The sequence below is a fragment of the Aquarana catesbeiana genome, linkage group LG10 (assembly GCF_042186555.1).
Source record: "Aquarana catesbeiana isolate 2022-GZ linkage group LG10, ASM4218655v1, whole genome shotgun sequence".
NCBI lineage: Eukaryota > Metazoa > Chordata > Amphibia > Anura > Ranidae > Aquarana > Aquarana catesbeiana.
This window is the reverse complement of record NC_133333.1, coordinates 66,591,557-67,168,272: the sequence shown is the minus strand read 5'-3', so window position 1 is coordinate 67,168,272 and position 576,716 is coordinate 66,591,557. Positions and strand designations below refer to the sequence as shown.

Sequence of the window (576,716 nt, the reverse complement as noted above, 5' to 3'; positions counted from 1 at the left end):
TACACAGAAGATTTCTTTCAATCAGATTTGTATATTTACATATATAATGTATATGTAAATATACAAATCTGATCTGATTGAAAGAAATCTTCTGTGTATTCAAAGTAATTCCAGTGCTGAGTGTGCTCTGCTGTGTTCAAATCATTCCTGATTTCTGGTGAATGATTTGAACACAGCAGAGCACACTCAACACTGGAATTACTTTGAATACACAGAAGATTTCTTTCAATCAGATCAGATTTGTATATTTACATATACATATATATAATGTATATGTAAGTATACAAATCTGATTGAAAGAAATCTTCTGTGTATTCAAATTCCAATATATATATATATATATATATATATATATATATATATATATATATATATATATATATATATATATATATATATATATATATATATATATATATATATATATAATTTCAGGACTATATTTGTTCACTACTTAATAAGACTCTTTTGTACATTTATCACTGCAAAGCACTGCACACCATTTTTGGTTTTATGGTCTATTAAAGGTTGTATATTCACTAAAATCGTGTGCTAGCTGCCAACTAATCATACAGCGCCCACTTTATTTTGTTTTTAACGCAGATATGACAGCATGTTCCCCAGCTGGCTGTCAAACTGCCTAATGTCCTTCACAGCCCCTTCCTCCCCCTGCAGGTCTCACTCTCTCTTGCCCAACCCCCCCCACCTTTTATATATGTCTCAAACTACTCCTGATCACTAACCCCAGATCACCCAAACTACATATCAGAAGGATATGGCTCCCAGCCCATTCAAACCAATGGCCACCGCATAGCCCTCACCCAACTCACCTCCATTCACAGGCTCCAACCCCCACCCCATGCAGCCCTGAACAATCTGAGGTCCAGCCCATTCTTATCTCTGGACCGACCCCTCCATCCTTCAGTTCCTATCACCCCCCAGACTCTTCCATCGAATAATATTCCTGGACTCTTCCAGCCTTCCATTCCTATGCTCCGATTCTTCTATCCTTTTTTCCTTATTCATGAATTCCTATTTCCCTATCCCCAGACTCTTCCATTCTCTCTCCATGGATTTCACCATCTTTCAATTATTATTCCTTGACCCCTCCATCCTTCAGTTCTATCCCCGGACTCTTCCATCCTTTAGTTCCCATCTCCAGACTACTACATCCTTCCTTTCCTATTCATGGATTCCTGCTTCCCTATCTCCAGACTGCTCCATCTTTTTAATCGTGATGCATCGCTGAATCGAATCAAATCGAGTCGTTGACATGATAATCGTAATTGAATCGTGAGACCACCGAAGATGCGCACCCCTAATATATACTAAAGGCAAATCCACTTTGCACTACAAGTGCACTCGCTGTAGATCCGAGGGGGACATGCAAAGAAAAAACAGCATTTTAGCTTGCACGTGATTGGATAATAAAATCAGCAGAGCTTACCCTCATTTCAGATCTACCCCTTAGATTTACAGCGACTGCACTTCCAAGTGCACTAGCAGTGCACTTGCAGTGCAAAGTGGATTTGCCTTTTGTAACTAACCCCCTGTGATTTGAGTAATAAAGTTACCTTTAGGAACAGTCTTCCATTCCATGTCATCTGTTGTTGGCCCAGGCAGAGTGCATTTGGTATCACTCCACCTGTGACAGGAGCTGGCGCTATACAGTAAGCAATGACTTATGGGGCTCTGCTCCTGAGCCACTTGCTTCCTCTACTGCCGGCTTCATTCACAACGCCAATGCTGTGGGATAGAGGGGTGGCGAACCAGGATCTGGCCTTGATGACCCACCATACCAGAGCAGGAAGTTGTGGCACACATTATAAGGCTCTGTGGGCCACTGGTTTTCCAACCCTGGTTTAGACCTTGTCCAAAATGAGCCACATTTTGCTTTTTAAAAAAAAGGCGAAGTTGCTCAGCATAGTCCGGGAAGAGATGTATGGCTGTTTTGAGTGCTTTTGCTTACTGCCTTTTTGGCACAGAGAGCAAGTCCGCCAAGAAGTAACCCCCCCCCCTCAAACAATACTACAAAAAAACAAAAACACATCTTATACTTGATGTGTAGATTATTGCCACTTCTTGGGAACATGGAGGAAAGCACATTCCCTGCCTGTGTTATTGGTCTAGGTAAAGTGTATAGTATAGGGGGTTATTTACAAAAACTGGCGAGTGCATATTCTGGTGACAATCTGCTTCGAAATTTGGCTTTTTCATTTAAGCTCAGACAATAAAACCTGAAAGCTGATTGGTTTCTAGGCAGAGCTGCACCAGATTGTATACTCTCCAGTTTGATTTAATCTTCAGTTCTAAGTGGTTGACAAGTTTTATGGAAAGAATGCCTTTTTAAATGTATCTTTGGTTACCTTATTTCAAGAAAACAGTCCACTCACCATACTTGACTAGATTTGCCTGCCTTATTCCTAGGGTGTTGCAGATGTCATGGCACCTGGCTTAACCTCCTACAGTGAAGAATCAAATGTTCAGCTTACAGACAGTTTTTTTTTTTTTTGCAACATTATCAAATTTGCCAACACAAGACATTTTTTTGGGAACCCAGCTTGCACAAATCTAGTTAGTGTGTATTGAACACATTCCCAAAGACAAAATCTTAGATCTTATACAATCTCTCCTCTTTTAGTCTGACTTGCTATGAGTAGGTGAAGCCCAAATCTCACTCTTCCTGGCAAATGGACATCCTTTCAGCAAGAGATGTCTAGCACCCTCTGTTTGATGTTTCTCTGCCTGTGTAGAGAGGTGTGTGTTTGTTTCTTCTAATTTCCTCACTAATTATAATTCTCTCAACCTGTGATTGATTTAGGGACTTTTATTGCCAACCCCAACTCCCCTCCCCTAATTTTTGGGAAATGGATTTCAGGTGTGTTTTTGAGCACAAAGTAGAGGACATAGGCCTGGTGCCAAACATTTGCAGATCATGTATGGATTTTTAGGGTTGTAATCTTTGTGAAACCTTAGATTTTCAGAGGTGTATGCAAGGAGAAACAAGCTTTGACAATGTGAATCTGAAGAAGCATTCACTTATTCACACACTTACTTCTTTGATGTCCAGCTTTCACAGAGCATGTTTTTTATGGCAGTCCCTCAATTCTATTTTTCATTTACTCGTTTGAAAATGCCTTTTTGGGGAACCTGTATTTGGAGCCCAGGAAATGTCCAAACATGTCTATTGTGAACACAAAAGAGGTACCCTTGTAACCCACCTTGACATGTGAATGTTAGCAATTTACTCACCCAACTTCCATGAAGACTACTTTGGCCATTAAATTAACATGTTAAGTGAATAGTTTGTGTAAGCCAGGTGTCAAGTTATTAGCTCACAACAACACTGGATCCTTAGTTTATTCAAAAATACCCAGAGACACAATTAATGCTTTTTAGTATTTGCCACAAATGAGACTCAGGATTGAAGCCTTTTTTTTGTTCCCACAGACCACATTCAATGGGAAGTGAAGGTGTTGATGGGCTGGCTGCACCGGCGGATGGCATATATGGAGGGGCTGATGGGCTTGCCACCCTGTGATGATGAGCCATCTGAGGTCAGCGAAATCAGGGAGTTTTAATTTTTTTTTTGTAAGATATTTTTTCAAAAAAATTTTGTTAAAAAACAAAAAAAAAAAAAAAAAAAGGTATCCAACCTTGCACTAACTTGTCAAATGTCCTTTCCTATTTTTCATTTGAACACAATCTGAAACACGGCAGTTACAGAACATATATATATATATATATATATATATATATATATATATATATATATATATATATATATATATGCTAAAGTCTTATTGAGACTGCTAGCTTGAGGCACAATGGGCAGATTTTGCCCACTCTAGCTGCAATGCTAAAGATTCTCTCAGGTGATTTTTGAAAAATTGAAGGATGTGTAGCAGTTGTCAATAGGAAAACAACCACTTTCAACTTCAGCTTTTACCTTAAGGCCTCATGCACATGGGACGTTAAAATAACTTTATGAAAATGCCAGTAGCTCTGCAGTGAGTTTTGTTAACTTTTTCAGCTTTTTTCAACGTTTTTGCAATAGCGTTTATTAGCGTTTTTTAACGTTTTTTTTTTTTTTTTTTAATTTTTTTTTTTTCAATGGATCAAAAACGTTAAAAAAACGTTGGTGAGCGACGTTTTTGAGCGTTTATCAGCGTTAGAGCATTTTTACAGCTGAAAAACGTCTCTCAGAACCCACTGGTCCTGGATTTTTTTTACAGCTTAAAAACACCTGCCATTTGCAGCTCAAAAATGCCTAGGTGGGCATGAAGCCATAGACTAGCATAGACAGGCGTTTTTAAGCTGCAAAAAATGCTCAAAAAAAGCGGCTGTAAAAACGTCCGTGTGCATGAGGCCTTAAAGTTGTGGATTTTCAAGGTTTGAAGATTATTGTTTGCCATGAATTGCAGCTCATACAATATTTAGTTTGTGGATTCTTCTTTTTCAAAATGTAAATTTGCCATGGATCAAGTTAGCCAAAAATCACAAATAAACTCTATTTATTGTGGGTGCAAATTTGGGAAGACATCTCAGTGGTCAAAGTCTCAAGTTTGCTTTTAGTGAATGTGGCGTTTGGTCCACCTGGAAGTAGTTTCTCTTTGTAACAGCCAGATTGGGGAAAGAGAAGGCAGCAGCCACTGGAGTTAAACGATGCCTTCTTTCCAACTTGCAGCTAGGCCAAAAAACACTAATGTGCACTGTTGCAATCCAGTCAGGGTGACAACTATGGATGTAGCTAGTCATTATTATTATTATCAATAGTCTCCAGCCATCACTAGTATATTCCTTCACATATCAGTGGAATGGTAACGGTAGGTGGGGCAAGCTGGCAAGATTGAGTGCAGGGAGGCACAAATGGCCACTAATTCTTCACATATGGACTAACTAATGTTGGCCCTTAGATTTGTCAAGACCCCAAATCTGTTAGACTAAAGTCCATGATGTACCGTATTTATCGGTATATAACGTGCACTTTTTTCCCCTTAAAATCAGGGTAAAATCACAGGTGCGCGTTATACGCCGATCCCCGCTGATTGTGAGCGGAGCGGATCGAGCGCCGCCGATATACATATAGCCGAGTGTACTCACAGTTGCGCCCAGTCCCGCCTTATGATGGACATAACACAGGTCCAATGGTGGGACTGGATGTGACTGTGAGCGTAGAAATGCTAAAAGTAGAAATGCTCGCTTACCGGATCTGTAGGATCTCAAATTATAGAGATCTTAAAGGCTTGTTGCATTCACCTGCTGGCATCTGTGATCACCACCTGGGTAGTAATCCAGAAAGTTTTTCCTGTTTTTCTTCAATGGAATAACCAACAGACACTTTCTTTGGGTTAAACTTCCACAGCTGTGGGAGGGAAGGTCAATTATCTTCCCTCAATCCTCCACACATCCAGACCCCTCAATGAAAACAAAATGGGGGAAACTCCATAGTGTAGATGTAAAAATGTATTAAAAGTCACTTGTAATTCCACAGCAATTGCACACAGCACTAAGAACACAGCATTTCGGAAACTGCAAGCCAAAAAGTCAAATCAAATTGCACAGCAACATCACCGCAAATAGTGCACAGCAAAGGGACCTGGATAAAAATATTTCACAGGCAGCAGAGGGTTGAGCCTTTTCACTGCATAGGGAAAAAATGAATAAAACGTGATGGCATCACAGCCACTTGCTCCATCCGACGCGTGTTTCCCCTCAACAGGCTTCCACTGGGAACGGAGACATGAATATGCTCTGACACAGCATGCCTATATATTCAAATGGCAGGAGAGACACCGGAAGTAGCAATTAAGCTTATCATCCAGTTGTCATTTAGCACACCTTTACTTTTCTTTCCACCTAGTTCAAAAATTGACTAAAAAAATATTTAAAAATATCTAAAAAAATCTAAAAAATATCCTCTTTATACTCAAATAAAAACATAACCGGAAAAAAGAAATAAAAACCAAAAATCCTAAAAAATCCCCAAAAACTACATATACATACACTTTTCTGGGGCAGCATTTAAAAATGTGTCTGCAGGGTATATTTGATTTTTCTTTTTACCTTTGCATTTCCGGTTTATTATACATATACATGAAAAACACCTGAATTCTAGTTCCAAAGATCCACTTCAGATAATATATTAATTACATATCAGATATATAATCAGGAATTCAGTTGTAAGTTGTGCAGCAGTCCAACTCCCCTGATCCTGAATTCACAGTATATATATATAAATATGAATTATTCATAAATTTAAAAAAAAAAAATGAAAAAATATATATAAAAAAAAAATTGTGAAAAAATTATTATTTTATTATTAAAATTCTAAAAAATCAAAAAAATATATTATTAAAAAACGAAAATATTTATCAACATGAAAAAGGCAACACTGTTGTTATCTCAGTAAAATCAGTTTAAAGAACTTCATTTTAGTCATATATTTTGTGCAAGACATTTACTCTCTGGTAGACTTCATTAATGGGATTTTTGTGGGTAAAACTGATTTTACTGAAATAACAACAGTGTTGCCTTTTTCATGTTGATAAATATTTTTGTTTTTTTTTTTTATATTTTTTTGATTTTGTAGAATTTTAATAATAAAATAATAATTTTTTCACAAATTTTTTTATATATATTTTTTAATTTTTTTTCAAAATTTATGAATAATTCATATATATATATATATATACTGTGAATTCAGGATCAGGGGAGTTGGACTGCTGCACAACTTTCAACTGAATTCCTGATTATATATCCCATAGACTTGAGGTTCTAAAGTTCGTGCAAATTTTCGGTCCGTTCGCAGGTTCTGGTGCGAACCAAACCAGGGGGTTTTCGACTCATCCCTACTCCTGAACACTCTAGCAGCGATGGCAGACTTAGGCCCCATATACACTATTATATTTTCTGCTGATTTTTGTCTTCAGATTTAATAAAACCATGTAGTGCAAGGGCCTACCTGCTGGCATACAAATTGAAGTTCTTAAGGTTTGACCTCATATTATATGGTTTTGGTAAATCTGAAGACAAAAAGCTGACTAAAATCTAATAGTGTGTATGGGCCCTTAACCACTTAAGCCCCGGACCATTTCGCTGGCCAAAGACCAGAGCACTTTTTGCAATTTGGGAATGCGTCGCTTTAACTGACAATTGCGCGGTCGTGCAATGTGGCTCCCAAACAAAATTGACGTCCTTTTTTTCCCACAAATAGAGCTTTCTTTTGGTGGCATTTTATCACCTCTGTGGTTTTTATTTTTTGAAAAAAAAAAAGCATTATTTTTTATTTTTTGCTATAATAAATATCCCAAAAAAACATATAAAAAAAACTATTTTTTTCCTCAGTTTAGGCCGATACGTATTCTTCTACATATTTTTGGTAGAAAAAAAAAAAAATTGCAATAAACGTTTATTGATTGGTTTTGCGCAAAAGTTATAGCGTCTACAAAAGGGGTTAGTTTTATGGCATTTTTATTAATAATTTTTTTACTAGTAATGGCGGTGATCTGCAATTTTTATCGTGACTGCTACATTATGGCAGACACATCGGACAATTTTGACACATTTTTGGGACCATTGTCATTTTTACAGCGATCAGTGCTATAAAATTGCACTGATTACTGTAAAAATTACACTGGCAGTGAAGGGGTTAACCACTAGGAGGCTAGGGAGGGGTTAAGTGTGTCCTGGGGAGTGTTTCTAACTGTTAGGAGGCATGGCTACGAATGAAACTTCACTGATCATAGCTCCCGATCACAGGGAGCTATGATCAGTGACAGCGTCACTAGGCAGAACGGGGAGATGCTTGTTTACATTAGAGACGATTGCGGGTATCCCGCGGCGATCGAGTCCGCGAGACCCGCGATCCCACTCACGGAGCTCCCGGCAGGGTCACACGCGCGCTGGCGGCAGTGCGGACATGACCACAGGGCGGCAAATTCAAAGGGACATACCTGTTTGCCCATTTGCCCAGCCGTGCCATTCTGCCTACGTATGTGTACATGCGGCGGTCGGCAAGTGGTTAATTTACAGAGTCAAATATCTCTTTAAGACACAATAAAAGGAAGCCTCCTAGACAAAAATCAAATTTATTGGACAATACCCTAAAACATAATCAAGGCCAATTTTTTGGCTTCAAATTGGCCACAAAAAATGAAGGATAACCAAAACTATATATTACACCACTATCAAAAAGGAGCTGCGTTTGCTGGTCAAGCTGCTGTGGTTGTTGGGTGGCCATCTGCTGCTGTGGTTGTTGGGCGGCCATCTGCTGATGCAGCTGGCCCATGTGCTGCAACTGCTGGCCCATCTGCTGCTGTGATTGTTGGGCAGCCATCTGCTGATGCAGCTGGCCCATGTGGTGCAACTGCAGCTGGGCCATTATCAGCTGCTGGTAGAGTGGGATATTGGACAGGGGTTGTGCTTGAGGGGTGGGGAAGGTAAAAGAGGATGTTTGTGGCAAGAATGTATTTAAATTGGTGAAAGTGGACAGACTAGATAGGTTAGTAAAACTTTGGGGGGAAATCTGAAAGGGGTAAACTAGAGAGCACATTACGAATCATGGAGGGATTGTAATTTGGGGCTTGAAATGAAGAAAGGATTTGGAGATTAGGACTTTGATGAAGAGGGGTAGTGAGAGTTGAATAAACAGGGGAGATGTCAGGTTGAGAGTGTCCAGAGGAGGTGTGTGTGGCAGAGGGCAAGGAGGTAGATGGAGTTGAGGTAGGGGCAATGTGAGATGACATAGGCTGGTCAGGTGAGGGCATATTTTCAATTTGGGAATGGGGACATGCTGTGTGTTGCCAAGAAGTTTGTGATTGCTGGTTTGAATCACTAGGGACAGATTGTGTTTGGGTCTGTGGGGGCATCTGAGGAAGTGGGGAGAATAACCAATTGTGAGTGAGGGTCCACCAGGGGTAAATCAGGATCAGCCACACCCTGTCCTTCAGTCCCTGGCCTTTCAACATGCACATCTTGTTGCAACAACACACTTTGCTCTTCACTGCTACTGCCCCTGCGGTGAGAGCGTCTGGCAATTGTTGCATTCAGTTGCTGTACCGCTAAACGCAGGGCCCAAATGTCTTCACCACTTCGGGTGAGCACTACAGTCTGACTGTTGGTGGCTGTAGTCAGCCTTTGAAGTAGTGAAGCCTGATTCTGGCCCATACGCTGCAATTCTTCTTTTAACTGCTGGCGGTCCTGAGCTTGTTGGGTCAAGTTTTGCTGTAAGAACTGCAGTGTCCTTTCTACATAATTCATTTGTTTAGAAGGCCTCCCTTGCTCCCATAATCTATCCGCCGGGGCAGCCAACCTTTCACCAACTTCGATAAGTCGGCTTTGGCCAGATGGCAGGGGTGCTGATCCTGCCGCATCCAATGTGGGCTGGAAAGCAAAAAGAAAAAATAATCTACAATTTGAAAAACAGTGTTTGCATGGCTGAACACACAAACAGTAGTATAAGTGGGTGCCATTTGCCAAAGTACTAGAACATTTTTATGTTGTCAAGGCTGGGTTACTTAGCACAGGAGACTTCAACATAACATTTTAAGTTAATTTAGAAAGATGGCTGAAATATGTACACATCATCCAATTTTGGACACACTCACACACAAACAAAATGCAGCTTACACAGTTTGAAGGCTAAGTTCACACCTATGCAAATGGGATGCAGGTTTCCCTGCATCCCATTTGCATGACATGAGAGTGTGACCGGATCTCTATGGAGCGGTTCACATAGCTCTGGGGCAGCTGCGTAGTGTCATAGTTGCCAGCAGTCCCGATTTTCCTGGGACAATCCCGATTTTGGGACCCTCGTCCCGATCGGAGGCTGTCCCGAATCGGGATTTCCATCAGGAAAATCGGTAATTGTTTTTTTAATTTTTGGAGCAGCTGGCTCCAGCAAAATGGCCGCCGGCGCCACCACTAGATCTTCCTCCTAGTGTTCAGTGGAGAGAGGAAGGGGGCTTGATCCGTGCAACCAATGAATCGGCTTCTTTAGCAGCACAGATCGGCCCCTCCCCTCTCCACGGAACACACGGCGCTGTTGTCTTGCCGAGAAAGTTCCCCAGCTATTCAACTTCGTTCGGCTATTTCTGCCAACTCGTACTGCGCAAGCGCTGTGCCTGCGCAGTACAGGGGGGTCCTTACTTGCCGAGGGGAACTTTCTTGGCAGAACACTGGCCACTCCTGCAGTTCCTGGACGTGTGGTGGGGGCGTTATGGTAGGGGAGGGTCTGCACTGGCACTGATGGAGGGGGTGGTCTGCACTGAGGGGGCCTGCACTAATAGAGGGGGGCCTGCACTAATAGAGGGGGGTCTGCACTGAGGGGGGTCTGCACTAATAGAGGGGGTCTGCACAGAGGGGGGTCTGCACTGATAGAGGGGGGTCTGCACTGATAGAGGGGGGTCTGTACTGTGGGGGGTCTGCACTGATAGAGGGGGGTTCTGCACTGATGGAGGGGGGACCGCACTGAGGGAGGTCTGTATTGAGGGAGAGGGGTCTGTACTGAGGGGGGTCTAAACTGATGGAGGGGGTCTGTACTTAGTGGGGGGGTCTGTACTGAGGGAGGAGAATCTATACTGCTGGAGGGGTGGTCTTTATTTAGTGGGGGGGTCTTTACTGAAGGGGGACCATAGTTGGTGGAGGGGGGTGACACCAATTTTTTCCACACCGGGTGACACCAGCTGTAGTGACGCCACTGGCTCTTGTCTCTGTAGCAATTTAACTTTAATGTACAGGGGGGGTTAGCTATATACAGGAGGAGGGGGGTTAACTATATACAGGAGGAGGGGGGGTTAGCTATATACAGGAGGAGGGGGGTTAACTATGTACAGGAGGGGTTACTATGTACAGGGGGGTAACTAGGGGGAGAGGGGAAACTATATACAGGGGGGGTAACTATGGCTCTGGCTGGGAACACTGGTGTAAAGACTGATTCTGCCGGGGGCACCTGATGCAAGGAGGGACTCTGCCGGGGGGCACCTGATGCAAGGAGGGACTCTGCCGGGGGGCACCTGATGCAAGGAGGGACTCTGCCGGGGGGCACCTGATGCAAGGAGGGACTCTGCCGGGGGGCACCTGATGCAAGGAGGGACTCTGCCGGGGGGCACCTGATGCAAGGAGGGACTCTGCCGATGGGCACCTGATGCAAGGAGGGACTCTGCCGGGGGGCACCTGATGCAAGGAGGGACTCTGCCGGGGGGCACCTGATGCAAGGAGGGACTCTGCCGGGGGGCACCTGATGCAAGGAGGGACTCTGCCGGGGGCACCTGATGCAAGGAGGGACTCTGCCAGGGGCACCTGATGCAAGGAGGGACTCTGCTGGTGGCAGGCGACGTGGCTAGTGACACACTCAGGGATCCCACTGATTCGGCTATGGTGAGTTAAATGATTTCATTTTATATTACAATGTAATATTGGAAATAATGCACTTCAATCATCCCAACATCATAACAATCTTGGTGCCGGGATGATTGAAGCGCTAACACCAGGTGTTTGGAGTATCTTTATCTGCTGATTGTTAAACTTTCTAGAATACACATATTTCTATTGTTGTGTAGGATCTGGGCCTGCAGTCCCTCCATTCCTCTCTCTCCCTTTCCCTCTCCAGCCCTCATTCATCTCAGACTCTAACCACACCCCCTTTGAGCCACGCCCATTTATACCACGCCCACTATTTCACGCAAACCACACCCGCTGAGCCACTCCCATTATTTCACGTAAACCACACCCATTTTTGCAGAGTTTTTTTATTGTTATGCCACACCCACAAATGCATGCCCCGCCCCCTAATTATTATACGGTTCCGCCTACAGCCAAAAAAGTGTCCCACAAATTTTTTTTGCAATGTTGGCAACTATGCAGTGTCTTGCAGCGGTGAGAGAACCAGTGCAATTGCAGCACCGGCTCCCACATCGCATCTCTCCCACAGGCAGGTTACACTGCCTTCTGTAAACCGTTGCAGGTGTCAATACAAAGTTAATGACACCCCCAGATCGGATCACAGTGCAAACTGTATTTGGCCCGAAATATAATCGCATGGGTGAGAACACCCATGCAATCTAATTCCAGTGCAGGAAAAGTAAAGTCCTTTTTAATGCAAATCCAATGCAAGTTGAGCCATACAGTTTGAATGCCTGAACTTGCATTGCACAGACATTGCATGTGCTTGGCACAGCAGTGTGCGCGAATCACATGCAAAGTGTGTGTTTGCTATTGTGTGAACTTGGACTAATCTGAATTCATGACAACATTTTTCAGATTTGGCCATGAAACAGAGAACAGAGACACACCGGACCCCCTGCTGCAAGCCACTCTGCACAGAGGTGTGAACCCAGCCTTAGGGATTTAATTTCCTACAACTGCTGATTGAAAAATATGGTGCAGCTCTGCATACAAAACAAAATTTCAATTTTTTTTGTCTCCAATATTTTTCTAACAAGATGAAGTTGGAATATGATTGACTAACAAACACAGCTGCACCAGATTTTATACTCTCCAGTTTAAGTAAATCAACACCTTATGCCGCGTACACATGACTGGACTTTTCAACAGCAAAGGTCAGACGGAATGAATCCAACGGACAATTCGATCGTGTGTGGGCTCCATCGGACCTTTCCCACCTCTCCCAATGTTCCGTCTGTAGGTCTATCGGGATCCTCCAGCTGTCTCCACAAGTGGGGTGTCACACTGGTCAGCACCTTTCCAAAAATCACTCACAGCGCTCAGGACTGGTGTCAGGTCTACAGATCAACCTCCAAGTCTGTCATTCACATTTGTAACCACACTGATCGCTGTATAAATGACAATGGTCCCAAAAATGTGTCAAAAATGTCCGATGTGTCCACCATAATGTCGCAGTGCCAATAAAAAAAAAAAAAATTGCTGATCGCCGCCATTACTAATAAAAAAATTAAAATAAAAATGCCATAAAACTATCCCCTATTTTGTAGACACTATAAATCTTGCGCAAACCAATCAATATACGCTTTTTGCGATTTATTTTTACCAAAATTTGTAGAAGAATACATATCAGGCCTAAACTCAGGAAAAACATACCGTATTTATTGGCGTATAACATGCGCCGGCGTATAACACGCACCCCAAGATTAGGAGGGAATAATAAGGAAAAAAACTTACATTTAAATGCCCATCAATGCAGCCTTGCACAGAGTCCATCTGCATGCTTGTCCAGTGTTATTTGCAGCCTTGCAGTCATTTGCAGCCTTGCAGTCAGCAGCCTTGGTGTCATTTGCAGCCTTATCAGTGTCCATTTGCAGCCTTGCAGCTTTGCCAGTGCCGATCTGAAGCTTTTCTGTGTCCTTTTGCAGCCTTGCCCAGGCTGCAATTAAACTGCAGTGACATGTCAGTGTCACTGCAGTTTGAAAATGGCGCCGCCGGCGCCGAAATACACAGAGCCAGTCCTCGGCGGCTCTCGTTCACTTTCGGCTCCACCCATAGTCCCGCCCGGGATGGGCGTGACTGTCAGCAGAGCTAGCCGAACCTAGCCGAGTACACTCGGCTAGGTTCGGGCGGTGCTCGAGTGAAGCCGTAAGTGGCCGAGAAGAGCCGAGGACCGGCTCTGTGTATTTTGGCGCCGGTGGCACCATTTTCAAATTGCGGTCGGTGATCGCTCCGCTCAGTCAGCGGGGGATCGCAGGGGATCGGCGTATAACACGTACCCGCGATTTTCCCCTGATTTTAAGGGGAAAAAAGTGCGTGTTATACGCTGATAAATACGGTATTTTTATATATTTTTGGGGGATATTTATTATAGCAAAAAGTAAAAAATACTGCGTTTTTTTCAAAATTGTCGCTCTTTTTTTGGTTATAGCGCAAAAAATAAAAACCGCAGAGGCGATTAAATACCACCAAAAGAAAGCTCTATTTGTGGGAAAAAAGGACATCAATTTTGTTTGGGTACAGCTTCACACGACCGCGCTGTTGTCAGTTAAAGCGACGCAGTGCTGCATCGCAAAAAGTGCTCTGGTCAGGAAGGGGGTAAAATCTTCCGGGCTGGAAGCATTTTGCCCAGTTTGGATATTTGAAACATGTGGCCAAATAGTTGAATTTGACCTAGCTTGGCAGAGGTTTAAAATGCAAATTGTGCCACTGGCAAACCATCACAAACACACCAGTGTAGTGGTAAAGAGGCCTTTGCCTTCAATATATGTGTGAGTGTGTGCTTTGCAATGGAGGTCTTGGTATCAGACCCCCTATTGTATAAGTCATGTAGTCTATTCTGGACCTTAAGCAGGAGAACCCACCTAACTCCCCCCCCCCCCCCCAAATGTATGAAAATCAACAAGCATATGGGGCATTGCCAGTTAACATTATGTGGTTGATGAAGGCCTCTTGACCCCCCTAGGGAAAGAGAGCCTTGACTGATGGGGTGCAGGACAAGGTGGCTGAGTGGTCACCAGGGATTGGTGGTTATGGGGGATGGGCTGGGCCTGAGCTCAGAAAAGTTTTGTTCCCAGGGAATTCTGGGTCTTTCAAGGAACGTGGCTGGAAGAGCTGCCCACCCTCCCGCCCCTTTTTTCTATGGTATGTCACAGCTTGCTGCGGTTTCTTGACCTTGCCAGCATAAAAATGGCTTTAATGGGCTATGCCCTTGATGGAAATCGGAAGTAGGCTGTTTGTCCAACACTTATGGTAAGGACAGGCCCCCCTCCTTTGGAATTGTGTGCTCACAGTACAACTGTGACTGGCACTGGTTTAAAGTGTTAACATGTTATGTGTTGGATTTTAATAAAGCTGTGGCCTTGCCCTTTCCAACCTAATGGTTGTAAGTGTGTTGATTTAATGGGGTGAAGGGGCAAGGGTGAAGGTTTCTATACTGTGACGGGAGGGCCCGTGGAACTCAGAATACATCTTATGTCTAAGTCACCCTGTGCCATCCTGGCACAGGGTGAGTGAGAAAATATATCTTGGACTACTTAAAATGGGACAGTAATATTTGTCCACAATATCTCCCAGGATGTATGTAGAGACTATTATTGGTTTGGTTGATTCTGAACTCAACCTGTTAATTGAGTGAGCTGATCACATTAGCCTCCAGGACTGGCTAGGAGCCGAACTGTTGATGAATAGGCTGAGGAGGGGGGAGATTGTTGTTTGTATTGTTAATTGTAATTAGCTCCAGCTATTGTGTTTATACTACTGTGTGAAGCTCGGTGCCCACAAGTCTGTCATCTGGTCTGGGTAAATTTTTTAGTTAATTAGCTCATGTTAATTATGTTAATTAGGTTACAGTTGCATTGTTAGAGGAGGTTCCAACGGCATATAAAGTCTTGTAATTTTGATTCTAAATAAAACAGTTCATGTTAGCAACAAGCAAGTGTCGCCTTGTTTTGTGCTCAGAGAGGTTAGAATATCTGATATCTGTATACAGACTGGGAGGAAGTGGTATATGACGGAAGCACTCAAGCAGAGTGTGGGACGTTCCGTGACATATACATTATGTTACATTTAATTTGTACCGGGCCCATTGCGCCTCAGCAGTCATGTATTTGTGCATCATTGGGCATTTGTTGGCCTACCACAAACCACTATGTTCTTCTTATTTTAATTATGTCTACACTGTTTTCTGTTCCTGTCCTCTTCCCATATAAAGATGTTTGTCCCAAATGTAGCCAGCTTTAAATTATCCTACCTAGATCTTCCTCCTGGCTTCTCAAAGGTGGGATGGTGCTTGGCGCCACTGCCTTCTCCTCCTGCTGGTATGTTGCTGTGAAGATATATTTGTAAACTTAATTTTAGTTTTCTCTTACTATTGTATTTTTGGCAAAGAAACAAACCAGAGTTCATTTGATTACTACCAGGAGGGACCCGAGATGCCACATCAGCATGTGTGTGGGCCTCTTCAGCATGTTGCTGCTGGCCAGAGGGGCAGGCAGGGGTAGATGACCCAGGACTTGATGAAGGGGCTACAATTCAAGTACTAGAGTTTTTTTTAGAATTTCCTCATCAAGACACACTTTGCATAAAGCATTAAACACAAACAAGCAACCTCCCTCACATGTAAAATGGTCCATGTGATTTTTTATTTACCATGCTGGATAGCATCAGTGTCATCCCAAGAATCCACACCAAAAACAGTATCCAGACTGATGATATCCAGCAGTACCCGTTGATAATCTTTCAGTTGGCTCAGGTGAGATGGAGCCACACCCTGTCTGGTCACATACCCATCACGAGCCCACCTGCCCAGCAACCTCTTGGTCCGCCCCACCAGGTCATTCACATGCTTCTGTTCTTTCTCAGCAGTACTGGCGAGCACGGCCTGCCACTGCATTTACTGCCATAGCAATCTGATCCCACAGGAGGTCTCTTTGAGGAGCTCCTGTGCGGGAGGTGCTCAGGCCCCGGATTTGGGAGTAGTTCTCCAAATATATGGACACCAGGACCCAATTTTCCTCCTCAGAGAACCACGGTAAATGGCCTTGCGGCCTCGTAGCCTGACTGGATGAACCCTCCCCTGGTGACTCCAGGCTTGGGGACATCCTTGAGGCTGGAAGTCTCTGTGCCCCAGCCACCTACTGTCCTCTGGAGGAAGATTCACCCCTACCACCTACAGATGGAGTCCTAACCGCACCATGGCCAGACAACCTTGAACCCCTGGGCCTTCTGGTTGGGGCCATGGCAAAAGCAGAAAAGGAGGAAGGAGGTCTGGATAGTGGTAATCAGCAGCAGCAGGCAAGTTGTGTGGGGATGTATTAAACCAAGAGGCAAAATGAGGGTATCTGAAAAGAGAAAAAAAGGAAACATGGTTATAAGGAAAGGGAGTCCCCAACACAACATGACCGCTTCGAGATGGAATCCTGAAAGCTGCCAAGCAAGAGAAAGACCACTATCTGGTGTGATGCCCCAGAGAAATGAGATTCTGCAATGAAAGAACAAAGAGGGCAACAATGGATTCCTACAAATGCAACCTTCCACCAAGGGGGTGGAGGGGGGGCAGATACTCACATTTCCAAAGAAAGGGAGCCATCCACAATGACCAAGGCCACAATCTGGTGTGCTGCCCTAGAGAAACGAGATTCTGCAATGAAAAACCAACAAAGAGGGCAACAATGGATTCCTAAAATGCAACCTGCCACCAAGGAGGTGGAGGGGGGGGCGGATACTCACATTTCCAAAGAAAGGGAGCCACCAATAAAGGGAATTGAGAAATTAGGAGGGGGAAAACCAAACCAGATTGTGCATTTTAACCAAAGGGTGTTCGCCAGGTATTGGCCCCAAACACTCTGCGATACACTAAGCATTGCACAGTGCATTCTGTGCCCTGGTTGTGCTAAGCAATCAGGGCGCAGTGTAAGATGATTGTTAAGGGACAGGGCCAGGAAGCTGGCCACCACATCCTTAACAACCGATGAGTCAGCAGCTGTCAATGTGTTTTCTCACTGACAGCTGAATCCCAAACATTTAAAAGCGCCCTTCAAAATTTTTTTTAAAGAATGGCATGGGCTCACCCCCAAAATCCATATCAGACCCTTATCCAATTATGCAGCCCAGCAGGTCAGGGAAGGAAAAGGGATGAGCAAGTGCCCTCCCCCCTACTGAACTATACCAGGCCACTTGCCCTCAACATGGGGGGGTGCTTTGTGGCAGGGGGGCTCTGCGCCCCCCACCCCAAAGCACCTGGATGGTGACAACCATGTTAATGATGACAAGGGCCTCTCTCTGACAACCCCGGGCTGTGTGGAGGTCTGTGGGTTGAGGGCTTCTCAGAATCTTTAAACACCCTTTCTCAAGGGGCCTCCAGATACTGACACCCCCCCCCCCACCTATGTGAATGGGTATTGGGTACATCATACCCATACACCTTCACCAAAAAAAAAGTCCAACATTTTACAAAAACACAAGAGACAGTTTTCCAAATCGTTTAGTCTAAAATGTTACCTCAAAATAATAAGTGTCCCTCGATGTTAATCCACCAACAGGCCTGGTATGGACTGGGGGGGCTCAAAGCCCTTTTTTTTCTTGTGGTTTGAATTGCTGGCTGCCAGCAATTGGACCCACAAGTCATTTTAAAGGGGATTTGACCCTTTTGGTTTGCTTTACAAATGTAATTTTTTCTGTAGCATGTTGTGTATACGCCCCAAATGCACCAACTCTCAGGCACAGTAAGGGGACCAACCCAGCAGCACATTACAATCCATGTGCTGCTGGTCCCCCTAAAACCACCCTGTTCAAAATAATCTTCCAAGATGGACCAAAAAGCTGTAAAGGATTGTCCCCGGGCTGTCCTCAAGGCAGTGGCGTCACTAGGGTTGGTGTCACCCCCTGGCACTAAGCAGGCTTGTGCGTCGGTGCGGCTCTCCCCCCTTGACCTACCACAATGGATGGAGCTGGGTTGGGATTGGGGGGATGGATGGAGCCGGGATTGGATCGGGTGGTGGATAGAGCTGGGATGGGATGGGGGATGGATGGAGCCGGGATGAGATGGGATGGATGGAATGGAGAAAGGATCATGGGGGATGGATGAAGTGGGGATTGGATCAAGCAGGGATGGGATCAGGGGGATGGATGGAGTGGGGATGGGATTGGGGGGATGGATCGAGTAGGGATGGGATCAGGGGGATGGATCGAGTGGGGATGGGATCACGGGGGTGGCTCGAGCGGGGATGGGATCAGGGGGATGGATCGAGCGGGGATGGGATCAGGGGGATGGATCGAGCGGGGATGGGATCAGGGGGATAGATCGAGTGGGGATGGGATCAGGGGGGTGGATCGAGCAGGGATAGGATCAGGGGGGATGAATGGAGCTGGGATGGGATCGGGGAGAATGGATGGAGCAGGGATGGGATTGGGGGGAATGGATGGAGCGGGGATGGGATCGGGGGGAATGGATGGAGCGGAGATGGGATCGGGGGGAATGGATGGAGCCGGGATGGGATCGGGGGGTGGATGGAGTGGGGATAGGATCAGGGGGATGGATGGAGTGGGTATGGGAGCAGGGGAGATGGATGGAGCCGGAATGGGATCAGGGGGTATGGATGGAGCGGGTATGGGATCAAGGGGGATGGATGGCGCCGGGATGGGATCGTGGGGGATGGATGGAGCCAGGATAGGATCGGATCAGGGGGGATGGATGAGCAGGTATGGGATTGGTGGATGGAGCCGGGGTGGGATCTTTGATTTGGGGGGTCAGAGGATATGTGCTAGGGGGTGCTTTGGGAGGGGAGAGAAATTACGCTGGGGGAGGGGGTCAAACTTCAAATCTGCCCCCACCTACTTCTAGTACAAGTCCTCTCTAACCCAAAATGAAGAGCACCCCCTAGCACCTATTCTCTAACCCCCCTAAAATCACTCCTGGAAGCATAACTGTTACCTGCCAATGCCCCCCAACCACTATGTCCCCCTCTTCTGCAATACTCTTGTTGCATACCTCAGGGCAGGTGCTGTAGCGTGGATGGTGTCCCTCCACCTACTTGGCTCTTCCTCCCTGCCCATGTACACGTCAGAGCCAAGGAGGAAGCGGCAGTAAGTGCAGCCGGCAGGGACAGAGATCTGATTAAAGCTGCGCGGTGAGCCAAGGAGGAAGCGGCAGTAAGTGCAGCCGGCAGGGACAGAGATCTGATTAAAGCTGCGCGGTGTGGAGGTGTGTGTGGGGATGGTCAGACCCCGGGCACCCAGTCTATCTCTGCCTCGCTCCCTCCTCCCCCACATCGCATGGAGCAGAGGAGAGGAAATCCCAGAAGGGAAGGAGGGAGCCGCGGCGCCCCTCTCAATGCGGCGTAGGTGCCAGTCTGAGCCGGGTGTCACCCTCTGGCGGGTGTCACCCGGGTGCAGGCCGCACCCCCATAGCAACGCCACTGCCTCAAGGAAATAACAAACTTGTCTGTCTAACTCCCATTCATACTCAAATATACTAGGGGACATTTCTACCTGAGCCTTAATTCTTAACCAGCATGTCTGGAGATTTGTAGAGGCAAAGAGAGTTTCTGTACAACCAAAAGCCACATGGCTAATAGGCCCGTAGCAGAAGAAAAGAAGAAATAAGCGCAGGGCTACATGAAATGGGACCCTGTAGGCTGGGCTAGTGAGGGTTAAATTAGTTCCTGAAGTTAACTTGAGCTCACAGGTGATTGGTCAGAGTGGTGTGAGGGGGAGGCAGCGCAGAGACGAGGTCAGAGGTGCAGACATCTGGTCAGCACACAAGGATAGGAAAAGCTAGTGTGCTGACATGTCTGCCCCTGCTCTCCTCTGTGTATCGATGGCTGAAGATGACAGAATGGCTGAGCAACTCAGGGTAATGACAGACTATGGGCAGCCATGCAGGCAATGGCCTCTGCTGTCCCCAGCGAGTTGCAGATGTGACGTACTCGGCGGGCATGCTACAGCCCATCCGGGTCCCCTCGGGCTCAGCGTGGCTTGGGCTATCACCCTCAGACAACGCCAGCATCGGCGGGAACCGGGGACATTGCCGGGAGGACACCTCGGCGGGGGCAGGGCCAGACAGGACAGCGGCGCAGCACATCCCCACCCGCAGCCATCCCCATCCATGCACAGACCAGGGGGAGTGCGGCTACATTCCTGATGCATGTTTTACCAGAGATGGCGGCTGAGCAGGGGGAGGAGTCGCATAGGAATGGGCCCATACACCAGGGTGGCCGGTGTCACCCATGCACCTGGATCCAGGGGCCACAGTGGAAGGGAGGAGAAGCAAGGCCCCTCCCAGTTTTGGTTGCCTTTGCGCTTTGGGGGATAGTCCTATGCAACAAGAAGGTACGGTTGCATTGTGACAACCTGGGGGTAGTGCAGGTTCTTAACTCGCTGTCAGGATCCTCCCCTCCGGTCATACGTTTGTTGCAGTGCTTGGTTTTGTGTTGTTTATGACAAAACATTTTCTTATATGCTGTGCACATTCCTGGAGTGGAGAATACGGTGGCTGACGCTCTTTCCCATTGGACAGGTTCTGGGAGTTGGTGCCGGGCACGGAACCCCTTGTCCTCCTTATCTATGGCAGGTTGCGATGGAATCGCCTCCGGTCAGATTCAAAACTCCTTGAGTGGGTCGACATGGTCATTTTATTCTAAAGTTTGGAAGGACTGGGAGGCTTAAACCCGGCAGTCAGGCTGTGGGGGTGATAGTGAGGAGACGAGCCAGTTACTCATATACTTTATATGCAAGTGTTTTGCAGAAGGGATATCCATTTCAGCCATGCAAAGAAAATTGGCTGGCATGGCTTTCTAGTTCAAAATGTGAGGCATGCCTGATTTTACCAAGGACTTTTTGGTAAAACAGGCATTGAGAGGTTATAGAAGGGGCGCTCGGCGGCTGGATGGCCGCCGGCCTATCACTTTTGATATTTTGCATGCTTTGTTTCTACAGACGGCTATAGCTTGTTTATCGCTATTGTTTATCGAGTTCGAGTACTATTCCAGGTGGCATTTGCATTGGCATTTTATGGAGCCCTCAGGGTGGGGGAACTGGTCAGCCCTTCCAAGGTGGCACACGGGGGCTTGTCGGCGGACGATGTCTGCTGTGACGACTCGGTGGTCAGGCTTTTCATCCGCCGTTCAAAGATGAATCAAGCTGGCAGGGGGGCTCACATGAGTTGCACCAAATACAGGGTTCCCTTATGTGACGGGAGTCACTTTTGGGTGCAGGGTGACCAAGAAAATAATGTACCCTGTATCTGCCATATTAGAAATAGTGGCAGATTCATAATGCTGGGACAAATACGGTTAGGAGATGCTGATGTCAGTTCCAGCCACCTGTCTCTGTCTGTGTCTGATATAATGTAAATTAGTCTAGTATGACTTGTCACAGCTTCTAAAGAGTCTTTTCATCCAGTGTGCCAATTAACCCTGCAATTGTATTGAGATGTATGATGTGTATTGTATAGTCGGTGAGTAGGGATGAGCCAAACACCCCCCCGGTTCGGTTCGCACCAGAACTTGAGAACGGACCAAAACGTTGCACGAACGTTAGAACCCCATTGATGTCTATGGGACTCGAACGTTCGAAATCAAAAGTGCTAATTTTAAAGGCTAATTTGCATGGTATTGTCCTAAAAAGGTTTTGGGGACCCGGGTCCTGCCCCAGGGGACATGTATCAATGCAAAAAAAGTTTTAAAAATGGCCTTTTTTTTGGGAGCAGTGGTTTTAATAATGCTTAAAGTGAAACAATAAAAGTGTAATATTCCTTTAAATTTCGTACCTGGGGGTGTCTATAGTATGCCTGTAAAGGGGCGCATGTTTCCCGTATTTAGAACATTCTGACAGCAAAATGACATTTCAAAGGAAAAGAAGTCATTTAAAACTACTTGCGGCTATTAATGAATTGCCGGTCCGACAATACACATAAAAGTTCATTAATAAAAACTGCATGGGATTTCCCCACAGGGGAACCCCGAACCAAAATTAAAAAAAAAAAACTGGCGTGGGGGTCCCCCTAAATTCCATACCAGGCCCTTCAGGTCTGGTATGGATATTAGGGGGAACCCCGTGCCAAAATAAAAAAAAAAAAATGGCATGGGGCCCCCCCCCAAAAAATCCATACCAGACCCTTATCCGAGCACGCAACCTGGCAGGCCGCAGGAAAAGAGGGGGGGGGACGAGAGTGCCCCCCCCCTCCTGAACCGTACCAGGCCACATGCCCTCAACATTGAGAGGGTGCTTTGGGGTCCCCCCAAAGCACCTTGTCCCCATGTTGATGGGGACAAGGGCCTCATCCCCACAACCCTTACCCGGTGGTTGTGGGGGTCTGCGGGCAGGGGGGGCTTATCGGAATCTGGAAGCCCCCTTTAACAAGGGGACCCCCAGATCCCACCCCCCCTGTGTGAAATGGTAATGAGGTACAAAAGTACCCCTACCATTTAACAAAAAAAGTGTCAAAAATGTTAAAAATGACAAGAGACAGTTTTTGACAATTCCTTTATTTAAGTGTAAGTCCTCTGGTGGTGTTAGGCTGTTGGTATTCTATCTAGGAGGGGATAAGTTGGGAATAGCAAGTTCCAAGTCCAATTGTGGATGCTGCTGGGAGCTGCTGCATCAGACCTCAGGGTTATAGGCGTAGTGTGTTACTCCGCTGTTTGGGACCCGTGAGGGGTCTGTCGCCCATTCGGGGTTCCTGAGTTTTGTCCGCCGCCGCGGCCATGTTTCATCCATTTGGGGAGCTGCTTCTCTGGCGTGGAGGATGGTGAGGTGTGGGAGCTTCTGGTAAGTGGTGGCAGAGCAAATTCTTGGTGCCATTCAGGTAATTCTACTCTATCCACACCTAGGCCGTCACAGAAATCTGGTAAGTCAGATGGCGCGCGCAGTATATGTTTCCCTGCCAGCGTTACCACCAGAGCAAAAGGGAAGCGCCACGTGTAGTGTATGTCATGCTCCCTGAGTTTGTCCAAGAGGGGGCGCAATGCTCTGCAGTTTTTTAGAGTGATTTGGGAGAGGTCCTGGAAGAGCATGATATGTTCACCATTAAAGACAATATGGTCATTTCTGCGTGCCTTTCTCATGATGTCTTCTTTAAGTGGATAACTTTGAAGGCAGCAAATAATGTCCCTAGGGAGGCTGTGTCCGGGCCTCTAGCTCTGAGGACTCTGTGGGCTCTCACAAACTCTATGTCCGTATCTTCCTGTCTTTCCAGCAGGGAGTTGAAAACTCCCTGTAGTGCAGGAATGATATGATCCGAGTCCACTGTCTCAGGGATCGACCTCACCCTGATGTTGTTCCTCCTCCCTCGGTTGTCTAAGTCCTCTAAGTGCCTGTTCATTTCTATGAACTGTGAGGCATGCGAGTCTGTGACCTTCTCCAATCTGTTCAGGGCTCTGTCTCTGCCTGCGGCTTCTACGGTCGCCATCTTGTCAGTCAGTACTAAGAGGTTTGATTTCAAGTCTGTGATGGCGGCTGAAAATGTTGACTTTATGTCTGCAGCGAATCCAGACACGTCCGCATATGTGAGGGGTTTGTTGGAGCAATTGCGTCCCCTACCTGATTCCTCAGCTGCCGATTGCAAGTCCGCGCTGAAGTCCTCCTCGTCCTGCAGGGCCCGTGCCATCTTGGGGCCTGTCCCACTACCTTGTGGTGCCGGCTGTGCTTTGAGCAGTTCGGTGATGCTCCTGGCGGCGGAGCAGGCTGCGAAGTTATGGCGGTGTTTGGAGTGGGGTGTCTGAAGAGTCAGTTTACCCATCTCCGGGTCTGTGCTCGCGGGTTGTCCGGCTGCAGGCTGTGTCGTTCCCAGAGCTCCTCTAGAACGCATCCATCCCGGTCGCTTGCCAAGCCTCGCCCCCAATTCCTTTATTTAAAGTCTTCTTCTTTCCATCTTCTTCTAACTTCTTTCTTCTATCTTCCTTCGGTTTCTTCCTCCACCTTCTTCTTCCTCTGATCCTCTGCTTCTTGCTCCGGTGTTCTCGTCTGGGATCTTCCTCCACGGCGTCTTCTTCCCTTCTTCGTTCTCGGGCCGCTCCGCATCCATTATCGGAGGCTCCCGCTGTGTGACGCTTCTCATCTTCTGACACTTCTTAAATAACGGAGGGCGGGACCACCCGGTGACCCCGTCCCCCTCTGACGCACAGGGACTTCCCTGTGGCATTCCCCGTGATGTCAGAGGGGGGCGGGGTCACCCGTTATGTAACGGGCAACCCCGCCCCCTCTGACGTCACAGGAAATGCCACAGGGAAGTCCCCGTGCATCAAAGGGGGGCAGGGTCACCAGGTGGCCCCGCCCTCTGTTATTTAAGAAGTGTCAGAAGACGAGAAGCGTCAAACAGCGGGAGCCTCCGATCATGGATGCAGAGCGGCCCGAGAACTAAGAAGGGAAGAAGACACCACGGAGGAAGATGCCGGACGAGAACACCGGAGCAAGAAGCAGAGGATCAGAGGAAGAAGAAGTTGATAGAAGAAACCAAAGGAAGATAGAGGAAACAAGATGTAGAGAAGAAGACTTTAAATAAAGAAATTGTCATAAACTGTCTCTTGTCATTTTTAACATTGACACTTTTTTTTGTGAAATGGTAGGGGTACTTTTGTACCCCATTACCATTTCACACGGGGGGGGCAGGCTCTAGGGGTCCCCTTGTTAAAGGGGGCTTCCAGATTCCAAAAAGCCCGCCCACAGATCCCCACAACCACCGGCCAAGGGTTGTGGGGATGAAGCCCTTGTCCTCATCAACATGGGGACAAGGTGCTTTGGGGGGCTACCCAAAGCACCCTCCCAAAGTTGAGGGCATGTGGCCTGGTACGGTTCAGGAGGGGGGGGCGCTCTCTCGTCCCCCCTATTTTAATGTGGCCTGCCAGGTTGCGTGCTCGGATAAGGGTCTGGTATGGATTTTTGGAGGGGGACCCCACGCCATTTTTTTTTATTTTGGCACTGGGTTCCCCTTAATAATCATACCAGACTTGAAGGGCCTGGTATGGAATTTAGGGGGACCCCCACACCTTTTTTTAATCTTGGTTCGGGGTTCCCCTGTGGGGAAATCCCATGCCATTTTTATCAATGAACTTTTATGTGTATTGTCGGAGCGGCAATTCATTAATAGCCGCGAGTAGTTTTAAATGACTTTTTTTCCTTTGAAATGTCATTTTGCTGTCAGACTGTTCTAAACATGGGAAACATGTGCCCCTTTACAGACATACTATAGACACTCCCCCCCCAGGTACGAAATTTAAAGGAATATTACACTTTTATTGTTTCACTTTAAGCATTACTAAAATCACTGCTCCCGAAAAAATGTCAGTTTTTAAAACTTTTTTTTGCATTGATACATGTCCCCTGGGGCAGGACCAAGGTCCCCAAATACTTTTTATGACAATATCATGCATATAAGCCTTTAAAATTAGCACTTTTTTAATTTCTCCCATAGACTTTTAAAGGGTGTTCCGTGGTTTTCGAATTTGCCGCAAACACCCCAAATTGTTCACTGTTCGGCGAACTGGCGAACTGCCGATGTTCGAGTCGAACATGAGTTTGACTCGAACTCGAAGCTCATCCCTATCGGTGAGCTAGGAGAAATGAAGTCTGTCCTAAAGGTCATGTCTCTGAGTCACCTAGGCTGTCTAAAGGATTAGATAATTAGCTCATGTTAATTAGGTTTCGGGTGAGAGGTTGTAGTTTCATCCTGCGGTATATATTTGTGTGAGATCTCAAAATAAAGAGTCGTTCATGTTTGAACCTCAATACAGAGCCTTGTCTCGTACTTGGGGGAGAATTGTTTGTATGGGTTTCTTGTTTGGCTGATTGGAGCGTTCAGTAGCTGCCTTTGTGTTCGGGTATGGAATGTCCTAAACGACTTTAACCCCTTTCTTACTCGGGGTGACGTTACACTTCACATGCCCTGTGAAGATGGTGATGGCTAACTTATGGCTTCGCCCAGCAGTGGCTGGTTCTTTTCTGATCTATTCTGATGGTTTGGCTTTAGCTAAGTTTCAATTTATTTCGATACTGTGGCGCTGCCTTTCGGCTGCCGGTGTTGAGGCCAGTAATTTTTCATTGCATTCATTAAGGATTGGGGCAGCCACTGAGGCTGCCGGGTGGGGTCTTGACAGTGTGGTAGTTAAGCCTAGTGGTAGGTGGGAATCTGACAGATTCAAAATTTACATTCGCCCCCATTTGATTTAATAGGAGTTGGTTGGTTTAAAAAAAACACCTCCTAATTAAATAGTTATTTGTGGCAAGTTAGAGTTAAATATGTGACTTACCTTTCTAAGGAAGGTGGTGATGTGACGTTGTACAGAACTCAAATCTGTGTCACACTCTGCATCCAAAAGAGAGAATGACCAGCAGCCATTGCTCTATTTATACAATAGTAGGGTGTGGCGGCGCATAAATGTGCGCATGGGCATATGGCCATTTGCTCATCTTTTCTGTTTGCTGATATGGCGCAGGAGCAAGAGCAGGAAATTGTGGACCTTATGGTGGACTCTCTGGATCCATTTGATTATGAGGATGTGGTTCGATTTGGAACTTGTTTGGTTTACCAAGCGCTAGCCAATGAGTTGCTGCAGGAAGAGGAAGCAGGAGAACAAGCGGTGGCTCTTCCACCCCGCCTTCGACAACCACAGCTCTTTATGCCACGGGCATATTTGGGAGACATACAGGACTCGGATGTCCGTGCCAGATTCGGGTTGACCAGAGGAACAATTCTGTACCTGTATGGCCTTCTATAGGAGAAACTGGAGCCAGCTACATCCTGAAGCCATGCGGTGCCTGGGATGGTGAAGTTGCTGACCACCCTCTATATTTTGGGCCGTGGCAGCTTCCAAACCACCTCTACCCTTATATTGGGAATCAACCAACCCACTGTGTCTAGGGTGTTTATGCAGGTCATTAATGCCATTCTTGACCTTGTGCCCCAATTTATCCAATGGCCACAAAATGAAGATGAGTGGACCAATGTGAAGGTGGCTTTCCACCAGCGAGCCCAATTTCCACAGATCCTGGGGGCCATTGATTGCACTCACGTTTAGAGGTCGACCAATATGGGTTTTTCTCTGGCCGATGCCGATTTTTAGAAATCGCGGTGGCCAATGGCCAATATATGATGCCGATTTTTTTTGGGCCGATATGTTAGGCTGATTTTTTTTTTTCTTTTTTTTTCCCTTCATCTCATAAAATCTAACAGTTAGACCCCTTTCACACTGGGGCATTTTTCAGGCGCTCTTGGGCTAAAAATAGCGCCTGTAAAGTGCCTGCAAAATGGCTCCCCTGCAGTCTCAGTGTGAAAGCCTGAGTGCTTTCACACTGAGGCGATGCGCTGGCAGGATGTTAAAAAAAAGTCCTGCAAGCAGCATCTTTGGAGCGGTGTATACCACTGCTCTACCACTGCTGCCCATTGAAATGAATGCGCACCGCTGCTGAAGTACCTGCAAAGCATTTCGGGAGTGGCGCTTCACGGGCGCAATTAACCCCTTCCTTGGCCGCTAGCTGGGTTATAAGCTCCCCGCTAACAGCCGAATAGCACCGCTAAAATGACGATAAAGCACCGCTAAAACTAGCAGTGTTTTACCGTCAATGCCTGCCCACTCCAGCATGAAAGCAGCCTTAAGTAATAAGTGATACAGAATTTTTTTTACATTTAAACATTTATTAAACAAAACAAACCTCCAATCAGTTCACTTGTATGTATAATTTAGATTTAAAAAAAAAAAACTATATCTTAAATATTAAATACACAAAAACAGGTAATCAAAACTTTTGGATGAAAAAAAATGGGCTAACTTTACTGCTTAATTTTATTTTTAATTCATTAGTGTATTTAAAAAAAAAAATAGCATTTGAAAGATCGCTGCGCAAATACCGTGTGACATAAAATATTGCAACAACCGCTATTTTATTCCCTAGGGTCTCTGCTAAAAATATATAAATATATATATATATATATATATATATATATATATATATATATATATATAAAATATGTTTGGGGGTTCTAAGTGAATTTCTAGCAGAAAATACAGGATTTTTACTTGTAAGCAACAAGTGTCAGAAAAGATTTAGTCTTTAAATGGTTAAACTGAGAACTCCTACACACGAAGTTCAGTCCATTGATAAGTAGAAACATTGTGTCTCTTTAGCTTCTTTTCTCAGACTTGGCAGGCTGCCCAGAGAGGAGAGAAGTCGCTCCACAGAAGACTTCAGGCAACTTGCATTGACTTCTATTACAGAAGTAATTTGCAAGTCATAAATCAGCCTTTTTTATCAGCACAATCTGCCTGTGCCGATTAATTAAAAAACGCCAAATATCGGCCGATATATCGGTCGACCTCTACTCATGTTGCAATCAGGCCCCCCCGGAGATGTGAAATGGACTATAGGAGCCGTGAGCAGTACCACTCTCTCAATGTGCCAGTTGTGTTTGATGCCAGACAGCGTATCATGAGTGCACGAACGTTTTTCCAGGGTCATGTCATAATGCATTCATTCTCCGACATATATTCACTATATGTGAAGTTTGAGAGTAGCCAAATGCCCTCAGGATGTCTCCTCGGTAACGTATAATGTTGATACATTTTTTTTTTACTAAATGTTTTCAAATTTAAATGAGCTGTTGCATGTTGTTTGGAGAACAGATCACATAACAACATATCATTGGAAGTAACCCTGGCCCAGCTTTCTGAAAAAAAAAACCCCTATCTGTCTGTTCCAAGTTTAGTTTCAATTACAGGTACCCCCAAAGCCAGGCAGAGCACCTGTACAACAAGGCACACCAAAGAACAAGGGGGTTGATTTAATTAAACTGGAGAGTGCAAAATTTGTTGCAGTTGTGCATGGCAGCCTATCATCTTCTAACTTTAGCTTGTTTAATTAAGCTTTGTCAAAATAAACCTGGATTGGTTTCTATGCAGAGCTGCACAAGATTTACCACTCTCCAGTTTTAGTAATAAATTCGTAGTTTAGTAATAAAGCTATGTTGACACGAATGGCTTAGGGGTAGATTAGCTTAAACTGGTGCACTCCAAATCTGCTGTAGCTGGGCATGGTAGCCAATCAGCTTCTCACCTCAGCTAGTTCAATTAAACAAAGAAAAAAACCCCTAATGGTGGACTTTTAAGGCACATAAATAAAGTTAAAAATATGGTAATACAAATATAATTTATTCAATTCCAACATTAAAAACACTATAATAGTGTAACAGAAATTACATGGAACACATGAAAAACATTTTGTATATGTACCTCCTTCCTCAGGGGTGGGTATGAGCAAAAAGCATTTATATTCTAAAAGGGTATATGGGAAAGAAACAGAAAAAAATGAGTACCAATATTCAAGCAAATATATAAGTGTAACGATTCTAATTTTGTCTCCATGTTGCTTACACTTACATTGTTATAGAATATTGTTGACTTGGCATTCCATGTGATTCAAATTAAAAACAGCAAACAGGGACACGGTCTGTCAACCGTAGAAATTCTTGGTTCCAAAAAAGAGTACTGGTTTTCAATTTAAGTATTCTTGAGAAATTGTTTTATCACACTCAGATGAGAGGTGAAATATAGGACTTGTTCAAACAATAGTGGGGGAGGGGGGTTGAATCCTCCCTTGTAGGGATGAGCTTCGTGTTCGAGTCGAACCCATGTTCGACTCGAACATCGGCTGTTCGATCGTTCGCCGAATTGCGAACGATATGGGCCGTTCGCGCCAAATTCGTGTGGCGCGTCACGGCCCATAATTCACTGCGGCATCGCAGTGCATTGCTTGCTGATGATTGGCCAAGCATGCACTATGACCCGCATGCTTGGCCAATCACAGCGCCGCCTTAACAGAGAGCCATAATTGGCCAAAGCCAAGGAGGCTTTGGCCAATTATGGCTCAGGGGATTTAGTACACGCCCCACACTATATAAGGCCGCCTGCACGGCGGCCCTGTGCAGTGTGTTCCGGTGTGCTTAGAGAGAGAGAGAGACAGTGTCATTTCATTTGAGTTAGCTAGATTAGGCAGGACAGTCAGTCAGTTAGCTGCACTTAAAGTGTATTGTGTATATATATGCATCCCAGGTGTTGCATATATATATATATATACACTGTATTCAGTTTAGCTAGATCCGTTCCTGTTATCTTCTAGACTATTTACATTTAGTGCAGTGCGTCCTGCTCACAGTGTTCAGCTAGATCCGTTCCTGTTATATTCCTACTGACAGGCAGGCTTGTCTTGTTACAGTATTTTGAAGAAAATTACTGGTGTTCTTTTGATCCTATTAGTACCACAGTCAGGCAGCTAGACTATTTACAATTAGTGCAGTGCGTCCTGCTCACAGTGTTCAGCTAGATCCGTTCCTGTTATCTTCTTACTGACAGGCAGGCTTGTCTTGTTACAGTATTTTAAAGAAAATTACTGATGTTCTTTTGATCCTATTAGTACCACAGTCAGGCAGCTAGACTATTTACAGTTAGTGCAGTGCGTCCTGCCCACAGTGTTCTGCTAAACCTACAAGTAAGTGGGGTGCGTCCTGCTCACAGTGTTCAGCTAAACCTACAAGTTAGTGGGGTGCGTCCACCTCACAGTGTTCAGCTAAACCTACAAGCTAGTGGGGTGCGTCCTGCTCACAGTGTTCAGCTAGATCCGTTTCTGTTATCTTCTTACTGACAGGCAGGCTTGTCTTGTTACAGTAAATACAGCTACCTGAAGAAAATTGCTGGTGTTCTTTTGATCCTATTAGTACCACAGTCAGGCAGCTAGACTATTTACAGTTAGTGCAGTGCGTCCTGCTCACAGTGTTCTGCTAAACCTACAAGTTAGTGGGGTGCGTCCTGCTCACAGTGTTCAGCTAAACCTACAAGTTAGTGGGGTGCGTCCACCTCACAGTGTTCAGCTAAACCTACAAGCTAGTAGGGTGCGTCCTGCTCACAGTGTTCAGCTAGATCCGTTCCTGTTATCTTCTTACTGACAGGCAGGCTTGTCTTGTTACAGTAAATACAGCTACCTGAAGAAAATTGCTGGTGTTCTTTTGATCCTATTAGTACCACAGTCAGGCAGCTAGACTATTTACAGTTAGTGCAGTGCGTCCTTCTCACAGTGTTCTGCTAAACCTACAAGTTAGTGGGGTGCGTCCTGCTCACAGTGTTCAGCTAAACCTACAAGTTAGTGGGGTGCGTCCACCTCACAGTGTTCAGCTAAACCTACAAGCTAGTGGGGTGCGTCCTGCTCACAGTGTTCAGCTAGATCCGTTCCTGTTATCTTCTTACTGACAGGCAGGCTTGTCTTGTTACAGTATTTTAAAGAAAATTACTGATGTTTTTTTGATCCTATTAGTACCACAGTCAGACAGCTAGACTATTTACAGTTAGTGCAGTGCGTCCTGCTCACAGTGTTCTGCTAAACCTACAAGTTAGTGGGGTGCGTCCTGCTCACAGTGTTCAGCTAAACCTACAAGTTAGTGGGGTGCATCCTGCTCACAGTGTTCAGCTAGATCCGTTTCTGTTATCTTCTTACTGACAGGCAGGCTTGTCTTGTTACAGTAAATACAGCTACCTGAAGAAAATTGCTGGTGTTCTTTTGATCCTATTAGTACCACAGTCAGGCAGCTAGACTATTTACAGTTAGTGCAGTGCGTCCTGCTCACAGTGTTCTGCTAAACCTACAAGTTAGTGGGGTGCGTCCACCTCACAGTGTTCAGCTTAAGCTACCTGTAGAAGGTTGGTGGTGTTCTCATACTACAGGCAGGCAGTTGATTTTGCTAGCTGCAGTATCAGTACATATATATATATCCCAGCTTAGTGCAGCTACAGGCCATTAGTATGTCTGGAAGGCCAAGAAGGAGAGGCAGACAGTCACAAGCCAATAAGAGAGGGCAAGCAGGCTCTGTGTCTAGTGCTGGTCGTGGAGACGGTGCATCCTCATCAGCACGTGGCCATGGGACACGCTTGGCCTTTTTTTCGGCAGCTGGCCATGTTGAGCCGCAACATGCGGAAGACTTGGTCGAGTGGATGACCAAGCCGTCCTCATCCTCCTCATCCTCTCTCACCCATGCCCAGGGTACTTTGTCTGGCAAAGCAGCGGCCTCTTCCCTCGGCTCAATGTCATCAGTGACTCCTTCCCTAGCCCCACCATGTCCTCCTGAGGAGTCCCTCGAACTGTTTGACCACAGTGTTGGGTACATGCTCCAGGAGGATGCCCAGCGTTTGGAAGGCTCTGATGATGATACTGAGCTCGATGAAGGCAGTAACACGAGCACGGACAGAGGGGGTGCCCAAGAAGGACAGCAATCTGGCAGTCATGCTCCCCCTGCTGCAGCATACTGCCAGGTTTGCTCCAGTGATGAGGAGGGAGGGGATGATGAGGTCACTGACTCAACGTGGGTGCCTGATAGGAGAGAGGAGGAGGAGGAGGAGGCGGCACATCACCAACGAGGTAGGATGCCCTCCAGGGGCCAGCCTAAGGGCAGCACATTGACTGCATCACACCCCAAAGCTCCACATGTGCAGGGCGCTGCAGTCTCTGCGCGTTATTCAAAAAGTTCTTTGGTGTGGGCCTTTTTTGAGACGAGTGCATCAGATCGCACCACTGCTATTTGCAACATATGTCTCAAGCGTATCTCGCGTGGCCAAAACATCTCCCGCTTGGGTACCACATGCTTGACCAGACATATGTTGACCTGCCATGCAGTTCGTTGGCAAGCGTATCTAAAAGACCCACACCAAAGAACAAAGAGGACCTCTGCTTGCTCCTCATCAGCTGAGATTTCCAACCCCACTAGACCTTCAGTCCTCTCTGAGACCTGCACTGAGAGGAATGAAGGTGTAGAATTAGGTGTGTCACAGCCACGTACTTGTGGGCAATCTGATTTTGGTACACCGACGTCAGATTGTACCAGGCAAATTTCCCTGCCCCAGCTGCTGCACCGCCGAAAGAAGTTTGCTCCCAGCCATCCACATGCCCAACGGTTGAATGCTAGCTTGGCAAAATTGCTAGCACTTCAACTGCTGCCTTTTCAGTTGGTAGACTCTGCCCCCTTCCGTGAGTTTGTGGAATGTGCGGTTCCTCAGTGGCAGGTACCCAAACGCCACTTTTTCTCACGGAAGGCAATTCCGGCTCTCTACCAGCATGTGGAAGGCAATGTCCATGCCTCGCTGGACAGGGCGGTCAGCGGTAAGGTGCATATTACCGCTGACTCATGGTCCAGCAGGCATGGACAGGGACGTTACCTAAGTTTCACGGCGCATTGGGTGACTCTGCTGGCAGCTGGGAAGGATGCAGGACAAGGTGCAGTAGTGTTGGAGGTTGTTCCGCCACCACGCCTCCAAAATGCTAATGATTGTGACACACCTCTCTCCTCCACCCCCTCCTCTTCTTCTTCCTCCATGGCCTCTTCCTCGGAACCAGCGGTGCTCCGTAGTCGTTCAAGGGGCTACGCAAGTACGCAGGCCAAAAGATGCCATGCGGTGCTTGAGCTGGTGTGCTTGGGGGACAGGAGCCACACTGGGGCAGAGGTTCTGTCAGCTCTGCAGGGGCAGGTTCAGAGGTGGTTGACGCCACGCCAACTTAAGGCAGGAATGGTGGTTTGCGACAATGGCACCAACCTCCTCTCTGCCCTCCGACAGGGACAAATGACCCATGTGCCCTGTTTGGCTCACGTCCTTAACTTGGTGGTGCAGCGGTTCTTGGGCAGGTACCCGGGCTTACAGGATGTCCTGAGGCAGGCCAGGAAAGTCTGTGTGCATTTCCGCCGGTCATATAATGCCAGTGCTCGGCTGACGGACCTCCAAAAGGAGTTTAACCTGCCCAAGAACCGCCTAATCTGTGACATGCCCACCAGGTGGAACTCAACGTTGGCCATGCTGCAGCGGCTGCACACGCAGCAGAGGGCCATCAATGAGTACCTGTGCGACTATGGCACCAGGACAGGGTCAGGGGAGCTTGGTTTTTTTTCCCCACGCCAGTGGGCCATGATCAGGGATGCATGCACTGTCCTGTCACCATTTGAGGAGGCCACGAGGATGGTGAGCAGTGACAGTGCATGCATCAGTGACACTGTCCCCCTTGTCCACCTGTTGGAGCACACGCTGCGTGGAATAATGGACAGGGCACTTGAGGCAGAACAGAGGCAGGAAGAGGAGGACTTCCTTAGCTCTCAAGGCCCCCTTTATCCAGACAGTGTTCCTGCGTGCCCGCCGATCACACAGGAAGAGGACGAGGAGGAAGAGGAGGAGGAGGAGGAGGAAGATTGTGTCAGTATGGAGGTGGAGCCTGGCACTCAGCATCAGCAGCAGTCTTTAAGGGATCAGTCCCAAGAAACACATGGACTTGTATGTGGCTGGGAGGAGGTGGCTGCGGACCATGTCGTCCTTAGTGACCCAGAGGACTCCGGACCGAATGCCTCAGCAAACCTACGCTGCATGGCCTCCCTGATCCTGCAAAGCCTGCATAAGGATCCTCGTATTCGTGGTATCAAGGAGAAGGACCAATACTGGCTGGCAACCCTCCTTGACCCACGTTACAAGGGTAAGGTTGCGGACCTTATCTTGCCATCGCAGAGGGAGCAGAGGATGAAACATCTTCGGGAGGCCTTGCAGAAAGGTCTGTGCAACGCGTTCCCAGAGACTGGGAGGTAACAAACTCCTGTTTCTGGACAACTTGTTGCTGAGGCTTCGGTCAGTCAAAGAAGGAGCGGTGGAGAAGGTGGCCATCTGACCGATGCGTTCAGACAATTTTTTGGTCCGCAGCCCCAAGGTATGATCGGTTCCAGCAACCATCGCCAGCGTCTGTTTTACATGGTGCAGGAATACCTAGGGGCAAGATCAGACTTGGACACCTTTCCCACCGAAAATCCTCTGGGTTACTGGGTCTTGAGGATGGATCACTGGCCATAGCTTGCACAGTATGCAATTGAGCTACTGGCCTGTCCTGCATCCAGTGTTCTTTCGGAACGCACATTCAGTGCTGCTGGAGGCGTGGTAACCGATCACAGGGTGCGTCTGTCCACTGACTCGGTCGATCGACTGACCTTCATAAAAATGAATGAGTCTTGGATCACCACCAGCTACCAAGCACCTGATGCTGATGTAACCAAATAATTTTTTTTGAAATCTCAGATCCCTTCAAAGACTGCCTATGCTGATGCTGAGTGACTATCCCTGAGTAATTATCCTCTTCCTCCTCAATCATCACGCTGATAGCTTGTAAGAACATTTTTGGTTCTGGGTGCCACCACCAGTGCCTAAGGCACAATTTTTCAGCCCCTGTTTAACAGGGGCATGTAATTACGATTTTTGATGTAATACTTTGCAGCAGGGCTCGTTCCTGCATTCCAACTAGAGTGTCTGTGAGGGGTTGCAGTGTTGTGGCACCAGCACCAGTGCCTAAGGCCTAATTTTTCAGCTCCTTTTCAACAGGGGCATGTAATTACAATTCTTGATCTAATATTTCACAGCAGAGCCCTGTGAGGGCTTACAGTATTGTGGCCACAGCAACACCTAAGGCCCAAATTTCTGCTGAGTATATAGGGCAGGACCCTACATTCAAACAACTAACTTACAAACGACTCCTACTTGCAAACGGAAGGAGACAACAGGAAGTGAGAATAAATCTACCCCTAGGAAGGGAAATTCTCTCCTGTAAGAGTTAATATGGGAAAAACATTTCTCCTTTCCACTGATGCTTTCCAATCCATTGGGACAAAAAGTGAGGTGAAATCTTCTGAAGAGGAGGAAAGACAGCAAAACAAATGTCACAGGGGTGATAACCCTTCCCTATGTTTTCCAAAAAGCTTAAAAAAGATTTTTTGGCTGGAGCTAAACACGTTAAAAATGTACCCGTTCAAAATTACAAAGAGATTCTACTTAACAACAAACCTACAGCCTGTATACTGCTGTTCAGAGTATATAGGGCCTGGTGGCCCCACACCTTTCCTTATTTTAATTTGGGTGCGGGGTTCCCCTTAATATCCATACAAGACCCAAAGGGCCTGGTAATGGACTGGGGGGTACCCATGCCGTTTGTCTCACTGATTTTCATCCATATTGCCAGGACCCGACATTACATTAAACCCGCAAGCAGTTTTAAATGAGATTTTTTCCTTTAAAAATGACATTTGGTGCAGGGACTGTTCTAAACACGGCAAACACGTGTCACTTTACAGGCATACTATAGACACCCCTCAGGTACGATATTTAAAGGAATATTTCACTTTTTTTTTTTACTTTAAGCATCATTAAAATCACTGCTCCCGAAAAAACGGCCGTTTTTAAAAGTTTTTTTTGCATTGATACATGTCCCCTGGGGTAGGACCCGGGTCCCCAAACCCTTTTTAGGACAATACCATGCAAATTAGCCTTTAAAATGAGCACTTTTGATTTCGAACGTTCGAGTCCCATAGACGTCAATGGGGTTCTAACGTTCGTGCGAACTTTCGGTCTGTTCGCAGGTTCTGGTGCGAACCGAACCGGGGGGTGTTCGGCTCATCCCTACTCCCTTGGCCTTCCAAAGAAGAGGAAAAAGCAGGCCAGTATAGGGCGTTGTAATAAAGTGTTTCTGAGGATACACTGAGGCCGGGAGGCAAATCCTGCAAAAATCCTGCAAAAAACATAATAAAAAGGACTGTATCATGTCTACTTGAAAATTAAAAGCATTGCTTTTATTTTTGTAACAGCAATAGTTCTGTGTGCAAGCGATAAATCATACCTGAGAATTGTTTATCGGTCCAGCGATTTAATGTTGTTAATATATAGGTGGTAACTAACAGTGACAGATAAATGATTCACTTATTAAATTGATTGATCATTTTTAGTAAAAACATCTCAGATGCATTAACGTATTTATTATATTCCCATAAGTTTTTGGACAAGCTAAATTTGTGTATTGATTTTTATTAAGTATTTGGAAGTAGCAAAGTGCTGAACCATAATGAAAGATTTTTGATGGTATTAACAGCCAATTCAAATTGCCTAGAGTAGGGTGACGATTCTCCTTAAGTGGAACAGCATTTAGTGTTGGCATTAGAGTTATATATAGCACACAACTAAAGCAGTATTGGTCAAAGCGAAGAAAAGTTTATTACCTGTATGTTTCAGGGATAAACAAATATCTGGCAGCACAGACCGGTGTCGTACAGCAGAGTGTGATAGACATCCGGCGTGCTGATACAATGCCCGTATAAGAAACCCCTCCCCACCAATCAGCTGTCGCTGCTGATTGCAACAGCTGATGGTGTGGGAGGGAGAAGAGGCAGGGATTCACCAAATGTGGCCCCCCGGGTTGAGTGCATGCCGCCCCGTCCAAGGAGCGCATGCGCGAGCACACACTTGCGTCAGAACGGGGCCACGCCTCCTCCACCCGCTGACACAGAAGGCTTCCCCAATGGACTGTGCATGTCCGTTGGGGTCGCACTACAGGGAACGGTCAGAGCTGGAAAATGACTATGTCCTCACATAAAGCCGCCACGGGTTGCATAGCCCAGGAGGCTTTGTGTGCCGGGCGAAGCTCAGATTCATTGTGGGAATTTAGATAGTATTCCATAAATGATATTATATCCCATATGTGGATTGAGTGAAACTTGACCATGGTGGACAGTTTTTGGAAACAAGAAAAGGAATGGTGACAAACATATATTCATATGACAGGGTTACATGACATTTTAAGTTGCATACATTGGGATACATAAAAAAAGTACAAGCATGAATATGCATTGATGGATAGGTGATGGTACTTATTAGTGGCATGAGCAGATTATACATTATATTTCATCATATGCAATAACATGTATAGTTATGACAGGATCAGTATAAATGGAACACATTTAAACATGGTATAAGATATAAGAAACATGGGTTTACTATATATAACTGGTTGATATTATTTATTAAGTAGCATAACCATATATATATGAGATGTTTTTTTGGTCGCATCCAGTAACATATATTCTGGCAGGATCAACACTAAATACTGTGTTCAGACATATTGTGCATGTCTCCATGTTGGCAAGTTTTACTGTTCCCTTCTTCCCGAGGAAAAACCCTCGAGGAAGGGTTTAAACCAAATTGTGTCATTCAAACCGGGGGGCTGGGTGGCTTTTAATCTGTGAATCCATCGTGATTCCATTTGCAATAATATCTTATTCCCCTCTGGAACTTGGATGTATGTGGTCCAATAAGTAGGAACTTTATTTTTGGAAATTTTCCATCATGGACGAGTGTGGTGTGTCGACCGAGAGGGAGGTCGGGGTCACAGGTTTGCATGCTTATTACATGTCTATATGCCCTTCTCCAAAATTCTAATTTCATCTTCCCAACATAGAAACATGCACAATCGCACAAAAGCATGTACACTACCCCCGGGGTTCTACAGTTGGCGAAATGCCTTGGGTAGAAGGTTTGACTGTTGGGAAGAATGGGATTTTTTTGTGTGAACATGAATTTGCAATAATTACATGCCCCACATTTGAAAGTTCCTTTATATTTACAATCAGATTTGTTTGTCTCTCCCTTGTATTTGCTAGTAACAATGCTATCTAAGAGACGTGGCACGTTTGAAAGTAAGTTTGAAAGTGGATGCAACCAAAAAAAAATATCATCTCATATATATCTGGTTATGCCACTTAATAATTAATATCAACCAGTTATATATAGTAAACCCATGTTTCTTATATCTTATACCATGTTTAAATGTGTTCCATTTATACTGATCCTGTCATAACTATACATGTTATTGCATATGATGAAATATAATGTATAATCTGCTCATGCCACTAATAAGTACCATCACCTATCCATCAATGCATATTCATGCTTGTACTTTTTTTATGTATCCCAATGTATGCAACTTAAAATGTCATGTAACCCTGTCATATGAATATATGTTTGTCACCATTCCTTTTCTTGTTTCCAAAAACTGTCCACCATGGTCAAGTTTCACTCAATCCACATATGGGATATAATTTCATTTATGGAATACTATCTAAATTCCCACAATGAATCTGAGCTTCGCCCGGTACACAAAGCCGCCCGGGCTATGCAACCCGTGGCGGCTTTATGTGAGGACATAGTCATTTTCCAGCTCTGCCCGTTCTCCGTAGTGCGACCCCAATGGACATGCGCAGTCCATTGGGGAAGCCTTCTGTGTCGGCAGGTGGAGTAGGCGTGGCCCCGTTCTGACACAAGTGTGTGCTCTCGCATGCGCGCCTTGGACGGGACATCACGCACTCAACCCGGGGGGCCACATTTGGTGAATCCCTGCCTCTTCTCCCTCCCACACCATCAGCTGATGCAATGAGCAGCGACAGCTGATTGGTGGGGAGGGGTTTCTTATACTGGCATTGTATCAGCACGCCGGATGTCTATCACACTCTGCTGTACGACACCGGTCTGTGCTGCCAGATATTTGTTTATCCCTGAAACATACAGGTAAGAAACTTTTCTTCGCTTTGACCAGTACTGCTTTAGTTGTGTGCTATATATAACTCTAATGCCAACACTAAATGTTGTTCCACTTAAGGAGAATCGTCACCCTACCCTAGGCAATTTGAATTGGCTGTTAATACCATAAAAAATCTTTCATTATGGTTCAGCGCTTTGCTACTTTCAAATACTTAATAAATAAAAATCAATACACAAATTTAGCTTGTCCAAAAACTTATGGGAATATAATAAATACATTAATGCATCTGAGATGTTTTTACTAAAAATGATCAATCAATTTAATCAGTGATTTATTTATCTGTCACTGTTACAGTTACCACCTATATATTAACAACATTAATCGCTGGACCGATAAACAATTCTCAGGTATGCTTTATCGCTTGCACACAGAACTATTGCTGTTACAAAAATAAAAGCAATGCTTTTAATTTTTAAGTAGACATGATACAGTCCTTTTATTATGTTTTTTGCAGGATTTGCCTCCCGGCCTCAATGTATCCTCAGAAACACTTTATTACTACGCCCTCCTTTTTCCTCTTCTTTGGAAGGCCAAGGGAGGATTCAACCCCCCTCCCCCACTATTGTTTGAATAAGTCCTATATTTCACCTCTCATCTGAGTATGATAAAACAATTCCTCAAGAATACTTAAATTGAAAACCAGTACTCTTTTTTTGGAACCAATAACTTCTATGGTTGACAGACCGTGTCCCTGTTTGCGTTTTTTAATTTGAATCACATGGAATGCCAAGTCAACAATATTTTATAACAATGTAAGTGTAAGGAACATGGAGACAAAATTAGAATCGTTACACTTATATATTTGCTTGAATATTGATACTCATTTTTGTCAGTTTCTTTCCCATATACCCTTTTTAGAATATAAATGCTTTTTGCTCATACCCACCCCTGAGGAAGGAGGTACAAATACTCCGAAACGTGTTGGGTGCAAGAGTATTCCTCAATTGTGTACAAAATGTTTGTCATGCGTTCCATGTAATTTCTGTTACACTATTATAGTGTTTTTAATGTTAGAATTGAATTAATTATATTTGTATTACCATATTTTTAACTTTATGTGTTTTAAAAGTCCACCATTAGGGGTTTATTTCTTTGTTTAGTTTTATTACTGGATGTGGCACAACAAACACATTAAGCTGCCGTTCTACAATAGATTTTCCAGCTAGTTCAATTAAGTGTTGGCACTAAAACCTGGAATCAGATTTTTAGGCAGAAGTAAGTCTGATTTTGCACTCCCCAGCTTTAGTAAATTAACCCCTTAATTTGCCAAAGCTGGAGATTGCAAAATAAGTCTCACTTCGACATAGAAACTAATCAGCTTACATGTTTAAGGTCAACCTAGCATAACAAATCATGTCTGACTTTGACAAACCTTTTTAACAGAGCACCCTTAGGTACATGTATAGTGTAAGCTTTGAACTTTATGGAAAAATAACCTAACCCTTGAATTTCACTTTTTGTGGGTAATGTAGTGGGGAAGGTACATTGCAAAAATGCTATTTACTAATTTTTTTTCTTTTGGCAGGCGATTCCGGTTACCCGCAGCTGCCGTGGCTGATGGCTCCAGTCAAGTACCCCCAGAGCCAGGCAGAGCGCTTATACAATAGGGCACATAAAAAAAAACAAGAGGCATTGTGGAGACCACATTTGGCCTTCTCAAGAGTCGATTTATGTGCCTGGCCAGGCCTGGGGGAGAAATCCTGTACTCTCCCTGGAAGGCTGCCAGGATCATGCTTGCCTGCTGTGTGTTGCATAACATTTGCTTGGTAAGGAATGAATCCCGGGAACCTTCTGAGAATAGGGAGCCTGAGGTTAGTCAGCCAGCAGTTGCCAGAAGGGAGAGTACTGAGGCAGGATTGGCTACTCGAGCTGAGCTGATCAGCAGATACTTTACATGTAAGTAATCATACATAGTTGTGAATCTGAAATAAAAAACACATTGAAATCTCTACATGACATGGACCCAGACACTAATAAATGTCTGACAGCTGTTCTTGGCATTATATGAAGTCTGTCGTCAACATGATGCCACTGGGCAGCACAACCCCAAGATAAATGGCAAGCATTGTTTCTTTTCTGACGTGGAGAGGGAGTAGAAAGCTGTCTGTGTCCATTTGTGTGTGTGCCCCTGTTAGAGAGAGAGCTAACCTGTATATTTTGAAATTACTTCTGCTATATTTTTGTTGTTTGTAATGGTTGTTCTTTAGCTGAATAAGTACATGAGCTTTTTGCTTAAGGCCTCATTCTCGCGAGGCGGATCCGCGGATCTCTCCATTTATCTCCGCTGAGCCGGCGGATGACAGGTCCCTCTCTGCTCACTGAGCGGGAAGGGGCTTGTCGAGCACCGCTGGTTTCTATGGAGAGATCATCAAATCTCACCCGATCCGATAGCGCCGGATGCGAACGTAGGGCCATCCGTCTGCTTTTAGTGGATCGGACGGGGTCGGATGTCAGCGGACATGTCACCACTGACATCAGTTACTCCATAGACTAGCATGGAGAGCCTGTTCAGGTCCACCGTCAAAACTGACAGGCAGGCCTGAACGGTCCGACAGTGTGAAAGGGGCCTAAAAGTTGGACCCTGGAAAACCCGTTCAGAAGGACTGTCTGGAGTCACAGGTGTGTGCCTTAACCAGTACCCATGTGATACCTGGAGCACAATCACAGTTCCCTGTCAAAGGAAGCAAAGCGGTTTGTAATTCCATAAATTAGTAACATCTTTTTTAACTTTGTGATTGTCTGCCAACATCAACAAAAAACAAATATGCACAGCAGTCATGGATGTAGCACACTACACACACCAGCATGTACACACATGGCTCTCCTGAGTCTATAGGTGCCCAATGACAGACATGGACCTAAATTGTCCTGTATGCCCCACATGAAGTAAAGATACTGTGGTAATCAGCATGTGTTTGCAACCAATATGTTTGTTTCACTCCTGAACTATGATAAAGTGATTTGCCAAACTCTAATTAGCCTGCACTAATTGAAAGCCTTTTCTGAAATGTGACTTATATCTCAATGTCATTGTACAGGAGTGGTACTGCTTACGGATCCTGTTTGCATATTCACATCCTCCACTCACCTTCATTTGTGAAAAGTGGATACGTTGTGGCACAAGGCAAGAACTGGCATCTTGGACCTGCACAAACACCCTGGCATGTCAGAGGTGGTTTGGAAGCAGCACAGCTATTTCTCCATCCCTCTCCTCTATGTTGTGTAATTGCTTATGTGTTTCAAATAAAATAACCTGGAATGGACATCAGAGACCTTTTTCTTTCCAAAGGTGGAGGTGCCATGAGAGCAGGCAAAGAGCTGGGCATATGGGTGAGCATTCTCCATCTCAAATAGACACATATCCAAATAGATACAAGAGAAATACATTAAATACAAAATCTGATTTTTTTTCCCAGTGTGGGCCCTAGCATTGAGAAGATCATAAAGCTGACCTCTGTTGTGGGCCAAAGACAATCCTGAAATGTGCTTTTTGGAAAACTAGTTCAGATGAGCACAATCAACTATAAACCTACACCATTATTTAGACAATAAAGACATGTAAAAATTAAAAGCCAGACAATTGCGCGGTCATGCTACACTGTAACCATGTGAAATTTTTATCATTTATCATTTATCCCATACAGTGCAGAGCCTTTAAATCAATCTGAACTGGATGGAAGGTCAGCTTCTGATCCAGCTTGACGTCTCACCTGCTTCCACCTCTCTTGCTGTTGTGAGTTCTTCTGTGCAAACGGATTCTTTCCCCTGGAAGTTCCCAGGGGATAGAATGGTATCTGGATGGTAAATTTCTCTTCTTTGGTTCCTTCAGGCTATCAATTAAGGGGAGGGGTTAATTGCTCACAGGTGTTTGCGGCCTATATAACTATGTGTAGGACTCATCCTGAGCCTGCTCATTGTGAGGCTGTTGGAACTTAGTCCAAGTGGAACTGGTCTAAGTGGTGAATTAAAACCAGAGTTAGAGTGAACAAGTCTTGCTTTTTACTGTATACAAAAGAGGCTGTGCTGCTGCTAGTAAGCATGTGCAAAAGTAAATCACTTAAATATCATAACTAGTGCATCCATATGTGATGAATAAACAGTGAAAAAAAAATTAAGTTTGAAATTACAATGTTGACAAAAATTCCAACATAACTCCCATAAATTAAACAAAAAATTGAGCATGAGAGGTCAGATTCAAAACTGGATGGAGAAAGCAAAGTCCCGCCCCAGGAAGAGGACAGATTTGTCGAAACGACGTAGGGAGGAGCGACGTGCTGATGTCACCACCATCCATCGCTGATCCCAGAAGCAACGGGCAGCAGCTTTTGAGCCAGCTGGCTTGTGATTTTAATACGCAAATTGAAACGACTAATTTGTAAGTGTGTTTCTTAATTTTTTAGCAAACTTGTTAACTGTGTTACGCTATGGAGCTTTCTCTCTTATATATATCCATGGGGGCTGAGCGCTCATGCACCTTCTAGAGGACCCCCTGAGTGGTGACCCTTTGAGATTTATTCCCAGCAGAGACCCTGTGGCTGGGGGACACACGATCTCCCTAACAAGAGATCAATCGATCTGGTAAGGGGCAGTTGGTTTTGAGGTGGGGGAACTTTCCTGTCATCACGCTCCTCAGGGTGACAATACTGCATGCCTCACATCGTTTGGATGACTGGTGTATTTCTTTTTTTGAAAGACTTTTCCCAGCAAGGAACTCTTTTTACGGACTTTGCTTTCTCCATCCAGTTTTGAATCTGACCTCTCATGCTCAATTTTTTATGTTTAATTTATGGGAGTTATGTTGGAATTTTTGTCAATATTGTAATTTCAAATTTAATTTTTTTTCACTGTTTATTCATCACATATGGATGCACTAGTTATGATATTTAAGTGATTTACTTTTGCACACGCTTACTAGCAGCAGCGCAGCCTTTTTTGTATACAGTGTTAATAGGTGGAGGTTGTTTCACATTTATGGTTGCAGCAGCATTAATCAACTTTTGTTCATAATATACACATTTATCTTTATTGATCAAATCTAGGGATAGCGCAGTATTTTTTTTGGTTTGAAGTCTTGCTTTTTGTTTGCTGGGTTGCATTTTTGGGGCTTTTCCTTTTAGTTTTTCAATCACCTTTTTCTGTCACTTTTTAAATAGCTTTTTTTTTTTTTTCTTTCTTCTTTGGTTCCTTCAGGCTATCAATTAAGGGGAGTGGTTAATTGCTCACAGGTGCTTGCGGCCAATATAACTGTGTGTAGGACTCATCCTGAGCCTGCTCATTGTGAGGCTGTTGGAACTTAGTCCAAGTGGAACTGGTCCAAGTGGTGAGTTAAAACCAGAGTTTAAAACAGGAGGTTATAACAGGGGTCATAGTACCTGTGTAGTGTGAGTACCTGAGTGTTGTCTGAGTAGTGTGTGTGGATCGTTAGTACTTGTATTGTGTACTGTATACTTGAGTATTGCGAGTGCACGTAGGTCTGTGACTGTTCTGCGACTGCACGTAGGTCTGTGAGTACCTGTGTATTGTCTTATTGTGTACCTGCGTATTGTCTTGAGTATTAGTGCCAGGAAGCTAGCTGTTAGGTAATTTGGACAGGGTAAAATCCCCAATCCTCACTAAATTTAATAGGTACGATGCCCGACGGGTGTGGAGAGGCGACTCTTTGTACATCTTGCTGCATGTATGCGTTCCTTGATCATCCAATCGAGGGCGAATACTGCTGTGCAAAATGTAAGCACATTGTTTCCCTGGAAGCCCATGTTCTGAATCTGGGGAAGCAACTGTCAGCACTGAGAAGTCCCTCCATACTAAAGGAGAGCCAGGAACGTACACGGCAGGTGCCGGCAGGGGCCAGCACAGAGGCGGGTGGGGACAAAGAGGTGCAGGCACTAGCAAAGAGTAGATGGGTGACAGTCAGGAGGGGTAGAGGGGGAAGTGCCAGGGAGGCTGATCCAGGACTGGAGCATCCCAATAAGTATGCTCCATTGAGTGACATTGGTGAAACCAGTCAGGGACCAGCACTGCTGGAGCTGAGGGACTCTCCTAGCTGCCGGGGGAAGAACTCCTCCAGTGAGAGTGGGGGGGCAGCAAAGGGAAAGGAAAGACAGATTCTGGTGGTAAGGGGACTCAATTCTTAGAAGGACAGAGAGGGCAATCTGTAACCAAGACCTGAAGCACCGAACTGTATGTTGTCTACCGGGCGCTCGGGTTCGGCACATCACGGATCTTGTGGACAGATTACTGGGAGGGGCTGGGGAAGACCCGGCTGTCATGGTGCACGTTGGCACCAATGACAAAGTCAGAGGCAGATGGAGTGTCCTAAAGAACGATTTTAGGGACTTAGGAGCTAAATTGAGGAAAAGGACCTTCAAGGTAGTATTCTCAGGAATACTACCGGTACATCGAGCCACACCAGAAAGGCAGAGGGAGATTAGGGAAGTAAACAAGTGGCTGAAGAGCTGGTGTAGTAAGGAGGGGTTGGGGTTCCTGGAGGACTGGGCTGACTTCTCAGTCAGTAACCGGTACTATAGAAGGGACGAACTGCACCTAAATGAGGAGGGTGCAGATCTGCTGGGAATGAAGATGGCCAAAAAGTTAGAGGGGTTTTTAAACTAGGCGATGGGGGGAGGGTCCAGAGGCAGAGATAGCCAGCGCGGAAGATATTACAGAGGGTAGTATTGGGGGCATTAGTGGTAGGTTAACCAAAGCACAAAAACACAAGGCGAGTATAGTAGCAAGTCCTAGTTGCAATCTCAAAACACCAAATACGAGGACAATATGCGACCGGTCTAAACTATGTGGCATGTTCACCAATGCCAGGAGCATGGCGGACAAGATGGGTGAACTAGAGTTACTGTTGTACGAGGAGGATTTGGATTTTCTGGGAATTTCAGAGACCTGGTTCAACAGCTCTCATGATTGGCTGGCAAACATTCAAGGGTATACCCTATACCGCAAGGATAGAGAGGGTAAAAAAGGGGGAGGGGTATGCCTATATATCAAGAATAATGTACAAGTGAATGTGAGAGATGACATCACTGAGGGAGCTAGAGAGGAGGTGGAATCCTTATGGGTAGAGCTCCAAAGGGATGAAGCTAAGGGGAAAATAATACTGGGAGTATGCTATAGGCCCCCTAACCTGAGGGAGGAAGTGGAGACAGATCTCCTATCACAATTTGGATTAGCAGCAAGGATGGGAAGTGTTATCATAATGGGGGATTTTAATTATCCAGACATAGACTGGGCGGAGGGAACCGCGCATTCATTTAAGGCTCTCCAGTTCCTTAATGTCTTGCAGGACAATTTTATGGGTCAGATGGTAGACGCACCAACTAGAAATAAAACATTACTGGATCTACTGATTACCAACAATACTGACCTGATCACGGATGTGGAAATACGGGGCAATTTAGGTAACAGCGATCACAGGTCAATTAGTTTCAGTAAAAATCACACAAATAGGAAACATAAAGGGAATACAAAAACCCTGAATTTCAAAAGACTTCCCTAAACTACAAACCTTGCTAAACGGTATAAATTGGGATAAAATATTAGGAACAAAGAATACGGAGGAGAGATGGGTTTGCTTTAAGAGCATATTAAATAAGGGCATTAGACAATGTATCCCATTGGGTAATAAATTTAAAAGAGCGAACAAAAGTCCTGGATGGCTTAACTCCAATGTAAAAATGCATATAAAAGCAAAGGAGAAGGCCTTAAAAAAAAATACAAGGTTGAGGGATCATCCTCAGCATTCAGACTTTATAAAGAATGCAACAAGAAATGTAAGGGTGCAATTAGGACAGCTAAGATAGAACATGAAAGACACATAGCGGAGGAGAGCAAAAAAAATCCCAAGAAATTCTTTAAGTATGTAAACAGTAAAAAAGGGAGGACAGACCATATTGGCCCCATAAAGAATGAGGAAGGACATCTGGTTACAAAGGATGGGGAGATGGCGAAGGTATTCAATGTATTCTTCTCCTCAGTCTTCACGAGTGAATCGGGGGGGCTTCAGTAACCAAAACTGCAGTGTTTATCCTCATGACACAACACAGGAAGCACCTCCATGGTTAACAGAGGACAGAATTAAAATTAGACTTGAGAAACTTAACATTAATAAATCACCGGGACCAGATGGCTTGCATCCGAGGGTACTTAGGGAACTCAGTCAAGTGATTACCAGACCGTTGTTCCTAATTTTTACAGATAGTCTACTGACTGGAATGGTACCAGCTGATTGGAGAAAAGCCAATATTAAAAAGGGCCCAAAATACATCCCTGGGAATTACAAACCAGTTAGCCTAACATCAATAGTATGTAAACTCTTGGAGGGGATGATAAGGGACTATATACAAGATTTTAGTAATAAGAACGGTATCATTAGCAGTAATCAGCATGGATTAATGAAGAATCGTTCTTGCCAAACCAATCTATTAACCTTCTATGAGGAGGTGAGTTGCCATCTAGATAAAGGAAGGCCCGTAGACATGGTGTATCTGGATTTTGCAAAAGCATTTGACACAGTTCCCCATCAACGTTTACTGTACAAAATAAGGTCCGTTGGCATGGACCATAGGGTGAGTGCATGGATTGAAAACTGGCTACAAGGGCGAGTTCAGAGGGTGGTGATAATTGGGGAGTACTCAGAATGGTCAGGGGTGGGGTTCCCCAGTGGGGTTCCCCAGGGTTCTGTGCTGGGACCAATCCTATTTAATTTGTTCATAAACGATCTGGAGGATGGGATAAACAGTTCAATCTCTGTATTTGCAGACGATACTAAGCTAAGCAGGGCAATAACTTCTCTGCAGGATGTGGAAACCTTGCAAAAAGACCTGAACAAATTAATGGGGTGGGCGACTACATGGCAAATGAGGTTCAATGTAGAAAAATGTAAAATAATGCATTTGGGTGGCAAAAATATGAATGCAATCTATACACTGGGGGGAGAACCTCTGGGGAAATCTAGGATGGAAAAGGACCTGGGGATCCTAGTAGATGATAGGCTCAGCAATGGCATGCAATGCCAAGCTGCTGCTAACAAAGCAAACAGAATATTGGCATGCATTAAAAGGGGGGTCAACTCCAGAGATAAAACGATAATTCTCCCACTCTACAAGGCTCTGGACCGGCCGCACCTGGAGTATGCTGTCCAGTTCTGGGCACCAGTCCTCAGGAAGGATGTACTGGAAACGGAGCGAGTACAAAGAAGGGCAACAAAGCTAATAAAGGGTCTGGAGGATCTTGGTTATGAGGAAAGGTTGCGAACACTGAACTTATTCTCTCTAGAGAAGAGACGCTTGAGAGGGGATACGATTTCAATTTACAAATACCGTACTGGTGACCCCACAATAGGGATAAAACTTTTTCGCAGAAGAGAGTTTAAAAAGACTCGTGGCCACTCATTAAAATTAGAAGAAAAGAGGTTTAACCTTAAACTACATAGAGGGTTCTTTACTGTAAGAGCGGCAAGGATGTGGAATTCCCTTCCACAGGCAGTGGTCTCAGCGGGGAGCATTGATAGCTTCAAGAAACTATTAGATAAGCACCTGAATGACCGCAACATACAGGGATATATAATGTAATACTGACACATAATCACACATATAGGTTGGACTTGATGGACTTGTGTCTTTTTTCAACCTCAACTACTATGTGACTATGTGACAATATGAGATGAGATTTCTTCAGATTTGCTAAACATGCGTGATAGCGCATCAGGTTTTGTATCCTTGGATTCCAGCCTGAACGTTAAGTGAAAAGTGAATCTAGAAAAGAATAGTGCCCATCTGGCTTGTCGGGGTTTCAATCTTTTTACTGTTCTTAAATACTTGAGATTCTTATGATCGGTATAGATCAAAATTGGGTGTGCGGCCCCCTCTAGCAGGTACCTCCATTCCTCCAGAGCGGCTTTGATGGCCAAAAGTTCACGGTCCCCGACATCGTAGTTCCTTTCAGCATTTTACAGCTTGTGGGAAAAAAGCAACTGGATGCAGTAGAGCCTTAGCTCCATGCCTCTGAGATAATATTGCTCTGACCGCTGTTTCTGTGGCATCTACTTCCAAGACGTAGGGAAGGGCTGGGTCAGGGTGTTTTTTGACAGATGCAGATGTGAAAGGGGTTTTTAGGGTGTCAAAAGCTTTCTGAGCTTCCGGAGACAAAGAGAATCTTGTACCATGTTTGGTTAAACTTGTAATGGGGGATATGATTGCAGGAAAATTTCTGATGAATTTTCGATAAAAATTTGCAAACCCCACGAAACGTTGGACACCCTTCTTATCACTGGGAGCAGGCCAATCCAGGATGGCCCTAACCTTCTGGGGATCCATCTGGATGCCTTCGGTGGAAATAATGAATTCCAGAAATTGGATGCTTTGGCGTTCAAATACACATTTCTCTGGTTTTGCATAAAGTTCGTGTTGTCGAAGGCAACTCAATACATTTTTGACGTGACTACGGTGGTGATCTAGAGAGGGGGAGAAGATTAGTATATCAAAATAATCAACAACAAACAGATCCAGGAAATCTCGAAAGACATCAATGATGAAGTGCTGAAAAGTAGTGGGGGCATTGCAAAGTACAAAGGGCATCACGAGGTATTCAAAATGCCCGTCTTCCATTCACCCCCCTCTCATATGCGAACCAGATTATAAGCACCCCAAAGATCCAATTTTGTGAAAATAGTGGCCGTACCGAGTCGCTGGAATAATTCAGGCACAAGTGGAAGAGGGTAACGTTTTTTTACAGTGACCTTATTAAGTTCACGGTAGTCCACACAGGGCCGTAATGAGTGGTCCTTTTTTTCTACAAAGAAGAACCCCGCACCGGCAGGAGACGTGGAAGGGCGAATGAATCGCTTTTTAAGGTTGTCATCAATGTAGTCTTTCAAAGCAACAAGTTTAGATTCAGAGGAAAGATCCTGCCAAAAGGAACTTCAACCCCAGGGAGGAGCTCAATTGGACAGTCATAGGCCCTGTGATGAGGAAGCGTTTCTGCCCCCATTTTGCTGAAAACGTCCAAAAAGTCGTGATATGCTACTGGAATAACTTGGCGGGCTTCGGACTCCACATCGATGCACAGCAGGGGAGATTGGCTCTGATGATTCTCTTGCCAGCAATGCTGAAGGCAATAGGGGGAAAGAAACTTGATTTCTTCTGTAACCCAGTTAATGTGAGGGTTATGAGCTTTTAACCAAGGCATACCCAGAATGATTGGGAACAGAGAGGAGGCGATGGCATCTAGGCGTAGAAGCTCTTGATGGTTCTTGGCAATGGTGGTAGATAACGGGATGGTTTCGTGAGTAACCAATCCAGATTTAATGGTGGATCCATCATGTATAGAAAGTCTCTGAGCCTTGGGTAGTAGAGGAATGTGATGTTTGGCAGCAAAAGCTAAATCTATGAAACAGCTGCAAGCTCCAGAGAGTCAATTATAGCAGGAGTCTGGATAATTCCTCCTGGGAGCTGCAACAAAATGGAAAGAGCAAGATGAGCAGAGTTATTGGGTAGAGATGGAGGAGAAGCGGATGTAACTGAGAGGCACTTACGGATTTTGACCGGTCAAGACCTCACATAATGTCCTGATCCTCCACAGTACAGGCAAAGATTTAGCTGGCGTCTGAGATGGCGTTCTTCCGTAGTCAGAGAAGGGCGGAGGAGCCCAAGCTGCATGGGTTCAGGTGCGTCTGAAGCGAATGCAGCAGGAGCAGGTGAAGTGGGACTGAAAGAACCAGGCACTCGTGGAAGCATCCATACTGGGCATGATTGGTCGGTGGCTCGTTCCGACCTACGTTCCCTTAGGCAACGGTCAATCTGGATTGACAAATTTATAAGTGTCTCCAAGATGTAAGGGACATCTGTTCATGCTAGCTCTTCCTTGAGTTGATCAGAAAGGCCCATGCAGAACTGGTAACGCAGGGCAGCATCGTTCCAGCTGGTGTCGGAACTCCAGTGCCTAAATTCAGAAACATAGTCCTCCACGGCCCTGTGACCCTGCTGAAGCATGTGAAGAGCAGCTTCTGCAGTAGCGGCTTGCTGGGGGTCTTCATATAACTGAGCCATGGCTCCAAAAAAAGAGGTTAAGTCCGTCAGAGATGTGGCCTTTTGTTCAAGGAGCCGGTGGGCCCAGGCCTGCGGTTCCCCCTGAAGAAAGGAAATGACAAACCCGGCCTTGGTGGCTTCCAGGGAGAAGGTGTGTGGTTGTAGCACAAAAGAGTTTGCATGCGTTGCGGAAGGCTCTGAACTTGTTGCATTCTCCGTGGAACTTTTCAGGAGTTGGGACTCAGGTGGTAGCATAACGACTGCGGGGGTTACTGGCATCCCAGAAGTTGAAGGTGCTTGAGCAGGAGCAGAGGCAGACAAGGTCTGTATTTGGCCTTCCAGCTGGGTATAACCCTGTTGCAAGTCCTTTACGGCTTGGGTTAATCCGGCTAGGTTTTGGCAGAGTTCCTCCATAGGAGAGGGTCCTCACATAGGTTCAGACATGGCTGTCTGCTACTGTCACGTACCTGGTGATGGAGCCTGATATGCAGAGGACGGCCTCTCTTACAACTCTGACTTGGAGCCCCTGATCGAGCTGATAGGAAGCACCAAGATGCAGAGCCGCACGAGTGCCTGGCGGGATCGCTGAACTTGGAGCTGGATCAGAGCACTTGGCTGGGCTGTAGAGGTGTCTGTAGGAATCCCTGAGCAGTGGTAGGCAGGTAGCTGGAGCAAGTAGACAACCGGTCCCTACAGGCAGAAGTGCAGATGCAGCAGAAGGGATGGTGGCACCCTTGAGGCTGAAGAAAAGGCAGGTACAGGCAGGCCGGGTCACGATATCCTCCACCACAGGCACACAAATGTGCTTACCAGATTGGATGGACCTCTTATTATAGGAGGTCATACACGCATGAGTCTGCTAGGAGAGGGGTCAGCAATCCTCAGCCACTATGGAAATCCAATCCAACACCATCGGACGACACTCCAGAGGGAAGATATGGATGATGGCATTTATCACCAAATGAAGGCCCAATTTTTCCCCACTGGCCAGTTTACTCTGCTGTGGAACTGCATCACATATAGGGAAAAGCAGCAAAATCAGAAATTCGGTATGTAGCGGTAATAGACAACTTGCAGATATCCCTCGTTCTTTCACATTATACTATCTGCAAATCCATCAGGATAAAAGGCTGAAGCAGAGGCGGAATAAGATTACAAGCCGGGTCATCAACAGGCTGGCAGCGGAGTGGCATAAGGAGCAGGCAGGTGTGGAGTGGAGGACAAGCCGGGGTCGGATCCAGGCAGGAAACAGGAATGTCAGGTAGCAAGCTGTGTCAAAACAGGAACGGAAGTCAAGTAATTGCAGGATAAACAGGGAACGCTGTAGAGCAGACAGCACTGAGTCTGGAAACTGGCTGAGTTTAAATAGCCTGTTTGGGTGGCAAAAGCGGTCACAGGGTGCTTGCGCACCAATGGCATCCTGACAGGGGCAGAGGTAACAGGTCATCTTCTTCTGCAGCCATCTTGGGTGCTGGCATGCCCTTCCTGACACGTACCTTCTGAAACGCCTGTAAACTGTATTTTTCCTTGTTACGCCGACCTTTCTCTTCAGAAGACATTAAAGTGGGGTTCATCATTACTTTGTTACTAAATGAATCTCTTTCCTGGGCTCATCACCCTCGGGAACAACGTGACCCGGCTTTGACTACTACCGACTTCTTCTTCTCTGCCATGGCCCAGCTGTATGCTGATCCCTTCCTCCAGCAGACTGCAGAATCCACACTCAGCAGACTCCAGCAAGGCCTAAGGTCTGTTGAGAATTATGTGTTTGAAACCTTGTGTTCTGAGTATGGATACTCAGTGGAATAGGGCTGTTCTCCACCATCAATTTCGTCTTGGACTCTGATACGTTAACAGATGAACTTGCCCATGTGGGGGTACCCACATCTCTGGAAGTTCTGATCAATCTTGTCATGCAGATCGACCGACGGCTACGTGAAAGGCAATCTGAGAGGACTGATACCAAGCTACCTGCACTTCCCAATACTATTTCTTCCATTTCTGCAGCTTCTGCCAGAACACCGAAGGTGCCCATTAGGAATAAGGAGTGCCATGAATCCCCCCCGTGGGAGTTTCCCCAAGACCATCTTTGTCTTCTTCTGAACGCCTCTGGTGACAACATAACAGACTTTGCTTTTACTGCGGAAAGGCTGGCCATTTCATACAGACTTGCCCTATGAAACCTTTCAAATCCGCTTCTCTGCTGCCCCACATGATGCATCTCCCTGGGAGGGACCAGTTACATCTCCCTCTTCCGCTCCAGCTCCAGTTACCAGGAAAGGCTATTCTTGTATCCACAATTATACACCTTGTAGACTCTGGAGCCTGCAGTTGTTTTGTGGATTCAGCATTTGTTACTTTACATTAACTATCCTTATGCACCAAGTGGCAGGGATTTGCCGTTCATCTGGCGGATGGCTCTGGTCTCAAGTCTGGGCCGGTAACTCGAGAGACTGTACCCATTCTCAGCGAACATCCTCAGGGCACCAGGAACTTCTCCGTCTGGCTAAAGGCCCATAACTCTCATATTGACTGGCCAATTACTGTCAGGTACATTGTTTTCCGGAAAGGACTGTTAACCCTGCTTCTCCACCCTGACCTTGAAACTGCGAAATTGGTGCACATTGCCTACCATGGATTCTTGGATGTTTTCAACAAGAAGAGCGCAGATACCCTGCCTCCACATAGGACCTACGACTGTCCCATTGAACTTTTACCAGGGGCCGAGATCCCTTTCGGTCGAATTTACCCACTCTCGGAACCTGAATTAGCAAGTATGTAGATGAAAGTCTGGAGAAAGGGTTTATTCGGCCCTCTTCCTCACCAGCAGGGGCCGGTATCTTCTTTGTAGAGAAAAAAGATCACTCTCTAAGACCTTGTATTGACTACCAGGATCCTAACAAGATAACTATCAAAAACCGGTACCCACTTCTGCTGATCACTGAATTGTTTCAGGAGGTAGCGGGGAGCACGGATATTTGATCTGAGGGGTGCTTATAATTTAGTCCGGATCAAAGAGGGAAACGAATGGAAGACAGCTTTTAGGACACGCTTCGGGCATTTTGAATATTTAGTTATGCCCTTCGGTCTCTGCAATGCCACTGCCACCTTCCAGCACCTGGTAAATAATGTTTTTCTGGACTTCCTTGATCTATTTATTATAGTCTACCTTGATGATATCCTTATATTCTCTGATATGGTAGAATTACATCGCACCCATGTGAAGAAGGTCTTGAGTAGACTGCGTGAACACCACCTCTATGCCAAGGCTGAGAAGTGTGACTTTGAAAAGCAGACTATACAGTTTCTTGGGCTTGTTATTTCTGCTTAAGGCATTTCCACATATCCCCAGAAGGTTGCTGCAGTCCTGGAATGGCCAGCCCCTACGGACAGAAAACCTGTACAAAGGTTCATGGGATTTGCTAACTTTTATAGGAAGTTTTTTTTTTTCTCCTATTACACAACTAACCAAACAGCATGTTCCCTTCCAATGGGTCCCTGAAGCACAAGCATCCTTTGAACAATGAAAGACCTTGTTCACCTCTGCTCCCATTCTGAAGCATCCCGACCCATCCTTGGCCTATGTTTTGAAGGTAGGCGCCTCTGAGAACGCCGTAGGGGCCATTTTATCTCAGCGACAGGGGCCTAAATCTTTACTGCATCCTGTAGCCTTCTTCTCCAAGAAACTGAATCCTTCTGAGAAGAACTACGATGTTGGAGATCGGGAATTGTTGGCCATTAAAGCTGCACTTGAGGAATGGCGTTACTTGTTGCAGAGAGCCTCTCACCCTATCCTCATCTTCACCGACCACAAGAACTTGGAATATTTGTGAACAACCAAGAGACTAAGACCCCGGCAGGCAAGATGGGCATTGTTTTTCCTCTCACTTCATATTCCACATGACCTTCCGTCCTGGTTCTAAGAATGGCAAACCAAATGCGCTGTTGCGCATGTTCCATGGTCCAGTCTAACCCTCGGAGCCAGACACTATCCTGCCGGCCAAGAATTCCCTCCTTCTTCAAACAAACCTGATGTCCCAAATAAAGGCAGATGTGACGGAGCACACCCCTTCTCAGGATTTACCTCTCCAGTTAAAGGACGGGCTCTATTATCACAAAGAACAGATCTTTGTCCTGGAACAGTTTAGAGTCTCTGTTCTTAAACAGTGCCATGATCATCCATTGGTGGGCCATTTCGGTATCCATAAAAGTATAAACTCAATTTCCCGTTCTTTCTGGTGGCCTGACCTGATACAGGACTGTAACAACTATATAAAATCCTGTGTGACATACCTACGCTGTAAAACCAATCAAGCCAAGACTTGGGGTCTACTGGAATGTCTTCCTGTGCCAAAGTAAACTTGGAGCATGATATTTATGGATTTCATTGTGGAGCTTCCCCTTCTGAGAACTTTACCTCCTAGATTTGTTGTTGATCATCTGACCAAAATGGCACATTTTGTACCCCTGCAAGGCACCCCTTCTGCCGCTGAGACTGCCTCCACATTTATCAAAGAAATTGTAAGACTGCATGGTATCCCTGGCAACATCATCTCTGACCAAGGGGTGCAATTCACCTCCAGATTTTGGAGGGCTCTGTGTGAAGCTTTAAACATTGAACTCCGTCTGTCCACTGCTTACCACCCTCAGACAAATGGACAGATGGAGAGGACTAACCAGACCTTGGAGAAATACTTGCGTTGCTTCACCTCTTTCTCTCAGGATGACTGGTCACCTCTTCTCCCACTGGCGGAGTTTGCTTATAATAACTCCATTCACTCTGCCACCAAGCTATCACCTTTTTTTGCCAATTATGGATATTACCCTTCCTTCCTGCCTGAGTTGCCTATAGAGTCTTCCGTACCCGCTGTACAAGACAGACTGAACTTTTTCAACTCTAACAACAAATTACTTCAGGATACCATCTCTAAAGCTCAGGCAAGCAACAAAAATTTTTTTGACAAGAAGAAGAGGGGTAACTTGAATCTGGAACCAGGAGACAAGGTCTGGTTATCTACTGCAAATTTAAAACTTATGCCGCATACACACGAGCGGACTTTACGGCAGACTTTGCCCGGCAGACTTTACGACGGACTTTCTGAATGAACGGACTTGCCTACACACAATCAACCAAAGTCCGTCAAATTCGTACGTGATGACGTACGACCGGACTAAAATAAGGAAGTTCATAGCCAGTAGCCAAAAGCTGCCCTAGCGTGGCTTTTTGTCCGTCGAACTAGCATACAGACGAGGGGACTTTTCAATCGGACTCGAGTCCGTCGCATAGATTTGAAACATGTTTCAAATCTAAGTCCGTCCAACTTTTGAGAAAACAAAGTCCGCTGGAGCCCACACATGATCGAATTGTCAGTCGAAATCCCGTCCGCCGGGCAAAGTCTGCCGTAAAGTCCGCTCGTGTGTACGCGGCATTAGATGTCCCTCCAAGAAACTTGGTCCGAAATACTTGGGGCCTTTTCCAGTTAAAAGGAAAATCAACCCTGCGGCCCTTGAATTAATACTACCTAATGCTGCATACACACGTTCAGAATTTCCATAAAAAAAAGTGTGATTGGAGCTTGTGGTCAGATATTCCGACCATGTGTATGCTCCATCCAACTTTTTTTGTCTGAATTTCCGCCAGCAAAAGATTGAGAGCTGGTTCTCTATTTTTCGGACAGAAAAAGTTCTTAACGGAAATTCCGTTTGTCTGTATGCATTTCCGACGCGCAAAAAACACGCATGCTCAGAAACAATTCGACGCATGTTCGGAAGCATTGAACTTCATTTTCTCGGCTCATCGTAGTGTTGTAAGTCACCGTTTTCTCGACGGTCGAAAGTTCAGTGAACTTGTGTGACCGTGTGTATGCAAGCCAAGCTTGAGTGGAATTCTGTCGGAAAAATCTTGGATGGTTCCGCTCGTGTGTACGGGGCATGAGAATCTGAAAATTCATCCGGTATTCCACATCTCCCTACTAAAATCAACGGTGCCTAACCCTTTTTCCAACCAGGATCCGGAAAACCACTGCTCGTTGAAGGCAACGAGGAATATGAAGTTAAAGCTGTGCTGGATTGTAAAACAAAGAGGGGCCAAAACAATTCTTGATCAAATGGAAAGGTTATGGTCCAGAGGAGAATTCTTGGGAACCAGCTGCTAATATGCATGCCCCACAAAAGGTACGAGCCTTTTTCCAGCGCCATCCAGAAAAGAAGCCCCTGGAACTGACTGGTATCACTGAAGGCACTGATTGCTGGCACTTGTGGGCACTGATTGCTGGCACTGATTGGTGACAATTGTGGGCACTGATTGCTGGCAGTGGCATTGCTGGCACTTAATTGTAATCAGGGCACTGATGATCAGTGCCCTGATTACATCCCTAGATGTCCTCTGTGAGGAGATGCCGCTGATCGGTTCTCCTCTCCTCACACTCTGTCAGTGTGAGGCAAGGAGCGCAGATTACCAGCATCTCAGTGTGTAAGAGAACTGTCATTGCGCTCTGGACGCACTCGCACATAAAGAACTCAGCAGATCGCAGATGCGCCAATGTGTGTGCGCAAAGGAGTGTGCATGTCCGCAGGAGCGCGTCCACGCTTTCCTTTGGTGCCAGATAGCCTATTTAAGGGACACACTGACTTCAGACAGATGTTGACTGATCTTCAGCTGTTCCTGTACCTGTATCCTGTTTTAACCTGCCTTTTACCTGTTGCTGAACCTTGACTTTCCCTGACCTTGCTGCTGGACTCCCCTATACTTCTGATTACCGGGGACACACTGGGCACCTTCGCTGCCATTGTGCTCTTGCTGGGTGTCCATTGTGCTCCTGTTCCTTTAAGGGGGCCTGGGCTGCCTCCAGGCTCACCTGCCCCACATCTATCCATTCCATGCATGTGCTTCCACTGTGGAGACACGTATAAATTTGTAGTGTTAGGACTGCAAGCAACACAGGGTGCCGTGACAAGGCCTTGCAGCTTTCACATGCGTTTGCAAATGTGTGCTAGCTAAACCCCTGCTTTTAACAGACGGTAAGACAGGTTAATTTGGTTGGTCAGCAGACTGGTTGGTGAGTTGAGCTATGGAATTGTTTTTGTCTTACGTGTATATGGCCCCAGAGGCGGCTCTAGGCTTTGTGAGGCCTTAGGCAAAACTTACACATGAGGCCCCACGGACTGGGACACTCCATGATGAGGCCGCTATTCCTCAGGCTGTGGGCAGTATCTGATTTGTCCGTCAGCTCCTAAGCCACAGAGTCCCAGTGGGGGTAGGCGGAGCCGCTGGCGTCAACTTCAGTGAATGAGAACAGGCAAATTAGGCGGCCGCGAGGCCCCTGTGAGTGCGAGGCCTTAGGCGACCGCCTAATTTGCCTAATTAGAGAGCCGCCTCTGTATGGCCCCCCATGTGCTCCTCGTTGTGAAGGCCAGTTATAGGTGGGGCAGTGGCCAGTTTTTTGTTGATGACTTTGTACCTTGCTGCCAGCCTGCTACCGAACCCGGCTATCCTTGTGACTACACTCCTGTCTCCCATCTGGCTCTACTCTGCAACTTCGTTCCAGTGACCTGCTGCGACTTTCTGCCTTCCAAGAGTTGCATTGTCTGCTTCAGGCTTCCAGGGCTACATCTGCAGGCACTTGTGTTCCTCCTGTCCCTTGGTTCCTTCTGTCTCCACTCTCAGCGGGACCAGGGCCGGAGATACAAGAGAAGCTGACCTCGTCATTTCAGACTCCGACCAGGTACGTGACACCGTGTTTACATGTGACCGGCTGTGATTTCACACAGTCGATCACATGGTTAAAGAGCCGTGGCTGCGGCCCTTTACACAGATCGGGGCATGCAACGTGGCGATCGCGAGCGGTCGTTCTGGAGGGCCATCATATGACGTCCACCCAGAACAAGAGCCGCGCCGCCCAGCTGTCATTTGACGGCCGGTGGGCGGGAAGAGGTTACACAAAACACTAGCTACCAAGACCTTGCCACAATTGCACAGACACTTAAAGGATCCAACTAATGACATTTTCTCACCACCTGCAGCAGCTGCTTGTTTTGTCAATAGAAAAATTGATTGGAGATCAGTACTCACTATTAGTTACCACAACACTGGGTGTTCAATATACCCGTGTGGTATCCCAAGATTTGCAGGCTCACCAATAATAGATGCGGTCTCTGTGCCTAAATACTATAGAGAGAGAAGATTTACAGGGGAAAGATTCCCACTGAGAAGAGACACAGGTGGACCATGCTGCTTAATAATGGATACATTTTATTAGAAAAAATATATTTAATACAAAAAGGGCCAAGACCAGGTACCCACCACCAACACCAAGATCATGTTAAAAATAGAAAACGTTGTCTGTTTAAGAGCAGCTGCATCACGCTTCCACACCTACCAACTTTTTGAGATGGGAATGAGGGACACCTATCAGCAAAAGTATGCAGGATTAGGTCACACCCCCTGCCACACCCCCTTAAAGGAGAATTGTACAAAAAAATAAGATTGTTTAAACCCACAAGTGCTTTTTTCACCACTACTATTCCTTTATATTGGCTTTCGGAATTTACAAATGCAGCAATTTAGAAATCAGATGAAAGGTTTAGCGCTGGGAAACACTTTTTTGATAGATAAAAAGTGCATTTTATATACAACTATATAGATCAGACCAAAATGAGGGACAAATGAGGAGGAATGAGGGACAGAGGGACATTGCTCCAAATCAGGGACAGTCCCTCGAAATCAGGGACAGTTGAGAACTATGCGCTTCAACCATGCATGCACACACCTAGAACAGGGCTATTGTTAATTAGAATGGGTAATATTTATGGATCAGACTATTGATCTCAGTGACATGCACCATGCATAACAAAGTCTGTCCTGTCACTAGATTTAATTAGAAACCCTTTTAACAAAAAAGGACCCCTGTTAAAGGGTGGTTGATTGAGTCCAGTTGCTAGTCCCACAGAGACAGCTTTAATTAGGATTGTAGCAAACCATAGCTGTCAGTGTGGAGAGATGATTATAAACCACAGTTAGTATCCAGTCCAAAGGCACAGAAATACAGTTTCCTAGAGTGGAATTGCATGTATTCACAGGGTTTAACTGTTGGAAAAACAATAGCTCAATGATGCTGTTGTGAAGCTGGCTAATACTGGCTGAGAGGTAACAAACAGCAGGAAGCAAAGTAGAAGGAGGCAAATAAAGGACCTATGGTCCACTCACCCGACCATTCATGGAGAAATATAATCACAGTCCTGTACTATCTTTCTCCGGTCCGGGGGGCTGTATGTGCTGTCCTGTATGCTTCGTTTGTTGAGCAGGGTCCATGGGGCTCCAGTTAGCAGTTTGCTGTCAGCACTGTGTAAGTGTCAGGTCCTCTGGGCCACCGTCCGCTTGTCTCAGCCAAGATAGTCACCGCTGGCTTCAGGCGATCAACTGCGCATGCACAAGCACGATGAGGAACTAGGAACTCTGTTTTTTTTCAAGGATAGGAGGGGCCTGAGTTGTGTTTCTATTTATACTGCAGTTAGTACCTCCCACTTTCAATTCGGGGGTTGCTATATAAAGAATCACCACTAGATGTCATCTCCCATATAGAACATCACACTCTATTTTTCTATTCCACTATTCAGAGGCACTCAATATGGGCATACCTTTGCAGACACAGATCGATATGTTTTCAGCAAAATTAAAATTAAAAATAGAACAGGTTGACTTAACCAGTTGCCGACCGCCGCACGCTGATGTACGTCGGCACAATGGCATGGGCAGGCATAAGGGCTTACCTGTACGTCCCTGCCTGCCCGTGGGTGGGGGGGTCCAATCGGACCCCCCCCCCCCCCGTGCCTGTGGCGGTCGGATTATTGTCAGGAGCGATCCGAGGTGAGGGGCAGGCCACTGATTCATGGCCACCCCCTCACAATCGCTCCTGGCGAATGACAGGCTTCCTCTGCCTTTCTAATGTAAACAGCGGCAGAGGAAGTGATGTCATCTCTCCTCGTGTCGGTCTTTTCGTTCCGGCACCAAGGAGAGAAGACATCCAAGTAAGTGCACCAAACACTACACATACAGTAGAACACTCTAGGCACATTTTTCACCCCCCATCACCCCCGATCACCCCCCTGTACCCCCTGTCACAGTGACACCAATAGGAGTTTTTTTTTTTTTATTGCATTGGTGTCATTTGTGACAGTTATAAGTGGTAGGGCAGTTAGTGTTAGGCCCATTTAGGTCTAGGGTACCCCCCTAATAAAGTTTTCACCCCGTGATCACTCCCCGTCGCCAGTGTCACTAAGCGATCGTTTTTCTGATCGCTGTATTAGTGTCACAGGTGACGTTAGTTAGGGAGGTAAGTATTTAGGTTTGCTGTCAGCGTTTTATAGCGTCAGGGACCCCCATATACTACCTAGTAAAGGTTTTAACCCCCTGATTGCCCCCTAGTTTTACCAGTGATCACCATATAACTGTTACGGGTGACGCTGGTTAGTTCGTTTATTTTTTATAGTGTCAGGGCACCCATCGTTTATTACCTAATAAAGGTTTAACCCCCTAATCACCCGGCGGTGATATAAGTTAAGTTTTAGGGTCAGATAAGGTCTGCGTCACCCCAGGCAGCGTCAGGTTAATGTCAGTAACGCTAACACCCACACGCAGCATACACCTCCCTTATGGTATAGCATCTGAACAGATTAATATCTGATCTGATCAGATCTATACTAGCGTCCCCAGTAGTTTAGGGTTCCCAAAAATGCAGTGTTAGTGGGATCAGCCCAGATACCTGCTAGCACCTGCACTTTGCCCCTCCGCCCAGCGCAGCCCGCCCAAGTGCAGTGTTGATCGATCACTGTCACTTACAAAACACTAAACACATAACTGCAGCGTTTGCAGAGTCAGGGACGTCCCTGCGATCGCTAACAGTTTTTTGGTAGCATTTTGATCCAGTCGCTAACAGTCAGGAGATTTTTTGCCTGTGAGTCTCACTAGTGTACCACTAAATTTAGAGCCCAAAATGGCAAATCGAAGGTACACTAGTGAAGAGGCCTACACGTTTCTGAGCATGACAGGTAGTGAAGAGGAAGTCACTCATCTGTCAGATTCAGGCTCAGAATATGAACCTGTAGACAGCAGCGGCTCCATGACAGATAGCTCTGACGATGGAGTTGCGGTCCCCTGCCAAGGTCAGGCAAACCAGACCCCAATCTTCTTCTGCTGTTGAGGTGCAAGAACCGCAGGTCCCTCGTATGGAGCAGAGAAGTACTAGCGCCGCTATTCCTTCTGGTGAACTGGCAAGCACCAGCGGCCTAGTACACCCTGGTCGTACATCCAGCACTGCAGTAACACTTTGTGATGTGGCGAGTTCAAGCTGGCGAGGTGGCAAGCACAAGTAGTGTCCCGCTGCCACCAAGAAGACGAACACAGGCCCGTCGTGCCCATAGTGCCCTTCCTGCTGCATTCGCCAATCCTAATTGGGAACCTACCACTTCTGCAGCACCAGTACTTCCCCCATTCACTGGCCAACCCGGCATTCATGTGGAAACAGTTGATTTTACGTCACTTGATTTTTATTCGCTGTTTTTCACCGAAGATCTCAATAGATCTATTGTGGACCAAAGCAAATTGTACGCTGGTCAACACATCGCCACTATTCCCCAGTCCTCCCTTGCCAGAGATTGGAAACCAATTATGGTTTCCGAATGTAAGATCTTTCTGGGCCTTTCCCTCCTCATGGGCATAACCAAAAAGAGTGAGTTGCGGTCATATTGGTCCACTGACCCAATTCACCATATGCCCGTGTTCACCGCTTCCATGGCCAGGGCACGATACGAGCAGATTTTGCGGTTCATGCACTTCAACAACAATGAACTCTGTCGTCCTCGTGGAAACCCTGGATATGATCGGCTCTACAAAATTCGGCCCCTCGTAAACCACTTCAACCAATGTTTTGCAAACATGTTTACTCCCCATCAAGTCCCTGATTAAGTTTTCTGGCCGCTTGTCATTCAAACAGTACCTTCCCAGCAAGCGTGCCAGATACGGGGTCAAGAAGTATAAGCTCTGTGACAGGGCCACAGGCTATACATGTAGTTTTATGGTTCACGAGGGAAGAGATAGCCACGTAGAGCCGACAAACTGCCCTGACTACATAGGAAGCACTGGCAAGATTGTGTGGGACTTGGTGTCACCCTTATTCGGAAAGGGGTACCATTTGTATGTGGACAATTATTACACGATCGTGCCACTTTTTAGTCACCTTTTTGATCATCAGATTGGAGCATGTGGCACCGTGCGATTTAATCGCTGGGGCTTTCCCCAGCAGCTTGTAGATTCCCATCTTAGGCTGGGGGAGAGAGCCTGTTTGCAGTGTAATAATTCGCTCGCTATGAAGTGGAGGGATAATAAGAATGCTTTTGTTCTTATCTCCCTTCATGTAGACACAACTGTCCAAATTACTACGGCGACTGGTGTTGTGGAGAAACCCCTCTGTGTCCACGAATATAACCAAAATATGGGAGGGGTGGACCTCAACGACCAGTTGTTGGTGCCGTACCTAGTTGCCCGTAAGGCTAGACGCTGGTATAAAAAAGTGTCTGTATACTTATTTCAATTGGCTTTGCTGAATGCTCATGTGCTATACAGAGCTTCAGGACAGACTGGATCCTTCCTTAAATTCCAGGAAGAGATCGTCAGAGCCCTTCTGTTTCCAGACGGTGATCCACCTCACCTCCCCCAACCAAATGCAGTAAGCCGGCTGCATGAGAGGCATTTTTATTATGTCCAACAATCCTGGTCTTTGCATTGGTGAATGTTTTGGGCGCTACCATACACTAGTTGAGTTTTAGCATAGGGTACAGCATTGCACAGACTAGGCACACTTTCACAGGGTCTCCCAAGATGCCATCGCATTTTGAGAGACCCAAACCTGGAACCGGTTACAGGTACAAAAGTTACAGTTATAAAAAAAAAAGTTAAAAAAAAAAGAAAAAGTAAAAAAAAAATAAAAATATATATATATCTATATATATATAGAGATATATATATATATATATATATATATATCTCTATATATATATATATATATATATATATATATAGAGATATATATATATAGAGATATATATATATATATATATATATATATATATATATCTCTCTATATATATATATATATACAAAAAATATATAAAAAACAAAAATAGTTGTTGTTTTATTCTTCTCTCTCTCTCTATTCTCTCTCTATTGTTCTGCTCTTTTTTACTGTATTCTATTCTGCAATGTTTTATTGTTATTATGTTTTATCATGTTTGCTTTTCAGGTATGTAATTTTTTTATACTTTACTGTTTACTGTGTTTTATTGTTAACCATTTTTTTGTTTTCAGGTACGCCATTCAGCTGCAGCGCAGATTTATTTATCTTGACAGCAACAGTGTTTGCTCCCATGATACATAAAGCCGTGGCTCCAGCGCTGTCGGAGGTGATTTCACCACCACAGTTAAAAAAAGAGCATATATGCCGATGCATGGGGGCAGCAGGGGCGGAGGAGCGATTTGCTCCTACCTTTTGCGGGTGGATGCCCCCATGCTTCGGCATATATATATTTTAGGCACAGGTTGCGTTAAAAAATGTTTTATTTTTTACTAGGTTTTTTGTATTTGCTTTGCAGGTATGGTAAGTCTTACTGTTATAGTGTAATGTTACTTTGTTTTATTGTTAACCATCATTTGCTTAGCAGGTACGCCATTCAGTTGCAGCGCGGATTTATTTATCTTGACAGCAACAGCGTTTGCTCCCACGATACATAAAGCAGTGACTCCAGCGCTGTCAGGGGTGATTTCACCACTACAGTTAAAAAAAAGAGCATATATGCCGAAGCATGGGGGCAGCAGGGGCGGAGGAGCGATTTGCTCCTAACTTTTGGGGCTGATGCCCCCATGCTTCGGCATATATAAATGGTGCATGTATGCCCATCATTAGAAGTGGGTGGATGAAGGGAGGTATTCTAATGGTGGGCATACCCACTGATCAATCTCTCTTTTTTGTTCAGCCCACAGGCTGCATTGAAAAAGAGATTACAATATATGCCCAACAAGGACCAGCAATGTACTGGTATGTTGCTGGACTTTGAGTGGTTATACCAGAATGATGCCTGCAGGTTTAGGTATCATCTTGGTATCATTCTTTTCAGCCAGCGGTTGGCTTTCATGTAAAAGCAATCCTAGCAGCTAATTAGCCTCTAGACTTCTTTTACAAGCGGTGGAAGGGGGGGAATTCCCTCCCACTGTCTTCCATGGTTTTTTCTGGCTCTCCTGTTCCAACAGGGAACCCGAGAATGCAGCCGGTGATTCAGCCAGCTGACCATAGAGCTGATCAGAGACCAGAATGGCTCCAATCATCTCTATGAAACCGGAATCTACGAGCATTTCATGACTTAGATTTCGCCATATGTAAACAGCGCCATTGGGAAATTGGGAAAGCATTTATCACACCTATCTTGGTGTGGTCAGATGCTCTGAGGGCAGAGGAGAGATCAAGGTTCTAATAGACCAATTTTTTCAAAAAAGAGTACCTGTCACTACCTATTGCTATCATAGGGGATATTTACATTCCCTGAGATAACAATAAAAATGATAACACTTTAAAAATAAGATAAAAAAGCAAAAAAAATAATAAAGAAAAAAAAAAAAAAAAAAAAGCACCCCTGTCCCCCCCTGCTCTCGCACAAAAGCGAACGCAAATGTCGGTCTGGCATCAAATGTAAACAGCAATTGCACCATGCATGTCAGATCGAGGAAAGTAATGTTAGCAGTAGACCTCCTCTGTAAATCTAAAGTGGTAACCTGTAAAGGTTTTTAAAAATGTATGTAGTTTGTCGCCACTGCACGTTTGTGCGCAATTTTAAAGCATATCGTGTTTGGCATCCATGTACTCGGCCTAAGATCTTCTTATTTATTTCATCAAACATTTGGGCAATATAGTGTGTTTTAGTGCATTATAATTAAATAAAGTGTGTTTTTCCCAAAAAAATGCGTTTGAAAAATCACTGCGCAAATACTGTGTGAAAAAAAAAAATTAAACACCCACTATTTTAATCTGTAGGGCCTTTGCTTTAAAAAATATATAATGTTTGAGGGTTTAAAGTAATTTTCCAACAAGTTATCCAACAAGCAGAACTAGCAATGGCAGCAGTAGATAGAACCTTCTCAGAACACCCCTCCACTGAAACAGCAAATCAGGTAAAATTACAAACGCGCGTAGTGAATGGGCTTCACTTTGAAAGAGCTGAAAGAAAAATATTTTATATTAAACAAAAAGTGTACGAGTGTGGGGAACGTGCGGAACGATTGCTGTCCTACTTGGCTCATATGGAACACAAACCACCCACTGTTGTTGCCCTACAAGACAATACGGGGGCTCTGATTCAGGACCCTGACAAAGTGGCTGATGTGTTTCGCTCCTTTTTATGCTTCTCTATACTCGTCCACAACTAACAAGTCAGGACAAGAAATAACAGATTTTCTATCCAGTGTAACCTTTACACAATTAACACACCCCCAAATAGAAATGCTGGAGGCGCCTATCACCAAAGATGAGGTTGCAGAAGCCATGTCACATCTCGCCTCTTCAAAAGCTCCTGGATCCGACGGTCTCCCACTATAGTTTTATGACACTTACAGTGAGATTTTAATCCCAAAGCTCCATGCGATATTTACTTATATATATAAATCTGGTTCCCTCCCAAAATCAATGAGCGAGGCATTTATTGTACTCATACTAAAACCGGGTAAAGACCCAACACTCCTAGAAACCTATCGTCCCATCTCCCTACTACAACTAGACATAAAAATATTGGCCAAGATCCTGGCACTGCGTATGAACAAGGTGATTCTGAGTCTTATACACCCCGATCAAACCGGATTCATGCCGGCAAAAAACACAGCGTATAATTTACGTAGACTATACATGAACTTACAGGCCAGACATGACCGGACGGGCTCCAGAGTAGTGGTGTCCCTGGACGCTGCTAAAGCGTTCGACTCTGTCGAATGTGACTATCTTTGGGAGTGTCTGGCCAGGTTCAGATTCAGACCCAAGTATATTCGCTGGATCCAGCTTCTTTACCAGGTCCCGAGTGCCAGGATCTTGGTTAACGGCAAAACGTCGCAGGCATTCCCACTAGCCAGGGGCACACCTCAAGGCTGTCCCCTTTCCCCTCTACTGTATGCCCTGGAGGTAGGGCCCCTAGCAACATCACTAAGAGACCACCCAGGGGTCAAGGGTTTAAGCCGAGGCCACCTGGTCGAGAAAATCAGTTTATATGCGGACGATATGCTCCTATACCTAGAAGATTCAGGTCACTCCCTGCTAACGGCCCTTGAAATTATCACGCAATTTGGGAAATATTCAGGTTTAAGGATCAACTGGGAAAAATCTCAGATACTCCCTGTTGATCTTGGAGCCCCATCAAAGACACAGGCCTCTTCCCCATTAATGCGCGTTAGTGAAATTAAATACTTAGGTATAAAAGTTACACGTTCTCCGGAGGAATATATTAGACTAAACTTGGAGCCACTATTCCAAATACTAAAAACTAAAGCACAACTGTGGTCCAGACTACCACCAGGAGTTATGGGTTGAGTAAATTTGACAAAAATGATTCTGTTGCCCAAATTTTTATGTCTTCTGGTATGCACCTGTCTACCCCTGAGATTTTTTAAATCCATAGAAGCGATTCTAAACACATTTGTGTGGGGTAAAACATGACACAAGTTGTCCTGGCAGGTGCTGAAAAACCCCACTGATTTAGGGGGTACGGCTCTGCCAGATTACAATTTGTATTATCTAGCAGCACAGCTGTCCCATTTTTTCCATATAGATAAAGGAGATAAGGAACGGTTCATGGCTCTAATGAGCTCTCAAGCCACACGAATACACACCCACCCCTTTCAGCTCATCCTTAGAGACAATAGAGAATGTGGTAACCTGGACGATCACAAAGGCAAGGGCCTATTATACAATTATTGCAGGATATGGGAGATTGTCGGACGCAAACTTAAGATTCCCCCAACACATAGTCAGACACAACTATGGAATAACCCAGGCCTCTCCGAATTATCACATCTACCGAATAATGATTCATGGATCTCTAATGGGGTGGTTTACCTAGCAGACATGTACCATGGTGACATTCTTAAATCATTTCAACAACTTAAAGACCAGTTTGGTCTTCCCAACTCTATGCATTTCCGATACCTCCAGCTCCGCCACGCTCTTCAGGCCCAATTTCGAGATTCCTCACCAAACTTGGAGAAACTGGATATCCTGGCTGTGATAAATGGTCCGGAACACCAAAAGTTAATCTCCATATTTTACTCATGCATACTACACCCTACTGCGGTAACAATTGCTTATAAACTTAAAGATCGCTGGGTGGGGGACGTGGGGGAGATGGAGGAAGAGGAATGGGAAGAAGTCCTAGACGCCTGCAAAAAAGTCTCTCATAAGCCTTCAGACCGCCTCACACAACTGTTTATTTTACACAGATCTTATCTGACCCCCCTACGATTAGCCAAATTTAGAGCCAACCATAGCCCACTTTGTCCTAGATGTGCAAGTCCTCAGGGAACGTTTTTTCACCTCCTTTGGCTATGTGCAATGATACAGGAGTATTGGGCCCAAATAGTTAAATTTATCCATGATAAAATGGGCTCTCCTCTAACCTCATGCCCGAAACAATGTTTATTGGGGGTGTTCCCAAATCCCGAATCGGATAAATTCCATCACATATTTTTACAGGAAACAATGTTCATTGCTAGAATGCTCATTGCAAGGAAGTGGCTCAGAGCAACGCCGCCCAATATTAAGGAATGGGTTGCATTAGTTAATGCTGTTTTGCCATATAAAAAAGAAATATATGCCCACAGAGGCTGTCTCACAAAGTATAATAAGATCTGGGACAATTGGTTAAATGAAGCCTCCACTTGCGATGAACTAGATATCATAACATCTGACTAAAATAGGGATAAAGAGCTGATACTGGTAATAGATCGTAACAATTGAGATTACTGAAGCGAATCAAGCATGATTATGTGCATAAATGTATCCGTTGTATATCCATCATTTTGTTTTATAACATTGTAAGGCCTCGGAACACTTGTTATCCATAATCTACTGTATATACCTGATACCTGTACCACGAATTTAATGTCCTGTACATATGAACAATCTTTGAATAAAGAACGTAATTTGTAAAAATAAAAATTAGATAAAAAACAGTTAAGATCAATGTCCACATTCAACCCTTTGAGCGGTATCATCGCGCCACCTCCCACTCTTGCTGTATATCTAACAGGACGAGCTATCTGTGGTCATCCGGCCGGTGCCACAGTTTGTTCTTCTATTTGATGATGCTGATTGTCTTACTTATATGTGAGTGTTTACGCTTTTTTCTACAATAAATTGCCATCTGATTTTACACTATGGGAGCCCTCCCTTTCTTTTCTCCTATGATGACACCACTATGCTGAGGGCTGAGCCCCCCTCCTGTGGATCCATCCATCTCCATCCCAGCACCTGACGCCCTTTCCAGTTTCCATTCCCATCTCTGCTCCATCACTGCTCCTGGGAAGTCCGGACTATTAGGATCTTAAAAAGCCCTTTTAGCCCCTCTGTAACGGGGGGTCATGGGGTTCTGGTAAGCGGCCAGGCTCTTACTGTTGGTGGTGGTCCTGCACATTTGAGGTTCCATGTGGTTGAAGGACCCGTGATTGCTAATTCACTTTTTCTCGGGCTTCTTCTTTTTTGGACATTTTTTACCCTTTATAATAGTTTCTTCAATATATTTATTTTGTTTGGACTTTATTTTTGTGATTTGTGTGCACTGATTGCGATATATTATTGCACAGACGATTTATATTTTTTGTTATTTATTTGCACTAACAAAGAGAGGCCTTGTAGTTCTTCCCACATATAGTTCTTCACCTATAACAGATATTTACCTTTAAGGGGGCAACATGCCACCTATGATAATTTCCAGAACAGAGGGGCCCCTAGGGATGGAAGGGATTTTCACAGAGGTGGACCACCTGGGCGATGGAAAGCACATGTTCCATACAGAAGGCCTGGTTGGAGAGACCAGCCAGGGAACAACAGAGACTTCCAGAGACAAGAAGGCCCACCCATGAATCCGAACAGAGACCAGAGACATACTGGGACACAAGGGTATCCACATACACAGGATTATACAACACAGACAAGGAATGGCTGGAACAGGAACCAAGACAGAGGACAGGTGCAAACTCTTAGAGGTATGGAAAGAGGTTACAGACAAGAGAAAAATGAGGAGAGAAGAAAAAAAAGAAGAAGAGAGTATTAGGAGAAGGGATTTTTAATTTAAGTGATGTTGCATTTTCGGAGGAAGAATCGAGGGTCTTAGATTTAGGGTTGAAATTTGCCCCTGACAAGAATATCGACAAATTTGAGGTTTTTATAGATTTACAAACGTTCATACGTAAAATAAAAATAAAGGAACATTACGCTCTGAATAAAGAAGAAAAAACAATAGAGGAACCATCAAGATTCACACACACCAGTCTGAGGAACAATTCCATCTTCAATCCGAAGGTACCTGGAGATCAGTGTATCAATGCTTTCAAGAAAATGGTGGAAAGTGATCTCGCAAAAATTGAAAAGAAGAACATCAAAAATGGAAACGTTTGGAAAGCAATTAAAAAGATTGGAAAAAGAAAAGAGGTGGTTATGCGCCCTGCCGATAAAGGGGGCGGGCTGGTAATATTAAGAAAGGAGGACTATGAGGAAGAAATGAGAAACCTCCTTAGGGTAGAAAACACTTATAAGAAATTAAAAGGGAACCCCAAACAACTTTATGGAAGAAAATTGAAGACTCTCGTGAAGAAAGGAAAAGATATGGGGATTCTAAAAAAGAAGGAAGCAAAATATTTGAATTGTGAGTCCACCAAGACAACAGTAATGTACTATTTACCTAAAGTACATAAACGAATGGACAAGCCCCCAGGAAGACCGATCATAAGTGGAATTAATTCTTTATTTTCAAGATTGGGGGAATACATTGATTACTTTTTAAAACCATTAGTGATGAAAGGAAAATCATATCTACGGGACAGCACACAATTGATCAATGAACTAACACATGTGACAGGGGTAAAAGATTGCCTTCTTGCGACAATTGATGTAAATTCCTTGTACACCAGTATTATACAAAAGGATGGGATTAAGGGGGTAGAGAAGGCACTTTATAAGGATAGGAACCTTGAACAAGAACAGAATGATTTTATTCTTGAAGCCCTTAAACTAGCAATGGAGAGCAATTATTTTTGGTACCAAAAAGAATATTATGTTCAAACCAAGGGCATCGCCATGGGGGCAAAATATGCCCTGAGTGTGGCAAATTTATTTATGGATATGTGGGAAGAAGAACATATATATAGGAGATTACGCCCAGAGATTGTATTCTATCGGAGGTAGATCGATGACGTGATCATCGTGTGGGATGGTACCACAGATTCTTTCCAGAAATTCCTTGAATAAATGAACCAAAATAAATATGGCATCTCCTTTAGTGGGAAATGTGACCCCCCAACAAATAGATTATCTTGATTTACAGATCTTTAAGGCAAACAATGAATTACACACGAAGACTTTCTTCAAAACAACAGACCGGAATGGTTATATTCCAGTATCCAGCTGCCACCACCCTAAGTGGAAGAAGAATACACCAAAAGGTCAACTGATGAGGCTACAGAGAAATTGTCATAACATGGAAGATTACCATGCGCAAACAGATATCTTGATCCAAAAATTTGTGGCTAAGGGATACCAAAAGGAATCCCTGATGAGACAGAAAATGGAGATAGGAAATATGGATCGGAATTCTCTATTGAGAAATAACAAGAAGGATACTAACCCCTCCCAAATGGAAATGGCTTTCATCACTGGTTTTAACAACCAATACCGATCTGTGGAGCATATCATCAGGAAATACTGGCTAATCTTGAAATCTGACAGAACCTTGGCAAAATACTCCCAAAGAAACCAAGATTTATTTATAAAAAGGCCCCAAATTTGAAAAACCAGTTGGTACACAACATAGTTGATCCACCTAAGACTATAAAGCTGTTCCCTCAAATGAAAGGCTTCTATAAATGTCAAAAGTGTTTACCCTGTCGTGTGAGCAGAAAACAACCAAAGAAAAGGGTGTCTTTTAAATCTAGAACCGGGAAAGAGTACCATATTAGGGAACTGATCACATGTGACAGCACGCATGTCACATATGTGATCGAATGTCCCTGCCAGTTGCAATATATGGGAAGCACTACAAGGCCTCTCTTTGTTAGGATTAGAGAACATATAAATAACATCAGAAAGGGTTTTCTGAAGCACAACCTTGCCAGACATTTCGATGCGTTCCATAACAGGGACTCTACAGGACTAATGTTTTATGGGATTGACTTGATTAATGATCAATGGAGAGGGGGAAATAAAAGAATAAAAGTGTCCCAGAATGAAACTCAGTGGATATACCATCTAGGAAGTCTAGTACCTAGAGGGTTGAATGTGGACATTGATCTTGACATTGTTTTTTATCTGATTTTTAACTGTAGTGGGTATTCCCTATTAATGAGTTCCTAGTATGGAACCCTCTCTTCACAATATTTAGTTCCTAGTACAGTATTCTTATATAGAACTCTCCTCAGAACCTCCAATATACAGCTATATGTTCTTAAACACCTTTAATATACATCTAGATTGTTTTTTTTATAAGTATATTACCATTTAAATTTTTTTTATATATTTACATACTCCTTCTCTCCTCACTCTTATACAATCAAATAATTTTTTACATTTTTTGCATATGTGTATTTTTTGATTTTTTTTTCATATATATATATATATATATATATATATATATATATATATATATATATATATATATATAATTTTTTTTTTACTTTTTCTTTTTTTTTTAACTTTTTTTTTATAACTGTAACTTTTGTAACTGTAACCGGTTCCAGGTTTGGGTCTCTCAAAATGCGATGGCATCTTGGGAGACCCTGTGAAAGTGTGCCTAGTCTGTGCAATGCTGTACCCTATGCTAAAACTCAACTATGGTATGGTAGCGCCCAAAACATTCACCAATGCAAAGACCAGGATTGTCAGGACAGGAGGGGCAATAATAGCGGGTGTCATGCCTATATCCGCGCTTTCTACAGACACAACATTTTCTTTGGGGGGCTCGTTGGGTAGGGGTACTCGGGAGGACATAATAAAAATGCCTCTCATGCAACCGGCTTACTGCATTTGGTTGGGGAAGGTGAGGTGGATCACCATCTGGAAACAGAAGGGCTCTGACGATCTCTTCCTGGAATTTAAGGAAGGATCCAGTCTGTCCTGAAGCTCTGTATAGCACATGAGCATTCAGCAAAGCCAATTGAAATAAGTATACAGACACTTTTTTATACCAGTGTCTGGCCTTACGGGCAACTAGGTACGGCACCAACAACTGGTCGTTGAGGTCCACCCCTCCCATATTTTGGTTATATTCGTGGACACAGAGGGGTTTCTCCACAACACCAGTCGCCGTAGTCATTAATTATATTCATCTTTGATAATCTAGTTTTACTATGTAATATCTGTATTGCATCGGGGTGTTTCTGTCATTGCCGCTATATATATGCACACATCCTCAAGGAGGCGCTTTAGGAGAATTTATATTTGTTTTTCCTTCACACCTGGTGTGAAGTGACAGGTACACCCAGAATATAAGACGTGTGGTGTGTCAAGATGGCAACGCCTCAGATGACATCCATATGACGAAACGCGTAAGGTGGGACTAACTTGATATGCGCTCACGTCACATCCGGGATTTGTGGTTTCTGACACAGGATCAGTGGAATGCAAGCTCCGAGTGTGGAGAGCGTTGCTTTCCCATCATGCTTGGAGAGTATGTGAGCAAGCCAGCTCTCTCTCCTCTCTTTTAAACTTTTTTAACTTTTTTGGATCTGTTTACATTTATTTTGAATAAATATAACAATACGGAATCAAGCTATGTGGATCGTGTTTTCCTCTTTTCTATCACATATACATACGGATATCTGGCCGGGAGTTACGCTGTAGAGGGGGGACACTGGAGTCTCCTTCCCCTCCACCCATGGATGACCTTTCTACACTAAAGCTGTGAACCAGGGGAATATCGCAACTCTGAGACTGGGATTACATCATTAATACTGCATGCTTGTACCCCTGCAGGGGTGAAGCGCTCTGGTGAGTGAAAGCACAGGAGGGGAGCACAGTCACTTTTGTTAGCACGTTCTCTAAAAAAGGCAAAGAAGAACCATTTCCAGAAGGAAAGTGACAATCTAGGATAAATAGTCTCAAGTATTACATCAAAAAGCAAGGCACATCAGTTCACATCTTAGTTGCAAGTATTCATATCACTGCAAAGTTGTATTTTAGGAGCAATACCTCCTCCTCAAAGAAAAAAAAAAAAGTATATTTTAGTGGTAATTTTAAGTGTATTCTGAATATTTCTCAACCGAACTAGTGGTGTATAAGTTCAGCGAGTTCTCCCGGGGGGGATCCGCATCAGTGGCCATTCACTTAGAAACCCATGCACCCCAAATTTTTTCAAACTTTTTGGGACATTTCCGGTTCATAAATGTGAGCTTATATAGAGGGAGGGTCTTATCAATGAGTGTTTTCCGCTGTCCCACTGTTGGGGGGTCTGTCTGTTTCCATTTAAATAAAATGGTTTTCCTTGCATAGAATAGAGTGTAGAAAACGAATAGCCTCTTATGGGTGTTTGCGATAAGGGTATCACAGATCCCCAGGAGAAGGACTCGGGGATCCAGTGTAAGTGTCAGGTTCCCAATTAAATTGATGTACTGCACCACCTCCCTCCAGAACTGTTGAAGAAGGGGGCACGACCACACCACATGTAAGAAAGTACCTATATCCGTATTGCATTTTGGGCACCTATCAGAGTGAGAGGGATATATTTTAGCAAGCCGTTGGGGTGTGTAGTATACCTGGTGAAGGAATTTTAACTGGATGTACCTGTCCCTGGCAGATATCATCAAAGGAATATATTGTTGGACTCCCTCTTCCCAATCGTCATCCGTCAGGGAGGGCACAGCCAGCTTCCATTTGTTAAATAGCCTAGTCCCCTGGTTATCAGTTCCCAGGGACACCCGGAGATACAAAGAGAAAAGGATATGGTCCACATGTTTGGAAATAAGGAAGCGCTCCACCATATGTGATTGTAGTTGAATTTCTGAAGGGAATTGAGCCTGAATTGCGTGTCTCAGTTGCAAATAGCGGAAAAACATTTTGGTAGGGAGTTGGAAGGTATTACGCAATTCGTCAAATGTAAGGAGTTTACCCTCTGGCATAATATGCTGTAAGATTTTAATTTCATATTTAGCCCAGACTGCTGGGTCTGGGATCGTTAACAGATGTGGTAATTTAGGGTTACCCCAGAGTGATGTATAGGGTGAATAAGTTTGTGGTGGGTTGAGCTTAGCTGTCAGCTGTTCTCATATTTTGGCGGTCGTGCGCATGGGGATGGTCATATTATCTTGTGCTTTTGGACCCCTGAATACCAGGTTGCTCAATGCTGAATACGACCCCAATATGGCTGCTTCTAAATTAACCACTGGGTTATGTCGTGACTGAACAAACCACCAGCGTACCGTCACCAGCACCGCTGCCCAATAATATTTCCTGAAGCACGGCAGTGCCAGCCCGCCCGCAGATAGGGGAAGTTGCAGGCTTGTTTTGGCAACCCTGGGGGTCTGTCCCGCCCAAATGAAATTATTAATCACCCGATCTAGTTGCTTAAAAAATGATTCAGGGATAGGTACTGGAGTGTTTCTAAATACATACAGGAATTTGGGGAGGAATATCATTTTGAGGAGGTTTATCCTACCCACCGGTATCAGGGGAAGGGACTTCCATGTTAAGCAGTGTCTTATTAGTTGCTGTAGAATGGGGTATACATTATCTGTCAGATAACAAGAGAGATCCCTTTGTATTTCAATGCCCAGAAACTTAGTGACCGTTTGCAGGGGTATATGGTGGGGAGGGAGTAGGGGCGGCTGGGAGATCGGGAAAAGCATGGATTTGTTCCAGTTTATGCGTATACCTGAGAAGGAGCCAAATAAGTCTATGATCCTTAAGGTCTCCTCGAGGGAGTGGGAAGCATCTGGGAGATAAAGAAGAGCGTCATCTGCGTAGAGGGAGATCTGTTCCCGTAGAGGGCCCACCTCCATCCCCCCTGCAGCCACGGAGGACCTAAAAAGGATAGCAAGAGGTTCAACAGCTAGGGCGAACAAACCCGGGGATAAAGGACATCCCTGTCTAGTACCCTTGTGTAATTTGAAGGGGGGCAAGAGGGACCCATTGGTTCTGACTCTGGCAGTGGGGTTAGCATACATCCGTTTTATCCAAGAGATAAACTTAGGCCCAATATTAAATTTTCCCAAGACATGCCAAAGATACTCCCATTCGACCGAGTCGAACGCCTTTTCGGCGTCTAGGGAGGCCACTACTCCGGGGGTACCTCTGGCAAGGGCGTGGGATATATTTGTATACAATCGTCGCAAATTGATGTCTGTTCCCTTACCTGGCATGAAGCTCGTCTGGTCTCCATGAACCAGAGAAAGGATAACAGTATTAAGCCTATTCGCTAGAATTTTTGTGATGATCTTAGCGGCGACGTTTAATAGCGAAATAGGCCGGTATGACTCACATAGCTCGGGGTCCTTACGGGGCTTAGGTATTACAACAATCACCGCCTCTGACATTGATGGAGGAAGGCTTTGACCCTCCAGCATAGACAGGAGAAGTTCATGAAACTGAGGGGCCAATGACTCACTATTAGTTTTATAAAACTCGGCCGGTAAACCGTCTGGGCCTGGGGACTTTGCAGATTGCAGTGAAGAGATTGCCGTCTGCACTTCTTTGAGGGTAATGGGTGCATCTAATTTAGTTTTATTTTCCTCCGAGAGGACTGGGAACTCTATTTGACCTAGGAAGTGTTGCAAGGTATCTAGGGTGTAGTCAGTTTTGGATGTATATAAGTGTTCATAAAATTGTGCGAATCTGGCATTGATCTTAGCGGGATCTGCCAAAAGGTTCCCCATGTCATCTTTAATGTTGGCAATGTGTGCTATGGTGGAGCGCTCCTTGGCCAGCCACGCCAGCAGCCTCCCTGATCTCTCACCCTGTTCGAATATTCTCTGGGACTGTGAGAGCAGTAGCTTGCGGGTCGCAGTTGCTCGCAACAACGCAATCTCACGGTGGAGAGCTTGAAGTGTAGTATAAGTTCTTCTTTGGTGGTCACATAGCTGGATTCCAAACTCTGAGCCCGTCCCTCAGCCTCCTCCAATGCAAGCCTATTGAGTTTCCTAACTTTATTTATAACCATGCGGTACTGACCTTGTGTATATGCCTTAAAGGCATCCCACACCATTGCAGGGGAGGCCGTTGCTTTATTTTGTAACCAAAATGTATTCATCTCTCCCTCTATCTCAGGGGCAACACTCTCATCCGTTATCCAAAAACCCGAGACCCGCCATAGGCCGGAGCCCATTGGCGAGTCCATGTTTAGTTGTAGTAGGAGGGGAGCGTGGTCAGAAATGCCACGTGGCAGAATCTTAACCTCCTGGACACGGGAGAGAATGGGTCCCCCAGCATAGAACAGATCAATTCTTGAGAAAGAGGCATACGTGGCAGAGTGACAAGTATATTGCCTATCCCTGGGGTGATGCCATCTCCACACATCACTAAGGCCGTATCCCTCCGCCCATCTCTTCAGTGGGGAGTCAGAAGCCCCATCGTCACCCAGCCTATCCATACTGGGGTCCGGTGGCATATTAAAGTCTCCAGCCAGAAGAATGGCTGCAGCCGGGTATTGAGCCAGTATAGGGGTCAGTTTATGTAAAATCGCCATGGAGGCTGGGGGTGGAATATATAAGCCCACTATTACCATCTCAATCCTGTCGCACATGGCATGCATGACAACATACTTCCCCTCGGGATCTAGGTGGAGATCAAGCAGTGTAAAGGGCAGTGCTTTATGGACCAGGACGCTGACTCCTCTAGAATAGGTAGAGTATGTAGAATGATAATATGAACCTACCCAAGGCTTTTTTAGAGCCAGCGTCCTGCTCCCCGTTAAGTGAGTCTCCTGCAAAATGCAGATATGGGGGTTGTATTTTTTAATGTAAGTAAAAACTAAGGAGCGTTTTATCTTAGAATTTAGGCCCCGTACATTCCAGGACATAACATTAAGGAGATTCATTCTGGTGCCCTGATACACGTGCCACAGGATTGGTACAGCATACGCTCCATACAGAGCCTACATGATAACAGAATACTCTTAGTGAGATACACATTTGTGATAATACAGTGAGCCGAATAACCCTCCCTCTCTAGTATTAGCAGATTAACACTGCATGTCTTGCTTTGAGTAGAGCACTGATTGTACAATCTGGAGCAAATAAATGCCATATGTATAAAAAGTAAAAGAAAAATAACATAACGTAAAACTAATCTGGGGTGAGAACCCCAGCACCAACCTTTCCCAACCTCCCCCCTCCCCGCACCACCCCCCAAACTTCGGGATGCTCGTTCCCCAAAACTAATTGTGACAACTGCCCATGGGGCTCGTGAACAGTGAGCCATCAGAGCGACTTAGTCTGTGTACATAAAGAGCAGCCAACAAGACCCAAATTTCCCGGATAAACGATCCCAGCATATCAAAATGTCTCCCAAAAATCCGGGGGTACTATTCTTAAACTTAAACACGTTGCAAACTGGAGATTCCGGTCCTCTCACCATATATTTAGGCACGATCACAAACAATTCTTCATCTCTTTTTGCGTAAATGTTCTTTAACTAGTAGGCATATATACTCACAGAACCGGATCTTAAGAAGAATATAAAAGTGACTTATTCCGAACTGGTTGGACAAGCCAAGGTAAAGGGTTCGGGCTTGTAGTGAAGTCAGCAGATGAAGGTGATCTTTGTTGCAGTAAAACTTATGTTATAAGGGGATTTAGTAAGAGCGATCGGATCAGCCTCGTGGTACTGTTTCAAGCCACCTGGATGCTTCTTCTGGAGATGTAAAAAACCGCACTGACTCTCCATCCTGTACTCTCAGACGGGCGGGAAATAGCATACTATATTTGATCTTGCGATTGCGGAGATCCAATTTGATCTGATCGAACGATCTTCTTGACTTTTGTGTGTCAATGGAGAAATCTGGGAAGATCATGAGTCTCGCTCCCTCATGGCGAAGCACCTCGATCTTTCTCGCCTCCCGCAAAACCAGATCTCGATCCCGAAAATTGAGGAGTTTCAGAATAAATGTGCGTGGAGGAGCTCCCGGGGGCCCCCGGGTAGCAGGCATTCTATGCGCCCTCTCCACCACAAAGACATCAGAGAACTTGGCATCTGGAAGAAGGGTGCACAGCAAGCGTTCAGTAAACGTCGTGGGATCTTTACCTTCTGCGCCCTCTGGTAATCCCACTATCCGGAGGTTGTTCCTTCGATTTCTGTTCTCTGCGTCCTCCGCACGAGCTTCCAGGACTTTTATTTTGGTCTGCAGCGTGCGGAGTGAGACTCCCTGGTCTTGTAGTATATCTTCTGCCTCCCCCACTCTTCTTTCAGCTTCAGTGAGCCTGGAGCGGAAACAGTCCATGTCTCTACGAATGAGGCTGATGTCCAGCTGCATGCACTCTATTTTCCCCGTCAGGGTAGTTTGGCAGGTAGTAATAGCCTGCATGAGGGCTTCAAAGTTAGTTTGTTCCCGTAGAGCTGCCTCTCCCTCCTCTGCCTGAGACGCCATGCTGGCCGCCGTGGCGTGAGACAGGCGCACTATGGAGGCCTGCTTCTTCGGAGTACTCCGGGGCTTGCGAGATGCTTGGGAGTGTCTCCCTCCGGTCATACCGGTCCCGAGAAGCTCCGGTACCGTTTGTGTCCACTTTCAGGTCGGAGAGTGCAGGGTACAGAGCCCAGGAAGTAAGGATGCAATGCTTGTGGGAAGGCTGAGAGCACCAAGATGGCCGCCGAGACTAGGCCGGATCCCCGGTTCGGATTTAAGGCTGTCGCTGTGTGGGGGGGCACTGTTTGGTTCAGACTCCTCTCAGGGTCCCATGCAGGGGGGTCAGCTGGTAGTGGGAAAGCCAGGTGTCCCAGGGGCCAGATCGTAGCACCCTTGGAGAGGCCTGGAGGAGCAAGATGGCCGCCGGAGCTCCGGACCAGGCCGAAGCCGCGGCCTAGATTTGGGGCCACCGTCGTGCGGACTGATACCGCTCCGTCTGAGCCTCCTCTGGAAGCCCTCAGGGCAGGGTCCGTGGGCGGGAGGAGAGCCAGACAGCCGGGAGGCCGAGGAGGACAGGATGGCCTCCGGAATCCAGTAGGCCCGAAGCCGCGGCCTGTAGTTGCGGCTGCCGCCGCGGAGGAGCTCCGTGCCGGTTCGGACGCCCGTCCGATCAAAGATCTGCAGGAACAGGTCAATATATTTGCAGGGGGCTCAGGAGGTACCTCAGGCTGCTGGAGGATGATGCTGGGAGACAGGATGGGCAAGGATTTAGGAGTACTGGACGGAGCTCGGGTCTAACACGTCCTACTCCATGCTGCAGCAGGCCACGCCCCCCTTACATACACCTTTACATATATATATTTTATATTTATATATTTTTATATATCCTTTTTATCCTTTACCCTTTGCACATATTAAATTTCAAGCACACGTCACTTTTTCACGTGATAGGTAGTACTTTGTTCTTGCTGAATATACACAGTTTGTACACCTTATGTATATGTTTACACAATAGTTACATACACATATGTATTTTTATTAGTAAAGCGCCATTTCCCTTTTTGCGTTTTAACACTTTTCCAGAAAATGTACCCTAGTTTGTAGACACTATAACTTTTGCGCAAACCAATAAATATACGCTTATTGACTTTTTTTTTACCAAAGACATGTGGCTGAATACATTTTGGCCTAAATGTATGACTAAAATTGAGTTTATTGGATTTTTTTATAACAAAAAGTTGAAAATATAATTTCTTTTCAAAATTTTCGTTTTCTTTCCGTTTATAGCGCAAAAAATAGAAACCGCAGAGGTGATCAAATACCTTCAAAAGAAAGCTCTATTTGTGGGAAGAAAAGGACGCAAATTTCGTTTGGGTACAATATTGCATGACCGCGCAATTAGCAGTTAAAGCGAAGCAGTGCCAAATTGTAAAAAGTGCTCTGGTCAGGAAGGGGGTAAAACCTTCCGGGGCTGAAGTGGTTAATAAATGTCTCAGGTAGTAAAGATATAGAATCGGACCTATATAACGATAGAAAAAGGCAGAAATGACAGGAAATAGAAAATAAAATATAAAGAAAACAAAACAAAATAGAGGAAAAGATTATGTGCCTATTAATTGCTATACAGCAAACAGTCAAATATATCACTACGGATTGATTAGGGCTGAAAGAATGTATATGTCTCTCTATATCCTTTATTACTATAATTTACTTTATATACAGCAGCTGTGTTCAATAAGACAAGTGATATTCACATAATGCGACATGCAATCCAATGCGACTCAAAACAATGCAGATAGACTATTTCATTACGGATAGGGCCTAGACTTGTATTATGTAGATTTACTTTAAAGTAGTCAACAAGTATGAAAGTTTAAATTATTGATTTCCAGATAACATAAATTTAGCTAAACCCGAAAAAACGCATGTTTCATTATAAATTAATTTAAACCAAGGGGGATGCATATATAGATCTTGAGTAGTCGAATAGCAGCTGTCTAAAGTGTACAAAGAGATGACATACCTCAGATGTATATCAAATACAGACAAAAAATATATAAATATAGTTAGGCCCTAATTATGGGACTATTAATTGCTATGCAACATTTTCAGAAAACAGTCGCATATATCACTATGAGTTGATTAGGGCTGAAAGACTGTATATGTATATGTCTCTCAGTATTTTTTTATTACTGTACTTTACTTTATACACAGCAGCTGTATTCAATAAAACAAAAGATATTCACATAATTTGACATGCATCCAGTGTGGCTCAAAACGACGCAGATAGGCTATTCATTCCAAATAGGGCCTAAACTTGCATTATGTAGGTTTACTTTAAAATAGTCAACAAGTATGAAAGTTATGCGATTATTAATTTTAAGATAACATACATTTAGCTAAACCTGAAAAAAATGCATGTTTCATTTTAATTTAGTTTGAGCCCAAAACACGTTTCATTATAATTTAGTTTAAGCCCAAAAGGGGATGCATATATGGATCTTGAGTAATCGAATAACAGCTGCCTAAAGTATACAAAGAAATCGCATACCTCAGATGTATATCAAATACAAAAAATATATATAGTTAGGCCCTAATCAATCCAAAAATGTCTGGAGGCTACATTCTGTGTTTAGGCCTTGAGGCATGATTTTTTAATCGGAAGATCCACCTCTTCTCCTTTTGGAGCAGGATCGTGAGATAACAAAGTCCGTCCTGTCACTAGATTTAATTAGAAACCGTTTTAACAAAAAGTACCCCTGTTAAAGAGTGGTTGTTTGAGTCAAGTTGCTAGTCCCAAGAGAGTCTAATTGCCCTTTTGGATGAGCAGATCGACTCGGACAATGAATCTAATTCTGAACCAGTTAACTTACAAACTGTCCAAGAAAATGCCTCCCCTGCATAAACACCACTGGATTAGGTTGTTCCTTGATTTTGTAAGGTATGCCCTTAATAAAATCAACTGGAATCATTGTGGCCCAGATAATCTATCAAGTCAGGATAGACAAGCACTTTCTGAACTTGAACACGCAGACAACTTGATACTGAAATCAAGTGATAAGGGAGGTAACGTGGTTTTAATGACAGCTGAACAGATTAGAACAGAACCAATAAACTATGTACAATCAATCTGAGCTGTTTACAGCTCAACCAAAAATGAAATTTACATTATAGCCCCATTTTTAGGAACAGGGGGCTACACAACTAAAACTAAAACAATTTCAGATGACTAAAATGGGACTAAAATGAAAACGGAATTTTAGTTAAAAGACGTATGCCCCGTACACACGGTCGGACTTTGTTCGGACATTCCGACAACAAAATCCTAGGATTTTTTCCGACGGATGTTGGCTCAAACTTGTCTTGCATACACACGGTCACACAAAGTTGTCGGAAAATCCGATCGTTCTAAACGCGATGACATAAAACACGTACGTCGGGACTATAAATGGGGCAGTGACCAATAGCTTTCATCTCTTTATTTATTCTGAGCATGCGTGGCACTTTGTCCGTCGGATTTGTGTACACATGATTGGAATTTCCGACAACGGATTTTGTTGTCGGAAAATTTTATATCCTGCTCTCAAACCTTGTGTGTCGGAAAATCCGATGGAAAATGTGTGATGGAGCCTACACAGGATTGGAATTTCCGACAAGGTCCTATCACACATTTTCCGTCGGAAAATCCGATCGTGTGTATGGGGCATAAGACTAAAACTAATTTGAAATCTGCTGCTAAAATTAACACTGTGTACAAGAACTGGAAGAGGCTGATGCCAAGTAACATACTCAATGATAGGTACACTGCTTTCATTTAAAAACACATTTAATGATGTACTAATTATTACAGTGCTGCATTATTATGTGTATTTGAGTTGAGCTTTAAAAAATAGAAATAAAAACACAGCAGATGAAATAAAATCTAAGGGGAGAAAGGGCGGAATGAGTAAATTAGGGCTGATTAGAGTTAACTATGAATTAATGAGGAGTTACATAGGAATACATTTTATTTAACAAAAATTCATACAGGAATTGCATAACAAAACAGTAAAATTCATATATATACATATTAGGAACATGAATTACATGACAGTGTGTAGAGACTTAGACTAAAAAGTCTAAAGATCTAAAGATCTAAAAAGTACTCACTACCGTCATGTGGAGGTACAACCTTAAAGCGGGGGTCCACCTATCTATCGTTTTTTTTTTTTTGGAGTTCATTCACAAACTTTTCTTCTCATGATTATCTACTCACGTGTTCTGTGTAATAAGTCCGCCTGTGTCCGATTTCGTTGTAAAGAATAACTTATAAAATTCACTGAAGGCAGGTTTCCATCTTCATTGTGGGCATTTGAAGCCCACAAGCATATATTTCCTGGATGCGGTGAATGCTGTGCTCCCAGCATTCACCGAGATGTTGTGATGATGCTGTTGCACAATGCATGCTGGGAAGCCTGAGACTAGCTCCCAGGGGACTGTGGGAGGTCTGGGAGAGGCTAGAAACACGCCTACTCCCATGGGAGGAAAACCAGGAAGTGCTAAGAAGATTAAAAAAAAAGGTAATTACGGCGATTTAAATTTTTTTAAACGGCATGTCAGCATCTAGGCAAGGAAGAGAATGCATAGAGATAATGTTCAAAATTTGGGTGGAACCCCGCTTTAAGATCTGGAAGCTCCCCTAAGGGGAATCTTATCGGGGAGCTGTGGCAGCGTGTGGTACGAGCAGGCCCCCCCAAAACAACGGCCCCACATAATGGGGTAACTGTCCATGCGACGGTGGCTCATATAAAGCATTGACAGGTGGTGGCAAAGCATCTCTGGAGTAACTCTAAGAAAAATACATTAAAAAATATATATGGTTGACAATTGCTGTATTGCTTGGATGAGTACTATGTAATGCAATTATATCCATGTAGCTACCTATGTTACCTGGTAATGAGCTGCAGGCAACTGTGATGTGCATAGAATGAGTGCTAGCCGAGTAATAAAATTGAGCCATCAATGTGGACAACCAGCCACAAATGAAGGGGGGGCCCGCTCGACCCAAGCGCTGCCTAATGCCACGTAAGCGTGCCGATAGGGAAAAAGGCGCCAACGCCAGAACGACAACGTCATTCGGCGCAAGCGTCAGAGTCCCCTCCCATTGGCCGCAGATGGAAAAACATCACCAGCGTGACGGCACACGCACAACGACAAATGCATGGTGTGTATTACGTGGAGTTGATGCGCAGCACGAAAGTATCCACCCGCTCCGAAGGGGGAGTGGGGAGATCACGTGGTGCACGTGGCAGCTCCCGGACATAAAAGTGAGCCAATAGGCTCCCGAAACCAGACCAAGGAGCAGAACCACAGTAGTGTATGTGGACAATTTTAAGATGATAAATAAAATAATGAGCAGTAAAAGGGCCCATAAATGTCTGATTCCTCAAAGGAGATGTAAAGTGCTACAAAGGCAGAAAAAAAAGAGAACTGTTAGGTGACTGGCATAACGTAACAGCTACAGATAAAAAAAGTATAAAATAATGGAATGAATGACAACCAAATGCCGCTCTAGAACCACCTCATATGATGACTGCATGTCTCCATCTCTAGTAAATTGGCAGAAAAAAGGGGGGAAATGGGACTTTGAGTGAGGCAGAGTTCAGAGTTCAGATGTCTCTAGCCTCCATCCCAGTTATATTGGAAAAAGGAGAGCAAAATGGGACTTTAAATGAAACGTGCAGTCACCAATGGGGGGTCAGATATGGCATATTTTAATGTAAATCATGAAAAAATTCATACAGGAATTGCATAACAAAACAGTAAAATTCATATATATACATATTAGGAACATAAATTACATGACAGTGTCTAGAGACTTGGACTACATCAACTGAGAAACGTCCCATATGTTTGAAAACACTGATAGTATTACAAATGTCCATATGAATAAAAATAAGATACATAAATTGGTAAAACATTGCATAACTAAGGCTCTATGCGTTTCGTGGAGTATTTTTATCCACTCTTCAGGAGCAGCAATGTGTATTTGAAAAAAGACATAGAAGTATCTGAGTCACTGCCTTAAAGAGGGGAGGGACATCATAGGGACAATCTAGTTGAAAAATATGATCTCCTCTAAAAACTACTCACTACCGTCATGTGGAGGTACAACCTTAAGATCCGGAAGCCCCTCTGAGGGCATCTTGTCTGGGAGCTGTGGCAGCGTGTGGTACGAGCAGGCCCCCCCCCAAAAAACGGCCCCACATAATGGGGTAACTGTCCATACAACGGTGGCTCATATAAAGCATTTACCAGGTAAGTATTAGGGGGGCTGAGGGGCGCTCCTGCACACTGAAGAATGCATTAAGATAAAAAAACCTTCTGCCTTTAGAAACACTTTAATGTCATATGGAGAATAAAGGCCACCCCTTTGGTCTACATACAGTATAAATTAATTAGCAAATACATTGTAACAAATGCTACATTGTATTTTCTTGCAGACTTTCTACAAGCTTTTTAGACAGGAATTGCTGCATTTTGAAAGTCACTCCTGCTATGTGATACATAACCAGTACGGTCTGTCATTTTGACAGCTTGAAATTGCCAGCATTTGCCGCAGGGGAGCATAAGCAGTGGGAGAGGAGCACAGTGTAGAAGATATGTTTAAAGAGGTTAATAAAATAAACAGAGATCAGGAAACTTTTCATTTAAAGTGTATGTGACCAGGGGGCGTGACTGGATGCTGAGGTGAGTGGACGCAAGCGGCCCAGCTCCCACACCCGCTCCTTCCCAGGAATCCTTGTAATGTTGTGTGACAGACCTAGCCGGGAAAGAGACTTTTGGAGGGGACTGTATGCTAGCCTCTTGCCGATCGATCGGGGGCCCTTGCATTTGGGGGAACGGTGCTCTTTGTGAGCTGTATGCCTGGGGACCCTTGAGGTGGTATTACTGTGGATTCGGGTCCTGGTCCCCCAGGACACACAGACTCTGGGGACCCTGGATTTGCCATATTGGAATAGTGGCTGATTCATAATGCTGGGACAGATACTGTTAGGAGATGCTGATGTAAATTCCAACACCTGTCTGTCTATTGTCTGCTAAAATGTGTATTGTAAATAAGTCTACTATGGGATCTAAGAGTCATTAGATCCCCATTGTTATTTGTGTTAATTAACTCTGCTATTGTGTGAAGAAGAGTCTATGTTGATTGTGATAATGTTGATTGGATTTTCTGAACTACAAGACGGCCAGTCTGGCCTAACGGTCATGTTTGAGTCATCTAGGCTGTCTAAAGGGATTAGTTAATTAGCTCATGTTAATTAGGTTAATTAGGTTACAGCTGTATTGTTAGAGTAATATGAGCAGGAGGTCTGCACCTCCACTTTGAGTGTGTAAAAGCCTGTATTTTGCAATAAAGGATATTCCTGGTTGAACTTACATACAGCCTGCCTGGTGTTTGTTCTGAGCTATCACAACTGGGTTAGAACGGCACAGAGCTGTAGTTCTAATCCCAGAGCATTGGATGACCGAGCAATCAGATGTTGCGAACTGCAATCTGATGCTATAGCTGCAGAGGAGTGTCGGGAGAGTGGAACCGAGCGAGCAAGGGGCTTGTTACAGTTTGATTCTATCCGCTGTGAACTCTGGAAGGAAGCGCTAGCCCATGAGCAGCGACACCAGGGAAAAGTTCTCCCCTCCATCCATGTAAGGTACTGGTCGCAGTATGAAGTGCGAATGCTGTTTTTGGGGGAACGGCCGAACCAGGAGTGGACAGCCGAGTTAAGCAGGCTGATCCGGGCAGAAATGCGGTTGGACGAGAGCTACAGAGCCCTCCAGTGGTATGTAGCCCAAGTGTGCCCATGGACAGAGGATGACAGCCCCACGGAAGGCTTTGACTACGATGGCCTGGGATTGTTATACTGGAGGCTGTCCAGGGACCCTGACTTTGGAAGTGATCGGGAGTGGCATTTGGAGGAAATAATGGAGCACAGAGAGCGGAGACTGAATGTCTCAGAAGTGCACTAGGCACTGGAAGATTTGGAGTTTCTGGCCATTCAGGAATGGGAGTTGGAGATCGCCTACAAACAGCTGTTAGACTTTGCTCAGCAGCAGGGTGGTGCTCCCTTTTGCATGGGACTCTCATGAAATACCAGTTGACAACTCTGAAATCCTGGCTGAAGAGTTAACAATGTGGCAGAGTAACGGTGTGCTTTGCCAACCTGCACCCGCAGCTATGGAGGCGGAGGTCTTATGGCGGATGCAGCAAGTGCTGACTGACCTTGATGAACCTGTTTCTGCATTGGATGATCTTGGATGGAGCAATGTGCCTGTCCAGCAGAATGCCAGAGAATCGGCAGTGGAAAATCTGAAGATTGTCGTCCCCAAACCTGAAGTGATGACAACATGGCAGAGCTCTGCTAACCTCTGCCCAGCACTGATAGCATCTTCTGGGTTCCACAGAGAGGAGATGGTGAACCTTTATCCCCAGACACCAGTTGCAGAGACAGGGGATGTGATAGACTTTTCTGCTGAGGAAGAACAACCTGGTGAGCCTCTAGCAGAAGAGGAGCTGTTATTAGGGCCAAACTTCACTATGCTCTGCTCAGCACCAACAGAAGTATCTGTGAAGTCACAAGGAACTTCCCCAGCTGAAGAGCTGGCAACCGGACAGAGGGTATAAGATCTCTGCCCCACACCTGCGGTGGTTCCGGAGGCTCAGGGTGAGAAGGAGGTGGTCACTTCCCAGCAGCAGATCAGGATACAGGGGGAGAAGGGAGAGGAGGTGTTCATCGTACCTCCCCAACACTTAGCCGGAGCAGATGGTGTGGGGTTTCCAGCAGAAGGGCTGGCAACAGGGCCGAGTACTGCTGGATTCTGCCCTCAACTAACAGAGGATGGATGTCCTTTGAAGGTGGATGGGACTTCAGTCTCCACCTGTATACCCCAGGGATGCTGGGCAGTCGTCCCAGATCCCCAACAGCATGACGGAGTGAGCCCAGACACCCTGTCTTCTCTCCAGCAGCAGAAAGGACTCCAGGGAGAAGGGCCAGTCCAGGCCTCTCCCCAGCGGCAGATATGTTCTCTGAGAGAGGCAGAGGTTGGCTGGGTGAGTAATGCTTTGTTTGGAACAATTCTTTGGGGTACTGTGTGGGTACAGGCATTAGAGGACTGCAACTACTAACTAACTTCGGAGTCAACCCGTCTGGGGTCTCCTCCTGTGTTAGTCTCCTGCCGAAAGGGGAGAAAAATGTAACGGGCCCCTTGCTCGCTCGGTTCCACTCTCCCGACACTCCTCTGCAGCTATAGCATCAGATTGCAGTTCGCAACATCTGATTGCTCGGTCATCCAATGCTCCGGGATTAGAACTACAGCTCTGTGCCATTCTAACCCAGTTGTGATAGATCAGAACAAACACCAGGCAGGCTGTATGTAAGTTCAACCAGGAATATCCTTTATTGCAAAATACAGGCTTTTATACACTCAAAGTGGAGGTGCAGACCTCCTGCTCATATTACTCTAACAATACAGCTGTAACCTAATTAACCTAATTAACATGAGCTAATTAACTAATCCCTTTAGACAGCCTAGATGACTCAAACATGACCGTTAGGCCAGACTGGCCGTCTTGTAGTTCAGAAAATCCAATCAACATTATCACAATCAACATAGACTCTTCTTCACACAATAGCAGAGTTAATTAACACAAATAACAATGGGGATCTAATGACTCTTAGATCCCATAGTAGACTTATTTACAATACACATTTTAGCAGACAATAGACAGACAGGTGTTGGAATTTACATCAGCATCTCCTAACAGTATCTGTCCCAGCATTATGAATCAGCCACTATTCCAATATGGCAAATCCAGGGTCCCCAGAGTCTGTGTGTCCTGGGGGACCAGGACCCGAATCCACAGTAATACCACCTCAAGGGTCCCCAGGCATACAGCTCACAAAGAGCACTGTTCCCCCAAATGCAAGGGCCCCCGATCGATTGGCAAGAGGCTAGCATACAGTCCCCTCCAAAAGTCTCTTTCCCGGCTAGGTCTGTCACATGTTGTGTGTTGAGGGGAGGAGCTGACTGGCGGTCTTGCTGACTGGCTGGGAGTGTCCGGATAGCCTGAGTTTGTGCCCAATTGAGATGACCCGCGGGTGCTCACAGGAGCTTTTTGGAGAGAGAGAGGATCAGCGTGTACCCCATTGTGGGACAGTAGCAACCCTGGGGATAGAGCTGTGGGGGCAGTGGGGAAAATGCTGGAACAAACAGGACACATACCCCTGATGACTAAAAATAAAGAAGCAGAGGAGGCGGCATTACAGGACGGCACCAGCTCACAGTCCCAGCGATTGTCTAAGAAGAAAGGGAACCAGACAGCAGCCAAGCTGGAGCAGTTCTCCCATACATCGGCTCAAACACCCACAAAAGGAGGAAAGCCTGGGGGACTACAGCAATCCAGGACTCAGACCGGCCCCTCTGTAGTGAGGAAAAGCCAGGGTCAAGCAGCAGTAACACAGGAGAGTGATTTTGCAGAGGCTAAAATGACAGAGGGAGAGACACTGGTATCTGCCTCAGGAGCAGGGGCCTTAACAGAAGGAGAGCCATCCCTGAAAGAAATCCTTCAAGCAGTCAACACCTGTAAGTCTTCACTATGTGAAATGTCTGATCAGCTTAAGTATATAAAAGAAGATCTGTCATTTTTGAGGCATGATGTACAAAAGGTACGTGACTGAACAACTGCTTTAGAGGGGAGACTTAGCTCAGTAGAAGGTGATTTAAATCCGATAAAATAAGAAATAAAGGCAATGAGGGAACAATAGAATATGTACATGTTTAAAATGGAACACATAGAAAATAGACAAAGCAGGAATAATGTAAGGATTGTGGGTCTCCCCGAGTGAAGTGAAGGTGCCAACCCTATAGAATTTTTGGAGAACTGGTTTAAAGGGATCTTTGGAATGGACTCTCTTTCAGCATTTTTTGCAATTGAGCGGGCCCACAGGGTACCTTTTAGAGCACCGCCACCAGGTGGTCAGCCTAGGTCTATTCTTATCAAATTACTATACTACAAAGATAAAGTAACTATACTTCAAAAAGCAAGAGAAATTAAAAATATATTGTTTACCTGAACTTTTCCCTGGAGCTAAAGAAACAAAGGGCTACGTTTATAGAAATCAAACGCAGGCTGCAACAATTAAGTCACATATGCATTGTTGTACTCAGCACGATTATGGGTGATAGCCCTGGGGCAAACCAAGCTTTTCAATACAACAGAAGTGGCAACCTGGCTGTATAACAATGAAAGCAGGCTGTAGAAAAAGGAAGAGACATAATAATATTAATAAATTGTTAATGGAACTATGCAGTTGACAAATGCCGCGTACACATGATCGGAATTCTCATCAGAAAAAGCTATAATGGTTTTTCCGACGGAATTCCGCTCAAGCTTGTCTTGCATACACACGGTCACACAAAATTCCAACCGCCAAGAATGCGGTGACGTACAACACGTACGACGGACTAAGGGAAGTTCAATACGAAGTGCGCCACCCTTTGGGCTCCTTCTGCTAATCTCGTGTTTATCTCGTGTTAGTAGAAGTTTGGTGAGAGACGATTCGTGCTTTTCAGACTCCTGCTTTTTCAGATTGTTTTACTGCTGTTCAGTTTGTGCTTGTGGGTTTGTATCTGGTTTTCAGTGCGTGTTATCAGTTCGCATCTGTTTTTCAGTGTGTTCTTGTCCGCTCGTTATTGATTTTCAGCTCGCTCTTCACAGGCCTTGCTGTTCTTCAGTGCATTCTGTTTAGTTCCTTCTGACCAGCCGGCCATTTTGAAGCCATGTTGCGGGTACGTGCTCATCATAGAGTTTGTGCTGTGTGGGGGCTTGGTGTTGGGGTTCTTATTACTTTGACCCAAGCCCAGTCCATGAACAGGGTGAGGAGGAGTTCATGGACCAAGAATTGGTTGCTCTAGCGTGACCAATTCTCTCATATGCCTTTGCTGTGGGAGATCCAGGAGAATAACCTTGATGATTTCAGGAATTTTCTCCGGATGACGGACCCCGTTGCTGCATCCTGCATAACTTTTTGAAATGCAATAATCCTAATTATGTTGCTTCAGTTGGGCCTGAGGCCAGACTTCAGGAAACAATGATGGCCCTGGAAGCTGGCCGTCCTGGCTTGCCCCCCCAAAGCTCCTGTGAAGTGTGTGAAAAATATGTAGAATATTTTATGGGTAGGGGGGCCATTGCTATGCCAGCACATTTTGAATACATTTTCTCTTTTATCAGATCAAATCTTGATTTTAATTCACGGCTTGGGTTTATTTTTGCTGTCTTCGAGGTTCTCCTAGTGCACTTGTAGTGCCAAGTGGTTTTTCCATTATTAAATAACAACCATTGTAACTGTAAACACAAACTTAACACAAAAACTGGTATTGAGCATTGAAAGAAGAAGCCACACATTGTTGAGTATAAAACCTTTTACTCCGTGCACATTCACATGTGCGTTTTATAAAACATTTGGCAGGAAAAAAAACACATCTTTTTACCTTGAAATTTTTTAATATATACAGAAACAGGCATGTTTCCAAACATAACATACACAACTCTGGAACTTACAAAGTTGCAAAAATATCAGACATTTTATAGTGTGAAAAAGGTCTTGATCTTGTCTTCATCAGATGGGGTGAAGTCACCCCTGTAAAAGCCAAATTTAGAAGATGCACACAAATTGTGAGTCAAAATGGGGATTTCCTTTCTGATCCCATACCTAATGTCAACATGTGCTATCTCCCTTCATGGGGGATCAATGGACGTGTTTTAGGGGTGCAACAGGGTGGACGTGTTTAGGGGTGTTTTAGGGGTGCAACCACTTCATCTCACCTACTAGAGTTTTGGGAGGAAGAACCCCTTCCTCCCTTCAATGCGTACTTTGAAATCCCCTGATGGCAGATAGCACATGTTGACACACTGTGTGCATCTTGAGTCGATTTTGGTACCACAACCTGAACATCACCTAAAATAAAAATACACACCATGTATTAAAAATATGCAGGCATACATCTATTACCTGAATCTGTGGTGTCAGACACTCACCTGTTGTTGTGGTGTTAATTTCAACCACCTCTCCTTCCTCCACATCCCCTGGTTGTGACTTATGTTCCCCATCTGCAGGAGGTGGGGGGGGGGGGTCCTGGTGTCCTCATATTTTCAGAGTCTTTGGTCCCCTATGAGAATGAAATAAAAGGTATACTTAGCACACTGATATTTGAGGCCAGAAATAGGAATATGAAACATTGCTTGGAAGTGGGGTACAATTGTCTGTTCAAAGCTGAAGACATGATTTTTTCCCTTACCAAAGCTGGAATACTTACCTTTTTTGGACAAGTTTCACACATGTAGACACCCCTAGTATTCACTGGAGCACCTGTGTGGGACACCCTAAAAAGTTTGTTCTTGTGTCCCACACTAGTGCTCCTGAGTCCAGATGTGTAAACAGCTGCTGAGTGCCCTCTCCTTACATTACACTGAATCAAGTTTGCAATTAATTCTAGTTTGAAACACATCTAGACAACAATGTCCTAAACTTCTTTTTATACAAATTATCATGACCAAATCTAGTTAACCCTGTATCTGGCAAAAACATCGTATTTGGCAAACGAATGATGTTTACTAGGACCGATTACTGTGCTCACATGAAAGTAGCCATTTTAAACTGTCCAACAGTAAGGCCCCTTTCACACTGGGGCGGGGGCGGTGGCGGTAAAGCGCCGCTATTGATAGCGGCACTTTACCGTCAGTATTCGGCCACTAGCGGGGCGGTTTTAACCCCCGCTAGTGGCCGAGAAAGGATTAAAATCCACCGCAAAGAGCCTCTGCAGAGGCGCTTTGCTGGCGGTATAGCCGCGGTGCCCCATTGATTTCAATGGGCAGGAGCGGTATACACACCACTCCTTCACCTCTCCAAAGATGTTGCTGGCAGGACATTTTTTCCCCATCCTGCTAGCGCACCGCTCCAGTGTGAAAGCCCTCGGGGCTTTCACACTGGAGACAAAGCAGCGGCACTTTCAGGTCGGTTTGCAGGCGCTATTTTCAGCGCAATAGGGCCTGCAAACCACCCCAGTGTGAAAGGGGTCTTGCTCCAAGGTTTGATTGGTTCTTTCAGTTTGTCCGTTTGTCTGGGGATGGTAAGCCGATGAGAAAGCCAACTCAATTTCTAAGGAACCACAGAGAGCCTTCCAGAACCTCGAGTTAAATTGAACACCGCGCTCGGACACAATACTTGCCGGGACCCCATGCAGCCTTACCACTTCTTTAACAAAAATCTTCGCTGTGTCCATGGCTGAGGGTGTGCCCTTCATGGGGAGAAAGTGTGCCATCTTGGATAGCCTATCTATCACAACAAAAATGGTAGAAAATCCCTCCAAGGGAAATCCATCAATATCATTTTCCATGGTCTCTCTGGAATGGGTAAAGGTTTTAATAATCCCCAAGCCCTTGTCCGGGTATTTTTACTTCGGGCACAAGTGTTGCATGATTCCACATAATCTTTACAATCCTTAGACAGTTGGGGCCACCAGAAAGTGCGCTGCACCAATTCTGTAGTCTTCAAAACCCCAAAATGTCCGGCTAGCTTATGGTCATGGCAGAGTTCCATTACAGCCACCCTTAAGGGTTCAGGGACTACGACTTTGTCTTTATACCAGAACAGACCTTCATTTAGATTGGTTTCAGGGTACGGAGACATTCCCACAGAGGCCCGCTTTATCCGGGTAATAAAATCCACTTGAAGGAGCAAAAAGTTCTCAGAGGGGAGGATCATGTCAGGAGGCGGGGTCTCTTCTGAATCATGAAACATGCGAGAGAGCGCATCTGGCTTAATGTTCTTAGAACCTGGCCTATAGGTGATGTGGAATTGGAATCGGGAAAAGAAAAGTGCCCATCTGGCCTGCCGTGGTCTCAATCTTTTGGCTGTCCCCAAATATTCCAGATTCTTGTGATCCGTATACACCAAGATGGGATGTGCAGCACCCTCCAGAAGGTAACGCCACTCCTCCAGAGCCGACTTGATGGCCAGAAGTTCCCACCTCATAATTCCTTTCTGACATTGAGAGCTTGCGTGAAAAGAATGCCACAGGATAGAGAAGAGCTTTGGCACCCTGCCGTTGTGAGAGCACCGCTCCAACTGCTATTTCTGAGGCGTCAACCTCCAGGACAAATGGTAAAGCAGGATTAGGGTGTTTCAGGATGGTAGCTGATGTGAACAGCTTCTTTAGTTTTTCAAAGGCCGCCTGAGCCTTAGAAGTCCATGAGAATCGGGTTCCCTGTCTGGTCAGTTTGGTTAATCCGGTAAAAATTAGAGAAGCTGATGAAGCACTGCACGCCTTTCTTATCCATAGGCACAGGCCAGTCCAGGATGGCAGACACCTTCTGGGGGTCCATCTTGTTGCCATCCACCGAGATGATTAGGCCTAGAAATTGGATGCATTGAAGTTCAAACTCACATTTTTCGAGTGTTGTCTGAGCCGGATTAGAACATTCCAGACGTGTCTGCGGTGATCGGCTAGCGAGGAAGAGAAGATCAGAATATCATCAAGATACACTATCACGTACAAATCCAGGTAGTCACAAAAAATATTGTTGACAAAATGTTGGAATGTTGCGGGGGGTGTTGCATAACCCAAAAGGCAAATCGAGTGCGGAATGCCGTCTTCCACTTGTCCCCTTCCTGGATACGAATTAAATTGTAGGCTCCGCAAAGATCTAGCTTCGTGAACACAACTGCAGTTCCCAACCTTTGGAAAAGTTCTGGCACTAAAGGCAGGGGATAACGATTCTTAATAGTTATCCTATTCAATTCCCTATTGTCATTACAAGGACATAAGGAATGGTCCTTTTTTTCAACAAAAAAGATACCCTGCCGGCTAGCGAGGTTGACGTGCGGATGAATCCCTTCTCCAGATTTTCATCGATATAGACCTTCAGTGTACCTAGCTCCTGCTCAGTTAGTGGGTAGATTCTGCCGAAGGGCACCTCAGTTCCAGGTAGGAGTTCTATTGGGCAATCATAGGGCCTGTGCTGGGGCAATGTTTATGCTCCTTTTTTACTAAATACATCCAAAAAGTCCCGGTAGGGCTCAGGGATGGATTGACGTAGTTCCAGATCTGAGTCCAGGCAAAGGAGTTGGGAGGTTTCCACAGAGGTCCTGTACAGGCAGTTCTGTTGACAATACTCAGAAGGAAATGTAACTTCCCCTGTGGCCCAGTTAATACTGGGATTGTGGGCTTGTAGCCAGGGTATTCCCAAAATGATGGGAAAGAGAGGAGACGAGATGGCGTCCAGACGAAGGAGTTCCTGGTGATGGGAGCCAAAGGTGGCTAGCAAAGGAACGGTCTCTTGGGTGACCGGGCCAGAACGAAGAGTGGAGCCAGGTGTATAGTAAGCCCCTGGGCTGTGGGTTGAAGCAGGATGCGGTGATTAGCAGCGAAGGTCAGGTCGACGAAGCAGCTGCAGGCACCGCAGTCAATGATGGCCGTCACTGGGGTATTCCCTCCTGGGAGCTGCAAAGTGATAGAGAGAGCAAGGTGAGAACCGGACTTAGGTAAAACAGATGCACACATTGAAGAAACAGGAAGGCACTTACGCATCTTGTTTCGGCAAGCCCTCACGTAGTGCCCGGGTTCACCACAATACAGGCAGAGATTGCGGGCTCGTCTTCACAACTTCTACTCAGGGGTTAGCGTGGGGCGGAGCAAGCCGAGTTGCATGGGCTCTGGGGCATCTTGGACTGGTGCGGTAGACATGGGAGAAAATTGACAGGCTGAACTGGGAACCTTAGGTAGCATCCAAGTAGGGCGGAACTGGTTAGTAGATTTCCCTCAAGCGACGGTCAATCTGGATGGAGAGGTTGATGAGTTCATCCAAGGATGGGGGTATTCCTACACGTGTGAGCTCTTTAAGCTGGTCTGAAAGCCCCATTCTAAACTGGTGACGCAAGGCGGCACCATTCCAGTTCGTGTCAGAACTCCAGCGTCTGAATTGTACCGCATAGTCTTCTGCTGCCCTGCGACCCTGTTGTAGAGAGTGCAGAGCAGCTTCCGCAGTCGCAGTCAGCTGCGGATCCTCGTATAGTTGGGACATGGCCAAAAAAAAGGCTTCCAGACTATCCAGGGATACTGATTTTTGTTCCAGCAGGCGGTAGGCCCAGGTTTGGGGTTCGCCGGACAACAAAGAGATGACAAAGCCCACCTTGGTTGCTTCTAGAGAGAAGGTGCGTGGTTGTAAGGCAAAATAGAGATCACAGGCATTGCGAAATGCACGGTATTTGCTACGTTCTCCGGCAAACCATTCAGGAGTGGGTACTCTGGGCTCTGGAGGAAGCATCACTATGGAGGGTGCAGATGTAAGTCCAACAGAAGATGCTCCCTGGGGATTGGAGGGAGAGGATAAAGCTTGAACTTGTTCCTCCAGTCTTGAATAGCCTTCCTGAAGGCTCTTTACAGCTTGAGTAAGACCCGCCAGATGTCTACAAAGTTCATCCATGGGGGAGGCCCCCTGCCCGGACTCGGTCATGGCTGCCTGATACTGTCAGACTTTACTTACAAGACCAGAGGGTGGTCTCCCATATGTATCCTACTCGCGGCCCCTGGTAGAATGGACAGGAGGCACTGGAGTAAGGAATGGTAAGAGAGCCTGGTGAGGGATCCAGGTGCTGGAGGGAAGAAGATCTTCAAGCCATTTCCTGTTCTCTCCGGCGGTGTGTTCGAGCAGCATTCCGTGGGGAAATTTTTTCTGGTTTGTAGGTGAGCGTGTGGATTCAGCGTCGGCATGAGTTTGCCACTCAACCCAAAACCATTCCTTAATGGCCTTACTGGTAAGCCAGTAATGGTGAAACTGAAGTGGGCTATGGAGTACAAGGGATACCTGCTCTGTGGATGACTACATGAACGTGCAGCTCGCCAATACAGAAGAGTATATTGATGGGGCATTGTCCGGACATCTTGGAGAAGTTCTAATAAGGTGTAATAATGTATTGTATATACGTGGAGTAGAAGAGGAGGAAGAAGATGGCGAGATGAGAGAATAAAGCAATCTCCAAATTAGTTTTGTAAATTTTTTTTTTTTCTTGAAACTTCTCTTTCGAGGTTATTGTTGGACTTTGTTTTTGTATGTTTTGTTAAAAAAAATAAACAGATTTTTAAAAAAAAAAAAAAAGAGAAAAAAAAAAGATCTTCAAGCAGCAGGTGGTATACTGGAGCACAGGCAAACAGATGCTGAACAGGAGCAGAGCGGGTTGGTCAAGGCACAGGCAGGGTTCAGCGACAGGCAGGCAACACGGTACAATAGGAGCAGGCAGAAGCAGGGTCAAACAAGCCGAGGTCAGCTACAGGCAGCAATCAGCGGAATATCAGGGGCAAGTAACGTATAAATATGTATAAGTACCACTGTATTCAAAATATTCATAAAATAAGAATATAGCCAAAATGAGGGCAAAGGTCGAAATTTTGTTGGAATTACTCACAAAATCCGCTACCCCCATGGGTGCCAGGTGCCGACACCAAAGGCGCCATCCAAGAAATGTCCTTCTTATTTTATGAATATTTTGAATACAGTGGTACTTATACATATTTATACGTTACTTATAGATGGATGGTTGTCGCTTGCTCCTGATGAGTGATGGTTCACGAAACGCGTCGAGCATACTGTGCGACAACTCTATTGATCGACCAATAAATTACCAATCCAATGTACCCACTATTGTTGATCTGATTGCTGTATTTTTATTGCTGCAAATTTGCTGTAGCTATGATCTTAATGTAACATTTTGATTCCTTCTATATCTTGCAACATGGTTACAATTGTAAAACAATGTTTTAATAAAGTACCCTTTGAAATGTGCATTTACCTTTGGTATATGGATCAATGTATTCACACTTAGGTCATGCTCACTGATCTTTGGAAACACACCTCATTTAAAGTCCCAAACCTCTTTCTCTATTTTTGGCAACGCCACAGGGATGGAGGTGCATATTTATGTGCACCTCATATAAAGTCCCAAACTTTTTTCTTTTTTGTGGCATCTATATAGCCTCAAATTTGCAGCAAATGGAGGAGGGCCCACGCTGCAAATGCGAAAAAATCATTTTTGAGGCCATCCATAAGTGGTTGAGTGGCCAAATAATGGATGACGTCCACTTATGTACGCTTGCCCATCCTCTTCCTCCTCCTGCCACAAGTCCACCAGAGCCACAGCCTGCAGGAAAAGCTGCAGAGAAGGCTGCAGGACAGCGTGGAGGGAAGGTTGCACGGAAGACAAGAAAGTGATTGCCTGGGTTCAGTCTGGTCTGACAGAAGACACAGACTGTTGTAGCACCACAGCCTGGGGACATACATGTCATCTGCTGCTGTTCGTGATCTCTGGGAGTCCTGGACCAGAGTGTGCTCCCTTCTATATGGAGTTCTCAAGCTACCAATTTCTTTAATCCACAGAGTTGATGTCTGCCCTGGGGACCAAAGGCTTCGCAAATTCCAGCTGTTTCTCCGGCGTTGCCTTTCATCTTTATTTTGTTATTATGAGCCAGAATAAATGGAGATTTCTTTATATGAAAATACTTGCCGATGTGTTTTTCTTCAAATAGGACAGTTTTTTGGTGAGTAGGCAGGTACATTTCAAAAATACAATGTCAAATTAACAAGGGGCACCAACACCAAGCAACCTCCTTGAGGTTTACAAATACAAGATAATAATGGTGTTGTGGAAGCATGACATACAAAAAAAAAAAAATATGGAGATGACTATAAAATAATAAAAAAAAAAATACAACAGGAGATCTTGATTAAAAAAAATAAAAAATGACTATAAAAAAATAAATAAACCATTATTATGGAGATCTGGCTTTAAAAACAAAAAAGATTATTCATGAGATCACGAGAAAAAATAAAGAAATAAGTTTGTGAGAACTCTGTGTGAATATGAGCAGCAAAACAACTTCATTCTTCTAGCATTATAAAGAAGAGAATGCCTTGCATTGAAAGATTTAAAAATTTGCAGTGTGACGAATGTGCCATCTCCATTATGAATGGTCATTTTACCAGACTGAGCGGCTCCGTCTCATACTTGATTCTGAGCATGCGTGTTTTTTTTGCGTGTCGGAATTGCATACACACGAACAAAACTTTTTCCATCGGAAAAATTGAGAACATGCTCTCAATCTTTTGCTCGCGGAAATTCGGCCAGCAAAAGTCCGATGGAGCATACACACGGTTGCATTTTCCGACCAAAAGCTCTCATCGGTCTTTTGCTGGCCGAATTTCTGATCATGTGTACGCCGCAAAAGGAATATCTTCCCTGAATTTTTTCTTTTTGTTGTCTCTTTTTTCAATTTTTGGACACATATACATGAGTTGCACAAGGGAGTGGGGTGGGAGAGGGCTAGGGTTATCACCTTTTCTTCAAGCCAAACCCGAACACGCCTTAGCATACGGTGGGTGTGGCCATATTGTGGGAGTGGCCTAAAGGGGCATGATTAAATATAACAAAAGAATACCTATAAAATATGCTTACTATGCTGTGCCACAAACAAGAGTCTCACTGACATGTATAAACCTCAGCACAATCATTAAAAAAAAAAAACTCTTCCATTTACAGAGGTAAGTGCAATGGAGACCAGGGGCATTAGTTCACCTTTTGATTTTCATTAACCACTTGACAACTGGGCACTTAAACCCCCCTCGTGCCCAGACCAATTTTCAGCTTCCGGTGCTCTCACCCTTTGAATGACAATTACTCAGTCATGTAATACTGTACCCAAATGAATTTTTTGTCCTTTTTTTCATACAAATAGAGCTTTCTTTTGGTGGTATTTGATCACCTCTGGATTTTTTATTTTTTGTGCTATAAATGAAAAAAGACCGAAAACTTTGAAAAAAAAACGCATTTTTCTTAGTTTCTGTGATAACATTTTGTAAAATATTAATTTTTCTTCATAAATTTTGGCCACAATTTATATTGCTACATATCTTTGGTAAAAAGAACCCAAATTAGTGGATATTATTTGGTCTTTGTGAAAGTTAGAGAGTCTACAAGCTATGGTCAAATCATAAAAAATTGATCACACCTGATGTACTGGTGGCTTATCTAATTTCTTGCGACCCTAACAAGTCAGGAAAGTACAAATACCCCCCAAATTACCCCTTTTTTGAAAGTAGACATTCCAAGGTATTTAGTAAGATGCATGGTGAGGTTTTTGATGTATTTTTTCCCCACAATTCTTTGCAAAATGAAGATTTTTTTCCCCCCACAAAATTGTCATTCTAATAGGTTATTTCTCTCACATGGCATGTGTATACCACAAATGACACCCCAAAATACATTCTGCTACTCCTCCTGAGTATTACGATACCACATGTGTGGGACTTTTTCACAGCCTAGACACATAGAGGGGCCCAACATGCAGGGAGCGCCATCACGTGTTCTAGGAGCATAAATTACACATCCAACTTGTTGACTACCTATTACACTTTTGAAGGCCCTGGAGCACCAGGACAATGACACATGACACTGACGTGGCACTGATATGTGGCACTGATGACACGTGACACTGATGTGGCACTGATGACAGATGGCACTAATACGTGACACTGATGACACGTAACACTGATGACAGATGGCACTAATATGTGGCACTGATGACATGTGGACTGATGACAGATGGCACTAATACGTGGCACTGATACATGGCACTGATGACAGATGACACTAATACGGGCACTGATGAGAGATGACACTAATACGTGGCACTGATGACAGATGGCACTAATACGTGACACTGATGACACGTGACACTGATGACACGTGACACTGATAACAGATGGCACGTGACACTGACAGGTGGCACTGATGACAGATGGCACTGATACGTGGCACTGATGACAGATGGCACTAATGACACGTGACACTGATGACAGATGGCACTAATATGTGGCACTGATGACAGGGACGCCCTCCCGGCAATTGGCGTCCACGCTGCAGCCGTCTTTCGGCTATAGCGCGGATGCCTAGTGGTTAAGTACAGAGAGTATTACGGTATGTGCAGGAAGGGAGTGCAGAGTTTACAGCAGTATATACAAGAGTGTGGAGCGTATGATGGTATGTGTAGAAAAGGAGTGCAAAGTGTAAGACATTATGTACAGGAAATGAGTGCAGAGGGTAGGTAATATTTGCAGGAGAGGAGTGAGGTGGGTGTAAGCGTGACCAGTATATGCAGCAGAGGAGTGCTGAGAGTATGAAAGAGGGAAGTATGTGCAATAGAGGAGTTTGGAGGGTATGACAGAGGGCAGTATGTACAGGACAGGAGTGTGTAGGGAATAACAGTGGGCAGCATGTACAGGAGAGGAGTGTGGAGGGTATGACAGTGGGCAGTATGTACAGGAGAGTAGCATGGAGGGTATGACAGAGGGCAGTATGTACAGGAGAGGAGTGTGGAGGGTATGACAGAGGGCAGTATGTGCAATAAAGGAGTGTGGAGGGCATGACAGTGGGTGGTATGTACAGAAGAGGAGTGTGGAAGGTATGGCAGTGGGTGGTATGGGGGGGTGTTGGAGAACTGTATATATGGATGGTGTATGAGAAGGTGAGAACTGTGTATATGGGGGTGAGGGGGGTTGGAGAACTGTATATATGGATGGTATATGGGGAGTTGGAGAACTGTATATATGGATGGTATATAAGGGGGTGGAAAACTGTGTGTATGTGTATATATATATATAATATTGTATGAGGAGATGAGAACTGTGTATATGGGGGGTTGGAGAACTGTATATATGGATGGTATATGGGGGGGTGTTGGAGAACTGTATATATGGATGGTATATGGGGGGTGGAGAACTGTATATATGGATTGTATATGAGGGGGGGTGGAGAACTGTATATATGGATGGTATATGGGGGGGTGGAGAACTGTATAATAGGATTTTTATAACAGCTTACCTGTAAAATCCTTTTCTTGGAGTACATCACGGGACACAGAGCCATAGTAGTAACTATATGGGTTATATAGGCGACCTTTAGGTGATGGACACTGGCACACCCTAGACAGGAAGTTTACTCCCTATATAACCCCTCCCATTACCGGGAGTACCTCAGTTTTTGTAACAAAGCAATACACGTGTATACCAGAAAGAGAGGAGGGACCTCTGTGTCCCATGATGCACTCCAAGAAAAGGATTTTACGGGTAAGCTGTTATAAAAATCCTATTCTCTTTATCGTACACAGAGCCATAGTAGTAACTATATGGGATGTCCCAGAGCCATAGGTGTGCGCAGCCTATTGCATTAGGGTGTGCACCCCAAAGCTCCAACACATATATACGTTTGACATATTTACCGGCCTCTTCCCCGCTCTCCATCCTGAAACAATGGGAGAAAGGGGGGGCAAAGGGGGAGCCAGGGAGCACACAGTGGGAGAAAGGAGGAGCCAGGGAGCACACAGGGGGACTCGGGCAACAGAAGGAAGAGGAACAGGGACAGGAGGGATGGCGGGGGTTGCATATATTGATACAGATCCCCTTTATTTTCCTCCTGTGGCAGCTGAATGTTGAGAGGGAGAGGAGGAGAAGCCTACTTTCAGCTGCTGCAGGAGGAAAATACAGATTGATTCCACTAAACTCCACCCCCGCCGCATCTCCTGTCCAGGTTCTGAGGGTCAGCAAGGAAGGATTGCAGTTTACCTGTCACCTGCCAGGTGGTGGGTGGTGGCGGGTTGTCAACCACAGGATTAGGGTGTGCCAATGCACACCTGGCACACCCCTAGCGCACGCCTATGCCCAGAGCAATGCTATCTGAGGGGGGGGGACACAAACAAAAGTAGGGTGCCATCAGACCTGAGGACCTATACTGCTGCCTGCAGCACACTGCACCCAAAGGCGATATCCTCCTGTCTTTTTACATCCACCTGATAGAATCTGGTGAAAGTATGGACTGAAGACCAAGTTGTGGCCTTGCAGATTTGAGCCATGGAGGCTTGGTGATGCACTGCCCTCGAAGCACTAACAGCCCTGGTGGAGTGCGCTTTGATTTGAAAAGGTGGAACCTCCCTTTCAAACCGTAAGCTTGAACAATTACTTGATGCATCCACTTAGAAATAGTAGATTTTGACGCCCCCTGTCCTTTTCTAGGACCTTCAGGCAACACAAACAAAACATCAGTTTTTCGAATCTGAGCAGTCGTCTTCAAATAGACCTTGACTGCTCTCACTACATCAAGAGCATGTAGCGACTTTTCTTCCATAGAACAGGGTTCTGGAAAAAATGAAGGTAGAACAATTTCTTGGTTTAGATGAAAACCTGACACTACTTTTGGCAGAAAGCTAGGATGAGGACGCAATACCACCTTATCCTTGTGAATAATTAAATATGGCTCTTTACAAGAAAGAGCAGCCAACTCTGATACCCTTCTTGCAGAAGATATGGCAACCAGAAAAACAAACTTCCTTGTCAAAAGGATCAAGGGAGTCTGCCATATCGGCTCAAGAGGCTGTTTTTGTAAAGCCGACAAAACTAGATTCAGGTCCCAAGGATTCAAGGGTGACCTAACCGGTGGATTAAGCCCTGTATGAAATTACGGACCAAAAAATGCGAAGCAAGTGGTCGTTGGAACAATACCAATAAGGCCAAGACCTGGCCTTTGATGGTACTCAAGGCCAGCTTAATTTCTAATCCCATTTGCAGAAAGGCAAGAATTCTACCTATAACATATTTTCTAGGATGCCAACCCCTGGATTCACACCAGGAAACATATGCCCTCCAGACTCTATAATAAATGACTCTGGAAGCTGGCTTCCTTGCATTAATCAAGGTAGATATCACTTAACCTGAAAGTCCACGATTCTTAAGAATGTGGGTTTCAATAGCCAAACCGTTAAATTTAGTGTTTGTAAGGTTGGATGGAATACTGGTCCCTGCGAAAGCAGGTCTGGGCGTGGTGGTAGGGTCCATGGGTCCCCTACTGCCATCCTTATGATCTCTGCATACCAAGACCTTCTGGGCCACGCTGGGGCCACAAGAACCATGACTTCTTTTCCTGCTTGAGCTTGCAAAGAAGACGAGGTAGCATCAGAATAGGAGGGAATGCATAAATCAGTGAGAATCGATCCCACAGGGTCACTAAGGCGTCCGTTCCGCACGCAAGTGGATCCCTTGTTCTTGACACAGAGTTGTCCACTTTGACATTGAACCTGGACGCAATCAGATCCACATCCTGGACCCCCCATCTTTGGCATATGACCAGGAAGATGTCAGGGTGAAGGGACCATTCCTCCGGGAACAACTGTTGACGACTCAAGTAGTCCGCCTGCCAATTCTCTATCCCTGGAATGAGGATTGCCAATATGCATGGCACATGCTCTTCTGCCCGGGTTAGGATATGGTTTACCTCTCCCTGGGCTGCATGACTTCTGGTGCCCCCTTGGTGATTGATATAAGCCACTGCTGTGGCATTGTTGGATTGAATCCTGACCGGACAATTCCGCAACCTGAATGTCCAGGCCCTTAGGGCTAAACGTGCTGCCCGAATCTCTAGAACATTGATGGGCAAGGTCCTTTCACTCCTGGACCATTTTCCTTGGACAGTTGCCTCTTCCAGGACTGCTCCCCAACCTAAAAGGCTGGCATCTGTTGTTACCACCTTCCAGGTAACTGGCATGAAGGATTTCCCCCTCTGCAGATTCTTGGATATCCTCCACCAACTGAGGCTCTGGCGCACCTTTGGTGACAAATGCATTGGAAAATCTAGCGCTTGGCCCTTCTTGTTCCACGCAGATAGGATACTGTTTTGCAACAGTCTCGAATGAAACTGAGCATAGGGAACCACTTCGAATGAAGCTACCATATTTCCCAACAACCTCATGCAACCACCTCATGCAACCACCTGAACCAGCTCTTTTATGGAACTGATTTTTGCCTGGGGTAAAAAACACCCTTTTCTGGGCTGTATGTATGATCAGACCTAAGTACTCTAGTCTTCTTAATGGTTTTAAAGAAGATTTCTCTAGGCTGAGGATCCAACCTAGGTATTCCAATTAGTTGACTATGGTGACCATGCTTTGATCTAAGCGGGCTACCGACCGGTCTATCAAGAGCAGGTCATCTAGGTATGCCACAATTGTTATACCTTGAGCCCTTAACTTGGCCAGAGGAGGGGCCAGAACTTTTGTAAACACCCGAGGTGCAGTAGCTAGACCGAAAGGCAGAGCTACAAACTGAAAATGGAGTTTCTCTATCTCTAAACGTAGATATTTCTGGTGAACGGGGAAAATAGGCACATGCTGTTATGCATTCTTGATGTCAATTGACGCCAAAAGTTCTCCTCCTTGCAGGATGGAGACAACTGATCAGATTGATTCCATGCAGAAAGAGCGGATATTCAGGAATCGGTTTAGATCTTTGAGATCTAGAATGGGTCCAACATCTCAGTTTGGTTTTGGCACCGTGAAAGGTTTGAATAAAACCCCAAGCCTTGCTCTTCCATGGGTACCACCATGATCACTTTTTGAGACAGAAGTCAATCTAATGCTTGAAAGAGAGACTTCTTTTTCTCTGGATCTTTGGGGACGTTTGACCTGAGGAAACGAGGAGACGGGAACTCTAAGAACTCTAGTTTGTATCCTAGAGCTATTGTGGAGACCACCCATCTGTCTCGAAACTCTTCCTGCCAGACCTCTGAGAACTGCAGAAGTCTTCCCCCCACTCGAGCGAACAGGGGCGCCCCTTCACAAAGAGGCTTTGGTATTCTGTTTTGTAGGTTTCTTGCCCCAGGACTTCTTTTGACCCTGGGGTTGACCCTGAGGTTTACCTCTTGAACCTGACGGCGGAGGCGTCGTGACTGCCTGGAGGCTAATGCCCTGGAGAAAGTGCCCGTTTAAATGAGGGGCATTTACTCCTTTTCTTAACTGCCAAAAGGGTACTTTTTCCACTTGATATTTTTTTGGATATACTTGTCCAAATCATCTATAAACAGCCTTTCACTGCGGAAAGGAAAACCAGCCAGGAGCTTTTTGCATGGCGCTTCGGCTGACCAATTTTTCAACCATAAGATTCTACGCATATGCACCAACCCAAGCGTAAGGCGAGAGGTCTGAAGAATAGAATCTCTTATTGCGTCAATTGCAAAACACAAAGCCCCTGGCAACTCGGCTAAATCCTGGGCCTGCTGATCAAGGATAGCCTTGAGTACCTGTCTCAACTGGTCCTTCAAGGATTGACATAACCCAATTGCCGCCACTGCAGGTTGAGCTACTGAACCTGCCAAAGAGAAAATGTTTTTTAAAAGGAATTCCAACTTCTTATCGGTTGGATCCCTAAGCATTTGAGCATTGTCAACCGGACAAGTCAAACTTTTATCCACAGAGGATATAGCAGCGTCAATTGCTGGTATACCCCATTTTTTAGTAAACTTTTCCTCCATAGGATAAAGTGTTGAAAACTTTTTAGGCAGAAAAAAATGCTTATCTGGGTGATCCCACTCAGAATACATAAGCTATTCCAGCAACGAATGGACCGGAAAGGCACACAAAGCTTGAGGAGGCTTTAGTGAACCCAAACAAGAAGTAGGCTTTCCAGCTGACTGAGTCAAGGGTAGCTTGAATGTGGAGCAGACCATTTCAGTAAGAGATCAAGCAAGTGTGAAAGAGGACCTGATTGATGGAGAGTGTGATGAGTCTGAAGCATTATGGGTGGAACTGCATATAGATGGGCGTAGTTCAAAGTTAATCATTGGAGTTTGTTATAGACCACCCAATGTTAACGAGGAGGTGGAGACTCAGCTCCTTGCACAGATGGAAAGGGCTGCAAGGGCTGGGACAGTGATAATAATGGGAGATTTTAACTACCCAGAAATTGACTGGAGTAATGGCACTGCTGGGACAGTTAAAGGGCAAAAATTTATAAACCTAGTACAGGACAATTTTATGGTCCAGTTTATTGAGGCCCCAACTAGGAATGAAGCTCTGTTGGACCTGGTAATCTCAAACCATGCAGAGCTTATTACTAATGTGCAGATAAAGGAACACCTGGGTAGCAGTGACCATAACATGATTTCATTTGATGTTAGCTGTAAACAAGAAATACATAAGGGAAAGATAAAAACACTTAACTTCAAGAGAGCAAATTTTCCAAGGATGAGGGCTGCTCTCGAGGACTTAGACTGGGAGGGAATATTGGCAGCGATAAACACAGAACAGAAATGGGAATTCTTCAAAAAGACTGTTTGGGACCTCACTGCAAAGTATATTCCCATGGGCAATAAGTTTAAAAGGCTAAAAAGAAAACCTATGTGGCTCACGGTCAAAGTTAGAAAAGCTATAAACAATAAGAAAAGAGCTTTTAAAAAATATAAAAATGAAGGAACACTAGTGTCATTTAAATGCTACAAAGAATTTAACAGAATATGTAAAAAGGAAATCAAGGGTGCAAAAATTCAAAATGAACGACAGATCGCAAAAAATAGTAGGACAAACCCCAAAAAATTCTTCAAATATATTAATAGTAAAAAGGTCAGATCTGAGCATGTAGGCCCTTTACAAAATAATCTAGAGTGGGTGACTGGGGACAAGGAGAAGGCTAATTTATTAAATACTTTCTTCAGCTCTGTGTATACAAAAGAGCATGGGGAAGTTCATGTCCATAATGGGGGTGGTATTGACACAGCCCCCAATGATCCACAATGGCTCAAAAGGGATATGGTCCAGAAATATTTAGACAGAATAAAGGTGGATAAAGCACCTGGACCTGATGGCATCCACCCACGGATCCTAAAAGAATTGAGCTCTGTAATTTCAAAGCCATTGTATCTAATTTTTAGGGACTCATTAATGATGGGAATAGTACCGCTGGATTGGCGCAGGGCGAACGTGGTGCCTATATTTAAAAAGGGATCAAAGTCTTTACCAAGTAACTATAGACCTGTTAGTTTAACTTCTATAGTCGGGAAGATACTGGAGCGTTTAATAAAAGACCACATAGACGAGTTCTTGCTGGAAAAAAACATTCTAAGCAACAGACAGCATGGGTTCATGAAAGACAGAAGTTGTCAGACAAACCTGATTTCTTTTTATGAAGAGGTAAGTAAAACCTTGGACAGAGGGGTGGCTGTGGACGTGGTTTATTTGGATTTTGCAAAAGCGTTTGATACAGTTCCGCACACACGGCTCATGTGTAAGTTAAAGTCTACAGGCTTGGAAATATCAGTTTGTAAATGGATAGAAAACTGGCTAAAAGACAGAATTCAGAGAGTAGTGGTTAATGATTCTTACTCTGAATGGTCTAAGGTTATCAGTGGTGTACCCCAAGGTTCAGTGCTGGGACCCTTACTCTTTAATATCTTTATAAATGATATTGGGTCTGGGATCAAAAGTAACATTTCTGTCTTTGCAGATGACACCAAGCTATGCAGTGGAATAACGTCCTTACAGGATGTCTCCAATTTACAAGCCGACCTCAATGCACTGTCTAATTGGGCGACTATGTGGCAGATGAGGTTTAATGTTGAGAAATGTAAAGTTATGCACTTGGGGGCTAAGAATATGCATGCATCATACATGCTAGGGGGAGTACAACTGGGGGAATCTGTAGTGGAGAAGGATCTGGGGGTTTTGGTAGATCATAAGCTCAATAATAGCATGCAATGCCAAGCTGCGGTTTCCAAAGCGAGCAAAGTTCTTTCTTGTATTAAGAGAGGTATGGACTCCAGAGAGAGAGATATCATTTTGCCCCTGTTCAAATCATTAGTAAGACCTCATCTGGAATATGCAGTTCAGTTTTGGACACCAGTTCTCAAAAAGGATATCGTGGAACTGGAGAAAGTGCAGAGAAGGGCAACCAAACTGATAAGAGGCATGGGGGAGCTCAGCTATGAGGAAAGATTAGAGGAACTGAATTTGTTCACTCTTGAGAAGAGGAGAATAAGGGGGGATATGATCAACATGTTTAAATATATAAGGGGTCCATATAGTGAACTTGGTGTTGAGTTATTCACTTTACGGTCAACACAGAGGACAAGGGGGCACTCTTTACGACTGGAGGAAAAGAGATTTAATCTCCAAATACGGAAAGGTTTCTTCACAGTAAGAGCTGTGAAAATGTGGAATAGACTCCCTCCAGAGGTGGTTCTGGCCAGCTCAGTAGATTGCTTTAAGAAAGGCCTGGATACTTTCCTAAATGTACATAATATAACTGGGTACTGACATTTATAGGTAAAGTTGATCCAGGGAAAATCCGATTGCCTCTCTGGGATCAGGAAGGAATTTTTTCCCCTGCTGTAGCAAATTGGAGCATGCTCTGCTGGGGTTTTTTGCCTTCCTCTGGATCAACTGTGGGTATAGTATTGGGTATATTGGATTGTACGTTTTTTTTTTTTTTTTTTTTTGTGGTTGGACTGGATGGACTTGTGTCTTTTTTCAACCTGACTAACTATGTAACTATGTAAGATTGCACCAGCAATTTTTCAGATTGTGAAATTGAAGGAGGTTCATCCACACTTGACCCCTCAGAAGAGGAGTCATCAGCCTCTTCATGACCCCCTGAGGGGAATTCATATTCTCCCTCCCACTGGTCCTTCGTTTGAGGGTTCTGGGTGATAGAAGGGGATCTATCGCGTTTTCTCCCACTCTGGGAGGATGTGATTAAAGCTGTTAAATTAAAAATTTTTGTGCGCTAGCAAAATATAATTAGAATAATGCCCGGAGCCACAATATATATGAATCCCAGCAGAAGATACCAAAAACAATAAAAAGTGCATTAAATCATATCTCAATAAAAATAAAAAAAAATTATATATATCAGAAAAAGGTGAATATTCTGAAAATAAGATTGGACACTCAATCATCTGAAAGACTCCTATATTCAGTCCATGAACAAGTTAAGCACAATAAAGTGAAAAGAGAGAAAAAAACGTTCCTTTGGTGTATCACATCAAAAAAAACAGGAAAGTGATAAGTTGTGAAAAACACTTCCAAACACTCATTGATTGCAGAAGAGGAGTAATGGATGTACCCTTACCCCATTCGTTGGACCTCCTCTATGGCAAGGTCGTATGGGCTTGCAGATATAACCCTCTGCGGGGACAGATGGAATGTTGATGTACGGGTCCTGTCAGCGTGCACCACCGACTCCAAATTGGTCCGACTGATCTAACTGCTCCAGCATCAGAGGGGAGACTCAGGATTGGGAGGGTCCATATTTTAAGAAAAGAAGGGGAAAAAAACTCCAATGGTGTAGTAGTATTGGGGATTTATTGGTTAAAATAAACCACAGATAAATATACAAAAAGTTCCAGTATGGAAAAAACATTACATCTAAAAAGCCGGCATAAAAAACAGAGGCTGAACGCCCGTGCAAACAAAGAATCAAGAACACGTGATGGCAAGCACTGCGAGGCCACGCCCTACATGTTTCGTCATACGTGACGTCTTCTACGGGGCACGGGCGATGCAATGAACCATCACCTTATATACAAGTAAAATATAGCCACGCCTCGTCTCCGCACACGTCCGTCACGCGACAGGGCATGTGCAGAGATTCGGCCAAGCCGTCATTGAAGACCGCCTTTAGGGCGGAACATAATACATGAACGGAAAACCAAAACAAAAAAACAAAATGAAATTACAGCCAAGCCTCATCTCAGCGCCGGCCCGTCACATGACTGGGCATGCGCAAGGATATACCAAGCCTCGGTCTGGCTGTCATTGAAAGCCTCCAATAGAGGCGGACCATAAATAGAAAACCGGAAATGCTCAAGCGTGTACCCTAGATTTAAATATAGAGAAACAATCCCTATCGTGCCAGGACATCCGATATCTTATAGATAAAAAATAGATTTAAAAAACCTCACACCGCAAATGAAAACCAAAAGATTACTCCGCAGCGCATATGATGCGCTTGACTCTGAACTAAAATATTATAATATACTATACGCTTATTGTAGTGGAGGACTCTGTAGTGTGAAAAACCCTTATTTTTATTTTTTTATTTTTTAATATTTATAATTATTTACAAAAATAAAGTTAAAATACATATGTATGTAATAAAAAATATAAAAAATAATTTTTTACAAAAATAAAATAAAAAATAATGAATTGACCTGAAACTTTTTAAGGAGACATATGAGCTAATGTCCAAATTTATCAGAGAAGTTATATAAGGTTAGGACAAACCATATTAGGAATGGGCACGTTATATCTTTGGAATTAAACAAGTTTAAGTTTAAATTTAGACCTGACAGCCAGATCAAGCCCCAGCACACCCCTTTACAATCCTCGACTTAAGGGAGAAAAAGCTGGAGTCTTTTAGACACAAGGAGCACATAGAACAAACTCAAAAATGAACACATGTTTGAATAATCCAAAATCACACTAGAAAAAGGTTTTAAAGGCCAGTGAAAAGTAGTTACAATACCGAAGACCATGTAGAATGTTATGTCTGAAATTTCTATCATGCGTTATCAATAAACGCATTGATTTCAATGTCGACATTGAGTCCTCGTGGTTTAAGACATCCGATTTTGTATATCCATCCCATTTCTAACTTGGATATAGCTCGTCTTTTGGGCCCTCCTCTCCATGGTACCTTCAATCTGTCAATACCTATGAATTGGGTGCCCTTGGGGTCTTTGTCGTGTACGTTAAGATAGTGTTTGGATACCGGATGGCCTATGAAGCCTCTTCGAATATTACTAATGTGTTCGTTTAACCTGACCTGAAGCGGGCGAACCGTACGTCCCACATATTGGAACCCGCACGGACAGGTTGAAAGGTACACCACGTGAGTGGTGGAACATGTAATGAACGATTTTATTGAAAAAGTTTGTGAAGTGCTACTGGAGTGGAAATGGGTTACCTTCCGATCTTTAATAGCATTAACAATACAAACCGCACATTTTCTGCATCTGTAGTACCCCACTAGATTTTGAAAGAACATTGGTTTCCTTATCGGAGGGTCACATACACTGGGAGCCACCGATGCTCTAATAGATGGCAACCCCTTAAAAACTACCTGAGGCCTCTCAGGGAGTAGGGGACCCAATATATTGTCATTTTTCACGATATGCCAATATTTATGTATCAGTTTTCTGATTGTAAAGTGTTGGTGGGAGTAATTGGTTATAAATGGGCAGATAAAGTCTTTCTTTGTAATGTTCCCTATTTCCGTTTGGTCTCTTAATAGGGATTCTCTATCTAACTTTTCTACCTCTTCAACTCGCTCTCTTAAGAAAGAGGCGTCATAACCTTTTTCAAGGAATCGATCTGTAAGAACCTGAGACTGAATCTTAAAGTCGCCAATAGAAGAACAATTGCGTCTAATCCTGACATATTGGCTTTTCGGGACTGAGTCCAGCCAAGCTTTGTGATGGCAGCTATCTCGCGATATAAACGCGTTTCGATCCGTGGTCTTAAAATAGGTAGAAGTCAGTATCATATCTCCTTCTCCCCATATTTTAAGATCCAAAAAGTTTACAGTGCTCAAACTAGCTTCGTAGTTCAAATGGATTCCCCTATCATTTTCATTCAGGTCCTCCATGAATCTACACAAAGAATCATGGGTACCATTCCATAGGAGGAGGACGTCATCGATGTATCTTGCCCACAAGACTAATTCTGGTCTACGCTGAGCATAGATGACGTCCTCCTCCCATTTGCCCATAAATAAATTAGCCAGGCTGGGGGCAAACTTTGCCCCCATGGCTACCCCTTTCTTCTGCAAGAAGAAGAGATTCTTCCTTGTCAAAAGAAGTTTATTGAGTATACAATGTTATAAAGATACATAAAGTAAGTTTACACGGATCTATAAAGTAAGCTCATTGTTTTACAGTAGGGTTTATATAGGTAAATATCATGAAATTTCAAATATTAAACTTTGGGTTCACATAAACCTAAATTAAAGATATATATCATTTCCTTAGTTACTTTTGTAGGTATTTAAATTATTTATACCTACTATACATATTGTTTACAAGTAGAGTGTATATAGGTCAAATAAATTCTGATAATGAGCTTTAATCGTAAGGTGGAGAAAAGGAAAGAGAAAGAAGAAAAAGGGTTGAAAGGTAGAGGTATGGTCCACAAGGTTGTCCCGCTCGTCAGTTTATTATTCTTTTTAGTTCTCTTTGAAGCCTTAGAATGGGTGTCTCTGTAAGTCATTTAATCTGTTACCATGGCAACAGGACAGAGTCATTGAAGTTTGACAGGAACTGTTGTTTTATCCAAGGATGCCAAAGTTTTTCAAATTTTGGAATTTGATTTTGATCGATGGCTACCATCTTAGCATGGGACATTGTATTATTCATTCTGTGAATTGTTTCTGCTAGTACCAATGTAGGAGATTTCCATGCCTTGGCCACTGTTTGTTTTGCAGCCGTTATTAGTTGGATCATAAGTTTGAATTGAGAGAGTGTTAACCATTCCGGTTTTAGATTAAGTAAAGTTAAATATGGATCTGGTTGTATTATTTTTTTAAATATTTTAGATGCAATCACGAAGACTTCCTTCCAGAAGGTTTGGATTACTGGGCACGTCCACCATATGTGTAAATATGTGCCTATTTCTGGGCATCCTCGAAAACAAAGAGCTGAGGTATTAGGTGAATATTTTGCCACTCTAGCGGGTACAAGGTACCAGCGAGTTAGGACTTTATAATTTGTCTCCAGTGCTAAGATGTTGGGTGAAGATGACTTAGATGTGAGCCATATGTTAAACCAGTCCGTGTCTTCTAAAGTTCGTCCCAGGTCCTCCTCCCACCTCTGAACGTAAGAGGGTCTATTAAGATTTGCTACTCCATATAATTGATTATAAAGTGATGAAATTGTACCTTTAGCAAATGGATCTTTTGTACAGATTGATTCAAAAATGGATAATTGGGATAATGGTGTATCCCCCTTTAGGAATGGTGTATAGAAATTTTTGATTTGGAGATATCTAAATATCTCAGAGTTTGGTAGATCATATTTTTCTCTAAGCGATGGGAATGAAAGGAATGATTTAGATGCTATGAAGTCATTTAGTGTCTGAATGCCTGATGTTGTCCAAGCTTTAAAAGAATTTGGGTAGATCCATGCCGGATAAAAGGCCGGATTTCTGATAAAAGAAAGGAGAGGATTGTGTGGAGATTGTAACTGATATTTGTTTTTTAGTTTATCCCAGAGAGATAAGAAGTGTTTAGTTATGGGATTATGAATTTTAAAGCGGTCTTTAGGATCAAGCCATAATAAATTTGATATTAATAGAGGGTCATTTTCTGAAGCCTCTATAAATACCCATAATGGGATTTCCTGTTTTGCATGGTATTTGGACAGACTGGCCAAATGTGCTGCTCTGTAGTAGTTAGTAAAATTAGGGTATCCCAGGCCTCCTTTATTTTTGGGAAGATGTAGTGTGTGTATAGGTATACGTGGTTTAGACGAGCCCCATATAAACGAAGTTGCTCTTTTTTGTACTATTCTCAAAAAATAGGAAGGAATTGGAATAGGGAGGACTCTGAATAGATAAAGCAATTTGGGTAGAATAGTCATTTTGATTGCATTAATCTTCCCTATCCAGGATAAAGGAAGTTGCGACCATTGTTTTATTAGATTTGTGATCTGTCTTAATACAGGAGGATAATTGGTTGAGAATAAGTCAGAATGAGATGCTGTTAAATGAATTTACAAGATATGGGATTGATTTTTCTGCCCATGTGAATGGGAGCGCAGCCATAGCCGGGATCAATTCCATGTTTGTGAGTGAAATATTAAGCACTAGGCATTTCTTAGGATTAATCATAAGGCCGGATAGGGCTGCAAATCCATCAAGAGCTGGTATTAAGTTAGGACCAGAGACCTGTGGTGATGATAGAAAAAGTAATATATCGTCTGCAAATATACATAATTTGTGTGTAATACCTCCTACTTCAATGCCAGTTATAGTTTGGTTTGTTCTGATGTATTGGGCCATGGGTTCGAGTATAAGGGCAAATAATAAGGGAGATAATGGGCAACCCTGTCGGGTACCTCCTTCGATATTAAAGGCTTCAGATTTGTATCCAGCATATTTTATATAGGCTTTGGGTTTATTATATAATGCTTTGATCCATGTTAAAAAGTGGGGTCCAAAACCCCATTTTTGTAATGAATATTGCATATATTGCCAGGATACTGTGTCAAATGCCCTCTTAATATCGAGAGATAGAAAACATAAAGGGATTTTCCGTTTTTTAGCAATATGTGCCAATAACACTGCCCTGCGTATATTATCGCCTGCCTGTCTATTTGGCATGAAGCCTACTTGATCTCTATGTATTAATTTTCCTATAATGCTATTGAGGCGTTTTGCTATTATTTTTGCTAATAATTTAATATCGAGGTTTAACAGAGAGATAGGCCGATAATTCACACAGGAAGTATCATCAGAAAGGGGTTTTGGGATCATACAAACAATTGCCATTAGTGTTTCTTGCCGAAAAGAATGTCCATCTAGAAGTTTGTTAAAAGTTTCAGTGAGAATGGGAGAGAGTATTTCTGAGAATGTTTTATAGTATAAAGCCGAGTAGCCGTCTGGGCCTGGTCTTTTGTTAAGTTTTAGGTCTTTTATGGAGTTAGCAACTTCATCTATAGTTATAGGCTCATCCAAACTGCTTTTTTGATTCTGAGATAACTCAGGTAAGGTTATTTTTGAGAAGAAGGATTCAGCCTCTGTAGGATTAAATTCATTGTTTGTCTTGTATAAAGTTGCGAGATGTGAGTGAAATTTATGGACTATTTTAACTGGATTACAAGTGTAAACATTTTTTGATAATTTCAAACTTTTTGGTTTGAAAGATTTGTTAGTTGAATTTAATGCCCGAGCCAAATATGTACCTGGTTTGTTTGTATTCATGTAGAAATTGTGTTTGGAGCGTTTGAGGGATTTATCAACTGACTCAGTGAGAAATAGATCGTATTCCAATCTAGATTTTTCCAGATGAGATTTTGTACTCTGAGATGGATTATCTTGAAATGATATGTAGGCTGCATTAAAATTGAGTTCTAGTTTTTTTGCTAGATTTTTGCGTTCCCATTTAAATAGTGCCATTTGTCTTTGTATTGTACCACGCAAGACAGGCTTATGAGCTTCCCACAGTGTTATTGGGGAGATGTCTGTTGTATTATTAATTGATATGTATTCCTTTAAAGCTTGTTCAATGGCCATCTGATGTAGTGGGTGTTTGAGCATTATGTCCGGTAAGTACCACGTTGGGTCATGCGCTTTTGGTATGGCTGAGGCTATAGTAGTGTATACTGCATTATGGTCAGACCACGGAATCGGAATTATATCTGATGCAATAATTTCTGGTATCATTCCTATTGTTAGAAAAATATGATCTATTCTGGTGAAGGTTTGATGAGGGTGCGAGAAATAAGTGAATTTCTTTTTCATTGGGTTACTTTCTCTCCATGAATCTACCAGATTGTATTTGGAAAGAAGTTGAGAAAAAGGTAATCTAGAGGTTATTTTGGATGGTGTAAAAGGTGATTTATCTAGAAATGGGAGGAGGACCTGGTTCGAATCCCCACACATTATCACTGTTCCTATTTTGTGTGTATTAATCACTTGTAATATATGTGAGAGGAATGGTGTAGGTTGTTTGTTAGGAGCGTAGTAGGAAATCACCGTGATTGCTGTATCCATTATATAACCCATGAGTATCAGGTATCTACCTTGTGGGTCTTTAATTTCTGATGATAAGGTGAATGGTGTGGATCGGTGAAATGCAATTAGAGTTCCCCTTTGCTTGGTACAGGCAGAAGCCGTGTAAAGTTGTTGATAAAAAGGAGAAATATATTTTGGAGTAGAATCTTTGGTGAAGTGTGTTTCTTGGAGGCATACTATGTGAGCCTTCTTGTAATGGAAAGTACGGAAGGCTTTGGTCCTTTTTTGAGGGACATTTATTCCCTGAACATTCAGGGAAAGTATATTCAGTGGTGCCATGGCAATAGATCAAATAGTTTTGACTTACTTTTTGTTATGCAGAGCTGACTGCGCAGATCAACCTGTGTGGACTGAAGAGATGAATAGATAGAAAAGAAACCAGTGAATTCTGGAGTAAAGAGTAAACAAAAAACATATGAGATTAGATGATACATTGTATAAATTATTTTTTGCAAGTAATCACAATTTACCCGTGAAAGAGAATAAATATCTCTCTCAGGGGAATAAGTGCCTTCGTCACACTCCCACATAATATGGTTGGGAGAATGAGGAGGGCTAATGGGGGTACACGGATCTTCCGCTTACAGGAGAGAAGTGCTATGTCAAAAGACATCAAAATGATGTTTCATTAATTGGAGTGCAGAATATAGTTTTTGTTGAAATTATTTATTCCAGGGTGGTTGTATATGGTTAGTCTTGCCCTAGGCTAAATAATTCAGTTAGAAAGGTACTGTTAATAACTTTGGTATTGATGAAGATAGTTTGAATTATTTGGGGATTTTAACCCTTTTAGAGTAAACAATTACATATTTTATTCATATGTAACTGTTTAGATATGTTAACTCATAAAATTGAGGTTGTATTGCTTCAGATTAGAATAAACAAAAACATAATTCTAGGAACTAGTTAGGTAATAATATATTTGTTTTAAGAAAAGAAAGAAAAAGCTTCCATTACTTCTGGATTATTGAACATATTTGTCCTAAAAAGTAATAAATCTATTGTTATTACCTGATAATATATAACTGAACATGAATTTCCTTATTTCACTTATATATTCTAAGGCTATATGAATCAGAAGTAATAAGAAATATAACTGGAATGTAACATGATCCCATACAGTGTGTGACTATCAGAATGCAGTTACATTCAGTTATAAATATAGGTTTTTTATAGAGAACCATCTCTTAGTATAATAAATGAAGAGATATTAGGAATTAGGATGTCAGTCCATTGAATCTTCTTGGTCCATGGATGATGTGGCATAACGGCCTCTTTTGTGAGAATGATGATTCCCATTTTGTTCTGAAATTTTCTGGGTGCTGCCTGAAGGTGAAGATGATGCCATTCTTCTGCGTGTGGGAGAGTTGCTGCTTGTGGGTTCTGTCAGATTTAATTTTAAAAGGGTTTGTTGTAGTTCATCTGCTGATCTGCTTCTGTAAATTGTACCTTGGTAGTTAAATCTGACTGAAAAGGGGAAGCCCCATTGATACATAATGTTGTGGCGTTGCAGTTCCATTAGTTGGGGTTTCATGGATTGTCTTTTAGTAATAGTAAGTTGGGATAGGTCAGCAAAAATTTGATAATTGTGTCCTTGAAAATTAAGTTCCTTTTTTTCTCTTGCAGAAATTAGTATTTGTTCTTTCGTTCTGTAATAATAAAATTTTGTGATTATATCACATGGGGGTCCATCTTTCTTTTTGGCTGTGAGGGCTCTGTGTACTCTGTCCAGTTCTAAACGTTCAATAGGGATATCTGGCTTTAGTTCTTGTAATAGAGCAGTAATAGTAGATTGCAGGTCTGTCACAGTTTCAGGTATTCCCCTTATGCGCAAGTTTGAACGTCTGGCTCTATTTTCGTAATCTTGGAGCTTAGTTTGAAGTATTAAATTCTCTTCTTTTAATTGTTCCAATTCTGTTATATTTTCTTGGGTTGTAATTTCAATTTCATCCATTTTTATTTCTAAGGCTGCGGTGCGGTTTCCCAGCTCTCTTATTTCTTTAGTTAGGCTTTTTGTTATTTGGTCTGAGGTTTGTTTTAAAGCCTTATGAAGCATCTTTTCAAATTGTAATAATATTACTGGGGATACTGAGGAGGCTTGTGGAGAAGTTTGTGAGAGGATTTGTTCTGTATCTGACTCAAATGGAGAGTCTTGCTGTGACATTTTCTGTCTGTGAGAGCGCCCTGATGCTGTATCTTGTGAGGTGACTGGAGCTGCTTCAGCTGCAGTGAGTGCCTGTGAGCTCTTTGTGAGGTGATTTTTATTTCTGCCACGGTTTCCTCCCAGTACCATATTTCCTGCCCAAACTTTCACAGTTTGTTCCCTGGGGCAAAAAGGTTAAAATGGATACCTTTTGAGCCTGCAGGCTCCGCTTTGTCCTTCTCTTCTCTCCTCAGCGGTGTGGAGCTCTAACAATGCATGTCTGCTCCGCTAGGCTCCGCCTCCTGCCCCCCAGAAGAAGAGATTCTTATGCCAGAAGAAATTGTGAGTAGTGGCATACTCCAGCAGATCCATTATGAACCTCTTTTGTTTTCTCAGTAATGTCACGTCCTTATACAGATAGTATTTCACTGAGGATATACCCCAGGCGTGGGGGATCGCCGTGTATAAAGACGTGACGTCCGCCGTAACATGCCAGTATCCATTCCTATACCCACAATCCCTAAGTAGGTTTATGGCATGTCTACTGTCTTTGATATAAGCAGGTAATGATCGAACTAAAGGCTGGAGAAAGTTATCAATATACTTGCCAGCCCTCGAGGTGATTGAATCAATGCCGCTAATTATTGGGCGGCCGGGCGGATGGACGGGGTCCTTATGGACCTTTGGTAGATAATATATAATCGGTATCCGTGATGACATCGGTACCAAAAATAATTTTTCTTTCTTATTTATAACGCCTAGTTTGAAACCATTCTCCACAATATTTTCAAGTTCCCTTTTATATTTACTCCTAGGGTCTGATTTTAGGGGAATATAGGTGGTAGTATCTCCCACTATTTTGTCCAGTTCCTGGAGATAGTCATTCTTATTCAGAACCACTATCCCTCCCCCCTTGTCAGCTGGTCTCACAACTAGATCTTTCCGTTTGCAGAGTTGATTCAAACCGGATTCTAGATCCTTGGTCATTTTAATGTTTTTACTTTTTATACCGTCCAAATCCCTCAAAAGGAGGTCCCTAAAGACCTTAATGGAAGCCGGTAGACCACCTGGTGGGTTACCTTTTTCTAGTGTGATTTTGGATTATTCAAATATGTGTTCATTTTTGAGTTTGTTCTATGTGCTCCTTGTGTCTAAAAGACTCCAGCTTTTTCTCCCTTAAGTCGAGGATTGTAAAGGGGTGTGCTGGGGCTTGATCTGGCTGTCAGGTCTAAACTTAAACTTAATATGTTTAATTCCAAAGATATAACGTGCCCATTCCTAATATGGCTTGTCCTAACCTTATATAACTTCTCTGATAAATTTGGACATTAGCTCATATGTCTCCTTAAAAAGTTTCAGGTCAATTCATTATTTTTTATTTTATTTTTGTAAAAAATTATTTTTTATATTTTTTATATTTTTTATTACATACATATGTATTTTAACTTTATTTTTGTAAATAATTATAAATATTAAAAAATAAAAAAATAAAAATAAGGGTTTTTCACACTACAGAGTCCTCCACTACAATAAGCGTATAGTATATTATAATATTTTAGTTCAGAGTCAAGCGCATCATATGCGCTGCGGAGTAATCTTTTGGTTTTCATTTGCGGTGTGAGGTTTTTTAAATCTATTTTTTATCTATAAGATACCGGATGTCCTGGCACGATAGGGATTGTTTCTCTATATTTAAATCTAGGGTACACGCTTGAGCATTTCCGGTTTTCTATTTATGGTCCGCCTCTATTGGAGGCTTTCAATGACAGCCAGACCGAGGCTTGGTATATCCTTGCGCATGCCCAGTTGTGTGACGGGCCGGCGCTGAGATGAGGCTTGGCTGTAATTTCGTTTTGTTTTTTTGTTTTGGTTTTCCGTTCATGTATTATGTTCCGCCCTAAAGGCGGTCTTCAATGACGGCTTGGCCGAATCTCTGCGCATGCCCTGTCGCGTGACGGACGTGTGCGGAGATGAGGCGTGGCTATATTTTACTTGTATAAGGTGATGGTTCATTGCGTCGCCCGTGCCCCGTAGAAGACGTCACGTATGACGAAACATGTAGGGCGTGGCCTCGCAGTGCTTGCCATCACGTGTTCTTGATTCTTTGTTTGCACGGGCGTTCAGCCTCTGTTTTTTATGCCGGCTTTTTAGATGTAATGTTTTTTCCATACTGGAACTTTTTGTATATTTATCTGTGGTTTATTTTAACCAATAAATCCCCAATACTACTACACCATTGGAGTTTTTTTCCCCTTCTTTTCTTAAAATATGGACCCTCCCAATCCTGAGTCTCCCCTCTGATGCTGGAGCAGTTAGTTCAGTCGGACCAATTTGGAGTCGGTGGTGCACGCTGACAGGACCCGGACATCAACATTCCATCTGTCCCCGCAGAGGGTTATATCTGCAAGCCCATACGACCTTGCCATAGAGGAGGTCCAACGAATGGGGTAAGGGTACATCCATTACTCCTCTTCTGCAATCAATGAGTGTTTGGAAGTGTTTTTCACAACTTATCACTTTCCTGTTTTTTTTGATGTGATACACCAAAGGAACTTTTTTTCTCTCTTTTCACTTTATTGTGCTTAACTTGTTCATGGACTGAATATAGGAGTCTTTCAGATGATTGAGTGTCCAATCTTATTTTCTGAATATTCACCTTTTTCTGATATATATAATTTTTTCACATTTTTTATTTTTATTGAGATATGATTTAATGCACTTTTTATTGTTTTTGGTATCTTCTGCTGGGATTCATATATATTGTGGCTCCGGGCATTATTCTAATTATATTTTGCTAGCGCACAAAAATTTTTAATTTATATGCTTTATTACTTCATGGATATTTGGAGTTTTTTTTGCAGCTGCATCTTTGTGAATTTAAGTAATTTTTGACTCATTATGTTTTGCTCATTAGCGCAAGTTTTTTTCACCATTCCTTAGTTCTGATTAAAGCTGTTAACCTTTCCTCCAATCCCACCAAGGCTGAGGAATAAAACTCCTCAGTAATATAGACAGGGGCTGAAATGTTGGAAACAGTAGTAGCACCTGCTGAACCCAATGGCTCACACTGAGCAGCCCCCCCAAGTCCTTCAGGGGAGGATGGAGTTGCAGAGGCAAGACCAGGGTCCTCAGAGCCTGAGGGTGACACCTTTTGGGTTGTTTTTTGGGGTTGTTTGCACCTCCCCTTCTGCCAACCATAGTGCCAAGCACAAATGCAGAGGTACTGACAGGAAAATGCACCCACTGCTTAGCAAATAGTCCAGCAACTGCTGCTGCTTTTAAAGCAAGTAAACATGCCTGGGGAATGCCTGTGTCACCACACTCACATGCCCCCGCCTGCTCTGTGTCCCTCCGTCAGCTACATGCAGCCTGCAAACATTGCAATCATAGCTTACATAGTTTCGCGTGTGGACCTTGCTGCGTTAAGCCACGCTCCCTCCTCCTCCGTCTTCCTACTGCGCCCCACCACTCTTTTCAAAAGAGTTTGTTTCCCGTGTTGGCAACCTCGGATCCGACCGGATAGGCATGTGGAGGGGGGGGTGGAGAGGAGGAGAGCCGAAGTTTATCTGAGGGGAGGATGGAGAAGGAAAAAAACACCATCTACCGCAGTGTAAGAGGGAGCGGAGCGGCATGCCACCGACCTTTCCAGGGTTCCTCTGCCTCCTGGAGAGCGGAGCGCAGGTGGGGGATGTCCTTTGAAGAAAACCCCCCCTCCAACATCTTACCAGAGGCTCGGGACTGGAGGAAGCCTGTAGCTTCTGTGGCACAGAGCGAGATCTGAGAAAACATGGAACAGGTACGTGTTCTTGATAGCCCCCGATGGCGACTTTAGACATGACAATGTTCACTTAAAGGAGAAAACCCATAAGAATTTGAAAATTCCTTAGGAATATCCACTTACCTTATCCTGCCGCAGGGTTCTGTGGTAAACCAAACAGACCCAATCCTCACCCCTCACGGCGGGCTCTGTTACAAAACCTTCAAGGACTGGGTCCCCTTTTTATTGTGGGTTCCACTCCCTTGGACCCATATAGCACCCCACCGGGAACCTTTATTGCTGAAAAAAACCAAAGTACTGGATCCCGGGGTCCAGCTCTCTAAAATGAGAAGCGTTACAGGCTAAAACTCATTTCTTCCACTACAAGGCCTGGGTACCACTCAATTTGGCCTGAAAAGACACTTTGAATGGATCAGGTTGCATAGCTTGCCCCAGCAAGGATTACTCCAGCGGAGCTCAGCACAGCACATCTTTACTCGTGACCAACACCTTAGACACTGGCGAAAAAACTGAGGTGCTCCCGGTAAGGGGAGGTGTTATATAGGGAGTAAGCTTCCTGTCTAGGGTGTGCCAGTGTCCATCACCTAAAGGTGGCCTATATAACCCATATAGTTACTACTATGGCTCTGTGTCCTGTGATGTACGATAAAGAAATATGGATGGTATATGGGGAGGTGGAGAACTGTGTATATGGATGGTGTATGGTGGGGTGGAGAACTGTATATATGGATGGTGTATGGGGGGTGGAGAACTGTATATATGGATAGTATATGGGGGGGTTGGAGAACTGTATATATGGATGGTATATGGGGGGTGGAGAACTATATGGATGGATATGGATGGTACAGTATCTGAAAAAAGTGAGTGCACCCCTCACATTTTTGTAAATATTTTATTATATCTTTTCATGTGACAACACTGAAGAAATGACACTTTGCTACAATGTAAAGTAGTGAGTGTACAGCTTGTATAACAGTGTAAATTGGCTGTCCCCTCAAAATAACTTAATAAACAGCCATCAATGTCTAAACCGCTGGCAACAAATGTGAGTAAAACCCTAAGTGAAAATGTCCAAATTGGGCCCAAAGTGTCAATATTTTGTGTGAGCATCATTATTTTCCAGCACTGCTTTAACCCTCTTGGGCATGGAGTTCACCAGAGCTTCACGGGTTGTCACTGGAGTCCTTTTCTACTCCTCCATGATGACATCACAGGGCTGGTGGGTGTTAGAGACCTTGCGCTCCTCCACCTTCCGTTTGGGGATGCCCCACAGATGCTCAATAGGGTTTAGGTCTGGAGACATGCTTGACCAGTCCATCACCTTTACCCTCAACTTCTTTAGCAAGGCAGTGGTCATCTTGGAGGTGTGTTTGGCATCGTTATCATGTTGGAATACTGCCCAGTCTCTGAAGAGAGGGGATCCTGCTCTGCTTCAGTATGTCACAGTTAGGGATGAGCTTCATGTTCGAGTTGAACCCATGTTCGACTCGAACATCATCTGTTTGCCCGTTCGCCGAATTACGAACGATATGGGCCGTTCGCGCTAAATTCATGTGGCATCGCAGTGCATTGCTGGTTAATGATTGGCCAAGCATGCACTATGACCCACATGCTTGGCCAATCACAGCGCCATCTGTAGAGAGAAGAGAGGTATGAAGGTGGAAATGTGACGGCAGTGCTGCTCATGCCTATTCACACATGCTCCCCCATAATTTGAAAATTGGGACTGTTGAGGTACTCGATAATAATATTGCAGTTACCACATTCTAAAAAAATATATAAATTTTAATGATTGAAAGTATCAAAATACAACACAAAAACACAACATACAATCATAAAAACAAGTGCCACACTACATACAGCGAGGATAACCCGCAGAATTTATACAAAGCATGTGTGTGGAATTATTGTCTCGACCGGTTTCGCGGCTGGAACCGCTTCTTCAGGAGAACCCTATAAAGTAATTTTAGAGTAGTTTAGCTAAATACATATATAAAAATTTACATACATAGAACAAAGCAGCAAACACAATAAGTCACAGTTGTGGTCACAGATCACAGTACATACATAGTAACATTAAGGACAGGCTCACCCGCTCGAGCGGAAGCAGTGGGACAGCGGGACCCAACACAGAATCCCCCCCGCGGCGGACATGGGGGATCTATGACCGGACTCTAATTTGGTAGAGAATAGTAATAGAATGATAGTGAATATAATGATGTTATGGTGGTTAAAACGTTAATTGCGTGGTGAGGAAAAAGAAGGGGAAGGAGAGGTGAGAGGGAAGGGGTGGGGGGAAAGGGGTTGGGAACCAGGAAGGACAAGGAGGGGAGGGGGGGGACAGAAGGAAGGGAAGGGAAGGGAAAGGAAAGGAGGGGAAAGGGGAGGGGAGGGGAAGAAGGGGAGAAGGGGGGAGGGGCGAGGGGAAGGGTAGGAGGGAGGAAGGAGGGGGGGAGGAGAGGGGGGGAAAAAGAGGGAGGGGGAAAAGGGAATGAAAGGGAGGGGACACAGGCCAGGAAGAGAAGGGGGAGGGAAAAGGAGAGAGGGAGGAAGGGGGGGAGGAAGAGAGGGGAGGGGATGAGGGGGAGGGAGGGGGGGAGGCGAAAGAGGGAGAGGGTGAGGGGAAGGGAGGGGGGGGGGAAGAACACCACCGTGGGGCACCAGACTTAGTATGTGCTGTGCAAAGGTAAGCTATTTGTGCAAACAAATATACAGCACACAGCTGGCACTCACCGATGTTGGATAAGCCACCTTAATGCGCATAAGCTGTGAATGCTATCAAATAGTATCGATGGGCAGCAAGCAAGGGTAACGTGAAAATATGTATAGTAATCACATTTAGAGAATTCATAATTATCATGCTGCTGGTCACCATACAGGAAAGCCCATCAAGCTATGGATAAACAAAAATAAAGGTAATCATCAGATCAGTTGGCTAATATGAATGGACCCAAATCCCACAGGCCAGAGAAGGAAGAAAGAAAAGCTGCCAGTCACACCAAGGCAGGACAGAGAGTCAAGGATGAGGTTGTAAACGTGTGAACAGTTGGTTAAAAAGGCTAGGTAGGGGGAAAAAAACAACCGCTGTGTGGGTTACACAGTAACAAGGGAGAGTGAGCCAGAGCCAATGCAGACATACCTCTGCACAAGCAGCCTAGTGAAGGCTGCCAGGGCAAACACATGTCCGCCGCGGGGAGAGAGGACCGGATACCCGCTGAGCACTGCCGCCGCATATGAGGGGAGGAAAGAGGGGGAAGGGAAAATGGGAGAGCGTGTCCTTTCACAGCAACCAATAATACAATTGAATACAAAAGTTTGCAAGCGAAAAATCTAAAACAGGTATACAGTAAATAAACAATCTCAGATATTGTCACCTGAGGGCTGTCACTGATCCCCACATAGCTAATGAGTCCATCAAACATCAAGACGAACAGAATGATGAAACCCCATGAATATTGGAGAAGAACCTCCTGTAACCACTACCATCATCGAGAAGGGGGAGGAGGAGGGGAGGGGAGGGAAGAGGGGAAAAAGGGAGAGGGAGGGGGGGAAGGGAGAGGAGGGGGAAAAAAAGGGGGAAAAGAAAAAGGAGGGTGGGAGGAGGGACGTGTAAAGAAGGGGAGGGGGAAAGGGGGAAAAAAAGAAAAAAAAAAAAGAGGGGGGCAGGGAATAGAGAAGAAAAGGGGGAGAGAAGGGGGGGTTGGGGGAAAGAAGAGGAGAAAAGGGGGAAGGGGGACCCAGGATTCCCTTCTTTTCTCCCCTTCTTTCCCCCCTTTCCCCCAACCGCCCCCTTTTCTCCCCCTTTCTTCTCTAGTCCCTCCCCCCCTCTTTTTTTTCCCCCTTTCCCCCTCCCCTTCTTCACACGTCCCTCCTCCTTTCCCCCCGCCTTTTTTTCCCCCCTTCCCCCCCTCCTTTTTCTTTCCCCCCTTTTTTTCCCCCTCCTCTCCCTTCCCCCCTCTCCCTTTTTCCCCTCTTCCCTCCCCTCCCCCTCCTCCTCCCCCTTCTCGATGATGGTAGTGGTTACAAGAGGTTCTTCTCCAATATTCATGGGGTTTCATCATTCTGTTCGTCTAGATGTTTGACGGACTCATTAGCTATGTGGGGATCAGTGACAGCCCTCAGGTGACAATATCTGAGATTGTTTATTTACTGTATACCTGTTTTAGATTTTTCGCTTGCAAACTTTTGTATTCAATTGTATTATTGGTTGCTGTGAAAGGACACTCTCTCCCTTTTTCCCTTCCCCCTCTTTCCTCCCCTCATATGCGGCGGCAGTGCTCAGCGGGTATCCGGTCCTCTCTCCCCGCAGCGGACATGTGTTTGCCCTGGCAGCCTTCACTAGGCTGCTTGTGTCCGTATGTCGGGGATTTCTATGCCTGTTGACATCGGCGCGCACTTGCACAGTAGCACGAGATCGTGCACCTGCACAGTGCGGGCAAACAGGGCATGCTCTGACTTCCGGGTTGGGGAGCCCATATAGCGGCCATTCCCGAACCGCTGTATGAGCTGACGGATGCAGCCACCAAGCCTGCGAATGGACCGTTCTCCCCAAGGTCAGTTTCCCCCCTCTACACCTAGCTGTGTATGTTTCTCCACCTCCTCTCTCTCCCAATGTCGGTCTTGCACCTATGTGAGAGTGCAGAGGTATGTCTGCATTGGCTCTGGCTCACTCTCCCTTGTCACTGTGTAACCCACACAGCGGTGTTTTTTTCCCCCTACCTAGCTTTTTTAACCAAACTGTTCACAACGTTTACAACCTCATCCTTGACTCTCTGTCCTGCCTTGCTGTGACTGGCAGCTTTTCTTTCTTCCTTCTCTGGCCTGTGGGGATATGGTCCATTCATATTGGCCATCTGATCTGATGATTACCTTTATTTTTTGTTTATCCATAGCTTGATGGGCTTTCTTGTTTGCGTGACCAGCAGCATGATAATTTTGAATTCTCTAAATGTGATTACTATACATATTTTCACGTTACCCTTGCTTGCTGCCCATCAAGGTACTATTTGATAGCATTCACAGCTTATGCGCATTAAGGTGGCCTTATCCAACATCGGTGAGTGCCAGCTGTGTGCTGTATATTCGTTTGCACAAATAGCTTACCTTTACACAGCACATACTAAGTCTGGTGCCCCGCGGTGGTGTTCTTTCCCCCCCTTCCCTTCCCCCTCACCCTCTCCCTCTTTCCCCTCCCCCTCATCCCCTCCCCCCTCATCCCCTCCCCTCCCCCTCAGTCCCCTCCCCCTCATCCCCTCCCCCTCATCCCCTCCCCCTCATCCCCTCCCCTCTCTTCCTCCCCCCCCCCTCTCTTCCTCCCCCCTTCCCCCCTCTCTCCTTTTCCCTCCCCCCTTCTCTTCCTGGCCTGTGTCCCCTCCCTTTCATTCCCTTTCCCCCCTCCCTCTTTCCCCCCCTCTCCTCCCCCCTCCTCCCCCCTCCTTCCCCCCTCCTACCATTCCCCTCGCCCCTCCCCCCCTTCCCCCCTTCTTCCCCTCCCCTTTCCCCTCCTTTCCTTCCCCTTCCCTTCCCCTTCCTCTGTCCCCCCCTCTCCTCCTTGTCCTTCCTGGTTCCCAACCCCTTTCCCCCACCCCTTCCCTCTCACCTCTCCTTCCCCTTCTTTTTCCTCACCACGCAATTAACGTTTTAACCACCATAACATCATTATATTCACTATCATTCTTTTACTATTCTCTACCAAATTAGAGTCCGGTCATAGATCCCCCATGTCCGCCGCGGGAGGATTCTGTGTTGGGTCCCGCTGTCCCGCTGCTTCCGCTTGAGCGGGTGAGCCTGTCCTTAATGTTACTATGTATGTACTGTGATCTGTGACCACAACTGTGACTTATTATGTTTGCCTGCTTTGTTCTATGTATGTAAATCTTTTATATATGTATTTAGCTAAACTACTCTAAAATTACTTTATAGAGTTCTCCTGAAGAAGCGGTTCAGCAGCGAAACCGGTCCGAGACAATAATTCCACACACATGCTTTGTATAAATTCTGCGGGTTATCCTCGCTGTTTGTAGTGTGGCACTTGTTTTTTTGATTGTATGTTGTGTTGTTGTGTTGTATTTTTATACTTTCAATCATTAATATTTATATATTTTTTTTTAGAATGTGGTAACTGCAATATTATTATCGAGTACCGCAACAGTCCCCAATTTTCAAATTATGGGGGTGCATGTGTGAATAGGCATGAGCAGCACTGCCGTCACATTTCCACCTTCATACCTCTCTTCACTATACAACTTCGGGATGATGGTACCTATATCATATTTTACTGTTTCGTAAACTGAGGCCTTACTACTCTTTCTGATACGCCGTCTGTAGAATATATATATAACATATATATATAATATATATATTCACTGTATTCAGTTTAGCTAGATCTGTTCCTGTTTAATATCTTCATACTGACAGTGCAGGCAGGTGTTGTTACAGTACAGCTACCTGAAAAAAACTGATGGTGTTCTTCTGATCCTATTAGTACCACAGTCAGGCAGCTACACTATTTACAGTTAGTGTAGTGCGTCCTCACTCACAATGTTCAGCTAAAGTTACAAGTTAATGTAGTGCACAGTGTTCAGCTAAAGCTACAAGTTAGTGTAGTGCGACCTCTGCACAGTGTTCAGCTAAAGCTACAAGTTAGTGTAGTGTGTCCTCCTCACAGTGTTCAGCTAAAGCTACCAGGTAGTGTAATGCGACCTCTGCACAGTGTTCAGCTAAAGCTACAAGTTAGTATAGTGCACGGTGTTCAGCTAAAGCTACAAGTTAGTATAGAGCGACCTCTGCACAGTGTACAGCTAAAGCTACAAGTTAGTGTAGTGTGTCCTCCTCACAGTGCTCAGCTAAAGCTACAAGTTAGTGTAGTGTGACCTCTGCACATTGTTCAGGCTAAAAGCTACAAGGTTAGTGTAGTGCGTCCTCTGAACAGTGTTCAGCTAAAGCTACAAGTTATTGTAGTGCACAGTGTTCAGCTAAAGCTACAAGTTAGTGTAGTGCGATCCCTGCACAGTGTTCAGCTAAAGCTACAAGTTAGTGTAGTGCATCCTCCTCACAGTGTTCAGCTAAAGCTACAAGTTAGTGTAGTGTGACCTTTGCACAGTGTTCAGCTAAAGCTAAAAGTTAGTGTAGTGCACAGTGTTCAGCTAAAGCTACAAATTAGTGTAGTGTGACCTCTGCACAGTGTTCAGCTAAAGCTACAAGTTAGTGTAGTGCGTCCTCCTCACAGTGTTCAGCTAAAGCTAAAAGTTAGTGTAGTGCACAGTGTTCAGCTACTAAAGCTACAAGTTAGTGTAGTGTGACCTCTGCACAGTGTTCAGCTAAAGCTACAAGTTAGTGTAGTGCGTCCTCTGAACAGTGTTCAGCTAAAGCTACAAGTTAGTGTAGTGCACAGTGTTCAGCTAAAGCTACAAGTTAGTGTAGTGCGACCTCTGCACAGTGTTCAGCTAAAGCTACAAGTTAGTGTAGTGCGTCCTCTGAACAGTGTTCAGCTAAAGCTACAATTTTTAGTGTAGTGCACAGTGTTCAGCTAAAGCTACAAGTTAGTGTAGTGCGTCCTCTGAACAGTGTTCAGCTAAAGCTACAAGTTAGTGTAGTGCGTCCTCTGAACAGTGTTCAGCTAAAGCTACAAGTTAGTGTAGTGCGACCTCTGCACAGTGTTCAGCTAAAGCTACAAGTTAGTGTAGTGCGACCTCTGCACAGTGTTCAGCTAAAGCTACAAGTTAGTGTAGTGCGACCTCTGCACAGTGTTCAGCTAAAGCTACAAGTTAGTGTAGTGCGACCTCTGCACAGTGTTCAGCTAAAGCTACAAGTTAGTGTAGTGCGACCTCTGCACAGTGTTCAGTTAAAGCTACAAGTTAGTGTAGTGCGACCTCTGCACAGTGTTCAGCTAAAGCTACCTGTAGAAGGTTGGTGGTGCTTCCCTGATCCTATCACTACCGCAGGCAGCTAAATTATTTACACGTTAGTGTAGTGCGACCTCTGCACAGTGTTCAGCTAAAGCTACCTGTAGAAGGTTGGGGGTGTTTTCCTGATTCTATCACTACTGCAGGCAGCTACATTATTTACACGTTAGTGTAGTGCGTCCTCAAAACAGTGTTCAGCTAAAGCTACCTGTAGAAGGTTGGTGGTGTTTTCCTTATCCTATCACTACCGCAGGCAGCTACATTATTTTAACGTTATTGTAGTGCATCCTCTGCACAGTGTTCAGCTAAAGCTACAAGTTAGTGTAGTGCGACCTCTGCACAGTGTTCAGCTAAAGCTACCTGTAGAAGATTGGTGGTGTTCTCATACTACAGGCAGGCAGTTGATTTTGCTAGCTGCAGTGTCAGTATGTATATATTTATATATTTTTATATATATATATATATATATATATATATATATATATATATATATATATATATATATATATATATATATATATATATATCCCAGCTTAGTGCAGCTACATCTCACTGCAGGCCATTAGTATGTCTGGAAGGCCAACAAGGAGAGGCAGACAGTCACGAGCCAATAAAAGAGGGCAAGCAGGCTCTGTGTCTAGAGGCAACAGTGCTGGTCGTGGACACGGTGCATCCTCATCAGCATGTGGCCGTGGGACACGCTTGGCCTTTTTTTCGGCAGCTGGCCATGTTGAGCCGCAACATGCGGAAGACTTGGTCGAGTGGATGACCAAGCCATCCTCATCCTCCTCATCCTCTCTCACCCATGCTCAGGGTCCTTTGTCTGGCAAAGCAGCTGCCAACGCGGCCTCTTCCCTCAGCTCAGTGGCATCACTGACTCCTTCCCTAGCCCCACCATGTCCTCCTGAGGAGTCCCTCGAACTGTTTGACACAGTGTTGGGTACATGCTCCAGGAGGATGCCCAGCGTTTAGAAGGCTCTGATGATGATACTGAGCTAGATGAAGGCAGTAACGTGAGCATGGACAGAGGGGGTGCCCAAGAAGGACAGCAATCTGGTAGTCATGCTCCCCCTGCTGCAGCATACTGCCAGGTTTGCTCCAGTGATGAGGAGGGAGGGGATGATGAGGTCACTGACTCAACATGGGTGCCTGAAAGGAGAGAGGAGGAGGAGGAAGAGGAGGCACATCACCAACGAGGCAGGATGCCCTCCAGGGCCAGCCTAAGGGCAGCACACTGACTGCATCACACCGCAAAGCTCCGCATGTGCAGGGTGCTGCTGTCTCTCCACGTTATTCCAAAAGTTCTTTGGTGTGGGCCTTTTTTTGAGACGAGTGCATCAGATCGCACCGCTGCTATTTGCAACATATGTCTTAAGAGTATCTCACGTGGCCAAAACTTGGGCACCACATGTGTCAGGTCACCTAGAGGCAGGGTGACAGATGCACACCGTTGGGATCAGGAGTGCACCACAAGGCAGTGGACCCTACAGCCGACTGCTGCGGATGGGAGTCCGGGTGGTAAGGAAGGCAGGGCCGCTGGGACACCAACACTGATCCCACCGGGGTTAGAGCGTAGGATTCCCTGGGGCGCGGAATCTAGGAGCCAGCAGGTGTTCACCAGAGCCTCTAGAGGTGAGGATGGACTGGGCTGCAACTGGCTCCAGGTCACGACCCCCATGGTCCCCCAGCCCACAGTAGGCAACAGGAGGATAGGGATAGTAAAGGAATAAGCCAAGGTCAGGGCCACAAGCAGACAAGGACAACAGAGTTCACGCCAAGGTTCGGGGTCACAGGCAAACAGGGATAGTCGGGGACATGCCAGAGGTCAGGGTCACGAGCAGACAGGAATAGTCGGGGACACGCCAGAGGTCAGGGTCACGAGCAGACAGGAATAGTAGAGAACACGCCAAGGTCGGTAACAGAAACAAACGTAGAGCACACGGCAGGCAGGAACAGGAAGCCAAACACACAAAGGCTGATCAGCAGGGCTGGCCTGCAGTGCAGAGGTTAATATAGAGTTCTCTGATAGGAGCCGGGGTGGAGCCGTGCTAGAGGAGAGTTAATAAAAGCAGTCAGGTGAGAGTCAGCTGGTCTTTAGAGATGAACACATGGAAACAGGTAAGCTGATAGACAACACTATTGCATAACCATGACAGTACCCCCCCCTCTTACGAGGCCTCCCCCTTCCCCGCTTGGGACCAGGTTTAGAGGGGAACTTCAAATGAAACTTCCTCAACAGACGAGGTGCAAAGACCTCAGAAGCCTTGACCCATGACCTCTCTTCAGGACCAAACCCCTTCCAATGCACAAGGTACTATAGAATGCCTCTACAGAGTCGGGAATCCAAAATTTGGCTAACCTCGTACTCCTGATCATCCTTAGAGACCGTAACTGTGGTAGAAAGAGGACGAGAGAACTTATTGAGGACTAAAGGCTTCAGAAGGGCAACATGGAAGGAGTTAGAGATTTTGAGGCTTTTGGGAATCTGGAGCTTGAAACAAACCAGATTCAGTTTGGAAGTTATGGTGTACGGACCAATGAATCTTGGGGCAAATTTGAGAGAAGGAACCCGGAGTCTGATGTTCCTGGTGGAGAGCCAAACTTTGTCTCCTGGCTGAAGAGAAGGCAGCTTACGCCTGCGACGGTCAGCGAAATTCTTGAATTTGTTGGTAGCTTTCTGGAGGGAATCGTGAAAGTCAGCCCACATGGAATTGAATGATTCCTGAACAGTAGCCAAGGCTGGAATGTCAGAAGAACAGGTCATAGGAAGAGGGAGTTGAGGATGTTTTCCATAAACAGTGATAAAGGATGTTTTCTGAGAACTGACGTTGACATGATTATTGTGGGAGAACTCTGCCCACGGGAGTAGTGATGCCCAATCATCGTAATGAGCCGAGACCAAGGTACGGAGAAAGACCTCCAACTCCTGATTAACCCTCTCAGTCTGGCCATTGGATTGGGGATGGTAAGAAGAGGTAAAATCCCAGGTAATGTTGAGGGATTTGCAAAAGGCTCGCCAAAAACGGGACGTAAACTGAACACCCCTGTCCAAAACGACACGGGAAGGAACACCATGAAGGCGAAAAACTCTCGTACAAAAATGGGTACCAAGGCAGAGGAAGAAGGGAGACCAGGAAGAGGCACAAAATGAGCCATCTTGGAGAACCGATCGATTACCACCCAAATGGCTGTATTATTCTCCAACAGTGGAAGATCGGTGATAAAATCCATGGCGATGTGAGACCAGAGCTCCTTAGGAATGGGCAAGGGCATGAGAAGACCAGCAGGGGCTTGTGTGGAAGATTTAGACTGAGCACAGACATGACAAGCCTTAACATAATCTTTAACATCCGAGCGGAGGTTAGGTCACCAGTAGAGACGACTGATGAGCAGGAAGGATCGGAGGAACCCAGCATGACCTGCCACCTTGGAATCATGTCCCCAACAAAGGATCTTAGCTCCATGGGAACAAAGGTCTTGCCAGGAGGAATTTTTGACTCCAGGGTGGTAGAATGGGCAACAATGCATGAGGTTGGAATGATCGGCTCAGGATCAGGGGTGGACTCCTCGTCCAAAGTGTCAAATGACCTAGAGAGCGCATCAGCCTGACCATTGCAGGAACCAGGTTTGTACGTAATCGTGAATTTAAAACGAGAAAAGAAGAGACTCCACCTGGCCTGTCTGGGGTTCAGACGTTTAACATTGTGTAGGTATTGTAGATTCTTGTGATCAGTAAAGATCGTAATGGAGTGAGGAGAACCCTCCAAGAGATGACACCACTCTTCCAACGCCAATTTAATTGCGAGAAGTTCCCAATCATCAATGCCATAATTTCTGTCTGCCTGAGAAAAGAACGCACATGGTTGACGTCTCTTATCAAAGAACTGAAGAAGCCCAGCTCCCACCCCCATCGAAGAAGCGTCTACTTCAATAAAAAATGGGTCCTCAGGATTTGGTCTCCTCAAGAGAGGTCCAGAAACAAAGGCCTGTTTCAGATCGTGAAACGCAGAGACAGCCTCGGGAGGCCAGTCTTTGGCATTCGCACCCTTCTTGGTTAAAGCGATAATAGGTGCGGCAATGGAAGAGTAATTCCTTATCAACTGCCTATAACAATTTGTGAAGCCAAGAAAGCGATGTGTGCCTTAAGGTTAGCAGGAAGGGGCCAGTTGGTAATGGCCGAGACCTTTCCGGGATCCATGCGAAGACCCAAACTAGAAACAAAACATCCCAGAAACAGGACCTCAGGACATTCAAAGGAACACTTCTCCAGCTTGGCATAGAAATTATTCTCTCTAAGGCGCTGAAGTACGGTGCGGACATGGTTCCTGTGAGCAAGCAGATTTTCAGAAAAGATGAGAATGTCATCCAGATAGATGAAAACAAACTGGTATAGTAGATCCCTAAAGATTTCATTGACAAAGTTCTGGAACACAGCTGGAGCATTACACAAACCAAAAGGCATAACCAGGTATTCGTAATGCCCATCCCTAGTGTTAAACGCAGTCTTCCATTCGTCACCTTCCTGTATTCTAATGAGATTGTATGCACCTCTGAGATCCAACTTGGTGAAAATGGAAGCCCCCTTCAACCTGTCAAATAGCTCAGATATTAGAGGTAAGGGGTATCGGTTTTTGATAGTCACTGCATTTAACCCTCGATAGTCGATGCAGGGTCTGAGGGTACCATCCTTTTTAGCAACAAAAAAGAACCCTGCTCCTGCAGGCGACAAGGATTTCCAGATGAAACCTCTCTCCAAATTCTCGGCGACATACTCAGACATGGCCTGGGTCTCTGGAATGGACAGAGGGTAGGTACGACCCCTGGGTAGAGTTGCTCCAGGGATAAGGTCAATGGCACAGTCAAAAGATCTGTGGGAAGGAAGACCTCAGCAGACTTCTTACAGAACACATCCCGGTAATCACTGTATGCCGAGGGAAGATCAGACGATACGGATGTGGTAGCAATGGGAAGTCTCTCCTTGGGGACCACCTTGAAAAGACAGGACGAGAAACACGAAGGACCCCAAGCCAGGATCTGCCCAGAGACCCAGTCCACATGTGGAGAGTGAAGCTGTAGCCAAGGAAGGCCTAATACAATGGGGGTAGAGGCCTTGGGTAGAATGAGGAAGGAAATCCACTCCTGGTGGAGTATCCCTACCGACATCCTAATAGGTAGCGTCTGGAAACGGATAGGGCCCCCTGGGAGCACAGTGCCATCAATTGCCGAGACTACCAGTGGTGTAGTGAGGGGAGACAGGGTAAGCTTCATAGAAGAAGCAGTTCTCCAATCCATAAAATTGCCGGCAGCCCCGGAGTCCAGATATGCTAGGACCGATTGGGAAGAAGGACCTACATGGAGGAACACCGGAAGAAGAAGACGAGAAGGTGATGTTTCTGGGTCCAATACTCCACCTTCTAAATGTATTAGACCCGAGCGTTTCCCGGACGAAGCGAGCAGGAGTCACGAAAATGACCCTTGCCCCCACAATAAAGCCCAGAGTTCTGCGTCTAGCACGTTCTTCGGGGGTTAGTCTGGTCCGGCCCAGCTGCATAGGTTCCTCAGCAGGCAGAGGACGCTCCACAGGGTGACGGGAGAAGAGTTCTGACTGACTAGGACCTAGGGGGTGCTGGCATCTTTTTTCTAGGGACCTCTCCTGGAAATGAATGTCAATCTGATTGCACAAGGAAATTACATCATCCAGACCGGCGGGGATGGCTCTTCCTGCTAATTCGTCCTTCACTCGGTCAGAGAGGCCATGTAAAAAGGTTGCGACCAGGGCCTCATTGTTCCAGCTCAATTCAGCTGTGAGGATACGGAACTGAAGCGCATATTGTCCCACTGAACAAGATTTTTGGCGAAGGCGTAAAAGGGCACTAGCCGCTGAAGAAGCCTGAGCTGGCTCCTCGAAGATATTACGAAAGAGCTTCAAGAAATCGGACAGGCTGGAAACCACCGGGTCATTTTTCTCCCACAGGGGGGCAGCCCAAGCTAAAGCTTCACCAGAGAGGAGGGAAATTATATAGGCTACCTTAGCCCGATCAGACAGAAAGTTTTGGGTCTGGAGCTCAAAATGAATGGTGCATTGGCTGAGGAAGCCCCTGCAGGCCTTGGAGTCCCCAGAAAAACGGGACGGAGCTGGCAGTGAATATGAATGTGTGGCTGCGACTGGTGCGATAGGTGCAGCTGCTTGAGGCTGCAGGTTCGGGTTTCCCAAGGAGGCCTGGAGCTTCTCGAAGCGGGAAGCCAGATCTTTAAGGAATCGCATTACCTGAGTCTGATTAGATTCCTGGGCATCGAGTCTGCGAACTATGCCCTGCAATGGATCGGCTGCAGGAAGCGACATGTCAGCCGGGTCCATGGCTGATCAAACTGTCAGGTCACCTAGAGGCAGGGTGACAGATGCACACGGTTGGGATCAGGAGTGCACCACAAGGCAGTGTACCCTACGGCTGACTGCTGCGGATGGGAGTCCGGGTGGTAAGGAAGGCAGGGCCGCTGGGACACCAACACTGATCCCACCGGGGTTAGAGCGTAGGATTCCCTGGGGCGCAGAGTCTAAGAGCCAGCAGGTGTTCACCAGAGCCTCTAGAGGTGAGGATGGACTGGGCTGCCACTGGCTCCAGGTCGTGACCCCCAGGGTCCCCCAGCTCACATCCACAGTAGGCAACAGGAGGATAGGGATAGTAAAGGAATAAGCCAAGGTCAGGGCCACAAGCAGACAAGGACAACAGAGTTCACGCCAAGGTTCAGGGTCACAGGCAAACAGGGATAGTCAGAGACACACCAGAGGTCAGGGTCACGCGCAGACAGGAATAGTCGGGGATACGCCAGAGGTCAGGGTCACGAGCAGACAGGAATAGTAGAGAACACGCCAAGGTCGGTAACAGAAACAAACGTAGAGCACACGGCAGGCAGGAACAGGAAGCCAAACACACAAAGGTTGATCAGCAGGGCTAGCCTGCAGTGCAGAGGTTAATATAGAGTTCTCTGATAGGAGCTGGGGTGGAGCCGTGCTAGAGGAGAGTTAATAAAAGCAGTCAGGTGAGAGTCAGCTGGTCTTTAGAGATGAACACATGGAAACAGGTAAGCTGATAGACAACACTATTTCATAACCATGACAACATGCTTGACCAGACATATGTTGACCTGCCATGCAGTTAGTTGGCAAGCGTACCTAAAAGACCCACACCAAAGAACAAAGAGGACCTCTCCTTGCTCCCCATCATCTGAGATCTCCAACCCCACTATACCTTCAGTCCTCTCTGAGACCTGCACTGAGAGGAATGAAGGTATAGAATTAGGTGTGTCACAGCCAAGTACTTGTGGGCAATCTGCTTTCGGTACACCGACGTCAGATTGTACCAGGCAAATTTCCCTCCCAGTTCGCTCCCAGCCATCCACATGCCCAGCGGTTGAATGCTAGCTTGGCAAAATTGCTAGCACTTCAACTGCTACCTTTTCAGTTGGTAGACTCTGCCCCCCTTTCTGTGAGTTTGTGGAATGTGCAGTTCCTCAGTGGCAGGTACCCAAACGCCACTTTTTCTCATGGAAGGCATGTGGAAGGCAATGTCCATGCCTCGCTGGACAAGGTGGTCAGGTGCATATTACTGCTGACTCATGGTCCAGCAGGCATGGACAGGGACGTTACCTAAGTTTCACCATGCATTGGGTGACTCTGCTGGCAGCTGGGAAGGATGCAGGACAAGGTGCAGTAGTGTTGGAGGTTGTTCTGCCACCACGCCTCCAAAATGCCACTACTTATGATTCTGACACACCTCTCTCCTCCACCCCCTCCTCTTCTTCTTCCTCCATGGCCTCTTCCTGTGCTTTGTCCTCGGAACCAGCGGTGCTCCGAAGGCGTTCAAGGGGCTACGTAAGTATGCAGGCCAAAAGATGCCATGCGGTGCTTGAGCTGGTGTGCTTGGGGGACAGGAGCCACACTGGGGCAGAGGTTCTGTCAGCTCTGCAGGGGCAGGTTCAGAGGTGGTTGACGCCACGCCAACTTAAGGCAGGAACGGTGGTTTGCGACAATGGCACCAACCTCCTCTCCGCCCTCCGACAGGGACAAATGACCCATGTGCCCTGTTCAACTCACGTCCTTAACTTAGTGGTGCAGCAGTTCTTGGGCAGGTACCCAGGCTTACAGGATGTCCTGAGGCAGGCCAGGAAAGTCTGTGTGCATTTCTGCCGGTCATATAATGCCAGTGCTCGGCTGGCAGACCTCCAAAAGGAATTTAACCTGCCCAAGAACCGCCTAATCTGTGACATGCCCACCAGGTGGAACTCAACGTTGGCCATGCTGCAGCAGCTGCACATGCAGCAGAGGGCCATCAATGAGTACCTGTGCGACTATGGCACCAGGACAGGGTCAGGGGAGCTTGTTTTTTTTTTCCCCACGCCAGAGGGCCATGATCAGGGATGCATGCACTGTCCTGTCACCATTTGAGGAGGCCACGAGGATGGTGAGCAGTGTGCATGCATCAGTGACACTGTCCCCCTTGTCCACCTGTTGGAGCACACGCTGCGTGGAATAATGGACAGGGCACTTGAGGCAGAACTGAGACAAGAAGAGGAGGACTTCCTTAGCTCTCAAGGCCCCCTTTATCCAGACAGTGTTCTGCGTGCCCACCGATCACACAGGAAGAGGACGAGGAGGAGGAGGAGGAGGATTGTGTCAGTATAGAGGTGGAGCCTGGCACTCAGCAACAGCAGCAGTCTTTAAGGGATCATTTACAGTCCCAAGAAACACATGGACTTGTACGTGGCTGGGAGGAGGTGGCTGCGGAACATGTCGTCCTTAGTGACCCAGAGGACTCCGGACCGATTGCCTCAGCAAACCTACGCTGCATGGCCTCCCTGAGCCTGCAAATCCTGCGGAAGGATCCTCGTATTCGTGGTATCAAGGAGAAGGAACAATACTGCCTGGTAACCCAACTTGATCCAAGTTACAAGGGTAAGGTTGCGGACCTTATCTTGCTGTCGCAGAGGATGAAACATCTTCGGGAGGCCTTGCAGAAAGATCTGTGCAATGCATTCCCAGAGACTGGGAGGTTACAAACTCCTTTTTTCTGGACAACGTGTTGCTGAGGCTTTGGTCAGTCAAAGAAGGAGCGGTGGAGAAGGTGGCCGTCTGACCGATGCGTTCAGACAATTTTTTAGTCCGCAGCCCCAAGGTATGATCGGTTCCAGCAACCATCGCCAGCGTCTGTTTTACATGGTGCAGGAATACCTAGGGGCAAGATCAGACTTGGACACCTTTCCCACCGAAAATCCTCTGGGTTACTGGGTCTTGAGGATGGATCACTGGCCAGAGCTTGCACAGTATGCAATTGAGCTACTGGCCTGTCCTGCATCCAGCGTTCCTTCGGAACGCACATTCAGTGCTGCTGGAGGCTTTGTAACCGATCACAGGGTGCGTCTGTCCACCGACTCGGTCGATCGACTGACCTTCATAAAAATGAATCAGTCTTGGATCACCACCAGCTACCAAGCACCTGATGCTGATGTAACCAAATACATTTTTTTGAAATGTCAGATCCCTTCAAAGACTGCCTATGCTGATGCTGAGTGACTATCCTGTTATGCTGAGTAATTATCCTCTTCCTCCTCAATGATCATGCTGATAGCTTGTAAGAACATTTTTGGTTCTGGGCACCGCCAGTCCCACCACCAGTGCCTAAGGCCCAATTTTTCAGCCCCTGTTTAACAGGGGCGTGTAATTACAATTTTTGATGCAATTCTTTGCAGCAGGGCTAGTTCCTGCACTCCAACTAGAGTATCTGTGAGGGGTTGTGGCACCATCACCAGTCCCTAAGGCCCAATTTTTCAGCCCCTGTCTAACCACTTCCGGACCGCCCACTGTATATATACGTCATTTTTTTGAAGATGGATATCTCGGTAACGGCAGCAGCTGCTGCCACAACCGAGGTATCCATCTTTTCAGCGGGCGGTTCCATACACGATAATGGTGGTCTCTGTGGCGGATTCGCCGCGAGATCACCGTCATCGGCGGCGGGAGAGGTGCCACCCCCCCTCCCGCCACTCTCCCGCACCCTCCGCCGCTTACCGGAGCCATCGGTAGCGGCGGAGGCGATCGGGTCCTTTCCCTGCTGAGGTATGGAGACGAGTGAGGCCAAGATGGCGCCCACCCGTCTCCATACCATGTGACGGCCGGAGCGACGTCATTAAGACGGCTCCGCCCACTTCTCTTAAAGGCACAATTTTTTTAGTGTCATTTTTTTTAAACGACTTTTTTTTTTTTTTTTTTTTTGCATTTTAGTCTAAATATGAGATCTGAGGACTTTTTGACCCCAGATCTCATATTTAAGAGGACCTGTCATGCTTTTTTCTATTACAAGGGATGTTTACATTCCTTGTAATAGGAATAAAAGTGATCCAAATTTTTTTTTTTTTTAAAAACAGTGAAAAAATAAATAAAATAAAATAAATAATAAAAAAAAAAAAAAATTTTTTTAAAGCGCCCTGTCCCGACGAGCTCGCGCGCAGAAGCGAACGCATGCGTGAGTAGCGCCTGCATATGAAAACGGTGGTCAAACCACACATGTGAGGTATCGCAGCGACCGGTAGAGTGAGAGCAATAATTCTAGCCCTAGACCTCCTCTGTAACGCAAAACATGCAATCTGTAGAATTTTTTAACCGTCGCCTATGGAGATTTTTAAGGGTAAAAGTTTGACGCTATTCCACGAGCGGGCGCAATTTTGAAGCGTGACATGATGGGCAGGTGGAGCGCAAACAGCTCTAACCAGCGGCACGCACTTTCAACACTTTTTACCGCTACGGGTCTGGTCTCAGGGCCATCCCTGAGTGAGCTAATTTGTTTTTATTCACTGGTTATTTTATTTAGTTAAATTTATGGCTATTTATTTATTTTATTTTTTACTCCGCTGTAAGCTGATGGAGTTCTTTTGAATAAAAGCGTTTTATATATACTACACCATGGGAGCTTCCTATTTTTTCTTTCTATGAGGGAGCCACTGCGAACATTGAAACCAATAGTGGGAAACTATTTGGATGCTCGGTAGGAAGGTGGGGGAGAGAATATTGGGATCGCAACTCCCCTTGCAGCCTGTTCCATCTGAGGTTGGAGGAATCCATTGGGAAAATCAAAGGCACAGAAACCACCTTGGGGAGCCCGTATAACTACCGCGGAGAGGAGACCGTGATTGAGACATCTTATGCTGGTCGCCCCTTTTTGGGGCTGTTGGATCTGGTGAGTGGGGACCCGCAAGGGGGTGCACAAAAGTCACAGGAATTATCCGAGAGCACTCAAGTCACGAAATTGTTGAAACATTGGATTTGAACAAGCTTTTTCACAAAAAGTTTTTTCACATAAGTTTTTTCACTTTAAGGACTTTAATCACTGAAAAATTGTTTTTTTGGACTTAACTGATTTCAATACGTTTATTTGCACTATTTTGATTTATTATGTAATGTCTTGTACTCATACTTACACATGCTTTTTCTGCACGGTAAGCAGAGGTTTATTTTGATGGTTTGATTATTTTGGATCAGTAGCACGTATATATGGTATAGATATCTTCACCTAGTGGTGGTATATGGTGCAAACTTACCACACTATTAGGGGCCTCAGGCCAGACCACTTGAAGGCATTACTTATCTATTTATTCATTTATACCTGCTGATACACACGGGTGCATGTGGATATATGTGTGTATGTGTATAGGCACAGACATATATACCCTCACGGTAACTAAGTTTTTTCCCTGGTAGGTACCAGGTACCTCTATTGGGATCTATTGAGGGAAACCATCTGGGTAACCACCCCTCCCATTTATTACCCTATAGGAAGCGCCACAACCCTTGGTAATATAATTCATGATGGGTATCAGTTTACTTGGCGTAACATTATATTTCACAATATAAAAAAAAATTGGGCTAACTTTACTGTTGTCTTTTTTTTTTTTTTCAAAAAAGTGAATGTTTTCCAAAAAAAGTGCGCTTAGAAGACCGCTGCGCAAATACGGTGCAAAAAAAAGTATTGCAATGACCGCTATTGTATTCTCTAGGATGTTAGAAAAAAAACAATATATAATGTTTGGGGGTTCTAAGTAATTTTCTAGCAAAAAAACCTGTTTTAAACTTGTAAACACCTAAAATCCAAAACGAGGCTAGTCTTGAAGTGGCTAACAGGGGCGTGTAATTACAATTTTTGATGCAATTCTTTGCAGCAGGGCTAGTTCCTGCGCTCCAACTAGAGTATCTGTGAGGGGTTCCAGTGTTGTGGCACCAGTGCCTAAGGCCCAATTTTTCAGCCCCTGTTCAACAGGGACATGTAATTTGAATTCTTGATCTAATATTTCACAGCAGGGCCCGTTTCTGCACCCACCAAGAGTATCTGTGAGGACTTACAGTGTTGTGGCACCAGCACCACCACCAAAGGCCCAATTTTCTGCCCCAGGGGCATGTAATTACAATTCTTGATCTAATATTTCACAGCAAGGCCCTGTGAGGGCTTACAGTGTTGTGGCCACAACAACACCTAAGGCCCAAATTTCTGCTGAGTATATGGGGCATGCCCCTACTTTCAAACATCCAACCTACTTGCAAACGGAAGGAGACAACAGGAAGTGAGATGAAATCTACCCCTAGGAAGGGAAATTCTCTCCCGTAAGATTTAAAATGGGAAAAACTTTTCTCCTTTGAACTGATGCTTTATCATCAATCCTTGTTTCACAAAAAAACCCCAAATTTTCAAAAAACATTTGTCATTGGGACAAAAAGTGAGGTGAAATCTTCTGAAGAGGAGCACAGACAGCAAAACAAATGTCACAGGGGTGATAACCTTTCCCTAGGTTTTCCAAAAAGCTTAAAATAGATGGAGCTAAACACATTAAAAATGTACCAGTTCAAAATTACAAACAGATTCTACTTAACAACAAACCTACAGTCCCTGTCTTGTTTGCACCGCCTGTATACTGCTGTTCAGAGTATATAGGGCCTGGGGGCCTCACACCTTTCCTTTTTTTATTTGGGTACCGGGTTCCTGTTAATATCCATACAAGACCCAAAGGGCCTGGTAATGGACTTGGGGGTACCCATGCTGTTTGTCTCACTGATTTTCATCCATATTGCTATTACCCGTCATTACATTAAAGCCGCAAGCAGTTTTAAATGACTTTTTTTCCTTTAAAAATGACATTTTGTGCAGGGACTGTTCTAAGCACGGGAAACATGCGCCACTTTACAGACATACTATAGACACCCCCCAGGTACAATATTTAAAGGAATATTTCATTTTTGTTTTTTTTTACTTTAAGCATCATTAAAATCACTGCTCCCGAAAAAACGGCCGTTTTTAAAAGTTTTTTTGCATTGATACATATCCCCTGGGGCAGGACTCGGGTCCCCAAACCCTTTTTAGGACAATACCATGCAAATTAGCCTTTAAAATGAGCACTTTTGATTTCGAACGTTCGAGTCCCATAAACGTCAATGGGGTTCTAACATTCGTGCGAATTTTCAGTCCGTTCGCAGGATCTGGTGCGAACCGAACCGAGGGGGTGTTTGGCTCATCCCTAGTCACAGTACATGTTTGCATTCATGGTTCCCTTAACCACTTGCCGACCGCCGCACGCCGATGTATGTCCAAAGTTTGCAGGCAGATATTGTTGTTATGGCAGCAGCTAGCTGCCATAACCCCGGTATCCCGGTTTTCATGTGGCAGTCGGCTTTCAGATAAAAGTGGTCTCTGCGGCGGATTCGCTGCGAGATCACTTTTATCGGTGGCGGGAGAGGGCCCCCCCTCCTGCCGCGATCCGGTGCCCTCCGCCGCTTACCGGAGCCATCGGTAGCGGCTGGGTCAATCACGTCTGGCTCCCTTCTGTGCCTGGAGATGAGTGAGGCTAAGATGGTGCCTATTCGTCTCCATGACACTGCTGCGCGGAAGTGACGTCAAAACGTCACTTTCGCCCATAAGTCTTAAAGGCACATTTTTCAAATATCATTTTTTTAAATGACTTTTTTTTTATTGCATTTTAGTGTAAATATGAGATCTGAGGTCTTTTTGACCCCAGATCTCATATTTAAGAGGTCCTGTTATGCTTTTTTCTATTACAAGGGATGTTTACATTCCTTGTAATAGGAATAAAAGTGACACAATTTTTTTTTTAAACAGTGTAAAAATAAATAAAATCATGTCAAATAAATAATAAAAAAAGTGTTTTAAAAACCCCCGTCCCGACGAGCTCGTGCACAGAAGTGAACACATACGTGAGTAGAGCCCGTATATGTAAAGCGTGACATGTTGGGTATCAATTTACTTGGCGTAACATTATATTTCACAATATAAAAAAAATTGGGCTAACTTTACTAATGTCTTATTTTTTTATTCAAAAAAGTGAATTTTTTCCAAAAAAAGTGCGCTTATAAGACCGCTGCGCAAATACGGTGCAAAAAAAAGTATTGCATTGACTGCCATTTTATTCTCTAGGGTGTTAGAAGAAAAACAATATATAATGTTTGGGGTTCTAAGTAATTTTCTAGCAAAAAAACCTGTTTTAAACATGTAAACACCTAAAATCCAAAACGAGGCTGGTCCTTAAGTGGTTAATGAACTGTAGCTCCCCAGTGCCAGCAGCACTCATGCAGCCCGAGACCATGACACTCCCACCACCATGCCTGACTGTAGGCAAGACACACTTGTCTTTGTACTCCTCACCTGGTTGCAGCCACACACGCTTGACACCATCTGAACCAAATAAGTTTATCTTGGTCTCATCAGACCACAGGACATGGTTCCACCATGTCCTTAGTCTGCTTGTTTTCAGCAAACTGTTTGCAGACTTTTTCGTGCATCATCTTTAGAAGAGGCTTCCTTCTGGGACGACAGCCATGCAGACCAATTTGATGCAGTGTGCGGCGTATGGTCTGAGCACTGACAGGCTGACCCCACACCCCTTCAACCTCTGCATCAATGCTGGTAGCACTCATACGTCTATTTCCCAAAGACAACCTCTGCGTATGACACTGAGTAGGGATGGGCTGGCTATTCAAGTCGAACATGATTTAGACTCGAACATCGGCTGTTCGATCGTTCGTCGAAGATCGAACATTATGGGCTGTTCGCGCCAAATTCGAGCAGCACGTCACGGTCCATAATGCACTGCGTCATCACAATGCATTGCTGGCTGATGATTGGGAAAGCATGCACTATGACCCACATACTTTGGCCAATCACAGCGCTGTCAGCAAAGAGAGCCATAATTGGCCAAAGCCAGGGTGCCTTTGGCCAATTATGGCTCAGGGGGTTAAGTCCACGCCCCACAATATATAAGGCCGCCTGCACGTTGGCCATGTTTAGTGTGTTGGTGGCGTTATTAAGAGAGAGATAGAGAGAGACAAAAAAAATAGGTAGTACTACGTATTACCAGGGGGCGGACTATTTAGGCTGAGAAACACTGGAGAGGAAGTAACAGTATAAAAATATAAATTTATTGAAGGTTACAAATACATAAAAGTAAGAATGAAGATTATAAAATAAATGCATCTATGAATATTGTGTGAATATTGCATCTATAATCCACTGCACCGGTGGAGTGGATTGCTGTCTCCCCGGGGCATGCTGTGATATTGAAACTTTAAACATACAGCGATTGGCTGTTGGGCTATATATAGCCATCAGCAGTACTGGAATTCAAATCCAGGATTCACTGTGGGATACTCTTTGATGGCCGTTCCCAAAATAAGGAATACTATTCACATGCCCCTGCTCATACATTCAGCGATACCTAATATATTTCTTTAACGTTTGAGTGAATTACCCACCGTATCATGACTGTACATGATTGTGCATTCCAAACAAGATAGAGAAACATATTCTCTTATCTGCCTCGTCTGTGAACCTTTAGCCTAGCAGCGAAACGCGTAGACATACAAGGGCTCACCACACAATATTCATAGATGCATTTACGTTATAATCTTCATTCTTACTTTTATGTATTTGTAACATTCAAAAAATTTATATTTTTATAATGTTACTTCCTCTCCAGTGTTTCTCAGCCTAAAAAGTCCGCCCCCTGGTAATACGTAGTACTACCTATTTTTTTTGTCTTCATATATGTACGGACGTGGACTATTTTTGCACTTTCTTCCTTGTCTTGAGCTAGAGAGAGAGAGAGAGACAGAGAGAGGCAGAGAGAGTGTCATTTCATTTAGTTTGAGCAAGCAGTTGATTCAGTTAGCTGCAGTGTATTTCATATATATACAGTCAGTCTAATAAATATATATATATATATATATATATATATATATATATATATATCCACTGCATACAGTTTAGCTAGATTTTACTGCAGACCGTTCCTGCTGTACTGTTTCCAAAATACCTTAGGCAGACAGTTTATTCAGCTAGCTGCAGTGCATTTAATATATCTATATATATATATATATATATATATATATATATATATATATATATATATATATATATACACACAGGCTTGTGTGTGTATATATATATATATATATATATATATATATATATATATATATATATATATATATATATATATATATGTAGCGCTGGTAGATTTGCAATCTACCACATGTTAGGTAAATTTAGTAATTTGTGTGTTAGGAAGGTTAAGTTTGCCTCTGTTCCAGCTTGGCTGACGTTGTGTGTGTTTCTGTGCTGACCGGTGGGTGTCGCTGTTACCACTGGTCAGGGTTGGAAAGGCAATGCGTTGAAGCGTATGGATGCTCCTCTGTCCCGGAGACAAGCTCGGTGGAGGTGGTCCTCCGAGTTGCATTCTGGGCGAGGGTATTTATGGGACAGACGCCATATTTTGGGGTTGGTTTTACAGCCACCTGCTGGCCCTCCTGGCCGACAGGTATGCGTTAAGGAGCTACCTCGTGGTCCTCCGTTCAGGAGGCCCACGATGCTGCGGTGCAGAGGTGGGTCCAGAGGCTTGTCTGGGGCCTACCACCGCGGCCGAGGAATGGTCCTGAGCTGTCGGTCCTGTGTGACGAGGCTGGATGGCCGAGGAGATCCCAGGGGAGGACCCGTCTTGGAGAGATCACGCGGCGTGCTGGTCTATAGAGGGGCCTGGTGACTCGGGTGGAGGACGTATCCGAAAGTAACTATACAGCATAGTGTTGCCGGCTCGGCTTAAAGGTTCAAGCACTGTGACTGACATTTCACTACAGAAAATCTGTACATCCTGTGGCAGAGGATTGTTCCCAAGCAAGTCTGTGGCAGAGACTTTGATTCGTGCTGCGTGCTGGCTGCTAGACAAGTGAGAGAGGCCTATCCAGATGAGCAAGGAGTGTGTCCCACGAGGGGAGCGAAGTCCATATAGTATTTGAATTCTACCAGGACATTTGTCAAGAGAACCCTACCAGAGAATATTTGAGTTTTTTCTGCAAGTCTCCTTTCCGTCTCTTTCCTGCTATTTCCTAAGTCGTTCGTTTAATAAAGCATTGAAAACGTACTCCAGTGTTGGTGCATGTATCGTCCATCAGTAAACTCAATGGAACCCTAGACCCGGTGTCGGTGAAACAGAGGGAAGCAGAGTGAAGGTAACAGACCCGCTTAAACCAGTAGCTCCACCGTGAGTTATTGCTATATATATATATATATATATAATATAGTCTAGTCAAGCCTTTACCTGACTGTAGGCCATTCCTGGAGTGCGTGTTCAAAGACACTTTCAGGCAGGCAACTCAGTGAGTGTCATATACCAGATAAGACCAGAACTGTGTGGACTGCAACAGAGTGAACCAGACATAAATAGGTGAAAGTAAGCTTATTAAGGTAAATGCATATACATGTGAACACACCACCAATACAAACAGAGTGAACAAACCAAACAACCAAACAGTGATAATAAATCAACCAGCATATGTAGCAAAAGGGAGTACCAGAATTGTAGTCAAGCCAGGCCAGGGTCATAAACAGGAGATCAGTAGATGGGGGGCCAGGAGTAAACAGACAGGGAACAAGATAGAAGGGATCAGGCTGCAGGGCCAAGATCCAGGGATACAGGATCAGATATAACAGGTTCAGGATACGGAATACAGGAATCAGGCATCAGGCATCAGGATAACCGGTAAACAGGTAAACAGGTATACAGATTGCAAGTCAGGGCACAAGGACAATACCAGGGCAAGATGAGTGTGCACTTGCCGGGTATTTATACAATAGCTGCTAACGAGGTCAGGTGAAGCCTGATTGCAGAAGGTAATACCTGTTCCACACTGCCATGATCCCTCTGCTGGTGGACGCCAGTACTGCGGTCAAAAGATGACATAATACCAGCAGGGAAAAGCTCTTCCGACAGCTCCAAATGCCAGGAGACACCTGCTGGTGGGCCTCAGTACTGCACGCCAAATGACTGATATTACCAGCGGAGAGAACCTTTCCTGACAGTACCCCCCTTGAAGGAGCGACCTCCAGATGCTCCAACTAGCCGTTGCTGGGGAAAGTCCATGGCGTCAAGCCAGGCAGCGGGCAAAGTCACATCGGATTGGGCAATAAGTACCTCAAGCTGGATAGCAGACACAGGAACCTCAAGCTGAGTAGCAGGCACATCGAGCTGGGCGGCAGGCACGTCAAGCTGGGCATCAGACACGGGCACATCAAGCGGGGCAGCAGGCACATCAAGCGGGGCAGCGGGCACAGGCGCTTCAAGCTGAGAAGCGGGCACTTCAAGCTGGGCACGGCCACTTCAAGCTGGGTAGCGGGTACGGGCACTTCAAGCTGGGGCAGCAGGCACAGCAAGCTGGGCAGCAGGCACATCAAGCTGGGCAGCAGGCATGGGCACTTCAAGCTGGGCAGAAGGCACGGGCACTTCAAGCTGGGCAGCAGGCACGGGCACATCAAGCAGGGCGGCAGGCACATCAAGTGGGGTAGCAGACACATCAAGTGGGACAGCAGGCACATGCACATCAAGCTGGGCAGCGGGCACTTCAAGCTGGGCAGCAGGCATGGGCTCTTCAAGCTGGGCAGTGGGCAGAGGCACAGGCACCTCAAGCTGGGCAGTGGGCATGGGCACAGGCTGGGCAGCAAGCTCCGGGTCATCAGGCTGGGCAGCAAGCTCCGGGTCATCAGGCTGGGCAGCAATCTTTGGGTCATCAGGCTGAGCAGCAGACAGTGGCACATCAGGCTGGGAAGCAGACAGCGGCACACCAGGCTGGGCAGCAGACAGCAACACACCAGGCTGGGCATCAGACAGAAACACATCAGGCTGGGCAGCAGACAGGAACAAATCAGGCTGGGCAGCAGACAGCAACACACCAGGCTGGGCAGCAGACAGGAACACATCAGGCTGGGCAGCAGACAGAAACACATCAGGCTGGGCAGCAAACAGGAACACACCAGGCTGGGCAGCAGACAGCAACACACCAGGCTGGGCAGCAGACAGCAACACACCAGGCTGGGCAGCAGACAGCAACACACCAGGCTGGGCAGCAGACAGCAACACACCAGGCTGGGCAGCAGACAGGAACACACCAGGCTGGGCAGCAGACAGGAACACATCAGGCTGGACAGCAGACAGGAACACAACAGGCTGGAAAGTAGGCTTATCAGGCAGGAAAGCGGGCTCATTAGGCTTGAAACTGGCTCATCAGGCTGGAAAGCGGGCACATCAGCCTGGAAAGCAGACACATCAGGCTGGAAGGCAGGCACATCAGGTTGGGAAGAGGGCACATCAGGCTGGAAGGCGGGCACATCAGGCTGGAAGGTGGGCACATTAGGCTGAAAGGCGGGCACATCAGACTGAAAGGCGGGCACATCAAGCTGGAAAGTGGGCTCATCAGGCTGGAGAGCGGGCACATCAGGCTGGAGAGCGGGCACATCAGGCTGGAGAGCGGGCACATCAGGCTGGAAGGTGGGCACATTGGGCTGGAAAGTAGGCACATCAGGCTGGAAAGTGGGCACATCAAGCTGGAAGGCGGGCTCATCAGCCTGGAAAGCGGGCTCATCAGACAGGAGAGTGGGCACACCAGGCTGGAGAGTGGGCTCATCAAGCTGGAAAGTAGGCACTGGCACCTCAGGCTGGAACACTGGCACCTCAGGCTGGAACACTGGCCCCTCAGGCTGGAACACTTGTGCCTCAGGCTGGAACACTGGCGCCTCAGGCTGGAACACTGGCGCCTCAGGCTGGAACACTGGCGCTTCAGGCTGGAACTCTGGCGCTTCAGGCTGGAAGGCGGGTACCAGGACATCAGGCTGAAAAGCGGACATCAGGACATCGGACTGGATAACATCCACTGGGACGTCAGACTGGACAGTAAGCACTGGGACGTCAGACTGGGTAGCAAGCACTGGGACATCAGACTGGTTGTAACCATTGGGACGTCAGACTGGGTTGCAAGCACTGGGACATCAGGCTGGATAGCAAGCACTGGGACATCAGGCTGGATAGCAAGCACTGGGACATCAGGCTGGATAGCAAGCACTGGGACGTCAGGCTGGATAGAAGCACCGGGACGTCAGGCTAGATAGCAAGCACTGGGACGTCAGACTGGATAGCAAGCACTGGGAAGTCAGACTGGATTGGATTAGCTGGTGCGGAGGCAGGTTGGGTTACTGGCAGGATCATCTTGGTTGGAAAAAACTTTTATTTTTTCTTTAGCTTAGCCACTGAAGCTCTGTAGGTGAGGGGTGCAGCAGACTGGAAAGGAAGATTGGGGTATGGCAGAGAAGAGGTAACAGTAGCTGGGGGAAGTTCCTGTGGGTTTGTAGGCAGTTGAGAAGAGGCAGGTGGGTTGAATGCAGGATAGGTACAGGGAGCAAAATCTGGATATGAGTATTTGGTTGGGAGCAGCATATACTTAGCTGCAACTGAGGTTGACATGGGTGATGGGGAAACATACATTTGGGTAGGCTGGTGTTTGGTGACAGAGGTAGTTTGTTTGGCTGGAGCTGATTGCACCATGTCAGACCATGCTGAAAGTATAGGTTGTACAAACTGTGTTTTTAAATCTCCCTGTCTAACAAAAGACTGAGCAGACACAATGCACTCAGCAATCACCTGTGGGGAACAGGCTGAGTAGTGTTAACAAAAATCGGCGGGATCATCTTCAAAAAGCCATACTAGGGATACAACCTGATTCATATCAAAGGAGGAGTGAAATCATCACGGCCCTCTGGAATACAGGGCCGGGCCAGCTCAGTACAGATCTTGATCAAAGGCTGCACCTCCCCAAACAATATATAACCCTGATTGACCAGGGAGTGAGCCAAACGTATAGTTGCAAACAACTGGTCACTAGACCATCCTTTCAAAGCCTGGCGGCAATAATCACCACTTTCAGATGCCAGCAGAGAAAAATAAATAACCTCATCGGCATTCATGTTTGCAACTAAACTGAATCAAAATGGTTCCCCTGTGTATTCTGTCATATACCAGATAAGACCAGAACTGTGTGGACTGCAACAGAGTGAACCAGACATAAATGTGTGAAAGTAAGCTTATTAAGGTAAATGCATATGCATGTAAACACAACACCAATACAAACAGAGTGAACAAACCAAACAACCAAACAGTGATAATAAACCAACCAGCATATGTAGCAAAAGGGAGTACCAGAATCGTAGTCAAGCCAGGCCAGGGTCATAAACAGGAGATCAGTAGATGGGGGGCCAGGAGTAAACAGACAGGGAACAAGATGGAAGGGATCAGGCTGCAGGGCAAAGATCCAGAGATACAGGAACAGATATAACAGGTTCAGGATACGAAATACAGGAATCAGACATCAGGCATACAGGTAAACATGTAAACAGGCTGCAGGTCAGGGCACAAGAACAATACCAGGGCAAGATGAGTGTGCACTTGCTGGGTATTTATACAATAGCTGCTAACGAGGTCGGGTGAAGCCTGATTGCAGAAGGTAATACTTGCTCCACACTGCCAGGATCCCTCCGCTGGTGAATGCCAGTACTGCGGTCAAAAGATGACATAATACCAGCAGGGAAAAGCTCTTCGCCAAGCCTATACTTGACTGTAGGCCATTCCTGGAGTGCATGTTCAAAGACACTTTCAGGCAGGCAGGTAGGTGACTCAGTGAGCTGCAGTTCATAAAATATATATCCACTGCATTGTAGTCCAGCAAAGCCTATACCTGACTGTAGGCCATTCCTGGAGTAATGTTTTCAGTAAACTTCAGGCGTTGTTTTGCTAATCTAATTGTACAGTATGTCTGGAAGGCCATCAAGGAGAGGCAGAGCAAGCAGGCTCTGTGTCTACAGCCAACAGTGCTGGTTGTTGACACGGTGCATCCTCAGCACGTGGCCGTGGGGCACGCTTGTCCTTTTTTTCAGCAGCTGGCCATGTTGAGCCACAACATGCAGAAGAGTTGGTAGAGTGGATGACCAAACCGTCCTCATCCTCCTCATCCTCTGTCACCCAGGCTCAGGGTACTTTGTCTACCAATACAGCTGCCAAAGCGGCCTCTTCCTTTGGCTCAATGTCATCAGTCACTCCTTCCCTAGCCCCACCATCATGCCCTGAGGAGTCCCATGAACTGTTTGACCACAGTGTAGGGTACATGCTGCAGGAGGATGTGCAGCGTTTTACAGGCTCTGATGATGGTACCCAGGTTGAGGATGAAGGCAGTAACGTGAGTGTTAGGATTAGGATGATCTAGGGGTAGATAGACCCTCGATATGTCTGCATAAGGTGTGACTTCTAATTCCCACAGGCCTGAAGATTAACCAATTAAGACACAAGACACCAGACAATGGCAAGGTCTGTCAGAGTAAATCTGACATGTAATTGTTCAGCATTAGTATTTATACAAACAATAAAAAAATTATCAGAAGGTTCAACCCTTCCGTACGTCATACAAATTATCCAATAAGACAAAGGCATAGTCTATGACAAAAGTGAAACTAAGTTTGTTATCTCATTTATAAAAAGGCACATGATTTCTAAGAACTGGGAAGTAACTTAGCAGAAACATGAGAAACAAAACTTAACAGTAAGCAATGCATGCATATAGCTGTTCTCCAAATGGAGGACAGAAGAAACAAAATGGAAGCTGATTATTATAAAATGGATGCAGTTAAGCTAAATATGCCTTCAATCCCCTCTTAGATCATATAAGATGATCTCTACATTCTATCCAGTGTTCTAATACTTCTTTGGGATTGTGGCATAGATTGCCTGATGATTCTTCACATATGTCATGTAAGACAGAACCTTATCATCAGGAGATTGAATATGTGCAATTATGCAGGTACAACACTTAAAACAGAGGTAAAGAATCAGAGCAAGGATAAATATCATAACAATGACAAGGACAATGTCTTTTAACCATGAAAATACACCTCCAAGCCCAAATCCCGAATTGTCAAAAGGGCTCCATGTTTTAGCAATGTCCCTAGCTTCTTGCTGGAGCTGGCCTACTACAACATCTGGGACCCAGCAAGGTGACAACCCCTCTAGGGTTTTCCCCTGTGCCTTGGGAGAATAGGAAGGGGGTGTTACTGAATCATTCCACATCCACAGAGGAAGGAGAGTGGGGTGATCCCAGTGCAGAAAGAGATAGAGAGAGAGGGTGAGGGTGAGGGAAGGTGAGAGGGAGGGAGGATGAGAGGGAATGAGAGAGAAAGGAAGAGAGAGTGAGGGAGAGAGAGGGAGAGGGGGAAGGGGAGAGAGAGGGAGGGAGACAGAGGGAGGGAGAGAGAGGGAGGGAGAGAGAGAGAGAGGGTGGGAGGGTGAGGGAGGGAGAGAAAGTGAGGGAGAGAGAGGGGGAGAGGGGGAGGGAGAGAGGGGGAGGGAGGGGGAGAGAGAGGGAGGGTGGGGGAGAGAGGGAGGGTGGGTGAGGGAGGGAGAGAGGAAGAGAGAGTGAGGGAGAGGGAGGGAGAGGGGCAGGGAGGGGGAGAGAGAGGAAGGGGGAGAGAGGGAGGGTGAGGGAGGGTGAGAGGAAGGGAGGGGGAGAGGAAGAGAGAGGGAGGGATAGGGAAGGAGAGAGAGAGGGGGAGAAAGAGGGGGAGAGAGAGGGAGGGGGAGAGAGGGAGGGTGAGAGAGATAGGGAGGGGGAGAGAGGGAGAGAGAGAGAGAGGGGGAGAGGGAGAGGAAGAGAGGGAGGGAGAGAGAGTGAGGGAGGGTGAGGGAGGAAGAGAGAGTGAGGGAGGGAGAGAGAGAGAGGGGGAGAGGGAGCGAGAGAGGGAGGGGGAGAGAGGGAGGGAAGGAGAGAGAGAGAGGGAGGGTGAGAGGAAGGGAGAGAGGAAGGTAGAGGGAGGGCGAGAGAGAGGGGGAGGATGAGAGAGAGGGAGGGAGAGGGAGGGAGGGGGAGGTAGAGAGAGAGGGAGGGGGAGAGAGGGAGGAAGGGGGAGAGAGAGATTTCTAGCCCCGTTCCTGTCTGCAGCCCCTCCTGTGTACCATGTCCCAGTCTGCAGTGCCTGTCTGTGGGAAGCTGTGTGTGATGCTTGGTACGGTACCTTCCATGCCAGCAGGATGTTCATGATGGCCAGCAGCATTCCATTCTCATTCTGGGTGGGGACAGTGTTCTGCTCCTTCCAGAGGATCTGTTTGCTGTGAGATGGAGTGGTCCCTGGTCACCTTTACCTTCCACCCGTCCTCTTTTTCCTGCCCAAGTCAGCCTGTCCTCCAGTCCTGGGTATTCTTTAGAGCTCTTCTCCCTCCAGGACTATCGATCCTTGCAAGCCTCACTGCTTAACTTGCCCGCCAGGTCCGGACTGGGACAAAAAATAGACTAAGCAGCCCATGATAGCGGTCCCTTCCCCGCTCCCCAGCCTGAGAGACCCCTGCAGCAGCCAGAGTGAAAAGAGGGGGAACCTAGCAGAACTGCCTAGGGGTTGCGGAGAGCATGGGAGTGAGGCTGAGAGCAGCAGAGGGGGGCGAGAGTGTGGGGGGCAAGAGCACTGGGGGATAGGACAGCAAGGGGCGGAGAGCACTGGGAGAGCTGGAGAGCACTAGGGGGGTGCACTGGCAGGAGTGGAGAGCCTGGCAGGGGCAGAGAGCATGGGGGGGGATGGAGAGCATAGGGGCCAGAGAGTACTGGGAGAGGGGCAGAAGAGCATAGGGAGGGTGGGGAGTGGAGAACACCGGGGGAGCTGGATAGCACAGTGTGGTGTAGAGCATGGGGGGAGCCAGGGAGAAAAGTGGGGGCTGGAAAGCACAAGGGGGAGCTGGAGAGCAATGTGGGGGCTGGAGAGCACTGTGGGGGGAGCTGGAGAGCACGGGGGGAAGTTGAAAGCATAGCGGGAGCCAGGGAGCATGGAGGGCAGAGAGCACTGGGGGGAACTGGACAGCACAGGGGGCAGAGAACATTGGGGGTGCAGGTAGAACTGGAAGGGGTTAGGGAGCACGGGGGTAGCAGAGAGCTCTGAGGTGCTGGAGAGCACTGTTGTGGGGAGCCAGGGAGCACGGGGGTCAGAGAGCACGGGGGAGAGTATGGGGGAGACAGAGAGCACCAGAGAGCACTGTGGGGGATATCAGTGTGGGGGGGAGCCAGGGAGCACAGAGCACTGGGGGGGAGGTGGAGAGCAGTGGGGGGGCGACTGGACAGCACAGTGGGGGGAGCATGGGGGGAGCCAGGGAGCACAGAGGGGACCAGAAAGCACTGTGGGGGAGTTAGGGAGCACAGAGAGGACCAGAGATCACTGGAGAGCAGCTGGGGAGAAGTGGGGGGGAACTAGACATCACTGTGGGGGGAGCACTGTGGGGGAGCCAGGGAGCACAGGAATGGGGGACTGGACAGCAAAGTGGGGGTGAGCATGAGGGGAGCTGGGGAGCAGTGGGGGGGACTGTACAGCACTGTGGGGGAGCCAGGGAGCACGGGGGACCAGAGAGCACTGGGGGGAGTCAGGGAGCAGAGGGGGTATGCAGGGAGAACTGGGAGGAACCAAGGAGCACGGGGGCAGTAAAAGAGTTGGATAGGAGGAGCTCCAGTGGATGTATCCCATCCCAGCGCCTGCTGCTGCCTGGCCGACCGCCCAGAGAGAACGTGAGTGCCTGGCCGTGCCACCCTCCTGGTTGCCTGGATAGGAGGAGCAGCGGGGACAGCTGCATATGGAGGAACTGATCTTTCCATATTCTTTCTGCAGCCAATGAACGCCCGCAGAAAAAGCGGTCATTCAGTGGCTGCAGGAGGAATATATGGAAAGATCAATTCCTCCATATGCAGCTGTCCCCACCGCTCCTCTTATCCAGGCACACAGGAGGGCGGCACGGCCAGGCACTCACGTTCTCTCTGGGCGGTCGGACAGGCTGCAGGAGGCGCTGGGATGGGATCCTTCCCCTTCACAGACAGTCATAGGGCAGGGATAGTTTCCGCCACCTAGCCCGACTCCTGACCCGAATAGGCAGCCGGCCAGACGCGGAGAGGCCAGATGAGCGGCGCGGGCTGAAGGAGCAGCCCACGCTGGACTTGGACAATGACTTGCAGTCCACCCGGTGTGCCCTATGGCTGCCCGCAAGGCTTTTACAGATGGCACCTGGAGCCTGTTGGTCAGTCCAGTGATCGAGCAGAGGCAAAATAGGTGGCCGCGTGGCCCCTGTGAGTGCTAGGCCTTAGGCAGCCACCTAATTTGCCTAATTAGAGAGCTTCCTCTGTCACCTACATTATCAGGGAGGGAGGAAAGGTTATTCAAAGTACAGTTTAGCTCTGGGTCAAATAATTGGAACAGTGAGCAGGCAGGGGCAGAGTCTTCGGATTCACACGTGGAGATGTTAAATACCTGCTGCAGGGGTTAGTCTGTGTCTCATTCCCTAAATTAAAACACCATTCAGGGAAATTACTTTTACCTGCTATTGGAAAGGTAACAGTGTTATTTATGTACAGAATAGATATGTCAGTTAAGAAGACAGGAGGAGTCTTGTTGAGGAAGGAAGTGATATTTAAAGGTACAGCCAAAAGGGGAATTCGGGCTGTGCTAGGATGTAATTTGCTACATATCCAACATTCTTCATACTCTGATTTTTGAGCATAAGCATACTGTTTTAGCAACAACATCAGTAAAACTATCTCCAATCTCTCTCTTTGTTCTAGCTTGTGTCACTGTAGTGTTCTCTTGTGTGTGTGCATTCCTACAGATACTTTTAATTGCACCCAAATCTTCAGGGTGGTAGATACAGTTAGTGATGATCCAGGTGGGCAGGAACACTGTCAGAGAGATCAGGATCAGGATGCAAAATGCCTTACCAGAAATCTGTGGTGAAATAAGCCAGGTCATCTTCTCTGGTCAGACCTGCTTTTCCAGGAACTCCTCCTTTGTCTGCTTGGACTTCTGCTTGAGGGCCTCCTGTATCCAAGATCCCCTTCCTGCTCTTTGGGCTTTGGGCAACCTTTTTCACTCTGCTGGCATGGATCCAGGACTGGCAATTTTCCACCAGAGTAGCCATTCTGGTCACTGCAACCACCGTAATAGGAGGTCCAAAGGGATATTCTTGCTTATTATTTCTGTTCAGCTGTTGGACCACCACGGTGTCTCCCACCTTGCAGGTGTGAGTAGCTTCCTGTGAAGAAAAAGGAGAGGTGCGAGCAACATTTCTTTCAACTGTATCCAATGTTTCAACCAGTTTTATTACATATTCTTCCTGTACTAAATATAAATCTCCCTTTTCAACCATCAGGGGTGTTCCGGCCCATGGGGTGGAGAAAGGTCTACCCATCAAGACTTTAAAAGGTGAATACCCTGTTGTTTTGGAAGGGGTCATTCTTATTTCTACCAGGACTGCTGGGAGGACCTTCTTCCAGTAAAGGTTCCTCCTGTGGCCTTTCTTATTTTGCCTTTATTGTTATGTTCATTCTTTCTACTATCCCTGAGCTTTGAGGGTGGTAGGGTATGTGAAACTTCCATTCTATCTTGAGAGTTTTTACCAGGTCCTGGCAGACCCTGGCCATGAAAGCTGGACCATTGTCTGAGTTTATTTGAAGTGGGCATCCCCATCGAGGAATGATGTCCTGAGTGAGGATCCCCACTACTGTTTGTGCATCTTCTTTTGTGGTCACAAAAAGTTCAACCCATCTTGAGAACATGTCCACTATTACCAAAAGATATTCCTGTCTTTTGTCTACTATGGGCATGTGTGTGAAGTCAATCTGCAAATGTGTAAAAGGAGTTGTTGGATATAACAGGTGTTCATGTTTGGCCTTGTGTGGGTTGTTTGGATTGTTCGTGATACATGTGATGCATCTTGATACATAATCCTTAACCAGCAAGATGAGTTCTGTGATATAAAAATCTCTACTCAGAAGATCAGCCGTGACCTGTATACCTGTGTGACCTATTCTGTGGTACTGTGAGATGAAGAGTGATGCACTTGCCATTGGTATACATGGTTTCCCCTCTTTGCAGAGAAGTCCAGTTTTTGGATCTTTCTGCATACTCTTTTTTATCCCAGTCCCTTAACTCATAATTTGATGCATATTCCTGGAGATCTGTGAGTGACTGTTCAAATGGGGTTAGGTCAGGTATCAGCATAGCCATTTGGATATCTGCTGTCTGTGAGATAGCAGCTTGTTTAACAGCAAGGTCAGCCAGAGCATTTCCCCTGGCTATCTCTGTCTGTTGGCCTGTGTGTGCTCTGCAGTGTACTATAGCCAGTGTTTTAGATAGCTGGATAGCTTTTAGCAGTGACATTACCAAAGAAGAATGTGAAATGTTCTTTCCATCTGCTGCCACGAAACCACGCCTACTCCATATGACACCGAAGTCGTGTACCACACCGTACCCATACTTCGAGTCAGTGTAAATGTTTACATCCTGACCTTTAAAGAGCTGGCATGCTCTAGTGAGTGCAATTAATTCAGCAGCTTGTGCTGATTGATATGAGATAGGCTTGGCCTCAAGTATAACATCTGGAAGCTGCATAAATGCATAACCTGCATGGCATGTGTGATCATTTGGCCTGGAACAAGAACCATCCACAAAAACATTCTGTGTGTCTGGCAGTGCTGTGGGAGATAATTCAGACCTGGGTGATGTGTCTTGGTGAATGAGGTTTATGCAGTCATGTTGTGGCACAACCTCATCCTGCTCTCCTTTTAATCCTAAAAGGGCATTTAAGATTGGTGTTGGGCCCGCAATGGGGGATGCATATTTGATGTGCAATTTAGGATTAGACAGCAAGATCACCTCATAGCCGCTCAACCTCTGAGCAGACATGTGCTGTGTATGTACATTTTTCAACAGGATTGATACATTGTGGGTGGTGTGAAGTGTGGTGTCGTGCCCCAGAGTGAAAGAAGTGGCCATCTCAACCACCATCGCACAGGATGCTAGAGCTCTTAGACACAGGCATGCCTTGAACATGCACTGGAACCATCTTTGAGAAAAAAGCAATAGGGCGCAACTTACCTCCATGTTCTTGAGGGAGGACACCTGCCAAAGTTTTACAATTTTCCCTTGCAAACAAATGAAACATCTTTCCATAGTTAGGGAGGCCGAGCCCTGGAGCTGTTACCATTGCATTTTTCAAATACACAAAAAGCATTGCACATTTCATCTGACCTTTTTTTATAGTCTGGCATGTCTGAACCTGTGGCTTGTCTCAGGCGATTGTCATAGTAGGAACAGTCAGGTATCCATTGGCGGCAGTAACCAATCATACCAAGAAAGGTGAGCATGTCTTTCTTAGTAAGTGGGCGGGGCAGACCCACAAGAGCGGCAGCTCTTTTGTGACTGACTTTCCTTTCTCCTTTTTGAGAGTACAAAACCAAGGTATTCAACTGTTTCCTTACACCATTGCAACTTTTTCTTTATGACCACTTTCAAAAAGACATTTCAAAAGATCCCTCCCATCCTCCAGGGTGGCCACCCAATTAGAACTGCAGAGGAAGAGATCATCCGTGTACTGCAGCAGGGATGAACAGTGTCTTGGTATCCAAGCTCTGAGAGTAGTTTGGAGGACAATGGAATAGACTGCAGGGAAGTCTATAAAGCCCTGGGGCATTCTACACCATGTTAGTTGAAGTTTTTTAAAGCACAAAGCAAGGATTGGCTGTGTCTCCTCATCCACAGGGAAACTAAAAAACGCATTTGATAAATCAATCACTGAAAAATACTCTGCATCGTATGGTATGAAGGTAAGTATTGATGGCACATCAGGCACTATTGGGGCAATCTGTACCACTAGGCTACTGATGGTCCTTAGGTCTTGTACGAACCTATAGTCACCATTTGCCTTCTTCAACGGGTTAATGGGAGTATTGTAGGCCGAGACAATTTCCCTTAAGTTTCCTTTCCATAAGAAATCCTCGACTATTGGCTGTAAGTAGGGATGGACTTTATGTTCGGGTCGAATAGCGAACAATTTGGGGTGTTCGCGGCAAATTCGAAAGTCGCGGAACACCCTTTAATAGTCTATGGGAGAAATCAAAAGTGCTAATGTTAAAGGATTATATGCAAGCTATTGTCATAAAAAGTGTTTGGGGACCTGGGTCTTGCCCCAGGGGACATGTATCAATGCAAAAAAAGTTTTAAAAACGGCCGTTTTTTCGGGAGCAGTGATTTTAATAATGCTTAAAGTGAAACAATAAAAGTGTAATATTCCTTTAAATTTCATACCTGGAGGGTGTCTATAGTATGCCTGTAAAGTGGTGCATGTTTCCCATGTTTAGAACAGTCTGACAGCAAAATTAAATTTCTAAAGGAAAAAAAATAAGTAATTTAAAAGTGCTAGTGCTAGTGCTGGCTATAATGAATTGTCGGTCCGGCAATACACATAAAAGTTCATTGATAAAAATTGCATGGAATTTCCCCACGGGGGAACGCCGAACCCAACATTTTTTTAAAAATGCGTGTGGGTCCCCCTAAATTCCATCCCAGGCCCTTCAGGTCTGGTATGGATATTAAGGGGAACCCCGCGCCAAAATTTAAAAAAAAGGCGTGGGGTCACCCAAAAAATCCATACCAGACCCTTATCCGAGCACACAACCTGGCAGGCCGCAGGAAAAGAGGGGGGGACGAGAGAGCGCCCCTCCTGAACTGTACCAGGACACATGCCCTCAACATTGAGAGGGTGCTTTGGGGTAGCGGCCAAATACCTACCATTTCACAAAAAAAGTGTCAAAAATGTTAAAAAAGACAAGAGACGGTTTTTGACAATTCCTTTATTAAACTCTTCTTCTTTCCCCGTTTCTTCTTCTATCTTCTTTCTTCTGGTCTTCCTTCGGTGTTCTTCTTCTTCCTCCATCTTCTTCTTCCCCCGCTTTCTTCTCCGGTCTTCTCGTCCGGCATCTTCCTCCGGCTTCTTCTCCGCTTCGTCCTCTGCACGATCTGCCTCAGTGGGAGTGTTCCGCTGTGTGACGCTTCTGATGAGGTGACAGTTCTTATATAATGGAGGGCCACCCGGTGACCCCGCCCCCTCTGACGCACGGGGATATCCCTACGGCTTTCCCCGTGTTGTTCACGGAAACAAATTATATAAGAACTGTCACCTCAACAGAAGCGTTTCACACTGGAACACTCCCACTGAGGCGGTGAAAGATGTTGGACGAGAAGACCAGAGAAGGAAGCGGAGGAAGAAAGCGGGGGAAGAAGAAGATGGAGGAGGAAGAAGAACACTGAAGGAAGACCAGAAAAAAGAAGATGGAAGAAGAAACGGGGAAAGAAGAATGTAATGTAAGGGGGAGGAGGCGGGGCACATGGTACAGGCATAGAGAAGGTTGGTTTAACCCTTCTCTCACAGGAATGTAATCCTGGAGCTTCTTTGTCCCTTGAATTAAATTGCTATCTGTTCTTTCATACCAGTGGGGGGCATAAGTTAACCAGTTCTCTCCTCCCTTTCTCATGTATGTCATGTCCCATTGTGGGTCACCCAAATAGTATGAAAAAGCCTCTTTATCTCCAAGACAAAGACCCTTTATCATGTCCATATGGAACTTGTCGTTATCGCCGTCACAGGGGAATGGACTGCTGCTACCCAAAGCCTCTGTCCATCCTGCTAAGTTGTCCACCCAGGGGTTAATGTACACATAGTCAGTTCCACACACACGGGCTAGGTAACTTTTACAAGTCTCCCCCATATCCGGTATCGGCATAGTTTTTCCATGAACTTTTCCCATTATAACACGTCGCCTTACCTACAACGCTTGACAAATTCCACACAGTACAGATTACAAACTATTTTATGACTTCTACGCGATGGGAAGATAAGTAAAGAGATCGGGTTTTGTCCGGCACACCTTATCAGACTTCTTTATAATTACAGTACGGTATAAATTATTTCTAAGGACTTCTCAGAGTCCTGGAGCTCCCCCAGAGCTTTCTTTCTCACTGTTTACTCAGAACAGCTGCTGCTTCTCAGAGCAGTCTTATTACTGCTTCTCAGAGTAGTTTAACTCATTACTGCTTCTCAGAGCAGTTTAACTTATCGAGGTCTAAAAACTATTTCTACACAAATTACATATCCCTTTAAAGGAATCGATCTCTAAATAGAGGTCACAGCAAGAGAAAATAAATATAAATTCAACTCACCGGACGTATTATAATCGATCCCGAGACGAGTCCCCAAAACTGTTATGCCCTGTACACATGGTCGGATTTTCCGACGGAAAATGTGCGATCGGAGCATGTTGTCGGAAATTACGACCGCGTGTGGGCTCCATCGGACTTTTTCCATTGGATTTCCCGACACACAAAGTTTGAGAGCAGGCTATAAAATTTTCCGACAACAAAATCCAATCGCGTCAATTCTGACCGTGTGTGGACAATTCCGACGCACAAAGTGCCATGCATGCTCAGAAGAAATTCCGAGACGGAACTGCTCGGTCTGGTAAAATTAGCGTTTGGAATGGATATAACACTTTCGTCAGACTGCAATGTTTTAAATTGTTTAATGCAGCGCACTCTCTTCTTCTTTATAATGCTAGAAGAATGAAGTAGTTTTGCTGCTCATATTCACACAGACTTCTCACAAACTTCTTTCTTTATTATTTCTGTTGATTTCATCAATATAATATTTGTATTTGTCACATCTGACTCAAAAATTTTACTATTTTTTTGTGTTTTGGTTAGTATTTTTTTCAAGCCTGATCTTTGTTCTTTTTTTTTTTTTTAACTCCAGAATATTTTTGGGTGTGTTTTGTGTGACAAGTTACCACAACACCATTATTATCTTGTATTATTTAATTTCAAGGAGATTGTTTGGTGTTGGTGTCTCTTGTTAATTTGACATTGTATTTTTGAAATGTACCTGCCTCCTCACAAACAAACTGTCCTTTTTGAAGGAAAACACACATAGGCGAGTATAATTGAAACAAAAAATCCTTTATTAAGGGCTCATAACCAAACAAAGAGGAAGGCAACGCTGGAGAAACAGCAGAAATTGGCGAAGCCTTTGGCCCCAGGGCACACATCAACTATTTTACTGCAAAATTGGTCGCCTGAGGAGTCCATATATAAGGGAATGCAGTCTGGTCCAGAAGTCCAAGAGAATCATGAACAGCAGCAGATGACATATCTGTCCCCAGGCTGTGGTCATACAAGAGCCTGCATCTTTTGTCAGACCAGACTGAACCCAGGCCATCACTCTCTGGTCTTCCTTCCACGCTTCCTTCCATGCTGTGTCTGTGGTGGTGGAATTGTGGCAGGAGGAGGAGGAGGAAGAGGAGGATGGTCCAACTCACACAGGTGGGTATTGGGTGTGATTTCGCCCCTCACCCCCTTAGTTAAGGTTTTATAAAGAAGGTCCTGACACATGAGGCGTTGGCCCTCCTGCATGCCCTACAGTTTTGTGGCAGCCATGCAGGCAAAGGCCTCTTCAGGAGTGGGGGTGGCTCTGAGGGACGCCGAAGCCTCCTGAATCAGCCTGAGTGCTGAATCCTGCATGTTACTCCCCTTCCTGGGTCTTTTGTTTGGAAGGCGGAGGGGAGGGACCTGCGATTCTGTCAGGCTCCTACTGGGCCCGGCCTTCTCCTGGCTGCCACTTAGCCCCGCCTCCTCCTGGCTGCCACTTACCCCGCCTCCTCCTGGCTGCCACATTCCACAGCCTCCTCCTGTGTGCCACATTCCACAGCCTCCTCCTGGCTGAGGTCTTCCTGTGTATGAAAAAGGGACATAGTTTTAGTTTTTTCTTCATCAATCACACACAATTTTCACCTCATGACTGTTGCAAATTGAATGTTAACAAATATAATATAATAATATTTTTGCCCACTACTGTCTATTGATATATAAGACACTATTAAATCAGCAATTAGTGATCAATAATAACATCTAGGAAACATCATTTATTTATTGACCAGAAATCTGTAGAACAATGCTATACCTGGCTCCAGCTGGGCTCCTCCACTTCTTCCTGGCTGGAAGTCCCAGGTTGGACATCAGAAGCCTCAGCTGGGGTTGAAAGTAGGGTGGAAGGAAGAGTGGAAGGAAGGGTTGAGAGGGATTCCCTGACTTCAGTTTGGTCTGACAGAAATCGCAGTCTCTCATAGTACCACAGCCTGGGGACATAAACGTCATCTGTTGCACCTCCGGATCTCTGGGAAACAGTGACCTTCTTGCGCTCCCTAAGATAAGTGCTCCTCAGGCCATCAATTTTGGCTTTTAAATAGGGAATCCTTGCCGTGGGGACCACCGGCTTCACCAACTCCAGCAGTTTCTCCAGCGCTGCCTGCCTCTTTTGTTTATTATTATACCGCGGGTGTTTGATCTGCCACAGACAGGGCAACTCCCTGTATTTGTCTATGAACAGGGGGAGGAAGTTGTGGTCATTGAAGCCATCCATTTTATCTGCAATACACAAGACAAACCCTAATGACAGGCTAAAGTCTCCTAATCTTGTCCCAATATAGGCCTCAATCTAGAATCAGTTTAGGCCCAAGTTTAAATGTTACCTTCATTATCACGATCGGCGCTTCCAAAACTTCTTCCTCCGCTCACAGATCGTACGTACTACGCACGCGTGTTACGCTTTATCTACACTGCACATGCGTGAAACTCCGCCCGCCCCTGACGTTCTTTCTAGTCTATTCCCTGCCCCTTCTCATTCGGCGCAGTGGGAGAAGAGCACATGGCGGAGACACAACAGGTGCGTGCTAATTACAGCAACGAAGAGGAGGAGGAAGAAAGCCCGGAGCCAGAAATGTCCCAATCCCGGAAGAGACGATTTAAGGCCTCAAATATGTCCTTTGGGGAGATGTTTGAGATGGTCGACATCCTGAAGAGGGCCGACTATGATGGGAAGTATGGACCTTACCCCAACCCCAATGTCAGAAAGGCCAAGATCATGGCGAAAGTTGTCAAGAGTCTGCACAGGAATTTTGGAGTACGACGATCGAAAGATCAACTCAGGAAGCGGTGGTTGGACCTCAAATTAAGGGAGCATGAGCAGTACAGAAGGATCAGGAGAGTGCTACAAAAAATTAAGTAGTTTTGCTGTGTTCCTATTCTTTATTTTTCTAACGTTCGTGCTGCTCCATGTGCTTTTCTTTACTGTTGTACAGTTTAAAATGGCAACTTTCATGTTCATGGGCACATTGTTCGTTCCTCATAAACATTGTTCGTTCGGCCTAGAAAACACCCTTGTTTTGGACATATGCATTTGTTTCATGTTCCTATTTCTGCCATCAAATATCTGTGTGCTAAGTATACCTATTTTCTTTTGACATAGGGGAGAAAAGACTCGGAGGACACCACTCATCTGAGGAGACCACAGACCCCCCACCTCATGAGGAAGTGGAAATCCACCAAAGTCAACTTGAGGAGAAGGAGGAAGACGTGGTGGAATAATCACCACAACAGGTGGTCTGCGACCACAGCTTCAGGTAAGAGATGGATGCCGGCATATTTATAATACATGGTGTGTTTTTGTTTTTATATTTTTAGGTGATCGTGATGTTGTGGATGAAGGACATTTCACCAGTGAGAGTGCCCAGATCCTGATCGGGGAGATCATGGGGTGTAATAGGGACTTGGAAAACATCCAGAAAAACATCAATGATGTTAAAACCAAAATGAAGAACATCATTGATGTTTTAGGGAGAGTTTAAACACCTCCAAATCCCTTACTTTTTTTTGAAGATGCACACACTGTGTCAACATGTGCTATCTGCCATCACGGGAGATCAATGTAGGCGTTTTGTGGGTGCAACCCCTTCCTCAATAATAAAGTAGCTGAGATGAAGGGGTTGCACCCACAAAACACGTCCCTTAATCCCCCGTGATAGCAGCTAGCACATGTTGACATTCGGCAATTTGTGTGCATCTTCAAAATTTGGCTTTTCCAGGGGTGACTTCACCCCATCTGAACGCAATATAAAACACAGTTCATAAATACTCATGTCTGACATGCCTTCAATTTCTAACAAAGTTGAACTTTGTAAGTTCCAGATTTGTGTATTTCTTGTTGCTTTTAAACATGCCTGTTTTACCTTAAATGGACATTTCTACTTTTATTAATGTGACCCAAAAAATTGTTATACAACAAACATGTTGGTTTGTTTTAAAAACATTTTCTAAATGCACATGTGATTATGCTGGTATTAAAAAGATTGATAATCAAGAATGTATGGATTATTGTTTCAATGCTCCAAAACTTTTGTTGTGTTAAAATTGGTGTTTTCTGTGACAATGGGGGTTATTTCCTAAGGGCAAATCCACTTTGCACTACAAGTGCAGTTTCAGTGCAGTCTCAAGTGCACTTTTAGTGCAAAGTGTATTTTCCTTTAGTAAATAACACCCAACAGTGCTTTCTAATGTTACACAATCACGCCATTTTCAGGACTACCCACATTTCAGTCAGGGTCAGCTAAAAGAAACACAAGCAGTAAATGTCAGCAAATATTAATAAGTAGTTAAAATTATTTTTTTTATTTAAAAAATGTCTCAGACATTGTCTGGCATATTGATGGCCCCCCTACCCGCAAAGTATTCAAGGTATCTTAGACGGACCTCGCGGGCACTCAGGGGGGGCAAGCCAGGACGGCCAGCTTAAAGCGCCGTCAAGGTTGGTTCATTTACATGAATTCTGGCTCTGGCCAGCCGGTAATTAAAAACCCTCTGGTCGGGGTGAGGGTCCTCATCGGGAATAGCCGCATAAGATGGTCCCCCAGCGCAAGTGCTTCATCCGCAACGAAGATGAATGGGAGTCCTTCCACACTGTCTTCTGAAGGTGGCAAATCCAAGCTGCCATTCTGGAGACGCCTGTAGAACTCCGTCTGGACAATGACTCCACCATCTGACATCCAGCCATTCTTCCCCATGTCCACATACAGGAACTCATAAGTAGCCGACACCACTGCCAACATCACAATACTATTGAACCCCTTATAATTATAATAGTATGACCCTGAGTTGGGTGGTGGGACGATGTGGACGTGTTTCCCATCAATTGCCCCTCCTCAGTTAGGAAAGTCCCACCGCTGGGCAAAGTTGGAGGCCACAGTCTGCCATTCCTGTGGGTTGGAAGGAAACTGTGGAGTCAAACAAGAAAAATAAATTAATCATTTTGCACATAAACATGGAAAGCAGTTTAGACACAAACATTCTTGGCCAACATCAGTATAACATTTACTTTAGGGAGTATTTAAAGACAAAGGTATAAGGTCCACCTATCAGATCCCCCCCCCCCATGGGCCATTTGTAAAATTTTATGAGGGGGGGAGATGTTTTGGACAGGTAACCCTCTCCACTTCATTGAGAGATTAATGCCTAAATACTTGGTCAGCCCCTCCTTACTTTACACTATTGGCAGGCCACTAGACAGGTAAGAAGTGTCATAATACAAAGAGAAAAATACACACTGTACACATTTTAGCACATTTTTACATTCTGCTATTACCTATCAAGATAATAATAGGATACAAAAACTTTAAACAGTAGTATTTGAAAGTATACAGGCAGGCCCTTGCACTACATGCTTTGGGGAATTCATCCATAAATCTGACCACAAAAGAGGTGGGTATAGTGTGTATGGGTTTGGCAAAGTCAGCAGATAGAGGATTGGTATCAAGAGTTAGCAGTTGGGGGGAGAGAGGGTTCCAAATGATTTTGGGACACCAAAAAAAAAAGCCTCTGGCACTCTGAATTTAAAGCACAAATCACAATTTTACACATTTTAGGGGGTGTTTAGGTAAAGCACTACTATGGAGCTGACAAAATACATTGTTAAGTGACTACACAAGGTGAATATAGGCCCAGGAGAGCATGCTGGGGAGGTAAGTGAAGGCAAATATGTATGAAGGACAAAAAAAATTAATTAAAAATCCAGCATGCATGAGGACAAAGGGGACATTCACAGCATATTACAATCATGGTAATTAGGGAATGAGGAAAGAAATACAATACATTATCAAACATTAAATACAATAAAATGTGATGTTAAAGGATAAAAATCTTACCTTAATATACTCCTTCTGCAGGACCTGGATGATGGCAGAACAGGTCTCTGGGATAATGATCCCCAGAGCCTGGGGGGAGATGCCTGTCAAGAACTTAAGGTCCTGCAGGCTTTTCCCTGTCGCCAAGTACCACAGGGCGGCTACTAGCCTCTGCTCCGGAGTGATGGCTTGCCTCATGCAGGTATCCTGCCTGCTGATATAAGGGGTCAGCAAAGCCAACAAATGGTGAAATACGGGGTCTGTCATCCGGAGAAAGTTCCTGAAATCATCAGGATTATTCTCACGGATCTCAAGGAGCAAAGGCATGTGAAAGAACTGGTCACGCTGGAACAACTAATTCTTGGTCTATGAACTCCTCCCCGCCCTGTTCATGGACTGGGCTTGTGTCAAAGTAAGGACCCCAACACCAATCCCCCGCACAGCATGAACTCTACGAGGAGTACGTATACGCAACGTGGCTAGAAAATGGTCGGCTGCTCAGAATGAAGTAACAGAATGCACTGAAGAACAGCAAGGCCTGTGAAGAGTGACCTGAAAATCAGTAACGAATGAACACGACCACAATGACAAGTCAATTGTACTCGCTGCACGCACTGAAGACCAGATACAAACCCACAAGCACAAACTGAACAGCAGAAAATGATCTGAAAGCCACGATTCTGAAAAAGTGTGTATCGTCTCTTACCAAACTTTTACTAACACGAGATTAGCAAAAGGAGCACAAAGGGTGCCGCGCTTGGTTCTGAACTGCCCTTTTATAGTCTCGTCGTACATGGTATACCTGACCGCGTTCTTGGCGATCGGCAATTCTGACAACTTTGTGCGACCGTGTGTATGCAAAACAAGTTTGAGCCAACATCCATCGGAAAAAATCCATGGATTTTGTTGTCAGAATGTCCGATCAATGTCCGATCGTGTGTACAGGGCATTAGGATGTGGATGGTCTAGGGCAGTGGCGGCTGGTGAAGTTTTAGGATGGAGGGGCGCCAGACCCCGCCCTCCCTATTTGACCCCTCCCACTTGGTGAAAATGGGCGTAGTTTCAGTGAAATAGTGGGCGTGGCTCTAAGGTGGTGTGGTTAGCGTCTGATATGAATGAGGGATGGAGGGAGAGGGAGAGAGGGATGGAGGGACAGCAGGCCCAGATCCTACACAACAATAGAAATATGTGTATTCTAGAAAGTTTATCAGCAGATAAAGATACTCCAAACACCTGGTGTTAGCACTTCAATCATCCCGGCACCATGGTTGTTATGGTGTCAGGATGATTGAAGCGCATTATTTCTATTATTACATTGTAATATAAAATTAAATCATTCAACTCACCATAATGCAGAATCAGTGGGAGCCCTGAGCGTGTCACTAGCCACGTCGCCTACAACCAGATGCCATCAGGCATTCCCAGCAGAGTCCGTCCTTACATCAGGTGCCCCCAGCGGAGTCCCTCCTTACATGCAGCCTGTGTCACATCAAATGCAGCCTGTGTCACATCAAATGCAGCCTTTGTCCCACCAAATGCAGCCTCTGTCCCACCAAATGCAGCCTCTGTCCCCCCAAATGCAGCCTCTGTCCCCCCCAAATGCAGCCTCTGTCCCCCCCAAATGCAGCCTCTGTCTCCCCAAATGCAGCCTCTGTCCCCCAAATGCAGCCTGTGTCCCCCAAATGCAGCCTCTGTCCCCCCAAATGCAGCCTCTGTCCCCCCAAATGCAGCCTCTGTCCCCCCAAATGCAGCCCCTGTCCTCCCAAATGCAGCATGCCTGTGTCCTCCAAATGCAGCCTCTGCCCCCCCAAATGCAGCCTCTGTTCCCCCAAATGCAGCATGCCTGTGTCCCATTAAATCCAGCATGCCTGTGTCCCATTAAATGCAGCCTCTGTCACTTCAAACCCCCCGGTATTTACCTTGCTGTTGTCCTCTCCTGCAATGTCTCCTTCCGCTGGCAGCGGCGATGAAGCGGCATACTTTCTGTTTCCTCTCTTGGGCGCAATGGGAGAAAGAAACAGGAAGTGACATCTAACTCAGGTCAAATGTCCATCAAATCTGAAGCACAGAGTAGCTTCCGCCTGGCGCCTGTATTATATATTACTAAGGCCGGGCGGAAGCTACTCGGCGCTTCAGAAAACACCGCAAGGTGGGCCAAATGCCCGCAAATGCAGCACCACGGCTGCAATCTCGTGATTGCATAGATGTGGCGCTTCGTATAAGTGCACTGCGTCCGGCGTCCAAACACAGTACACTTAAAGACCTTTTTTTTCATTTTTTTTAAAGGGCCAGTATTAAAAAAAACTTTTTTTTTTACATTTTTTTTCTTGTGGATGCCTAGAGGGGGGCGGCGCCCATGCGCTCCCTATGGACAGGCCACCACTGGTCTAGGGGTAGATAGACCCTCGATATGTCTGCATAAAGTGTGACTTCTAATTCCCGCAGGCCTGGAGATTAACCCATTAAGACACAAGACACCAGACAATGGCAAGGTCTGTCAGAGTAAATCTGATGTGTAATTGTTCAGCATTAGTATTTATACAAACAATAAAAAAATTATCAGAAGGTTCAACCCTTCTGTACGTCATACAAATTATCCAATAAGACAAAGGCATAGTCTATGACAAAAGTGAAACTAAGTTTGTTATCTCATTGATAAAAAGTCACATGATTTCTAAGAACTGGGAAGTAACTTAGCAGAAACATGAGAAATAAAACTTAACAGTAAGCAATGCGTGTATATAGCTGTTCTTCAAATGGAGGACAGAAGAAACAAAATGGAAGCTGATTATTATAAAATGGATGCAGTTAAGCTAAATATGTCTTCAGTGAGCCCAGAGAGAAGCGGTGCCCAAGAAGGACAAGAAACTGGCAGTCATGTTCCCCAAGCTTCAGCATACTGCTAGGTTTGCTCCAGTGGCGAGGAGGGAGGGGATGATGAGGTCACTGACTTTACGTGGGTGCCAGATAGAAGAGAGGAGGAGGAGGAGGCACATGTCCAATGAAGCAGGATGCCCTCCTGGGGCCAGCTTAAGGGCAGGCAATCGACTGCATCACACATGTGCATGTGCTGGGCGCTACTGACTCCGCGCGTTTTTCCAAAATTTCTTTGGTGTGGGCCTTTTTTGAGACATGTGCAGCAGATCGCACCATTGCTGTTTGCAACATATGTCTGAGGCGTAACAAGCGTGGCCAAAACAGTAGCCACTCAAAAAAAGGAAGATTAAGGTCTGGTGTGACCCCTCTGACACCTCCATCCCTAATAGTGCACAAAAAAACAAGAAAAATAGCCCTGGGACTTTAGATGAGGTGAGAGAGGTTTAGCCAATGTCCACAGTGAACACTGAAACAAAATCAATTTATTCATTTCAAAATGTTATGTAACTGAGCGGTAACAACAATGATTGTGAGTTACCAGACATAATAGCCAATGTACACAACACAGATGAACGTAAATATACAAAGATTTATTACAAATGTTATACATCAATGAGCAACAATAAAACTTGAAAATTGCTGGGTCAGTAAGTACACATACAAAATAAGATGATAAAATGTACATACATGTGGACAGGGAAGTATGTAAACATAATGCAGACATCAATAATACCCAGCATGTACCGGCATAAAATAAGCATCAATAAAGCCCTATGCATTTCGCGAGACCCTGCTCGCTCTTCAGGGGCGGATGCACAAATGTTGTATCTGCAATGTAAGTAATAAGATCAATAAATGTATGTGGTTGGTAAATGGGGGCAGATGGAATGATTAGCAAGAGAGGCCTGATGCAGAGACCTCATACTTACCGGAGTCTGAGATGAATCGCCAAACGCTGGATATCAAGATGGCAGCAGTCTAATGCATCCAGCTCGGGAGCTGAGGAGGCGGAACAAAACAAAGGCTACAATAGGGGAACATCCGGAGGATCAGCACGGACTGGATAGGGGTATTTCTCACTGCGGTCTCCACTTAGCTCCTTAACATTGTGTCTGGAAAATGTCTGCAAGGATGCATATATATCAGAGGGCATCATAACTGCAAAATGAACTTATTGTATAGGGTTCTAAGCTTTAATTTATATATACATAAAGATGTAAGTGAGTGAATTAAGGTTATAAGAGTATCTTGGTATGAACAAACTAACTGGGATATGGAATATAGTAAATGCATGAATGCATAGTTATAAAACTGGTATGGGCAGAGAGACTACGGGGCAATGTAGAATGATATAGTATTACATGTGTATAAAAGCAATGTAACAAACCCAATGGGTGTCAGGAAAGTAAAAAAGTTGTACCTCAATAGGAGTGAAAAACATCCAATGGTTGTCAGTTTCTTCTTAGAGATGTGACAGCTCTATCCAATCGCCAAGTAATGAATCAGAATCCCAACCGTGCTGAACGTCCAGATATACCCACAAGACCCCGAAGGCTACACCCCCAGCATCATGTACGGGCGGTGACGCATGGGCGCCCAAAAGACATCCACCATCAAAGGGGGGTGCACAGATGCAACAACCACCCAACCGTCCGGGATGACCCACACAGCCCACACCTGAGTTACCTCAGGGAGACGTCAGTGTATGGGCGTGGAAAACATGGCGCCGATGTGCAGGTGGCCACCCCTGTCAACAGACAGGAGAGGACAGCAAGAGATCAATGACAGAGCTCCCCTATGCACATCGCAGCCCCCGAGCTGGATGAAAACCACCGCCACAAAAGACCACCAGCGAAAGGGGAACAGCTCAGCCCAGCAAGGCCCCCTGGGAGCAGTATGCAAATATAACTGGCCAAAGAGTGATAATACACTAGATGTAATATGGACAAAGGCTAATGGTAACAACAGACCAGTGTGTGGGCTGAATGGGTGTCTTCCACCCGGGTTCAATCAAAAAAAGGAAGATTAAGGTCTGGTGTGACCCCTCTGACACCTCCATCCCTAATAGTGCACAAAAAAACAAGAAAAATAGCCCTGGGACTTTAGATGAGGTGAGAGAGGTTTAGCCAATGTCCACAGTGAACACTGAAACAAAATCAATTTATTCATTTCAAAATGTTATGTAACTGAGCGGTAACAACAATGATTGTGAGTTACCAGGCATAATAGCCAATGTACACAACACAGATGAACGTAAATATACAAAGATTTATTACAAATGTTATACATCAATGAGCAACAATAAAACTTGAAAATTGCTGGGTCAGTAAGTACACATACAAAATAAGATGATAAAATGTACATACATGTGGACAGGGAAGTATGTAAACATAATGCAGACATCAATAATACCCAGCATGTACCGGCATAAAATAAGCATCAATAAAGCCCTATGCATTTCGCGAGACCCTGCTCGCTCTTCAGGGGCGGATGCACAAATGTTGTATCTGCAATGTAAGTAATAAGATCAATAAATGTATGTGGTTGGTAAATAGGGGCAGATGGAATGATTAGCAAGAGAGGCCTGATGCAGAGACCTCATACTTACCGGAGTCTGAGATGAATCGCCAAACGCTGGATATCAAGATGGCAGCAGTGTAATGCATCCAGCTCGGGAGCTGAGGAGGCGGAACAAAACAAAGGCCACAATAGGGGAACATCCGGAGGATCAGCACGGACTGGATAGGGGTATTTCTCACTGCGGTCTCCACTTAGCTCCTTAACATTGTGTCTGGAAAATGTCTGCAAGGATGCATATATATCAGAGGGCATCATAACTGCAAAATGAACTTATTGTATAGGGTATATTGTAAACAGTAGCCACTTGGGCACCACATGCTTGACCAGACATATGTCGAGCTCCCATGCAGTACGTTGGCAACAGTACAAAAAAGACCCACACCAAAGAACAAGGCGTACCTCTCCTTGCTCCTCATCAACTGGGATCTCCAACCTCACTATAACTTCAGTCCTCTCAGAGACCTGCATTGAGAGGAATGAAGGTGTAGAATTAGGTGTTCCAAGCACTTCCGGACAATCTGCTAGCGGTACACCAACATCCAATTGTAGCAGGCAAATTTCCCTACCCCAGTTGCTAAACCGCCGAAAGAAATTTGGTCCCAGCCATCCACATGCTCAGTGGCTGAATGCTAGTTTGGCTAAATTGCTAGCACTTCAAGTGCTGCCTTTTCAGCTGGTAGTCTCTGTCCCCTTTAGAGAATTTGTCGAATGTGCGGTACCTCAGTGGCAGGTGGCAGTGGCAGGTTTGTTTTTTAATAACAAAGGTCAGGAATTATTAGAATTTCTTTTAACTAGAAAAAAGAAAAAAATGGTATTGATTAACCAACAAATTACTGAACTAAAAAATTCATTAGAACCTGCTCAGAATTCCACAGATTTCTCTAGATTATCAGGAGAACTTAAAACCAAAATGTTGAAGTGGGATAAAGAGACTCAAGAGAAAAAACGAAACAAATTTATCAGGGATTCAGGTGATTTCTCTAGAGGAGATATTTTTAAATGGCAATCTAAAATTCAAACCTCGTCTCAGCCATCGGAAAATACCATCACTCAGAAGGTAAATTTATTACCTCCTGATACCCCGAGATCCAATTTCCACTCCTCCCAGCAGGTTGAACCTATTTCCTGGGGAGCTATCCCCAAGAGACAGACTGGGAATAATAATAATAATGAAAAAGGTAGGGGTAATTCCTCTAGGAGAGGTGGGGATAGAGCTAGCTATTATCAGCAACCACCCCAGTATAACCAAGAACGTAGATTGGAGGCCAGCACGCCCCCCCAGAGGTAGGAATTCTGATATTTTCCCCTATAGAGAACAGTATCCATATCACAGTTCTCAATATGATAATTATGACCAACAATATGCTAGATCTCCCATTGCGTTAAAAAATAGATTCACTCCCCTCTCTCAGGATAATACTTATTATCAGAATCATTTTTTAGGGAACCCCCAACCCCAATGGCCGGATCAAGGAGATTTTACCCCGTCCGGAAACAGACAAGGGGGAAAACGCAGACAAAGAGAGGGAGAAGAGCTGGACGAAAATCAAAAAAGATTAAAATCCCACTAGGTACGGGTATATTTAATATCAGTGGGGTGGATCTCTCTGAAGATGAAATACGAGTTTTGGATAAAGGTTTCAAATTTGCTCCAGCCTGTAACCTTAACAAATTCAAAACCTATATTAGTCTACAAATGTTTGTAAGATCTTTAAATATTAAGAGATATTTCCTCTCTAAACCTGGGGAAAGGTCAGTTTGCGGCCCACCCATTGTCAACACAGGTATACACTCTAACTTAGCCAACAAATCAGTGTTCAATCCCCCAAAAAATAATCATAGACATATAGAGGTCTTTAAAAACATGGTGGCTAGTGATTTAGAAGACCTAAAAGTAAGAAAAGTCGGGGATCCCTCCTTTCTCAAAAAGGGCATTAGTTTACTGGAAAAAAATGTAGTGATCAGACCTGCCGATAAGGGGGGCGGACTAGTGGTTATGAGTAAATCCTATTACCAGAGTGAAATGGATCGATTGCTTTTAGATAGAAAAACTTACCAGATTCTTAGCAAAGATCCTGTTCTCCAGTTCAAGAATGAATTGGAGATACTTATCACCTCAGGTAAAACCACTGGAGTGTTGAACAAAAAAGAGGCGTCATATCTGAATCCAAGTGCGTGTAGGAGGCCGATCATATATTTTTTACCTAAAATTCACAAGGATCTCCAGGCACCACCTGGGAGACCCCATTGTGAATGGTATAGAGTCGGTCTCCGCACGTCTGGGTCAGTATATTGACTTTTTCCTGAAGCCTGGAGTAGTTACCACCACTCCAGCTTTCCTGAAGGATACAAAACATATTATTAATATCGTTGAAAATTTAACCTTCAGTGAAAATAGTTTACTGGTGACAGCCGATGTTGGCTCTCTTTACACTATCATTGGACATACTGATGCCATCCGTTCTGTCCAATGGGCACTTGATAAATCCAATCTCTCCCCCCAACTGTGTAATTTTATTATGCGAGCATTAGAGTTCTGTTTAACTAGGAATTACTTTTGGTATGATGGAAAATTTTTCTTGCAAATCCTTGGTGTCGCCATGGGCGCTCGTTTTGCGCCGAGCGTTGCCAACTTGTTCATGGCACATTGGGAAGAGGATTTTATCTTTGGTGGCAGACCAGCTCAACTGGTCTGCTACCAAAGATACATAGATGACCTGTTCATGGTCTGGGATGGAGACTTAATTAGTCTCCAGTTGTTCATGTCCAGGTTGAATAGTAATACCAAGAATATCCATCTAACCTAGAATGCTGATGCTAGCAGCATAGCATTCCTAGATTTGGAGATTTTCAAGCATGATGGCGCCTATAGAACCCGCAATTATTGTAAGCCAACTGACAGGAATGAGTATATCCCCCTGGACAGTTGTCATCATAATGCTTGGCTTATGAACATCCCTAGAGGGCAGTTCATTCGACTACGACGCAACTGTTTTTTGGATAGCGATTTTCTCTCTCAGGCCAACAATATGGCTGAAAAATTTGTACAAAAGGGTTATACAAGAACTCTCATTATGGATGAATTATCGAAAGTAGGCTCCCTTGACAGATCTACCTTAGTGGGAAACGCCACGAGACAAAAGCAAGATACCCAGGAAGATTCCCAATTTAGAATAATTTTAGACTACAATATCCAGCATAAAAAAATAGAAAAAATTATTCTGAAACACTGGGATATTCTGAAAAAAGATATTATTCTGGGACCTACCCTCCCAGTACGTCCTAGATTTATTTACAGACGCCCACCTACCTTACGTGATTTAATAGCCCCTGGTGTAGTCGATCCCCCTATTATTAAAGAAAATCGCATTTTTAATTTCATGTCTGGTTTTTATGCATGTGGAAAATGTCCAGCATGCAGGCACTGCAAATCTAACAATAAGAGGAAGAAGGAATTCCGTGCCCAAGTTACTGGCAAAACTTATCAAATTAAAAATCTATTTACATGTGACACGGTGGGCGTTGTTTACATGCTACAGTGTGAATGTGGCCTCCAGTATGTTGGGCATACTTCAAGACCAATGGGAGTGCGCATTTCTGAGCATGTAAATAATATTAAACGAGGTCTTAAAACCCATTCTGTCTCCAAACATTTTAGATTGTGCCATAACAGGGACCCAAAAAAGCTGCTATTTTGGGGCATAGAAAAAGTCACAAAACATTGGAGGGGGGGTAACTTTATAAGACAATTAAGCCAGAGAGAATCCTTCTGGATACATGAAACCAGAGTGTTAGTCCCTAGAGGATTAAACGTAGAGTTCGATCTTAATTGTTTTATTTCCAATAAATGACCAATTATATTTAGAATTTATATACAATATTTTAGTTGTAGATTTGTGGATTTTTTCACTTTTTACACATATGTATTTTGTATATTTTCACTTTTTTATAAGTCGGTATCATGTAACGGTCTTAAAACTTTAAATCAATCAGAATTATTGTAAGAGATGGCTGCGGGTGGTCTTATATAAATTTTTTATAAATAAAATATGTTTTTTAACCAAAAAATATTTTTTATAGATTAACTTTGATTGATTTTCATCTTTAGGAGGTTTCTAACCTCTCTGGCACCTTAAAATACTGACTGTGCATTAATAGCACTTTATTTCTAAGGTTGTTATTATTTTCATATGTTTTTTATTGTCTGGATATAAGGAGATTATATGGGATGGTGTCCCCAGGTGAACGCTGGAAGTTTTCTCCTACTCTAGGTTCCGGTTCTGCCGTTCTGACACTCTCCTAGTCTATCTAGTAAGGGTATATATAGCTACGGGTGATGGGCGGGCTCTACCCCCGCTGACGAAGTACCCAGTGACGTAACGCTGCGTACGGGGGTTGAGTATCACCGCTGACATCGCCCGCAGCCATCTCAAGACATCAGCTGTTCTGTCACGGACAGACAGCTCTTACTGCAAGAAAGCCTGTGTATTGAATTACCGCTTATTTTAATACAGCGCTGTTGAGCGCTTTTATTTGTGTTCTTTTAATAAACTTTTTTAAGAGATCCCATATGGAGTACCCTTAGATCTCTCCTTCTTTATCTCTTCATGCTGGAGATCACTGCTGTTAATAGAGCACGGACCTCACAGTTTGTTCGGATCCTGGGATATCAGTGTGTTGCAGAATTCATCCAGCTGAGCAGTGTGAGCATGGACCTCACAGCCGACTCGGATCCCGGGACATCTGAAGTTTGATTCCTGCTGATGACATCTAACAGAGCAATTGTCTACTGATGCCTTATAGATCCCCTGTAATTAAGGGGTCCATCTAATCTGGTAAGGGGATCCACATGCTTTTATTCATTAGATCTGCAGACAAGTAATCATCCTGGCTATTACCAGAAGATATTTCTTTTGCTTTATTTTATGGACTTTAAATGGTGTATTTGTTTACTTAATTAGTTTGAAACATTTTTCCTAAAAAGTTATTTTGTATCAGTACTTTTTGCGCTGCACTTAACTGCTTAAAAATTTCTTATAAGGTTGGTGTATCCTTTAGTGTTCAGCTTGCAATTTTTAGTATTAGTTTTTGTTTGCGCTGATTGTTCTTTATTTATTGAGCAGGTTCCCAAACGCCAATTTTTTTCTCGGAAGGCCATTCCGACTCTCTACCGACATGTGGAAGGCAATGTCTTGGCCTCATTGGACAGGGCGGTCAGCGGTAAGGTGCATATTACCCCTGACTCATGGTCCAGCAGGCATGGAGGGACATTACCTTTCTTTCACGGCGCACTGGGTAACCCTGCTGGCAGCTGGGAAGGATGCAGGACAGGGTGCAGTATTGTTGGAGCTTGTTCCGCCACCATGCCTTCAAAATGTTAGTAGTGGTGATTCTGCCACACCTCTCTCCTCCACCCCCTCCTCTTCTTCTTCCTCTATGGCCTCTTCCTGTGCAGATTTGTTCTCGGAACCAGTGGTGCTCCGTAGGCATTCTAGGGGCTACGCAAGCGGCAATCTTTTGCTTTATGATTTTCACCTGGACTTTGGCTCTTTGGAAATTGGAAAGGAATGTCATTGCTACCAAAAAAGAAAAACTCATCAGAGACCAAATCAATTATGACACCGACAACGTTTACATATGGAAGAAACCAACATTCTACCCCGGGCATCAGCGGAGATCCTCATTCAAAAAACGGGTGAGTTTTTCAGACAACGAGGCAGAACTAGCCTATGATACCATGGCACTGACAGGATCGGATTCATCCCCAGACACCAGTTCAGCCACTGGTCATACACACACAAATAAAACATTATCTTTAAACATGGGCAGAACGGGACACAACAAGAGATCCAGAAGAGAGAAAGGAAAATGAGAAGGGGAGGTCAAAGACACCGAAAAAACAAGCGAGAGTCGCTATCAACTGCGGGGACGGAAATAATCCAGAGTTTCAATGTGGTAAATTTATCAAAAAGACCGTTATCGGCCACTGACATTACATTGCTTTCAAGGGGTTTAAACTTCTGCCCCTCTCACCACTTTAATTTATTTGGAACAATTCTGGATGTGAACAGACTGGCTCGGACGTTACTATTACAAAAACACCATTTTTCTACAACAGAAGATTCAGATACTTCCTTGCCAGCAGATTGGTCATCGATTGGTGAGTCTATCCCTTCTCCTCAATCTTTCAAAGATGTATGTGCCTTAATGGACCTCACTGACTTGGCTATTGAGTCAGATATAAATACAGATGACAATGATGCTTGTTGCAGTTCAGTGTCATTTAAGATGAAATCTGATTTCTATCCAGTGAGTTCTAGAGGCAAGGACATGGACACTTTCAGACTTTGGTTGAAAGGGATTTGACTTTGTTGGCATGGAATATTTCTAAAAAATCAGTTGATAATTTGTCTGTTGATGAGAAAATGTCTATTGAAAATTTACGTAAAGATGACAGTATAGTTATCAAAAGTGCAGACAAGGGGGGTTCGGTGGTTGTCATGAATGTGGCCACATACAGAGATGAGGTCATGCGACAACGATCGGACACCACTACTTATTGTAAATTAAGGGGTGACCCTACCGATTCATTTGGGGCAGAGCTCTCCTCGTTATTGGATCGAGCTGCCCTTATGGGTTTATTTACACAAAAAGAAAAGGAGATGTTTATACCTATGTTTCCAGTTATGCCAGTCTTCCACCATATTCCTAAATTACACAAAGGGCTAACTTCCCTTACAGGTAGACCACTCATGGCGGGCATAGACTCATTAAACCAGAGATTGGGTCATTGGGTGGACCAGCAACTGCAACCACTGGTAGTGGAGCTGCCAGGTTACCTCTGTGACACCAAACAACTTTTATCTAAACTTGATGGTTTATCTTGGAATGAGGATTACAGTTGGATAACATGTGATGTTTCCAATCTGTACTCTTCAATTCCACATGCCTTGGGTCTACAGGCGGTGTCCTTCTTCTTGAAAAGATCAGGAACTTTTTCTCTGGCTTCACAGGAGTTCATTATTATGTGCCTGGAATATCTCCTTACACATAATTTTTTTATGTTCAACGGGGACTTCTACCTCCAAAAATGCGGGGCCTCTATGGGAGCCAAGTTCTGGCCAATTTGTATATGGGATGGTGGGAGAGGTCATGCATTTTTGGACCTGATAGTTCCCATCGAAAAGATACTGCATTTTATTGTCGATATATAGACGATCTCCTGTTTATTGTCTCACATCTGCTTAGATCAAAGGTTGGAATATTTGAATGACAATGCTTTGAATTTACAATTCACAGGACAACATGAACCAAAGTTTATAGAGTTTCTAGATGTTAAGCTTACAGGAGACAATAATGAAATCATCTCAAATCTCTATAGAAAACCCACTGCTGGTAACACTCTTTTGCAGGCAGACTCTAGTCATCTGACCCATACGCTCAAAAGTATTCCAGTAGGCCCATTTCTCAGGTTGAAAAGACTATGCACCAGACAAATAGATTTTCAACGGGAGGCCATACATATGTCAGCAAGATTTGAAGCTAGAGGTTATCCTAGGTCAGCTATTAATAGGGCTTTGTCCTTTGCAAATAAAATACCTCGGGCCAATTTGCTAATGGACAAACCCAGCAATTGCAGTAGACATAACAGATCAGATAAATCTAATTTTGTTCCAACATTCTCTACTCCGTATAGTGCTGAGTTTCACAAAATTAAGAGAATAGTCACCAAATATCTACCAGTGTTGTCTAACGATCATGTCTATTCTCAATTTCTAAACAAAGGCATACTACAGTATCAAAGAAAGCACCCTCTCTAGGTGGACTTTTGTCCCCTAGTCTTTACATTAGCAAAAAACCAACTGCTCATTGGCTACAGTTTAAGGGAACATATAGATGCGGTGGTCGGTCTTGTACATATTGTCCCTTCATTAAAGGGGGTGACACTGTCATATCTGCATCAACAGGCAGATCACATAAAATACAGTCCTTCATCAATTGTAATACGCGTTACGTAGTTTATGTTATTACGTCTACCATTTTCTCTATCCAATATGTTGGTAGAACCACTCGTAGGCTGAAGGACCGCGTTTATGATCACCTCTATGACATAGAGAAGGAACATGCCACTAACATTGCTCGACATTGGAATGATATTCATTCCAAGGACACATCTAGCCTGACTATGCAAGGCTAGATTGATTTATGTTAGTATTGTTTCCTATAACATTCCATATACATACGTGTCTATTTTGATATTTTTGCCCAAATTTATCTAGCATATGTATGTGGCTATGTTTCACTCCCTCCTATTTTGATTTTTGATTTTCGATTTTTTGATTTTCTCATTCATTATCATATTATCAGATTTTCTCAACTTTCCTGAATTTTACTGTGCTTCTGTGACTTTTTATGATATTTTGTGATTTTGCGACTTTTTGTGATTTTTGCGACTTTTTGCGATTTTTGTGACTTTTTGCTGTTTTTTCTTTTATATACATATTTTTTGGTGATTTGTTGCTTTCTGTGATCTATTTAGAGCCTGGTAGTTTAAATTACTGCTTTCATAGCAAGATTATTATCTTTATCTTGTCATTGCAGCAAGTATAATGAGACTATGTCTCCTACACACCTGCTTGTATAACATCTGCTGATTCTCTAAGATTCTTTGAGATTCAACTGAAAAAAATCAGTAGCGTTACTATCTTTCCCATAGCTATTTAGACACAACGAGATTATTGCTTTTGGTTCACTGTGTCTTTTATAGTTTCGTTTATGTAACTTCTTTAGGGTCCCTCTCTACTTTCCCACTTTTTCCATGCACCATTGAAGTGCTCCCCCATCTGATGATGACTTTTGTGTTTTAGATACAGAACAAAAGTCTGATATTATTATATCTACCCCTGTTATGGAAATTTGGTTGTACGCAGAGCACACAGCCAAATCTCCTGTTTCTCATAATAATAACAATTTCGTCTAATGATATAAATGCATCTCACCTTTTGATCGTATCCATCCCACAATACATACATACAACCAAATGACGATGACTAGAGTTCCTCGTGCAAGGGGGATTATCTGCAGGTGTACGTCATGGCACCCCAAACATGTTGATCAGGCATATATCGGGGTGACAAGAGGAAACAACCGATAATGTCTTTGCAGAGCGAGCACACCCCCACCAGATGATCGTTCTGTGCATTGCACAGGGGCCCTTTGCTGGCGGACATGTCCTCTCTCCACAAACACCTCTCTCCAAACATATGGAAGTTTTCCACTACCTAACAGGTCTCAACCAGCGTCAGTCTACCCCAGTCAGCTCTTTAGAGCGGGCTGCGATTGAACAGACACTGGGAGACTCTTATGACAATACATTAATATAAATTTTTCCACAACAGTTCCCTCCTCTTGTCATATGATCCCACGTGTCCCTCGATGAATCCTGATCTTCTTCTTAGTCCATAAAAAGTAAAACACGGCTTGACATGTAGACTCTGTTGGAGATGACGTGGTGAGCTGTAGTAGTCGCCGGTCGGTCTGGGATCCTCTGTGTCTTGTACGTGGGTCGGGCTTCGGGGCATCTCATCAGGGAAGATGTGGTCATCTGCTCAGGCTCTGGTCACGCGTCCAATCAGGCAACAGGAGAACCTCATCATGGCATATAGAAGGAATAGAAACAAAAACAACTTGAGTACTTATATATACCTACTTCCTTCACTATAATCCGCTGCAAGATACAAATTAAATCCCCAAGGATTTCCAAACCCTTAAAAAGGATTTAAACCTTCACTAGCTATAGCTCTGGCTTTGCCTTGCAGGGATCTAAACCTTATCCATATCGGCCTGAACTTTGTCACTACCATCCCCGATCCAGATATAACAATCTTTACTTATGAATTCCCAGAAACTCCCTTGGACTGTGGGAACTTCCTTGTAGCTTCAACAGTTACATGAGGACATCCCATCCTCAATGGATGAGAAATTGTTTAAGTGTTTCATAAGCTCAAGCCCCCACCATGTACAAGCAATTCCCTTCCAGATGTCCCTGCCATTCTTACCTTCTCTCGCGCCATCAGATCCTCATGATCGGCCGCGACATAAGATGCTGGGACGAGTTTCACCAACACACATGAACCTCTTGCCTTATGGGAAATTACCTTATAAGCTGTAGATCCACATTAATACTAAACTACAGTTGAAGCACACTTGTGGGCTACCTAGTTATCCCGATACCAAAGCTGGCAAGATCCAGAGCTATTGTTAAAATTATAATTTTACCCTCTAGAAATGTTTTGTTAAGTTCTATTGACAGGTGTCTGTTTGGATTTTTTCTAGTCTGTCAAAACTCTTCACACCAATATGAACGTCACATATAGCATGTACCGCTGTCATCGGTGGGGCACTAATACCCGACCATGTGTCATGTTCTCTTTCTTAGCTAGTTGGGATGCTTTTCATCGTTACCCTTGCCAAAATTTATTAAACAAAAAATATAAATTAATGAAGATACTTCTCTACTCTTTGTAGTTGATCCGCTTCTTGCAGTGGCTGGCATGGTCTCATCCCTCAAGCTTCTTTACAATGGCCCAGTCACCTAGTTGGAAAGAATGTAAACTGGTTATTGTGTCAGGGTCCAGGATGGATTCATGAACCCTGTGGTGGACCTTTTGAAGTTCATGTTACAGTGATTGCACCCCATCAGCTGAGAATGTAGGTGACAGCTAATGAGGAAAGTACAACCCTGGTTTTGGTTGACCTCCAAACAAACCTCATATGACAATAACCCAGACATTGGGACTGTGGTCACTGCATAACCTGTGCGTGGCTTACCATCTGGGGTGTAATACCTGGAACCAGTGACAAAAAGGTTCTTAGCATCTGGGATGGGAGCCTCTTTCACCAGACTGCTGCTTGCTGATTCAAATTCTATCAAAGAAAGACAGTCTTGGCACAAACTTGGTTAGAATTACAAAGGTTAGTATTATTGGTTTGAAAAATTTTCATTCTCACCACTATCATCCCCCCTTTTCTTCCTCCTCATTACAAACTGGAGGAAGACATGCAGGGTTTAGAATGGTGTAGAATAAAACAGTGAAATAGCCTATGATACTTTTACCTTCTTATACACCTGTACATACACTTCCAGAAACTCTTTGGACTTGAAAAGATACTTATAAACAAAGGTTATTACTCTATCCTTTAAAGAATGCTAAACAATACAACATTCGTGTACATTGGTAAATTGTCACTGACATTCCACAAAACCGATAATAACTAAACCCTCTGTAACTCTTACTAAAATACAACAGCCGCGACACGCAAGAAGGCTGTTGCGGTAGGTTCAAACATCTTGTTACCACATACAAACAATGAAACAAAGACAAACATTTAGATACAAATGTGGGGGAGATATTTCATAGTTCCCAAAAACGAAAAATGAAAAAAAATAAAAATGACCAGATGGAATGCTGCCTTCACTCTTTTAGCGATAGAAAAAGAATACAATTTGAAAGGTACGAGAGCATTTCGAAATCTTTGCATGGACCAGCCACACAAAGTTCAAAAACAAGCCTATGTATTTTTAATCACACAAATGTGTACTACGCATACATCAACTCACTCAACATTACAGATTTCTGAAGCCGCAGTCGCGCTACATCAACTCCAGAGGGATACCCAAAATAGTATCCTTGGACCACCTATGTCAATCTTTCTGGGGTTTAATGGCCTTTTCCTCAGAACTAGACTCCATGCTCTTGTGCATCCATCTGACTGTGGGAAGCCTCGCATTCCTTCCCTTGCACGCACTGCCATTGCCCATGGCGATTCAAATCAGCTTATCGTCTTATCCCTGCGTCCAGGGAAACCCTTGCACCAATTTCGGAGACCACCGCCCGGTGTCTTCTTACACGGTGGATTGACAGACTACAAATTAGTCACTCAACTAGAAACACTAAAATGAGGCATCAACTCTATGGCTTGTTGTCCCAACACTTTTGGCACAGAACTACAGAGTACCACTCTTTTAACAACCAACTATTAACTATGCCAAATGATTCGCCAACAACCACAGATCAACCCCCGAAATATGTCTCAACCCCTTACAGTGTATGCATACACAAGCACATTGCGCTGTACGACCGTACACTGCGTCGCCAAACGAATCTACACAGAGCACTTTTGCCTGCTTCTTTTACAAAACACTGCAGCTTCTCTCTGTACCTAGATATTACAACAATAACATGGATGCCTCCTGTTTGCTCTCTACCCAAAACTGTATTACAGTATAAACCTTAATATAATTTAAAAATAAAAATGATTTTGTCTTTCCAAACACAAGTCAAAAGACCCCAAGCCCCTCCCACCAACTTCCTGTTGCACACCTGAGTAGGAAGAGGGAGGGAGAGGGGAAGCCTTGAATAGCTTCATGTTTTGTCTATCAAGACATTAGAAAAATCTATGGCTAACATCAACAAATAAAAACTTTTTTCCAGGAGTGGGTGGAGTAAGCCCTCATATTGTAAATGGGAGGGAATCCCCCTTGAGTTACATATCCCCTGGGAAGTCAAACCACAAGTTTTGAGACAGAAATACCACACAACAGTGTAACAAAAGCCAAAAACTGAAACTCCTGCAAAAAGATGGCTGAAGGAGTTCTTTTCCCTTCCACTGCAGCCACAAACAAAATGGCGCCATTAACACATGAAATTTAGTCATTGATCCCGCCAAAATCGAGATTTCTTCACTAGAAACATAAACTTCTTTAAAACAATTGGAATTACATTTAAAACACTGTATAAATAGGATTTCGCGCAAACACATAAAGTGAAAAAAATGACATTTAAAACACTTTCAAACGCCAGTATTTTCCCATTGTCCTTCCGAGTACAAATCTCATTTGCTTGAGTGATACTCCAAGCTCCCCCCACCAACTTCCTGTTGATACATAAAATGCTGCATGCCCAGCTCTAAAACCCCTCAAACTGGTTTATTTACATATCAATGTACAGGAAAAGGAAGGGGAAGGATACTGCAGGCTAGCAAACCTTAGCTAAAGCGATACAAGCCTCAAAACAATGAATTGACCTCTAAGAAACTCCCAAACATTAAAAAAATTAAAATAACACACACCGCTGTGTACAAAAACTCAGTTAAAGCTAGTCTTGTTATCCATTGAAATTCAGTGCAAAGTAGAGATTTCACTCAAAACCAATATTCAATACAGAAAACGCAATAGCTTCCTTGAAAAGTATGTAAACAGTACAAAAATAGAATTCACAAAATGGTGCCTAGAAGCTAGATTGTAGCTTAAAGCATGTGCCTTTGCACACACAAAGGAATACACAATAGAGCAGCTTCCCCTGTAGGAAGGCTCACAGGTCTTCAAAATGGCCGCCGATGCACATGGTGACCACAACAAAAGCCAGACCCCAACAAAATGGCGCATTTTCCCACCAAAACTGAAATGCAATACCAAGATGGATAAATATTTCAAAGTTCACACACAAAGGAATAGAAAATGGCCGACCGTAGTCACATGGCAGACAACAACAAAAGGAAATAGACAACAACAAAAAGAAATAGCAGACAAAAACCATTTTCCTGCCAAAACCAAAAATTTCTCCCCACAAAATTACACATTTGAGATACTAAATGAACTCTTAGACAAACATTTAAAAGTGCTAAAGTTACGAAAAAGCACAACTTAGGAACACATGGTAGATGAAATCTGGACCACAGCAAGATGGCCGATGACAAAAAGACCACATTAAAAAAACACAAGCACACGGCTGCCACATACCCTCTTCTCAAACTCAGTTCACATCGGCTTTCACAGGAACAAGACATTGAGAGATACAAACAGTGATGCCTTCATGTTCTTTTCATAACCATCAAAGTCCACTAACCATCTGTAGCAAAAGAAAAATCCTAGTACTAAAGTACCTAATATACAGGGTGACTCTGTAGGTACTTAAAGGTCACTTCTGCCAATGTTCCCGATAATGTCTTAGGAGCATCAAAGGACTAAAAAATGGGACTTTTGAGGCACAACTGTAATGGACTACAAAAGGTATGTAAAGGTATGTATGCCGGATGTGCAGCGATTGACGGGGGGCATGGGGACCCAATCGGGTTCCCATCTTCTCCGCCTCTGCAGTTTGCACGTTGCCGTCGCCTCGTCCCCCCAGGCCCTGCTCCAGCGCATGCGCGAAGTTTCCATTGCCGCGCGTGCGCTGTGCGGTCGGGGCGACGGCGTCGCTCGACGCACGCGCAGTTGCCTGCTTTGGGGCAGGGAGACGCCGCTCTGATTAGACCGGCTGCTCTCGGTCTGGGTATCCCCATATATAGGGCTGGTCTTTTCAATTTGGTGGGACATACAATAGGCAGCAACCCAGCAGAGCAGTGCACTCTCAGATTCTCTTGTTATCTACCGTGGGGTAAGTCTGACTGATTGCTGCCTTTCCTGGCAAGGCTATTGCATACAAACATATATTGACCTCAGTATTTATGTTTATCGTCATTTGTACCTATGTTTTCTTTTATACACCAGAACTGCAGCTCATTCAAGCTCTCCCCTTACCTACAAGTATTTGATGTTATATCTATCTGGGATGCCCTGGTCTCTGTCTGCTGCCAGTCTGATCTTTTTCAGAGATACCTTTACTTCTGATCGTTTTCAGCGATCCATTGACTAAGTCCACCTTGTGAATACATCTTTTCCTTTTTATATTCAATCGGTAAGCCATTTTGGTTTATAAATCTTGCTAATCCAGCCATCCTCTCTGCATCTCCCTTCCCCTTTCTCCTTTCTTTTCTTCCTTTTCCCAATCCCCCTCCCTTCCCTCCCTCCCTCTTTTCTTTCCCCTCTTCCTTTTCTCCCTCCTCCCCCCCTGCTTTCCTTTTCTTTTTCTTTTTCCTTTTCTTTTTCCTCTCCCCCCCCCCCCCCCCCTCCCCTTGTTTGTATGTATGGTCTCCCCCTCCTTGTTCCCTAGCCCTGCGTTCAAGTACCCAATTTGCAAACTATGCACTACTGTCATCCCTTGCTTACCCACCAACCTACACAATTTTAATCATTCATTTCAATTATGATTTCTAATGTTTTTGTAGACCTCCTGTTGTATGGGCTGTCCTGGACCGCTGGTCTGTGCTGTCCTTCCATCTGAGACCTTAATCTTTCATAGGGCCCTTGCCATGCCTCGCCACTAGTGGTTGGATTTTTCTATCTTCTCTAATTAAGTGGTTATTCGCACTTTTCTTACAGTACACCTACTGAGAACAACCTCTAATTTTTTGTAATTTTTTGTGATTTTGACATATGTTTTTCTTTGTATGTATTTTTTTATTAGAACCTCTAGCTCCTGAAGAAGCGTTCTCTGTCAATGTGAAACATGTAGAGCAATTGGAGAATACACCACTTTGGAATACCAGACCTGCAGTGCTCCTTCAATCTCAAACTCTCTAGGGGAAGTCTACCATTTTCCTTTATCTGGAATTTAATGTACTGTTATGAGTATTAGAATTACTTAGGAGACTGCAGGATAGGATCCTCAATGGTGTTACTACATGCGTTGTATGCTTATATCTGATGTGTTGTTTTTAAATGTCCATGTCCATTCCCCATGTTCTTTGTATGTTATTAATAAAATTTAACCTTTTTACATACCTTTTGTAGTCCATTACAGTTGTGCCTCAAAAGTCCCATTTTTTAGTCCACTAACCATCTGTGTCTTGAGTCAATCAAACACTTTACAAAACTCATGTAATCTACTTGTCCCGTACATAAGTAATAATTACAATTCATCCATTTCTCACATGCATTACAAACTTGTTACACAGCATCAGTCACACCCACACACACAGTCTCCTTACACAAAGATTCGAGATACAAATCACACACAGGCACACACCAGACATACGATCAAACTTCCAGCATTATTTCAAAAGACGAAAAATGTGTTCTTTTGCAGAGCAGAGGCTCCCCAACACATCGGAAAGAGATGTCCTAGACTGGGATCCGTTCTCCCCCCTCTTCTTACCGATGTGGAGGGGGGTTCTGTCTGCTCCATAAAGTACCTGGCTCGCCATTTTGTTATGGAAATTTGGTTGTACGCAGAGCACACAGCCAAATCTCCTGTTTCTCATAATAATAACAATTTTGTCTAATGATATAAATGCATCTCACCTTTTGATCGTATCCATTCTCTGGTGTGTGTGCCCCATCCATCCAACTAGACAAAACACATCCTTACGCTTCCAGTTCCAAGATCACACTGCCTGCTCAGCCGTGTGCTGAATCTTTATTAGCATAACAGGAAGTCCCAAAGCTCGAGGGTTGGGCTTCCAACAGCCGAACACCTCTTACAAAGCTTGTGACCTCACAAGAAATGAACACAGGATGTCAATGACCATATGAAGATTTAACAACACAACACAATACATACATACAACCAAATGACGATGACTAAAGTTCCTCGTGCAAGGGGGATTATCTGCAGGTGTACGTCATGGCACCCCAAACATGTTGATCAGGCATATATCAGGGTGACAAGAGGAAACAACCGATAATGTCTTTGCAGAGTGAGCACACCCCCACCAGACGATTGTTCTGTGCATAGCATCGCATTAAAAATGTCTATTTTAAATCTGTCCCTTACACTAAAAATCCTATCCAATCCCCTGGCCCGCTCCCCTGCAACTCTTTTTAATTGTATATAGAGAAGAGCAATGACTAACTCATTACCCTACTCGATACAGCTTGGAGGGGCAATCAGGTGCTGTCTGTCCCTGTAACCTTATGGAGTTGCACCCTGAGGGGAGGTGACTGTAATGGAGCACATTTCATAATTTTCATCTGGTATTTCCTGATTCATAAATGTAGGAGAACATTGGTCAATAGCTTTCCCTACACACTTTTTAAGACAGGGGAGAATACAGCAAACTATGACAGCCAAGGTCACCAAAATTATCAGGATGGTTATTCCTATCTGTGTTAGTAATCCCTGCCACCCTCCCCTAATCCAGGTGAAGTATTGATCCCAAGGGTTGGTGAGCCCTGAATTCTTTCTTATTTCCTTGGACAAATCCTCAACTTTCCTGATGGCCAAAGTCACCTTACCGTTTGGGCCAGTGTTGTCTGGGATGTAGGTACAACATATACCTGTTTTAGGCACCATTTTACACATACCCCCCTTTTATGGCCATATCTAAGGCCATACGGTTTTGGAAAGTCATGTGTGATGTGGCTTCTAGTTGTTCGGCTAAACCTCGGAGTGCATCTCTGGTGTAATTGACAAACCTTTGTTGGTTGTAGTAGATGTAATTTATCCAGTCTACATTCTTATTTACAGTGATGATGGGGATCAAAGATTCAAATCCTACTGCTACTTGGTCTCTTGCTTTGAACTCATCTGGGACCACTCAAGGGATCCCTATGGTGTCTATGTATACATGAGGGTCAAAGCTTCCTGCTGGGGCACTCCTACGCCTCCTGTTAGGCCTGGGTGTGTTGTTTGTATTTGGCTTTGGGTTTTCTGAGAGAATATGTAGAGGCATTATGGCCTTGGCCAGTGCACATTCTCCTATTCACTGTTCTGTCAATCTGCTTCTGATTTTCATGATTCCGTAGATTCAGTACACGTCTCCCAAAGACTGGACTTGATTTTGCACTAGACCCGCAGTCACCTCACTATAAGATCCACAGTAACCCTTAGTGAAATTCCCAAGAGGTTTCCCCACTCCCTGATACCGTCCATAGCATGTGTAATTGCCAGGATATATAGGGATACCTTCTCCTGGCTTGGGAGTCTTGGTGACTATGGGATATTCTTCCTGACAATGTTCACACAGGGAGTGGTTAGTGGTTGTGTTGGTAAACAGGCTAAGGAAACATGTCTCATGTTCAGGGGATATGTTCAGGGGTACCATTCCCAAGTGTGGTCTAGCCCCCCCACACACATAACAATTGGTCTTATTGTGTTTTCCTGCACTGTACTTCATCCACTTGAGCCACAAGTTGACATCCGAGAACCCGGTTTCTGTAGCCATGGTTTCCTCAAAGGTAGGGTCTGCTATGGCCACCATGTCCTTTAATGTCTGTATATGGGGCCTCAGGGGGTTTGAGCTAGATGTGGATTGGGGATCTCCCCACTCTGGGTTATTGAACATATCTTTCAGTTGGAAAGGCTTTCTAAAACCGGGATACCCACTTCCCCACCATAGGCCCAGAACATAGGTCCCACTGTGTTCTGGGCTAGGATTCTCAATGGTCAGCCTAAACTCTTTGGTGTAAGGCTGATCTGTGTATTTGTTGATTGTCATTCTATCTAAGAGTGACTTCCCATTTTTGTCTTTTCTATTTTGGGCGTTTTCAGGTTTGTACCCCCAGTATTCCAACCCACTGCTCCCCAGGAGTCACAGTTGTTACCCCAATAGGTGTCAGTGACGCATACATACACAGTCATGGGTCTTACTGCTTCATTCCAGGACCGGATCCCATACATAGTACCTGGAATTATCTGTTCATATAGGATATAAAAGTGGCAACATGTGTATTGGATGAGTTATACCAGAACTGGGTTACACCATCTTTTTGTTTGATGGCTACCTCTTGCGCCTGGGCAATGATTACTATGAAAAGGATATACAGAATCATTGTTTGGTCCCCTCAGCCTCTTCCTCAGGTACAGGGACTTTCTTGCAGTGGGAGGCATGTGTCCACGTGTTCTTCCCGGCCACCTTGACTGATGTGGCAGTTGTTAGGAGAACCCGGAGAGGACCATCATATCTGGGTTCAAGGGTGTGTTTTCTCACAAACTTCTTTACCAGGACCTAGTCGCCGGGGACCAACTTGTGTGATCCTGTATCTCACTCAGTATCTGGAATGGAGGAGAATACTTCCGAATGGATACAGGTTAATTCTCGAGATAAAGCAGTCACATAATCAGTCAATACATCAGATTGGAGCTGTAATTGCGGTGGAAAGTAACAACCCAGTCTGGGGGCTGAACAAAATAATATCTCATAGGGTGACAAACCATGGTTTCCCGTTGAAGTGTACCTAACACTGAATAAGGCTATGTGCAGGCTATCTGGCCAACTCATCCCTGTTTCCTGAGACATTTTTAGCATTCTAAATTTTATTGTGCTGTCTAATCTTTCCACCTTCCCACTGCTCTGAGGATGGTATGGGGTATGGGGTGTGGAAAGATAATGTGACCCCTAAAGCTGCCCATATTTCCTTGGTCACTGAGGCCATGAAAGCCGGCCCCTGGTCACTCTCTATAACCTCTGAGACACCATACCTGCACACTATTTCCATTAAAAGTCTTTTAGCCGTGGTTTTTGCTGTCAATCAATGCATATTCATATCGACCACTCTTTGGTATCTGGATGTGGTCAATCTGTATCCTTTGAAAGGGGTACTGGGCCTTTGCTAGATGCTTCAAAGGTACCTTTTCCGTTTTTCCTGGGTTACATTTAGCACAGATAGTGAATGACTTGCAAAAGTTGTTGGTAAGTGGTGTAATCCCCGGGGCTAAGTAGTATTTATTGATCAGGGCATTTATCAAAGTTTTTGACAGATGAGAGGCACCGTGGGCCCACTGTACCACTGCAGGAAACATTGAACGTGGCAGACACGGCCTCTTGTTTAATTCCATGATCCCTTCAGTTTCTGTGGCTCCTTTCTTGATCCACACTTATTTTTCTTCTTTGTCAGCTGCTTCTTGCTGCTCCTTGAGATCTGTCCTGCTCACAGGAGGGTTTTGTAGAATCATGGTGGTCTGTACAGTTTCTTCAGGGGTATCCACTGTACTGTCCAGGATGGGTGCATCCACTCCATTGACCTCTTCTTGTGTTTTGTTTGCAGCTTGTTTCGCAGCAGTATCTGCCAGGTGATTGCCTCGTGCTTCTTGGGAATCCAGCTTGCTGTGCGCCTTTATCTTGAGTATAGCCACTTGTGCTGGTAGGAGTAGGGCGTCCATTAAATCCTTGATAGCTCTACTGTGTTTTACAGGTGTACCTGCTGCTGTTAGGAACCCTCTGGTTTTCCAAATGACCCCAAAATGGCAGGCAACGCCGAGGGCGTATCTTGAGTCTGTATAGATGTTAGCTCTTTTCCCCTCTGCTAATTTGCATATCATTGTTAGGGCCTGGAGTTCTGCCTCCTTGGCAGACACGGAGGAAGGTAATGCTGAAGCTTGAAGAACTGTATCTTCAGTGGTGACTGCGTATCCTGTGTGGTACCGTCCAGCGCTGTCAGCATACCTGGAACCATCCACAAAGATTGTCAAGTCAGGATTCTCAAGGGCTGTTTCACTGACTGTTGGTAAATGTGAAGTCTCCTTTTTCATCACCTCGAAACAGTCATGAGCGGTGATATGAGCATCATTCTCCAAGAAGGTTCCCCCCTCGAGAAGATGGAGGGGACACTGGAGAGGAAAAAAGAGGATTGCTGCTCACCCCTTGAAAATTAGAACAAAAAAGGAAGGTTTCCCCACATTGGGGTTTTTAGGCAGCACAATAACAGATATGGTCAATGTTGGATGAAAAAATAACAATTTTATTGGATAATAATGTACCATCAGAGTTAAAAACAATGAGCTCCAGTGGGAATTATTTTAAAAAGAAGTGTATGGGTTGAGAGTATCACATTGAAGGAGAGTTATGTTATCAGGTAGGAGCAAGGCACACTGGAGTCTGAGGTGTCTTGCTGAAGACAGGTGCTTGGGCTGTACTTTGTTTAGTATGGCAGTTATGTCATGAGGGGCAAGAAGGATTAACGGGTGGCCCAACACCAAGTCAGCAGTCTTGTCAAAAAGAGCTTGGCTGCAAAGACAGCTCTGAGACAGGAGGGTTCCCCCTTGGCCACTGGGTCCAGTTGACAGGAGTAATACCCAATGGGTCTGAGTCTGTTACCATGGGCCTGAGCCAAAACTCCTGTGGCATGTCCTTGCCTCTCTGAGACAAACAGTTTGAAAGTCTTTTAGTCCCAAAGCAGGGGCTGTTGAGAAGATCTCCTTCAGAGTTTAAAAATTGTCCACAGCTTCTGGAGAAAGTGAGAAAGGGCATCATAAAGGGGTTGCATCAAGAGGGAGGCTTCTGCAATAGGAGATTAATCGTAGGAAAGCATGTAAGGGTTTATGACCTTGAGGCAAAGGGATGGCTTTGATTGCAGCAACTCTTTCTTCAGTGAGATGTCGAGTGCCTTGGGAGATGCAGAGGCCTAGGAAAATCACTTTCTCTCTGGACTTTTTGCTTTAAGGCCAGTCCCTTCGTGGTCACCTGCATCCTTGCTCAGCCAGGTAGTGGAGAAGGCTTTCAGAGAAGATAAAGGCATCACCAAGGGTATCTGCACAAGTAGGAAGTCATCTACATACTGAAGGAGTACAACGTCTGGGCATAACTTCATCCAGTTGTCCAGAATGAGGGCCATTGCCTTGACGAATTGGGAGGGGGAGTTCTGGGCACCTTGTGGCATAACAGTCCAGGTGTAGCTGGCAGGTGACACAGGCTTGCCTGAAGAAGGGGTTCATGTGATCCGGAGAGGTGGGCAAGGTGGTAGGCGAGGTGGGGTGTTATGTCTCTGGTACTGGGCGTTTTCATGTGGACCACAGTTGGGGCTTGTTTGCCTGTGGGTGAATTTCTGGGGGCTTCTGTATTCCCTTCTGGAATGGTCGGGTCTTGCGCAGTTGTAGCAGACACGTTGAGTTGGTACTGGTGGGCGCAGATAGGGTGTGTCAGAGGCCATCATAGGAGGAGCTACTCTCTACTGTCTGTGAGGATTCTGGACCTAATAACTACTAATAACAACGTCTCAAGCTCCATTACTCTATACTCAGACCCTTTCGGATTGGCTCTTTAAGACCTGAAATAAATTAACATGTGTCTATGTGCTTTGTTCAAAATGGAAATATTTGCCAGCACACCATGGAACAGCGTAGATAGCTTCCAAACGTGTAGTTTATTGCATGATCACAACACACAGAGAGTGCAACGTTTCGGAGTCACACAGGACCCCTTCGTCAGGCATGTGATAAATGTGAAAAAACAGTTGAAAATTATATAAAGAAACATCAACCAATCAGAAGAAGAGAAAAGGAAAAAAAACAAAAGACTCCTCCCACCCCCAGACTGGTGTGACGTCATAAATCCTGCCAAAAAGGCACTAACAAAAGTTTAAAACATTTTTTTTCTAAATGGAAGAAGAGTAAATGACAAGGAGGGTACAGAAAAAAGTAATGTGAAACTGTCATCATGGTACCTCCTCGGCGATGCTGTAACCATTGTGGGGATGGAGCAGCTGTTAGGGAACATCAGGCTGCAGTGCACTATCCAGTAACAAATCGGCGCCGGTGCTGGGATCGGATGCTGCGGGACGAGATTCCAATGTTAAACATAGGACGCGCTTGCGTCATGCAGCGGTAGCCGGGGCAACAGGAGACGCTGAGGTCTCTGGCATAGCAGCGTGTGAGGGAGGAAACAGAGGCCGCCGACCGCGCATGCGCGATGTGCCGATCGTAACTGGGCAACGGAGGACGCTGCTGTGCTGGGGCCGCTGATGTCATGGAAACGAGTGACGTCAGCGGACCCCGCCCTCCAGCTGGGATATGTCAAAACCACGGGAGGTGAGTGAGTAGGGTGAAGTGAAAATGCAAGAAGTGAGAACAAAATAGAGGAGAGAGAGTGGGAAGGGAGAAGAAAAGTAACTGGAAACAAAGAGTTTAAACAGAAGAGGCAAAAGTGACAGACAGAGTACAACAAGGAAAATTGATACTCAGAGAGGATGTTGCTGAAGTGCAGATGGGAAGAAGAAAAAAAAATGAAGAGAATGATGAAATAAAAAATAATAAATAATAAAAAATAATAAATAATAAAAAATAAAAAATAATAAAAAAAATAAATAAATAGAAAAGATAGAAAAATATAGAGAAAAAAAAATAATAATAAAAATAAATAAATAAATAAATAAATAAATAAATATGAATGGAGAAAAGAAAAATAAATAAAAATTAATAAAATAAAATAAAATAAAAAAAGAAAAGGAAAAAGTAAAAATAAAGGTAAAAATAAAAATAAAAAGAAAATAAAAAGAAAAAAGAAAAAAGACAAAAGAAAGAAGAAAAAAGAAAAAAAAGGAGAAAGAAAAATGAAACTAAAAATCGATAATAAAAGTAAAAATAGAAAAGAATAAATGGGAAGATAAAGAAAAAAAGTAAGTAAAAAATAATAATAGAAATGAAGGAAATGGAGAAATGCAGAAAGAGATAGAGAAGAAAGGAAAACTGATAAAAGAAAAAAAGAAGGAAAGAAAAAAGAAAAAGGAAAGAGAAACAAAAAGAAATATATTCATAAAGATAAGAGTGAAATGCAAAAATGAGAAAAAGTTGAGGTGGAAAAACAAAACCGGAAAAGAAACGAAAAAAATGAAGAAACGAAAAAAGAAAAAAGAAAACGAAAACCGAGAAAATGAGAAAACGAAAAACCGAATGAGGAAAAAGAATCAAGGGGCAAGGGGCGAAGAAGGGGGAAAGGAAGGCCATGATGACATTTACAGAGAACCTGAAAGGCTAAATACAAAGAAAATTTAAAGTAAATGTATTGCAGGGAAAATTGTAGGTGAGGAGGTCACCACAATTTCGTAATAATCCCTAACTAAAATGCCATGGGTTCATCTTCAGGTCATCACCGAGATAATCAAAAAGAAAGAAAGCGGGGGAAAAAAGGATCAAATGGTCAAAAAGAAAAAAGGAAAAAAAGAAAAAAAAGAAAAAAGGTTCGATCATCGTTCGAAAACACGAACACAAGTCTGTTATCTCTCATTCAAGAAGCATGTGAATGATAGGTTGGCATTGAGTCCTCCAGGATGCACCGTGCCCAGTGTATGGATCCAATAGGCTTCACGTTGTAGTAGTAGACGGTCATGGTCACCACCTCTAATGGGTTGATGGACATGTTCTATGACCATACCTCTTAGTTCATGTATCTGATGTTTGTGTTTGAAGAAATGTGCAGCCACTGGTTTGTTATGGTCAATCTGTATATCATCCCCAGTTTGAGATAGGGCGAGTCTAATATCGCTTCTATGCTTTTGGAACCTCCTTTTGAAAGGACCGTTAGTTTTGCCAACATAAGTGAGTGCATGGACATTTAAGGATATAAACACAGTAGTCAGTGTTGCAGGTCAGGTACTCACTTATGCGAAAGCGGTTACCCCTATGGGGGTGCATAAAATGTTCGCCGCATATAAGGGAATTGCAAACGTTGCAATTGTGGCATTTGTAGCAGCCAGTCTTCTGGGAAATTCGTGGTATGGTTTTAGCATATTTGTGCCTAGGATCCGCTTGTACGAGGAAGTCACGAAGGGTTTTGCTGCGTCTATGTGTGATTAGGGGCATCATTTTAAGTTCATGTGCCAATGCGTTGTCGGCACGTAGAATATGTAAGTTTCTTGTCATGGCCCGTTTGATATGGTCAGATTCACAGTTGAATGTGTGTATGAACAGAGGTCGATCGGAAGGCCTAGAGGGCCTGGTGTGGGTGGTCTTTATCTTGGTTAATGCCTGGTTAAGGACCTCTGTGGGATACTCCTTTCCAGAAACTTGTGGTACATCTCGTTCAGCTGCTTCAGTTTGTCATCCTCATCAGAACAGATCCGTGACACCCTCATGAACTGGGATATCAGCAGACTATCTAAAAGATGTTTGGGATGTGCGCTTTGATAATGCAGAAGTGTGTTTCTGTCAGTGGTTTTGTGAAGAGAGATGTAACCAGAGAGCCATGAGAATTAGTGATCAATACATCCAAGAATGAAATATTGCATGGTGAGATTTCGGGTGTAAACACTACCCCTGTAAAGATGCTGTTCAAGAAATCAACAAAGTCAAAGAATTGGACGTCCCCCCGGTCCAAATAAAAAAAAAAATGTCATCAATATACCTAAACCAACATTTGATATGGTTGGTGAAGGCATCGGATGGATAAATGTAACGTTCCTCTAGTAGGCCTACAAAAAGATTGGCAAAAGATGGGGCTGCTGAACTCCCCATAGCTGTACCCCGGATCTGTGCATACTTGGTGCCCTCAAACGTGAAATAGTTGTTTGAAAGTACAAAGTCAAGACATTCGATGATAAACTCTTTGGGTATTAATGTGGATTCCTCATTGGTCAGGAAGTGTCGAACAGCCTGCAATCCTGCATCGTTGGGTATGCATGTGTATAGGGATCCTATGTCCATAGTCGCAAGTTTCCATCCTTCACCAAAGTCTGTAAATGCACTAAGTTTCTCCAAAAAGTCATTTGTGTCTCTTATATAGGCTGGTAGCTTTTTTACCGAAGGTTGTAGGAGATGATCGAGGAACTGGACCAGAGGTTGGGGGATCGATCCTGTACCAGATACAATGGATCTAAATTTCAAAGGATTTGTACCTTTATGAATTTTTGGTAAGCCATAAATGACAGGGCAGCGTGGGTGTTCATTACATAGAAATTCAGCAGTGTTATCAGATAACCAGCCGTTTAGTTTCCCAAGGTTGATCAGGGAGTTTAATGCATTCTTAATGCTGGGTACGGGGTTCTGTTTAAGTATGGCATAGCTGGCTGTTTCTGACAGCAAGGCAGACATGCCCTCCTTGTAATCAACATAATCCATGACCACTATGGCACCGCCTTTATCGGCTGGTTTAATAATGCTATCATCATTTTTGAGTGTCTTAAGTGCGACAAACTCATCCGAGCTTAAGTTGGTGTATGTGTGTCTGCTCAGGATTTTTAACGGGTCACGAGGCTGTCCTGGACTCAAGGGTCCGACAATCCTCTATCCGTCACCTGGTACCGGTTCAGACCATATCACAGTCTCAAGTTAACGGGGACAAAATGGATAGAGAGAGAGAGAGAGAGAGCGAGAGAAAGGAACGTCTACAGTGTTCGCCTGCCGTGCAAGTCTCCTTACACGCGTCTTCCCAAAACGTAGACCAGTCACAGCCCTGCCCACTCAGGTGGCCACAGGTAGGGGAGCGAGTAATACATGACTACTTATTACTCTCAACAAGACAGTTTAACAAACAGATAAAGAGTACAGTAACTAATATTCAATGCACCACTTTAACTGTCATCTACATTTCCCAGAACCATGCCCAAATTCCTCACTCTATTTTTTCCTTCCTCTTCAAACTGTTCTGGTTGTTGAAGTTGCAACGGACACCTTTCGGCTGTGTGTCCCCTCCTTCTAACTTCACTTTCTATAGCCTGTGGCGGCTTGCCAACTTCAAGTTTAACTGGATAATGTACGTTTCATCTAAATACCAACACATCTGTGATCTCTGCTAACAAGGGTTTGTAACCAAGAGCTTTTCTCTTATATCCTGGCTCTACCACTTTAACCAACCCCCAGCCTCCTTCATGTATGTGTCATAATTATGCAATAGAGTTTGTTTGTCAGCTTACCTGTCTCCATGTGTTCATCTCTAAAGACCAGCTGACTCTCACCTGACTGGTTTTATAATCTCTCCTCTAAGCATGGACCCACCCCAGGCCTATCAGGGAACCCATATTAACCTGTGCACTGCAAGCCAGCAGTGCTGATCAACCATTGTGTGTTAGCTTTTGTGTGTACTTGCTGTGTTTCCTGTGTCTGATTCCAGTTACCAACTTTGGCCTGTTCTCGACTATTCCTGTCTGCTCGTGACCCTGACCTTTGGCGTGTCCCCGACCATCCCTGTTTGCCTGTGTCCCTGAACCTTGGCGTGAACTCTGTTGTCCTTGTCTGCTTGTGGCCCCGACCTTGGCTTGTCCCTTACTTTCCTTGTTGGTCCAGCCTGCTGCCTCCTTCCTATTTTCCTGTAGTCTACCGTGAGCGTGAGCTGTGAGACCCTGGGGGCCACGACCTGGAGCCAGACTGCAGCGCAGTCCATCCTCACCACTGGAGACTCTGATGAACACCTGCTGGCTCTTAGACTCCGCGCCCTGGGGAATCTATGCTCTAGCTCCCAGTGGGATCTGTGTCAGTAATCCAATAGACCTGCTTCCTGAAGCTCCCAGGGTTCAATTCGCAGCAGTCAGTCCTAGGGTCCACTACCTAGCGGTGCAATTCTGACTCCTACAGAGTGCATCTGTCACCTAGCCTCAAGGTGACCTGACAGTATGCCAAACAACAGTCCCCGCAAACACATTTAGGACATGAAATAATCAACCAACAACAAGATATGTGACGGCCGCAGTGAAGTACAGGATTACTCAAACTGTCACAGGATCCCCCACGCCGCTATGCGTGTTCCTGATGCCCCCCCACTGGGGTTTCCCGGTTGCCCATACTTACTGTACTTCCCGTGCTTTGCCGCACAATTATTTATTTTTATTCCCACCAGGAGAAGTTTAATCAGGTCCTGACGCCTTCTCCTAGTCCCAGGAGAAGGTTAAACCACGTCAACTAATTTCATCCGTCATCCGTGACTATATGAGCAATCCTCAACTCCCAACAGCCACCACAAAACACAAAATTGACCAGAACAAAACAGAACAGAACAAAACAGGCGGTAGATATAATTGCAGGTTCCTTAACTTATCAACAGACTCGAAGGCAATATTAATACCTGTCTTTGAGGGCCGCAGGAAGCTGATATGGGCACCGAGATTGACCAGCCACGGGTAGAGGATAAATAGTAGACTAGATATACGAGATATCAAAAGTATCTTACCGTTTTTAGAGGTGATCAGTCTCCTCCTGTCTCTCCGTGTTGGCTTGTCCCGGTCCCTTCTGGATTGGCTACTTGGGACCCTAGCCTCAAGCCCCACGTTTGAGCGCCAAAATGTTTTGGATTCAGAAAAAAAGTCTGATATTATTATATCTACCCCTTATCAAATTAAATGTAAAAGCATGCATGCCATGAAGTAATCAAGCTCTGACACTCAGTTCAGAATAAAAACTTCTGAGCTTTATTTCCTCTTTTTCCTTCAGTTTATACACTTTTTTCAGACAGAGGATATAACATATGCAAAACACTTTATTGTGACATTGTCTGAGTTTTTAGCAGCTTCAGCAGTTTTAGCAATAATTTCAGCAAACTTAGCAATTAATTATAGCTATTATTAAATATCTTGGTAACTTCCTCTTGAAACATTGGATGTTGATGTCATGTCTGCCTTTGGTGCAATTTCTCGGAAGAGACAGTCTTTTTATAATCCTTTGCAATTCGGCTTCAGACTGAAAAAAGGGAACTAGGAGATATCGGTTGTTATCTGAATTTCTTATGCCGCGTACACACGAGCGGACTTTATGGCAGACTTGGCCCGGCGGACTTTTTGACCGACTTTATGACGGACTTTCACAATGAACGGACCTGCCTACACACAATCCACCAAAGTCCTTCGAATTCGTACGTGATGACGTACGACCGGACTAAAACAAGGAAGTTCATAGCCAGTAGCCAATAGGTGCCCTAGCGTGGCTTTTTGTCCGTCGAACTAGCATACAGACAAGCGGACTTTTCGACCGGACTCGAGTTTGACGGATAGATTTAAAACATGTTTCAAATCTAAGTCCGTCCAACTTTTGTGAAAACAAAGTCCGCTGGAGCCCACACACGATCGAATTGTCCGACGAAATCCCATCCGCCGGGCAAAGTCTGCCGTAAAGTCTGCTCGTGTGTACGTGGCATTAGAGTTAAGAGTTAACAAGCTAAGCTTCTGACACAATATTACATTTGAAATAGGCATTTTAACATTTTTACCTGGTAACACCTTAATCACATCCATTACACTTGGCTAGTCTATTTTCAAAAACGTTTATGTAACTTCTTTGGGGTCCCTCTCTACTTTCCCACTTTTTCCATGCACCATTGAAGTGCTTCCCCATCTGATGACGACTTTCTGTCCCCTTCATTTTACCCTTTTTAATGCTGTTTGTTGCAGTTTTGGGATATATATTTTTTGTCTGTAAATCCAACGCAAATGGATTCCAGATGTCGTCAGGTGAGGTTTTGCATTTTTCTTGGGTGCATGGATTCATGTGGGTATAATGATTTATATATAATCATTTTTAATGAAAATGATTGTTTTATTTAGATAACTTTCAAATATAACTACATTCCAGGACGATGTGTATAGATATACAGTTACCAAGATATTATTGATAGTGTTGAGAATGGGTTCACTCAGTATTTCCACATCAATTTCATGTATATGTCATTTTGCGATTTTGTATAAATTCAGCGGGTTTTGCATTTTCATGAATTTTGTTTATTAATCATTTATATACAGTTTTCCTTTGAGATTATTCTTTATTTACAATTTGGAAATCAATGTTGTCAATGTTGTTATTTATACTCTGCCATCGTTCAGTATTGTTTTAGTATTTATCATGGTCTTTATCCCAAGGTTATGGATGCACACAATGGGAGAAGTTGAATTATGCAAATAATGAAAACAATCATGTGTCTAGTACACATGTATATATGTATGCGTATTGGTTCACTTAATAAACTTTTTTAGTTTGGTGGACCTTTGCAGGCATTATTATATCATTTTATTACCACATTATTATACTACTTTGCCTTCAAACTTTAATTTAAAATTCAGCTTCATATCCCAGGTGTATCCTATCTCTTGGGTGTTGTCCTAGAGTTTGATTGTGTTGGCGGGTCTCCTTTTGAGACCATTTTTTGATTGGCCATTAAAACCTGAAGTCTCTATATATGCCCATGATCAAACTCTTAGTCATTTAGCTATGAATAAGTGCCACAATAGGGCGTGAAACGCGTTAGCTATTCTTCCTGCTTTTCCCTGTACATGAAGTGACTGCATTTGGATTTTACTTTTTCATATCAATAAAGATGCCTTCTATGGTGTGCGGCCTTCTAGGATCCTCTTTTTTCCTGAGGCAACGCAAGCAAAAAGATGCCATGCGGTGCTTGAGTTGGTCTGCTTAGGGGACAGGAGCCACACTGGGGCAGAGATTCTGGCAGCTCTGCAGGGGCAGGCTCAGAGGTGGTTGATGCCATGCCAGCTTCAGCCAGCAATAGCACCAACCTCCTCTCCGCCCTCCAACAGGGACACTTCACACATGTTCCCTGTTTGGCTCACGTCCTTAATTTGGTGGTGCAGCAGTTCTTGTGCAGGTACCCGGGCTTACAGGATCTCCTGAGGCAGGCCAGGAAAGTCTGTGGGCATTTCCGCCGGTCATATAATGTCAGTTCTCGGCTGGCTGACCTCCAAAGGGAATGCAACCTGCCCAAGAACCGCCTCATCTGTGACATGCCCAGCAGGTGGAACTCAACGTTGGCTATGCTGCAGTGGCTGCACACACATCAGAGGGCCATCAATGACTATCTGTGCGAGTATGGCACCAGGACAGGGTCAGGGGAGCTTGGCTTTTTTTCGCCACGCCAGTGGCTCATGATCAAGGATGCATGCACTGTCCTTTCACCATTTGAGGAGGCCACGAGGATGGTGAGCAGTGACAGTGCATGCATCAGTGATACTGTCCCTCTTGTCTACCTGTTGGAGCACACACTGCATGGAATAATGGACAGGGCACTTGAGGCAGAACAGAGGGAGGAAGAGGAGGACTTTCTTACGTGTCAAGGCCCCCTTTATCCAGACAGTATTCCTGCAGGCCTGCCTATCACGCAGGAAGAGGAGGATGAGGAGGAGGATTGTGTCAGCATGGAGGTGGAGCCTGGTACTTAGCATCAGCAGAAGTCTTCAAGGGATCGTTTCCAGTCCCCAGAAACCCATGGACTTGTATGTGGCTGGCAGGAGGTGGCTGTGGATCAGGCCGTCCTTAGTGACCCAGAGGACTCCGGACTGAATGCCTCAGCAAACCTACGCTGCATGGCCTCCCTGATCCTGCAAAGCCTGCGAAAGGACCCTCGTATTCGTGGTATCAAGGAGAGGGATCAGTACTGGCTGGCAACCCTTCTTGATCCATGTTACAAGGGTAAGGTGGCGGAACTTATCCAGCCATTGCAGAGGGAGCAGAGAATGAAACATCTTTGGGAGGCCTTGCAGAAAGGTTTGTGCAATACATTTCCAGAGCCTGGGAGGTTAAAATTTCCTGGTCCTCCTGGACAACGTGTTGCTGAGGCTTCGGTCAGTCACAGAAGGAGTGGTGGAGAAGGTGGCCGTCTGACCGATGCGTTCAGACAATTTTTTAGTCCGCAGCCCCAAGGTCTGATCAGTTCCAGCAACCATCGCCAGCGTCTGTTGTACATGGTGCAGGAATACCTAGGGGCAAGATCAGACTTGGAGACCTTTCCAACCAATCAACTGGGTTACTGGGTCTTGAGGATGGATCACTGGCCAGAGCTTGCACAGTATGCAATTGAGCTACTGGCCTGTCCTGCATCCAGCATTCTTTCGGAACACACATTCAGTGCTGCTGGAGGCTTTGTAACCGATCACAGAGTGCGCCTGTCCACCGACTCGTTTGAACGGCTCACCTTCATAAAAATGAATCAGTCTTGGATCACCAGCTACCATGCACCTGATGCTGATGTAACCGATTAATTTTTATAAGAATGTGAGATCCCTTCAAGACTGCCTATGCTGAGTGACTATCCTGTTATGCTGAGTGACTATCCTATTCCTCCTCATTGTTCATGTTGATAGCTTCTAAGAACATTTTTGGTTCTGGGCACCACCACCAGTGGCTAATGCCCAATTTTTCTGCCCCTGTTTAACAGGGGCGTGTAATTACAATTTTTCCTGTAATATTTTGCAGCAGGGCTCTTTCCTGCACTTAACAAGAGTATCTGTGAGGGGCTGCAGTGTTGTGGCACCACCACCACTGCCTAAGGCCAAATTTTTCTGCCCCTGTTTAACAGGGGCACGTAATTACAATTTTTGATCAAATATTTAACAGCAGGGCTTGTTCCTGCACTCAACAAGAGTATCTGTGAGGGTTTGCAGTGTTGTGGCACCACTGCCTAAGGCCCAATTTTTCTGCCCCTGTTTAACAGGGGTGTGTAATTACAATTTTTGATCAAATATTTAAAAGCAGGCTTGTTCCTGCGCTCAACAAGAGTATCTGTGAGGGGATTGCAGTGTTGTGGCACCACCACCACTGCCTAAGGCCCAGTTTTTATGCCCCTGTTTAACAGGGGCGTGTAATTACAATTTTGGATCTAATATTTCACAGAATTATGAAATATCAGACTACCAAATAACAGTAGAAATAAATATATCTATGTATATAAGGCCCTTCACCTCATCCCAAAAATCTAATGGAAGGAATGAAAGGCAAAATGCCCCAGGGATTGTATGGGTGTGGGGGGGGGGGTTTGTTAAAGGGGGAGTAGTGGGTATATGATTGGTATAACACGGGTACCCAAAAGTAGTAAAAATATTCTTTTTTCAAAAATTACAAAAATTAGATAGTTAAAAAACAATGAACAGCTCATACAAATAATTCCTATATCATGTTAACAAAGGCTCTAGGGTAAAGAAACACATATAAACATGATATGGTAGAAACCCACCATGCTTCGGATTAATATAAGTACAATTCCTTCTTCAGGGGTTTCCTGTGAGGATATATTGTATGATCTAGAAAAATGCATAAATAAAACATACCAATCATTATTACAAAAATACATAAATATATGCAATAGAGTATGAATGGTGGGGATAGGAGCTTGGGAAGAAAGAAAGGGAAAACAGCTAATAATGGTAGAGAGACTTACTAATTCATAAAACCGTAAGCGTATCCTAGATAGATGACATTTTGATGATTTATCAAATGACAAGCCGAGTTCCAATCTCCATAATACCAGTCAAAATTGTCTTTTGAGAAGTAGAACCATATGTGGGCTCATATATTTAGAGCTACAGATTAGACATTATCTGAAATTCCTCCAGTATGTCTAAGTGGAAGTCAACATCACATCAGGGACATGTCGGATATGTCAGGCCAAAGAGTCCGCAAGGAACAGCAAAAAAGGGAGAGAGGTGCAGGTCCCTAAATGTAAATATGCGGTATAGTATGAGTATAAAATCAATGTATACAAGAAAGCTGACAATATGTAATGTCATGAAAGGGGGGATTTTGAGATTTTGTATGTGTATGGTCACATGCTCAGTTGAGCGATAATTAGATGCCAGAAATTGCAAACAGATATATAGTGAATTTACATACATATAGGTTGCTTAAAAAAGGGGGCATATAAGGGTAATAGGATGATGGGATAAAATTTACCAAAAAGAGTAGGATGAAAAAAACTTGAATAGAGACACTGTATAAGACCCGACAGGAACTGATGCTGTGAAATATACAGTGCAGCTGGAAACTGTATTTACGGATTGAACCATTTGGGTGTCCATGATGTAGGTAATTAATGTAAGGATTAACAAAACAATAAAAGTACAAAAAAGAGGGGACAAGGTCAGTCAACAAAGCCAGGTACTTACTCAATGGTTGAATCTGCAGTGAGATCACCCTATTCCTAGACGTACGGTCTAAGTGTGCAACACAGAAATGTTGCGACCTGGGGATTGAAATAGCAGCTTAACAAGGAAATACAGCAAATGATAGTGCTGTGTGAGGAGGGGGCCGGACCGAGCTCAGCGTCACATCTCCAACAGCTGACTGGAGTGACAGCAAGGAGATACCGTGCGCCGAGTACTATTCCCTCAGCGCGGCGGCGTCCAGCGTCACCGCGTTAAAAGGCGCCTAAATCTACGAGCCCACATATCGTTCTACTTCTCAAAAGACAATTTTGACTGGTATTATGGAGATTGGAACTCGGAGTGTCATTTGATCAATCATCAAAATTTCATCTATCTAGGATACGCTTACGGTTTTATGAATTAGTAAGTCTCTCTACCATTATTAGCTGTTTTCCCTTTCTTTCTTCCCAAGCTCCTATCCCCACCATTCATACTCTATTGCATATATTTATGTATTTTTGTAATAATGATTGGTATGTTTTATTTATGCATTTTTCTAGATCGTACAATATATCCTCACAGGAAACCCCTGAAGAAGGAATTGTACTTATAATAATCCAAAACATGTTGGGTTTCTACCATATCATGTTTATATGTGTTTCTTTACCCTAGAGCCTTTGTAAACATGATATAGGAATTATTTGTATGAGCTGTTCATTGTTTTTTAACTATCTAATTTTTGTAATTTTTGAATAAAGAATATTTTTACTACTTTTGGGTACCCGTGTTATACCAATCATATACCCACTACTCCCCCTTAAACAACCCCCCCCCCCCCCACCCATACAATCCCTGGGGTATTTTTCCTTTCATTCCTTCCATAATATTTCACAGAAGGGCCTGTTCCTGTGCTCAACAAAAGTATCTGTGAGGCTTTACAGTGTTGTGCCACCACCACCACCACCGCCTAAGCCCCAATTTGTCTGCCCCTGTTTAACAGGGGCATGTAATTACAATTCTTGATATAATATTTCACAGCAGGGCCCGTTCCAGTGCCCACCAAGAGTAACTGTGAGGGCTTACAGTGTTCTGGTACTACCAACATCTAGGGCCCAATTTTCTGCAGAGTGTATAGGGCAGGCCGTATAGTATATACAGGCGGTCCCCTATTTTCAAAAATCCGACTTACAAATGACTCTTCCTTACAAATGGAGGGAGACAACAGGAAGTGAAAGAAATCTACCCCTAGGAAGGGAAATTCTCTCCTGTAAGAGTTAATATGGGAAAAAGGTGTCTCCACTGATTTATCACCAATCCTTGTTTCCCTTAAAAACACCAAATTTTCAAAATCCAGTTGTCATTGGGACAGAAAGTGAGGTGAAATCTTCTGAATAGGGGCACAGACAGCAAAACAAATGTTACAGGGGTGATGATAACCCTTCCCTATGTTTTCCAAAAAGCTTTAAAATATATTTTTTGGCTGGAGCAACACTTACAAAATGTACCTGTTCCAAATTACAAACAGATTCTACATAAGAACAAACCTACAGTCCCTGTCTTGTTTGCACCACCTGTATACTGCTGTTCAGAGTATATAGGGCCTGGGGGCCCAACGCCTTTCCTATTTTTAATTTGGGTGCAGGATTCCCCTTAATATCCATACAAGACCCAAAGGGCCTGGTAATGGGCTGGGGGGGGTACCCATGCCATTTGTCCCACTGATTTTCATCCATATTGTCGAGACCCGACATCACATTAAAGCCTCAAGCAGTTTTAAACGACTTTTATTCCTTTAGAAATGTCATTTTGTGCAGGGACTGTTCTAAGCACGGGAAACACGCGCTACTTTACAGGCATACTATTGACACCCCCAGGTACCATATTTAAAGGAATATTTCACTTTTATTTTTTCACTTTAAGCATCATTAAAATCACTGCTCCTGAAAAAACATCAGTTTTTGAAACTTTTTTTTCCATTGTTACATGTCCCCTTGGGCAACACCTAGGTCCCCAAACCCTTTTGAGGACAATAACTTGCATATTAGTCTTTAAAATTCACACTTTTGATTTCTCACATTCGAGTCCCATGGACTTTAACGGTGTTCGAATGTTCACGCAAATTTTCGGTCCGTTCGCATGTTCTGGTTGCGAACCGAAAAGGGGGGTGTTCGGCCCATACCTAACGCTGAGCACGTGCACTCAACTTTTTTGGACGACCATGGCAAGGCCTGTTCTGAGTGGAACCTGTCCTGTAAAACCGCTGTATGGTCTTGGCCATCACACTGCAGCTCAGTTTCAGGGTCTTGGCAATCTTCTTATAGACTAGGCCATCTTTTTTTCATATCCTCAGAGAGTTCTTTGCCATGAGGTGCCATGTTGAACTTGCAGTGACCAGGATGAGAGAGTGAGAGCTATAACACAAACGTTAACACACCTGCTCTCCATTCACACCTACGACCTTGTGACACTAATGAGTCACATGACACCGGGGAGGGAAAAAGGCTAATATGGCCCAATTTGGACATTTTCACTTGGGGGTGTACTCACTTTTGTTGCCAGCTGTTTAGACATTAATGGCTCTGTGCTGAGTTATTTTGAGGAGACAGCAAATTTATACTGTTATACAAGCAGTAATAGTCACTACTTTACAGTGTAGCAAAGTATAATTTCTTCAGCGTTGTCACATGAAAAGATATAATAAAATATTTACAAAAATGTGAGGGGTGTACTCACTTTTGTGAGATACTGTAAATGAGGGGGTGAGAACTACAGTGGGGGAAAAAAAGTATTTAGTCAGCCACTCATTGTGCAAGTTCTCCCACTTAAAAAGATGAGAGAGGCCTGTAATTGTCATCATAGGTATACCTCAACTATGAGAGACAAAATGTGGAAACAATTCCAGACAATCACACTGTCTGATTTGTAAAGAATTTATTTGCAAATTATGGTGGAAAATAAGTATTTTGTCAATATCAAAAGTTCATCTCAATACTTTGTTATATATCCTTTGTTGGCAATGACAGAGGTCAAACATTTTCTGTAAGTCTTCACAAGGTTGTCACACACTGTTGCTGGTATGTTGGCCCATTCCTCCATGCAGATCTCCTCTAGAGCAGTGATGTTTTGGGGCTGTCACTGGGCACTGGATGGATGGTATATTGGGGGGCAGAACTGTATGTATAGATAGTGTATGGTGGGGGGGAGTGGTGAGGACTGTATGTATGTATGGGGGGGTGAGAGCCCATTAATATCCTGACATACTGACATCGCAAACACGTACTTTAAAAGCTAGGCTCCCAGCAAGATCTCTGCACACTTTTCAACAGAGCAGCAGGGAACGTGGAGGCTCCGCCTTCAGCCCCACCTCCATGTCCCTTCTGCAGCGAGCCACAGAAGAGCACTCTGCCTCTGTGTCCCGTGTACCGTCTGCATCCAGCTCTGCAGCACACTGAGTGGACAGAGGCACGCCACTGACAGTGCAGGGGGGTGCGTAGATGGGGAGGGAGAATTGGAAACCTTGGTCCAGTATGGAGCCAAGGCACAGCTTAGATACAGGCACCATGAGCCACCAGTGGGTCTGAACAATGTGTCTGGGTCTCAGGCGGGCAGAGACCCGGACACATGTTTCAAAACACGGAATGTCGGGGTGAATCCCGGACAGGTGGCAACCCTAGAGAGGGCTGTAATGGGTTAGGGGGGAACGACAAGAGTTCAATAAAAGGCTTTTTGTTCTTTGGATTATCTTTTTTTATTATTATTTGGTTTTCTCTCCCATTTTTTGGCAGCACTATACAAGAGAAATGGATCACAAATAAAATAACACATATCACTTTGGTTGGAGGGAACGGTCACTTTAGAAGTCCCCGGTATAGGCCTAAAGAAGGCCAGAAAGGGAAAGTTGGGGAATGGCTGTGAGGGGGAAGTTTTTATGGGGTGAGTAAGGGATGAATGGGTGTGTGAGAATATGTAAGAATGGTTTTGTGATCGAATGAAATATATCCACAGACTTAACACAGGATGGGGAGGTTTCATAGATTCATGAGCTTTTTGATTTTATACAAGAACACAAACACAGTACAATTTAATTTAACCTCCCTGGCGATTTTCCCGAGTGTGGATCGTGGTTAAATTTCAGCACCATTAGCGGTAACCCCGAGCCACACTAGGAATTACATCTCAGGATCCTGGTGCATTGTACTTACCTTGTCCCCAGGATCCTGCGATGTCCCCCCCCTCCACTGTGTTTGTGGGCTCCATCCTCCTCCCAAAGCCTCTGTGTGCCGGGCTCCGTTCCAATATAAAATGCCAAATTTCTATGCAAAATAATGGTACCACTTTGAGACTAAAAAATCTGAAATAATCATACCGCCAGGGAGGTTAAGAAGGAAGAAGCAGAAATGACATAGGTGGAATAAACTGAAAAAAAGAAAAGGAAAAAAAAGAGAGAGAAAAATAACACACTTAAATGAGAGGAAAATAAGCCATATGGGGCAATTTAGAATGTTAAAGGAATGTCCGGGGGTTGAGGGATCCGGTTAAAAGATCAGCAATTTTTTCAACAGCAGGTATAAACAAGGTAAAGATAGTCTGCTTGTAGAAGACACACCTTTAGAGAAGTTATTTTTTGACGCACAGCTACAGCACATGAGGGGAAGTAATTTGCTAGTAGGAGGTGATACAGGATACGGCAGTGGAAGCAGTTGAGGCGGGTCCTTTCCTCTCTAGATGCCCCTCAGCGCAATTAATGGTAAAAAGTTGGAAAACTGTCAATGCTTTATTGGAATACAACAGGTTTACAAAGTGCTCCTGTCATGTATCTGGGTGTCATTGAACCAGGGTGCTCCTGGTTCCACAGCTGCAGCCTTACCTGTTGTGCCCCGGGTAGCTCTGGAGTTATTGCAATGTTCTTCCAGCTTGATGCATTGCCTTGGACTCATTAGCCCCACCTGCTGCCAGCTGCAGACAATGTACAATCAAGCAGCCCATAAATAGCAGCACTTCATGCCTGTTTGTGTGGACTAGCTCCCTGGGTGTAGTGATAGTGCTATGATTCTGATTACCTTGTATGGACTTCTGCCTCAATTTTTGACCACTCTCTAGCTTGCTGATTTTGTACTTCACCACCAGCTCGTATATGACCTCTGCCTGTCTGACCACTCTCTGGATTTTGATTTTGAATGTGTACTGCTTTGCCTGATCTGTTACCAACCTGATCTGCCTAACTACATTTTGTCTAAATCCTCAGCACACAAGCTCCACTTCGGACACTACAGGGGTGGATCCAGGGGGGGCAACAGGGCAATATGCCACCCACCGGCACCTCCTCCCTCCATCTTCTCCACAGTCCACACTGCAGGCTTCCGCCTTTGCCCTGAGTGAGAGTGTTGGCCCCACCCACCGGCACCTCCTCCCTCCATCTTCTCCACACTGCAGGCCTCCGCCCCTGAGTGTTGGCTACACCCACCTCCTCCCTCCATCTTCTCCACACTGCAGAGCGGCGTGAACACAGGAAGAAGTCATCTAATGCTGTCTTTGGCTACGGACAGTGCAATTACCGGTTCCATCTCCATTGCTCCTGCATGGGAGCCCCTCCCCCCCACCAGAGCACCAAAATATTTTTCTAAAAGTGAGTAAATGAATGAGTGTCATGTGTCAAATCGCAAAATACATGTGTACCATTACGTATGTAAAAAAAAATGCCCTTTTAGTCTTGACTTGTTCAATCTTAACCCCTTCAGCTGTGGAAAGTTTTACCCCCCTTCAAGGCCAGGCTATTTTTTGCGATACTGCGCTGCATAACTGTCTGGAAATTGCGCGGTCGTGCGACACTGTACCCGATTAAAATGTACGTCCTTTTTTTCCCACAAATAGAGCTTTCTTTTGGTGGTATTTGATCATCTCTGCTAGTTTTTTATTTTTTGCGTTATAAGCAACACCTTATTTTTTGGCAGTGCCCCTCCCGAGACTAGACTCTGGATCCGCCCTTGTACCTACTACAGGTATCTTACATTTCCCCCTGTAAGGGACCTCTGTTCTCAACAGGACTATGTCCGCCATAAATGCTTCCTCTGTCCGGTAACACACGATCCAAGACCCCTTAGCCCACCCAGTCACTAGCCGTTACTCAGTGTAGGGTGAAATACAACTCAGGGACACGCCCCCTCCCTTGGATTCAGGGCGGGGTAAATTGTCCAATAACAATAGACACACAAGGTCAGGTGTATTCAAACAACTCATCAGTAAACAGTCTTATCAGCAGGGAGGGGCTGCTGGAGGAGTCCCTCCCCCTCCACATATAGACAGACATACATGCCATAATATACTTTTCTCCCAAGGCCGACAGACACAACAGGACAATTGAATACAACCACACCGAAAGTGACTCCCATCCCAGTGACACTTGGCACAAACACTTGTAGGGCTGGTGCTAGGGTGCAGTAGGGCAATCAGGGGAAGTAGGGTCCCCATGACAACCCTTCCCCCCTCCACTTTACGAGTGCCAAAAGGGGAACCTCAACAGGCTACCCTAGAGGCTCTTGTGGGTTGCTGGGCTTTGCTGGAAATCTTGTTGATGAGAGAGCCCATCTGCATTTTGGTGTTGGCTCCCCCTTCAGTACTGAATAGTGAAGTTGTACGGTTGTAAGGCCAAACGCCACCTTAGCAGGCGGCCGTTATCCCCTGAGACCCGATTCAGCCAGATGAGAGTGTTGTGGTCTGCGAGAATGGTGAACTCCCTGCCGTACATATAGGGTTGCAGTTTTTTTAAGGCCCATACAGCCAGGCACTCCTTTTCGATGGTGGCATAGGCCACCTCCCTGTCCAGCAACTTTTGGCTAAGAAAGACCACTGGGTGCTCCTCTCCCTCCTCATTTACCTGGCTGAGGACAGCTCCCAGCCCATATGTGGAGGCATCTGTCTGTACAATGAACCTTCGTTTGTAGTTTGGAGCTGCCAGGACGGCATCACGGGCATATTTCAGCTGGTCAAAGGCAGTCTGGCAGGCCATGGTCCAAGTCACCACCTTGGACATAGTCTTCTTGGTCAGGTCCGTCAGTGGCTTGGCAATTGTGCTGAAATGGGGAACAAATTTGCAATAATAGTTAGCAGTGCTCAAAAAGGCCATAACCTGCTCCCTATTCTGAGGAGTCCCTAATGGCTTCGATTTTAGCTGGTTGAGGGCTCAGTCTGCCTCCCCACACCTGGTATCCCAAGTATTAAACCTCGGGCATTCCCATCTGGCACTTATTGGGCTGGATAGTGAGGTTGGCCCCTGTAATTAGGTCTAGGATGGTGCCCACATGCCAGAGGTGGTCTTCCTATGGATCACTGAAGATGGCAATGTCATCAAGTAGGCGCAGGCAAAGTCTTGGCAGCCCTGCAGCAACTGATCCACCATGTGCTGGAAGGTGGCAGGGGCATTCTTCATCCCAAAGGGCATGCTGAGAAATTCAAACAGCCCAAAGGGGGTAATGAAGGTGGAAAGTTCCCTCCCTTCCCTCTGTAAGGAGATTTGACAGTAACCCTTGCTCAAGTACAGGGTAGTGACATAGCGGGCCCCAGCCAGACGGTTCAGCAAGTCATCTATACAGAGCACCAGGTAGGCGTCAATAACGGTGTGGTCATTAAGACGTCGGTAGTCTACACTAGATCGAATGGTGCCATCTTTCTTGGGTACAAGAACAGGTGAGGCCTAAGGACTTTGGGAGGGTTGGATAATTCCCAGGTCCAACATTTGTTCAGTTCTTGTTATATGGTGTTCCGGACAGCTTCTTGAACTCGGTAAGGGGCTTGTTGGATGGGCGGGGTTTGCAAGGTTTCTACATGAGCGGTGAGGGTCGTCCTTCTGGGCCGAGAGGAAAAGATGGGACGGCGATGGTGCACAACGGCCTTCATGGACACCTGCTGTTCCTGGCTGAGCTGGGGGCCCAAGGGTACCTGATGTAAGTCAGCCTAGTGGCGAGCTACCTCCAGGAGATCAAGCAGAACTTTGTCATCTTCTTCAGAGGGTAGGGGGCAGACCACCAGGATGGGAAGGTTTCTGTTATGGTATTCCTTGTTCATATTGACGTGCACGGTCTTTTGCCACTTCCCCCCAATCATCCAGCGTGAGAACATAGTTGGTCTCATTTAACTTCTTGATGATTCGAAAGGGTCCCTCCCATGTAAATTGTAATTTGTTTTGGGGATTTGGCACTATCATGAGGATCTGTTGGCTCTCAGCAAATTAATGGGTTCGAGCTTTGAGGTCATACCGCGTCTTTTGGCGGGTTTGGGCAGCCTTGAGGTGGTCCCCCGCGAGCCCAGCAAGTTGGCCCGTTCGCTCATGCAGTTCTGGGACACAGGGGACCACAGGAACTTCTGTATTGTGTAGTTGGCGCTCCCAGTATTCTTTCAGCAGGGTCAGGGGGCTTCGGACCTTCCTCCCATATAGCAGCTCAAACAGAAAACCCAGTGGATTCCTGTGGGACCTCCCAGTAGGTGTATAGAAGGTGGGGGAGGTACCGTTCCCAGTCTGGTTCCTGGTCGATAAAGGTACGTAGCATGGCCTTCAGGGTCCCGTTGAAACGCACACACAGTCTGTTGGTTTGGGGGTGATAGGGGGTGGTCTGGATAGCCCTCACCCCACAGGTCTGCCAGAGGGACTAAATCACATCGGACATAAACTGTGTAACTTGGTCTGACAGAATTTCGGCTGGAAAGCCCACTCGTGTGAATATTGTAACTAGGGCTTCTGCGACTTTGGGCGCTGTGATGTTGGAGAGGGCCACTGGTTCAGGATAACAGATAGCATAATCCACCATGGTTCAGGATGTACCACTTTTGAGTTTTGCTGGAGAGAGTCCCAGGATGACGATAGCTATCCGCTGAAGTGGCTCCTCAATGATGGGCAAGGGTTGCAGGGGGGCTCATTGGCCACCCGTCCTCCCATGTTGCTGACTAGATCGCAGGTGCGACAATAGTGGGCTACCGCTTGGGACATCCTGGGCCAATAGAAGGCCTGGGCTAACCGTTTTTCTGTCCGTTTTCTTCCGTAACTTCCCTTGATTACCCTCCATGGGAATGTCGTGGGCCAGGGGTAGCAGTTAGGCCCAGAACTGCTGGGGCACTATCAGCTGCTTGGTAATGGTCTGGGGTCCGCCTGCGGGAGCGATTTCTACAATTCAGTATAATAATCCATTTTCCTGCACTTATTAGTCACCAGCTCCCGAACCTGGCAGCCCTACCTGGGTCCAGAAGTCCGTCAGAGTAGGGTCAGTGGTTAAGTCCTGGTTAAACTGATCCTAATCCCAGGTTACTCAACTAGTGGTAGGCGTTGGGGAAGGGTCACTCTCCGCAGGCATCAGATTTCCATCCAGGTGCTTGAGCTCCTCCTTCTGCTGGGTGGCTTCCCGGTGGGCTTAATTTCGCTTGACAGCCCTGACAAAGAGACACTGAAGGTCACCGACATCATTCCCAAGAAACACATCTGCAGGCAATCCTCCCATTACTCTTACATCACAGCGCTTGGGCCCCAGTCCATAGTCCAGGGTGACAGTAGCGAGGGGAATGAAGCGTTTGGTGCCATCTGCCAATTGGATCACTATTCCTGGGCCGGGCTGGAGAGCGCCAGGGTGCACAACTCGTGGGTCCACAATCTTGAGGAACGCACCAAATCTCGGAATCGCCTTTTGACCGTCCACGGTGACCTCTAGGTGCTTTCCTTGGAGAAGCAATGTAGGTGCCTCAGCAGGTTGTAAGCCAAAGACTCCTGGAAGGGTGTCCCAGTCGGCAGAAGAGGAACACCAGTCTGAAGGGGGGTGGCGTCAGGTCCTCGGGAGCTTGGTACAGATCCACATAATGTACTGGAATGCCAGGGCTAGGTCCGAGAGTCTTGGTTCTGGCAGGGCAGCTGGCCTGATAGTGACCAGGCTGCCCATAGCCAAAACGGCGCCTTTCCAAGGTGGGTCTTGCGGTCCACTGTGGGGGGATCGGGTGGTGTGGTAGTCTGACCCGAGGGGTTGGTGCTGCCTGGGGATACATCCAACTATGGGGAGGCATGGAGAGCCCAGAGGTGGGGCTGGACACCCTGGGAACTCGGGGTGCCTTGGGAGATTCCGCCATTGTGTGTTGATCAAGAGGGCCTCATCCGCTAAGGCTGCAGCTTCCTCTAGGGTGGCAGGTTTTCGTTCCTGCACCCACTGTCGGAGCTCGGGGGGCACATAAAAAAGAATGGTTCCTTCAGGACAGCCTGTATGATTGATCCCCTCAGGGGAGGTGGCCTTCTCCCCTTCCAGCCATCGGCAGCATGCTACGGACAGCTTGTGCGCAAACATTTTGAAGGAGGTCTCAGGGACCCGAGGGGTAGTCTGGAATTGGGCCTAATATGCCTCTGGCGATACAGCATAATAGTCCACTATTGCCCGTTTTAGGTCCTCATAGCTACGTTTCTTAAGAGGGTCCATCATATGATAAGCCTCAGCTGCCCCCCTCCAGCAGTCCTACTCTATGGCGGGTCCAGTCTGCGGGCGGGACCCCCAGTAGTCTGCATTGATGTTCAAAGTCCTGAAAGAACCCAGCTGTAACGGACCTCTGTCCTCAACAAGACTATGTCCACCGTAAATGCTTCCTCTGTCCTTTACCACATGATCCAAGACCCTTTAGTCCACCCAGTCATTAGCTGTAACTAAGTGTAGGGTGAAAAACATCAGACTCTTTATTCAAGCACATGTAATAATAGAATTACAGCTCAGGGAAACCCCCTCTCCCTTGGATTCAGGGCGGGGCAAACTGTCCCATAACTGTCTAGTCTCCCGAGACTAGACTCTGGATCCGCCCTTGTACCTACCACAGGTATCTTACATTTCCCCCTGTAACGGACCTCCATTTCAACAGGACTATGTCCACCATACATGCTTCCTCTGTCCAGTACCACATGATCCAAGACCCCTTAGCCCACCCAGTCACTAGCCGTAACTCAGTGTAGGGTGAAATACAACTCAGGGACATGCCCCCTCCCTTGGATTCAGGGTGGGGTAAACTGTCCAATAAAAATAGACACACAGGTCAGGTGTATTCAAACTACTCATCAGTAAACAGTCTTATCAGCAGGAAGGGGCGCTGGAGGAGTCCACCCCCCCCCCACATAGACATACATCTCATAATATACTTTTCTCCCAAGGCCGACAGACACAACAGAACAATTGAATACAACCATACCCAAAGTGACTCCCGTCCCAGTGACACTTGGTGCGAACACTTGTAGGGCTGGTGCTAGGGAGCAGTAGGGCAATCAGGGGAAGTAGGGTCCCGTGACACCCCCCTATGGGATAATAAAAACCCATTACGTAATGGGGAAAATAGAGGAATGGGATCGATGTGGCATCCATTACCTGGCACAAATGAATAGGGCAGGTAAGCTGAAATCATTCCAAGAACTAAAGGAGGAATACCCTGACCCGTACCTACAAGTCAGACATGCTTTGAACGCTCAGTTTAGGGGGAAAGCATTGGAGTGGAGCGAGATGCCTCTTCTCGGAAAGGTGGTTAATGCTGGGACCTCTGAGGGGTTGATTTCCGATATGTATGTGCATATAGAGAAAATAGACATGGGGGAGGCGTAGATCTCCAGAGCAAGAAAAAATAGGAGGAGGATATTTGGAACATAACAGAGGAGCAGTGGAGCCGTATATTGGAATTGGGGCCCAGGGTGTCACTGTCGCCCTCGCAGATAGTATGTCACTTATTTTTTGTACATGGATCATACTATACCCCTTTAAAGATGTTCTTGTTTGGAAGGAGACTAGATGCCAAATGCCCAAGATGCAGCAATACAAAGGGAGATCTTATACAAATGGTCTGTATGTGCCCAAAGCTATAAAGATACATAGTTACATAGTTAGTAAGGTTGAATAAAGACACCAGTCCATCCAGTTCAACCTGAGTGAGTGTGCGTGTCTACAATTATCCCTGTACATTGCATCTCATTAAGGTGCTCATCTATTATATTATTATTTATTTAAGGTACCCATATAGCGCCATCAATTTACACATACATCGCACACTCACATTGGTCCCTACCCACAAGGAGCCCACAATCCAAGGTCCCCAACCCACATTCATACATTAGGGCCAATTTTGGACAGAGGCCAAGATATTGTAGTGGGATCGTCAACATAATAAACTCAGTCTTTGGGACATCTCTAGACCTAAATGTTAAGATGTATGTATTGGGGCATATGGAGAGGAACGGATTGCCAGGAAATATACAGACTGCAATAATTAGATGTTTATTTCAAACAAAAAAGATTGCACAGAAATGGCAAGCGATAGCCCCCCAACATGTGGAGAATAAGTGAATGCCATAAATGACACGATATGGAAAGAAAAATTTACATACAGTAAGAGGGGATGTCCAGGGAAATATGATAGAGTATGGAAACCCTGGTTAGAGGTGAAGAAACCCTGGTTACATAGAGATGGGTGTGGATGGGGCCGGAGAGGGGAATGAGAGATTGGATAACAGGGGGAGTGAAAGGGTATATGAAAGTATGTGTAATTCATGGGGCAGGAGAAGTGGGCGGATGGAGGGGGGGTGGGGGGAGCGGGCGGGTTATAGAAGGACGTGTTTTTGTATCTTTTGTATAGATTTTTCAAGTTTTTCAATAAAGAATATTTAATTAAAAAATAAAATAAACAGAAGCCAATTAAGAGTATAGAACAATATTTATTTTTTGAATACTTGAGACTTTTAATTCCTTACACAAAATAAATAAACACATAGTCTTTATATTCCATTCTTCCAATAAGAAAAACAGACAGGATTTGCCCCAAACAGATGATGTTTTTTTTTGTTTTTTTGCTACTGTACATAGGAGGTTAAAGTAGGCCGCATTAATAATGTCCATCTCCATTGCCCATGGGGTTTGACAATGATGACTGATCCATGACAAGGAGATAGTTGCAAATTTAGCATCTTCTTGGTTTAATGTCTGCTAAAAAACCACATTGTATATTTCAATCTTGCACTGGTTCACTGGTGTCTTTCTAGTCTCATCCCAGTGTAATTTCTGAAAAGTCACAAGCAGATGCAGGGCTAGGAGATTTGAAGTTGTTGATCTGGTAGGACCAAGTTACTAATTTGGGCACAGCAAATACAGTGGTAATTGTTGGCTAAGGGGGCAACATCTTGGCATTCAGTACAAAAGTGAGTCGATATATTCTACAGCTTGAACAATGCTTGAACAATGCTGAATGCCAGTGTTTGCTATCAGCCATGTTATGGTCGAACCATGGCTTAAATTGTCTTTGTGTTATAGAAAGTTTACAGATTTAAATGGAGTCCAGTGCCCAGCTTTGTGTTTCAAAAGCTAAAATTTTGCTTCTATTCAAATATGTTGGCGACAGTCCTGCACAAAGATAAGACAGTGTTATAAGGTGTACCTAATCCATCTGCTGGGTCTGTATACTACAAATCATATTATATTAGCATACATAGTGCAACAGACAACAATTCAGACACTTTTAACAACCGCAATAAGTACTTAATAAATTAAAGTATTAATGGCTCTTGTGTGACAGTCTAAACTGGTCTCAACTACATAATGCAAATGCCTCATAATTGAAGAAAAAAAACTGTCTTTACCTCACCGTAATGAGCCAAATCCTCCTTTATTTGTGCCTTACATGCTCCCCCTCCCAGACACTGCTGGACAAAGTGGGAGAATGTCAGCAGCAGAGGCATTACTGTCATTTCAGAATGCATTGGGCAGGGCTAGCAGCTGTTTCACAAGCTACAAACTTGTGAATCAGCAGTGACAATTCAGTCACAGCAACTGTACCATCTTTTAATCCTACTCTACAACAAACAGGCACAGCCTCCATGAGAGTGGAAACACTGCTCTGGATTCAGGAGCAGCACAGCAATGTTGTCCCCTTGTAAACTGGGGTTAGTACCCTTTTTGGGGAGACCCCTCCCCTGGGTGGATGCTGTGGGTGGGGCTAGTTTAGAGAGCAGAGGGTGAAGGACAGAAGCTACCACTAGTATACTGTCATGTAAGCTTGTCGATTTAGGAAGAGAACCCTTTGGGCTGGGCCTGGTATGGTGCCTTGAAAAAGTATTCATACCCTTTGAAATTTTCCACATTTTGTCATGTTGCAACCAAAAACATAAATGTGTTTTATTGGGATTTTATGTGATAGACTAACGCAAATTGGCACATAATTGTGAAGCAGAAGGAAAATGATAAATGGTTTTCAAAAGTTTTTACAAATAAATATCTGAAAAGTGTGGTGTGCATTTTTAATCAGCCCCCTTTACTCTGATACCCCTAACTAAAATCTAGTAGAACTAAACAGAGTCCACCTGTGTGTAATTTAACCTCAGTATAAATACAGCTGTTCGGTGAAGCCCTTAGAGGCGTCTTAGAGAACCTTAGTAAACAAACAGCATTATGAAGGCCAAGGAACATACCAGACAGCTCAGGGATAAAGTTGTGGAGAAGTTTAAAGCAGGGTTAGATTATTAAAAAAAATCCCAAGCTTTGAACATCTCACGGAGCACTGTTTAATCCATCATCCAAAAATGGAAAGAGTATGGCACAACTGCAAACCTACCAAGACATGGCTGTCCAGGCCAGGCAAGGAGAGCATTAATCAGAGATCCACAGCTCAGGTGGGAGAATCTGTCCACAGGACAACTATTAGTCGTGCACTTCACAAATCTGGCCTTTATGGAATAGTGGCAAGAAGAAATCCATTGTTTAAAGAAAGCAATAAGAAGTCCTGCTTGCGAGAAGCCACATGGGGGACAAAGCAAACATGTGGAAGAAGGTGATCTGGTCAGATAAGACCAAAATTGAACTTTTTGGCCATAAAGCAAAACGCTATGTGTGGTGGAAAACTAACACTGTACATAACCCCAGCGGTGTATTTAGGGTTTGTGCTGCCCTAGGCCTGACTAAACCCACACTCCCCTAATTTAAATATGACCCACCCCTTCCTGTCAAGGCCACACCCCTTCCAGTTTAAGACCCACTCTGCCATCTGTAAACCACACCCCTTCCTCTTTAGGCTCCACCTTTTCCTCTTAGAGCTCCACCTCTCTGTACATTAGTGCAGCCCCATCAGTGCCCATATCAATGCAGATTTATCAGTGCCCATCAGTGCAGCCTCATCATGGGCCACCAGTGCAGCCTCATCATAGGCCACCTATCAGTGGACATCAGTGCGGCCTTATCAGGGGCCACCATTGCAGCATATCAGTGCCCATCAGTGCAGCAGATCAGTGCAGTTTAAGTGTGCCGCCTCATTAGTGGGCATCAGTGCCCTTCAGTGCCCATCAGTACAGCTTGAGGCGATTCAGTTCGCATTTGCAGCGCTATACAAGTCTTTAATTCAGTACAGTCCCATCGGTGCGGCCTCATCAGGGGCCACCATTGCCCCCTATCAGTGCCCATATCAGTGCAGCCCCATCAGTTCAGCCTCATCAGGGGCCACCGTTGCAGCCTATCAGTGCATATCAGTGCTGCCTTATCAGTGCAGCTTAAGAGTGCCCACCTCATTAGTGCCATTAGTGCCAGTTGCCAGGGACCCCCCCCCCCCTGGCCAAGTACGCTCCCATACCAACAACAAGGGCGTCTGGGACAATATAAGAGCAGGAGGCGGTCCTGGGAGCCGGAACTCGGCAGGATGGGTGGAGGGCTTTTTTAGTGTGGGGGGTGGCTTTTTTGCTGCCCCCTGCAAAGTGTCGCCCTAGGCCTGGGCCTTGTCGGCCTAGACCAAATCACAGCACTGCATCACCCTGAAGACACTGTCCCCACCATGAAATATGGTGGTGGAAGCATCATGTTGTGGGGATACTTTTCTTCAGCAGGGACAGGGAAGCTGGTCAGAGTTAATGGGAAGATGGATGGAGCCAAATACAGGGCAATCTTAGAAGAAAACCTGTTAGAGTCTGCAAAAGACATGAGACTGGGGTGGAGAATCACCTTCCAGCAGGACAACGACCCTAAACATACAGCCAGAGCTACAATGGAATGGTTTAGATCAAAGCATATTCATGTGTTAGAATGGCCCAGTTAAAGTCCAGACCTAAATTCAATTGAGAATCTGTGGCAAGGCTTGAAAATTGCTGTTCACAGATGCGCTCCATCCAATCTGACAGAGCTTGAGCTATTTTGCAAAGAAGAATGGGCAAATATTTCACTCTCTAGATGTACAAAGCTGGTAGAGACATACTCAAAAAGACTTGCAGCTGTAGTTGCAGCGATAGGTGGTTCTACAAAGTATTGACTTGGGGAGACTGAATACAAATACATGCCACACTTTTCAGATATTTATTTGTAAAAAATCTTTAAAACTATTTATCATTTTCCTTTCACTTCACAATTCTGTGCCAGTTTGTGTTGGTCTATCACAAAAAATCCCATTAAAATACACTTACGTTTTTGATTGTCATATGACAAAATGTTGACAATTTCAAGGAGTATGAATGATTTTTCAAGACACTGTATAGGCTCCATGGAGAACCCACCCAAGAGGACCTATAATGAGGAAACTGGAATGGCTGGTCAGCATTTCTATGTTAAAGTTGAGCCTGGTGTGTGTGGGGGGGTGCTAGATGTACTAGCAGATTTAGATACACTAACAAATAGAATTCAAACTCCGGCTCACACTGAAGTTACACAAACAATTACAGCAACAGTTTTTTCCTTTTGGGATTACGTTTTTACATGGGTAAATGAAAGCTGATCATTGTAAGCACCCCTGTCAATGCTAAATGGTTTGTCTCAACACTCTGCAACATTTTTAGGGGAGTTTGTTCTTTTGAAAAACAACAGGCCTACTGGCTGGATTACCAGATGAAAATAGGAAAAAAATCCTAAAAAAGAAAATGAATGCATCCATCATATCTAAGATTTTGGTAAGCTGTGATATAATACATATTTGCTTTTGGCTTTAATACTGCTTTAAATGGAAGGACTTAGTTGTAGTTTGTTATTGAAGCGGGATTCCGTCCTAAAAAAAAAAAAAATTTAAAAGTCAGCAGCTACTAACACTGTAGCTGCTGACTTTAAATAAGTACTTACCTGTCCTGGGTGCCCGCGATGTCGCCCGCCCGAGGCCGACCCGTCCCTCGGCTCTCGGGTCCCGGCACCGCCATCCTAAGTAAGGGAAACAGGCAGTGGAGCCTTGCGGCTCCACTGCCAGTTTCCTACTGCGCATGCACGAGCGGTGCGGCACTCAGTCTTGTGAATGGCCCCGTGGTGTTCTGGGAACACACACAGTTCCCAGAAGACAACGGGGCTGCTCACCGAGGAGCAGAACACACCGCAGAAGAGGAAGAGGCAGATTAGGAAGACTGCCTAGCAACAATGGTTTAGGTAAGTTTAAAATGTTTTCTTTTTTTCAAATGTTTTTTTTTATTTTTTTTTTAGGATTTTTGGTGATTTTTTTTTTCAGGGTGGCCCTCCACTTTAAAGACTGAATCCAGTGAAAACCTTTTTTCTGAGGCTTAGATAAAGCAGGAAATAGTTAGAACCACTGTCAGGTTTAAAGGCTAACTTCACCTTTTTGTTCACTTTTTTTTCTTCTAAATTTCAGCTCCCCTATGGACCAATATAGCATTAATGTACTTACTTTGCAAAAATAAAACAGCTTTGCTGCCTTACTTCCTGAACATACCTTAGGTCATGACACAGGAAGGAGTTGACCAGCTAAGGGTAGATGATGCAGGGTGTGTGCTAATGAGATCAGCTGGTCAACTCCTTCCTGTGTCATGACCTAATGTCTGTTCAGAAAGCAAGGCAGAAGTAATGGAGCAGGGTTTTTAAACATCCATGAAGATAGCGAGGTAAGTGTAGGTAGAATAAACGGAAAGCTGTTTTATTTTTGCAAAAAAAGTACATTATTGCTATACTGGTACATAAGGGAGCAGAAATTTAGAAGGAAAAAAAAGGTGAACAAAGGTGAACTGACTGAATCCTCCTTCGTATCTCACATGCCCCCCCCCCCCAGACACTGCAGCTCACAGTAGGAGGGTTTTGGCATACTGTCAATTTAGAAAGCAGTGGGCTGGTTTATGTGTGTTCAGATGCTGACTAACAAGCTATAGCTTTGTAAATTATCAATGACAAGGCAAATAGCTACACCCCCTGCAACATTTTTTCATTTCACTGTAGTGCAAGTAGGCACAGCCTTCAGTAGAGTGGCAACTCTGCCCTGAATTCAGGAACAGTGCAGCATTGTTGCCACACCATTACAGGAAGCCGTATTAGGCTAAACTTTACTGTCAAGCTGAATGGCTATTTGTGGGACTTAGCAGGGATACTAGGAGAAAACGTTAAGCACAGATGCATTCATAGGTAAGTGTGCAATGGGAAGATATATTTCTATTTTAAAATGAAACGATGACAATTTATTATTTTATTTAGTAAGTAGATTGTTAATATAAAAACACAAAATATATAAAAAAAAATTAAAGGACATTTTTACCTTTTAAAGAAATTAAAAAAAATGTGCATCAACTTTTTCTTTTCTTTTTTTTTGGGGGGGGGGGGGCTGGAAAGCATTGCACCAGCAATTAGCATGAGCCATGCCATGTCGGGGCTATGCAAGTCTTCTGCAGACTTTCAGTGTAAGCTGTCTGCCCGTACATCATACGAGCAGGCAGTTTCACACTGACAGGAAGAATGAATGAACTACCACAACACTCAACAGAGCCGTGGTAGTTCATTGAGATCTACAGGCCGAGAGCCGCAAGAAATGTCAGTACTTGTAGTTAATTCATTTACAGGACTCTGGGAATGAATGACTTTCAAAAAATTACAGCTTGTACGGGGAAACTCTCCCCGTACTGCTGTCACACAGAGAGCTCAGATCGCTGAGCCACTGCAGGTGCACAAACATGCTACATGTTCCACCCTAAAAAAACAGGTGGAACATGTAACATGTTCCCAAAGCTGAACTTATCCTTTAAACTCTGTAAGTACATTTTATTTGTTTATGGGACGGCAATGTTAACCCTATTTAGTGCTAGGAGCAATACCTTATTAATCTTTAATTACTTGAGCTTATACCTGTATACCCCTTATGGACCAGATAAATATTTACATTTCAGCTATGGGCCTATTGATTTGGTGATAACTTTTTGTCATTATATAGGTAATATATATATAGTATCTCACAAAAGTGAGTACACCCCTCACATTTTTGTAAATATTTTATTATATATTTTCATGTGCCAACACTGAAGAAATGATACTTTGCTACAATGTAAAGTAATGAGTGTACAGCTTGTATAATAGTGTAAATTTGCTGTCCCCTCAAAATAACTCAACACACAGCCATTATTGTCTAAACCGTTGGCAACAAAAAAGAGTACACCCCTAAGTCAAAATGTCCAAATTGGGCCCAAAGTGTCAATATTTTGTGTGGCCACCATTATTTTCCAGCACTGCCTTAATCTCCTTGGGCATGGAGTTCACCAGAGTTTCACAGGTTGCCACTGGAGTCCTCTTCGACTCCTCCATGACGACATCACAGAGCTGGTGGATGTTAGAGACCTTGTGCTCTTTCACCTTCCATTTGAGGATACCCCACAGATGCTCAATAGGGTTTAGGTCTGGAGACATGCTTGGCCAGTCCATTACCTTTACCCTCAGCTTCTTTAGCAAAGCAGTGGTCATCTTTCTTGGAGGTGTGTTTGGGGTCATTATCATGTTGGAATACTGCCCTGCGTCCCAGTCTCCGAAGGGAGGGGATCATGCTCTGCTTCAGTATTTCACAGTACATGTTGGCATTCATGGTTCCCTCAATAAACTGTAGCTCCCCAGCGTCGGCAGCACTCATGCAGCCCCAGACCATGACATTCCTACCACCATGCTTGACTGTTGGCAAGACACACTTGTCTTTGTATTCCTCACCTGGTTGCCGCCACACATGCTTGACACCATCTGAACCAAATAAGTTTATCTTGGTCTCATCTTACCACAGGACATGGTTCCAGTAATCCATGGCCTTAGTCTGCTTGTCTTCAGCAAACTGTTTGCGGGCTTTCTTGTGCATCACCTTTAGAGGAGGCTTCCTTCTGGGACGACAGCCATGCAGACAAATTTCATGCAGTGTGCGGCGTATAGTCTGAGCACTGACAGGCTGACTCCCCATCCCTTCAACCTCTGCAGCAATACTGGCAGCACTTATACATCTATTTCCCAAAGACTACCTCTGCATATGATGTTGAGCACTGGCACTCAACTTCTTTGGTCGACCATGGTGAGGCCTGTTCTGAGTGGAACCTGTCCTGTTAAACCGCTGTATGGTCTTGGCCACCATGCTGCAGTTCAGTTTCAGGGTCTTGGCAATGTTCTTATAGCCTAAGCCTTCTTTATGTAGAGCAAAAATTCTTTTTTGCAGATCCTCTGAGTTCTTTGCCATGAGGTGCCATGTTGAACTTCCAGTGACCAGTATGAGAGAGTGAGAACGATAACACCAAATTTAACACACCTGCTGCCCATTCACACCTGAGACCTTGTAACGAGTCACATGACACCGGGGAGGGAAAATGGCTAATTGGGCCCAATTTGGACATTTTCACTTAGGGGTGTACTCACTTTTGTTGCCAGCAGTTTAGACATTAACCACTTCCGGACCAGCCGCCGCAGTTATACTGCGGCAGGTTGGCTCCCCTGCACGAAACCACGTAGCTGTACATTGGCTCGCGGGGTCCAGATAGCAGGCGAGCGCGTGCCCGCTGCACAGCGGGGGATGCCGATGCTCGTGGCCGACGGACGCTATGACCACCGGCCACGAGCGATAGTGACCAGGAGAGACAGAACAGGGACGAGTGTGTGTAAACACACACTTCCCTGTTCTGTTCTGACAGGAGTGACAGAGTGTGTGTTCCTATTAGCTAGGAACCACGATCCGTCAGTTCCTCTAGTTAGGCCCCTCCCCCTTTAGTTAGAATCACCTCCCAGGGAACATAGTTAACCCCTTCACTGCCAGTGACATTTTTACAGTAATCAATGCATTATTAATCGCACTGATCGCTGTATTAATGCCAATGGTTCCAAAAATGTGTCAAAATTGTCCGATGTGTCTGCCATAATGTCGCAGTCACAATAAAAATCGCAGATTGCCGCCATTACTAGTAAAAAAAAAAATAATAATAAAAATGCTATAAATATATTCCCTATTTTGTAGACGCTATAACTTTTGCGCAAACCAATCAATATAAGCTTATTGCAATTTTTTTTACCAAAAATATGTAGAAGAATACATATTGCTCTAAAGTGAGAAAAAAATTAGCTTTTTTTTAAAAAAAATGGGGATATTTATTATAGCAAAAAGTACAAAATATTGGGTTTGATTTACTAAAGGCAAATCCACTTTGCACTACAAGTGCACTTGGAAGTTCAGTCGCTTTAGATCTGAGGGGAAGATCTGAAATGAGGGGAAGCTCTGCTGATTTTATCATCCAATCGTGAACAAGCAAAAATGCTGTTTTTTATTTTCCTTGCATGCCCCCCTCAGATCTACAGCGACTGCACTTCCAAGTGCACTTGTAGTGCAAAGTGGATTTGACTTTAGTAAATAAACCCCATTGTGTTTTTTTCAAAATTGTCGCTCATTTTTTTGTTTATAGCGCAAAAAATAAAAACTGCAGAGGCGATCAAATACCTCCAAAGAAAAGCTCTATTTGTGGGAAAAAAAGGACGTAAATTTTGTTTGGGTACAACATCGCACGACCGCGTAATTGTCAGTTAAAGCGACGCAATGCCGAATCTCAAATAACGCTCTGGTTAGGAAGGGGGTAAATTCTTTCAAGACTGAAGTGGTTAATGGCTGTGTGTTGAGTTGTTTTGAGGGGACAGCAAATTTACACTGTTATACAAGCTGTACACTCACTACTTTACATTGTTGCAAAGTGTCATTTCTTCAGTGTTGTCACATGAAAAGATATAATAAAATATTTACAAAAATGTGATAGGTGTACTCACTTTTGTGAGATACTGTATATATAGATAGATATATATCCATATATATAGATATATATCTATATATCTATATAGATATATATAGGTTTTTGGGTGTAAAAAAGGCTTTATCTTGAAAAGTGCTGGATCATGTAATACATTACACCGTAATGTTGGCTGCAATGTGTAACATGCTCCAAAAGGTAAACTTAGACTTTAAAGTCATAGTAAACCTGGAGTTAGGCTTTAAAGGTTAAGTTCACCTTTTGCACCATGTTACATGTTACAACCGTTTTTAGGGTATAATATGTGTCATGGTGCAACTTTGTAGTCTTAAGCTGGAGGAAGTGTTTGCAGGAGACTGCCATTGCACCACCAATTGCAGGTACAATTCTTTCTAGACTCCTGTAAAAAAAAAAAAAAAAAAAAAATCATGAATGTACATTTTTTCTGCTAAAAATATGTGCATTCATTATTATTTTTTTAAGAACTTAGACTTTAAGTAAATTTTGATGCATAATTCATCCACCAGCATCTATTCCACCTCAATAAAAATTAAAGCCAGTGTGGCATGATTAAAAAGTTGTACTTACTGATATACTGCTCCTGAAAGTTCATCTATGTAGCTCCCTGCAAAATAAAATAAAGTCGCATATATTTTAAGTACACATCTGCTTCCATAGAAAAGGAAATCTACCATTTTTAAAGTGTAGAAGTGAGGTGCAGAAAACAAAATGTTACTTGCTAACTATACTTATCTTGCCTCTGGGGAATTTTCATATTCATGAGCCTAAAGTCATACATCAATGTCGCTTCAGACATTCTGCCTGGTTGTATTAGTAATAAAGGATCACTTCCGCATTTGGGCAATGTGCAACCATGGGCCCATGGGTTCATTTCTCACCAGGGTCACTATCTCCTTGGGGTTTATATGTTCAGTTCACTATCTCCTTGGGGTTTATATGTTCTTCGCTATGTTGGTGGCTTCTAGGTTCCCCATTTTTCCCCACAACTAAAATACTGGAAAATTAGTTGGCTTCCACCTGTAGACTGTTCCTGGTATAACTTTATGCCGGCCAGAAGGATATTGATGTGTAAACTTCTCTGGGGACAGGTACTGAAGAGAGTGGTAACCTGTAAAGAGCTGCATAGTTTTTGGTGCTAGATAAATTAAATAAAATAAATGATGGAATTCTAATCAGAAGAACCGATCCTCCAATACCTCTCTGCAGATGAAGATATGGAAGTGATGTTGTTGTTGAGATCACTGGAATGTGTTGAAAATGCTGCCAATTTTATTTGGAGATTACTTTATTAGTTGCTTGTATTTCACAGTGGATGCAGGGCAAGTACCATGCTAATATATAACTTTGTTGTCTTACTCTTCGTGTAGTGGTCTTTTAATGAATAAATGTGACACCCTTTTATAGCTTAAAGAGAAGAGACACAACCTACAGTTGGTGAAGTTCTCACTGGCGGCCTCACTGTTGGAAATAATTGCACTGGCATGGTGATCAAGTTTTTAACTCATTTGCATGGATGTTATGCTGCTAAAATAGTGTAACTACCTAGTATTGTTTCACTCTCATCCGCCCAGTATTTTTGGCAAGGCCTTTCATAGATGATAATAAGGAACAAGAGTCTGTCTTAAAGTTATTTGTTCCTGTGTTTGATACTGGATTCACTCCACTGGGAAGGGCAGAAGAACCCAACATTTCAGCAGCTCATGGGGGAGTCAGTGGTAGATTATTTCCAGGCTTTAGATATTATGCTTGATTTTTTCCTTGTCAAAAGAAGTTTGAGTATACAATGTTATAAAGATACATAAAGTAAGTTTACAAGGATCTATAAAGTAAGCTCATTGTTTTACAGTAGGGTTTATATAGGTAAATATCATGAAATTTCAAATATTAAACATTGGGTTCACGTAAACCTAAATTAAAGATATATATCATTTCCTTAGTTACTTTTGTAGGTATTTAAATGATTTATACCTACTATACATATTGTTTACAAGTAGAGTGTATGTAGGTCAAATAAATTCTGATAATGAGCTTTAATCGTAAGGTGGAGAAAAGGAAAGAGAAAGAAGAAAAAGGGTTGAAAGGTAGAGGTATGGTCCACAAGGTTGTCCCGCTCGTCAGTTTATTATTCTTTTTAGTTCTCTTTGAAGCCTTAGAATGGGTGTCTCTAAGTCATTTAATCTGTTACCATGGCAACAGGACAGAGTCATTGAAGTTTGACAGGAACTGTTGTTTTATCCAAGGATGCCAAAGTTTTTCAAATTTTGAAATTTGATTTTGATCGATGGCTACCATCTTAGCATGGGACATTGTATTATTCATTCTGTGAATTGTTTCTGCTAGTACCAATGTAGGAGATTTCCATGCCTTGGCCACTGTTTGTTTTGCAGCCGTTATTAGTTGGATCATAAGTTTGAATTGAGAGAGTGTTAACCATTCCGGTTTTAGATTAAGTAAAGTTAAATATGGATCTGGTTGTATTATTTTTTTAAATATTTTAGATGCAATCACGAAGACTTCCTTCCAGAAGGTTTGGATTACTGGGCACGTCCACCATATGTGTAAATATGTGCCTATTTCTGGGCATCCTCGAAAACAAAGAGCTGAGGTATTAGGTGAATATTTTGCCACTCTAGCGGGTACAAGGTACCAGCGAGTTAGGACTTTATAATTTGTCTCCAGTGCTAAGATGTTGGGTGAAGATGACTTAGATGTGAGCCATATGTTAGACCAGTCCGTGTCTTCTAAAGTTCGTCCCAGGTCCTCCTCCCACCTCTGAACGTAAGAGGGTCTATTAAGATTTGGTACTCCATATAATTGATTATAAAGTGATGAAATTGTACCTTTAGCAAATGGATCTTTTGTACAGATTGATTCAAAAATGGATAATTGGGATAATGGTGTATCCCCCTTTAGGAATGGTGTATAGAAATTTTTGATTTGGAGATATCTAAATATCTCAGAGTTTGGTAGATCATATTTTTCTCTAAGCGATGGGAATGAAAGGAATGATTTAGATGCTATGAAGTCATTTAGTGTCTGAATGCCTGATGTTTTCCAAGCTTTAAAAGAATTTGGGTAGATCCATGCCGGATAAAAGGCCGGATTTCTGATAAAAGAAAGGAGAGGATTGTGTGGAGATTGTAACTGATATTTGGTTTTTAGTTTATCCCAGAGAGATAAGAAGTGTTTAGTTATGGGATTATGAATTTTAAAGCGGTCTTTAGGATCAAGCCATAATAAATTTGATATTAATAGAGGGTCATTTTCTGAAGCCTCTATAAATACCCATAATGGGATTTCCTGTTTTGCATGGTATTTGGACAGACTGGCCAAATGTGCCGCTCTGTAATAGTTAGTAAAATTAGGGTATCCCAGGCCTCCTTTATTTTTGGGAAGGTGTAGTGTGTGTATAGGTATATGTGGTTTAGAAGAGCCCCATATAAACGAAGTTGCTCTTTTTTGTACTATTCTCAAAAAATAGGAAGGAATTGGAATAGGGAGGACTCTGAATAGATAAAGCAATTTGGGTAGAATAGTCATTTTGATTGCATTAATCTTCCCCATCCAGGATAAAGGAAGTTGCGACCATTGTTTTATTAGATTTGTGATCTGTCTTAATACAGGAGGATAATTGGTTGAGAATAAGTCAGAATGAGAGGCTGTTAAATGAATTCCAAGATATGGGATTGATTTTTCTGTCCATGTGAATGGGAGTGCAGCCCTAGCCGGGATCAATTCCATGTTTGTGAGTGAAATATTAAGCACTAGGCATTTCTTAGGATTAATCATAAGGCCGGATAGGGCTGCAAATCCATCAAGAGCTGGTATTAAGTTAGGACCAGAGACCTGTGGTGATGATAGAAAAAGTAATATATCGTCTGCAAATATACATAATTTGTGTGTAATACCTCCTACTTCAATGCCAGTTATAGTTTGGTTTGTTCTGATATATTGGGCCATGGGTTCGAGTATAAGGGCAAATAATAAGGGAGATAATGGGCAACCCTGTCGGCTACCTCTTTCGATATTAAAGGCTTCAGATTTGTATCCAGCATATTTTATATAGGCTTTGGGTTTATTATATAATGCTTTGATCCATGTTAAAAAGTGGGGTCCAAAACCCCATTTTTGTAATGAATATTGCATATATTGCCAGGATACTGTGTCAAATGCCCTCTTAATATCGAGAGATAGAAAACATAAAGGGACTTTCCGTTTTTTAGCAATATGTGCCAATAACACTGCCCTGCGTATATTATCGCCTGCCTGTCTATTTGGCATGAAGCCTACTTGATCTCTATGTATTAATTTTCCTATAATGCTATTGAGGCGTTTTGCTATTATTTTTGCTAATAATTTAATATCGAGGTTTAACAGAGAGATAGGCCGATAATTCACACAGGAAGTATCATCAGAAAGGGGTTTTGGGATCATACAAACAATTGCCATTAGTGTTTCTTGCCGAAAAGAATGTCCATCTAGAAGTTTGTTAAAAGTTTCAGTGAGAATGGGAGAGAGTATTTCTGAGAATGTTTTATAGTATAAAGCCGAGTAGCCGTCTGGGCCTGGTCTTTTGTTAAGTTTTAGGTCTTTTATGGCGTTAGCAACTTCATCTATAGTTATAGGCTCATCCAAACTGCTTTTTTGATTCTGAGATAACTCAGGTAAGGTTATTTTTGAGAAGAAGGATTCAGCCTCTGTAGGATTAAATTCATTGTTTGTCTTGTATAAAGTTGCGAGATGTGAGTGAAATTTATGGACTATTTTAACTGGATTACAAGTGTAAACATTTTTTGATAATTTCAAACGTATTGGTTTGAAAGATTTGTTAGTTGAATTTAATGCCTGAGCCAAATATGTACCTGGTTTGTTTGTATTCATGTAGAAATTGTGTTTGGAGCGTTTGAGGGATTTATCAACTGACTCAGTGAGAAATAGATCGTATTCCAATCTAGATTTTTCCAGATGAGATTTTGTACTCTGAGATGGATTATCTTGAAATGATATGTAGGCTGCATTAAAATTGAGTTCTAGTTTTTTTGCTAGATTTTTGCGTTCCCGTTTAAATAGTGCCATTTGTCTTTGTATTGTACCACGCAAGACAGGCTTATGAGCTTCCCACAGTGTTATTGGGGAGATGTCTGTTGTATTATTAATTGATATGTATTCCTTTAAAGCTTGTTCAATGGCCATCTGATGTAGTGGGTGTTTGAGCATTATGTCCGGTAAGTACCACGTTGGGTCATGCGCTTTTGGTATGGCTGAGGCTATAGTAGTGTATACTGCATTATGATCAGACCACGGAATCGGAATTATATCTGATGCAATAATTTCTGGTATCATTCCTATTGTTAGAAAAATATGATCTATTCTGGTGAAGGTTTGATGAGGGTGCGAGAAATAAGTGAATTTCTTTTTCATTGGGTTACTTTCTCTCCATGAATCTACCAGATTGTATTTGGAAAGAAGTTGAGAAAAAGGTAATCTAGAGGTTATTTTGGATGGTGTAAAAGGTGATTTATCTAGAAATGGGAGGAGGACCTGGTTCGAATCCCCACACATTATCACTGTTCCTATTTTGTGTGTATTAATCACTTGTAATATATGTGAGAGGAATGGTGTAGGTTGTTTGTTAGGAGCGTAGTAGGAAATCACCGTGATTGCTGTATCCATTATATAACCCATGAGTATCAGGTATCTACCTTCTGGGTCTTTAATTTCTGATGATAAGGTGAATGGTGTGGATCGGTGAAATGCAATTAGAGTTCCCCTTTGCTTGGTACAGGCAGAAGCCGTGTAAATTTGTTGATAAAAAGGAGAAATATATTTTGGAGTAGAATCTTTGGTGAAGTGTGTTTCTTGGAGGCATACTATGTGAGCCTTCTTGTTATGGAAAGTACGGAAGGCTTTGGTCCTTTTTTGAGGGACATTTATTCCCTGAACATTCAGGGAAAGTATATTCAGTGGTGCCATGGCAATAGATCAAATAGTTTTGACTTACTTTTTGTTATGCAGAGCTGACTGCGCAGATCAACCTGTGTGGACTGAAGAGATGAATAGATAGAAAAGAAACCAGTGAATTCTGGAGTAAAGAGTAAACAAAAAACATATGAGATTAGATGATACATTGTATAAATTATTTTTTGCAAGTAATCACAATTTACCCGTGAAAGAGAATAAATATCTCTCTCAGGGGAATAAGTGCCTTCGTCACACTCCCACATAATATGGTTGGGAGAATGAGGAGGGCTAATGGGGGTACACGGATCTTCCGCTTACAGGAGAGAAGTGCTATGTCAAAAGACATCAAAATGATGTTTCATTAGTTGGAGTGCAGAATATAGTTTTTGTTGAAATTATTTATTCCAGGGTGGTTGTATATGGTTAGTCTTGCCCTAGGCTAAATAATTCAGTTAGAAAGGTACTGTTAATAACTTTGGTATTGATGAAGATAGTTTGAATTATTTTGGGATTTTAACCCTTTTAGAGTAAACAATTACATATTTTATTCATATGTAACTGTTTAGATATGTTAATTCATAAAATTGAGGTTGTATTGCTTCAGATTAGAATAAACAAAAACATAATTCTAGGAACTAGTTAGGTAATAATATATTTGTTTTAAGAAAAGAAAGAAAAAAAAAAAAAAAAAAGCTTCCATTACTTCTGGATTATTGAACATATTTGTCCTAAAAAGTAATAAATCTATTGTTATTACCTGATAATATATAACTGAACAAGAATTTCCTTATTTCACTTATATATTCTAAGGCTATATGAATCAGAAGTAATAAGAAATATAACTGGAATGTAACATGATCCCACACAGTGTGTGACTATCAGAATGCAGTTACATTCAGTTATAAGTATAGGTTTTTTATAGAGAACCATCTCTTAGTATAATAAATGAAGAGATATCAGGAAATAGGATGTCAGTCCATTGAATCTTCTTGGTCCATGGATGATGTGGCATAACGACCTCTTTTGTGAGAATGATGATTCCCATTTTGTTCTGGAATTTTCTGGGTGCTGCCTGAAGGTGAAGATGATGCCATTCTTCTGCGTGTGGGAGTGTTGCTGCTTGTGGGTTCTGTCAGATTTAATTTTAAAAGGGTTTGTTGTAGTTCATCTGCTGATCTGCTTCTGTAAATTGTACCTTGGTAGTTAAATCTGACTGAAAAGGGGAAGCCCCATTGATACATAATGTTGTGGCGTTGCAGTTCCATTAGTTGGGGTTTCATGGATCGTCTTTTAGTAATAGTAAGTTGGGATAGGTCAGCAAAAATTTGATAATTGTGTCCTTGAAAATTAAGTTCCTTTTTTTCTCTTGCAGCAATTAGTATTTGTTCTTTCGTTCTGTAATAATGAAATTTTGTGATTATATCACATGGGGGTCCATCTTTCTTTTTGGCTGTGAGGGCTCTGTGTACTCTGTCCAGTTCTAAACGTTCAATAGGGATATCTGGCTTTAGTTCTTGTAATAGAGCAGTAATAGTAGATTGCAGGTCTGTCACAGTTTCAGGTATTCCCCTTATGCGCAAGTTTGAACGTCTGGCTCTATTTTCGTAATCTTCGAGCTTAGTTTGAAGTATTAAATTCTCTTTTTTTAATTGTTCCAATTCTGTTATATTTTCTTGGGTTGTAGTTTCAATTTCATCCATTTTTATTTCTAAGGCTGCGGTGCGGTTTCCCAGCTCTCTTATTTCTTTGGTTAGGCTGTTTGTTATTTGGTCTGAGGTTTGTTTTAAAGCCTTATGAAGCATCTTTTCAAATTGTAATAATATTACTGGGGATACTGAGGAGGCTTGTGGAGAAGTTTGTGAGAGGATTTGTTCTGTATCTGACTCAAATGGAGAGTCTTGCTGTGACATTTTCTGTCTGTGAGAGCGCCCTGATGCTGTATCTTGTGAGGTGACTGGAGCTGCTTCAGCTGCAATGAGTGCCTGTGAGCTCTTTGTGAGGTGATTTTTATTTCTGCCACGGTTTCCTCCCAGTACCATATTTCCTGCCCAAACTTTCACAGTTTGTTCCCTGGGGCAAAAAGGTTCAAATGGATACCTTTTGAGCCTGCAGGCTCCGCTTTGTCCTTCTCTTCTCTCCTCAGCGGTGTGGAGCTCTAACAATGCATGTCTGCTCTGCTAGGCTCCGCCTCCTGCCCCCCCCATGCTTGATTTTTTCTAGCAACTGTGTTTTGGCACGAGAGATTTCAGATAGGTAAGTTTTGGTACAAATACTGATTCATCACATCCCAGAAAGATATAGCTAATTACTGACCCTAAACTTCACCACAATCCTTAAAAAGGAATTCCTGCCTAAACCTAACTAGTCTTAAAAATGCCCCCTTCCCCTCCTAACACCTATGCTGACTAACTTGTGTAAAAAAAGGGACATACTAAAACATTTAATGTGAAAATGGCTTAATGTAGCTTAACGTTTAATAAACCTCAATCAATTGCCCTGAAACTTTGCACAGCCTAAGTTTTTACATTTCCAAACCTATCCAAGAAATTTAATGCGATTCGGTGTTCCACAAGGCAAATTAGGGACATTAAGCTTGTTTTTTGGGAGCTTAATGTGGCTTAACGTACAAAAAAACCCTTAAATGTTAACCAATTTCCCCCAAACTTCAAAAAATTTCAGCTTATTTGGTTAATCACACCAAAAGTTATTCACGTTAAGCTATATTTTATAATGCTAAAACATTTAATGTGAAAATTGCTTAATGTAGCTTGAAATAAAGCGCCTAAACCTCAATCAATTGCCCTGAAACTTTGCACAGCCTACGTTTTTACCTTTCCAAACCTATCCAAGAAGTTTCATGCGATTCAGTTTTCCACAAGGAATACTAGGGACATTAAGCTTGTTTTTTTGGGGAGCTTAACGTACAAAAAAGACCTTAAATAAACCAGTTTGAGGGGTTTTAGAGCTGGGCATGCAACAGGAAGCTCTTTTTAGCATTTTATGTATCCACAGGAAGTTGGGGGGGGGGGGGGCTTGGGGTATCACACAAGCAAATGAGATTTGTGCTTGGAAGGACAATGGGAAAATACTGGCGTTTGAATATCTCCCAGCTGTCTTTTTAGTTTTATACTGTAATACAGTTTTCAGTAGAGAGCAAACAGGAGGCATCCATGTTATCAAGGTACAGAGAGAAGCCGCAGTGTTTTGTAAAAGAAGCAGGCAAAAGTGCTCTGTGTGGATTCGTCTGGCGACGCAGTGTACGGTCGTACAGCTCAATGCGCTTGTGTATGCATACACTCTGAGGGGTAGAGACTTAATTCGGGGGTTGATCTGTGGTTGTTGGCGAATCATTTGGCATAGTTAATAGTTTGGTTGTTAAAAGAGTGGTACTCTGTAGTTCTGTGCCAAAAGTGTTGGGACAACAAGCCATAGAGTTGATGCCTCCTTTTAGTGTTTTTAGTTGAGTGACTAATAGTGGTTGTAGTCCGTCAATCCACTGTGTAAGAAGACACCGGGCGGTGGTCTCCGAAATGGGTGCAAGGGTTTCCCTGGACGCAGGGGTAAGACGATAAGCCAATTCGAATCGCCATGGGCAATGGCAGTCCGTGCAAGGGAAGGATTGCGAGGCTTCCCACAGTCAAATGGATGCACAAGAGCATGGAGTCTAGTTCTGAGGAAAAGGCCATTAAACCCCAGAAAGATTGACATAGGTGGGCCAAGGATACTATTTTGGGTATCCCTCTGGAGTTGATGTAGCGTGACTGCGGCTTCAGAAATCTGTAATGTTGAGTGAGTTGATGGATGCGTAGTACAGGTTTGTGTGATTAAAAATATACAGGCCTGTTTTTGAACTTTGTGTGGCTGGTTCATGCAAAGATTTTGAAATGCTCTCATGCTTTTCAATTTGTATTCTTTTTCTATCGCCAAAAGAGTGAAGGCAGCATTCCATCTGGTCGTTTTCATTTTTTTTCATTTTCGTTTTTGGGAACTATGAAATATCTCCCCCACATTTGCATCTAAATGTTTGTCTCTTTTCAATGTTTGTATGTAGTAACATGTTTGAACCTACCGAGACAGCCCTCTTGCGTGTCACAGCTGTTGTATTTTAAGTAAAAATGTGAAAGTAAGACTTACAGAGGGTTTAGTTATTATCGGTTTTGAGGAATGTCAGTGACAATTTACCAGTGTACATGAATGTTGTATTGTTTACCATTCTTTAAAGGATAGAGTAATAACTTTTGTTTATAAGTATCTTTTCAGGACCAAAGAGTTTCTGGAAGTGTGTGTACAGGTGTATAAGAAGGTAAATGTATCATAGGCTATTTCACTGTTTTATTCTGCACCATTCTAAACCCTGCATGTCTTCCTCCAGTTTGTAATGAGGAGAGAAGAAAAGGGGGGGGGGGATGATAGTGGTGAGAATGACACATTTTCAAACCAACAATACTAACCGCTCTAATTCTAACCAAGTTTGTGCCAAGACTGTCTTTCTTTGATGGAATGTGAATCAGCAAGCAGCAGTCTGGTGAAGTAGGCTCCCTTCCCAGATGCTAAGAACCTTTTTGTCACTAGTTTCAGGTATTACACCCCAGATGGTAAGCTACGCACAGGTTATGCAGTGACCACAGTCCCGTTGTCTGGGTTATTGTCATATGAGGTTTGTTTGGAGGTCAAATGAAAACAGAATTGTACTTTCCTCATTAGCTGTCACCTACATTCTCAGCTGATGGGGTGGGTGCAATCACTGTAACATGAACTTCAAAAGGTCCACCACAGGGTTCACGGGTCCATCCTGGACCCTGACACAATAACCAGTTTACATTCTTTCCAACCAGGTGACTGGGTCATTGTAAAGAAGCTTGAGGGATGAGACCACACCAGCCACTGCAAGAAGCGGGTCAACCACAAAGAGTAGAGGAGTATCTTTGTTTATTTATATTTTTTTGTTTAGTAAATTTTAGCAAGGGTAACGATGAAAAGAATCCCAACTAGCTAAGAAAGAGAACAGGACACAAGGTTGGGTATTAGTGCCCCAGCGGTACATGCTATATGTGACGTTCATATTTGTGTGAGGAGTTTTGACAGACTAGTAAAATCCAAACAGACACCTGTCAAAGGAACTTAACAAAACATTTCTAGAGGGTAAAATTAGTTATAATTTTAACAATAGCTCTGGTTCTTGCCAGCTTTGATATCGGGATAACTAGTAGCCCACAAGTGTATTTCAACTGTAGTTTGGTATTAATGCGGATCTACAGCTTATAAGGTAATTCCCCAAGGCAAGAGGTTCATGTGTGCTGGTGAAACTTGTCCCAGCATCTTATGTCGCGGCCGATCGTGAGGATCTGATGGTGCGAGAGAAGGTAAGAATGGCAGGGACAGCTGGAAGGGAATTGCTTGTACACAGTGGGGGCTTGAGCTTATGAAACGCTTGAACAATTTCTCATCCATTGAGGATGGGATGTCTTCATGTAACTGTTGAAGCTACAAGGAAGTTCCCACAGTCCAAGGGGGTTTCTGGGAATTCATAAGTAAAGATTGTTATATCTGGATCGGGGATAGTAGTGACAAAGTTCAGGCCCATATGGATAAGGTTTAGATCCCTACAAGGCAAAGCCAGAGCTATAGCTAGTGAAGGTTGGAATCCTTTTTAAGGGTTTGGGAATTGTTGGGGATTTAATTTTTATTTTGCAGCGGATCATAGTGAAGGAAGTAGGGGTATATATGCTCATGTTGTTTTTGTTTCTATACCTTCTATATGCCATGATGAGGTGCTCCTGTTGCCTGATTGGACCAGAGCCTGAGCAGATGACCACATCTTCCCTGATGAGATGCCCCGAAGCCCGACCCACGTACAAGACACAGAGGATCCCAAACCGACCGACGATTACTACAGCTCACCACGTCATCTCCAACAGAGTCTACATGTCAAACCGTGTTTTACTTTTTATGGACTAAGAAGAAGATCAGGATTCATCGAGGGACACATGGGATCATATGACAAGAGGAGGGACTGTTGTGGAAAATTTTAGATTAATGTATTGTCATAAGAGTCTCCCAGTGTCTGTTCTCTCGCAGCCCGCTCTAAAGAGCTGACTGGGGCAGACTGACGCTGGTTGAGACCTGTTAGGTAGTGGAAAACTTCCTGGTGTTTGGAGAGAGGTGGTTGCGGAGAGAAGACATGTCTGCCAGCAAAGGGCCCCTGTGCAATGCACAGAACGATCGTCTGGTGGGGGTGTGTTCGCTCTGCAAAAACATTATCGGTTTAGCGGTTGTTTGCTCTTGTCACCCCGGTATGCCTGATCAGCATATTTGGGGTGCCACGACGTACACCTGTAGATAATCTCCCATCCACGAGGAACTCTGGTCATCGTCATTTGGTTGTATTTTGTTGTGTTGTTAAATCCTTATTTGGTCATGTCCTTATGTGTTCATTTCCTGTGAGGTCACAAGCTTTGTAAGAGGTGTTTGGCTGTTGGAAGCTGTTGGCTGTTGGCTGTTGGACTTCCTGTTATGTTAATAAAGGGCCAGGACACTGCTTGGCAGGCAGTCTTGCTGGGAGAGAGATGCTGGAGCTGAGAACATAAGGATGTGTTGATGTCTGTTTGTGGGTAATGGGGCACACACCAGAGGATGGGCTATGGCAGAGGATGGCATACGATCAGAAGGTGAGATGCATTTATATCATTAGACGAAATTGTTATTATTATTAGAAACAGGAGATTTGGCTGTGTGCTCTGTGTGCAGCCAAGTTTCGGTAACAGCCTCAATCAATTGCACTGAAACTTTGCACAGCCTAAGTTTTTACCTTTCCAAACCCATCCAAGAAGTTTCATGCGATTCGGTGTTCCACAAGGCAAACTAGGGACATTAAGCTTGTTTTTTTGGGAGCTTAATGTTTCTTAACCACTTCAGCCCTGGAAGAATTTACCTCCTTCCTGACCAGAGCACTTTTTGCGATTTGGCACTGCCCTGAAACTTTGCACAGCCCACATTTTTACCTTTACAAACCTATCCAAGAAGTTTCATGTGATTCAGTGTTCCACAAGGCAAACTAGGGACATTAAGCTTGTTTTTTTGGGGAGCTTAACGTACAAAAAAGACCTTAAATGTTAACCAATTTCCCCCAAACTTCACACAATAGAAGACTCTATCCATACCAATATATTCTGAAAATTTCAGCTCATTTGGTAAATCACATCAAAAGTTATTCACATTAAGCTATATTTTACAATGCTAAAACATTTAATGTAAAGAGCTTAATGTACCATAATGTGCCTAAACCTCAATCAAATGCACTGAAACTTTGCACAGCCTAAGTTTTTACCTTTCCAAACCCATTTCAAGAAGTTTCATGCGATTTGGTGTTCCACAAGGCAAACTAGGGACATTAAGCTTGTTTTTTGGGGAGCTTAATGTGGCTTAATGTACAAAAAAGACCTTAAATGTTAACTAATTTCCCACAAATTTTACACAATAGAAGAATCTATCGATGCCAACACATTCTGAAAATTTCAGCTCACTTGGTTAACCACACCAAAAGTTATTCACGTTAACCTATATTTTACAATGCTAAAACATTTATGCCCTGTACACACGGTCGGACATTGATCTGACATTCCGACAACAAAATGCATGGATTTTTTCCGATGGATGTTGGCTCAAACTTGTCTTGCATACACACGGTCACACAAAGTTGTCGGGAAATCCGATCGTTCTGAACGCGGTGACGTAAAACACGTACGTCGGAACTATAAACGGGACAGTAGCCAATAGCTTTCATCTCTTAATTTATTCTGAGAATGCGTGGCACTTTGTGCGTTGGATTTGTATACACACGATCGGAATTTCCGACGGATTTTGTTGTCGGAAAATTTTATAGCAAGCTCTCAAACTTTGTGTGTCGGAAATTCCGATGGAAAATGTGTGATGGAGCCCACACATGGTCGGAATTTCTGTTAACAAGATCCTATCACACATTTCCTGATGAAAATCTGACCGAGTGTACAGGGCATGAATTTGAAAATGGCTTAATATAGCTTAATGTAGCTTAATGTGTAATAAAGTGCCTAAACCTCAATCAATTGCCCTGAAACTTTGCACAGCCTAAGATCTCAACTTCCCAAACCTATCCAAGAAGTTTCATGCGATTCGATGTTCCACAAGGCAAACTAGGGACATTAAGCTTGTTTTTTGGGGAGCTTAATGTGGCTTAATGTACAAAAAAGACCTTAAATGTTAACCAATTTCCCCAAACTTCACACAATGGAAGACTCTATCCATGCCAACATATTCTAAAACTTTCAGCTCATTTGGTTAATCACACCAAAAGTTATTCACATTAAGCTATATTTTTACAATGCTAAAACATTTAATATGAAAATGGCTTAAAGTGGAGTTCCACCCATTTTACACACTTCCTCACTCTGGTATCCCCTATAAAAATCCTTTTCGCCATGGAAATGCTTTTTTTTTTTTTTAAAGGAAATACCTTAATTATATTTTTTCTCCTGCATTTCCAGTAGCCCCGCCGAGGCGATTACGTCACTAGGCGATTTGCAAGGGCCCATGGGATAGCGGCTTCATGTATCCCAAGAGTCCTTGTGAATAGCCTAGTGACGAAATCTCATGATGATTGACAGAACGTCGACGCCGCTATGGCAATGTGTCAGGACTCAAGAGGAAGGAGCGCCGTGCGGTGGCATTACTGCACAGGCGCGAGATGTGGAGGTGCAGGCTGCATCGATTCCCGGAAATGGATAGAAGAGGGCTTCAGATGCCCACAGTGGAGATGGACACTGCCAGCTTCCGAGATCCAGATCTTTTTATTTATGTTTGAATAGAAAAAAGTGAGTACTAGAATAACACTATCTAAAGATTGCATATAAAGTGGATCAAGTTGAAGTGGAGTCTTAAAAAAAAAAAATTGAGCCGGGGACTGGAACTCCGCTTTAATGTAGCTTAATGTAGCTTAATGTAGCTTGACGTGTAATAAAGTGCCTAAACCTCAATCAATTGCCCTGAAACTTTGCACAGAGTAAGATCTCAACATTCCAAACCTATCCTATAAGTTACATGCGATTCGGTGTTCCACAAGGCAAACTAGGGACATTAAGCTTGTTTTTTGGGAAGCTTAATGTGGCTTAATGTACAAAAAAGACCTTAAATCTTAACCCATTTCCCCCAAACTTCATACAATAGAAGACTCTATCCATGCCAACATACTCAGAACATTTAAGCCCATTTGTTAAATCACACCAAAAGTTATTTACATTAAGCTATATTTTACAATCCCAAAACATGTGGCTCAGTGTAAAAAGAGCCTAATGTACCATAATGTGCCTAAACTTTCATAAATTGTCTTGAAACTTTGCATAACCTAAGTTTTTAACTTCCCAAACCTATCCTAGAAGAGTCAAGGATTTTGGTCTCCCACAAAGAAAATGAACGTGTTAAGCTTGTTTTTTGGGGAGCTTAATGGGGCTTAACTTACAATAAAGTGCCTAAACCTTAATCAATTGCCTTGAAACTTTGTACAACCCAAGCTTTCAGCATCCCCAAACCTATCCTAGATGTTTCATGGATTTTTGTTTTCCACAAAACAAGTGAGTGCCATTAAGCTTGTGAAGCCCCTACCACCTTTTGTGTAGTGACTGTAGTGTGGGACAGCCAATGGGGGAATATTATGAGTGTGTGTGTGTGTGTGGCTCACCAGCCATTCACTAGGGGTTTCTTAGCCAGTGGTGCATGCTGGGGAAGTGCATATATACTTAGGAGAATTGCCATATGCTCAGTCTTCATACAGCCTACATCCAGGCTTGTCCTGGAGATGGGAATGCTCAAGAGTGGGAAAGGTTTGACTAGGACTCAAGCCTAGAAGAGGCCTCACATGCAGATTGTGGAGGAGCACCAGAGAAGCTGGATGGCTACTGGAGGTATCTGTTACTGGAAAGCACCTAAGGAGCAAGTCTGGTGTCCCTCCTACTGAAGATCTTATATCTATTCCCTATTCAGCTGTTTCTCTAATACCCAGTGCCAGCCTGTGCTCCTATTGATTCTGCACTGTGGAATACTGAAAGAGACTGGTGAGTCTGGAGTTATGTTCTTATCTAGTTTTGCCATGGATATTCTCAGCCCTATGCCTTCTGTCAGTTATTGAGTTCTCCAATAAAGCATTTAAAAATGAACTTAAAATGACTGGCGCCAAACCTTTCTTTGATCGCACAGCCCTTCACTGGGATAGGATCTGCCCGAGATCAAAATGTCAGTCTTCCCTGCCTTTGGGTGTCCATGCTATGCCTCTGGGGGTCAGGGGGTGCTGTACTTTTTTTCTGGATGTTATCCAATTTCCCTAAAATTCCCACAATGGAAGACTGTATCTATGTCAGCATATTCTAAAAATCTCAGATTGTTTGGTAAAACAGACCAAAGGTTATTCACTTTTAACAATTTTACTATAGTCCTAAAACATTTAATTGGAATAGCTTAAAGGGTAAGTTCACCTTTACAGAAGATCTGTAAGGTGAACTTACACTGGACCCCCTCCCCATCCCCCTTGCCCACACCAGTTCCCTCAAAGGAGAGCGGCTCTCCAAGGGGTCACTCAAGAAGAGGAGGAGCCAGGAGCACCGCTGAGGGACCCCAGAAGAGGACTGGTGCTGTTCTGTGCAAAACCAACTGCACAGAGGAGGTAAGTATGAAATGTTTGTTTAAAAAAGAAAATGAACCTTTACAAATCCTTTAAGCTAAATGTCACTCATTTCCCTTGTGGAAAACCAAAATCCATATTCAGGATAGGGATGGGAAGATAAAAACTTTGGTTGTGCAAAGTTTCAAGGCTATTGATTAACCACTTCAGCCCCGGAAGGATTTGCCCCCTTAATGAATAATAAATATCCCCAAAAAAATGTAAAAAAAAAAATTCTTCATCAGTTTAGCCCATTATATATTCTTCTACATATTTTTGGTAAAAAAAATAGCAATAAGCGTATATTGATTGGTTGGGCAAAAGTTATAGCGTCTACAAAATAGGTAATAGATTTATAGTATTTTTATGTAATTTTTATTATTTATTTATTTGTTACTAGTAATGGCGGCGATCTGCAGTTTTTAGCAGGACTGCAACATTGTTGCGGACAGATTGGACACTTGACACTTTTTTGGGACTGTAACGAGCCCCTTGCTCGCTCGGTTCCACTCTCCTGACACTCCTCTGCAGCTATTGAATCAGATTGCAACGTCTGATGGTTCGGTCATCCAATGCTCTGGGATTAGAACTTCAGCTATGTGCCGTTCTAACCCAGTTGTGTAGCTCAGAACAAACACCAGGCAGGCTGTATGTAAGTTCAACTAAGAATCTATCTTTATTGACAAAATACAGGCTTTTATACACTCAAAGTGTAGGCGCAGACCTCCTGCTCATATTACTCTAACCATACAGCTGTAACCTAATTAGCCTAATTAACATGAGCTAATTAACCAATCCCTTTAGACAGACTAGATGACTCAGACATGACCGTTAGGCCAGACTGGCCGTCTTGTAGTTCAGAAAATCCAATCAACATTATCACAATCAACATAGACTCTTCTTCACACAATATCAGAGTTAACACAAATAACAATGGGGATCTAATGACTCTTAGATCCCATAGTAGACTTATTTACAATACACATTTTAGCAGACAATAGACCGACAGGTGTTGGAATTTACATCAGCATCTCCTAACAGTATCTGTCCCAGCATTATGAATCAGCCACTATTCCAATATGGCAAATCCAGGGTCCCCAGACATACAGCTCACAAAGAGCACCGTTCCCCCAAATGCAAGGGCCCCCGATCGATCGCAAGAGGCTAGCATACAGTCCCCTCCAAAAGTCTCTTTCCCGGCTAGGTCTGTCACATTTCTCCCCTTTCGGCAGGAGACTAACACAGGAGGAGACCCCAGACGGGTTGACTCCAAAGTTAGTCAGTAGTTCCAGTGCTCTAATGCCTGTACCCACACAGTACCCCAAACAAATTGTTCCAAACAAAGTATTACTCACCCAGCCAACCTCTGCCTCTCTCAGAGAACATATCTGCCGCTGGGGAGAGGCCTGGACTGGAGTCCTTTCTGCCGCTGGAGAGAAGACAGGGTCTCTGGGCTCACTCCGTCATGCTGTAGTGGATCTGGGCCGACTGCCCAGCATCCCTGGGGTATACAGGTGGAGACTGAAGTCCCATCCACCTTCACAGGACATGTTAGTTGAGGGCAGAGTCCAGCAGTACTCGGCCCTGTTGCCAGCTCTTCTGCTGGAAACCCCACACCATCTGCTCCGGCTAACTGTTGGGGAGGGATGACGAACACCTCCTCTCCCTTCTCCCCCTGTATCCTGATCTGCTGCTGGGAAGTGACCACCTCCTTCTCACCCTGAGCCTCCGGAACCAACGCAAGTGTAGGGCAGAGATCTTGGACCCTCTGTTCAGTTGCCAGCGCTTCAGCTGGGGAAGTTCCTTGTAACTTCACAGATACTTCTGTTGGTGCTGGGTAGAGCATAGTGAAGTTTGACCCTAATAACAGCTCCTCTTCTGCTGGAGGCTCTCCAGGTTGTTCTTCCTCAGCAGAAAAGTCTATCAAATCCCTTGTCTCTGCAACTGGTGTCTGTGGATAAAGGTTCACCATCTCCTGTCCCTGGAACCCAGAAGATGCTATCAGTGCTGGGCAGAGCACAGTGAAGTTTGGCTCTAATAACAGCTCTTCTTCTGCTGGAGGCTCACCAGGTTGTTCTTCCTCAGCAGAAAAGTCTATCAAATCCCCTGTCTCTGCAACTGGTGTCTGGGGATAAAGGTTCACCATCTCCTCTCCGTGGAACCCAGAAGATGCTATCAGTGCTGGGCAGAGGTTAGCAGAGCTCTGCCCTGTTGTCAGCACTTCAGGTTTTGGGATGGCAATCTTCAGATTTTCCACTGCCGATTCTCTGGCATTATGCTGGACAGGCACATTCCTCCATCCAAGATCATCCAATGCAGAAACAGGTTCATCAAGGTCAGTCAGCACTTGCTGCATCCGCCATAAGACCTCCGCCTCCATAGCTGTGGGGCCAGGTTGGAAAAGTACACCATTACTCTGCCACATTGTCAACTCTTCAGCCAGGATTTCAGAGTTGTCAACTGGTGTTTCATGATAGTCCCAGGCAAAGGGAGCACCACCCTGCTGCTGAGCAGAGTCTAACAGCTGTTTGTAGGCGATCTCCAACTCCCATTCCTGAACGGCCAGAAACTCCAAATCTTCCAGTGCCCAGTGCACTTCTGAGACATTCAGTCTCCGCTCTCTGTGCTCCATTATTTACTCCAAACGCCACTCCCGATCACTTCCAAAGTCAGGGTCCCTGGACAGCCTCCAGTATAACAATCCCAGGCCATCGTATTTAAAGCCTTCCGTGGGGCTGTCATCCGCTGTCCATGGGCACACTTGGGCTACATACCACTGGAGGGCTCTGTAGCTCTCGTCCAACCGCATTTCTGCCCGGATCAGCCTGCTTAACTCGGCTGTTCCCCCAAAAACAGCATTCGCACTTCATACTGCGACCAGTACCTCACATGGACGGAGGGGAGAACTTTTCCCTGGTGTCGCTGCTCACGGGCTAGCGCTTCCTTCCAGAGCTCACAGCGGACAGAATCAAACCATCCTAGCAGGACCTGCTCTGATACTGGTCCTCTGTGCTGTATCTCCTCTCGCAGCCTCCTTCTGAATTCCTCATCCATGGTGGCTGGTATTTCTCCTCTCCTGCTATCCTGCTACCTTGGATCCAGGTGATGGTTTGGATGTGTTCACGGCAAGGAAGCACGATCCAACCATTCCCTCCACGGCTCTCAAGTAAGTCTTTCAGCGTGGCTGGTTTGGAGTGTCCCAGTAACTGGAGAGCAAATCCCACTGCTGCCAACCAATGTAACGAGCCCCTTGCTCGCTCGGTTCCACTCTCCTGACACTCCTCTGCAGCTATTGAATCAGATTGCAACGTCTGATGGTTCGGTCATCCAATGCTCCGGGATTAGAACTTCAGCTATGTGCCGTTCTAACCCAGTTGTGTAGCTCAGAACAAACACCAGGCAGGCTGTATGTAAGTTCAACCAGGAATCTATCTTTATTGACAAAATACAGGCTTTTATACACTCAAAGTGTAGGTGCAGACCTCCTGCTCATATTACTCTAACCATACAGCTGTAACCTAATTAACCTAAATAACATGAGCTAATGAACTAATCCCTTTAGACAGACTAGATGACTCAGACATGGGCGTTAGGCCAGACTGGCCGTCTTGTAGTTCAGAAAATCCAATCAACATTATCACAATCAACATAGACTCTTCTTCACACAATATCAGAGTTAATTAACACAAATAACAATGGGGATCTAATGACTCTTAGATCCCATAGTAGACTTATTTACAATACACATTTTAGCAGACAATAGACCGACAGGTGTTGGAATTTACATCAGCATCTCCTAACAGTATCTGTCCCAGCATTATGAATCAGCCACTATTCCAATATGGCAAATCCAGGGTCCCCAGACATACAGCTCACAAAGAGCACCGTTCCCCCAAATGCAAGGGCCCCCGATCGATCGGCAAGAGGCTAGCATACAGTCCCCTCCAAAAGTCTCTTTCCCGGCTAGGTCTGTCACAGGGACCATTGACATTTATTTATTTATTTAAAGTGTTCGATGTGTCCACCATAATGTCGCAGTCTGGATAAAAATCGCAGATCGCTGCCATTACTAGTAAAAATAATAATAAAAATGCCATAATTCTATCCTCTATTTTGTAGACGCTTTAACTTTTGCGCAAACCAATCAATATACGCTTATTGCAATTTTTTTTTACCAAAAATATGTAGAAGAATACATATCGGCCTAAACTGTGGAAAAAAAATAGTTTTTTTTATATATTTTTGGGGGATATTTATTATAGCAAAAAGTAAAAAATATTGCTTTTTTTTCAAAATTGTCATGCTTTTTTTTGTTTATAGCGCAAAAAATAAAAACTGCAGAGGTGATCAAATACCACCAAAGGAAAGCTCTATTTGTGGGAAAAAAGGATGCAAATTTTGTTTGGGTACAACGTCACATCACCACTTAATTGTCCGTTAAAGCAACACAGTGCCAAATTGTAAAACGTGCTCTGGTCAGGAAGGGGGTAAAATCTTCCAGGCCTGAAGCGGTTAAAGGGATTTTGAAGTCAGAAGGTTTATTTATCTTAATGCATTCTATGCATTAAGATAAAAAGCCTTCTGTGTGCAGCAGCCCCCCTAACACTACCCTGAGTCCCATCTAGATCCAGCGATTACATTGCAAGACCCTGACAATCAGAGGCATGACTCCTAGAGGCAGAGGCATGATGGGATTTGTAGTTTCACCACAGCTGGAGTGCTGAGCTTGCCTAACCCCTGACTTAAGATAACAACATAATACATGCATTTTTTTAAGGACAAACAAGGCTTTCTTTTTTGTGAACATTGTCCTGCAACAATAATTATTTTTTGCAATCCTTAGACAATTAAATGTAATCAACCTAAACAAAAGGCATTTTTTTCTTTCTTTCAGTATATATATGTAAAAAGGTGTCAAAAATATTAATAAGCAAAGCAAACAAAAAACAGAAAAAAAGGTTAACTATTAGTTAATAAAATAGTAAAGAAAAAAAATCACCTGGAAAATTACAATTGAATAAAGAAGGAGAATTTAGAGTTAATCAGTGCTGATTAGAGAAAACTAAAGGGTTAATAAGGAGTTCAACATAGGAACATTTAATTAGAAAAAAAACATTTTTTTTTTTTTTACTTATCAAGGTTGCTTTAACTCTCTTCACCTGAAAAATCTAAATTCACCCCTTTAATCTGTGAATGCAAAACACAGAAAGATACAATTGATACAACGTTTCAATGTAACTTTCTGTGATGTGGTTGTTGATAAACATTGCCAGCCTGCTTCTTTTTTTTTTTGACAGCTCCTGCTGAATAGTTGAGTACTGAGACAGGGAAACGTCCCAGCAGCAGATCAGAAGGACTAGATGTACTAGACATGACCTGTGTACACTGATGACATGTTTTTGGACGTGTCTAGTGCACCCAAAGTCTGCAACTGGTTAAGGATTGTAAAAAAAATGGTTAAATGTGAATAATTTTTGGGGTGATTTACCAAACGATCTGGAATTCTTGAATAGGTTTGGGAAGTTGAGAACTTAGGCTGTGCAAAGTTTCAAGACAATTGACTGAGGTTAAGGGACATTATTGTACGTTAAGCTCTTTACATTAAATGTTTTAGCATTGTAAAATATAGCTTAATGTGAATAACTTTTGGTGCGATTTACCAAATGAGCTGAAATTTTCAGAATATGTTGACATTGATAGACTCTTCTATTATGTGAAGTTTGAGGGAACATGTGGTTAACATTTAAGGTTTTTGTGTACGTTTAGCTACATTAAGCTCCCAAAAAACAAGCTTAATGTCCCTAGTTTGCCTTGTGGAACACCAAATTGCATGAAACTTCTTGGATAGGTTTGGGAAGTTGAGATCTTAGGCTGTGCAAAGTTTTATGGCAATTGATTGAGGTTAAAGCACTTTATTACACATTAAGCTACATCAAGCCATTTTCACATTAAATGTTTTAGCATTGTAAAATATAGCTTAATGTGAATAACTTTTGGTGTGATTAACCAAATAAGCTGAAATTTTAAGAATATGTTGGCATATAGGGATGAGCCGAACACCCCCCAGTTCGGTTCGCACCAAAACCTGCGAACGAACCGAAAATTTGCACGAACGTTAGAACCCCATTGACGTCTATGGGACTCGAACGTTCGAAATCAAAAGTGCTCATTTTAAAGGCTAATTTTCATGGTATTGTCCTAAAAAGGGTTTGGGGACCCGGGTTCTGCCCCAGGGGACGTGTATCAATGCAAAAAAAACTTTTAAAAACGGATGTTTTTTCGGGAGCAGTGATTTTAATGATGCTTAAAGTAAAAAAAAAAAAAGTGAAATATTCCTTTAAATATCATACCTGGGGGGCGTCTATAGTATGCCTGTAAAGTGGCGCGTGTTTCCCGTGCTTAGAACAGTCCCTGCACAAAATGACATTTTTAAAGGAAAAAAAGTCATTTAAAACTGCTTGCGGCTTTAATGTAATGTCGGGTCCTGGCAATATGGATGAAAATCAGTGAGACAAACGGCATGGGTACCCTCCAGTCCATTACCAGGCCCTTTGGGTCCTGTATGGATATTAAGGGGAACCCCGCACCCAAATTAAAAAAAGGAAGGGCGTGGGGTCCCCAGGCCCTATATACTCTGAACAGCAGTATACAGGCAGTGCAAACAAGACAGGGACTGTAGGTTTGTTGTTAAGTAGAATCTGTTTGTAATTTTTAACTGGTACATTTTTAAAGTGTAGCTCCAGCCAAAAAATCTGTTTTTAAGCTTTTTGGAAAACATAGGGAAGGGTTATCACCCCTGTGACATTTGTTTTGCTGTCTGTGCTCCTCTACAGAAGATTTCACCTCACTTTTTGTCCCAATGACAAATATTTTTTGAAAATTTGGGTTTTTTAGTGAAACAAGGATTGGTGATAAAGCATCAGTGGAAAGGAGAAAAGTTTTTCCCATATTAACCATTACAGGAGAGAATTTCCCTTCCTATAGGGTAGATTTCATCTCACTTCCTGTTGTCTCCTTCCGTTTGCAAGTAGGAGTCGTTTGTAAGTTGGATGTTTGAAAGTAGGGGCCTGCCCCATATACTCAGCAGAAATTTGGGCCTTAGGTGTTGTTATGGCCTCAACACTGTAAGCCCTCACAGGGCCCTGCTGTGAAATATTAGATCAAAAATTGTAATTACATGCCCCTGTTGAACAAGGCCAGAAAAATTGGGCCTTTGGTGATGGTGGTGGTGGTGCTGGTGCCACAACACTGTAAGCCCTCACAGTTAATCTTGGTGGGCGCAGAAACGGGCCCTGCTGTGAAATATTAGATCAAGAATTCTAATTACATGTCCCTGTTGAACAGGGGCTGAAAAATTGGGCCTTAGGCACTGGTGCTGGTACCACAACACTGCAACCCCTCACATACTCTAGTTGGAACGCAGGAACGAGCTCTGCTGCAAAGTATTGCATCAAAAATTGTAATTACATGCCCCTGTTAAACAGGGGCTGAAAAATTGGGCCTTAGGCACTGGTGCTGGTGCCACAACACTGCAACCCCTTACAGATACTCTAGGAACGAGCCCTGCTGCAAAGTATTGCATCAAAAATTGTAATTACACGCCCCTGTTAAACAGGGGCTGAAAAATTGGGCCTTAGGCACTGGTGCTGGTGCCACAACACTGCAACCCCTAACAGATACTCTAGTTGGAACCCAGGAACGAGCCCTGCTGCAAAGTATTGCATCAAAAATTGTAATTACATGCCCTTGTTAAACAGGGGCTGAAAAATTGGGCCTTAGTCACTGGTGCTGGTGCCGCAACACTGCAACCAATCACAGATACTCTAGTTGGAGCGCAGGAACTAGCCCTGCTGCAAAGAATTGCATCAAAAATTGTAATTACATGCCCCTGTTAAACAGGGGCTTAAAAATTGGGCCTTAGGCACTGGTGGAGGTGCCCAGAACCAAAAATGTTCTTACAAGCTATCAGCATGATCATTGAGGAGGAAGAGGATAATTACTCAGCATAACAGGATAGTCACTCAGCATCAGTATAGGCAGTCTTTGAAGGGATCTGACATTTCAAGAAAAATTATTCGGTTACATCAGCATCAGGTGCTTGGTAGCTGGTGGTGATCCAAGACTGATTCATTTTTACAAAGCCTCCAGCAGCACTGAATGTGCGTTCCGAAAGAACACTGGATGCAGGACAGGCCAGTAGCTCAATTGCATACTGTGCAAGCTCTAGCCAGTGATCCATCCTCAAGACCCAGTAACCCAGAGGTTTTTCGGTGGGAAAGGTGTCCAAATCAGATCTTGCCCCTAGGTATTCCTGCACCATGTAAAACAGACGCTGGCGATGGTTGCTGGAACCGATCATACCTTGGGGCTGCGGACTAAAAAATTGTCTGAACACATCGGTCAGACGGCCACCTTCTCCACCGCTCCTTCTTTGACTGACCGAAGCCTCAGCAACACGTTGTCCAGAAACAGGAGTTTGTAACGTCCCAGTCTCTGGGAACCCATTGCACAGACCTTTCTGCAAGACCTCCCGAAGATGTTTCATCCTCTGCTCCCTCTGCGATGGCAAGATAAGGTACGCAACCTTACCCTTGTAACGTGGATTAAGGAGGGTTGCCAGCCAGTATTGGTCCTTCTCCTTGATACCACAAATACGAGGATCCTTCCGCAGGCTTTGCAAGATCAGGGAGGCCATGCAGTATAGGTTTGCTGAGGCATTCGGTCTGGAGTCCTCTGGGTCACTAAGGACGACATGGTCCGCAGCCACCTCCTCCCAGCCACGTACAAGTCCATGTGTTTCTTGGGACTGATCCCTTAAAGACTGCTGCTGATGCTGAGTGCCAGGCTTCACCTCCATACTGACACAATCCTCCTCCTCCTCTTCCTGTGTGATCGGCGGGCACGCAGGAACACTGTCTGGATAAAGGGGGCCTTGAGAGCTAAGGAAGTCCTCCTCTTCCTGCCTTTGTTCTGCCTCAATTGCCCTGTCCATTATTCCACGCAGCGTGTGCTCCAACAGGTGGACAAGGGGGACAGTGTCACTGATGCATGCACTGTCACTGCTCACCATCCTCATGGCCTCCTCAAATGGTGACAGGACAGTGCATGCATCCCTGATCATGGCCCACTGGCGTGGGGAAAAAAAAACAAGCTCACCTGACTCCTGGTTCCATAGTCGCACAGGTACTCATTGATGGCCCTCTGCTGCGTTTGCAGCTGCTGCAGCATGGCCAATGTTGAGTTCCACCTGGTGGGCATGTCACAGATTAGGCGGTTCTTGGGCAGGTTAAACTCCTTTTGGAGGTCTGCCAGCCGAGCACTGGCATTATATGACCGGCGGAAATGCACACAGACTTTCCTGGCCTGCCTCAGGACATCCTGTAAGCCCGGGTACCTACCCAAGAACCACTGCACCACCAAGTTAAGGACGTGACCCAAACAGGGCACATGGGTCAGTTGTCCCTGTCGGAGGGCGGAGAGGAGGTTGGTGCCATTGTCGCAAACCACCATTCCTACCTTAAGCTGGCGTGGCGTCAACCACCTCTGAACCTGCCCCTGCAGAGCTGACAGGACCTCTGCCCCAGTGTGGCTCCTGTCCCCCAAGCACACCAGCTCAAGCACCGCATGGCATCTTTTGGCCTGCGTACTTGCGTAGCCCCTTAAATGCCGGAGCACCGCTGGTTCCGAGGAAAAAGCACAGGAAGAGGCCATGGAGGAAGAAGAAGAGGAGGGGGTGGAGGAGAGAGGTGTGTCACAATCAGTAGTGGTATTTTGAAGGCGTGGTGGCGGAACAACCTCCAACACTACTGCACCTTGTCCTGCATCCTTCCCAGCTGCCAGCAGAGTGACCCAATGCGCCGTGAAACTTAGATAACGTTCCTGTCCATGCTTGCTGGACCATGAGTCAGCAGTAATATGCACCTTACCGCTGACCGCCCTGTCCAGCGAGGCCAAGACATTACCTTCCACATGCCGGTAGAGAGCCGGAATCGCCTTCCATGAGAAAAAGTGGCGTTTGGGTACCTGCCACTGAGGAACCGCACATTCCACAAACTCACGGAAGGGGGCAGAGTCTACCAACTGAAAAGGTAGTAGTTGAAGTCGTAGCAATTTTGCCAAGCTAGCATTCAACCGCTGGGCATGTGGATGGCTGGGAGCGAACTTCTTTCTGCGGTGCAGCAGCTGGGGCAGGGAAATTTGCCTGGTACAATCTGACGTCGGTGTACCAAAAGCAGATTGTCCACAAGTACTTGGCTGTGACATACCTAATTCTACACCTTCATTCCTCTCAGTTCAGGTCTCAGAGAGGACTGAAGGTATAGTGGGGTTGGAGATCTCAGCTGATGAGGAGCAAGGAGAGGTCCTCTTTGTGCTTTGGTGTGGGTCTTTTAGATACGCTTGCCAACGAACTGCATGGCAGGTCAACATATGTCTGGTCAAGCATGTGGTGCCCAAGCGGAAGATGTTTTGGCCATGCGAGATACGCTTGAGACATATGTTGCAAATAGCAGCGGTGCGATCTGATGCACTCGTCTCAAAAAAGGCTCTCACCAAAGAACTTTTAGAATAACACACAGAGACAGCAGCGCCCTGCACATGCAGAGCTTTGCGGTCTGATGCAGTCAGTGTGCTGCCCTTAGGCTGGCCCCTGGAGGGCATCCTGCCTCATTGGTGATGTGCCTCCTCCTCCTCCCCCTCCTCCTCCTTTCTCCTATCAGGCACCCACGTTGAGTCAGTGACCTCATCATCCCCTCCCTCCTCATCACTGGAGCAAACCTGGCAGTATGCTGCAGCAGGGGGAGCATGTCTGCCAGATTGCTGTCCTTCTTGGGCACCCCCTCTGTCCGTGCTCACGTTACTGCCTTCATCTAGCTCAGTATCATCATCAGAGCCTTCTAAACGCTGGGCATCCTCCTGGAGCATGTACCCAACACTGTGGTCAAACAGTTCGAGGGACTCCTCAGGAGGACATGGTGGGGCTAGGGAAGGAGTCACTGATGCCATTGAGCCAAGGGAAAAGGCCGCGTTGGCAGCTGCTTTGCCAGACAATGTACCCTGAGCATGGGTGAGAGAGGATGAGGAGGATGAGGACAGCTTGGTCATCCACTTGACCAAGTCTTCCGCATGTTGCGGCTCAACATGGCCAGCTGTCGAAAAAAAGTCCAAGCATGTCCCACGGCCACGTGCTGATGAGGATGCACCGTCTCCATGACCAGCACTGTTACCTTTAGTCACGGAGCCTGCTTGCCCTCTTTTATTGGCTTGTGACTGTCTGCCTCTCCTTGTTGGCCTTCCAGACATACTAATGGCCTGTAGCTGCACTAAGCTGGGATATATATATATATATATATATATATATATATATATATATATATATATATATATATATATATATATAGATATATATATTGTAACATCGGGGGTTCATTTAGCTTAAAGGTAGAGCTTACCAGTGAGCCGAGTCCACGCCAGATATGCAGTTTTAAGGGCTTGTAGGCCCACTTTTATTAAAGAAAGAAAATGTCCGATAACATAAGAGTTGCCCACACAGGGGTTTCAGCTTTCCACAGCAACAATGTAAGTTCAATCAAAAATACCAAGCCACCTGGCTCTCTTTAGCAGCACTGCTGCTCAGACTTATACTTCAGCCCTCTCGGCTCTATAACAGATTTCCTGTACACATGCTTCAGCCCTCTCGGCTCTATAACAGATTTCCTGTACACCCAGTACCTCAGCACTCTTTTCCAGCCCACAGGCTTAGACCCTCTGTCTGCTCTGACAGACAGACCTGTGCAGACATGCACACTTCTCCCTTGCTTGCCTGGACTCCTCGGGAGGGTGGAGCCCAGAACTATGGTCAGGTGTCTACAAATAGCCCAACACACACCTGACCAGTCAATCTGCTGGTGGATCTCAAAACCTGGAGAAAGCTGCAAAAGCAGTTTTCTCCAGTCCACATTCATGCTCTGAAGCCCTGCCCCAAGCAAACGTGCATACCCCATGTCCACCTCAACCCCATTTTCACAGTGACAGGGACTCTCACTATTACATATCCCCCCCCTTTGTTTCGATCCGGAGGGAGGAACACCAGCACCCGTCATGGTTGGGACACCTCTGTGCTGGCTGTCAGCCACGTAGGCCCAACCTTTTTTCCGGGTGCGCTTCCAGGTACGTCCCACCCTGGATCTTAACAGGGTCCTACATTTCCCTATACTCAGCCTATTCCCTCTGTCCTTGGGGTTCCTGAGCTCACATTTCTTTTCTGTTGGCCCCCTGCCTTTCCTGCTACTTCCTTCCAACTCAGTTTCCTGATTCTGTAGAGAACCTCCTCCAGACACTACGCCTGATGAGTAACCACCTTTTCCCTCACTGGTACCCGTTTTCCCCATCACAATAGGTCTCTTGGGTTTACCAACTCTTTTGCCTCCCCGCTTCAAGTTTCCTGGTTTCCCAAAACCTCTCTCAGCATTACTGTTCTGAGACTGTAGGGGGCCTATTTTTATGGTGTTTTTAACGGGACTCCTCCTCTTATTTCTGGTACCTGACTCAGCAGTCACTAATTGTTTACCAGGTTTACCTGTACCTTTGGACACCACATTATAATGTACCATTAACACATTACTTGATTCATCATTGACAGACATTTTCAAACCAACATTACACCTCTCAATGTTGCACATGTCACCAATGCCTTTTTTTTCAGCATTTGCTAGGGCAGAGTCTGCAGAGGGCACACATACCGGAGGGCCGCCATCACCCACAGGAACTTCACAGGATGTCACCTCCCCTGGGTTCACCCACTCTGCAGACAGCTGTCCTACCACTTGACCTTTAATACCACCTGGATTTCTATCCAAAACCGGAACAGGCGAGCTCTCATCTGATCCGCGTACCAACCTTATTGCACTTTTTACCCATTTCCCTGTCTCAGGGACCATATCAGGTTTGTCACATAAACCTATTATTGGACTGGTGACCCCAGTCTCTTTAACCACCTCTGTCTGAGCCCTGGTCAGGATTTCTGCTGTTTTCTGGTCCATGCTCGGCCCTTCCATCTCACGTGGTTTTTCCACCGGTGCAGTATACGCGCGCTTCACCGACAACTGACCAGCACCACCCTGGACCATAACCGCAGAAATGCTTCCCATCGGGCTGTTAGGAGGTGAAACCTCAGACATTGACTCATTTTTAGTTTCTCCAAAGCATCTCCCATATACCATTTTTTCAGGAATTAACCCAGCAGCATACCCAGAAGCAACTTTTAACAAGAGTAATACTTTCAAGAATAAACCATTCCTGTCTTGTTCTTCTTTGTTCTGTACAGCCTGCCATTTAGTGCTCCACCTAGTGGTACTCCACAGTACCAGGCCATCTGACTGTGGAGGAGACACCCCAATATAGATTGGCTGTACATCCCAAAGTTTAAGCAGCTCCTTTAATGCTTTGGTTACAGACCAGACCCTTAATCCCAGACCCAAGTCCGTTCTGGGGACTTTCATTACATTGGGAATGCAGAGAGACTCATTGGCTGAGACTTGAGAAGTTGCAATTGTCAAACCAACATCCTCCCAGCTGGAGGTAACCACAGCCTGGTGCTCACCCAGAGCGCTGCCAGGTGCTGGACTCATACCCAACTTCTCAGGTTCAGCATCAGTGAACGGCTCCAGAACATTACCAGTGACAACGTCACTTTGACACTCCATGACAACCTCAGTTTTGTGCATAAAAACCTCATCTATCAGGGAGATAAGATTTTTACTCCAACTATCCCAATCCATTGTTTGTGCGCTCCATTCACCTGTACTCCTCAGAACCGATCCATCCGCCCAAGGGGACACATAACAGATGGGCTCAGGCTCATTACACAAATCATTGTGAATCATGTCAGACTGTGGTAATACATGTTTTAACACAGAAGGTTGCAATATACCATATTCACCACCTTGCTCGGCTGGTGCTTCATAAACCTCACACACCTTTGCATTTTTCACAGGTTGTGTTAACCCACCATTTACCTGCACATTTTTAGTACTAGCAGTTTGCACTAACACATTACCATTACACGGTACAGTTCCACACTGTCCCACCAGAGTGACATCGCAGTTGTCCAGGGCAACCTCCGGCTCCAATAAATGAAGTTCCCTGGAGATGTCTAGGGACAACTGTGATGTCTTACTACCAGTTGCTATGGGCAATGGCCCATTTTTGACTACAGCTTTTGCTCTGCAAGAACCTGGGGGTTTCCCAACAGCAATACATTTTCCATAATCATCAACATTGACAGCATTTGTACCTCTTGCAGGCTGTCCTAGCCCACCGCCAACTTGAGACTGGCAGACATTAGACACATCACTATTTTCCTCTTGAGATGCACACACAGGTGCAGGTTTGACTTTAACCCCTGCCTCCCCACTGCACAGGGTACTGCACAGGGACAAGTCACCCTCAAGAACACATTCAGTGGCCCCACTAACTGGGGTCACTCCCACATCATCAGGGACAGTCTTGTAACCAGTCCTTTTATACCGGAAATCAACAGTTCCAGCCACCATTTCATTAAAGACAGTCTTACCCACCGCAGTAGTTGGGGTCACCATCTTCATTTGAGTACGTTGTCTTATGAACCAATCCTCTGCTGCACTTTTACTGGCCAACTCCCCCTGGTGGCCACGGGATGAAACTACAGCAGGCATCTCCCACTGTTTAGCACCACCTGCCGACACAACAGGAAACTCCTTCTTGTTGCTAGGGGTGACTGCAAACATATTTTCACAGGAATCTGGGCCCGCAGATAAAGACCTTTTCTCAGCAATATTATCTCCAGCTGAATTCCAGAACCCAGGACAAGAAAACATGCCACGCCCCAGCTGGCCACATTCCAGGCATGGTACTGGACGACTTTTTCCCAGAGCGCTTCTCTCCTGGCGATTCCCAGCTGGCTGGAACGCACAAGCCTCGTTGCGGGGACGCTGAGCCAAATCTCCTCTGCAGCTTCTCCTGTCCGGCACCACTTTCACTCTCGTCGCCATGGGAGATCGCGCTCTCCCAGCAGAACTTTGCTGGCTCTCTCCAACATGATGTATCGGCTTCTCCTGAAGCCACTTGCCACGATCCTGGTTAGACATACCCCATGGTACACAGACAGCCCGACTGGCTTCCTCTCTGTTGTTACGGGCAACCACTCTTGGTCTCAGCCTTTGATCAGCCTCTCTCTTTGTAAATAGCATGGGCTTCTCTCTGCTGGATCCTGACACGTTGACATTTTTCACAATAGCTACTGTTTTAACTGCAGCAGCGTTACCAGGGGCAACAACACCCCTCTTCCAGTTATGGACATCCAGCCGCTCTCCCCTTACACTGAGGGTTGGCTTTCTTTCCTCTGTAGCTTTGTCCAGCGCTGCCAGGTGCCGCTTGCACCAGTCCACAGCCGATTCAAACACTGGTGGACTTTCCATATTCGCAGTCACTCCACTGCACTTTTGCGGCCTCCAGCAAAAAATGAAGCACTGTCACTTTAGAGCAAGTTGCTTTTCACTTCATGCAAGCTTTCCTCACCTGCACAGTGCACACACAGATTGTGCTGTCTCATGCACACAAAAACAGTTCATAGCAGAGAAAAAAAAAATTTGACTTTTCATTCACAGGTACACCACCTGCAACACGCAATGCCTTTTGCCTGGCTGCACTTCCACACACAGCCAATAGTTCCTGACTTGAACTCACTGTGGAGCAAGGACCCGGATTCCACCGTCTTCTGCCCGCATCCAACAACCACTTGTAACATCGGGGGTTCATTTAGCTTAAAGGTAGAGCTTACCAGTGAGCCGAGTCCACGCCAGATATGCAGTTTTAAGGGCTTGTAGGCCCACTTTTATTAAAGAAAGAAAATGTCCGATAACATAAGAGTTGCCCACACAGGGGTTTCAGCTTTCCACAGCAACAATGTAAGTTCAATCAAAAATACCAAGCCACCTGGCTCTCTTTAGCAGCACTGCTGCTCAGACTTATACTTCAGCCCTCTCGGCTCTATAACAGATTTCCTGTACACATGCTTCAGCCCTCTCGGCTCTATAACAGATTTCCTGTACACCCAGTACCTCAGCACTCTTTTCCAGCCCACAGGCTTAGACCCTCTGTCTGCTCTGACAGACAGACCTGTGCAGACATGCACACTTCTCCCTTGCTTGCCTGGACTCCTCGGGAGGGTGGAGCCCAGAACTATGGTCAGGTGTCTACAAATAGCCCAACACACACCTGACCAGTCAATCTGCTGGTGGATCTCAAAACCTGGAGAAAGCTGCAAAAGCAGTTTTCTCCAGTCCACATTCATGCTCTGAAGCCCTGCCCCAAGCAAACGTGCATACCCCATGTCCACCTCAACCCCATTTTCACAGTGACAGGGACTCTCACTATTACAATATATATATATATATATATATATTGATACTGCAGCTAGCAAAATCAACTGCCTGCCTGTAGTATGAGAACACCACCAACCTTCTACAGGTAGCTTTAGCTGAACACTGTGCAGAGGTCGCACTACACTAACATGTAAATAATTTAGCTGCCTGCGGTAGCGATAGGATCAGGAAAACACCACCAACCTTCTACAGGTAGTGAGGGAAGAAAAAAGTCCGGACAGCTGCACACCAGGAGAATATAATCCAACGAAATTTCTTTATTGTAAAATCAGGAACAAATCATGTACAAAGCACCATGGATAGAATGTACAGATAATCAGCTAACGCGTTTCACGCTCTGCGGAGCGCTTACTCATAGCTAACAATAATAAAAATGAAACCACATATATACCATTTATCATGAATCATGTGACCAAGTGGTAAATCTAAAATGCAGAACAGCTGAGATCTGATTGTGAAGGGTGTGAACATTGGACAGTGGTTGATGAGCACAGGGGTGAAAATCCCTGTGAGTGCAGGGTGTATATGTGTAAGCAGCGGCAAAATGTAGAAAAAAGGAACCAATTATATAAAATGCTATATAAGCATGTAAGACACATAAAGTACATATGAAGAATAATAAAAAAAAGTGAAGAAAGGGGCTATATTTGGATTAACATGAAAAATAAATGATGAAAAGTGAATGAAAAGATTGAAAAATCTTAATGGGTAGTGAATGCTGGTGTAAAAATAAAAATAAATATAAATTACACCAGAAAAGAAAAAAGGAACAATGCGTGTGAAGTGTGTTTGGGGGGTGAAGGAAAAAGAAAAATATGGGGTTTCTGTGCATGCAAATAATATCGCAATAACGTGATATTGATGCTGTGTATGGATATTGTGAAACCAAAAAAGAAGAAATTATTATATATATATATATATATATATATATATATATATATATATATATATATATAACAGTGGTTATCTGATAGTAAAAAAGTGTGATATCGTGGAAAGTGGAAGTCCCATAAGGAATGTTTGCTTAATGTGTCAAAAGACCATGAATATGTGTGTGTTTCATGTGTGTGAATGAACTCTATCACCAGGATGTATGTGAATATAATAAACATGTGTTTTAATTCTGTTTATAAAATACATTGTCATATAGAAAAAGGGGGGAGGGGGAAAAACACATACATGCACACTTCCTCTGTTCCCAATAAAAACAATGCTAATATATCAGAATTGAATACATTTGTGTCCACATGTGAATTATTCTGGTGTGTAACATCAATTTTCTGTAAATTGTGAAAATGAAGCACCTTTCCTAAAGAAACGAAAAAGGAGAGGGAAACCTTCATCAATTGACATGTGAAGACATATGCCGCGGAACGTTCCACACTCCGCTTGAGTGCTTCCGTCATATACCACTACCTCCCAGTCTGTATACCGATATCAGATATTCCAACCTCTCTGAGCACAAAACAAGGTGACACTTGCTTGTTGCTAACATGAACTCACTTTTTTTAGAATCAAAATTACAAGACTTTATATGCCGTTGGAACCTCCTCTAACAATACAACTGTAACCTAATTAACCTAATTAACATGAGCTAATTAACTAATCCTTTATACAGCCTAGGTGACTGAGACATGACCTATTGCCCAGACTGAGTTAATTATCACAGGACATTTTCTCACAATAGCAGCAGCTCCAATAGGAGTCGTCCCGTCTCCTACATTGTATAGAGTACAATGTGATCAGCTCATTCAATTAACATAAACACAGGTAGTTGGAGTTGATGACACCAGCATCTCCTCACAGGATGTGTCCCAACAGTATGAATCAGTCTTATCAGCAGGGGGCTGCTGGAGGAATCCCCCCTCACTCTTCAGGGACACAAATCCCAGATGACCACAGCAAGAAGTCCCCAACAGAATCAAACAACATACAATATATACATATATACACGACTGAGTCTGATTAGTACAGTTCAGACTGGATTTCTAATTCACCTCACAAAGAGTATTGTTCCATTGAAAATCCAGGGCCCATAATCAAAAGGCAAGAGGCTTGCATTCAGTCCTCTCCAACAGCCTCTGTCCCGGCTAGGTCTGTCACAACATATATTAGTACCGTAAATAACATATTATAAACACTATCATGATAAAAATTATTATAGTGAGCATGAAAACCATGCTTATAACAAAAACAACTCCATATTTTTCAGTGTGTACATAAAAAACCTATAAACTAGGCACTTACATGCACAAACCAATGTTTATATATTTGTGTATCTGTGTGTGCACAGGTGAAGGTCGCAATTAATGGGAGAAAAACTTTCCATGCCAATAACCTTGTGCACACGCATTCACACAGAGGCCGTGCTTGTTAGGACTCTAATTTTCTATAAATGGTGAAAAAAACTTTTATTATAAAAATTACGTGTACATATACTGATTAAGATAAAAAACCATATAGAAAAATGTATATTTGTCCTAAACCTGAATCAACAAATCATGGGAATACTAAAGAATATTTATTTGTTAATTACATTAATCTTGTTTAAAGCTTGGATTCCCAGAGATCAGGATAAAAGGAAGAACTCTCAGGAAATGACTTATCTTTTTGAAGAGAAAAGAGTAATGGACATATTTATGTGAAAGCCTCAAGAGGTGTTAATCAAAATAATTACCGGATGTATTGAGTTAAACCCTGCCGAGTATTAAGGTTGTCTAGGTATTCAAATATATCAAAATATATTAAGTAGTATTTTAACATAAACTTGACAACCCCAACAAACGATTATGTGACTGGATGAGACTATGTCGGTGCTAGTGGAGAATATAGTAAAACTTCGCTGTAAGCATAGCGGCATATGAATGGTTTTAAAAGGGATACCATTTCTCCACAAAGCTGTGAGTGAATATCGCTGTGTCAATGGTCTCTTAGTGGTCAGTAAATGTGTTGCCTTGGTTACGATTCATATCTAGCCTTTAATCCAGGTATGGAAAAACATCAGAGGGCTTTAAGATGTTACAAACATTGTGTCACTATTTTGGAAGATAACAAGATGTCTAAATAAGTACCATCGATCAATAAACGCAAAATATATTAAGTAGTATTTAAACATAAACTTGACAACCCCAACAAACGATTAAGTGACTGGATGAGACTATGTCGGTGCTGGTGGAGAATATAGTGAAACTTCGCTGTAAGCATAGCGGCATATGAATGATTTTAAAATGGATACCATTTCTCCACAAAGCTGTGAGTGAATATTGCTATGTCAATGGTCTCTTAGCGATCAGTAAATGTGTTGCCTTGATTACTATTCACTAGCCTTTAATCCAGGTGTGGAAAAACATCAGAGGGCTTTAAGATGTTACAAACATTGTGTCACTATTTTGGAAGATAACAAGATGTCTAAGTAAATACCATCGATCAATAAACGCAATAAAGCTGTATGCAAAAGCATGCAGCTAAAAATGTAGCTAAAATAATTCAGTGAAAATGTAACTAGATGGCTATGTCTATGAGTAAGGCGATCCATAATTACACTAAGGAATGAAGAGTGTGACAGACCTCATAGAGCTGAAGGAAAATCCATGTCATATGTGTCAAGCTATGTAAAAAATAGTAACCATTAAACAAGGGTATTACTGTGTCTATGTGTGTAGCCAACTATGAAAGTTGTATGTAGCTAGAAAAAGGCTCTGAACTGAACATAGTCACACAACAAAATAGGGATAGATTTAAAAATAGAAATAGATCGCGGTGTCACCACGTCCATAGACACCGTGGGCTATAAGAATGAGTGAAGCCGAGGTGTAGCTCAGCATTTTCATATAAGTTTCACTCTGTTAGCCCTATTACTGAGTTAGATGGTCTGTGTGTCTTTATTTTTTCAAAAATTAAAAATTAAAAATCTACTAGACCTAATATAAAGGTCAATTTCCAAAAATCTAAACATAAATAATATTATTTATAATAATATGAAGTAGAGGAAAAAGTGAAACTAGAGGATAAACATGTGTGTGTAAAAGCGGACTCAAAGTGAATATGGATCGCTGTGTCGCCACAGCGATCCATATTCACTTTGAGTCCGCTTTTACACACACATGTTTATCCTCTAGTTTCACTTTTTTTTTTCACTTTGACCACACACATAGACACAGTAATACCCTTGTTTAATGGTTACTATTTTTTACAAAGCTTGACACATATGACATGGATTTTCGCTCAGCTCTATGAGGTCTGTCACACTCTTCATTCCTTAGTGTAACTATAGATCGCCTTACTCATAGACATAGCCATCTAGTTACATTTTCACTGAATTATTTTAGCTACATTTTTAGCTGCATGCTTTTGCATACAGCTTTATTGCGTTTATTGATCGATGGTATTTACTTAGACATCTTGTTGTCTTCCAAGATAGTGACACAATGTTTGTAACATCTTAAAGCCCTCTGATGTTTTTCCACACCTGGATTAAAGGCTAGATATGAATCGTAATCAAGGCAACACATTTACTGACCGCTAAGAGACCATTGACACAGCGATATTCACTCACAGCTTTGTGGAGAAATGGTATCCCTTTTAAAACCATTCATATGCCGTTATGCTTACAGCGAAGTTTTACTATATTCTCCACTAGCACCGACATAGTCTCATCCAGTCACATAATCGTTTGTTGGGGTTGTCAAGTTTATGTTAAAATACTACTTAATATATTTTGATATATTTGAATACCTAGACAACCTTAATACTCGGCAGGGTTTAACTCAATACATCCGGTAATTATTTTGATTAACACCTCTCGAGGCTTTCACATAAATATGTCCATTACTCTTTTCTCTTCAAAAACATACGTCATTTCGTGAGAGTTCTTCCTTTTATCCTGATCTCTGGGAATCCAAGCTTTAAACAAGATGAATGTAATTAACAAATAAATATTCTTTAGTATTCCCATGATTTGTTGATTCAGGTTTAGGACAAATATACATTTTTCTATATGGTTTTTTACCTTAATCAGTATATGTACACGTAATTTTTATAATAAAAGTTTTTTTCACCATTTATAGAAAATTAGAGTCCTAACAAGCACGGTCTCTGTGTGAATGCATGCGCACAAGGTTATTGGCATGGAAAGTTTTTCTCCCGTTAATTGCGACCTTCACCTGTGCACACACAGATACACAAAATGGAAAATTTATATCAAATACTTACCATAATTTTCCTTTCCTGATGGACTCCATGGCAGCCTACGTATGGGTTAATCCCACCTCTCATACCTCATAGGACCCCACTCCCATAAATCTTTGCTTCTGGTCAGAGACCGTGTTCCGTAACTTAGCCTACTCCAGCAAATGGGAGGGAACTCCTGCTGCCACGGAGTCCATCAGGAAAATTACAGTAAGTATTTGATATAAATTTTCCGTTTTCCTGACAGACTCCATGGCAGCCTACGTATGGGAAATAACTAGCCATACACACCCGGGTGGGTAATTGCTGGATAAAGAAAAAAGGTTTAATTGGCACCATCAACAGATAATACGTGCAAACCAAAGTTAACCGAAGACAAAGAAGCCGGTTCTACACAATAGTGCGTCATAAAAGTGTTAATTGATGACCATGAGGCCGCTTTACAGATTACTTCCGGAGAGACATGCTGGGATGCTGCCCACGATGTAGAGACGCTCCTGGTAGAATGAGCGGTTACTGCCTCTGGAGGAGCCAAACCCTTAGACCTATAAGCCCATTGAATGGCCTGAACGATCCATGCTGCGATGGTTCTAGAGGAAGCCTGTGATCCCTTGTTTTTGCCATGAAAGAGAACAAACAGGTGATCAGACTGGCGAAAGGAAGCTGTGGCTTCTAGGTATTGTTTTAGAACCTCCCCAACATCCAGAGGGTGAACATTAGACCTGAATGTAGGAAGGACAATCTCCTGATTCTCATGGAAGACGGTTGTTACTTTTGGATTCGATCCCAACATGGGAATCAAGACCACTCGATTTGGGAAGAAGGTAAGGAATGGTTCTTTGCATCCTAAGGAACCAATTTCGGAAACCCTCTTGGCCGATGTTATGGCCACTAGAAAAACCACTTTGAGAGAAAGCTCTTTAATCGATGATTGATCCATATGCCGTATTTCCTTTCCTGAGAAGAAATCCAAGATTTGAGAGGAGAGGAAGATCCCATTTAGAAAATCTCGTTTTTCTCTGAGGCCTAAGCCTTATTGCTCCCCTGAAGAACTGTCTAGTAAGGGGGTGTCTGGCCCATGATACGCCTGTGAAGGCCGAGATTGCAGAAACCTGGACCCGCAAGGAACTAACCGATAAGGACAAATCTAGGCCAGTTTGTAGAAAACCTAGAATATCCTGAATCCTTGGGTTATTACAGGAACCATTGGTGGAAGCCACATAGTCGGCAAACTTCGCCCAAATCCTTTGATACACTCTGTTGGTGCCCGCTCTCCTGGCATTCAACAATGTAGCAATAGCTGTACTTGGACATCCTAGTGCTTCCAACCTTCCCCTCTCAACCACCAAGCCATCAGATGGAGATGGGATGGGCATGGTTGAAGAGACGCTCCCTGCAACAGGAGATCTGGTCTGGACGGGAGAGGGACCGGCTCTCGGTAACTGAGCTGCATCAGGAGAGGAAACCATGGCCTGTTGGGCCAAAACGGGACAATTGCCAATACTTCGACATCCTCCCACCTGAGCCTTGATAGAAACCGAAGAATGATTGGAACCGGGGGAAAGGCATAAGCCCTGTGGAATCTCCACTGGTCCGTCAAGGCATCCACTCCGAAGGCCTGGGGACAACGACACCTCGTGTAATATTTCTCCAGCTTGAAGTTGCAAGGGGATGCAAACAGATCTACTTCCGGCATCATCCCTAGAGACAGGACCCAGTTGAAAACTTCGGTGTGGAGGGACCACTCGTTGTTGTCCAGGGTGACTCTTGAAAGGAAGTCCGCCTGGACATTTTGAATTCCCGGGAGATAAACAGCCGATAGATTCGTCAAGTTCGTCTGGGCCCAGGACATGATCGGGCTTACTTCCCTCAGCAAGGAGAGACTGCGGGTGCACCCCTGTCTCTTGATATATGATACTGCGGTCGTGTTGTCTAATCTCAGGAGGACTGAGGCTCCTGATATCAGATGGAGAAAGGCTTGGAGGGCCCGGAAGGCGGCTCGTAGCTCCAGGACATTTGAGACCACCCCTTGGGATGGAAAGTCCCATCTGCCCTAGGCTACCTCCGTCAGGCAGAGAGCGCCCCAACCTCTGTTGCTTGCATCCGTTGTCACCCTAATCCAGGAGACAGGTGCTATGGAATGGCAATTGAGGAGATTTTTCCGCTGCAGCCACCAGGGGAGGCTCTCCCGCATGGAGGTGGTTACCCGCACAAGATGGTCTCGAGACCCTGGATCCCATTGTTAGAGGAACCCCTTCTGAAAGGGCCGCATTTTCCATTGCGCCCACCTCACCATGGGGGCTGTGGCTACCATGGTGCCAATTATCTTTAGACACTGTGAGGCTCTGAGAAGAGGCGATGACAATGCTAGGCGAATTCTCTCCCGAATCACCGGAATTTTCTCCAGAGGCAGAGAGATGTGCTCTCCACCGTGTTGACTTGGGCTCTGAGGAATATTAGAGTCTGTGTGGGAACTAGATGACTTTTCTCTCTGTTCAATAGCCAACCGAACTCTGTCAGGGTAGAGATGACTTGATCTCGATGTGACAACATCTATTCCCTGTCTTGTGACAGCAGGAGTAGGTCGTCCAAATAATGGTGTAACCGAATACCTCTGACCCGGATTAGTGCCACCACAGCCAATAAGAGCCTCGAAAACACTCGAGGCGATGTTGTGAGCCTGAATGGGAGACATGTAAATTGGAGATGCCTCTGGTCTACTGCAAATCGGAAATACCTCTGGAATTCTTTTGCGATCGGCACATAAAAGTAGGCGTCTTTCAGGTCTATGGAGACCAGCCAATCTCCTGGTTGTACTGTTTGTCTGATTGTCAGCAGGGTTTCCATCTTGAATTTTTCCTTCTTGATGAAGGAGTTCAGATGTGTCAAGTCGATTACTGGCCTCCAGGAGCCATTCTTTTTGAGGACCATGAAAAGGGGGAATAAACCCCTAGAAATCTTTCTTCTGATGGAACCTGAATGGCGGCCCCCTGGGCAATCAGTTAATCTGCATATGATAGAAGTATTTGTTTTTTCTCTTCTGAGTGCGGAAGGACCGTAGGCACAAACTGGTGTATGGGTGGACTGTTGAATACCCAAGTGTGACCCGAGGAGACCGTTTTGACGGTCCAGTAATCTTGAATCGAGCAAAATTAAATAAATAAATCAGCGCGTGTATGCAAAAAACTACAAAGCAGCTGTACACCAGGGTCAAACAATCAAATCCCTTAGTTAAAATGTGTAAAAGAAGGTGCAGCGCTAGAAATAAAAAATAAAAAATATAATAAACTTCCAGGGACAAGATGCGGAGATGTCAATGAAACTAAAAAACATATAGTCCTTCAGTAAAACATACAGTCCTATGATTCATAAATGAAAAAAAGCACTAATAATGTCCAAGTTATTCAGTGAGTATCCACCACACGTGACAGCATGCCGATAAAGTGATTGATGAGTGTGCCCAACACCGATACAATGAGTGGCCTCTCACCTGATGACCGGGACCCTTTAGTTATAGAGGGTCAATAAGGCATTCCCATAAGGGTCAAACAACAGGAGATCCTATTTCTGATGTTGACATTCCGTCAGGAGACACTGGGCTGTGGGTGAGGATGGCTCTGGGCTGGGCTGTGGGTGAGGATGGCTCTCACATGGCATATGCAATGTAAAAGGACAAAAATAGTGCTCTCTGTATATTCCAATTTATTAAAATAACTAAAAGATATCACTTACAAAAATGGCACTTCAAAAGTGCCAGGACGAACACAGCAAAGATTACAGGGTACCGCCGTGTAGAGACACGGAGTGGAGCATGCGCGGTAGCAGTGGGTGACGTCATGCCATTACGTTCTGGACGCGTTGCGTCCCAGTGGGCGGGGACTTTTTCAGCAGATCAGCTGAAGAAGTCCCCGCCCACTGGGACGCAACGCGTCCAGAACGTAACGGCGTGACATCACCCGCTGCTACCGCGCATGCTCCACTCCGTGTCTCTACACGGCGGTACCCTGTAATCTTTGCTGTGCTCATCCTGGCACTTGTGAAGTGCCATTTTTGTAAGTGATATCTTTTAGTTATTTTAATAAATTGGAACATACAGAGAGCACTATTTTTGTCCTTTTACATTGCATATGCCATGTGAGAGCCATCCTCACCCACAGCCCAGCCCAGAGCCATCCTCACCCACAGCCCAGTGTCTCCTGACGGAATGTCAACATCAGAAATAGGATCTCCTGTTGTTTGACCCTTATGGGAATGCCTTATTGACCCTCTATAACTAAAGGGTCCCGGTCATCAGGTGAGAGGCCACTCATTGTATCGGTGTCGGGCACACTCATCAATCACTTTATCGGCATGCTGTCACGTGTGGTGGATACTCACTGAATAACTTGGACATTATTAGTGCTTTTTTTCATTTATGAATCATAGGACTGTATGTTTTACTGAAGGACTATATGTTTTTTAGTTTCATTGACATCTCCGCATCTTGTCCCTGGAAGTTTATTATATTTTTTATTTTTTATTTCTAGCGCTGCACCTTCTTTTACACAATCTTGAATTGAGGCTGCCCAGACGTGCTGATACCGGAGTAAATGAGCCCCTACTTGCTCCGTCTGGACAGGCGCCATATCAAAAGGACTTGGAAGTCTCCCGTCCTCCTGATGGGGCTGACTTTGAGGATTTTTGGCCGGAAGGCTGGCCTCTCCTTCAGTTTTTTCTAAACTCACGGCCAGGTCTGTAGCAGCGAGCATCTCTAGTGCGCTCTGGCTCTTGCCTAGGTTGAGTTCTTCTTTGGTTTAGGATACGATGGTCCTGGGGTAAGAAGCCTGATTTACCCCCAGTAGCACGGGGAATGGCAGAATCAAGCTTATTTCCAAAGAGTGAAGAACCCTCAAATGGAATCCTGCACCATGCTTGTTTAGAGGCAGGGTCTGCAACCCATGGGCGTAACCATAGGGCGCGTTTTGCTGTAACTGACGAGAGCATGACACGTTCCACAAGACGAATAATGTCAATGGATGCTTCCCCCAGGAAGACCGATGCCAGCTTCAGCTCATGTACTGGAGAGCTCTTGAATAAGTCTTCAGACACACTTCCTAAAGCTGCACCCACATCGTCCGTCCAGGACTCCATCGCTTTAGACAAAGCTGCAAGGGCCAGAGCTGGTTTACAAGCCATACCCGCCCTGATATAAATACGTTTTAAGTCCGTATCAATCTTCCTCTCCAAACCATCCTTGAAAGAGACAGTATCCTCTAGAGGGAGCGTAACATGTCTCACCAGCCTCATGAGAGCTGCATCGATAAGGGGTGCTGATTCAAAATGTTTTACTTCATCACTCTTGAATGGATACATCTTTGCTATCTTGGAAATTAAAGAGTTTTTCCTTTCAACCTTACCCCATTCATCTGAGATAATTTCGCCCAGCTCACCCAGGAAGGGGAAATTTGGGCGATCCTTCTTAAGATGTTTAAAGTATTTCCTCTGCTTAGAGGGTGCCTCTACTGGTTCTTCCCATCTCAATGCGTCTTTAACTGCTCTGACCAACTGTGGAACCAGGGAGAAGTCAAAACCTGCACCAGGCTCATTCGTCTCTGCCTCGCTGTCCGAGGAACCACTCAAAGAGAGACTATGTTGAGATGGACCCGGAACTTCGGGTTCAGTTTCTTCAACAACTGGAGCTATAATTGAAGGAGGAATTACTGCCCGGTCAAAATCCACTTTGTTAAGAGATTCTTGGACCACTTTCCTAACCAGAGCTTCTACTTGCTGGTCCCCAGCTCCTCTTTCCTTCGTAGCTCTAGAATAGCACAACTCACAGAGAGATTTACCCTCTGGGACTTGAGTTTTACATCCCCAGCAAGCTTTTCTCTCAGAGCGGCTGGCATGGTGGGGAGAATGATGACTGGACCTAGATCTTGACCCCTCTTTGCAGTGTCTGGAGGATGACCTAGTACGTCTTAGAACCTGACGTGGACTGGTGATGTTGTGACCTAGACTGGTCTTTTTCTTTGTGTGCCGATAGCTGCGGTTCAGACCTAGAAGGGCTGAAGGAAAGAAAAGAATACTTTGCTCCTAAATAATACCCCAAACAATACAGGCAGAATGAAATATAAAAATACTTTCATCCTACCTGCAGTGTAAGGGTTGGCCACTAGGGGGCGGTGACACATCCATGGCAACAGAGTCAAAAGACTGAAAACAAATTCAATAAGAAAACTAATAAATAAATAGATTTTTCTTTCTCTCTCTTTTTTTTTTTTTTTTTTTTAAAAGAAAAGCCCAGTTACAAGAAGGTACAACAAACCCCTTACCTTAGAAATCAGAAAAATGGACACAGGGAAGCCTGCTGCCTGAGCGGTGAGAGCAACCCAACTAATAGCTGTATCTGACAGCTATTTGAATCTGCCGCCCGACGATGACGTCATCGCGGCCGCAGCGTTCCTACGCTGTGACTTACGCCGTTCCACGGCGCTCGCGCGCATGCGCGATTGCCGCCATCTCACCCGGACTGTGCAGGTGCGAACCAAGCCTCGATCTCAATTGAGACTTCGCAGCTGCGCATTCAGAGCGGGGAAGCAGCGGACTGGAACGCAGATGCGTCCTAGCCGCCATGGCCACTGAAACAAACGGAGCTACAAAACAAAAGACAACACATAAAAACAGGCTGACATATATCAGAAAAAACAGAAGGGCATACATTACCACGGCACCCAACGAGATCCGTCCTGGGACTGGGAGCTAAGAGAGCGCTCACCGCCCGACCGGGGTATTGTAAGAGGAGGCCTCCCGCTAATAGCTGGGACGATTGGCCAAGTTGCCGCTTCCCAGCCAATGGCTGGTCTAATAAGCTCTTCAAGGCATCGTAATGAACCCCTTGTGTCAGCCCTGCTAATAGCTGGGGAAGCTGGACTTCAGTAAGACACCGCCATTGCCATCAAAACACGTGCAAACCACCAGGACTGGATCAATAAACTTCACAAGGTAAGAGATACACCTTGGTCCTAGGAGGAGGACAAAAAAGGAACACGGTCTCTGACCAGAAGCAAAGATTTATGGGAGTGGGGTCCTATGAGGTATGAGAGGCGGGATTAACCCATACGTAGGCTGCCATGGAGTCTGTCAGGAAATATATAAACATTAGTTTGTGCATGTAAGTGCCTAGTTTATAGGTTTTTTATGTACACACTGAAAAATATGGAGTTGTTTTTGTTATAAGCATGGTTTTCATGCTCACTACAATAATTTTTATCATGATAGTGTCTATAATATGTTATTTACGGTACTAATATATGTCTTCACATGTCAATTGATGAAGGTTTCCCCCTCCTTTTTCGTTTCTTTAGGAAAGGTGCTTCATTTTCACAATTTACAGAAAATTGATGTTACGCACCAGAATAATTCACATGTGGACACAAATGTATTCAATTCTGATATATTAGCATTGTTTTTATTGGGAACATTGGAAATGTGCATGTATGTGTTTTTTCCCCCTCCCCCTTTTTCTATATGACCATGTATTTTATAAACAGAATTAAAACACATGTTTATTATATTCACATACATCCTGGTCATAGAGTTCATTCACACACATGAAACACACACATATTCATGGTCTTTTGACACATTAAGCAAACATTCCTTATGGGACTTCCACTTTCCACAATATCACATCACTTTTTTTACTATCAGATAACCACTGTTATATATATATATATACATATAATAATTTCTTCTTTTTTGGTTTCACAATATCCATACACAGCATCAATATCACATTATTGCGATATTGTTTGCATACACAGAAACCCCATATTTTTCTTTTTCCTTCACCCCCCAAACACACTTCACACGCATTGTTCCTATTTTCTTTTCTGGTGTAATTTATATTTATTTTTATTTTTACACCAGCATTCACTACCCATTAAGATTTTTCAGTCTTTTTATTCACTTTTCATCATTTATTTTTCACCTTAATCCAAATATAGCCCCTTTCTTCACTTTTTTTTTATCATTCTTCATATGTACTTTATGTGTCTTACATGCTTATATAGCATTTTATATAACTGGTTCCTTTTTTCTACATTTTGCCGCTGCTTACACATATACACCCTGCACTCACAGGGATTTTCACCCCTGTACTCATCAACCACTGACCAATGTTCATACCCTTCACAATCAGATCTCAGCTGTTCTGCATTTTAGATTTACCACTTGGTCACATGATTCATGATAAATGGTATATATGTGGTTTCATTTTTATTATTGTTAGCTATGGGTAAGCGCTCCGCAGAGCGTGAAACGCGTTAGCTGATTATCTGTACATTCTATCCATGGTGCTTTGTATATGATTTGTTCCTGATTTTACAATAAAGAAATTTTGTTGGATTATATTCTCCTGGTGTGCGGCTGTCCGGACTTTTTTCTTCCCTCACAACATGGATTAGCATTAGCCAGCACCTGGGGCTTTTCAACTCTGGAGAGCAACATTCAGGTTATACCTGGTTTGGATACAACCTGGTGCGGGGAAAACACTTGTGCAACCTTCTACAGGTAGCTTTAGCTGAACACTGTGCAGAGGTCGCACTACACTAACGTGTAAATAATTTAGCTGCCTGCGGTAGTGATAGGATCAGGGAAACACCACCAACCTTCTACAGGTAGCTTTAGCTGAACACTGTGCAGAGGTCGCACTACACTAACTTGTAGCTTTAGCTGAACACTGCTCACAGGATGCACTACACTAACTTGTAACTTTAGCTGAACACTGTGCAGAGGTCGCACTACACTAACTTGTAGCTTTAGCTGAACACTGTGAGGGAGGACGCACTACACTAACTTGTAGCTTTAGCTGAACACTGTGCAGAGGTCACACTAAACCAACTTGTAGCTTTAGCTGAACACTGTTTAGAGGGCGCACTACACTAACTTGTAGCTTTAGCTGAACACTGTGAGGAGGACGCAAGGTTTGGGGGAAATAGTAACATTTAAGGTCTTTTTTGTATGTTAAGCCACATTAAGCTTCTCAAAAAACAAGCTTAATGTCTCTAGTTTGCCTTGTGGCACACCAAATCACATGAAACTTCTTGGATGGGTTTGGAAAGGTAAATACTTAGGCTGTGCAAAGTCTCAGTGAAATTGATTGAGGTTTAGGCACATTATGGTACATTAAGCTTTTTACATTAAATGTTTTAGCATTATAAAATATAGCTTAATGTGAATAACTTTTGATGTGATTTACCAAATGAGCTGAAATTTTCAAAATATGTTAGCATGGATAGAGTCTTCTATTGTGTGAAGTTTGGGGGAAATTGGTTAACATTTAAGGTCTTTTTTGTACGTTAAGCCACATTAAGCTCCCCAAAAAAACAAGCTTAATGTCCCTAGTTTGCCTTGTGGAACACTGAATTGCATGAAACTTCTTGGATAGGTTTGGGAAGTTGAGATCGTAGGCTGTGCAAAGTTTCAGGGCAATTGATTGAGGTTTAGGCACTTTATTACACGTTAAGCTACATTAAGCTACATTAAGCTACATTAAGCCATTTTCACATTAAATGTTTTAGCATTGCAAAATATAGCTTAATGTGAATAACTTTTGGTGTGATTAACCAAATGAGCTTAAATTTTCAGAATATGTTGGCATGGATAGAGTCTTTTATTGTGTGAAGTTTGTGGGAAATTGGTTAACACTTAAAGTGGATGTAAACCCAATGTCATCCTTTCTAAACTACTGCCATAGGGGTTATCTATAAGGATATACATACCTCCTGCATGTATCTTTACCTGTCAAATGTCTCCCCTCTGTCTGTTATGAGACCCTAAAAACTGCAAATTCTGTGAGTGGGTCTGTTGTCTGGAGCTCGGTGGGTGGAGTCGTGATGCCAGTAGACTCCCCGCCCACCTCTACACTCCTCTTGGTAATATACATTTTCTCCTGTGTATTTATTACACTGAACTTCTGCTATGATCTCTAACATCCAGTGAAAAGACAGGAAAGTAACCACTTGACTTCAGCATGCCAAATCATGCTGAGGTGTGGAACAGCCAATCCTTGCAGAGCTGCTGAAGAAAGGAGTGGGGGTGGGAATTAAAAAATAATGCATGTCTTAGGCTAGTGCACGAGATATGTAAATCACCTGTCACTCACAGTAAGGGGGAGGATTTGACAAAGTTTTTCTCTGTTTGTCAAGTTTTATCTCACTGAACAATAAAAGAGGATTGCTCAGAGCTGGATTAACTTTTTGTGGCAATACTGGGCTCAAATAATAGGAAATCTTATGCTCTACATTATGACATCAAAAACAAAAATTTGGATTTACATCCACTTTAAGGGTTTTTTTGTACGTTAAGCCACATTAAGCTCTCCAAAAAACAAGCTTAATGTCCATAGTTTGCCTTGTGGTACACCGAATCGCTTGAAAATTCTTGGATAGATTTGAGAAGTTGAGAACTTAGGCTGTGCAAAGTTTGAAGACAATTGATTGAGGTTTAGGCACATTATGGTACATTAAGCTCTTTACATTAAATGTTTTAGCATTATAAAATAAAACTTAATGTGAATAACTTTTGATGTGATTTACCAAATGAGCTGAACTTTTCAGAATATGTTGGCATGGATAGAGTCTTCTATTGTGTGAAGTTTGGGGGAAATTGGTTAACACTTAATGTCTCTTTTGTATGTTAAGCCACATTAATCTCCCCAAAAAACAAGTTTAATGTCCCTAGTTTGCCTTGTGGAACACCAAATCGCATGAAACTTCTTGGATAGCTTTGGGAAGTTGAGATCTTAGGCTGTGCAAAGTTTCAGGGCAATTGATTAAGGTTTAGGCACTTTATTACACATTAAGCTACATTAAGCTACATTTAGCTATATTAACCACTTCAGCCCCGGAAGGTTTTCCCCCTTCCTGACCAGAGCACTTTTTACAATTTGGCACTGCGTCGCTTTAACTGCTAATTGCGCGGTCATGCAATGTTGTACCCAAACGAAATTTGCGTCCTTTTCTTCCCACAAATAGAACTTTCTTCTGATGGTATTTGATCACCTCTGCGGTTTTTATTTTTTGCGGTATAAATTGAAAAAAACCAAAAATTTTGAAAAAAATATATATTTTCAACTTTTTGTTATAAAAAAAAAATCCAATAAACTCAATTTTAGTCATACATTTAGGCCAAAATGTATTCAGCCACATGTCTTTGGTAAAAAAAAAGTCAATAAGCGTATATTTATTGGTTTGCGCAAAAGTTATAGCGTCTACAAACTACTGTACATTTTCTGGAATTTACACAGCTTTTAGTTTATTACTGTCTATCTCATTTCTTGAGGTGCTAAAATGGCAGGGCAGTACAACCCCCCCTCCCCCCCAAATTACCCCATTTTGGAAAGTAGACACCCCAAGGAAATTGCTGAGAGGCATGTTGAGCCCAATGAATATTTTATTTTTTTGTCTCAAGTGATTGAATAATGACAAAAAAAACGTTTACAAAAAGTTGTCACTAAATGATATATTGCTCACACATGCCATGGTTATATGCGGAATTGCACACCAAAATACATTTTTCTGCTTCTCCTGAGTACGGGGATACCACATGTGGGACTTTTTGGGAGCCTAACCGCGTACGGTGCCCCCGAAAACCAATCACTGCCTTCAGGATTTCTAAGGGCGTACATTTTTTTTTTCCAATCGATTTTTATTGAGTTTTACATAATACAGTCACAGTAAACATTAAAATGCAAGTATAAAGACTAGTTATTGCAAGTACAATCTGGTTAGAGAGCATATGAACATTGTTCCTAAAATCTGGAATACAGTAGGAAAACAGAAGAATAATCGTTAACGAAATGATTATAAAATATAGTGTAGAATAGTTAGCCTGGGATGGTAGGGGGAAGGGTAGGGTGGGGAGGGGAGGGATGAGGTACAAGAGGAAGGAAGAGCAGGGAGGAAAAAGGAGGGGGAGAGCATCAAGTGGATAGCGAGTTGTGAAACAGGACTTTCAATTGTTAATTCTTTTTTGAGTACCAAAGGATCCATGGGTGCCAATGGGCTAGTGACTTTGTGGGAGATTGTTTACTGCATGACAGGAGGATTTCATAAGTGAAATGAGTTTGTACTAAGTTGATTACTTCAGTAAGGGAAGGAATGTTATCTGATTTCCAGTTTCTAGTGATCAAGAGTTTGGTAGCTAGGAGGATGTGTGTGGTCACTGATCTCTGATAAGTTGGAAGGTCATCTATAGTCAGATTAAGAATGGCTAACTGTGGGGTAAGTGTTACCGAGCTATGGAATATGTCTTGGAGTATGGTTTCCACTTTTTTCCAGAGCTGTGTTACATGCGGGCAAGACCAAAGGATGTGGAGCGTGCCTGGGTGGCCACAGTTTCTCCAGCATTCATGTGAGGTGTGTTTGTGGAATTTGGTCAGTCTGGACGGAGTTAGGTACCATCTCATTAGTGTTTTTTGTGTGAGTTCCCATAGGGAGGTACAGGTTGTTGCTTTGGAAATAGATGCAATTGCCGTTTGCCATTGAGCATCTGTGAATTGTGTTAGTAATGTCGCGTACACACGAGCGGACTTTACGGCAGACTTTGCCAGGCGGACGGGATTTCGTCGGACAATTTGATCGTGTGTGGGCTCCAGCGGACTTTGTTTTCTCAAAAGTTGGACGGACTTAGATTTGAAACATGTTTCAAATCTATCCGACGGTCTCGAGTCCAGTCGAAAAGACCGCTCGTCTGTATGCTAGTTCGACGGACAAAAAGCCACGCTAGGGCAGCTTTTGGCTACTGGCTATGAAATTCCTTATTTTAGTCTGGTCGTACGTCATCACGTATGAATTCGACAGACTTTGGTTGATTGTGTGTAGGCAAGTCTGTTCATTCAGAAAGTCCGTCGTAAAGTCCGTCCAAAAGTCCGCTGAGCAAAGTCTGCCGTAAAGTCCGCTTGTGTGTACGCGGCATAAGTCTTTTTCCCAATCAAGGAGGGGTTTGGATTTGATGAACATGTTTTTTTTTTGTAAAAGTGAGTATATGAGGGAGGTCCCCTTAGTGTTAGAGTGTTCTGTAAAGAAGTAGTTCCAAAGTTTTAAGGGTAGTGCTCCTTCTATAGATGTGTATGCCGTTAAGCATTTTTGTAATCTGAAGTAGGTGAGAAAGTCCTGAAAGGATTTGTAGGTTGTTATGTCGCGAAGTATAAGTGTATTTTACCCGATCAGCAATCCAGGTCGGGAATGTTAAGTCAGGTGTAAGAAGTTTTAAGGTGTTTAAAGGAACGTGTTATGGTTTTGTCATCAATTGTGACCATTTGGTAAGGTGTAGTGCGCGCCAAACTTTAACTGAGGCTTGGACAGGGCGTAAATTTTTGATTTCACTCCTCACTACCTATCACAGTTTTGAAGGCCATAAAATGCTAAGATGGCACAACCCCCCCCCCAAATGTCCCCATTTTGGAAAGTAGACACCTCAATCTATTTGCTGAGAGGCATGGTGAGTATTTTGCAGCTCTCATTTGTTTTTGAAAAATTTTTTTTTTTCTTTTTTCAATTTTCAAAACTTTGTGACAAAAAGCGAGGTCTGCAAAATACTCACCATACCTCTCAGCAAATAGCTTGGGGTGTCTACTTTCCAAAATGGGGTCCTTTGGGGGGGGTTTGTGCCATCTGGGCACTCCACGGCCTCCGAAACTGTGATAGGCAGTGAGGAGTGAAAACTAAAATTTACACCCTTATGCCGCGTACACATGACCGGACTTTACGGCATACTTGGTTCGGCGGACCGGAGTCCATTGGACAATTCGATCGTGTGTGGGCTCCAGCGGACTTTTTTTCCCCAAAAGTTTGACGGACCTAGAAATTAAACATGTTTCAAATCTTTTCGACAGACTCGAGTCCGGTCGAAAAGTCCGCTCGTCTGTATGCTAATCCAACGGACAAAAACCGACGCTAGGGCAGCTATTGGCTACTGGTTATGAACTTCCTTGTTTTAGTCCGGTCATACGTACGAATCCGTCGGACTTTGGTTGATCGTGTGTAGGCAAGTCCGTTCATTCGGACAGTCTGTCGTAAAGTCCGTTAAAAAGTCCGCAGGACAAAGTCTGCCGTAAAGTCCGCTCGTGTGTACGCGGCATTAGAAATCCTGAAGGTGGTGCTTGGTTTTTGGGGTCCCGTACGCGGCTAGGCTCCCAAAAAGTCTCACACATGTGGTATCCCTGTACTCAGGAGAAGCAACAGAATGTATTTTGGAGTGTAATTTCACATATGCCCATGGCATGTTTGAGCAATATATCATTTAGTGACAAATTTGTGCAAAAAAAAAAAAAAAATTGTCTTTTTCCTGGAACTTGTGTCACAATATAAAATATTCCATGGACTCAACATGCCTCTCAGCAAATAGCTTGGGGTGTCTACTTTCCAAAATTGGGTCATTTGGGGGGGGTTTTGATCTGTCCTGGCATTTTATTCACAACATTTAGAAGCTTATGTCACACATCACCTACTCTTCTAACCACTTGAAGACAAAACCCTTTCTGACACTTTTTGTTTACATAAAAAAATTATTTTTTTTTTTGCAAGAAAATTACTTTGAACCCCCAAACATTATATATTTTTTTAAAGCAAAGGCCCTACAGATTAAAATGGTGGGTGTTTCATTTTTTTTTCACACAAAATTTGCGCAGCGATTTTTCAAACGCTTTTTTTTTAGGAAAAAACACACTTTTTTTAATTTTAATGCACTAAAACACACTATATTGCCCAAATTTTTAATGAAATAAAAATGATGATCTTAGGCCGAGTACATGGATACCAAACCATGCTTTAAAACTGCACACAATCGTGCAGTGGCCACAAACTACATACATTTTTAAAAGCCTTTAAAAGCCTTTACAGGTTACCACTTTAGATTTACAGAGGAGGTCTACTGCTAAAATTACTTCCCTCAATCTGTCCTTCGCTGTGATATCTCACATGCATGGTGCAATTGCTGTTTACATTTGACGCCAGACCAAAGCTTGCGTTCGCCTTTGCGCAGGAGCAGGGGGGGGCAGGGGTGCTTTTTTTTTTTTTTTCTTTATTATTTTTTTTTGCTTTTTTATCTTATTTTTAAACTGAAATCTAAGTCATAAAATGCTCATAGCTTCCGGTTTCTTAGGCCATAGAGATGATTGGAGCCATTCTAGTCTCTGATCAGCTCTATGGTCAGCTGGCTGAATCACCGGCTGCATTCTCGGGTTCCCTGTTGGGACAGGAGAGCCAGAGAAAACCATGGAAGATGGTGGGAGGGGGGAACAGACATTCCCTCCCACTGCTTGTAAAAGCAGTCTAGAGGCTAATTAGCCCCTAGGATTGCTTTTAAATGAAAGCCGACCGCTGGCTGAAAAGAATGATACCAAGATGATATCTAAACCTGCAGGCATCATTCTGGTATAATCACTCAAAGTCCAGCAACATACCAGTACGTTGCTGGTCCTTGTTGGGCATATATTGTAATCTTTTTTTTCATGTAGCCTGTGGACTGAATGAAAAAAAGAGATTGATCGGTGGGTATGCCCACCATTAGAATACCTCCCTTCATGCACCCACTTCTAATGATGGGCATACATGCACAATTGATATATGCCGAAGCATGGGGGCATCCGCCCCAAAAGTTAGGAGCAAAACGCTCCTCCGCCCCTGCTGCCCAAATGCTTTGGCATATATGCTCTTTTTTTTAACTGTGGTGGTGAAATCACCTCCGACAGCGATGGAGTCGCAGCTCTATGTATCATGGGAGCAAACGCTGTTGCTATCAAGATAAATAAATCCGCGCTGCAACTGAATGGCGTACCTGCTAAGCAAATGATGGTTAACAATAAAACAAAGTAACATTACAGTATAACAGTAAGACATACCATACCTGCAAAGCAAATACAAAAAAAAATTGTAAAAAATAAAACATTTTTTAACGCAACCTGTGCCTAAAATATATATATGCCGAAGCATGGGGGCATCCTCCCACAAAAGGTAGGAGCAAATCGCTCCTCCGCCCCTGCTGCCCCCATGCTTCAGCATATATGCTCTTTTTTTTAACTGTGGTGGTGAAATCAGCTCCGACAGCGCTAGAGTCACGGTTTTATGTATCGTGGGAGCAAACGCTGTTGCTGTCAAGATAAATAAATCCACGCTGCAACTGAATGGCATACCTGCTAAGCAATAGATGGTTAACAAAAAACAAAGTAACATTACAGTATAACAGTAAGACTTACCATACCTGCAAAGCAAATACAAAAAAAATTGTAAAAAATAAAACATTTTTTAACGCAACCTGTGCCTAAAATATATATATGTCGAAGCATTGGGGCATCCACCCGCAAAAGGTAGGAGAAAATCTCTCCTCCATCCCTGCTGCCCCCATGCTTTGGCATTTATGCTCTTTTTTTTAACTGATGCTGGATAAATCACCTCAGACAGCACTGGAGTCACGGCTTTATGTATCATGGGAGCAAACGCTGTTGCTGTCAAGATAAATAAATCCACGCTGCAGCTGAATGGCGTACCTGAAAACAAAAAAATGGTTAACAATAAAACACAGTGAACAGTAAAGTATAAAAAAAAATTACATACCTGAAAAGCAAACATGATAAAACATAATAACAATAAAACATTGCACAATAGAATACAGTAAAAAAGAGCAGAACAATAGAGAGAGAATAGAGAGAGAGAGAACAATAAAACGACAACTATTTTTGTTTTTTTTATTTAATTTTTTTTGTGTTTTTTTTTATTTATTTATTTATTTTTTTTTTACACTTTTTTTTATAACTGTAACTTTTGTAACTGTAACCGGTTCCAGGTTTGGGTCTCTCAAAATGCATAGGCATCTTGGGAGACCCTGTGAATGTGTGCCTAGTCTGTGCAATGCTGTACCCTACGCTAAAACTCAACTAGTGTATGGTAGCGCTCAAAACATTCACCAATGCAAAGACCAGGTTTGTCAGGACAGGAGGGACAATAATAGCGGGTGTCACCCCTATATCCGCGCTTTCTACAGACACAACATTTTCTTTGGGGGGCTCGTTGGGTAGGGGTACTCGGGAGGACATAAGGAAAATGCCTCTCATGCAGCCAGCTTACTGCATTTGGTTGGGGAAGGTGAGGTGGAGCACCATCTGGAAACAGAAGGGCTCTGACGATCTCTTTCTGGAATTTAAGGAAGGATCCAGTCTGTCCTGAAGCTCTGTATAGCACATGAGCGTTCAGCAAAGCCAATTAAATGAAGTATACAGACACTTTTTTATACCAGCTTCTGGCCTTACGGGCAACTAGGTACGGCGCCAACAACTGGTCATTGAGGTCCACCCCTCCCATATTTTGGTTATATTCGTGGACACAGAGGGGTTTCCTCACAACACTAGTCACTGTAGTAATTTGGACAGTCGTGTCTGCATGAAGGAAGGCAAAAACGAAAACATTCTTATTAATCCCTCCACTTCATAACGAGCAAGTTATTACACTTCAAGCAGGCTCTCTCCCCCAGCCTAAGATGGGAATCTACAAGCCCCTGGGAAAAGCCCTGGTGATTAGATCGCACGGTGCCACATGCTCCAATCTGATGATCAAAAAGGTGACTAAAAAGTGGCACGATTGTGTAATAATTGTCCACATACAAATGGTACCCCTTTCCGAATAAGGGTGACACCAAGTCCCACACAATCTTGCCAGCGCTTCCTATGTAGTCAGGGCAGTTTGTCGGCTCTACGTGACTATCTCTTCCCTCGTAAACCATAAAACTACATGTATAGCCTGTGGCCCTGTCACAGAGCTTATACATCTTGACCCCGTATCTGGCACGCTTGCTGGGAAGGTACTGTTTGAATGACATGCATCCAGAAAACTTAATCAGGGACTCATCAACGCAGACAACTTGATGGGGAGTAAACAAGTCTGCAAAACGTTGGTTGAAGTGGTTTACGAGGGGCCGAATTTTGTAGAGCCGATCGTATCCAGGGTCTCCACGAGGACGACAGAGTTCATTGTTGTTGAAGTGCATGAACCGCAAAATCTGCTCGTATCGTGCCCTGGCCATGGAAGCAGAGAACACGGGCATATGGTGAATTGGGTCAGTGGACCAATATGACCGCAACTCACTCTTTTTGGTTATGCCCATGAGGAGGGAAGGACCCAGAAAGATCTTAAATTCGGAAACCGTAATTGGTTTCCAATCTCTGGCAAGGGAGGACTGGGGAATAGTGGCGATGTGTTGACCAGCGTACAAATTGCTTTTGTCCACAATAGATCAATAGAGATCTTCGGTGAAAAACAGCGAATAAAAATCAAGTGACGTAAAATCAACTGTTTCCACATGAATGCCGGGTTGGCCAGTGATTGGGGGAAGTACGGGTGCTGCAGAAGTGGTGGGTTCCAAATTAGGATTGGTGAATGCAGCAGGAAGGGCACTATGGGCACGACAGACCTGTGTTCGTCTTCTTGGTGGCAGCGGGACACTACTACTGCCACCTCGCCAGCTTGAACTGCACTTATGGGACTTGCCACGTCAACCAAGTGTTACTGCAGTGCTAGATGTACGACCAGGATGTACTAGGCCGCTGGTGCTTACCAGTTCACCAGAAGGAATAGCGGCGCTAGTACTTCTCTGCTCCATACAAGAGCCCTGCGGTTCTTGCACCTCGAAAGCAGAAGAAGAAGATTGGGGTCTGGTACGCCTGACCTTGGCAGGGACCACAACTCTGTCGTCAGAGCTATCTGTCATGGAGCTGCTGCTCTCTACAGGTTTGTATTCTGAGCCTGAATCTGACAGATGAGTGACTTCCTCTTCACTATCTGTCATGCTCAGAAACATGTAGGCCTCTTCACTAGTGTACCTTCGATTTGCCATTTTGGGCTCTAAATTTAGTGGTACACTTGTGAGACTCACAGGCAAAAAAGCTCCTGACTGTTAGCGACTGTATCAAAACGCTACCAAAAAACTGTTAGCGATCGTAGGGATCAGGCCTGATTCTGCGAACGCTGCAGTTATGTGTGTTTAGTGTTTTGTAAGCGACAGAGAGTGATCGATACTGCACTTGGGTGGGCTGGGCTGGGTGAAGGGGCAACCCTAAACTGCTTTTGGGAACCCTAAACTGCTGGAGATGCTAGTATAGATCTGATCATATCAGATATTGATCAGTTCAGATACTATACCACTAAGGGAGGTGTATGGTGCGTGCGTGGGTGTTAGCGGTACTGGCACTAACCTGACGCTGCCTGGGGCGACGGAGACCCTATCTGACCCTAAAACCCAACTTATATCACCCGCAGGGCGATTAGGGGGTTAAACCTTTATTAGGTAGTAAACGGCTGATGCCCTGACACTATTAAAAATAAACTAACTAACCAGCGTCACTCGTAACAGTTATACGGTGATCACTGGTGAAAGGGTTAACTAGGGGGCAATCAGGGGGTTAAAACCTTTACTAGGTAATATATGGGGGTCCCTAAATACTTACCTCCCTAACTAGCATCATCTGTGACACTAATACAGTGATCAGGAAAACGATCGCTTTGTGACACTGGCGACAGGGAGATGATCAAGGGGTTAAAACTTTATTAGGTGTTAGGGGGGTACCCTAGACCTAAAGGGGCCTAACGCTAACTGCCCTACCACTTATAACTGTCACAAAATTACACCAATGCAATAATTAGAAAAAAAAAACTGCTATTGGTGTCACTGTGACAGGGGGTACAGGGGGGTAATCGGGGGGTGAAAAGTGTGCCTAGAGTGTTCTACTGTACGTGTAGTGTTGGTGCAGACTTACTTGATGTCTTCTCTCCTCGGAAGCCGGAACGAAAAGGCTTCACGAGAAGCGATGACATCACTTCCTCTGCCGCTGTTTACATTACAGCAGTAGAGGAAGCATTCAATTCGCCAGGAGCGATTGTGAGGGGGTGGCCTCCCCCTCACCTCGGATCGCTCCTGACGCTAATCCGACCGCCGCAGGTACCGATCGGACCCCCCGCCTGCGGGCAGGCAGGGACGTACAGGTAAGCTCTTATGCCTGCCCGTGCCATTGTGCCGATGTACATCGCCGTGCGGCGGTCGGCAACTGGTTAAATGTTTTAGCATTGTAAAATATAGCTTAATGTGAATAACTTTTGATGTGATTTACCAAATGAGCTGATATTTTCAGAATATGTTGGCATGGATAGCGTCTTCTATTTTTGAAGTTTGAAGTTTGGGGGAAATTGGTTAACATTTAAGGTCTTTTTTGTACGTTAAGCCACATTAAGCTCTCCAAAAAACAAGCTTAATGTCCCTAGTTTGCCTTGTGGAACACCGAATTGCATGAAACTTCTTGGATAGGTTTGGGAAGTTGAGATCTTAGGCTGTGCAAAGTTTCAGGGCAATTGATTGAGGTTCAGGCACTTTATTACACGTTAAGCTACATTAAGCCATTTTCACATTAAATGTTTTAGCATTGTAAAATATAGCTTAATGTGAATATCTTTTGGTGTGATTAACCAAATGAGCTGAAATTTTCAGAATATGTTGGAATGGATACAGTCTCCTATTGTGTGAAGTTTGGGGAAAATTGGTTAACACTTAAGGTCTTTTTTGTCCATTAAGCTCCCCAAAAAACAAGCTTAATGTCCCTAGTTTGCCCTATGGACACCAATTCACATGAAACTTCTTGGATAGGTTTGGGAAGTTGAGATCTTAGGTTGTGCAAAGTTTCAGGGCATTGACTGAGGTTCAGGCACTTTATTACACGTTAAGCTACATTAAGCCATTTTCGCATTAAATGTTAAGCCACATTAAGCTCTCCAAAAAACAAGCTTAATGTCCATAGTTTGCCTTGTGGTACACCGAATTGCATGAAACTTCTTGGATAGGTTTGGGAAGTTTTAGAACTTAGGCTGTGCAAAGTTTCAAGACAATTGATTGAGGTTAAGGCACATTTTGGTACGTTAAGCTCTTTACATTAAATGTTTTAGCATTGTAAAATATAGCTTAATGTGAATAACTTTTGGTGTGATTTACTAAATGAGCTGAAATTTTCAGAAAATGTTGGGATGGATAGAGTCTTCTATTTTGTGAAGTTTGGGGGAAATTGGTTAACATTTAAGGTCTTTTTTGTACATTAAGCCACATTAAGCTCTCAAAAAACTTAATGTCCCTAGTTTGCCTTGTGGAACACTGAATTGCATGAAACTTATAGGATAGGTTTGGGAAGTTGAGATCTTAGGCTGTGCAAAATTTCAGGGCAATTGATTGAGGTTTAGGTACTTTATTACACGTTAAGCTACATTAAGCCATTTTCACATTAAATGTTTCAGTAAATCCCGTAAAAAAAAACTGTATATACTTACCTACTTTCAGCCTGCTCTGGTCTGGCCATGTGATGCAGCTGTAGGAGGGAGAAGGGAGCGCTGACAATGGCTGGGACATGGAAATCTATGAGTGATGTAACTGCTCCTAGGCTTTCTAGTGCTCTCTCCTCTCCCCTGGAGCCAGAAACAGGGGATCACTTGACTGGACCGGTACTGGCTTAAAGTATTTAAGTATATAAATCTGTTTCACACAGGTTATTTAGCATAGGTGTTAAGACTAGTTAGGTAGGTTGAGCCTGGAATTCTACATTCAATTTGAAACTAAATCTTAACCACTTGCTTTCTGGGCACTTATACCCCCTTCTTGACAAGGCCAATTTTCAGCTTTTAGCGCTCTCACACTTTAACCACTTGTCACCCGCCATATAGCAAAATGACGGCGGCAAAGTGGTTTCAATACCCTAATCGGATGTCATATGACGTGATCAGGATATTAAGCCGCTGCGCGACCTTGGGGACGCACATCGCAGCAATCGTTGTTGCGGTGTGTCAATCTGACACACCGCAACTCTGATCTAGGTAAAGAGTCTCTGACGGAGACTCTTTACCACGTGATCAGCCGTGTCCAATCACGGCTGATCACGATGTAATTAGAAGAGCCGGTGATCGGCTTTTCCTCACTCGCGTCTGACAGACGCGAGTAGAGGAGAACCGATCAGCTGCTCTCCTGACAGGGGGGGTCTGTGCTGATTGTTTATTAGCACAGCCCCCCCTCGGATCCCACCCAGGACCACCAGGGAAGCCGCCCAGGACCACCAGGATGGCCATCCACACTGGACCACCAGGTATGCCCCCTAGACCCCAAGGAAAATACTAATCTGTACCCAGGCAGCTGCCTATCAATGCCCAGGCAGCTGCCAATCAGTACCCACTCACAATGCCTACCACTGCCAGTGCCACCAGGGATGCCTATCAGTGCCTCATATCAGTGCCGCATATCAGTGCCCAGCAGTGCCACGTATCAGTGTCCATCAGTGCCCAGCAGTGCCGCATATCAGTGCCCAGCAGTGCCACCTATCAGTGCCCATCAGTGCCGCCTATCAGTGCCACCCATAAGAACCCATCTTTGCAGCCTTTCAGTGCCCATCAGTGTCGCCTATCAGTGCCCATCAGTGCCACCCAGTGCCACCCATGAGTGCCCATCAGTGCTGCCTATCAATGCCCATCAGTGCTGCAAATCATTGCCACCCATCAGTGCCGCCTACCAGTGCCCATCAGTGCCACATATCAGTGCCCATCGTCAGTGCCCGTCAGTGCCTGCTCATTGGTGCCACCTCATCGGTGCCACCTTATTAGTGCCTGTCAGTGCCACCTTATCAGTGCCCATCAGTGAAAGAAAAAACTTACTTATTTACAAAATTTTTTAACAGAAACAAAAGCAAAACTTTTATTTTTTTCAAAGTTTTCGGTCTTTAAATCAAATCTCTATTGTTCTGCTCTTTTTTACTGTATTCTATTCTGCAATGTTTTATTGTTATTATGTTTTATCATGTTTGCTTTTCAGATATGCAATTTTTTTATACTGTACTGTTTACTGTGTTTTATTGTAAACCATTTTTTTTGTTTTGAGGTACGCAACTCAGCTGCAGCGCGGATTTATTTATCTTGACAGCAACAGCGTTTGCTCCCACGATACATAAAGCCATGACTCCAGCACTGTCAGAGGTGATTTCACCACCACAGTTATTTACTTCAGCATATATGCCGAAGCATGGGGGCAGCAGGGGCGGAGATTTGCTCCTACCTTTTGCGGGAGGGTGCCCCCATGCTTCGGCATATATATATATATATATATTTTAGGCACAGGTTGCATTAAAAAATGTTTTATTTTTTACTATGTTTTTTTGTATTTGCTTTGCAAGTATGGTAAGTTATATGCCCTGTACACACGGTCGGATTTTCCGACGGAAAATGTGCGACCGGAGCTTGTTGTCGGAAATTCCGACCGTGTGTGGGCTCCATCGGACTTTTTCCATCGGATTTTCCGACACACAAAGTTTGAGGGCAGGCTATAAAATTTTCCGACAGCAAAATCTGATCGCGTCAATTCCGACCGTGTGTGGACAATTCCGACGCACAAAGTGCCATGCATGCTCAGAAGAAATTCTGAGACGGAACAGCTCGGTCTGGTAAAAATAGCGGAATGGATATAGCACTTTCGTCAGGCTGCAATGTTTTAAATTGTTTAATATAGCGCACTCTCTTCTTCTTTATAATATGAGAAGAATGAAGTTGTTTTGCTGCTCAATATTCACACAGACTTCTCACAAACTTCTTTCTTTATTATTTCTCGTGATTTCATCAATATAATATTTTTATTTGTCACATCTGACTCAAAAATGTTTTTTCTTTTGGGTTATTATTTTTTTCAAGCCTGATTTTTTTTTTTTTACTCCAGAATATTTTGGGTGTGTTTTGTGTGTCAAGTTACCCCAACACCATTATTATCTTGTATTATTTAATCTCAAGGAGGTTGCTTGGTGTTGGTGTCTCTTGTTAATTTCACATTGTAGTTTTGAAATGTACCTGCCTCCTCACAAAGAAACTGTCCTTTTTGAAGGAAAAAACACATAGGCGAGTATAATAGAAACCAAAAAACCATTATTAAGGGATCCGAACCAAACAAAGAGGGAGGCAACGCTGGAGAAACATCCAAAATTAGCGAAGCCTTTGGCCCCAGGGCACACATCAATTATTTCATGCCAAAATTGGTGGCCTGAGGAGTCAATATCTAAGGGAGTGCAGTCTGGTCCAGAAGTCCAAGAGATCCTGAACAGCAGCAGATGACTTGTATGTCCCCAGGCTGTGGTCATACAAGAGCCTGCATATTTTGTCAGACCAGACTGAACCCAGGTCATCACTCTCTGGTCTTCCTTCCACGCTTCCTTCCACACTGTGTCTGTGATGGTGGAGTTGTGGCAGGAGGAGGAGGAGGAGGTCCAACTCACACAAGTGGGTATTGGGTGTGATTTGGCCCCTCATCCCCTAAGGTTTTATAAATGGGTTCCTCACACATGAGGCATTGGCCCTCCTGCATGCCCTGCAGTTTTGTGGCAGCCATGGAGGCAAAGGCCTCTTCAGGAGTTGGGAAGGCTCTGAGGGACGCAGAAGCCTCCTGTATCAGCCTGAGTGCTGAATCCTGCACGGTAATCCCCTTCCTGGGTCTTTTGTTTGGAAGGCGGAGGGGAGGGACCTGAGATTCTGTCAGGCTCCTACTGGGTCCGGCCTTCTCCTGGCTGCCACTTAGCCCCGCCTCCTCCTGGCTGCCACTAAACCCCACCTCCTCCTGGCTGCCACATTCCACAGCCTCCTCCTGTGTGCCACATTCCACAGCCTCCTCCTGGCTGAGGTCTTCCTGTGTATGGAAAAGGGACATAGTTTTAGTTTTCTCTTCATCAATCTCACACAATTTTCATCTCATGACTGTTGCAAATTGAATGTTAAGAAATATAAAAGATTATCATTCTGAGCCCAGCATTTTTCATTCTTGTCCCAATTATTTTTGCCCACTACTGTCTTGATATGTAAAACACTTTATTAAATCAGCAAATAGTGATCAATAATAACATCTAGTAAACATGATATATTTCTTGACCAGAAATCTGTAGAACAATGCTATACCTGGCTCCAGCTGGGCTCCTCCACTTCTTCCTGGCTGGAAGTCCCAGGTTGGACATCGGAAGCCTCAGCTGGGGTGGAAGATAGGGTGGAAGGAAGAGTGGAAGGAAAAGTGGAGAGGGATTCCCTGACTTCAGTCTGGTCTGACAGAAAACAAAGTCTTTCATAGTACCACAGCCTGGGGACATAAACGTCATCTGCTGCAGCTCTGGATCTCTTGGAATCCGTGACCTTCTTGCGCTCCCTTAGATAAGTGCTCCTCAGGCCACCAATTTTGGCTTTTAAATAGGGGATGGTTGCCGTGGGGACCACCGACTTCACCAACTCCAGCAGTTTTTCCAGTGCTGCCTGCCTCTTTTGTTTATGATTGTATTGGGGGTGTTTGATCTGCCACAGACAGGGCAGCTCCCTGTATTTGTCTATGAACAGGGGGGGGGAAGTTGTGGTCATTGAAGCCATCCATTTTATCTGCAAGACACAACACAAGATAAACCCTAAGGTCAGGCTAAAGTCTCCTAATCTTCTCCCAATATAGGCCTCAATTTCTAAGTAGTATAGGCCCAAGTTTAAATGTTACCTTTGTTATCATGATCAGCGCTTCCGATACTCCTTCCTCCGCTCACAGATCGTACGTAAGACCATAGGCGTGCGCAGCCTATTGCATTAGGGTGTGCACCCTTAAGCTCAAACACACATGCATGTGTATGTGCCTACATATGTATGACCCCGGCACATTGATCTCCCTGCCAGCACAGTGAAAGAGAAGAGCATAAACACTTTTTTTATGGCAGAGCAGGTAAGAGGGAGATCTTTACCATGTTCCTGCTGCTACACAGAGCAATAACACCCGCCACACCCTGTGCGCACGCCTATGCATAAGACGCACACGTGTTACGCTTTATATACACTGCGTGAAACTCCACCCGCCCCTGACGTTCTTTCTAGTCTATTCCCCGCCCCTTCTCGCTCGGCACAGTGGGGGAAGAGCACATGGTGGAGACACAGCAGGTGCGTGCTAATTACAGCAACGAGGAGGAGGAAAGCCTGGAGCCAGAAATGTCCCAATCCCGGAGGAGACGATTTAAGGCCTCAAATATGTCCTTTGGAGAGATGTTGGAGATGGTCGACATCCTGAAGAGGACCGACTATGAGAGGAAGTATGGACTTTACCCCAACCCCAATGTCAGAAAGGCCAAGATCATGGCGAAAGTAGTCAAGAGTCTGCAGAAGAATTTTGGGGTACGACGATACAAGGATCAACTCAGGAAGCGGTGGTCGGACCTCAAATTAAGGGAGCATGATCAGTATAGAAGGATCAGGAGAGTGCTGCAAAAAAGTAAGTAGTTGTCCTGTGTTCCTATTCTTGATTTTTCTAACGTTCGTGCTGCTCCATGTGCTTTGCTTTACTGTTGTACAGTAGGGATGAGCCGAACACCCCCCTGTTCGGTTCGCACCAGAACATGCGAACAGGAAAAAAGTTTGTTCGAACATGCGAACACCGTTAAAGTCTATGGGACACGAACATGAATAATCAAAAGTGCTAATTTTAAAGGCTAATATGCAAGTTATTGTCATAAAAAGTGTTTGGGGACCCGGGTCCTGCCCCAGGGGACATGGATCAATGCAAAAAAAAGTTTTAAAAACGTCCGTTTTTTCAGGAGCAGTGATTTTAATAATGCTTAAAGTCAAACAATAAAAGTGTAATATCCCTTTAAATTTCGTACCTGGGGGGTGTCTATAGTATGCCTGTAAAGGGGCGCATGTTTCCTGTGTTTAGAACAGTCTGACAGCAAAATTACATTTTGAAGGAAAAAACTCATTTAAAACTACCCGCGGCTATTGCATTGCCGACAATACACATAGAAGTTCACTGATAAAAACGGCATGGGAATTCCCCAAAGGGGAACCCCGAACCAAAATTAAAAAAAAAAAATGACGTGGGAGTCCCCCTAAATTCCATACCAGGCCCTTCAGGTCTGGTATGGATATTAAGGGGAACCCCGGCCAAAATTAAAAAAAAAAAAATGACGTGGGGTTCCCCCTAAATTCCATACCAGACCCTTCAGGTCTGGTATGGATTTTAAGGGGAACCCCGCGCCAAAAAAAAAAAAAAAAAACGGCGTGGGGTCCCCCCAAAAATCCATACCAGACCCTTATCCGAGCACGCAACCTGGCAGGCCGCAGGAAAAGAGGGGGGGACGAGAGTGCGCCCCCCCTCCTGAACCGTACCAGGCCACATGCCCTCAACATTGGGAGGGTGCTTTGGGGTAGCCCCCCAAAACACCTTGTCCCCATGTTGATGAGGACAAGGGCCTCATCCCCACAACCCTGGCCGGTGGTTGTGGGGGTCTGCGGGCGGGGGGCTTATCGGAATCTGGAAGCCCCCTTTAACAAGGGGACCCCCAGATCCCGGCCCCCCCCTGTGTGAAATGGTAAGGGGGTACAAAAGTACCCCTACCATTTCACTAAAAAACTGTCAAAAATGTTAAAAATGACAAGAGACAGTTTTTGACAATTCCTTTATTTAAATACTTCTTCTTTCTTCTATCTTCCTTCATCTTCTGGTTCTTCTGGCTCATCTGGTTCTTCCTCTGGCGTTCTCGTCCAGCATCTCCTCCGCGGCGTCTTCTATCTTCTTCTCCTCGGGCCGCTCCGCACCCATGGCATGGGGGGAGGCTCCCGCTCTTCTCTTCTTCTTCATCTTCTTCTCTTCTTCTTTTCTTCTCTTCTTCATTTTCTTCTCCGGGCCGCTCCTCACCCATGCTGGCATGGAGGGAGGCTCCCGCTGTGTGACGGCGCTCCTCGTCTGACAGTTCTTAAATAACGGGGGGCGGGGCCACCCGGTGACCCCGCCCCCCTCTGACGCACGGTGACTTGACGGGACTTCCCTGTGACGTCACGGGGAATGCCACAGGGAAGTCCCATCATGTCCAGTGCGTCAGAGGGGGGCGGGGTCACCGGGTGGCCCCGCCCCCCGTTATTTAAGAACTGTCAGACGAGGAGCGCCGTCACACAGCGGGAGCCTCCCGCCATGCTAGCATGTGTGAGGAGCGGCCCGGAGAAGAAAATGAAGAAGAGAAGAAAAGAAGAAAGAGAAGAAGATGAAGAAGAAGAGAAGAGCGGGAGCCTCCCCCATGCCATGGGTGCGGAGCGGCCCGAGGAGAAGAAGATAGAAGACACCGCGGAGGAGATGCTGGACGAGAACGCCGGAGGAAGAACCAGAAGAGCCAGAAGAACCAGAAGATGAAGGAAGATAGAAGAAAGAAGAAGTATTTAAATAAAGGAATTGTCAAAAACTGTCTCTTGTCATTTTTAACATTTTTGACAGTTTTTTAGTGAAATGGTAGGGGTACTTTTGTACCCCCTTACCATTTCACACAGGGGGGGGGCCGGGATCTGGGGGTCCCCTTGTTAAAGGGGGCTTCCAGATTCCGATAAGCCCCCTGCCCGCAGACCCCCACAACCACCGGCCAGGGTTGTGGGGATGAGGCCCTTGTCCTCATCAACATGGGGACAAGTGTTTTGGGGGGCTACCCCAAAGCACCCTCCCAATGTTGAGGGCATGTGGCCTGGGACGGTTCAGGAGGGGGGGGCCGCACTCTCGTCCCCCCCTCTTTTCCTGCGGCCTGCCAGGTTGCGTGCTCGGATAAGGGTCTGGTATGGAATTTAGGGGGAACCCCACGTCATTTTTTTTTTAAAATTTTGGCCGGGGTTCCCCTTAATATCCATACCAGACCTGAAGGGCCTGGTATGGAATTTAGGGGGACTCCCACGTCATTTTTTTTTTTTAATTTTGGTTCGGGGTTCCCCTTTGGGGAATTCCCATGCCGTTTTTATCAATGAACTTCTATGTGTATTGTCGGCAATGCAATAGCCGCGGGTAGTTTTAAATGAGTTTTTTCCTTCAAAATGTCATTTTGCTGTCAGACTGTTCTAAACACAGGAAACATGCGCCCCTTTACAGGCATACTATAGACACCCCCCAGGTACGAAATTTAAAGGGATATTACACTTTTATTGTTTGACTTTAAGCATTATTAAAATCACTGCTCCTGAAAAAACGGCCGTTTTTAAAACTTTTTTTTGCATTGATCCATGTCCCCTGGGGCAGGACCTGGGTCCCCAAACACTTTTTATGACAATAACTTGCATATTAGCCTTTAAAATTAGCACTTTTGATTTCTCCCATAGACTTTTAAAGGGTGTTCTGCGGCATTCGAATTTGCCGCGAACACCCCAAATTGTTCGCTGTTCGGCGAACTTGCGAACAGCCAATGTTCGAGTCGAACATTAGTTCGACTCGAACTCGAAGCTCATCCCTATTGTACAGTTTAAAATGGCAACTTTCATGTTCATGGGCATATTATTCGTTCGTATGAAACATTGTTTGTTTGGCATGTTTTGGACATATGCATTTTGAATACATTTTTGCTAGCCTAGTTCTCTACAAATAATTTTGGTGTCTAGATGGGTTAGTAACTAGAATGAACTGCAAACTAGATTCTGTGTAAGTAGAGGACACTCAGCAGCTGTTTACACATCTGGACTCTAGAGCACTAGTGTGGGACACCAGAACACCCTTTTTATTAGGGGGTCCCACACAGGTGCTCCAGTGTATACTATAGGGGTGACTCCATCTGTGAAGCTTGTACAAAACAGGTAAGTATTCAAGCTTGACAAAGGAAAAAAATAATTCTTCATCTTGGAACTCTGCCAAAAGAGATAATTGTACCCCACTTCCAAGCAATGTTTCATATTCCTATTTCTGCCATCAAATATCTGTGTGCTAAGTCCTTTTTTTTTACATAGGGGAGAAAAGACTCGGAGGACACCACTCAACAGAGGAGACAACAGACCCCCCACCTCATGAGTAAGGAGAAATCCCCCAAAGCCAAAAGGAGGAGGAAGGAGATGTAATCGAAATAGTCACCACATCAGATGAGTGTCTGAGACCACAGGCTCAGGTAAGAGATGGATGTCGGCATATTTATAATATATGGTGTATTTTTTTGCTATATTTTTAGGTGATCATGGTGTTGTGGATCCAGGTCATTTCACCAGTGAGAGTGCCCAGATCCTGATCGGGGAGATCATGGTATGTAATAGGGACTTGGAAAACATCCAGAAAAACATCAATGATGTTCAAAACAAAATGAAGAACATCATTGATGTTTTAGGAAAAGTTTAAAACACCTCCAAATCCCCGACTTTTTTTTTTGTTTTTTGAATAAAACAATGTTTTTGCACCTTTTTTGACATATTCTCGAAAAGCCAAATTTTGAAGATGCACACAGTGTGTCAACATGTGCTATCTGCCATCACAGGAGATCAATGGACGCGTTTTGTGGGTGCAACCCCTTCCTCAATAATAAAGTAGCTGAGAGGAAGGGGTTGCACCCCCAAAACACGTCCCTTGATCCCCCATGATGGCAGCTAGCACATGTTGACATTCGGCAATTTGTGTGCATCTTCAAAATTTGGCTTTTCCAGGGGTGACTTCACCCCATCTGAACGCAATATCAAACACAGTTTCTAAATACTCATGTCTGATATTGCCTTCAATTTCTACCAAAGTTGAACTTTGTAAGTTCCAGATTTGTGTATTTCTTGTTGGTTTTAAACATGCCTGTTTTACCTTAAATGGATATTTTGACTTTTATTAATGTGACCCAAAAAATTGTTATACAACAAACATGTTGGTTTGTTTTAAAAACCTTTTATAAATGCACATGTAATTGTGCTTGTATTAAAAAGATTGATAATCAAGAATGTGTGGATTCTTCTTTCAATGCTACAAAACTTTTTTCGTGGTAAAATTGGTGGTTTCTGTGACAATGGGGATTATTTCCTAAGGGCAAACTTTGCACTACAAGTGCAGTTTCAGTGCAGTCTCAAGTGCACTTGTAGTGCAAAGTGTATTTTCCTTTAGTAAATAACACACAACAGTGCTTTCTAATGTTACACAACCACGCCATTTTCAGGACTACCCACATTTCAGTTAAGGTCAGCTAAAAGAAACACAAGCAGTAAATGTCAGCAAATATTTTAGTAGGTAAACTAATTTTGTTATTTAAAAAAAGGCTCAGACTTTGTCTGGCATATTGATGGCCCCCCACCCGCAAAGTATTCAAGGTATCTTAGACGGACCTCTCGGGCACTCAGGGGGGGCAAGCCAGGATGGCCAGCCTCAAGCGCCGTCAGGTTTGGTTCATTTATATGAATTCCGGCCTCAGGCCCCACTGAGGCAGCATAGTTGGCAGAATTTCGCCTTAAAAAGTTGTGGAGAACACAGCACGCCAGGATGATATGATTCAGTTTATACTCTGCCATGTGTATGGGTGTAAGAAATAGGCAGAACCGGCTGGCCATGATTCCAAATGTGTTCTCCACCACTCTTCTGGCTCTGGCCAGCCGGTAATTAAAAACCCTCTGGTCCGGGGTGAGGGTCCTCATCGGGAATGGCCGCATAAGATGGTTCCCCAGCGCAAATGCTTCACCCGCAACGAAGACGAATGGGAGTCCTTCCACATTGTCTTCTGGAGGTGGCAAGTCCAAGCTGCCATTCTGGAGACGCCTGTAGAACTCCGTCTGGGCGATGACTCCACCATCTGACATCCGGCCATTCTTCCCCACGTCCACATACAGGAACTCATAAGTAGCCGACACTAGGGATGAGCTTCGAGTTCGAGTTGAACTCATGTTCGACTCGAACATTGGCAGTTCGCAAGTTTGCCGAACAGCTAACAATTTGGGGTGTTCGCGGCAAATTCGAATGCCGCTGAACACCCTTTAAAAGTCTATGGGAGAAATCAAAAGTGCTAATTTTAAAGGCTTATATGCAAGTTATTGTCATAAAAAGTGTTTGGGGACCTGGGTCCTGCCCCAGGGGACATGGATCAATGCAAAAAAAAGTTTTAAAAACGGCCGTTTTTTCAGGAGCAGTGATTTTAATAATGCTTAAAGTCAAACAATAAAAGTGTAATATCCCTTTAAATTTCGTAGCTGGGGGGTGTCTATAGTATGCCTGTAAAGGGGCACATGTTTCCCGTGTTTAGAACAGTCTGACAGCAAAATTACATTTTGAAGCAAAAAAGACATTTAAAACTACTCGCGGCTATTGCGTTGCCGGTCCGAAAATACACATAGAAGTTCATTGATAAAAATGGCATGAGAATTCCCCACAGGGGAACCCTGAACCAAAATTTAAAAAAAAAATGATGTGGGGGGTCCCCCTAAATTCCATACCAGGCCCTTCAGGTCTGTTATGGATATTAAGGGGAACCCCTGCCAAATTTTTTTTTTTTAAATGACGTGGGGGTCCCCCTAAATTCCATACCAGACCCTTCAGGTCTGGTATGGATTTTAAGGGGAACCCCGCGCCAAAAAAAACAAAAAAACGGCGTGGGGTCCCCCCAAAGATCCATACCAGACCCTTATCCAAGCACGCAACCTGGCAGGCCGCAGGAAAAGAGGGGGGATGAGAGAGCGCCCCCCCTCCTGAACCGTACCAGGCCACATGCCCTCAACATTGGGAGGGTGCTTTGGGGTAGCCCCCCAAAACACCTTGTCCCCATGTTGATGAGGACAAGGGCCTCATCCCCACAACCCTGGCCGGTGGTTGTGGGGGTCTGCGGGCGGGGGGCTTATCGGAATCTGGAAGCCCCCTTTAACAAGGGGACCCCCAGATCCTGGCCCCCCCCTGTGTGAAATGGTAAGGGGGTACTTACCCCTACCATTTCGCTAAAAAACTGTCAAAAATGTTAAAAATGACAAGAGACAGTTTTTGACAATTCCTTTATTTAAATGCTTCTTCTTTCTTCTTTCTTCTATCTTCCTTCATCTTTTTCTTCTTCTTCTGGTTCTTCTGGCTCTTCTGGTTCTTCCTCCGGCATTCTCGTCCAGCATCTTCTCCGCGGCGTCTTCTATCTTCTTCTCCTTGGGCCGCTCCGCATCCATGGCTTGGGGGGAGGCTCCGCTCTTCTCTGGGTCTTCTTCTCTTCTTCATCTTCTTCTTCATCTTCTTCTTTTCTTCTCTTCTTCTCTTCTTCATCTTCTTCTCCGGGCTGCTCCGCATCCATGCTGGCATGGAGGGAGGCTTCCGCTGTGTGACGGCGTCTCCTCGTCTGACGGTTCTTAAATAACGGGGGGCGGGGCCACCCAGTGACCCCGCCCCCTCTGACACACGGGACATGACCGGACTTCCCTGTGGCATTCCCCTTGACGTCACAGGGAAGTCCCATCAAGTCACCCCCCCATGGGCCATTTTAGAAATTTTATGGGGGGCAGGGAGATGTTTTGGACAGGTAACCCTCTCTACTTCATTGAATGCATAAATAATGTGTATTACTTTGGCCAGCCTCTCCTTACTTACACTATTGGCAGCCGACTGGACAGGTAAGAAGTGTCATAATACAAAGATATAAATACACACTACACATTTGAGCACATTTTTACATTCTGCTTTTACCTATCAAGATAATAATAGATACAAAAACTTGAAACAGTACCATTTGAAAGTATTCAGGCAAGCCCTTGCACTACATGCTTTGGGGAATTCATCCATAAATCTGACCACAAAAGAGGTGGGTGTATAGTGTGTATGGGTTTGGCAAAGTCATCAGATAGAGGATTGAGGATAGATAGAGGATTGGTATCAGCTGAGTTAGCAGTTAGGGGGAGGGAGGGTTCCAAAAGATTTTGGGAGACCAAAAAAAAAGCCTCTGGCACTCTGCCTGAATTTAAAGCACACATCACAAATTTACACATTTTAGGGGGTATTTAAGGTAAAGCACTACTATGGAGCTGACAAAATACATTGTTAAGTGACTACACGAGGTGAATATAGGCCCAGGAGAGCATGCTGGGGAGGTAAGTGAAGGCAAATATGTATGAAGGACAAAAAAAATTACATAAAAATCCACATTAAATACAATAAAATGTGATGTTAAAGGATAAAAATCTTACCTTAATATACTTCTTCTGCAGGACCTGGATGATGGCAGAACAGGTCTCCGGGATAATGAACTTGAGGTCCTGCAGGCTTCTCCCCGTTGCCAAGTACCGCAGGGTGGCGACTAGCCTCTGCTCCGGAGTGATGGCTTGCCTCATGCAGGTATCCTGCCTGCTGATATAGGGGGTCAGCAAAGCCAACAAACGGTGAAATACAGGGTCCATCATCCTGAGAAAGTTCCTGAAATCATCAGGATTATTCTCACGGATCTCATGGAGCAAAGGCATGTGACAGAACTGGTCACGCTGGAGCAACCAATTCTTGGTCCATGAACTCCTACCCACCCTGTTCATGGACTGGACTTGTGTCAAGGTAAGGACCCCAACACCAAGCCCCCGCACAGCACGAACTCTACGAGGAGTACGTATAAGCAACATGGCTAGAAAACGGTTGGCTGCTCAGAACGAAGTAACAGAACGCACTGAAGAACAGCAAGGCCTGTGAAGTGCGACCTGAAAATCAGTAACGAATGAACACAATGACAAATCAATTGTACTCGCTGCACGCACTGAAGAACAGATACAAACCCACAAGCACAAACTGAACAGCAGAAAACGATCTGAAAACCACGGGTCTGAAAAAGCGCGAATCGTCTCTCACCAAACTTTTACTAACACGAGATTAGAAAAAGGAGCCCAAAGGGTGCCGCGCTTGGTTCTGAACTGCCCTTTTATAGTCTCCTCGTACATGGTGTACGTGACCGCGTTCTTGGCGATCGGAAATTCCGACAACTTTGTGCGACCGTGTGTATGCAAAACAAGTTTGAGCCAACATCCGTCGGAAAAAATCCATGGATTTTGTTGTCAAAATGTCCGATCAATGTCCGATCGTGTGTACGGGGCATTACTGTTATACTGTAATGTTATTTTGTTTTATTGTTAACCATCATTTGCTTAGCAGATTCGCCATTCAGTTGCAGCGCGGATATATTTATCTTGACAGCAACAGCGTTTGCTCCCACAATACACAAAGCCGTGACTCCAGCGCTGTCGGAGGTGAATTCACCACTACAGTTACATACTTCAGCATATATGCCGAAGCATGAGGGCAGCAGGGGCGGAGGAGCGATTTGCTCCTACCTTTTGCGGGAGGATGCCCCCATGCTTCGGCATATATATATTTTAGGCACAGGTTGCGTAAAAAAATGTTTTATTTTTTACTATGTTTTTTTGTATTTGCTTTGCAGGTATGGTAAGTCTTACTGTTATACTGTAATGATATTTTGTTTTATTGTTAACCATAATTTGCTTAGCAGGTACGCCATTCAGTTGCAGCGTGGATTTGTTTATCTTGACAGCAGCAGCGTTTGCTCCCACGATACATAAAGTCGTGACTCTAGCGCTGTCTGAGGTGATTTTACCACCACAGTTACTTACTTCAGCATATATGCCGAAGCATGGGGGCAGCAGGGGCGGAGGAGCGATTTGCTCCTACCTTTTGCGGGAGGATGCCCCCATGCTTCGGCATATATATATATTTTAGGCACAGGTTGCGTTAAAAAATGTTTGATTTTTTACTATGTTTTTTTTGTATTTGCTTTGCAGGTATGGTAAGTCTTACTGTTATACTGTAATGTTACTTTGTTTTATTGTTAACCACCATTTGCTTAGCAGGTACACCATTCAGTTGCAGCGCGGATTTATTTATCTTGACAGCAACAGGGTTTGCTCCCACGATACATAAAGCCGTGACTCCAGCGCTGTCGGAGATGATTTCACCACCGCAGTTAAAAAAAAGAGCATATATGCTGAAGCATGGGGGCATCAGGGGCGAAGGAGCGATTTGCTCTTAACTTTTGGGGGGATGCCCCCATGCTTCGGCATATATAAATGGTGCATGTATGCCCATCATTAGAAGTGGGTGGATGAAGGGAGGTATTCTAATGGTGGGCATACCCACCGATCAATCTCTTTTTTTCATTCAGCCCACAGGCTGCATAAAAAAAAAAGATTACAATATATGCCCAACAAGGACCAGCAACGTACTGGTAGACTCTAGAAAGAATTGTTCACCAAAAGTGGACTCTAGTGTTGCCAACATCCTGTGTAAATGAATGTAAAACAGGGGTCCCCCACAGGAGGATTGGGATTTTAAGGGCAACTGAGTATAATGGAGAAACCAGTAAATATAAATATAAGCGTATTTTATTAATGTATAAACATTAAAAAAGTCAGTGCATATCAATAATACAGCTGACTCGTTAATAACATGTGATAAGGCATAAGTATACAAATAAATACAGTCTCCTGCTTATGAAAGATAGGTCCGACGCGTTTCAGGAACTTGTTACACAAGGAGACAGGTGTACATGTCAGGACATGACAGGAGCATAAGGGGAGCCTCATTAAGGACAGAAAGGCACATCAACCATTTAAAGGCCCAAAAGAAAAAAATAACCTGATGCCAGAAACAAACGTATTTGCTGTTTGATGTTTGATGGAATGGACAGGAAACGGGTCCAAGAAGAAGATTGAAATGATCCACTACGATCAAGCAGTATATGACAATGCTCGATTGGCGTGTGTCGTATACGGCCACAGCTGTGTGGTGTAACAATAGGTAGCACACTACCATAAGAGTTTCAAAATCCCATATGGTATTCCTGTTTGACCAATAAAACAAAAAAGATTATATAATCAGTAGGCTTGCCCTCATTAAAGACGGTTCATATTATTGTTCATATTTTATTCATATTGTTCATATATTATTGTTCATATTTTTAATTTATTTTTTTGGGGCCCTTTTATGGTTGATTTTCCTTTCTGTCCTTAATGATGCTCCCCTTATGCTCCTGTCCCCATGTGTCCCACTCTTGACGGATGTGTTTTTCTTATAGATGTACACCTATCTCCATGTGTAACAAGCCCCTGAAGAAAGGACAAGTTCCTGAAACGCGTTGGAACCTATCTTTCATAAGCAGGAGACTGTATGTATTTGTATACTTATGCCTTATCACATGTTATTAACAAGTCAGCTGTATTATTGATATGCACTGACTTTTTTAATGCTTATACAATAATAAAATATGCTTATATTTATATTTCCTGGTTTCTCCATTATACTCAGTTGCCCTTAAAATACCAACCCTCCTGTTGGGGACCCCTGTTTTACATAGCAACGTACTGGTATGTTGCTGAACTTTGAGTGGTTATACCGGAATGATGCCTGCAGGTTTAGGTATCATCTTGGTATCATTCTTTTCAGCCAGCGGTCGGCTTTCATGTAAATTCAATCCTAGCAGCTAATTAGACTCTAGACTGCTTTTACAAGCGGGGGGGACATTCCCTCCCACTGTCTTCCATGGTTTTCTATGGTTCTCCTGTCCCAACAGGGAACCCGAGAATGCAGCCGGTGATTCAGCCAGCTAACCATAGAGCTGATCAGAGATCCAGAATGGCTCCAATCATCTCTATGGCCTAAGAAACCAGAAGCGACGAGCCTTTCATGACTTAGACTTCGCCGGATGTAAACAGTGCCATTGGGAAATTGGGAAAGCATTTTATCACACCCATCTTGGTGTGGTCAGATGCTTTGAGGGCAGAGGAGAGATCTAGGGTCTAATAGACCCCAATTTTTTCAAAAAAGAGTACCTGTCACTACCTATTGCTATCATAGGGGATATTTACATTCCCTGAGATAACAATAAAAATTATAAAAAAAAAAAAAAAAAAATGAAAGGAACAGTTTAAAAATAATATAACAAAGCAAAAAAAATAATAAAGAAAAAAAGCACCCCTGTTTCCCCCTGCTCTCGCGCAAAGGCAAACGCAAGTGTCGGTCTGGCGTTAAATGTAAACAGCAATTTCACCATGCATGTGAGGCATCACTGCGAAGGTGCGAAGGTCAGATCGAGGGAAGTAATTTTAGCAGTAGACCTCCTCTGTAAATCTAAAGTGGTAACCTGTAAAGGCTTTTAAAGGCTTCTAAAAATGTATGTAGTTTGTCGCCACTGCGCGTTTGTGCGCAATTTTAAAGCATGTCGTGTTTGGTATCCATGTACTCGGCCTAAGATCATCTTTTTTATTTCATCAAACATTTGGGCAATATCGTGTGTTTTAGTGCATTAAAATTTAAAAAAGTGTGTTTTTTGCCCCAAAAATGCGTTTGAAAAATCGCTGCGCAAATACTGTGTGAAAAAAAATGAAACACCCACCATTTAATCTGTAGGGCCTTTGCTTTAAAAAAATATATAATGTTTGGGGGTTCAAAGTAATTTTCTTGCAAAAAAAAATTTTCTTATGTAAACAAAAAGTGTCAGAAAGGGCTTTGTCTTCAAGTGGTTAGAAGAGTGGGTGATGTGTGACATAAGCTTCTAAATGTTGTGCATAAAATGCCAGGACAGTTCAAAACCCCTCCAAATGACCCCATTTTGGAAAGCAGATACCCCAAGCTATTTGCTGAGAGGCATGTCAAGTCCATGGAATATTTTATATTGTGACACAGTTTGCAGGAAAAAGACAAATTCTTTTTTTTTTTGCACAAAGTTGTCACTAAATGATATATTGCTCAAACGTGCCATGGGCATATGTGAAATTACACCCCAAAATGCATTCTGTTGCTTCTCACCATACCTCTCAGCAAACAGCTTGGGGTGTCTACTTTCCAAAATGGGGTCATTCAAAACTGTGATAGGTAGTGAGGAGTGAAATCAAAAATTTACACCCTTAGAAATCCTGAAGGCAGTGATTGGTTTTCGAGGGCCCCGCTAGGCTCCCAAAAAGTCCCAAACATGTGGTATCCCCGTACTCAGGAGAAGCAGAAAAATGTATTGTGGGGTGCAATTCCGCATTTAACCATGGCATGTGTGAGCAATATATCATTTAGTGACAACTTTTTGTAAAATATTTTTTTTTGTCATTATTCAATCACGGGACAAAAAAATAAAATATTCAGTGGGCTCAACATGCCTCTCAGCAATTTCCTTGGGGTGTCTACTTTCCAAAATGGGGTCATTGAGGGGGGGGGTTGTACTGCCCTGCCATTTTAGCACCTCAAGAAATGAGATAGGCAGTCATAAACTAAAAGCTGTGTAAATTCCAGAAAATGTACCCTAGTTTGTAGACGCTATAACTTTTGCGCAAACCAATAAATATACGCTTATTGACTTTTTTTTTACCAAAGACATGTGGCTGAATACATTTTAGCCTAAATGTATGACTAAAATTGAGTTTATTTATTGAGATTTTTTTTATAACAAAAAGTAGAAAATATAATTTTTTTTCAAATTTTTCGCTCTTTTTCTGTTTATAGCGCGAAAAATAAAAACCTCAGAGGTGATCAAATACCATCAAAAGAAAGCTCTATTTGTGGGAAGAAAAGGACACAAATTTCGTTTGGGTACAACATTGCATGACCGCGCAATTAGCAGTTAAAACAACGCAGTGCCAAATTGTAAAAAGTGCTCTGGTCAGGAAGGGGGTAAAACCTTCCTAAGCTGAAGTGGTTAAATGACAATTGCGCGGTCATGCAATGCTATACCCATATAAAATTATTATTTTTTTCATACAAATAGAGCATTCTTTTGGTGGTATTTAAACACCACTGGGTTTTTTATTTTTAAGTCCGAAGATTTTGAAAAAAACAAAGTTTTTCATAGTTTGTTATAAAATTTTACAAACGGGTAATTTTTCTCCTTCACTGATGGGCACTGAATGATGGGTACTGATAGGCTGCACTGATGGGCACTCATAGGCACTGATGAGGCTGCACTGATGGGCACTGATGAGGCAGCCCTGGTGGTCACTGATAAGGAGGCACTAATAAGGCTGCACTGATGGGAGGCACTGATCAGCACTGATGGGCACTGATAGGTGGCACTGATGGGCACTGATAGGCAGCATGGAGAGGTGACACTGATGGGCACTGGTAGGCGGCACTGATAGGCAACACTGATAAGTGACACTGATGAGGCAGTGATGGGCAGTGATTGGCAGCACTGATGGGCACTAATAAGTGACACTGGTGGGTACTGATTAGCAGCACTGGAGGGCACTGATTATCTGCACTGGTGGGCACTAAGCGGACCGATGACCCTCTAACAGAAGTCAGTTAACAGCTTTTGTCTTTTTTTCACGCTGATCGACCTCTGTTAGAGAGTTATCTGTCCCCTTAGTGCCCACCAGTGTTTACTTCCGTGATCAGCGGTCATTGGCTGACAGTTGATCATGTGGTAAAGGGCCCGCTGTCATTGGCCCTTTACCAAGATCAGTGATCAGCTGAGTCCCAAGGGCTCAATGTTCACAGAGCGCGCTGCCCCAGGAGGCATGCAGGGAGCGTGAGAATGGGAGGATTGTCCATGTACACCCTCCCGACATTTTAAGCCCGTGCTGTAGTCGTCTTTCGGCTATAGCGCGGGCACCAAGTGGTTAAAGTGGAGCTTTAGTTAGAAAATGAAGTCCTGCTAGATCACTTCAGGCTGGTCCCTTTTGCAGGTATCGCTATGTAAAACATTAAAAATAGGTTTCTATACATATATCTGCACATGCTCAGTTGCTCTCCCATTTTAGGCATTTTTAGGCACCTGCTGAGTTTGTAGAGGCCAATCTCCTGACAGCAGAATTAAACCCTCCTATCCTTTACAATCTAGGAAGTTGCTTCTGTTTGATCTGTAACTGCCATGGTGCTGCACATGTGATCAGTTATGGCACCAGCCATTTGATAGATTGATAATTTGGTTGAGAGCTCAAACAAATGAAACAGTTAGCAATCCTGCATTCCAGGAATGTAACTGTTTTTTGAAACCGTTAAATCGATGTGTTTAGTTCCACTTTATGATTTACTGCTGTTCAGGGCTTCAGCAAACTGGCAGCCTCCAGCAAAATAAAAGCAATGCTGGAGGCAATTTACAGCACACAATTGGTTGCATAATTATTAGTGTGCAATATTTGTTCCTGCTAAAGGAGATTATTTTTTCTTAGGTTGGGTAAAGTTCCGCTTTAACTTGATCCTAACCCCTAAATTCAACCCTCAGTTTGTACCTACTATAAATCTTGGTAATCACTGTAAATCTCAGTCAAAGTAATGTTATCTGACATGGACACAGTATAAATTGAAAATTTTATTCAAGGAAAGAATTAAACTATTTACTAGGCACCTAATTATCATTCAATTACTTGGTTGCTGTCAGGTTGCACTTTATTCTGTTTTACAGTTAGCCAAAGATGAAGTTTTTGTTGGGTTGTCAAGATGATGTCAATTTATAGTCAGGTATGTTGGCATCCTGACACAGTTTCATTCTTTACATGGGACCTTTTAAAGAATAGGAACAGGCATCTGTAAAAGGAATATATATACCAGTAGGGATGAGCTTCGTGTTCGAGTCGAACCCATGTTCGACTCGAACATCCTCTGTTCGGTCATTCGACAAATTGCGAACGATATGGGCCGTTCGCGCCAAATTCGAGTGGCGCGTCACGGCCCATAATTCACTGTGGCATCGCAGTGCATTGCTGGCTGATGATTGGCCAAGCATGCACTATGCATGCTTGGCCAATCACAGTGCCGTCTGTACAGAGAGCTGTAATTGGCCAAAGCCATGGTGGCTTTGGCCAATTATGGGTCAGGGGGTTTAGTACACGCCCCACACTATATAAGGCCGCCTGCACTTCAGCCCTGTGTAGTGTGTTCAGAGACAGAGAGACAGTGTCATTTGATTTAAGTTAGATAGATTAGGCAGGATAGTCAGTCAGTTAGCTGCACTTACAGTGTATTGTGTATATACAGTGGGGACGGAAAGTATTCAGACCCCCTTCAATTTTTCACTCTTTGTTATATTGCAGCCATTTGCTAAAATCATTTAAGTTCATTTTTTTCCTCATTAATGTACACACAGCACCCCAAATTGACAGAAAAACACAAAATTGTTGACATTTTTGCAGATTTATTAAAATAGAAAAACTGAAATATCACATGGTCCTAAGTATTCAGACCCTTTGCTCACTATTTAGTAGAAGCACCCTTTTGATCTAATACAGCCATGAGTCTTTTTGGGAAAGATGCAACAAGTTTTTCACACCTGGATTTGGGGATCCTCTGCCATTCCTCCTTGCAGATCCTCTCCAGTTCTGCCAGGTTGGATGGTAAACGTTGGTGGACACCCATTTTTAGGTCTCTCCAGATATGCTCAATTGGGTTTAAGTCAGGGCTCTGGCTGGGCCATTCAAGAACAGTCACGGAGTTGTTGTGAAGCCACTCCTTCGTTATTTTAGCTGTGTGCTTAGAGTCATTGTCTTGTTGGAAGGTAAACCTTTGGCCCAGTCTGAGGTCCTGAGCACTCTGGAGAAGGTTTTCATCCAGGATATCCCTGTACTTGGCCGCATTCATCTTTCCCTCGATTGCAACCAGTCGTCCTATCCCTGCAGCTGAAAAACACCCCCACAGCATGATGCTGCCACCACCATGCTTCACTGTTGGGACTGTATTGGACAGGTGATGAGCAGTGCCTGGCTTTCTTCACACATACAGCTTAGAATTAAGGCCAAAAAGTTCTATCTTGGTCTCATCAGACCAGAGAATCTTATTTCTCACCATCTTGGAGTCCTTCAGGTGTTTTTTAGCAAACACCATGCGGGCTTTCATGTGTCTTGCACTGAGGAGAGGCTTCCGTCGGGCCACTCTGCCATAAAGCCCTGACTGGTGGAGGGCTGCAGTGATGGTTGACTTTCTACAACTTTCTCCCATCTCCCGACTGCATCTCTGGAGCTCAGTCACAGTGATCTTTGGGTTCTTCTTTACCTCTCTCACGAAGGCTCTTCTCCCCTGATAGCTCAGTTTGGCCAGAAGCCAGCTCTAGGAAGGGTTCTGGTCATCCCAAACATCTTCCATTTAAGGATTATGGAGGCCACTGTGCTCTTAGGAACCTTAAGTGCAACAGAATTTTTTTGTAACCTTGGCCAGATCTGTGCCTTGCCACAATTCTGTCTCTGAGCTCTTCAGGCAGTTCCTTTGACCTCATTATTCTCATTTGCTCTGACATGCACTGTGAGCTGTAAGGTCTTATATAGACAGGTGTGTGGCTTTCCTGATCAAGTCCAATCAGTATAATCAAACACAGCTGGACTCAAATGAAGGTGTAGAACTATCTCAAGGATGATCAGAAGAAATGGACAGCACCTGAGTTAAATATATGAGTGTCACAGCAAAGGGTCTGAATACTTAGGACTGTGTGATATTTCAGTTTTTCCTTTTTAATAAATCTGCAAAAATGTCAACAATTTTTCTCTCAATATGGGATGCTGTGTGTACATTAATTAGGAAAAAAATGAACTTAAATGTAGCAAATGGCAGAAATATAACAAAGAGTGAAAAATTTAAGGGGGTCTGAATACTTTCCATCCCCACTGTATATGCATCCCAGGTGTTCTATATATATATATATATATATATATATATATATACACTGTATTCAGTTTAGCTAGATCCGTTCCTGTTATTATCTTCCTACTGACAGGCAGGCAGGTGTTGTTACAGTATTTACAGCTACCTGAAGAAAATTGCTGGTGTTCTTCTGATCCCAGCTACAGTATTTACAGTTAGTGTAGTGCGTCCTCTGCACAGTGTTCAGCTAAAGCTACCTGTAGAAGATTGGTGGTGTTTTTCTGATCCTATCACTACTGCAGGCAGCTACATTATTTACAGGTTAGTGTAGTGTGACCTCTGCACAGTGTTCAGCTAAAGCTACAAGTTAGTGTAGTACGACCTCTGCACAGTGTTCAGCTAAAGCTACAAGTTAGTGTAGTGTGACCTCTACACAGTGTTCAGCTAAAGCTACAAGTTAGTGCAGTGCGACCTCTGCACAGTGTCCAGCTAAAGCTACAAGTTAGTGTAGTGCGACCTCTGCACAGTGTTCAGCTAAAGCTACCTGTAGAAGGTTGGTGGTGTTTTCCTGATCCTATCACTACCGCAGGCAGCTACATTATTTAAACGTTAGTGTAGTGCGTCCTCTGCACAGTGTTCAGCTAAAGCTACCTGTAGAAGGTTGGTGGTGTTTTCCTGATCCTATTACTACTGCAGGCAGCTACATTATTTAGACGTTAGTGTAGTGCGTCCTCTGCACAGCGTTCAGCTAAAGCTACCTGTAGAAGGTTGGTGGTGTTTTCCTGATTCTATCACTACCGCAGGCAGCTACATTATTTAAATGTTAGTGTAGTGCGTCCTCTGCACAGTGTTCAGCTAAAGCAACCTGTAGAAGGTTGGTGGTGTTTTCCTGATCCTATCACTATCGCAGGCAGCTACATTATTTAAACGTTAGTGTAGTGCATCCTCTGCACAGTGTTCAGCTAAAGCTACGAGTTAGTGTAGTGCGACCTCTGCACAGTGTTCAGCTAAAGCTAAAAGTTAGTGTAGTGCGACCTCTGCACAGTGTTCAGCTAAAGCTACAAGTTCGTTTTTTGCAACCTCTGCACAGTGTTCAGCTAAAGCTACCTGTAGAAGGTTTGTGGTGCTTTCCTGATGCTATCACTACCGCAGGCAGCTACATTATTTACAAGTTAGTGTAGTGCATCCTCTGCACAGTGTTCAGCTAAAGCTACCTGCAGAAGATTGGTGGTGTTCTCATACTAATAATACTACAGACAGGCAGTTGATTTTGCTAGCTGCAGTATCAGTATATATATATATATATATATATATATATATATATATATATATATATATATATCCCAGCTTAGTGCAGCTACATCTCACTGCAGGCCATTAGTATGTCTGGAAGGACAACAAGGAGAGGCAGACAGTCACAAGCCAATAAAAGAGGACAAGCAGGCTCTGTGTCTAGAGGCAACAGTGCTGGTAATGGACATGGTACATCCTCATCAGCACGTGGCCGTGGGGCACGCTTGGCCTTTTTTTCAGCAGCTGGCCGTGTTGAGCCAACATGCGGAAGACTTGGTCGAATGGAGGACCAAGCCGTCCTCATCCTCCTCATCGTTTCTCACCCATGCTCAGGGTACTTTTTCTGGCAAAGCAGCTGCCAACCCGGCCTCTTCCCTCGGCTCAATGGAATCAGTCACTCCTTCCCTAGCCCCACCATGTCCTCCTGAGGAGTCCCCCGAACTGTTTGACCACAGTGTTGGGTACATGCTCCAGGAGGATGCCCAGCGTTTTGAAGGCTCCGATGATGGTACTCAGCTAGAGGAAGGCAGTAACATGAGCCCAGAGGGGGTGCCCAAGAAGGACAGCAATCTGGCAGTCATGTTGCCCCTGCTGCAGCATACTGCCAGGTTTGCTCCAGTGATGAGGAGGGAGGAGATGATGAGGTCACTGACTCCATGTGGGTGCCTGATAGGAGAGAGGAGGAGGAGGCACATCACCAATGAGGCAGGATGCCCTCCAGGGGCCAGCTTAAGGGTATCACACTGACTGCATCACACCGCAAAGCTCTACAAGTGCAGGGCGCTGCTGTCTCTGTGCGTTATTCCAAAAGTTCTTTGGTGTGGGCCTTTTTTGAGACGAGTGCATCAGATCGCACCGCTGCTGTTTGCAACATATGTCTCAAGCGTATCTCGCTTGGCCAAAACATCTCCCGCTTGGGCACCACATGCTTGACCAGACATATGTTGACCTGCCATGCAGTTCATTAGCAAGCGTACCTAAAAGACCCACACCAAAGAACAAAGAGGACTTCTCCTTGCTCCTCATCAGCTGAGATCTCCAACCCCACTATACCTTCAGTCCTCTCTGAGACCTGCACTGAGAGGAATGAAGGTGTAGAATTAGGTGTGTCACAGCCAAGCACTTGTGGGCAATCTGCTATCGGTACACCAACATCAGATTGTACAAGGCAAATTTCCCTGCCCCAGTTGCTGCACCGCCGAAAGAAGTTCACTCCCAGACATCCACATGCCCAGTGGTTGAATGCTAGCTTGGCAAAATTGCTAGCACTTCAACTGCTACCTTTTCAGTTGATAGACTCTGCCCCCTTCCGTGAGTTTGTGGAATGTGCAGTTCATCAGTGGCAGGTACCCAAACGCCACTTTTTCTCATGAAAGGCGATTCTGGCTCTCTACCGGCATGTGGAAGGCAATGTCCATGCCTCGCTGGACAGGGCGGTCAGCAGTAAGGTGCATATTACCGCTGACCCATGGTCCAGCAGGCATGGATAGGGACATTACCTAAGTTTCACGGCACATTGGGTGACTCTGCTGGCAGCTTGGAAGGATGCAGGACAAGGTGCAGTAGTGTTGGAGGTTGTTTCGCCACCACGCCTCCAAAATGCTACTACTGGTGATTCTGACACACCTCTCTCCTCCTTCCTCTTCTTCTTCTTCCTCCATGGCCTCTTCCTGTGCTTTGTCCTCAGAACCAGCAGTGCTCCGTAGGCGTTCAAGGGGCTACGCAACTACGCAGGCCAAAAGATGCCATGCGGCGCTTGAGCTGGTGTGCTTGGGGGACAGGAGCCACACTGGGGCAGAGATTCTGTCAGCTCTGCAGGGGCAGGTTCAGAGGGGGTTGATGCCACGCCAACTTAAGGCAGGAATGGTGGTTTGCGACAATGGCACCAACTTCCTCTCTGCCCTCCAACAGGGACTAATAGCCCATGTGCCCTGTTTGGCTCATGTCCTTAACTTGGTGGTGCAGCGGTTCTTGAGCAGGTACCCGGGCTTACAGGATGTCCTGAGGCAGGCCAGTAAAGTCTGTGTGCATTTCCGCCAGTCATATAATGCCAGTGCTCTGCTGGCAGACCTCCAAAAGGAATTTAATCTGCCCAAGAACCGCCTAATCTGTGACATGCCCACCAGGTGGAACTCAACGTTGGCCATGCTGCAGCGGCTGCACACGCAGCAAAGGGCCATCAATGAGTACCTGTGCGACTATGGCACCAGGACAGGGTCAGGGGAGCTTGGCTTTTTTTCCCCACGCCAGTGGGCCATGATCAGGGATGCATGCGCTGTCCTGTCACCATTTGAGGAGGCCACGAGGATGGTGAGCAGTGACAATGCATGCATCAGTGACACTGTCCCCCTTGTCCACCTGTTGGAGCACACGCTGCGTGGAATAATGGACAGGGCACTTGAGGCAGAACAGAGGCAGGAAGAGGAGGACTTCCTTAGCTCCCAAGGCCCCCTTTATCCAGACAGTGTTCCTGCGTGCCCGCTGATCACACAGGAAGAGAACGAGGAGGAGGAGGATTGTGTTAGCATGGAGGTGGAGCCTGGCACTCAGCATCAGCATCAGCATCAGCCTTCATGGGATCATTTACAGTCCCAAGAAACCCATGGACTTGTACGTGGCAGGGAGGAGGTGGCTGCAGATCAGGTCATCCTTAGTGACCCAGAATACTCCGGACCGAATGCCTCAGCAAACCTACGCTGCATGGACTCCCTGATCCTACAAAGCCTGCCGAAGGATCCTTGTATTTGTGGTATCAAGGAGAGGGATCAATATTGGCTGGCAACCCTCCTTGATCCACGTTACAAGGGTAAGGTTGCGGACCTTATCTTGTTGTCGCAGAGGGAGCAGAGGATGAAACATCTTCGGGAGACCTTGCAGAAAGGTCTGTGCAACGCATTCCCAGAGACTGGGAGGTTACAAACTCCTGTTCCTGGACAACATGTTGCTGAGGCTTTGGTCAGTCAAAGAAGGAGCGGTGGAGAAGGTGGCCTTCTGACCGATGCGTTCAGACAATTTTTTAGTCCGCAGCCCCAAGGTATGATCGGTTCTAGCAACCATCGCCAGGGTCTGTTTTACATGGTGCAGGAATACCTAGGGGCAAGATCTGACTTGGACACCTTCCCCACCGAAAATCCTCTGGGTTACTGGGTCTTGAGGATGGATCACTGGCCAGAGCTTGCACAGTATGCAATTGAGCTACTGGCCTGTCCTGCATCCAGCGTTCTTTCGGAACGCACATTCAGTGCTGCTGGAGGCTTTGTAACCGATCACAGGGTGCGCCTGTCCACCGACTCGGTCAATCGACTGACCTTCATAAAAATGAATCAGTCTTGGATCACCACCAGCTACCAAGCACCTGATGCTTATGTAACCAAATAATTTTTTTTGAAATGTTAGATCCCTTCAAGACTGCCTATGCTGATGCTGAGTGACTATCCTGTTATGCTGAGTGACTATCCTCTTCCTCCTCAATGATCATCCTGATAGCTGTAAGAACATTTTTGTTTCTGGGCACCGCAACCAGTGGCTAAGGCCCAATTTTTCAGCCCCTGTTTAACAGGGGCGTGTAATTACAATTTTTGATGCTATATTTTGCAGGAGGGCTCATTCCTGCGCTCCAACTATAGTATCCATGAGGGGCTGCAGTGTTGTGGCACCAGCACCAGTGCCTAAGGCCCAATTTTTCTGCCCCTGTTCAAAAGGGACATGTAATTAGAATTCTTGATCTAATATTTCACAGCAGGGCCCGTTTCTGCGCCCACCAAGAGTAACTGTGAGGACTTACAGTGTTGTGGCACCAGCACCACCACCACCAAAGGCCCAATTTTTCTGGCCCTGTTCAACAGGGACATGTAATTACAATTCTTGATCTAATATTTCACAGCAGGGCCCGTTCCAGAGCCCACCAAGAGTAACTGTGAGGACTTACAGTGTTGTAGCACCAGCACCACCACCATCACCAAAGGCCCAATTTTTCTGCCCCTGTTCAACAGGGGCATGTAATTATAATTCTTGATCTAATATTTCACAGCAGGGCCCTGTGAGGGCTTACAGTGTTGTGGCAACACCAACACCTAAGACCCAAATTTCTGCAGAGTATATAGGGCAGGACCCTACTTTCAAACATCCAACTTACCAACGACTCCTACTTGCAAACGGAAGGAGACAACAGGAAGTGAGATGAAATCTACCCCTAGGAAGGGAAATTCTCTCCTGTAAGAGTTAATATGGGAAAACATGTCTCCTCTCCACTGATGCTTTATCAACAATCCTTGTTTCACTAAGGTGTTCAAAAAACATTTGTCATTGGGACAGAAAGTGAGGTGAAATCTTCTGAAGAGGTGCACAGACAGCAAAACAAATGTTACAGGTGTGATAACTCTTCCCTATGTTTTTCAAAAAGATTAAAAATAGATTTTTTGGCTGGAGCTACACTTTAAAAATGTACCAGTTCAAAATTACAAACAGATTCTACTTAACAACAAACCTACAGTCCCTGTCTTGTTTGCACCGCTTGTATACTGCTGTTCAGAGTATATAGGGCCTGGGGGCCCCACGCCTTTCCTTTTTTAATTTGAGTGTGGGGTTCCCCTTAATATGCATACAAGACCCAAAGCATCTGGTAATGGGCTTTGGTGGGGGGGCTACCCATGCCTTTTCTCTCATTGATTTTCATTCATATTGCCAGGACCCGATATTACATTAAAGCTGCAAGCTGTTTTAAATTACTTTTATTCCTTTAAAAATGTCATTTTGTGCAGGGACTGTTCTAAGCACGGGAAACAGGTGCCACTTTACAGGCATACTATAGACACCCCCCAGGTACGATATTTAAAGGAATATTTCACTTTTTTTTTCACTTTAAGCATCATTAAAATCACCGTTCCCGAAAAAACGGCCGTTTTTAAAAGTTTTTTTTGCAATAATACATGTCCCCTGGGGCAGGACCCGGGTCCCCAAAGCCGTTTTAGGACAATACCATGCATATTAGCCTTTAAAATTAGCACTTTTGATTTCGAACGTTCGAGTCCCATAGACTTCAATGGGGTTCTAAAGTTCGCGCAAATTTTTGGTCCGTTCGCAGGTTCTGGTGTGAACTGAACCGGGGGGTGTTCGGCTCATCCCTATATACCAGGTAACAGTGGCCTTTGCAGAAGGGCATCCAGCAGTAGCATTTCCTAACAAGTTCCCTGTCTTATTTTGGTCCAAGCATTTCATGCAAATTTTCTGCTGCTAATAATTAGGCTCCTAGTAAGCTAAAGCTTTCCTTGCATTACATTTTCGGCTTGATAGTATACTACCAATACACTGTTGATCATTGTGAATACTTTATCCTATGTAAAGATAACACATTTAGTTGTTGGTATGCTGTACGACAAAATGGCTACTAGAGGAAAATGTTATCACGTCATGAATAACTAGCATTTGTAGTCAGAGTTTTCACTTGGAAATGCGATAACCCTAACTACCAAGACCTGAGGTGTGCCTTGGCCTAGCTGGTCAGTACGCCTAAAAGAGGGCATACACTGAATGTATAACTATGAAAAGTGTATGATGTGTGTGTGTGTATATATATATATGCAGGGCTTTTTTTCAGCAGGAACTAGGGGGAACTCAGTTCCACCACCTCTGGCTCGGGTCTTCTTCTCCCTGCTCACCACTATCACTTGGTAACATTGAAGTCTAGCTTCTGCATTTACAAGTGATAGCTTATCTCCCAGTAGCTCCCCCAGGTCAGATCTCCTGCGCAGATCCCACTGAGTGCTGGACAGGGACAAGAGAGATACAGAACAGGTGCCCAGGGTTCAGTGCAGTCATGGGCAGGAGAGGGTGTGTGGTAGGCTGCACCCTCTGTGGTCTCCATTTTTTCCCTGGTGACCAGTTGTTGATGCTCCTACTGCATGATCTCCCTTGCAAGTGACTGTAGTATAGTATAGTATGCTGAGAGGTATTACAGCCGGATAGGTGCTTCAGTTTAATATTGCAACAAAGGTAAGACATATGACAGATGGTGGAGCTTTTAAGGAGGTGGGAGAAGATGAGGGCAGTGGAGGGAGGGGTTGTATGCAGAGGGAAGAGCTACTATTTGATGCCATTTGGCAGGTATGTGTGTGTGGCGGGCATGGTTGAGTTCCTGCACCTTTTCTCTGAGAAAAAAAGCCCTGTATATATATATATATATATATATATATATATATATATATATATATATATATATATATATATAGGTTTGGGAAAACAGGTGGGTGGGAACCATGAAGACGAGCCAACGTGGAACTTGACAGAGGTGGAGGGATATATACCCCCCAGACTCCTCCTACAAATGCAGGTTAGCCTCCGGCCAGCCTTCTAACTTGTAGTCAGAGTCTTTACTTGGAAATGCGATAACCCTAACTACCAAGACCTAATGTGTACCTTGGCCTAGCTGGTCGGTATGCCAAAAGAGGGCAAAAAGGGGGGCGCATGCGCGGACCGCTCCAAGATGGCCGGTTAAGCCAGGAGCTCCACACTGCTTTAACCACCCGGCGTACCTGGCAGGGGGTCCGGAGCCCCGGGGGGCCATGAAACCTACCCCATCCACCAGTGGAATGACTGGGGCACACACTCATATCCGCGGGATCATTTAGAAGGGACCTGGAGCCACAATTCAGGGTCGTTACGGAGCGGGCCCGAATCCAAGATGGCGGGTGCCATGCAGCCACACGCGCCGAACACCGAGGAGATCCCTGGAGACAGGCAATCCTATGCCTCTGTGACCCGCACCCACCCTCCTGGGACCCCCGTGAGTACCTTGATGTCCATGGCTCACTCCCCAGCCTCCACAGAATCCCTTATTGAACAATCCATCGAGGAACTCCTGCACTCTCCCCTTGGGCCTACATCACCTCACAATGCAATCAGGCCTGTCCTGACAGTAATTACCCCCCACACAATGCTTTCAGCCCCTGATCTTTTCTCCCAACTGTCAGCACTACTGGAAAAAGGCTTAGCTCAGACTGCAGCCAAAATTACAGGAGATATAAGGGAGAACTTCCAGATCCTAGGCACCGGGATGGAAGCTATTGAAAATAAACTTGGCCAAACGATTTTGAAAACCAGACAGAACTCTAACCACATCCAGGTGCTACAAGATCAAATGGATACGGCATTATCCTGGATCGATGACCTGGAGAACAGATCCAGAAGGGAAAACTTTAGAATCAGGGGGCTCCCAGAATCGATCACTGACACCATATCTGTGGTGCAAGAATTTCTCAGACAGCTGATCCCTGACATTTCATCCCACAAATTGGAGATCGATCTTGCTCACAGAACTCTAGGACCCCCTCGGAAAGATGGCACACCCAGAGATATCATGGTAAAACTCCATTACTTCTCGGTGAAGGAAGAGATAATGAAGAAGTGCAGATATCAACACCCCCTCATATGCCGAGGGCACACCATTCAAGTGTTTGCAGATATTTCACCGACCACGATACAAAAGAGGAGAGCCCTGAAACCCCTACTTACCATTTTGTCTCAGCGTGATATTAAATATAGGTGTGCCTTCCCCTTTGCACTGAAGTTTGACTATAAAGGCAAGATGCACTCTTTTCACAGCTTCCAAGAAGGTGAACGACTCCTACTAGATCCTTCGCCTCATCACACAAGAAGCAGCGATGGACCTCACTAACTCCCCTGCAGGATCAACCAAGCACCCCTCTCCAGCGAGCCTCCTGAAGAATGTTTGGACAAACCTAAATTCAAACGATCCAAGGAAACCAGACCTCCATGACACTCCGAGTCAAGCTTTTTGGTGACACGCTAAATGGACTTCCTCCTTAGTCTCCCTCCCGAGTTCCAGGAGACACTGGGGCGAGCAACCCCCTACTCTTATCTGAACAGTTCATTCACTTTTAAAGATTTTTATTTGACTTTTTTTCTTTCTCATTTTTCTGGCCATATCCTCATTAAATCCTATGTATGCCTCTCCGCTATGCTCTATTGTCACAGTCCAAGCAGCAACTTGAAGCCTACTTGGGATTTTTTTTTTTTTCATTTTTCTTTTTTCCAGGCTCCAGTTTGAGTTTACAGAAGCTAATGTTGTTGTTCTGTTGTTATCTCATACTTAAAGTTCATTTGCTCAGTACACAGTTATGGCCCTGTCTCCCTGGGGCGGGTTCCTAGAAGGCCCGAACCTCCCTCCTGTTTTTCTTATTGTTTAGTAGTTAATTCAAAGGTGCGCTGAGTTCGGGGAAGTGATGCCACGCCTCCCCCTACCCCAAGGATTTGGTTACACCTCCTCCCTGGGTTGGGTGTCCACCCTGTCAGCAGGGAATGGATGTAATTACCATGGTGTTGAGCAGTGGGTTTCAATCCACTCACTGCTCACTCAGGCCCCTAAAGGGCTTGGGCCCCCCTTCCCTTCCCCCTTCTTTCCCTCCTCTCAATTCTATTCTAACTATTCTTTCTCTTGCAGTCAGCTGTCAGACCTTTGGCAAATATCCTTCCCACTGAAAGCTACCGATCTCCATTCCTGCAAAGCTTCTAGATCAACATAGATACCTCCACCAGGTAAGTGACGATGGATTGGAATTGCTCACGACCCCCCTGCTCCATGGCTAGTTCTGAACCACCACCTACTCCGTTAAGAGTAGCTACCCATAATGCCCAGGGTTTAAACTCACCCTCTAAATGTAGGAAGGTACTGGACTATATGAAATCACGCAAAATAGATGTCCTATTCCTACAGGAAACCCACTTCCCGATCCGGTACAAGCCCACTTTCATGCACGCCCAGTTCCCCCTGTTTTTTCTGGCTAACGCAGAAGATAAAACCAGAGGGGTAGCTGTTCTCATTTCGAAGAACTACAGATTTTCTCTGCAGTCAGAGCGGCGGGACCCAGAGGGGAGATATATTCTAATCAAAGGCACAATTGATGGTCGTCTCTACTCCCTGGTGTCCTATTACACCCCCAACTCAGGACAACTGAGATTTTTCAGTAATCTATTCCGGACACTGGGACCCCTGTTAGAGGGCTCCAAATTTCTCGGCAGGGTCTCAAATGTAGCCTTCGACCAGGGCCTAGACAAATCCAAACCTCCCCATGCACAAACCATCCGCTCAACCAGGAGTAGCTCCAAGATCGCTAAACTGATATATCAGCAGGGCCTCACAGACATCTGGAGAGAACTAAACCCCACTAAAAAGGATTACACGCACTTCTCCCATGCGCATCAGTCTTATGCCAGAATTGACCACCTATTGGTATCAAATAGCCTAATTCCCTCGGTTCAAAAAGCATTAATCATGGACATGGTCTGGTCTGATCATTCCATGATGAGCATAACGATAAACAACCGAACCCCTCAAGCCACATCTCCCCTACTGGCGATTATATGAAACGATTCTCTCGGACCCTATTAGAAAAATAGACATTGAAAAGGCCATCTCTGAATATTTTTTACTGAAAGACACTGCAGACATCTCGGCGAAGTCCCTATGGGCAGCGCATAAGGCGGTCATTAGAGGCAAAATAATCCAAATAGCATCCCAAATTAAAATAGCTAAAAAGGTTGACATTGAGAATCTGGAAAAGACTTTCCAGACACTCCATCTGGAGCACAAGAGATCCACGCCGAGTCCCCATGTCCCGCCTTGATACAGCTTGCCTCTAACTTAACCTAGCACTAACAGCTAATGCAGAAAAAAGTATCAGATGGCAAGGGGCGAAATACTACCATCAGAAGGACAGGCCTGGGCCTCTCATGGCCTCCAAACTTACACCGTGTGCCCGCACATACTCCTTCCCCAGAATACAAATAGCTGACCAACCACCCACGGCAAACCCCCTTAAAATAATGGAAGCATTTCACAAATTCTACGCTAACCTATACAGCGGACAAAGGGCAAAATGATCCCCTGATCTACCTAAATTCCTAGAAAATCTACCTATACCCACCCTATCGGAGGAGCATAGAGACAGGTACGAAGCCCCAGTCACTACAGAGGAAGTCTTAGAGGTGATTAAAAACGTAAAGAAAAACTCGCCCCCGGGTCGAGATAGGTTCTCTATACCCTACTATAAAGCGTTTGCACATACCATAGCACCATATTTGGCTAAATTTATTAATTCCAAATCCAAAGGGGAGCCCCTGGGCACGCAGCTGAATGCTGCATTCAAAACCATCATCCCAAAACCAGACAAGGACCCAGGTGAGGTTAGTAACTATAGATCCATATCCTTGATCAATAACGACCTAAAAATAATGACTAAAAAAATCATGGCCGATCGGATCAAATTACAAGGACTGCATTCTGACCCCATCAAAATAGCGAGAGGAACGCGTCAGGGATGCCCCCTATCGCCGCTTATCTTCGCTATAGCAATCGAATCACTAGCAATTGCTATACGTAACAACCCAGACATAGCAGGGGTTAGATGTGGGTCCAAAATCCACAAATGTGGCCTATTCGCTGATGATCTCATCCATCTCATCCTCTTCGTCACCTCCCCTGCCACTTCCCTACCAATTATATGTAAACTCCTGGATGATTTCGCTAGGATCTCGGGTTTACAAGTTAACTAAACTAAGTCACAAGCACTCAACGTCTCTCCGGGCGTCTCTGGTAGCCTAGCTGAAGGATTCATTTCACTTCTCGTGGAGTGAATCCTCTATACGTTATCTCGGAATAAATCTTACACCCAAATTTGAACAACTATACCAAACGAATTATCCCCCCATCTACAAAAAACTGGAATCAGATCTCAAACAGTGGTCTCCACACCAACTCTCCTGGTTGGGCAGGATAAATTAAATCAAAATGACCCTACTCCCTAGACTCCTATATCTCTTTCGCTCACTCCCAATTTGCATTAAAAAGGACCATCTTTCATCGTTCCAAAGTAAGGTGATTAAATTTATCTGGGGTAAATCTGGCCATCGCCTTGCACGACAAACCCTATATAGACTGAGGAATAAGGGGGGATTAGGCCTCCCTAATCTTTTCTTGTACTACCAAGCAGCTAGATTAGCTCAGCTATCCACGGTACACTCTAAAATAGCTAGACCAGACTGGGTAGATATGGAGAGGTAGGCAGTCCCATCCTTCGCCCTGGACTTTCTCCTTTGGTGTTCTCCTAAAGCCAGGCCTCCCATCCTGTTACCTTCCCTGTCACATACCTTAGCGATATGGGATACACTCAGGAATTCCCCTTCCTTGATTTCACAATGCAAACCCTTAGCACACATTTTCCATAACCCGGATTTTCATCCAGGCATGGACATCAGAGCATTTCGGTGGTGGCTGGATAAGGGGATGTCCCGGATCGGGCACTATTTCACTTCCACAGGATCTCCCTTACCCACTGTATTATGACTCTAGACCTCCCCAATTCAGGGAGGTTTAGATTTCAGCAACTGTCACATTATCTACACTCAATCTGGACTACGAAACCTGAGCCACCTCAATTTACCCCTTATAAACAATGGTGAGGACAGCTCCTGGAGCAGAGGGGAGGGATTTCCACAGTCTATTCGTCACTTGCTCTAAATGGTCAGAAATCTCCGTATATGCTGGAATGGGAGGAGGATACGCAGGAATCTTGAGATTTGGAAACCTGGCACAGAGCATTTTTCAGATCTTTCAAGGGTATCCTCAATATATCACTTACGGAAGCCAGTCTGAAGGTCATCACCAGATGGTATATGACCCCCTCCAGGCTCTCCCCCATGTTTCCATCAGTTTCCCCTTTATGCTTCTGAGGGTGCCACTTGAGGGGAACCATGATGCACATATGGTGGGATTGTCCCAAAATCAGAAGATTCTGGAACAAGTTTTTCCAAATAATATCCAAAGTCACGGAACTGACGATTCCCAAGTCTCCCTTGACAGCCCTTCTTAACCGGTTCATCCCCAAGGTCCCGAAATTTTCTCAAAAACGAATATTTTTTATATTACTAGGCACTAAACTCACCATAGCTAAAGCCTGGAAGCTTTCTAAGGTCTCAATTGGGGCAGCTAAACGCAAAATATCTTGGATAATGTCCCAAGAGAAGATGGTGAGCTCCATATTGGATACTTCAGCCCAGTACCGGGAGACTTGGGAACCTTGGGCCAACTACATGGGAGTGGGCAACTTCTCGAGCACGACTCAATCATAACATTTCTCTCTAAGGTCTGACTGATAGATAGCACGCCCCCTTTCTCTTTTTCTCTACCTTTCCTTTCTCCCACCTTACCCTCCTCTCCTTACCCTTACTCACTCTGCATACTTGGGCTTTGCCCATTTGTTATAGTTTCCTGCGAGTGGACACTCGTTTTGTCATAGTCAATAGAGGGGCATATCCCCGCTCATACCATGAATTGACTTTAGCAGTACGACAATATCGATCAATTTAAGTCGTATAGAGGTTTTGCAAATTTCCTCAAAATCTGGGGAATTTTCACTGACAAATAAGCCGGTGGAGGAGGGTTAGCCCATTCCTCCCCTACACTCCCATATGGGGTGTCGGGAGAGGAGGAAGTGGTTCTATTGCCCTAGACCCGCTAGGCCCCCTCAGCTCACAAGTCGTTCTTATCCATCAATCCCAGGACCCAGCAAGATGTGAGGTCACATATCTGATCTATAGATCTTCTTTATATGAAACTGTATTGTTGTACACCACTTTTCTTCATTTTTTGCTTTGTCTCATGCAATGGTATATTATGTTTATATCTTGAAAATCAATAAAAAACATTTCAAATAAAAAAAGAGGGCAAAAAGACGCGAAAGTAGGTGTGATATTAAAGCTTTGATGAAGGGGAGGTAACAACAACCAGTCTAGTAGTGAATGTTTGGATGACTTCAGTATAGGGTTCTGGTATGTATCTGCTATAACAGGAAGAACTTCAGCACCCCATGTACTTGATATAAGAAGGGACCCCCTGTTTGGAACCTGCGAAAGCTGCCCGATCCTAAACGAATGTCCAGAAAATTTTGGATTTAAGCCTAATTTGGCAAGTTAAGTCCAGACATGAGAACTAACTGCTTTGTAGTGAGAGGATGTGTGGGAAAAGGGAGCAAAGGGCTGTCCAGAGGAACCGCTGCAAAATGATTGCAGAGAAGGTCAAATACTTAAATCGGACACCAATTGCTGTAGTTCTGTGAAATTTACCACAAACGCCTGGCCTGTCTGTCTATTCTAGTTATTGGGAAGTTGTAAAGTGTAGTGAAGAGGGAACTGCACAAAAATCTGGCCGGTAACTGGTAGCCGTGACAAATGTGATCATCCCTGAATTCTCTGAATACCCCTCAACATGGCTTTGAGAGGGTGAGCCGCAAAAATGGACGGACTGTCAGGAGTTTGCAGGGACCTGAAGTGCTGGACACCTGATAAATATACTTGATAGTGTTGGAGGATAAGGCCAAATCCCTGTGGAAATATGCAGCGAAAGACAGAGTCATGAACCTGAGAAAATCTTCCAACCCTTGGTATAAGCCATCAGAGTATTTCTGGATGATGAGCTATTAGCCAGATCAATCACCTGTGTCCAGAATGTGACTAATCCATGACCAGCAGGGAGTAAGGAGAAACCGGCTTGCCCACAGCTCTTCACCCGGGTGCTGTAAGAAACATTTTAGAGAGAATAAGTCGATAATGCATTGGCTGCGCCATTGTGATTCCCACTGATGAACTCTCCCAGGAAGTGAAACTTGTACAACAGGCCTAGCCATGTCAAACTACGCACGAAGAACATGATGAGAAGGGACCCTGATCTACCTTCATTAATAATTTGTCTGTGACCAAACCATCCATAAAGAAAAACACTGAGCTCCCTGACCAACCGGTCCCCATGTGACTGTTGCTGTCAGTATTGCGTAAACTTGGGCAGGCGAAAAACTTCCCGGGGCCAACCACTCACGTCCAAAGATGTCTGCAAAACTGACTGAGGCAGCAGCGTCTGAAAACACTCTAGGGGACCTTATGCTTGTTGTTTGTGGAATGAACATGGAGATGCCATTCCAGTCGGCAGTAACGCAGGAACTGGTCCCACATGATTAGGTCGGCTCGTGCAACCGAGCCAGAGTCCTGATACAAGGGAATGAGGGCCAGTAACCATGAACAAAAGCTCTACCCCTAGAGGGACACTTCTCATGGCATGAGGCAAGATAATAACATTTGCGCCACTTTATACCATGCCATTGCCAGAGGGCAGGACTGATAGGAAGTAGCTTGAAAGCATCGGTAATATTAGCTTGAATAGCCAAGTATCCCTGCCTAACTGTAGAATGTGCTGGATAGCGAAAATTCTTAAGAGGGAATGAGGTATGAGGCCTGGAATGTAAGATGAATGAGACGCAGACAAATTAACCAATATTTATTGGAACTAGCCACTGACCACCCCAATGGGCCTAACCCTCCACATGCAGAATGGTGGTGAAAGAAACCTTCCAATCACAAACCCCTTGGAAACTTCTGCCTTCAGCAACTCATCGACAATGAAAGCATGACTGTCTACTGAAGCCCAGTTACTATATTCAAAAGACTCTGATGGGAAAGTGGTGAGACCCGTGTGAAAGCCTACTGAAAATCCAGGTTGGGCTGATAACTGACAATTGGCACACACAGGGGATTTTGGTTGGGAAAATGCCTGCAGAAAAGTTGCATATCAATATTGCTCCAACATATCACTACCTGGAATTGTGCCCAAGTGGCTGCCACGTTCGCTGCAAAAAGCCGATGATAATAGTAGAAAATGAACCCGCCGAACTTGTGCGCCAAGTCCACCACTTTATGCAAGTATAGATCTAACTCTACCCTCCTACCAGGACTGACAGAACAGACGATATCTCTGAAAATAGTGAATGCTAGAGCGAGTTTTGAGTACTACTGAGACCTCCCCGCAAGCAAAAGATTTATTCTCTGGGAATGTCCTGAGTAGGGATGAGCTTCGTGTTCGAGTCGAACCCATGTTCGACTCGAACATCGGCTGTTCGATCGTTCGCCGAATTGCGAACGTTATGGGCCGTTCGCGCTAAATTCGTGTGGCGCGTCACGGCCCATAATTCACTGCGGCATCGCAGTGCATTGCTGGCTGATGATTGGCCAAGCATGCACTATGACCCGCATGCTTGGCCAATCACAGCGCTGTCAGTAGAGAGAGCTGTAATTGGCCAAAGCCAGGGTGGCTTTGGCCAATTACGGCTCAGGGCATTTAGTACACACCCCACACTATATAAGGCCGCCTGCACGGCGGCCCTGTGTAGTGTGTGTTCCGGTGTGCTGAGAGATAGAGAGAGAGAGAGACAGTGTCATTTGATTTGAGTTAGATAGATTAGGCAGAACAGTCAGTCAGTTAGCTGCACTTACAGTGTATTGTGTATATATATGCATCCCAGGTGTTGCATATATATATATACACTGTATTCAGTTTAGCTAGATCCGTTCCTGTTATCTTCTATCTAGACTATTTACATTTAATGCAGTGCGTCCTGCTCACAGTGTTCAGCTAGATCCGTTCCTGTTATCTTCTAGACTATTTACATTTAGTGCAGTGCGTCCTGCTCACAGTGTTCAGCTAGATCCGTTCCTGCTATTTACATTTAGTGCAGTGCGTCCTGCTCACAGTGTTCAGCTAGATCCGTTCCTGTTAAATTCCTACTGACCGGCAGGCTTGTCTGGTTACAGTATATAAAGCTACCTGAAGAAAATTACAGGTGTTCTATTTGATCCTATTAGTACCACGGTCAGGCAGCTAGACTATTTACATTTAGTACAGTGTGTCCTGCTCACAGTGTTCAGCTAGATCCGTTCCTGTTATCTTCCTACTGACAGGCAGGCTTGTCTGGTTACAGTATATAAAGCTACCTGAAGAAAATTACAGGTGTTCTATTTGATCCTATTAGTACCACGGTCAGGCAGCTAGACTATTTACATTTAGTACAGTGCGTCCTGCTCACAGTGTACAGCTAGATCCGTTCCTGTTATCTTCCTACTGACAGGCAGGCTTGTCTGGTTACAGTATATAAAGCTACCTGAAGAAAATTACAGGTGTTCTATTTGATCCTATTAGTACCACGGTCAGGCAGCTAGACTATTTACATTTAGTACAGTGCGTCCTGCTCACAGTGTTCAGCTAGATCCGTTCCTGTTATCTTCCTACTGACAGGCAGGCTTGTCTGGTTACAGTATATAAAGCTACTTGAAGAAAATTACAGGTGTTCTATCCCAGCTTAGTGCAGCTACAGGCCATTAGTATGTCTGGAAGGCCAAGAAGGAGAGGCAGACAGTCACAAGCCAATAAGAGAGGGCAAGCAGGCTCTGTGTCTAGTGCTGGTCGTGGAGACGGTGCATCCTCATCAGCACGTGGCCATGGGACACGCTTGGCCTTTTTTTCGGCAGCTGGCCATGTTGAGCCGCAACATGCGGAAGACTTGGTCGAGTGGATGACCAAGCCGTCCTCATCCTCCTCATCCTCTCTCACCCATGCCCAGGGTGCTTTGTCTGGCAAAGCAGCGGCCTCTTCCCTCAGCTCAATGTCATCAGTGACTCCTTCCCTAGCTCCACCATGTCCTCATGAGGATTCCCTCGAACTGTTTGACCACAGTGTTGGGTACATGCTCCAGGAGGATGCCCAGCGTTTGGAAGGCTCTGATGACGATACTGAGCTCGATGAAGGCAGTAACATGAGCGCAGACAGAGGGGGTGCCCAAGAAGGACAGCAATCTGGCAGTCATGCTCCCCCTGCTGCAGCATACTGCCAGGTTTGCTCCAGTGATGAGGAGGGAGGGGATGATGAGGTCACTGACTCAACGTGGGTGCCTGATAGGAGAGAGGAGGAGGAGGAGGAGGAGGAGGAGGAGGAGGCGGCAGCACATCACCAACGAGGCAGGATGCCCTCCAGGGGCCAGCCTAAGGGCAGCACATTGACTGCATCACACCCCAAAGCTCCACATGTGCAGGGCGCTGCAGTCTCTGCGCGTTATTCAAAAAGTTCTTTGGTGTGGGCCTTTTTTGAGACGAGTGCATCAGATCGCACCGCTGCTATTTGCAACATATGTCTCAAGCGTATCTCGCGTGGCCAAAATATCTCCCGCTTGGGTACCACATGCTTGACCAGACATATGTTGACCTGCCATGCAGTTCGTTGGCAAGCGTATCTAAAAGACCCACACCAAAGAACAAAGAGGATCTCTCCTTGCTCCTCATCAGCTGAGATTTCCAACCCCACTAGACCTTCAGTCCTCTCTGAGACCTGCAGTGAGAGGAATGAAGGTGTAGAATTAGGTGTGTCACAGCCAAGTACTTGTGGGCAATCTGCTTTTGGTACACCGACGTCAGATTGTACCAGGCAAATTTCCCTGCCCCAGCTGCTGCACCGCCGAAAGAAGTTTGCTCCCAGCCATCCACATGCCCAGCGGTTGAATGCTAGCTTGGCAAAATTGCTAGCACTTCAACTGCTGCCTTTTCAGTTGGTAGACTCTGCCCCCTTCCGTGAGTTTGTGGAATGTGCGGTTCCTCAGTGGCAGGTACCCAAACGCCACTTTTTCTCACGGAAGGCGATTCCGGCTCTCTACCGGCATGTGGAAGGCAATGTCCATGCCTCGCTGGACAGGGCGGTCAGCGGTAAGGTGCATATTACCGCTGACTCATGGTCCAGCAGGCATGGACAGGGACGTTACCTAAGTTTCACGGCGCATTGGGTGACTCTGCTGGCAGCTGGGAAGGATGCAGGACAAGGTGCAGTAGTGTTGGAGGTTGTTCCGCCACCACGCCTCCAAAATGCTGATTGTGACACACCTCTCTCCTCCACCCCCTCCTCTTCTTCTTCCTCCATGGCCTCTTCCTCGGAACCAGCGGTGCTCCGTAGGCGTTCAAGGGGCTACGCAAGTACGCAGGCCAAAAGATGCCATGCGGTGCTTGAGCTGGTGTGCTTGGGGGACAGGAGCCACACTGGGGCAGAGGTTCTGTCAGCTCTGCAGGGGCAGGTTCAGAGGTGGTTGACGCCACGCCAACTTAAGGCAGGAATGGTGGTTTGCGACAATGGCACCAACCTCCTCTCTGCCCTCCGACAGGGACAAATGACCCATGTGCCCTGTTTGGCTCACGTCCTTAACTTGGTGGTGCAGCGGTTCTTGGGCAGGTACCCGGGCTTACAGGATGTCCTGAGGCAGGCCAGGAAAGTCTGTGTGCATTTCCGCCGGTCATATAATGCCAGTGCTCGGCTGACGGACCTCCAAAAGGAGTTTAACCTGCCCAAGAACCGCCTAATCTGTGACATGCCCACCAGGTGGAACTCAACGTTGGCCATGCTGCAGCGGCTGCACACGCAGCAGAGGGCCATCAATGAGTACCTGTGCGACTATGGCACCAGGACAGGGTCAGGGGAGCTTGGTTTTTTTTCCCCACGCCAGTGGGCCATGATCAGGGATGCATGCACTGTCCTGTCACCATTCGAGGAGGCCACGAGGATGGTGAGCAGTGACAGTGCATGCATCAGTGACACTGTCCCCCTTGTCCACCTGTTGGAGCACACGCTGCGTGGAATAATGGACAGGGCACTTGAGGCAGAACAGAGGCAGGAAGAGGAGGACTTCCTTAGCTCTCAAGGCCCCCTTTATCCAGACAGTGTTCCTGCGTGCCCGCCGATCACACAGGAAGAGGACGAGGAGGAAGAGGAGGAGGAGGAAGATTGTGTCAGTATGGAGGTGGAGCCTGGCACTCAGCATCAGCAGCAGTCTTTAAGGGATCAGTCCCAAGAAACACATGGACTTGTACGTGGCTGGGAGGAGGTGGCTGCGGACCATGTCGTTCTTAGTGACCCAGAGGACTCCGGACCGAATGCCTCAGCAAACCTACGCTGCATGGCCTCCCTGATCCTGCAAAGCCTGCGTAAGGATCCTCGTATTCGTGGTATCAAGGAGAAGGACCAATACTGGCTGGCAACCCTCCTTGATCCACGTTACAAGGGTAAGGTTGCGGACCTTATCTTGCCATCGCAGAGGGAGCAGAGGATGAAACATCTTCGGGAGGCCTTGCAGAAAGGTCTGTGCAACGCGTTCCCAGAGACTGGGAGGTTACAAACTCCTGTTTCTGGACAACGTGTTGCTGAGGCTTCGGTCAGTCAAAGAAGGAGCGGTGGAGAAGGTGGCCGTCTGACCGATGCGTTCAGACAATTTTTTGGTCCGCAGCCCCAAGGTATGATCGGTTCCAGCAACCATCGCCAGCGTCTGTTTTACATGGTGCAGGAATACCTAGGGGCAAGATCAGACTTGGACACCTTTCCCACCGAAAATCCTCTGGGTTACTGGGTCTTGAGGATGGATCACTGGCCAGAGCTTGCACAGTATGCAATTGAGCTACTGGCCTGTCCTGCATCCAGCGTTCTTTCGGAACGCACATTCAGTGCTGCTGGAGGCGTGGTAACCGATCACAGGGTGCGTCTGTCCACCGACTCGGTCGATCGGCTGACCTTCATAAAAATGAATGAGTCTTGGATCACCACCAGCTACCAAGCACCTGATGCTGATGTAACCGAATAATTTTTTTTGAAATCTCAGATCCCTTCAAAGACTGCCTATGCTGATGCTGAGTGACTATCCCTGAGTAATTATCCTCTTCCTCCTCAATCATCACGCTGATAGCTTGTAAGAACATTTTTGGTTCTGGGCGCCACCACCAGTGCCTAAGGCACAATTTTTCAGCCCCTGTTTAACAGGGGCGTGTAATTACAATTTTTGATGTAATACTTTGCAGCAGGGCTCGTTCCTGCATTCCAACTAGAGTGTCTGTGAGGGGTTGCAGTGTTGTGGCACCAGCACCAGTGCCTAGGGCCCAATTTTTCTGCCCCTGTCTAACAGGGGCGTGTAATTACAATTTTTGATGCAATACTTTGCAGCAGGGCTCGTTCCTGCGTTCCAACTAGAGTGTCTGTGAGGGGTTGCAGTGTTGTGGCACCAGCACCAGTGCCTAAGGCCCAATTTTTCTGCCCCTGTCTAACAGGGGCGTGTAATTACAATTTTTGATGCAATACTTTGCAGCAGGGCTCGTTCCTGCGTTCCAACTAGAGTGTCTGTGAGGGGTTGCAGTGTTGTGGCACCAGCACCAGTGCCTAAGGCCCAATTTTTCTGCCCCTGTCTAACAGGGGCGTGTAATTACAATTTTTGAAGCAATAATTTGCAGCAGGGCTCGTTCCTGCGTTCCAACTAGAGTGTCTGTGAGGGGTTGCAGTGTTGTGGCACCAGCACCAGTGCCTAAGGCCTAATTTTTCAGCTCCTGTTCAACAGGGGCATGTAATTACAATTCTTGATCTAATATTTCACAGCAGGGCCCTGTGAGGGCTTACAGTGTTGTGGCCACAGCAACACCTAAGGCCCAAATTTCTGCTGAGTATATAGGGCAGGACCCTACTTTCAAACATCTAACTTACAAACGACTCCTACTTGCAAACGGAAGGAGACAACAGGAAGTGAGATGAAATCTACCCCTAGGAAGGGAAATTCTCTCCTGTAAGAGTTAATATGGGAAAACAAGTTCTCCTTTCCACTGATGCTTTCCAATCCTTGTTCCACAAAAAAACCCAAATTTTCAAAAAACATTTTTCATTGGGACAAAAAAGTGAGGTGAAATCTTCTGAAGAGGAGGAAAGACAGCAAAACAAATGTCACAGGGGTGATAACCCTTCCCTATGTTTTCCAAAAAGCTTAGAAAAGATTTTTTGGCTGGAGCTAAACACGTTAAAAATGTTCAAAATTACAAACAGATTCTACTTAACAACAAACCTACAGTCCCTGTCTTGTTTGCACCGCCTGTATACTGCTGTTCAGAGTATATAGGGCCTGGTGGCCCCACACCTTTCCTTATTTTAATTTGGGTGCGGGGTTCCCCTTAATATCCATACAAGACCCAAAGGGACTGGTAATGGACTGGGGGGTACCCATGCCGTTTGTCTCACTGATTTTCATCCATATTGCCATGACCCGACATGACATTAAACCCGCAAGCAGTTTTAAATGAGATTTTTTCCTTTAAAAATGACATTTGGTGCATGGACTGTTCTAAACATGGGAAACACGCGTCACTTTACAGGCATACTATAGACACCCCCCAGGTACGATATTTAAAGGAATATTTCACTTTTTTTTTTTTACTTTAAGCATCATTAAAATCACTGCTCCCGAAAAAACGGCCGTTTTTAAAAGTTTTTTTTGCATTGATACATGTCCCCTGGGGTAGGACCCGGGTCCCCAAACCCTTTTTAGGACAATACCATGCAAATTAGCCTTTAAAATGAGCACTTTTGATTTCGAACGTTCGAGTCCCATAGACGTCAATGGGGTTCTAACGTTCGTGCGAACTTTCGGTCCGTTCGCGGGTTCTGGTGCGAACCGAACCGGGGGGTGTTCGGCTCATCCCTAGTCCTGAGATGCTATTAAAAGAGAGGCCAGGTTGACATGTTTCCCAGAATGTCCTTCTTGATAATGGCAGGGATGAAATGGGACAATGAAGGTAACAACGCTAAAGGTGGAGGAGCTGCCACACATAAGGAAATGTCAAAATTACCTGCAGAAGCACTGGGAATAGCAGGAGCTGGGGGCACAGCTGACACCTCAGCTCTAGCCGAGGGGGCTTTGATCACCTCCATCCTGTTTTGCAATTGTAGTATGGGCTTTAAAAGTGTATTAAGCACCGCATGAATCTGCATTAAAGAATTATGCACAGAAACATGTTCTGAGCTGGTGGATGGGACGGAGTTGAGAATAACAATCTGAAGAGTACTGTGACTGGGAAAGTGGGACCCCTGCGAAAAAGCTCAGCTATGTGCTTAGGTATAGTCCAACTCCTTAATGACAGGGTGCTACCATGCTCTGAAACCCCACGTGGGGTTGAAGGGAAAAATGCGAATTTGTCGCTTTCCGAAATGTGCGACATGCCCTGATCTGAGGAAACATAAACTAGAGAAAATAAGAACAGACAACCAGAACATGAAAAACAACTATACCCCTTTGTACATAGCTAAGTATATGAATGTAGGTGCAGAAAAGACAAGACTAACAGCACTTGAATATAAACCTAATGACAAACACCACCCTAGTGTATGCAGTAAATGAGCCCCAGTAGCCTGCAGTGCAAAGACAGGTAATTAAAAAATGAACATTTAGGGCTATGGTACCCACAGACCGTGGTGGGTAGTTGTAAAGGTGTAATAAGTTGAACATGCATCGTATGACGTATGGTATACGGCGAGAAGATTGGTCCAACAGTCATTTAAAAACGAGCCTGTATGGATCTGAAGACATGACAAATGCTGAGATGTGAGCACTAGCTAACTATGCCCGTAACAAAAAGGCACAGACACACGCCCCTTGCTGGCCTTGCGTATAAGCTGGGGAATGGGGATCCACCTAAAACAATATCACATGTACAATAATACATAGAAATGCTTAAGAGGATGGAAAAAGATACTAGTATGTGCGGTAACTACATGGTACCCAAAGTGACGAACATAGAGATGAAATACGCCCATTGAGAACAGATGAGAAATGGGCCTACCTGTATACCAGCCCTACATCAGTGGGCCATAGGATGTTGATGAACTCCCCCTCCCCCGGACTAGGGGTGAATGGAAGTGAGCTGCATGAGCCCTCCACACCCTCATGATCATGGCCGAATGGAGGAACAGTACAGAGGAGATAAGGAGCTGTGAGCAACTGTGCCCTGTGGAACTAAAAGTCCCAGCACAACACATCCTGGGCAAAAAAGAAACTGCGGCTAGCATCCCAGAGATAGTTGAGGCCCGACCACTCGAGCAGAGGTCCTGCCAACCCTCAGGACTTCTGAATGAATAAGACACCAAATACAAAAATAACAGAAATGGTTCAACAGAACTGATGACATGGAATCGCATGAAATGACCACTGCGGAGCTACCCCACCAATCACCTCCCCATCCCTTCTTGGTACTTGCCCTCAGTGACCCCCCCCCCCACCAACCACTGGAACCTTGCAAGAAGGCATGCAGCAAAAAGACCTCACAATTGTGCTGACTGATGAACCTGCTGGTATGCACCCCCCCACCCCCCATGATTTATTACCACAAGGTAGCTTAGACCTGGACTATCATGCTTGTCTCAGCCCCCCACCGGACCTCAAATGACAGAACAGCAGACGAGGAGAGTATGAACTATGGGCTGGTAAAAGAAGCACTTTTGGCCAGGTATGCCGTCACACCGGAGGCATACCGGAGGCGGTTCCGAGAGATGAGCAAGCAGACTGGAGACTCATATACTGAGTGGGCATGCCGCCTACACCGCACGGCATCCCACTGGGTCGCTGGATGCCAAGCAGTATCCAGGGAAGAGGTGCTGCAGCTGTTCCTACTGGAACACTTCTTTGACAAGCTGTCCCCGGAAGTCAGAGATTGGGTCCAGGACCAAAAACCTTTTACCTTGCCTGAAGCAGCTCGCCTGGCGAACGAATACACAGACACCCACAAACTGGATAACCCTGTGGTCAAGACAACAGCTCGGGTGGATTATCAATAAGTGGCACCCCACCAGCTGGCGCCTACCAACCACAGTCGTACCGCCCTACAGCACCACCTCCAGCGGCCACTTATTCTCAGCAGCCCAGGTTCAACTCCCAGGACTACTCACAATCCATCAGGTGTTTCAGGTGTAAACAGCTAGGGCACAAAAAGCCAGACTGTCCATTGAATCCAGCCAGGCAGTCCCAGTCATGGAGAAAGCCAGCAGGGGGAATCCCCACACATCCATGCCTGCGGCTCACTGCGTTGAGGAGGAAGAACATTGTGGCGTCCTACACAAGGCTGATCCAGTACAAGCAACTAACCAGGACAACAGGCAGCAACACAGGCAGACCGTCCGGGTTAATGGAAAGGTAGCCAATGGCCTACGTGGTACTGGCACCACCATGACCCTACTACAGAAGAACCTCATCCCAGAAAGCCAACACACCAGAGACCCTGTAACCGTAAGGGTAGCAGGAGGCACCGCTGAAGCCAACCCAGTGACTACCCGTGCCCAGACCCGTGCTGTTGGAATCGGCCCGCTTGCTGCTGAGACCCAGGTAAGACTGTCTTCCCCGACATGTACCTTAGATCAGGCTCCCCTAGACTGGGATACCCCAGAGGCATTCAGGAGGGAAACCCAGGAGCACCCGACCTTACACAAGTATAGGGCTAAGGCATATACTCAGGAAAGGGGAATAGATGGGGAGCTTTATGAATGGGTGGGAGATAGACTGTATAGGATCCCTAAGCCATCCCCGAGAAGTAAAGCCCCTTTGCAGAAACGACAGCTGGTGGTACCTAAGAAATACCAGCTGGAGATTCTGCGAACAGGGCATGATGTACCACTAGCAGGACATCTGGGATCCCGTCGCACCGCCCATAGAATTACACAGAATTTCTTCTGGCACAATTTTAACCAGGATGTGCGACAGTACTGTAAAACGTGTGACGCATGTCAACGGGTAGGTAAGCGGGGGGACCACCCTAAGGGCATACTTATGTCCATGCCTATTATTGGGGAGCCCTTTTACCGCATAGCCATTGACATTGTGGGTCCCTTGGCCAGGCCTAGTCCATCCGGGAAGAAGTATATTCTCACCGTGGTGGACTACGCTACCCGTTACCCAGAGGCAGTAGCTATGTCCAACATTGAAGCAGAGACAGTAGCTGATGCCCTAGTTAAAATATTTACTAGAGTGGGGTTCCCTAAGGAGATTCTCTCTGACCCAGTAGTTGTGGAAGGTGTGCAACATTAAGCCCTTGCGGAGCTCACCTTACCACCCCCAGACTAATGGTCTCTGCGAGCACTTTAACGGGACCCTCAAGCAAATGCTAAGGACCTTTTCGGACGCTTGCAGAGACTGGGAGAGATTCCTGCCTTACCTGCTATTTGCGTAGAGAGAGGTACCCCAGAAATCTACTGGGTTCTCTCCCTTCGGGTTACTCTATGGGAGAAGGGTCCGCGGACCCCTCGATCTCATTAGAGGACACTGGGAGGGAGAGAAAGAGCAGGAGGGGACCCCCACAGTGCCCTATGTTCTGGAACTCAGGGGCTGCATGGAGCAACTCTCTCTGATGGTAAGGGAGAATCTTCAGGCGGCCCAGGGGACACAGAAGAGATGGTACGATCGGTGGGCCCGACAGCGTATTTTCCAGGTTGGGCAGAAGGTCTTAGTGCTCAAGCCTGTGAAGACCGACAAGATGCAGGCATCTTGGCATGGCCAGTATAAAGTAAAGCAAAAGATTGCCGCTCCAATCTCCCAAATCTGTAACAAAGATATTATTGATAGTGTTGAGAATGGGTTCACTCAGTATTACCACATCAATTTCTTGTATATGTCATTTTGCGATTTTGTATAAATTCAGCAGGTTTTGCATTTTCATGAATTTTGTTTATTAATCATTTATATACAGGTTTCCTTTGAGATTATTCTTTATTTACAATTTGGAAATCAATGTTGTTATTTTGATACTCTGTCATCGTTCAGTATTGTTTTTGTATTTATCATGGTCTTTATCCCAAAGTTATGGATGCACACAATGGGAGAAGTTGAATTATGCAAATAATGAAAACAGTCATGTGTCTAGTACACATGTATATATGTATGCATATTGGTTAACTTAATAAACTTTTTTAGTTTGGTGGACCTCTGCAGGTATTATTATATCATTATATTACCACATTATTATACTACTTTGCCCTCAAACTTAAATTTAAAATTCAGCTTCATATCCCAGGTGTATCCTATCTCTTGGGTGTTGTCCTAGAGTTTGATTGTGTGGGCGGGTCTCCTTTTGAGACCATTTTTTGATTGGCCATCAAAACCTTGAGCCCGGGTTCACACATGTGCGGTGCGAATTGAAGCTCAGGTTTCACTGGGGAGATAAAAATCTTCTGTTCAAAGGCTCATCTGTGTTTTAGCTCAGGATCAGTGAGCAGGGAGAGGGGGGAGAGAGGGGGGAGAGAGGAGGGAGAGGGGGGAGAGAGGGGGGAGAGAGGGGGGAGAGGGGGGGAAAGAGGGGGGGGAAAGAGAGGGGGGGAAGAGAGGGGGGGAGGGGGAGGGGGGAAGAGAGGGGGGGAGGGGGGGAGAGAGGGGGGGAAGAAGAGGGGGGGAGAGGGGGGGGGGAGAGGGGGGGGGAGAGGGGGGGAAGAGAGGGGGGAGAGAGAGGGGGGGAGAGAGGGGGAGGTGTAGTGAGGAGAAGGAGAAAATCCATGTTCAGAACGCAATGCATCTGCAAAGCAGATGCGTTCCCATAGAAGATAAGGGGCTCGTAATTCGCACCGCAATGCCCAGAAAACGCACACGTTTTTTGTGCAATGCGCAGTGCGAATGCAACGCACATATGTGAACCAGAGGCATTCATATGAATGTATTTTAAAATGTCCTGCAAATTAGATGTGGTGTAAGCCGCATCTAATTCGCATAGGTGTGAAAGGGGGCTCAGTCTCTATATATGCCCATGATCAAACTTTTAGTCATTTAGCTATGAATAAGTGCCACAATAGTGCGTGAAACATGTTAGCTATTTTTCCTGTTTTTCCCTGTACACGAAGTGACTGCATTTGGATTTTACTTTTTCATATCAATAAAGATGCCTTCTATGGTGTGCGGCCGTCCAGGATCCTCTTTTTTCCTCAAGCTTGTGCAGAGCCAGCACCTGTGAGTTCTATTAGGGTGGGTTTTGTTACAGATTTGGGAGATTGGAGCGGCAATCTTTTGCTTTATGATTTTCACCTGAACTTTGCCTCTTTCCCACTTGCCTGCTCAGCTCTCCATTCTTTCACACTCAGTCTTTGAAGCAAGAGTGCTACGGCACCATCAACTACCCTATGGATATGGCATCTGTTTTATCTGAATCTGAATTTATAGCAGTACCTTCTGACCAGTGGCAGCTGGTACTCAAAATTTTTGGGGAGGGTGCAAACAAACTGAAAAATTCTGACAAAAAAACCCCATCAATTGCAGCCTCACTGTACTATCAATTGCCGCCACTGTGTCCATCAATTGCCGCCACTGTGCCCATCAATTGCCGCCACTGTGCCCATCAATTGCCGCCACTGTGCCCATCAATTGCCGCCACTGTGCCATCAATTGCCACCACTGTGCCATCAATTGCCGCCACTGTGCCATCAAACGCAGCCACTGTACCATCAAACACAGCTACTCTACCATCAAACACAGCTACTGTACCATCAAACGCAGCCACTGTGCCATCAAACGCAGCCACTGTGCTATCAAACGCAACCACTGTGCTCATCAGACACAGCCACTATGCCATCAAATGCAGTTCTCTAAACGGCTGACTTCAGACTGCACATGCACAGTACAGAATCACAGACTTTTTTTCCCCCAAAGTGTTCTACTGACAGCCATTTGTGAGTTGTGGTTGGCCAGGCTGGCAAGGGAGCCAGAAGTACTCGCTGCTTGCTTCCCCGCAGAAATCGCAGGTGCAGGTAGTGTGGGTAGCAGGGCCAGAATTGGTGATGACAGAATTTGTGATGACACGCCAGGCTACTGCTGAGCAAGATGGGTACTCTTAGGCTCGGTTCACAATGCAGCGATGCGGGAATCCTGCAAATCCAGTATGGGTTCCTGCATCGCATACAACTCGCAGGCAGTTCACACTGCCCTTTGCTAACTGCTGGGGGTGTCAATACAATGTTAATGACACCTCCAGTAAAGTTTGCATATCACAGTGCGAACTGTGAATTCACACAGTAATGGATCACATGAGTGTGAACACCCATGTGATCCGATTCTGGTGCGGATCAAAAAATGGGTCCTGTGTGAGTTTGGTCCGAATGCAATTTCAGCCATACTCTCTGTATGGCTGAATTTGCATCACTCAGACATCACATGAGATTTGCCCTTGCAGTGCGGTGCGAATCACATGTGATGTCTGACATCGCAGCAATTTGAACTGGCCCTAAATGTGCCCCCTCTTCTACTGTGGTGTTTGAGGGAGCTCAGGGAGATTCACAGCAACCAGGCATGCAGAGAAAACAGGGACTGGAGGTGTGCAGTCTGTGAGGCTGAAAAGGAGCCATTGCAGTAACCTCTGTTATCAAGCCTAAGTAGAGGAGGGGGAGAGCACGGGGGGGGAATCAGAGAGGCACTGTGCAGTGGTTAACATAGAGATAGGCACAGCTCTTCTACTTGCTGTTATGCCCAAAGTTAGTGTGGGAAGGAGAGCCAGTGTGCAGCTGCAGATCAGACCAGCAGAACTCTCTCTATGTGTTTGCTCCGGATGTTTTGTAACACAGGCAGGGGCGGGCTCAAGCGCTCAGAGAGAAACCCATGCCAAAATGTATTTCACAGCAAGAAAACCACAAAACCTCCAGCAGGTTTAAAAAATGATAATATGAGGGGCAGGAGGCGGAGCCTAGCGGAGCAGACATGCATTGTTAGAGCTCCACACCACTGAGGAGAGAAGAGAAGGACAAAGCGGAGCCTGCAGGCTCAAAAGGTATCCATTTGAACCTTTTTGCCCCAGGGAACAAACTGTGAAAGTTTGGGCAGGAAATATGGTACTGGGAGGAAACCGTGGCAGAAATAAAAATCACCTCACAAAGAGCTCACAGGCACTCACTGCAGCTGAAGCAGCTCCAGTCACCTCACAAGATACAGCATCAGGGCGCTCTCACAGACAGAAAATGTCACAGCAAGACTCTCCATTTGAGTCAGATACAGAACAAATCCTCTCACAAACTTCTCCACAAGCCTCCTCAGTATCCCCAGTAATAATATTACAATTTGAAAAGATGCTTCATAAGGCTTTAAAACAAACCTCAGACCAAATAACAAAAAGCCTAACCAAAGAAATAAGAGAGCTGGGAAACCGCACCGCAGCCTTAGAAATAAAAATGGATGAAATTGAAATTACAACCCAAGAAAATATAACAGAATTGGAACAATTAAAAAAAGAGAATTTAATACTTCAAACTAAGCTCGAAGATTACGAAAATAGAGCCAGATGTTCAAACTTGCGCATAAGGGGAATACCTGAAACTGTGACAGACCTGCAATCTACTATTACTGCTCTATTACAAGAACTAAAGCCAGATATCCCTATTGAACGTTTAGAACTGGACAGAGTACACAGAGCCCTCACAGCCAAAAAGAAAGATGGACCCCCACGTGATATAATCACAAAATTTCATTATTACAGAACGAAAGAACAAATACTAATTGCTGCAAGAGAAAAAAAGGAACTTAATTTTCAAGGACACAATTATCAAATTTTTGCTGACCTATTCCAACTTACTATTACTAAAAGACGATCCATGAAACCCCAACTAATGGAACTGCAACGCCACAACATTATGTATCAATGGGGCTTCCCCTTTTCAGTCAGATTTAACTACCAAGGTACAATTTACAGAAGCAGATCAGCAGATGAACTACAACAAACCCTTTTAAAATTAAATCTGACAGAACCCACAAGCAGCAACACTCCCACACGCAGAAGAATGGCATCATCTTCACCTTCAGGCAGCACCCAGAAAATCTCAGAACAAAATGGGAATCATCATTCTCACAAAAGAGGCCGTTATGCCACATCATCCATGGACCAAGAAGATTCAATGGACTGACATCCTAATTCCTGATATCTCTTCATTTATTATACTAAGAGATGGTTCTCTATAAAAAACCTGTATTTATAACTGAATGTAACTGCATTCTGATAGTCACACACTGTGTGGGATCATGTTACATTCCAGTTATATTTCTTATTACTTCTGATTCATATAGCCTTAGAATATATAAGTGAAATAAGGAAATTCTTGTTCAGTTATATATTTTCAGGTAATAACAATAGATTTATTACTTTTTAGGACAAATATGTTCAATAATCCAGAAGTAATGGAAGCTTTTTCTTTCTTTTCTTAAAACAAATATATTATTACCTAACTAGTTCCTAGAACTATGTTTTTGTTTATTCTAATCTGAAGCAATACAACCTCAATTTTATGAGTTAACATATCTAAACAGTTACATATGAATAAAATATGTAATTGTTTACTCTAAAAGGGTTAAAATCCCAAAATAATTCAAACTATCTTCATCAATACCAAAGTTATTAACAGTACCTTTCTAACTGAATTATTTAGCCTAGGGCAAGACTAACCATATACAACCACCCTGGAATAAATAATTTCAACAAAAACTATATTCTGCACTCCAATTAATGAAACATCATTTTGATGTCTTTTGACATAGCACTTCTCTCCTGTAAGCGGAAGATCCGTGTACCCCCATTAGCCCTCCTCATTCTCCCAACCATATTATGTGGGAGTGTGACGAAGGCACTTATTCCCCTGAGAGAGATATTTATTCTCTTTCACGGGTAAATTGTGATTACTTGCAAAAAATAATTTATACAATGTATCATCTAATCTCATATGTTTTTTGTTTACTCTTTACTCCAGAATTCACTGGTTTCTTTTCTATCTATTCATCTCTTCAGTCCACACAGGTTGATCTGCGCAGTCAGCTCTGCATAACAAAAAGTAAGTCAAAACTATTTGATCTATTGCCATGGCACCACTGAATATACTTTCCCTGAATGTTCAGGGAATAAATGTCCCTCAAAAAAGGACCAAAGCCTTCCGTACTTTCCATAACAAGAAGGCTCACATAGTATGCCTCCAAGAAACACACTTCACCAAAGATTCTACTCCAAAATATATTTCTCCTTTTTATCAACAAATTTACACGGCTTCTGCCTGTACCAAGCAAAGGGGAACTCTAATTGCATTTCACCGATCCACACCATTCACCTTATCATCAGAAATTAAAGACCCAGAAGGTAGATACCTGATACAGCAATCACGGTGATTTCCTACTACGCTCCTAACAAACAACCTACACCATTCCTCTCACATATATTACAAGTGATTAATACACACAAAATAGGAACAGTGATAATGTGTGGGGATTCGAACCAGGTCCTCCTCCCATTTCTAGATAAATCACCTTTTACACCATCCAAAATAACCTCTAGATTACCTTTTTCTCAACTTCTTTCCAAATACAGACTGGTAGATTCATGGAGAGAAAGTAACCCAATGAAAAAGAAATGCACTTATTTCTCGCACCCTCATCAAACCTTCACCAGAATAGATCATATTTTTCTAACAATAGGAATGATACCAGAAATTATTGCATCAGATATAATTCCGATTCCGTGGTCTGACCATAATGCAGTATACACTACTATAGCCTCAGCCATACCAAAAGCGCATGACCCAACGTGGTACTTACCGGACATAATGCTCAAACACCCACTACATCAGATGGCCATTGAACAAGCTTTAAAGGAATACATATCAATTAATAATACAACAGACATCTCCCCAATAACACTGTGGGAAGCTCATAAGCCTGTCTTGCGTGGAACAATACAAAGACAAATGGCACTATTTAAACGGGAACGCAAAAATCTAGCAAAAAAACTAGAACTCAATTTTAATGCAGCCTACATATCATTTCAAGATAATCCATCCCAGAGTACAAAGTCTCATCTGGAAAAATCTAGATTGGAATACGATCTATTTCTCACTGAGTCAGTTGATAAATCCCTCAAACGCTCCAAACACAATTTCTACATGAATACAAACAAACCAGGTACATATTTGGCTCGGGCATTAAATTCAACTAACAAATCTTTCAAACCAATATGTTTGAAATTATCAAAAAATGTTTACACTTGTAATCCAGTTAAAATAGTCCATAAATTTCACTCACATCTCGCAACTTTATACAAGACAAACAATGAATTTAATCCTACAGAGGCTGAATCCTTCGTCTCAAAAATAACCTTACCTGAGTTATCTCAGAATCAAAAAAGCAGTTTGGATGAGCCTATAACTATAGATGAAGTTGCTAACGCCATAAAAGACCTAAAACTTAACAAAAGACCAGGCCCAGACGGCTACTCAGCTTTATACTATAAAACATTCTCAGAAATACTCTCTCCCATTCTCACTGAAACTTTTAACAAACTTCTAGATGGACATTCTTTTCGGCAAGAAACACAAATGGCAATTGTTTGTATGATCCCAAAACCCCTTTCTGATGATACTTCCTGTGTGAATTATCGGCCTATCTCTCTGTTAAACCTCGATATTAAATTATTAGCAAAAATAATAGCAAAACGCCTCAATAGCATTATAGGAAAATTAATACATAGAGATCAAGTAGGCTTCATGCCAAATAGACAGGCAGGTGATAATATACGCAGGGCAGTGTTATTGGCACATATTGCTAAAAAACGGAAAATCCCTTTATGTTTTCTATCTCTCGATATTAAGAGGGCATTTGACACAGTATCCTGGCAATATATGCAATATTCATTACAAAAATGGGGTTTTGGACCCCACTTTTTAACATGGATCAAAGCATTATATAATAAACCCAAAGCCTATATAAAATATGCTGGATACAAATCTGAAGCCTTTAATATCGAAAGAGGTACCCGACAGGGTTGCCCATTATCTCCCTTATTATTTGCCCTTATACTCGAACCCATGGCCCAATACATCAGAACAAACCAAACTATAACTGGCATTGAAGTAGGAGGTATTACACACAAATTATGTATATTTGCAGACGATATATTACTGTTTCTATCATCACCACAGGTCTCTGGTCCTAACTTAATACCAGCTCTTGATGGATTTGCAGCCCTATCCGGCCTTATGATTAATCCTAAGAAATGCCTAGTGCTTAATATTTCACTCACAAACATGGAATTGATCCCGGCTAGGGCTGCACTCCCATTCACATGGGCAGAAAAATCAATCCCATATCTTGGAATTCATTTAACAGCATCTCATTCTGACTTATTCTCAACCAATTATCCTCCTGTATTAAGACAGATCACAAACCTAATAAAACAATGGTCGCAACTTCCTTTATCCTGGATAGGGAAGATTAATGCAATCAAAATGACTATTCTACCCAAATTGCTTTATCTATTCAGAGTCCTCCCTATTCCAATTCCTTCCTATTTTTTGAGAATAATACAAAAAAGAGCAACTTCGTTTATATGGGGCTCTTCTAAACCACGTATACCTATACACACACTACATCTTCCCAAAAATAAAGGAGGCCTGGGATACCCTAATTTTACTAACTACTACAGAGCAGCACATTTGGCCAGTCTGTCCAAATACCATGCAAAACAGGAAATCCCATTATGGGTATTTATAGAGGCTTCAGAAAATGACCCTCTATTAATATCAAATTTATTATGGCTTGATCCTAAAGACCGCTTTAAAATTCATAATCCCATAACTAAACACTTCTTATCTCTCTGGGATAAACTAAAAACCAAATATCAGTTACAATCTCCACACAATCCTCTCCTTTCTTTTATCAGAAATCCGGCCTTTTATCCGGCATGGATCTACCCAAATTCTTTTAAAGCTTGGACAACATCAGGCATTCAGACACTAAATGACTTCATAGCATCTAAATCATTCCTTTCATTCCCATCGCTTAGAGAAAAATATGATCTACCAAACTCTGAGATATTTAGATATCTCCAAATCAAAAATTTCTATACACCATTCCTAAAGGGGGATACACCATTATCCCAATTATCCATTTTTGAATCAATCTGTACAAAAGATCCATTTGCTAAAGGTACAATTTCATCACTTTATAATCAATTATATGGAGTAGCAAATCTTAATAGACCCTCTTACGTTCAGAGGTGGGAGGAGGACCTGGGACGAACTTTAGAAGACACGGACTGGTCTAACATATGGCTCACATCAAAGTCATCTTCACCCAACATCTTAGCACTGGAGACAAATTATAAAGTCCTAACTCGCTGGTACCTTGTACCCGCTAGAGTGGCAAAATATTCACCTAATACCTCAGCTCTTTGTTTTCGAGGATGCCCAGAAATAGGCACATATTTACACATATGGTGGACGTGCCCAGTAATCCAAACCTTCTGGAAGGAAGTCTTCGTGATTGCATCTAAAATATTTAAAAAAATAATACAACCAGATCCATATTTAACCTTACTTAATCTAAAACCGGAATGGTTAACACTCTCTCAATTCAAACTTATGATCCAACTAATAACGGCTGCAAAACAAACAGTGGCCAAGGCATGGAAATCTCCTACATTGGTACTAGCAGAAACAATTCATAGAATGAATAATACAATGTCCCATGCTAAGATGGTAGCCATCGATCAAAATCAAATTCCAAAATTTGAAAAACTTTGGCATCCTTGGATAAAACAACAGTTCCTGTCAAACTTCAATGACTCTGTCCTGTTGCCATGGTAACAGATTAAATGACTTACAGAGACACCCATTCTAAGGCTTCAAAGAGAACTAAAAAGAATAATAAACTGACGAGCGGGACAACCTTGTGGACCATACCTCTACCTTTCAACCCTTTTTCTTCTTTCTCTTTCCTTTTCTCCACCTTATGATTAAAGCTCATTATCAGAATTTATTTGACCTATATACACTCTACTTGTAAACAATATGTATAGTAGGTATAAATCATTTAAATACCTACAAAAGTAACTAAGGAAATGATATATATCTTTAATTTAGGTTTACGTGAACTCAATGTTTAATATTTGAAATTTCATGATATTTACCTATATAAACCCTACTGTAAAACAATGAGCTTACTTTATAGATCCTTGTAAACTTACTTTATGTATCTTTATAACATTGTATACTCAATAAACTTCTTTTGACAAGGAAAAAATGATAATACAGATCCCCCCAGCACAGCAGCTGCACTTACCTTGCTGAATGCTGACTGTGTTGTCCTCTCCTCTCCCACGGTGTCTCCTTCCAGAAGCGATGTAGAGGTCCTCTCTTCATACTTCCTGTTGTCTCTGTCCCGGGCGCAATGGGAAAGAGATAACAGGAAGTGACATCAAACCTCAGATGTCAATCAAACCGCCCGGCCATAGTAATAGCGCCGGGCGGTAGCTACTCAGCGCTTCAGAAAGCGCCCTAAGGTGGGATAAATGCCCGCAAATGAAGCACCATGTCTGCAATCTCGTGATTGTATTGACGTGGCGCTTCCCATAGTGCACTATAGAGCTCAAACGCAGTGCACTATGTTAAAGGACTTTTTTTTTCTTAAAGGGGCAGTTTTAAATTTTTTTTTTTTTTGTGACTACACAGAAGGGTGGGGCAGCACCCGGGCGCCCCCTATGGACGGGCCGGCACTGCTTCTGACATGGACACAGGATTTAGTCGGACCCTGACGGCTCCATCTGACAACCCACTCTGATCCAGTCAGCAAATCAGTTTATCACAAAATTCGGACACCAGCGACCTGACTTTAAAAAAGACTTTTAGAAGATTGGAAGGGTTAATGGCCAAAGAAATCAAAGCCTTTTGGGATGTTAACTCCCTTGCTGAATATCTAACGTTGGAACAAATTCCTTGAGGACTTCGTATTAAAAAATTCCCTACATTTGAATTTTCCGATGAGGAATCCAAATTAGAATGGACTAACACCCTTTCCACATGCTCTTTCAAATTAATGAAAATCATTGTCGGTCATAAGAAAAAAGAGCTGGATCGTAAGGTGAAATGGTCCTAATTCAAAAAGAGCTTACAGAACAACAAAACAGGCCTGGCTTACAGATCTCGATGGCCAACTCAATAAATGATTGGACAAATTGGAAAGGAGTGTCATTGCTACCAAAAAGGAAAAATGCATCAGAGACCAAATCGATTATGACACTGACAACGTTTACATATGGAAGAATGAGACATATGTGCTTTTCAGACACCGAGGGAGAACTAGCCTATGATACCATGGCACTGACAGGATCGGATTCATCCCAAGACACCATTTCAGCCACTGGTCATACACACACACAGATAAAACATCGGCTTTAAACTCGGGCGGAACGAGACACAACAAGAGATCCAGAAGAAAGAAAGGAAAACGAGGAGGGGAGGTCAAAGACACCGAAAAAACAAGCGAGAGTCGCTATCAACTGCAGGGACTGAAATAATCCAGAGTTTCAATGTGGTAAATTTATCAGGAAGACCGTTATCGGCCACTGACATTACATTGCTTTCAAGGGGTTTAAACTTCTACCCCTCTAACCACTTTAATTTATTTGGAACAATTCTGGATGTGAACAGACTGGCTCGGACGTTAACATTACAAAAACACTATTTTTCTGAAACAGAAGATTCAGATACTTCCTTGCCAGCAGATCGGTCATCAATTGGTGAGTCTATCCCTTCTCCTCAATCTTTCAAAGATGTATGTGCCTTAATGGACTTCACTGACTTGGCTATTGAGTCAGATATAAATACAGATGACAATGATGCTTGTTGCAGTTCAGTGTCATTTAAGATGAAATCTGATTTCTATCCAGTGGGTTCTAGAGGTAAGGACATGGACACATATCAGACTTTGGTTGAAAGGGATTTGACTTTGTTTGCATGGAATATTTTAAAAAAATCAGTTGATAATTTGTCTGTTGATGAGAAAATGTCTATTGAAAATTTACGTAACGATGACAGTATAGTTATCAAAAGTGCAGACAAGGGGGGTTCGGTGGTTGTCATGAATGCGGCCACATACAGATATGAGGCCATGCGACAACAATCGGACACCACTACTTATTGTAAATTAAAGGGCGACCCTACTGATTCATTTAGGGCAGAGCTCTCCTCGTTATTGGATCGAGCTGTCCTTATGGGTTTATTTACACAAAAAGAAAAGGATATGTTTATACCTATGTTTCCGGTTATGCCAATCTTCCACCATATTCCTAAATTACACAAAGGGCTAACTTCCCTTACAGGTAGACCGCTCATGGCAGGCATAGACTCATTAACCCCTTCCCGCCGACCGTACGCAGATATGCATACTCGGCTTTCCGGGGTTATACCGGGATGATGCCCGCAGCTGCAGGTACCGTTGTTTCGAGCGGGCGATCGGCTACCCGAGTATAACAACCGATGCGGCTAAAAGCCGCTCGGCTGTTATACCAGAGGAGCGGGAGGGGACACCCCCCGCCGCCTCCCGGCGCTCTTACTGGGCCTCCCGTGCGATCGGGAGGCCCGTTGTCCAATCGGCTGCCTCCGGCGGCTATGAGTGGGCTGGAACGAAGCTGTGGGCGGCTTCGTTCCAGCCTTCTCAATGTAAACGCGGAAGTGACGTCATGACGTCACTTCCCGTTTACTCGGCTGCCAATGGCGCCGGTTTTTAAAAAAAATACAGTATTCAGAATCGCCGTTTTCGGCGATCTGAATACTTTGATGTGCAAAGGGGGGATCGGGGGTCTTTTATACCCCCGATCCCTCCATAAAGAGTACCTGTCACCAGGGATGTTTACATTCCTTGTGACAGCAATAAATGTAAAAAAAAAAAAAAAATTAAACACAATTTATAAAGTAAAAAAATAAATAAAATAAATAAAAAAAAAAATGTTTTTAAAGTGCCCCCGTCCCCGCAAGCTCGCGCAGCGAAGAAAACGCATACGGAAGTCACGCCCGCATATGTAAACGGTGTTCAAATCACACATGTGAGGTATCGCCGCGATCGTCAGAGCAAGAGCAATAATTCTAGCCCTAGACCTCCTCTGTAACTCAAACCTGGTAACCGTAAAAAAAATTTAAAGCATCGCCTATGGAAATTCATAGGTACCGTAGTTTGTCGCCATTCCACAAGTGCGTGCAATTATAAAGGGTGACATGTTTGGTATCTATTTACTCGGCGTAACATCATCTTTCACACTATACAAAGAAATTGGGGTAACTTTACTGTTTGGATTTTTTTAAATTCATGAAAGTGTCCCTTTTCCAAAAATTTGCGTTTAAAACACCGCTGCACAAATACCATGTGATATAAACTATTGCAACAATCTCCATTTTATTCTCTAGATTCTCTGCTAAAAAAAATATATATAATGTTTGGGAACTCTAAGTAATTTTCTAGCAAAAAATACGGATTTTAACTTGTAAACACCAAATTTCAAAAATAGGTTTAGTCATGAAAGGTTAAACTAGAGATCGGGTCATTGGGTGGACCAGCAACTGCAACGACTGGTAGTGGAGCTGCCAGGTTACCTCCGTGACACCAAACAACTTTTATCTAAACTCGATGGTTTAACTTGGAATGAGGATTACAGTTGGATAACATGTGATGTTTCCAATCTGTACTCTTCAATTCCACATGCCTTGGGTCTACAGGCGGTGTCCTTCTTCTTGAAAAGATCAGGAACTTTTTCTCTGGCTTCACAGGAGTTCATTATTATGTGCCTGGAATATCTCCTTACACATAATTTTTTTATGTTCAACGGGGACTTCTACCTCCAAAAATGCGGGGCCTCTATGGGAGCCAAGTTCTCACCATCACTGGCCAATTTGTATATGGGATGGTGGGAGAGGTCATGCATTTTTGGACCTGATAGTCCCCGTCGAAAAAATACTTGATTTTATTGTCGATATATAGGCGATCTCCTGTTTATAGTCTCACATCTGCTTAGATCAAAGGTTGAAATATTTGAATATAAAATTCACAGGACAACATGAACCAAAGTTTATAGAGTTTCTAGATGTTAAGCTTACAGGAGACAATAATTAAATCATCTTAAATCTCTATAGAAAACCCACTGCTGGTAACACTCTTTTGTGGGCAGACTCTAGTCATCTGACCCATACAATCAAAATTATTCCAGTAGGCCCATTTCTCAGGTTGAAAAGACTTTGCACCAGACAAATCGGTTTTGAACGGGAGGCCATACATATGTCAGCAAGATTTGAAGCTAGAGGTTATCCTAGGTCAGCTATTAATAGGGCTTTGTCCATTGCAAATAAAACACCTCGGGCCAATTTGCTAATGGACAAACCCAGCAATTGCAGTAGATGTAACAGATTATTATCAGATTTTCTGAATTTTTCCTGTGCTTCTGCGACTTTTTGTGATATTTTGTGATTTTTTTTTGCCTTTTTTTTTTTTTTTTTGTGATTTTTGCTATTGTTTTCCTGTTTTTCCTTTTTTATACATAGTTTTGTGATCTATTTAGAGCCTGGTAGTTTAAATTACTGCTTTCATAGCAAGATTATTATCTTTATCTGGCCATTGCAGCAAGTATAGTGAGACTATGGGGCTGATTTACGAACCATTTGCGCCATGAGTTGAGGCGCACAGCAAGGTGCAACATACCTTTTGGTATTTACGAAACGTTTAACAGTAACACAGCGCTATTCCTCATTTACTATAGTAATCTTGGCACACAGGATGAGGCAATCAGTGCGCCACTATGGACATGGCGCAGGACATATTCAACTCAAAATTAAAAGAAGCTGGAAGTGCCAATATTATGGGGGTGATGTGAGGAAGTATAGTAATAACTGCCCAAGTAACAAATATGCCCACGATAGAATAAGAATAACTTTTTATGAACAAGCCTGCTGTGCCTGCAAGTACGTTTAGAACTGCGTGAGGTCAATTTATGCACTGCCCGTGCGCAAGCGGCATTTGCGCTCGTTCAAATGCGTTGGCTCACTGCGCCGGCAAAATCTTAGTAAATGTCAAGCAACGTAAATGCATTTGCGTGGGTTGAACGGGCGCACCTCTAAACTTGACTTTTTTTTTTTTACGCTGGTTCACTTTTATGTGTTTTTTTTTAAGGATATTTGCACACAGGTCATGTTAGCATGTTACGTTGCCAACATGTGACATGTACCTTGTTAAAATTATGTAAAAAGGCTCTCGCTCCTCTAGCTCCTCCTAAAAGGGTATTTAACCTTCCCCCTCTAATGCATATGATTTCCTTGGGCTAGCTTTTGCTTTTAAAGGGGAACTCTACACTCCAATGCTCTTGTCTCCCATTTCTAATGCATATAATTCTTTGTAGCTAGCTTTTGCTTTTAAAGGGGAACTCTACACTCCAGTGCTCTTGTCTCCCCCTTCTAATGCATATAATTCTTTGTAACTAGCTTTTGCTTTTAAATGGGAACTCTACACTCCGATGCTCTTGTCTCTCCTTTCTAATGCATATAATGCTTTGTAGCTAGCTTTTGCTTTTAAAGAGGAACTCTACACTCCAATGCTCTTGTCTCCCCCTTCTAATGCATATAATGCTTTGTAGCTAGCTTTTGCTTTTAAAGGGGAACTCCCCACTCCATTCTCCAATCTCCAAAGGCTGTGAGCTGCCTTCACCAATCCAAACCGCATCCTTTTTCAGAGCAAACAGGGCCAGCTAGGAAAGGGGCGAGAAGAGCGATTGCCCAACTGTGTTTCTATAGTTCACTCCATAGAAACGCAGTCCAGATGCATGTGTGTTTTTGATGCGATCCAGTACTTTTTTCCACCTTCTTTTTTCTTAACCTTAATTAAGGACATGCTGAATGATGTGTTTAATTTTGAACAGGGGGGGTGGCTTATTTTGTGCTAGCTGCATTTGGGTTGGCCTGGGCATGCTCAGGGACTTTAGTTTTTTTTTTTTGTGCTTTTGTGTGTGAACAGCACTTGGATGTTTCTGGGCATGCTCAGAGAGTGTGTTTTTTTGGGTTAGTAATTTAAGGACATCCTTAACAGGTGTACCCACTTTGAAGTTCTGTCTCTACATTGGGTGAACTTGCATTTTGTGTGTTTCATGAACTGTGCATGTGTTTTAAATTGCCTTATTAGCACACAAACCTATGTTATATAAAGTTTGCAGATAGCATTCTTTACCTTGCCCTGAAAAGAGGCAAGATTGTGTGATGGTCTGAATTTTTCTTTGCTGAGCTCAATGGAGCGAAAGGGGATTCAGAATACCCTGCAGTTTCAGGTTATGCCTGGTCATTTGCATAAAGTGAGTTTGGAGTTCCTTGTTCAGGATTTGCTGGAGAAATCAGTTGGAGTGGAACCACGTCACATCTATTGTATCCAGGACCATGCAGCACCAAGTTACTATGATGTTTTTTTTTTGTGCATAGCAATTTTTGCATGGGAGTTATTGAGAAGTGTAAGGAATTGGAGAAAGCTAACCATGAGTCTATAAGGCCTTTCATAGTGGAACCCTTGTATGCTATGGAGGAGAAACCATTGGTTGTTCACCTGTTTAACTTCTTCACTTACATTGTCTTGGTAGTGGCCTTTTTGAAGAGATACTGCTCTGCAGTGAAGGGAGGCTTCAGGCTGACTAATCATCTGGGGATCTTTAATGGCAAATTAAAGTTTTTTGTCAAGCTGAATGTGGATTCTGAAGGGATTGGTGGAGTGCGGCATCCACCAGCTAATTTTTCAGTAGCAGGAAATAGAGGATTTCTCTGCTACCCTGGTCAACCGACATACTGCAGAAGATGTCATAAGTTTGGGCATACCAGAGATGAATGTAATGTGGAGATGAACTGTGGGGAGGAGGGACATAAGGCTGGGGCTTGCTTGATTAAGTGGGCCTGTGATATATGTGGACAGCGTGATCATATAGTGAAGAATTTGTCCAAAAGTAAGAAGGGCCCATGTCTCTTATGCTGAAGCTGTCAGGCGCACCGCTGAGGGTGGACCACCAGTATCCACACAGATACTGTCTGACTCTCCTGAAAGACAGGAAGTGGAGGAGGAGGTGGTGGTGGATGAGGAAGAATGTGGGCACCAGGGTGTGGAGGAGAGAATGAACGAAAGAGTAGAAGTGCCACCCACCAGTGTGGAGCCATTAACAGCGGAGAGTGGAGCAGAGGTGGAGAGGGCTGGGGAGGAGGCTATGGAGGAGTTGGCAGCAGCCTTACAGTGGGAGCCGGAGGTGCGGGAAGCCCAAGAAGAGGAGGTGGAAAAGATGGAGACACTGGGTTCCAAGACCAAGGTGGACGCTTTGGAGAGCCCTCAGAAGAGAAGGGCTAAGAAATTGAAAGTAGAGACAGCTGGAATTGAAACAAGTAACCCCTTTGAGGTCCTGGGGGAAGTTGGAGTGGAGGTAGAATCACCAGCACTAAGTCCGGGGACTCCAGAAATTTTTCAGCCCGCCACATTGTCGCCTAGTCAGGAGTTTTTGGATGATGAATGCGTTATGGCCCTGAGGAATGTATGTCAGTTTTCTGGCTTAAGTGATAGATGAATGATGCACATCTTCATGTGAATGAGCATCAAGCTGGTGTCCCTCAATGTGAGGGGTTTTGGGTCTCCTGCTAGACAGTGTGCCATTTTTGAGGACTTGAAGGTCAATGGAGGAGACATCACCTGTCTACAGGAGTGTTTTTTTAATCGACTGCCCAAGCCTCCGGAGTGGGTGGTGGATTACATATGGTCGGCAATTGGGGAAAATAGGAATGCTGGGGTAGGCATTATCATTACAAATAGAAATATTCACATTATGTCTCATGTTGTGTTAGTGCCAGGAAGATTAATTATGGCAGATTTAGTTTTGTTTAACCAGAAGTTTAGGCTTTTTAATTTATATGCTCCTGTGAATATCCAGAAACGTTTTGAGTTGAAGTTTTGAAGTTACATGCAGTGGGAAGGAGACCTAGTGTGATCATGGGTGATTTTAATACGATCTGATTTGTGAAAGATTGGATAGGAGTAGCGGAGACTAAGTTAGATGTAGGTAGCACTATGCTGAATGGGGTAATTCAGGACTTGCATCTCAATGATGCTGATACTGTTCTGGGTTTGGTGGATCCATATTTCACTTTTTTTTCGGAGTGTGGGCGCACCAAATCCAGAATTGATTTATGTTTGTTTTCTGATGCGTTCAAATGTGCTAATGTTAAACACAGGCCGGTAATTTTTTCAGACCATGTGGCAGTGTATGTTGATTTCAGTATGGGAGATAGTATTAAGTTTGGTTTAGGGGTATGGAGGTTAAATAGTTTATTGTTGCAGGACGAGCATGTCAAAGCCCATTTTAGTAATGTATATAGTAGATCGGTTAATAGGAAAAAAGGTTTTAGTAATATTTTGGGATGGTGGGATTGGGTCAAAAGGAAAATTAAATTATTTTTTCAAAAAAAGAGTAGGGATAAAAGTAGCAGTGAGAAAAGGAGATATTCTCGGTTACAAGTCAGGTTGGCTACATTATATTCATTTAGAAATATGGGCTATGACATGGCCGATGAAATAGACCATGTTAGGAAGAGGATTAAAGAGGTATTAACTGAAAGAGGAAAACAAATTATTTTTGTTTTCAATTAGTTTTTATTGAATATTCGACATTAAAACAATAACATAATAAAATTGAGAGTTACACAATATTGCATAGTATGCATCGGTTCAGTGGTAGGGAATACAATGGTACATCAAGCATGAAAGAGAATTCCTCCACCTCATGAGTCAAATGATCGCATTTACATTGAGGTATAGCTCCCATAACACAAAAGGAAAAAGAAAAAAAAACGGAATAAGAAAAATATAACAGGTTGAACCTAAATAACCACCACCATTAATTCAGGTGATTTACCTATCATTAATTATTAGAATAGTGCTTTACCCATATTTCCCAGCATAAATTAAATCTGGGTATAGTTTGACTCTTTATCAAAAAATCAAAAAAAATGTCATATGTATATTGTGTTTTGACTCTATTTATGACTTCTGATAGAATAGGTGTCTCTTTAGATTTCCATTTAGAAGTTATAGTTAGTTTTGCTGCAATTAGTATACGTATAACTAGAGCTCTATATTTGTTCTGGACTGAATGCACCCCTAAGTTAAGAATTGCCAACTCTGGTGTGGGTATAATAGCTTCTCCCGTAACTTTATTAATTAGGGAAAATACTTCCTTCCAAAAACTTTTTACTGCCTTACAGTTCCATAATATGTGTAGGATACAGCCCCTTCCCCCGCACTCCCTCCAGCAATTGGGAGAGGAGTCTGGGTAAATCTGTGTCAGCCTTACAGGTGTTAAATAGGTCCTGTACAGTAATGTCAGCATCAGTTCCCAGTGGTCAACACAGTGGGAGTAGCGGAAATAGGATTGAATGGCTGTTTGCCATTCTTTCTGTGTATAGAGAGTCCCTAGCTCCTTTTCCCAGTTTTTGCATGTTCGAGGATTTTTGGAACCTTCCACTATATTGTAGCTTACTGTAAAACCATGACAGTCCTTTTGTACTGTCTTGGCCAGACCTCAAGCGTGCCCATGTTTCCCTATGTATATTATAGTGTATGTGCGGGTTGTTTTTATGGAAATAGGTGAGTTGGATATAAGAGAATGAAGTGGGTCTGGGGTTTTTTGTTACTAACTCTTTGTAAGTTTTTATCCCTTCTCTTGTCCATGGATGAGTATTGAAATTGGGTATGATATGTATCTGCAGTGGAAAGTCCGTGCATTTATCTTTAGTATCCTGAGGTACCGTGGTGTGTAACTGTTTCCACGCTAGTAGTGTGGCGTCGATAAAGGGAAAGGGCTTATGAATTAATTGCATAGACGTCAGACTTGACAGCAGCAAGGTAGGCAAACACCTATTACCCACCATGCTCCTCTCCATTTGGACCCATAATTTATCAGGTTTGGGGTCGAACCATGCCCTGATCTGATCAAGGCGAGCTGCAAAGTAATAGTTTTTAAGGTTAAGGAAGTTTACTCCACCAAGTTTACTCCACCATTTAATGTATGCTTCAATAGTAAAGGAAATGAAATTTTGTTCATTTTCTTTCCCCATATGAATCTTCTAAATAGTTTATCTGCCTCTCTAAAGAATTGGTCTGGCATAATTATTGGTATGGTTCTAAAATAATATATGATTTTAGGTAACAATGTCATTTTGAGAGCTGCAATCCTGCCAACCCAGGACATTTCAATTTTTAAGTCAGTATTGAGCAACGATATTGGCCTAAAGTTTTGAGGGCAGTCTGGCCTCTTCCCTGGTTTGGGCAAGGCTATGACAGTGGCTTGGAGCATCTCTTCGGGAAAAGAGGCAGTGGAGGCAGTGTAAGTAAAAAGTTTTTGTAAATATGGTGAGAGAATTGTTGCAAAGGCCTGATAGTATTCCGCTGAGAATCCATCACTACCAGGAGATTTAGATTTTGGGAGTGATTTAATCGTGTCTAAAATTTATTTTTCTAGAATTGGTGAGTTCAAACATTCAAGGGCTTCTGTGTTAAGTTTGGGTAGGTTTACTGAATTTAAGAAGGTATTTATGTTGAGATCATTTGGTTGTGGGGTTTTGGAGTCTGATGCTAAATTATATAGATCACTATAGTACTTTTGGAAAGCATTGGCAATTTCTGTTGGGTGAAAAACTGTCTTTACCGTATGGGGGTCAGTCATATAGGTTAGTCTAGAGTTTTGTTGTTTTTTACGGATGTAATTAGCTAAAATTTTGCCTGCTTTGTTACCATGGGCATAATAATTGGCCTTAAAACATTTAAGAGAATTTGTATGCTCTTCCAATAGACTCTGCTGTAGCTGTTGTCTGCACTCTGAGAGTGCCTTTATGGTATTAGGGGAGGGACACTGTTTGTTCTGTAATTCCAGGGACTTTAGGCTGGACAAAAGAGTGGTAAGTGTTTTAGCCTTCTGCCTCTTTTCCCTAGCTGCAGCTTGTATTAACAAGCCTCTGCTATAAGCTTTATGAGCACACCATAGATACATTACATTGGTTTCAGTATTGTCATTCATTTGAAAATATTCATCAAGCATTTTAGATAATTGTCCTTTGTGGTGTGGGTTGGAGAGTAAAGACACGTTGTTCTTCCATAGATAGGTAGGGTTGCACGAGTGTGGTTCGTTTATGGTGACTGTCACTGGGGCATGGTCCGACCACGTTATGGTATGGATTTTTACTTCCAGAGTCTTCTGTAAAAGGGTGAGATCTGACAAGATCAAATCAATCCTTGAGTAAGAATTATGTGCATATAAATTAACTATGGTATACGTCACATTGTTCAGGTCACAAACCAATATGATGTACCTGCCTTTTGAGTCTGTAATGACTTCATGGAGATTGAATGCAACAGACTTATTTATTGCAATCATTGATCCTCTTTCTTTAGATGTAGCGCATGCTTGAAAAACATGAGGAAAGGATTTTTTTGAGCATTTTGGCTGTTTATTTTGGGAAAGATGAGTCTCTTGAACACATAATATATCTCCTTTAAGCTTCTTTGCTTCCTGCCACATTACTCTTCTTTTAAACGGGCTATTTAGACCATTCACATTTAGGGAGATCAATTTAATGGTCATAGTCTGTTTTCAGTTGTATTGCTTTGAATCTAGCACTTTTCCCACAGACAGTCTGTAATTCACTAATGTTACCTAAAGGTGGCAGTAAGACCCCTTGCACACCGAGCCGCCTATAGCGTCGGCGGTAAAACACCGCTATCTATAGCGGCGTTTTACCGTCGGATTTGCGGCGCATTTTGGCCGCTAGTGGGGGCGCTTTTACCCCCCACTAGCGGCTGAGAAAGGGTTAAAACCACCCGCAATGCGCCGCAATAACGGCGTTTTGCCGGCGGTATCCCAGCGCTGCCCCATTAATTTCAATGGGGAGCAGCGGTGAAGGAGCGGCAAACACACCGCTCCTTCACCGCTCCAAAGAAGCTGCTGGCAGGACTTTTCCTGACGTTCTGCCAGCGCAGAGCTCCGGTGTGAAAGCCCTCGGGCTTTCACACTGGAGATAATGCTGCAGCTGTTTGAGGGTGGATTGCAGGCGCTATTTTTAATGCTATAGCGTCTGCAAAATGCCCTTGGTGTGAAAGGGGTTTAAAGGATAGGGTTTGAAGTGCTGGAAGATGGAATCTTTGTATAATTCTGTTTGATCTGCAGTCACAAGCATTTTTCAGAGCGAGTGTTCATCAAAGCTCAGTGGTACATGTAAAATAAAGAAAAATAAAAGAAAAATAAAAATAAAAGAAAAAGAACAAGGATACCTATAGAACAAGAAAAATAAACTGTTATGTGCGAAAAATTTTTGCTTCTGCACATTTGGGGGTCTGTGCTCCCTGAGATCCAGTACCTAATCCAAGTTAGGCTGATATCAAGTGTGGGGAGTTACAAGCGCAGGTGGAATATTCCTCCATTTTCACCCATGTTTGACTTTTTGCCACTCCGTTGAGATTTTGTGAGATGGTAATGGTGTGGGGGCTTCTTCTTCATCTGGCAGAAGCTGCCACTTTCTTGCCAGCCTCAATCCATTTTCCAGATTGGTAATAGCATAGGTTTTGTTATCTCTCGTGACAATAATTTTAGTCAGGAAGCCCCAAGTATAAGGTATTTTGTGGTTTTGGAAAAGCTTTGTCAATGTAGCCAGGTTCCCGCGGGCTTGCATTGTATGCTGTGAGATGTCAGAGTATACAGAGATGTGCGCATAAGGGTCAGGTATTGGGGAGTTTTTCCTGGAGTATCTCATTAAATCCTCCTTTACATGAAGATATGTATACGTGCTATGACATCTCTAGGCACTTTGTCTGGTAGGTGCTTTGGTTTAGGCAAGCGATGTGCACGATCTACAATCACCTCCCTCTGTGGTGTTTCTGGCAGCAATGCAGATATAAATTGCTGGACATATTTCCTGAGGTCCGCAGGCATGATAGACTCAGTTACCCCTCTCAATTTTACATTGTTTCTTCTAGAACGGTCTTCTAAATCTGCCATTTTACTTTTAATCGCCTGTATATCATCCTCTGCCTCATTATATGCATCAACAAGCTCGTTGTGGGCCGTGGCAAACTCCCCCATCTTGTCCTCTGTATGGGAGACTCTGTCCCCTATGGCAGTCACTTCAGCTTTCAACTGAGTTGTGCTTTCCATCAAATCCCTGTGCAACGAGCCCCTCAAAGTCACTAGCATTTCTTTCATTAGAGTGTCAGTCAGTGGCTGATCCACGGTGGGGAAATCATGCATTTGTTCTATGAACTCCTTAGTGCTGTCCTGTGAAGTGTCATGTCCCCTCTGCTCACCTGGATATCTGTGCTCTTCCGACCACTTCTGTAACGCTTTCTGTGGGCTCTGCAAAGGGTATGCTCCCGGTGAGGGTCTGCTGCTGTACCCTGGGGATGATGCCTGGTTCCGGCCGTCCCTCTTGACTGTCAAGTTGTAGGCCTCGGCTCCATCTTTGGACCCACGAGCTTCAAGGCTGTATAAATCGGTCATTTTTTTGGGCCCCGCTCGGGCTTTCTCTTAAACATCTTGATGGCGGATGTTAGCTGGGCTGTTAGGCAGGTGGTATCTCCTCACAGTGCCCTCTGGCGTCGCTTCTGGCCGCTGGATTACACTGGATTCTCCTGGAGCTCTCTCCTCAAGCTGCCATCACCTCAGCTGCTGGTCACGCCCCCCAAAAAATTATTTTTCAAGCGAGAGTTAAACACCTGGAGCAGGATGAAAAATGTTCTAGATTTTTTTTTTTAGATTTTAGATTTTCAAGAAGGTTTGGAAGAAAAAAGGAGTGTTTGAGGGTTTGTATGATGAAGAAGGTAGGGAATGTAAGGGAGAGAATGTGCTGGAATGCGTGACTAAATTTTATGAACGATTGTATGAGGGAGTGTGTGTTGATGAGTCAGATACTAGAATGATTGATATGGTAGAGCAGCTTTTCTCAACTCCAGTCCTCAAGGCGCCCCAACAGGTCATGTTTTCAGGATTTCCCTCAGATAAAACGACTGTGGTAAATACTATCGTAGTGAAATCACCTGTGCAAAATAATGGAGAGCCTGAAAACATGACCTGTTGGGGCGCCTTGAGGACTGGAGTTGAGAAACACTGTGGTAGAGGATAATTTTAGATGAGGATGATAAGGTTTTTTTGCAGAAAGCAAAGAACGAGGGGGAGGTGTGGGAAGCTGTGACAAGCATGGGGGCTAATAAAACCCCGGGAGGGGATGGCTTACCAAGTGAGCTTTTTAAATAGTTTTGGGAAATTATTAAGCGGGATGTGGTTGAGGTATTTAGTTACATGATGAGGGAAGGCATTATATCCGAATCTATGAGAGAGGGGGTATTGGTATTAATTTATAAGGGGATAAAATGGATAATCGAAATTGGAGGCCTATCTCCTTACTAAATTCAGACTACAAGGTCTTTGCAAAAATGGTGGCGAGGAAATTATCTAAGGTCATTAGTAGGATGGTTGGCGAGACGCAGGCCTGTTCAGTGCCGGGTCGAATGATCTCGGAGAATTTAATTTTAGTTAGGGATATAACTAATTTTTGTAAAGATAGGAATAGTTTGATTATCCTGACATCATTTGACCTTGAGAAGGCATACGGTAAAGCGAATCATGGGTTTTTTGTGGGAGGTTTTAAAGCGGATGGGTATACCACAGCTGCTCATTAATGTAATAAAAGGGTTGTATTGGGGGATCAGTAGTCGGGTTCTGGTTAATGGTAGTTTGGGGCGGGCTTTTTTGGTTAAATCTGGGGTGAGACAGGGGTGCCCCCTGTCCCTTATTCTCTTTATTTGTTTTATTGATCCGCTGTTAAGGATGATACAGAGGGATAAGGTGGTGAGGGGCTTTTTGGTGCCTGGGAGTGGGGGGAAAATTGTGAAATGTTTAGGTTATATAAGTGTAGTTTGGGTGTGTATGGAAGACAAGTGGAATGTGTGGATGATCAGATTGGGAAGGTTGAGGATGGAGTGAGGATTTTGGGTATTGTGTTTGACTATGGAATGAAAGGGGAAGTGTGCTGGAATGAAGTAGGAGAAAAGATAGCCAAGAAATCGATTTATGGGAAAGGTTTAGTAGTCAAGGCAGTAATCTTACCTTTAATTTTATATGCAAGTAATATCTTTCCTCCTGGGGAGATAAGATTGAGGAAAATTAATAAGTTATTGTTTACCTTTTTTATGGGGGTCAAAAATGGAAAGAGTCAAGAGAGAATATGACGTGAATGTAATGGTGGGTTGAGTTTTCCGAATGTGAGAGTGTTTTTGTTAATGCATTATTGGTTTTGTGTGGTGAAAGTTTTGAGGAATGGTGGAGTGTGTGCTAGGATGATAGCTTTTTCAGGTGGGTGGTTGTTAGGAGATCGGGGTGGTTGGGAAGGGATTCAAGGATACCGGTGGCTTACGTGGTGGCACGTGACTACTGGGTATTGGAAAAGTTCAGGGTAGAGTTTAAGTTGGCAGATTTAGGAGAAGGGGAGAGGGATAAAGTGAAGGTGAGAAAGTGGTTGATAGAGAAGAAGTATGTGTGTAACATTAGGGAAGTTAATGCGTCAGTGGCTGGGGAAGTATGGAAGAAAATGGTTATTAATGGGGTGACAAATGTGCAGAGACAGATAGTATGGATGAGTTTGCATGAATGTCTAGCTACAAGGCTATTTATGAAAAGGAGGGATTTGCGTGTGTCTGATATTTGTCCGAGAATGAATTGTGGGGGTGTAGAAGACAGTGAGCATGTGTTCTGGGAGTGTGGTGTAGCGAAAGATGTGATCAATAAGAGTCAAGATCTGGTGAAAGAAATAACAGGAGTGAAGTTGAGTGAGTGGAAAATGATGATGTATGGCTTGGGGAAACTGGAAAAAGATAAACAGAGTATTGTGGTTAGTGTTATGTGCATTAAAGGAAGTGTTGTGGGATGCACGCAACTTGTATGTATATAAAAATGTTTCGTTAGACAGTAAACAATGTATAGGATTATGGCTAAGCAAGCTATACTTTTTTTTTGTGTTGGATAAAAAGAAGGGTGTGGATGCCAAAGGCATCTGGAAGTTTAAAAAATGGAGAATGTTGATTAAAATACACCTGGCGATTCCCCTTCTCCCTTCAGTTTACGTATCAGGGGCAGCAACACTCCTCCACCTCTCCAGAATCACTGCAACGTCTTCTTGAATCGCTTCATCTGTCCCCCCCCCTCTATACCAATCCGAGATTTCACTACCGCGTACACCAGCATGCTCAACAACCCATCCATACACCACCACACCAAAGCGGAATCAACCAGGCCCCTCCTCGATCCAAAAAGGAAACCCATCTCACTAAGCAAACCTTTTTGACCCGAAATCTCACACATCCCGCTGATCAAAAATTGACCGTCTATGGGTCTCCTTTAACACCGCATGAGAACTCTTGGTCACATAATTAATATTATACTGATCGGAGACAGATGTGGTTTTACCCTATTACTGTGTTACAGGAATTTGTGCTCCTGTAAGATTTCCCATCGGTACGGGACACTCCGAATACAACCCCCTTACTTTTTAATTTTTTGGGGGGGCATATATGTTTTGGATACATCCTTTTGGATATGTTCCATCTAATCTTGTTTTTTCCCCTTTTTTTTTGGTTCACACATGCCCTTAAAAGGAACCTTAAAGCGGGGGTCCACCCACACCGCCAAAAAAAAAAATATTAAAAGCCAGCAGCTACAAATACTGCAGCTGCTGACTTTTAATACATGGCCACTTACCTGTCCCAGGGTCCAGCGATGTCGGCAGGCGACGCCGAGAACCCGCTCGGTTCTCGGCAGCTGCCGGCGCCATCCTAGGTGAGGGAATCAGGAAGTGAAGCGTTGCGGCTTCACTTCCCGGTTCCCTACTGCGCATGCGCGAGTCGCGTTGCGCGTCCCAAGTGGTCTCCACTCTCTCCTGGGAGCTGTGTGTTCCTAGGAGACATCGCGGTGGGGACGGGAAGAGGCGTAGACTCCCATGGGAGTCTATGCCGGAAGTGGGTGCAAATACCTGTCTTAGACAGGTATCTGCACCCCCCTCCCCCCTGAAAGGTGCCAAATGTGACACCGGAGGGGGGGAGGGTTCCGAAAAGCGGAAGTTCCATTTTTGTGTGGAACTCCGCTTTAAGGCTCTGATGTTGATAATCTTTAAATGTTGTGTTATATTTTTTCTGCTGCTCGTTTCCTCCCTTAATTTTTTAGTTGGGATTTGGAAAATGCTAGCTACAGAATTTTAAGGAATATTAATAAGATGACCTTCTTTAAATTTTTGCAGACCCCCTGGTGATTTCAATTTCAACTGTGCCAACTGTCTCCTTCCCTCCTCTCCCTCTTCCTTCCCTTCTTTCCTCTCTCTCTGCCTCCCCGCCCCTATCCCCCTTCCCTTTCTTTTCCCTTCTACCCCACTAGACCTTCCTCACTCACTCCAATCTCCCTTTTCTCTTTTTCCCCTTTTCCCCTCCTCCTCCCCACCCCCCCCAACCTCCTCTCACGTTCCCACTCTTTTTCCGACTTTTTGGCACTGAGTTTTCCCACTAGGTGGGGCTATTACATATATGTTATAAGTGTGTACAATGACAAATCCTTAACACCAATTGTTTATATTGTTTATTTTTTTCCCGGTCTGCGGCGGGGAACTGTCACTGCTTCCCCCTGTAAGATGTACGCGCTCCCTTGCCAGCTGGCTGGTTTGGAGGTGCGGGCATCTATCTGTTGGGCTAAAATGTCCAACGTACCAAGTGTTTTTACACTCACTTATTCTCTCTGCAAAACCCATCCACTGTTTCTTGACTTCTCTTTTTGTCTTCCCTCTCACTTCTCTCTCCGCCTTTTTTGTTGTTGTTTCCCACTAGGTCAGGGGGATTGCACGAACCTCAAACATCTTTCCTGTAGAGCCTCTCCCAGAACACTTAAATGGCCCCCTTGAATATACTCTCCCATAACGTTAAGGGACTTAACTCTCGTAACAAAAGGGTTAAGGCCTTCCGTACTTTCGCATCCCTGAAGGCTAGTATAATAGCCCTACAAGAAACTCACTTTTCTACTCAAGCAACTCCCAAATATTTTAGTTCCAAATACCCCCAAGTGTTCACCGCCTCTGCTGCCACTAAGCAACGAGGTGTCCTTATTGCTTTTCATCATACCCTTCCGTTCATCTTAACTAATGAAATCAAAGACCCTGAAGGTCCTTACATTATTTTAGTTGGGCATGTACAAGATGCGATGACCACTGTAGTCTCCTATTATGCCCCCAATACTAACCCCAACCCCTTCTTTACCCACCTACTACAAGTGATACGATCACACTGTAGGGGCACCCTTTTTCTCTGTGGCGATTCCAACCAAGTACTGCACCCACATCTCGACAAATCTCCTTACACCCTTGAACAATATTCCCCCTCTATATTATTTCGCAAACTTTTCCAGCAGGCCTCCCTACTGGATACTTGGAGAGAATGCAATCCTGCTAAGAAAAATTTTACTTTCTATTCTTATCCGCACAAATCCTTTTCAAGGATTGACCACATCTTTATACCAGTTTCATCCTCGCCAACCCTGCTCTATTCAAACATACACCCAATAACTTGGTCGGACCACTGAGCAGTGGTCACAACAGTCTCTTCCCTGATTCCCCAGTCCAAAGATCGTACATGGTGTATAAATGAGGCACACTTAACTAACCAATCCTATTGTTTTGATATACAACTAGCCCATAAAGATTACATACAGCATAATGCCACACCTGATATCTCGCCTGTCCTATTATGGGAGGCTCACAAACCCGTGATCCGAGGGACCGGCATATCTGTATCCACTCATCTCAAAAGAGATAAAAAACTCAGAGCCCACCAATTGGAAGCAGATTTTCATCGCCTCTTCCTTCAATTCCAATCCGCTCCAACTGAATCCCATAGGATCTTACTAGAAAAGGCGAAAACAGAATTAGACCTACTTTTAGCAGAATCAGCAGATAAAACCATATGTAGATTTAATCATACAATCTACACTAAAGCCAATAACCTGACACCTTCCTGGCACTAAGACTCCGTTGAACGGAAAGGGTGCATAATCCTATTAGACTCAAACTGGCCAAGGATAATTTCATAAGTAACCCTGTTAAGGTGCTTGCAGAATTCCGCAGGAAGTTAGCTGAACTATACACTCCAACACGCACCTTCTCGGCGACACAAGCTGAGTCATTATTTCAAAATATAACTCTACCAAAATTATCAGAGACTGACAGGGAGTCTATGAAATGCCCCGTTACGTCCGAGGAAGTTCTTTTTTCCATATAATCTCTTAAACCGCACAAAAGACCAGGCCCCGATGGTTTATCTAGCTCTTATTTAAAAAAATTTGCTCCCACCCTAGCCCCCCTTCTCACCAACACCTTTAATGCCCTCCTTAAACAGCACTCCTTTGGCCAAGATACGTTGACAGCCATTATTTCTATGATACCCAAGCCTAACATGGACAACTCCTTGTGGTCCAACTACAGGCCCGTATCCTTACTCAATCTGGATATAAAGATTTTAGCCAAAATTATGGCGTTACGCCTCAATCCAATTATAGGTGGCCTTATACATAAAGACCAAGTTGGCTTCATTCCAAAACGTCAGGCAAGTGACAACATCCAAAACGTGATTCTACTCCAACACCTTCTCTCTCTCTATATTCGTAAGACGTTTGACACAGTCTCTTGGCCTTACCTTAATTATGTACTACAGAGATGGGGATTTGGCCCCAATTTCCTACAGTGGGTTAATTCCCTATATAACCAGCCACAAGCATATGTTAAATATTCAGGATACCACTCGGACTGTTTCCAGATTTTACGAGGTACTAGACAAGGGTGCCCCCTCTCCCCCCTAGTATTCGCATTAGCGATTGAACCACTAGCAGCCCTCCTTTGGGCAAATCCAAACATCAAAGGCCTCGATATAGCCTCTACATCACACAAATTATGTCTATTTGCAGACGACGCACTACTATTTGTCACCTCTCCTCGAACTACACTCCCTAACCTTATCTATCTTTTAGACAAATTTGCCCTAATATCAGGGTTGGAAGTTAACCAGTCCAAATCAAAGGCTCTCAACGTGTCTCTACCACAGTCAGAATTAGAACACATACGGGAATTCTTCCCCTTCATCTGGTCTTCATCTTCAATAGCTTATCTTGGTATCAAACTAACTAGCGACCCGGTCCACCTATTTAGAACCAACTACCTACCTATGTTAAAACACCTAGCAGCCCTATTAGAAGCGTGGCGTCCGATATGTATCTCTTGGCTAGGCTGGATAGCGGCTGTAAAGATGTCTCTGCTTCCAAAATTGCTTTATTTATATAGAGTCCTTTCGATCCTAATTCCCTCATACTATCACCGAATTATCCAGACACGAGTGTCCAAATACATATGGGGCCCAATTAGACCTAGAGTTTCTAAAACGGTACTACTTCATAGTAAACTCAAGGGGGGGGTTAAGTCTTCCTAAATTTTTGGGATATTACCACATTGCCCAGCTGGCCCAGATTACACTATATCACGCACAAAATGAAATCCCACTTTGGGTCAGTTTGGAGGCTATCGACCTACACCCACTCAAAATATCTAACCTATTATGTTTGCCCCCCACAACTCGTGGTCCAATCGGTAATCCCATAACCGGACATTCCCCTAAGTTATGGGATAAACTCTGAGGTCCCTTTAAGCTGCAATCTCCGCATTCTCCGTTATTCTCTTATTTGGACCATCCGAAATTTTACCCGGCCCGAGTTAACCCAAGCTCATTCCAAACCTGGCTCAGGGCAGGTTTATACTGCATATGCGATTTTGTTTCTGGATCTACTATAAAGTCGTTCTCTTCACTACAAAACTTAGCTGATATCCCCCCTACAGAAATCTTTAGATATCTACAGATATCCCATTTTATCCAAACAATGATAGGTACACATACTTTATTAGATGTCTTATCCACCTTTGAACAGATTTGCAACTCTGACCCTCACGCTCCTGGTCTAATCTCCCTTTTATTCGCTCATCCTCCCCCCAACCAGCCTTCCCTCTTGTGCTGCGCAGTGGTCCAAAGACCTTGCAATAGATCTTGATGCAGAGGACTGGTCTGATATCTGGTCCAATACGAAAATATCATCACAAAACGTAATCGCGCAAGAGGCAAACTACAAAGTACTCATGAGATGGTACCTGGTTCCTGCCAGGATCTCCAAATTTCTCCTAAATTATCCAGCTACTTGTTTCCATGGTTGTAAAGAGCGAGGTACTCATGTACATATATGGTGGACATGCTCAATAGTACAGGAATTTTGGGCTGCGATATTTCAAATGGCCTCCACCCTATTTCAACATCATATTGAACCTGATCCGGCAATAGCATTGTTGAATCTTATCCCTACAGATTTCACCGGATCTCAGACCTGCCTTCTCCTTTAGCTCACAACAGCAGCTAAATAGATGATAGCTAGGGCCTGGAAAACCCCAAAACTCATCCTAGCTGAGGTAAAAAATGGGGTTACTCAAGCTATTATTCACAGCAAAATAGAAGCAACGATCCTCGATAGAATCCCCCAACATCTAAAAATCTGGAACCCTTGGACTGAACATTTTCTACCCCCAGACTTTGATAAGTGCCTCCTTAAACCTTAATCAGATCACAACAAAATTAGACAGACTTACTGGGCAAACTGGGTGCTCTTGTGTTCCCCCCGACCATTCCTCCCCTCTCCCTATCCTTCTCTATTCTCTCTCTACCTTCTCTATACCCTCCTTTCTTCTGACTCTTTCTTCTCCACTTCTCCACTTTCTTTTCCTCTTATGCTCTTATCACAGGTAATTTTACTTACAGATAACAAAAAGTTTACTAGATTTTGATTCTATATATGTTCGCAGATTTACTTTTCATACGAAAGTACAAACCTTTAGCTTTTGCTTTTGTTTTCTTTTGTGTGTTGTTTTGTTTTCTAGCCGTAATTGGAAAATGTTATAAAGAGTCCGCAGCTATCTCTGCGAAAATTTAGTCCCCGGACTTTTGGTTCACGTCATATCCTTGAAAATTGTTATAACATAATTTTCGCTGGGGAAAAATTTGTATCATTCTCATTGCTATAAGTTGCATGTATTTTGCCTGTTGAACTTTATGTCCTCTTTTCAATAAAAATTTTTTGAACAGAAAAATTAAGTCTCTACCATGATGATGCAAGACCTTGTTGGAGACAGTGAATGAGCGTCAAGCTGAATAGTCTCTCGAAGAGTTTTCTGAAGTGGAATTAAAAAAAAAAAAAAAGAGTACATTTGGGTGTCCTTATCGACTTTGTAACACATGTATTTTCTATTTGTATTTTGTTTGTTATGTCTTTGCAAAACAAATGTGTTTTCGAGCAGGTTTTTACTTTGGTTTATTGTATTTTTTTTGGGTGGGTGATATTTTCCCCTGAAATATATTTGTTGTCAATGTGTGTCGTTGTTCACTTTGATTTAATTGTCTGTGCTGCATTATTTTGCAAAAACGTTCTCAAGATGTTGTGACTAATGTTTAAATCCTTAATGGATATCAATTTGTGGGTGCAATCCTTTTAACTCATGTTAACCATATTCTGTTAGTGTCTCAAATTAACATGTGTTTTGTTTGCTTTCCTTGCTCTTTTCCAAGTCCTGTTTTGTCGAGCAATAAAAGTTTTAGCAAATTTTTATGTTTTGTGTTTTTTGTTACTTTTCATGCAACACATTTCCCAGCTATAGCTTAACTAGGCTGATTGGCATGGCAAATGCCAAAAATGTGTGATTTGTCTAAGCTACTTTCCTGGTGCCTTCATGGTAGCATATGCATGGATTGTGTGTATGCTGCCATGAATAGGCACCAGGAAAGAAATTACAGAGAGGTAAGTATTCCATTTTTCATTTTAGCGCAGTGGATGTCAGCCTCAGTTCTCAAGTACCCTTGACAGGACATGTTTTGGGAATTTTATCTTGGCTAAAATAGCTGTCCAAAATACCAAGCCACTGACTGATTTAAAGCACCTGTGCAAGATGAAGGGAAACCTGCAAACATGACCTGTTGGGGGTACTTGAGGACAGGGTTGAGAAGCACTGATTTAGAGCACTGAGCTAAAATCTAGCTCAAGACAATCCTATTCTAATTTTGGGCATTTGAGGGAAACCAAGTGAGTGTTAGAACCCCTGCTTGTGTTTTTTTAGGTTGGGCTTTGTGTCCCTTTTAAAGATCAAGATCTGAAAATATTATTTTTTGGGGTTTAGAAACACTTTTCTGTTCTTTGTAATGTATTGAAATATTTGTGTAAAAATAGAAAAAAAAAACATTTCAAAGATACATTAGAAGTAATAGGAATGAGATTAGCATCAAAAGGGTTAATTAAGTGAGAACACCTACTAATTGCCTAACAAGACACACCAATGAGATGGGCGTGCCCTATTATCAACGAGAAAACAGCAGTGACCCTGCCACCAGTTGCCGTTTACACATTTATTATCGTGTTGCGCGTCTGTGTGCGCCGGTTCACACGCCCAATCAATTATTTATCTGGCGCACCAAATAAGGTATGAACTGGCGCAACGCACTGTTCTTAGTAAATCAGCCCCTATGTCTCCTACACACCTGCTTATATAACATCTGTTGATCCTCTAAGATTCTTTGAGATTCAACTGAAAAAAAATCAGTAGCGTGACTACCTTTCCCATAGCTATTACAGACACAACAAGATTATTGTTTTTTGTTCACTGTTTCTTGTATAGCTATTAGGGATGAGCTTTGTGTTAGAGTCGAACCCATGTTCGACTCAAACATTGTGTGTTCGGTCGTTCGCCGAATTACGAACAATATTGGCCTAAAGCTACCTGAAGAAAATGAGTGGTGTTCTGATCCTATTAGTACAGTACCGCAGGCAGCTGCAGTATTTACAAGTTAGTGTAGTGCGTCCTCTGCACAGTGTGCACCTAAAGCTACCTGAAGAAAATGAGTGGTGTTCTTCTGATCCTATTAGTACAGTACCACAGGCAGTTGCAGTATTTACAAGTTAGTGTAGTGCATCCTCTGCACAGTGTGCACCTAAAGCTACCTAAAGAAAATTAGTGGTGTTCTTCTGATCCTATTAGTACAGTACCATAGGCAGTTGCAGTATTTACAAGTTAGTGTAGTGCGTCCTCTGCACAGTGTGCACCTAAAGCTACCTGAAGAAAATTAGTGGTGTTCCTCTGATCCTATTAATACCACAGGCAGGCAGCTACAGTATTTACAGTTAGTGTAGTGCATCCTCTGCACAGTGTGCACCTAAAGCTACCTGTAGACAATTGCTGTTGTTCTGCTCCTATTAATACCACAGGCAGGCAGCTACAGTATTTACAGTTAGTGTACTGTGTCCTCTCCACAGTGTGCACCTAAAGCTACCTGAATAAAATTGGTGGTGTTCTTCTGATCCTATATTAATACCACAGGCAGGCAGCTACAGTATTTACAGTTAGTGTACTGCGTCCTCTGCACAGTGTGCACCTAAAGCTACCTGAATAAAATTAGTGGTGTTCTTCTGATCCTGTATTAATACCACAGGCAGGCAGATACAGTATTTACAGTTAGTGTACTGTGTCCTCTCCACAGTGTGCACCTAAAGCTACCTGAAGAAATTGCCATTGTTCTGCTCCTATTAATACCACAGGCAGACAGCTACAGTATTTGCAGTTAGTGTACTGTGTCCTCTGCACAGTGTGCACCTAAAGCTACCTGTGAAGACAATTGCTGGTGTTCTCATACTAATAATACTACAGGCAGGCAATTGATTCTGCTAGCTGCAGTATCAGTATATATATACATCCCACCTTTGTGCAGCTACATCTCACTGCAGGCCATTAGTATGTCTGGAAGGCCAACAAGGAGAGGCATACAGTCACAAGCCAATAAAAGAGGGCAAGCAGGCTCTGTGTCTAGAGGCAACAGTGCTGGTCATGGAGACTGTGCATCCTCATCAGTACGTGGCCGTGGGACACGCTTGTCCTTTTTTTTCGGCTGCTGGTCATGTTGAGCCGCAACATGCGGAAGACTTGGTAGAGTGGATGACCAAGCCGTCCTCATCCTCCTCATCCTCTCTCACCCAGGCTCAGGGTACTTTGTCTGGCAAAGCAGCTGCCAATGCGACCTCTTCCCTCAGCTCAATAGCATCAGTCACTCCTTCCCTAGCCCCACCATGTCTCCTGAGGAGTCTCCCGAATGGTTTGACCACAGTGTTGGGTACATGCTCCAGGAGGATGCCCAGCGTTTTGAAGGCTCTGATGATGGTACCCAGCTAGAGGAAGGCAGTAACGTGAGCCCAGAGAGAGGGGGTGCCCAAGAAAAACAGCAATCTGGCAGTCATGTTCCCCCAGCTGCAGCATACTGCCAGCTTTGCTCCAGTGATGAAGAGGGAGGGGATGATGAGGTCACTGACTTCATGTGGGTGCCTGATAGAGAGAGCAGGAGGAGGGGGCACATCACCAATGAGGCAGGATGCCCTCTAGGGGCCAGCTTATAGGCAGCACACTGACTGCATCACACCGCAGAGCTCCGCATGTGCAGAGCGCTGCTGTCTCTGCGCGTTATTCCAAAAGTTCTTTGGTGTGGGCCTTTTTTGAGACGAGTGCATCAGATCCCACCCTGCTATTTGCAACATATGTCTCAAGCGTATCTCGCGTGGCCAAAACATCTCCCGCTTGGGCACCACATGCTTGACCAGACATATGTTGACCTGGCATGCAGTTCATTGGCAATTTTACCTAAAAGACCCACACCAAACAACAAAGAGGACCTCTCCTTGCTCCTCATCAGCTGGGATCTCCAACCCCACTATACCTTCAGTCCTCTCTGAGACCTGCACTGAGAGGAATGAAGGTGTAGAATTAGGTGTGTCACAGCCAGGTACTTGGGGGCAATCTGCTATCGGTACACCAACATCAGATTGTACCAGGCAAATTTCCATGCCCCAGCTGCTGCACCGCCGAAAGAAGTTCGCTCCCAGCCACCACATGCTCAGCGGTTGAATGCTAGCTTGGCTAAATTGCTAGCACTTCTACTGCTGCCTTTTCAGTTGGTAGACTCTGCCCCCTTCCGTGAGTTTGTGGAATGTGCGGTTCCTCAGTGGCAGGTTCCCAAACGCCACTTTTTCTCACGGAAGGCGATTCCGGCTCTCTTCCGGCATGTGGAAGGCAATGTCTTGGCCTCGCTGAACAGGGCAGTCAGTGGTAAGGTGCATATTACAGCTGACTCATGGTCCAGCACGCATGGACAGGGACGTTACCTATCTTTCACAGCGCACTGGGTGACTCTTCTGGCAGCTGGGAAGGATGCAGGACAGGGTGCAGTAGTGTTGGAGGTTGTTCCACCACCACGCCTCCAAAATACTACTAGTGGTGATTCTGCCACACCTCTCTCCTCCACCCCTCCTCTTCTTCTTCCTCCATGGCCTCTTCCTGTGCTGATTTGTCCTCGGAACCAGTGGTGCTCCGTAGGCGTTCAAGGGGCTACACAAGCACACAGGCCAAAAGATGCCATGCGGTGCTTGAGCTGGTGCGCTTGGGGGACAGGAGCCACACTGGGGCAGAAATTCTGTCAGCTCTGCAGGGGCAGGTTCAGAGGTGGTTGATGCCACACCAGCTTAAGGCAGGTATGGTGGTTTGCAACAATGGCACCAACCTCCTCTCTGCCCTCTGACAGGGACAACTGACCCATGTGCCCTGTTTGGCTCATGTCCTTAACTTGGTGGTGCAGTGGTTCTTGGACGGGTACCCGGGCTTACAGGATGTCCTGAGGCAAGCCAGGAAAGTCTGTGTGCATTTCCGCAGGTCATATAATGGCAGTGTTTGGCTGGCTGACCTCCAAAAGGAATTTAACCTGCCCAAGAACCGCCTAATCTGTGACATGCCCACCAGGTGGAACTGAAGGTTAGCCATGCTGCAGCGGCTGCACGTGCAGCAGAGGGCCATCAATGAGTACCTGTGCGACTATGGCACCAGGACAGGGTCAGGGGAGCTTGTTTTTTTTGGATGCATGCACTGTCCTGTCACCATTTGTGGAGGCCACGAGGATAGTGAGCAGTGACAGTGCATGCATCAGTGACACTGTCCCCCTTGTCCACCTGTTGGAGCACACGCTGCGTGGAATAATGGACAGGGCACTTGAGGCAGAACAGAGGCAAGAAGAGGACGACTTCCTTAGCTCTCAAGGCCCCCTTTATCCAGACAGTGTTCCTGCCTGCCCGCCGATCACACAGGAAGAGGACGAGGTGGAGGAGAAAGAGAAGGATTGTGTCAGCATTGAGGTGGAGCCTAGCACTCAACATCAGCAGCAGTCTTTAAGGGATCATTTACAGTCCCAAGAAACACATGGACTTGTACATGGCTGGGAGGAGGTGGCTGCGGATCATGTCGTCCTTAGTGACCCAGAGGACTCTGGCCCGAATGCCTCAGCAAACCTACGCTGCATGGCCTCCCTGATCCTGCAAAGCCTGCGTAAGGATCCTCATATTCGTGGTATCAAGGAGAGGGATCAATACTGGCTGGCAACCCTCTTTGATCCACGTTACAAGGGTAAGGTTGCGGACCTTATCTTGCCATCGCAGAGGGAGCAGAGGATGAAACATCTTCGGGAGGCCTTGCAGAAAGGTCTGTGCAATGCGTTCCCAGAGACTGGGAGGTTACAAACTCCTATTCCTGGACAACGTGTTGCTGAGGCTTCGGTCAGTCAAAGAAGGAGCGGTGGAGAAGGTGGCCGTCTGACGGATGTGTTCAGACAATTTTTTAGTCCGCAGCCCCAAGGTATGATTGGTTCTAGCAACCATCGCCAGCGTCTGTTTTACATGGTGCAGGAATACCTAGGGGCAAGATCTGACTTGGACACCTTTCCCACCGAAAATCCTCTGGGTTACTGGGTCTTGAGGATGGATCACTGGCCAGAGCTTGCACAGTATGCAACTGAGCTACTGGCCTGTCCTGCAACCAGCATTCTTTTGGAACGCACATTCAGTGCTGCTGGAGACTTTGTAACCGATCACAGGGTGCGCCTGTCCACCGACTCGGTCAATCGACTGACCTTCATAAAAATGAATTGTAAGAATTGCTTGTAAGAATATTTTTGGTTCTGGGCGCTGCCACCAGTGGCTAAGGCCCAATTTTTCAGCCCCTGTTTAACAGGGGCGTGTAATTACAATTTTTGATTCAATACTTTGCAGCAGGGCTTGTTCCTGCGCTCCAACTAGAGTATCTGTGAGGGGTTGCAGTGTTGTGGCACCAGTGCCTAAGGCCCAATTTTTCAGCCCCTGTTTAACAAGGGCGTGTAATTACAATTTTTGATGCAATATTTTGCAGGAGGGCTCATTCCTGTGCTCCAACTAGAGTATCTGTGAGGGGTTGCCGTGTTGTGGCACCAGTGCCTAAGGCTCAATTTTTCTGCCCCTGTTCAACAGGGACATGTAATTACAATTCTTGATCTAATATTTCACCGCAGGGCCCGTTTCTGCACCCACCAAAAGTAACTGTGAGGACTTACAGTGTTGTGACACCAGCACCACCACCAAAGGCCCAATTTTTTTGCCCCTGTTCAACAGGTGCATGTAATTACAATTCTTGATCTAATATTTCACAGCAGGGCCCATTTTTGCGCCCACCAAGAGTAACTGCAAGGACTTACAGTGTTGTGGCACCAGCACCACCACCACCAAAGGCCCAATTTTTCTGACCCTGTTCAATAGGTGCATGTAATTACAAATCTTGATCTAATATTTCACAGCAGAGCCCGTTCCTGCGCCCACCAAGAGTAACTGTGAGGGCTTACAGTGTTGTAGCAACACCAACACCTAAGGCCTAAGGCCGCAATTTCTGCAGAGCATATAGGGCAGGCCCCTACTTTCAAATATCCAACTTACAAATGACTCCTACTTGCAAACGGAAGGAGACAACAGGAAGTGAGATGAAATCTACCCCTGTGAAAGACCAGGCCCAGACAGCTACTCGGCTTTATACTATAAAACATTCTCAGAAATACTCTCTCCCATTCTCACTGAAACTTTTAACAAACTTCTAGATGGACATTCTTTTCGGCAAGAAACACTAATGGCAATTGTTTGTATGATCCCAAAACCCCTTTCTGATGATACTTCCTGTGTGAATTATCGGCCTATCTCTCTGTTAAACCTTGATATTAAATTATTAGCAAAAATAATAGCAAAACGCCTCAATAGCATTATAGGAAAATTAATACATAGAGATCAAGTAGGCTTCATGCCAAATAGACAGGCAGGCAATAATATACGCAGGGCAGTGTTATTGGCACATATTGCTACAAAACGGAAAATCCCTTTATGTTTTCTATCTCTCGATATTAAGAGGGCATTTGACACAGTATCCTGGCAATATATGCAATATTCATTACAAAAATGGGGTTTTGGACCCCACTTTTTAACATGGATCAAAGCATTATATAATAAACCCAAAGCCTATATAAAATATGCTGGATACAAATCTGATGCCTTTAATATCGAAAGAGGTACCCGACAGGGTTGCCCATTATCTCCCTTATTATTTGCCCTTATACTCGAACCCATGGCCCAATACATCAGAACAAACCAAACTATAACTGGCATTGAAGTAGGAGGTATTACACACAAATTATGTATATTTGCAGACGATATATTACTTTTTCTATCATCACCACAGGTCTCTGGTTCTAACTTAATACCAGCTCTGGATGGATTTGCAGCCCTATCCGGCCTTATGATTAATCCTAAGAAATGCCTAGTGCTTAATATTTAACTCACAAACATGGAATTGATCCCGGCTGGGGCTGCACTCCCATTCACATGGGCAGAAAAATCAATCCCATATCTTGGAATTCATTTAACAGCATCTCATTCTGACTTATTCCCAACCAATTATCCTCCTGTATTAAGACAGATCACAAACCTAATAAAACAATGGTCGCAACTTCCTTTATCCTGGATAGGGAAGATTAATGCAATCAAAATGACTATTCTACCCAAATTGCTTTATCTATTCAGAGTCCTCCCTATTCCAATTCCTTCCTATTTTTTGAGAATAGTACAAAAAAGAGCAACTTCGTTTATATGGGGCTCTTCTAAACCACGTATACCTATACACACACTACATCTTCCCAAAAATAAAGGAGGCCTGGGATACCCTAATTTTACTAACTACTACAGAGCAGCACATTTGGCCAGTCTGTCCAAATACCATGCAAAACAGGAAATCCCATTATGGGTATTTATAGAGGCTTCAGAAAATGACCCTCTATTAATATCAAATTTATTATGGCTTGATCCTAAAGACCGCTTTAAAATTCATAATCCCATAACTAAACACTTCTTATCTCTCTGGGATAAACTAAAAACCAAATATCAGTTACAATCTCCACACAATCCTCTCCTTTCTTTTATCAGAAATCCGGCCTTTTATCCGGCATGGATCTACCCAAATTCTTTTAAAGCTTGGACAACATCAGGCATTCAGACACTAAATGACTTCATAGCATCTAAATCATTCCTTTCATTCCCATCGCTTAGAGAAAAATATGATCTACCAAACTCTGAGATATTTAGATATCTCCAAATCAAAAATTTCTATACACCATTCCTAAAGGGGGATACACCATTATCCCAATTATCCATTTTTGAATCAATCTGTACAAAAGATCCATTTGCTAAAGGTACAATTTCATCACTTTATAATCAATTATATGGAGTAGCAAATCTTAATAGACCCTCTTACGTTCAGAGGTGGGAGGAGGACCTGGGACGAACTTTAGAAGACACGGACTGGTCTAACATATGGCTCACATCTAAGTCATCTTCACCCAACATCTTAGCACTGGAGACAAATTATAAAGTCCTAACTCACTGGTACCTTGTACCCGCTAGAGTGGCAAAATATTCACCTAATACCTCAGCTCTTTGTTTTCGAGGATGCCCAGAAATAGGCACACGTTTACACATATGGTGGACGTGCCCAGTAATCCAAACCTTCTGGAAGGAAGTCTTCGTGATTGCATCTAAAATATTTAAAAAAATAATACAACCAGATCCATATATAACTTTACTTAATCTAAAACCGGAATGGTTAACACTCTCTCAATTCAAACTTATGATCCAACTAATAACGGCTGCAAAACAAACAGTGGCCAAGGCATGGAAATCTCCTACATTGGTACTAGCAGAAACAATTCACAGAATGAATAATACAATGTCCCATGCTAAGATGGTAGCCATCAATCAAAATCAAATTCCAAAATTTGAAAAACTTTGGCATCCTTGGATAAAACAACAGTTCCTGTCAAACTTCAATGACTCTGTCCTGTTGCCATGGTAACAGATTAAATGATTTACAGAGACACCCATTCTAAGGCTTCAAAGAGAACTAAAAAGAATAATAAACTGAAGAGCGGGACAACCTTGTGGACCATACCTCTACCTTTCTACCCTTTTTCTTCTTTCTCTTTCCTTTTCTCCACCTTACGATTAAAGCTCATTATCAGAATTTATTTGACCTATATACACTCTACCTGTAAACAATATGTATAGTAGGTATAAATCATTTAAATACCTACAAAAGTAACTAAGGAAATGACATATATCTTTAATTTAGGTTTACGTGAACCCAATGTTTAATATTTGAAATTTCATGATATTTACCTATATAAACCCTACTGTAAAACAATGAGCTTACTTTATAGATCCTTGTAAACTTACTTTATGTATCTTTATAATATTGTATACTCAATAAACTTCTTTTGACAAGGAAATCTACCCCTGTGAAGGGAAATTCTCTCCTGTAAGAGTTAATATGGGAAAAACGTGTCTCCTCTCCACTGATGCTTTATTACCAATCCTTGTTTCACTAAAAAACACAAATTTTCAAAAAACATTTGGCATTGGGACAGAAAGTGAGGTGAAATCTTCTGAAGAGGTGTACAGACAGCAAAACAAATGTTACAGGGGTGATAACCCTTCCCTATGTTTTCCAAAAAGCTTAAAAATAGATTTTTTGGATGGACTTGGGGGGGTACCCATGCCGTTTGTCTCACTGATTTTCATCCATATTGCCAGGACCCGTCATTACATTAAAGCCGCAAGCAGTTTTAAATGACTTTATTCCTTTAAAAATGTCATTTTGTGTAGGGACTGTTCTAAGCACGGGAAACACGTGCCACTTTTACAGGCATACTATAGACACCCCCAAGTACGATATTTAAAAGAATATTTCACTTTTTTTCACTTTAAGCATCATTAAAATCACTGCTCCCGAAAAAACGTCCGTTTTTAAAAGTTTTTTTTGCATTGATACATGTCCGCTGGGGCAGGACCCGGGTCCCCAAACCCTTTTTAGGACAATACCATGCAAATTAGCCTTTAAAATGAGCACTTTTGATTTTGAATGTTCGAGTCCCATAGACGTCAATGGGGTTCTAACATTCGTGCAAATTTTCGGTCCGTTCGCAGGTTCTGGTGCGAACCGAACAGGGGGGTGTTCGGCTCATCCCTACTAAGGACGACATGGTCCACAGCCACCTCCTCCCAGCCACGTAATAGTCCATGTGTTTCTTGGGACTGATCCCTTAAAGACTGCTGCTGATGCTGAGTGCCAGGCTCCACCTCCATACTGACACAATCCTCCTCCTCCTCGTCCTCTTCCTGTGTGATCGGCGGGCATGCAGGAACACTGTCTGGATAAAGTGGGCCTTGAGAGCTAAGGAAGTCCTCCTCTTCCTGAGTCTGTTCTGCCTCAAGTGCCCTGTCCATTATTCCACGCAGCGTGTGCTCCAACAGGTGGACAAGGGGGACAGTGTCACTGATGAATGCACTGTCACTGCTCACCATCCTCGTGGCCTCCTCAAATGGTGACAGGACAGTGCATGCATCCCTGATCATGGCCCACTGGTGTGGGGAAAAAAAAACAAGCTCCCCTGACCCTGTCCTGGTGCCATAGTCGCACAGGTACTCATTGATGGCCCTCTGCTGCATGTGCAGCCACTGCAGCATGGCCAACGTTGAGTTCCACCTGGTGGGCATGTCACAGATTAGGCAATTCTTGGGCAGGTTAAACTCCTTTTGGAGGTCAGCCAGCCGAGCACTGGCATTATATGACCTGCAGAAATGCACACAAACTTTCCTGGCCTGCCTCAGGACATCCTGTAAGCCCGGGTACCTGCCCAAGAACCGCTGCATCACCAAGTTAAGGACGTGAGCCAAACAGGGCTCATGGGTCATTTGTCCCTGTCGGAGGGCAGAGAGAAGGTTGGTGCCATTGTCGCAAACCACCATTCCTGCCTTAAGTTGGCGTGGCGTCAACCACCTCTGAACCTGCCCCTGCAGAGCTGACAGAACCTTTGCCCCAGTGTGGCTCCTGTCCCCCAAGCAAACCAGCTCAAGCACTGCATGGCGTCTTTTTATCCTGCATACTTGCGTAGCCCCTTGAACAGCTACGGAGCACCGCTGGTTCCGAGGACAAAGCACAGGAAAAGGCCATGGAGGAAGAAGAAGAGGAGGGGGTGGAGGAGAGAGATGTGTCACAATCATTAGTAGTGGCATTTTGGAGGCGTGGTGGCGAAACAACCTCCAACACTACTGCACCTTGTCCTGCATCCTTCCCAGCTGCCAGCAGAGTCACCCAATGCGCGGTGAAACTTAGGTGACGTCCCTGTCCATGCCTGCTGGACCATGAGTCAGCGGTAATATGCACCTTACCGCTGACTGCCCTGTCCAGCGAGGCCAGGACATTGCCTTCCACATGCCGGTAGAGAGCCAGAATTGCCTTCCATGAGAAAAAGTGGCGTTTGGGTACCTGCCACTGAGGAACTGCACATTCCACAAACTCACGGAAGGGGCAGAGTCTACCAACTGAAAAGGCAGCAATTTTGCCAAGCTAGCATTCAACCGCTGGGCATGTGGATGGCTGGGAGTGAACTTCTTTCTGCGGTGCAGCAGCTGGGGCAGGGAAATTTGCCTGGTACAATCTGACGTCGGTGTACCGAAAGCAGATTGCCCACAAGTACTTGGCTGTGACACACCTAATTCTACACCTTCATTCCTCTCAGTGCAGGTCTCAGAGAGGACTGAAGGTATAGTGGAGTTGGAGATCTCAGCTGATGAGGAGCAAGGAGAGGTCCTCTTTGTTCTTTGGTGTGGGTCTTTTAGATACGCTTGCCAATGAACTGCATGGCAGGTCAACATATGTCTGGTCAAGCATGTGGTGCCCAAGCGGGAGATGTTTTGGCCACATGAGATATGCTTGAGACATATGTTGAGACATATGTTGCAAATAGCAGCGGTGCGATCTGATGCATTCATCTCAAAAAAGGCCCACACCAAAGAACTTTTTGAATAATGCGCAGAGACTGCCACGCCCTGCACATGCGGTGCTTTGGGGTGTGATGCAGTCAGTGTGCTGCCCTTAGGCTAGCCCCTGGAGGGCATACTGCCTCATTGGTGATGTACCGCCTCCTCCTCCTCCTCCTCTCTCCTATCAGGCACCCACATTGAGTCAGTGACCTCATCATCCCCTCCCTCCTCATCACTGGAGCAAACCTGGCAGTATGCTGCAGCAGGGGGAGTATGACTAGCAGATTGCTGTCCTTCTTGGGCGCCCCCTCTGTCCGTGCTTACCTTACTGCCTTCATCTAGTTCAGTATCATCATCGGAGCCTTCTAAACGCTGGGCATCCTCCTGGAGCATGTACCCAACAATGTGGTCAAACAGTTCAAGGGACTCCTCAGGAGGACATGGTGGGGCTAGGGAAGGAGTCACTGATGACATTGAGCCGAAGGAAGAGGCTGCTGCTTTGCCAGACAAAGTACCCTGAGCATGGGTGAGAAATGATGAGGAGGATGAGGACGGCTTGGTCTGATACTGCAGCTAGCAAAATCAACTGCCTGCCTGTAGTATGAGAACACCACCTTCTACAGGTAGCTTTAGCTGAACACTGTACAGAGCTCACAAAAAACTAACTTGTAGCTTATTTAGCTGCCTGCGGTAGTGATAGGATCAGGAAACCACCACCAACCTTCTACAGGTAGCTTTAGCTGAACACTGTGCAGAGCTCGCACTATACTAACTTGTAGCTTATTTAGCTGCCTGCGGTAGTGATAGGATCAGGAAAACACCACCAACCTTCTACAGGTAGCTTTAGGTGAACACTGTGCAGAGCTCGCACTACACTAACTTGTAGCTTATTTAGCTGCCTGCGGTAGTGATAGGATCAGGAAAACACCACCAACCTTCTACAGGTAGCTTTAGGTGAACACTGTGCAGAGCTCGCCAAAAAATAACTTGTAGGTTTAGCTGAACACTGTGAGGAGGACGCACTACACTAACTTGTAGCTTTAGCTGAACACTGTGCAGAGGTCTCACTACACTAACTTGTAGCTTTAGCTGAACACTGTGCAGAGGTCTCACTACACTAACTTGTAGTTTTAGCTGAACACTGTGAGCAGAACACACTACACTAACTTGTAGCTTTAGCTGAACACTTTGCAGAGGTCTCATTACACTAACTTGTAGTTTTAGCTGAACACTGTGCAGAGGTCACACTACACTAACTTGTAGTTTTAGCTGAACACTGTGAGCAGGACGCACTACATTAACTTGTAGCTTTAGCTGAACACTGTGCAGAGGTCTCACTACACTAACTTGTAGCTTTAGCTGAACACTGTGCAGAGGTCTCACTACACTAACTTGTAGTTTTAGCTGAACACTGTGAGCAGGACGCACTACACTAACTTGTAGCTTTAGCTGAACACTGTGCAGAGGTCTCACCACACTAACTTGTAGTTTTAGCGGAACACTGTGAGCAGGACGCACTACACTAACTTGTAGCTTTAGCTGAACACTGTGCAGAAGTCTCACTACACTAACTTGTAGTTTTAGCTGAACACTGTGAGGAGGACGCACCACACTAACTTGTAGCTTTAGCTGAACACTGTGCAGAGGTCGCACTACACTAACTTGTAGCTTTAGCTGAACACTGTGCAGAGGTCTCATTCACTAACTTGTAGTTTTAGCTGAACACTGTGCAGAGGTCGCACTACACTAACTTGTAGTTTTAGCTGAACACTGTGAGCAGGATGCACTACACTATCTTGTAGCTTTAGCTGAACACTGTGCAGAGGACTCACTACACTAACTTGTAGCTTTAGCTGAACACTGTGCAGAGGTCTCACTACACTAACTTGTAGTTTTAGCTGAGCACTGTGCAGAGGTCGCACTACACTAACTTGTAGTTTTAGCTGAACACTGTGAGCAGGACGCACTACACTAACCTGTAGCTTTAGCTGAACACTGTGCAGAGGTCTCACTACACTAACTTGTAGTTTTAGCTGAAAACTGTGAGCAGGACGCACTACACTAACTTGTAGCTTTAGCTGAACACTGTGCAGAGGTCTCACTACACTAACTTGTAGTTTTAGCTGAACACTGTGAGCAGGACGCACTACACTAACTTGTAGCTTTAGCTGAACACTGTGCAGAGGTCTCACTACACTAACTTGTAGTTTTAGCTGAACACTGTGAGCAGGATGCACTACGCTAACTTGTAGCTTTAGCTGAACACTGTGCAGAGGTCTCACTACACTAACTTGTAGTTTTAGCTGAACACTGTGAGGAGGATGCACTACACTAACTTGTAGCTTTAGCTGAACACTGTGCAGAGGTCGCACTACACTAACTTGTAGTTTTAGCTGAACATTGTGAAGAGGACGCACTACACTAACTTGTAGCTTTAGCTGAACACTGTGCAGAGGTCTCACTACACTAACTTGTAGTTTTAGCTGAACACTGTGAGCAGGACGCACTACACTAACTTGTAGCTTTAGCTGAGCACTGTGCAGAGGTCTCACTACACTAACTTGTAGCTTTAGCTGAACACTGTGCAGAGGTCTCACTACACTAACGTGTAGTTTTAGCTGAACACTGTGAGCAGGACGCACTACACTAACTTGTAGCTTTAGCTGAACACTGTGCAGAGGTCTCACTACACTAACTTGTACTTTTAGCTGAGCACTGTGCAGAGGTCGCACTACACTAACTTGTAGTTTTAGCTGAACACTGTGAGCAGTACGCACTACACTAACCTGTAGCTTTAGCTGAACACTGTGCAGAGGTCTCACTACACTAACTTGTAGTTTTAGCTGAAAACTGTGAGCAGGACGCACTACACTAACTTGTAGCTTTAGCTGAACACTGTGCAGAGGTCGCACTACACTAACTTGTAGTTTTAGCTGAACACTGTGAGCAGGATGCACTACGCTAACTTGTAGCTTTAGCTGAACACTGTGCAGAGGTCTCACTACACTAACTTGTAGTTTTAGCTGAACACTGTGAGGAGGATGCACTACACTAACTTGTAGCTTTAGCTGAACACTGTGCAGAGGTCGCACTACACTAACTTGTAGTTTTAGCTGAACATTGTGAAGAGGACGCACTACACTAACTTGTAGCTTTAGCTGAACACTGTGCAGAGGTCTCACTACACTAACTTGTAGTTTTAGCTGAACACTGTGAGCAGGACGCACTACACTAACTTGTAGCTTTAGCTGAGCACTGTGCAGAGGTCTCACTACACTAACTTGTAGCTTTAGCTGAACACTGTGCAGAGGTCTCACTACACTAACGTGTAGTTTTAGCTGAACACTGTGAGCAGGACGCACTACACTAACTTGTAGCTTTAGCTGAACACTGTGCAGAGGTCTCACTACACTAACTTGTACTTTTAGCTGAGCACTGTGCAGAGGTCGCACTACACTAACTTGTAGTTTTAGCTGAACACTGTGAGCAGTACGCACTACACTAACCTGTAGCTTTAGCTGAACACTGTGCAGAGGTCTCACTACACTAACTTGTAGTTTTAGCTGAAAACTGTGAGCAGGACGCACTACACTAACTTGTAGCTTTAGCTGAACACTGTGCAGAGGTCGCACTACACTAACTTGTAGTTTTAGCTGAACATTGTGAAGAGGACGCACTACACTAACTTGTAGCTTTAGCTGAACACTGTGCAGAGGTCTCACTACACTAACTTGTAGTTTTAGCTGAACACTGTGAGCAGGACGCACTACACTAACTTGTAGCTTTAGCTGAGCACTGTGCAGAGGTCTCACTACACTAACTTGTAGCTTTAGCTGAACACTGTGCAGAGGTCTCACTACACTAACTTGTAGATTTAGCTGAACACTGTGAGCAGGACGCACTACACTAACTTGTAGCTTTAGCTGAACACTGTGAGGAGGTCTCACTACACTAACTTGTAGTTTTAGCTGAACACTGTGAGGAGGACGCACTACACTAACTTGTAGCTTTAGCTGAACACTGTGCAGAGGAGATCACACTACACTAACTTGTAGCTTTAGCGGAACACTGTGAGGAGGGCGCACTACCCTAACTTGTAGCTTTAGCTGAACACTGTGCCCTACACTAACTTGTAGTTTTAGCTGAACACTGTGCAGTGGTCTCACTACACTAACTTGTAGCTTTAACTGAACACTGTGAGGAGGACGAACTACACTAACTTGTAGGTTTAGCTGAACACTGTGCACTACACTAACTTGTAGTTTTAGCTAAACACTGTGAGGAGGACGCACTACCCTAACTTGTAGCTTTAGCTGAACACTGTGAGGAGGACGCACTACCCTAACTTGTAGTTTTAGCTGAACACTGTGCAGAGGTCTCACTACACTAACTTTTAGCTTTAACTGAACACTGTGCAGAGGTCTCACTACACTAACTTGTAGCTTTAGCTGAACACTTTGAGGAGGAAGCACTACCCTAACTTGTAGCTTTAGCTGAACACTGTGCACTATACTAACTTGTAGTTTTAGCTGAACACTGTGCAGAGGTCACACTAAACTAACTTGTAGCTTTAGCTGAACACTGTGAGGAGGACGAACTACCCTAACTTGTAGTTTTAGCTGAACACTGTGCAGAGGTCACACTAAACTAACTTGTAGCTTTAACTGAACACTGTGAGGAGGACGCACTACACTAACTTGTAGCTTTAGCTGAACACTGTGCAGAGGTCTCACTACACTAACTTGTAGTTTTAACTGAACACTGTGAGGAGGATGCACTACACTAACTGTAAATAGTCTTGCTGCCTGACTGTGGTACTAATAGGATCAAAAGAACACCAGAAATTTGCTTCAGGTAGCTGTAAATACTGTAACATGACAAGCCTGCCTGTCAGTAGGAAGATAACAGGAACGGATCTAGCTAAACTGAATACAGTGTATATATATATATATATATATATATATATATATATGCAACGCCTGGGATGCATATATATATACACAATTCACTATAAGTGCAGCTAACTCACTGACTGTCCTGCCTAATCTAGCTAACTCAAAAGAAATGACACTGTCTCTCTCTCTCTATCTAAGCACGCCGGAACACACTACACAGGGCCGCCGTGTAGGCGGCCTTATATATTGTAGGGCGTGTTCTAAACCCCCTGAGCCATAATTGGCCACAGCCACCCTGGCTTTGACCAATTACAGCTCTCTCTACTGACGGCGCTGTGATTGGCCAAGCATGCGGGTCATAGTGAATGCTTGGCCAATCATCAGCCAGAAATGCACTGCGATGCCGCAGTGAATTATGGACCGTGACGTGCCACACGAATTTGGCGCGAACGGCCCATATCGTTCGCAATTCGGCGAACAAATGAACAGGCAATGTTCAAGTCGAACATGGGTTCGACTCGAACGCGAAGCTCATCCCTACTTGGCAGGTCCTGTGGTCTCCAGCTTGTGAAGCCGCGTTTCTAGCCCTCAAGCAAGCACTTGTAAATGCCCCTGTCTTGGCTGCCCCAGTACCTAACAAACATTTCCTTGTCCACACAGACGATTCCATGTTTGGACTGGGGGCTGTGCTGAGCCAAATCGGGGGGGATGGAGGAGAGCAGAAAGCTATTCCCCAGGGGAAGTGAGCTATGCAGCAGTGGAGAAGCAGTGCTTGGCCCTGGTCTGGGCCCTTAAAAAGTTGAACCCTTATTTGTACGGACAGAAATTTTCATTAGTCACCAACCACAACCCATTGGTCTGGCTTAACCGGGTCTCGGGAGACAATCGCAGGTTGTTGCGGTGAAGCTTAGCCCTGCAACCTTACAATTTCACCATCAGCTACCGACCCGGTAAACAAAAAATAGCAGTGTTGATAGGTTGTCCTGGCAAACAGACGTCACTCCGGCCTCCTAGTTCCGGACATCCCCAAGTTGACCCGAGAAGGATCAAGCCGGGTCTGCCGTAGTGTCCCACAAGGAGGGAGCCATGTGACGGGAGTCACTTTTGGGCACAGGGTGACTAAGAAAATATATCTTGGATTACTTAAAATGGGACAGTAATATTTATCCACAATATTTCCCAGGATATATGTAAAGACTAATCTTGGTTTGTTTGATTCTGAACTCAACATGTTAGTTGAGAGAGCTGATCACATTGGCCTCTAGAACTGGGTAGGAGCCAGACAGTCTACTCATACTATAGTTTGTTGCCTACTAGGCTGAGGAGGGGGGGAAGATCACTGTTTGTTTTGTTAATTGCAATTAGCTCCTGCCATTGTGAGAAGGTGTCCTCTGTGTATACTAATGTGTGAGGCTCGGTGACAACAAGTCTGCTGCTTTAAGGGATTAGTTAATTAGTTCATGGTAATTCTGTTTCTTTTTACAGTTGTATTGTTTGAGTAATATGAGCAGGAGGGAGGACCTCCTCTTCTACCGTATATAAGACTGTATTCTGGTTCTAATAAAAGAGTCTGATTCCTGTTTGACCCTCCGTACAGAGCCTCGTCTCGTATTTGGGGGGAAGAATTATTTGTATGGATTTCTTGTTCGGCTGATTGGAGTGTTTGGTAGCTGCCTTTGTGTTTGGGAATGGAATGTCCTAAACGGCTTTAACCCCTTTCATACTTGGGGTGTCATTACCGCTCTAAAGGAGTTGTTTCCGCTTACCCTGTGAAGGGACAGGATCCAGGATATTGGCACATGCATTTATGCCAGCATGATAGAAAATTCCTTGCCAAGCTCAGGGTGCATTTTGGGCCTGCATGCAGTCTGCAGTGGCAGAGAAATGAAGTTGCACAGGTTGCCTCACAAGGATGTGGTTGTACAAAATTCTAAACCCTATTATGTCGGCTATAGCAGAAAGTATGCTACAAACATCCGCGCCACAAGTGACACCCATAATGAGCGTAAATTGCTTGTTGATGAAGGATGGTCTATTCCCATAATGGCAAAGCGTAAATCGCTTGTTGATGAAGGATGACAGAGACCTCGTCAGAAGACCAATTTACAGTAACAGGTTCTGTAAGCTTTATCCAAATAGGATGGCTGATGTATGTTTATGCACTGCAATTCCAGGGGTGGATGCTGCCCTCTAGTGTCTGGGGCAGCAAGTGTCTTTGCCTTTTTATAACTCAGTTGCCTTCAGAGATCCTATGGATGAGAAAGTGGACTTGTTCACACCAGATGCAGTCCAGTGCGTTTTTATTCTACATCAAGAACACATGAACAATGTCTAACTTTGGTTCACACCAGTGCAGTGCATTCTAGTGCAGTCAACAAAAGTAGAATGTTGCATTGTTTCTGTATGGAACGTGGCAAAGTGGAAAGTGGCAAAACGCATTGATAATGCATCAAAAACACTCATGCAGAAACACATCTGGAACACAGAAATTGTGGTGATCTGGCCATCAGGCTTGCAGAGAATATATACAGTGACAGATTTTGCCTGCCAATCAGCAATAGAGTTAACTTTGCTATATAAAATTCAGACATGGCATTACATTCAACACTGGAAACTAAAAGATTTGACACAGTTTCTGGAAAGGGTGGAACCCAGCAACTGACTTTTGGTTGATGCTTTTAACAGACCTAGTACAAGCGCTGGCGCACTCAGTCACTGCTATGAGAGCATTGTGGTTACACCACTGGAGGGCAGGCGGAACTTCTACACAAGCCTTCGACATTTCCTATAATGGTAGGTTATTGTTTGGCCAAACACTGAACAATGCAATTAAGCGAATGAAAGGGGGAAAAGTCTGGACTGTGGCCACAGACTGGTAAGAGGAAACTGCCATCCTTCACTTAAGCCTACTGAACTTCAGAAGGTGCAGGAGGCCAAATCTTATAGGACAGGCTGCAGATTTAACAGATCACAGTGGAGGTGTCTTAAAGTTACTTTTGAAATGAAATCAAGTCCAGAGCAAGCAGCTAAGATGGCTGGAAAGTCTTTTTGAAGATGCATCCAACCAGTCAATCATGACAATCATCAAAGACCAGTGGGTCCAGAGGCAGGGCTGGACTGGGACAAAAGTTTGGCCCTGGACTTCATCCAGACCGGCCCACTTTAATTTTGCAAACACGCAGAAAAACAGTATAAATGTATGCAATTGTGCAAAAAAGTCCCTAGAGAGCCCCCCTTACATCAGGGTCCCCAGAGAGCCCCTCCTTACATCAGGGTCCCCAGAGAGCCCCCCTCTTACATCAGGGTCCCCAGAGAGCCCCCCCTTACATCAGGGTCCCCATATAGCCTTCCCCTTACATCAGGGTCTCCAGAGAGCCCCTCTTATATCAGAGTCCCCAGAGAGCCTCCGCCTTACATCAGGGTCCCCAGAGAGCCTCCCCCTTACATCCGGGTCCCCAGAGAGCCCCCCTTAAATCCAGGTCACCAGAGAGAGGGCAGGCAGTGAAAGCTGTCTGCCCGCTCTCCAGCTCTCCCATGCTGCCCGCCGCACGGCTGCAGAAAGCCCATGGCCCGGTAGTGGGCTGGGACCCTGTGGTTGGGGACTCCTGGTCTGACTCGGGGCTATGGGCCTCAGATTCGGGGCTATAGCCCCAAAAGTCCCCCCCTAGCGATGCCACTGGCTGTCAGTGAAACCGGCCCACTGAGCCATCGGCCCACCGGGAAACTCCAGGTAGTCCCAATAGCCAGTACATGCCTGTCCAGAGGACAGTTAGGTGGGAGTATAATGGAGAATTCCAAAGTTGACCACTGAATTCATTTAATTTATGTTCAACAGATCTCAGAAGAGAAAATGTTTGCAACTCCCCAAGTATCCTGAATGAAAGGAAGCCTTTTTCTAGCATTGCAAGCCTTTCAGGATCTTCAAGGAGGCTGGAGTAAGATTGACAACAAGACAGTAGTAGCCTACATTGCCTGACAAGGGGACACCAAAAGTCTTTTCTTGTTACATCTTGCAAAGAAACTTTTCATGGGGCAGAGAACTACTTACAGTCAGTTAAGGTTGGTCTTCCTGCCAGTGAAGCAAATCTAATATTTTTTAAACAAGTGCCTCATACCAATATTGGCCCTATGGAGCTTTCCAGTAGTAGTTGTCAGGGAGACTTGACTGAACATGCAGCTTCTAATATTTGCAACAGGATACCAGTTCAAAGATACCGTCATACAAGATAGGTTCACAGTGGCATGGGATTTTCTGTTTGATCTTTGTCTCTGGTCGAATTAAAGCTTTTATGGCAAGGTCAGTAACAGCACCCCAATCCAATGAGACTACTTTTAATAGCTCAGCTATGGAATAGGCTACACTAGAGGTGCAAGGATTCTCATCTGAGGTTGTTCAGACCTTGGTGACCAGAAAATCATCCATGAACGCTACATAGGAGAGGACACAGGGCTGAATTTCCCACAAGGCCACCGAGGCCAGGCCTCGGGGCGGCAGTGGTGCAGGGGCGGTGCCGATCCTGTGGCGACTTCTCGGCCGCCCCCGCACTAACATAGCAGCATGCAATGCACCCGGGCACCAGAGAGGTGAAGCGCCAGGGTGCTCCCTTCCCTCCTCTTCCTCTTCTCTGTGTCCAGACTGAGCCGGCTCCCTCCGCAGGTCACAGCCACCGCTGCTGTATTTTTCGAGGCTCAAGCCCGTCCCCCCTCCCTCCTCCTGTCAGAGAAGGAGAGCAGCCGCCGGAGATTGGAGTGACATCGCTGGGGGGGGCGGTCCGTGCCCGATGTGTTCTCCTCCTCTGTCTCTCACTCACGCCCAAGCCTGTCTCCATCTGTTCTCCATCCGGGCAGCGCGACTGCACACTGTCCTCTCCTCTCCAGCTGCCGCCCGGGTGTTTTTATGTACACTAATAGAGGGGGTTGCCCTGGGGGGTCTGTACTGATGGAGGGGGGGTTGTCCTGGGGGGGTCTGTACTAATGGAGGGGGGTTTGTCCTTGGGGGGGTCTGTACTAATGGAGGGGGGGTTTGTCCTGGGGGTCTGTACTAATGGAGGGGGGTTGTCCTGGGGGTCTGTACTAATGGAGGGGGGTTGTCCTGGGGGGTCTGTACTAATTGAGGGGGGGTTGAACTGGGGGGGGTCTGTACTAATGGAGGGGGGGTTGTCCTGGGGACTCTGTACTAATGGAGGGGGGTTGTCCTGGGGGGTCTGTACTAATGGAGAGGGGGTTGTCCTGGGGGGTCTGTACTAATGGAGGGGGGTTGTCCTGGGGGGTCTGTACTAATGGAGGGGGGTTGTCCTGGGGGGTTTGTACTAATGGAGGGGGGTTTGTCCTGGGGGGGTCTGTACTAATGAAGGGAGGGGGGTTTGTCCTGGGGGGTCTGTACTAATGAAGGGAGGGGGGTTTGTCCTGGTGGGGGTCTACACCCAGGAAAGCATACCCAGGGCTCCAGAGGGAGAGGGCAGTGCTGAGAGAACACCATCAGAGAGAGAACCCCACTGCCCTGCGCCACCAGAGGGAAAGCCACACAGCCTAGCGCCATTCCTGACGGAGAAAGGAATGAAGTCATTGCAGGAATACAGATCTGGGTGCTACCCAGCGGAGTTGCCATGGGCAATTCAGAGTGAGCTGACTCCTGATCAGAGGAACCATTGCTGTATCGCTGGGTCAGGTGAGAGGGCCGATCGGCCATTATCTACTAACGTCCATAGGAACTGCAGTCTCTGACCGTCTCCTGTATCATGTCTGCAGTCTCTGACCATCTCCTGTATCATGTCTGCAGTCTCTGACCATCTCTTGTACCATGTCTGCAGTCTCCGACCATCTCTTGTATCATGTCTGCAGTCTCTGTCCATCTCCTATAGTAATTCTGCAGTCTCTGACCATCTCCTGTAGTATGTCTGCATTCTCTGACCATCTCCTGTATCATGTCTGCAGTCTCTGACCATCTCCTGTACTATGTCTGCAGTCTCTGACCATCTCCTGTATCATGTCTGCAGTCTCTGATCATCTCCTGTACCATGTCTACAGTTTCTGACCATCTCCTGTACAATGTCTGCAGTCTCTGACCATCTCTTGTACCATGTCTGCAGTCTCTGACCGTCTCTTGTATCATGTCTTCAGCCTCTGACCATCTCCTGTACTATGATTGTAGTCTCTGACCGTCTCTTGTATCATGTCTGCAGTCTCTGACCATCTCTTGTATCATGTCTACAGTCTCTGATCATCTCCTGTACTATGTCTGCAGTCTCTGATCATCTCCTGTACTATGTCTGCAGTCTCTGACCATCTCCTGTATTATGTCTGCAGTCTCTGACCGTCTCTTGTATCATGTCTGCAGTCTCTGACCAGCTCTTGTATTATGTCTGCAGTCTCTGACCATCTCCTGTATCATGTCTGCAGTCTTTGACCGTATTATGTCTAGGGGCTCTTTCTAACAGACAACCCTTTGTGTGTGCATCAGAGAGACTCCCCTCCAGGTCTCATTAGTGTACTCTCTTCCTGTATTTTCTTTATTGTTAAGAAATCATGGGAGGATCCCAAGGTAATGAAGACTTCTAAGGGGAGCATCTCTGTGTTTGAGTCGTTGCCATAGAAACATTTGTAAAGGGGAGGAGTTGGTAAGATGACCACGCCCATGTGGGGGCGCCAGAAATATTTCTGCACCCAGGCCTCTGTGACCCTAGGATCGGCCCTGGCAGCATGGCAGGTCCGTGCCTTCTCTAATATCACTGCACTGCCCCCTCCCCACACTGTCTGTCTTATTCACACAAAACATGAAGCGCGGCCGCTCTAGACAATGGGCGGGACTTTTTAAGTTAAGAAGTGAGTGCTTGGTTGCTAGGCAGCGGGGCGGTACCAGCAATAAATCACTCACTTTTAACATGAAAAGCCCGCCCATTGTCCAGAGCGGCCAGGCTCCATGTCTTGTGTAAATAAGGTAGGGTTCTTTGGGGAGGGGGGAGTGCTGTGATGTAAAGGAGTTAGATATTGAGAGAGAACTGTGATTGGGGGGTCAGTCTGTGATTTGAGGGGTCAGTCTGTGATTTGGGGGGTCAGTCTGTGATGGGGAGTCTGTGATGGGTCAGGACCAGTTTGTGATGGGGGGGTCAGTCTGTGATGGGGGGTCTGTGCTGGGTTTGGGTCGGTCTATGATGGGGGGTCTGCTATGGGTCAGGTCAGTCTGTAATGGGGGGTCTGTGATAGGGGGTCAGTCTGTAATGAGGGGTCTGTGATTTGGGGGGTCAGTCTGTGATGGGAGGGTCTGTGATGGGTCAGTCTGTGAAGGGGGGTCTGTGATGAGGGGTCAGTCTGTGATGGGTCAGTCTGTACTGAGGGGTCTGTGATCTGGGAGGGTCAGTCTATGATGGGAGGGTCTGTGATGGATCAGTCTGTGATGGGAGGGTTTGTGATAGGTCAGTCTGTGATGGGGGGTCAGTCTGTGATGGGTCAATCTATAATGGGGGGTTTGTGATGAGGCAGGGGGGATGTGACGTAAGGGGGGGGCTAAGGACCCTGATGTAAAAAGGGTTTTGATGTAAAGGGGGGACTGAGGACACTGATGTAAAAGGGGGTCTGTGATGTGAAGGGGGGGGACTGAAGACACTGATGTAAAAGGGGTCTGTGATGTGATGTGAAGGGGGGGACTGAAGACACTGATGTAAAAGGGAGTCTGTGATTTCTGCACTAGCAAAACACAGGTCTCTGCAAGGGCAATAGAAAACAATTGTTTCCTATGTGTCCTGTTCACACTGCAACAGCGCCACTGCGTGCTGAGCAGTGTGGTGCAAAATGCATACTGTTTCTATGCACTGCAACTGAGCTGTGGCACATAAAATTTAATGAAATGTATTTGCATAAAGAACTATTTACGATCATCTTTGGGTCAAGAAAGACTGAACAGTTTAGCTTTACTTGCCATTGAGTCAGAACTTTTAAATACTTTGTCCTGCGAAGATATTATCGATGTGTTTGCCAAAAGAAAAGTTAGAACTAAAAAATTGTAGGGAGTTTCTTACTGCTATAATCTTTAAAAGGCATTTTCTGCATTACAGAGTATTTTCAGTCTGTACAATTAAAGCCAGTTATTTTCAGTGTTTTTGTGTGTGTAGATATGTTTTTAATTGATCTATTGTAGCAGTCATTGATAAAGGACGAGAATGGTGGTGGTGTGTGTGTGTGTGTGGGGGTGGTGGGGGGCGGCATTGAAGGACCCGGCCTTGGGGCGGCAAAGGGAGTAAATCCGGGCCTGAGAGGAAATGTTTTGTTTGTTCAGCAAACGCTTTCTCTCATGTGTTCCCTGCTCTAGCCAAAATCCTTGACATTTTACAGTCAGCACTAGGTTTGTTCTGGCATACAACTCCATTTAAGGTACAGATCTCTACTTTTCTTTTCACAGGCTGCAGATGGGTGCCGAAGCCAATGATCAGATGCTTCTTCCAGATGACAATCTATATATGACCTTGGGGAAATCCTTGTTCCCTCTGTGGGACTTAGGCTTGGATCTGAGAGACCTTTGCTCTAATAGGTTTCATTTGCATTGAAGTACCTGATGGTAAAACAAGTTCTCCTGACAGCAACTACTTCAGACAGAAGGATGTTGAAGATTGCAGCACTTTCCTGCAAGGGCCCTTTAGTGTATTTTTTTTTTTCTTTTCTATTTTACCAGAGATGGGGATACTACGTCTATCCCCAAAGTTCAATTTTAAAGTGGTATCCAGTTTCCAGAAAAACTGGGACGTAGTCCCTCAGAGTTTTCACACAAGAGTCACTGAGTGCACAGCAGTGAGACTTCTGTTTTCTTACACGTGGTCAAGTTATTAACAGTGTACTTGGTCAAAAGAGGAAAGTGTACAATCTTTTCATTTAGTAGCCATCAGGCCCTCAAGAGTCCTCCACCCTTGGGTTACCAGGGTGATTAAATTGGCATGCAGGAAGTACGCTTTTCTGCTCTGAAACAATTGCAAGCCTATTTGACTAGACGGGTGGCAGCCTTTGGGGCAGTTATACCAGGATTGCTTGGAAGATATAGGTAAGGGCTAGCTTAAAGGTCTGGTGCGGCCTTCATTCAACCTTACAAACTAAATATGCGACCAGCAAGTTTGGGATAAGGGAGATCAGTTCTTTCTGGCTTTAGCAGCTTTTCTTTGATTGTCAGTGTCTCTTTTCATTTGTTCTCTCCCGCCCTATATTAGCTTTGGTATATCTCGTTGTGTGCTGACGTGAGGTGGGCCAGGAAAATGGAAAATTGTTATCAAATACTTATACCGTAATTTTCCTTTCCTGGCCCATCCTCACCTCATCACAGAACTCCCTCCCTAGTGGCCTGTCGCAGGCTAGGTTATCAAACATCTTAGTTGGGGAGGGGCTGTCTTTTATTCAGCTTGGAATAGGTGGTCATGTGGGGCTTCGGAGGAGTTGTTAACCTGTTGTGTGCTGACGTGAGAATGGGCCAGGAAAGGAAAATTACGGTACGTATTTGATAACAATTTTCCGTTGGGACCACATATCATTTTGAGTTTTTCACTTTTATTGGTCTCTAAGGGGGATCACTGATATAAAGGGACTCTGATCTAATTGTTGAGTCTCTAAGGGGGGGGTGCTAAAGGGACTCTGATATAATGGGGTTCTTTAAGGGGGGGGTGTTGATATAAGGTGACTCTGATATAATGGGAGGTCTTTAAGAGGGATGCTGATATAAGATGACTATGATGTAATTAGCTCCATTAGCTCAGAGTTCCCCTTATATCACGCCCCCCTTAGAGCCCTCCATTACATCAGAGAGACCCCTTGGATCAGCGTCCCCTGGCCCTAAAGATGCCCGTTAAATTGCCTTATTGGCGGGACTGGGACCCGCTGCAAGCCAGGAAGTCAAGTGTGGGATCTGGAGATTTCCACCATTATTCATTTAGTATTATATGTATCAAGATTGCACAGTATATATGTTTGAATAAGATTTGAATGTATTAATACTTGGATTACCCTTGGGTGTTTCCACCATCATTCATAATTATTATTTAGTTTTTTGAGGTGTGGGACCACATATCATATAGAGTTTTTCATTGTTTTAACCGGAGACTCCTTATATCAGCAACCCCCCTTAGAGACCAGCCATTGGTCTCTAAGGGGGATCGCTGATAAAAGGGGACTCTGCTTTAATGAGGAAGTCTCTATGCGGGTGCTAAAGTGACTCTGATCTAATGGGGGTCTGTAAAGGGGGGGGGGGTGTTGATATAAGATGACTATGATTTCATGGAGGGTTCTAAGGGGGGGGGGGGGTGATAAATGGTGGGTCTAATCTAATGGGAGGTCTTTAAGGGGGGTGCTGTCTGGTGATCCAATGGTTGGTCACAAACTATTAGATCAGCAATCAGCCACCCTCTCAGAGACCCCCATTATCCCCTTATATCACACCCCAGCTTGCAGTCCTCCATTACATCAGAGAGACCCCCTTATATCAGCGTCCCCTGGCCCCTAAAGACACCTATTAGATTGTCTTACCGGCGGGACTGGGAGCTGCTGAAAGCCAGGAAGTCAAGTGTGGAAGCCTTTGTTTGGGGGTGGAATAGCTCAGCTCTACTGCTCTAGCTATATTACTCCAAATGTGAGGGGGGAGAGGCAGGGGAGTAGGGGGGAGAAGGGAGGCAGACAGAGAACAGGCAGGCACTGCACCGGCACAGAAATCCTTACTGCCTGGGAGCACTGTCTGAGAGAAGAGCACCTGCGGCCCGCCAGAACTTGCATGGCTCCATCCTCGGGACAGAATTACATTAATATGAATTTGTCCCTGGCCAGGATGGTTGCACTGGGGCAATGTTCTGCAGTGGGTCATGTTGTGGCCCCCCCTACAGTGGTGAAACTCCAGGGCCCGGTCGCAAGTGCAACCTTTGTGACCCTGGTAGTTCTGCCACTGCCTCAGACCATAGACTTGGAACCCAGCTCAGTCATCAAAAGTACCATAGCAACTAAGGTTTGGGGCCAAACAAAGGCAGGGGCAGCATCTACCTGTAATGGGCCCCAAGACCTCAGCAAAAGGGTGTAGGTGGAGGTGGATGAATAAGTGAATGTGTTATTTTTCCCTGCATGGGCAAAGCACAGATTGGCTTTAAAAGGTTATCTGTGAAAAGTATGTAATAGAAAGATATTTAAAGAGTCCATACATACAGAATAAAAACAGCGTGCACCATCGGACAGGACCAATAATTCGGAGCTCACAAGCATGACATTGGTCGCTCAGCTAACCTGGCTGAAGCTGCGCACAATTATAATGATGTGCTGGTTTGAGTTGCAGTGCAGTATTATGCAGGCCATTCCAAACAAATGTGCTGATCAACTCACATGAAAATAGTGCAGGATGAATTTTTTTCATATTGTACTGCACAGGACATCATGCGTTGTAGTATGCACAATACATTGCATGTGTGTTGTGGAGGTGTATTGGGGGTGTCATTTAAATATAAAGGCAACATAGTGCACCAAAGTATGTAACATACATCACCATGCATTTACAGCAGATTATCCTATCGTGGGTAGTATGAATGGGCCTATAGTGTTTAGTTGTTCTATAATACTATAAGCCCTTTCCCACAGAACATTTGAACTGAAAAATTCAGTAACTGTTATCATGTAAATATTCTTGTGACTTACCAGGCTTGCAGGCTGTCTCACATATAACTGGACACACGTAGCAAAACTTGCAGTACTACAAAAAAAAGATGATTTACTTGCATTAACTACATTTGTCACTGTAAGAAGTTCAGTGCTTATTCACAGGTATATTGTTTTCCATTGCTCATTGACCACTTGCTAAGACAATGCAAAGAGCAATGATAATGCAAATGAAATAAAATCGCAGCTACCAGTGGGCAATCACTTGTCATAAAGCAGATGAACAGTGAAAGATACTTTATAAGTGATTGCTACAGGTTACTTGTTATTACCATATTAACTAGTTGTAGCAAAGCTTTGTGCTTGGAGCACTAAGTGTGTCAGATTCCACGTTTTATATCATTCAAACTTCTCTTCACATGTAATGGCACTTAAGCTTTACCTTAATGTACCAAGCCAACCTCATAATTACCCATATTTCTACAAATCCATGGCCACTTAACAAAAAAGACAGCTTTTTTACAATGTAAATATTGTACTGTCTACCAAAATAGAGATAGCTAGAAGGTATGCATTTAAATGCTAATATTCTGTCAGAACTAACTATGGGACCGCAGAAAAAAAACTGCACAGCACAGTGGTTCAACTATTTTAACAATAATTCAGAATCTCTTTGCCCTGATGAAATGATGCAAACACATATGCAAAACATATTAAGGAAATGCTTAACGATCTGTTGAATTGGCCTAAATATTGAGTAGGCAAAACCTCTATGTAAGAGTAATGCCGCCTACACACGGCCGGACTTCTCGTCGGAAAAAGATATGATGGCTTTTCCGACGGAATTCCGCTCAAGCTTGCCTTGCATACACACAGTCACGCAAAAGTTCGCTGAAACCTTCCACCGTTAAGAATGCAGTGACGTACAACACTACGACGAGCCGAGAAAATGACGTTCAATACTTTCGAGCATGCATCTGTAACGAGCCCCTTGCTCGCTCGGTTCCACTCTCCCGACACTCCTCTGCAGCTATAGAATCAGATTGCAGATCGCAACATCTGATTGTTCGGTCATCCAATGCTCCGGGATTAGAACTACAGCTATATGCCGTTCTAACCCAGTTGTGATAGCTCAGAACAAACACCAGGCAGGCTGTATGTAAGTTCAACCAGGAATCTATCTTTATTGACAGGAATACAGTCTTATTTATACAATAAAAGAGGAGGTGCAGACTGCTCATATTACTCTAACAATACAGCTGTAACCTAATTAACCTAATTAACATGAGCTAATTAACTAATCCCTTTAGACAGCCTAAATGACTCAGACATGACCTTTAGGCCAGACTGGCCGTCTTGTAGTTCAGAAAATCCAATCAACATTCTCACAATAGCAGAGTTAATTAACACAAACAACAATGGGGATCTAATGACTCTTAGATCCCATACTAGAGACTTTTTTACAATACACATTTTATCAGACAACAGACAGACAGGTGCTGGAATTTACATCAGCATCTCCTAACAGTATCTGTCCCAGCATTATGAATCAGCCACTATTCCAATATGGCAAATCCAGGGTCCCCAAAGTCTGTGTGTCCTGGGGGACCAGGACCCGAATTCACAGTAATACCACATCAAGGGTCCCCAGGCATATAACTCACAAAGAGCACCGTTCCCCCAAATGCAAGGGCCCACGATCGATCGGCAAGAGGCTAGCATACAGTCCCCTCCAAAAGTCTCTCTCCCGGCTAGGTCTGTCACAGCGTCGAATTGTTTCTGAGCATGCGTAGGAATTTTTCGCGTCGGAATTGCATATTGACGATCGCATTTTCGGATAGGAACTTTTTCTGACCAAAAAATTAAGAACATGTTTCCAATCTTTTGCTGGCTGGAATTCGGACAGCAAAAGTCCGATGGAGCATACACACGGTCGCATTTTCCGACGAAAAGCTCTCATCGGTCTTTTGCTGGCCGAAATTCCGATCGTGTGTACGCGGCATTAGGAAGAGTGGGCCAATAATAGCAAATATACGAATTTCCAGACTAAAAACTTAAACCAACAAAATACTGAATGTTCCACTAATCCATCTATTTCAAATTATCTTGCTTCCCAAACTCATGCTGACAATGGTACAAATCCAAACTCTGAGCCCACATGAGTTTTTTAGTTTTTTTTCTATCTATTATAAAATATTATAAGAGACACTGGTCGACCTGCTTGACCACCTCAGATTTCATTTTAGGTTTATTCCCTATTTCATAATGGCACATATTGTCATGTTGTCAAAAGTAGATAAGAATCCATTTTATTCACTATAGACAGGTACAGTGTCAGGGCTGGGCTTAGCCTTTCCTTCTCTGAGCTGGCTGCTCAGCTGTAGGTTAATTGCCAGCTCCTTTCCCTCCACAGTGACTCAGCTGTTGATGATCTGCTCGTCAATCCTGCCTACTTAAAGCCGTCCAGCTCACTTCGTCTCTGCCTTCGCCTTTGGTCAGATCTCAGACTTTCTCCTGCCTGTTGAAGACTTGCTCGGCTGACGTCCCTTCTGGCTCCTGATCCTGCTTGCTGTACTACTACGTTGATCTCTGGCTCTCTGTCATTGGCATTGGCTGTCTACCTGATCTGGTTACTGAACTCTGGCTATGTATTGACTACGCTTACTCTGTTTACCTTTTAATTATTATTAAACAAGTGTGATTAATTGTACTTCTGTCTCGGTCTGATTCATGGTTTTTGACATATAGTTATCAAATGTAGATATCAAGTGCTGTTTTTAAACAGTTTAATACACAGAGGTCAAGTAGGTATTGTGCAGTATAGACAAGGAAAGTGACAACACTCGTAAGGTTATTCATCTCATTCACCTAATGTGCCAGTGTAACCTCCAAGGCATGTTTTTAACTCTACACTGAATACAGCATTTAAAACATATATAATCAACCCCAAAATGTACTAAATGGGACTATAAATATGCACGAAAGCCACAGCAGCAAGACCCTTGTAAGGGGAATGACCCTCCCCCCTCACCTTCCCTTTCCCCAAGATGAGATCCAGATTCATTCCAATAAAATGTCCATTTTACTAAATAATTAATGGATATTTTATAGATGGGTTTCATTTACACTCATCACTATAGTGTTGTTACAAAATATTTTTAGTATTTTTCACTTTTTTTTGTTCTTTTGCTCATTAGCCCTGAGGAAGGGGGATTCCTTTCCCCCGAAATGCATTGACTTTATTTGATTTATGTATGATGTATACTGTATGACCAAAAACATTTCCAAAAGGTCTCTGAGTGTTATGAACTTTTGTACTAGGTACTCCACAATACCACATTTTATCATCTGCTGAGTTTTCTCTTTGTTATGATCAGAGAGGTAGCAGCATAGGGCAAAAACAAGGTCCGCTTACACTATGCCCTCTTTATGTATCAGCTCCTTTGAAGGAAGGTGTACTTCATTATATATTCATAAGAACCAAGCTTCACTTCTATTGGTCCAGTGCTATCACATACATCAGCAACCATAATAAGATTGTAACCGTCTTTTCACATGTCGAGGGTCAGAAAGTTGACAGTCAATATTTCTAGTGGAGTGGATGTGTGCCAAGTCATGGGTAGGTCTGGGTCTCCCGTTTGAGCTTCAGCCCATAATGGTGCAGCGAGGACAACACAGCAACTAGGTGGATGATTTGTTCTTGGAAGGTGGCAGAGAACACCACTACATCATCTAAATAAATTAGGATGCTATTTAGGTTCATGAATCCTAGACAATCTTCCAACAATCCCTGGAAAGTGGCAGATGCATTGTTCAGCCCAAAGTGCATCCTTTTCACCTGACACAATCCTATGGGGGTTAATGAAAGCATTTTTTGGGTGGTCTGCCTTGGCAATAGAGATCTGCCAACACCCGCTGATGAAAAAAGTTGGTCTGTCCTAGGGCAGCAAAGATTCCATAATTAATGGGTCTTTGCTAGATGTCTGGTGCTGCTCATGGGCTTTTGCTCTCTTCGATAACTCCTATGTACAGCATCTGCTTCACTTCTTGGTATATCTTCTGAATCAGAGGACTCTCTCCTGTGGGAATTCTATGTTTGATCCCATTGCTACAAATATGGTCATGGTCATCTTGTGTAGGAGTATCTGCTCTCCTCCCCACTATTGGCCTGTTTTCCCCCGACCACTTAGTAACATTACTTAAGATACGTAGCAGCAGGGGCACATGCACGGCTCGTAAGATGGCGGATGCATAGGACCAGAGCTCTGGCCTCCTCTCATCTATCTCCGCATGCCTTTACAGCTCTGGGAGCCATCTCACCTATTCCGGGAACCACCCAGCTATCCCACGGACATTGTATGGGTAAGATTGGAGATCAGAGGCACATCTATCAGAGACACACATCGCAGGCCGCGCTCCAGCCCTCCCACCTCATGGATCGATACCTGCATAGGCCGCAATCCCCGGCCTCGGATACTTCGGCGGATGCCGCGAACCCACCAGATGCACTTCCGCTAGTCGATCCCTCTCTCTTCACAGAAAAACCCCCACCTAAGCCACAAGCACCCAACCAACCCGCAATGGCAGCGTTGGTAACAGTAGAAGTACTGGATCTAAGATTGCAAACCTTGCTTCAAAGCCTCACTCACAACATCGCCAAGGAGGTCGGCAAGCGTGCACACGAACTTTGAGGAGAAATAGATCAATTAGGGGAACGTACTGACACCCTAGAATCTAAATTTGATGATATGGTACAATATGTCCACCTTTTGTAAGATGAAAATGGCAATCTGAAAAATGCAGTGTCACAACTGCAAATGCAGCAGGAAGACCTTGAGAACAGGGAACGCCGACAGAACCTACGGACCCGTGGGGTCCCTGAATCTATCACAGACAAAGAACTCCGACCTTACCTTCTTGCTCTTTTTATTACCCTGGCACCCAATATCCCTGACATAAACTGGCGCCTTGACAGAGCACACAGATTGTTGGCTCCTAAGCCCCCTCAGGGTGCCAATCCTAGGGATATCATTGTTTGCTTCCATTTCTATGAAAGCAAAGAAGCTTTAATCATCCCCACCCGCAATTGATCGAGGGTTGAATTCAAGGGTGCAAAAATTCAAATTTTCAGTGATTTGTCTCCCATCACATTGGCTAAACAACGCAACTTGCGTCCTGTTACATCTCACCTACAACACCACCAGGTCCCGTACCGATGGGGCTTCCCATTCCGCCTGTGACCAAAGATGGATTGCAATACTCCATTAGAGACCTCCAAGAATGTAAATCTTTCATTAGAAACCTGGGACTTCCTCCTATCCCTAAAGAGTATTTACAAGTGCAAGCCCCAGCACCCAGACCACTTTCTACCCCTGGGAAGATCTGGACCCCAGTTCGCCAGAGGTCCCGGAAAGCCTCTTTCACCCCCAAAGGGCTGAAACGTCTAAAGGCCCCCACCTGATACTGATCTTTGAGCTGCCTCCATGCTTTATTTTTTTACACAGAGGTCCTGATCTCCACTTCTGTGTCTAGAGACTCTGGGCTCAGTGTCTGATTTCCATCATCGTTGTGCCTTCTGTGGGCACCATCCCTGGAACAGTTACACATTGAAAGTTCCCTGTTTACCTCTTACACGTTCTATTCGGATTAGACTGAGGCCGGTGAGTCTGATCTTGCGGGCTGTCATGTCCCCTCAACATGGTTCCCGAAATGCGACCATGGTACCCTGAGGAGCTCACTCTCCTCAGGCCTTATACCTACATGGTTTATGTTTTTTGTTTTTCTCTTTTCAATTTGGATCCTTTTTGATCCTACCTCTGAATCTGTCTACACTTTTGACTCTCATATAATGTACATTATATTATGGATTCTTTTTGCTTTTTTAAAAAAAATTTTGGATCCTTTTTTGATCCACTCAAGAAACACAGCTGTGTTTCCATTATCTCATTTCAATTTTATCCAATTATATGTATAATTACACTTCACAAGTTCTCCACATCATGGTATCTGCACAATTTCTGAATATAATGGTTTATGAATATAATGCGTGCTATGTCCACATTGTTTAGTTATGGCTGTTAGTTTGTTCTCATGTAACGTTAAAGGCCTGAACTCCATTTGTAAACATTGGTTAGCGTTGAAGGAGTTCAGATCCTCTAATGCAGACGTGATCATGGTTCAGGAGACACATTTCAAGGTGGAGGGCTCTTTTAAATTTGCATCTAAATATTTCCCCACTGCTTTTGTAGCAGCTGACCCCTCTGGAAAAGCTGGAGTGGCCATTTTCCTCAAGCGCTCCTCTGCCATACGTATAAAATCCTCCTCCCTAGATCCCTATGGCCGGTATGTTTTCCTGAACTGTGATCACATGAATACATCTTTTACCCTTGCTAATGTCTATGTACCCAACTCAGGACAGATCAGGTTCCTAGAGGAGTTCTTTGAGAAAATCCAACCCTTTTCCCAACCCTTTATGATTATCGGGGGGGGGGGGACTTCAATCTATGTCTGTCTCCATGCAAACATAGATTTGCCCTGTTTCAAAATACCCTTTCTCTCCAGGTGCAAAAGACATCCTCTTCATTTCGAAGAGTGATCCGGGCGCATAACCTGTTTGACACTTGGAGGGTGAAACACCCAACTGCCAAACAATTCACGTTCTTTTCTCCACCCCAAAAATTATACACGAGATTGGACTATTTCTTTGTCTCAGCACCATTATTGGCATATGTGGTTGCTTCGAACATACATCCGATCACATGGTCAGATCACACACCCATAACCCTAGATCTTCTCCTATCTGCACCGACACACAGGAATTGTCACTGGCGTCTTAACGAATCTTTTCTCAACACACCTACAGTCCAATTACATTTACAACAAAAATTGTCCGAATACTTTCAACCAAATGAGGGGTCAGTGTCTGAGACCTCCACTCTGTGGGAGGCTCACAAGGCCTTCTTCAGAGGTGAGTGCATTGCCTCTGGATTTCGCCTTAAACAGGATCGAGCCACTCAGCGCTCATCCCTATTGGCTCAATTATCTGAAGCTGAAAGAGGCCTACTCACATCCCCCACAGTGGACCGCCTCCGCATTGTAACTTCTCTGCGAAATCTCATCAAAACCTTAGACCTGAGCGGGATCACTAAATCCATGCTCTGGTCTAAACAGAAATTTTACGAGTTTGCCAACAAGCCACATAGAATGTTGGTCAATAAATTGAAACCACAAACCCACACTTCTATACCTGACTTTTTGGCACAACCCGATGGCAACCCCACTTACTGTCTCCGGGCTATAACTAAGGTTTTTGGAGACTTCTATCAGAAACTGTATAACTGCCTATCCACAGACCCAGAGTCTCAATTCACTCAAGAGAAATTTGATGAACTTGTCGATTCCCTAAACCTTCCCACGCTCTCCCGTGATGATCGCTCTGGACTTAACGCACATATTACTGCTGAAGAAATCACTATGGTCATTAACCAACCCCCTTCCCACAAATCCCCAGGCCCTGACAGACTCCCCTACTTCTACTATAAAAAGTTCCTTTCAGTTTTAATACCTCATATGGTGGCTCTGTTTGCTTCGCTGATGAATGGGAAGACCCCCTACACTCAATTCTTACATGCTTTTATAACGGTCATCCTGAAACCAGATAAGGACCCATCGCTACCCGACAATTACCACCCCCTAGCTCTTTTAAATTCTGATTACAAAATCTTCACTAAAATATTAGCAAATAGATTCACCTTACTACTCCCTTCCCTAATACATAAAGACCAAGTAGGGTTTGTACCCACTAGACATGCAGGGGATAATACCAGACGTACCATAGACCTTATTGACCTTCTGACCAAAACCAATAGACCCGCCATTGTGCTGAGCTTAGATGCACAGAAAGCATTTGACCAACTAAACTGGTCATTCATGTTTGCCACACTGTCTAAATACAGATTTTCTGGCCCATTTATACATGCCTTAAAGCACTGTATTCGACCCCCACATCCCAGGTGCAGATGGCCTCTCATGTCTCTCCGTCATTCCCCCTGAGCAATGGTACCAGACAGGGTTGCCCTTTATCTCCCTTGCTTTTTATACCCAGTCTTGAACCTTTAGCTGCAGCCATCTTTTCTCATCCGGATATACGGGGGGAGTGGCGTTGAGACATCAGGAGTACAAGCTGTCCCTTTTTGCGGATGACATACTGCTAACGATCACACACCCGCATATTTCACTTCCATCACTCCATACAATAATTAAATAATTTGGCAACCTTTCAGGTTTTAAAATCAACCCGACCAAAACTGAAGCCCTTCCTATAAAGATCCCGACAGATATACTTAAGTCCTTACAAGGTAATTTTAAATATCGCTGGTGCTCCCATTCACTTAAATATCTTGATGTCCGCTTGTCCTCCTCTTACTCCACACTTTACCAGGTAAATTTCCCCCCTCTATTTGTAGAAATTAATAGATTAATAAAACACGGACGAAGCTTCCTCTGTCTCTCATTGGGAGGATTAATGTCCTTAAAATGTCCATACTCCCCAAATTGCTGTATCTTTTAGACCCTTCCATTATTGATCCCAATGGCCCAACTGAAAATGCTTCATAGAGGGGGGCATGGCCTGACACAGCATGGAGTAGGCCGTGTGTACTCAGAGCTCCGTCCATTACTCCTTTTTCTTCATGAATCCTGGACTACTTGTACTGCTTTGCTGGCTGGATCACCTCCCTGGGATGCCTAGGACACCTTGAACTAACTTTTGGAGCGCTTGGACCCACGGAGTCCCGACCGGAGTGGCGATCTCCCGCACGGCGGCCAAAATCAGGCAAGTCCGCGGCTTCGGCCTACAACCGGAGGTCCGCGGCCATCTTGGTCCTCCTTCACTCCAGCTCTGCTTTGAGATAGCTACACAGCACAGGTACCCATCTGCTAGACAACCTTCCAGGGGAGCTGGACTGCACTAATCCTCCTATATATAGCCCCCCTGGCCATCAGTAACCTAGGAAAACCGACGTTAATACTCAGCCTAGATTGCGGCCTAGGCCTGCATGTGGTGACCGGCGGCCATTTTGGCACACCTGCTCCTCCTGCCTGAACTGTGTACATGGGCTGCGGCCCTCTTGACCTCATCTGAACAGCCTCTATTGGGGCCCTTTTATTTTGCATGATACAGCCTCAGATTGCCAGCACCTCAGGAGGTGGGGGGCACCTCACACACCTGCTCTGTAAGAACAGTCCCTGTCCCCGGTCACTTTGGTGCCTACAAGACCCCAGACAGAACTTTCCTCTGACCAGCAGGCAAGTAAGTTGCTAACTTAAGCTTGGGGACTGGTTGGTGATACCCAAGACCTCCACAGTATGTCACCAACCAAAGCACAGAAAGCAGCGGTGGCAAAACTCGATCAGTACCGCCGGCAAGAAAAGGAGGACATGGAGGAAGATGGAACCACTGAGAAGGCTGGAGGGGGAGAACGAACAGCGTGTGACACTGACAAACTCCTTGAAGCAATCACCTTTTGCAGAACTTCTCTCACAGCACAAATTGAGGAAGTAAATATGGATATTTCTCTTATCAGACAGGACTTTCAAAAGCTCAGAGAAAGAGTGAAAGAAACTGAGACCAGACTGGGCGAGGTGGAGGATGCTATTCCACCTTTACAAACATCCTCAGACCGCGTACAAAGGCAAATACAACAACTCCTTATAAAGCAGGATGATATGGAGAATAGGCTGAGAAGATGTAATACACGCCTGATTAACCTGCCAGAGGGGTCTGAGGGTAAGGACACTACCACATTTTTGGAACAACTCCTGATCAATGCCTATGGGAGAGTAGCCTTCTCCCCTATGTTTGCGGTGGAGTGGGCACATTGCATGCCAGCAAGACCCCCCCCACAGGGAGCTCCTCCTCGCACGTTCATAGCTAAACTCCTTAATTACAAGGATCGAGATACTGCTTTAAGAATGGCAAGGGAGAAAGGCAATATCCCAGTAGGGAACTTTAAAGTGGCCATTTTCCCAGATTTCTCAGCAGAGGTGCAACGTTGTCGTCAGAGCTTTACGGAGGCCAAATGTAAGCTAAGGAATCTGCAATACAAGTACTCCATGCTCTTCCCTGCCCGCCTTAGGGTAGAACATGAAGGTCGTGCGGTCTTCTTTGAGGATCTAGAGGAGGTAATCTCTTGGATGGAACGACGAGCTAATCCTCAATGAGCTGAAAAACAAGTCCCACTAATTATGTGGTTGCGATCAAGAACTGTTCCTAACCAGCACAAGTTCAAAGCACAAATCCTGGATACCAACAGTACAAGAGTCAAATTACTCTCCGGGGCTCCGGAGGAAAAAAGTCCTACAGCCAACATGCATCGTGCAGCGAGACTTTACCCCACACAGTTCTGGGAGACAGCACCATGAACACTGGAACTTTCTCCGGAACGTAGTCGTTGCAGTCAAATGGAAGCAAGAGGATCAGGAGACCATACCGCACTTTTTGCAAGTGCTATGGCTGATACCATTCATTCTACTTAGTCTCCGGAGACTTAACCAGTTGTTCTACATTCTATTGGCAACCAAGAAGTTGGAATGTTTCCCAGTTCACAACCAGTTGAGGGATTATGCCCGCACCAGTTTGGGTCAGTGTAGGGCAGGGAGGGGGGTGGGGGTTCATATGTTTATGGTTTGGTTAAATTTGAGTGTGCATACTTATCATAGAAAACAGGTAGCATCACATATGCCAGCTCCATGGAAATGTATATATGTGTCGTGTGATACGCGATTGAGGCAGCTATGTCTGAAAACTAGAAACCTGTGTGCCTTATGCATAGAGAGAAAATTGTTTTATATAAATGTTTTATTAATGATTAAAAAGTTTTGCCTATGGCATCTTTGAAGTTTCTCACATGGAATGTGAGGGGCCTGTGTGAGAAATTTAAGCGCGCGGCAGTCTTCACATTCCTGAAGAGGCAACATGCTGATATAGTAGCATTAGTGGAAATGCATATTGAGGGAAGTGTTCAGATGGCGCTTCGCCAGCCATGGGTTGGGTGGGCGTATCATTCTACCCACACATCCCATTCCAGGGGAGTTTCAGTATTAATAGCCAAATCGGTTCATTTTGAATTGTGTGAGTTATCCACTGACCCGCAAGGCCGTTATGTCTTTATCCATGCTAAAGTATATGGAGAGCCTTTGCTTATAATGGCTTTTTATATACCACCTCCATTTAATGTTTCCATAGGAAAAGAGGGTATATCATTCATGACCCGTCATTCAAATATAGCAGCGGTCTGGCTAGGAGACTTCAATGTCACTTTAAATCCGACTCTAGACAGGCTACAACTGGCTTCACCGGCCCATAATACTCCCACTGAGACTAAATTCTCTAAACTTATCTCTGCCTTCCATTTAATAGATACATGGCGATACAAGTTTCCACAGGCTAGATCATATTCATGCTTCTCGTCCTCTCATGGTTCCATGTCCCGTATAGATTTTATACTTATCTTCAGCAGGTTGACACCAAGGCTATCGGAGGTAATGTTTTGCCCTAGAGTACTTTTGGACCATAGTCCTTAATGGATTACATTAAGTATTCCAGTAGCAAAGCCGCCACGGTCATGGCGTCTAAACCCATTTTGGCTCTCTCTCCTACCTGAAGATGGAGAGCTTATGGATAAATGGAGAATGTACTTTGTGGAAAATGATGAATCAGCATCACCATCAGCAGTATGGGATTCTTTCAAGTTATTTGCTAGGCATACATTAATAACTGCCATTAATGAAATTAAGATGGACTCTTCCAGTGCCCTCGGTAAGAAAATGCTTCATAGAAATTTCTTAAACTATGTGTGGAACAACGCTTCCCACAGGATAGCTAGAGTAGTTCTCCTGGCCCCACGATTGAGGGGGGGGAGCCTAGGGGCACCTGATTTAATAAAATACTTTTATGCCACCCATCTGAGAGCTATTACTTCCTGGATGTCCAGGTATGCCCCGAACAGATGGTCAGAAATAGAGATGGGAATGACAGTCCCTGCCCACTCATGTTGCATGTTATGGCTCTCCTCTGACAAATATACTCCTCAGTTGCGTAAGGCCTGTTTGAAACCAATGTTATTTACGCTCTTGGAGGCATTGTTCCAGTAAATACTCCCTATTGTCCCTGTGTCACCTTGTCACCTTTAGTAAACATCCTTTTTAACCCGGAAATTCCCGACAGCCTATCTTATGATTCTATGTTGCCGTGGACCCAAGCGGGCATATTCCAGTTATGACACTTAGTGCACCCAGTGACACGCAAACTACTTTCCTTCACTGATTTACAATCTAAACATAAGATCCTGAAGACTCTCTTTTTCTCTTTCCTACAAAATAAACATTTCTTCGCTACTAGAACCCCACAGATGACTTTAGATATACCTACCGAATTTAAAATGTTGTGTTCCAGAGGCCCTCATGAGCCCCACCAGATCTCCACTATTTATAAAATTCTCCATACGGCTTCTACCATCACTGAACATAGTCATTCTTACATGAGGAAGTGGTCCCAAGTATTACATAGGCCTATCTCCTTAGGTGAATGGGGGAGGATCTGGGATGCCACTTCCAAACTTTCTAGATGTGTAGCTCAGAGAGCAACTGCATATAAAATACTTATTGTGACAGACCTAGCCGGAAAAGAGACTTTTGGAGGGGACTGTATGCTAGCCTCTTGCCGATCGATCGGGGGCCCTTGCATTTGGGGGAACAGTGCTCTTTGTGAGCTGTATGCCTGGGGACCCTGGATTTGCCATATTGGAATAGTGGCTGATTCATAATGCTGGGACAGATACTGTTAGGAGATGCTGATGTAAATTCCAGCACCTGTCTGTCTGTTGTCTGATAAAATGTGCATTGTGAATAAGTCTACTATGGGATCTAAGAGTCATTAGATCCCCATTGTTATTTGTATTAATTAACTCTGCTATTGTGTGAAGAAGAGTCTATGTTGATTGTGATAATGTTGATTGGATTTTCTGAACTACAAGACGGCCAGTCTGGCCTAACGGTCATGTCTGAGTCATCTAGCCTGTCTAAAGGGATTAGATAATTAGCTCATGTTAATTAGGTTAATTAGGTTACAGCTGTATTGTTAGAGTAATATGAGCAGGAGGTCTGCACCTCCACTTTGAGTGTATAAAAGCCTGTATTTTGCAATAAAAGAGAGTCCTGGTTGAACTTACATACAGCCTGCCTGGTGTTTGTTCTGAGCTATCACAACTGGACTAGAACGGCACAGAGCTGTAGTTCTAGTCCCGGAGCATCGGATGACCGAACCATCAGATGTTGCAATCTGATTCAATAGCTGCAGAGGAGTGTCGGGAGAGTGGAACCGAGCGAGCAAAGGGGCTCGTTACATTGGTTGGCAGCCGTGGGATTTGCTCTCCAGTTACTGGGACACTCCAAACCAGCCTGCAGGAAAGCCACGCTGAAAGACTTGCTTGAGAGCCGTGGAGGGAATGGTGGGATCGTGCTTCCTTGTCGTGAACACATCCAAACCATCACCTGGATCCAAGGCAGCAGGATAGCAGGAGAGGAGAGATACCAGCCACCATGGATGAGGAATTCAGAAGGAGGTTGCGAGAGAAGGAGATACAGCACAGAGGACCAGTATCAGAGCAGGTCCTGCTAGGATGGTTTGATTCTATCCGCTGTGAACTCTGGAAGGAAGCGCTAGCCCATGAGCAGCGACACCAGGGAAAAGTTCTCCCCTCCATCCATGTGAGGTACTGGTCACAGTATGAAGTGCGAATGCTGTTTTTGGGGGAACAGCCGAACCAGGATTGGACAGCCGAGTTAAGCAGGCTGATCCGGGCAGAAATGCGGTTGGACGAGAGCTACAGAGCCCTCCACTGGTATGTAGCCCAAGTGTGCCCATGGACAGCGGATGACAGCCCCACGGAAGGCTTTGACTACGATGGCCTGGGATTGTTATACTGGAGGCTGTCCAGGGACCCTGACTTTGAAAGTGATCGGGAGTGGCGTTTGCAGGAAATAATGGAGCACAGAGAGCGGAGACTGAATGTCTCAGAAGTGCACTGGGCACTGGAAGATTTGGAGTTTCTGGCCGTTCAGGAATGGGAGTTGGAGATCGCCTACAAACAGCTGTTAGACTCTGCTCAGCAGCATGGTGGTGCTCCCTTTGCCTGGGACTATCATGAAATACCAGTTGACAACTCTGAAATCCTGGCTGAAGATTTGATAATGTGGCAGAGTAACGGTGTGCTTTGCCAACCTGCCCCCTCAGCTATGGAGGCGGAGGTCTTATGGCGGATGCAGCAAGTGCTGACTGACCTTGATGAACCTGTTTCTGCATTGGATGATCTTGGATGGAGGAATGTGTCTGTCCAGCAGAATGCCAGAGAATCGGCAGTGGAAAATCTGAAGATTGCCGTCCCCAAACCTGAAGTGCTGACAACAGGGCAGAGCTCTGCTAACCTCTGCCCAGCACTGATAGCATCTTCTGGGTTCCACGGAGAGGAGATGGTGAACCTTTATCCCCAGACACCAGATGCAGAGACAGGGGATTTGATAGACTTTTCTGCTGAGGAAGAACAACCTGGTGAGCCTCCAGCAGAAGAAGAGCTGTTATTAGGGCCAAACTTTACTGTGCTCTGACCAGCACTGATAGCATCTTCTGGGTTCCACGGAGAGGAGATGGTGAACCTTTATCCCCAGACACCAGTTGCAGAGACAGGGGATTTGATAGACTTTTCTGCTGAGGAAGAACAACCTGGTGAGCCTCCAGCAGAAGAAGAGCTGTTATTAGGGCCAAACTTTACTGTGCTCTGCCCAGCACTGATAGCATCTTCTGGGTTTCAGGGACAGGAGATGGTGAACCTTTATCCCCAGACACCAGTTGCAGAGACAGGGGATTTGATAGACTTTTCTGCTGAGGAAGAACAACCTGGTGAGCCTCCAGCAGAAGAGGAGCTGTTATTAGGCTCAAACTTCACTATGCTCTGCCCAGCACCAACAGAAGTATCTGTGAAGTTACAAGGAACTTCCCCAGCTGAAGCGCTGGCAACCGGACAGAGGGTCCAAGATCTCTGCCCCACACCTGTGGCAGTTTCGGAGGCTCAGGGTGAGAAGGTGGCAATCACTTCCCAGCAGCAGATACAGGGGGAGAAGGGAGAGGAGGTGTGTGTTGTCCCTCCCCAACAGTTAGCCGGAGCAGATGGTGTGGGGTTTCCAGCAGAAGGGCTGGCAACAGGGCCGAGTACTGCTGGACTCTGACCTCAACTAACAGAGGATGGATGTCCTGTGAAGGTGGATGGGACTTCAGTCCCCACCTGTATACCCCAGGGATGCTGGGCAGTCGGCCCAGATCCCCAACAGCATGACGGAGTGAGCCCAGACACCCTGTCTTCTCTCCAGCGGCAGATATGTTCTCTGAGAGAGGCAGAGGTTGGCTGGGTGAGTAATACTTTGTTTGGAACAATTTGTTTGGGGTACTGTGTGGGTACAGGCATTAGAGGACTGGAACTACTGACTAACTTCGGAGTCAACCCGTCTGGGGTCTCTTCCTGTGTTAGTCTCCTGCCGAAAGGGAAGAAATGTGACAGACCTAGCCGGGAAAGAGACTTTTGGAGGGGACTGTATGCTAGCCTCTTGCCGATCGATCGGGGGCCCTTGCATTTGGGGGAACAGTGCTCTTTGTGAGCTGTATGCCTGGGGACCCTGGATTTGCCATATTGGAATAGTGGCTGATTCATAATGCTGGGACAGATACTGTTAGGAGATGCTGAATTCCCCACGGGGGGGAACCCCGAACCAACATTTTTTTTTTTAAATGGCGTGGGGTCCCCCCAAAAATCCATACCAGACCCTTATCCGAGCATGCAACCTGGCAGGCCGCAGGGAAAGAGGGGGGGATGAGAAGATAGAAGATAGAAGAAGCATTTAAATAAAGGAATTGTCAAAAACTGTCTCTTGTCATTTTTAACATTTTTGACATTTTTTTTGTGAAATGGTAGGGGTACTTTTGTACCCCCTTACCATTTCACACAGGGGGGAGGGCCGGGATCTGGGGGTCCCCTTGTTAAAGGGGACTTCCAGATTCTGATAAGCCCCCCACCCGCAGACCCCCACAACCATCGGGCAAGGGTTGTGGGGATGAGGCCCTTGTCCCCATCAACATGGGGACAAGGTGCTTTGGGGGGCTACCCCAAAGCACCTTCCCAATGTTGAGGGCATGTGGCCTGGTACGGTTCAGGAGGGGGGGCGCTCTCTCATCCCCCCCTCTTTTCCTGCAGCCTGCCAGGTTGCGTGCTCGGATAAGGGTCTGGTATGGATTTTTAGGGGGACCCCACGCCATATTTTTTTTTAATTTTGGCGCGGGGTTACCGTTAAAATCCATACCAGACCTGAAGGGTCTGGTATAGATTTTGAGGGGGACCCCACGCCATTTTTTTTTTTTAATTTTGGCCAGGGTTCCCCTTAATATCCATACCAGGCCCTTCAGGTCTGGGTATGGGAACCCCGTGCCAAAATAAAAAAAAATGGCGTGGGTCCCCCTAAAAATCCATACCAGACCCTTATCCGAGCACGCCTTTTTTTTTACATTTTGGTTCGGGGTTCCCCTGTGGGGAAATTCCATGCCGTTTTTTTCAATGAACTTTTATGTGTATTGTCGGACCGGCAGTTCATTAATAGCCGCGAGTAGTTTTAAATGACTTTTTTTCCTTTGAAATGTAATTTTGCTGTCAGACTGTTCTAAACATGGGAAACATGCGCCCCTTTACAGGCATACTATAGACACCCCCCCGGTACTAAATTTAAAGGAATATTACACTTTTATTGTTTCACTTTAAGCATTATTTAAATCACTGCTCCCGAAAAAACAGCCGTTTATAAAACTTTTTTGCATTGATACATGTCCACTGGGGCAGAACCCAGGTCCCCAAACACTTTTTATGACAATAACTTGCATATAAGCCTTTAAAATTAGCACTTTTGTTTATTCATGTTCGTGTCACATAGACTTTAACGGTGTTCGCGTGTTCGAACAAATTTTTTGCCTGTTCGCATGTTCTAGTGCAAACCCAACGGTGGGTGTTCGGCTCATCCCTACTCAGCATACTCAGCCATCCATGCTCAGCATATCCATCCATACTAAGCATACTCATCCATTCTTCCTCATCCATACTCAGCATACTCATCCATCCATCCACCCATCAAATCATTCTCTGCAGCTATTACCTTTTCTACCACCACCCCCTCCCTTTACAATGTAAGCTCTATGAGCAGGGCCCTCCTGTACCTTTTGTATTGAACTGTACTGTAATTGTGTTGTCCCTCCTATACATTGTAAAGCGCTGCATAAACTGTTGGCGCTATATAAATCGTGTATAATAATAATAATAATCCATCCATGCTCACCCATCCATACTCATCCATCCATGCTCACCTATCCATACTCATCCATACTCATCCATCCATGCTCAGCCATTCATACTGAGCATACTCATTCATACTTGGCATACTCATCCATTCATCCATCCATGCTCAGCCATCCATCCTCAGCAATACTCATCCCCATCCATGCTCAGCCATCCCATCCATCCCCATCCATAATTAGCCATACCCATCCATACTCAGCCATACCCAGCAATAGGGATGAGCCGAACACCCCCCTGTTCGGTTCGCACCAGAACATGCGAACAGGCATAAATAAAATAAAAATAATAAAATAAAATAAATTTGTTCGAACACGCGAACACCGTTAAAGTCTATGGGACACGAACATGAATAATCAAAAGTGCTAATTTTAAAGGCTTATATGCAAGTTATTGTCATAAAAAGTGTTTGGGGACCTGAGTCCTGCCCCAGGGGACATGGATCAATGCAAAAAAACGTTTTAAAAACGGCCGTTTTTACAGGAGCAATGATTTTAATAATGCTTAAAGTCAAACAATAAAAGTGTAATATTCCTTTAAATTTCGTACCTGGGGGGTGTCTATAGTATGCCTGTAAAGGGGCGCATGTTTCCCGTGTTTAGAACAGTCTGACAGCAAAATGACATTTCAAAGGAAAAAAGTTGTTTAAAACTACTCGCGGCTATTAATGAATTGCCGATCCCACAATACACATAAAAGTTCATTGATAAAAATGGCATGGGAATTCCCCACAAGGGAACCCCGAACTAAAATTAAAAAAAAAAAATGATGTGGGGGGTCCCCCTAAATTCCATACCAGGCCCTTCAGGTCTGGTATGGATATTAAGGGGAACCTCGGCCAAAATTAAAAAAAAAATGCGTGGGGTCCCCCTCAAAATCTATACCAGACCCTTCAGGTCTGGTATGGATTTTAAGGGGAACCCCGCACCAAATTAAAAAAAAAAAATGGCCTGGGGTACCCTCAAAAATCCATACCAGACCCTTATCCGACCACGCAACCTGGCAGGCCGCAGGAAAAGAGGGGGGGTGAGAGAGCGCCCCCCCTCCTGAACCGTACCAGGCCACATGCCCTCAACAGTGGGAGGGTGCTTTGGGGGTAGCCCCCCAAAACACCTTGTCCCCATGTTGATGGGGACAAGGGCCTCATCCCCACAACCCTTGCCCGGTGGTTGTGGGGGTCTGCGGGCAGGGGGCTTATCCGAATCTGGAAGCCCCCTTTAACAAGGGGACCCCCAGATCCCGGCCCTCCCCCCTGTGTGAAATGGTAAGGGGGTACAAAAGTACCCCTACCATTTCACAAAAAAATGTCAAAAATGTTAAAAATGACAAGAGACAGTACCCCACACCATATTTTTTTTTGGTGCGGGGTTCCCCTGAAGGTCCTGGTATGGAATTTAGGGGGACCCCCCACGTCATTTTTTAAAAAATCTTGGTTCGGGGTTCCCCTGTGGGGAAATCCCATGCAGTTTTTATCAATGAACTGTTATGTGTATTGTCGGACCGGCAATTCATTAATAGTTGCAACTCGCGGCTTAATCAGGCCTCAGTCCCTGGATGATATTTATGCCCAGTATCACCCAGACCACCGTGTCCTTTTGGCTGAGGTTATGTCCCCATAGTTCTTCCTTCATCCAGGTTATCCTGACTACTTGGGAGGAGGGTACCTAGGTTCATTTTCTCCTCGGGGAAATATTGCTGGAATAGGGCTTTTGGCTTGATAGTGACTTGTTACTAGGGATGGGCTGACTGTTCGATTCGAACATGAGTTCAACTCGAACATTGACTGTTTGATCGTTCGATGAAGATCGAACATTATGGGCCGTTCGCACTAAATTCGAGCGGCGCGAACGGCCCATAATGCACAGCGTCATCGCAGTGCTTTGCTGGCTGATGATTGGCCAAGCATGCACTATGACCTGCATGCTTTGGCCAATCACAGCGCCGTAAACAAACAGAGCCATAATTGGCCAAAGGCAGGGTGCCTTTGGCCAATTATGGCTCAGGGGGTAAAGTACATGCCCCACACTATATAAGGCCGCCTGCATGTTGGACCTGTGTAGTGTGTTGCTGGCGTTATAGAGAGATAGATAGAGAGAGTGTTTGTCATTTTATTTACTTTGAGCTGGCAGTTTATTCAGTTAGCTAGATCTCACTGCAGACCGTTCCTGCTCTACTGTTTCTAATATACTTCAGGCAGTTTGTTGATTTAGTTAGCTTCAGTGTATTTCATATATATATACAGTCAGACTGCTATTTCATACTTACAAACTGTCCCGAATTTCCCGGGACATTCCCGGGACTTAGACCCTTTTCTCAGATTTCCCGGGAAATGTCCCAGGAAATTCTTATTTTCTGATTTTTTTTCCCGCCGCCGCTAGAGGTCCGTGTCCGATGGAGACAATGTCTCCACCGGTCGCCATTTTCCCAAAGACAAAAACAAACAATTACTGTTTAGTAATGGCCGGGTGGCTGCCAATAGAATTTGAGCTGTGGCACCGCCCACCTCCCGCAACACTGCGTCTGTCTGTGACCTGATGTGGGAAGGGGCGGGGTTGGGCGGCGCTGCAGCTCAATTGCTATTGGCAGCCATCCAGCTATTTTGTCCCATTCTGTTTAGTAATGGTGGTGGAGAGAGTCTCCACTGCTGGGAATGCCTGATGTAAGGAAAGGGGGGGCTCCATTGAGGAGTTCCTGGTGTAAGGGGGGACTCCGCTGGCAATGCCTTATGTAAGGGGGGACTCTGCTGGCAATGTCTGATGTAAAGGAGGACTCAGCTGGCAATGTCTGCTGTAAGGGGGATTCCGCTGGCAATGTCTGATGTAAGGGGGGACTCTGCTGACAATGCGTGATGTAAGGGGAGACTTCGCTGGAAATACCTGATGTAAGGGGAGACTCCACTGGCAATGCTTGATGTAAGGGGGGACTCTTCTGGCAATGACTGATGTAAGGGGGGACTCTGCTGGCAAGGCCTGATGTAAGGGGGGACTCTGCTGGCAATGCCTGATGTAAGGGGGGACTCCGCTGGCAATGCCTGATGTAAGTGTGGGCTCCGCTGGCAATCCTTGATGTAAGTGTGGGCTCCGCTGGCAATGCCTGATGCAAGGGGGGACTCCGCTGGCAATGCCTGATGTAAGGGGGGACTCCGCTGGCAATGCCTGATGTAAGGAGGGGCTCCGCTGGCAATGCCTGATGTAAGGAGGGGCTCCTCTGCCAATGCCCAATGTAAGTGGGGACTCCGCTGGCAATGCCTGATGTAAGGGGGGACTCCGCTGGCAATGCCTGATGTAAGGGAGGACTCCGCTGGCAATGCCTGATGTAAGGGAGGAGTCAGCTGGCAATGCCTGATGTATGGGGGGATTCCACTGGCAATGCCTGATGTAAGGAAGGACTCCGCTGGCAATGCCTGATGTAAGGGAGGAGTCAGCTAGTATTGCCTGATGTAAGGGAGGACTCCGCTGGCAATACCTGATGTAAGGGGGGGACTCTGCTGGGAATGCCTGATGTAAGGAGGGGCTCAGCTGGGAATGTCTGATGTAAGGAGGGGCTCCGCTGGGAATGCCTGATGTAAGGAGGGGCTCCGCTGGGAATGCCTTATGTAAGGAGGGGCTCCGCAGGGAATGCCTGATGTAAAGACAGGCTCCGCTGGGGACACCTGATGGCATCTGGTGGCAGGCGATGTGGCAGGTGACACGCTCAGGGCTTCCAATGATTCTGCATTATGGTGAGTTGAATAATTTCATTCTATATTACAATGTAATAATATAAATAATGCACTTCAATCATCCTGACACCATACCAACCTTGGTGCCAGGATGATTGAAGCGCTAACACCAGGTGTTTGGAGTATCATTATCTGCTGATTTTTAAACTTTCTGGAATACACATATTTCTATTGTGGTGTAGCATCTGAGCCTGCTGTCCCTCCATCCCTCTTTCTTTCTTTCTTTCTTTCTTTCTTTCTTTCTTTCTTTCTTTCTTTCTTTCTTTCTTTCTTTCTTTCTTTCTTTCTTTCTTTCTTTCTTTCTCCCTCCATCCCTCATTCATCTCATACCACACCCCTTCCGAGCCACGCGCCCATTTAAGACACCCCCACTATTCCGCACAAACCACGCCCATTTTGTGCCGCATTTTTCTGTTAGGTGTGCCCCACCAACAAACTAATGCCACGCCCCCTAATTATAGCAAGGCTCCGCCTACATGCAAAAAAGTGTCCCAAAATTTTTTTTGCAATGTTGGCAACTATTATATATATATATCTATATATATATAGATATATATATATATATATATATATCCACTGTATCCAGTTTAGCTAGATCTCACTGCAGACCGTTCCTGCTCTACTGTTTCTAATATACTTCAGGCAGTTTGTTGATTTTGTTGATTTAGTTAGCTGCAGTGTATTTCTGTATTTCATATATATATATATATATATATATATATATATATATATATATATATATACACTGTATCCAGTTTAGCTAGATCTCACTGCAGACTGTTCCTGCCCTACTGTTTCTAATATAATTCAGGAATTCAGGCAGTTTGTTGATTTAGTTAGCTGCAGTGTATTTCATATATATATATACAGTCAGACTGCTATATATATATATATATATATATATATATACACTGTATCCAGTTTAGCTAGATCTCACTGCAGACTGTTCCTGCCCTACTGTTTCTAATATAATTATATAATTCAGGAATTCAGGCAGTTTGTTGATTTAGTTAGCTGCAGTGTATTTCATATATATATATACAGTCAGACTGCTATATATATATATATATATCCACTGTATCCAGTTTAGCTAGATCTCACTGCAGACCGTTCCTCCTCTACTGTTTCTAATATACCTCAGGCAGTCAGTTGATTCAGTTAGCTGCAGTGTATATCATATATATATACAGTCAGTCTAGTGTGTGTGTGTGTATATATATATATATATATATATATATATATATATATATATATATACAGTTGTGCTCATAAGTATACATACCCTGGCAGAATTTATGATTTCTTGGCCATTTTTCAGAGAATATGAATGATAACACAAAAACTTTTCTTTCACTCATGGTTAGTGTTTGGCTGAAGCCATTTATTATCAGTCAACTGTGTTTACTCTTTTTAAATCATAATGACAGCAGAAACTACCCAAATGACCCTGATCAAAAGTTTACATACCCTGGTGAATTTGGCCTGATAACATGCACACAAGTTGACACAAGGGGGTTTGAATGGCTATTAAAGGTAACCATCCTCACCTGTCATCTGTTTGTTTGTAGTTAGTGTGTGTGTATAAAAGGTCAATGAGTTTCTGGACTCCTGACAGACCCTTGCATGTCTCATCCAGTGCTACACTGGCGTTTCTTGGATTTGGAGTCATGGGGAAAGCAAAAGTATTGTTAAAGGCCTGCAGGAAAAGGTAGTTGAACTGTATAAAACAGGAAAGGGATATAAAAAGATATCCAATGAATTAAGAATGGCAATCAGCAGTGTTCAAACTCTAATCAAAAAGTGGAAAATGAGGGGTTCTGTTGAAACCAAACCACAATCAGGTAGACCAACTAAAATTTTAGCCACAACTGCCAGGAAAATTGTTTGGGATGCAAAGAAAACCCCACAAGTAAACTTCAGGTGAAATACAGGACTCTCTGAAAACATGTGGTGTGGCTGTTTCAAGATGCACAATAAGGAGGCACTTGAAGAAAGATGGGCTGCATGGTCGAGTCGCCAGAAGAAAGCCATTACTACTCAAATTACACAAAGTATCCCACTTACAATATGCCAAAGAGCACAGAGACAATTCTCAAACCTTCTAACACAAAGTCATTTTGAGTGATGAGACCAAAATTGAGCTTTTTGACCACAACCATAATTGCTACACTTGGAGAGGAGTCATCAAGGCCTATGATGAAAGGTATGGAGGTGGATTGCTGATGTTTTGGGAATGTGTGAGCTACAAAGGCACAGGAAATTTGGTCAAAATTGTTGGAAAGATGAATGCAGTACGTTATCAAACAATACTGGAGGAACATTTGCATTCATCAGCCAGGAAGCTGCGCATGGGACGTACTTGGACATTCCAACATGACAATTATCCAAAACACAAGGCCAAGTCGACCTTTTATTGGCTACAGCAGAATAAAATGAAGGTTCTGGAGTGGCCATCTCAGTCTCCTGACCTCAATATCATTGAACCACTCTGGGGAGATCTCAAATGTGCAGTTCATGCAAGACAGCCCAAGAATTTAAGGAACTGGCGGCTTTTTGCCAAGAGGAATGGGTAGCTTTACCATCCGAGAAGATAAAGAGCCTCATCCACAAATACCACAAAAGACTTCAAGCTGTCATTGATGTTAAAGGGGGTAATACACGGTATTAAGAACTGGGGTATGTAAACTTTTGATCAGGGTCATTTGGGTAGTTTCTGTTGCCATTATGATTTAAAAAGAGTAAACACAGTTGATTGATAATAAATGGCTTCTGCCAAACACTAACCATGAGTGAAAGAAAAGTTTTTGTGTTATCATCCATATTCCCTGAAAAATGGCCAAGAAATCATACATTCTGCCAGGGTATGTAAACTTATGAGCACAACTGTATATATACACTGTATACAGTTTAGCTAGATCTCACTGCAGACTGTTCCTGGTGTACTGTTGCTAATATACTTCAGGCAGGAAGTTGATTCAGCTAGCTGCAGTGCATTTAATATATATATATATATACAGGCTTGATTATATTTTTATATATATATATATATATATATATATATATATATATATATATATATATATAGTCTAGCCAAGCCTATACCTGACAGTAGGCCATTCCCGGAGTACATGTTTAAAGACACTTTCAGGCAGGTGACTCAGTGACGTGCAGTTCATAAAATATATATCCACTGCATTGTAGTCCAGCCAAGCCTATACCTGACTATAGGCCATTCCTGGAGTACGTGTTCAAAGACACTTTCAGGCAGGTGACTCAGTGAGCTGCACTTCATTTAATATATACAGGCTTGCATATATATCCTCTAGCCAAGCCTATACCTGACAGTAGGCCATTCCTGGTGTACTGTTTTTAGTAAACTTCAGGCGTTGTTTTGCTAATCTAATTGTACAGTATGTCTGGAAGGACACCAAGGAGAGGCAGATGCTCACAGGTCACTAAAAGAAGGCAAGCAGGCTCTGTGTCTACAGCCAACAATGCTGGTCATGGACACAGTGCATCCTCAGCACGTGGCCATGGGGCACGCTTGTCCTTTTTTTCGGCAACTGGCTGTGTTGAGCCACAACATGCAGAAGAGTTGGTAGAGTGGATGACCAAGCCGTCCTCATCCCCTCATCCTCTGTCACCCAGGCTCAGGGTACTTTGTCTGCCAATGCAGCTGCCAAAGCGGCCTCTTCCAGCTCAATGTCATCAGTCACTCCTTCCCTAGCCCCACCATCATGCCCTGAGGAGTCCCCCGAACTGTTCGACCACAGTGTAGGGTACATGCTGCAGGAGGATGTGCAGTGTTTTGAAGGCTCTGATGATGGTACCCAGATTGAGGATCAAGGCAGTAATGTAAGCCCATTGAGAGGGGGTCCCCAAGAAGGACAAGAAACTGGCAGTCATGTTCCCCCAGCTGCAGCATACTGCCAGGTTTGCTCCAGTGGCGAGGAGAGAGGGGATGATGAGGTCACTGACTCTACGTGGGTGCCAAATAGAAGGGAGGAGGAGGCACATCTCCAACGAGGCTGGATGCCCTCCAGGCACTAGCTTAGGGGCAGCCAACCGACTGCATCACACCGCAGAGCTCTGCATGTGCAGGGCACTGCTGACTTCGTAGTTCTTTGGTGTGGGCCTTTTTTGAGACGTGTGCAGCAGATCGCACCGTTGCTGTTTGCAACATATGTCTGAAGCGTATCAAGCGTGGCCAAAACGTCAGCCACTTGGGCACCACATGCTTGACCAGACATATGTCGAGCTGCCATGCAGTCCATTGGCAACAGTACTTAAAAGACCCACACCAAAGAACAAGGCGGACCTCTCCCTGCTCCTCATGAGCTGGGATCGCCAACCCTACTATACCTTCAGTCCTCTCAGAGACCTGCACTGAGAGGAATGAAGGTGTAGAATTAGGTGTCCTAAGCACTTCTGGGCAATCTGCTAGCGGTACACTTAAATCCGATTGTAGCAGGCAAATTCCCCTACCCCAGTTGCTAAACCGGTGAAAGAAATTGGGTCACAGCCATCCACATGCTCAGCGGCTGAATGCTAGTTTGGCAAAATTGCTAGCACTCCAACTTCTGCCTTTTCAGCTGGTAGACTCTGCCCCCTTTCGAGAATTTGTGGAATGTGCGATACCTCAGTGACAGGTTCCTAAACGCCAATTCTTTTCTCGGAAGGCCATTCCGGCTCTCTACCGACATGTGAAAGACAATATCTTGGCCTTGTTGGACAGGGCGGTCAGCGGTAAGGTGCATATTACCGCTGACTCATGGTCCAGCAGGCATGGACAGGGACGTTACCTTTCTTTCATGGCGCACTGGGTAACCCTGCTGGCAGCTGGGAAGGATGCAGGACAGGGTGCAGTAATGTTGGAGCTTGTTCCGCCACCACGCCTCCAAAATGCTGGTAGTGTTGATTCAGCCACACCTTTTTCCTCCACCCCCTCCTCTTCTTCTTCCTCTATGGCCTCTTCCTGTGCAGATTTGTCCTCGTAACCAGCGGTGCTCCGTAAGCGTTCTAGGGGGTATGCAAGCACTCAGGCAAAAAGATGTCATGCGGTGCTTGAGTTGGTCTGCTTAGGGGACAGGAGCCACACTGGGGCAGAGATTCTGTCAGCTCTGCAGGGGCAGGCTCAGTGGTGGTTGACACCACGCCAGCTGCAGCCAGGAATGGTGGTTTGCGACAATGGCACCAACCTCCTCTCTGCCCTCCGACAGGGACACTTCACCCATGTTTCCTGTTTGGCTCACGTCCTTAATTTGGTGGTGCAGCGGTTCTTGTGCAGGTACCCGGGCTTACAGGATGTCCTGTATCCAGTTTAGCTAGATCTCACTGCAGACCGTTCCTGCTCTACTGTTTCTAATATACTTCAGGCAGTTTGTTGATTTTGTTGATTTAGTTAGCTGCAGTGTATTTCTGTATTTCATATATATATATATATATATATATATATATATATATATATATATATATATACACTGTATCCAGTTTAGCTAGATCTCACTGCAGACTGTTCCTGCCCTACTGTTTCTAATATAATTCAGGAATTCAGGCAGTTTGTTGATTTAGTTAGCTGCAGTGTATTTCATATATATATATACAGTCAGACTGCTATATATATATATATATATATATATATACACTGTATCCAGTTTAGCTAGATCTCACTGCAGACTGTTCCTGCCCTACTGTTTCTAATATAATTATATAATTCAGGAATTCAGGCAGTTTGTTGATTTAGTTAGCTGCAGTGTATTTCATATATATATATACAGTCAGACTGCTATATATATATATATATATCCACTGTATCCAGTTTAGCTAGATCTCACTGCAGACCGTTCCTCCTCTACTGTTTCTAATATACCTCAGGCAGTCAGTTGATTCAGTTAGCTGCAGTGTATATCATATATATATACAGTCAGTCTAGTGTGTGTGTGTGTATATATATATATATATATATATATATATATATATATATACAGTTGTGCTCATAAGTATACATACCCTGGCAGAATTTATGATTTCTTGGCCATTTTTCAGAGAATATGAATGATAACACAAAAACTTTTCTTTCACTCATGGTTAGTGTTTGGCTGAAGCCATTTATTATCAGTCAACTGTGTTTACTCTTTTTAAATCATAATGACAGCAGAAACTACCCAAATGACCCTGATCAAAAGTTTACATACCCTGGTGAATTTGGCCTGATAACATGCACACAAGTTGACACAAGGGGGTTTGAATGGCTATTAAAGGTAACCATCCTCACCTGTCATCTGTTTGTTTGTAGTTAGTGTGTGTGTATAAAAGGTCAATGAGTTTCTGGACTCCTGACAGACCCTTGCATGTCTCATCCAGTGCTACACTGGCGTTTCTTGGATTTGGAGTCATGGGGAAAGCAAAAGTATTGTTAAAGGCCTGCAGGAAAAGGTAGTTGAACTGTATAAAACAGGAAAGGGATATAAAAAGATATCCAATGAATTAAGAATGGCAATCAGCAGTGTTCAAACTCTAATCAAAAAGTGGAAAATGAGGGGTTCTGTTGAAACCAAACCACAATCAGGTAGACCAACTAAAATTTTAGCCACAACTGCCAGGAAAATTGTTTGGGATGCAAAGAAAACCCCACAAGTAAACTTCAGGTGAAATACAGGACTCTCTGAAAACATGTGGTGTGGCTGTTTCAAGATGCACAATAAGGAGGCACTTGAAGAAAGATGGGCTGCATGGTCGAGTCGCCAGAAGAAAGCCATTACTACTCAAATTACACAAAGTATCCCACTTACAATATGCCAAAGAGCACAGAGACAATTCTCAAACCTTCTAACACAAAGTCATTTTGAGTGATGAGACCAAAATTGAGCTTTTTGACCACAACCATAATTGCTACACTTGGAGAGGAGTCATCAAGGCCTATGATGAAAGGTATGGAGGTGGATTGCTGATGTTTTGGGAATGTGTGAGCTACAAAGGCACAGGAAATTTGGTCAAAATTGTTGGAAAGATGAATGCAGTACGTTATCAAACAATACTGGAGGAACATTTGCATTCATCAGCCAGGAAGCTGCGCATGGGACGTACTTGGACATTCCAACATGACAATTATCCAAAACACAAGGCCAAGTCGACCTTTTATTGGCTACAGCAGAATAAAATGAAGGTTCTGGAGTGGCCATCTCAGTCTCCTGACCTCAATATCATTGAACCACTCTGGGGAGATCTCAAATGTGCAGTTCATGCAAGACAGCCCAAGAATTTAAGGAACTGGCGGCTTTTTGCCAAGAGGAATGGGTAGCTTTACCATCCGAGAAGATAAAGAGCCTCATCCACAAATACCACAAAAGACTTCAAGCTGTCATTGATGTTAAAGGGGGTAATACACGGTATTAAGAACTGGGGTATGTAAACTTTTGATCAGGGTCATTTGGGTAGTTTCTGTTGCCATTATGATTTAAAAAGAGTAAACACAGTTGATTGATAATAAATGGCTTCTGCCAAACACTAACCATGAGTGAAAGAAAAGTTTTTGTGTTATCATCCATATTCCCTGAAAAATGGCCAAGAAATCATACATTCTGCCAGGGTATGTAAACTTATGAGCACAACTGTATATATACACTGTATACAGTTTAGCTAGATCTCACTGCAGACTGTTCCTGGTGTACTGTTGCTAATATACTTCAGGCAGGAAGTTGATTCAGCTAGCTGCAGTGCATTTAATATATATATATATATACAGGCTTGATTATATTTTTATATATATATATATATATATATATATATATATATATATATATATATATAGTCTAGCCAAGCCTATACCTGACAGTAGGCCATTCCCGGAGTACATGTTTAAAGACACTTTCAGGCAGGTGACTCAGTGACGTGCAGTTCATAAAATATATATCCACTGCATTGTAGTCCAGCCAAGCCTATACCTGACTATAGGCCATTCCTGGAGTACGTGTTCAAAGACACTTTCAGGCAGGTGACTCAGTGAGCTGCACTTCATTTAATATATACAGGCTTGCATATATATCCTCTAGCCAAGCCTATACCTGACAGTAGGCCATTCCTGGTGTACTGTTTTTAGTAAACTTCAGGCGTTGTTTTGCTAATCTAATTGTACAGTATGTCTGGAAGGACACCAAGGAGAGGCAGATGCTCACAGGTCACTAAAAGAAGGCAAGCAGGCTCTGTGTCTACAGCCAACAATGCTGGTCATGGACACAGTGCATCCTCAGCACGTGGCCATGGGGCACGCTTGTCCTTTTTTTCGGCAACTGGCTGTGTTGAGCCACAACATGCAGAAGAGTTGGTAGAGTGGATGACCAAGCCGTCCTCATCCCCTCATCCTCTGTCACCCAGGCTCAGGGTACTTTGTCTGCCAATGCAGCTGCCAAAGCGGCCTCTTCCAGCTCAATGTCATCAGTCACTCCTTCCCTAGCCCCACCATCATGCCCTGAGGAGTCCCCCGAACTGTTCGACCACAGTGTAGGGTACATGCTGCAGGAGGATGTGCAGTGTTTTGAAGGCTCTGATGATGGTACCCAGATTGAGGATCAAGGCAGTAATGTAAGCCCATTGAGAGGGGGTCCCCAAGAAGGACAAGAAACTGGCAGTCATGTTCCCCCAGCTGCAGCATACTGCCAGGTTTGCTCCAGTGGCGAGGAGAGAGGGGATGATGAGGTCACTGACTCTACGTGGGTGCCAAATAGAAGGGAGGAGGAGGCACATCTCCAACGAGGCTGGATGCCCTCCAGGCACTAGCTTAGGGGCAGCCAACCGACTGCATCACACCGCAGAGCTCTGCATGTGCAGGGCACTGCTGACTTCGTAGTTCTTTGGTGTGGGCCTTTTTTGAGACGTGTGCAGCAGATCGCACCGTTGCTGTTTGCAACATATGTCTGAAGCGTATCAAGCGTGGCCAAAACGTCAGCCACTTGGGCACCACATGCTTGACCAGACATATGTCGAGCTGCCATGCAGTCCATTGGCAACAGTACTTAAAAGACCCACACCAAAGAACAAGGCGGACCTCTCCCTGCTCCTCATGAGCTGGGATCGCCAACCCTACTATACCTTCAGTCCTCTCAGAGACCTGCACTGAGAGGAATGAAGGTGTAGAATTAGGTGTCCTAAGCACTTCTGGGCAATCTGCTAGCGGTACACTTAAATCCGATTGTAGCAGGCAAATTCCCCTACCCCAGTTGCTAAACCGGTGAAAGAAATTGGGTCACAGCCATCCACATGCTCAGCGGCTGAATGCTAGTTTGGCAAAATTGCTAGCACTCCAACTTCTGCCTTTTCAGCTGGTAGACTCTGCCCCCTTTCGAGAATTTGTGGAATGTGCGATACCTCAGTGACAGGTTCCTAAACGCCAATTCTTTTCTCGGAAGGCCATTCCGGCTCTCTACCGACATGTGAAAGACAATATCTTGGCCTTGTTGGACAGGGCGGTCAGCGGTAAGGTGCATATTACCGCTGACTCATGGTCCAGCAGGCATGGACAGGGACGTTACCTTTCTTTCATGGCGCACTGGGTAACCCTGCTGGCAGCTGGGAAGGATGCAGGACAGGGTGCAGTAATGTTGGAGCTTGTTCCGCCACCACGCCTCCAAAATGCTGGTAGTGTTGATTCAGCCACACCTTTTTCCTCCACCCCCTCCTCTTCTTCTTCCTCTATGGCCTCTTCCTGTGCAGATTTGTCCTCGTAACCAGCGGTGCTCCGTAAGCGTTCTAGGGGGTATGCAAGCACTCAGGCAAAAAGATGTCATGCGGTGCTTGAGTTGGTCTGCTTAGGGGACAGGAGCCACACTGGGGCAGAGATTCTGTCAGCTCTGCAGGGGCAGGCTCAGTGGTGGTTGACACCATGCCAGCTGCAGCCAGGAATGGTGGTTTGCGACAATGGCACCAACCTCCTCTCTGCCCTCCGACAGGGACACTTCACCCATGTTTCCTGTTTGGCTCACGTCCTTAATTTGGTGGTGCAGCGGTTCTTGTGCAGGTACCCGGGCTTACAGGATGTCCTGAGGCAGGCCAGGAAAGTCTGTGGGCACTTCCGCCAGTGCCAGTGCTAGGCTGGCTTACCTCCAAAAGTAATGCAACCTGCACAAGAACCACCTCATCTGTGGCATGCCCACCAGGTGGAACTCAACGTTGGCAATGCTGCAGTGGCTGCACACGCAGTAGAGGGCCATCAATGACTACCTGTGCGAGTATGGCACCAGGACAGGGTCAGGGGAGCTTGACTTTTTTTCATCATGCCAGTGGCTCATGATCAAGGATGCATGCACTGTCCTGTCACCATTTGAGGAGGCCACGAGGATGGTGAGCAGTGACAGTGCATTCATCAGTGATACTGTCTCTCTTGTCTACCTGTTGGAGCACACGCTGCATGGAATAATGGACAGGGCACTTGAGGCAGAACAGAGGGAGGAAGAGGAGGACTTCCTTACCTCTTGAGGCCCCCTTTATCTAGACAGTAATCCTGCAGGCCCGCCTATCACACAGGAAGAGGAGGAGGAGGATTGTGTCAGCATGGAGGTGAAGCCTGGCACTCAGCATCAGCAGCAGTCTTCAAGGGATTGTTTTCAGGCCCCAGAAACCCATGGACTTGTACGTGGCTGGGAGGAGGTGGCTGTGGATAATGTCGTCTTTAGTGACCCAGATGACTCCCGACCGAATGCCTCAGCAAACCTACGCTGCATGGCCTCCCTGATCCTACAAAGCCTGCGAAAGGACCCTCAGATTCGTGGTATCAAGGAGAGGGATCAGTACTGGCTGGCAACCCTTCTTGATCCACGTTACAAGGGTAAGGTGGCGGAACTTATCCAGCCATCGCAGAGGGAGCAGAGGATGAAACATATTCGGGAGGCCTTGCAGAAAGGTTTGTGAAATGCGTTTCCAGAGCCTGGGAGGTTACAGTTTCCTGGTCCTCCTGGACAACGTGTTGCTGAGGCTTTGGTCAGTCACACAAGGAGCGGTGGAGAAGGTGGCTGTCTGACCGATGCAATTTTTTAGTCCGCAGCCCCAAGGTCTGATCGGTACCAGCAACCATCGCCAACATTTGTTGTACATGGTGCAGGAATACCTAGGGGCAAGATCAGACTTGGAGACCTTTCCAACCGAAAATCCACTGGGTTACTGGGTCTTGAAGATGGATCACTGGCCAGAGCTTGCACAGTATGCAATTGAGCTACTGGCCTGTCCTGCATCCAGCGTTCTTTCGAAAAGCACATTCAGTGCCGCTGGAGGCTTTGTAACTGAACACAGAGTGCGCCTGTCCACTGACTCAGTTGATCGGCTCACCTTCATAAAAATGAATCAGTCTTGGATCACCAGCTACCAAGCACCTGACGCTGATGTAACCGATTAATTTTTTTATGAATGTGAGATTCCTTGAAGACTGCCTATGCTGATGCTGAGTGACTATCCTGTTATGCTGAGTGACTATCCTATTCCTCCTCAATGTTCATGTTGATAGCTTTTAAGAACATTTTTGGTTCTGGGCACCACCACTGCCTAAGGCCCAGTTTTTCTGCCCCTATTTAACAGGGGCATGTAATTACAATTTTTGCTGTAATATTTAACAGTAGGGCTCGTTCCTGCGCTCAACAAGAGTATCTGTGAGGGGTTGCAGTGTTGTGGCACCACCACCACTGCCTAAGGCCCAATTTTTCTGCCCTGTTCAACAGGGGCATGTAATTACAATTCTTGATATAATATTTCACAGCAGGGCCCGTTCCAGTGCCCACCAAGAGTAACTGTGAGGGCTTACAGTGTTCTGGTACCCCAACACCTAAGGCCCAATTTTCCACAGAGTGTATAGGGCAGGCCGTACAGTATATAAAGGCGGTCCCCTATTTTCAAAAATTCAACTTACAAACGACTCCTACTTACAAACGGGGGGAGACAACAGGAAGTGAGAGGAAATCTACCCCTAGGAAGGGAAATTCTCTCCTGTAAGAGTTAATATGGGAAAAAGGTGTCTCCTCCACTGATTTATCACCAATCCTTGTATCCCTTAAAAACCCCAAATTTTCAAAATCCAATTGTCATTGGGAAAAAAAAGTGAGGTGAAATCTTCTGAACAGGGGCACAGATAGCAAAATAAATGTTACAGGGGTGATAACCCTTCTCTGTGTTTTCCAAAAAGCTTTAAAATAGATTTTTTGGCTGGAGCTACATTTACAAAATGTACCTGTTCCAAATTACAAACAGATTCTACATAAGAACAAACCTACAGTCCCTGTCTTGTTTGCACCGCTTGTATACTGCTGTTCAGAGTATATAGAGCCTGGGGGCCCAAAGCCTTTTCTTTTTTTAATTTGGGTGCGGGATTCCCCTTAATATCCATACAAGACCCAAAGGGCCTGGTAATGGGCTGGGGGGGGGAAGGGGGGCGGGCAACATTGCATTACAGCCGCAAGCAGTTTTAAATGACTTTTTTTCCTTTAGAAATGTCATTTTGTGCAGGTACTTTTCTAAACACGGGAAACATGCGCCACTTTACAGACATACTATAGACACCCCCCAGGAACAATATTTAAAGGAATATTTCACTTTTATTTTTTCACTTTAAGCATCATTAAAATCACTGCTCCCGAAAAAACGTCCGTTTTTAAAACTTACTTTTACATTGATACATGTCCCCTGGGGCAGCACCCGGGTACCCAAACCCTTTTTAGGTCTATAACTTGCATAATACCCTTTAAAATTCGCACTTTTGATTTCTCACGTTCGAGTCCCATAGACTTTAATGGTGTTCGAATGTTCGCGCAAACTTTTGGTCCGTTTACATGTTCTGGATGCGAACCGGGGGTTGTTCGGCCCATCCCTACTTGTTACCAAGTATCAAAGAAGTTTTCTTTCTCTTGACCATCAAAGTACCCATACACAACAGTACAACTGACGGCCACGTCTTGTGTACATGAGTGAGGAGTTCCCGATAAAATAAAACATAGAGACATGGATGGATGGGCGAGCTTGCTTTGAATATTAAAAATGAATTAAATAGTGTTTTTTGATTATGGTGCTCAGATATACAGTCGTTTAGTTACACTTTAAAAACTATAGCTAGGAATCATGGAGTTATCTATCTTTTCGTTTTGGTGGTCTGTACGATTGAAAAGTAGCTCTGCACATAAAATAGACAACATGCTGCCTTTAGCAGCCTATTCTAGCATATGTTTTTACTAACAAAGCCAAATGACACAATGGAAACATAACATCTAATTACAGTCATAGTTACATAGTAGGTGAGGTTGAAAAAAGACACAAGTCCATCAAGTCCAACCTATGTGTGTGATTATATGTCAGTATTACATTGCATATCCCTGTATGTTGCAGTCATTCAGGTGCTTATCTAATAGTTTCTTGAAACTATCAATGCTCCTCCACTGACACCACCGCCTGTGGAAGGGAATTCCACATCCTTGCGCTCTTACAGTAAAGAACCCTCTACGTAGTTTAAGATTAAACCTCTTTTCAGTCCAGCCCCAAAAGATTAGAAAAGACTCACCTCACAGTTTTTACAGTGCTCGCTCTTATCATTCTCTTCACAGGGACACTTCTCACAGTCATTGCAGTGCTGAGGGATGAAAGTACAATTATTTAAGAATAGACACTGGACTGTATGCAGTTTACATTCTAATTTGTTGCATATTGTGCAAATAGGGCTCTAGATATATAGTATCTTACATTTAAATACATACTGTTAGCATGCAGCAAGCGATATGTCGCAACACACGATTTTTTTCTGCATATTGAACCCCAATTTTAGTCTATGGAAGAGTACAGATGTACTACAAATATTCTGACTCCTACTAAAGCTGGCCATAGATGGATAGAATTTCGAACAAAAAATCTTAGGTGAAGTCGTAGGAACAATTATATGAAAAAGAACATGCTTAGAACTTTCGTTTGTCGTTTTAAAGATTTTGTTTGCTTTTAACACGATTGTGGAATGAATGGACTTTGCCAAATTAAAATCACATACACTGTTAGAAATTTGTTAATTCAAGAAAAAATTTTCATCCTGCTCCTTAGAATTTTCACGTCAATGTGGTCGAAAACAAATGTCAGTTTGACCCACTAATGATTAGAAAAACAAACAAGCTTTCTTAGAACCTTATTTCCTCAATAATTTTCTACATTCTACCTACCTATGACCAGCTTAAAGAAGAAGTGCATAGAACCATGCATTGATCATGCATGAAAAAAACAAATCATATGCTCACAAAATTGAATGAGTTCTCAAGATGCATGTAACTGCACCGATAATATATCCAAAAAATGTAGTCTTACTATCTCTGAGGTCTCTGAGATTTTGGGCCTGATTTACTAAAGACAAATAGACTATTCACTTTGCAAGGGAAGTTGCACTTTGCATGGGCATTTTCCCCAGAGCTTAGTGAATCATGCAATCATGTGCAAGCATAAATTATGTTTTTTTAATTTTCCTTATGCCTGATTGGGTATTCATTGCAAAGTGACATTTCACCACATTCACTTTGCAAAGTGAAAATTCACCACATTCACTTTGCAAAGTGAAAATTCACCACATTCACAGCCAATTTGCCCTTCGTAAATCAGCCCCATTATCTCTGAATTGTAAGTTATTATTTCAGTATTCAACATGTTATTTCAGAAATGTGGCATAAAATTTCAGAATTCTGGTTTTGTCATTCTTTTACATGACCTAATGCTGTTTTGTATGAAAAAAAAAACATTCTGCTTTAATGGATACCAATGAACATTCCACATGGTACAGGAAATAAAAAATGCTTACAGCACATAAGAAAGGCAACACATGTCCACATGTCCCTAACCTTGTGGATAGCACATGCCACTCCATGGTAATTTGGTAAGAATGTATTCAACAAATGATGCAATGTAGAGTGACTAACACAGTGGTATCAACCATTATCCCTGCCATTAGACATGTGCACACTGAAATATTTCGTTTCGGAATTTCGTTTTCGTCCAAAAAATAAATTTATTTAGTTACTCCCGAAATTCGTTTTTATTTATTTAGTTTTTCGTTAAAAATTGCATTCGTCCGAAAATCCAAATTAGGGTCGAATCTGTCATTGAAGGCTTATGGTGTCTGTCGAATGTTCAAAGAAGATTCGACGGAGCAGCTAAACTGTACAACGCCGTATAGTTTACCTGCTCCGTCAAATCTTCTTAGAACTTTCAACAGACACCATAAGCCAAAGTACGTGTGTGCTTAGTGCTAGCTATTTTACTGCTCCTCCTCTTTACAATCAACCAATAACATTCATCATTATAATTATTTTTATTTATCTTTTCTCCCCTACGCCAAATCTTTTCTCCCCTACGTCGAATCTTTTCTCCCCTACGTCGAATCTTTCTCCCCTACGTCAAATCTTTTCTCTCTATGTCGAATCTTTTCTCTCTATATAGAATAATCTTGGACTAATAGAGTTAAGGTTAGGCACATTCGACCACAAGTTTGATAGACACAGATTGTTATTGTCATCATCATGTCGAATCTCCTATCTATATCAAACTGTTGTAGCAACGAAAACGAAAATAAAGCATTTGTTTATGTCGGATCTTTCGTTTTTCGGATTCTGCACTTTCGTTATCGTTCGTTAAAACGATAACGAAAATACCTGAAATTCAGACGAAAATGCATTCGGATGAAAACGAATGCACATGTCTACCTGCCATTCACTGGGGATCGCTCTACCAGCATTTTCAGCTGGCAGCAAAGGTCTTGTGGCTATCTTGTAATACTCTCTTTCTTTTCTGCAGGCCGCAGCATAGACAGGTAACATCATCTAATGAAGCATTTAGAAGAGGTAGCAAAGGCTGGACTTGTGTGAAAAAAATGAATAAACCCAAAACTTTTATTACCATTTCACAGAACACAGCTCCCCTATCTGAGAGCTTGAGCTGCACCTCCACAAAGCAAAGCAAAAAAAAAAAAAGAGTGGTGTCAAACATGGAGTGGCGGCCTTATCCAGAATCGTGCAGCACATTAGGTAAACCAAAAATTTGACTCAAGTGGTTAAGTGGATGTAAAGAACTGATGAAAAACTGATGTAAACTGATGTAAACTGATCCGTTTTTTCTGTGAAAAAACGTGACTGAACTGATGAAACAAACTGAAGGCATTTGAGAAAGGGGCCTAAAATGAGATACCCAATTTTTTTTTTTTGCTTAGAATAAAGATCACGATTCTCTCACAATTCTCGCGGCGTAACATCATCTTTCACATTATACAAAAAAATTGAGAAGTGGATTTTTTCCCAAAAAATTATGTTTGAAAAAACGCTGCGCAGATACTGTGTGACATAAAATATTGCAACAACTGCCATTTTATTCTCTAGTGTCTCTGCTAAAAAAATATATATAATGTTTGAGGGTTCTAAGTAATTTTCTAGCAAAAAATACTGATTTTAACTTGTAACCAACAAGTGTCAGAAAAAAGTTTAGCCTGTAACCACTTGCCGACCGGGCCATAGCCGAAAGACGGCTACAGAGCGGTTGGCTAATGCCCTGTACACACAGTCGGACTTTGTTCGGACATTCCGACAACAAAATCCTAGGATTTTTTCCGATGGATGTTGGCTCAAACTTGTCTTGCATACACATGGTCACACAAAGTTGTCGGAAAATCCGATCATTCTGAACGCGGTGACGTAAAACATGTACGTCGGGACTATAAACGGGGCAGTAGCCAATAGCTTTCATCTCTTTATTTATTCTGAACATGCGTGGCACTTTGCCCGTCGGATTTGTGTACACACGATCAGAATTTCCGACAACGGATTTTGTTGTCGGACAATTTTATATCCTGCTCTCAAACTTTGTGTGTCGGAAAATCCGATGGAAAATGTGTGATGAAGCCTACACACGGTCGGAATTTCCGACAACAAGGTCCTATCACACATTTTCCGTCGGAAAATCCGACCGTGTGTACTGGGCATTATTCTGGGTGGGCGTCCATGGATGTCCTCCCAGAATCTTGCTCCCGCGCGCCCCCCGATAGCGGCCATTTACCACGTGATCGCTCCGTCAAATGAAGGAGCGATCACTTGTAAACAAACCGCCGTCATGATTTCTCCCTCCCCTCTCTGTACCGCTCTGTACAGTGTGAGGGGAGAGTTTGTTTGTAGGATCTGTAGTGCCCACAGCGCTACTCAGTGCCCATAATCTGCAATACTCTGCAGTAACCCAAAATTGTCCCAAACAGAGGGGGACCAAAAGAAAAGCGGGGCTCAAAAGAGAGGCAATCTGAATAAGTATATTAAATGCGAATGAATATTTATTGGTACAAAATAGAAAAACATGGAGATATGTACAAAAGCATTACCAGTGAGTGACCCTGCCCTGATAAAATTGATCAATACCTGGATTGATCAAAAACAAACAAATCACAGACATGGGGAACATGTAACATGTAAAGACTTACAAAACAAAACAAAAACGTCCGGACGTCTTGGCTATTGATGTCTGCGCAAACCATAACAATAAGGAGTATACAGCAATGCTATTCATTCGCATTTAATATACTTATTCAGATTGCCTCTCTTTTGAGCCCCGCTTTTCTTTTGGTCCCCCTCTGTTTGGGACAATTTTGGGTTACAAGTGTATGGGGGTTGGAGGGCAACCATAGTTCTACGGTACGGAATTCATATACATGGTTAAACAAGCCTCATTATACCTCATTTGATTTATGTCTGATATAGGGATCACTGGTGATTCATTCCTGAGGCATTTTCCTGATATCTACAGCAATACCTACAACTGCCCTGTGTGTTCTATGTGACCTATTGTTTGATTAATTTGCTGCTTTGGTTGGTCAAGCATGGCCTTTGTGATCGGGGAAGATATCGATCGTGAAATTAGTCAGGCTTTCAGGACGGACACGGTGACCATTCCCTCGCAAGAAGAAGAGGTAAAAACTCGGTTCAAGGAACATAAAAAACTACTTATCAAACATCTAAATAGAAAGTGGGACATGTCCTTCCCGGAAACCTATATTAATAACAGGATAGTGCCAAGGGGACTTAGAGATAAGGTGATACCCGCTGAGCACCTCCACAGTCCAAGATTCTTGGAAAAGTGGAAGGAGCTCTGTATAGACCACGGGGTATCGGTTATGAAATTAATAGTAGAAGAGGAAAAAATCCAATTGGAGGAACTGGTAAAGGCAATTACAGAGAGCTCCCAGGGATTGGAGCCCTATAAAAAAACTAGAGGAGTTTCAAAAACTCAACAAGGCCCTTAAAAAAGAGGTGGAAAAAACGCAGTCCACATTAAAAACAACAAAACAATCCAAGTTTAGACGGGACCTGAGTGACTGGGAGAAGGGAGACATTTTTTACTTAACCCCACGCCGTAGCCGGAGAAGTTCTAGGAGAAGAAATAATAGATCATCATCTAGGGGTAAAAAATCCTTGAGTGATACCGAAGAAGACAACCTGACCAAAACGGTGACTTTTTTAGAGAGGGAGGGGGCAGTGAGCGAAAACAAGGGCGACCACCCAGACGCGAACCCAAATTTACACAAACAACTAGCCCCCGAACCTCAGAGACAGATAGCCAGAGGGGGAGCACGCACCAGGAGTCAACGAAAATAGTCAAACCACCCGTGGATGAGTCGGATAGGAAGGACATGAAAATTATCAATCTTTCTAAGTTTAAATTAAGTAGGAGACATATTGATCTCTTACAAAAAGGGATGTCTTTTTCGCCCACCAATCAGACGGACGAGTTCACAGTATTTAAGGACATTACCCTTTTTATACGCAAAGTCTTCCTACGCTTCATCCATACTAATAATCTAGGATCAGTAACAGATAAAAATACAACTAAAAATCAGGATGAAGAAATGCTGGCTATCCTAAGCTCCCTCTTGGAGGAAAATGAGAGAGAGGAAGCTGAGCATGGTCCCTACAAGAGGCAGTCCAAACTGAATATTAAATCCATCAAGATGCCCCCACTTAATAAAAACAGATGGCTAAGTCTATTCTTGGATATGATACAAACAGATCTATCCAAGATGGACTGGAGTTTAAAAAGTGAAGATAATCTCTCCCCGGAGGAACGTAGAGCAATCCGTGAACTGTCGGAAGCCCCACAGCTAGTTATAAAAAGGAGTGACAAAGGTGGGAATGCTGTGCTTCTGGATGAGAAAGATTATGAAAAGGAGGTCTTTCGCCTGTTAGGCGATGCCAAAACCTATAAAAAAACTATCCAGTGACCCCTTTCCCAACCTAGTCACTAATCTTAATAGTAAACTTAAATTAGCAGCAGAAGCAGGACTACTAGGCAAACGGGAATTAAATTACCTTACAATTCAAGAATATAATGTACCAATATTCTATATCATCCCGAAGGTACATAAATCGCTTGAAAATCCTCCGGGGAGACCAATTGTCTCAGCGATAAAGGGTCCCCTCGAGAGAACTGGAAAATACTTGGACAGTCTACTGAAGGAGATGGTTATAGATCTTAAATCCTATGTGAAGGATACAGGGGATGTCCTGAGACATATCTCCCAGATCAATATACAGGGGGAGCTCCTCCTGGTGGGGATCGACGTGGAATCTTTGTACACATCGATCCCCCACGACTGGGGAATTAAAGCAGTTGATGTTTTTCTTGACAGACATTTTCCCAACTATGGTCCACAGAATGAATTTCTAGTGGACCTTCTGACTTTTGCCCTCAAAAACAACTTTTTTCAATTTCTGTCCAATTTTTATCAACAAACCAACGGCATTTCCATGGGAGCACCTTGGGCCCCAGCATATGCCTGTCTCCATTTGGGACTATGGGAGGAGGACGAGGTGTACACCTCGCCGATGTACCTGAGCCATGTACACACGTGGCTCAGGTACATCGACGACGTGTTTGTCATTTGGAAGGGCGAACAGGATACATTGGCACAGTTTATAGACTGTCTCAATTCCAATGACCGCAATATTAAATTGACATACACATGGGACCGAGAAAGGATTTTCTTTCTGGATCTATTTATCAACAGGAGGAATTCTTCCCTGGTGACCCAGACCTTCCGCAAGGAGACCTCTGCGAACACACTTCTAAGAGCAGACAGTCACCACCCGAAATGGCTCAAGGACAGTGTCCCTGTAGGCCAATTTCTCCGTATCAGGCGAAACTGTTCCAACAAAGAAGACTATAGACATAAAAGCGACGAGTTGTACAAACGCTTTCGGGAACGCGGATACTCCCATAAACAGCTAAGGAGGGCCAAACGTAAGGCAGCAGGGCGGAATCGCCCCTCTCTCCTAGACAGAAAACCATCAGAAAATCTACAACTTGCCCTTCCCTCTCCCACAACTCCAGATCCGGTGAGAATTATTACTGAGTTCGGGTCCCAATGGGACACAGTCAAAACCATACTAGAGAAACACTGGGGTATACTCACCAACACCCCCGGTATAGCCCAGATAGTGGGACCTACTCCCAAAATGGTAGCAAGAAGGGCCAAAAATTTGGGTGACTCCCTAATTCACTCTGAACATACTAGAAGTATTGATAGCTCTTGGCTATCTCAATTCCCCAGAAGCAAGGGGATGTTCCCCTGCGGACACTGTCAGGTCTGTCCATATGTACACAGGACAACAACTTTCAGTGACTCTTTAAATAAAAATAACTTTGAGATTAAAAGTCTCATTAACTGTGCAACTACTAGGGTCATCTATATGTTGACCTGCCCATGCAAAAAGATATACATCGGCAAGACAAAGCGACAATTTAGGATTCGCCTAGGAGAACACATGAGGGAAATCCTGGAAAAAAATCCGGAGAAACCGGTAGCCAGACACTTTGCCCAATACCACCAGGGCAAACTGTCTGGCATGCAAGTAAAGGGAATTTATGCCCTTAATCTGTCCTCCAGAAGAGGGGACTTTGATCAAATTTTGCAGCAAAAGGAAAAAAGATGGATTTTTCGCCTGTGTTCCCTGGTCCCTCTAGGCTTGAACACAGAATTGAATTTTCAGCCTTTCCTGGTAGCATAAATAGACTGGGGGTTTATCATATAAGAAACTGACCCCCTCCTTTTCTCCCCCCTCCCCCCCTCCCTTTCCCCTCCTGCCTATCCATGTATCTATACACTGTTTCGATCCTTCCATTATCCTTCCCCGCCTTGATTTGACTTGATTTGGTATATGTCCTGAGTGTATCTCCTACCCAAGCACTGGTCTGTCATCTGCTATGTCTGATGAACAGAATAAAAGTAGCTCATTTGATATCTATTTATATCAACTAACTGCTGTAATATAGAGAACAGGAACATTAATCGCATGATGACATATTCTACTATACTTTTTATATCCACTAATGCCTCTAACTCCCTTTTTTGAGTGTATATTCAAGAAAGTATATGCTGGAATTCTTGTTATTACAACTAGAAATTGACCATACACGAGAAAGTGGCAAACAAACAGTGGACGACAGCCTGGACACACACAGACTGGAAAAATCTCCTTCATTTAAATTAGCCGGGTGGGCGTGCATGAGGGAGGGACAACAATAAGAAGGAGCCCTCGCACGCCACCTGCACGTCCAGATGAAGCTACACACGTTTGTTTTGTGAAACGCGTTGACGTCACTCCGCCTGGACGTCACGCCGCTGTCATCCCCCGGTGGGGCTAGCCGGCTCACCTATTGAGGGAGCGTTCCGCTCTATAGTTCGGAACAGCCGTATGGAGGGCAACAGGTGCACCTGGATGGCCGGCCACATATCTACATGAGAAGTGCATGAGAAGTACCCCTCGGCTCGCGGAGAACTTTTGGGTTAGTGTCCGGCATTGTGCACAGCGGCAAGAGGCGCAGTCTACAACACAGGAGCCACTGCAACCTGGCAATACCTTAGAATTCCCAGACGGGACCCGGGAGCGGTAACGTACTAGGCTACCTGTCTATGTATTTCTGCCCATGCTTGTCACCGTTTGACTTCATTACAGCACGCACCTGCATATATATTACCAACTATACCGGATAACTGCATATCTTGCTGTATACCATCCCAGACCCTGGCAACCGCGATCTAACATTTACATATGCAAGGCCAATACACCTCCATCCACAGGATGAATTGACGTCTGAACATAGGACTCACATTAGCATCCCACTCCACGGCCGACCACCCTCTCCCAGGTTCCTTCCCTTTTCTTCCCTTCCCACCCCCCTCCCTCCCCTGCTCCCCACATCCTTCCATACCCCGCCCCGAACCTCCCCTCCCCTGGGGGAATTGATGTCTGCCCTGCAAACCTTACTCAGCATTGCTGTATACTCCTTATTGTTATGGTTTGCGCAGACATCAATAGCCAAGACGTCCGGACGTTTTTGTTTTGTTTTGTAGGTCTTTACATGTTACATGTTCCCCATGTCTGTGATTTGTTTGTTTTTGATCAATCCAGGTATTGATCAATTTTATCAGGGCAGGGTCACTCACTGGTAATGCTTTTGTACATATCTCCATGTTTTTCTATTTTGTACCAATAAATATTCATTCACATTTGATATACTTATTCAGATTGCCTCTCTTTTGAGCCCCGCTTTTCATTTGGTCCCCCTCTGTTTGGGACAATTTTGGGTTACAAGTGTATGGGGGTTGGAGGGCAACCATAGTTCTACGGTACGGAATTCATATACATGGTTAAACAAGCCTCATTATACCTCGTTTGATTTAATACTCTGCAGTACTCTGCCAATACTATGCAATAATCTGCAATAATCTGGAATAATCTGCAATACTCTGCCAATACTCTGGAATAATCTGCAAAACTCTGCCAATACTCTGCAATAATCGCCAATACTCTGCCAATACTCTGGAATAATCTGGCAATACTCTGCAATAATCTGGCAATACTCTGCAATACTCTGCAATACTCGCCAATACTCTGCCAATACTCGCCAATACTCTGCCAATACTCTGCCAATACTCACCAATAATAAATTTTAACAGAATCAAAGAATTTTTTTTTTTTTACCGAATTTTCAGTCTTTTTTGATTTATAGCGCAAAAAATAAAAAACCCAGTATTGATTAAATACCACCAAAAGAAAGCTCTATTTGTGTGAAAAAAATGACAAACATTTCATATGGGTACAGTGTTGCATGACTGAGTAATTGTCATTCAAAGTGTGAGAGCAACAAAAGCTGAAAATTGGTCTCAACAATAGCTCAGCGCCAGTGAATGGACACCTGGGGAACTCAACCAAAACATGTGGTGTTTAACATATGATATACAAATAACATGTATTGCCTTGGGGGGGGGAGGGAGGGGGGAAAAGTGAACCCAGTGCAGCTAGACCAACCGTAACTGATAGATACAGATCACAAACAAAAAGCAAAAAATTGTCCAGCGCTCTGGATAACACAAAGTCAAACTGCAACAGTCCGAAGTGAAAAACTAGATGATTTAATAAAAACAGTTTATAAAAACAGTCCCATAGTAACACAGCACTAAATTGAAATTATAGAAGCATAATTAATGGCAGATGGTCCATCGAGCAACAAGAAAACCAAAACAGGAGATCCATCCGACTGCATAGTCCGAAACTGTAAAGAGTGGAGAAGGGAGAAGAAATGGAGAGAAGGGAACCCAGGTAGAGATACACTGGGAACTCGCAGGATTCTCGCTGGATGTGGGGTCCAATCCCTGCAGGGATGACTCACCGGCTCTGGATGGCTGTGCAGTTGGTATGGCCTGGAGGGGGATAACACCTCCACCGCGAGGAGAGAAGGCTCGCTGAAGCTCCGTCGCGATGGGCGATGACATCAGCCCAGCTGGGAAGCCACTCCAGAGGGGGAAGAGCTCAGCCTCGCATGGGAAAGCCGCCAGAGTGTCAGCTGGTGAACCACTGAGCCGCTGACTTGCTGGTCTGTGTCCCCTCAGGGATGAGATGCCTCTGAGTTGGATGGTATCACTCAGGGGATCCAACAATGTGAAGTAAAAAACAGAAAGGGGATGGGGGAACCAACAAATGATGATAAAAGTTGCTACTGTTGGGCAATGGAGAGATCCCAAAGGTGGATGGATGGATGGTCACCGTGGCATGATACTGGATGGGACCATTGTAGAGAAGGTTGCCTTGACGACGCGTTTCGCGCATCAGCGCTTTTTCATAGTCTATTTGTTGAGGTTGCTTGGAACAATGAGGCCCTCGTGGCTGCTTTTTCTCATTGTCTTTCAGATTCTATCAAGGACTGAGCTGGAGAACTTGATCTCGTTTGCCATCCTCATTGACTCCAGGCTCAGAGAAAGACTTTCTTTTAAGGAGTGCTTGTGGAAGCCTCCTGTACATTTGCCTACGAGCTTTGCAGTCCCACCCGTGCCTCCCTCACCTCCCATGCCTACCGAGTCGGTCAGTGAAGATGAACCCATGCACTTGGGCTTCACGCGTCTCTCTGTGGATGAGAGCGCTTTTAGTAGGAGGGAGAGATTGTGCCTTTTATTGTGGCCAGGTAGGTCACTTTTTGAAGTCTTGTCCTACCCGTCCTGGGAACACTGAGGTCCTGTCATGGACAGACCTTAGGTGGTGTTGTGTCGTCCCCAGTTATCCAGAAGGATAAGCCCCTGGTTTCGGTCACCCTTTCTTGGGCTAAGTTGTCTATCGAGATACAGGCTCTAATCGACTCTGGGGCTGCAGGCTTGTTCATTGATGCTGCCTTTGTATCAAAGCACTCGATTCCACTGCAGCTGCGTGACACTCCACTTGCCATTGAGGCTCTTGACAGGAGACCTCTACAGAGGTTCTCTCCTGGTCACCACAATGCAGTGAAACATGCTTCCGGAAGGTAGCCAAGGTCCTGTGTACCTCTTCACTCTCCTCCCTGCCAGAGGAGTACCGTGATTTTAGCGATGTCTTTGACAAAGGTCAAGCCGGTAGTTTGCCTCCACACCGGCCGTATGATTGCGCAATTGCCCTTCAACCTGGTGCCACTCCCCCTCGTGGCCGGGTTTACCCTTTGTCGGTCTTGGAGGATAAATCATGGAGGAGTATGTTGCAGACGCACTTTCTCAGGGTTTCATCCGCAAATCCTCGTCTCCTGCTGGTGCTGGTTTCTTCTTTGTGAAGAAGAGGAGCTGTGAACTGAGACCTTGTATTGATTATAGGGGTCTCAATGGTTTCACAATTAAGAATGCCTACCCGATCCCGTTGATTACAGAGTTATTTGACCACCTCAAGGGAGCAACGGTTTTCACTATGCTTGATCTGAGAGGGGCTTACAATATCGTGAGAATTAAGGAGGGCGACGAGTGATAAACTGCGTTTAATACCAGAACAGGCCATTATGAGTATCTCGTAATGCCTTTTGGCATTTGTAACACCCCGGCAGTTTTCCAGGAATTTATCAACGATGTCCTCTGAGATTTGTTGCAGTTATGTGTGGTGGTTTAACTCAATGATATCCTCATATTTTCCAAGTCCCTGGAGAACCACCACACAGATGTCTGTCGTGTGCTTCAGAAATTAAGAGAGAACAATCTGTCAAACACAACACAAACACAAACAGTCATTTCCACTGCTGGTTTTTCGATGGACCCACAGAAACTTTCGGCAGTCCTACAGTGGCCTCGACCCGTGGGGTTACGTTCTCTGCAGCGTTTCCTGGGTTTTGTCAACTATTATCGCAAGTTTATTCGTAACTTCTTGTCTCTGGTCAAGCCCCTGACCGATATGACCAGAGGGAACTGTAACCCACAGAGGCCTTTGAAAGTCTCAAAGCTGCCTTTGTTTCTGCTCCTGTGTTGGCACATCCTAAACCTACGTTACCTTTTATCCTTGAGGTTGATGCTTCTGAGACTGGTGTTGGCGCCCTTCTGTCTCAACGTCCTACCTCTGAGAGTGCTATGCATCCTTGTGGCTACTTTTCCAAGAAATTGTCACCTCCCGAGTGCAATTACGAGATTGGTGACAGGGAGCTGTTGGCAATCATTTTACATAGTTATATAGTTACATAGTAGGTGAGGTTGAAAAAAGACAGTCAGTGGTCCAAGTCAAGTCCAACCTATGTGTGTGATTATATGTCAGTATTACATTGTATATCCCTGTATGTTGTGGTCATTCAGGTGCTTATCTAAAAGTTTCTTGAAACTATCGATGCGGGGGCTCAGGAGGCGGAGCCTAGCGGAGCAGACATGCATTGTTAGAGCTCCACACCGCTGAGGAGAGAAGAGAAGGACAAAGCGGAACCTGCAGACTCAAAAGGTATCCATTTGAACCTTTTTGCCCCAGGGAACAAACTGTGAAAGTTTGGGCAGGAAATATGGTACTGGGAGGAAACCGTGGCAGAAATAAAAATCACCTCACAAAGAGCTCACAGGCACTCACTGCAGCTGAAGCAGCTCCAGTCACCTCACACGATACAGCATCAGGGTGCTCTCACAGACAGAAAATGTCACAGCAAGACTCTCCATTTGAGTCAGATACAGAACAAATCCTCTCACAAACTTCTCCACAAGCCTCCTCAGTATCCCCAGTAATATTATTACAATTTGAAAAGATGCTTCATAAGGCTTTAAAACAAACCTCAGACCAAATAACAAAAAGCCTAACCAAAGAAATAAGAGAGCTGGGAAACCGCACCGCAGCCTTAGAAATAAAAATGAATGAAATTGAAATTACAACCCAAGAAAATATAACAGAATTGGAACAATTAAAAAAAGAGAATTTAATACTTCAAACTAAGCTCGAAGATTACGAAAATAGAGCCAGACGTTCAAACTTGCGCATAAGGGGAATACCTGAAACTGTGACAGACCTGCAATCTACTATTACTGCTCTATTACAAGAACTAAAGCCAGATATCCCTATTGAACGTTTAGAACTGGACAGAGTACACAGAGCCCTCACAGCCAAAAAGAAATATGGACCCCCACGTGATATAATCACAAAATTTCATTATTACAGAACGAAAGAACAAATACTAATTGCTGCAAGAGAAAAAAAGGAACTTAATTTTCAAGGACACAATTATCAAATTTTTGCTGACCTATCCCAACTTACTATTACTAAAAGACGATCCATGAAACCCCAACTAATGGAACTGCAACGCCACAACATTATGTATCAATGGGGCTTCCCCTTTTCAGTCAGATTTAACTACCAAGGTACAATTTACAGAAGCAGATCAGCAGATGAACTACAACAAACCCTTTTAAAATTAAATCTGACAGAACCCACAAGCAGCAACACTCCCACACACAGAAGAATGGCATCATCTTCACCTTCAGGCAGCACCCAGAAAATTTCAGAACAAAATGGGAATCATCATTCTCACAAAAGAGGCCGTTATGGCACATCATCCATGGACCAAGAAGATTCAATGGACTGACATCCTAATTCCTGATATCTCTTCATTTATTATACTAAGAGATGGTTCTCTATAAAAAACCTATATTTATAACTGAATGTAACTGCATTCTGATAGTCACACACTGTGTGGGATCATGTTACATTCCAGTTATATTTCTTATTACTTCTGATTCATATAGCCTTAGAATATATAAGTGAAATAAGGAAATTCTTGTTCAGTTATATATTATCAGGTAATAACAATAGATTTATTACTTTTTAGGACAAATATGTTCAATAATCCAGAAGTAATGGAAGCTTTTTCTTTCTTTTCTTAAAACAAATATATTATTACCTAACTAGTTCCTAGAATTATGTTTTTGTTTATTCTAATCTGAAGCAATACAACTTCAATTTTATGAGTTAACATATCTAAACAGTTACATATGAATAAAATATGTAATTGTTTACTCTAAAAGGGTTAAAATCCCCAAATAATTCAAAATATCTTCATCAATACCAAAGTTATTAACAGTACCTTTCTAACTTAATTATTTAGCCTAGGGCAAGACTAACCATATAAAACCACCCTGGAATAAATAATTTCAACAAAAACTATATTCTGCACTCCAATTAATGAAACATCATTTTGATGTCTTTGACATAGCACTTCTCTCCTGTAAGCGGAAGATCCGTGTACCCCCATTAGCCCTCCTCATTCTCCCAACCATATTATGTGGGAGTGTGACGAAGGCACTTATTCCCCTGAGAGAGATATTTATTCTCTTTCACGGGTAAATTGTGATTACTTGCAAAAAATAATTTATACAATGTATCATCTAATCTCATATGTTTTTTGTTTACTCTTTACTCCAGACTTCACTGGTTTCTTTTCTATCTATTCATCTCTTCAGTCCACACAGGTTGATCTGCGCAGTCAGCTCTGCATAACAAAAAGTAAGTCAAAACTATTTGATCTATTGCCATGGCATCACTGAATATACTTTCCCTGAATGTTCAGGGAATAAATGTCCCTCAAAAAAGGACCAAAGCCTTCCGTACTTTCCATAACAAGAAGGCTCACATAGTATGCCTCCAAGAAACACACTTCACCAAAGATTCTACTCCAAAATATATTTCTCCTTTTTATCAACAAATTTACACGGCTTCTGCCTGTACCAAGCAAAGGGGAACTCTAATTGCATTTCACCGATCCACACCATTCACCTTATCATCAGAAATTAAAGACCCAGAAGGTAGATACCTGATACTCATGGGTTATATAATGGATACAGCAATCACGGTGATTTCCTACTACGCTCCTAACAAACAACCTACACCATTCCTCTCACATATATTACAAGTGATTAATACACACAAAATAGGAACAGTGATAATGTGTGGGGATTCGAACCAGGTCCTCCTCCCATTTCTAGATAAATCACCTTTTACACCATCCAAAATAACCTCTAGATTACCTTTTTCTCAACTTCTTTCCAAATACAATCTGGTAGATTCATGGAGAGAAAGTAACCCAATGAAAAAGAAATTCACTTATTTCTCGCACCCTCATCAAACCTTCACTAGAATAGATCATATTTTTCTAACAATAGGAATGATACCAGAAATTATTGCATCAGATATAATTCCGATTCCGTGGTCTGACCATAATGCAGTATACACTACTATAGCCTCAGCCATACCAAAAGCGCATGACCCAACGTGGTACTTACCGGACATAATGCTCAAACACCCACTACATCAGATGGCCATTGAACAAGCTTTAAAGGAATACATATCAATTAATAATACAACAGACATCTCCCCAATAGCACTGTTGGAAGCTCATAAGCCTGTCTTGCGTGGTACAATACAAAGACAAATGGCACTATTTAAACGGGAACGCAAAAATCTAGCAAAAAAACTAGAACTCAATTTTAATGCAGCCTACATATCATTTCAAGATAATCCATCTCAGAGTACAAAATCTCATCTGGAAAAATCTAGATTGGAATACGATCTATTTCTCACTGAGTCAGTTGATAAATCCCTCAAACGCTCCAAACACAATTTCTACATGAATACAAACAAACCAGGTACATATTTGGCTCGGGCATTAAATTCAACTAACAAATCTTTCAAACCAATACGTTTGAAATTATCAAAAAATGTTTACACTTGTAATCCAGTTAAAATAGTCCATAAATTTCACTCACATCTCGCAACTTTATACAAGACAAACAATGAATTTAATCCTACAGAGGCTGAATCCTTCTTCTCAAAAATAACCTTACCTGAGTTATCTCAGAATCAAAAAAGCAGTTTGGATGAGCCTATAACTATAGATGAAGTTGCTAACGCCATAAAAGACCTAAAACTTAACAAAAGACCAGGCCCAGACGGCTACTCGGCTTTATACAATAAAACATTCTCAGAAATACTCTCTCCCATTCTCACTGAAACTTTTAACAAACTTCTAGATGGACATTCTTTTCGGCAAGAAACACTAATGGCAATTGTTTGTATGATCCCAAAACCCCTTTCTGATGATACTTCCTGTGTGAATTATCGGCCTATCTCTCTGTTAAACCTCGATATTAAATTATTACCAAAAATAATAGCAAAATGCCTCAGTAGCATTATAGGAAAATTAATACATAGAGATCAAGTAGGCTTCATGCCAAATAGACAGGCAGGCGATAATATACGCAGGGCAGTGTTATTGGCACACATTGCTAAAAAACGGAAAATCCCTTTATGTTTTCTATCTCTCGATATTAAGAGGGCATTTGACACAGTATCCTGGCAATATATGCAATATACATTACAAAAATGGGGTTTTGGACCCCACTTTTTAACATGGATCAAAGCATTATATAATAAACCCAAAGCCTATATAAAATATGCTGGATACAAATCTGAAGCCTTTAATATCGAAAGAGGTACCCGACAGGGTTGCCCATTATCTCCCTTATTATTTGCCCTTATACACGAACCCATGGCCCAATACATCAGAACAAACCAAACTATAACTGGCATTGAAGTAGGAGGTATTACACACAAATTATGTATATTTCCAGACGATATATTACTTTTTCTATCATCACCACAGGTCTCTGGTCCTAACTTAATACCAGCTCTTGATGGATTTGCAGCCCTATCCGGCCTTATGATTAATCCTAAGAAATGCCTAGTGCTTAATATTTCACTCACAAACATGGAATTGATCCCGCCTAGGGCTGCACTCCTATTCACATGGGCAGAAAAATCAATCCCATATCTTGGAATTCATTTAACAGCATCTCATTCTGACTTATTCTCAACCAATTATCCTCCTGTATTAAGACAGATCACAAATCTAATAAAACAATGGTCGCAACTTCCTTTATCCTGGATAGGGAAGATTAATGCAATCAAAATGACTATTCTACCCAAATTGCTTTATCTATTCAGAGTCCTCCCTATTCCAATTCCTTCCTATTTTTTGAGAGTAGTACAAAAAAGAGCAACTTCGTTTATATGGGGCTCTTCTAAACCACGTATACCTATACACACACTACATCTTCCCAAAAATAAAGGAGGCCTGGGATACCCTAATTTTACTAACTACTACAGAGCAGCACATTTGGCCAGTCTGTCCAAATACCATGCAAAACAGGAAATCCCATTATGGGTATTTATAGAGGCTTCAGAAAATGACCCTCTATTAATATCAAATTTATTATGGCTTGATCCTAAAGACCGCTTTAAAATTCATAATCCCATAACTAAATACTTCTTATCTCTCTGGGATAAACTAAAAACCAAATATCAGTTACAATCTCCACACAATCCTCTCCTTTCTTTTATCAGAAATCCGGCCTTTTATCCGGCATGGATCTACCCAAATTCTTTTAAAGTTTGGACAACATCAGGCATTCAGACACTAAATGACTTCATAGCATCTAAATCATTCCTTTCATTCCCATCGCTTAGAGAAAAATATGATCTACCAAACTCTGAGATATTTAGATATCTCCAAATCAAAAATTTCTATACACCATTCCTAAAGGGGGATACACCATTATCCCAATTATCCATTTTTGAATCAATCTGTACAAAAGATCCATTTGCTAAAGGTACAATTTCATCACTTTATAATCAATTATATGGAGTAGCAAATCTTAATAGACCCTCTTACGTTCAGAGGTGGGAGGAGGACCTGGGACGAACTTTAGAAGACAGGGACTGGTCTAACATATGGCTCACATCTAAGTCATCTTCACCCAACATCTTAGCACTGGAGACAAATTATAAAGTCCTAACTCGCTGGTACCTTGTACCCGCTAGAGTGGCAAAATATTCACCTAATACCTCAGCTCTTTGTTTTCGAGGATGCCCAGAAATAGGCACATATTTACACATATGGTGGACGTGCCCAGTAATCCAAACCTTCTGGAAGGAAGTATTCGTGATTGCATCTAAAATATTTAAAAAAATAATACAACCAGATCCATATTTAACCTTACTTAATCTAAAACCGGAATGGTTAACACTCTCTCAATTCAAACTTATGATCCAACTAATAACGGCTGCAAAACAAACAGTGGCCAAGGCATGGAAATCTCCTACATTGGTACTAGCAGAAACAATTCACAGAATGAATAATACAATGTCCCATGCTAAGATGGTAGCCATCGATCAAAATCAAATTCCAAAATTTGAAAAACTTTGGCATCCTTGGATAAAACAACAGTTCCTGTCAAACTTCAATGACTCTGTCCTGTTGCCATGGTAACAGATTAAATGACTTACAGAGACACCCATTCTAAGGCTTCAAAGAGAACTAAAAAGAATAATAAACTGACGAGCGGGACAACCTTGTGGACCATACCTCTACCTTTCAACCCTTTTCTTCTTTCTCTTTCCTTTTCTCCACCTTACGATTAAAGCTCATTATCAGAATTTATTTGACCTATATACACTGTACTTGTAAACAATATGTATAGTAGGTATAAATCATTTAAATACCTACAAAAGTAACTAAGAAAATGATATATATCTTTAATTTAGGTTTACGTGAACCCAATGTTTAATATTTGAAATTTCATGTTATTTACCTATATAAACCCTACTGTAAAACAATGAGCTTACTTTATAGATCCTTGTAAACTTACTTTATGTATCTTTATAACATTGTATACTCAATAAACTTCTTTTGACAAGGAAACTATCGATGCTCCCCGCTGAGACCACAGCCTGTGGAAGGGAATTCCACATCCTTGCCACTCTTACAGTAAAGAACCCTCTACGTAGTTTAAGGTTAAACCTCTTTTCTTCTAATTTTAACCACTTGAGGACCGCCTCACACCGATGTACGTCGGCAAGGCGGCACGGGCAGGCAGAATCACGTACAGACACGTGATCTGCCTCCCGTGGGTGGGGGGTCCAATCGGACCCCCCCGGTGCCCGAGGCGGTCCTCTTTTGTCCCCCCGCGATCGGAGGTGAGGGGGAGGCTATCCATTTGTGGCCCCCCCCTCACGAGCGCCGCCGGCCAATCAGAACATTCCTTTGGCCGCCGGCCAAACAGTAGCAAAGGAAATGATGTCATCTCTCCTCGGCTCGGTATTTTCCGTTCCGGCGCCGAGGAGAGAAGACATCAATGTGAGTGTACAAACACTACACCTCACAGTAGAACATGCCAGGCACACAAAACACCCCCGATCGCCCCCCGATCAACCCCCAATCACCCCTCCCCCCTCGTCACACTGACACCAAGCAGTTTTTTTTTTTTTTTCTGATTACTGCATGGTGTCAGTTTGTGACAGTTACTGTGGTAGGGCAGTTAGTATTAGCCCCCTTTAGGTCTAGGGTACCCCCCTAACCCCCCCTAATAAAGTTTTAACCCCTTGATCACCCCCTGTCGCCAGTGTCGCTAAGCGATCATTTTTCTGATCGCTGTATTAGTGTCGCTGGTGACGCCAGTTAGGGACGTAAATATTTAGGTTCGCCGTCAGCGTTTTATAGCGTCAGGGACCCCCATATACTATCTAATAAATGTTTTAACCCCTTGATTGCCCCCTAGTTAACCCTTTCACCACTGATCACCGTATAACCGTTACGGGTGACGCTGGTTAGTTCGTTTATTTTTTATAGTGTCAGGGCACCCGCCGTTTATTACCGAATAAAGGTTAGCCCTCTGATCGCCCGGCGGTGATATGCGTCACCCCAGGCAGCGTCAGATTAGTGCGCCTCCCTTAGTGGTATAGTATCTGAACGGATCAATATCTGATCCGATCAGATTTATACTAGCGTCCCCAGCAGTTTAGGGTTCCCAAAAACGCAGTGTTAGCGGGATCAGCCCAGATACCTGCTAGCACCTGTGTTTTGTCCCTCCGCCCGGCCCAGCCCAGCCCACCCAAGTGCAGTATCGATCGATCACTGTCACTTACAAAACACTAAACGCATAACTGCAGCGTTCGCAGAGTCAGGCCTGATCCCTGCGATCGCTAACAGTTTTTTGGTAGCATTTTGGTGAACTGGCAAGCACCAGCCCCAGGCAGCGTCAGGTTAGCGCCAGTACCGCTAACACCCACGCACGCACTGTACACCTCCCTTAGTGGTATAGTATCTGATCGGATCAATATCTGATCCGATCAGATCTATACTAGCGTCCCCAGCAGTTTAGGGTTCACAAAAATGCAGTGTTAGCGGAATCAGCCCAGATACCTGCTAGCACCTGCGTTTTGCCCCTCCGCCCAGCCCAGCTTAGCCCACCCAAGTGCAGTATCGATCAATCACTGTCACTTACAAAACACTAAACGCATAACTGCAGCGTTCGCAGAGTCAGGCCTGATCCCTGCGATCGCTAACAGTTTTTTTGGCAGCGTTTTGGTGAACTGGCAAGCACCAGTGGCCTAGTACACCCCGGTCGTAGTCAAACCAGCACTGTAGTAACACTTGGTGACGTGGCAAGTCCCATAAATGCAGTTCAAGCTGGTGAGGTGGCAAGCACAAGTAGTGTCCCACTGCCACCAAGAAGACAAACACAGGCCCGTCGTGCCCATAATGCCCTTCCTGCTGCATTCGCCAATCCTAATTGGGTTCCCACCACTTCTGCAGCGCCCGTACTTCCCCCATTCACATCCCCAACCAAATGCAGTCGGCTGCATGAGAGGCATTTTCTTTATGTCCTCCCGAGTACCCCTACCCAACGAACCCCCCAAAAAAAGATGTCGTGTCTGCAGCAAGCACAGATACAGGCGTGACATCCGCTATTATTGTCCCTCCTGTCCTGATAATCCTGGTCTTTGCATTGGTGAATGTTTTGAACGCTACCATGCACTAGTTGAGTATTAGCGTAGGGTACAGCATTGCACAGACTAGGCACACTTTCACAGGGTCTCCCAAGATGCCATGGCATTTTGAGAGACCCAAACCTGGAACCAGTTACAGTTATAAAAGTTAGTTACAAAAAAAAGTGTAAAAAAAAAAAAAAAAAAAATATATATATATATATATATATATATATATATATATATATATATATAAAATAAAAAAAAAAGTTGTTGTTTTATTCTTCTCTCTCTCTCTATTCTCTCTCTATTGTTCTGCTCTTTTTTATTGTATTCTATTCTGCAATGTTTTATTGTTATTATGTTTTATCAAGTTTGCTTTTCAGGTATGAAATTTTTTTATACTTTACCGTTTACTGTGTTTTATTGTTAACCATTTTTTTGTCTTCAGGTATGCCATTCACGACTTTGAGTGGTTATACCAGAATGATGCCTGCAGGTTTAGGTATCATCTTGGTATCAATCTTTTCAGGCTCTTCGGCTTTCATGTAAAAGCAATCCTAGTGGCTAATTAGCCTCTAGACTGCTTTTACAAGCAGTGGGAGGGAATGCCCCCCCCCACCACCGTCTTCCGTGTTTTTCTCTGGCTCTCCTGTCTCAACAGGGAACCTGAGAATGCAGCCGGTGATTCAGCCAGCTGACCATAGACCTGATCAGAGACCAGAGTGGCTCCAAACATCTCTATGGCCTAAGAAACCGGAAGCTACGAGCATTTCATGACTTAGATTTCACCGGATGTAAACAGCGCCATTGGGAAATTGGGAAAGCATTTTATCACACCGATCTTGGTGTGGTCAGATGCTTTGAGGGCAGAGGAGAGATCTAGGGTCTAATAGACCCCAATTTTTTCAAAAAAGAGTACCTGTCACTACCTATTGCTATCATGGGGGATATTTACATTCCCTGAGATAACAATAAAAATGATTAAAAAAAAAATGAAAGGAACAGTTTAAAAATAAGATAAAAAAGCAAAAAAAATAATAAAGAAAAAAAAAAGCACCCCCCAAATGACCCCATTTTGGAAAGTAGATACCCCAAGCTATTTGCTGAGAGTCATGTCGAGTCCATGGAATATTTTATATTGTGACACAAGTTGCGGGAAAGAGACAATTTTTTTTTTTTTTTTTTTTGCACAAAGTTGTCACTAAATGATATACTGCTCAAACATGCCATGGGAATATGTGAAATTACACCCCAAAATACATTCTGTTGCTTCTCCTGAGTACAGGGATACCACATGTGTGAGACTTTTTGGGACCCCGAAAACCAAGCACTGCCTTCAGGCTTTCTAAGGGCGTAAATTTTTGATTTCACTCTTCACTGCCTATCACAGTTTCGGAGGTCATGGAATGCCCAGGTGGCACAAACCCCCCCAAATGACCCCATTTTGGAAAGTAGACACCCCAAGCTATTTGCTGAGAGGTATAGTGAGTATTTTGCAGACCTCAATTTTTGTCACAAAGTTTTGAAAATTGAAAAAAGAAAAAAAAAAGTTTTTTCTTGTCTTTCTTCATTTTCAAAAACAAATGAGAGCTGCAAAATACTCACCATGCCTCTCAGCAAATTGCTTGGGGTGTCTACTTTCCAAAATGGGGTCATTTGGGGGTTTTTTGTGCCACCTGGGCATTCCATGGCCTCCGAAACTGTGATAGGCAGTGAAGAGTGAAATCAAAAATTTACACCCTTAGAAATCCTGAAGGCGGTGATAGGTTTCCGGGGCCCCATACGCAGCTAGGTTCCCAAAAAGTCCCACACATGTGGTATCCCCATACTCAGGAGAAGCAGCTAAATGTATTTTGGGCTGCAATTCCACATATACCCATGGCCTGTGTGAGCAATATATCATTTAGTGACAATTTTGTGCAAAAAAAAAATTGTCACTTTCCCGCAACTTGTGTCAAAATATAAAATATTCCATGGACTCAACATGCCTCTCAGCAAATAGCTTGGGGTGTCTACTTTCCAAAATGGGGTCATTTGGGGGGGGTTTGTGCCATCTGGGCATTTTATGGCCTTCAAAACTGTGATAGGTAGTGAGGAGTGAAATCAAAAATTTACGCCCTTAGAAATCCTGAAGGCGGTGATTGGTTTTCGGGGCCCCGTACGCGGCTAGGCTCCCAAAAAGTCCCACACATGTGGTATCCCCGTACTCAGGAGAAGCAGCTGAATGTATTTTGGGGTGCAATTCCAAATATGCCCATGGCCTGTGTGAGCAATATATCATTTAGTGACAACTTTTTGTAATTTTTTTTTTTTTTTGTCATTCTTCAATCACTTGGGACAAAAAAATTAATATTCAATGGGCTCAACATGCCTCTCAGCAATTTCCTTGGGGTGTCTACTTTCTAAAATGGGGTCATTTGGGGGGGTTTTGTACTGCCCTGCCATTTTAGCACCTCAAGAAATGACATAGGCAGTCATAAACTAAAAGCTGTGTAAATTCCAGAAAATGTACCCTAGCTTGTAGACGCTATAACTTTTGCGCAAACCAATAAATATACGCTTATTAACATTTTTTTTACCAAAGACTTGTGGCCTAAAGGTATGACTAAAATTGAGTTTATTGGATTTTTTTTATAACAAAAAGTAGAAAATATCACTTTTTTTCAAAATTTTCGGTCTTTTTCCGTTTATAGCGCAAAAAATAAAAACTGCAGAGGTGATCAAATACCATCAAAAGAAAGCTCTATTTGTGGGAAGAAAAGGACACAAATTTCGTTTGCGTACAGCATTGCATGACCGCGCAATTAGCAGTTAAAGCGACGCAGTGCCAAATTGGAAAAAGTCCTCTGGTCCTTAGGCAGCATAATGGTCCGGGGCTGAAGTGGTTAATGAGTGGCCATGAGTCTTGTTAAACTCTTTTCTGCAAGAAAGTTTTATTCCTATTATGGGGTCACCAGTACGGTATTTGTATATTGAAATCATATCCCCTCTCAAGCGTCTCCAGAGAATAAGTTCAGTGCTCGCAACCTTTCTTCATAACTAATATTCTCCAGACCCTTTATTAGCTTTGTTACCCTTCTTTGTACTCGCTCCAATTCCAGTATATCCTTCCTGAGGACTGGTGCCCAGAACTGGACAGCATACTCTAGGTGCGGCTGGACCAGAGTCTTGTAGAGTGGGAGAATTATCGTTTTATCTCTGGAGTTGATCCACTTTTTAATGCATGCCAATATTCTGTTTGCTTTGTTAGCAGCAGCTTGGCATTGCATGCCATTGCTGAGCTTATCATCTACTAGGACCCCCAGGTCCTTTTCCATCCTAGGTTCCCCCAGAGGCTCTCCCCCAGTGTATAGATTGCATTCATATTTTGCCACCCAAATGCATTAATTTACATTTTTCTACATTGAACCTCATTTGCCATGTAGTTGCCCACCCCATTAATTTGTTCAGATCTTTTTGCAAGGTTTCCACATCCTGCGGAGAAGTTATTGCCCTGCTTAGCTTAGTATCGTCTGCAAATACAGAGATTGAACTGTTTACCCCATCCTCCAGGTCGTTTATGAACAAATTAAACAGGACTGGTCCCAGCACAGAACCCTGGGGGACCCCACTACCCACCCCTGACCATTCTGAGTACTCCCCATTTATCACCACCCTCTGAACTCGCCCTTGTAGCCAGTTTTCAATCCATGTACTCACCCTATGGTCCATGCCAATGGACCTTATTTTGTACAGTCAACGTTTATGAGGAACTGTGTCAAATGCTTTTGCAAAATCCAGATACACCATGTCTACGGGCCTTCCTTTATCTAGCTGGCAATTCACCTCCTCATAGAAGGTTAGTTGATTCTTCATGAATCCATGCTGATTATTGCTAATGATACCATTCTCATAACTAAAATCTTGTATATAGTCCCTTATCATCCCCTCCAAGAGTTTACATACTATTGATGTTAGGCTAACTGGTTTGTAATTCCCAGGGATGTATTTTGGGCCCTTTTTACATATTGGTGCTACATTGGCTTTTCTCCAATCAGCTGGTACCATTCCAGTCAGTAGACTGTCTGTAAAAATTTTGAACACCGGTCTGCCAATCACTGACTGAGTTCTCTAAGTACCCTCGGGTGCAAGCCATCTGGTCCCAGTGATTTATTAATGTTAAGTTTCTCAAGTCTAATTTTAATTCTGTCCTCTGTTAACCATGGAGGTGCTTCCTGTGATGTGTCATGAGGATAAACACTGCAGTTTTGGTTACTGAAGCCCCCCGCTTCCCTTGTGAAGACTGAGGAGAAGAATAAATTCAATACCTTCGCCATCTCCCCATCCTTTGTAACCAGATGTCCTTCCTCATTCTTTATGGGGCCAATATGGTCTGTCCTACCTTTTTTACTGTTTATATACTTAAAGAATTTCTTGGGATTTTTTTTGCTCTCCTCCGCTATGTGTCTTTCATGTTCTATCTTAGCCACCCTTATTGCACCCTTACATTTCTTGTTGCATTCTTTATAAAGTCTGAATGCTGATGATGATCCCTCAACCTTGTATTTTTTGAAGGCCTTCTCCTTTGCTTTTATATGCATTTTTATATTGGAGTTAAGCCATCCAGGACTTTTGTTCGCTCCTTTAAATTTATTACCCAATGGGATGCATTGGCTAATGCCCTTATCTAACATGCTCTCAAAGCAAACCCATCTCTCCTCCGTGTTCTTCGTTCCTAAGATTTTATCTCAATTTATGCCTTCTAGCAAGGTTCGTAGTTTAGGGAAGTCGGCTCTTTTGAAATTCAATGTCTTTGTATTCCCTTTATGTTTCCTATTTGTGTGATTTATACTGAAACTAATTGACCTGTGATCGCTGTTACCTAAATTGCCCCGTAATTCCACATCCGTGATCAGGTCTGTATTGTTGGTAATCAATAGATCCAGTAATGCTTTATTTCTAGTTGGTGCCTCTACCATCTGACCCATAAAATTGTCCTGCAAGACATTAAAGAACTGACGAGCCTTAGATGAATGTGTGGTTCCCTCCGCCCAGTCTATGTCTGGATAATTAAAATCCCCCATTATGATAACACTTCCCATCCTTGCTGCTAATCCAAATTGTGATAGGAGATCTGTCTCCACTTCCTCCCTCAGGTTAGGGGGCCTATAGCATACTCTCAGTATTATTTTCCCCTTAGCTTCATCCCTTTGTAGCTCTACCCAAAGGGATTCCACCTCCTCCCTAGCTCCCTTAGTGATGTCATCTCTCACATTCACTTGTACATTATTCTTGATATATAGGCATATCCCTCCCCCTTTTTTACCCTCTCTATCCTTGCAATAAAGGGTATACCCTTGAATGTTTGCCAGCCAATCATGAGAGCTGTTGAACCAGGTCTCTGAAATTCCCACAAAATCCTAATCCTCCTCGTACAACAGTATCTCTAGTTCAACCATCTTGTCCGCCAGGCTCCTGGCATTGGTGAACATGCCACGTAGTTTAGACATGGTCGCATATTATCCTCGTATGGGGTGTTCCGAGATTGCAACTAGGATTTGCTACTATACTTACCTTGGGTTTTTGTGCTTTGGTCAACCTACCACTAATGCCCCCAATACTGCCCTCTGGAATATGTTCCGCGCTGATTATCTCTACCTCTGGACCCTCCCCCAATCACCTAGTTTAAAAACCCCTCTAACTTTTTGGCCATCTTCATTCCCAGCTGATCTACACCCTCCTCATTTAGGTGCAGTCCATCCCTTTTATAGTACCGGTTATCGACTGAGAAGTCGGCCCAGTCCTCCAGGAACCCAAACCCCTCCTTACTACACCAGCTCTTCAGCCACTTGTTTACTTCCATAATTTCCCTTTCTGGTGTGGAACAATGTACTGGTAGTATTCCTGAGAATACTACCTTGGAGGTCCTTTTTCTCAATTTAGCTCCTAAGTCCCTAAAATCGTTCTTTAGGACACTCCATCTGCCTCTGACTTGGTGCCAACATGCACCATGACAGCTGTGTCTTCCCCAGCCCCTCCCTGTAATCTGTCCACCAGATCCGTGATGTGCCGAACCTAAGCGCCCGGTAGACAACATACTATTCGGCGCTTCAGGTCTTTGTTACAGATTGCCCTCTCCGTCCTTCTAAGAATTGAGTCCCCTGCCACCAGAATCTGTCTTTCCTTTCCCTTCGCTTCCCCACCACTCTCACTGGAGGAGTTCTTCCCCTGGCAGCTAGGAGAGTCTCTCAGCTCCAGCAGTGCTGGTCCCTGACTGGTTTCACCAATGTCACTCAGTGGAGTGTACTTATTGAGATGCTCCAGCCCTGGATCGGCCTCCCTGGCACTTCCCCCTCTACCCTTCCTGACTGTCACCCATCTACTCCTTGCTAGTGCCTGCACCTCTTTGTCTCCACCCGCCTCTGTGCTGGCCCCTGCCAGCACCTGCTGTGTACGTTCCTGGCTCTCCTTTAGTATGGAGGGACTTCTCAGTGCTGACAGTTGCTTCCCCAGATTCAGAACCTGGGCTTCCAGGGAAACAATGCACTTACATTTTGCACAGCAGTATTCACCCTCGATCGGATGATCAAGGAATGCATACATGCCGCAAGATGTACAAAGAGTTGCCTCTCCACACCCGCCGGGCATCATACCTATTAAATTTAATGAGGATTGGGGATTATCCTTATTAAATTTAAGGCTATAGTTTAGCCCTGAAAGAATGGAGACATCTCCTCGAAGGTACCACTGTGCCGGTTCTCATTCTTACTGACCATAAGAATCGCACATACTTGTCTGAGGCTAAATGCCTCTCTCCCAGAAGGGCTGAATGGGCTCTTTACTTGTCAAGTTTCAATTACATTGTCTCATTCTTACCCGGTACTAAGAATGTAAGGGCTGACACCTTGTCACGACAATTTTCCTCCACTTCCAAATTGGAGTCGGTTCCGGTACCTATGATTCCTCCTGATCGTATTCTGGCTACGGTTCGCACCAGTCTTACTTCTCCTTTGGGTGACAAAATTCTTGCTGCTCAGGTCGATGCTCCTGAGAAACCTTGTGACCGCTGCTTTGTCCCAGAGAGTCTCCGTACTGCCATGCTCCACACTTACCATTCTCCCAAGGCAGCTGGCCACCCTGGTAAGAATCAACTTGTTTGGGCCATTTCCCAACAATTCTGGTGGCCTAGTCTACGTGCTGATGTAACTGCCTTCGTAGCTGCCTGTTCCATGTGTGCTCAGAGTAAGACTCCACGACACCTTCCAGTGGGCCTCCTACAACCCATACCCAATGGAGAGAGGCCCTGGACCCACCTGTCTATGGATTTCATTGTGAAGTTGCCCAACTCCCAAGACAACACAGTTATCCTTATGGTGGTTGACCGGTTCTCAAAGATGTGTCATTGTATTCCACTTAAGAAGTTGCCCACTTCTAAAGAACTGGCTTCCATTTTTGCTTGGGAGATCTTTCGCTTACATTGGTTACCCAAGGTGATTGTCTCGGACAGGGGTAGTCAGTTTGTGTCCCGGTTCTGACGAGCCTTTTGTGCACAGCTGGGAATTCAGCTTGCTTTCTCCTCTGCGTATCACCAGCAGTCTAATGGGGCCGCAGAACGAGCAAATCAGTCCTTGGAGCAATTCCTACATCCCTATATTTCTGACCATCACAACAACTGGTCAGACCTATTACTATGGGCAGAGTTTGCTCACAACAGTGCCTTGAATTCTGCTTCCTGATTGTCTCCGTTTATGGCGAATTATGGTTTCCAACCTTCCATGTTGCCTGACTCGTTTGTTCCGCAGAGTATTCCTGCGCTAGAGGAACATCTCCATGGTCTTCGTTCCACTTGGGCACAAGTCCAGGAGGCTTTGCATCATTATAATGATAAGTACAGACTCCATGCTGACCGCAGACGCCTGCCTGCACCTTCCTACCAGGTTGGGGACAGGATCTGGCTGTCATCTCGCAACCTCCGACTTCGTGTTCCCTCACTGAAGTTCGCACCTCCGTTTATTGGGCGTTTCCATATCCTTTGCAGGATTAACCCAGTGGCTTACGCGTTGGACCTTCCTCCTAGTAGGCACACCTCAAATGTGTTTCATGTCTCCTTATTGAAACTGTTGGTCTGCAACCGCTTTACCACCTCGGTGCCACAACCTCACCCTATACAGATTGAGAACCATGAGGAATATGAGGTACAATCCATTGTTGACTCCCGTAGGCGCACACAGTACCTGGTGCATTGGAAGGGGTACGGTCCGGAGGAATGCTCCTGGGTCTCATCCTTGGATGTACATGCTCCTGCCCTCCTTCGTGATATCCATAGATGTTTTCCCCTCAAGCCCGGTGGTCCTCCAAGGGGGGGGTCGTTGAGGAGGGGGTGCTGTCAGGGTTGGGCTCAGCCCTTCCTTCTCTGAGCTGGCCACTCAGCTGTCGGCTAATTGCCAGCTCTCATATCTCTCCACAATTAACCAGCTGTTGTGGATCTGCTCGTCAGTCCCACCTACTTAAAGATCTCCAGCTCACTTCATTCCTGCCTTCGCCTTGGTCAAATCACAAGAAACCATCTCCTGCGTTCCTGTTTAAAGACTGGCTTTGCTGACATCTCTTCTGGCTCCTTATCCTGCTTGCTGTTCCTCTACTTGGATCCCTGACTTCTGGCCTGGCTGATTACCCGATCTGGTTACTGAACTCTGGCTTGGCTGATTACCCGATCTGGTTACTGAACTCTGGCTTGGCTGACTACCCGATCCGATTACTGGACTCTGGTTATGCTTTGACTACGCTTACTCTATTAACCTTTTTATTTGTATAATTAAACAAGTGTTATTTTACTGTACTTCTGTCTCGGTCTGGTTCATGGTTTCTGACACTTTGACTCAGTTTTATGGTTTTTGTAGTGTGCTGTGGGGTGTATTTAAATTAAAAAAGGAATATCAAGTGTTGATGAGTTAATGAAGGTACATCTGTCAAAGCATGGCCTGCATATGAAGGTGCAAGAGTCAGGGGTATGATCTATAGATGAGGTGGACAGAGTCATAACTCTTCATATTACAGCTTGACGGTCTCACAGTGCACTTCCTTTCATTCTCAGCTTGATTTTGGTTGTGCAGGGATTATGGGACAGTTAAATTTTTGTAAATAAACATGTGATGGGAATAAAATGGAAAATTTATTATCAATGCTTACCGTAATTTTCCTTTCCTGATGGACTCCATGGCAGACTACGTGTGGGTTAACCCTTCCTCCTCTCCAATGCTATAGGACCCCACTTCCATAAATTTGAGCTCACCACTAGAGACTGCGTTCTGTAACTAGCCCACTTTTTGACCGATGGGTGGGAACTCCGTCTACCATGGCATCCATCAGGAAAGGAAAATTACGGTAAGTATTGATAATAAATTTTCCATTTTCCTGACAGACTCCATGACAGACTACGCGTGGGAAATAACTAGTCACACAGGTGGGTATACAGATCAAAAAGAAATTTTATTTAGCCCGTCAACTGACAGGACTCTTAAACCAAAGTTCACAGAAGATAGAGACGCAGGCTCTATGCAATAATGTGACATAAACCTATTAATGGAGGCCCATGAGGCCGCTTTACAGATGACATCTGGAGCCACATGCCGGGCTCATGCCCATGCCACCGCCATACCCCTGGTGGAATGTGCCGTCACCGCCTCTGGAGGAGCCAAGCCCTTGGCCCTATAAGCTTGCTGGATGGACTGCACAATCCAAGCCGCAATCGTTCTGGACAAAGCTCGCTTCCCTCTGTTACTGCCTGAGTGCAAGATAAACAGGTAGTCGGAGCGTCTAAAGGAGGAAGTAACTTGCAATTATTCCTTCAGTATTTCACCTACATCCAGAGGATGAACTTCAGAGGACCCCGGGGTCCTGAATATAGGTAGAACAATTTCTTGGTTCTCATGGAACACTGAAGTAACTTTCGCGTTTGAGCTGAACATAGGGATGAGGGCCACCCGGTCTGGAAAGAAAGCCAGGAAAGGTTCTTTATGACCCAAGGACCCAATCTCCGAAACCCTTTTGGCCGAAGTGATGGCAACTAGGAAGGCAACTTTTTCTGGAGACAAAGACCGCTAAAATATATTGGTCAGGTTTTTCTGAGCACAGGACATGATGGGCTTGACTTCTTGGAGTAGTGTAGAGCTCCGAGTGCCCCTTGCCTGTTCACATAGGAGACCGCTGTGATGTTGTCTATTCTCAGTAAAACTGACTCCCCTTTCAGGAGATGAGTGAAAGATTGAAGGGCACACCAGGCTGTAGTTCCAGGACGTTTGAGCCCGGGTTGTGAAGATATGCATCCCGCTTGCCTTGAGCGAGTTCTGACCTGTAAAGGGCTCCCCGATCAGCACCACAGGCAACGGTCGTGACTGTGACCCATGAGAAGGGGGCAATAGAGTGGCAGGTGAGCAGATTTCTGCGCTGAAGCCACCAGAAGAGGCTGTTCCTCATCATTGAGGTTATGTGAATGGACTGATTGCCGTCCCCTGAGTTTCACTGTTGAATAAACCCTGTCTGGAAAGGGCGTGACCTCCACAGGGACCATTTTACCATGGGGGTCGTAGAGACCATAGTGCCGATAATTTTTAGGCACTGTGAGGCCTTTAGGCATGAGGAGCTCAGAGCCTGTGAGATTCTCACTCGGATGACTTGGATCTTCTCCACTGGGAGAGAGATGGTGCTTTCCACCACGTCAAACTGGGCCCCTAGGTATGCCAGGCACTGAACTGGTTCCAGATGGCTTTTCTCCAAGTTTAGGAGCCAACCAAACTCGAGCAGTGTGGTGATAACCAGCTCTCTGTTGATCAATAGCTGATTCTTGTCTTAGGACAGTAGCAGGAGGTTGTCGAGATAGTGGTACAAGTGTATCCCTTTTGTTCTGATGAGGGCCACTACGGCCAGAAGAACTTTTGAAAAGACTCAGGGTGAGGTTGTCAACCCAAAAGGGAGGCAAGTGAACTGTATATGTTCTTGCCCGACTCTGAACCAGAGGTATTTGCAGAATTCTTCTGCCACAGGCACAAGAAAATAGGGATCTTTTAGGTCAATTGAGATTAGCCAATTGCCTGGCTGCACAGCTTGTTGGATGGTAGACGAAATCTCTATTTTGAATCTTTCATATTTTATAAACTTGTTTAGGTAAGTTAGGTCTATCATAGGGCACCATGAACTGTTTTTCTTCTGCACAAGGAAGAGAGGGGAGTATACCCCCTGAAACTCTTCGCCTTTCGGGACAGGCACTGTGGCTCCTTGTACTATCAGTGAATCCACGTAGGTCAGTGACACCTGCTTCTTTTCTTCTGACAATGGAAGCAGGATGGAGATGAATCTGGGGGGGAGGAGTACTGGTGAAGGACCATGTGTGGCCTATGAAGACCGTCTTGATGGTCCAGTAGTCCGAGATCGAGGCCACCCAGACGTGCCGGAAGAGAAACAGACGCGCCCCCAATCCGCCTAGGCGGGCCCAATCTAAAAATGACTTAGCCAGCTGTCGTCCACTGGACACCTGGCTTTTAGCAGAAATTTGGTAGGATGTCTGACCTCTGCTCCAATTCCTTCTGAAATTTCGGCAGGGCCTCTAAGAGCGCGCTTCCCTTGAACACTCAGTGCTGCGTCTTCTGTGCTGAGGCTTCTTTTGACCAGACAGACGTCTATCCTGGGGCAGGAAATCTGATTTCCTACCCGTGGCTCAGGCTATGGTGCTATCCAGCCTGTTACCAAACAATGAGGGCCCTTCAAAGGGGATCCTACACCAGGCCTGCTTAGATGCTGGATCAGGGAGCCGAGGGCGCAACCATAGGTCCCGCTTAGCCGTGACCGAGGATAGCATAGTCCGGAGCAATAGGTGGATCAGATCGATAGAAGCTTCCCCCAGGAAGGCCGCTGCTAGCTTACATTCCTGAACTGTCGAGCCCTTGGCCAGATCTTCTGAGGCGCCCTTGAGCATGGAATCTACATTTTCTGTCCAGACTTCCATAGCCTTGGACGTAGCCGCATGGGCCAAGGCGGCTTTGCAAGCCATATCTGCTAGCCCATAAATTCTCTTGAGGTCTTGGTCTATTCTCCTCTCAAGCCCGTCCTTGAAGGATACAGTGTCCTCTAAAGAAAGAGTGACGTTTGGCCAGTCGCATCAATGTTGCATCTACAAGAGGGGCATTTCCTCTGCCTTGAAGGGCTATAATCTGGAGGTTTTGCTTGACATAGAAGTCTTCTTGTCTATCTTGCTACACTCCTCGTCAATGATATCCTTCAATTCGGCAAGGAGCGGGAAGTTGGAACGTTCCTTCCCCAGGTGCTTAAAGAACTTTCTTTGCTTAACCGGATGAGTGGAAGGATCTTCCCACTTAAGGGCCTCTTTGAACGCCTTAATTAGTGGGGAAGCAAGGGTGAAGCCGAAGCCACCGACAAAATCATCTCCCTCCAATTCGCTATCTGAAGAGCCAGGGGAGGAATTGTAAGGCTGGAATGGGCCCGGATCCTCCTGGGCATCGTCATTCAGGGAGCCAGATAGAGTGGTGGACTGGCTCCGCGTGCGGGTTGTATCCCACTCCTTTAGGGATTGCTGCACCACACGCTTAACAAGGGACTCCATTTATTGGATTTTCGTCTCTTTTATTCCTCGACTGCCTGGGCATAACATGAATCACACCTCCGGGACACGTGTCCCACATCCCCAGCAGGCTGTTCGATCAGAGTGGCTGTCATGGTGGTGGGTGCGGTGACTGGCAGAGGAATGGGAACATCTCCTCTGTCTGGAGGAGGAATGGGAACATCTCCTCTCTCTGCTGGTGGGTCCTAGATGGAGAGTCACGTCTGGACCTGGATGAGGAAGGTTGACAGTGCGGCCTGGCAAGGTCCCTGTCGTTTTGGACAGTAAACTGACGGTCTGACCTGGAAGGGCTAAAAACAAATAAAACATGACTTTAGGGGATATGTCCATAGCAGTGTGGACTTGCCCCCCTTCTCACACCCCACGTACCTAGAGCGTGAGGGCAGGCCGCACGGAGGCAATGACCTGTCCATGGCAACCTGGCGGACGAATAGGTGACGGTCCTGCAGCTTTGTAGGATCACTCACTCGTCCTAGGAGAAAGGAATGCAAATGTAGTGTAGCTTCCCCTTTAAGAGCCATCTCAGACCCCCCTCACCCTGCACCATAGCCCTAGGCTGGAGCTTACCTTCACCTGGAAGCCTGGTGCATGGAGGAGCTGTAGCAAGTTGCCCACAGGAATCCCCAATATGACAGGGGCTGACAGGGATTTAAATTCCCTGCCGTAATGACATCACTGCCGTGCCCTGTCCACACCTGTGCAATGGCGACCTGCCATAGAGCGCCTGCGTGACTGCCGAGTCCCCGGCCATACCGCACATGAGGTTTTGCCCGAGGATCGCGCATGCGTGGAAGCGCACCGGGCCACAACCCGGAAGAGGGAGCTGTGTCCTGGAACACACCTGCATTCCAGGCACCATAGAAGCAAAAGCAAAAGAAACAAAAAATTGCAGGAAAGAGGGCACGTGAGGGGGAGACAGACGATCACAAAAACTTTCTGCCACGGAGGAAAGATAAATCTTCAGACCTGCCAGCCGATCCACTGCTTTCTCGCCTGGGCATATGAAAGGCTGTACCCACCACCGGACGTAGGGGTCTGTAGCCGCACACCCGCCCATGGCTGGGCCCTGGGCTATCCTCACACCGCCCGGCAACAACCTTAATCGATTTTGGACGTTCGAAAAACATAAGTGCATTGTTTGTAGGTCCGAAGAGGACAAAAAAGAAACGCAGTCTCTAGTGGTGAGCTCAAATTTATGGGAGTGGGGTCCTATAGCATTGGAGAGGAGGCGGGGTTAACCCACACGTAGTCTGCCATGGAGTCTGTCAGGAAAGGGTATTTTGTTGCATTGGCCTGCAGTTGAAATTTAGTACAAAAATTTTCCTTTTGAAATCTGATTGACCTGGCCTTCTATATATAAATTAGAATCTTTACCTGGCAGAATGAGCAGTAACGGCACAGTGAACCGTCTTTGTATTCATCGTCATCACCATCATCATCATCATCGTCGTCATCATCATCATCTTTAATGGCAAAAATTTGAAAAGTCAAAGTGGCAAAAAAAAAAAATTGAAAACAAAATCAACATGACAAAGTAGTATAACATTTTTGACATTTTGGCTGTCTTTGAGTGAATTTTTTTATTTACACCTAAATATGTAAACCACTAATACTTACCTAGTGTGAAGATAAACTTTAAAATATTAAGAGCTATTCATAAAAAAGTTAATTTTGTTACAAAGCGAAATAAAACTTTGCATGTGGATTACATTTTAAGGATTTGTTTTCAACTGCCAATATTGTGTTAAAGTCAGGGCTTTTTTTCAGGGGGAACTTGGTGGAACCACCTCTGGCTCAGACCTTTTGGTGCCTGTTCACCACAATCACTTGTAAACACAGAAGTCTGGTTTCTGTGTTTACAAGTGACAGCTCTGCACTCTGTATGTAATGCAATCCTGGTATTTAATGCCCCTTTAAGACCCTCCTACTGTTTTCGTGAAATTTGACTGAACACCCCCACTATTTGATGTGATTTGGAGGGTGTGTGTAGGGGGAGGGGTTTTGTGGGGCCGTGGTTAAGTTCCAGCGCCTATTGTTTGAGAAAAAAAGCCCTGGTTAAAGTTAAATTCCAAGTACACAAACTTTAATTTATATATGTATTGAAATAGTCACACTAATTCAAGAGATCAAAAGCACCCTCATCCCTAATTAGAAATGTATAGAGAGAACTGGAAAAGGGGGATTTTAATGGTGCCATAGATATAACAACAATTTGATAAAAACATAAAAAATATTTTATTAATGGAGAAATATAAAAAAGGAGTAAACAAATGTTGACTCATATACAGACAAACATGTAGCTGTAAGGCAATATATTGGCTACAAGAAAATACAAAAAACAGAAAACAAGATATAAGATATCAAACAACAACAATTTTTTACAATGTATAACATATGGATACATTTTTTTTTCAATACATTTTTATTGAAGGGTATAAAGCAAATTTCAACCAGAATACAGCCATTAACAAGCCAAGATCTCCATAAAATATACATTATCACATCATTTTTTTTATCATATCATATTTTTACTCTTATGGGAGCCTCTGGTCCCTTCCATATTTTGAGCGTACCGACTCAAAAGTGCGAATGTAGATCAGTCAGTAACCGTATAGTACTCATTATTCTTGACCTATGAGTGGTACCCCTGCAAAATATAGGTTATATTTATTAAGAGTGTATTTCCAAGGGTCCAGAAACCTCTGATGAATGGTTCCTTAAGGACATACCTTTAAGTCATAATAAATTTAAACCAAGAAGAATGGAAGAGTAGGAAAAGTGAATAGAAAAAGAGAATGAGAGGGGAGGAGGTTGGGGGGGAAGGTGATTGTCCAGCCATTGCAGTATGTTTTTTATACGTAAGCATTTACTCTCTTTTCGATCATCCTAACTAGCCATAATCTCAGCATACGTTGATGAAAATTTAAAGACGAACCAACAGGACCATATCTTAGATGCTAACTCTGATTTGCTTTTAAGTTTTAGAGTGTCATCTTCCATATAGTATATTCTGTCTACTTCCATTAGCCATTGGCGTAATGAGGGAATTTTCTGTTGTTTACATAATTTTGGTATGAGCGCCTTAGCAGCGTTCAACAGATGAGGTGTAATTGACCTTTTATATGATCTGATTGGTTCGTCCGTACAGTGGAATAGTAACAACCAAGGGTCATTAAGAATTTTACTGCCTTGTATTTGTTCAATCCAATATAAGATGGTGGACCAATATGGTCTGATGAAGGGGCAAGTCCACCAAATATGAGCATGAGTTCCCGTATATCCGCAGCCCATCCAGCAAAGGTCTGAGATGGATGGAAAAGTCCTATGAAGTGTAGCTGGGGTGTAGTGCCACCTTGTTAGCATGTTATAGTTTACTTCTGCTGTCTTTGAAGATATTGAGGAAATATGTGATAGGCGGAGTATCACAGAGCATTGTGAGTCAGAAAGCAGGCTCTGGAGATCCTGTTCCCACTTAGTTAGGAACGATGATTGGATTATTGATGACACGGATATCAGAGCTTGATAAAAGTTAGATAGAGGTTTGTCAGGAGGGAGATCTCCAGCTAGCAAGCATTCCACAGGATTCATATCCTGTGGAATGCTTGAGGTAAACTTTTAACAAATTTTGAAAGTTGATGATATTTCCATTGACTCATAAATGGTATCGGGGTTGTTGGTATAAGGTCGGATATAGGTAAAATATCTTTATTCATCACAACTTTGCCTAGAATGACAGGTGTATCTGAAATCCAGTTACTGTATTTAGAATCCATGTTCCCTGGAGGAAAATAGTTGTGCCCCGTAAGTTGCATAAGTGGTGAGTTATACGGCCAATTCTGCGTTTTGCATAGAGAGTCCCAAGATGCTAAAGATGATTTGGTTAGTGGGGAAGTAGATTGTGCTAACTTGCGATATTTGTTGGGTATCCATATGAGGGGGAAAAGATCTACCCCACTCAGGTCCATTTCCAACTGTACCCACAGCTTGCATGATTTGTGGTATTTCCAATCCGAAATACTACTGAGTATTGTGGCTATATAGTATTTTTTAAAGTCCAAAAGCGCTAAACTTCCTTCCAGCTTGGGTCTGATTAACTATCTGTGAGCAATTTGTGTTTTTTTATGATTCCATATATATTTACCTATTATTGATTGTATTATCTGAAAAAACCCAACAGGTATCTTATAAGGGATAATTTGAAATAGAAAGAGCAGCCTGGGTAGAATGTTCATTTTAACAATACTTATTTTTCCAAGCCAGGAGTGTGCGAACTGTGTCCATTTTTGCAAGTCCGATCTAATGGTATTCAATAGGGCGATGTAATTTTTACGGAAAAGAGAGGCTGGGTCCCAAGTAAGATATATTCCTAGATATTTCATAGCTAATGGTTGCCAATGGAAGGGGAAAGAGGATTGTAAGTTGGTCGCTGTTGTAGGAGGGATTGATATGTTTAAAATTTCCGATTTAGATAAATTAATTTTGAAGTTAGATATTTTACCAAATTGAGTGAAAGCTGACATGAGATTAGGTAAACTGATAAGTGGTTGCAGTATATAAAAGAGAACGTCATCTGCATACGCCGCATATTTATGTTCCGTCGTTCCAACTGTAATCCCGTGTATATTGGGTTGTGACGTATTTTTGTTAGGAAGGGTTCTAAAGAGAGGGCAAAGACAATGGGGGATAAAGAGCACCCCTGACAGGTACCATTATGAAGGGACAAGGGATCGCTTAAAGTGGAAGTAAACCCTCCAAAATTTTTCAGCCAAGGAAGCTGCCATCTTGGCCTCTGTTTAATCTGCAAATGCCATGATGCTGCACATCAGTTATGACACCAGCCTTTGGATGGTTTGACAGTTTGGTTGAGAGCACAAGCAAATGTGACAGCTAGCATTTCCGGCATGCCGGGAATGTTAACAGTTTTTTGAAACTATCAAATTGATGGGTTTACTTCCGCTTTAACGTACCATTAATTCTTAATTGGGCTGAAGGTGTTTGATATAAAGCTGAAATCTTTGCAAGCATGTTCGGGCCTATACTGAGATGCGACAATGTGGCCATTAGGTACTCCCAGACCACCCTGTCAAACGCTTTCTCAGCATCTGTAGACAGAAGAAGGGTGGGCTGGGAGCAACCACGGACATAAGATATCAGGGAAAGTGTTCTGAGTGAGTTATCTCGTGCCTCCCTCCCTGGAATAAAACCAGTTTGATCTCTAGAGATCCATTGCGGGATTAGGGGCAAAAGTCTAATAGCGATCGCTTTTGCATATAATTTAGTATCCAAATTCAATAACGAAATTGGGTGATAGCTACCACTTGGGTCCTTCCCTGGTTTGGGGATTATTGTGATATGAGCGTGGAGGGTTTCCGGTCTGAATCCCCCACCTGCAGAAGCCGAGTTAGCATATGCTGGTAAATGTGGAAGTAAGATATCCGCATAAGTGCAGTAGTAGGCCACCGTCAACCCATCAGGGCCTGGAGCCTTGCCATTAGCCATTGATTTAAGTGCTCCTCTAAGTTCTGCGGTTGTGAGATCACCTTCCAATGCCTCCATAGAAGAAGACAGAAGTCTTGGCAGGTTAGCTCTTGATAAATATTCTGCAATTTGTGATTTCCTAGTAGCATCATCTGATTGTGTGTTGCTAACCTGATATAGTCGTTGATAAAAAGAGTGAAATTCCTTAGCTATATCCCTGGTTTTGTACGCCATTGTATCTGAGGCCGATTTAATCTTGGCAATGAAAGAGGCTGATCTTTTTTGTTGTATAGAATGGGCTAAGATACGACTCGGTTTATTCCCCCACTCGTAGAACTGTTGGGCAACAATCCGACGACAGGACGTGTTTTCAGCATGAAAAAGAGCTTTCAATCCCTCTCCCTTTTTAGTGAGTGAGTGTAAAATTGATTTAAAGTTAGTTAAATTGTGTATTTTCTCAAGTTGGCCCATCTCTTCAATAAGTTTAGACAGTAAGTGCGTTCTCTCCCTCTTCTTCCTTGCGCCCAATTCAATAAGCTTACCTCTGATAAGGGCCTTATGGGCCTCCCATAAAGTCCCCGGTGATATGTCTGGAGAAATATTATCCCGGAAGTAGAGGGAGAGACTCTTCTCAATTTCTTTTATGGCTATTTCTTCAGCTAGGAGTGAATCGTTTAGTTTCCAGTTTGTGGATTTCATAGGTATGGATGGTGTTTGTAACGATATACTAATCGGAGAGTGATCAGATATTGTCAAAAAATTTCAATACTAGATCGTACTAAAAGATCTAGATAGTGGTGTTGGATAAAAAAATAGTCTATCCAGGAATGAGAATCATATAAATGCGAATATCGGGTATAGTCTTTTGCGCAGGGGTGCATTATCCTCCATACATCCATGAGTTGTGTTATGTAGAAGTCTACGAATATATGCCAAACGTCTATGCAGAATGCATGATTTGCCCTGGGAGGTATCTAGGATTGGTTCTAGGGAGATGTTTAGATCTCCTCCCAGGATAATACAACTTCGCACAAAGTCCTTCAGTTTAGTCAAAGTGGCTGCCATAAAGTCGGCTTGTCCCTTATTTGGAGCATACAGATTAGCGAGAGTACACGGGAAATCACCCAGGCTGCCCTTTATAAAGAGAAATCTACCCAAAGGATCTGCCAGGAATTCACAGCATTGAAGCTTCCAAATAGAGAAAGGGCTCCAAGCAGAATGGCCAGAGGTAAATTCAGGCTGACAAAGAAATGAAGCCCCATCTACAAAGCAAGAGATATCTAATTGAGAAAAAGATGATGACTCATGTCAATTAATATGTGGTTGCCATCATCCCTTAAAAAATCTGAAAACAGGAAACCTCTGTATTGGGATTATGTGGGCAACAAGAAAAAATTTAAAAAGATCCCAATGGAAGATTGAGTAGCAAATTATACAGGAAGGACACCGCTGGCAACACTTTGTTGCATGCAGCGAGTTTCCACCCCGATCCATTAAAGAGATCTATTCCATTTAGTCAGTTTCTTCGTATTAAAAGGAACTGTATTTCTAATGAGGTCTTCCAAAAAGAATCTGATTAACTTACCAGTCGTTTGCTTACCAGGAGATACACTAAGTCAACACTGAAAAAAGCTTTTAACCAAGCTAAAGGGATACATAGGAAAGATTTAATCTTCAAGCCCAAAAAAGGAAATATGGAGGACAAAATGACAAGGATTATCATGAAATTTTCCAATGAACACCAGCAAATTAGAAAAATTATTACAAAATACTGGCCCATCCTCACTGAGGACCCTGTCCTAAAAAATCTAGTTACGTCCAAACCCCAAATTACATACAAAAAAGTAGGCTCATTGGGCAACCTATTAATGCAGAGTGAGTATAGGGGTGACATGAGAGGAGATCCTTGTAAAACATGGGGTACTTACCCTTGTGGGTCATGCTCGTTTTGTGCCTACATAGGTAAGAGGACCACTCTGAGACTGTCCAATGGGGAAACCTTCGCCCTGAAGCATTATTCTTCATGTAAGACCCGGGGGGTTGTCTACCTCATGCAGTGTCAGTGTGGAGCCTTTTATGTGGGGAAGACAAGACAGGAGTGGGGTAAAAGAGTGGAAAAGCACGTGCATAGCATGCGCATCTGCAGCTTATATTTACCTTTAGCCAGACATGTCGCAAGAAAACACAATTATAAATTTCCCCAGGTCAATTTTACAGTGCTGGATAGATTACATATACCAATTAGAGGAGGTGACTGGAACAAAATACTGCTCCAGCGTGAACTGCACTGGATACGTCACCTCAGAGCTACGACCCCCCCCCCCCCAGGTCTCAATGAAATAGAGAGTTTCAGGCCTTTTTTGGAAGGTTTTAGCTCTGGGAAAACAGATTGATATCCAAAGCCAACCCTTACTCAATGAATTGGATTCAGCTCATGAACCTTAGAGATTTACCTTAGAGAGTGACACTAATATCCCTGATGAAGATTGTATTTATGATTACATGTTGAAATGCGTTGGATGATCCGCTTGTTCCGTCGCCACCAGTCGTCCTGGAGGTTTCTGAATTCCTGAGCGTACAGTATCACTCTTTAAACCCATCATGTTTTTCCTTGTCAAAAGAAGTTTATTGAGTATACAATGTTATAAAGATACATAAAGTAAGTTTACAAGGATCTATAAAGTAAGCTCATTGTTTTACAGTAGGGTTTATATAGGTAAATATCATGAAATTTCAAATATTAAACATTGGGTTCACGTAAACCTAAATTAAAGCTATATATCATTTCCTTAGTTACTTTTGTAGGTATTTAAATGATTTATACCTACTATACATATTGTTTACAAGTAGAGTGTATATAGGTCAAATAAATTCTGATAATGAGCTTTAATCGTAAGGTGGAGAAAAGGAAAGAGAAAGAAGAAAAAGGGTTGAAAGGTAGAGGTATGGTCCACAAGGTTGTCCCGCTCGTCAGTTTATTATTCTTTTTAGTTCTCTTTGAAGCCTTAGAATGGGTGTCTCTGTAAGTCATTTAATCTGTTACCATGGCAACAGGACAGAGTCATTGAAGTTTGACAGGAACTGTTGTTTTATCCAAGGATGCCAAAGTTTTTCAAATTTTGGAATTTGATTTTGATCGATGGCTACCATCTTAGCATGGGACATTGTATTATTCATTCTGTGAATTGTTTCTGCTAGTACCAATGTAGGAGATTTCCATGCCTTGGCCACTGTTTGTTTTGCAGCCATTATTAGTTGGATCATAAGTTTGAATTGAGAGAGTGTTAACCATTCCGGTTTTAGATTAAGTAAAGTTAAATATGGATCTGGTTGTATTATTTTTTAAAATATTTTTGATGCATTCACCGAGACTTCCTTCTTGAAGGTTTGGATTACTGGGCACGTCCACCATATGTGTAAATATGTGCCTATTTCTGGGCATCCTCGAAAACAAAGAGCTGAGGTATTAGGTGAATATTTTGCCACTCTAGCGGGTACAAGGTACCAGCGAGTTAGGACTTTATAATTTGTCTCCAGTGCTAAGATGTTGGGTGAAGATGACTTAGATGTGAGCCATATGTTAGACCAGTCCGTGTCTTCTAAAGTTCGTCCCAGGTCCTCCTCCCACCTCTGAACGTAAGAGGGTCTATTAAGGTTTGCTACTCCATATAATTGATTATAAAGTGATGAAATTGTACCTTTAGCAAATGGATCTTTTGTACAGATTGATTCAAAAATGGATAATTGGGATAATGGTGTATCCCCCTTTAGGAATGGTGTATAGAAATTTTTGATTTGGAGATATCTAAATATCTCAGAGTTTGGTAGATCATATTTTTCTCTAAGCGATGGGAATGAAAGGAATGATTTAGATGCTATGAAGTCATTTAGTGTCTGAATGCCTGATGTTGTCCAAGCTTTAAAAGAATTTGGGTAGATCCATGCCGGATAAAAGGCCGGATTTCTGATAAAAGAAAGGAGAGGAATGTGTGGAGATTGTAACTGATATTTGGTTTTTAGTTTATCCCAGAGAGATAAGAAGTGTTTAGTTATGGGATTATGAATTTTAAAGCGGTCTTTAGGATCAAGCCATAATAAATTTGACATTAATAGAGGGTCATTTTCTGAAGCCTCTATAAATACCCATAATGGGATTTCCTGTTTTGCATGGTATTTGGACAGACTAGCCAAATGTGCTGCTCTGTAGTAGTTAGTAAAATTAGGGTATCCCAGGCCTCCTTTATTTTTGGGAAGATGTAGTGTGTGTATAGGTATACGTCTTTTAGAAGAGCCCCATATAAACGAAGTTGCTCTTTTTTGTACTATTCTCAAAAAATAGGAAGGAATTGGAATAGGGAGGACTCTGAATAGATAAAGCAATTTGGGTAGAATAGTCATTTTTTTTTTTTTTTTAAATAAATTTTTATTGAAGGATGTAACATACAGGGAATGACATCAATTGACAGTATCATTGTTTTTTGTGATTTTTTTTTTTCCATAAAAAAAAAAAAGAAAATCCAAAGTAAACATTAGCTGTATACAAAATAGGAACATAAAACAGCTGATAAAGATAGATAGCAGAAGGGAGGAAATAAAGGGGAAGAAACTGGATGGATCTAGGTGGGAGGGGAAGGGATTCCCTGAAATTGCTAGCACAATGTTACTGGAAGTACTCCGCATAGGGTGTAGGAAGGGTTGAGTGGGGGAAGGCCAGGTAGATGTAGAATGTTAACATCAGACATCAGGGGGGGGGGTGGGAGTGGAGAGCACCAAGAGCGTGCTTTAGGTGGTGTAAAAACAGCCTGTGGGTATAAAGTACAGGTTAAATGGTAACAAATAGGTTGACGTGATATGGATAGTGATAATTGCGGTTTTAGTGGTGAGGTATTGATGTCCTTAGTTGCAGTTGCGGTGTCCATTTTCCTACAAGGGGAGAAATAAGAGGTCCTGAGGAGCGGGAGGAGGTCCTGGATCATGTTGTGATGTTTGGTAGGAGTTGGGTTCCTTATGTTGAGGAATCTTGGTTTGGAGGGATCATTCCAACTGCGGTGGGGGGGGGAGGTTCCTGATAGAGGAAAGAGAAAGTCTCAAGATGCGCTATATCCGTGGGAGAGAGTGTCGAGGTCATGAAAGCCCCCCATTTGTGGTGGAAGCGCGTCCTGATTGTGTCGTTCGTAAAGTCCATGTTGATCCTATCTTTGTACAGCAACTGTAGGAGGTCCCTTTTGATTTGAGAGGTATTGGGACATGCATCGGATATCCAATTTTTTAAAATGGCTCTTCTGGCGAAAAGGAGGCATATCAGGATCCAGTCCTTGTAGGAAGGTGCAGGGTTCGGAGACCAGGGTAACAATTGGGGGTCCCAGTGACCGAAAATGAGGAGAAGGGGGTCTTTGGGAATTTTCAGCAGGGTTACATCGAATATGTAATGGAGGACCTTGTCCCAAAAGCTGGAGATGTAGCTGCATGACCAAAAGCGATGGGTCAGAGTAGGCCTGGGGTGTCGGCATAAGGGGCACGTGGAGGAGGTTTGAGGTTGTTTGTTCGAGAGGAAAGGTATGTGGGCTCGATGGACGATCTTAAGTTGGGTTTCCCTCCAGGATTCGTTGGGCACCAGATTGTGAATAGAGTTGAGGCCTTGAAGTATTTTGTCGACCAAATCGGCATCAGGGAAGTCTTTTGCCCAGTTAGCTGCTGAAGATGTCTTCAGTGAGGGAATAGCTTTTAGTAGGAGAGGCTGGTATATGTCTGAGATTTTGTAGGAGCCCTTTGCGAGAAGAGAGTCCGATAGGGACGTTTGAAATCTTTTGTGATCGTCTCTGCAGGCATTTTTGAGGAAGCTGATACATTGACCATAGTGGAACATGTGTGACTGTGGGAGTTGGAATGTCTCCGCTAATGACTTGAAAGGGACGGGGCGGCCAGTTTTTAAGTCACAAAGCGAAGAAAAGTTGGAGATGCCTTTCTGCTGCCAGGTGATGTATGGCTGACGTTCCAGACCTGGGGGGAAGCTCGGGTTTCCTTGTATTGGAAGGTGTTTAGATATAAAGGGTGAGAGCTTGAGGTATTTCTGGGTTTCCCTCCAGGCAATGGCTGTGTCCCGAAGTAGTAGGTTATGTTGAAGGGGTGGGGGGGTGGATTTCCATTTGCAGTGTAGGAGAGCTACCAGGGAGTATGGATTGACCATTTCGGTTTCTAAACAAAAGTTGGAGTATCGAGATGTTTGCGCTACCCAATCTAGACTTATCCTCATGAGGCAGGCTAAATTATAAATTCTGACATTAGGGAGATTAATACCCCCTTCGCGCCTGGGAAGGTAAAGTTTAGTGAGTGCAATTCGCGGCCGCTTATTCCGCCATAAAAATTTGGATATTGCCTCGTTAAGAAATTTTGTGTCTTTATGCTGTAGGAGTAAGGGAATGGTTTGTAATGGGTAAAGAAGGCGGGCGAAGCTGACCATTTTCACTAGATGACATCTTCCCAGTAGCGAGAGGGGGAGATCCATCCAGTTTGTTAGTTCCTGAGAGATTTTTTTGAGTAAGGGTGGGTAGTTGAGGTGATAGAGAGAGGAGGGTAGTTTGCCTATTCTTATGCCTAAGTAGGTGATGTGGGAGTGTGCTACCGAGAATATGGAATTCTGTGTCCAAGGAGGGTTGGATGCGGTACCTAGGGGGAGGATTTCGCTTTTGTTGTAATTTATGCGAAGGCCCGAGCATAATCTAAATTGGTCAAAGATAAGCTTAATCGTGAACATGTCAGAGGAGGGGTTTGCTGTGAATATAAGGACGTCGTCGGCAAATAGTGAGGTGCGAAGCTCCTGTTTGCCGATGGGGATGCCGTTTAGTGGGGCTACGTGTGATAAGTATCTAGATAATGGTTCTAGTGCTATGTTAAAGAGGAGTGGTGATAAGGGGCAGCCCTGCCGGGTCCCTTTGTGTAGGCGGAATTCCTCTGATAAGAGGCCTGCTGCTACCAGTCTAGCGGCTGGGGCAGAGTACATGGTGTTTATGAGATGAGCGAAGGAGCCGGAGAATCCCATTTTGTTCATGACCAGAGAAAGCCACTCGAAGCTTACATTATCGAAGGCTTTCTCCGCGTCCAGAGTGATGATAGCATACTTTCCCTCTGAATTGCATTTGGCATGTTCTAGGGCCATCATTACCTTCCTGATGTTCATGGTGGCAGTTCTGCCTTTCACGAACCCTGATTGGGCAGGATGTATCAGGGAGGGTATGATGTCTGCTAATCTTGTGGCAATAATTTTGGAAAGGATTTTGACATCTAGGTTTAAAAGTGAGATTGGCCTATATGAGCCTGGTTCTTGGGGGTCTTTACCTTTTTTGGCTAGTAATTTGATAGTGGCTTGATTGCCCGTGGGTAGGTATGTTCCCCCTGTCCAAATGTGCTGATATACTTCATGTAGTGTGGGTTCTACGAGTGGTTGTAGTGACTTGTAGAATTCTCCCGTGAAACCATCAGGACCTGGGGCTTTCGAGGGAGCTAGGTTTTTAATTGTAGTGGATATTTCGTGGAGGGATATTGGGGCGTTTAGAGCTTCTAACTGTGTGGGTGATACATGCGATAGGGTTACCTTTTCAAGAAATGATTGTGCTGTTTCAAGGTTTATGGGATCTGGTCCATATAAGGATGAGTAATATTGTAACATGGTATTGTTTATATCCGTTTGGGTGGTTTTTATGTTACCCCGAGAGTCCCGGAGGGATGAGATATGTGTCGGATGGTAGGGTCCCTTACATAAATTGGCGAGGAGTTTGCCTGCCTTATTGCCGAATTTGTGGAGGGTGGCATCCATGTGGGCTTTTTTCGTTTGTTCTAGGGTTTCGGCCCAAGTGTCAAAAGACTGTTTAGCTGATTGCCATGCCTTCCTGCTGTCATTGGAGTTGTTTGTGTATAGTATTCTTTGGGCTAGGTGTAGTTGGGAGCTGGCTTGTTTGTATTTTTTGAGAGCGTTTCTTTTAAAGGATGCTGCATAGGAGATTATACGGCCTCTGAGGAATGCTTTGCCTGCTTCCCAGAATAAATTGGGGTTGTCGGAGTGTTCAGCATTGGTCGATGTGTATTCAGACCAGACATTTTCGATGTATTTTCGAAAGTCAGCATTGTTGTGGAGATAAGAGGGGAAACGCCATATTTTAGGATTTGGGTGTAAGTCAGGGTTATCAAACGTGGTCGAGATTGGTGCATGGTCGGATATGGCAATGTCGTGAATGTCCGCATCGGATATCATTGGTAAAAGGTCGTCTGAACAGAAGAGGTAGTCAATTCTGGTGAAGACATTGTGGGGATTGGAATAAAATGTAAAGTCTCTGTCAGCTGGATGTCGTAGTCGCCAGATGTCGTGTAGATGGAGGGATTCCATCGTGGAGGCTAGTAGAGTTTGTGAATCTAGATCTGAGGGAAGGAATGTGCGCTTAGAGGTGGATCTGTCGTCTATCGGGTGTATTGTGGAATTAAAGTCTCCACCCACTATGTGTGGGAGAGTCGGGTCGCTGAGGAGCCATGTTGAGAGTTCGCTAAAAAATTGTTTTGTGGGGTTATTGGGCGCATAGATGTTTGAAATTATCAGTTCTTTGGTTCCTAATTTGATGTGGGTTGAGATGAGGCGCCCCTGAGCATCTGTTTTGGTGGATAGGACCTCACATGGTAGGTTTTTGTGGATGAGTATCAGAACTCCTGCTTTGCGTCCATTGGAATCTGAACCTATTACTGTACCTACCCATAATTTTTTCATTCGGTGGAAGTCAGGGGTGGAGAGGTGGGTTTCTTGGAGTAGGGCAATGTCGGTTTTGAGTCTTTTGAGGTGACGGAGGATTTTCATTCTCTTATTGGGTGAACGAAGCCCTTTAACATTCCAGGAGACTAGTTTCATATAGGGGGGGTCACTGGGGGGGTATGTGAAGATTTTGTATGGTTTTCACATGTTGATATGTGGAGGTGTGGCATGGAATTAGGCTGAGTTCTGGGGGGGGTTATTTTGTTTAAAATAGGGATTTTGTAACCGCTAAGGACATGTGTGCAATGAGATGAGGGTGCATAGTATAGGGAGGGGTACAGGAAGGGGAGGGTAGAAAGGAGAAACAATAAAACATATTGAGTAAACTTCGCTTTTTTCCGCATGGAGTCGACTGTGTAGTCCAACTCCCAACGCAGGACTCAGCGACTGCTGTATTTAAGAACCCGCATTTAAGGGGGTGAAATGCATTGGCCGCTTGTTTTGTGCAGCATTAGAAGAAGGAGTTGGATACACAGGAGAAGCAGGGGAGAGAGGCAATACCTTAGTTGTAACAAAAACCAAATTTACCAGTTAGTTAAGTATAAACAGTACGTATTAAACATGAAAAAAAAAACTGCTTGGCCTACCAGTATCAGAATTGCCTCGTGAGGAAGAGTGGACAAGCTTGAAAGAGAATAAAAATTATTTTTTTTTTTTTTTTTTTTTTAACTTCGTTTCTTGAGTGGGATATCCCGTTAAGAGTTGGGCCACCATAGCCGTAGAGGTGGGGCATTGAGTGGTAGCAATGTGTGAATATGGTCGTGTTCCTCAATAAGGAGTAGGACGGTGATGGTCCGGTGCTGAAGGTCTGAACCGTTTTGGAGAGTCTTTGCGTGGGCTCCTTTGGTCTAGAGCACGGTTGACAGGAGTCGCTCTAGGAGAGGGGCTGAGGTTGGGGCCTGAGTGTAGCGAACGCAGGAAAGCTTCTGCTTCTTTTGGGTCTTGGAAGGAGAGTTGGTCGCCATTTGGGGCTTTGAGTCGAAGGGTAGCTGGGAAAGCCAACGTGAATTTGAGTTGTTGATGGTGCAGTTCCGAGCAAATCTGTTGAAAGGCTTTTCTCTTTTGGGACACTTCAATGGAGTAGTCTGCGAAAATCAGGATTTTCATGCCGTCAATTTGGAGAGCTCTGGATTGCCTGAATTTTTGCAAGATGTAAGCTTTATCTGAGTAGTTGAGGTATTTTGCTATTATGGGACGAGGCGATTTGCGTTCTGCGTTGAAGGTTCCCATGCGATGGGCCCGTTCTACTGTGCAGGGGCCTGGCAGGCCTAGTGCTTCGGGAATGCGCCTGGCGCATAGGTCAGAGAGAGCTGAGGATTGTAGCGACTCTGGGATGCCTACAAATCGCAAGTTGCTCCTTCTGGATCTATTTTCCAAATCGTCCAGTTTTTCAAGGATATATTTGTTGGTTTTGTCATGGGCCTGCATTGAGGATTGAGAGTGGTACATATCTTCCTCAATATTTGCTATGCGGTGTTCAGCTTCATTCAGCCTGGAGGCATGTTCCCCTAGCTGGGCCTGGATTTGTTGCATGCCTGCGCTAACTGCCTTCTCCACCGAGGCTGTGATCATTGGGGAGAGGAGGGCTGCCACAGCCTGAGCTATCATTTCAATATTGGATGCATTGGATGGGCTGGATGGGCTTGTGGGGTGTTGAGCTGCATCAGCAGGTGAGGAGGGGGCCGCAGCGCCGCTTACCTCCATGTCAGGCTCTGACTCTGTGGGAGGCTCCGTGTAGGCCGAAGCCGGGGCCTCGATTTGCGGCTGTGGGGTCCGCGCCGCCGCGGCCGCGTACGATCGCGTGCCGGTTTTTTCCACAAACCGGTCCATCCTGTGCCCTGGGATGGCGTGGGGTGGGTGCCGGTGTTTTTTGGGGGGTTTTCTGGCTTTATATGCCGATTTTGGAGTCGAGCTGCGGGAGCTGGTGAAGAGAGCAGCTACTCCATGCGGCGCCGGAACCGGAAGTGACAGAATAGTCATTTTGATTGCATTAATCTTCCCTATCCAGGATAAAGGAAGTTGCGACCATTGTTTTATTAGATTTGTGATCTGTCTTAATACAGGAGGATAATTGGTTGAGAATAAGTCAGAATGAGATGCTGTTAAATGAATTCCAAGATATGGGATTGATTTTTCTGCCCATGTGAATGGGAGTGCAGCCCTAGCCGGGATCAATTCCATGTTTGTGAGTGAAATATTAAGCACTCGGCATTTCTTAGGATTAATCATAAGGCCGGATAGGGCTGCAAATCCATTAAGAGCTGGTATTAAGTTAGGACCAGAGACCTGTGGTGATGATAGAAAAAGTAATATATCGTCTGCAAATATACATAATTTGTGTGTAATACCTCCTACTTCAATGCCAGTTATAGTTTGGGTTGTTCTGATGTATTGGGCCATGGGTTCGAGTATAAGGGCAAATAATAAGGGAGATAATGGGCAACCCTGTCGGGTACCTCTTTCGATATTAAAGGCTTCAGATTTGTATCCAGCATATGTTATATAGGCTTTGGGTTTATTATATAATGCTTTGATCCATGTTAAAAAGTGGGGTCCAAAACCCCATTTTTGTAATGAATATTGCATATATTGCCAGGATACTGTGTCAAATGCCCTCTTAATATCGAGAGATAGAAAACATAAAGGGATTTTCCGTTTTTTAGCAATATGTGCCAATAACACTGCCCTGCGTATATTATCGCCTGCCTGTCTATTTGGCATGAAGCCTACTTGATCTCTATGTATTAATTTTCCTATAATGCTATTGAGGCGTTTTGCAATCATTTTTGCTAATAATTTAATATCGAGGTTTAACAGAGAGATAGGCCGATAATTCACACAGGAAGTATCATCAGAAAGGGGTTTTGGGATCATACAAACAATTGCCATTAGTGTTTCTTGCCGAAAAGAATGTCCATCTAGAAGTTTGTTAAAAGTTTCAGTGAGAATGGGAGAGAGTATTTCTGAGAATGTTTTATAGTATAAAGCCGAGTAGCCGTCTGGGCCTGGTCTTTTGTTAAGTTTTAGGTCTTTTATGGCGTTAGCAACTTCATCTATAGTTATAGGCTCATCCAAACTGCTTTTTTTATTCTGAGATAACTCAGGTGAGGTTATTTTTGAGAAGAAGGATTCAGCCCAAGACAGGCTTATGAGCTTCCCACAGTGTTATTGGGGAGATGTGTGTTGTATTATTAATTGATATGTATTCCTTTAAAGCTTGTTCAATGGCCATCTGATGTAGTGGGTGTTTGAGCATTATGTCCGGTAAGTACCACGTTGGGTCATGCGCTTTTGGTATGGCTGAGGCTATAGTAGTGTATACTGCATTATGGTCAGACCACGGAATCGGAATTATATCTGATGCAATAATTTCTGGTATCATTCCTATTGTTAGAAAAATATGATCTATTCTGGTGAAGGTTTGATGAGGGTGCGAGAAATAAGTGAATTTCTTTTTCATTGGGTTACTTTCTCTCCATGAATCTACCAGATTGTATTTGGAAAGAAGTTGAGAAAAAGGTAATCTAGAGGTTATTTTGGATGGTGTAAAAGGTGATTTATCTAGAAATGGCAGGAGGACCTGGTTCGAATCCCCACACATTATCACTGTTCCTATTTTGTGTGTATTAATCACTTGTAATATATGTGAGAGGAATGGTGTAGGTTGTTTGTTAGGAGCGTAGTAGGAAATCACCGTGATTGCTGTATCCATTATATAACCCATGAGTATCAGGTATCTACATTCTGGGTCTTTAATTTCTGATGATAAGGTGAATGGTGTGGATCGGTGAAATGCAATTAGAGTTCCCCTTTGCTTGGCACAGGCAGAAGCCGTGTAAATTTGTTGATAAAAAGGAGAAATATATTTTGGAGTAGAATCTTTGGTGAAGTGTGTTTCTTGGAGGCATACTATGTGAGCCTTCTTGTTATGGAAAGTACGGAAGGCTTTGGTCCTTTTTTGAGGGACATTTATTCCCTGAACATTCAGGGAAAGTATATTCAGTGGTGCCATGGCAACAGATCAAATAGTTTTGACTTACTTTTTGTTATGCAGAGCTGACTGCGCAGATCAACCTGTGTGGACTGAAGAGATGAATAGATGGAAAAGAAACCAGTGAATTCTGGAGTAAAGAGTAAACAAAAAACATATGAGATTAGATGATACATTGTATAAATTATTTTTTGCAAGTAATCACAATTTACCCGTGAAAGAGAATAAATATCTCTCTCAGGGGAATAAGTGCCTTCGTCACACTCCCACATAATATGGTTGGGAGAATGAGGAGGGCTAATGGGGGTACACGGATCTTCCGCTTACAGGAGAGACGTGCTATGTCAAAAGACATCAAAATGATGTTTCATTAATTGGAGTGCAGAATATAGTTTTTGTTGAAATTATTTATTCCAGGGTGGTTGTATATGGTTAGTCTTGCCCTAGGCTAAATAATTCAGTTAGAAAGGTACTGTTAATAACTTTGGTATTGATGAAGATAGTTTGAATTATTTTGGGATTTTAACCCTTTTAGAGTAAACAATTACATATTTTATTCATATGTAACTGTTTAGATATGTTAACTCATAAAATTTAGGTTGTATTGCTTCAGATTAGAATAAACAAAAACATAATTCTAGGAAGTAGTTAGGTAATAATATATTTGTTTTAAGAAAAGAAAGAAAAAGCTTCCATTACTTCTGGATTATTGAACATATTTGTCCTAAAAAGTAATAAATCTATTGTTATTACCTGATAATATATAACTGAACAAGAATTTCCTTATTTCACTTATATATTCTAAGGCTATATGAATCAGAAGTAATAAGAAATATAACTGGAATGTAACATGATCCCACACAGTGTGTGACTATCAGAATGCAGTTACATTCAGTTATAAATACAGGTTTTTTATAGAGAACCATCTCTTAGTATAATAAATGAAGAGATATCAGGAATTAGGATGTCAGTCCATTGAATCTTCTTGGTCCATGGATGATGTGGCATAACGGCCTCTTTTGTGAGAATGATGATTCCCATTTTGTTCTGAAATTTTCTGAGTGCTGCCTGAAGGTGAAGATGATGCCATTCTTCTGCGTGTGGGAGAGTTGCTGCTTGTGGGTTCTGTCAGATTTAATTTTAAAAGGGTTTGTTGTAGTTCATCTGCTGATCTGCTTCTGTAAATTGTACCTTGGTAGTTAAATCTGACTGAAAAGGGGAAGCCCCATTGATACATAATGTTGTGGCGTTGCAGTTCCATTAGTTGGGGTTTCATGGATCGTCTTTTAGTAATAGTAAGTTGGGATAGGTCAGCAAAAATTTGATATATGTGTCATTGAAAATTAAGTTCCTTTTTTCTCTTGCAGCAATTAGTATTTGTTCTTTCGTTCTGTAATAATGAAATTTTGTGATTATATCACGTGGGGGTCCATCTTTCTTTTTGGCTGTGAGGGCTCTGTGTACTCTGTCCAGTTCTAAACGTTCAATAGAGATATCTGGCTTTAGTTCTTGTAATAGAGCAGTAATAGTAGATTGCAGGTCTGTCACAGTTTCAGGTATTCCCCTTATGCGCAAGTTTGAACGTCTGGTTCTATTTTCGTAATCTTCGAGCTTAGTTTGAAGTATTAAATTCTCTTCTTTTAATTGTTCCAATTCTGTTATATTTACTTGGGTTGTAATTTCAATTTCATCCATTTTTATTTCTAGGGCTGCGGTGCGGTTTCCCAGCTCTCTTATTTCTTTGGTTAGGCTTTTTGTTATTTGGTCTGAGGTTTGTTTTAAAGCCTTATGAAACATCTTTTCAAATTGTAATAATATTACTGGGGATGCTGAGGAGGCTTGTGGAGAAGTTTATGAGAGGATTTGTTCTGTATCTTACTCAAATGGAGAGTCTTGCTGTGACATTTTCTGTCTGTGAGAGCGCCCTGATGCTGTATCTTGTGAGGTGACTGGAGCTGCTTTAGTTGCAGTGAGTGCCTGTGAGCTCTTTGTGAGGTGATTTTTATTTCTGCCACGGTTTCCTCCCAGTACCATATTTCCTGCCCAAACTTTCACAGTTTGTTCCCTGGGGCAAAAAGGTTCAAATGGATACATTTTGAGCCTGCAGGCTCCGCTTTGTCCTTCTCTTCTCTCCTCAGCGGTGCGGAACTCTAACAATGCATGTCTGCTCCCAACCCATCATGTTTTTAATGCTTGAATATACGTGTGTCTAAATTCCAAAGAACTTTTTAGAAATGTTTTCTATATATTTTGTATAATAAATGAATTTTTATATATTACATACAATTTCTTTTTCAATTTTTTCTTGTTGCCCACATAATCCGAATACAGAAGTTTCCTGTTTTCAGAGATATCTAATTGAAATAGCAGACAAAGAGTACATTGCAAAAACTAAATAAAATGAAAAACTGGGGGACAAACTCCATTCATAGGGGGTCTCCAACATCGCTTACCAAAAGGCCCGGCAAGGTTGTCTCCACAGCTTTCCTCTGCTCCAAACAGGTGCTGTGGTGTTTCCACCAACAGCCCCTGTTTAAATGGGCTCACCCCGATCCGCCGGCATGTGACGTTCACGCATGCACAGTGGTGCCATTTGCGTTTGCTATCCACCGGTGGCGTCAGACGCCGGCAGATTGGGGTGAGCCCATTTAAACGGGGCTGTTGGTGGAAATACCTCAGCACCTGTTTGGAGCAGAGGAACGCCATGGAGACACCCTTGCTGGGCCTTTTTTCCTTCTCCTTTTCTCTTTGTTTCCTAGCCTCTCTCTGCTCCATTTATTTTTGTTTTTTATTTTTTGAGGTATTTCAGCAAGTTTTTGGGAGAGATTGACCCACATTGCTACATTGTTATACCTAATTTAGGAGTGATTTTGTCTTCTTTGGTGCCCACCCTGCAATCCCCATTGTTGGACTTGATGTTGGACCTCTCTGCTCCCCTTTTTGTGAACAAACAGGATTCTGATCAATCTGTTAATCATATACATGATAGGTCAGTGTCAACATTATTGCACATTACGATATGTGAGTTCCACTATCGCCATATCTCATTAATTGGGATGCTGTAAGCCCTATGTATTTAACATTGTGTAAGTGTCTAATTTCTCTTTTATTAAAATGTATCCATATATTATAAATTGTAATAAATTGTTGTTGTTGTTTGATATCTTATATCTTGTTTTCTGTTTTTTCTTGTAGCCAATATATTGCCTTACAGCTTCTAAAAAAACAATTAGCAAAACATGTTGAGTCAACAGGAATTTATATAGCTTTATCAGCTCTATATGCACAATATTTTTTGTTATCATGCTGTGATAATTTTATATATGTTTGTCTGTATATGAGAGTCAACATTTGTTTACTGCTTTTTATATTTCTCAATTATTAAAATATTTCATATGTTTTTTATCAAATTGTTGTTATATCTGTGGCACCATTAAAATCCCCCTTTTCCAGGTTCTCTCTATACATTTGTAATTTATATATATTCATCATCAATAACCACAAGGGATATAAATACTTTGTGTACTCATTACCTCTACTAACCCAGATAACCAAGAGTGACCTAAAGTCAACTAAAGCCTTTTGTATTTGGGCCCTATTTGCTTAACTTTTGAGTTTAGCTTTAAGTGCATTTTTGCACACATCATTGTAGCAAATGGGCTGCTTTTTGTATGTACCATAAAAATGTAACCAGGCATGTTTGCATATTCTGAACAAGCAGTAAATAAACTTTAAAACAAGCATTCACTGACCTCTGAAACTGTAGACACTGTGGAGCAATCCATCCTGAATTTCTCTAGAGATGTAGAGTAGTCTTCTAAGTTGAGTGTCAGTATTCTGCTCTCCCTCTCTTCCAGTGAACCTGCTCGCTTTTTATGTTAGAGATTATAAAACTGGTAGACTGCCAAATCAGTGCTAGGAAGGGCAAACAGAATGAACCAAGTTCCCGTACCTGAGTGTCCCCTTGCTCCCCAGATGTGGATGTGGACTCCTTTTAACTCTTCACAACCCCCTGTGTACCCACAAGCCCTTGGACTCCTGGACACACCTGGGTAATGCGTTTCCTGGTTTCCTGCCGTTGGGTACTCAGAGGGATCACGCACAATGAGCAAAACTGGCTGGGCATGCAATCTGACACCAGAAATATGGCCCTTCCATTACTAAATCCCAGCATGCGAGAAGCCAGGCAGCTCAATAGCAGGCAGCTTTCAAGAAAGACCCAGCCACTACAGGGAGAATTTACTTTCCAAATACTGTGCTTTAAGCGGGTTAGTTTGTGCCTACAGCCATTCATCTGTGTTTCTAGCAACTCTCCTGGACAACTAGCCCTGTGATTCCTTCAGCCACATTCCTTGATTGCCAGACTGTGGGAGAGAAGCTATTCACTGGCCAAGGGTAAGTAGCTGTTTTTGTTCTTTACAATATGGTTTACTAAAGTAGTAATTCCTCCCAGTGACTCTGCTCCTATAGTGCTTCACAGAGACTGGACTGTGCTGAACCTAGCATTCTTACTTAGTATCAGAGACACTGCCCATTTTGAGCTTCGGTTTGCATAGCTACTAGGGATGAGCCGAACACCCCCCCAGTTCGGTTCGCACCAGAACCTGCGAACGGACCGAAAATTTGCACGAACGTTAGAACCCCATTGACGTCTATGGGACTCGAACGTTCCAAATCAAAAGTGCTCATTTTAAAGGCTAATTTGAATGGTATTGTCCTAAAAAGGGTTTGGGGACCCGGGTCCTGCCCCAGGGGACATGTATCAATGCAAAAAAAAGTTTTAAAAACAGCCATTTTTTCGGGAGCAGTGATTTTAATGATGCTTAAAGTTAAAAAAAAAAGTGAAATATTCCTTTAAATATCGTACCTGGGGGGTGTCTATAGTATGCCTGTAAAGTGGCGCGTGTTTCCCATACTTAAAGGAAAAAAAAGTCATTTAAAAGTCATTTAAAACTGCTTGCGGCTTTAATGTAATGTCGAGTCTTGGCAATATGGATGAAAATCAGTGAGACAAACGGCATGGGTACCCCCCAGTCCATTAACAGGCCCTTTGGGTCTTGTATGGATATTAAGGGGAACCCCGCACCCAAATTAAAAAAGGAAACAGCAGTATACAGGCTCTGTAGTCTGAACAGCAGTATACATGCGTTGCAAACAAGACAGGGACTGTAGGTTTGTTGTTAAGTAGAATCTGTTTGTAATTTTGAACGGGTACATTTTTAACGTGTTTAGCTCCAGCCAAAAAATCTATTTTAAGCTTTTTGGAAAACATAGGAAAGGGTTATCACCCCTGTGACATTTGTTTTGCTGTCTGTGCTCCTCTTCAGAAGATTTCACTTCAATTTTTGTCCCAATGACAAATGTTTTTTGAAAATTTGGGTTTTTTTGTGAAGCAAGGATTGGTGATAAAGCATCAGTGGAAAGGAGAAAAGTTTTTCCCATATTAACTCTTACAGGAGAGAATTTCCCTTCCTAGGGGTAGATTTCATCTCACTTCCTGTTGTCTCCTTTCGTTTGCAAGTAGGAGTCGTTTGTAACTTGGATATTTGAAAGTAGGGACCTGCCCTATAAACTCAGCAGAAATTTGGGCCTTAGGTGTTGTTGTGGCCACAACACTGTAAGTCCTCACAGGGCCCTGCTGTGAAATATTAGATCAAGAATTGTAATTACATGCCCCTGTTGAACAGGGGCAGAAAAATTGGGCCTTTGGTGGTGGTGGTGGTGCTGGTGGTGCTGGTGCCACAACACTGTAAGTCCTCACTCGCTCTTGGTGGGCGCAGAAACGGGCCCTGCTGTGAAATATTAGATCAAGAATTGTAATTACATGCCCCTGTTGAACAGGGGCTGAAAAATTGGGCCTTAGGCACTGGTGCTGGTGCCACAACACTGCAACCCCTCACAGATACTCTAGTTGGAACGCAGGAACGAGCCCTGCTGCAAAGTATTGCATCAAAAATTGTAATTACACGCCCCTGTTAAACAGGGGCTGGAAAATTGGGCCTTAGGCACTGGTGCTGGTGCCACAACACTGCAACCCCTCACAGATATTCTAGTTGGAAAGCAGAAATGAGCCCTGCTGCAAAGTATTGCATCAAAAATTGTAATTACATGCCCCTGTTAAACAGGGGCTGAAAAATTGGGCCTTAGGCACTGGTGCCACAACACTGCAACCCCTCACAGATACTCTAGTTGGAACGCAGGAACGAGCCCTGCTGCAAAGTATTGCATCAAAAATTGTAATTACACGCCCCTGTTAAACAGGGGCTGAAAAATTGGGCCTTAGGCACTGGTGCTGGTGCCACAACACTGCAACCCCTCACAGATACTCTAGTTGGAACGCAGGAACGAGCCCTGCTGCAAAGTATTGCATCAAAAATTGTAATTACACTCCCCTGTTAAACAGGTGCTGAAAAACTGGGCCTTAGGCACTGGTGCTGGTGCCACAACACTGCAACCCCTCACAGATACTCTAGTTGGAACGCAGAAATGAGCCCTGCTGCAAAGTATTGCATAAAAAATTGTAATTACATGCCCCTGTTAAACAGGGGCTGAAAAATTGTGCCTTAGGCACTGGTGGTGGCGCCCAGAAACAAAAATGTTCTTACAAGCTATCAGCGTGATCATTGAGGAGGAAGAGGATAATTACTCAGGATAGTCACTCAGCATCAGCATAGGCAGTCTTTGATGGGATCTGAGATTTCAAGAAAAAATATTCGGTTACATCAGCATCAGGTGCTTGGTAGCTGGTGGTGATCCAAGACTGATTCATTTTTATGAAGGTCAGTCGATCGACCGAGTCAGTGGACAGACGCACCCTGTGATCGGTTACAAAGCCTCCAGCAGCACTGAATGTGCATTCTGAAAGAACGTTGGATGCAGGACAGGCCAGTAGCTCAATTGCATACTGTGCAAGCTCTGGCCAGTGATCCATCCTCAAGACCCTGTAACCCAGAGGATTTTCGGTGGGAAAGGTGTCCAAGTCAGCTCTTGCCCCTAGGTATTCCTGCACCATGTAAAACAGATGCTGGCGATGGTTGCTGAAACTGATCATACCTTGGGGCTGCGGACTAAAAAATTGTCTGAACTCATCGGTCAGACGGCCACCTTCTCCACCGCTCCTTCTTTGACTGACCGAAGCCTCAGCAACACGTTGTCCAGAAACAGGAGTTTGTAACCTTTGGGAACGCATTGCACAGACCTTTCTGCAAGGCCTCCCGAAGATGTTTCATCCTCTGCTCCCTCTGCGATGGCAAGATAAGGTCCGCAACCTTACCCTTGTAATGTGGATCAAGGAGGGTTGCCAGCCAGTATTGGTCCTTCTCCTTGATACCACGAATACGAGGATCCTTACACAGGCTTTGCAGGATCAGGGAGGCCATGCAGCGTAGGTTTGCTGAGGCATTCGGTCCGGAGACCTCTGGGTCACTAAGGACGACATGGTCCGCAGCCACCTCCTCCCAGCCACGTACAAGTCCATGTGTTTCTTGGGACTGATCCCTTAAAGACTGCTGCTGATGCTGAGTGCCAGGCTCCACCTCCATAATGACACAATCCTCCTCCTCCTCGTCCTCCTCCTCCTCCTCCTCCTCATCCTCTTCCTGTGTGATCGGCGGGCACGCAGGAACAGTGTCTGGATAAAGGGGGCCTTGAGAGCTAAGGAAGTCCTCTTCTTCCTGCCTTTGTCCTGCCTCAAGTGCCCTCTCCATTATTCCACGCAGCATGTGCTCCAACAGGTGGACAAGGGGGACAGTGTCACTGATGCATGCAGTGTCACTGCTCACCATCCTCGTGGCCACCTCAAATGGTGACTGGACAGTGCATGCATCCCTGATCATGGCCCACTGGCGTGGGGAAAAAAAAAACAAGCTCCCCTGACCCTGTCCTGGTGCCATAGTCGCACAGGTACTCATTGATGGTCCTCTGCTGCGTGTGCAGCCGCTGCAGCATGGCCAACGTTGAGTTCCACCTGGTGGGCATGTCACAGATTAGGCAGTTCTTGGGCAGGTTAAACTCCTTTTGGAGGTCTGCCAGCCAAGCACTGGCATTATATGACCATCAGAAATGTACACAGACTTTCCTGGCCTGCCTCAGGACATCCTGTAAGCCTGGGTTCCTGCCCAAGAACCAGTGCACCACCAAGTTAAGGACGTGAGCCAAACAGGGCACATGGGTCATTTGTCCCTGTCGGAGGGCAGAGAGGAGGTTGGTGCCATTGTCGCAAACCACCATTCCTGCCTTAAGTTGGCATGGCATCAACCACCTCTTAACCTGCCCCTGCAGAGCTGACACAACCTCTGCCCCAGTGTGGCTCCTGTCCCCCAAGCACACCAGCTCAAGCACCGCATGGCATCTTTTGGCCTGCATACTTGCGTAGCCCCTTGAAAACCTACGGAGAACTGCTGGTTCTGAGGACAAAGCACAGGAAGAGGCCATGGAGGAAGAAGAAGGGGAGGGGGTGGAGGAGAGAGGTGTGTCACAATCATTAGTAGTGGCATTTTGGAGGCGTGGTGGCGGAACAACCTCCAACACTACACTCCAACACTCTGCCAGCAGAGTCACCCAATGCGCCGTGAAACTTAGGTAATGTCCCTGTCCATGCCTGCTGGACCATGAGTCAGCGGTAATATGCACCTTACCGCTGACCGCCCTGTCCAGTGAGGCATGGACATTGCTTTCCACATGCCGGTAGAGAGCCGGAATCGCATTCCGTGAGAAAAAGTGGCGTTTGGGTACCTGCCACTGAGGAACGGCACATTTCACAAACTCACGGAAGGGGGCAGAGTCTACCAACTGAAAAGGCAGCAGTTGAAGTGTTAGCAATTTTGCCAAGCTAGCATTCAACCGCTGGGCATGTGAATGGCTGGAAGTGAACTTCTTTTGGTGGTGCAGCAGCTGGGGCAGGGAAATTTGCCTGGTACAATCTGACGTCGGTGTACCGAAAGCAGATTGCCCAGAAGTACTTGGCTGTGACACACCTAATTCTACACCTTCATTTCTCTCAGTGCAGGTCTCAGAGAGGACTGAAGGTATAGTGGGGTTGGAGATCTCAGCTGATGAGGAGCAAGGAGAGGTCCAATTTGTTCTTTGGTGTGGGTCTTTTAGATACGCTTGCCAATGAACTGCATGGCAGGTCAACATATGTCTGGTCAAGCATGTGGTGCCCAAGCGGGAGATGTTTTGGCCACGCGAGATACACTTGAGACATATGTTACAAATAGCAGCGGTGCGATCTGATGCACTCGTCTCAAAAAAGGCCCACACCATAGAACTTTTGGAATAACGCGCAGAGACAGCAGCGCCCTGCACATGTGGAGCTTTGCAGTGTGATGCAATCAGTGTGCTGCCCTTAGGCTGGCCCCTGGAGGGCATCCTGCCTCATTGGTGATGTGCCTCCTCCTCCTCTCTCCTATCAGGCACCCACGTTGAGTCAGTGACCTCATCATCCCCTCCCTCCTCATCACTGGAGCAAACCTGGCAGTATGCTGCAGCAGGGGGAGCATGACTTCCAGATTGCTGTCCTTCTTGGGCAACCCCTCTGTCTGTGCTCACGTTACTGCCTTCATCTAGCTCAGTATCATCATCAGAGCCTTCTAAACGCTGGGCATCCTCCTGCAGCATGTACCCAACACTGTGGTCAAACAGTTCGAGGGACTCCTCAGGAGGTCATGGTGGGGCTAGGGAAGGAGCCACTGAACACTGTGAGGAGGACGCACTACACTAACTTGTAGCTTTAGCTGAACACTGTGCAGAGGTCGCACTGCACTAAATTGTAGTTTTAGCTGAACACTGTGAGGAGGATGCACTACACAAACTTGTAGCTTTAGCTGAACACTATTCAGAGGACGCACTACACTAACTTGTAGCTTTAGCTGAACACTGTGCAGAGGTTGCACTACACTAACTTGTAGTTTTAGCTGAACACTGTAAGGAGGACGCACTACACTAACTTGTAGCTTTAGCTGAACACTGTGCAGAGGTTGCACTACACTAACTTGTAGTTTTAGCTGAACACTGTGAGGAGGATGCACTACACTAACTTGTAGCTTTAGCTGAACACTGTGCAGAGGTCGCACTACACTAACTTGTAGTTTTAGCTGAACACTGTGAGGAGGACGCACTACACTAACTTGCAGCTTTAGCTGAACACTGTGAGGAGGACGCACTACACTAACTTGTAGCTTTAGCTGAACACTGTTCAGAGGATGCACTACACTAACTTGTAGCTTTAGCTGAACACTGTGCAGAGCTCGCACTACACTAACGTGTAGTTTTAGCTGAAACTGTGAGGAAGACGCACTACACGAACTTGTAGCTTTAGCTGAACACTGTGCAGAGGTCGCACTACACTAACTTGTAGTTTTAGCTGAACACTGTGAGGAGGACGCACTACACTAACTTGTAGCTTTAGCTGAACACTGTTCAGAGGATGCACTACACTAACTTGTAGCTTTAGCTGAACACTGTGCAGAGGTCGCATTACACTAACTTGTAGTTTTAGCTGAACACTGTGAGGAGGACGCACTACACTAACTTGTAGCTTTAGCTGAACACTGTGCAGAGGTCGCACTACACTAACTTGTAGTTTTAGCTGAACACTGTGAGGAGGACGCACTACACTAACTTGTAGCTTTAGCTGAACACTGTGAGGAGGACGCACTACACTAACTTGTAGCTTTAGTTGAACACTGCTCAGAGGATGCACTACACTAACTTGTAGCTTTAGCTGAACACTGTGCAGAGGTCACACTAAACTAACTTGTAGCTTTAGCTGAACACTGTGAGGAGGACGAACTACCCTAACTTGTAGTTTTAGCTGAACACTGTGCAGAGGTCGCACTACATTAACTTGTAGTTTTTGCTGAACACTGTGAGGAGGACGCACTACACTAACTTGTAGCTTTAGCTGAACACTGTGCAGAGGTCGCACTACACTAACTTGTAGTTTTAGCTAAACACTGTGAGGAGGACACACTACACTAACTTGTAGCTTTAGCTGAACACTGTGAGGAGGACACACTACCCTAACTTGTAGCTTTAGCTGAACAATGTGCACTACACTAACTTGTATTTTTAGCTGAACACTGTGCAGAGGTCACACTAAAACAAACTTGTGGCTTTAACTGAACACTGTGAGGAGGACTCACTACACTAACTGTAAATAGTCTAGCTGCCTGACTGTGGTACTAATAGGATCAAAAGAACACCAGCAATTTTCTTCAGGTAGCTGTAAATACTGTAACAAGACTCTCAGTAGCAATATAACAGGAACGGATCTAGCTAAACTGAATACAGTGTATATATATATATATATATATATATATATATATATATATATATATATATATATACAACACATGGGATGCATATATAAACACAATACACTGTAAGTGCAGCTAACTCACTGACTGTCCTGCCTAATCTATCTAACTTAAATCAAATGACACTGTCTCTCTGTCTATCTCTTTCAACGCCGGAACACACACTACACAGGGCCACCGTGTAGGCGGTCTTATATAGTGTGGGGCGTGTACTAAATCCCCTGAGCCATAATTGGCCAAAGCCTCCTTGGCTTTGGCCAATTACAGCTCTCTGTTCAGACGGCGCTGTGATTGGCCAAGCATGCGGGTCATAGTGCATGCTTGGCCAATCATCAGCCAGCAATGCACCGCGATGCCGCAGTGAATTATGGGCCGTGACGTGCCACACGAATTTGGCTCGAACGGCCCATATCGATCGCAATTCGGCGAACGGGCGAACAGACGATGTTCGAGTCGAACATGGGTTCGACTCGAATACGAAGCTCATCCCTAATAGCTACATAATCTGTTGAAGACCCGGTTCACACTGCTGCAATGCCAGACATCGCATGTGATTCACTGCCATTCACACCACATGCGATGTCTGTGCAATGCGATTTCAGCCATACAGATAGAATGGCTGATATCGCACCGCATTTGGTCCAAGCACGCACAGGACCCTTTTTTCTGTTCGGACCAGAATCAGATCGCATGGGTGTTCACACCTGTGATCCAATTCATGTCCGAACTGTCAGTTCGCAGTGCGAAATGCAAGCTGAACTGGGGGTGTCGTTAACAATGTATTGACACTCCCCAGCAGTTCGCATATGGCAGTATGAACTGCCATGCGAGACGGTGCAATGCGAGAACCCACAGTGGATTCGTAGGGTTCTTGCATTGCACCAGTGTGAACCGGGCCTAACATGGTTGTATAAAAAATGCATATTCTTTGCCTTTTTGGCCCTGTTTGCATAGTTAACCCTACTTTACACCTAACGTTCATGTTAAAGCTATTAGCTGAGTATTGAAATCATGCTTTGGAAGCTTCTTGGATACAGCAAATGGCTTTACTTTTATGGAGAAATATATTACATTTTTTATCATCATGGAGACAGACAGGAAGAGAACACAAACAAATGTATATAACACAATAAGGATGGTATTTCCTCTGATTACCTTACCATAGATAACACACTATAATACTGCAGTGCCTCCTGCTGGCATAGACAGCTATAATGCATATAAACAGTCACAGTATGTAAGCAGATTTCTGTTGCTTTTCCAACACCCCTTCTCAACAGCATGAGCTTTGTCAAATTATATTTAGCTTCTTCTGGAAATAACTATGACGTTCCTTCTACAAAGGCTTGGTGAGTGCATTGGCAGTCATCTCCTCTGTCGGGCAGTATTGAATGTCAATAACACCTTGCTCTTAGTAGGTGATACTTGACATCAATGTGTTTGATTCTAGGGTTGACCCTTTCTGATTGCGTAAGCTTTATACATCCCTGGTTGTCTTCGAAAATGGGAATTGGTTTTGACATGTCTATCCCAATGTCCACAAAAAGTTGACAAATCCATATCGCTTCTTGTCAAGCGTGTGCTGCTGCAATGTATTCTGCTTCAGTTAAAGCGACAGTTGCTTGCTTTCAAATAGACCAACGTATGGTTCCTTCCCCATACTGGAAGATGAATCCACTTGTGGATTTGCGGTCTGTCAGAGAGTCCCCCTGAGTAGACGCTGTGCTGGTGTGCGTCGGTGTGCGCTGGGGCACGTTGGCGTGCGCGTGCCCGTGCGCACCGTTGTGGGTGCCGGTGTACGGGCGCGTGCATGTGTGCGTTTGCCTGTATGCGCCGTTGTGGGTGCCGGTGTGCGGGCGTGTGTGCGTTTGCCTGTGCGCGTCAGCGCGCGCGCACAGGCCTTGGCGCCAATCTGCCTACTTAAGCTGTCAGCACATGTGTCTCGGTGCTGTCCGATCTGCAGCTCCCTGTATCCTTGCACCTGCTTACCTGTCTGAACGTTTGATCTCCTGACTACCCGGCTTGCCCTTTGGATTCTCCCTTGTCTTCTGCCTGCATCTGACCCCGGCTTGTCCTGACTACGAATCTGCCTGCTCCTCTGTACCTCGCTGCCCGCCTGTTGCCAACCCTGCCTGTGACCCGACCTGCCTGCTCCACTCCTGCTCTGCACCTGCTGCCTGTGCTTCAGTTGTCTGGTGATCTCCAAAACCACCTTCACCTGGATCCACCTGCTGCTGACCCGCCAGGCTCTCATACCATTCTGTGCTCCAGTGCCTCCTGTCCATACTACCAGGGGCCAGGAACCAGATACGTAAGGGAGGCCTTCCCCTGCTATATTGGGCTCATCGGTCAGGTACGCGGAAGTCTGACACGGTCTGTGCAGTCACCCAATCAGCATCCACATACCCGACCAGTGTTGGATGTGATGTTGCTGGTAACCGGAACTTCATCTGAATTGTTCCTTTTGAGGTATTGCATCACACTTTTTACTGCGTTCCAGTCACGCTGACATGTAGTTGAGACTTTTCTGCATAGTATGCCCACTGCTGCGACTATGTCTGGTCTTGTCACAGTGGCAACATGTAGCAGCTTACCGATTGCTCTGCGATACATCTCATTGTTGGGTAGCAAGTTTTCTGCTTCATTGCTCTTTTGATAGCCTGGTTCCATTGGAGTTTTCAATTCCTTTGCATCTTGCATATGGAATTGTTCCAAGATTTCTGAGATTTTCTAAGATTGGTTGAGAAGACAACTTCCATCTTCTTCTCTCCCATTTGGATTCACAGATAGTAGTTAATGTTCCCAAGATCTTTGATTTCACATTGTTCTTTCCGATTGTAATCCCCTTCTTGTTCAAAACAGATTATAATGTCATCAACATAGATAAGGATGTATATCCATCTTTCTTCTTGATTCTTGGAGTAGAGACAGGGGTCTGCTTTACTTCTTGATAATCCCTCAGGGGTAAGTACTTTGTTCACTTTCTCATTCCACATCTCTGCAGATTGCTTAAGACCATAGATGCTCTTCTGAAGTTTACACGCAAGGTTGTCTCCTTGCTCAAACCCTGGTGGTTGCTCCATGTAGAGATAATGTCTCCATATAGGAAAGCAGTTTTAACGTCTAGGTGTTTCACTTGCATGCCCTTCCCGGCTGCAACTCTAATGCCCCATACACACGGTCGGATTTTCCAATGGAAAATGTGTGATAGGACCTTGTTGTCGGAAATTCTGACCGTGTGTGGGCTCCATCACACATTTTCCATCGGATTTATCGACACATAAAGTTTGAGAGCAGGCTATAAAATTTTCCTACAACAAAATACGTTGTCGGAATTTTCGATCGTGTGTACACAAATCTGACGCACAAAGTGCCACGCATGCTCAGAATAAATAAAAATATGAAAGCTATTGGCTACTGCCACGTTTATAGTCCCGACGTATGTGTTTTACGTCACCGCGTTCAGAATGATCGGATTTTCCAACAACTTTGTGTGACCGTGTGTATGCAAGACAAGTTTGAGCCAACATCCGTCGGAAAAAATCCTAGGATTTTGTTGTCAGAATGTCCGATCAATGTCCGACCGTGTGTACGGGGCATTAGAAGCGTTCTGATAGTGGAGTGTTTTATGATGGGAGCGAATGTTTCATCGTAATCTTTACTGAATTTCTGGGAACTAGCAACTAGTCTGGCTTTGTATTTGTGGATATTCCTTCCCTTCTGCGTCTGACTTTACTTTGAAAATCCACTTGCTTCCTATAGTTTTGTATCCAGGTTTCATTTTCTTGAAGTGACTTTAATTCTTCTTCTGCTGCCTTTCTCCATTTATTGGCTTCACATTTTGGCAGTTTTTCTATGTCTTCCCAGGATGTTGGTTCAAGAATGCTGTGTGTTTTGACAGTGTATGATAGCTTGCGGGGTGGTATCCCCTTTGTAGTCTGAGTGGATCTTCTGACTTCAGGCAGTTCAGCAGGATCTGGTGGGGAACGTGATTTAGGCAATGTGAGTTCCAACTCTTGTTCTGACTTCTGCAAAGGTTTACTTTGGTTGAACTTTTCGTCTGGTTTGCTTGGCATATTTACTTCACAGCTTTCAGGAATCAGTGTTTTTGGTGATGGGCTCTCATCAAAATAAACACTACAGCTTATTGTCACTTTGTCAGTCTTTGGGTGTAGGATTATGTAACCCTTAGTTTGCTCACTGTAGCCTACTAGAATGCCCTCTATGGCTCTGTTCTCCAGCTTGGATCACTTTTTACTTGGAATATAGACATATGCTTTACATCCAAACACTCTGATGTGCCTTATGCTAGGCCTTGACCCATGCCACATTTCAAATGGAGTACTTTTAATAGCTCTTGAGGGTAGTTTGTTCTGTAGGTAGGTTGCAGTCATGACTGCTTTTCCCCAGTACTTGTGAGGTAGGTTGGCATCCAACAATATGCATCTGGCCATTTCTATAAGAGTACGATTTTTCCTTTCTGCTACACTGTTTTGTTCAGGAGTGTATGGTGCGGTTGTCTGGTGCACTATTCCTTGTATCTTCAGGTGTGAGGCCATTTGCTTATGTATTCTCATTGTCAGTGCATATTATTCCTGGTTTCCATTGGAATTTGTTGCTAGGCATGGCAACAAACTCTTGAAGTTTCTCTGTTTCATTCTTGTGTTTCATCAGATAAGCAGTTGAGTACTTGGAATAATCATCAATGAAAGTCAGTAGATATACGTTTTCATTGGACCGCATACGTCACTGTGTATGAGCTGCAGGGGGTGGGTAGTTTTTCTTTGAGATGCCTGTGTAAGGGGAGCATGTGTGGCTTTTGCTTCTATACAGCACTTGCATTCCATGTGCACTTTGCAAGGCGCTATTGACAAATCTTCTGATAAGCCTATCTTTTATAATGTCCTGTATAGCTTCTGGACTTCTGTGCTCCTGTGCCATAAGTGAATACATTTGCTGTGTAGGTCATTAGAGACTATATTGGCTTGCTGGTCTGTGTGGACGAGCCTGCATAATTGATCAGCCAGTTTTCCTTTTGTGAGGAATCACATTTATCACCCTGGAACTTAACTGTGAGACCATTGTTTGCAAGACTTTTCACTGATAGACTGCCTTTTAGTTCTGGAACATACAATACTTTCTTTACAAGGATACTGTGCTTGCCTAATAGAAGCTAATAGAGACGCCGCGGCTTTTATATGACATAACCGCCTGTTATGATACTTCGCTCCTGTAAGTGCAAACTCTTCTTTTATTAAACTATCTGAATTGATATACTGCACCATGGGAGTTTTTATTTCTTATCTTTGAGTAACAATAGAACATCGGCTGGTCCGGATACCTATACGTTTTGGGGAGACTGTCAATTCCCTGTGCTGGGTGAGACTGTTATCAGCAGTCACAGCTTTTTTGGCAAGCAAGCTGCTTCACACTTGGGTGTTGACCTGAACACACGTTTGATTTGTTTTGGGAAGATTGGTGTCACAACTTCTTTTTCCTGCAATTCATCTTCTATCCTCTGGAGGCTAAATCTGCATGGACTCTTTCATTGATTACTATTTGGATGGGACGTTGCTTTAGTTTTCCTTTTTTATTTTTTGAATATTTTTTCTTTTTTCATTACTAATTAATTGTTTAATGAATTTATCACTTATTTATTGATTATTCAATTCTTTATCACATATTGATATCTCTATCAATTTCACATCAATATTAGCGCTGCACTCACTTTGTTATTTATCTTATTGGAAGTTTTTTGTATTGAACTTTAGGTGCTGGCTGGTTTATTTTTAGCTTGTATATTCACTTTAGTTGTCGATTATCATCTAGCGCAGCGTTAGCCTTGGGGCTCTCTTTTTCTTTTATATATATATATATATATATATATATATATATATATATATATATATATATAATACAGTTCAGAGTATATAGTGGAGTCCGTGTAGTATATATAATACAGTTCAAAGTATATAGCGCAGTCAGTGTAGTATATATAATACAGTGCAGAGTATATAGTGCCATCAGTATAGTATATATAATACATTGCAGAGTAAATATTGCAGTCATTGTAGTATATATAACACAGTGGAGAATATAGTGCATAATACAGTGCAGGGTATATAGTGCAGTGCAGAGTATATAATACAGTGTATTGAAGTGGTTAAGGGGAATCCTTTGACAGAATTAAGAAAAAAACAGCATGCCCCCACCCCCAAAATCCATACCAGGCCCTTTGAGTCTGGTATAAATTTTAAGGGGAGCTCCACACCAAAATAAAAAAAAAAAAAACACAGCGTGTGGGGTCCCCCCCAAAATCCATACCAGGCCCTTTGGGTCTGGCATAGATTTTAGGGGAACTCCATGACAAAATTTTTAAAAAAATGGCGTAGGGTCCCTCCCAAAATCCATACCAGACCCTTATCCGAACCTGCAGCCTGGCAGGCCAGTAAAAGGGAGGGGACCTGAATCATACCAGGCCACTTGCCCTCAACATCGGGAGGGTGTTTGAGGTACATTGTACCTCTACCCATTCACCAAAAAAGGTGTCAAAAGTAAAGACCACAAGAGACAGTTTTTGACAATTCCTTTATTAAAAAAGAAAAAAAAAGTGTCCCACGATGTACATACATCTTCAATCACGCCGCCCGATGGACCCGAAAAATAGAAAAATTTAAAAAGCTCCACCTCGATAGGAGGCCTCCCGATGACTGCTGTCTCTTGGCTTTGACAGCTGTTATATAGGCAAGGGCGGGGCAACCCAGTGACGTAACAAAGTGACCCACCCCCTTCTGACGCCATGTGATGTCAGAGGGGGCGGGCTCATCTGGTTACGTCAGCATGTGGCCCCGCCCTTGCCTATATAAGAGCTGTCAAAGCGAAAAGACAGCAGTCGCCCAGAAGCCTCCTCTTTTTAAAAAAAGGTATTGTCAAAAACTCTCTTGTGTTTTTTTGTGGTACAATGTACCCGATACCCATTCACATAGTTGGCACACTTGTTAAAGGGGGCTACCAGATTCCGATAAGCCCCCCCACCCGCAGACCCTGACAGCCACCGGCCAGGGTTGTCGGGAAGAGGCCCTTGTCCCTGTCAACATGGGGACAAGGTGCTTTGGGGTGCACCCCAAAGCACCCTCCCCATGTTGAGGGCATGTGGCCTGGTATGGTTCAGGAGGGGGGGACACTCGCTCTCCCCCCCATCCTGACCTCCCAGGCTTCATGCTCAGATAAGGGTCTGGTATGGATTTTGGGGGGGGCCCACACCAATTTTTTTTTATGTTGGCATTGAGTTCCCCTTAAAATCCATACCAGACCCGCAGGGCCGGGTATGGATGGGAGGGGGGGACCCCACACCATTGCTGGGAGCCGGCAATACATTACAGCCACGAGCAAGTTTAAATGACATTTTTTCCTTTAGAAAAGTCATTATTGCTGTGGCATGTTGTACACATCGCACACATTACAAACAGGCTAAGGGGACCCCCCAGGCACGATATTTAAAGAAATATTTAATTTTTATTGTTTCACTTTAAGCATCATTAAAATCACTGCTCCTGAAAAAAACGATTGTTTAAAAAAACTTTTTTTTGTATTTATACATGTCTCCTAGGGCAGTACCTGGGTCCCCATACACTTTTTATGGCAATAACTTGCATATAAGCCTTTAAAATGAGGATTTTTGATTTTTCATGTTCATGTCCCATAGACTTTAATAGAGTTTGCATGTTTGCTAGAACTTTTTGCCTGTTTGAGGTGTTCTGCTCGGCTCATCCCTACCCATTAGCTTTTTCTTCATTGTCTCAACCATGGACTTTTAACAATAAGACCCTTTTCACACAGGGGCGCTTTTCAGGCATTTTAGCGCTAAAAATATCACCTGTAAAGTGCCTGAAAAGCACTAGGGCTTTCACACTGGTGTGGTGCGCTTGCAGAACGGGAAAAAAAATCCTGCAAGCAACATCTTTGGGGCGGGAGTGGTGTATACACTGCTCCCAAAACGCCCTGCCCATTGATATGAATGGGCAGCGCTGCCGAAGCACTTTGCAACATGGGTGCTTTTAACCCTTTCTTCGGCCACTAGCAGGGGTTAAAAGTGCCCTGCTAGCGGCCGAAAAGCACCTTTATAACAACGGTAAAGCACCGCTAAAACTAGCGTTGCTTTAACGCTAACGACGGCAATGCCCCAGTGTGGAAGAACCATAAAGAATTTTGAAGTTTGCAGTCGAGTTCTGACATTTGCAGTATTTCAATGTTTTACAAGGGTGAGCAGGAACCCAGCTGTAGAGCTGACATTTCATGGGCTGTACTTGACAGAGCGTTAGGGGTTGTCTCCTTCTCTAATGGTCTTAAAGGAGGATTTTTTTTTATTGAAAAAAATAAAGACATTTATTTTTTTTTTTTATTGCTTTTAAGTGTAAATGTGAGATCTGAGGTCTTTTTAACCCCAGATCTCACATTAAAGAGGTCCTCTCATGCTTTTTTTCTATTACAAGGGATGTTTACATATGCAATCACGCTCCGCATATGAAATCGGTGTTCACACATGTGAGGTATCACTGCGATTTTTAGAGTGAGGGCAATAATTCTAGCCCAAGACCTCCTCTGTAACTTAAAACTGGTAACCTGTAGAAAATATTAGTCCTCATGCACATGGACGTTTTTACAGCTGCTTTTTTTGAGCTTTTTTTGCAGCTTAAAAAGGCCTGTCTATGTTAGTCTATGGCTTCATGCCCACCTAGGCGTTTTTGAGCTGCAAGTGGCATAGGCGTTTTTAAGCTGTAAAAAAAACCCAGGACCAGTGGGTTCTGAGAGACGTTTTTCAGCTGTAAAAATGCTCTAACGCTGAAAAATGCTCAAAAACGCTCAAAAACATCATTCACCAACGTTTTTTTAACGTTTTTGATCCATTGAAAAAAAAAAAAAAAAAAAATTTTTGAAAAAAAAAAAAGAAACGCTAAAAAAAGCTAACGCGGAAAAACGCTCAAAAATGCTAAAAAACGCTAAAAAACGCTATTGCAAAAATGCTGAAAAAAGTTTAAAAAATCACTGCAAAGATACTGGCGATATCATAACGTTATTTTAACAGCCTGGGTGCATGAGGGCTTACGTTGCCTATAAAGATTTTTAAGGGTCAAAGTTTGTCGCCATTCCACAAGCGGGCACAATTTTGAAGCATGACATGTTGGGTATCAATTTACTCGGCGTAACATTATCTTTCACAATATAGAAAAAATTGGGCTATCTTTACTGGTGTCTTATATTTTTATTTAAAAAAGTGTATTTTTTCCAAAACAATTGCGCATTTAAGACCACTGTGCAAATACAGTTTGACATAAAGTATTGCAGCTACCGCCATTTTATTCTCTAGGGTGTCTGAAAAAAAAGATCTATAATGTTTGGGGGGTTCTAAGTAAACAAGTAAATAAACAAGTAAACTAAGTATTAAACAATTAATTCAAACCTGATTCTGTGAGTACAGATGACTCTTCAAGCAGAACAGTTGGAATCAATATTTTTTAACCCATGATAAAAAGAACGGAGCAGGTTTAACTTTATTTGGTATTGGGGCCATTACAGCTACACTAACACATGTAAATAATTTTTTACTCTAGAAAGCATAGAGATCATTGGAATTATTTAATTTAATCGTATATATACTATATAGGAGCTGGTGGAGTTGATATAATGTTTATCAATTTTAATAATTTAGATAGAAATGAATGTTCATGTTTTTTTGTTTTTTTGTTTTTTTATCTCTCATGTTACATAATCCTTATTTAATGCAATTAGCTGCAAATAAATTATTTTTATGAGTTATTATACTGTTCTTTCTTCCTCGCTGTGTATTATAGATACAAAGTATTCATTTACTTTTAGGCATCCAGTTAAACATTTATATTGTCATACTTGAATGACCAGCTCTTGACTGCCACCTACTGGCTTTGGCTATTAACTGACTGTTAACTGACTGACTATAGTCACACAATACTGCTCAATACCCTCTTTAAGTGATATTATTTTATACATTTTATCTTCTTTTACATAGTATACACAATTCATCTGTTTATATGTTATACTATTTCATAAATTTCTGTTAGAATAATATATGGTATAATATTACCAAACGTAGGTTATGTATATTTATAATATTTAAGTTGCCATTTATATATATTTTTTACATATTTTGCAGCTTTATTTAAAGAGGAACTGCAGTCTGCTCACATAATTTGTAATATAAACATCTTTGCCATTCTGAAGCTTCCCTCCAACCACTTTGCATATTATTTTATATATACTGTGATTCTGTACTTGCCAAATATGCTGCAGAAATCTCCCTCCACTAAGTCTGGCTGCATCCATTTTAACTGTGGGCAGCTGAAGCTGCTGCCTGTTTACTTCCTGCATTTACACAGACACACAGACACACAGAGACACACCTCCAGTATATTGTATCCTGTATATTTGCTGCTAATGCAGGATTGCTATTGCTGTTATTATTACCATATTACGCAAAGGGTTAATAAACAGCTGTATCCAGTGTCTCTGTACTGTCTTTGCACTCCAGGCCTTACAAAAATGTAATTGGCAGTCAGGAACTCAAATGTATATTTATGCCCCTTGAAAGTGAGAAGGTGCTCCTTATGTGGCACATATGGCATCTCCATACTCAGGAGGAATGGCAGAATGACAAGTGGGAAGTGGGGCAAAACAGTCCCCCACAACCACCTATGGGAACGTGTCAGGCATAAAAGAATGAATTTTATAGGTTAATATAAAAGATTTTTTGATTGGTCTATTTTAAATTATTTATTTAAATATAAACAGTACTCAGCTCATGCTGGAGGGTATATAAGTGTGTTGATTGCATCACAAACTGTCAGACAACGTGGAGAAACAGAAGAAGATCGTTTGATTTGGATTGAAGTCTGTTCGTTTCTGGACAAGATGAAATCTATGCTGCGACAACTGATGGAACGGGCCGGTTCGGAAGGCGGAGAAGAATGGATGCGTCGGTGTTTATCTTTGCCTGTGGGTTCTCAGGCTTCTGTCCCTGAATCCAAGGCTTTTACAGCTGTTCCTGTGATGGAGGATTTTCGGCCTGAAGCTTTGTTCCGCCCCCCTGGACTGCTTCCTCCTTCGGGTCAAGCTTCCGTGACTGATCAGGTTACGCACCCGCCTCCTCTGCCTGTCGATCAAGAGACTTCGAGATGCAGTCGGAAACTATCGTAGAGGCTGAATTCAGGCGCATGCGCAGTAGTGCGGTCTGACCTTAGGTGTTCTAATAAGCGGCCCCGCAGGTTTGAATTCCGGTCACCGCCTAGAGTTTTAAAGAAGATGACTGAGCAGGTGAGGATTCCTAGGAGTTCTGCTCCTATGAGACATAATTTAAAAAATAAAAAACTGATTCTGCAGTGAGTGTTGCTCCGAGGGGGGAAGTTATTATTACACCTGCGGAGCCTCCTGTATTATCTGAACATTTGATTGAAGAGACTGTAACTGGTGTTACTGATGTTGATGCTGTTACCATGGAAACACAAGCTCTGCCTATTGGTGCAGTGGCGTTAACTGACCATTTGATCCAGACGGTCCCTTCAACTAGTACAGCTGCGTCAGGTGAGTCTGCTGACATTGCTATATTGTGTGACATATTGTGTGCAAAACAATTTTCTACAATTGTTGAAGAATTGAAATTGCCTATTATTGATGTTAATAATGTTGCGTCAGCGTGGAGAGTTGAGTCTGTTAATTCCACGCTGACTCGGTCTACAGATTCTAATAATCATCTAATTGTGTTGTTCCTTCCTTCTGTGTCGTCTGTAAATGTTCCCGAAGGTTGTTTGAAAGAAGCATTGTCATGCGAGATTTCGCCTTTGGGTTTTCATCTTAGTTCTGCTTGTAAAGAAAAAAATTGATATTTTTTCTTTGCTTCCTTTGTCCACGGAACATCGTTATCATAAAAGAGATGACAAATTTGATGTTGAAAGAAATACCTCAGTTCCCAGATCGTTTAATAATTGGTTGCAATCTTTTTGTATTTTTGCTAGTGTTCTGGCTGAAAAATATCCTGATCGTTGTAGTGGGCTTTTCTGACATGTTGAGATTATTTTGGAGGCCTATAAAAATTTTTAATGGACAAGCTTGGTATTATTATGATGAATCGTTTCGACAGAAATTGGCAGTACATCATTCTCTTAAATGGGGAATGAAAGATGTGGGTCTTTGGTTAAACCTACTATTGCCGCAAAGAACTCAGTTTTCTAAGCCAGTTGTTGCAAACCCTGTTGGATTTCATAAAGGTTTATGTTTTAATTTTAATGATGGTCAGTGTAAGTGGCCAGCCACTTGTAAATACAAGCATGAATGTGCGTATTGTTCAGGTGCACATTCAGCAGCTAGATGTTTTAAAAAAAAAAGCTATTGGTGATAATACTCCTTCTAAGGAGTCCTTTCTTAAAAGCAATGACTCCCATGATCTTAGAAAACATGCTGCCGTGGCTCATTCGTTACCCAAATCAAGTGTCAGCAGCATTTCTAATTGAGGGTTTTTTAGAAGGTTTTCCATTGCCTTCGTTTTCTGGTTTTGGTTGCTCAGTTTATGATAATTTATCTTCTGTTGATATTTACGAAGATGTGGTTTCTGATAAACTCTGTAAAGAAATTTCTGCGGGACGAAAGGCGGTCCCTTTTCCGGAGCCACCGTTTGTTAATTTTCGTATTTTGCCCTTGGGAATTGTTCCTAAGAAGGAAGTAAATTCTTTTCGACTAATTCACAATTTATCATATATATCGTATTTCTTTGAATGATGAAATAGATCCTGAATTTTGTTCGGTGTCCTATTTTTCATTTGATGATGCATTGGCAATTATTAGGAGAGTAGGCGGTTCTCCTCTTTTAGCTAAAGATGATGTGAAATCAGCCTTTTGATTATTGCCGATTCATCCATCAGCCTTTAATTCATTGCGTATTTTGACAAGTGCCTACCAATGGGCTGTTCATTGTCCTGCAGATATTTTGAAATGTTTTCAACCTTTTTGGAGTGGGTGGTCAGTTCGCAGTCTGGTTCAGTTAACATGCTTCATTATTTGGATGATTTTCTGTTTGTTGGTAAGGATGACTCGATGGAATGTTTATATCTATTTATTTAGTTCAAAATTATTTGCGAACGGTTTGGTGTACCGTTGGCTCCTAAAAAATTGGTGCCACCTACGCATTGTTTAGAATTTTTGGGTGTCACTATAGACACTATACGGATGGAATTTCATCTCCCTATGGCAAAAGTGAAAAAATTTGTTTTTTATTAGATTATGTTCTCTCCAGGACTAAAGTTCATTTGAAAATGATACAATCTTTATTGGGCCTTTTGGCTTTTATGTCTCGGGTTATTGCTATGGGTAGGGTTTTTTCTAAAAGATTGTATAGGACTATTGCTGGAGTTCATTCTCCGTGGCATTTTGTTCGCTTAACGGTGTCTATTAAAGAAGATTTGTTTATTTGGAAACGTTTTTTAGCTTTGTTTAATGGTCATTCTGTGTGGCAGGCCCCCTTTTGTTTGGCTGATGCTTTAAATTTATTTACTGATGCTTCAGGTGCGATAGGTTATGGTGCATACTGGCAGGGACGTTGGTCTGCAGATACTTGGCCGGTGGTTTGGCATGTTAAAGGTTTTACGAAGAGAGTAGTTTTAGTGGAGTTGTTCCCTGTGGTAGTGGCTTTGGAATTATGGGATGAGGCTTTTCAGAATTGTCGCATTTTGCTTCATTCGGACAATAAAGGCGTTGTGTACGCTATTAATTGTTTGTCCTCAAAGTCTTTACCTGTGATTGCTTTGTTACGTCACTTAGTTTTTAGATGTTTAACGCTGAATGTATGGTTGAAAGCTAAGTATGTTTCTGGTAATTTCAACACTGTGGCTGATGCTTTATCACGTTTACAGTTGGATCAGTTTCATGCCCTGGTGCCGGAAGCAGACATGGATGGTGCCCCATGCCCGTATTTCTTATGGAACTTGATCTAGGGTTCATAAGTTCGGCTGTTCGTAATTCTATCGCTGCACGCACGTGGGCGAGTTATGAAGCCGCGTGGTCTCTTTGGTTTAGTTTTTTTGAGACAGTCTAATAGTTTATCTGCGGAATTTTCAGAGAGTTTAGTTTTGGCATTTTTTATTTTTTTATTGTCTCGAAATTCCTCTTGTTCTCATATTCATAAAACATGATGTGGTGTTTCTTTTTTTCTGAAATTAAGGGGTTTTCCTTCTTGTCAGAGTTTTTTTTAGGTTCAACATGCGTTAAAAGGTTATCGAAAAAGTAATTTTGTGCCTGATCGCAAACTGCCTATTACTTCTGCTCTTTTTGGCTGTCTGTGTTTAGCTACTGAATCGATTTGTTTTTCTGATTACGAATCCATTTTGTTCAAAGCTGCATTTAGCCGTTGTTTTTGGAGCGTTCAGGGTGTCGGAGTTAGTGCCTCGTACTGTTGAGGATACAGCGGGCTAATTATTTGAGGGTTTATTAATAGGTCCTGATTTTGTACGTATTTTACTTAGGCGCAGCAAGACAGATCAATTGGGTAGAGGTCGTTGGGTTACAGTGGGTAGAATTGATAATCCTCTTATATGTGCTGTTTCCCTGCTTAGTTGATTTTTGTCGATTCGGAATAGTTCTTCTGGGCATTTATTTTTACACCTTTCCTCTTTGCCTTTAACTGTATTTCAGTCTAATTCTGTACTGAAAAAATGTTTGCATTTTCTGCAGTTCGGCCACCTTCGTATTTCATCGCACTCGTTTAGAATCGGTGCTGCTACGGAGGCGACCGAGTTGGGTTTGTCTAGTGATGAAATAAAAAATTTAGGTGGGTGGAAGTCAGATTGTTATCTATGCTATGTACGCCTTAATGTTTCATTTTGAAATTTACAGGTGTCAAGTTCAATGTTTGGGTTATTGGACATTCGTATGTGTTTTGGTCTCACCATCGTGCTTTCAGAAGGATTTACGGCTCTAATTTGGGTCTTCCTTTATCGGACTTTCGAATTTGGTGGTATGGCAAAAAAGGGGATGAAATGATCTAATTTAAGGGAGACTTTGTCATTATTATATATTTCTTTGCCTTCTCCTGACATCATTGTTTTGCATCTGGCGGGCAATGATGTTGGTCTTTGTAAAACCTTTGACCTTATTTCACAGATTAAAATGGATTTTTTGTGCATTCATTCTGTTTTTCCGGAAGAAATCTTAGTTTATTCAGAAATTGTTCCAAGATTGCTTTGGCTGGCTTCCACAGAGCTTACATTTTTCGAAAAAGTGAGAAAAAGGATTATTAGGACTATAGCCAAATTTATAAATTCCTTGAATGGCCTGTCTTTTAGACATGTTGATCTAGAAGGGGGCATTTCCGGATTTTATCGCTCGGATGGTACTCATTTGTCCGATATCACTTTAGACATTTTTAATTTAGACTTGCAGACTTGTATTGAATTGGCCGCTCTGAAGGTGGGGAGGTGCCAGGATCCTAAGTGATCCTGGCGTATGGATGATATTTGATGATATTTATTTTAACCTGAGCTTTGATAGCTAGGTTATTAGTATTATTATTATTAATATTTATTAATATGAATAGTAAAGTTGAATAAAATTTAGTTTTATATATGATATATATTCAAGGATATATGTTTTTTGATATTAAGTCTATAATAAAACTGCGGCCTTATTTAATCCAAGTCTGTTGTTTAGAGTGTTTTATTTTATATATTAATTTATACAAAGTCCTGACTACGGTACCGTGACAAGTGGGATATGAGGCAAAACTGCCCCCCACCACCACCTATGGGAATGTGTCAGGCATAAAAGAATGAATTTTATAGGTTAATATAAAAGAATTTTGATTGGTCTATTTTAAAGTATTTATTTAAATATAAACTGTACTCAGCTCGTGCTGGAGGGTATATAAGTATGTTGATTGCATCACAAACTGTCAGATGACATGGAGAAACAGAATAAGATCGTCCCACCCTCCCTCCCTGTCGCAGTTCAATTTATGTAGCGTTGTGTCTCTCTCTTCGAGAGGAGATGGTATTTGATGATATTTATTTTAACCTGAGCTTTGATAGCTAGGTTATTAGTATTATTTATTATTATTATTTATTAATATGAATAGTAATGTTGAATAAAATTGTGTTCTATATATGATATATATTCAAGGATATATGTTTTTTGATATTAACCCCCCTGGCGGTATTCCCGAGTCTGGCTCGGGGTGAGATTTTAGTACCAAAAGCGGTAACCCCGAGCCAGACTCGGGATCGCATCGCTGGATCCTGGAAGACGCGACTCACCTTGTCTCCGGGATCCCGCGATGTTCTCCCACTGTGTTCGGTGGCCGGATCTTCTGCCCGATCCACTGTGTGCCCTGGCTTCCGTTCCCTGCGAGCGTAGCGACGCAGGGGGTGGAACCGGCGGCAAATTCAAAATGTATAAAGCACAAACACACTGACACATTGTAATCCTATTGGATTACATTACAAAATATAATAAATATTAAAAAATTGACCTCAGATTTCCCCCCAGTGCTTTGTCCAGTGCCCCTGCCTGCAGTTTTACTGTACTTTGTGTCTGGAAACTGCAGAGCGACCATGGCATCCAAAAAGCGCGCTTCAACATCAAAAGCGACATATGACCTGCTGGAAAACAGCGACAGCGAGACAGAATCGTTTGCAGATGTGAGTGATAGCGAATCATGGGGAAGTTCGTCATCAGGCACGGAAAGCGATTTCAGCGATGATCCTGCGACTTTGCCCAGCGATGTGCGGACTTGGTGCTCGATTGATTGCGGTACAGAGCACGCAGCGCCCCCAAGATTCCCGTTTACCGGAGCGCCTGGTATAAAAGTGGAGGTTGAAGATGACAGCCCCTTGGGATACCTCCAACTCTTTTTGACTGATGAGGTCATAGAAATAATTGTTACAGAGACCAATCGGTACCAGGAACAACAAGCTGCTATACCGCAGAGGTTTTCAAGGAGCAGAAAATGGGAACCAGTGACCAAGGAGGACATCTGGAAGTTTCTGGGCCTAATTATTCTCCAGGGAGTGGTGGGCAAACCCCTGCAAAAGTGGTACTGGACAACCAACAAAATATTAGCCACTCCTTTTTTTGGCACCATAATGTCGGAATACAAATTTTCACTCATAATGAAATATCTGCATTTTCAAAATAATGACGAATTTGATGAGACTTCTCATCCAGCTCCAAAACTGAAAAAAATTTGGGACTTATATCAAATTATTCAGAAAAATTTCCAGCAGACCTATATACCAGACAGAGACGTCAGTATCGACGAAAGTCTTATGGCCTACAAAGGAAGACTTAGCTGGATACAGTACATCGCGTCTAAGAGAGCGCGATTCGGCATAAAATCATTTATGCTCTGTGAAGCCAGCACTGGTTATATATGGAATTCGGTCCTTTACACCGGGAAAGGGACGAAATTCAACGACAGATTCAGTCAATATGGAATGGCAACCGCTTCTGTTCTCACTTTGATTGAGCCATTGTTGAATCAGGGGTACTGTGTAACCACAGATAATTTTTATACTTCTCCAGAACTCTATGAGTTCCTTCTACAACACAAGACAGATGCTTACGGGACTGTTAGAGCTAACCGGCGTGACATGCCGCCAACCTTTGCCAAAAAAAAGCTCACTGCAGGAGAAATAGTTGCCTGGCAAAAAGGCAAAATGATGGCACTAAGATGGCGAGATAAAAAAGATGTGTGCCTAATGAGTACCATTCACAACACCTCTACTGTCATGGTACGTACAAAAGTTGGAAAAGATGTTATGAAACCTCAAGTCGTAATGGACTACAACAACACAATGGGAGGTGTTGACAGAGCTGACCAGGCCATGACTTTTTACCCTGCTATGAGAAAGCAACAAAAAAAATATTATAAAAAAATCTTCAGGCATCTTCTTGAACAGTGCCTGTGGAACGCTTTCATTCTTCTAAAAAAAAAGAGTGACAGGCCTGTGATTCATGCAGACTTCGTTTGGAAAGTTGCAGAACTCATATTTCTGAAGCACCAAACACCAACCACTGTAAATCGATCTGGACGTCGTGCTGCTGGCGTTGTGAACCCGGAACGTCTGACAGGTAGACACTTTGTGGACCACATTCCACCAACAGAAAAGAAGGCAGCACCCACAAGGATGTGTGTGGTTTGCTGCTCTAAACGTGACGACACAGGAAGGAAAGTCAGAAAAGAAACCCGGTTCTACTGTCCTGACTGTGACGTCGGACTTTGCGCTGTACCCTGTTTTAAAATTTACCATACCCGAGACGTTTACTAAAAGCAATATGACTACTAATATTGCACTCTTGTTTGGACAAAAAAAATGTCAGTGTTTTTGATTTATATTATTTACTAAAATTTATTGAATAAAAAGTATTATTACTATTATATTATTATTTGTTATTATTTATAGTTATTTATTATATTATAATTTATGATTTTGTGTTTCAAACTTTATCATACCCAGGATGTCTACTAGACTCTTGTTTGGACAGATTTCAGTGAGTTATTCCTAAGAATTACAGGCCTACAATATAAAACGCCACATTTCCATGCAAAAATAATGGTACCGCTTTCAGCACCTAAAATCTGAAATAATCATACCGCCAGGGAGGTTAAGCCTATAATAAAACTGCGGCCTTATTTAATCCAAGTCTGTTGTTTAGAGTGTTTTATTTTATATATTAATTTATACAAAGTCCTGACTACGGTACCATGCCTTTGGGGTGTAGTCCCAAGAATGTCCATGCTGTGCATAAGAAATAACTTGTTAAAGTGAAAACTTTAAAAAAAATCACTTTTCATTTAAAGAGGGTTTTCAGTCACTGGAAAAAACATCTAATTCAGCAGCTACAAATACCGAAGCTGCTGACTTTTAATAAAAGAACACTTATCTGTCCAGAAATCCAGCGCCATCCTTACCTGAACATGTTTTTCCCAGGTCTTCAGGTCCCCGGTGCTGGCATGTTTACTGTGGGAAGTCGATAGTGACTCTTTTTGGCTTCCGAGTCAGCTTCCCACTGTGCACGCGCAAGTCGTGCTGCACTTTGTGAATGGCCCTGAAGCCTCCTGGGACCTGTGATGTGTAATAAGATGTTGTGGCGGGGGGGGGAGAAATTCTGGTGGAATCACCTAGGCCAAAACTAGGTACCCGCTCCTCCCCCCCCCCCCCAAAATAAACTGCCAATAATGTTGGGGGGGGGAATTCTTTAAAGTGGAACTTCCCATTTAGGATGAAGTTCCGCTTTAATGTAATCTTTTTCCAAAAACTTGTAGCAAAAGATTAAATCTTAAAAATACTTGCCATACCTCCTAACAAATATCTTGGGGTATTTGCTTTGGGATAGTTTGTACTGTCCCTGCATTCCAGGCCCTCCAAAAATGTAATAAGTAGTCAGGAAATTAGATGACCCTTGAAATCCTGAAGGTGATCCTTGGATTTTCAGCCAACCATGTCGCTAGACAGCAAAAAAATCTTACATATGTGGTGTCTCCATACTCAGGAGGAGTAGCTGAATGCTTTTGGGGTGTTGTTCTGAAAATGACCGTGCTATGTGTAGTAAATAACTTTTTAAGGGAAAACTGTTTAAAATGTTCCAAAAAACTTGTGAAAAAAATGAGACTCTCCATGCTTCTTAACAAATACCTTGGGTTGTCTACTTTCCGGGGTAATTTTTGGGGTGTCTGTTATAGGTTTTTGAACATCAAGGCCCATGGATTTCAAAATGTATATACCATTGTTTGTAGACACTATAAAAGGCAATGCCATAAAGCAGTTGCGGCACTTTTCTGGCATTATGGGTATATTGGAATGTCCTACTCCAAATGCATAAAAGCCATGTAATCGTTTTGTTGCTATTTCTGATGTGCGATAAATTTAGGTTGTTCTCATGTGCAACACTTTTACATTCAGACTCTATGGCTGCAACCTTTTTCATGATGGAGTAAATTGTGTCGAACTTGTGATTATTGTGTGACAGACAAAATTATTTCTAAGACAAAATACTGTCTGAAGGCAATTCAGCAACAGATTCATATGCACCACACTGACAGTTTCATGAGTCTTTTGCAAGGTGCACCATATGATGCACAAACAGGAGACAGATTTCTAGCATGTGTCTACTGTACAACACTCAAATTCTAGGGTACAACTTTGACACAGACTTAATAATAAACACTTATTAGGAGCTTTACTACTAAAGAAATGTTGATTTCCTACAAATGGGAACATAAAAACTCAAGCTGGACATATATGGCTTAAATTTCCGCGGATTCCAGCTGAATCAGTCATGACTTCCTATCGGCACCACCCAGCTCAACAACAGTCAATTTAAAAATAGACTGAATTGGGTGGAAAATCAAAGTATTAAATGCAGTTCGGATATTGAGGCAAACATGAGTGCTGGCAGTAGAGATTCTTTCATCCACAATGTTTAGAGTGGATGGGGGAATAGACTGATTTTTCTCCTTCAGTCTGTGGGGCTGAAGGAGAGAAATCTACAAGAGTATGGCTAGCTTTATTTAAATCAGGAGCATGAACTGAAGAAAATTCTAAGTATTTATGTTGGTTAATGGATAACCCAATAAAATCCAAAATAGACCAGGAATTACTTTGAAAAGGGCCAGATCACCCAAAGACACTTTTATACAAAGCCACTTTCATAGGAAAAGGTTGCAAAAATGGAGGTGCATATATGTGCAATTCTGTTCTAAGTGCCAATATGTAATAAAATATACCAGTATATGCTTACCAAATGATAAATCATTGTGAACTAAACACTTTGTCAGTTGTAACACAATAGAGATGATTTATCTTCTAACCTGGAAATGCAGTTGCATACTACAGCTTCTATGAATAAAAATCGATCTATGAATGGAGGATGGGCAGATGATTGAAAGGTACACTCCCTACATTCATAGATCGATTTTCATTCATAGAAGCTTTAGTATGGCTTCTATGAATGGAGGAACTGGGAGGAAAGGGTGGGCATATTCGGGCACTCTTGATGAGAGCCTGTGATAACTTCCACAGTTCTGTTAACCCTTGCCACACAGGAAGATTGCAGGAGTGGAAAGGGTCATTGATGGAGGAGGATTTCACCTAACAGAAGAGGCATCAGCACAAGGGACACATCTTACTGACTGTAGGTTATGTCTCGTGTACCAATTTTTGTGTTTTTTTATTTTTGACTTCACCTAATCTCTAAAATTAATTTGCGCATGCGGATGCGTGTTTTAGTCCACACTCCTACACGTCTTTTGCAATAGGCTGTCTGGTATTATTGTTGACTTGCTAATGTCTATGTATAGTTTTTGGCTCAAATGTCTTCAGAGATGTTATCCTAGTCTTTTACAAGGTTACTACATTGCTGATTTCATTCTTGTGAGTTTATGCATATTAGAGGGATTCCGCAGCTGCTGTTTGTAGCCCTGATGAAGGGGACACCTTTCTGCCCCTAAGATGTGTTGGCATATGACACACTCTGAAAATAAATAAAAGCCTGAATTCCTTTTGTAGTGCCCATAATTCACAATCTCATTAGCAATAAAAATTTGACCCAGGTTTTAACCCTTCTTCTGTCAAGGACAATTAACTATAATGTAAAAACACCTGTGAAGCTGCAAAGGAAATGTATTTCAGGTACCATCTAGCACCAGCAAATACATCTTGTGGAGCACCTTTGACCCCTGTAAGATAGATAGCTTTGATATGACTTGGACCCCTTCCTATTTCTTATGCTTCCTGAGCTAGTAACTATTAGCCATCAGGACAGGATTGCTAGGTTTGAAAAAGGCTAGAGGCATTTTTGTGGATGCAGGGAGAGTAAATAGATGGCTTTTGTAGCGCTTGGAATAGTGGGTGTGATTAAATTGCACTTAGTCAATTACGGGCCCTACACACACTGAATAACGGGCGGTATCAGCCGGTTCAATAGAAACCAGCTGACATTCGGCCTGTGTGTATGGCAGCCGATCCAGAAGAAGCCAGACGAACGTCCGGCTTCCGTTGAAGGGGCATGACCGAAAAAGGCTGAGAGCACTGACTGGTGTGTTCTGGCGGGGGAGGGGTGTCAGCTCAATAGGGGTGATCACTGTGCAAACATTGTATTGTTAGTACAGGATCTCCTCACGAGCTCACGTATAGACACGTATAAGACCCCAGCACAAATATTTTTGAAAAATGAAATTTTCCATTGCATTTACTTTTTTGCACATAACCTACCTTAAAGACTATTCAGTAGCTTCTTAGCAACCAGCAACGGTTGAAAGAATACACACCTTGGTCTGGAGTATGTAATGCACAGAGTGCAAGGGCCAGGAGCATGAAATGTACAGCATAGTGTAAATAGTACAGTGATCAGGAGTACGTAACATGCAGAGTGCAGGGGTCAGGAGTACGTAGCACACAGAGTGCAGGCATCAGCAGGGCCAGCACTTCCGCTAGGAGAACTAGGCAGCTGCCTAGGGTGCAATGCTTTCTAGGATGTAGCCACAGCCAGTTGTTATTGGGTCCAAACCTCCCCCCAGAACATCCTGCCCAAATACCCAAGCAAGCGTCCCTGCTGCCACAGCAGCACCACTCAGCAACAGCGCAGGCTGTGCAGCAATTAGCGCAGTCCCTGAATGTACTGCTTCTGACAGCATCCAGCTGTTCTCAGCGCTAGGGTTTGGTTGCTAGGACTGCCCATGTCCTAGCAACCAATCACGTGCTTGCTCCTCCCCCAGACCCTGGCATTCAGAGGAGGAAGTTCCTCTTCCAAACAACCTGTCCTGTGACCGACTGCTGCAATGAGAAGGAACGTAACCTGATGTAAGCTTGGCTTCTCACAATACTCCCCTTCCACTATCCCAACTATTATCTTAAACCTCTCCACTCTCCTTACCCCACTCTGCTTTTGCCTTCTAACTTTGGGGACCCTATTGAAAGGGAATGGGCTCTAGGGAGCATGATATAAGGGGATTTTGGGGACCCTGATGTAAGGGGGGCTATTGGGACCCTGATGTAAGGGGGCTATTGGTACCCTGATGTAAGGTGGCTCTGGGGACCCTGATATAAGAGGGACTCAGGAGACCCTGATGTAAGGGGGGTGACATTGGGAATCCTAATGAAAGGGGAACTCTGATGTAAGGGGGAACCCTTGGGTCCCTGATTTAAGGAGAAAGGACTCTGGGGACCCTAATGTAAGGGGAGACTCGGGGGACCCTGATTTATGGAGGGGGATCTGAGGGACCATTATGTAAGGTGGGACTTTGGTATCCTAATGTAAGGCTAGATTTTGGGGACCCTAAAGAAAGTGGGGGTCTCAAATGTAAGGACAAACTCTGGAGACCCTGATTTAAGGACAGGGAACTCTGAGGACCCTGATGTAAGGGGAAATCTGGGGATCCTGATTTAAGAAGAAGGGACACTGATGAAAGGAGGGGGGAGTCAGGGGACCCTGATGTAAGGGGGAACTTTGGGGACTCCAATGAAAGGGGTAAACTCTGATGTAAGAAGATCAGGCCCAGGAGCCCAGGCCTAAAGCTGTGTAAGGGGTCCCAAAATTTCTGATGGCTGCCTTGTTCCCCACACACTAAACCAACATTCCTCATACTGCTGCAAGATTGGATAATGTTAGCTGCAGACTAAGCCATCTCCTGCAAACTTCAGCCAATCTGTGAAGAAGAGGTATACAGCCAATGGGGTGCTGCGCAAGCAGTGCTGTGCACAACATCACTTCCTCACAGCTCCCCAGTCAGTCACCACACGTAGCTAACGTTGGCAAGGAGGAAAGCATCTGTACACAGGCTGCATTTGCTGCCTTTATTTATAAAACATTTTTTTGGAGGGGTGGGGAGCAAATAGCTGGTCTTGCCTAGGGTGAAAAATAGTCTAGCGCCGGCCCTGAGCATCAGAAGTATGTATTGCAAAGATTGCAGGGGTCAGGAGTGTGTAACTCACAGCATACAGGGGTTTAGGAGTGCATAACGGAGTGTAGAAGTCAAGATGAAAAAAAATGGGACACAACGTCAAGATCCATTGTGCCCCCCAAAACAAGCCCTGGGTGACACCCATGCAGCTCATCACTGTTTAGGAATCAATAGTGAGACAGGAACCAAAATACTTGCTCCAAGCTACACAGTGGCACTACTATAGCCATAGCAGCCTGTAACGAAACTCCGCTTGAGTGCTTTCGTCATATACCACTTCCTCCCAGTCTGTATATATATATCAGATATTCCAACCGCTCACAAGCACAAAACAAGACGATACTTGTTTAGTTGCTAAACATGGACTCTCTTATTACAACCAAAATACAAGTCTTTATATACAGTTAAAGAAGAGGTTCCCCCCTCCTGCTCATATTACTCTAACAATACAACTGTAACCAAAAACAGAATTAAAATGAGCTAATTAACCACTTCAGCCCCGGAAGCATTTACCCCCTTCCTGACCAGAGCACTTTTTGCGATTCGGCACTGCGTTGCTTTAACTGACAATTGCGGGGTCGTGAGACGTGGCTCACAAACAAAATTGACATCCTTTTTTTCCCACAAAAAGAGCTTTCTTTTGTTGGTATTTGATCACCTCTGTGGTTTTTATTTTTTGCGCTATAAACAAAAAAAGAGCGACAATCCACACTCTCCGACTTATATGCCAAAAATTTTCTTCCCCTACTAAACAGGCTATCCTCTGATCTCGAAACATGGAACAAGCCAACATTTTCATGGTTCGGCAGAGCAGCTATCCTGAAGATGAATGCACTTCCCCGAATACTATACCTCCTACAGACGATCCCTATACAGATCCCCACCCTGTTCTTCAAAACATACAGGCAGATTAGCTCCAACTTCTTATGGGGCAAAAATAGACACAGAGTTAGTCACAACATGCTCTCTCGCCCGAAAAATCTGGGAGGAATAGGCCTTCCGAACATCCTCAATTACCATGCAGCCACCCACCTAACCAGGATAGTGGACTGGAACGTCCATACCCAACAAAAAGATTGGGTCTCCCTAGAAGCTTCCTTCACGAAATTAGACCTGAACTCCCTTCCCTGGATTTTCCCCAAGCAAATTCCACAAGACACTCAAGCTCATCCGACGATTGGCCCCACCTTGCGCTGTTTTCATGCGATATGTAAGACTACCCCGATCTCCACCACCCCCAGTCCATTGACTCCTATTAAGCTGAACCCAGACTTCCCACCGGGTATGCACCACCAATTTCTTGCTGACAATCTACCACAGGGACAAATCAGAATCCACCAATTCCTCCAACAAGGCAAACTACTCCCTGCAACGCAAATCGCAACACGTTTTGAACGGACACCTATCCCAAATTGGACATTCACAATGATAGCCCACTACCTCCAAATCCTAGACAAAAAGGGTCAATTCTCTAGACAGCTCACTCCCTTCGAAACATTATGTACTAAAACAACACAACAAACACACCTTATCTCTCAAATACACAACCTCCTCTTCGCTGGCCACAAAGCTAATGATAGTCAATACTGCAGGAAATGGGAAAAGGATTTAGACATACAAATCTCGGAAGAGAACTGGGAGCGAATATTCTCAAACATACACAAAGGCTCAACTAATGTCTCCACTCAAGAGAATGGGTTCAAAATCCAGTCATGATGGTACCATACCCCAACAATGCTACATAAATTTAAAGCTGACATCCCTGAAACATGTTGGAGGTGCCATCAAGAGAGAGGCACGCTACTCCATGTTTGGTGGTCTTGCGCCCCACTACAAGCCTTTTGGTCTGAGGTCTGCAGAATAATTGAGCAGATCACCACCTACAACCCAGATTTCACCCCTGCCCAATTTCTCCTACACCTTTCCTCTTTACCACACAATACCTACCACAAATCACTGATGATGCACTTGATAAATGCAGCAAAACAATGCATCCCAATACATTGGAAATCAAACAAGATACCCACTCTGAAAGAGTGGTTCGTCAGAATAAACAGAGTAGCAGAGATGGAAAAATTAATACATATAGCAAGAGACACACCGACAAAATTTAGCCGCAGATGGGCATGCTGGCTTCATTTCCAGTCTCTACCGGAATACAAGACCATTCTGAATTCCCCTATGTAAGGGTCGAGGATGACAGTTATATTACTCACACACAACCAACATATATATATCTTAACTCCCTACCCCGATGACCCATTTTGAAAGCACTTCAGGGCCTAGAATATATATTGACCATATTACATTTACAAAGAGAAGTCAGAGATTCCCCCACCCCGCCTTCCCCATCCTCCCGGTCCACCCCCATTCCCTTCCGACCCCTTTACCTTCTTTCCTACCTTCTATCCTTTCTTCTTCACCCTCTCCTTTTCCCATGCCCGATATGTTGACATCCTGACAAGTAAATAGGATGCCCACGTCATATACCAATTAACTACCCAACGCATTAAATAATACCCAGAGACAAATGAACTTACCAAGCACGAATAACGATCGGCCCCTTACACATTAAATGATAAATACATCACCCCGCTGATAGAGTTCTTCCATAAATTGCAAATCAACTTTCTACTACACACAAAATTTATCACGGAACGTAGAGCATACCTCCAATGGAATCTCAGTTTTAGGGCAGCCTTGACCTATCTAAGGATACTTGTGATCTTCAATAAAATCTTTGAAACAAAAATAAAAAAAGAGCGACAATTTTGAAAAAAACACATTATTTTTATCTTTTTGCTATAATAAATATCCCCAAAAAATATATAAAAAAACATTTTTTTTCTTCAGTTTAGGCCGATATGTATTCTTCTACATATTTTTGGTAAAAAAAATCACAATGAGCGTTTATTGATTGGTTTGCGCAAAAGTCATAGCGTCTACAAAATAGGGGATAGTTTTATGGCATTTTTAATAATTATTTTTTTTTTACTAGTAATAGCGCCGATCAGCGATTTTTATCATGACTGCGACATTATGGCGGACACATCGGACAATTTTGACACATTTTTGGGACCATTGGCATTAATACAGCTATCAATGCTAAAAAATTGCATTGATTACTGTAAAAATGTCACTGGCAGTGAAGGGGTTAACCTCTAGGTGGCGCTGTAGGAGTTAAGTGTGTCCTAGGGAGTGTTTCTAACTGTGGGGGGGGGGCTGTGTGACACTACACTGATCGCCGTTCCCGATCACAGGGAGCAGAGATCAGTGACAGTGTCACTAGGCAGAACGGGAAATGCTTGTTTACATTAGCATCTCCCCATTCTTCCTCACTGTGAGATGATCGCGGGATCCCCGCAGACATCGGTTCTGCGGGACCCGCGATCACAGTCACGGAGCTCCCGGCACGTGCACGCCAAACCGCAACCCGCCTCTTAAAGGGCAACGTACAGGTATGTTAATCTGCCTGTACGTGCCCTTCTGCCGCAGTATATCTGCGTGAGGCGGTCGGGAATGGTTAACTAATCCCTTAAAGCAGCCGATGTGACTCCGTGCCCACCTAGGCATTGTTATGATTAATCAGGATTTCACTACAGGTCAGACTTGTTGTCACCGAGCTTCACCCAGTAGATTATAAGTATAAACACAGAACTCCTTCATACAATTGCAGGGTTAATTAGAACAAACAACAATGGGTGAAAGACTCTTAGAAGCTGTGGCAAGCCAGACTAGACTCATTTACATTATAGAAGACAACAGACAGGTGGCTGGAGTTGATGACATTAGCATCTAACAGTATGTGTCCCAACAGTATGAATCAGTCACTATTTCTAATATGGCATATAAAGGGTTCCCAGAGTCTGTGTGTCTTGGGGGGATATGGACCTGAATCCAAAGTAACACCACTTCAAGGGTCCACAGGCATACAGCTCACAAAGAGCACCGTTCCCCCAAATGCCAGGGCCCATGATCGGTAGGCAAAAGGCTAGCATTCAGTCCCCTCCAAAAGCCTCTGTCCTGGCTAGGTCTGTCACACAGCCCATATAACTGCTATGGGGTCTAGGGCTAGAAGAGGGGACCATTAGGGAGACTAATTGAGAAAATGTAACCATATTAAATATTTGTTAATTAGCATGCATGTGAAGATAAAACACAGCCAGTACTGTGCCATAGAGTACTTGTGTTCAATAGCACTGACAATTGTCATAATATAAGAAATGAATATGCTTATTATTATTGTTGTCATTGCAACTTTTTTTAACTACTGAGTGCAGAGCAGTTAGCCTGAAATAAAGGTCTCTTGTAGTGCACTGACTATAATGACAGCTCTTCTGCTACATGTGCTTGATTTGCACATACAGTGGACATTTATCAATTCTGTTGCACAGCCAGAAAATGCTAAACAAGAGCAGAGAGGCAATGTGAGACAGATTTTTAATAATTAGGCAGCTTTATTCATACATTCCTCCCTCAGCTGCTTTCAAGTGGCATTGCAACAGAATGACACCATCCTCAGACCACTTGTAAATTGTGAGTGAAAATTTAACACTGCAAAGTTTCACAAAGAGACATTGCCATGGGTCCCCAGACTCCACATCTAAATTTTGCTATGGGAACTCGTGATCTGTAGGTACACCCCTGAAGTCAATATTTTGTATATCAGTGTGCTGTAGGTTGCAGGGCACTCCAGAATACATTGAGGGGTATGCGCAGACACAACATTACCGTGTGTTTATCATATAGAAAGGCTTGCTTTAAATAAGCATAATGGGATCTGCCAGTATCCAAGTGTTTAGAGCTAATAAATATTATAAGCTTTCCACACTGTCATTTGTAATTAACAGATGGTTCCATCCAGTCCAATCAGCAGGAATCCTTGAACAGATCCCCTGCTGAATCAGATCAGAATGGTACAAATGTCTTTTTGTTGACATTCATTTTGTTAATTTTTTTCTGCTCTTAACAAACCGGAGATTTCCACACCCATGTTGGATCTTACGTCCGTTTACATCAGACTGCCCTACATCCACCATGTTTGAAGGCTAATTTCACTTCTCTGAACATGTTACATGCTACACCCATCTGTAGGGTGTAACAAGTAGCATATACAGCATGCACCCCCTCTTTCTCCAATCCCTCCCTGTGACGATGACCAGAGGATCGTCTCCTCGCACCCGCTGTCACAATTTGAAAACAGCGCGGCCGTGTCATTTATTCATTCATAGTTTCCTGTAAATGAATAGGCTGATGGCTGATAGTTCTCAATGAACTGTTATGCAGCATACACATGGGCGGACTTTCCAACCGGACTGGTCCGACGGACTTTCTGATGGACTTTTGGCAGACTTCCGACTGACTTTTTTTACGAACGACTATGGACGGATTTGCCCACACACGACCGGACTTTCCGGCAGACATAGTTCCCGACGGAGTTACGGCGGACTTTCCAAATGAACGGACTTGCCCACACACGAACAAGTCTGTTCATTTTGAACGTGACTTGGGTACGACGGGACTAGAAAAGGAAGTCAATCTCAACGCTTTTATTGGCGAGCTTGACGCCTTGCGAGCCCCGTCGCGGGGCATACCAGGCCCTTAGGTCTGGTATGGATTTTAAGGGGAACCCCCTACACCGAAAACACGGCGTGGGGGTCCCCCCAAAATCCATACCAGACCCTTATCCGAACACACAGCCCGGCAGGTCAGGAAAGGGGGTGGGGACGAGCGAGCGGCCCCGCCCTCCTGAACTGTACCAGGCCGCATACCCTCAACATGGGGGGTGGGTGCTTTGGGGGAGGGGGGCGCCCTGCTCCCCCCCACCCCAAAGCACCTTGTCCTCATGTTGATGAGGACAAGGGCCTCTTCCTGACAACCTTGGCCGTTGGCTGTCGGGGTCTGCGGGCGGAGGGCTTATCGGAATCCAGGAGCGTGGTCACCGGGTGATGTTGACCACGCTCCCTTATGACCTCACATTCCCAGCATGCCCCGGGACTGTGATGTCATAAGGGGGCGGGGTAACCGCCTATATAAGCCATTGCGGAACGCTCACACACCATTGTAGCAGGAGAGAGCGTTGTGTCAACATCGGAAGAAGAGAAGAGGAAAGAAGGCGACGCAGAAGTCCGGGCCACCGCTAGCAAAAGACCGGCAGAAGATAGCGGAGGAGTCGGCAGAAGAAACGATCACCGGGAGAAGAGGTCGAATGCCAGGAGAAGAGGCCAGAGAGCGGGAGAAGAACCGGACACTAGGAGAAGAGGCCAGAGACAGCGGCGAAGTCGGAAGAAGACCCCCGAAGTTGGAAGAAGACCCCTGAAGTCAGAAGAAGACCCCCGGAGCTGTCTAATAAATTACTTTAAAAACCTGTGTAGTGTGGATTTTTATTGACACTTTTTCCCTAGATGAATGGGTAGGGGTACGATGTACCCCATACTCATTCACATAGGGTGGGGGGCCAGGATCTGGGGGCCCCCTTATTAAAGGGGGCTCCCAGATTCCGATAAGCAGACTCTGACAACCAACGGCCCTTGTCCTCATCAACATGGGGACAAGGTGCTTTGGGGTGGAGGGGCCGCAGGGGTGCTCGCTCGTCCCCACCCCCTTTCCTGACCGGCCGGGCTGTGTGCTCGGATAGGGGTCTGGTATGGATTTTGGACATAGGGGGTTCCGCTTAAAATCCACACCAGACCTAAGGGACATTGTCGCCTCCCCCTCACGCTCGCCGCAATAGGAAAATTTGTTTTTCCTATTGCAGCGAGTGCAAGATATAGTAACCTGCTCTTGCGTCGTATCTGGTCCGTCAGACCAGCATACAGACGACCGGGCTTTCTGTTAGGAACTGAGTCCGGTGGAGTTACGACCTAAAGATTTGAAGCAGGTTTCAAATCTAAAGTCCGTCAGATTTCTGACCGAAACGGTCCGATGCAGCCCACACTCGGTCGGATTGTCCGCCGGATTCGGTCCGACGGACCAGTCCGGTCGGAAAGTCCGCCCGTGTGTATGCTGCATAAGGGTGCTGATGAACGTTCTCATAGTTCATTGATCTTTTTGCTCCCAGGTAATTGCCTTACTCCTCTAATATGATATGTCTGATATGGGCAGACAACTATCCTGAGAGTCTGCTGGAGCCTTGCATTGCACCTGCGATCTGCTGATCGCAGGTGCAATGCTCTGCAAATTTTTTTACCTGCAAAACATGTGCATTTATTTATTTTTTCAAAATGTGAACTAACCTTTTTAGTCCAGAAAAACTGAAAAGTTAAGATTTGCTACATTATAGGAAACATTTAGAAATGTTCATTTTTGGCTAAACAGCTACCTGAAAAATGTACCTTTTCATTGGAATTCATCCAGGAAAACAGCAGTGCACTTTCTGGTGTGTGTATGCCTAGGCACTGCCTACAGCCTCCTAGCGCTATACCTGCAGTATGAGATCTAAAGCTAGGTTCACACTTGCCTGTAGTCTGCAGTCTGGATGCAGGTGCAGGAATCGCACCTGTTGCCACACCTACTGCCAAATCGCGCTGCTCTTACGAGCTGAATGGCATTCTGAATGGCACCCCCAGGCACCTCAGCCCGCAGCATGTTTGTGGGAACCAGAGGGTAATCACATGGTCTAAAAGACCGGTTTCCCCGCAGCCACGTTTTTAAAAAGGTGCATGCACCTTTTTCCTGTGGGAAATGTGGGCAAAGCAGCCAATTCAAATGAATGGACTGCCGCACCTGAGCAAATGCGGGCTGCATGACCCGCAGTAAAGCTTAGCCTTAGACACTACTGCACCTGACTGCAGGAGATTTGGAGTGGAACTTGGTCAGGTCACTCCTATGCTGCTCACTGTTCATCTTGCTGGAGGGTCTGCCATGAGAAAGCAAAGCCCTACTTCTGCTAAGATGGCTACCTCCACACAAAGACACTGCGCAGAACAAGGCATGGTACATTTGTAATAGAGGAAACATCAGCTACAGGGAGAACTCAGGCAATACTGGTTAGTCTTTTACCCTCCACCTGCCCTTTTTGGGCACAACTTTTAGAGTTAAATTCCAACTGAGAAAACAAAAATTTCTTCCTTGTAGTGGAGCTGTGGTTGGCTACTCATCTCTGTCAATGAGCAAAACAAAAACAGTTTTAAATATCTAAACCTCTCCTCCCCAGCAGACAGCTCTCCCCTATACTCTGGCAATGTAGTGTCCCTCCATGTCTATTATTTTTTCTAGATTTCAGCTTTAAAGGTTGTGAATAACCCCAAACCTGGAGGACCAAGTTACTCATTTTCATATGCATAAATTCTGTATACCTACCCAGCATGACTGCCCTGGTAATAGCTATGCTACTAGCAGTATATTCTTAGGATCGTACCCAAGCCCCACTTTTGCAAGGATAGCTTTGGGTGGATGGGGTCCAATTCATGCATGCACAAATAAATGCACATGCATGCATGCACAAATAAATCCAACAGCAGAGAGGATACTCAAAAACTGGTCCCACAGTATTCAAATGGCATAGATAATGAGTCTCTGGTGTTCAGGGACAGAAAAAATGTACATTGCAGTACAGTGAAGATCTAAGCAATGCAGGTAAGCATTGGCCAAACTTGTGTTAGGCTGTGCAGCATTTGAATGAAACTGCAGTGCCTTGCATGTTTGGTTCTGCAGTTCTGGTCCTTCATATTGCTCCTCTAGCAAGCCTCATCACTCAAGAGAGGCTCTGAACACCCACAGATAAAATGTGGGCTCTACTTGCCATATGTACAGTAAATATATTAAAAATATTTAGTTAAGCTATATAGTTGTATAGTTTAAAAATAAGGGTTAAAAATAACCCTTAAGTACTTTCTTCTTCTGCAGTTCATTAATGCAGTACCCTCAGTGACATGTCGCAAAAAAAAATTTCTGATATTAATTTTACTAACTTAGATAAGAATATTGTGGCAATGAGTAAATACAATTATATGAAATAATTGCATGTCTACCAATAATATGAATAAAATTTGTGGTTAAAAACTATACAGGAAAAAGTTGCGTCCTGGCTCTGTCGCCCATAGACACAGGCCCACCAAGTCTAATGATACATTTTTCCATAGATGTGGACAGTGATGGGCATTCTAGAATGCTTAAAGCTGAACTCCAGGAATTATATTTTTTGAATACTTACATTGGGCTAGCTTGGCTAGATACCGTATATGTATGCATATTTAATACCCGAAGGTCTGCTGTAAGTCATTGTGGTAGTTGGGGCAACATACAGAAAGTGCTGTGATCTTCTCTGTGCAAGCGGCTTCCCCTCTGTAAACTCGCTTGGCACCTCCACTATTCATAAACCACCATGTATTTTGCTCAGAGAATACAAGGCATTCTCTGATTAGATGAATCGGAGATTGTGATACCACCAACCCTCTGCTCCACATTGTCCAAATCAGAGAGTGCCTTGTAGTCATTGTAAAAAGTTTGAGGTGTTCTATGGTTGGTGGAGGTGCTGAGCAAGTTCAATGTGCAGAGAGGAAGCTGCTTGCACAGAACTCATAAGCTACTACAGTGATTTACAGCATCCCCAGTGGACCTCAGGACATCAAATATGGATACTTACATTAAGTCAAGTTGAACAAATGTAGCTGTGCAATAAAATGTACATTTTAATATGTAAGTCGGTGCATTTTGGTCAAGGGCTCACTTGAACTGCAATCTCTTTACATTAATCTCTTTACATCTCTTTACAATACATTACAGACCATTTTTGACATTATTTTTCCTTTTTTACTGAGTTGCATTTACATACATCTGTGGTGCGTTTACGTGCAAAAATGCAGCATGCTGTACTTTTTTCATGCACATGAAAGCACCACAGTGGTGTAATTAGGCTTATTAAAATACATTCATTTTTCTTGCATACATGTTTGAACTACATTTAAAAATGTTCAACTGTATCTGTTTGTAATGCATTACAATGCATTTTTGGCAATATTTTCACTTTTTTTTACTGAGTTGCATTTACATGAATCTGCGGTGTGTTCACTTGCAAAAAATGCAGCATGCTGTACTGTTTTCATGCACATGAAAGCACCACAGTGGTGTAAATTAGGCTTATTAAAATACATAACCAAAATTGCATACGTGTTTGAACTGCATTTAAAAACGTTCGATTGCATCTGGCCAGACTAAAAATGTATGATTTTAGAATTTAACAATTTACGTCAAAGTAATATGAATACCTTATTAAGTATAGGCACACGTTACACAATTAAGAAGGCTAGACAATGTGTTACTCAGTTGAAGCATTTATTGAAATGGCCAGAGAGATTTGCTGCAACAGCTGTGCTGCGCTGTGACCATATTTCCACTTTAAAAAAAGCACAGACAGAAAGACAAGCTTAATCAGGTTAACCCATTCCATTCCAGAGAGTGTTGTACACGCTTCAATGCAAACCAGAAGCCAGTTTTTTAAAAGTCTAATCCATTGCCCGATTTTTTTTTTTCTCATAAAGCAATGGCATTGGTCCAGTGCAGGGTTGGTGCTGGCAAACCAAATCAGCCAACAGCTTCTTACATCAATAAAGAACTCTGACAATGGGATCTCTGCTCCTGCACTACCAAATCAGCCCATGTCCCAGAATCTTGTTCTGAGTTTTGTGCTAAAATCAGCAAGATGAGTGAGACTACATGGTAGGGATTGGGACAAGTTGCAAATTGGAGAAATCTCACTGCTGGAGTCCCAGAAGATGATAAGAAGCTAGTGTGTGTTTTTACTGACCAGCATTCACCCATAACACAATAATCTATGTAGGGTACAGTGTATATTTAATTTAAAACAATACTAAATTAAAAGTTGTATTATGTAAAAGAGCTACTGTTAACATTCACAAATATATATGTAAAAGCATCCTTATTCACACAAAAAAGGATGCTAAGAACAGTCTGTACTAACCCACAGGAACCAATCAGATTCAAAACTGACAGTAATTGTCAGCTGTAATCTACAGGTTTGAATGTGATTGATGAATGTTTGGTCATTTCCAATACAAACATTTATGCCGATGATATGATTTTGTTTTAGCTGCCATATTAGCCTATAGGAGGCACCAGTAAAGATCATTCATAGTTTTTTTCAATAGGACTAGATGACAGCATGAAAAAAACATCTGTGTTTAATAAAATTGCTTGTATATATACCATTTTAAATATCATTAAAAGCATTCATTTCATAGTCCTTTAAGTGGGATCCAGTCCCCCGTTGCTGGAGTCACATATTTGCATTTTGCCAATTTTATAGCTAATGCATTTGCCATTGAAATCATTAGAAACACATCAAAACACATATTAACTCACGTTGCTTTGTCTTAGGCCCCTACATTGCACATTAATGTATGTCAACTTGCATTTATGTGCATTATGATGTATGATGATGTGCACTGACATGCATTTTAACATGCTGCATTAAAATCCATGTTGACATGTGTTTTGATGTTACCTATTGATTTCAATGGAACTTGCATCAGGCAAAAACACAAAATCCATGGTTTTCTGCGGCATTGTCCTAATTTTTCATATATTCTCTGTGCTTCTAATGCAGGAAAATGATTGATGCATTAAACATATTATTGAACAGCACAAGTGTAACGGCTACAGGCAGACAAACTGAATGGCTCATTTATAAGTGTACTATTAATAGGACAGATCTGCAGATCCATTTCAAACAGTAGGTTAACCATCTGCTTCTCAAGTTCTCACTGCAGTTGTTGGCTATTTGTCAAAGGCAAACACTGACAGAATCTGGGTTACATGCAGGAAGATTGACTACAAGATTAAACTACTCCTTGTGAAAATATAAATTAAATATGTATAACCTTTAGGGTCAGTGCACACTGAATAATTGCTTTAGAGCACTGTGAAATGTGCATTCTATTGCATTTTATCATAAAAGCTCATTTGAATGGCACCCCAACGCACTAAAAAAAAATGCAGTGCATGTACGGTGTTAAAAAAAGCAACATGTGCCATTTGGGGACGCTGCAGCTCACTCAAAATCAAATAACTTCTTAATTCAATGCATGTGAAACACGCAATACTGCAGGTTCATCAGACCCGCAGCACAATATAATGCCGTCTGCCTCATATTTTTTCTTTGTACACCACTGTAGTGTGTTGGAGTGAACTGACAAACTGATATTTTTGTATGACTTTTTAATCAACAATTAAAATTATCTTGGATTCTTATTTGATTTTGGTCTTGTGCTCCTATTCTGTATTGTTTTCTGGTTTAAATTAGTAATTTGACATGAGATCATGCCATGATTTTCCATTTGAGAACATGTATAAAACTTGTTCAGGTTTAAAACCAGAAAATCTCTACATGTAAAAAAAGTTGCACATTTTCTCAATTATTTACCAAAATAGTGAACAGGACACTATTGTTATAGAAAAAAAATATCGACTGGTTAGAAGTTCCTAAAAATTTGCAGATACATTTCGTTCTGTTTGGGGTGGGCCACTAGGAGGACTTTGGTTGCAAAATGGTTCGAAGGCAGGGTGGCTCATGACTTGCATCTACAGTGCCTTGAAAAAGTATTTATACCCCTTGAAATTTTCAATTTTGTCATATTACAACCAAAAACGTAAATGTATTTTATTGGGATTAAATTTGATAGACCAACACAAAGTGGCACATAATTGCGAAGTGGAAGGAAAATGATAAATGGTTTTCAAATTTTTTTACAAATAAATATGTGAAAAGTGTGGCATGCATTTGTATTCAGCCCCCTTTACTCTGATACCCCTAACTAAAATCTGGTGGAATCAATTGCCTTCAAAAGTCACTTAATTAGTAAATAGAGTTCACCTTTGTGTAATTTAATCTCAGTATAAATACAGCTGTTCTGTGAAGCTCTCAGAGGTGTGTCAGAGAACCTTAGTGAACAAACAGCATCATGAAGCCCAAGGAACACACCAGACAGGTCAGGGAGAAGTTTAAAGCAGGATTAAATTATTTTAAAAAATCCCAAGCTTTGAACATCTCACAGAGCACTGTTCAATCCATTATCCGAAAATGGAAAGAGTATGGCACAACTGCAAGCCTACCAAGACATGGCCGTCCACCTAAACTGACAGGCCAGGCAAGGTGAGCATTCATCAGAGAAGCAGCCATAGTAACTCTGGAGGAGCTGCAGAGATCCACAGCTTAGGTGGGAGAATCTGTCCACAGAATAACTATTAGTCATGCACTCCACAAACCTGGCCTTTATGGAAGAGTGGCAAGAAGAAAGCTGTTGTTGAAAGAAAGCCATAAGAAGTGCCGTTTGCAGCTTGTGAAAAGCCATGTGGAGGACACAGCAAACATGTGAAAGAAGGTGCTCTGGTCAGATGAGACCAAATTTGAACTTTTTAGACCTAAAAGCAAAACGCTATGTGTGGCGGAAAACTAACACTGCATATCACCCTGAACACACCATCCCCACCGTGAAACATAGTGGTGGCAGCATCATGTTCTGGGGCTGCTGTTTTTTTTCCAGCAGGGACAGGGAAGCTGGTCAGAGTTGATGGGAAGATGGCTGGAGCCAAATATAGGGCAATCTTAGAAGAAAACCTGTTAGAGTCTGCAAAAGAATTGAGACTGGGGAGGAGGTTCACTTTCCAGCAGGACAACCCTAAAGATACAGTCAGAGCTACAATGGAATGGTTTAGATCAAAGCATATTCATGTGTTAGAATGACCCAGTCAAAGTCCAGACCTAAATCCAACTGAGGATCTCCATCCAACTTGACAGAACTTGAGTTATTTTGCAAAGAAACATGTGCAAAAATGTCACTCTCCAGATGTGCAAAGCTGGTGGAGACATCCCCAAAAAGACTTTCAGCTGTAATTGCACCGAAAGGTGATTCTACAAAGTATTGACTCACACCCCACTTTTCACATATTTATTTGTAAAAAATTTTGGAAACCATTTATCATTTTTCTTCCACTTCACAATTATGTGCCACTTTGTGTCTGTCTATCACATAAAATCCCAATAAAATACATTTACGTGCAGCTCAAATGTCACTCACTGACTGCGCTGAATGTGATAAATAGATAAAGACAAATGGTTCCCTATGATATAAGCTACATGCAGCTACAAGGTGCATTCAGAAGTGATTAGTTGCACACAGTGTGAGCTCTGTGCAAACAATGCTGCCCATACACGGCTATCAGCACCACCCGACTTGATAAACTTTGACTTGAAACTCGAAGGAAAATTCTCGGTTGAACAGTGAATGCAGTCAATCAAACACAGTCACTGTTCTGGTATTCTGAAAGCTACAGAAGCAGCATTAATCAGAATACAATAGCCATCAGGGGAGATTTTTTGATCCGTGCTGTTTTGCGTGGATGGAGAAATCTATCAATTCCTTTCGTTTAGGTGTGTATGGCTTCCCTAAACCAAGCCATACGTTATACAAGTTTCTTTCCTTCAGCCACGGGTTGTAGGAAAGAAAATTGCTTCATTTCCATCAGCACAGTCAGTGTTGATGGGGGAATCCCGTCCACAGCTCTATTGTATTCTGACAGCAGGAGGTTTCCTAGCTATTAGAATACAATGATCACTGCCGGCAGTTATGCAGCCACCGACAGTGATCGCACAGAAAAAACCTTAAAGGCTGGTTGTACTGAAGTTGATCAATGGATTGACTTCAGTACAACCAGCCTGCTCATAGACTGATCGAAATTTGACCAGTTCCTGTTACACAGTTACATAGTTATGCCCTGTACACACGGTCGGACATTGATCGGACATTCCGACAACAAAATCCTAGGATTTTTTCCGACGGATGTTGGCTTAAACTTGTCTTGCATACACACGGTCACACAAAGTTGTCGGAAAATCCGGTCATTCTGAACGGTGACGTAAAACACATACATCGGGACTATAAACGGTGCAGTAGCCAACAGCTTTCATCTCTTTATTTATTCTGAGCATGCATGGAACTTTGTGCGTCGGATTTGTGTACACACGATCGGAAATTCTGAAAACAGATTTTGTTGTCGGAAAATTTTATAGCCTGCTCTCAAACTTTGTGTGTCGGAAAATCCAATGGAAAATGTGTGATGGAGCCTACACATGGTCGGAATTTCCGACAACAAGGTCCTATCACACATTTTCCATCGGAAAATTCGACCGTGTGTACGGGGCATAAGTCTGGCTGAAAAAAAAAACAAGTCCATCCAGTTCAACCAGTGGAACTGTTGAACTGGCCGAATTTTAATCCATCTATGGCTGGACTTAGTTGGATAAGCATACCGCTTTTGCAACTTACATCATAGATGACTTTCTATGTATAGTGATCAATCACTACTTTTAACGATTAATTGTAGAGATTTAGTGGCATGATTAGGCCACTAAAATTCCCATGTTGGCCCAACCTAAAGGGTGACATGATGCCTAGCAATACCTAAAAGCCAGCCAGCATTTCAGGTATGGGAAGTGCGGCTCCCCTCAAAATACGCTGTGTGCTAAAGCAGTGGTCATCAACCCTGTCCTCAGGGCCCACTAACAGGCCAGGTTTGCAAGATAACTGAAATACATCACAGGTGATATCATTTGCTGCTCAATGATTGCAGTATTCTAGTCTGCATCTCCCCAAGGTAATACACAAAACCTGGGCTGTTAGTGGGCCCTGAGGACAGGGTTGATGATGACCACTGTGCTAAAGGTTACGTTTAGTGTTTTTTTTTTAAATCAGCACTAGGGATGGTATGTTAAGTTAATAAAAAAGTGTCCTTTGTGCTGGTGGTTGCTATGTTTGTTGACAAAACATCAGCTGCATCCAATCAGGCACCTGTCAGAATACAGTATCCTAAAAATCTGTCAGCATAGGGCCAGCATTAGGATGCTTGTCTAAGGGTTTTCTTTACAGTTATAAATTGTACTTAGGGTAAATAGAGGACAAAGCCACTTGTGTGCTGTCATGTTCAGGTATCAGGAAAGGAAGATTATGGCAGGTCTTGAAACAATATTCAGTTTTATCTAAGTGATGTGGTTGGTTGAATAAACTCAAGTAATAATTCATATCAGAGCTATCGTATACCAAGGTTATCCAGAAGACTGCCATTGCTCCACTTACGTGTGAGCATTAATAAAAAGTTTTAGGTTTACAGTAATGAAAAGTACAAAAAAGAATATAAATACAAAGAAATGTCATCACTAAATTACTAGCCATTCCAAATAATAATACATTGGACTTACTTTGGTTTGAAATTTAGGCACCATATCATATTTTACATGGCACTAGAATAGCAATAAATTATAAAAAGTATAGATTCCTTATTCTGTAAATTCATAAATTCTTTAATCCCATATACATGATAGGAAATCATATGATGCAAGGCTCTGAGCTTGTGCAGATAGCATTGGTTTCACATCAGTTTAAGATGTGTCTTAGATTCAGAATTGATGGGGTGCTGGACTTGCAGTAGACCTAATTCTGCATTTGATCTGCTTCAAGGGAATTTTTGCAACTCCATAGACTTGTAAGGAAATACAAAACCAATTTGAAACAAATAAAAGGTCTGTGCATGGTCAGCCACTTACACAGTATTGAAACCGGTAGGTCAGAATTACAGCCAGGCATCTGATACCAACAGGGGTGTTGGTACCAGTTGCCTGGCTGTAACTGAAGTCCTGCCATCCTGTAATACATTTTTGCCATACAATGCAACAATTTGGGTCCTCAGGGACATATAACAGTGGATGTTTATTCCCTTCAGAAAGAAATCTAGGAGTACTCAATTCTTACAATCTGATTGTTCAATCTATGTACAATGTCCTCTAAATTTCTTAACCACTATGTAGTGCAAGGGCCTTCTTGTTGTATACATTGAATAGATTGTTTATGAAAGCATTCACACTAATGGGGAATTTTAATTGAAACATATAACATGGTGTAGCTTTACTACTTGTTATATTTGCTTCATTTGCAAAACAATTAAATTAGTATGTCGCAGAGTGAGAAACAGTCAATAAGCAGTTACTTTCATGCTACTGGGAGCTAAAAAAGATTCACGCATATCTAAAATGTATGTATAGCCAAATGTTAGCTTTGGTTTTCGATAGAGCAGGGAGTGGTAAAAACCTCTGTTCTTTTTTTTTTCCTTTAGCCTAGGTTCACATTGGAGCGGGTTAGAAATCGTGCGAGTTTAGCTGAACTCGCACAATTTCAACCCGGCAATGCAGTCCAAATTCAGGGGCGATTTGACAGATGTCTATGAAAATTGCCCCCCGAAGTCACCAAAAGTAGTACAGAAACTGCTTTTGGGAATTGGTGAGGCGCCGCAAAGTCGGTGCTGCACCGTTTTGGACGGTGTCATTGCCGGCAATAGCAGCCATTTTGGCATGCGATTTGACATGTCAAATCGCATGCCAAATCGCTTCAATGTGAACCTGGGCTTAGAGTCATTTCCTTTAACCCAGAGTCATAACAAGAACTGAGAGAGAATCCCCTATTAGACAGTTGTTCAGTGTCCCCATTGGTAGATTTCTTCTCGTCTCTTGTTTGGAATTAAACATTCCTTTCTGTCCTCTTTACAATAATGTCTAGTAATTTAAAGAGGGTGAACCACCTAAATGAAGGCACAGAAAAAAGTATACAGAGGTCTAACTCCTCCTTACTGTATTCAAAATGAATCAGTGTCCCTGCTGCAGATATTATTCCCTCACTTCCGGTCTAGTGGAACGTTTGTAAGCCGGACAGGAAGTAAAGGTAAACTTTTCTGTATTTTGTGAATCAGCCATAAAATGTCTAAACATCAGCACAAATGGTTTTCACGTATTATTTCTTGGCTAATAATATTCTGTCTTTAAAACTGAGAAAAGGTTTGAACAGGTTTAGAAGATATTATAATCATTAATACATAAAAGATGTAAGTATATGAAATATAACTCCAGGCAACTAGAGCAGTAAAATTAATTACTTGTGGTGACCATACAAACATTAGAATTTGCACCAGGGTTAACATTTTCTCTTCAAGGGTTGAATACCCAATGACCTTTCTAGTTATCATTAAAGAGCCAAGAACCTAAGACTAGACCAGGGTATCTGAAAAAAGCCAATAAAACCATATTTTTACAGTTAAAGCACTTTGATAGCACAACTTAAAAGGAAGATGATGAATCTGATTTTTTTTTTAAATGATTTACTGATTCTATCTGAACCTCATTGTCAGATTAATTTTTTCATAAAACTATTGTAACCCAGAAATAGAATATTAAAGTTATTTGTGGGATCCCAACTTTGTGACCAGGACTCAGGCAAGTTCCTTCCAGTAATTCAGAAATTCTGTCCAGTCCAATTCAATGTCCCAGTGAAAGTTTGCAATTAATGAAAGCAAGAAAGGACACAGCACACAGCAGCAAAGGCTCAATGCAATCTCATTTTAGGTATTCCGTTCATGCCAGCAGCCATAGGTTAAATAAAGCCTGTGAGCTAATGCTGCTAGTACACAATTAACACTTCACTGAATGATTTCTTTTGGTTTTTTGAATGTAGAAAAATATTGAAGCTATTTTTCTACTACTGAGCAATTATATTTGAGAGATGATCCCTAGTGTTTGGTTTGTGTAAAGTATGAAATACTTTAGTCTTAGTTACCTTCATCATCATCATCATCATCATCGTCATCTTCCTGATTTTTTGCTTGATCATCATTCTCGTCATCATTATCATCGTCATCATCGTCATCCTCGTCGTCGTCATCATCGTCGTCATCATCGTCGTCATCATCGTCGTCGTCATCATCGTCGTCATCATCGTCGTCATCATCATGTTTCTTTACAATTTGATTGTCGTCATCATCGTCATCGTCATCGTCGTCATCATCATCGGCATCATCATCTTTATCATCGTCCTCATCATCTTTATCGTCATCATCATCTTTATCATCGTCATCATCATCCTCATCATCATCATCCTCATCATCATCCTCATCATCATCATCCTCATCTTTATCATCATCATCATCACCATCATCGTCGTCGTCGTCGTCATCATCATCATCATCGACATCATCATCGTCGTCATCTTCATCGTCGTCATCGCCGTCTTTGTCATCTCCATCATGGGCGACATGATCATTATCATCATCGTCATCATCATCGTCGTCATCATCATGATCTTGGCCTACAGCTTGCACCTGTCCATGTACCCCAGGCAATAAGTTTGCCTGGAATGAGCAAATAACTGTGACCAGAAGGCACAACAGCCACACTTTTTGTGAGGCCATCCTGGTACAAAAAGAGCAGTGAAGTCTTGGATTTGTCCAGCAGCAGACTCACTTTGTCTTTTGACTCCACTCTCAGGATCACAAGATGAAGAAAAGTTGCAACCAGCTCAATTCCGAACTTGAAGAACCAGTTCACAGAAAAATAATCCAATAAAAAGATTTCTTGGGTGGGAGATGACAGGCTAGAAGTCAGTTGAGAACAGCAACGCTGAAGAAGAAAAGTGCTCTGTGAAAAGAGACCTGTGCACAAGGCTAGTTGATTGATAGCAGCAGATGTACAAAATACACTTTCTGTCTCTGAACCAATAGCTGCAGAGGAAGGGACTTTTTTCCAGCTCTTCAATGCTGCTAATATAGAAAGAGATGATGGCACATTTCCCTTCATGACCATATTTGTGATGCACACGGTGCAAAAGGTCACAGAAGACAGCCCTGAGAAAACTTGCTAGTAACTCAGAGACACCTTAATTGGACAGCTATTCTTAGGTCTTATCAGTCTCTACTAGAGCTTTTCATTGTGACAAGAACATCCTGACTGTGACCACCCCTTTCAACCTTCTCTAAATAATAATTTGGCAGTTAATAATGATCAAAAGTTGTGAGGCTTTCTACTTGATGTCATACCCATATGAATTTCTGTCTCTTTTTTTTTTCTCTCTCTCTGTATATGTGTTTAAATCTGTGTAATATGGAACGAGCAAGAGATTTGAAGAGCTTAATTAGTTTGTTACAAGAGTTTACTGATAATTTGGGGACATCACTATAATTTCAATAGAAACTCACAGAGAAAAGTTTGTAAGCAGTAAATTTGAACAAAGACAACAATCTTCCAGTATGCTGGCTGACAATTACATGGAGCTTAAAGTAGGCTTATCAAATCCTGTAGCACACTTTTAAGTATTACTAAATCGCATTATTATTTTGAGTTAAAAAAAAAAGCTTTTTCCTGTCATAAATAAAAACCATTGCTTCCGAAATTACTATAGTAGCTAAAATCAAGGGAACCTAGATCACATGGGAACCAATGGCTGCTGGTGTTATATTTTTGGGGGGTGGCAAACAGTGCACCCCCCCGTGGTTGGTAAGGTCACCTGCACCCCCCCCTTGGTTGCCTCGGTTGGTCGGTTACTAGCTCCGCACTTACCCCATCTATGGCGCAGGCAGCGGTTCCCCTATGTCTCCTCCTCTGCATCACAGTGGCCATGTGCCTCCACCCTCCTCCTCCTAGGCCAATAGGATCGCTTCTTCTTTCGGCCAATCTGGAAATGGGTCTCATGACCTGCTTCCTGATTGGCCAGGAGGAGAATCAGTGTGACAATAGCAAAAATGTATTCGCTATTTTCACACAACTGGGTCCTTTTTTGAAGCTCTAATCACGTGCTTAAAAAAAAACAAAAAACATTGGAATTTATGTATCTGGCGCCCCGCATGTAGATTAGGGGGCCGGACGCATGGATAGAGGGGTGGCCTGCATTACGAGCCAATACTGATGGGAACTTATTTATTTGAAAAAAGGTTGAAGCCAGACACATTCACATCCCTAGATTCAAATTAATTTGCTGGCATTCATTGTGGTTTTAATGCCACAGCTATAAAGTTTTTCAACATTGGATGGACAAAGCAAAGGTAGCACTTGCAAATTCAAATTTTTTTTTTCAATAAAAGTTTTTTATTATTATTGTACATATAAAATTCAACAGACAATATCAACCAAAATGACAATGGAGTCCTACAATGAGACTATAACAATTTGAAAGAAAAATACTATCTACAGCAAAAGAGTATTGAGTTCAATCAGCTCCCATATGGTATACTGTGACATAATATAGTCTTGAGCATAAAAGAAAAAGGTTCTCTGTGTCAGGGATCACCCTAGGTCCTGCTCCATGCCAGACACCCCTAAAGGGAACACGCTGTGTCTGATGGGGAATCTGGACCCGGCTTCCCCTGACTGACCCCTTTCTAAGGGGTTCTTCCATATGTGGAGAGAATAATGCACTGCTCCTAGGGAGTCATATTCTGCAGATATAAGACAATAACTTGAGCTTGAAGCCGGAAAACCATTGGATTGAGGTATAGTTCCATATTTGAAGCATCAATAACTAGTCCAGAGTCGTATTATGTGGGCTCGTCTGTAAAGCTTTTAAACGAACAATGAGAAATAACATAGAAGAGGATAAAAGAAAGTAGAGAGAAAAAAGGAAAAGAGAGGAAAGAAAGTAAAGAGAAGTAGGGGTAGGGAAGGTGCTTTTCTACCTGATGTGATTCTTTAAGGTCAGAGTTACTTTCTGTTGTCATTGCCAGTTATCAAAGAGATTCCGATATACTGAGCCCATGGTTCCCATATCGCTGAAAATTGCTCAGTCGTATCTAATAAGGAACAGTTTTTCTTGTGCCATCATCCATGAAATCTTTCTTTTCATGGATGATAGCGAGACCGTGGGTAGTTTCCATGCCTTGGCAATAGTCAATTTAGCCCCTGTCAATATAAACTATGAGTCAGTTTAGGGATGCACAGTGCTAGACCATTAAGCAAGGCTATTGCGGGTGTTTGCGAGATAGTACAGCCGGTAACCTTACGGATAAGGTGGAAGACTCTGTTCCAGAACCCCCTAATTCTGGGGCATTCCCACCATATGTGGAGCATGAAACCTAGTCTCTGGCATCCTCTGAAGCACAGAGGAGATGAGGAGGGATACATATGGGCTAATCTGGTTGGGACCAGGTACAATCTTATCAGGAGTTTGATGTTGGCCTCTAGGAGGAAGGCATTGTAGATGCCTTTGAGAGACCTACAGTAGGAATCAAACCAGTCCTCCACTTCCCAGGTGGTCTGGAGATCCTTTTCCCAGGAGACCATATATGGCAATTTATTATGGTTAGTAGCAAGTGACTCATAGATTACCGTAACCCCTCCTCTCTGCTCCATGGCTTGACCGCACCAGCATTCTTATTTAGTGAACTCTGGAGGATTAGGTTTGTTTGACCATAGGGAGTGAATGAATCGAGACATTTGCTAAAACCTAAATTTCTCATTATCAGGGAGCTCAAGCTCCTTAACAAAATGTTTAAGAGGTAGGGGGCCGTGCTAGAGAAGAAATGTCCGATGCGGTATACCCCCTTATCCAACCACCATTTGAAGGCTCTGATGTCCATACCAGGTTGGAATTATAGGATTATGGAATAAGGGAGCCAAAGGTTGATACCCAGAGACCAGGGAGGGAAATCTCCTTAGCGTATCCCACAATGAGAGTGAGTGTGATAGGGTCAGTGCTAGGCTGTGGGGTCTGCTTTTGGTAGGCCACCATAGCAGGAAAGCTAGGGTGAACTTAGGCACAGCCTGACGTTCAATGGCTATCCAGTCAGGCTTTTCAACCTTTAAGGTAAATGGTAGACAATTGAGCTAAAAGTGCAGCGTAATAGTACCATAGAAAATTTGGTAGACCCAACCCCCCTTGAGAGGAAAGATTAAGAAGAGTACGGTGGGAGAGACGAGGTCCTTTCTTGTTCCAAATAAACTTATGGACTTTACCCTGAAAAGCTTTCAGATGGTCCCTCCTAATCTGGATAGGGAGTGAGCGGAAAAGGTACAGCAACCTGGGTAAAAGAGTCATCTTGACTGAATTAATTCTACCTGTCCAAGATATGTCATGAGATCCCCAGCTCCTGAGATCCGCGTCCAGTTTCTGATACATTGGGGGATAATTTGCTTGGTAAAAGCTTTCTATTTTCAATGTGATATTAAGCCCCAAGTATTTAATGGAGGTATCACTCCATTCGAATTTGTAGGTGTTCTTTAGGAGGGAGACCAAAGAGTTGGGGAGAGACACATTAAGCGCTTGAGACTTGTAGACCTGATACCGCTGCAAATTAATTCAGTAACGTGAAGATCGCAGAGAGAGATGAGACTGGGGAGGTTACAAAAAGTAGGAGATCATCGGCAAATAAGGCACATTTGTGTGTTGATTGGCCACACTGAACCCCCCTGATATCCAGGTGGCCACGTATTGCGATTGCCAGCGATTCAATCATCATGGCGAATATCAGCGGGAATAATGGACAACCTTGGCGTGTACCCCTTGCTATCCTAATCGGTTCAAAATAGATCCCCTGGAGTCTAACTCTGGCCTCAGGCTTCGAGTATAGAGCCTCCAAAGCTCCTATAAAGTTAGGGCCAAAACCTCATTGTCTTAGTACCGCAAAGAGATATGACCAGGAAATGGAATCGAAGGCCTTCTGAAGGTCCAACGATATGAGCATGCCCTCTTGTTTTTGTCCACCCTCCCAATTTGATTGTAAAACTGAGATAAGGTCCACAGCCCTTCTAACTTGGTCAGGTCCTTGTCTGCCAGGAATAAAACCGACCTGGTCCTTGTGTACATATAGGCCTATAAATGATGCTTGGCGATTTGCCATAACTTTAGTGAGGATTTTTAGGTCATTGTTAATCAAAGAAATAGGCCTATAGTTCCCTATTAGGCTTGCGTCTTTACCTGGCTTAGGAATTACTGAGATATACGCCATGTTGAGTTGATTCCCAATAGAGGTACCTTTTAACATTGAGTTGAAGAATCTAGTAAGGTATGGGGTCAAGGTGTCAGTAAATGTCTTGTAATAGGGTGTTGAGAACCCATCAGGCCCCGGAGCTGTTCTCCCCTTTAATGTTTTTTTATTACCTCCGCGACCGAGACGGGTGCCTCCTTCTCTGCTCTGTGATCTTCAGAAAGCTTTGGTAGGTTCAGATCTTTCAGAAACTCATCTACTCGATTAAAGTTTGTGTGTTTATCTGCTTTATATAGTTCCCTGTAGAAGTCCTGAAAGGCCTTCATGATGCGCTGTGGGTTCAGGGTGAGCGTGCCGTCTACCTGTCTGATTTTGGGAAGTGAGTGGGAGAAAAATCTAGGTGACAATTTGAAGGCTAGCAAGGGTCCTATTTTATTCCGTTTCTGATAAAATTTTGCTCTAGTCCATCTAATGGATTTCTCAGCCTTAGCAGTGAGAACCAGGTTCAGGGCCGCTCGGGCTGCTTCTAAGATATGGCCAGGGACTCTGGCTGGTCTTTTTTATGCTGCTTGCGCAGGTGACAGAAATCCCTCTCAAGTTTTTCAATGTCACCCATCCTGTCTCTCTTCTGTTGTGCTGCAATTTGTATCAGTTTACCCCTGATCATCACCTTATGCGCTGCCCAGAGAGTCTTGGCGGACACATCTCCTACGTCATTTAGACGGAAATATTTCTGCAGAGCTCCCTGTATTTTGGTAACCCTGATGGGGTCATGCAAGATGGACTGAAGGGTCCAGTGGGAGTAATGCTGTTGAGGGGTGTCCCTGCGCAGCGCAAGGAGGACCATAGAGTGATCTGACCAAGTTACGTCTATAATTTTAGGCATGAGGGCAGACGGGATATGTCGAGTGGATAGTAGGATGTGATCGATGCGCGAGTAGGATTGGTGTGGGTTTGAGAAGTGGGTAAAGTTCCGGGTTGAAGGATTCAATTCTCTCCAAATGTCAGCAAGATGAGACTGAAAAATCAGTCATGCTATTTGGACACTATCTTTACTAGGTCTAATCAATTGTGAGTGAATAGGTTTGGACTTGTCAATACCGGAGTCAAAAGCCATATTAGAGTCTCCCCCCATAATTGTGATACCTTCTATTACTGGGCCTAGGGTGTGGAACATTTTTGAAAGAACCTCGACTGACCCCTATTGGGGGCATAGGAAATGAATGAATATAGGTGATCGTTGATGGTGCCTTTAACTAAGAGGAATCTTCCCTCCTGGTCCCTGTGCTCCAACAGTACAAAAAATTTGCAGTGTTTGGAGAACAAGATTGCTACCCTTCTCGTCTTATCTTCGGCGTTGGCCAAGTAAAACAAGAGCTAGTAGTGGGCATGGAGGAAAGAGGGGGTATACCGTCTCTTGATAGGAGAATTAAGTCCCTGGGTATTGTGGGAGATTATACATAAAGGAGGCAAATTAGAATTGTCATTAGCCATGGAGCCTAGGGAATAGATTGTTACTCCATCTACAGTCACTTACCAGCTCCCGAGCCAGAAATAGGGGAAGATGTGTCATGTGTGTAGCTTGTAGGATAACCAAAGGCACCTTGCAGGAGAAAAACATCAGGAGGTAGGCTGAGAAAGAAAAAATAAGGTTAGACAGGAAAGAAGAAAGTAAATAGAAATCTATTATCAGCATTTAAAAAAAAAAATTGTGTAAAGCCTATGACAGGCGCGGATTAAGGGAAGAAGGAGGTCTTCCTCCCCCCAATCAGAACAAACAACTTTTGTATTGCCCGTATGTAGGGCTATAATCCCACCACCCAGAGATGAAGGATTCCTGTCTGGGGAGTAGAATGGGGCACAAGGCATCAGCCCCGACCCTATACAGAGTTGAAATAACTGTGAAACATGTTATAGTGCGGAAGCAGCTAACAGTCTCCTTATGTGGTGATATAGACTAAGATGTCCAACTTGGGGGGGCATGTCCAGGGGAGAATAGAACAAACTAGTTGGAACGAAAAATGAAACGTTCAATATTATTTCGGAAGAGGGGCTCCAGGCCCCATAACTGCTTATCAGCAGTAATCAGAGGATTAGGGGGCAAGTCATATCCAATACTGGATAGAATCCTACATCCTGAAAATAAAAGTGGTTAAGGATATCAAAAACCCAAAAAAAGCTTATGTGTAGCCTTGTCAGGGAGAAAGGTTGTCCTTGACTCTCTTGGGCTTGGCCTTTGCCCACAATGGTGACGTGGGACTTTGAGGTGTAGGTCGTTTGGTAGACCCCTGTTGAGAGTTTTTTTTTTTTTTAAATCAGATAACAAGTTTTATTTTTATTTCCACACAGCCATATACAAGTCATGCAAAACAGTAATATAGCAGTAAATACATCATATAATATGTGGCTTCTCTAAAATCCATGAAAACTGTACAATAACTGAGTATCACCTCATCTATATACTTATATATATATATATGGTGGCCGAGTGGATCAAAACTAGAAACAAATAAAGGAAATGAACATCACCATGAATACAGTACAGTACATGATGTGAAACAAAACGAGAAATCCATTGTCTATAAACTGGGAACATTGCTTCTTTTGGTGTAGCTACCCAAACCAATCTCAGTTGATTTGAGGTCTGTTGCTTCATTTCGCCGTTTATCCCTGCAACAATCTATATTTGATCAATTGGTGTGGTGCAAAGCCTGGGATATCCAGCCAATCCTGCCACATCATGTAGAACTTACGGGGTATCTTTCTGTGTTGGTATGTCAGTTTTTCACGTATTAACATTTTATTAACTTGATCAATCCATTGTTGCCTGGTAGGGACCCTGGAGGTAATCCAGTGTCTGGCTATAAATTTCCGTGCTACATAAAGCAGCCGAATAATCGCTGTATGAACAGAAGGGGTCAATGACTCCTCCTCCAGGGCACCCAGCAGACATACAGTAGGATCTTTCGAAATTGTAAAGTTAAACACTTGTGAAATCAACCCCAATATTTCTGACCAATATCTAAAAAGTTTTGGGCATCTCCAGAACATGTGCATGAGGTCCCCATGATCCCTCATGCACTTAGGGCAAAGTGGTGTATCACGAATCCCCCATTGATGTAAATTAGCAGGTGTCCTGTAGGCTCTATGTAGCAGATAGAGGTGTGAAAGTCTCTGTGATGCTGATACTGACACCTTTGGAGCAGATGCAAGACAGAGATTCCACGTCTCACTGTCTAACTGTCCTAGATCCGCCTCCCATTTACCTCTACATGGTAACCCAAGGGGATCCTGAAGTGCAGCCAGAATGATACTATATCCTCTTGAAATCACACCTTTAGTTTCTTTTTCCATCAAAATCCCTTGCAATATGACATGGTCAGTCTGTTGAAGAGAGGTATGTCTAGATTGTAGCTGTAGAGCGTGTCTTAGCTGCAGGTATCTGAAGAAATTTGTTCATGGGATATTAAATTCTGCCTGGATCTCCAGAAAGGACTTAAGTACCTGTCCTCTATATAGTTGGGAAAGGAATTGAATTCCAGCTGCCTCCCAAGATCTAAAACCCTTCAGTTTATATATTTCCCTATAATTAGTGTTTCTCCAAATTGGGGTGCAGGTTAAGAAGCCTCTTATACCCAGCAATCGTTTAAGATAGGTCCATAACCTTTTTAACAAGATTGTGGACGGGAGTTTCCTATCCAAGTGGGCGTACCCGGCCTCCAAGTTAGTCAGTGCTGTAGTATTCTCTGGTGATGTGCAGAGAAGTCTACGTATGGGGTCTAAGTTTTCTATCAGTCCCCAACCTCCCAATTGCTGTAGCTGTGAGGCGAGGAAGTAGGCTCTAGCATGTGGAACTACCAGGCCTCCCTCCTCTTTATTGTAATGCAGATTGGATAAACTGATTCTAGCTGTTTTTTTACGCCATATTAGCTCTCTGAACTGGGAATCTATTCTATCAAACCAATGTCTGGGTATCCATACTGGTGAATTATGGCATATGTATAATAGCTGTGGGGACCACACCATTTTTATGAGGTTTGCTCTCCCCACTACCGACAATGGTAATTTACACCAAGTATTAAATTTCTCCCTAAATTTGGCAAGTAGAGGGATAAGATTAAGAGTAATATATTGAGTAACATCCGGGGATACCTGCACACCCAAATACCGAAAGGAGGACACTATCTGCACCATTGAAGCACAATCAGGTAATGGGTCAGATAGTGGGTCCAGAGGCATTAGCACAGATTTATTCCAATTGATGGAAAAAACAGATAATGTACCAAAGACTTTAATAAGACCCATAGCCGCCACCAAAGAATCCTGAGTATCACCTAGATATAGCAGAGTATCATCTGCATATAGCGAGATGACATCCTCCCCAGTGCTACGCCTGAATCCTACAATCCTGTGATCGCCCCTCACTCGAGTGGCCAGAGGTGCTAGAGCCAGGGCAAACGGCAGGGGTGATAACGGACACCCCTGCCTAGTGTCTCTGAACAGTGGAAATGGCTCAGAGAGTTCCCCATTGACCCTAATTCTGGCAGATGGCTGTGCATATAGTAATTTAATCCAATGAATGACAGTATACCCAAGGCCCATACGCTCCAATACTTTCCACAGGTAAGGCCACTCGACACTGTCGAAGGCCTTAGCTGTGTCCAGCGAAAAGATGGCCTGGTTACCGGGGTTCTCAACAGGGATTTGAATGTTTAAAAAGAGTCGCCTAATATTTTGGGCTGTGGACCTGGTGGGTATGAATCCAGATTGATCTCTGTGAACTAGCTTTGAATGACTTGAGAAAGTCTCATCGCTAGCACTCTAGCCAGCAATTTGACATCAGTCGTAAGTAATGATATTGGTCTATATGAATCAGGTGACGTGGCTTCTTTACCGGGCTTCAATAACACTATTACGATTGCCTCGTTCATGGAAGCAGGCAACTGACCCCTCTCCAAGGCATCGTTATAAACTTTTAGGAGTGTAGGAAGTAATGTATCAGCATATCTTTTGTACACCTCGGCCGGTAGACTATCAGCCCCCGGAGCTTTATTGTTATGTGTTTGTGCTAGGGCTAATGCTAGTTCCTCCGCTGTGATTGGAGCATTCAATAGTGCTGCGTCCGAGGTGGACAAAAGTGGCAGCTCACATTCATTAAGGAAATACACTATGTCCTCCTCTCGGGGCTTCACTTTGGATGTGTACAGGTCAGAGTAGAAAGATCGGAAAAATCTCAATATATCTGAGTTACTCATTTGGGAAACTCCCTGGGCATCACACAAGGATGAGACTGTTGAAGGGGAACCCTGCGCACGCGCTAGTAGTGCCAGCACGTGCCCAGTAGACTCCCCCTCCTCAAAGTGGGTTTGCTGTAGGAAAAATCTCTTATTTTCTGCCAACTGAAGCGCCAGCTGGCTTGACATAGCTTGTGCACTCAGCCACGCTTTTTTAGTGTCCTCTGTGGGATTGGAAATATATGCCTCCTCTGATTCCCTAAGAACCTTACATACCTCTGTTTCCCAGGCCTTTGTGTTTGATTTTATACTATTTATCATGGTTATGAATTGACCACGTAAGAATGCTTTTACAGCTTCCCAAACTATGCCTAATTGAGTAGAACCCAGATTGTCCTTCAGAAAATATACAAGGCGCTCTCTAATTAGATCAGGGGTAGGGAATAAATCTAACCAAAAGGGATTGAGTTTCCACGTTCTGGACCTGGCGACTACAGGCAAAGCAACACTCATCCAAAAGGAAGAATGATCCGAGATGTGCCTGTCACCATATCCAGAATCAATAACTAGTGGGAGAACGGCTGCATTACCCAGTCCCAAGTCTATTCTAGAAAGACTTTTTGTGGAGCAGCAGGAGTACTGCCTAACAGTGGTATGGCTCCTGCGCCACACATCTGTCAAGCCCAACTCTGATAACAGTCTAGCAAACAGCGTTGGCCCCTTGTTACAAGCAGGTGCGGATGCAGGTGCAGCCAGTTTATCCCACTTATGATGTAAATAATTATTAAAAGCCCCCATTGCCATCAGGGGTACATTTGGATGTTGTGCCATAAACTTAGCTAGGTGTCTAAGAGTCACCGCCGAGTAAGGAGGCGGTATATATATATTAGCTATGATACATGTCAAATTTGATACTGTACAGAGTAAAAAAATAAATTTCCCCTCCGGGTCTATGACTCTCTGAGAGCAATGGAACTGAACATCCCGATGAATCAGGATACTCACCCCCCTTGCATACGCAGAGTGCGTAGAGTGAATTTGAGTATTATATATTCGAGATCCAAAGTTAGGGATAGCCCCAGAGCATGGGCGTGCGCAAGGGGTGTGCCAGGTGTGCCTGGGCACACCCTAATCCTGGAGTTGGCAACCCATCAATTGTGGGCAGGTGACAGGTAAGCCGCGATCCTTACTTGCCAACCCCCAGAACCTGGACAGGATAGGTGGCTGGAGTGGAAATGAAGGGACCGATCTGTATTTTCTTCTGCAGCAGCTGAAAGTAGGCTTCTCCTCCTCTTCCTCTCGCCGATATTCAGCTGCTGCGGGAGGAAAATACAGGGGATTGGTGCCAATGTATGCCAGCCCTCTTGTCCCAGTTCCTTTTCTTTCTACTGCCCAGGTCCCCCTGTGTGCTCACCTGCTCCCCCCCATTGTTTTAGGATGAGAAGTGGGGAAGAGGCCGGTTAATATGTCACAAAGGCATATGTGTTGGAGCTTTGAGGTGCACACCCTAATACAATAGGCTGCGCACACCTATGCCCCAGAGGGAAAATGGGTCTCCTGCAGACATACAATATCCGCCTGTGTGGCCTTAAAATGTCTAAATGCTGCCATTCTTTTTACTGGATTACCCAAACCTCTAATATTCCATGATAATACCTTATTACTAGCCGTCATTTGTATAAGTTAGTTGTATGTATCTTAGGCTACTGTTTTTAACGCGTGACTATATTACATTTGATTGACCTACTGACCATAAAGTATTGTATATAGCAAATCTTATGCCTCTGACACCTGCTGTACCTCTATTCACAACTTAAATGTATATCGCAACACCAAAATGGGAATGCAATGCAAAAGGGATAACCACACAAAATTCCCATAAAGTTCTACCTGGAAAGAAAAAATGGAAGAAAAAAAGAAGAAAAAAAAGGGATGGGGGAGAAAAAACAGGGGTAGGGTAGGAAAAAAATCCTCCCAATAAAACCTGAATCATCAATGATAACTGTTATGGAGCTAACCATGCTCTCAGTCACTTGGGCCAACATAGAAACTGTTCCTGGATAAGTCATCCTAGGGGGGGAAGGCTGTGGAAACACCCGGAAAAATAATGCAGGTTAGTACACAGGGTTTCTCAGATGCTAGCTCTTTGCAAATCAGAAGAAACAAGTACTTCTCTCTCCGCCGGGTAACTAAGGATAACCCTCTGTCCCATTAAAGATGATGAAACTTCAGTGCTGATTCGGTTGCTGTCTCCTGCCCTCTTTGAGGGCTCTCTCCTCACGATCTAACCATTGTGCAGCCACTGTAGGTCGATCGAAGAAATGAGTAGTGCCCAGAGCTGTTACCCATAGTCGGGCGGGATATAGCATGCCATATTGTATATTCAGCTCTCTGAGCTTCCTTTTAACTTCATTGAAGGTTGCACATTTTTTTTGCAGTTCGGCAGAAAAGTCAGGAAACAAGGAGATCCTGGAGTTATCGATTTTCATTTTGTCTGACAGTGCTCTGGCCTTAGAAAGTATTGCATCTCTGTCCTTATAGTTGAGCAACTTAAACAGGAACGGCCTGGGGTGGTTGCCTGGTGGTAGAAGGTGGGCAGGCACCCTATGTGCACGTATAACTGCAAAGAGTGGAGAAAAGGAATCTCTGCCAAATGTAGATATAAGCCATTGCTCTATAAAGTCTACTGGATTTTTACCCTTTGTTTTCTCCGGGATGCCCAAGGCACGGACGTTATTTCGTCTCATGCGATTCTCCATCTCATCAAGTCGCATTGCATGTTGTTCAGTAAGGTGACAGTTGTATTTCAGATCCCTCTGCATAGGTGTCATATCATCCTCAACTGTGCTCAACCTGCCCTCTAAAGCAGCAGTTCTCTCTCTAAGTTTCTGCATGTCATGGCGTACATATGATATCTCAGCCTTCACTTCCTTAATCTCATCTGAGAGAGCAGTTATGGAATGCTTACAGGAGGTCACCACAGTAAATATGTCTCTAAGTGTGGGTTCTGCATCATTTATCCCAGGAGAGCTGATCTGAGGCACCATTACATCATGCTTAGGGGTACTCACTGTGCTCCACTCCAGGGACAATCCGTTGGCATCCTCCAAGGGAACTGTGTCATCCTCCTCCATGGAGCTTGCAGAAGATTCCCCCTGTGCAGGGATCCCGGCCAGGGCATCCTTGTATGATCTGCCATCGTACAGAAGCTTCTGTGCAGCTTCCTTGTAATGTTCCTTGACCGCACGGCGCGGATCGGCGCAATCTTGGTTCTGGGCCTCAGCCTGGCCCTTGTTGCTGCCGGTCTTTTTAAGCACCATTGCGGCGGTTGTTGCAGCCGGAGAGGGACTCCGGATGCCTCCCTGGTTCCAGGAGATCAGTATGGACCCGTTCAGCGGTTACGGGATGGCAGGAAAAGGATGTATGCACGGATGGCTGGCGGAGCTGGAGACACACACGTCCTTCTACATGAGCCGCTAAGCCACGCCCCCCCCCGTTGAGAGTTTGACGTGTCCATTTCCATGTCGGTTGATATGAGCTTGAGTTCCAGGAGTAACCGTTCGCCCTCAGGGAAGCTATGTATTGCATGCTGTTTGCCCTTGTAGGAGAATTTGAGGGCAAACGGGAATGCCCAACGGTATTTAATATCTTTCTTGGTGAGGGAGACAAGAAGCTAATACGGCACATGTGCGTAGAGGCAAGTGAGTGGTAAAAGGATCAGCAAGACACATCCATGAAGTAGCATTTGCATATGCAGTGAAAAAATATATTTTCTGCCATGTGTTTTATATACAGTTGAACCTCGGATTGCGAGTAACGCAGTTAATGAGCGTTTCGCAATACGAGCACTATATTTTTAAAAATCGTAACTCGGTTTGCGAGTGTTGTCTCGCAAAACAAGCCAGATTCAGGCCAAAGCGGTGTGCAGTACCGCTTTTGGCCTGAGGTGGGGGGCGCCGGAGCCGAGCAGAGCCGAAAGTTGACGTTCGGCAACGTTCGAAAATGCACAAAAAGGCCCGAGTACAGCACGGCTGACCTTGGCAAATCTCAGGTAGAAAGGTTTGCCGAGGTTTGCCAAGGTCAGCTGAAGCATCCTCGGGCCTTTTCAGCTGCATGCGGTATTGCATCCCATTGAAGTCAATGCGGAACAAATTATTTTCGTTTCCATTGATTTCAATGGGATAACTCGCTTTGATATGCGAGTACTTTGGATTACGAGCATACTCCTGGAACGGATTATGCTCGTGCCATATGTTGCGTGTTAACATACTCTCGGTTAAGGCAGTTAGTCTAATATGAAAGGGCTACCATTGCAACCCAATGAATCAAAAAGGGATTTTTTGGGGGGCAACACAGCACATCACAATGCACAATATGTGTGTTGTGGTGTGCTATTGTGCATTGGAAGTCATTGTACAATATGTTGAGGTGCCTTAAGCAGTGAATGACACCACAAACCATTAAGGCACAGCAACATCTGTTTCCTGTCACATCATGGCAGCATACATTTGGGGACTGAATAGCTATAAAATGTAAGAGAGGACCCACCTCAGTATTCTCCTTTTTTTCCTTAACTGTCCAGGACTGGATGGAACGCTCAGCACCCATTACCGTTCTCGCCCCAGCCAGGTTCAAGCCTTTGCTGGGTGAAAGTCCTTGCCTGTACAGACTCTAAATGAGCTATATGGAACTATATGGAAGGAACCCCACTCTGACGGTCTCAGGGGTATGTTGCCTGGTACTTTACAAGCCTTAAATAGGCTTAGATTATTTGCAGTGGTCTCCGTTTTTTCTTTCTAACACTCGTGGGTTTCTCTGGGATCTGTAACCCCTCAGATGGCGCCTGAGTTTCCGATCGCTTCTGTGCATGCGCGAGTGGGAGTGACGCCGCCAGGAGCTTGTTTTGCCAGCATCTATCATGGCAATGGGCTCCTCAGCGCGATATCGCGAATGCATGATCGTGACATCATTCTGCCACGGCGGCGGTGAATTTAAACCTCCAGGCCTTCTTCTATCTCCTGTCACTGCAAGACACCAGGGATTTCTACCAGGATTGCACTAGATGCAAACACTGCCTTCTAACCTCTCTATCCTTGCTTCTCCACTAAGGTAAGACTAACTTAGTCTCTACTAGGGATGAGCCGAACACCCCCCGGTTCGTTTCGCACCAGAACCTGTGAACGGACCGAAAATTCGCACGAACGTTAGAACCCCATTGACATCTATGGGACTCAAAAATCAAAAGTGCTCATTTTAAAGGCATGGTATTTTCCTAAAAAGGGTTTGGGGACCCGAGTCCTGCCCCAGGGGACATGTATCAATGCAAAACAAAGTTTTAAAAACGTCAGTTTTTTCAGAAGCAGTGATTTTAATGATGCTTAAAGTAAAAAAAAAAAAAAAGTGAAATATTCCTTTAAATATTGTACCTGGGAGGTGTCTATAGTATGCCTGTAAAGTGGCACGTGTTTCCTATGCTTAGAACAGTCCCTGCACAAAATGACATTTAAAAATAAAAGTAATTTAAAACTGCTTGTGGCTTTAATTTAATGTCGGGTCCTGGCAATATGGATGAAAATCAGTGAGACAAACGGCATGGGTACCCCCCAGTCCATTACCAGGCCATTCTTGTATGGATATTAAGGGGATATTAAGGGGAACCCCGCACCCAAATTAAAAAAGGAAAGGTGTGGGGCCCCCAGGCCCTATATACTCTGAACAGCAGTATACAGGTGGTGCAAACAAGACAGGGACTGTAGGTTTGTTGTTAAGTAGAATCTGTTTGTAATTTCGAACTGGTACATTTTTAATATGTTTAGCTCCAGCCAAAAAATATATTTTAAGCTTTTTGGAAAACCTAGGGAAGGGTTATCACCCCTGTGACATTTGTTTTGCTGTCTGTGCTCCTCTTCAGAAGATTTCACCTCACTTTTTGTCCCAATGACAAATGTTTTTTGAAAATTTGGGGTTTTTTGTGAAACAAAGATTGGTGATAAAGCATCAGTGTAAAGGAGAAAAGTTTTTCCCATATTAACTCTTACAAGAGAGAATTTCCCTTCCTAGGAGTAGATTTCATCTCACTTCCTGTTGTCTCCTTCCGTTTGCAAGTAGGAGTCGTTTGTAAGTTGGATGTTTGAAAGTAGGGGCCTGCCCTATATTACTCAGCAGAAATTTGGGCCTTAAGTGTTGTTGTGGCCACAACACTGTAAGCCCTCACAGGGCCCTGCTGTGAAATATTACATCAAGAATTGTAATTACATGCCCCTGTTGAACAGAGGCAGAAAAATTGGGCCTTTGGTGGTGGTGGTGCTGTTGCCACAACACTGTAAGTCCTCAAAGTTACTCTTGGTGGGCGCAGAAACGGGCCCTGCTGTGAAATATTAGATCAAGAATACTAATTACATGTCCCTGTTGAATAGGGGCTGAAAAATTGGGCCTTAGGCACTGGTGCTGGTGCCACAACACTGCAACCCTTCACAGATACTCTAGTTGGAGCGAAGGAACTAGCCCTACTGGAAAGAATTGCATCAAAAATTGTAATTACCCGCCCCTGTTAAACAGGGGCTGAAAAATTGGGTCTTAGGCACTGGTGGCAGCGCCCAGAACCAAAAATTTTCTTACAAGCTATCAGCATGATCATTGAGGAGGAAGAGCATAATTACTCAGCATAACAGGATAGTCACTCAGCATCAGCATAGGCAGTCTTTGAAGGGATCTGACATTTCAAAAAAAATTATTCGGTTACATCAGCATCAGGTGCTTGGTAGCTGGTGGTAATCCAAGACATTTTTATGAAGGTCAGTCGATCGACCGAGTCGGTGGACAGACGCACCCTGTGATCGGTTACAAAGCCTCCAGCAGCACTGAATGTGCGTTCCGAAAGAACGCTGGATGCAGGACAGGCCAGTAGCTCAATCGCATACTGTGCAAGCTCTGGCCAGTGATCCCTCCTCAAGACCCAGTAACCCAGAGAATTTTTGGTGGGAAAGGTGTCCAAGTCAAATCTTGCCCCTAGGTATTCCTGCACCATGTAAAACAGACACTGGCGATGTTTGCTGGAACTGATCATACCTTGGGGCTGCGGACTAAAAAATTGTCTGAACGCATCGGTCAGACGGCCACCTTCTCCACTGCTCCTTCTTTAACTGACCGAAGCCTCAGCAACACGTTGTCCAGAAACAGGAGTTTTTAACCTCCCAGTCTCTGGGAACGCATTGCACAGACCTTTCTGCAAGGCCTCCCGAAGATGTTTCATCCTCTGCTCCCTCTGCGACGGCACCATGCACCGTGTCCACGACCAGTACTGTTGCCTCTAGACACAGAGCCTGCTTGCCCTCTTTTATTGGCTTGTGACTGTCTGCCTCTCCTTGTTGGCCTTCCAGACATACTAATGGCCTGCAGTGAGATGTAGCTGCACTAAGCTGGGATACACATATATATATATATATATATATATATATATATATATATATATATAGATACTGCAGCCAGCAAAATCAACTGCCTGCCTGTAGTATTATTAGTATGAGAACACCACCAATCTTCTACAGGTAGCTTTAGCTGAACACTGTGCAGAGGTCGCACTACACTAACTTGTAGCTTTAGCTGAACACTGTGCAGAGGTCGCACCACACTAACTTGTAGCTGTAGCTGAACACTGTGCAGAGTCGCACTACACTAATGTGTAAATAATGTAGCTGACTGCGGTAGTGATAGGATCAGGAAAACACCACCAACCTTCTACAGGTAGCTTTAGCTGAATACTGTGCCGAGGTCGCACTACACTAATGTGTAAATAATGTAGCTGCCTGCGGTAGTGATAGGATCAGGAAAACAACACCAACCTTCTACAGGTAGCTTTAGCTGAACACTGTGCAGAGGTTGCACTACAGTAACTTGTAGCTTTAGCTGAACACTGTGCAGAGGTCGCACTACACTAACTTGTAGCTTTAGCTGAACACTGTGCAGGGGTCGCACTACACTAACTTGTAGCTTTAGCTGAACACTGTGCAGAGGTCGCACTACACTAACTTGTAGCTTTAGCTGAACACTGTGCAGAGGTCGGACTACACTAACTTGTAGCTTTAGCTGAACACTGTGCAGAGGTCGCACTACACTAACTTGTAGCTTTAGCTGAACACTGTGCAGAGGTCGCACTACACTAACTTGTAGCTTTAGCTGAACACTGTGCAGAGGTCGCACTACACTAACTTGTAGCTTTAGCTGAACGCTGTGCAGAGGTCTCACTACACTAATTTGTTGCTTTAGCTGAACACTGTGCAGAGGTCACACTACACTAAAAAATAATGTAGCTGCCTGCGGTAGTGATAGGATCAGAAAAACACCACCAATCTTCTACAGGTAGATTTAGCTGAACACTGTGCAGAGGTCGCACTACATTAACTGTAAATACTGTAGCTAATAGGACTAATAGGATCAGAAGAACACCAGCAATTTTCTTCATATACTGTAACAACACCTGCCTGCCTGTCAGTAGGAAGATAATAACAGGAACGGATCTAGCTAAACTGAATACAGTGTATATATATATATATATATATATATATATATATATATATATATATATATATATACAACACCTGAGATGCATATATATACACAATACAGACTGACTGTCCTGCCTAATCTATCTAACTTAAATCAAATGACACTGTCTCTCTGTCTCTGTCTCTCAACGCTGGAACACACTACACAGGGCCAACATGTGGGGCGTATACTAAACCCCCTGAGCCATAATTGGCCAAAGCCACCCTGGCTTTGGCCAATTACAGCTCTCTGTACAGATGGCGCTGTGATTGGCCAAGCATGCGGGTCATAGTGCATGCTTGGCAAATCATCAGCCAGCAATGCACTGCGATGCCCCAGTGAATTATGGGCCGTGACGAGCCACTCGAACTTGGCGCGAACAGCCCATATCGTTCGCAATTCGGCGAATGGTCGAACAGACGATGTTCGAGTCGAACATGGGTTGGACTCGAATACGAAGCTCATCCCTAGTCTCTACTATGGGTGACTGGTCTGTTTCTCTATGTATTCTCTAACTCCTCCTGCATACTTTAGGTGGAAGCCTCTGTTCACCCCTCATGGAGACCACTGCCCAAGCAGACCATCCACAGCTTAATAGGTAAGGGGACGAATTGGTAAGTAGTGAAGATTGAGAAAAAGAGAGCCTTGCTACTAATGCTGCCTTATTGGACAGCCCTATCAGGTCCATAAGATCATCAGACTCAAGACGCAGAAGAAACAGCTCAGGTCACAAAAAACTTGCTCAGACAACTGAAGGAGCCGTTTAGGGCACCGAAGAAGTCGCTCAACTCAAAGAAGCCACTCAGGTCACAGACAAAGTCGCTCTAAGTCACACTGTCAACATTGTCACTCATACCACAGAAGGTCCTCTTCCCAAGGAACATCTTTGGCTAGCCATCGTTCCCGCCCGACTGCAAATGCTTTCCGGGTTTGTGGCGCCATAGCTCTTCCAGACAAATTGGCCTGTCGTTCGTGCTTCGATGAAGCTACTACAGAAAAAGAGATGGATGCCAGAGAGGTGACTGACATCATTAGAGAATCGGTTAGAGAATCAATCAAACAAATATCAACACCTGAAACAGATAAGCCTGCTCAGACTACCTTAGCGGTTACACCCAGCACATCAAAAACAGCAGATAGCTCATCTGACACTGAAGAATTAGAGGCCTCAACAGGATTTGACTTTAACCTGATAGAGCCGTTTGTTAATTCTGTGAAAGAATCAGATGGGAGGAGACTAAAGAAGCCCTATGGAAAACCAAAAAATATTTTCCAAACCTGAAGAAGGATCCAGAATCATTCCCATTCATTGATGAGTTGAAGGAACTGATAAAGGATGAGTGTCAAAAGTCGGAGAAAAAAAAACAGTCTCAACAACAGACTGACAAAACTCTACCCACTAAAAGAGCCTAAGGTAAATCTGTTAGTGTCAGCTCCAGTGGTAGACGCATCACTAATGCCTTTGGCCAGGCATGTAACACTACCTCTCGAGGATGCAGTGCCATTCAGAGATGTGTTAGATCGGAAAATTGACCTTGATTTAAAAAGAGGCTATGCGGCAGCAGGCAGAGCTTGTAGGCCAGCTATCGCTTTAGCAGCTGTAGGAAGAGCCATCTCCAGCTGGACTTCTAATGTTGAGAAACTGATTCTGGAGGGAGCAGAACAGGAGAGAGTGATCACAGCTCTTCAAAAAATCAGTCTCGCAGGGGACTTTGCGGCAGAGGCCTTGGTGGACACAATCAGGTCCTCCTCAAGGGCAATGCTGACCTCTGTGATCACTAGAAGAGCCCTATGGCTTAAACCCTGGACAGCTGATGCTGCTTCAAAAACTAACTGGTGTAAGATCCCATACAACAGAACAAACCTTTTTGGAGAAAAGCTAGACACAGCCATATCCAAAGTTACCAGGAGAAAATCGGGCCTCATTCCCTCAGACAGGAGACCAAAACAACAGAAACCACCACAATTCAGGCGTAATCTCCCAGAAAGGTATAGAGAGGCAAGTCATACAGACCTGGAAATGAATTTAGGAGAAATTGGAGCAATCCCCAGACCTCCTTCTTAAAATTCCAAAAAACAAAATCCTCCTTCACAGGAGAACAGCAAAAGTCTTTTTGATGGTGTGTCTGTCCAGCCTGTGGTGGTAGGAACCGGGCTCAGGAAGTTCACAAAGGCTTGGGCGGAGAACATAAGAGATCCCTGGATGGTGGCCACCGTTCAGTTTGGTCACAGGTGGAAATTTGAAAACCAAATTCCCACGGACCAGTTTTATGCAACCAGACTTCCAGCATCAAGAGAAAAGAGAATGCTCTCTGTCAAGTACATTCAGGACTTACTTCAGAAACGGGCGATAGTAGAAGTTCCATTGCACCAGAGAGGGAAAGGATTCTACTCCCCACTATTTCTAGTGAAGAAAAAGACAGGAGGCCTGCGCCCAGTATTAGGCCTAAAGAAACGCAACAAGAAAATCATGGTCGAGTCTTTCAAGATGAAAAGTCTTCAATCAATCCTTTGCGCAATAAATTTGGAAGACTGGATGCTATCCGTAGGTTTATCCAACCCATATCTTCACGTCCCCATACACGTTACGTTCCAAAGATTCCTTCGATTCTTGGTAAAACATCAACACTTTCAGTTCCAGTGTCTACCCTTCGGAATTTCCACCGCCCCCAGGACTTTCACAAAGGTCCTGCTACCGGTGATAGCCCTCCTGAGAGATAGGGGTTTAAGAGTCCATCACTACCTGGACAACATCCTTCTCCTGTCAGACAGTTGGGAATCTCTCAACACTGATTGCCACACTACAAAGTTTTGGATGGTTGATAAATTGGGAAAAGAGCAACCTTTAACCTACGCAGAAGATGATCTTCCTGGGAGCAGAACTAGACACTAAACAGAGTACAACTTCCCCAAGAGAAGACAACTCTCCTAATCCAGAAAATGAAAAGATTACTGGCAGCAGTATTGATTCCAGCCAGAGCATGCCCCAGCGCTCTAGGCTCAATGTCAGCAACCATACCAATGGTTCAGTGGGTCTAGTGGCACAAAAGGACATTTCAGAATTAATTTCTGAGGCAGTGGAATGGAGTCTTGATGTCTCAACCAATCTTTATTTCCAATCAAATCAAACAGTCCATATGGTGGTGGACCAAGATACACAACCTCAAGAGGTTCAGGAACATAGTTCCCCCTCCACAAGAAGTGGTCACTTCCAACGCCAGTATGGAGGAATGGGGAGCCCATTTTCAGGGCCAGGCAGCCCAGGGTCTCTGGCAGTTCCAAACCTGGAAGATTGTTTCAAACGTATTGGAATTGAGAGCTGCCTTTCAAGCCCTCTTAGAATTCGGTCCCCTATTGAGAGGCAAAGAGGTGTTACTACGTATGAACAACAAAGTGGCAGTAACTTACATCGACAGGGGGGGTACCAGGAGCCGCTCTCTTATGGAAGAAGTTCGCCCCATCCTCGAATGAGCACAAACAAACCTGACGGATCCGAAGGCATTGTACGTCCCTGGGGCACAGAATCATCTAGCCATCAACCTAAGCAGAAACTTCTTATCCAGAGTAGTTCCTGAGTCGTCAGGCCTTCTCTCTCTTAACCAAAACCTGGGGTATTCCGGACATAGACCTGGCAGCAACTCCAGAGAACACAAAATACCGGAGATACCTTTGGAGGGCTGCTTACCCATCGGGGGAAGGGATAGATTGCCTGCAACATCCATGGCACTTCCAGCTAGGCTACATTTTCCCTCCAATTCCTCTGATAGTGAGATTCCTCTTCCGACTCAAGAGATCAACATCAACAGTGATAGCTGTGATTCCCTTCAGGCCGAGGAGGCCATGCAGATGAACACAGAGAATCCTCTGCCTCTTCCAGTCACTCTAGATTTTCTCTTCCAGGGCCAATTTATTCACCCGTCACCAGAGAAACTACATCTGATGGCATGGAGGCTGAAAGGTCTAGGTTCCTAGATCAGGGTTGTTCCCAGAGAGTGGTAGAAACTCTACTACAAGCCAGAAAAGCCACTAACAACAACACCTAGAAGAGAATCTGGAAAAAATGAATTTCATTCTCACAACAACAATGTTGGGACACATCATCACTAGAGGTGGCTCAAATCCTCAAATTCCTCCAGTCTGGTCTGAAAAAAAGCCTAAGCTCAAATACCTTAAAAATTCAGGTCTCAGCACTATTGGCCATGCCAGAAGTAAAGTGGGCCCAAGACCCTCTCGTCATGCAGTTTCAAAAAGCCTGTCTAAAAATAAGACCTCCCAGAAAACCTACTTTTCCGACATGGGATCTATCAATAGCGTTGAAAGCACTGTCTCACCAACCTTTCTTACCTTCTGGAGTCATCTCCTTATGGGATTTAACGCTTAAGGTCACATTCCTTATTGTCAGGGATGGGCTCATCCCTTCCTTCTCTGACTTGGCCACTCAGGTGTCAGTTAATTGCCAGCTTCTATCTCTCCACAGTTACTCAGCTGTTGATGATATCCTGCTCATCAGTCCTGCCTACTTAAGCCATCCAGTCCAGAGGAGCTCTGCCTTCCCCTTGGTCAACATCACAGAAACATCTCTTGCTATCCCGTTCAAGATTTGCTTTGCTGACATCCCTTCTGGCTCCAGATACTACTTGCTCAATGTTCCATTACATTGATCCCTGACTTCTCGCTTGGCTGACTTTCCGTTACGGTTACTGAACTCTGGCTATGTTTTGACTACGTTTGTTCTTTTTACTTTTATTATTAAACAAGTGTGATTTAACTGTACTTTTGTCTCAGCCAGATTTCATGGTTCCTGACAGTAGGCGAAGGCCATGAATTCTGACAATACAGTCAATCCACTTGTTGGTAATATTTTTTCCAGATTGGATGAACTGGATCACCGCATGGAACAGTTTGCCATGGCGTTACAAATGCTCCTGAGTCACACGGCTCACCTGGAATCTCCCACTGTGGCTGCCCCGGTACAACCTATGTTGCTGGCCGACCCTGCTGCTGTTCCAGTCTCTGTGCAGGCACCCGCCTCGAGTATTACCTCTATAAGAGGTAGGTCTGGTTCCACTTCTCTTCCCCAGCGATTTTGAGCAATCCAGTCCAATGCAGAGGGTTTCTCAACCAGGTGGAGATATACTTTGAGATGCTATCCCAGGCGTTTCCCACGGACAGAAGCAAAGTAGGTTTTGTGATATCTTTGCTTTCTGAGAGAGCCTTGGCCTGGGCAAACCCTCTATGGGAGATGCAAAAACCTGTTGTCTTGTGCTACTCTGAGTTTGTGGCTTCGTTTAAAAGGGTATTGTGACAGACCTAGCCAGGACAGAGGCTTTTGGAGAGAACTGAATGCTAGCCTCTAGCTTACCGATCATGGGCCATGGCATTTGGGGGAATGGTGCTCTTTGTGAGCTGTATGCCTGGGGACCCTTGGGGTGGTGTTACTTTGGATTCAGGTCTATATCCCCCCAAGACACACAGACTCTGGGAACCCTGTATATGCCCTATTATAAATAGTGACTGATTCATACTGTTGGGACACATGCTGTTACATGCTAATGTCATCAACTCCAGCCACCTGTCTGTTGTCTTCTATAATGTAAATGAGTATAGTCTGGCTAGCCACAGCTTCTAAGAGTATTTCATCCATGGTTTGTGCTAATTAACCTTGCTATTGTATGAAGGAGTTCTGTGATTATACTTATAATCTACTGTGTGAAGCTCAGTGACAACAAGTCTGACCTGTAGTGAAATCCTGATTAATCATAACAATGCTCAGGAGGGCACGGAGTCACATCGGCTGCTTTAAGGGATTAGTTAATTAGCTCATGTTAATTAGGTTTCTGGTTACAGTTGTATTGTTAGAGTAATATGAGCAGGAGGTAGGAACTTCCTTTTTAACTGTATATAAAGACTTGTATTTTGGTTCTAATAAAAGAGTCCATGTTAAGCAACTAAACAAGTATCGTCTTGTTTTGTGCTTGTGAGTGGTTGGAATATCTGATATCTAGATTCAGACTGGGAGGAAGTGGTACATGATGAAAGCACTCAAGAGGAGAGTGAGATGTTTTGTTACATTGGTGGCAGTCTGGGACATTCAAACTTCCACCTGGATCCAAGGTCCAGGTAGCAGGAGAGGAGAGGTACAGATACCAGCCACCATGGAAGAGGAATTCAGAAGGAGGTTGCAAGAGATGCAGATACAGCACAGAGGACCAGTATCAGAGCAGGTCCTGCTGGGATGGTTTGATTCTATCCGCTGCAAACTATGGAAGTAAGCACTAGCCCGTGAGCAGCGACACCAGGGAAAAGTTCTCCCCTCCATCCAGGAAAGGTACTTGTCACAGTATGGATTGCGGTTGCTGTTTTTGGGAGAAAAAACGCAAAAGGAGCAGACAGCTGAATTAAGCAGGCTGGTCTGAGCAGAGATGCGGCTGGATGAGAGCTACAGAGCCCTTCAGTGGCATGTATCTCAAGCATACCCTTGGATAGAAGATGACAGCCCAACTGAAGGCTTTGGCTACGACGGCCTGGGACTGTTGTATGTGAAACTGACAGGGGACCCTAACTTTGGGAGTGATTTGGAGTGGCAGTTGGACAAAATCATGGATTTCAGAGAAGGGCTACTGAACGTCTCGGGAGTGCACTGGGCACTGGAAAATATAGATTTTCTGGCCGTTCAGGAATGGGAGCTGGAGATCGCCTACAGATGGCTGCTAGACTCTGCTCAGTGCCAGGGCTGGGCTCCCTTTGCCTGGGACTTTAAGGAAATACCAGTTGACAATTCTGAAATCCTGGCTGAAGAGTTGGCAATGTGGCAGAATAACAGTGTGCTTTGCCAACGTGCCCCAGCAGCTATGGACGTGGAGGTCTTATGGCGGATGCAGCAAGTGCTGACTGACCTTGATGATCATGTTTCTGCATGGGATGATCTTGGATGGAGGAATGTGCCTGTCCAGCAGCATGCCAGAGAATCGGCAGTGGAAAATCTGGAGATTGCCATCCCCAAAGCTGAAGTGCTGACAACAGGGCCGAGCTCTGCTAACCTCTGCCCAGCACCGATAGCATCTTCTGGGTTCCATGGACAGATGGTGAACCTCTATCCCCAGACACCAGTTGCAGAGACAGGGGATTTGATAGACTTTTTTGCTGAGGAAGAACAACCTGGTGAGCCTCCAGCAGAAGAGCTGGTATCAGGTCCAAAGTTTACTGTGCTCTGCCCAGCACCAACAGCAGTATCTGTGGAGTTGCAAGGAACTTCCCCAGTTGAAGCGCTGGTCACCAGACAGAGGGTCCAAGACCTCTGCCCCACACCTGTGGCAGTTCCGGAGGCTCAGGGTGAGAAGGTGGCAATCACTTCCCAGCAGCAGATAAAGGGGGAGAAGGGAGAGGAGGTATTCATCGCCCCTCCCCAACAGTTGGCCAGGGTGGAGGAAGCGGTCTTTCCTCCCCAGCAAAGATCCGTGCACCTGGGAGACAGTACCATAGACATGTCGTCCCAGCAGCCAGATGAGGAAACGGAAAAGGAAGCAGCCAGCTCACCTCCCCAATGGCAGCTACATAGTTTGGGAGTGGAGAAATCCAGCCTCCTGCCCTGATAGCCAAAGCGGATGATGTGGAGTCCCCAGCAGAAGTGCTGGCAACAGGGCAGAGTGCTATCAAACTCTGCCCAGCACCAACCGCAGTATCTGTGGAGTTGCAAGGAACTTCCCCAGCTGAAGCACTGGTCACCGGACAGAGGGTCCAAGACCTATGCCCCACACCTGTGGCAGTTTTGGAGGCCCGAGGTGAGAAGGTGATGGTTCCTCTTTCCCAGTGGATTTCAGAGATGCAGGGAGGATAAGCAACAAGGGTTTGTGCACCTGGGAGACAATACCAGTGAAAGGGAGTTCCAACAGCAGACGGCACCCCAGAATGATGACACCAACCCAGCTGAAGCTCTGGCAAACGGGCAGAGTGCTACCAACCTCTGCCCAGCACTGGCAACAACTACAGAGTTCCAGGGAGCCGGGGCAATCAACCTACCTCCCCAACAGCCGGAGCAGATGGTGTGGGGTTTCCAGCAGAAGGGCTGGCAACAGGGCAGAGTGCTGCTGGCCTCTGCCCTCAACTAACAGAGGACGGATTTCCTGTAAAGGTGGATGGGACTTCAGTCTCCACCTGTATACCCCAGGGATGCTGGGCAGTCGGCCCAGACGCCTAACAGCATGACAGATTGAGCCTAGCCACCCTGTCTTCTCTCCTGCGGCTAAAGGGACTCCAGGGGGAAGGACCAGTCCGCACTCCCCCCCAGCAGTGGGTATGTTCTATGAGAGAGGCAGAAGTTGGCTGGGTGAGTAATGCTCTGTTTGTTTGGGGTACTGTGTGGGTACAGGCATTATAGGACTGGAACTATGGACTAACTTCGGAGTCAACCCATCTGGGGTCTCCTCCTGTGTTAATCTTCTGCCGAAAGGGGAGAAATGTGACAGACCTAGCCAAGACAGAGGCTAACTAAACAAGTATCGTCTTGTTTTGTGCTTGTGAGTGGTTGGAATATCTGATATCTAGATTCAGACTGGGAGGAAGTGGTATATGACGAAAGCACTCAAGAGGAGAGTAAGACATTTCGTTACAGGTATTTGACGTTCCCGCATGCTCGGCTTCTGCTGCCAAGTGCCTCATGTCCATCAAACGGAGTACGAGAACTGTTGCCGACCACGCCATTGAATTCCGTACTCTGGCAGCAGAGGTTGCGTGGAACATTGAGGCCCTCGTGGCTGCTTTTTCTCATGGTCTCTCGGCTACCATCAAGGATGAGACAGCAGCCCGAGATATACCCACTGAACTGGAGAAGTTGATCACATTTGCCATCCTCATTGACTCCAGACTCAGAGAAAGATTCTTTTTTAAGGAGCGCTTGCGGAAGCCTCCTGTACGTTTGTCTCTGAACTTTGCAGTCTCACCCATGCCTCCCTCACTTCCCATGCCACCTGGTACTGAGTCGGTCAGTGAAGGTGAAGCCTTGCACTCGGGCTTCACACATCTCTCTGTGGATGAGAGAACCTTTATGCCGTGTACACACGAGCGCAATGTCCATCAGAAAAAGTCAGATGGGAGCTTTTCATCGTATATTCTGACCGTGTGTATGCTCCATCTGACTTTTTCCATTGAAAATTCAGACGGATTTAGAGAACATGTTATATATTTTTCAGACGGAACTAATCACTATCGGAAAAAACGCTCTTCTGTATGCTGTTCCGACGCACCAAAAACAACGCATGCTTTGAAGCAAGTTTGAGACGGAAGCGATCGGTCTTTCTAGTCCCGTCATACCTGTTGTACGTCACCGCGTTCTTGACGGTCGGACTTTGGTGTGACCGTGTGTATGTAAGATAGCTTGAGCGGAATTCCGTCGGAGAAACCTTCAGAGTTTATTCCGATGGCAAAACTGGTCGTGTGTACGCATCATTAGGAGGAGGGAGAGATTGTGCCTTTATTGTGGCCAGGCAGGTCACTTTTTGAAGTCTTGTCCTACCCGTCCAGGGAATGCCTGAACCTTGAGGTCCTGTCACGGACAGACCTTAGGTGGCGATGTTTCATCCCCAATTATCCAGAAGGTCACCCTTTCTTGGGCTGAGTCATCCATCGAGATACAGGCTCTAATCGACTCTGGGACTGTAGGCTTGTTCATTGATACTGCCTTTGTATGGAAGCACTCTATTCTGCTGCAGCTGCGTGACACTCCACTTGCCATTGAGGCTCTTGACGGGAGATCTCTACAGCCTGCCCATGTGACCCATGAGACGGTTCCGTTGTCCATGGCCGTAGGGGCTCTTCACCATGAGATACATCCCTTCACCATAAGATAGGTCCCTGAACAACCTGGTGCTGGAACACAGGCGGGGTCAGATCCAGGTTGTTCAGGGACCTACCATGATCAGGCTATAACTATTTTCATGAAAGCTGAGGACCACCCTTGGAGCTCTATCACTTACGCTGGTGAGGAGACCACAGAGGCTATATCTACATGCGCATAGCCCCTTTGGGGTGACTGGATCTGGTGAGTGGGGACCCTTGAGGGGGAGCACAAAGTCACCAAGGATACTGAGAGCACTCAAGTCACCTCTTTGAAAAATTCTTTTTCACAATTTTTGAAGAACACCTATGCACAATTTATGGACTGCTATATGAACACTATATGATTTTTGTTTGCCTATAATGCCTATGGACTTCCTGACTTGGCCGCAGAGTATGGTCTATCAAACGGCTTACTTAAGCCAGTTATAAATGTTGATCTATGTACACCTATGGGCATTATTTCTAATGTTTATTGTAGCTTTTGGTTTATCTCTAGTCTATGAAGATATACCACTAGCTAACCACTAGGAGAATCACCATAGTTATTTTGGTTACTGCAAAAAAAATTTCTCACACTGTTTATCTAACACTCTTGAGAGGTACTTTACAGCACATCTTATGTGTATATCACCTATGGCACACTCCAATACATACAGAGTTTAATTAAGTTGGGATCTTACTATTTATACTACACATTTTTTAGCTTTTTATACACAGGTTCCTGTATTATTGGTAAACATTATCGGAGGGGGATTATATGTGTAGTAGTATATATTTATACACACAATCGATATCAAGGTGGGGTATCCCCACTGTTGGGTCAGCACGTCGGCTCCCCATCCTCCCCTTTCTTTCCCCCCCATAATACATCTGCTCACGCCCAATATAACTAATTATAGGGAGCGCCATTACCCCATTATCTATCTTTGTCTGTAACCTTTTGGAGAATCCCTAGGGGAGCTCCATTTAGGGGGGGCAGCATACCTAATCACTGTCCTAAGCGCAGCCTCTACGTATATCTAACAGTCCATTGTTGACTCCCGTAGGTTCAGTGGGCGCATACAGTACCTGTTGCATTGGAAAGGGTACGGTCCAGAGGAACGCTCTTGGGTCTCACCCTTGGACATACAGGCCCTTGTCCTCCTCCGTGATTCCGTGATTTCCATAGATGTTTTCCCCTCAAGCCTGGTGGTCCTCCGAGGGGGAGGGGTCGTTGAGGAGGGGGTACTGTCAGGGCTGGGCTCAGCCCTTCCTTCTCTGACCTGGCCGCTCAGCTGTTGGCTAATTGTCAGCTTCTATCCCTCCACAGTTACTCAGCTGTTGATGATAACCTGCTCGTCAGTCCTGCCTACTTAAGCCGTCCAGTCCAGAGGAGCTATGCCTTCGCCTTGGTCAACATCACAGAAACCTCTCCTGAGATTCTGTTCAAGACTTGCTTTGCTGACATCCCTTCTGGCTCCAGATCCTGCTTGCTGTTCCACTACATCGATCCCTGACTTCTGGCTTGGCTAACTTTCCGTTACGGTTACTGAACTCTGGCTATGTTTTGACTATGTTTGTTCTTTTTACTATTATTATTAAACAAGTGTGATTTAACTGTACTTTTGTCTCAGCCTGATTTCATGGTTTCTGACAGTAGGCGAAGGCCATGAATTCAGAAGATACAGCCAATCCACTTGTTGGTAATATTTTTCCAGATTGGATGAACTGGATCACCGCATGGATCAGTTTGCCATTGCATTACAAATGCTCCTGAGTCGCACGGCTCAACTGGAATCTCCCACTGTGGCTACCCCCGTACAACCTATATTGCTGGCTGACCCTGCTGCTGCTCCAGTCTCTGTGCAGGCACCTGCCTCGAGTATTACCTCTATAAGAGGTATGCCTGGTTCTGCTCTGCTTCACCAGCGATTTGGGGGCGATCCAGTCCAATATAGAAGGTTGCTCAACCAGGTGAAGTTATACTTTGAGATGCTGCCCCAAGCGTTTCCCACAGACAGAAGCAAAGTAGGTTTTGTGATATCTTTACTTTCTGAAAGAGCCTTGGCCTGGACAAACCCTCTATGGGAAACGCAAAAACCTGTTGTCTTGTGCTACCCTGAGTTTGTGGCTTCATTTAAAACTATTGTTTGTGTAGCTGCTCTGGTCCTTTAAATCCAACAGGTGTATAATTGTACCAATGGTTTACCATCAAAAACATATTTGTATGAATGAAAAAACGTCCCATGACAAAAATAACATATATGGTATCAGATATAAAGTCCAAGTGAAATTATCCTCCATGCTGAACAAATGGTGACTTCCAAAACAATCGTGCTGTGATTGACCACCACCATCTAATCAATATGCTTACCAAAAAGCAGTAATAAACAAGCCTGTATGTAGCCTTTATAGTCTTCCATGTAGGTAAATGGATATGTCTCCACCAAAATCCCAGACCACTCTCTCTCAATCCTCCAGTAAATATATTTCTCAAAAGACAAAAACGCCCATCATTGTGCAAAATTCCATACTTTAATAGTTTAAAAGATTTGCACTGAAATGTATGTATGCCTTAGACTGGCACTGAGTCTTTCCAGCTTTCCAGTAGGGATGAGCCGAACACCCCCCAGTTCGGTTCGCGGCAGAACATGCAAACTGACAAAAAGTTTGTGCGAACACCGTTAAAGTCTTTGGGACCCGAACATGAAAAATCAAAAGTGCTAATTTTAAAGGCTAATATGCAAGTTATTGTCATAAAAAGTGTTTGGGGACCCTGGCCTGCCACAGGGGACATGTATTAAAGCAAAAAAAAGTTTTAAAAACTGCCGTTTTTTTCGGGAGCAGCAATTTTAATAATGCTTAAAGTAAAACAATAAAAGTGAAATATTCCTTTAAATATTGTGACTATAGTGTGCCTGTAAAGTGACACATTTTTCCTGTGTTTAGAACAGTCCCTACAGCAAAAAGATATTTCTAAAGGAATAAAAGTAATTTAAAACTGCTTGTGGCTGTAATGTATTGTCGGGTCCCGGCAATATACAGTTGCAATAAAAAGTATGTGAACCCTTTTGGAATGATATGGATTTCTGCACAAATTGGTCATAAAATGTGATCTGATCTTCTTCTAAGTCACAACAATAGACAATCACAGTCTGCTTAAACTAATAACAAAGAATTAAATGTTACCATGTTTTTATGGAACACACCATGTAAACATTCACAGTGCAGGTGGAAAAAGTATGTGAACCCCTAGACTAATGAGATCTCCAAGAGCTAACTGGGGTGAGGTGTCAGCCAACTGGAGTCCACTCAATGAGATGAGATTGGAGGTGTTGGTTACAGCTGCCCTGCCCTATAAAAAACACACACCAGTTCTGGGTTTGCTTTTCACAAGAAGCATTGCCTGATGTGAATGATGCCATGCACAAAAGAGCTCTCAGAAGACCTACAATTAAAAATTGTTGACTTGCATGAAGCTGGAAAGGATTATAAAAGTATCTCCAAAAGCCTTGCTGTTCATCAGTCCACAGTAAGACAAATTGTCTATAAATGGAGAAAGTTCAGCACTGCTGCTACTCTACCTAGGAGTGGGCGTCCTGTAAAGATGACTGCAAGAGCACAGCGCAGACTGCTCAATGAGGTGAAGAAGAATCCTAGAGTGTCAGCTAAAGACTTACAAAAGTCTCTGTCATATGCTAACATCCCTGTTAGCGAATCTACGATACGTAAAACACTAAACAAGAATGGATTTCATGGGAGAATACCAGAGGAAGCCACTGCTGTCCAAAAAAAACATTGCTGTACGTTTACAGTTTGCACAAGAGCACCTGAATGTTCCACAGCAGTACTGGCAAAATATTCTCTGAACAGATGAAACCAAAATTGAGTTGTTTGAAAGAAACAAAGGCACAGCACACAAACATCAAAACCTCATCCCAACTGTGAAGTATGGTGGTGGGGGCATCATGGTTTGGGGCTGCTTTGCTGCGTCAGGGCCTGGACGGATTGCTATCATCGAAGGAAAAATGCATTCCCAAGTTTATCAAGACATTTTGCAGGAGAACTTAAGGCCATCTGTCCACCTGAAGCTCAACAGACGATGGGTGTTGCAACAGGACAACGACCCAAAGCATAGAAGTAAATCAACAACAGAATGGCTTAAACAGAAGAACATACACCTTCTGGAGTGGCCCAGTCAGAGTCCTGACCTCAACCCGATTGAGATGCTGTGACATGACCTCAAGAAAGCGATTCACACCAGACATCCCAAGAATATTGCTGAACTGAAACAGTTCTGTAAAGAGGAATGGTCAAGAATTACTCCTGACCATTGTGCCTGTCTGATCTGCAATAGGGATGAGCCGAACACCCCCCAGTTCGGTTCGCACCAGAACCTGCGAACGGACTGAAAATTCGCACGAACGTTAGAACCCCATTGATGTCTAAGGGAATCGAATGTTCAAAATCAAAAGTGCTCATTTTAAAGGCTAATTTTCATGGTATTGTCCTAAAAAGGGTTTGGGGACCCGGGTCCTGCCCCAGGGGACATGTATCAATGCAAAAAAACTTTTAAAAATGGCCGTTTTTTCGGGAGCAGTGATTTTAATGATGCTTAAAGTAAAAAAAAAAAAAGTGAAATATTCCTTTAAATATCGTACCTGGGGGGTGTCTATAGTATGCCTGTAAAATGGCGCATGTTTCCCATGCTTAGAACAGTCCCTGCACAAAATGTCATTTTTAAAGGAAAAAAAGTCATTTAAAACTGCTTGCGGCTTTAATGTAATGTCGGGTCCTGGCAATATGGATGAAAATCAGTGAGACAAACGGCATGGGTACACCCCGGTCCGTTACCAGACCCTTTGGGTCTTGTATGGATATTAAGGGGAACCCCGCACCCAAATTAAAAAAGGAAACAGCAGTATACAGGCTCTGTACTCTGAACAGCAGTATACAGGTGGTGTAAACAAGACAGGGACTGTAGGTTTGTTGTTAAGTAGAATCTGTTTGTAATTTTGAACTGGTACATTTTTAACGTGTTTAGCTCCAGCCAAAAAATCTTTTTTAAGCTTTTTAGAAAACATAGGGAAGGGTTATCACCCCTGTGACATTTGTTTTGCTGTCTGTGCTCCTCTTCAGAAGATTGAACCTCACATTTTGTCCCAAAGACAAATGTTTTTTGAAAATTTGTGTTTTTTTTGTGAAACAAGGATTGGTGATAAAGCATCAGTGGAAAGGAGAAATGTTTTTCCCATATTAACTCTTACAGGAGAGAATTTCCCTTCCTAGGGGTAGATTTCATCTCACTTCCTGTTGTCTCCTTCCGCTTGCAAGTAGGAGTCATTTGTAAGTTGGATGTTTGAAAGTAGGGGCCTGCCCTATATACTCAGCAGAAATTTGGGCCTTAGGTGTTGTTGTGGCCACAACACTGTAAGCCCTCACAGGGCCCTGCTGCAAAATATTAGATCAAGAATTGTAATTACATGCCCCTGTTGAACAGGGGCAGAAAAATTGGGCCTTTGGTGGTGGTGGTGGTGCTGCTGCCACAACACTGTAAGTCCTCACTCTCTCTTGGTGGACACAGAAACGGGCCCTGCTGTGAAATATTAGATCAAAAATTGTAATTACATGCCCCTGTTGCAGAGGGGCTGAAAAATTGGGCCTTAGGCACTGGTGGCGGCGCCCAGAACCAAAAATGTTCTTACAAGCTATCAGCGTGATCATTGAGGAGGAAGAGGATAATTACTCAGGATAGTCACTCAGCATCAGCATAGGCAGTCTTTGAAGGGATCTGAGATTTAAAAAAAAATTATTCGGTTACATCAGCATCAGGTGCTTGGTAGCTGGTGGTGATCCAAGACTGATTCATTTTTATGAAGGTCAGTCGATCGACCGAGTCGGTGGACAGACGCACCCTGTGACTGAATGTGCGTTCCGAAAGAACGCTGGATGCAGGACAGGCCAGTAGCTCAATTGCATAGTGTGCAAACTCTGGCCAGTGATCCATCCTCAAGACCCATTAACCCAAAGGATTTTCGGTGGGAAAGGTGTCCAAGTCAGATCATGCCCCTAGGTATTCCTGCACCATGTAAAACAAACGCTGGCGATGGTTGCTGGAACCGATCATACCTTGGGGCAGCGGACTAAAAAATTGTCTGAACGCATCGGTCAGACGGCCACCTTCTCCACTGCTCCTTCTTTGACTGACCGAAGCCTCAGCAACACGTTGTCCAGAAACAGGAGTTTGTAACCTCCCAGTCTCTGGGAACGCGTTGCACAGACCTTTCTGCAAGGAATCCCGAAGATGTTTCATCCTCTGCTCCCTCTGCGATGGCAAGATAAGGTCCACAACCTTACCCTTGTAACGTGGATCAAGGAGGGTTGCCAGTCAGTATTGGTCCTTCTCCTTGCTACCATGAATACGAGGATCCTTACGCAGGCTTTGCAGGATCAGGGAGGCCATGCAGCATAGGTTTGCTGAGGCATTCGTTCCGGAGTCCTCTGGGTCACTAAGGACGACATGGTCTGCAGCCACTTCCTCCCAGCCACGTACAAGTCCATGTGTTTCTTGGGACTGATCCCTTAAAGACTGCTGCTGATGCTGAGTGCCAGGCTCCACCTCCATACTGACACAATCCTCCTCCTCCTCCTCTTCCGGTGTGATCGGCGGGCACGCAGGAACACTGTCTGGATAAAGGGGGCCTTGAGAGCTAAGGAAGTCCTCCTCTTCCTGCCTCTGTTCTGCCAGAAAGTGCCCTGTCCATTATTCCACGCAGTGTGTGCTCCAACAGGTGGACAAGGGGGACAGTGTCACTGATTCATGCACTGTCACTGCTCACCATCCTCGTGGCCTCCTCAAATGGTGACAGGACAGTGCATGCATCCCTGATCATGGCCCACTGGTGTGGGGAAAAAAAACAAGCTCCCCTGACCCTGTCCTGGTGCCATAGTCGCACAGGTACTCATTGATGGCCCTCTGCTGCATGTGCAGCCGCTGCAGCATGGGCAACGTTGAGTTCCACCTGGTGGGCATGTCACAGATTAGGCGGTTCTTGGGCAGGTTAAACTCTTTTTGGAGGTCCGCCAGCCGAGCACTGGCATTATATGAACGGCGGAAATGCACACAGACTTTCCTGGCCTGCCTCAGGACATCCTGTAAGCCCGTGTACCTGCCCAAGAACTGCTGCACCACCAAGTTAAGGACGTGAGCCAAACAGGGCACATGGGTCATTTGTCCCTGTCGGAGGGCAGAGAGGAGGTTGGTGCCATTGTCGCAAACCACCATTCCTGCCTTAAGTTGGCGTGGCGTCAACTACCTCTGAACCTGCCCCTGCAGAGCTGACAGAACCTCTGCCCCAGTGTGGCTCCTGTCCCCCAAGCACACCAGCTCAAGCACCGCATGGCATCTTTTGCCCTGCATACTTGCGTAGCCCTTTGAACGGCTACAGAGCACCGCTGGTTCTGAGGACAAAGCACAGGAAGAGTCCATGGAGGAAGAAGAAGAGGAGGGGGTGGAGGAGAGAGGTGTGTCACAATCATTAGTAGTGGCATTTTTGAGGCGTGGTGGCGGAACAACCTCCAACACTACTGCACCTTGTCCTGCATCCTTCCCAGCTGCCAGCAGAGTCACCCAATGCGCAGCGAAACTTAGGTAACATCCCTGTCCATGCCTGCTTGTCCATGAGTCAGCGGTAATATGCACCTTACCACTGACCGCCCTGTCCAGCGAGGCCAAGACATTGCCTTCCACATGCCGGTAGAGAGCCAGAATCGCCTTCCGTGAGAAAAAGTGGCGTTTGGGTATCTGCCACTGAGGAACGGTACATTCCACAAACTCACAGAAGGGGGCAGAGTCTACAAACTGAAAAGGCAGCAATTGAAATGCTAGCAATTTTGCCAAGCTAGCATTCAAC

General features: G+C 44.2%; 1 protein-coding gene and 1 pseudogene across 1 annotated transcript; one reads left to right on the top strand and one right to left on the bottom strand.

The window, feature by feature from the left end:
* The first annotated feature begins 98,410 nt into the window (after window positions 1-98,410).
* On the top strand, window positions 98,411-99,081 carry LOC141110036 (small nuclear ribonucleoprotein F pseudogene; annotated as a pseudogene).
* Window positions 99,082-222,001: 122,920 nt separating this feature from the next.
* HRC (histidine rich calcium binding protein) lies at window positions 222,002-541,014 on the bottom strand. The gene is made up of 6 exons (XM_073602275.1): window positions 540,079-541,014; window positions 469,284-469,372; window positions 434,227-434,295; window positions 399,573-399,627; window positions 231,865-231,901; window positions 222,002-222,703 (listed from the first exon to the last, which is right to left on the bottom strand). Exons 1-6 carry the CDS (start codon window positions 540,707-540,709, stop codon window positions 222,679-222,681), a joined length of 906 nt encoding a protein of 301 aa, XP_073458376.1. The 5' UTR covers window positions 540,710-541,014; the 3' UTR covers window positions 222,002-222,678.
* Between the last annotated feature and the right edge of the window lie 35,702 nt (window positions 541,015-576,716).

What these genes read in the sequence shown, in the direction of transcription:
- HRC (XM_073602275.1), bottom strand. Translation starts at nt 540,709, where the DNA reads ATGGCCTCACAAAAAGTGTGGCTGTTGTGCCTTCTGGTCACAGTTATT. An exon ending in GTTACTGCTCATTCTGCCAG is followed by an intron (nt 434,296 to 469,283) that starts GTAAAGATTCTA and finishes TTCATCCCTCAG; the next exon opens with CACTGCAATGACTGTGAGAA. An exon ending in AGCACTGTAAAAACTGTGAG is followed by an intron (nt 399,628 to 434,226) that starts GTGAGTCTTTTC and finishes TTTTTTTTGTAG; the next exon opens with TACTGCAAGTTTTGCTACGT.